This window comes from Delphinapterus leucas, chromosome 14 (assembly GCF_059928025.1).
Source record: "Delphinapterus leucas isolate spDelLeu-1000000601 "Yukka" chromosome 14, BTC_Dleu_Yukka2, whole genome shotgun sequence".
NCBI lineage: Eukaryota > Metazoa > Chordata > Mammalia > Artiodactyla > Monodontidae > Delphinapterus > Delphinapterus leucas.
This window is the reverse complement of record NC_143142.1, coordinates 3184189-3760904: the sequence shown is the minus strand read 5'-3', so window position 1 is coordinate 3760904 and position 576716 is coordinate 3184189. Positions and strand designations below refer to the sequence as shown.

General features: G+C 46.5%; 4 protein-coding genes and 1 pseudogene across 18 annotated transcripts; 3 read left to right on the top strand and 2 right to left on the bottom strand.

The window, feature by feature from the left end:
* Positions 1 to 290726: 290726 nt before the first annotated feature.
* Positions 290727 to 409963, bottom strand: SLC15A4 (solute carrier family 15 member 4). 8 transcript variants are annotated; one of them, XM_089894340.1, is made up of 8 exons: positions 409379 to 409963; positions 402177 to 402472; positions 399605 to 399773; positions 399094 to 399171; positions 398246 to 398414; positions 388700 to 388855; positions 387345 to 387503; positions 290727 to 315199 (listed from the first exon to the last, which is right to left on the bottom strand). In XM_089894340.1, the coding sequence occupies exons 1-8, from the start codon at positions 409901 to 409903 to the stop codon at positions 315093 to 315095; spliced, it is 1659 nt and encodes a 552-aa protein (XP_089750466.1). In that variant the 5' UTR covers positions 409904 to 409963; the 3' UTR covers positions 290727 to 315092. The 8 variants fall into 8 exon arrangements, with proteins under 8 accessions (XP_089750466.1, XP_089750468.1, XP_089750469.1 ...); XM_089894342.1 differs by having other exon boundaries at positions 291323 to 313331; positions 409379 to 409962; XM_089894343.1 differs by having other exon boundaries at positions 300328 to 300915; positions 409379 to 409962.
* LOC111186996 (sterol carrier protein 2 pseudogene) lies at positions 294242 to 295737 on the top strand (annotated as a pseudogene).
* Positions 301232 to 313197, top strand: TMEM132C (transmembrane protein 132C). The gene is made up of 5 exons (XM_089894269.1): positions 301232 to 301243; positions 301831 to 302036; positions 303729 to 304002; positions 305943 to 306134; positions 311951 to 313197. The coding sequence occupies exons 1-5, from the start codon at positions 301232 to 301234 to the stop codon at positions 313112 to 313114; spliced, it is 1848 nt and encodes a 615-aa protein (XP_089750395.1). The 3' UTR covers positions 313115 to 313197.
* Positions 409964 to 423340: 13377 nt separating the features above from the next.
* GLT1D1 (glycosyltransferase 1 domain containing 1) lies at positions 423341 to 571761 on the top strand. 8 transcript variants are annotated; one of them, XM_089894349.1, is made up of 15 exons: positions 423345 to 423495; positions 438679 to 438827; positions 443733 to 443838; positions 451539 to 451590; positions 460736 to 460921; positions 462158 to 462194; positions 464459 to 464515; positions 474191 to 474286; positions 474910 to 474959; positions 488312 to 488355; positions 489757 to 489877; positions 497502 to 497600; positions 567540 to 567636; positions 567901 to 567984; positions 568616 to 571761. In XM_089894349.1, exons 1-14 carry the CDS (start codon positions 423428 to 423430, stop codon positions 567951 to 567953), a joined length of 1215 nt encoding a protein of 404 aa, XP_089750475.1. In that variant the 5' UTR covers positions 423345 to 423427; the 3' UTR covers positions 567954 to 567984; positions 568616 to 571761. The 8 variants fall into 8 exon arrangements, with proteins under 8 accessions (XP_089750479.1, XP_089750478.1, XP_089750475.1 ...); XM_089894348.1 differs by lacking the exon at positions 568616 to 571761 and having other exon boundaries at positions 423346 to 423495; positions 567901 to 568282; XM_089894350.1 differs by lacking the exons at positions 567540 to 567636; positions 567901 to 567984; positions 568616 to 571761 and adding an exon at positions 564388 to 564604 and having other exon boundaries at positions 423346 to 423495.
* Positions 566351 to 567460, bottom strand: LOC111186991 (transmembrane protein 132D). The gene has a single exon (XM_022598173.3). It carries the CDS (start codon positions 567423 to 567425, stop codon positions 566436 to 566438), a length of 990 nt encoding a protein of 329 aa, XP_022453881.2. The 5' UTR covers positions 567426 to 567460; the 3' UTR covers positions 566351 to 566435.
* Positions 571762 to 576716: the final 4955 nt, after the last annotated feature.

The window sequence follows — 576716 nt, the reverse complement described above, 5'->3', positions numbered from 1 at the left end:
CCACATGGAAACTCATTTATAAACACACGTGGTCTGTCTTAGAGAATCTCTGTGGGATCACCTTGGTCAGTGTCAGCAGAGGCCCCTGTCAATCAGCCTGTCTTCAACCCATCTTCCCGAAAACTGGAGTGTAAGCACACAGGGAAGAATGCATAGCAACTTACAGGGAGGTTGACTTTAAACAAAGGCACTTTTGTTGCCCTGTTTTTTCAGATCATAAAATTAACAGAACGTGTAAAGAATAAAATAAAAGCCACCAGTCAGCTCCACTCAGTAACATCAACCGTCAGTAATTTTTATGGATTTTCTGCTGATCTTTCTTAATCTAGTGCTCATATATATGTGTGTGTGTATATCTATATATCGTACATATGTGTATACACACATATAAATAATTGCATATATTATTATATAAATGTAATATGTATAACAAATTAACATATAACAAATATATCTATATATAGATACATATGTATATGTAAACAATATGTATTTACAAAGTTACCCAGATGGTATTTGCAGGTTTTCACGGGTTGGTTGGTTGGTTGGTTTTTTTGGTTTGGTTATTTAACTTCATTTTGTGAGCATTTCCTGACGTCAAGAAATTATCTCTGAGAGCAAGATTTGAACGATTATGTCTTATGTTCAATCACATGCATGGGTGTTTCAATTATTTCCAATTTTGTACCCTGATAGCACTGCCTAAACAGACTTCAGTGTAAACCACTTACTACTTTTCTAAGTCAATCAGTATAAATTCCCAGGAGTAAATTCCTTATACCAAATTCCTCAAAGCCGAACGCCTGAGTTAAAGTTGGGGAGAGGAGCTTTGAAGGCCCTGCCCGGCGATGCCTGGTTATTTTGCAGAAAGGCCGCAGCTGTCCACCCACCCACAAACCTATGAGTCATCCATGTCAAATAGGGATTCCTTTATTTCCCGTTTCCATTCATTGTCTTAATAATTACTAGGGTTGCTGTTGTGTATTTTGTGTAGGGAAATATAGAGATAAACTAATAATAGGCCTATAAGTTCAGTGCCCAGATAATCTCTTGGGAGCTTAAGATAACAATACCACCACCGCCCCAGATGTCTCTGTCTGGTCCAAAAATTGGACTGTGGCGGAGAGGAGAACGTGGAAACTGACGGCTGACCTCATTGCAGCTAATCTCCCTTCATGCTCACCATTAATAGTTTGTTGTATAAAAATGCGTTTGTGTGTATGTGTGTATTATATACCTATATAGATATATATGAAAGAATATATGTTCTTTTTAAATGTTACTTAAAACATTCTTTACTGTGATCTTCAATGTGCCTTGGAGATGTTTTCATTTTAACGCGTACTTCCTGCATTATCACCATTAGTCAATCCCTATGGAGATTATGTAAATTATTAAACAACCATAAATTATGGTTGTTTCCAGTTTGGGGCCATTACCCACAGGGACCTGGTGTCCCCCCAGTACCACCTTGTCGGTCCCGCACATGGTGACCTGAAGTGGTCTGGCTGTGCTTTGCCACAGAACCTGACCACCATGCTTCCCTCCCAGTAAGAAAGGCATTCTAGTGACCTAAAGCCATTTCCACTGGGATTGTTGGACTATTTGAAGTTTCTCTCTCTCTCTCTCTTTTTATTTTTTGGCTGCGCTGCTCGGCATGCAGGATCCTAGTTCCCCGACCAGGGATTGAACCCGCGCCCCCTGCAGTGGAAGCGCGGAGTCTTAACCACTGGACCACCAGAGAAGTCCCCCGAAGTTTCTCTTTCTTTGAGTGTGAGTTCTGCTGTGGTGACTCCTTGCACCTGGGTCCACTACCCCAGATGAACAGGACAGATGGGATCCGTTGTGGCTTGTTTGTAGGATTTGTGCTGGGTGGGAGTCCTAGGTCCTCCTGAGCTGGTGCTCAGGACATGGCCCGAATCCACTCAGTACTGGGATGAATGAATTAGTCAGAATCCGCTCAGTACTGGGATGAATGAATTAGTCAATGAATGAATGAATGCATGTTGTTTCAAAGATAAATATCATTTCCGCCAGTTAGGTGGAAAAATAATCATGTGTTACATTGTATTGTATTGTATTGTATTTTTTTTTTTTTTGCGGTGCACGGGGCTCTCACTGCCGTGGCCTCTCCCGTTGCGGAGCACAGGCTCCGGACACGCAGGCTCAGCGGCCATGGCTCACGGGCCCAGCCGCTCCGGGGCATGTGGGATCTTCCCGGACCGGGGCACGAACCCGCGTCCCCTGCATCGGCAGGCGGACTCTCAACCACTGCGTCACCAGGGAAGCCCTGTATTGTATTTTTGACAAATGTGAGGGAATAGTTCATTGCTTAAAAAATTCCAAAGAAAGCAATAAGGTGCAAATCTAGCTTGGTTTTTCCATCTCCATTCATCCCCACCCCCTCACTCAACTCAGCGTCCAACCTCCTTGGACCCTCATTCATCTGTCCTCTGGATCTAAGAGGCTTGTTTCACCCGGCCTGGCAGGGTTGCGCCTTTCAAGTTGCCAGATCTGCTAGAAACAGTTTACAAAGATGAACACTTACCCACCTCCGGGTCACGAATCTTGCCAAACGCAGACACACAGATCATCCCAGGTCTTCAGAGGGGTCTGGCTTTTTCATCCTGCCCCAAGCCTGCTGATGGTTGAGCAGCCAAGGAATCTCAATATCTAGAATTGAAACTGTGACCGAAGGGGAAAAACGGTGCCTGGAGACGGCTCCTCCCAAGACCTGTCCAAAGCCTGGCTAATTAGTCTGTCACTTTTACGAGGCAGTGTTGAATCAGAATCTCTGTGAGCCCCTGTGGCATCTTTACCTACCCCCAGACTGTGTGTAGAGTGGAAGGCGGGGAGCAGAAAAGTGTGAAGACGCGTCGTATGTCTTCCTGGCCCCAAAATCTCATTACTTCACGATATTTTTTTTTTCTTTCTCAGCCACTCGTAAAACAGCACTCGGGAATTAATTATATTTTCACTAAAGCAGAGCCTCGTTTTTTATTTTGAGTGATTGATGTTTAGCTTGAATTTGTATAATTCTGGGAAGCTCAAGTTTACCTGTGTTGTAGGGGGAAAGTGTTAGAAAATGTAAAAAAAAAAAAAAAGAAATATAGAAATTTTAGTGATTTTCTTTTTCCCTTTAAGTTATCTTTTCTCCCCAAACCCCTTGTCTGTGTCATACGTTACATCATAAGGCAGGTTAGATCAGCGTCTTATCATACCATTCATTCATTCATTTCACAGATCCGTATGGGCAGGTAGTTCTAAATGTGGGTCAACTCAGTGAGGGAGACCGGTAGAAATGAACAGACAGTGAACAGGAAAATGTCAGGTGTGATGACAGTTAGACAAAGGGTAAGAGAGGCAGTGATTGGATGGCTAGGTTTTCAAAACTCTTTTTAAGCTGAAGTATTTCAAAATAACTAGCTCATCAGAGCTTTAATATCTTTTTTTTTTGTTGTTGCTGAAAGCAAGGCTAATTTTTGGATGAGATGGTAGAAAAAAATAATCATTAAGTAAAACATATTGGTCATACATGGATAAGGCCAAATGGGGATTGTGGATTTCCAGCGACTCTGGGGAAGGAAATATTGCAATAGAGCTGATGCGTGCCCCCAAGCCCATATCAGGTAGAAGGGCAGAGGTGCTGTCTAGTGAGGGGAGACCCAGGTCTGAAATATCACTGTGACTTAAACCAAGTACCCAATAGCCAGGGTCATGTGGACTCTGGCAACCCAAATCTCCCTCTCAACTCCTAGGAAGCAAAGACTGGGATAAGTGTTGTGATGTATCTTTCATTATCCTTTTAGCCCTGCAATTTTTCTTCCTGGTTGCCTCCCTGGTGGTTTCCATGGGAACTCCTATTGCTATTTTCTTGAGTCAGAGATTTCTGACTTGTCCCTGGGACTTGCAAGGGAAGGGGCAGCCCTGCTCCCTGAGTGAAAAACCTGGTGCAGACGTCATTGGCCAGGGAAAAGCTTTGGTAACCCAGGGATTTGCAAAGCATTTCTCTCTGTTTCCTCTAAGTAATTCAGTATTTCACTCTTAAAAGACTCCAATATGGTGGAACTCGGGGATTATTTTCAGAGATGAAAACTCTAGGATTAGTTCGATATATTATTTTCCTTTCTGTTAAAATAAGTTTTTTTTAATACCCTGATCTCAGTGAATTCCATCAGGGAGTTGGGAAGAAAGGAAGCAGTTGGAAAGACTGAAGAAGAATCCTTTGAGGGCCTGGGACCTCAAAGCCTTCTGGCCATTTGTATACCACCAAATGCATGGGGTCAGCATTACGGCCAGGCAAGAGGATTAACTTTTATTGGTTTGTGAAAATATCAGTTCTTAGAGGAGAAGTTTCAACAAAGTTGTGTTTTCTCTGCCTCGGATCTATAGAGGAGCCCAGTCCTGCAGTTCCTTTCTTCTTTGTGTTTGTAGACAGGGAGATGGTTTAAATTATCATCCTGCAGATGGATGTCCCTTGATCTTCAGATGGTATGCAGAGGTCTGGCAGCCCTGGAGGCCTGAGCTTTTTGCAGCCTCCTGCTGTTTCTGTAATGGAGAGGCAGAGATGTGGATGACTGGGGGAGACACACGGAGCTGGACCCCATGGAGAAGGCATGTGGAGCCCATTATGCTGGTCCCAAGATGTCTGGGCTGCTAAACGGGAATAAGAAAAAAATGTTCCTCAAATATATAAAGCCAAAATGTTCAGTTAAGGTCACCCTTATTAGAGGTGCTGAGCTTTGATTCATCGTGTTAGAAGGAAATTTGGGAAATGTGGCCATGATAAAATTCCTGATGGCCTCATTGCTAAGATGTGTGTGTGCATGTGTGTTCCCTAACCATCGCATGGCATGAAACTCTCTTTGCCTGTAGGCCAGGGCCTCTTTAGTTCCGGTTGTGTCTGTACAATGCCAAAGAGAACTGAGGGGTCTGGTTAAGTCAGAGAGCAGAAGGAAAAAGCATCACCCCAACCCACATGATGTCTCAAGCCCTAAGAAAATGAACTCCTTATTTATCTGAGTTCAACTTTATCTCAAGGCAAGAAAGCACCTAATTTGGAGTAGACACAGACCCTGGTGCCTCTACAGGTGGGCAAGCATTTGCGCACATCAGCACATTCACATAGAATGTACCTGGTGTGTGCATACCCCCAGCTGATGCCTCCGCGAAGCTCCCGTAACAAATGCCGACACAGTGATTCGGTTTACACTTCCATTGCCATGGCAAGCAATTTGATTGAATGAACGAACGTGATTCTTCAATCTCCTCGCAGCTGTGTGTCACCGTAGCTAACCTTAGGCACGTGACTGCAAACACAAAGTTTTTTAGTCTATCTCTAAGCAACTATAATCGGATAAAAATTAATTTAAAAAAAGCGAAAAAAGTCTATCTCTAAATACATCGATGTGACGCTCATCGTGTAGACTGTTTCCCTACTGCTCTGTTTAATTAGAATCCCTCTAACTGTTTTCTTTTGTAAATCATCTTTTCATGCCTGTCATCACTTCTGTCTGGTGTTCCCACTCTGAATCCCTAGTAGGAAAAAAATCTCATTTTAGCAGAAAAGTGTCATCCGTTGGTTTTCAATGAGCAGGGAAGAATCTAAGAGGGAGCTGTTGGAAACATCAGCTTTCCATATGCATGACTAAAGGGGGGGTCTTTTTAAAAAATGGCACATAAAAAATATAGACTTATAGAGAATGATATCACAGACATGCATCACAAAGCTACAGATGTTAAAAATTCATCATGTTGGCTTCAGATCTTTTTGTAATCAAGAAAGGAAGAAAGAGAGAGAAAGAAAGAAAGAAAGAAAAGGAAGGAAGGAAGGAAGGAGGGAAGGAAGAAAGAAGGAAAGAAAAGAAAGAAATCAGGGGCTTCCCTGGTGGCGCAGTGGTTGGGAGTCTGCCTGCCGATGCAGGGGACGCGGGTTCGTGCCCCGGTCCGGGAAGATCCCACATGCCGCGGAGCGGCTGGGCCCGTGAGCCATGGCCGCTGGGCCTGCGTGTCCGGAGCCTGTGCTCCGCAACGGGAGAGGCCACGGCAGTGAGAGGCCCGCGTACCGCAAAAAAAAAAGAAGAAAGAAATCAAGCATTACTGATAGCGTTGAAATCCTATTTGCACCCTCCCCAGTAGGTGTTTCCTCATCCATCCCTCCCTCTGTTCTCTCCCCTGCCCCCCGGAGGCAACCACTGACACGAATATGATGTTAATTTTTCAGCCCCTGTCTTTGGACTTTTAATAATATAGGCACCTCCACAAGTAACAAAGTTCTTTAGCTTGTTTAGAAACTGGGCATACAGAATATCACAGAGTATCTTTCTCCAGTTTGCTTTGTGTTTCCCTTCAGTGATGTTTTCAGGCTCCAGCCCTGAAGACACCTATGGGTGGAGCTTGTGCATTTCAGCTCTTGGGTTGTACTCCATCGTAGGCTGGGGCCCTGTGCTTGCAACCAGTTCTTTGGTGACAGGCATGTAAGAAATTTGCAGTTTTTCACGATTGCCCTGAATGATGCTCCAGGTAGGCTGTGCACATGGCAACGGACTTCTCAAGGAGACTGTTTCCAATGTTTTCTTAACATCTTTGAGACATCTGAGCCCCTTTTAGTTCTTTTGGCTTCTTGAAAGGCAGAGCCAGGTGACTTGTTTGAGGAGGGTGGGTCTCCTTGATCCTCTGCTGTTAGAAATGCTGTTTCTTCACCCAGCCCTGCGTCTATCATCTTGAAATATTAAGAGCCCCATCCGTTTGCTGTCTGCCCTTCGTTGAACAAGTATTTTCTCTCTCTCATCCTCTCTCTGCTGTGAGCCACAGTGACATTCTTCGAAGTGATAGACTGTATAATTCTCACATGTCAAGGTTCTAAGCGCAAACCCTCCGGCACTGCCTCTGATTTTCTTGAAGGATTAAAAATAAAAGGCCGTAACCCACTCAGCCGCGGTTCCTACAGCAGCTCCTGGGTGCACCTGGAGGAAGGACTCTGCGTCCTGCCCAGGGCCAACAGGCTGGTCCTACGGACCGTTTCTCCCTCCCTGGGGTGTCCCAGAGCCCTTGATCTCTCTTCGCTTCCTCCAGGGGTGAATCAGGCGCTTCCCAGTCGTCTCTGAGATGATCTTTATTCTTCAAGGAGCTACAGTTGCCCGAGCCTCTGGATGTCTTCCAGGTGGCCTGGGATCTTGGAAGTCTGCCCAGTGGCTCTGCGGAGCACCCCAGCCCCAGACAGCACAAAATCTGCTGCAGAAATTGTGAACCTGAGGGGCCAGCACTAGAAAGTACAGGGAGGTGGGCACACAGGGTTCTGCTTTGGAAAGTCAGGTTTAGAGGTTTGCTGGTTATATTTTTAAGTATAGTTAATTTACAATGTCGTGTTAGATTCAAGTGTACAGTAAAGTGATTCAGTTTTATATATATATATATATATATATATATGCTTTTTTAGATTCTTTTCCATTATAGGTTATTACAAGATATTGAATAGAGTTCCCTGTGCTCTACAGTACATCCTTGTTGTTTATTTTATATATAGTAGTGTGTATTTATTAATCCCAAACTCCTACTCTATCCCTCTCCCACCCTTTACCTTTGGTAACCATGAGTTTGTTTTCTACGTCTGTGAGTCTGTTTCTGTTTTGTCAATAAGTTCATTTGCCTCATTTTTAGGTTCCACGTATAAGTGATGTCACATGATATTTGTCTTTGTCTGACGTACTTAACATGATAATCTCTAGGTGTTTGCTGGTTATTTGTGTGCGTGTGTGAGAGTGTGATGTGTGTCTGTTGTGTGTGTGTTATGTCTGTGCATGTGTGTGCGTCTGTGCCTGTGTGTGTTAGTCGTGTGTATGTGTGTGATTGTGTGACAGTGTGTGTTTCCCTTTGAGAAGGAAGAGGTGGGAGAAGAACTCCACTGCTTTTCTCTCATCTGTCTGGTTTTCGTGACTGCCTCCATCTTATCCAAACTCAACAGAATTTGGAAACTTCTGGATTTCATAAAAAAGCTGGAAGGAATCTTGAAGACCACCTAGTTTCATCACAGACATTCAGCTGCTGTGACCTGGAGAGGTGGCAGTAGTTGCAAAAATATTGAAGTAGCCACTGCCCTAAGCCCCGTCTCTCCTGGGACCACCATTCCCACCCATGTCCCCAAGATTCCGGGCATTAAGAGGCCTGGCAGCAGGGCTCAGGTCCCCACTCTGACTCCTCAGCTCTCGTGCCTGACAGATGTTGGAGTATTTTTAATATCTTCCTGTTGAGCCTAATGGTTTGACTCCCTGTAGAGAATATATAAACATCTGCTTCTAATTTCATTAGCAAAAAACTTCTGTCATTTTTAGTTTCTTGAAATTAAGCATTATTTGTTTATTGACATTCTTCTTTAATTTTCTGATACACACATCTAAGGCTATGAATTTTCCTTTCAGTGCCACACTGGCTGAATCTCACAGTGAGCCTCTTAGTTCTAAATAGAGGTTTCCATTATATATATTTTGATTTAACTCAGGAGTTATTTAGATGTATCATAAATGCTAAAGATAGAGGATTGATCCAGAATTTTTTTTCTAATTCAGATCTGCACACTGGATGCATGTAAAACTTTGAGTAAGTCCCATCCCTTTCTGTATTCTCAGCTAAATGTTGTACAAACCTAGATGCTGCTTATTGGTGAATGATTAATATGCCTTGTGATAATGTTGTGATAGTGGGATAATTTTATGACTTTGGGGGTAATAGCTGACTTTTTAACCTTTGCAAAGGAATTTTAGCTATGTATCTATTCACTGAAGCATCCTCATCTTTCGTATTGATCAACTATATAATAATGATTTTATAAATTTCAACTTTATACAATAAATGCATAATGCCTTTTAAAATGTTTTATATATTGGCATTTAAAAGAGAGATCAACTACTGAGAAAGATTGGCAGTCACTGCTGATTAAAATTCTAACTTCCCGTCATGGCACTGAATGAGGTCAAGAAAGCTCAGTAATAGCCAACATTTGTAAAAATGTTTAGTGTACTGAGCACCACTCATGCTTAGATAACCTCATTCAATTCCCATTGTAGCCTAGGAAGAGGGGCCAATAGTGACCTCCATTTACAAGGGAGGAATATTGAAGTAAACAAAAAGCAAAAGTAAAATAACTTATCTGGTACACTCAGCGACTGAGTGATAAAGCCAGCATTAACTTCTTAGTCCTCACAATCGCTGCACTAGGTAGGTACTTGCATTACAAGTACCTACCCATTCTACAGATGGGGATATCAAGGCACAGAGAGGGTTAGGAACTTGTCTAAGGACACTCCGCTGTTAATGGGGCGGGGTGGGGGTGGGAAGCTGGGATTCAAATCTAAGCAAGCGCCAGGCTCTTAACCCTTTCCTGGATGTTCAAGGTGAGAACCCAAGCCTAGTCAATCCCCGCCCCGCTCTTGTGTTCCTTCTGTCACTCTAAACCTTCTCTCCTGGGATTATTTTATTGGAAACACAGAGTGCAGATATTCTCCTAGATCTTTTCCGTAATTATCCACAGCGCTTTATCCCAGCTCATGAAATTAGATCAATGGGGAACAAAAGTTATTTTGCCTCTGTAGTATTGGAGTTTAAGTGATCAGGGTAATTTTCCATTATAATTTTGTGTTTTAAATAAACAGAACCAGCTTCATTGTGAAAACACTTGTCTAATATTGGGCAATAAATGTTTAAGTGATTTTCATTTAATTACTACTCATAGTATTGCACTGGATAGGACAGAATTGTTTTTGAGTTTGTTCATCAGATGAGAAGAGGCTGAATTTATAAAAATACGTGTGTGCCTCTCTGACTGCATTTGAATATGTGCATATGTAAATAGATGCTTACTTATTTATATATGTGGTCATTACAGAGCTTTGTGAGAGAGAGAATTTTGCTCCACACAATCTGTAGTTCTGTGGGCGGGGGGGATTGTGCTGACACTGTGTGCCCATTTCATAGCAGAACATCTCCAGTTAAGTAATTACACGATGAAGGCATCCCAGCTGCGACTCTATATTTAAAACCCCGGGTTACTATTCCTAGCAAGACCGTTCTTTAGAAAGGTTGATAAGTCATTCCTTTTATTTTGCTCTAAAATTTAAATATCAAATAGGCATCATTTTTCTTAAATATGCAGCCCTTCCTCCAAAGGGTTTACTACTGTTGTTCCCATGCTGAAGGATGAAATCAACCAACTGTGGTAAGAAACCGTCTTGGTCCACCATCTGTCTGTCCCTAAGCTGTGGTCCATTTCCTCTTGTTAGCAGGTAATTGCCATTTCTTATGCAAGAGTCCCCATCATCTGGCTCATCCCGAATAGTTTAAAGAACCTCATGTCTCTGCCATCGTCTTCCTTTCCCTTCCAGGAGTCTGGAGCAAGCACATTCCAGTCAATTTCCAGGTAGTCCAGAGAGGCTTTCTGGAGAAGGTGGCACAGAGCAAAGAGTGTGCTCACCTCTCCTCCAGGCATTTGTGTGGCTGTTGGTCTGAGACTCCATTGCTTTTGAGTTGAAAGTTGCTTTTTCATCTAGAGTTTGGCCTCTTTCCAAGTTGGCGTGACACGCTTAAGTCTAAAGCCATGAAAATCAGAAACTAGTCAGCCTTGAAGAGGACGCTTCAAGAGAACAAGAGGAACAGGGTGCAGAGAAATTTGGCTTAAAGGGAGAGAGAGCTTCAGGATGGGCTGGGAGTGTCTTGTTTTCTTCTTCCTCTTTTTATTTTTTCATGGTCTCTGCTCTTGTTAGCCTGTTCTTTCATTATGACAGCTGTTTCTGCAGCATTTTGCCTAACGATTATAGCGTCAGGTTTATTATAGTCAATGAGGGAATGACACGATCACAGTAATGGTCATGTGCCGGGATTTGAATCTTTGGTTATATTTTCCCATTGTTCCCAGAGACTCCTGGTGTGTTCACAGCCCAGCCTCGTGGGTAACTGGGCTTCTGCCGCTGAGCCGGTGCTGAGTCACAGAGATGCTTCAAAAAAGTGTGTGGATTTTTCCAAGGTGGACTTTGCCTCACATTTCCACCCGTTTCTGGTTTCTCAGGTTGGAATGTCACTGATTGATAGAAAATGTCTTGAAGCCACGCACCTTACTCGGATAGAGCAAAAATCTAAGAACCTTATCATCGGGTTTCTGGAATCCAAATTGGCGTCTGCCCCAGCAGTTCTGGACATGCAGTTACAGTTGCAGAGTAAAGGAGGGTCTCAGGGTTTGCATCGTCTTTGCCTGGCTTCCCGCATTCTTTTGTTCCCTGCTGCCCTTTGCAATTATATCTGCCTCTTCACTGTTTCTTTTCTTTGGGAGTGTTCATCGCACCCCTTCTCAAATTTCAAACGCTCGCTGTCAGTCTCTTTATCCTTCTTTTCGGATGATTTCCTGTCTACTTAATTCCTTCCTTGTGGAGCTCTGGAAATGGATGCATTAACTTGAAGGTAGATTTTTTTTTTTTTTTTTTAATTCCAGTTCACAAACGTGTGAGACTCTGAAGCTATAGTAACACTGAGGATTGTGACATCCCGGGGGAGATCAGCTGTGTGATGTTCCCGAAATAACCACCAGGAAACACAGAAGCCACATATCCCCACCTCCACACTCCTTTTCTCTGCGTTCAACTCCTTGAGCTCCAGTGCAGTGCTGTCACCTGCCTTTTCTGCCTTTGCTTTTATACCTGCCGCCTGGAGAAGCTCTCAAAACAATAGGACCGATTCAGTGAAGGACCAGACATTGTGTTTTCTCTTTAGTAGGTAAAGCCATGTCATGAGCAGCTGGGGAGGTCTAAGCATAGCATCTTTGAGAGCGTGGTGAGGGGGGGCACTACTTGTCTTTACAGGTCGAGCAAAACTCGTGCACGTGCGCTCATTGGAATATCATTTTGATTAATGGAGGCTTAACTCTTCAATAACCAGCGTCGTAACAGCTTAATCATTTAGGGTAGAAATTATCTCTACCCACGTGACACGGACTTGTACTTAAACAGAAAATGAGGGTCATAGTTTTGGGGGGCTAGTTCCTTTCTGGTTCATCATTAGTACCTTTCATGGTAAGACAGTGCTCTCATCAAAGCAAAACCTGTTGAGGTCTGTTGTGTAGGTGTGTGTATCCTTATAAGAAATGACTTCACATGACTCGGATCTGAGAGCATCTCAGTAACTGACTCCTTTGTCCGGTGGCCGGAAGGGCGCCCTGGCTTTGCCAACCCTAGTCAGCCCATTTTAATCAACTTTGCCCGTGAAACATCAAATGATCAAGCTAGTTTGAATTGCTTGAGGACAGTGAGAATTTAAAAAAGATTGTTTTCTCTTCCTACGTGTTTCTTTAAGAGATCAAGTCCAATATATAAAAAAATTGATCTTTAAAGAAACTTGCAGATACTCAGACTTTTGGTGTTTGTTTTGCCTAATTCTGGTTCTGACCAGCTGATGCGTGGGGGAGGGGGTATTGATTGCACAGTCTGCCTCTCCCAGTAAGCGAGGCGTCCTCAGGGTGTGCTGGCAGTGACCTGGAGTTCCAAAGAGAGCGTTTCTTGGGAAAAGGCGTGGAGAGGAAAGTGAAAAGATAAAGCTATTTAGAGAGGAAAAGTATAGTGACAGCCTTGGTCTGCTGAGGTCCACTGTGACGACAGCGTTTACTTCAGGCACTTGTGTAGGAGGAAATAATGTATGATCTCAGAAGCCCAGGGACAGAAATGCAGGTTGGCTCTTGACATAACAGGAGTGTGGTTAAACCCAACAGGAATGGCAATGGGACCCACCACTGGTTTTTCTCTCCAAAGGGTCCCAGGCTATATCACTCCTACGATTTGGGTGGCATAATTACTTCACAACGTTCTAGATATGTTTGTATATTTCTAGTGTGACGGTCACATCCCCCTTACTCTCCAAAGAAGCAGCATTCCCATTTTGTGCAACTTACATATGAAGAAAAAAAATCAACCTGCAGAACTAGACTTTTGGTAATCTGCATGGCTTGCTTGTTCAGGTCCATCAAGTGTTTGTTCCATGTCACCTTCTCAGAAACCTTCTTAATTAAAATTGCAGCCCATATATCTACTAGAAGGACTGAAATCCAGGCGACTGACAACACCAAATGCTGGCAAGAATGTGGAGCAACAGGAACGCTCCTTCACTGCAGGTGGGAATGCAAAATAGTGCAGCCACTTTGGAAGACAGTGGGGCAGGTTCTTACAGACATATTATTTGGCAATCGTGCTCCTTGGTCTTTACCCAAATGAATTGAAAAGGCATACAAATGTCTATAGCAGCTTTATTCATAATTGGCAAAACTTGGAAGCAACTAAGATGTCCTTCAGTAGGTGAATGGATAAATTGTGATACATCCAGACAATGGAATATTATTCCGTGATAGAAAGAAGTGAGCTAGCAAACCTTGAGAAGACGTGGAGGAACCTTAAATGCATGTTGCTAAGTGAAAGAAGCCGATCTGAAAAGACTACCTACTATATGATACCAACTCTATGACATTCTGGAAAAGGCAAAACCATAGAGACAGCAAAAAGATCAGTGGTTGTCAGGGGCTGGGAAGGAGGTGAGGATGAATAGGTAAAGCACAGAGGACTTTTAGGGCAGTAAACTTATTGTATGATACTGACATCGTGGATACATGACATTATGCATTGGACAAAATCTATAGAACTATACAGCACAACAGGTGAACCCTAATGTAAATTATGGACTTTAATTAATAACAGTGTATCCATATTGGCTTATCAATTGTAACAACATGTACCGCATTAATGCAAAATGCAAATAATAGGGAAGGGAGGGTAGATATATAAGACTGCTCTTTCCACCTACTTTTTGGGTAAACCTAAAGCTGCTCTAAGAAGTTAAATCTGTTAAAAAAAGAAAAATACAGCTACACCCACCACCTCACTCAGCTCTCCATATTTCTCCGTTCTCCATATTTCTCCATAGCACTTGACAATTTAGCTGTTATAAAATGCTAATTTACTGTGTGCCTTGTTTACTGCCCATCTTCCCCAAACCCTGGAAGGATGGGAGCCTCCTGGGGCAGGAGTCTGTCTGTTTTGCTCACTGATGTATGTTGGGTGTTTAGCACGGAGCCTTGTACCTGGTGGGCGTTCAGTAAACATCGCTCAGTAGATATTCAGAAGGAAAGGCTGGGAAAGGTCTCTAAAGCAGGCCTCTCCCATCCCTGCCTGAGCCTTTAGCTGCCTTTGACTATAGCTTTCTGATCAGTCAAGGTATTACATTCAGATCCTATTCTTTTTGTTGTTGTTTGTTTTATTTTGTTGTTTTTTTGGTTTAGAAGATACAATTATTTTAATAAATTTCCACTATTTATACTATGACAACTCTTCTTAGTCATTAGATTTATTGTTATTCTTAAATAATTTAAAAAAAATTATAATGGGGTATAGTTGATTTATGGTGTTGTGTTAGTTTCAGGTGTACAGCAAAGTGAATCAGTTATACATATACTATATCCACTCTTTTTCAGATTCTTTTCCCATATAGGCCATTACAGAGTATTGAGTAGAGTTCCCTGTGCTGCGAAGTAGGTCTTTATTAGTTATCTATTTTATATATAGTAGTGTGTGTGTGTGTGTGTGTCAATCCCAGTCTCCCAATTTATCCCTCCCCCCCTTAGTTCCTGTTCTTTCTTATTTCTCTTCTTGAGATATATGCATATGCACGTGTGTGTGTGCCCGGACGTGTGTGTGTGTGTGTGTATGTTTTTTTTTCCCCTGCACAGAAGATGAAATCCAACCCAAGGTCTTAAGATTTATTAACTGTTACCTGAGTCATTCCACATGATGTCAGGGGAGGAAGCAGGCTGAGTCTCCACTTAGAAATACCCTGCACAGAGGTCTTTGGGTAATTCCCTCGATTTTGTAAAGATGTTGGTTGGCTTAAGTGATTAGCATGAGATCCTTAAGGAGGACTTAACGTAAGCATTTAAGGATCTTCGGTGTCTCTCGGAGTGCCCCTCCTGGGTTGTCTGGATTTGCACATCTGGAAGGCAAATTTAAAAAGGGTTTCCAGCCTCTCTGCTTAGTTTTTGAGCCCCGTTGCAGTGTGTGTGTCTGGCTTGGGGGAGGTTCCCTCCTTCAAAGCGCTGGAGGTCAGCCTCCCCCTGCAGGCATGTGGTCTGTGTTCGGGAGACCTGCCAGGCCCCTCCAAGGGCCTCCGACTCTCAGAGGCAAAGGGGATCAAGTTACAGAGGCTTCTCCTTTTAAGTTCATCTGCAGGGGCAGGATGTCAGCCCAGGGGGCTGGAGGTCTGTCTTTCTCCAGGTCTAATCTTGCCTTTGCCAGTTTATCCGAGGAGCCAGGAAGTTCGGGGCAATGAGGGGGTCCCCAGATTTCATTTCACTGGCATATCAAGAGCTCTGGTTCAGAGAGGTCTGCTGTTTGCATGAGGTACCACTTAGACGGAGCAAAGCGGGTGCGTGCAGAGGGACTTCGAGTGGTCCCCGATGCTGACAGCTGTTCTTTCGTCTGCTTATTGTACTCTCACAAAGATGTGGCTGCACAGAGGGGGTCCTCATCCCATGCAGCCCACTGTGGGTCTCTCCACGCCCCTGGTCTCAAACACCAGTACTTTAAAAGAAACAGATACACACTGCTATATTTAAAATAGATAACCAACACGGACCTACTGTATAGCACAGGGAACTCTGCTCAGTATTCTGTGATAACCTAAATGGAAAAAGAATTTGAAAAAGAATAGATACACGTATATGCATAACTGAACCACTTTGCTGGGTACCTGAAACTCACACAACGTTGTTAATCAACTATACTTCAATACAAAAGAAAAAAAGTGTTAAAAAAAAGAAACTCGGGCAGCATGGCCTGCGATTTTCCACGCATCCAAAGAGGCTTCAAAACCTGGACCCCGAGCCAGGGAGAAAGGAAAGTCGCCAAGCCTTTCTTCCACTCCAAGCAACCGCTGGGAAGCTTCAGCAACCCCCCCTCCCTCCATGCCCAAGATGCTGCTCAGAAGCTCCACAGGCCCGGCATCTTGGCAGAGCTGTGTCCAAACAGATATTCTCTGGAGGACGATTCTGGACCACTTCATCTTCCTGTTCCTCTAACACAGACGTGGGCATGGATGCAAGTCTTTGTGCAGACAGTTGGGAAGCAAAAAGAAGAATATTTAGATCTTTCTTCTGAGTTTGCAAGGAGCTCTCACATACCTTCCTCATCCAAGGCGCCAGCAGCTCCTTAAGATGACTTTTCACTGCTATTTCGTTTTGCTTTTCCATTGGTTAGAGACACTCCGCTGGAAATTCCAGGATGCGCTGAAGGCCTCCAGAGTTTGGGGACACAGTTATCTCAATGGTATGGGAGCCTTGACAAAGAGTGATATTCACGTGGGAAATGGTCTTCGCACATTTACTCTTGCCTAAAACCATCATCTTATTTCTCAGGGTCAGAAAGTGTTTCTGCCTAATTCTGTTCAAAACTTGGAAACTCCAACTGCGGCTCTTCATTCTCAGATTTTTTTAAAAGACCCATTATTTTGTTAAAGCTAATGTTGATGTCAACAAGATGACAAAGGCATTTTATCTTTAATATATAAAGAGTTGTTACAAATCAATAAGGAAATAGAAATAATGTAGTAGGGGGAAAAAGGCAAGGGACATGAATAGTCAAAGCAAGGACCCAGTATATATTTTTTTTTTTAAGATTTTTTTTTTTTTTTTTTTTTTTTCTGGACACGCAGGCTCAGCGGCCATGGCTCACGGGCCCAGCTGCTCCACGGCATGTGGGATCTTCCCGGACCAGGGCACGAACCTGTGTCCCCTGCATCGGCAGACGGACTCTCAACCACTGTGCCACCAGGGAAGCCCTAAGATTTTTTTGCTATGGACCATTTTTAAAGTCTTTATTGAATTTGTTACAATATTGCTTCTGTTTTATGTTTTTGTTTTTTGGCCGTGAGGCATGTGGGATCTTAGTTCCTCAACCAGGGATGGAACCCTCACCCCCTGCATTGGAAGGTGAAGTTCCAACTACTCGACCTACAGGGAAGTCCCAAGGACCAGTATATTAAGTGAATCAATCGATCAGTCTGTTGGCTAATTTTGGCATCAGCCACCTTCACTGACCCAGACTATTAACTGGGTACTGAACTGGGGTTCTCTGAAGATGAGATGAAACATACATCGTTTGGGGAAGTATGCTGCTCCCGTGATCTTGCTACTGTCTACTCTCTCTTTGAGTCTGTGCTGGTGAAGTCTCTGAGCAGCTTCTGTGATGTTTTTCACTTGTTCCCCTGGAGGTTTAGGATGGAAAGGCAAGCTGACCACTTTTGCTCTCTTTACTGGTTGTCAGGAGAATTCTCAGGAAGTATTTTAATTTGGAGTTGTAATGGAAGATAAAAGTAGTCTGTTGATGTAAAAGAGAAATTACCGTCACTACTAATCATTTATCCCCTAACGTGTTTTATATTTACTGCAAAGGACTTTGAAATATTTTAGCTCAACGTCAGCTACACTTTTAGGCAAAAATGTGTAGTTTACCAGGAAAAGAGATGACATTACCCAGCTTCCCCTGGAGCTGGGTGGAGCTAATTAATCTCTGCAACAGATTTAAATGGATGTGGGATATGCAGCTTTTTAAATTAATTAATTAATTAATTAATTATTTTTTTGGCTGTGTTGGCTCTTCGTTTCTGTGCGAGGGCTTTCTCCAGTTGCGGCGAGCGGGGGCCACTCTTCATCACGGTGCGCGGGCCTCTCACTGTCGCGGCCTCTCCCGTTGTGGAGCACAGGCTCCACACGGATGTGCAGCTTTTATGAAATGTCTTTAGAAGGAATGGGGACAGGCTTCTTCTCTTTTCTTCTTCCTGCTGGTTAGAATGTAGACATGATGGCTGGAACTGGTGCAGCCCTCTTGGACCACGAGGTAGAAATCACTGGCAGAGAATGTGGATTTGTGGGTCTCTCACATCACGGAACCGTCCAACCCGTCTGGACTACTTCACTTCTTGGGACTTGAAATGAGAAAGAAATACATTTCTATCTATTTTACAAACCACTTTTGCTTTGAGTTATTCTAACCAATATTTATATATCATTGTCTCCCCATGTCTCTGTTTCCCTGCCCTGCCCCTCTCTGGGATTCCACAGCCAACTCCATCTCCCTCGTTACAAGTTCATCCAGCCACAGTTCTTTAAAGTTGTTTTGGTAAGAAGAAGGAAGGGAAGAAATGCATCCTTCTGTGCTAAATTCTTTTTCAGAACACCTTACTAACTACCACCGTGTGAAAGTGTTAGTCAGGGAGTGGAGTTATGCTGACAGCGTAAGATAGAAACTTCCCCAGACCTGTTTGAAGCCAGAGGAAGACGCTGAGGCGCTGCTCCCAGCAGACACCCCTGTCCCCGCGGAGGTGTCATTCATCACTTTCAGAGAGTTTGACCCCCGGCCGCCATTTCCTCCTCCTTTTTTTTCTGTGCTGTGGAGGTGCTTAAAAAGCCAGGCCAGTGTTGAGAAGCCTTTACGTCTGATTATGCGCCACGAGCCAGGGCTTCTCTCTAGACCAGATGGGTTTTGTTTCATCCTGCTTTGATCCTTCCCAGGGATGGCAGGGCTGGAGTACTGCTGCCGGCTGCCGCTCACCTCCCCCTGGGCCCTTCGTGCTTGGAGATGTTTTCTATTAGTGGACAGAGAGCTTTTTCCCTTCTCTTTTCCTGTCATGTACGGTGAGGATCTGCTCTGGGCAGCGGTGATGTGAATGGGTGCTGACTGCAGAGTGGAGAGGACGCCGATGAAGGGGGTCTTTGTGGTTTTCAGAGGGTCTGAACATCCTATTCCAAGTGCAGAGCCAGCAGCATCCTTGAGGTGCCCCCAGCGAGACTTAGCAGATGGCAGCCACAGGGTCTGCATGTAGGTGGCCGAGAGGAAGTCGAGGGTAACAGATGACGTCAGGTGGCAGCTGGAGAAAACTTATCACAGTTTAGGGATTGGAGAAGAAGCTACTTTCTTATTTCTTTTGATATTCAGAAAGTAACTCTCTATGGTTTAGAACTCTAACTTTTTCAGGAGTTTGGAGGACTGTTGGACCTTATCAAGTATCTTATTCTGTGGTCCAGGAAGTGACTGGATTATTCCACTAATTTTAAAAAATAGTTTTCTTAAGAGGTTTCCTGGCAGGCCAAGTGAAAAGGGAAACATGCTTAGACAAATGATTCTTTCCTCCGTAGGAGAAAAGCCAGCAACATGGTGGCAGCAAGGGTTTCCTGGACCCAGGCTTGGAAAGGGAGATTTCCTATGGAACAGAAGTGCTTATCAAGCTGTCATCTGAGACCCCAAAAGTCTGATGCCCCTTACAATTCTGCCAGTGGTCACTGCTCTGGGAAACGCAGCTGTAGCCTGCATGAAGCTCTTTTCCGTAGCACTTTCTTAAAAACCCAGGACAGGACCACAAAGCACAGCTCAGAAAGAGCCATTTCATTTAAGGTCCTTACTTTGCTCAGTTCCTCCTCCCGTCGAGGCGTCTTTTGGGGTGTGTGCCTCCAGTGAGCGGTGTCACCAGAATGACGTTCTCTGCTTTCCCGCAGTGCTCGAGAGCAGAGCGTGGGGTCAGCCCGGCCCTGAGCCCCATCTCTGCCCGACTTCGTGACTTGGGGTGGGAGGCTTGAGCTCCCGGGGTCTTCCTCTTCTCTTCACAGGGGCAGCATGAGAGGATGAATGAGGGGAGAGGTGTGAAGGGCTGGAAAGCAGTGCTGGGCACAGAGATGCAGGAAGTCAGCATCACTTCATCGTTACTCTTGTTATTGTTTGCAACCCGTTTTTCCTTTATAAAAAATATTGATACTTTGTTATTTGAGCTGCCTGATAGGAGTAGGGCATTTTGACATATGGAGTCATTAAAAAGGTGGGTGCTCTGATGACATTTCTGTACAAGTGTCAATATCAACAGAGGAGAGAGTGGCCCCATGGGGAGTCTCTTCCCTGTGGGAGCCTAGTGTGAATAACCTCTATCTGCAAACTGGGGCATCCTTATGCACCTTTAACTTGGGTGAAATACGCAAGCTGAATGCACTCAGCCAGAGAGACAGAGGGACAGACTGACTTCTACCCTTGGGTGCCGCCATGCCTGTGCACCCAGGTGAGCACGTGTGGGTCTGAAGAGCCCCCCACCCCGAACCCTTCCCTTCCCATCATGTCGCTCAGTCGAGGGGGCAGAGGTGGAGCAGTGTGTTTTACACCTCCTTCCCTCCCTCTCTCCCTCCTTCCTTCTCTTCTCCTTTTACAACATGGTATCTATTGTTAAAATATTTATTTTATTGGAGTCTAGTTGATTTACAATGTGTTAGTTTCAGGTGTACAGCAAAATGATTCAGTGATATATATATATATATATATATATATAAAATACATATATGTATATATACTATATATATATATTCTTTCCCATGATGGTTTATCACAGGAGATTGAATAGAGTTCCCCATGCTGTACAGTAGGACCTTGTTGTTTATCCATCCTATATAGAATAGTTTGCATCTGCCCATCCCAGCCTCCCACTCCATCCCTCCGCCGCCCCCCTCCCCCTTGACAACCGCCAGTCTGTCCTCTATGTCTGTGAGTCTGTACAACACGATATCTAAACTCAAAATTCATGGCTTTATCTGGGGCTCCATCAGGAAGAGAAGGAGGCTGTGCTGGATTTAGGAAGCAATGGAATTGCTCTTTCTTGGGTGATTTCTGAGGGTTTTCCGGAGGCATTCTGGCTCTGTGTGATTTGCACAGTACCTGCGCACTTCGGCGCACACCGTAGCGTGCTGTGCGCATCGTGGAAGGCTCCAGGCGGGGTTAGAGGCTTTGTTAAGAGACTGAGCGAGCGGTTACACAAGCTGGAGGCCCTTGGATCTGGGTAGCATCCCCGCCCTCACCCCCTCCATCACTCCCTCCATCCCCACACACCTTATTCCCAGGTAACCTGAAGCCCAAACCAGCCTGGGCCGGTGACAAGTACATCTTCTGAGCTCTGCTACCAGAGAGAATCACTGCACACGACCTCCAAGCATTGGGGGTAAACCATCCAGTGGGTAAACCATCCTGGCTTGAGGAATTCCTTTCTTTATGATGACGACCCTAAATCCCTTCCACTTACATCCGAAGACAGGACGTCTATAGGAGGAAAGGAAAACCCTCTTTGGAATATTCCATTTTAAGCCAACCAGAAGCCCGGAGAAGAAATGATCTTAGGATCAAAATAGAGACGCCTCCATTTTCACAGGCAGACAGGACCACGAGGACGAGCAGTGAGTGAAAGCCTGGCTGAATTCTTGTAGCTGTTGGCACAAAATCAAGTCTTATTTGGAATGGCTCTGGTTGTCAGCCCTCTGGACAGCTAGCTAACCAAGGACCAGGAAGAGGGGAGGGAAAGGGAGAGCTTACCAAGAGGAGGGAAAGTGAGGATGCCAGAGGGATGCTCTGAAGCGGGCAGAGTGTTCGGCAGGGTGCAGCGCACGTGGAGGTGTATCTGAGGACGTCCCTCTGGCCGCAGTGAGGCAGTAGCTTGTAGCAAGGGAAGCACCAGGAGTTGCTTCTTACAGGAGGCTACGTTTCAGTGGTCCTCAGGGGAAAACCACGTAGCATGAAAGCCCCCGTTGTCTCTCACCTGGACGGTTACGATTCCAAGCTAGTTTCCTGCGGCCACGCTCACTCCTGCTCACACCACTGTCAGCCCGGTGATCTCTTAGATGCTAAGACAGTGCGTGTCGCCCTCCTGCTTGACTCCTTCCATGGCTCCCATCTTGCCTCCATACATACTCCCCTCCAGATCCCCTCCCCTTCTCCACACTGGTCTCAAATGCTTCAGTCAAGCGCCCACCCCAGGACCTTTGCACATGCTCTCTCCTTTCCCTACAAAGCCCTGCGTGCTCTGTGTCTGCCTCTTCCGGGGCTTTACTTAAATCCCATCTGTTCTATGAGGCTCCCCAGGGCACCCTATGTAAAGTTGCCTCCCCACACCCCTTTTCCCCTGGCCGTCTTGTCACCATCTCACCTACTCTGTATTTTCTTACCTGTGTCTTGTTTGGTGTTTGTTTTCCACTACAGGCAGGTCATCTCCCAACTGGGGAGGTATTTGGTCTGGTGTGTTGTCTGCTGTGTCCTCAGCACCCAGAACAGTGCCAGACATCAAGTAGGCACTCAACAGATGGGTGTTGGATGGATGGATAAGTGAATGAATGATCGCGTGCATGAGTCACCCTTGAAAATCCTTAGGGCTTGAAAAGTTGAAGTTGTTTCCTCTGCTCTTGGAACCGGTGGCTTTTTCTCAGATGGAAACTCCAGAAGAAATACTTAGCTTGTATTGCACGGTCATGTTGAGTAAAGTTGAATGACAAATGTGTCTTTAAAGACTAGAATAACCCAACAGCAGAGGAGGCTGCCATGGAAAGAAGCTGGGCTTCTGAGAGCCACCCGCTAAGTGAATCAGAATCCAGATCATCTCCCTGGCGCACAAAGTCACTGCTCAGAGTGATGTCGGGATCGGTAACATTCACGATCGTTCTCTCTTTCCTAGAGAGTTGAATCTTCATCAACCAAATGTGATGACCCCACTGGACACACATGTACAAACACAGGGTTTTTGGTTTTTAATATTTATTTATTTAATATTTATTTATTTAAACTGTGCCGGGGTCTTACTTGGTATAAGCACGCGGGATCTCTGTTGCGCATGCATGCGGGATCTAGTTCCCCGACCAGGGGTCAAACCCAGGCCCCCTGCATTGGGAGCGTGGAGTCTTTACCCACTGGACCACCAGGGAAGTCCCCAAGCACGTGGTTTTTATTTGTCTATTTATTTTTTACATCTTTATTGGGGTATAATTGCTTTACAATGGTGTGTTAGTTTCTGCTTTATAACAAAGTGAATCAGTTATACATATACATATGTTCCCATATCCCCTCCCTCCTGCGTCTCCCTCCCACCCTCCCTATCCCACCCCTCTAGGTGGTCACAAAGCACCGAGCTGATCTCCCTGTGCTATGCGGCTGCTTCCCACTAGCTATCTACCTTACGTTTGGTAGTGTATATACGTCCATGCCCCTCTCTCTCTTTGTCCCAGCTTACCCTTCCCCCTCCCCCCCTCCCCATGTCCTCAAGTCCATGCTCTAGTAGGTCTGTGTCTTTATTCCTGTCTTACCCCTAGGTTTTTCATGACTTTTTTTTTTATTCTTAGATTCCATATATATGTGTTAGCATACAGTATTTGTTTTTCCCTTTCTGACTTACTTCACTCTGTATGACAGACTGTAGGTCCATCCACCTCACTACAAATAACTCAATTTCATTTCTTTTTATGGCTGAGGAATATTCCATTGTATATATGTGCCACATCTTCTTTATCCATTCATCTGTCGATGGACACTTAGGTTGCTTCCATGTCCTGGCTATTGTAAACAGAGCTGCAGTGAACATTGTGGTACGTGACTCTTTCTGAATGATGGTTTTCTCAGGGTATACGCCCAGTAGTGGGGTTGCTGGGTCGTATGGCAGCTCTATTTGTAGTTCTTTAAGGAACCTCCATACTGTTCTCCACAGTGGCTGAAGCAATTCACATTCCCACCAGCAGCAAGCACATGGTTTTTAAACCGTGTTACTTTCTTACCTGCTCAGTTGGGAAGAAAGAAATGGTTCTCCAGCGACCCCAGCTCCCTAGAGGAGAGGATGCTGACACTCAGAAACTACCCAGTTGAAGCAGAAAGCTGGAGGGGGGAGGGTGTCTCTGCATTTAAAGAGCTTCAGCGCTATAATTAGTGATTTTCCACCACCGAGTAGGATGCCTCTTGCTTTCATGGGAAAACCAGGTTGTTGCTGACCGTCCCTAATTTCCGGGACGCTTGAGGACCCAGCCTCTAATTCGGTTGTAATGAAGCCTGTGTTAATGTCACGGCCTCCTGATCACCGCAGAGACCCCATGCCAGGTCCGGCCCTGCAATGAGTCTTGCCGGCTCTGCGGTTCACTTTTCTTGGGAGGCTGCTTTTGTTTTTGTGCTCCAAGTGTGCTTATTTCCACTGAAAATAGAGATGGATTTTACAACTTACCCAAGGTAGATATGGGAGATAGAAATCTCATTTACAGTCAGAGTCATGTAGTGTCTCTCTGTGTGTCTCTCCCTCTGTCTCTTTTTGCTTCTCTCTCTCCCAACCTACACACGTGCACCCCACGCCTACATCTTAAGTGTCTCTGTACATTACACTAAGAAACCCAAAGAGCTGAACACAGGGTTGCAGTATGCCCGCCTCCCCTTAAATCACATAGGTGTTTGGGGGGTCCATGCATCCAACCCGATCGTGTCGAAATGAGAAGGGAATTCAGTTCTTTGGGAAATGCATGAAGGACCTCTCCGTCCCCTGGCCGTCCCTTCCATGCATCCCTGGCTTATATCTGCTGTCCCTTTACAAGCCTGGCTTTCTTACTGACTGCATCACTTGAATTCTTGGAGGCGGCCACCCTAGGGTTTCCCATACCACCTCCATCACCCCTATTACATGTGTTCTTTTGTCCTGATGCAATCAGATGGCTAAATTAAGAGCGGTCCAAAGGATGCAAAGGGGGCCCCTGCCCCCATTGCCAAGGGCAGGGCCCATCCAGTCCTGTACCTCTGCGTGTTGCTTCTGCTCTTGGAGACGACAGAAGAAATGAGTCCCCTTCCGTCCTCCCCCAGGGGGTCCCGTCACTCCACAGCATGACACGTATAGCTCCTGCTGGGGATTATGGGCCAGCAGCCCGCTCAGGGCCACCAGGGCTCTCGGTACACTGGGCTACTTGCGTTAGCATAACTGTTCCTTCTCAGGGTGGGGTGTGTGCAGGAATTACTTCTGTAGGCAAGGCAGCTGCCTCTGAACCCCCAGCAACTCTGGGGCTGCAGCCCCCGGAGCAGAGAGGCCCAGCATGGGGCAGGCTCCCCTCCCTGGGCAGATTTTCACTGTGATCAGAGGGTTGGAAATTTTAAAAACATGGTGGAGTTATGGCCCCCTCCAGGTCACAACTACTCAGAGAAAATAGGGTTACAAAATCTCTTTTGTTGTAAAGAAAGAAGTATGCCGACATAACCGTAGCGTGGATTTTAAATCTTTAATATCTGTGAACTCAGCTCAACCATTGGAAACCCATGGCTTGCTGCGTACATTGACCAACATGCTTCGTAAGCAAAAGAAAGTATTGCTGTTCTTTTGCACATTTTCTAACGTCAGAGTTGGTTTTTCACTAAGAAATTGATGTAGTAAGTGATATGAAGTAATATCAAAGGAGTATCATGACCATCTTTTAAACTGTGTGTTTGCGTGTGTAGGCGTGTGTGTATGTGCGGGTGCATATACCTGAGCATCCCACAAGACCAGTCTAAGGGATGCCGATTTCGGGGTCCATGTCTTGACCACCCAGGACACCAGAATAGGGCCTGGACCAGTCCTGTAGTCCCCGAGGCAGGAGCAGGTGCCTAGGAGTGAGGCCTTGGAGGACCTGCGTGACCCCAAAGCCCATCAGGACTCAAGTAGGGGGGCTTTGCGTTGGACTCATGCAGGAAGCGGACCTGAGGACCGTCAGGGGAAAACAGGGACAAGATCTGAATGTCTAGCTAGGCCTTCAAGGGTGTGTGGTAAGAAAACCTGCTCACACAGGGATGCGCTTGAATTTGTGTCCCATATTCTCCTAATGAGAACGGGAAGAGAAAGACGAGCTGGTACGAGCCACGCACACGGCAGCAGCAGACACACAAAACGCACTTGTTCCTACGTGCCAGACGTGCACACACGTGTCACTTGCCCGTCACCCCCGGCTGCAAGGGAGGCAACAGCATCCCCATCTTGCAGATGAGAAAACTGAGGTGCAGAGAGGCTGCAAGACGCACGTGAGGTCACAGGGGCAGCCCAGGGGCAGAGTCCAGGCCCACACCCTCTTCCGTGGCCAGTCTACCTCCTGGTGCTTTCGAAGAGCTTCGAGGACCTTCTGCTTGTCATTTTCTGTAGCTGCGTAAGGAACCAAGCCGTCTACTCCTTTTGAACGGGTCCTTCCTCTGACCCGTTTATTCTGAGAATAAATAAACACAGAGGTGCCTGCTTCTGTTGGGGTTCTCTGGGGCTCATGTCACAGCACCCCCTGCTGGGATGCTGTCTCCCACCCCTTCTCTGGGGCAGCTCGACAGACCTCCAGCACCCAAGGGATGTTCTGTTCCTTCTTGGGCACCCAAGTTGGTCTTGCTTATCAAGCAGATACCACTCTACAGGCCCATGATTGGTGCAACGTAAAGGCAGCGGCTTTAGAATGTTCAGTGTGTGTTGGTTGGCAGGTATTTATAGAGTTGTCAGCTTCGTGGTAAGGTTTTGCCCAACACCAGATATACAGCAATAATGCCCGCTTTTGGTGATCTGACAGTCTCCGAGAAGAATCACATGTGAAATGGATAAATCTGTGACAACAATTTTATTTTTTTAATTTAATTTTTATTTTCTATTAGAGTGTAGTTGATTTGCAGTGTTGTGTTAGCTTCAGGTGTACAGGGATTCAGTTATGCATATACATATCCACTCTTTTTCAGATTCTTTTCCCATTTGGGTTGCTACAGATTATTGAGTAGAGTTCCCTGTGCTGTGTGATAACAATTTTAGATCGATGCATTGTGCACACACACACAGGCAAACACACACACACACAAGAAAACCACGGTAATACAAGAGAGAATAACAGAAGAAACTTGAATTTGGTGGCAGCAGTGCTGTCCAGCAGAACTTTCTGTGACCCTGGAAATGTGCTATGTGTCTGGGCTATCCAGTAGGGCCACTGGACACTCAAGATGTGGCTAGTGACCCTGGGGAACTGAATTCTTAATTTTATTTAATTTTCATTCATTTAAGCGTCAACGGCCATGTGTGCCTGCCAGTAATGGCCCCTTACGTTTCTGAGGGAACCGTGTGTCCCCCATGCTTTCCCCACATGATCGGGTGAAACTCATCTCCCCGCTAACCCCACGGCATAGATGTCAGGCCTGAACCATCAAAGAAAAAAAAAAAAGGAATAACCTGGCTGCAATGAACGATGAAGAGAGAAGTCAATCATACGCCCTCTTCATTGGCATGTGAATCTTTCGCGAGGCTTTGGAACTGATTCATTCGTGGGCGAAACCCCCCAAAGACACTCAATCAGTGTAAGCTTTTGGATTTCAGGATCTACCCTTATGGCTGTTCTTTCCACGCCTGCTTCTAGAACTGCCCCATCCATTCTCCAAGTGCCCCCAGCTCTGAGGGGCACACGGCAGTTCTTTCTCTTCACGCAGAAGCCAGAGTTGTTTTCAGTTGCTTGCAAGCAAAGACTCTGAGATCACGGTGTCTCCTTGAAGACCACATGTGCCATCCGCTCATTCAGCACACATCGGATAAGTACCTGCTATGTGCCGCGACCCAGAAGTTAGCCAGAGTCTTTGTACTGATGAAGTGTAAGGTGCAGGATCAGGGCAGAGAGGACATCCGTAAATCTGATTTTGGTCCTAGTTCTTCCCAAGCGACTCACCTCGCCTGTGCAGACCTGCGTCCCCTCATCTGCAACCCAAAGGGTCAGCCAAGGTAGACCAGAAGATTCCCCCATCTTAAAACCTGTGTCCCTCCATCCAAAGCAGAGAGAGGGGTGATGGAACAGAACATTTGTGGCGGTCATCAGGAGAGGGGAAACACGGGGCGAGTACTTGAAAAGCTCCAAGGAAGGCTGGGTTCTGCCCCCGTATTGGCCAGAAGTTCCAAGGATGTCTGAGTCTGGGTGGGGAATCTCCAATTAGCGGGTACCAGGGAAAACAGAGGCTGCTCTCCTGGTCTTGGCCGTCCCATAACCCTCCGTAAGAGCAGACCTTTGGAAGTCAGGACTTCCCTAAATAGCAAATGTCTCCATTGGTGGTCTTGAAATATTTAGTCATTTGGGGCAAAGAAAATGCACGGCGACTGGTGGCTTTGCCGGGTCGCATCTTGAACTGCTTTCGAGTGTTGGAGGTGCTGGCAAAACTGAAACATATTTCTCCGAGCCCCTCTTTCTTTTCATTTTCCTTCTCCCCTTGTGGCTGGGGGAGAAGATGAAGGCCATATGCTTCCAATTCCGGAGGACTTAGCCGTCCACATCAGCCTCTGGGAAAAGATGTTTGGTGTGTAGCCATCCTGAGGACTCATGAGTCGTTTGGATCAATCCCTTTCCTCTCAGCATTTTGCTGTAGAAGAGAAGAGAGGCTGCATTTTTTTTCTTTTTCTTTTTTTTTTTTTGCGTTAGGAGACAAATGGGAATCACAGGAAGGTCTGAAACGCCAAGATCACGCAATCTCAGCAGTTTAAACGCTGGGGAATTCATTTATCAGAGTGAGGGAAGATGAGGAAGCCTGCAACGTAGGGAACTGGAGATTCTTGGGTCAGGGGATTCCTCGAGGAGAGGAAGGTTGGCAGGAGTGAGCCCTGCCCCCGTGATGACGTGTCTCCATCCACATCCCGCTGTCTTACCGGGAGATGACCAGCTTAGCTAAGCAGCTGTTAGGGGCTCAGCTCAAACCCAGCCCCAGTGCCTTTCCCAAAGTCAACACAGAAATACAGTAGCAATAGACATCAAGCCAGTGGTACATGAAATTCCACGAAAGAGAGTAAACAGTCTGGAGGTGGGGCAGCGGGACGGAGCCCTCATCCCCCCCCACCCACCGAGTTCTTGCAACGTGTTACATCTTGGTAGCCACACAGCTGTGATCTGATTTCCTGTTAAGAGACTGTGTTCAAAGACTGTTTCTTCTCAGGAAAAGATTCCTTAATGATGTGACTAGTTAAATAGCTACTTAAGTGTTGCAGCTATCGTCAAGAGTCTTTCCTTGATCATCCACTAATTTAGGCATGTTGGAAATATCCACCAAGGTAATGCAGAGCAGTGCAGAGTTTTACAAAGTGAGTTTTCAAATAAAGATGCAGAATTGCCCCAAATCCATGAAAGTGATTTTTTTTTTTTTTTTTCACGAGCTGCTCCAACCACATGCAAAATCACCGAAGACAAAACCAGGGAGCATCTGGTGGTGGATCTACCAGCTCAACGTGGAAGAAGAGAGAGGAAAAAGAGAATGATTTGATGATCAAAGAGACGGCTTTCGTCAAATTGATGATACACGCTAAGCCGTTGCCAAAAAAAGGGCCTTCTTTTTTTGCAGCTAATTGAGCTGCAAAAGTCAAGTATAAATAACAAACCTATTTATATAGTACCATCACTCAGTTTTGTAGGAATAAGTCAAGTTGCCATTTTTTTACTGAAAATAACGTTCATTTTTTTTTTTTTTTTAGTGAGCAAATGATTTTAATTAAAGCCTACATTTGGTTCAAAGGCAGATCAAATGTAATTATTTTCATAACTTTGACTTTTCAGAAGAAGATCCCAGTTGAAGCCTTCTCCCTCGACCCCATGTCAACAGTTTACAGTGGAGTTGGAGACCTGGTAGGTTCTTCTGTTCAAACAAGCCCCCTCAGGGTTCTGAGTTAGAAATTGAGGCAGGGGACACAGGGTAGTTTTTCCACGGGGAGGACTCATCCCCGTGAAGTGCCATTGGTGTGTCCTGTCTCAGGTCTGCCCCTTCCTGGGCTGTCTGGTTATGGGTGAGTTCCTTTGCCCCATCAGTAAAATGGGATGATTGCAGTGTCCACAGCGTCGGGTTGTTATAAGGATTAAGATTTCATTTCCTTCACGATGTATATGATCTCATATGATATATATACATATACATATATATATATACACACACACATATATATAACGATCTCAAAGAGATATCTGCGCCCCGCCTCCCATTCATTGCAGCATTACTTGCGAGAACCAAGACAAGGAAACAACGTGAATGTCCGTTGATGGATGAATGGATAAAGAAAGTGTAGAATATTTTACAGCCATTAAAAAATAAATCCCGCCATTTGCAACAATATGGATGGACCTTGAGGGCGTTATGCTGAGTGAAATAAGTCAGACAGAGAAAGACAAATACCGTATGATCTCAGTTATAGGTGGAATCTAAACACGTGGAACTCACAGAACCAGAGAATATAAAGGTAAATAGGGGGGACTTCCCTGGTGGCGCAGTGGTTAAGAATCCGCCTGCCAACGCAGGGTACAGGGGTTCGAGCCCTGGTCCGGGAAGATCCCACATGCTGCGGACCAACGAAGCCTGTGCGCCACAACTACTGAGCCTGCACTCTAGAGCCCGTGAGCCACAACTACTGAGCCCACGTGTCACAACTACTGAAGCCCACGTGCCTAGAGCCCGTGCTCCGCAACAAGAGAAGCCACCGCACCGCAAGGAAGAGTAGCCCCCGCTCGCCTCAACTAGAGAAAGCCTGTGCGCGGCAATGAAGACCCAACGCAGCCAAAGATAAATAATTTAAATTAATTTATTAAATTAATTAATTTAATTAATTTAAAATTTGGTTTAACATTTGAAAATCAATTAATGTAATTTATCTCATAACCAGATAAAGGAAAGAAATTATGATGATATTAACAGATTCAGAAAAAAAAAAAGGTGAACGGGGGCCGAGGATGGGGGAGGTGGGGTTACAGACTGAGTCAGAAGATGGCTGAGGTCTGGGAATCTAAAGTGCAGCGCGGTGACCCTGACTAACAGTACTGCACCATATACTTAAAAATCGCTGGTAGAGAAGATCTTAAAAGTCTCACCAACTCCCCCCAAAAAGATAATTATGTAAGATGATGGAAGTATTAACTAACCAATTGTGGTGATCATTTCACAATGCATATGTGTATCAAATCATCACACTGCACGCCTTAAATGTACACAATGTATGCGTCAGTTCTATCTCGGTAGAGCTCCGTGATGTCAAATACTTGAGCATGTGGCCCGCTTTATGTGACCGCGCAATGAAATTGTTACCTGTGGCTGTCATTGTCATTCTTACTACGCTATTACGTATTATACTACACTATTATACGATGACTATTATTTACTAACACAACATTTTTACTATACATCAGTGTAAAGGAAAGAAAATTTACTAATTTTAAAATCGTCATCATACTTATACTTCTTTGCCAGCCAAATGCACACTTGTCCATTCCCCTTACTTAGACCCCAAAAGGTCTGAAACGTAGACATTTTTGTCCACTCTCTGATCTTAGCGTTGGATTTCGGAGCACCCTTCTAACTGGGAGCGTGGTTTCCTCTGAGCCCTCAAACCAAATAAAATGCAAATCTCCAAGGAGGACTCCCCTCCCTGCCCTGCAGTCGTGCTTGGAATGGTATCTGAGCCTCGTTTTTTACAAGGGGCCTTTAAAAGCTGCCGGGGCCCCTGGAAAAGCCCCAGCCCCTTTTGTCCAGATGGGGATGGAGATGGCCGGGTTGCCCCGTAGATTGTACGCTGAGCAGCCCTCCCCGGGAAGAGCTGTGAGGCTTGTCACAGAGCTTGCAGGCTTGTCACCGGGTGAAAGGAAGGGCCACTTTTTCAGTTTGATCAAATGTTAGGTTTGAAAGCCACCCACTGCTGTAAACTCAGCTGGATCCACTGGCTGAGATGAAACACATTGCCCGCTTTGTTGGCGAGATGGCGTTTAGGAAGAGGATGTGAATCGCTTCCCTTTTCGGGGCTCACAGAGACAAGATGTGTGCTGATGAGAATGAGGGGCCCGCCCCCTGCCTCCCAGGGCTCGGATGCAGGGGGCGCTGTGATCTGATCCTCTTTGCTTTCCCTGGGATGTTTCCCGCCATCGACCTCCCGGTGTGCCAGCCTTTGACGGAATGGGGCTGTTTGATGCAAACTGTTATCACCATTTTCCCGACATGGCCAAGTGCACAGTGCAGACTTGCTTACTCCCCTTGGCCGGTCCTGCAGGAGGGGGTTTTAAAAAAGGGCACCACTGTGTCACCAGAACATGCAGTCACCCTTAATGATATTCCAGCTTTCCGGGTGCACAGGGTTCCTCTATCCCCAGATCACAGAGCTTTTGGATGGTTTCCTGGATTCCCCGAGGCTGTCTGACCTCTCAGTAGCCAGGACAGGACGTAGAAGTAGCCCTTGTCTCCCTCCCGTTCATGAAGTTTGAGCTTGTGTGATGGAAATGCGTTCCAGCCTCTGCCAGGCAGCAGGGGAGACAGATCTCAGAATCCTCAGATCCTCAGAAATAGTCTCAGAAGCCTCCCCTGTGAAATGTGGGGGCTGCTCTAGAAGCATTCTAAGATCCTTCCCAGCCTTGTTTATAACGGACGTTTATTAAGCACCTATTATGTGCTGGGTGCCGTGTTACAGACTGGGGACTCCAGCCTGAAATAAGAAAGGACAGGGTCCCACAAGGACACCCCTGTGGACAGAGACAGAAAGAAAGCACGTGCGTAAATAAGCAAGGTGAGGTCAGAAAAGTCTAAGCAGTGGAATAGGTGACCTGATGGAGAGGACGTGGGAAGAACCGTGGATTTAAAGCTCCTTGAACAGTGGCGACAGAGAAGGGCTTTCTGACCAGGTGGCATTGGAGCTGAGAGTAGAATGGAACGATGGAAGCGGTCATGGGGAGAGCATTCCAGATGGAGGAAACAATGGGCAAAGGCCTGAGATGGGAGAAAATACCCCCGCCCTGGTTAGGGGCTCTATAGAAAGGCAGCCAGTGTGATGGGGCTTAGAGAGCAGGGAACAGGCGAGCTTGGAGAGGCTGCCGAGGTCCGATTATGGAGGGTTTGGGAGAGAACGTAGGTCTGTTTCAGGAGCGGTGGACTCCAAAGATGTGTCTGTTCTCGGAGCACCGTCGTTGAGGAAAGTTTCCTCCAGATACCAAGTATACGAGCTCATTATGCACAAATGCCCATCTTTAGGGGAGAAAACTAGCTTTTCTGGTGGGTTGTAATTTTTGGCAGCTTAATCCAGGTGGCAAACCCACCCCTCGCCCCTGCTCCCTGACCCAAAGGGTTGGAAAGTGATGTTGATATTTGAATTCACACAGTCCCACGGGACACGCCCCATCTTGGGTTACTGACCTCCCCAGCGCAGTCCAGATTCTCTGCAGACGCTGTTCTCGTCCTGGATGATGACATCAGCCGTGAGCCAACCCAGAAACCAGCGAGTCTCCCTGCCCCATCCTGCCCCTCCCATGGGTCACAGAGTCCCGTGGATCCAACCTCTTTGACTTCTCTTGCATCCTTTCTTGCCCCACCTCCACTGCTCTGTTCAACTCCTCAGTATTTCGTGCCTGGACATTTGTCTGCGTCCTCTATTTTTTAAAATACTTTTATTCTGACATAATTCCAGATTTACGGAAGCACTGTAAGAATAGTACAAAGAATCTGGTACATGCTTCACCCAGATTCTTCATCTCCAAATGTCCAAGTGTTAACATTCGACCACATCTGCTTTCTCCATCTCCCCCATGTGTGTAAAAATACATATACATATCATCTAAAATACATATATACACATACTTTTTTTCTAAACCATTTGAGAGTATATTGAAGACACAGTGCCCTTTTATCCCGAAATTTCCTAAAAACAAAGACATCCTCTTACATCAGCATAGTCTAGTTCAAATCAAGAAATTAACGTTGGGGCTTCCCTGGTGGTGCAGTGGTTGAGAGTCCGCCTGCCGATGCAGGGGACACGGGTTCGTGCCCCGGTCCGGGAAGATCCCACATGCTGCGGAGCGGCTGGGCCCGTGAGCCACGGCCGCTGAGCCTGCGCGTCCGGAGCCTGTGCTCCACAACGGGAGAGGCCACAGCAGTGAGAGGCCCGCGTACGGCAAAAAAAAAAAAAAAAAAAAAAAAAGAAAAGAAGTTGACGTAATACTACAATTAATCTACAGACCTTATTCAGAGTTCTCCAGTTCTCCCAACAATGGTCTTTATAGCAAAAGAAAGTCATTAACAGATACACGCTGCTGTACATAAAACAGGTAAACAACAAGGACCTACTGTACAGCACAGGGAATTATATTCAATATCTTGTAATAACCTATAATGGAAAAGAATCTGAAAAAGAGAATATATATATTATATATATATAATACATATATATGTGTAGAACTGAATCATTTTTCTGTACACCTGAAACTAACACAACATTATAAATCAACTGTATGTCAATTAAAAAAATTTAAAACAAAAAGCAAGTCTCAGATGATGTGTTGCCTTTGGTCGTTACGGCCCTTCGTTCTCCTTTAATCTAGAATAGTTCCTTATCTCTCTGTGACCTCACAACCTTGCTACGTCTGAAGAGTACAAGGCGGTTATTTCCCAGAATGCTCCTCTGTTTGGTGTCACTGATGCTTCCTCATGCGTAGATTCAGACTGCGCACGGTTGTCTGGGACACCTCGCAGGAGATGTGCATTGTATCCGGAGGCGTGTGCTGTCCGCCCGTCCCCTTCCAGACAGGTCCATCACTTTGTTTTTCACTGCGAAGTCGCCATGTGGAAATAAGCCACTTTATTATACTAAATACCAATAAGTGTTTTGCGGGGAAATACTTCCAGACAACATAAAGACCTCGTAATTCCTCAAACTATTACCTACTGGTCTTCACGTCCGTTGATGATTTTTGCCTAAAGTAATTATTACTGTGGTGGTTGTTAAATGCTGGTTTATTTTTCTGCTAACTTCTACCTCCCTATCTTCCTTGTACATTTGTCTCTCGGTTTGGGTCTATAAGAGCTTTCCCTTAGCCCTATTTAGTTTATGTAATTGTCTACTTATCTATTTATTTATATTAGCTCGTGAACCCTTATTTTATTCAATGGCTGGAAGCCTCTTAGAGTAGTCATTTTTGCCTTCAAAACTGCATCGTTCTCAACCCAGGCTCCTGGGTTTAAATTCTGTCTACCTCAAGAGTTTTTACCCAGGCAGGGATCTGAACTTCTCATTTTTCCAACTCTAAATCTTTGTCAATGGTTTCTGATTTCCTGGAATTCAAAATTAGGAATCTTAGTGAGTAGAAAGCGAGGGGTCCTGTTTTCAGGTGCCTTCCCTGCTACAGAGGCCTGCGGGCCACTCCAGTGACTATCTCCTGCTCTGTCCAGGAAGGCTGGCAGTCACATGTGCTACTGAGCCCTTGAAATGGGGCCGGTCCAAATTGAGATGTGCTGGAAGTGAAAACTACACACCACATTTTGTCGAAAAAAGGATGTCAAAGTCTCATGAATAATGTATGTAGAGATTACAGGTTGAAACGATCATGTTTTGGATCTATTGGGTTAAACGAAATATGCTATTTAAATGAATTTCACCAGTTTCTTTTTACTTTTGCAGTGTGGCTATTAGGAGATTTACGCTATTTTGGCCCATAGTCAAGGAACTGGTCTAGACAATGCTAAGTGCCCTTCTGTTGAACTTGAGAGGTGAAGGAGGTCATATCATGCAGAATGTTACCAGAGCCCTTGCTTGGTACCTGGCGACTTGATGTGAATTAGAAAAATCTGCTTATTCTGTGCATAACAATAAGGAGAAAATACCCCTTCTTCGAGGACGACCCAGCCCCCAGCCAGGGCACATGGAGCGTGGAGCACAGTCCCCTCTAGAGCCCTCTTGGCTAGGAGCCCCTGTGCAGTTTACAACCTGCACAACTGCACGCAGCATCCCCAGACTGATTTGTACCCCCTGCTTGGCTGTACAGAGCGGAGTCATCTGGTTTGGGGACCAGGGAGTGTTATTAGAAGCCAGGTTGCCTAGTGGGTGAGACTGCCGTCCCTGGGGTCAGATACACCTGAATTCCAAGCCTAGCTCTGATAACTAACCACCAGACCTCTAATCTTGGGCTGATGACTTCCTTAAACTCTCTGCGTTTCCATTTCCCCACTAGTAACACAGCAATGACAGTAACAGGACCCTGTGAGTTTGGTGAAAGAATGAATTCCTCTCCCATGTGCCCGGTCCCTGACACATAGTAATCGCTCCACAAAGGTCAGCTGCTTTTGTGACTACGCTTGTCCTTGTTTTAGGGTGGGCATGAGGGCATGAGGGATCAACGGATATGCTTAAGGAGGAGTTTCACTTCCGGCTTCAGATAACCCCCCCGTCCATCGGTTGCAAAGTATTTCGCTCCCACAAAACGATCCTGTGAAATACAAAGCACGTTTTCTGCTTATCATTTTTAGGTAACTGAGTAGTATTTCGCCTCCAAGGCCGGTACTGTCAGCCCATTCTGCAGACAGGGAGACTGAGGGTCTGGGTGTCCTTTCGCAAAGTCAGTGCACCGAGTTAGAGGACAGACAACAAAGGAAGAAAGGCAGGCTTTGACCTTCCCCCAGACTTTCGAGAGCTTTGCTGCATCCTGAGTATTTTGGGATGACTTCAGATATTCCAGGTGTGTGTTTTGCTAAAGTGTGTTCCCTGAGGCTCTGTGGGGACATTTCAGTGTCCTGAGCAGGGCGGGGTGACATGAGTGGGTGGTTGCTACTTGTTGGTTTTATGTATTGGGATACTAGCAAGTCCAGGGCGACACTCAATTTTAATGGCAATGAAGATGCAAATGAGAAGAGGGGATGGTGATCACGGTGATTGTGGTAACTCTTGTTGACTGCGCCCCCTTTTAAATTGAAGTACAGTTGATTTACAATGTGTGTTGTGTTAGTTTCAGGTGTACAGCAGAGTGATTCAGTTTCACGTATATATTTCAGATTATTTTCCGTTATAGCTTATTACAAGATATTGGGTATAGTTCCCTGTGCTACTATAGAAAATACATAAGCATTGGGCCCTTTTAAAGCGCCAGACGCGGGAATTGCCTGGTGGTCCAGTGGTTGGACTGCGCTCTCACCGCTCAGGGCCTGGGTTCAATCCCTGGTCGGGGAACTAAGATCCTGCAAGCTGCATGGGTGGCCAAAAAAAAAAATGCCAGACGCTATATTAAGCACTGCAGAGATGACCTCACTGGAACTCAAAGCAGCCCCAGGAAGTTCTGTCCTAGTTCCCTTTGTACAGCTGAGAACACGGAGGCGTCAGGGGCTACGTCCCCGCCTGTGTCCACGGTCAGACCTCCTGGGCGAATCTCAGGTCTGCGAAGCCTGACTTCGTAATGCTGGGCGGGTGACATCTGGGTCGGGAGCCTTGGTTTTCCCCCATGTGAGATGGGGTGTCACAGAGTTACAGGGATATGTAACAGGATGCCGCTAACGAGCATCCATCAGGGGTGTGGTACAGAGTGATCACCCAGTATCGTGACCCGTGTGTGTCACCCTTCATTTGAGAGAAGGGTCCCACGTTTCTCACCTGGATGGAAAGTGCTCACCTGGGTCGTGCTTCTTGCCTACAAGTCCGGGACTTGGGACAGACGTGTTTCTCCTTCAGGGGTGGTGTCTCGCCCCGTCCTGAGGCTGCGGTGGCCTGGGTTTTGAAGCCGTGCTGTCTTGGGGCTGTCCTGACTTAGGTGCTTCAGTCCTTGCTGGACACATGTTGATCTCGTCCTTCTTCCTGTTGTGGAGACCCCTGTACCTGATCCTGAGTTAGTACACGCGTCACAGTGGAGGCGTTCACATTTCCGGGGATTCCCAGGCTAACGCTGCACCACAAACATGAATGGTGTGGGTTTAAAATCCAGACTCGGGCTCTGTTTTCTGGCTGATAGAGCTTCCATTTTGTGAAAGCCTTTCTTTTCTTCACTGATTTCCCCCTGCCCAGCATCTAGTGATACATCTACCCTCTCCACTGCCATCCTGGGGGCTCAGGCTTAGACTGGCAGATGCCCGGGTCAGCAAGCCTCTCCTGCTGGATCCAGAACCCTGGGAGTACAGGGGGATCCACGCCTTCCTGCGGCAGTAATCTGGGCTGTGCATGAAGACCACCCAGTTCCCCAATTCTGAAATGGCTTCCTTTGGGCAACAGTAAACAGACGAGGTGGACTATTAATTGTGACTTGGACACGGCACAGTTGTGATCCGGGAGGATTCCCGTAGTGGACAGCATCCCAGGGAGAACCAGATTTTCCCAGTGTGGTGAAAATGAAGCATCTTTAGTGAAGGGACTAACTGACTATGTTACGGGCAGGGTCAGGGGAACAGACAAGCTACTTTGAGGTGCTCAGGGATACACAGCAGAGGGAAGTTGTGTATCCCGGGGTGACGTTGAGAGCTTGGAAGGAGGGGCTAACAGGAGAGAGATATAAACAAGGAAGGAAGTGCCACCACAACAGGAAGAGCGTCGGGGACTTCCCTGGCGGACCAGTGGTTAGGATTCCTCGCTTTCACTGCCGTGGATCCGGGTTCGTTGGATCCCTGGTCGGGGAGCTAAGATGCTACAAGCCACGCGGCCAAACCATCAAAAATGGGAGCGCGTGGAAAGTGGAAAGGCATCTGACCTCGCACTCCTCCCACATCTCCCCCACCCCGTGCCGTACTCAGAGCCCGCAGGTCCGGGGATCCAGATGATGCACCTGTGTGGCAGCTCTCTAAGGTACAGAGAAAGGTAGAGGATGGACGGGGGCTAGACCGGGAATTTCCAGCACAGCTCCTAAAACTAACAGACTGTTTGGTATTTGTTCATAGAGTTCAACCTCTGCCGCACAAGCCCGGGATCGTAGCAGACACTCCGAAAGAGCTGACTCTGCCCGGGGCATTGTTCTGAGGACTCTCTGCAGACCAGCTCTTTTAACTCCCACTGTAACCCACTGAGAGCAGTGTTATATTGTCCTCGTGCAGATAGAAGTGATGGAAGCTGGGAATTGCAATCTGTGTATTTGGGCTCCAGTTTAATCCAGTCACAAGGCTCAGGAGTCTCACGTGATATGAGGGGGATGGAGTTTAAGTGCAGAGGAGGCCGTGGGCCGAGGGTTGCAGCTTCATGTGGGCAGAAGGTGTGTTGGTGCGTGGATGTTGATGCTTTGCCTAATGAAGATCTGTTTCCACTTTTCTGGTAGCAGCCCCTGGATTTTCCTTGGGGAGCTGCCCCTCCCTAACCCTAAGTCAATGTAAGTCAAGTGCAACTGACTTGCGTCCTGGCTCCAGGGAAGGCATGTGACCCACGCCTGTCCAATCAAAGCATTCATACCCACGGCCAAAGTGATTGGTTCAGAGGTGGGCACGTAGCACAGATTAGACCAATCAGAGCCAGTGAGAGTCGTCCTGGGTATTGACTGATTCTGTTGAGGGGGAGGCATGGTCCTTCCACTGGGAATCCAGAGGTGATGGAATGTGAGCTTTCAACAGCTGTCATCTTTTTTTTTTCTCATTTAAACATCCTTATTGAAATATAATTTACATACTCTAAAATCTACCCTTTTAAGTATACAATTCAGTGACTTTTAGCAACTTCACTGAATTGTGCAAAATTGTGCAACCATCACCGTGACTTCGGTTTTAAGACGTTTCCATCACCCTGGTAAGATCCTTCATACCCCTTTGGGGTTAATCCAGAATCCCACCCCTAGCCCCAGGCAACCGCTAATTTACGTTGTCTCTGTTGATGGCCAGCAGCCACCTTGCCGTACTGAAGGGAGGTCCTGTCTGAGATGCGCAAGACGAGGGAAGGTGAGGCTGGGAGATGGAGAGAGACTGAGTCCTGTGAGATTATTTGAGCCCCAGGATCTAGCCATTGCTGAGTCTTTGTTCCTGGAATTTCCATTTATTAGAGGCAATACAATCCCTTGCCTATAAAAGTGTGTGTGTGTGTGTGTGTGTGTGTGTGTGTGTGTGTGCGCGCGCGCGCACTTGTTTGTTGTTTTCTGTTTCATGTAACTGGAATTACCTTGACTTCCATATCCAAATTATAAATTTTACTCCAGAGGGAAAGAGAGAGGGACAGAGACAGAGACAGCCAGACAGGAGAGAGATCTCAAGATGAAACGAATGAGTATAAAAGAGAAAGGTTGGGTTTGCTGGTGACAAAAAGCCAGATATGCTGTATAAAGTTATTACTCCCAGCTAGTTGGTGATGCGCTTAACTACCGTGTGCCTGCTTATTAACTTCTTACGTCACGCCCTGTTCAAAAAGGGACACTTACAGAGATGCTGACAACACAGAAAGATGAAGTACATTTAAAATAAGAAAAATGAAGCAGGGAAAATGTGGGCTGGGAAGGAGGCTGACACTAAAAGCTTAGGAAACAAAATGCTTACCATGAGGACTTGGGCACAATTACCAAAGACTGATGACAGCTGAACTCTAGACTTTATAGTAACCAGAAGGGAAATAGGCTTAGTTTCCGTTTGGTTACCAAATTAAGAGGGAAATAGGCTTCGTTTCGAAAACAGGAGGTTTACAAGTTTACAAAACCAGCTAGCTGCTGAATTTGTCTCTTGAGCTACTTCATCGCGCAGTTTGCTAAAAGCAATTTTAGAGGGGTCAGCGTGACACCATGGGGAACACAGGGTTCGATTCAAGTTCAAAGACTTAGGTGCTTTGTGCTAAGTACCATATGCTCAACACTACCAGTATTGGATTAGCCAGGAATGCTTTTGGCTGCAAGTAATAGTATATTAAGCCACAAAGGCTATAATTATCTTTAAGAACAAGAACTCTGGCAGGGACATGGCGAGAATTCCTAGGTGTGGTTCAGTGACTCAAAGATGTCTCCAGAAACCCGGGATCTTTCTGCGCGGCTTTCCTTGGATTTTTTTGGCTTCTTCCCTTAGGATCAAATAGTTACTTCTGTCTCATTAGGCATCACATCCCCAGTCAAGAAAGGAAGAAGAATGGTGTCAGTCCTCTCTGTCCTTTCTTATCAAGAAAGGAAAAGCCTTCCCCACAGGTAGATAGGTCCTTAATTATAATTGACCAGAATTGGGTCACCTCTCCCTTCCAGGTAGGCTGGGGAGCAGAGAAACTCTACGAAGGAAGTGGGACTGGGGACTGACAGACCAATTATCGCCGAACTGCTGAGCTCAACGCCATCAGCTTTAGGTGGCAAGAAAGAGGAAGGGAGTGACTATCGCATGGTGAACGAGCAGTGTTTGCCAGAGGGAAAATGATGAATGCAATCAAGTCCTAGGTAGATGGCTTCCATCTCAATGCTTAGGCGAGAGAGATGTACAGTGTACCATGGAGCACAGAAGGCGAGCACCTGGTGCCCTGGGGGATCAGGGAAGATCTGAGGTTGTTGACTACTGAGCTTATCTTAAAGGAAAAGTAGTCACTTGGGAATGTGGGAGTGGTGGTAGAAAAGCCCAGCAGGTGGAGGCATGAGCTAAGAAAAGGGAGTCTAAATCTGTCCAGTGTGTCCAAAGAAGCGCCACCAGTTTTGTATTAGTATGTCACGTGAGAGTCAGGGAGGAATGACTGGAAGGCTACCTGGGGACGAGGTCACGGGTGGCCTCGTGTGCTCTTCGTCGAGCTTAGATTCTGTTCCTGGAGCAACGTGTCAAGTGGTTGGATTTAAAATATAGAGCTGGTAAGAACATGGGCTCTGGAGCCCAGATTCCTAGGTGGAAATCTTAACCTGTCCCACCTACCCTCTCTGTGCTTTCTTTTTCTCATGTCAAAAGGGGAAAATAAGAGGGTCTGCATCCTTAGGATTGTGGTGAGGCTTAATGAGTTAATTCAGGTAAAGCATGAAGAACAGTGGCTGACACATAGTAAACGTTAGCACATGGCGATGATGGTGAAGATGGTGGTGATGATGATGGTGGTGATGGTGATGGTGATGGTGATAAAAGTAGAGGCTTAGAGACAGTTGGGACACTGTTGTGATGGTCTGTATGAAAATGATAGAACTTAAACTAGGACACTCTAAGATGGAGTTGGTGTGTGACATACAGAAGAGAGTAGATTTTCAAAGCTTGCGGACTAATGGGATGAGGGAAAGAGAGGGCTCAAGAGGAGCTCCAGGATTGGGGTTTTGTTGACTGGGCGCAGGTATTGCTGCTGTGTCTCTCGGATTTGGGCCCTAGGGAGTAGCTGCAGTGACTAGAAGTGAATCTAGTTCTTCAACACAGTGAAGGGTTCGCAGGGGGGTGTGGGAAGGACAACCAGTGCTTACAATTTGGAGACGCGTGATGGGGCCATGGGTTGATGTGAGCCGTTTGATGCTCGTGGGCTGTTCATTCACTCATCCAGTGTCTCTTGAGCACCTTTATGCCAGGTGCTGTTTTAGGCCCTGGGAACATGATGTGGAACAGGACACAGTCCCTGCCCTCCTGGAGTTCTACCTTCTGTAGGGAAAATGCAGTCAACCAGGAAATGAAGAACCCCATGAAACCCCTCATGCAGAGATAAGGACACACACAAAAAATAAAGGACTGTAAGGGGTTAGAACAAGGTTTCTCAGCCTTGGCACTATGCCCCTTTGGCCGTTTGATTCTTCGTTGTGAGGGCTCTTCTGTGCACAGTGAGACACTTAGCAGAATTCCTTGCCTCTACCAACCAGATGCCAGGCTCATCCCCCGATGGCTGCAACCCAAAATGCCCTCAGATCTTGCCAGATGTCCTCTGCGGAACAAAATTTCCTTGATTGAAAAGCTCTCGGTGGAACGGAGAGTGACTGAAGGGGATGGAGGCCGTGTCCAATAGGATGTGTAAGGGGGATCTTCCCATGTGTGTTTCCTGGGGCCACCATAGCACATTACCCTACACTTGGTGTCTTAAAGCACAAGAAATGTCTGAAGACCAAGAATCTCAAATCAAGGTGTTGGCAGGGTTGGTTCCTTCTAGAGGCTCTGCAGAACATTCTTTCCATGCCTGGCTCCTAATTTCTCGTGGCTGCCAGTGGTCCTTGGCCAGTGTCCGCACCACTCCCATGGCTGACCCTTTCTTCACATGACTCCTCCCCTCAGTGTTTCTTCTCTGTGTCTATAAAATGTCTCAGAAATCCCTCTCTACTCTCTGATACGGAAACCAGTCATCGGATTTAGAACTCACCCTAAATCTCAGATAATTTCATGTTGAGATCATGAACTAATTATATCTACAAAGACCCTGTTTGCAAAGAAGGCCGCATTCACAGAACCAAGAGTTAGGACTTGGACATATGTTTTCAGGAGACATAATTCAACTTTCTAAGGAGATGACAAGTGAACTGAGATCCAAGTAAAGTGTGGGAATGAGGCACTTGAGAGAGAGAGGGAGAGAGAGAGAGAGAGTGTGTGTGTGTGTGTGTGTGTGTGTGTGTGTGAGATGGATGCAAAGGTGGATTTGAGGCATGAACGAGAATGGTGTGTCCCGGGAAAAAACGATGGCCACTGGGTCTGCAGTACAGGAAGCAAGGGGGAGATTGAGAAGGTGTGTTTGGGGAACTAGGCAAAGGCCAGACCATGCCGAGCCTCAGAGGCCACGAGAAGAAGTTTGGGTTTTATTCCAAGTGCGGCGGGGAGCTTTGGGCCTTTAAGCAGGGGTTTGCTGTGGGTTTGTTCTGGTTTCCGCTCCTCCCTTTGGAGAAAGCTTAAGACAGTGATGACTTTGCAGCTGTTAATCATCAGGAAACTGCAATCACTAGGAGAATGTTTGAAATCATAAGTTAAGGATTTTTAGAAGGAAGCGAACCAAAGAAATACTGTGGTAGCCTGCCCGAATTCTTTCCCGGGCTCCAAGTAACCAGGTGCACTGGAGAGATTTTCTTCTTCTGATTTGTGGAGGTCTCAGGGTCTAAATTTTGAAACAGCTGATAGAACATGTTCTGGGATGGTGGGATAGGAATCTGAAACTTTGCTATTTGTCTCACAATCAAATTGCTTTTATTATTTGCTCAAGGTTTTTTTGTTTAAGTAGAGTTGATTTACAATATTGGGTTAGTTTCAGGTGTACAGCAAAGTGATTCAATTATATATATATGTATTATTTTTTGCAGATTTTTTTCCATTATAGGTTATTACAAGATACTGAATATTGTTCCATGTGTTATATAGTAAATACTTGTTGTTTACCTATTTTGTATATAGTAGTGTGTATCTGTTAATTCCACAATCCTAATTTATATCCCTCCTCCCCCCTTTCCCCTTTGGTAACCACAAGTTTGTTTTCAGTCTCTGAGTCTTTTTCTGTTTTGTAAATAGATTCATTTATATTATTTTTTAGACTCCATGTATCAGTGATATCATATGGTATTTGTCATTGTCTGACTTACTTCACTCAGTATGATAATACATAGGTCCATCCATGTTGCTGCAAATGGCCTTATTTCGTTCTTTTTATGGCTGAGTAATACTCCATTGTCTATATGTACTACATCCTCTTTATCCATACATCTGTTGATACAGCATTTGGGTTTTTTTCCATGTCTTGGCTATTGTAAATAGTGCTGCTGTGAACATTGGGGTGCGTGTATCTTTTTGAATGGGAATTTTGGTCTTTTCCAGATAAATACTCAGGAGTGTGATCGTTAGATCATATGGTCGCTCTATTTTTAGTTTTTTGAGGAACCTCCATAGTGTTCTCCACAGTGGCTGTATCAATTTACATTCCCACCAACAGTGAAGGAGGGTCCCCTTTTCTCCACATCCTCTCCAGCATTTGTTATTTGTTTGTGTTTTTTTTAAACTTATTTATTTATTCACTTATTTATTTTTGGTTGCGTTGAGTCTTCATTGCTGCGTGTGGGCTTTCTCTAGTTGTGTCAAGCGGGAGCTACTCGTCGTTGTGGGCTCAGTAGTTACGGCTCGTGGGCTCAGTAGTTACGGCTCGTGGGCTCAGTAGTTATGGCTCATGGGCTCAGTAGTTACGGCTCGTGGGCTCAGTAGTTATGGCTCATGGGCTCTAGAGTGCAGGCTCGGTAGTTGTGGCGCATGGGCTTAGTTGGCATGTGGGATCCTCCCGGACCAGGGCTTGAACCTGTGTCCCCTGCATTGGCAGGTGGATTCTTAACCACTGTGCCACCAGGGAAGTCCCAGCATTTGTTATTTGTAGACTTTTTGATTATGGCCATTCTGACTCGTGTGAAGTGGTACCTCAGTGTGGTTTTGATTTGCATTTCTCTAATAATTAGCGATGTTGTCCCTCGAGGTCTTAATAGGGGGAAAAGAAGCCTTCAGAATATCTTTTTTGGTTAAGTATCAACTTCAGATATCAAAGAATCATGTGATATTTGTTTCTATAGAAGGGAAAATAAGGGCCGTGGACTTAAAGAACTGAGGGACTGCAAAGCTTAGGAACTTGAAGCATTAGATAAAACCACTCAGGTTCCAGGGGTCTCAAGGCTTGTGTGTCAGTGTGTGACTTGACTTATAAATGGCCGATCAAATCGTGACATGATTTAGAGGCTGTGGGGAATTTGAAAGCTAGAACAGTGCTTTGCCCATAGGAGTTCCAAACAATTGGTAGGGTGAATGAATGCTTATTTCACAGAAGAGAAAACAGAACTCATCAGAGGTATTAATCTCATTTCATACTGGCAACAGAAACCCTAAGAGAAAGTGTGATTCCCTGGCGTCTGCACACATGGGCACATGCCCTGAAATGGGCATGAAATATGAGGCTCTCTTACCCCCATTATTCTCTGTTCTGTGTTTGTCATAGTGTGAGTCTATTGCATAAAGATGCACGGCCCCCAAACATGCCGACCACTGCTGGCATTCAACTGTGGAAACATCTATTTTCTCTGATGCTGGAGGGAGAAACTGCTGGACTCATTGAACTAAGAGATTCTGTACTATTCCCCATGACTGTGCTTTCCAGAGGTGTTTTCCAAGGATATATTTTATGGTGTCTTTTTGCCTTACAAGCTAACTATAAAATCTACCTACCATATAAGATGTGACGCCATTGCACGATTGGGTGGTCTTTTTTTAAACTGTAAGTGCTGACCCACTAGAAGGAGGTGAGATCACTTTAGTGGGTAAATTTTTAAAAAGGAATTAGAATAGCATGGAATGAAAGGGCACCAAATGGAACAGCTTATATAGCAGTAGAATAGAAAACATTGAACTCTGACATTATGAAACTTTCATTTTGGTTAGATGAATTTATATGTGCGTGCGCGTGTGTGCACGTGTCCAAGTCAGGATGAAAATGTTTCAGACTGTGGGACACACCCCAAAATGTTTGCAAACCACTGCTCTACATTCCACTTTCCAGTTCCTCGTTGTTAAGCCCTGAAGTAGAAAAGGCACTTAGGCTGAATAGTTCAGGTTCATGAATAGTCAGTGTAGATTTTTAGATTAATCAACATTTCTCTGGAATCTGACTTTCTTCCCTTTAGGAACAGTGTTGTTCCTTCTCTCAGGCTGGTGGTTAGAGGTCTGAGGGCAACTCCGAGATCTAATGTCTCCGACTTTATAACTCAGATTTTCTCCCTGCCCACATCACTTCCATGGATGAGTTATCTGTGCTTGTGTGAGATCCAGATTGGACTTGCGAGATAAGAATGCTTTCAGCATGGATCCGGGAATCTGAGCAGTTTAACCAGCCTTTTGGGGTTGTTACTGTACCCATTTAAAGAAATAAACTCCGGGGACTCCCCTGGCGGTCCAGTGGTTAAGACTTCGCCTTCCAATGCAGAGGGTGCTGGTGCGATCCCTGGTTGGGGAGCTAAGATCCCACATGTCTCTTGGCCAAGAAAAAAAAAAAAACAGAAGCAACATTGTAACAAATTCAATAAAGACTTTAAAAATGGTCCACATCAAAAAGATCTTTAAAAAAAAAAACAAAAAAAACTCCCTTGGAGATTTAAGAAGGCAGCAGAGTTTGTTTGTTGGTTTGTTTTGAAGCATTAAGTACATCTATTCATTTATACTTTCATTACCCAGAGAGGAGATCAAGATTTCATAAAACAAATATATTTCATGTCACTCACAGTTTTTGACCGGAGAACACAGTTTCAAGGATGCCCTCATCAAAGCACTAAATTGGTACTATTAAGGTGTCTCTTGCCTTGAGCCATCACTGCAGGTGGAAGGAGTTGTCATAGAGATGCTGATTCCTCCAGCCTTGTGAGTGGAATGAGGACCAGTTCTTGAGGCACAAAAGATGACTCGATTTCTTTCTGCTCCGGACCATAGGAAGCGTCAGAGATGCTGGGCTGGGCCGCTGTGCGTGTACCATGCCTTCACACGGGGTCAGACTCTTGATGGTCGAGGAAAGGAAAGATGTGGGTGAAGGGAAGGGTAGGTGGTGGGGGGAAAGAGAGATTAACTGCCTGGGTGATGTTTCTGCAAACTAGCTGAGCACCAGCCTCTGTGTCTGACTCTATTTGCTTTGATAATCAGCCCACACAATTTGGGGGGTTCCAACTGGTTTTTCTCTGCAGGGCTTTTTACAACCTACATGAGTTTCCGAAGACTGCTGTAACGAATGACCACAAACTGGGTGGATTAAAAACAACAGAAATGTACTCTCTTGCTGTTCTAGAGGCCAGAAGCCTAAGCTCCCCCTTTCTCCATAAACTCTAGGAGAGTTGCTCCATCCAGCTTCTGGTGGCTCCTGGCTTGGCTTCCTTGGCTTGTGGCTGCATCCCTCCCGTCTCTGCCTCTGTCTTCATGACCCCTCCTCTTCTCTGGGTCTTCTCTTCTGTCTCTTAAAAGGACACTTATCATTTGGATTAAAGGTCCACCCTAAATTGAGGATGGACTCATCACAAGATCCTTAATGTAATTCCACCTGCAAAGACCCCTTTCCTAAGGTAATAAGGTCACAGTCACATGTTATGGGGTTTGGAAGTGGTCATATCCTTTGGGGAGCCACCATTCAAGCCACTGTACAACCTAAGAAAGGAAATATACGCTAATGGGGTCAGAGTACAGTTCTGCTTCGTAATTACTCACCAAGAGCGTATGCTGTCCTGTGAACTGGAGGTGTGTGTTAGGGCAGGCAGAAGTATAAAGGAGCCCAGCCCATGAAGTGGTTATCCTATCACAGTCCTGCCTCTGAAGAACCCAAGAACTTCAGGCCCGTCACTTAATCTCAGCTTCCTTATGTGTGAAATCTCCTTCCCTCAAATCTTCTACCCAGTTTTCATTTTCTCAGTGAGTTCTTCTCTGATCACCTTACTAAGATTACACCAACTTCCTGTCCCTCTTTCCATATCTTACTCAACAGCATTTATCAAAATCTTACTGGCTACATGTGGTATTTATTTATTTGCTTATTGTCCTGTTCTCCCAACAGAAAGGAAGCTCCAGAAAGGCAGGGTTTTTGTCTTTATTTTTCACTGTTATGACCTTGATGTCTAGAGCAATGCCTGGTACATAGTAGGTGCTCAGGAAGCCATGGCTGAGGGATGGGATTGCCCAGGGCATCTTACCAGATGAGGGTGCAAATTAAACTGTTACCAAACCAAACTTGGGTCCACTCTCCTGTTGCATAGCAAAGCCAATCTACTGACACTGGGTTGTGGTGAAGGAAAGTACAGTGTTTATTGCGGGTGCCAAGTAAGGAGAATGGGCAGCTCATGCTCCAAAGACCTAAACTCCTAGATGGCTTTCAGGGAAGGGTTTTTAAAGGCAAGGGTGAGGGAGAGGGTCGCGGGGTGCATGATCAGCTCATGCACAGTCCTCTGATTGGTTGGTGGTGAGCTAACAGGGTGATGTTTCAGGAATCTCAGTCATCAACCTTCTGGTCCCAACGGTCTGGGGTCTGCGTGCTGGTGGTCAGTATGCTTTAACTTCTTCTACCTGGTATGGTTTCAGTATCTGTAAAACAAGTCAAGGACATGGCTCAGGATATTATCTATAGCCCTTGAGGAGGAACTAAAGGTCCTTGACTTTGTTGAATGGCTAAACTATTACTATTTTGTCTTGCTTGATGGTTTTCTTTTGTTTCTGCATTTTCTCACTTCTCTGATTAAATTTGCTCTTTGAAACTTAGAGAAAGACTAGGAGGCTAAAGCTTTTCTACAAACAAGAGGCATGGGACATGGTGTAGGGAGTGGGGGGAAGAGGGGGGGGTCTGTCCCCAGGAAGGATCCTGCTTGGCTTCAAAATTAGAGAATCTCTATCAAGTGTTACAGCAGATCTTATGTAAATGTGAGCTCCCCTTCCTTTTCTTCTCCCATTTCTTGAATTATTTCTTCCACACAAGATCCATAACGCCATGGGTATAATTCATTCACAGTAAGAAACAGGCCACAGGATTTAAAATACTATGGTAGCAAAATGTGTTATTTGAATTTCTCTTTTCCAAGGCAGAGATATAGTGAGAAATACAGTCAATATTCATTATTCTTGTTATTCACAGTAGTTCTATTCTCGAAAGTGGCCGTGAACACTGAATTAGTGAGTACTATCCATTGCTTGAAAAGAAACACTACGGGGGGCAGGGGTGGGGTCAGTATCCTGAGAGCCTCTGGCCACAGCATCTTAGTCAACCGATCAATACATAACCTGATTTTAACGTGTGTTTCTGTTTCAAGACACCTGGCTTAATATATATTGTGGATTCATTAACACTGAACTCACAGCCAACAACATCGTAACTCATGCTTGAATGAAGTGTGTCTAAGACGTGTTTTCCCCATAAGGCACATCGCAGCCTTCTTGCACTTGGGAACGCTAGCGAGCACTTCAGCACTATGCTGGTATTTTTGTTTGTTTTTTTTTGTTTGCGGTACGCGGGCCTCTCACTGTTCTGGCCTCTCCCGTTGTGGAGCACAGGCTCCGGACGCGCAGGCTCAGCGGCCATGGCTCACGGGCCCAGCCGCTCCGCGGCATGTGGGATCTTCCCGGACCGGGGCACACACCCGTGTCCCCTGCATCGGCAGGCGGACTCTCAACCACTGCGCCACCAGGGAAGCCCCAGCACTATGCTGTTTTAAACAGCGGAATTAGCAACAAAAAGCACAAAAAGGTGAAAAACATGACATTAAATTGACTGTGAAAAGGACATTTGTTTACATACCGTCTGAGAACTAAAACGAGAAGGCAAAGCCTCATCTCTGACGTCAGCAGGGGACCCGTGCATTCAGGCCACTCAGATTTTTCTCCACTCAGCCTTGTCTGCAAATGATCGTGAAAGCACCTTGACTATTGATTTTGACTCTGCAAATAAACTTTAGCGAGTGCGTGGGTTCGCAAATACGGAATCTGTGAGTCAGGAGGCTGGCTGCGTATACAGCCTGGTTGAAGAGTTCCACCCGCCTTACTTGTTTTCCATTCCCCTCCAGTCAATAGGATCAGAGACTCCTAAGAAAAATAAAGCCGATAATGCTGCATACGTGTGCTAAGGGGGGAACGTCAGTCTTTGCCGAGAAACAGCTTCAGCTGGGTTGTTGTGGGCACTGTTTTGTGAAAGGGCTTGAAATCCCAAGAGCAAAGCTCTACAGGTGTGAGAAAGGAAGTCTGTCCATTCTCAGCCCTTGTAGTGTCTCCTGCCTGGGAAGTGCCGTTTTATGTTTATTTTTTCTAATTCCACTTATTTACTATTTTATTGAGGTGCATTCACATACCATGCAATTCAGCCATTTAAAATGTACAACTCAATGGTGTTTTAGTATATTCTCAGGTATGCGCAACATCACCACAGTCGATCTTACAACATTTTTATTACCTCAGAAAAACCCCTATACCCTTTGTTCATCACCCCCTATTCCCCATGCCCCAGCCCTAAGCAACCACTAATCTACTTTATCTTTAGATTTCCCCGTTCTGGACATTGAGTGCGGATAGAATGAGGTCTTTCGTGATCGACTTCTTTCATTTAGCAAAATGTGTTCAAGGTTCATCCATGTTGTAGCATGTTTCAGAACTTCATTCCCTTTTATGACAGAATAATCCGTTTTATGGCTATACTACATTTTTAAATTAATTTTTTATTATAGTTGATTTACAATGTTGTGTTAGTTTCTGCTGTACAGCAAAGTGAGTCAATCATATATATATATACATACACACACACACACACACACACACACACACATAGAGAGAGAGAGAGAGAGGGAGAGAGAGTCACATTTTTTTAGATTCTATTCCCATATAGGTCTGTTTTAAAGACCCCCATCTGAAGGCTGTAATCACAGGGCAGGCTCAGCAGAGACAGATCAGAGGAGACTTCCCAGCTAGGAGGCTGGAGGGGACTTAATACCAGGACAGACACAAAGAGCAGCTCAGAAGGACATGACATCTGTCAGCTTGAAAGCGCGCCAGGGGCAAGACACAAACTTCGGTGGCTCAAAGAGAGCACTTCTCAGAAACTTGCCTTGCTTTTGGAAAACAGTGAAAAGTGATGGACGCTCTCTCCACCTCGTAAGAGGAAAGGGCACCTGCTTTCGAAGGGGGGTGGATGATGGCCGCAAAGAGGGTACCGCCCCAATGTGTTTGGGGTCTCCAGCCTCCTTTTTGTCCACATCCTGGAGAAGACCCCCCTCCACATACCTCACTCAGACACGTCTTTTCTTGTTGTTTTCTGTATTCATTTTTAACTTCGTTTTTAGGAACACAAATAATGCATTAATACCGTGATGGCTAAGCTAATTGCCCGTTGCTTAGCAACCTGCTGCCACTCCAGGATACTTCAGCCTCTCCTTGGGCCAAGGAATCCGCTATTATGAGCTTGTCATGAACCCCGGACCCTTTTCACACTTTGGACCTCCGCAGATATGTGCCCATAAGAAAATGCAGCGTGATTTCCTGAGTTTTGAAAACATGCACAAATGCCATCATACCGTACAGGCTATTTCCCGTTGTTCTTTAAACTCAAGAGATTTTTAATATCTGTGTTACTAAATATAGGTCCAGACAGCGGTGACCAACAAAACTTCTACAATAGTGGACGTGTTCACTGAGCGCTGGAAATTCGGCAAGGGCGACCAAGGAGAATTTTTAATTGTATCTAATTTTGGCTAATTTAAATTTCAGTAGCTGCATGTGGCTGGCTGGTAGTTACCGTGTTGGACAAAAATCACAGACCTAGGTCACTCTTTTTATTACTTTCTAAGTTAGCATTTGATGATGGGACGTTTTCAAACATACACAAAAAGGAGAGAATCGTATAATGAATTCCTGTGGATTCATCCTCCGGCTTTAATAATTACCAGTATGTCACCATTCTTGTTGCTAGATTCTTCCTTTTCGTTAATCTACAGTATTCCTTTGCATAAATACATTGTGGGTCAGCCGTCTTTCTCCTGTTGATAGAAGGGCATTTAGGCTCTTTCTGATTTTCTGCTAAAACACGTAAGAGTGAACCTCGTTGCACATTTCTCCTAGTGCATGTGGTATGTGTGTGTATATCTGTGTGTATATGTATGTGTATGTATAAGTGTATGTGTGGAAGTGTGTATACATGTATATATATCCGTGTGTATCTGTGGGTGCACTTGTGTAAGTGTGTAACGTGAGTATATTTGTATATGTGTGTATAAGTGTGTATTCATTTATCTGTATATGTATCTGTATCTGTGTGTATGTGTATATGTGTGCGCATATATGTGTACGTGCATGTCTGTAAGTGCGTGAATGTGTGTGTATATCTGTGAATGTGTGTGTATATCTGTATGTGTATGTATGTATATATATCTGTGTATTTATGTATGTGTGCGCGTATATGTCTGTAAGTGTGAGTATGTGTGTGTATCTATGTATGTGTGTATATATATCTGTGTGTATCTGTATCTGTGGGTGCATGTGTGTGCATCTATGTGTGTGTGCACGTGTGCACGTGTGTGTGTGTTTCTCTAGGGCAGACACTTAGAAGCGGGTCATGGAGTCGGTGTACTTTCAGCCTTCACACTGTCACTTGCCCATCCATTTCCATAGCAGTGAAACAGACACAACACTGAAACCTGACCTGGGCCCTGGAGGAGCTCAGGGCCCCGCCCCGCTCCGCCCATCCACCGTGATGGATGCTTGAGCCAGTTCCCATGGTGCTCAGCCTCTGGACACCCCACTGGGAAGCCCTGTGGGTTCCTGGATTCAGGGCAAGATAAAGGCAGGTCAGATTAGTGACACAAAGGCCCCCTGGTCTCCTAATCATTTTATCATTCCTAAATTTCTCTCTCCACCCCCAGGGATTTCTATTTTCTCCCTCCCCCGTCCTTGTCTTTGCAGGGCAGGGGACCATCGGTGTTTTTAGAGGCTACTTGAATGAGTTTTTCCAGGCAAGTACTTTCCCATAAAGGCACAATTAATGCAGGAAGGAGTCAGAAGCTCGGGGATGGGAAAAGTTAAGCCACTTTGCTTTTCCAACAGCTCACAAAGTTCTGACCTGCTTCCAGGAACCCTGGTGCTGCAACCGCGCCTTTTCACTGAGAACTGCTCCCACACCAGAACGCTTGTGGATTATCTAAGTAACTCTGCTTTTTACACTATTAAGAGAACTGGCATCTGTTTAGCTGCCGTACTGTGGCCCGATCGCTAATACCAAGGTGGGGATTTTCGCTAAGCTGCTCAGTTAAAAAAAGAAAGAAAAAAAAATTTTCTAAACCGACAAAACCAAAGGAGGCCTTTGTTCCCTTTCCCTCCCTTGTTTGTTGGAAAGGGAACAAAGGAAAAAAGAGATGAGTGACCTAAATTATTATTGCAGGGACTGAAGTCTGGCCTTTTTCTTCTTGGAAGACAAAGAAGACTGTTTAGAGAGTAAATCGTGAGTTGATCAACTCAAGTCCTTGGTCTCAGGTGCTGGACCCGGGCCTCGGTCATGCGTGGGAGAGGACACGGGACGGTGTCCCTTCAGCAGCCCCTGGGGGGTCTGGCAGGGGGACAGACAGGCAGCACTGTCATGGGGTCTGGGTGGGTCTCCGAGGAACCTGCCTCGGTGCCTGTGTCAGCAGGACTTGCTGTTTGGTTTCCGTCAAGAACTTTTAAGGACCCCCGTGAGCCGAGGCATCCTTGTCTCCCGCGTCAAAGATCAGACACCAAAGTTTCTGTGACTCCAAGAGAGACGATCCTGGGGACCAGGCATCTGATGGCCTCCATCACTTGCGTGAGGCCACTGCGTGGACCCGTGCGTCGTGATTCCGTGTCACACGAGTTCCCCTGGCGTCTCCTGAAAACACAGAGGGATGCGGGAGCTCTTTCTTCTTATGCATCCATCTTGTTCGGTTCTGATTTTTCCACGTGTTTCTGGAGACTTTTGGGTTCACCTAATCAGGCCTCATTTAGTAGGTGGATGTTTGCCCTACCCTCGCAGGGTGGCAGCACCAAAGACAGGTGAGAGGTCTTCACCTTCCTCCACTCTCGCGTGACGGCCACCAACCCCCTTTCCCCGACACACACAACTGGTACTTGACCAGCCTAACGCTGGACTCCCACTCCAAGCAGGACACGGCCCCATCCAGCTCGTAGAACCTTTACAGTAACCTGAGCTATTCATGTCCCCAGAGCGGGTCACAGACAGGCCAGGAATAGGACACAGCCTCCAATCTTGATTTTTCTCACTTTGTCTGGAAGTGTCTGAGACCCCTTATGGGCTGCTGCTTCAAGCTTTTACACGCGCAGGTAGCAAAATGTCAGGAAAAGAGCTGAGGTTTGGAATTTGGTTGGATCTCAGTTTGAAACCCTATATGGCTAGAAAGTAAGTTAACCTCTCAGCCTCACTCTTCCCACCTGTGAAATGGGGATAACAAGACCTAAGAGGATTTTCTTTTTGTAACTGAGATGTAATTGACATATAACATTATATTCGTTTTCACGGGTACAGCATAAGGATTCAAGATTTGTATATATCGTGAAATGATCACCACAGTAAGTCTAGTTAATGTTCATCGCCACCCATAGTTACAATTTCCTTTTCCTGTGATGAGAACTTTTAAGATCTGCTGTCTTAGCAATGTTCAAATATAGTACAGTGTGTTAACTCCAGTCACCGTGCTGTACACTGCATCCTCAGTATTTATTTTATTTTATTTTAAATTTATTTATTTTATTTTGGGCTGCGTTGGGTCTTTGTTCCTGCACGTGGGCTTTCTCTAGTTGCAGCGAGCGGGGGCTACTGTTCGTTGCAGTGCGTGGGCTTCTCATTGCGGTGGCTTCTCTTGTTGCGGAGCATGGGCTCTAGGCGCATGGGCTTCAGTAGTTGTGGCTCGCGGGCTCTAGAGCACAGGCTCAGTAGTTGTGGCGCACGGGCTTAGGTGCTCCACGGCATGTGGGATCTTCCTGGACCAGGGCTTGGACCCGTGTCCCCTGCATTAGCAGGCAGATTCTCAACCACTGCGCCACCAGGGAAGTCCCATACTTATTTATTTTATAACTTTGTGTTTGTACCTCTTGACCTCCTTCACCCGTTTCGATAATCCTAGGAGGATTGATTTATTTCATGATCACCTATTTTGATAATCCTAGGGGGACTATTGAAAACCTTAGAAACACACAAACACCAATTCCTGGTGCATGATCAGCCATCTTCTGATTTTTATTTCCCCCTGGAATTTTGTTCTTTTTCGGTTAAAGTCAGCAGAATACCCACCCCGTATACTGTTTGTGATACGTATCAAATCACAACTCCGCTTTACGTGGGAAACATTTAAAGATTCACTTCGGCACTTTTTAGATCATTAATTGATGGTGGGAGAATTGGAAGTTAGGAAACGAGAAAAGGTCTGTGAAGTCATAAAGCCAGAGAGGAGCTGTAGGAACTTCCGTTTGTGCACTGCTATCCTTCCTAGCATCTCCATTGCATAAAATGCGACACACCCACCATAGCCAGGGAAGGAAATCTGCTTTGCGGCTTGATTCAATAACAGAGAAAGGGAGTAGGTGGGGAGGTTTGAAGGTGGGTGAGGTTGGCTGTGAACATCAGCAGCTGTCTTCACAGCCTGTCTCCTACTCTGAGCTGGGATTGGAGACCTCCTCCTGGCCGGCCTGCAGCCCTCAGGTCCGGAAGGACTTGGCCGTGGCTGGCTGGACGGGAGATGGTAGGACCCCTCCTGCCCAGCCCTGTGTGCTGGGGGCTGTACATTAGTCTTCAGTGATTTCATGGGCATTTTACTCAGCAGAGCCTGAGGTCAGAACCCTACAACACTCCTAGTCAACCAGATGAGCTGTAATCGGAGGTGTGGCTAGATTCCAGGCGCTGCTTCCAGAATTCAGTTCTCACTCACCCCGAAGGCTCTCCAGTCAGTCCACAGATCTGGCACAGTTCTTTCTTTGACCAGCATTTAACCAGTTTTCTTCCTCAACTGCTAGGAGGTCAATGCTTGCCTCTTGGCTAAGGGGGCGGTGGGGGCGCGGGGGGGGGGAACTCTCCCTTGGGTTCCCTCCAGGGCAAGGAAGTCTCCAGATCATATGCGACCCTTATGCAGACGTAGCCCCTGAAAGAGGCCGTGGCCCCGGGAATTTCCCTCCATTTCCCCTTCCCTTGTGTTTCTCCTGAACCTGCATCTGTCCTCCCACAAGCCCTGCTTTTCACTCTTGTGGGGCAGAAAGTAGATTCGGGAGTGAGGGGGTTGGGAAGAGATCAGTGGGGAAAGACGAGAAAGTACAGTGGACCCTTGAACAACATGGGTTTAAACTGCACAGGTCCACTTACTTACATGTAAATAATAATTTTTCGATAGTAAATACTGCAGTCCTTCATGATCCATGGATAGTTGAATTCTCGAATGCAGAACCTCGGATACAGAGGAACCACGGAAATGTGGATTTTCAGTGCCCCTAACCCCGGAGTTGTTCACAGGTCCGCTGTCGAGTATGATAAAAACAACAGAGCAGCCAGCGCTTCACCGCGCCCGTCCTGGTCTGGGGTTGCCCAAAGCCTGTTCCACGGAGTGGGTCCTTCCATCTCGTTGACAGCCCCGTGTAGTGGGTGTCATTACTGTTCTCCGGCATCTTGTGGATGAGGACGTAGAGGTGAAGAAAGGTGGGGCCTTTGGCGGAGGGTCACATGCTAGGGACGGACGCATCTGGGACCTCAGGGCCTGGGACGGGCGTGGTCCAGGTACGGCCCGGCTGTCCCCTTACCTGGATCCCCTACCCCGGGCGGCGTCTACAGCTCTCCCTCCTTCCATGCCTCACCTTTCCTGAGGGCACCCATCACGCCACGCTGTTTCTCTCTTCCTCATTATCACTCCCATCAGGGTATACACTCTGCAGCCCTCTTTGCTCCCTGGTGCCTAGTAGATGCTCAGTTTATATCTGTCCAACGCATGAATGAAGATGTGATTGCCAAACCTAGAAGCACAGCGAGCTGTGCCGTGTTCTACCATCCACAGTATCCTATTCGGGACAAGAAAGTGTGTCTGGCTGCCCTGACCTGGCCCGGGGACCTATCCCCTGGCGGGAGTGACTCACTGGTGAACTTTGTCTCCGCTGTCATTCCAGACATGGCTGGGGTCCCTGCTCTCGGAAATGTGGGCACCTTTGGCTGACCAAGCGCCTAGCATCACTCAGCTCGGAGAAACCTGTGCCTTGGAGCCGACAAACCAAGCCCCTTGCCCCTTAGCGTTTGAGTTCTCTGACTTCTCTTGTGCAAGCTTCCAGCAATTCTATAGCGCCAAATTGCTTTTCATTCATTACAATGACAAGTTCTGGAGAGGCGCCCACGCTGCAGGGAGGGGGCTGGGGGACTGCTGAAGGCTGGCTGCTACAGGGCTGGACCGCTAGTTTCCGCTCTCCGGGGCTGGGTGACCGATGGATGGATGGACGGACAGGTGGATGGCTGGCTGCTGCTTGCTCGGCTGGCCTGCCAGTGGCTGCAGACCTCCCTGGCCTTGGCCTCTCCTGGGTCCCCCAGGGCACGCCCTCTGGTGGCTGCACTTAGAAGTGTCCCCTGTGCCAGTGGCCAGACAATTCCTGTGTGCGTCCTGGGACCTTCTGTAGAGGATGCCAAGTCTTCTAGAACGTTGGATGCCCCCTCCACTTCAGAGAGCCTGGGCTGAGGCAAAGCATCTGTGTCTGGGACCTATTTGGTTTGGAGAGCTGGGCTGGATTAGCTTCTCTTCTCTGGGATGGGTGGGCTCTGGGTGGAGAAAGAAAGCCCCTCTCTAAGGCTGGGGTGGCCGACCCAGAGATGCAGGGGCCAGCCAGCTGGACATCTTGGTGACCCAGAGACCCAAGGGGGCAGCTCCTTCCTGGCTCCAGCTAATAGCTGCAGGCAGGCAGGCCAGCCTGGTATGGCCCCAAATTCCAGTTTTTCAAATGCAACTAAGAATCTGCATTTTTACGTGCTGCCTCTAATTTCAAAGAACTAGCAACCCACCTGCCCTGCCTTTCAAAATCTCTTCCTCCCTCTTTCCATCTCTGGCTCCCTCGTTTCCCCCTTCCATCCTCCCTGTCTTTCTTGTAAACACCGTGCCTTGCAGTAAACGTGTCTGAGGACCAGCGTGGCACCCGTGCCTCCGGAGAACGTCCCTCTGGGTCTGAGCTCCTTGGCCACAAGCAGCATCTCTGCTGGTGAAGCATATGCTGTGGATGAGACAGCCAAGGTGCGGATGTCCCGCCGGCCTCATCATTCCTGCCAGCAAGGCTGCACGTGGGCCAGGAAGGAGGTTTCATCCTCCTCCAAGTAGCTTGAGCTGGGCACTCCCTGCGGCAGAGATGGTGCTTCCCCCGTGTGTGTTTTCTGTTGTTTGTTTCACTTGCCCTGGTTTTGGTGCCATAACTGGGAGGATCTTGTTTCCACTTTTTAACAGACTGTTGGCTTCACACGTAGCTTGAGGAAAACAGTGGCAGCTGCCTAAACACATACCAGATACTAAATTCACAGGAGGCAGCTCTGCAAAAAAGCCAGTGCCGGCAGCCAGAAGGAGGGGACACGGTGGGTTTTGTCAGGCTCTGTGGTACCTGCACATGCCGTGAGTGTCCTGGGAGATCCAAGACCAGAGATGCTGACGGGACAGGGAAATTGGCTTGGGGCGCTCAGACATTGGCCGCCTGTGGTTCCCAGGGCACTCACCCATTCATTCGTTCGTTCGTTCGTACTTACTCAGTGCTCCCATGGTCCATATACTGGCCCAGATGCTGGGGAGAGAGAAGGTAAAATAAAGTCTCTCTTTCATGGGTTTTCCTGTCTAGCGGGAGAGGAGACGCACTAAACAAAGAAACCAACAAATAAACATCATTTGGGAGGGAGTAAGAAGACCCATGAAAGATAGTAAAATGGGTTGAGCCCATGGGGACCGATTGGGACGGGGTGAGAGCTACTTTGGCTGGAACGGCCATGAGGTCAGCACCTGCCTTGATACATACATTTCTTCTCCAGAGTCCCTACCACCACCCAACAGTAAATGCATTCTGTTTTCTCCCACTGGAAGGGAAGCACCGTGATGGTGGGAACTGTGTTTTGTTCACCGTGGTTTTTCTAGTGCCTGGAAAAGGATCAGGCATGTAGTAGGTGCTCAGTGAGCTTTGCTGGATGCAATGCAAAGGAGCCAACCCCGTGAAGCTCTGGGGGGAGGAGAGCAAGCCTGAGCATCTTTGAGGTGGAATAAACAGGTCTGTGCGGTCCAGGTGTGGTACAAGCTGGGTGGGTGAAATCGGGTGAGTCCAGGTAGACGTGGGGCAGATCAGATTCCAGCCTCTGCCGTATTGAGAAGTTTAGATTTTATTCTAACGGCACAGAGGAGCCATCGGAGGGTTCTGAGTTTTCCGGGACTGTTGTAAAAGGTCACCTCAAGTGTACGGGCTAACACAACACAGATTTGTTATCTTAGCGCTCTGGAGGCCACAAGTCCAAAGGGAGTCTCACGAGGCTAAGATCAAGGGCTGTGTCCCTTCTGGAGGCTCCAGGGGCGAATCCGTTTTCTTGCCTTTTTGGGCTTCTAGAGGCTGCACACACTCCTTGGCTTGTGGCGCCTTCCTCCATCTTCACAGCCAGCAAGTCCTTCTCATGAGGCATCATCTTGACCCTCCTGTCCTTCCCCGTCCTGCCACTTGGAAGGACCCTGTGGATTTCACTGGGCTTGCCCACACATCCCGGGAGCATCTCCCTGTCTTAGAGTCAGCCGGTTATCAACCTTCATTCCACCCGCAGCCTGAATTCCCCTTCTCCCTGCACCATGTTCACAGATCCTGGGATTTAGGATGTGGTTTTTAGGTCCTGATCTGAGGGTTCCCATGCAGAGATCACTCTGAGTCTGCATGGGCTGGGTGGCTCGCCGACCCGCCACACACGCTGGTACCTCCTGCCCAAGGTGACTGGGGATGGAAGCGAAGGGACAGGTTTGGGGTCTCTTTGGGAATCAGATTCTGCAGTAGCCTTGCAGGGGTTCAGGTGGAAGCTGTCATTTCAAACAGCTTTAGCCTGTCCTCGTGATGTGTGTTACCAACTCCTGGAGAGTAGGTCTGACGCTTTACAGCAGGGGTCCTGGGCTGGCAGACTCAGTACCCCGTCACCCTGCAGCGTGTTAGAAATGCGTGTGCTCCACCCTGCCCCCCAGACTCCGGGCGAGCGGTGGCAATCCCGTGTGCGGATACCACGGTCAGAACCTGTGAGGCAGCCGAGGTCGGTTCTAACACCCAGAGCCTGAGGTTCTGCTGTGCCCGTGATCTGAGGCAGCAGGCCGGCGGGGTGGCCTTTGAGAAAGTCGGGAGGCCCTTTCTTACCTTTCCTCCAAGACTGCACTGCATGGATCTCAGGGATGGAGACAGGCTCCCTGGACAGAGGCTCCCTGTGGTGAGATTAAAGGAGTCCCTGGGCCCCTGACTTTTTATGCAAATATCTGCTAAATGGGCACAGGCATGTCGCTTAGGAAGGATGTCCTTAGTCCTCAGCAGCGTCCCCAAAAGACCCAAGACCCCATAAAAGGATTAAGTAGCTCCATTCTGTGTGCTGGACGTGAGGAAGGAACATGAATAGCGTGTATTGAACCTGTCCTGGACACAGGGCTCTGTTTTAACCATTTTATATACACTGACATAGTTACTACTTCAGGAGGAAGGTGTCATCCTTACTACTCTCCCCATTTTACAGATAAGGAAACTGAGGCACAAAGAGATGAAATGCCTTGCTCTAGGCCACACAGCTGCTAAGGGGTGGAGACAGGATCCGTGCCCAGGCAGCCAGGCTTCAACGCGTGGGTTCGCAGCCCCGAGCTGCACTCTAGACCCAGGTGGGCTGACTTGACCATGGCCCCTGGGACCGGCCCCGCCATCTGCTTGTAGGGCCTGCAGCTGAGAATTGTGTCTACATTTTTAAATGGTTGCATTTGAAACGGTTATATAAGTACTTACATAAGGTCCTTGATTTTTGCCTCTTGGTCTAAAATACCTGCCGTCTACGAGTGCCTGCTATCTGGACCTTTAAGAAAAGTTTGCTGCCGGTGCCTTTCTCTGCCTCCCTCCCTCTTCCTGTCACTCTCGCTCCCACTCTTACTGTCACTCTGTCTGTCTCTCTCTCTGGAGAAGCTGTGCACACACGACACAGACTCTTCCCTCCAGGGAGGGAGGGAGCTGGTGCTTTCAAGAACGCTGGTGGGGTGATTTCTATAAACCACTGCAGCAGCCCCTGGGGAGAAGGTGGTTTCCATTCCCGTTTCAATTGATGAAGAAACTGAGGCTTATGAAGGTAGAGTCTCTTGTCCAATGGCCAGGTTAACAAGCTAGGATGTCACCTCCAAAGCACACTTCTTTCTCAACCTCGTGGTTCTCCTGATCCAAAGGAGTTTATATTCCAGTGTGACAAACAGGACTTGAGCACGAGAGAGCCTGACCTCAGGGCATCAGAGAGGACCACGGTGCGTGGACAGACTGTGGGTAGGACAGATAGCCGGGAAAGAGGAAGGGCCACTGCTGGCCAGAGATGGCAAGGAAGACTTCCTGGAGGAGGCGAGGCAAGAGCAAGTGATATTCAAACTGCCTTACACAGCAAGGGAACTTACGTGCTGTGGCTCAGAGCTGCATGGCAGTTTCTGACCTCAAGTGTAGAGGGTTCAAGGTGCATAAACAATGTCATTAGGAGTCTGCAGGTAATGGAAACCTGAAAATGGGTGGTTCAGACAAATTGGAGGCTTTATTTTTCTTACAAAACAAAAAGTCCTGAGAAACTTCTTGTCCTGACAGACAGCCTCACAGCAGCATCACTATAAAATTGATCCCCACTTGATGCAGGAAATGACCGGACAAGAAAACCCCCTCAGCCTGTGACATTGAACAAACTCCCTCTTCTGAAATGTCCCCAAACTTTTCCCATGCCCCCTTCAGCCAACCAAGGACTGTCAAACGTACCAAAGATCGATTGGAGGGTCTCCCCCGATTCAGATTTCCCAACTTCATACAGCACTTGTCAATCAGACATGGTCACATGGCTCCGTCCTTTTACTCTTTAAAATTGCCTCTCCTTCCTAAGACCCTCGAACCCCTGCTGAAAGGAAGCTGACAGTGGATGGGTTTCCTTACCGTGAGTCTAGGAATCAGCAGCCTTTCTTATCTTGGAATTAGTTTTGTCTTCGATGGTCCAAAGTTTGGTGGCCCAGGTTGGTATGATGCTTCAAGATGCCGAGAGGGACCCAGACACTGCTGGTGTCACTAAGCCCAGCCCATGAGAGCTCAGCCTCTTGAAGACAGGAGTATCAAGGAATCTGTGGACATATTTATTATTCAAAACCCCACAGGCAGGGAAGGGAGCATTTCACAAGGACTTTTAATAACACAGGAAGGGGAAAAAAAGGTTTAGCAGAAAAATAAAGCGACAGATACACCTGTGCAACTTGGATTAAACCTCCACATGGGTACCAGGGACGCTCACAAGGAAATCGTCTGGTCAGCCCAGCGTCTGCTGACCCCCATCCGATCCTAGGATGAAGCTGAGGCATGTTGGATGCACAAGTATTTATGTGAAACTCACTGCTTTCCATCTCCTTTGAAGTTGGATATTAGAAGAAATAGCAAAGAAGGGACTTCCCTGGCAGTCCAGTGGTTAAGACTTTGCCTTCCAATACTGTGGGTGTGGGTTCGATCCCTGGTTGGGGAGCTAAGATCCCACATGCCTCGCGGCCAAAATACCAAAACGTAAAACAAAAGCAATATTGTAACAAATTCAATAAAGACTTTAAAAATGGTCCACATCAAAAAAATCTTAAAAAAAAAAAAAATCGCAAGGAAAGGGAGGGGGGAGTAATTCTACCTTTAAATGATGCACCTGTTGAGAAGTCACACACAGAACTATTTATACATCTACTTTGCTGTGTCAGTCGGCCAAATCAGATCATTGCAGCCCTGTTGCCAAGGGAAGCTGCCTTGAAACAGCATTTTAACCTCACAAGTAATGTGTGAATACACGCTCTCATTTTATAAAAGCAAAGAAAACACCCAGTAAAGCTAAGATATGTGTGACCCTCCAAAAGATCTCATCTCCCTTTAGATTAATAACCACTTTTGTAGAAACGAAATTGAGCTATTTGTAATGAGGTGGATAGACCTAGAGTCTGTCATACAGAGTGAAGTAAGTCAGAAAGAGAAAGACAAATACTGTATGCTAACACATATATATGGAATTTAAGAAAAAAAATGTCATGAAGAACCTTGGGGTAAGACAGGAATAAAGACACAGACCTACTAGAGAATGGACTTGAGGATATGGAGAGGGGAAGGGTAAGCTGTGACAAGGCGAGAGAGTGGCATGGACATATATACACTACCAAACGTAAGGTAGATAGCTAGTGGGAAGCAGCCGCATAGCACAGGGAGATCAGTTCGGTGGTTTGTGACCGCCTGGAGGGGTGGGATAGGGAGGGTGGGAGGGAGGGAGACGCAAGAGGGAGGAGATATGGGAACATATGTATATGTATAACTGATTCACTTTGTTATAAAGCAGAAGCCAACACACCATTGTAAAGCAATTATACTCCAATAAAGTTGTAAAAAAAAAAAATCACTTTTGTAAGTGTGATATTATCATAAAAAACTTCTCCTAAACATTTGTATGTATGTATAGATAGAAGGTAGAATCGTGTGTTTCAGTTTGTTCTTATTTTAACATAATTATTATGTGAAGTTTATTAATATATGCTAATTTTTATAAATATCAGTATTGATAGTTATTTTTAATGTAAGTATTTTAATATTTTATGATACTTGCGTGTAAGTGTGTGATAATGCTAATTGTCTACACAGTATTCGTTCTCGTAGCCTAGTAGTTGGGGCATCTCTGCCCCTCCCCCGCAGTAGAGGCTATTTCTCTCCCCACGCCCCCTCCCCTTCTCCCAGCACCCCTGCTCTCTGGGGAGCATGGTTTGCTGTTCCTTCTTCTTCAGCTTAAGGCTTTTGTCCCGGGGCAGAGAGGGAAGGGTCTGGGTGGGGCTTCCCCAATGGCTTTCTAATATGCTCCATACTTTTTTATTGAAGTATAGTTGATTTACAGTGTTTCAGGTGTACAGCAAAGTGATTCAGTTAAATATATATACATGTGTATATGTCTATTCCTTTTCAGAGTCTTTTCCATTATAAGTTATTATAAGATATCGAATATAGTTCCCTGTGCTATACAGTAGGTCCTTGTTGTTTCTCTTTTATATATAGTAGTGTGTATCTGTTAATCCTGCATTCCCAATTTGTTCCTCCCTACCCCTTTCCCCTAGTAACCGTAAGTTTGTTTTCTGTGTCTTGTACATGCCCTTTTATTTTTTAAATTTTTATTGGAATATAGTTGATTTACAATGTTGTGTTAGTTTCAGGTGTACAGCAAAGTGAATCAGTTATGCATATACTATATCCACTCTTTTTTAGATTCTTTTCCCATATAGGCCATTACAGAGTATTGAGTAGGGTTCCCTGTGCTATACGGTAGGTCCTTATTAGTTATCTATTTTATATATAGTAGTGTGTCTATGTCAATCCCAATCTCCCAATTTATCCCTCCCCCCCTTACCCCTGGTAACCATAAGATTGTTTTCTACATCTGTGATTCTATTTCCATTTTGTAGGTAAGTTCATTTTGTACATGCCTTTTTAAGTTTGTGAGTTTCCAAAGGAAGGTGCCTCTTTCTGGAACAATTGCAAACTTAGCCTTCGACACCAAGGTCCAGCTGTACACCCTGGTAGAAGGCAAGAAGGGCGCCCACATTCTATAAAAAATTCAAAAGCAACAACAAAACTGAGTGAAAGTTGGTCTGCCTTCCTTATCACTGTGGACCGGCCATCGGAAACTTCAAGAGTGGTAAAATGTGGCGCCCTCGCCCTGCGACATCACTGTCTCGTACAAACACCTCCTCCAGAGTATGGGTCCAAGGTGCCTGCCTCACTTTCCTTCCCAGCCTGGCCAATTCCGAAGCACTGTCTCATCACAGGACCACCTTCTACTTGTAAACAGTTACTAAGGCACACATCTCAGCTCTTGTATCACATTGGCATCCTTATTTCTACCCATCGTCATTCTTCCCTTCTGTGGCCGGTCTCCTCTCCTGGGCTTAGAGTCCTATGAGCTTGATAACCGTAGTTTATTTATCTACACATTATTCCCGACAGAAGCCAGGAAGCGCAAGACCCACCAAAGGTTCCCAGTTAATATTTATTGGGTGAAGAGCATTCCTCATAATATCCCCCAGTTGGAGTGGGTTTTTTTTTTTTTTGAGATTAATGTTAAGACCAAGATCGAAGGCTTGCCCCTGCAATATTAAGTAAGAACAGTTGTAAGCTCAGCGGCCTCATCAATTAAAAACAGGACATTGAGGATCAGTTAGTTCAAAGTGACGGGAAGTGCATCTCAGACGGGCTTAAGCTATGAACGGAAACACCCAGAGACCCTCTGACTTTAGGCATGGCTGGATTTAGGGGCTCCAGCTCTTGACTCTTCTTTCCTCCATGTTAACTTGATTTTCGAGCTGGGATTCAGCATCTCTAGACCAGCACAGCCGTAGATGGTGAATAGCCCTCTTGCTGTTATTTTTACTAAGCTGGCACTGTATAGGAAAAACATCGCTGGAAGAGAGAGATGTGAACTTAAAGAAAGCTTATGTCCTGAAGCAGGTGAGCACGTGGGTCCTGAGTTCAAATCCTGATTCTAGTACTCTTAGCTGGGTGATGCTTGGGTAGGTTACATAACCTCTTTGAACCTCAGTCTTCTTGTGTGTAAAATGGGATCCTAAGAGTACTTAACATAAAGGGCTGTTCCAAGTTTAAACGACTGAGATGCAGTACCTGGACCTACAGGTTGTTGATGGTCGGTGTTGCTATGTTCATCCTTCTGTATCCACAATGCAGGTTTTATGAGGCTAATGTTTCACCTTCCATCTAAGGGACTTTTTTCCCCTTGAGTGTTCAGAATTCTCCCCTCTCAATTCTCCATCCTTTGTGGAAAACTCGGTTTCAATGTCTTCTTTCACGAGTCAAAAGCTATATATAATGAAAGAGAAAGCGCTTTCATCTTCTGATGGATTCTTTCCTCTTTTTTGTTTACTCAGCCATCAGGAAAGCATTTTCTACTTTGTAGACTAAGACTCCTCATTGATATAACCATCTGAAATACTGGTGCAACCAGTCAAAACTACGGATGCTAACCAGCAGGCAAAGGAGACTCGTGTGTTGGGGGAAAAATGAGGATGACTCAGTGGGTTACAGAAGGGTTTTTAAAAATTGTCTGTAATTAGCGGGAAAGAAAATATGTGGACTCTATTAAAAATAAGCTCTTTGGGCTTCCCTGGTGGCGCAGTGGTTGAGCATCCACCTGCCGATGCAGGGGACGCGGGTTCGTGCCCCGGTCCGGGAAGATCCCACATGCCGCGGAGCGGCTGGGCCCGTGAGCCATGGCCGCTGAGCCTGTGCGTCCGGAGCCTGTGCTCCGCAACGGGAGGGGCCACAACGGTGAGAGGCCCGCGTACCGCAAAAATAAATAAATAAATAAAATAAGCTCTTTATTTTTTAGGGGGAAAAGCCATCATAAAGAACAGGAATGCTGTTCCCTTTTATTTACATGAATTGAGATAATTGGGACTCTCAGGATAAATAATACCACCATCTGTGATAAACAGATGCTTCTCTCTTTGAATAGATGCAGCAAAACATTGCCAAACCAACCATACGCTACGTGAACATCAAATGCAGTTATTTAAATTCTGCTGTAAATGCTTACATTATGCAACTCCAAATCTCTCCCGATGTTTGAATCCAATCTTTCTTTTTTTTTTTTTTTTTTTTTGGCATCCTTTTCCAAACTGTCTTGGAGGAATCGTAAGAGGCATGTTTACATTTGGATCAATGAATAAACCTGGTATCTCTGTCAGATTGTAAAGAGCCCTGAAGCAAACACCAAGAAAGTTCTCATCTGCATGAAGCACAACTCTTAGAAAGGCTTCGCCTATGTCAGGGGTCAGCAGACAACGGCTCACAGGCAGATCCAGCCACCGCTGCGTTTGGATGACCTGTGAACTAAGAATACTCTTACATTTTTAAATGGTTGGAGAAAAAGCATATTTTAAAGAAGAAGAAGGTTTCTGACGTCATAATTCTATGAAGTTCCGATGTCAGTGTCCATCAATAAAGTTTTATTGGAGCGCGGGCACAACCGTGTTTACACTGGTCTCTGGCTGCCCTTTTGGCATAACAGAAGGGTTGGGTAGTTGAAACAGAGTGTATAAGCCCATTAAGCCTAAAATGTTTACTGTGTGGGCCTTGACAGAAAACGTGTCTCGATCCCTTCTTTCTATGACCTGTGAAGCCAAATCACCTCAGTGGATGAAGCCAGTCTGTAACATCTTAGAAGCTTTCCGCTGAAAGTAAGAGAAAGTCCGTGTCCTTTATGGTTGTGCACTGGTTCTCATAGTAGGAAGGGCAGTGGAGAGGCAAGATTGAGGGTGTGTGTATTCAGTGGTCCCCCCCTTTGGAGTCAAGACCCAGGATCCCGCCACTGTACCTCCCCCATCCTGGCTTTGTCTCGGGATTTCACTCAGTTTCAGGATGGGTGACAGTATTAGTGGGGTGAACTGGTCTTGCCCTTGCCTCTGGGAAGAAAGGCGTTTGCTGCCACGGTTCTCTTAGGGTGGGAGGGCTTCTCTCCCAGGAGTCCCAGCAAACCTCCCCTTGTAGCTCCTGGGCCCAAAGTGTCCGAGGGCATGGTTTCCCAACCTCAGTGCCATTGACCTTTGGGACCAGCTAATTCTGAGCTGTGGAGCTGTCCTGCGCGTGGAAAGCACTGAGAAGCATCCCTGGCATCTGTCCACTAGAGGCCGGTAGCATCCTAACCCCCCAACCATGGCAGTGGAACTGTTTCCATGTGAGTGAAATCATACAGTACGTGTCTTTCACCATCTGATTTATTTCGCTTAGCATGATACTCTCGAGATCCATCTGTGTTGTATCAAATGGCAAGATTTCATCTTTTTTATGGATGGGTAGTCTTCCCTTATATGTAGGTATCTAGATAGATAGAAACATCTGTAGATACACAGGTACATAGATATCTACATAGACGTCAATATCTATCTCTATAGATAGATGTATAGATACCACATCTTCTTTATCCATTTACCCACTGATGGGTACTTAGGTTGTTTCCATGTCTCGGCTGTTGTTAAGAGTGCCACAATGAACATAGGGGTGCAGATGTCTCTTCAAATTAGTGTTTCTGTATTCTTTGGATAAATACCCGGAAGTAGGATAGCTGGATCATATAGCAGCTCTATTCTTAATTTTCTGAGGACTCTCCGTACTGTCTTCCATGGTGGATACAGCAGTTTACATTCCCACCAACCAAGCAACCAACCAACCAAGCAACATGAAATCAGAGTAAGTGAACAGACCAAACCAAACAAAAACAAATACGTAGATACAGAGGACAGAGTAGTGGTTACCAGGGGGAGAGGGGGCTTGCAGTGGTTGAGAGTCCGCCTGCCGATGCAGGGGACGCGGGTTCGTGCCCCGGTCCGGGAAGATCCCACGTGCCGCGGAGCGGCTGGGTCCATGAGCCATGGCCGCTGAGCCTGCGCGTCCGGAGCCTGTGCTTCGCAACGGGAGAGGCCACAGCAGTGAGAGGCCCGCGTACCGCAAAAAAAAAAAAAAAATAGTGGGGGGGGCTGCTACATGGATCAAGGGGATTGACTGTGTGCTGATGGATGGAAACCAGTTATCGGTGGTGAGCGTGCTGTAGTGTATACAGAAGTAAACATACAATGTTGGCCACATGAAACTTACATAGTATTGTAAGTCAGTGTCACCCCAATTAGAAAAATACATTGAAAAAATTAAAAATTTAAAAAAACAGCTACAGCCAGAAAAAAATTGTTTCCAGACATTTCCAGATGGTCCCCAGGTGGCATAATTGCCCCTATGTGGGAACCACGGGTTTGGGCCTGTGCAGAACTGAACCAGCTACTGGAGACAGATCTGGAATTACCCTGTGTGGTTTAAACCAGGGACTGGCAAATATCAGACCATGGGCCAAATCCAGCCCACCACCGATTTTTGTGTGGCCCACAGGCTGAGTCAGGGTGATGTAAACATGTAAGAATGGTAAAAAGTAAAAATGTAAATGGTTACATTTAAAATAGCTATATAAGTACCTTTGTAACATTGATTTTGCTTCTAAGGCTGCAAAGCCTAAGGTGTTTATTATATTCTCTTCAAGAAAAAAATGTGCCAACCCCTGGATTAGACCAGTGGTTCTCAACCCTTAGCTTTATAGATCATAAAATTAAATTCATAGTCTTGTAAACTGTCTATATACATAATTAAAAACAAATCAGTCTAGTGCCCTGTTCTAGAGATGAAAAATATGACCAAAGTAATGGATAGGAAAATAATATTTTAATATGTGTACATATAGGGAAGGTCAAATGAAGTCGTCAGGTACTTGCCCGTGTGCTTAGCGTCAGCATGGATGTGTCAGCCACACATGCAGGCTGGTATAGCTCTTTGGGCAAGTTGGATTTCACAGACAGATAGGGCATTGCTCATGTAATTTGCCAAAAGGGTAAACAAGTTTTTAGTAAAGTTTCATGAAATCAAAGTACAATCTGGATTTCCCTGATGGTGCAGTGGTTAAGAATCCGCCTGCCAATGCAGGGGACACAGGTTCGAGCCCTGGTCCGGGAAGATCCCACATGCCGCGGGGCAGCTAAGCCTGTGTGCCACAACTACTGAGCCCATGAGCCACAACTGCTGAGCCCACGTGCCGCAACTACTGAACCCCGTGAGCCCAGAGCCTGTGCTCCGCAACAAGCGAAGCCACCGCAGTGAGAAGCCCGTGCACCGCAACGAAGAGTAGCCCCCACTCGCTGCAACTAGAGAAAGCCCGCGTGCAGCAACTAAGACCCAACGCAGCCAAAAATAAATAAGTACAATATGCACCCCAGTAACTGCAATACTGGCAAATGCACAGGTTCCATTGTTGCCCCTCCCGGAATTTTTAGTGGAGATAGGTTCTTGGCTTGGGTCGTCCTAATAGGTTTCTCACCTTTGTGAGTGTCCAGTGGGACAGTCAGAAGTCATGCAGGGCCTGGGCAATTATTTGTTGCCTGGGACCATCTCAGGCCTTGCAGGGCATCCAGCAGAGCTGGACCCCGCTCTCTAAACATCAGTGGTATTCTTCCCTCTAGTCACTGTGACAAGCAACTCTGCCTCTGCCAACACCCCGAATGCCATCTCTGGTCAGCTGAACAATACCACTGTCCGCCCCCGTCTGTTCCTCAGTTGTCAGAGCCTGTGAATGTGTGACCTTATGTGGCAAGAGGGACTTAGCAGATGGGATTCAGTTGAACATTTTGAGATGAGGAGATGGTCCTGGATCACCCAGATGGGCCGATAAAACCACAAAGGTCCTTACAAGACGGAGGCCGGGGGTCAGAGAGAAGAGAAGCTGCTGGCTTTGAAGAGAGAGGAAGGAAGTGGCCAGGAGCCACGGAACGCAGGCGCCTCTAACAAACGGAAAAGGCTCGGAAGTGATTGTCCCCTGAAGCCTCCCGGGGCATCGCAGCCCTGCCGACCCCTTCATGGTAGACTTCTGACCTCCAGAACTATAAATAAATATTTTTTTGCTGTTGGTTTACACTACTAAGCTGTGGTAATGTGTTACGGCGGCAATAGGAAACTAATACGTACATCGTCTCACGGGGGAGCTCTGTCTTGAGCCAGTTGGAGCCCCTCGTGGACCTGGGGTCTGAGCCACATTGCAGGGATGGAGGAGGAGGGATCGGCCTTGTGGGCCGTTTGCCAAGATCAAGCCATTTGCCAATTGCAGCCCAGTTAAAAGACTGCGTTTTAGGGGCTTCCCTGGTGGCGCAGTGGTTGGGAGTCTGCCTGCCGATGCAGGGAACACAGGTTCGTGCCCCGGTCCCGGAAGATCCCACATGCCACGGAGCGGCTGGGCCCGTGAGCCATGGCCGCTGAGCCTGCGCGTCTGGAGCCTGTGCTCCGCAACGGGAGGGGCCACAGCAGTGAGAGGCCCGTGTACCGCAAAAAAAAAAAAAAAAAAAAGACTGCATTTTAGATTTAGAACTTTGCATAGCAAATATTTCCCTCTGTGCCTACCCAAGGCGCTATTCTCATGCTGATAAAGACCGAGATTCTGGGTGTTTTAGAGAGTTTGTCTTTGAAAGGCATGTCTCCTTTGCTCTACTTCCAGGGGACTGATTGAGGAGTGCCTGAGAGTGGTTATGGACTTTAACCAGAGAATGGGGGGGGATACCCCCCCCCATGGCCTCCAAGGGGAATATAAGTACCTGCTCCTTTAAAGGAGAGTTTTACTGTTTCGAAATTGCAAACCACACTATGTAATTTCAGCAGAGGGTACTGGGGGGAGGTTTGTTCAGAAGAGGCATTGAAATCAAATAATCCATTTATCAAGGTGCCTTTTGTTTCAAGAAGAAAAGTAACAATGTGCCCTATTTATCAGACATTTTGTGTCTCGCTAATGTTAATAAATCACACATGGTGGGGGGAGAGAAAAAAACCTTCCAAGTACTCAGGCCGGCTTGTGTTTCAAGTGAGCTGCGATGACTTGGAAGGAAAGTCCAATCAGGGTTTTTCTTCAGGCTTGTGGGGAAAGGCAGGCTTCTGTGTCGTAGGTTTCTGATATCATACAGGTAAACTGGAGATGTCGGAACAGGTCATTGAAGTTATGACAAGAGCCCACCCCTCTTGATTGCAGATTTCTTTTCTCACATGGCTGTCACCCAACTTTTTTTTTTTTTTTTACTAATTATAATCATCACCTATTTTTTTCATGTTGCTATAGCCTGAAAACCTTTTTACTATAACTTATCAACAGGATTGAAATAATGGTAATGATCATAATGATAATAACAGGAACAGAAACTTCTCCCCAATTATTAGGCGTGTTCTAGGTGCTGGGTACTTTCTTTATTGCTCTAAGGGAATTGGTTTTGATATGATTCCCACTTTAAAGATGAAGATTCTCAAACTCAAAAGTTTAAGGTATTTGCAAAAAAACCAAAAACTTACCTAGTACGTTGGGGACAGGGGTTCATTTTTGGATGTGGTCTGGCTTTGGGAATGCTCTTAACCACTGGGATGCATTCCTCTCACTGGGCTGGAGAGGGTTCCGTTACAGTCCTTCCTCCTGTCTCTTTTGCATCTGTGACAAACCTCTGAACACCTGCTGTGAATCGAGCTAGATCAGGGTTTCTCATCCTTGGCAGTACCGGCGTTTGGACTGCACGATTCTTTGTGCCGGGGGGGCTGTCCCGTGCATTGTAGGATGTTCTCAGCATCGCTAGTCTCACCCCACTAGGTGACAGTAGCACCCAGCTGTGAAAATCAAAAATGTCTCCTGTAGACGTTGCCAGGCATCTCCAGGGTGCGAAGTCACCCTTAGTTGAGAACCTCTGATACTCTTTAGGAAGGACCTTTGCACATCCTAAAGCAGCACCACTTGTGCCTCTGGAGTATTCCAGCGAGGTTTGCTTGTAGCTTATTTAATTGACAAGGAAACCGGGACCTAGCATTTTCACCAAAGTACCACACGAGCATCCATCGCTTACCACATTCAGGGCAACAGCGGGCCCCGGCCCCGCTTCCTAGACCAACTTCCCACTCCTCACACACCCAGCTCCTGAGCTTTCCCTCCACTGACCCTTTCCTGGTGCTGTGCTCCGCACCCCCCTTCCAAGGATCCTTCCCCTATTCCACTCACCCTCCCGAGATCCAACCCATCCTTCATGTCGCAGCTCAGAGAGAATCAATGCTAAAGAATCCATCTCGGTCAGCACATCCCAAAGCGAGCATCGCATGATGTTCGCCGAAGGGTCATTTCCCTGGTGGTGTTCTGTCTGGGTGCTAAGTGGCATGGACACCTCCCGCGTCCACTGTCTCAGAATCTCAAAAACTCAATTTCCGGCAGGCAGCTTTGCAGTAGAGTTCTCTGATGAGCGGCTGGTGGAGGACACGATATCCCGACACTGACAGGCAAGCACAGATAAAGAAAATGGATAAACAGGAAGGGAGACAGCCAATGAACATGCTGTCAGCTGGGAGGCCAGATGCGGAGGTGCAGCTGTCAGCTTCTCTCCTCTTCCCCGCTCCACGTCCGGAGGCAGACAGCATCGGACTTTTCCAGGGGTATTGTTTCAGATGGGTAAAAATTACTCAACAATCCTATCTTTCTAGGAGACGCTGCTATGAGCGGGTGAACCAGAATTAGAGGGTGGATATCTGTCTGTGTTTCACTAGGTCACGGCAACCGTGCGATGGTTTCCTTGCAATCAGCAGATAGAGCGCCAGGAGAGAAATACCACAACGGCTGGTAACCACCACGGGTCCCTTAATCTGCTAGATGAGGGCTCCCCAAAATGTGAGATGAGCTTGGGAGATCCATATGGTGGCTGTGCAGACGGGCCTAGCACAGCTCCAGGGGGGCCGTTTTCATGAGCGTCTATGAAGTTGGGTATTGCAGGTACACCTACGAGGTGGGAAACCACTTGAGTCTTACCAGTGAGAAAGTGATTCCCTTTTCAGTTCTGTTTGAATTACTCTAATTCCCTCGAGGAGGAGGGAGTCTCATGTTGGTGTCACTGTATTTGTTTAGTTTCTTATCCTTGGTAATCTCTTGATATTTATGAGTTACCCCAACAGGTGTTGCTGCATAAAAAAACCACCTCCAAATTTAGAGACCTAGTTCACTTTTCATTTCTCATGAGTCTAGGGGTGACCAATCTTGGCTGAACTTGGCTAATTTTGCCTGGGCTCTCTCACTTGTTTGGGGGTGGCCGCAGGCTCTGGGTTGGCTGATTTGGGATGGCCTCCACTGGAATAACTCTGCTGTCCTTCACATGGTCTCTGCAGAAATTCAAAAGAGAGTTCGTGGAAACCTGAGCTTGGAATTGGCACATTGTCACTTCTGCCATATTCTGCCGACAAGAGCAAATTCAAGGCCAACCTAGATTCAAGGAGTGGGGCAATAGGCTCATAATTTTGAAGGGAAAATTGCAAAGTCACACACAAAAGGTGTAGGAAGAGGAGGAGAATGGGAGCCATTTTGTAATTGCTCTACAACAGGTACTATTAGATCCTATATAATGAAATCTGTCCACCTGTCTATCTACCTGTGTACCCATCCATCCATCCATCCATCCATCCATCCAAACATCCATCCATCCATTATCCTTCCATCCATCCATCCATCCATCCATCCATCCTTCCATCCATCCATCCATCCATCCATCCATCCATCCATCCATCCATCCATTTATCTATGGAAACTGAAACTGTCCAACAAGGTAAGAACTTGCCTGAGATCACATGGGTATTGAGTAGATCAACTCTAGATCTCTATAGCCAAACATCATGTCTTTAACCACTATACTAGATCCCACTCCCTTCTTTACAATGTCTGTCTCTTCTTGGCTCGAGTTAAATCTCTCATTAACTGGAAAACTTCAGAACTAGGTTCAGCAGGAAGGTATGAGCTAGGCACTTTCTGTTCCATACGAAAGATAAAGAGGGAGTTAAATAATGGAAGAATCCTAAGAGAAGAGATAAGAGGACAGCACGCCCACTTCAGCTTTATTTTATCGAAAATAAACTCAGCATTTGCTTCAAAGCAAAAGGTTCATTTTTAGGATTTTTTTAAAAGTAAAAAGACCAAAAAAAAGGAGAAAAAAGGAATTTTTATGCGCAAGAAGAGTGAAGAATGATGAGAAAGCTTGTTGACAAGCTTCCCTGTTGTGGAATACACCCTGCACAGATGGGCCTTAGAATCCTTGCTCTGTTCCTTCAGAGAGTCCTTGGCCCACTATCTTTTCCAACCAAACGAGTCTCTAAATCTCTACCCTTCAAGGTTCAAAAGCTTTTTTGGAGAGGAATGAATACATCAGAATAAAAGCGTTAAATGTAGTAATTAGTCCATTGGGTTTGACACAATTCTACAAGTTGCTTAAAGAGTCAGTGATTACCCATTCTCTAGTAGGTCTGTGTCTTTATTCCCGTCTTACCCCTAGGTTCTTCATGACCTTTTTTTTTTTTTCTTAGATTCTATATATGTGTGTTAGCATATGGTGTTTGTTTTTCTCTTTCTGACTTACCTCACTCTGTATGACAGACTCTAGGTCCATCCACCTCACTACAAATATCTCAATTTCGTTTCTTTTTATGGCTGAGGAATATTCCATTGTCTATATGTGCCACATCTTCTTTATCCATTCATCTGTTGATGGACACTTAGGTTGCTTCCATGTCCTGGCTATTGTAAATAGAGCTGCAATGAACATTGTGGTACATGACTCTTTCTGAATTATGGTTTTCTCAGGGTATATGCCCTGTAGTGGGATTGCTGGGTCGTATGGTAGTTCTATTTTTAGTTTTTAAAGGAACCTCCATACTGTTCTCCATAGTGGCTGCACCAATTCACATTCCCGCCAGCAGTGCAAGAGTGTTCCCTTTTCTCTACACCTTCTCCAGCATTTATTGTTTCTAGATTTTTTGATGATGGCCATTCTGACTGGTGTGAGATGATATCTCATTGTAGTTTTGATTTGCATTTCTCTAATGATTAATGATGTTGAGCATTCATTCATGTGTTTGTTGGCAGTCTGTATATCTTCTTTGGAGAAATATCTATTTAGGTCTTCTGCCCATTTTTGGATTGGGTCGTTTGTTTTTTTGTCATTGAGCTGCATGAGCTGCTTGTAAATCTTAGAGATTAATCCTTTGTCCGTGTGACAAAGTGAGAGAGTGGCATGGACATATATACGCTACCAAATGTAAAATAGATAGCTAGTGGGAAGCAGCCGCATAGCACAGGGAGATCAGCTCGGTGGTTTGTGACCACCTAGAGGGGTGGGATAGGGAGGGTGGGAGGGAGGGAGATTCAAGAGGGAAGACATATGGGAACGTATGTGTATGTATAACTGATTCACTTTGTTATAAAGCAGAAACTAACACACCATTGTAAAGCAATTATACTCCAATAAAGATGTTAAAAAAGAAAAAGTCAATGATTTTCTTTAAACACATAGAGCCAGAACCTTTTCTAGAATGTTATGCAGGGTCTTCTGAGAGTGTTTTAACCTGGTCCTGAAATGAGTGGGTTAAAAGGGAAGCAGTAAAATATCCCTAAAGGGAGAGGGGCAAAGTACCCGTGTTACGGTGACCTCAGAACAACGCCTCTGGGCGAAGAACAAGGGAGAAAGCTATTCCTTTGAAAAGCCACCTTGACAACCTAAGGGCGTTAGGCTGCAGCACCAAAGGCAGCTTTGATCTGCTAGCCAGTGTTCCTCGGGAAGAGGATTAGGGGAAGTTCCAGAGGAGAGAGGCATGGGGTAGCCCCATAGGCTGGATGGGCTGTGCTGGCTGCAGTTAGAAGCAGGGACAGGCAGGGCAGGTTGGAGCATCAGGGGCGAGGAATGCCCGTGTTCTCTCTCAGTGTATGAATGGGGGCTTATGTGGGTTTTCTGGTCTGGTTCTGAAAGACAAGGGCCAGGCGATGGTCTTTCCTGGGCTTTGCAAAGTTAGCAGTTGGGGCGCAGTAACCTCTCGTGCCCTGGGCGAGCAGCGAGTCCCCGGCAATGTAAGTATCAACCCACGGGGAAGCTTTAGAGGGCAACCTTCAATCAGCAAGGAGGCAGCTGGTTGTACTGCTAATAATGTGGGTGATGAACAGAGAAAGACAGGAAGATGGGAGTGATGTGCTGCTTTTCCCTGGCTCAGTGTTGAACCTCCAGCCTCCAGTGTACATTGACTTACCTGGCTGGAGATTCTAACTGGTGCTTTCAGTATTCTTTTTTTTTTTTTTTTTTGGTACGCGGGCCTCTCACCACTGTGGCCCCTCCCGCTGCGGAGCACAGGCTCCGGACCTCAGCGGCCATAGCTCACGGGCCCAGCTGCTCCGCGGCATGTGGGATCTTCCCGGACCGGGGCACGAACCCGCGTACCCCGCATCGCCAGGCGGACTCTCAACCACTGCGCCACCGGGGAGGCCCCCTAACTGGTGCTTTTAAACTCAGGTGCTCCTGAGGGTCCAGCAGGAAATGGTACTGAGCAAGGTGGTTTGCTGGGTCTGTTCTCTTACCGTTGCCGGGTGGGCAGACAGCCTACATGCTGCCGCTCCTCTCATGTTTGCAGAGAAGCTGGAAACCCAGATACTCCCCAGTTTTTAAAAAAGGTTCCCATTCATAGCCATCTTTTAAAATACCGTGGACCAAACAGAACCCACCTGCAGGCTGAGTTGAGCACCGTAAGTGAGCAGTTTGCAGTGTCTCCCAGGTTGCCCTTTTTCTTTCGACTTTATATTTTTGGCTATGAGCAAGGTTTTGTAAAATTTTTACACAGGCACGTTTATCACTGTTTAATTGCATTCGGCGTTTGGGTTATCGTTAGAGAGCTTTCCCTAGACCCAGGTTATAGAGGAAATCACATTTTCATTCAGTAGTGAAAAAATGTCATTTTTTTTACATCTAGATCACTGATCCATTTGAAGTTCATGCTTGTGTATGGTGTGAGGTATGGCCCTAATTGTATCTTTTTGCCAAACGGCTGGTCGGTTGTCCTAGTACCATTTAAAGTCTGTCTCTGCCTCATGATTTGTGGTGCCACCTTTAAAACATACGAAATGTCTAGATGTACAGGGGCTTATTTATGAACTGTTCCCTTCCACTGGTCTGGTTTTCTCTTCATGTACCAGTGTCATTAAAAATGTTTGAAACTCATGCAAGTTATTAATAAATACACCCACTTTACACTCCCACACTTGCCAGCATTAGATCAGACTCCATAAAGTTGCCACTGTTCAACAATTCTTAATGGACAAAAATCTCCCTTTCGTAGGTTTCGACCTAATACGCGCAGGTAATTTTCGGAGCATGTAGTCATTTACTGGCTGATCGAAGAAACATGAAAATCCTAGCCAAGTGGACTGCGGAGTGTTTACCCTCGTTTCTAAATTGCTCGTCAGTTACCCCTCGTTGCTAAGTGACCTCTAAGGAGCCCAGAATAACCCCATCTTTGTCTTTTTCTTTTTTCTTTCCCCCCTGCAGTGATCGAGGGCCGTGGGGTCACAGACAACATCCAGAGGTTTTCCTCGCTGCCCCCTTATCTGCCCGTGACCTACCACGTGCTCAGAGCGGAGACCTCCTTCTTCCTGAAGGAGACCAACCAGGACTTGACACGCAACTCCAGCCTGCAGTCCCGAGTCGAGTCCTTCTTCCCCTACAAAGCCAGGCGGCCCCCGATCTTAAATGCCAGCTATGGGCCGTTTTCGGTGGAAAAGGTTGTGCCCCCGGACCTGATGTCGACTCCAGACTTTTTGGGTCCCACCGACAAGGTTAGTTTCAACTGGAAGCTGAAAGCGCACATCCTGCGAGACAAGGTCTCCCTGAGCCGGCCCCGCGTGCAGGTGCTCTTCCACGTGGTGGGCAGGGACTGGGACGACGCCGGCCCCGCGCAGAGGCTGCCCTGCCTGCGGGTGTTCGCCTTCCGGGAGACCCGGGAGGTGAGGGGTACCTGCCGGCTGCAGGGGGCCCTGGGGCTGTGCGTGGCGCAGCTGGAGCTCCCAGCCGGCTGGTTCGGGCCCCCCACGGTGATGGCCGGGAGGAAGAAGTCGCCCGAGCCCCCCGAGGGCAGCCCCGTGGAGCTCTACTACGCCCTGCAGCCCGGGGACGAGCGCGGAGACTGTGCGGGCGGCGACGTCCGGAAGGGCAATGCCATCCGCCCCGGGAAGGACGGGCTGGAGGAAAGCACGTCCCACCTGCAGAGGATCGGCGCCGTCGGCCTCTACCGGGTCCAGGACAGCGCCCAGCTCAGCGAGTTGCGCCTGGATGGCAACGTGGCCGTCTGGCTGCCCTCCCGGCCGGCCAAGCAAGGAGACGTGGTCACTGCCTATGTCACCGTGGCCAGCAATTCCACCGTGGACTTCTTCATCTTGAGGTAGGTGCCCACTGTAGTCTGGGGCGTGCGTACGGTGATGCCGGACGGGAAGGTGGGGTGCAGATTTGAGAAGACTCCATCTTCACCACCTTCAGGGCCGCTCCGGCTTCAGAGTAGAAGCCACATTCTGCACCCGGCCACAGGCTTTCAGCAGCTTCGCTGTATATTAGGGGGTGGGAGAATGAGGCCCGGAATTGCACCCCTAAGAAACAAGACTAACTTACCCACTGTCTTATGACCTTGCATTACCTTTGAATTGGCAGAAGGATAGGACTTTTTTTAAGCTTCAGATTTTTTTAATACATGTACAAATACTTGGTTGCATGGCCAAGTATATGTTCAGGGGGCCCAAGAAAAGACATAGGCATATCTCACTTGGGGTGTAAACGTGAAAAAAAAAAGCCAAGGATAAGTATCTTTTTTTTTTTTTTGGTGGGGTTAAATCTTGCCAGTTAGCGGTGGGAAAACCCCAGTTTGTGAGTATAGTTTAGCAATGATTCAGGGAGTCTGCCCAACAGAAGATTCTTCAGCAGAGGTATTCCATCTCATAAAAAAAGAAAAAAGAAAACTAAATTGAAACAACTACAGAACAACCCACCTACCATCACAATCACCTCTGTTGGTTCAGCAAATCACCCCAAACTTGTAATGGGCTCTTTCTCTGCACAGTGATTCTAAGGTTTAGATCAGGAGCGCCTGTTGTCCGAGGATAGCTAATAATGGGGGGGGGGGAAGCCACCTGAAGCAAATCCTCTTAAAATGTGGCCCAGGATTTCATAAAAATGAAAAACTATTTGCTTGAGATTTGTTTAAAAGATAAGGATGATAAATAGCAGGTTTTGTCTGGTATCGTTAAAAAGGACTTAGGTTGTAATTACAGCTATGCTTTGGTTCTTTTTAGAATAAAAAATTAACCACGTGTTGCTTGAGTTGCTGGGGAAAATATTCGCAAAATAGAATGATGGCGTCTTATAGCATATTTCCCTTTGGTTTAAATTTTGTTGTCTGATAATAAGAATGGTCCATTGTCAAGGGTTTTAATAAGTTTCTTGAGGCATTTCTTAGTCCTTTGGATTCGAATAATTCTCTTCTGAAGTGTCTGTCTAGTCATCATCCTTATAATTTTTTCTTTCAATTTTTAAGTGGACTAGTTTTACCAGATCCTTCTTTGACTGTGGTTTGGGATATGATCAAGGGCTTTACAGCATCACTTTCAGTGGCGTTAGGCAGTCCTGCATCTTCTACAAAATATAAACTGTGCCCTGGGGGAAAAATTCCCATCGTATTTGTACTGATGGATGGTCAGCCTGGTGCCTGCTGCCTTTGGGGGGGGAGGAAGGATAAACTCAGCGTCTTAATGCAAGTGTCAGCCTTATAACTGCAGGGCCAGGATAGCAGATATGAGATAAAAGAATCCAGGTTTGCTTCCTCCTGCCTTGGATGGGGAAAGACACTGATCTGGAAGGTTTGAGTTTCATTTCCACTGAGTCCGTTAGCACCCTGGTGTCATGTTCTTCTATTGCAAAATAAATATATCAATCCCGAGCTTTGGAAAAGAGGGATAGAAGGCAGGGAATCAATGGTACTGCTAACAAGTTTTAAAATTCCAGAGTTATAAGTATCTTCCCACTTGTACTTATCCTTAGCTTCCCTCTTTAGCACAGCAGGCTTGAGGGGTGAGTATGCTTGAGCCACTGGGTCCCCACGTGTAAGATGCAGGGCCTTCCGCTGCAGGTGGGACACTCAGACCTGGTTCACTGGAGAGGAGAAGCTGTTTTCTGTATTTTTCATCACAAAGATGAGCATGATGTGGGAGAACACAGGTCCTGCAACCAGCTGGCCTCAATTCTGGTCTGCTTCCTGGCTTTGTGACTGTAGGCATGCCACCTCATCTCCATGTGCCTTAGTTTCCTAATTCAGATGAGACTCTGGTACCTACTGCCACAGGGATGGGAAGATTCAGTGGGCTAATATTTATTTGTGAGATGCTTACAAGAGTATCTGGCACATAAAAGTGCTTCTATGAAGGGTTGCTGTTGAACATCCATCAGAACTTCCATAAGCATTGAATTCTATTTTAGCAGTGAAAGGATATTGTGCTTTGCATAAAACAACAGCTACCAGGTGTGTTCTGAAAGCTGTATTGATTCTCACTTCACCATGCTTTTGTTTAAAGAGCAAAAAAATTGTTTTATAACGACAAGAGCTTTGGTAGCACAGAGGGTCAGAACGACATGGATGTTGCTGGATGCCGGGAAGGGCAGTGGCCCTATTTCTGCCTACCTGATCTTTCCACCCACGGATCAGAGTCATGGGGAGAGAGAGGAGGTGGAGGAGAAACAGAGTCAAGAATGACTCCAAGGGCTTTCCTGGTGGCGCAGTGGTTGAGAGTCCGCCTGCCGATGCAGGGGACGCGGGTTCATGCCCCGGTCCGGGAAGATCCCACATGCCACGGAGCGGCTGGGCCCGTGAGCCTGTACTCTGCAACGGGAGAGGCCACAACAGTGAGAGGCCCATGTACTGCAAAAAAAAATAAAAAAAATAAAAAAAGAATGACTCTAAGACATTGGGTGTGAAGGATGCAGCTGTCCTGATTGGTATGGGAAGGCTGTGGGTAAAGTAGGTATTCCCTTTCCAGATAACGTATCTCATTTTAATTTATAAATTAATCATTCTAAGGAAAAAAATATTCAGTAAGAAAATACAAAAAGATGTACACGGATGTGGCAAAATAGTGAATTTTGCATGAGGCTTATTGAAGTCTGGGAAACACCAACTTTCTTCCTAGTAAAAGTAGCAGCTCGTGGAAATCCACCTTTATCTAGCTGTCTCCGGTGATGGTCACTGGTTCAGTCGATCACAGGAGAAATCCATCTGGCCCATCACTGGAACCCAGCTGCGAAATTCACGGGGGGTTTTTTTTTTGTGGGGGGGAGGGACTTTGCTACACCCTTCCTGACCGTGAAATCCAAAGACATTCTCCATTGCCTCCCTGGAAGATGGCTTTGCCGACAAGGCTATGATGCTTGAAGACAACCCAAACTTCTTGGGAATTTTTATAGGACCAATAACATACATGGACACTTGGCCTAAGCCTCCTTTCTGAGATCGTTTTCACAAACGATACTCTCTTCCATGGGCTCGAGGAAGCCGCCTGCATTTCATTAGTTAGTCGTGCATTTAATTCAAGGGCCATCCCTGCTTTGTGATCAGATTGGTTCCTGAGATGCAGTCAAGGTGTGGAGGTTGAAGCTTTGTTTCCTGTGGATATAACGTTATTTTAGAAACCTATTTTGGAAAAATAGAAACATAAAATAATGGCCAACGTAAAGTAAAATACCCAACTGGATATGTTTTACAGATACTTCTAAGTAGGTCAGTTCCATGGGTATCAGTCCCTTGTACCCTGGGATACAGCTTAGCACATATTGGGCTGGCCAAAAAGTTCATTCGGATTTTTCCAGAAGATGTTAACAGGAAAACCCGGATGAACTTTTTGGCCAACCCAGTAGTCAAGGACTAGTAAACATTTATTGAATCGATGCAAAAGCAAATACCTAATGTCAAATTTATACCATGATGTGCCTTTTCATGGATGTTTTCCTTCATGACTTACTAACTGAATCTTCTTGAAATAATATCAAGATTCCTTACGGCAAGCATAAGCATTATTCCCTATTCCGAGGGTTTTCAAAACATATTGACAATTGGGGTCATCAGTCCTGACAATTCCCGATGCCATCTCCACGTACCTGAATGCTGCTGACAACCCGGGATGCTGAGGACCGCACTTCTTACTCAAAGCTCAATCTTAGACTGGGTTTGCGGAATTCTCCCTGTGTTGGGACCAACGTTCACATTATCTCAAGTTGCAGGTGTTAGGCAGGTAGATCACTCTTTACCTTGCAGGTCTTTGAAGGGAAGATTAGGGGACACCGTGGCACCTCTGATCTTAGCAGGAAGCAACTGAAATTGATCCCTAAAGAAGCCAAGGCAGTGGTTCACTGGTCCTCTCCCTTTTAAAATAAGCTTGCTTAATTGAAATCCCTAATTCACAGAAACGGTCGGGGGATGTCCTCCTCCGAGTGTAACTAATTCAGAACCCCGCAACTTTGTGATTGGAATTAGGGATGCTAAGAGAGTCATAAAGAGTCTTTCCTCTTTATAGGATTACATTATGCTGCTACCATGAGCTTACACATAGCAAATCGTCCTATCTCGAGTCTCATAATGAAAAAGAACATAAGTAGCGTACCAACTGGTTTAGTCTACGCCAGGATTTCTCAACCTCCGCAAGATGGGCATTTGGAGCCAGATCATTCTTTGTTGTGAGGCCATCCTGTGCATTGTAGGATGTTTAGCAGCATCTCTGGCCTCCACCCACTAGCAGTGGTACCTTCTCTTCAGTTGTGACAATCAAATTGTCTCCAGACATTGACAGATATCCCTTGAGGGACAAAATCACCCCAGTTGACAGCCACTGGTCTACACCTTTGATGTGCAGAGGGTATGGATATCTGGATGGTCTGTGCGGAGATTTGGGTGGGAAATGAAGAAACGGTCTGGCTCATCCTAGGCGTCTGACCAAAGTCAAAAGCTGCTGAGACCGTATTTCCTCAGTTTCTCTTCTGACAGTGTACTCCCTCATTCTGTTCCTTCCCCATCTAGAGTTAAGTGTCTGATCAGTATAATCAATTAAAAACCAAAGGATCCAGACTATTTCACAGGTGACTGAGGAAGAGAGAAAACAAGATACTTGACATCACCTGTCTTGGATTCCATGTATTTCTGGATTTCTGTCGAGCTCAGGTAGTTATCCCAAGTCCTGTCAGCCGGTGGTCCGGCCACCATGCCTCCCCTCAAAGGTAGCTGACTCTTCAGAACAAGTCATGACCCCCACGAGCAGAAATAGAAATCTTTCCATCTCTTTCTCTCCAGAAGAGCTGACCACAGAACAACCGTTTGCATGGCTGCTTTGTCCTTTTCTGGGTAGGGTTTGTGTATCAGTGCTGATCATGGAGCCTTCAGGGTTTAAATCCTAAGAGGTGATTTTTCCTTTTTAAGTAAAACATGGTGAAGTCACGATGTAATCCTCCCAGAAGAATAAAGAAGGAGTAGAAGAAAGATGACGCTGTGCCAGGCATCCAGTCTGAAGAGCCCTTGCTTTGTAGAGGCAGGATCACAAATTAAGGGAGTAAGTCGTGAGGCAGCCCTCCGCTGGGGTTCAAGGGGTATCGTTCTGTTCCTTCCTGGCTATCGGATGTGGGACCCTACTGATTCATTACCTCTGTTCTGGTGTGGCTGCGAGGTATATGCACAGTCATTCTTGTTAATAACTAATGTCCCCCAGCCAAATCAACATGACGTCATGTGCATTTAAGTGCTGCTCTGTGTTCCCAGCGTCTTCCCAATAAATAAACAACAAGGATGAAGGGTGCAGTCAGGCAAGAAGCTTTTAAGGAGCTGTGCTAAAGGAAGAAGAATGTTAGGGAAGTATTATTTTTCTTTAAGCAGGATGAGATCTGTAGGTGGATGTATTTCTAGAACCTCAGCGTATAACAAGGGAATGCAGGTAGAGTGCAGAGCCTGGCTCTCTCCAAGTCTACAAGGATTTTGTGAGGTTCATCTTTTACAGACAAATTGTGTTCCTAACCAGCGCAGGGCAGAGGGCAGAGTCTCAGGATGGCCCTGGTGGGTGGATGGTGGGATTCACGGGGCATCTCTCTCCTAATAGACTGAAGCCCATCACGCAGCTTCACTACTAAGTCTACTTACACTTAATTATACACAAGTACGCAAAATACACAAATGGTCATAGCAGCATTATTCACAATAGCCAAAACATGGAGAAAACCCAAACGTTCCATCAGTGGATGAATGAATAAGTGAATTGTGGTATATTCCTACAATGGAATAGAATATGGCCGTAGAAAGTTATGAAGTATTGATACGGGCTACCATTGTGGATGAACCTTGAAAACATGGCACCGAGTGGAAGAAGCCAGACACAACAGACCATGTGTGGTACGATTCTATGTATAGGAAATATCTAGAATAGGCAAGTCCATAGAGACAGACGGTAGAGTAGCGGTTGCCAGGACCCAGTGAAATAGATGGCCAGTGGGGAATGATTGCTAAGGGTATGGGGTTTCTTTCTGGAGGGATGAAAATATTTTGGAATTAGATGGTGCAGGTGGGTGTACAACTTTGTGAATGTACCGAACACCACTGAATTGTATACTTTAAAAATATACGATATACAAAACTAAACCATATATACAAGATAGAAATAAGCCAGATATATAAATAAACCATATGTATTATATATAAACATCTGTAAATAATTATATATATAAAGAAACTATATATAAGTATAATCCATATGTATATATAGGGATATACTGTAAGATGGTATGGAAGAGCCCGAACGAACTTTTTGGCCATCCCATTATATCTCCCAGCAGATGGTGTGTGTGATAGAAAAGATGATTTGTCTTGACCTTTCTTTCTTGCCTCCAAACTCAACCACATATTAAACATGGAACGAATTAAAAAAAATAAAACTCTAGTCTAACTGAGGCTCTTTCCCTCAAGGGATCAAATGTTCAGTTGCCTTTCCCACACTTGGCAACATTCTTAGGATCGTGCCCGGTTGAATCTTTCCCACGGACACTAAAGCGTTTCTTATGCTTTGTACCATGTCTCGATGAGAAGCCGCCTCAACGTTTCGGATGAATGAGAATGGCCAAAGCAGGGATGGGCTGGCTTACATCAGACGTCTATACGGGCTAGCCAGGGAATATAGACACGTGCAGCTGTATGCAGGGGGTGGGCGAGTGCTAAGAGGGCCTTAGCAGCCCCCATAATCTCAATTAACCAGCCCCCGAGACCGCCCCAGATCAACACTTGATCCAGCGAGGGCAGTATATTATGTCCGCACAGTTCTCCACTTCCACGCCATGGCCAGTCGGATGGGCCAGATGATGGGACCGGTAGGGAAGCAGCAAGAGGGGGATCACGTGTGTTTCTTTTTTTTTTTTCACGTGCATTTCTAAAGGGAGCAGCCTCTTCTCAACTCCCAGCAATTGTTGCGGCTCTGGAGCCCAAGACCATGACAACCAGGTTTACTGGTCTTGAAGACCAGCTGGAAACGCAGGGTTTATGTACAGTCTTTCAAACAGAATGACTTTTCAGCCATCGCCGTGCAGGCCTGGGGACCTGCTTGGGTCTGCGGGTTGCCATGCTGCATCTCTTGATCCATAAGTCAGGGCTCAAAGTAGAGTGGTTTAGTGTCCTGGGGCTGCTGTAACAAATGGCACCAAACTGGATGGCTTAAACAACAGAAGTTTTTTCTCTGACGGTTCTGGAAGCCAGAAGTCTGAAATCAAGACAACGGCAGGGCCGTGCTCCCTCTGAAGCCTCTAGAGAAGAGCGCTTCTTTGGCTCTTTCAGACGCTGGTGGCTGCTGTCAGCCTTTAGGGTTCCTTGGCTTGTGGTCACATCCCTCCACTCTCTACCCCTGTCTTCACGTCAATTTTCCATCTGTTTCTCCTCTATGTCTGTGTCTCAAATTGCCCTCTCCTTTCTCTTATAAAGAAACCTGTCATTCAGATATCATGTGATACCACTTATAAGCTGACTCTAAAAACAGCGATACAAATGAACTTATTTACAAAACAGAAACAGACTCACAGACGTAGAAAACAAACTTATGGCTACCAAAGGGGAAAGGGGGACAGGGATAAATTGGATGTTTAACATATACACACTACTATATTTAGAATAACCAACAAGGACTTACTGTATAGCACAAGGAACTCTGCTCAATATTCTGTAACAACCTAAATGGGAAAGTAATTTGAAAAGGAATAGATACATGTATACGTACAACTGAATCCCTTTGCCGTACCCCCAAAACTAGCACAATATTGGAAATCAACAGTAGTCCAATATAAAATAAAAATTTACAAAAAAAAAAAAAAGAAACGAGTCATTGGATTTAAGACCCACCCCAATCCAGAATGATCTCATTTTTGAGATCCTTAACTACTTACATCTGCAAAGACCCTGTTTACAAATAAGGTCACCTTCTGAGGTTCTAGATGGACATGAATTGGGAGAAGGGCCATTCTTCAACCCACCCTAGAGAAGATGGGCCACTCGCTGTATTTCAGAGCCTTCCACTGTGGCATCCTTGGTTCTTCTGAATTGCTCCATCCCGCGGCAGGAAGGAGATGCTATGAATAAGAATGTGTGCCTTCGCTACATGAAGGATAAACCCTTCTCTGTTGGGGGAGTCCAGACCTGCACCCTCAAATCCATTCCACTAATTTCTGAGCGCAGCCTGTGTGTGTGCGGTTATAATTGAATATTAGGGAGTGTGGGGTTTTTTGCCTGATCCCTTTTGTGTCTGAGGATACAAAAAACCCTCAAAGGCAATTTCCAGATACCTGGCTTGCCCTGGATAATTGTTGGCTCTTCATTTCCACTGGAGCCTCAATCTGCAGGGTCAAGTAGAACCCTCGAGAATGACTGCACAGTCCCCAGACTCCCCCTGAAGCAGAGAAGACCGTCCAACAGGATGGTGTTTGCCTCGACTGCCAATTTGGAGCTAATTCAGAAAATTCTGGAGACTCATTTTCCCACACTCGTGTTGAAAATGCCTTCCCTGTTGAAGGCCTCCCCAGGAAAGGTTTGTTTTCATTTTCTCCAGCTTGTCGTTTTAAATGTATTCTGCTGGAATAGAGAAAAGGAACAATTTTCTTTCTGCTTGGGAAGAAGTAAAGAAATAACGTTTCCTGCCTGGGGCCCCTCCCCAGCCCCCCCAGAACACATCTGGGTTGCCAGGCAGCCCGGCTTCTGCGAAACATTTGAGAACGATTTGACTGTTGTGGGAAACATTTAAACATAAAATTGATTCCAGTTCTGTGAACAGAGAAAAGCAGAGTCCTTCTGACCACGTCCTGCCTCTTCTGTTCCATGTTTTCAACCATGTAAAAGTCATCTTAGTGTTCGAGTTTCCCCAGATCACAGCTTCGTCTGTTGCAAACAATATGACACGTGCATAAGCGGCCCTGTGACACACGGTCCCTTTCTATCCGGACATTTTGGAAAAGAGAGTCTGGCTAAGGGCGTGGTAGTCATCGCAGTAAGTGTCAAAACTTTAGTATTATGGCATACTGGGGTATTTTATTTTTCTTCATATGGATTTTTTTCTTTTGTTTTTGGGTCCCTCTTTTTATTTTGTTTTTTAATTTAATTTTTAAATGGAAGTAGAGTTGATTTACAATGTGTTTCAGGTGTACGGCAAAGTGACTCAGATATATATGCACATGCTGGAGTATTTTAAAGTACTGATATGCTGCTACTCTGGTGTCATGTCACTGCTCCAGGGTTCCTAATATCAGAACTTTCAACTGTTTGTGGCTTGCAACTGCAAGAGTTATTAGCTGAATTAAAATCTCGGAGAGGGGAAAAAAACCTTACCGGATTCAAAAGCGTTCTGAATGCATTCCCGCTGCTTTATTTCACTAAGCGAAATAAGTCAGCCGGAGAGAGACAAATACTGTGTGGTATCACTTATAGGCGGAGTCTAAAAATACAACAAACTGGGGCTTCCCTGGTGGCGCAGTGGTTGAGAGTCCGCCTGCCGAGGCAGGGGACGCGGGTTCGTGCCCCGGTCTGGGAAGATCCCACGTGCCGCGGAGCGGCTGGGCCCGTGAGCCATGGCCGCTGAGCCTGCGCGTCCGGAGCCTGTGCTCCGCAACGGGAGAGGCCACAACAGTGAGAGGCCCGCGTACAGCAAAATAAATAAATAAATAAAAATACAGCAAACTAGTGAATATGACAGAAAAGAAGCAGACGCACAGAGAGAAAGTACTAATGATTACCAGTGGGGAGGGGGAAGTCCAAACTTGGGCGTAAGGCAGGTTACAAGGATGTGCCGTACTACACGGGGAGTAGAGCCAGTACTTTGTAATAACTGTCAATGGAAAGTAACCTTTAAAACTTGTATTAAAAATTAATTTCAAAAATTTAAAGAACAAAACATATGCATACAAATTTTAAAAAAGAATTTTTTTTCCATTAAAAAGTAAAACCTTTCTTAGAAACTTCTTGCTATTTCAGCTTCCGTGTCCTATGTTCCTAGCAATGTTTAGTATATTTTCTTGTGTTTATTAGTCCTTTGTGTGGTCCCCAGGGCCAGTCTGGCTCCAGTCTACTTTCAGAAGTACGATGCACTGTTTTACTTAGAAGGGAAGGGTCCTGGAAATTAGGACATCAAGACAGACAGGAGGCTGTGGTGTAGGAGGGGATAGAAGGGAGGGGAGAGGGGCTGTGGATCTCAGGACCAATTACCAGCTGTTTTTTCCAGCTGAATCCAGTGACCTCACTCCCCCCGTGGCTGAGTCCCATTGCCCCACCCCGCCCCATCCCCTCTTTCCTCCACGGTGGATCCACATTCTCAAGACCTGACCTCGTTCCCTTAGTTTAAATTATATCAACTAGGACTTTCTTCCTCCTTCATCTTGCCTTGAGAGCATACAGCTAGAAAAACCAGCATCACCAGACCTGGACGGTGGCTGTCCCTCAGGTGGAACCACATGCGAGGGCAGTGCCTAAAAGACGGAGACCACATCTTACATGTTCCTAAAATACCAGCATCTAGTTGGCGTGGTTAAGAATCTGCCTGCCAACGCAGGAGACACGGGCTCGAGCCCTGGTCCGGGAAGAGCCTACATGCCGCAGAGCAACTAAGCCCGTGCGCCACAACTACTGAGCCTGCGCTCTAGAGCCCACGAGCCACAACTACTGAGCCTGCAAGCCACAACTACTGAAGCCCGCGAGCCTAGAGCCCGTGCTCCGCAACAAGAGAAGCCACCGCAATGAGGCCCGCGCACCTCAACGAAGAGTAGCCCCCGCTCGCCGCAACTAGAGAAAGCCCGCGCGTGGCTTTTCTTATATATATTTATTTATTAATATTTATATTTATTTATTTATATTTTTGGCTGTGTTGGGTCTTTGCTGCTGTGCGCAGGCTTTCTCTAGTTGCGGCGAGCGGGGGCTACTCTTCGTTGAGGTGCGCGGGCCTCATTGCGGTGGCTTCTCTTGTTGCGGAGCACGGGCTCTAGGTGCGCAGACCTCTGTAGTTGCAGCACACAGGCTTAGTTGCTCCACGGCATGTGGGATCTTCCCAGACCAGGGATCAAACCTGTCTCCCCTGCATTGGCAGGTGGATTCTTAACCAGTGCACCACCAGGGAAGTCCCCCAATTGGTGTTATGCAGTTACTTTGGACATGCCTTCTTGAAGGAGTCTTCTCTTCTTTTGAATTTTTCAGAGACATCTTTAAAAAGGGAAATTGCTACAACAAAGTAAAGAAACGCATAGTCTTTTCAGCAGCTCTCACCCAGTGTCACCTGGATGGGACCAGTCACTCCTGAAGTCAAAATCCTGGCTGCCTCTGGGACTGCTGGTTGGATGTGGACCTATTGGGATTCTAGGAGGGCACACCTGCATAGTGTTTGGCATGTCATTCATTTGTAACACGCCATGCAGTCCTCTCAACAACCCACGCTGGCATCCAATCTCTTTAGCTCCATCAGCCGAATCCCCTCCTTACGTGTCATTATAATTCTCCTTCTGGCTCCCTACATGGTGACCCCCAGTGGCTCCTAGTTGCGACCATGCTGAGAGTTATTTTTTATTTATTTATTTGGCTGTTTCGGGTCTTAGTTGCCGCACGCGGGATCTTCTGTTGCAGTGCACGGGCTTCTCTCTACTTGTGGCTTGTGGGCTCCAGAGCACGTGGGCTCCAGAGCACATGGGCTCTGTAGTTGCGGCACGCAGGCTTAGTTGCCCTGCAGCATGTGGGATCGTCCTTCCCTGAGCAGGGATCGAACCCGCATCCCCTGCATTGGAAGGTGGATTCTTAACCACTGGACCAGCAGGGAAGTCCCCATGCTGAGAGTTTAAAAGTGGACTTCTACAGTGAAATAGCACCTTGCAGCCATTAGATTGGCTGCTATCCAATAAACAGAAAATAGCAAGTGTCGATGAGGATATGGAAAAATTGGAACCCTTGTGTCCTGTTGATGGGAATGTAAAATGGTGCAGCTGTTGGGAAAAACAATATGGCGGTCATCAGAAAAACGAAAAATAGAATTACCATATGATCCAGCAGTTCCTCTTCTGTGTATGTACCCAAAATAATTGAAATGAGGATCTTGAAGAGATATTTATATACCCATGTTCACTGCAGCGTTACTCAAAACAGCCGAGAAGTGGAAGAAACCCAAGTGTTCATCGATGGATGAATGCATAAACAAAATGTACAGTGGAATGTTATGCCACCTTAATAAAAAGCAAGGAACTTGTGACACCTGCTGCAACATGGATAATAATCTTGAAGACATTATATCAAGTGAAATAAGCCAGTCAAAATGATAAATGCTGTATGATTCCACTTCCGTGAGGTACTTGCATGAGTCAAAATCATAGAGACAAAAAGTAGACTTGTGGTTGACGGGCTGGGGGGATGATGGGGGATTATTGTTCAGTGGGTGCAGAGTTTCAGTTTTACAAGATGGATCGAATTACGGAGATGGAGGGTGGTGTTGGTTGTTCGTTATAAATGTATTTAATACCACTGAACACTACACTGGAAAATGGTTAAGGTGGTAAATTTCATATGATGTGTATTTTACCACCATCACCACAACAAAAGTTATTTTAAGTGGACTTCTCCTTTATAATTTGTCCAGTGAATGTCCTGGAATTGAGTCTCCTTGGCTTGGTTTCAACCACATACTCATCCCTAACATATTTATTGTGACCAGCTCTTTAAACATACTACCCTTCGAGTTAGAAGTGGTAGATTAATTCCACTAAAAACTTGTTGACTAAAAGTACAGGCAGAGTGGCTTGACAGAGGGAAAGCTGGGATGCAGGCAGTAGAAGAAGGAGGATCTGTACACTGGGCAGCAGATCAAGAGGTGTCCATCACTGGAGCATAGTGATGGAGGTATAAGCTCCAGAGATGGACGATCGAATTGAAATCCTGGACTCAGGGTTTCCTAGCTGTACAACCAAGGCAGGTTCCTCAACCTCTCTGTGCCTTGATTTCTGTATGAGGATAATAATAATAGGACCTACTTACAGGGTTATGGTGATGCATAAATGACACAGAAATTTAACATATGCTTGGTATACACTTATACATATTTGTTGTTATTATTGCATTATTTTTTATTATCACATGGGTTTTTCTCAAGTTACATAGATAGTCTTTGTATCTGCTCTTGGTTTAGAGCTACTAATTGCAGCTAAAAATATTCTGATGAACTCCCATCTCTACTCTAACACATACATTCTGTTGGAAGAAGGATCCCACAGCTTTCCCTTAGGTAAACCCCCCTCCCAGGGCAGTCTGGAAATTATCTGGAGACCGTTTTGTTGTCAAAACTGGGGAGGGGGTTTCTACTGGTTCTCGTGGGTAGATACCAGGGACAATGGTAGATCTCCTACAAGCACAGGACAGCTTCCCTGCCCACCCCCCCAACCAAAGACTATACCAGCTCAAAATTCCAATCAGTGATGCTGAGGTTGGAACGCCCTGAGAAAAACAAGTTGTTGCTCACGGCGTGCATCACTACGACCATGGGTTATAACCAGTTGTCTCTCAGGCTTCAAAGCCAGTCAGGGTTCTCAGTGAGTCAGGAATATACCCACGGACACATGGGGAAAGCCATCTGTCGGGAACGTCACGGCCTCGACTGGCAAGGTAAGAAGCTCTGCTGCTTTGAAACGCTCCTCTTAGATGCCGGCAGTAGATAAAGTGGCCATAAGCTATTGAAATCGAGGCCAATTTTCATGTTTCCCAAAGAGCAAGGATCTCATTTAGTTTGTCTACACTCTGTGATAAGTATATCTTAATATCCCTCCTTAAAAAAAAAGAGAGAGAAGAGAAAAGAAAACAACAAGAAAAGGGCTTTGATAACATCAGAGAGGTCTGTTCAAAGACGGAGCCATCCTTGATGTCACATTGGCAGAAAGAGGGCCACACTCCAATGGCCACTCATTTCATTAGCTGCTAAAGAGTACTTCCCAGAATGGGCTCCGTGGGCACGGGACTGGCTCTCAAAATTGACAGATCAGTGTCAGCATGTCTCAGATGGAAGGGCTAAATATTGAGTCCAGCTGACAAACCCGGTTGTGCCATCCTGAAATGCACAGGGGAGCTTGAAGGATGGAATGTGGCAGCTGCATTCAAATGGGCAGTGGGAAGGGGCCGCCTCCAGGTAGCTGCGCTGTTGGCTGCAGGGCCGGGGAGCGGCTTGGCCATCTCAGCGACTGCTGGAGCTACAGCATCTCTAACGAGTTCAAGAGATGATCTCCCCAATCCTAGTCAACCTAGGTTGGGTTTTTTTTTTTTTCATTTTTTGGCCACGCCGCGTGGCATGTGGGATCTTAGTTCTCCAACCAGGGATCGAACCCACATCCCCTGAAGTGGAAGCGTGGAGTCTTAACCACTGGACCGCCAGGGAAGTCCCAACCTACAATGGGTATTTAACTGTCCCTCTGCCCCCCTTCTATTGGGGGATAATATTTTGATATGTGGTATGTCATCCCTCTGTGCTTCTTATTCCATTCTTGGTCCATGGTTGTTCCCAAGATTGAAGCCATAAAGAGAACATGTTATACTGATTTCCAGAAGGAATGGGCTAACATAGCACAAATGGAAAACAAGAGAGTGAAACCCTTAGTTTTTGAATTGGACCAGAAAATCTGGAAAACTCTCATCAGGTTTGTTCTTATTGCAAAAAATTAGATAACAGTTTCCTAAACAGAGGCAAAAAAAAAGCAACAGATGGGAATTAGAAGGAGTTAAAAGTTGGTAGGACCCCAAAAGGATCCTTGAGCTTTGAGGGTCCATCTGAGAAGTTTGGGAAACCAGAAAGTGTGGATATCTCTTCTCTCCTTCCAGATAAAGAACAAGCAAGATCTCTAAGTTCTCTTGTGCTTAGCGTGGTAGGAAAAAGAAGTAGGGTCAAAATGGTGTGAGGTGTCTGGGCAAAGAAAGCCTTCACCCCCATGCAATTTTCCATATTTTCTTTTCAGTATAAGGGATGTAGAAGCAACTAAAGGGATGCTGGCTTTGTTGTCAAAATAAACAAGGTGCATCGGTAGACCGCCTGTGAAGTTGCTCTTTTGACTGGAGAATATGCCTTTGACGTGTATGTGCCTGGATAGACACACAGACAGCTCACAGATGCCAGTGTGGGCTGATGCCACAACGACTGATGTCCCCACTGACCCTCGACCCCCCCCCAAGAATGGAGATGGTCCTTAAGGATGGGAGGCCATCGGCTAGAATGCTTCAGCTACAGGGAACAGAGTTCAACCAAGAGTATTCAAACCAGTGATTCCCCACCTTGAGTGGACATCAGAATATATATAATTAATATATGTATATGTATAAGTTCTTTTAAAATATATGTAATTCATATGAGGGATATTAAATTTTCAGAAGGTATATATACTTACAGAGAGAAAGAGAAAGGGAGACAGAGGCAGATAGAGACAGAAAAAGAAGCAAAATCATACATGGCAGATTTTCAAAGTCTGTCAATTTAGGTGAAGGTTAGATGGGCATTGATGATACTCTTCTTTTAATTTTCCCACAACTTGAGAACTCTTGGAGAAAAGCTGAAAAAAAATTCCGATGTCTGAATCCTACACTAATCCAGTTAAATCAGAATCTCGGGGGTTGTGCTTGGGTATCATCAGTATTTTAAAAAATCTCTCCAGGTGATGCTGATAAACAGTCAAGATTGAGGTCCACAGATGCAGGCTTGCCCATCTCTCCAGCCTCATTTTTAAACCTCGTTTCTCACGCTTGTTGCACTGAAGTCTCGCTGCCGCCTTCTCGTTGCAACTCAAAGCTCACTCCTGCCTTATGGCCTTTGTACGTGCTGTGCTCTCTGCCTGGAATGCTCTTCTTTCCACCTTCAGAGTGGGCTTCTTGTTACCCAGGACTTGGCTTACATTGGTTCTCCTGCCTTTTCACTTTCCTCCACGCCAGATAGGAGCTCATCCTCCTTCAAGTTCTCCAAAGCATTCTTTTCTTACCACTCTTACCCTTTATCATCCTGGCACTACCCTGTATGGATTTGCGAACCTGAAAATACCTGTACTGCCTTCCTAGTATTCCCTGCAGCATCTCAAATTGTTTCTTCTCATATGGAAGGTCCAAGACACATTTAATTCACAAAGATACTGGTGAGCCGTAAGGGTCTGGGTCCAGGGTGATCTTGTGACTGCATGGGAAGCTTTCATGTTTCTATAACGATGTCCTTGGTGTTTGCAAACAAGGGAGGGAGCAGAGTGGTAATGAACTGAATGACTTCAGATTCTCCTCATCTGACTGTTAATGACAGTCATAGTTGCTCAAGGGATTTGTATGGAGGAAGCAGCACGTAACCTTAGATTCTCGCTTTCAAGTTGGACCACATTCAGGCAACTAGACTCTTCTAGGAAGAAATAATCTCCACTCTTCTTTGACTGAAGATGGTGGCAATAAATATCTTTCCTGTTTGTCCAGGGTAAAGGACATCGTCCCCCTTCTTGGCACAGACAGTATATGATTAGATTTTTTGTTCGTTCCCCCACTGCACTTGAAAAGTGCAATTAACCCTGTGAGGAAAGGCCATTAAGAAGCAGTCTTAAGTCAAGACGCAAAGAATTCATTAAGAAATTATGTTTTTCAATCTGACAGAGATGGGAGAGACTAAAAGGAAGATATTTAAACATTGCACAGAGGTGTGAAGGTCATTATACTGGGCTCTGTCACCCTCGAGGTTAATTGAAACCACTGAAAGCATTACCCAGAAAAGAATGGAAAGTTACCCGTATCTGCAACAGCCTCATACAAAATTCTGAAATGCAGGCACCTGGCATTGTTGCTTGTCCTTGATTCTTGAACTGTCTCCAGAAATGCAGGTGGTGGCAGGACTGTTGCTCTGGAAATTGTTGCCCTTTTTTTGCATAAGAAAAGTTAAAGAAAATGTTACTTTAAAAACACCTACAACTTTTGTCTTTGCTTCCATATTGCGATCATTTGGGCCGGCTAATTTAAACAGTTCAGGGGTGAGCACATTCGAAGCGAACTGAGCAAAGGGGACGGATTAGAAGGGAAACGTGCAATTTACCAGTTTCCAGTGGCCTCTTTTTCCCTCTCGTTTCGTCTCCTAAGGTTGTGTGCTCTTAGCTCCTGCCGTTCTCTCTGCCATTTCACTACACGTGTTCAGAGCCCTCGGTACACATGAAGCAGACCCATCACTGGGTGATGTGACAATGATTGCTGATACCTAAGATGCAATGCCTTGGTCCCAGGGCGCTCTGAATCTAGAGAGGGGCCAGGAGTGTTCTGGAGCTGACGTCCTCTGGGAAAGCTGGCTTCTCTTCTCTGGCTCTTGGGTCTGTCGCTGCCCTAACTGACGAGCATCCTTGTGGCTGCCACTGAGAAACACTCCCTGGGCTGGCATAGAGAGGACCCACCCCGAGTGCCTGGCATCCACGAAATCTCCGGAGAGTGTGTCCCTGTCAGTTGGTACTCACTGCAAGGTCTGTGCGGAAGAAGAATGAACTCCCCATCGTGGAGTAAGTGGTGATTAAAAACCACCCCCTGGGGATGTTACACTGGCTTCTAGAATGTTCTGTCTTCAAGCACAGCCAAGCCCCTGTTCGTAGAACATGAAAGAGGAGACCAGAAAGCACTGAAGAACCACAGTAATGGAGTCATAATGAATGTGAGATGATTAATCTGTGTCATCTTCAAAGCCGTGTCAACGTTACAATGCTGCGTTTTCCTGTATATCCTTTTTCTCCCCACTAATGCTATGAAAAGTAAAAAGCAAAGGAAAACTGCATGGAAAGGTTGGTGAAATGATCCAATATATAATTTTGGTTAACATTATTTGGCCTTTCAGATATGTTAAGGTAACTCTGCTTTCGACGGGTTGAATGCATGATTCTGCCCATTGACCGGACAAAATCATCACTCATTTTAGGGATATCAGACTCACAGGGCAGGGAAAGGGGGAGGGTAGACCTCTTTCAGTCCTTCTTGTTTGCTGAGCTTAAGTCTCAGAACCGTGAAGTTCTGGATCCCGGACCATCAGGGATGCAGGCAGACTTGCCAGCCTTTGGGGTGAGCAAGCAGCAGACAGACCGTGGGTCTCCACTGGGGAGTTACACCAGCAAGATCTGAGCACCTGACCCTAGAGACCGCACGCACATCTAGGGAGACCAAACTTCCCAGGTCGTAAAACTCCCTTTCTTCCGTTTCCCCAGAGGCATCTGTATTTCTCCATCACATTCATTTGATCAACTATTTAGCAAACGCCTGTTGCCTGGGAGCAGTAATCCCCAGGAAAGAAAACAGTATGGGTCAGCCCATTAAGTAGATGAGCTCTGTCGACGTCCACATTCGGAGGCTGCCTTTTCCTGCATTGCTTTGCATCCCACCGTTATATTAGGTATGATGCCTGCGCTTCAGAGGGGGGGAGTAATTCAGGCATTCCCAGCCGAGATCAGTACTCGCTTAAAAAGTGATGGAATAAGAAATAGCCTTTTTTAAATGGAAAGGCCTGATAATACCTTCATGCTTGCCTCTGCTGGCTGATTGCACTACTGGTTTCTAAAAAATGTTTCCATAGCTGCAAATATAAATGAGTAAAGAGTGTGTGGGATGCAAAAGTCCAAGGTCTTAAGAGAGTATATGGCTTTCTTCCACCTTCAGTTCCTTAAAGTTGTTCTTGTATCAGGACTTCATACAATGGATAGGAGATAATCCCCTCAAAGGAACCTGATGCCGTTAGGAAGGGAAAAGCAAATGGTTACAAAAAGAAGGAACCACATTTGATGCCTGGTTTAGTGTATAAGGGATACATGCAGAGGTTTACAGATGCAGGTTTAATAACCAGCTCTCTGGGAAGGGGGAAGAGAAACAGCCCTTATTTGTAGTATTGGTCTATTTCTATGGTGTAAATTCTCCCACCATCCACGTTACTACATGGCTAGCAAAATTCCTGAAAATTTAATATGTCGGCCTCACGAGCCCAGATGCACCAGCTTCAGTACATCTCTAAATGCATGTCATTGTTTCAATTGCTTTTTAAACACACACTAATATAAACCCTAAGTCAAGTGCCACATATGCTCAATTTCTGAAACACATGGCCTGCTGAGCAGCAGAGTTGGGACAATTCAGACTTTTTAGTTGTTACTGATTAAAATGGACTGGAGGTCTTTTGAAACACTGGGGCGAAGACAACAAAATTATTAGTTGATAATAACTTACCAAGAACTTATGTGTGCCAGGCCTCAGTCTAAATACTGTGCATAGATTATACTATCTCACTGAGTTCTCATAAAGGCTCTCTGAAGTAGGTGTTATCATTATTATAATCTTTACGTTATAGGGAGGAGGAGATTGAAGCATTGAAAGTTAACTTACTGTTCCAAAGTCACCTGGTTAGTAGCTGGTGGAGCTGGGATTTGAACCCCGACGATATAGCTACTGAACTAAAAAGGCGTAACAGTAGCTTTTTCTGTAATAAACCACCCTGGAAATTAGTGGCTTAGAGCAATAACTGCTTGTTTATCTTTTGATTCTGTAATCTGTGCTGTGCTCAGCTGGGTGGTTCTACTGATCTTGGCGGGCTCACTCAACTGCCAGGCAGCCCTCTAGCTCTGCTTCTGCAGGTTGGCTGTTGGCTGGGATGATGGGGGCCTTGGGGCCATGTGTGTCTCAGCACCTAGCAGGCCAGCTTGGGCTTGTTCACAGGGTGGTCCCAGGGCTCCACGAAAGAGTAGAGACAAGGTCCTGACATGAACTTAATCCAACAGGGCTTTTGCCACCTTCTCTTCTCTCAATACAACAAATCACAAGGCCAGCCCGTGTGTGAGGAGTGGGGAAAGAGATTTCACCTCTTTTTAGAACATTTTTTAAATTTTAATTTAAAAATTTTTTATATTTTATACAGTTTTTAAAGGTTACTTTCTGTTTACAGTTATTACAAAATATGGCAGTACTCCCTGTGTTGTACATACATCCTTGAGTCTCTCTTACACCCAATAGTTTGTACCTCCCACTCCCCTCCCCTATATTGCCCCTCCCCCCAACTGGTAACTAGTTTGTTCTCTATATCTGGGAGTCTGCTTCCTTTTTGTTATATTCACTAGTTTGTTGTATTGCTTAGATTCCACGTATAGGTGATGTACAGTATTTATCTTTCTTTTTCTGATTACTTCTCTTAGTAGGATCATGTCTAGGTCCATCCATGATGCTGCAAATGGCATTATTTCATCCTTTTTTATGGCTGAGTAGTATTCCATTGTATATATGGAATATCTGTTGATGAAGAGACCTCACCTCTTAATGAGAGAACTTCAAAGTCACATTCCAAAAGAACTCATTATGGAGAAGGAAAAAATTATGACCATTTTCACCATCTATCAGAAAGAATAATCTGAACGTAAAGTTATATTCTTTGTTTCCGCTTTATTAACCAATTCATAAAAACATAACTTAGCACATGGCTTAAGATCTGGTGGCTTGAAGAAGTGTTTCCTTGGGCCTATGTAGTATTTTTAAACCTAAGAAATTTTATGTAAGACGCTGGCCTTCTGTTTTCTCTTAAAGATCGGAAGGTCTGAGGCTTGAGCCCTTTTTTTTTTTTTTTTTGCGGTACACGGGCCTCTCACTGTTGTGGCCTCTCCTGTCGCGGAGCACAGGCTCCGGACGCGCAGGCTCAGCAGCCATGGCTCGTGGGCCTAGCCGCTCCGCGGCATGAACCTATGTCCCCTGCATCGGCAGGCGGACTCTCAACCACTGCGACACCAGGGAAGCCCTTGAGCCCATTTTTTTCCCTCCAGTAGTTGGGAGCCAGCTTGTGGCCGCCTTGGAGGCGGGGCGGCGCTTTTGTTTTCTACCCCTTCGCAGCCCCACTGCTCCCTCCAGCACCTCCCAGGCAAGCCTTCCTCGCTTACCCCGGTTACTTTCCTGACCCCTGGAAGCATTTTCATTTACAGGCCCTGCTTTCCCGTTTCAGTAGCTGTGTGGGCTTCCACCTTTCATCAAGTTAATTTGTGTTAACCTACTCCACTGCAAGAAACAAACCGACCAGATAGCTTCTAATTAGTCTATGCTTTGGGTCTGTTTCCAATTTCTTGAGAGGACTTCCCCATTTGGTCCAAAGACAGGACGAAACTTCAATCTTGTTCGATGTTATCACGATTCCATTGTGGAGGAAGTAATCATAGTTTTCCAATATGTCATGTCTGAAGACGCAGTCTTTTTTTTTTATATATATCTTTATGGAAGTATAATTGCTTTCCAATGGTGTGTTAGTTTCTGCTGTATAACAAAGTGAATCAGCTATACATATACGTATATCCCCATATCCCCTCCCTCTTGCGTCTCCCTCCCTCCCTCCCTATCCCACCCCTCTAGGTGGTCACAAAGCACCGAGCTGATCTCCCTGTGCTATGCGGCTGCTTCCCACTAGCTATCTATTTTACGTTTGGTAGTGTATATATGTCCATGCCTCTCTCTCGCCTTGTCACAGCTTACCCTTCCCCCTCCCCATATCCTCAAGTCCATTCTCTACATCTGTGTCTTTGTTCCTGCCCTGCCCCTAGGTTCTTCAGTACCATGTTTTTAGATTTCACATATGTGCGTTAGCATACAGTATTCGTTTTTCTCTTTCTGACTTACTTCACTCTGTCGGACAGACTCTAGGTCCATGCACCTCACTACAAATAACTCAATTTCGTTCCTTTTTATGGCTGAGTAATATTCCATTGTATATACATGCCACATCTTTATCCATTCATCTGTCAGTGGACATTTAGATTGCTTCCATAAGATGCAGTCTTATCAGGGCTTGGCTAAGTATGTATTACAGTGTACCCATACGAGTACAAGATAATAATGCTGTCCATAATCTGAAGATCTCAGAAATCGCCGTGATTTTACGACAGATGTCTTCTTAGTTCTGCAGCTAGTGAAGTGAATCAGACTGCTGCTTCCTGGTAAAGTGACTGGAAGTTTCCATATGGAAATGCTTTGGGAGGAGATGAAGGTATATTTGACACACAGAAGCAGAAATGAGGCAACTTCCTGGAAAATGGAATCAAGTTGAGTATTCAGTGGGTTCTAGAATCTTCCAGTGAAATATTCACAATGCCTATGAAGATTTGGGGATCCCAGCCTGCCTCTAGAGGGATGTGGACCCTGCCTTTCACAAGCAGATGGCTAAAAGTAGCTTCAGGGTGTGGAGGGAATGTTCTGTGCTTTCTGGAGGAGACCTTTGCATGACAATGGAAATGGTCTACATAAGTACGTGCCATACAGTATAGCAGTCTCTTGCCACGGGTGCTCACTGAGCCCTTGAAATGTGGCTGGTGAGATGGTGACACTACATTTTGGATTGTATTTCATTTTAATTCATTTTAATTTAAACAGCCACATGTGGCTAGTGGCTACCATATTGAAGAGCACAGAGAACTCAGGAGAAGACTGATCTTTTTTTTTTCTTTTTGAGCAAAGTGATTTTATATATATATATATATATATATATATATACACATAGATACACGTTCTTTTTCATGTCCTTTTCCATGACGGTTTATCACAGGATACTGAATATAGTTCCCTGTGCTCTACAGCAGGACCTTGTTGCTTATCCATCCTATGTATGATAGTTTGCATCTGCTAATCCCAAACTCCCGATCCTTCCCTCCCCCAACCCCTTCTCCCTTGGCAACCACAAGTCTGTTCTCTATGTCCATGAGTCTGTTTCTGTTTCATAGATAAGTTCCTTTGTGTTCTTAGATTCCATATATAAGTGATATCATCTGGTATTTGTCTTTCTCTTTCTGACTTTCTTCACTTAGTATGATAATCTCTAGGTCCATCCCTGTTGCTGTAAATGGCATTATTTCATCCTTTTTTATGGCTGAGTAGTATTCCGTTGTATATACGTACCACATCTTCTTTATCCATTCATCTGTCAGTGGACACTTAGGTTGCTTCCATGTCTTGGCTGTTGTGAATAGTGCTGCTATGAATGTTGGGATGCATGTGTCTTCAAACTAGAGTTTGGTCTGGATATATGCCCAGGCGTGAGATTGCTGGATCCTATGGTAGTTCTATTTTTAGTTTTTTAAGGAGCCTCCATACTGTTCTCCATAGTGCCTGCACCAATTCACATTCCCACCAACAGTGCAGGAAAGGTTCCCTTTTCTCTACTCCCTCTCCAGCATTTGTTATTTGTAGACTTTTTAATGATGGCCGTTCTGACTGGTGTGAGGTGGGACCTCACTGTGGTTTTGATTTGCATTTCTCTAATAATTAGTGATGTTGAGCATCTTTTCATGTGCCTTTTGGCCATCTGTATGTCTAGGAGATGCTGACCTTAAATCCTGACTCTGGGTGTTCCATATCTAGAATAAATAATAGTGAGAACCCAACTCCTTTTATAGTTGGAGTCCCACCAAGGATGAGGCTTTGAGATCAGGCTGTTTCTCCGTCTCTAACCCCCAGCCCCTCAGCAGATAGAGTCAGCTCTCAGTGACTGTCTCATGAAGTTTAAAGGCCAATGAAATGTCTGACAACTCTTTCCAGAAGTATGATAAGAGCGCCACTGGCGATACACCAAATTTTAGTTACTTCTTGCTTGTGCTTCTTTTATTTTACTAATTATAATTTGTTTCAGTATGTGTGAGGAGAGGATAATTAGCTGATCAAACTCTTAATGTCAAAGATACGAGTTCAGGCTCAATTTCTAAAAATATCAGTGAGATTGAATTCATTTACAGAAAAATATTACATAAACAGTGAGATAGTTTGTCCTCAGACATGACACACATTGCAAAGTCAGTAAAGAAAGAAATGAAATTGAAGAAATGCTGATGGAGATGCTGGCATTTTTTCGTGCTCTGATGATTGTAAGTTTCCTTTTTCTTTTTCTTTTCTCCCTCTCTTTTTTTAAACAGATGCACATGTCTTAAAATATGAAATCTTGTCCTTCAAACCTTTGTGCAGCTGAGTGAACTACTTTTTATTTTTTCTTGTTTCATTTGGCTTCTCTTGTTTTTATTTGGAAGTAAGCCGAAAGCATGAATATTCATGATGCCGTTAAACAAGATTTTTATTGAAAACAAAAATGGATCCGAAGTTTTTCATTTGTGCTTCTCCAGTCAGAGAGTGAAAGCCCCATTGAAAGATCAGTATCAGAGATTTCGGTTATTTGCCATTTACTTTTGCTAAGAATGTATAGATTTTTGGCTACTGAGGCGTTATCCTGTTCTGGAAAAAATAAAAAAGTTAAGTATTTATATACTTCTGTTTTCTGTCCTTGAGCAACAGAGGAAGAAAGGAGAATATGGCTAATGCAAAAGGGGGAAATACTTATTTTCTGCTTGTCCTAAATAGGAGAAGAAAAAAAATAGGCACCAAAAGCTAAAAAAGGTGCCTTCGATTTCTCTGAGGCCCCCTTTGCTTTTTGATACCTAGAAAATTGATTCGCTTCATCCTTTTTAATTTGTGTGTCTCCACCCACTACCCTCTGTAGGGAAGAGGGCTGCATATTTTGCGAGGTTGATTAATCAATGCATTATTCTTTCTCGCTCTTTCCAGCAGTTCAGGGCTACCCATTTTTCATCAGACCTATTGTTACTTGGCAGAAAATAAATACACCATCAAAAATGTATCGCCATACCGACTGAAAGATGAAGGGGAGTGAACATTTCACTTTGCGTTTGTGCAAACAATATTATGAAAAAAAACATTCCCAGGAGAGTCTTTATAATCAAACAAGTTTATTCTTGACTGGTGGGGTGAGTGGGAGACTTTGAGCCATAAATCATTAATTTATTCATTTATTCCTTAAGTTAATAAATATCTATTAAGCACCTACTAAGCGCAATCCCTACATACAAATCGGAACAGACCAAAAAGGGCCCTAACAGAGTTTACATTTTGTGGGTGGGCAGGCAATTATCAGACAATAAAATAGACTAACTTGGGCTTCCCTGGTGGCGCAGTGGTTGAGAGTCCGCCTGCCGATGCAGGGGACGCGGGTTCGTGCCCCGGTCCGGGAAGATCCCACATGCCGCGGAGCGGCTGGGCCCGTGAGCCATGGCTGCTGAGCCTGCGCGTCCGGAGCCTGTGCTCCACAACGGGAGAGGCCAAAGCAGTGAGAGGCCCGCATACCGCAAAAAAAAAAAAAAGAAAAAGAAAAAGTATAGACTAACTTAAAATACAGTGAAAAGTGCAGTGACAAAAATTAAACAAAAATTAAGCTTTCTTAAGTATGCTTTAACAAGTTTTAGATCCAGAAATGATGTGAGAAAGAAAGGGAAGACAAAAGAACAGAAGAACAAGCAATTTTCACAAGTGTACTTAAGGCAATGTTCCGGAGTATGGTTTGTGCATGGCTGGTAGTCCGTGGGTCATTATCTTTAAATGGTGATAATGAATGACGTATTTAGTGTTTGGGTAACCTTCCATTTTTATCAAGGGATGCAAGTTCTCCATTCATAATAGTCATACAAAGTTTCATATCCTAGTACATTTATAAGTCAAAAAGGCAGATGGTTTTAAAGAAAAATATTAAGTAAATTATAGAAGGTTTAGTATATGGATATGAGAGCATTTGTATTGGGAATATGCACATGGCTGTCCCAGTGAGCTGAATACATGCCTTCTGTCCAAAAACAAAACAAAACAAGACAAAACAAAAACAATATAACAAAAACTAAAGAAAGAAATGCTAAGGCTTCCCTGGTGGTGCAGTGGTTGGGAGTCCGCCTGCCGATGCAGGGGACACGGGTTCGTGCCCCGGTCCGGCAAGATCCCACATGCCGCGGAGCGGCTGGGCCCGTGAGCCATGGCCGCTGAGCCTGCGTGTCCGGAGCGTGTGCTCCGCAGCAGGAGGGGCCACAGCGGTGAGAGGCCCGCGTACAGCAAAAAAAAAAAAGAAAAAAAGAAAAAGAAATGCAAGACAACCTTGTTGATTCTTCAATCATTGCAGTGTGACCAGGAGTCCCTGTTGAGGTGATTTACCTATCTCAATTTTCTGTCCCTGCATAGTATCCCGCCCCAAAACTTGGAGGCTTAGTTTTGGCTTGTCCGTGATGCCCTGGGTTGTCAGACAGGGCTCAGCCAGGACACTAGCCTCTGCTTCATGCAGTTACAGGTTGTGTTCCTCATGCTGGTCTTGGGTGGCCCCGGCCTGCAGCGGCTTGAAGCAGGATTTCGGTTCCCAGCCGGAGATTGAGATCGGGCAGCAGCAGTGAGAGTGCTGAATCCTAGCCGCTAGACCAGTGGCCAGTGACAAGGCCCTGGCCCTTCGGCTTTGCAGAAATGAATTCCCACAAAGACGGAAAGTAGTTCAACAAGTAGAGTGTTTATTAGGAGGGAAAAGAGTACGTGTGGATAGACACAGGGGCGGGCTCCGAGAGAGAGTTCCACCCTGGTGGTAGTTTGAATCACTTACATGGAACATTTCTTCTGGGTTTCCTTTCGTCAGTCATCTTGCTTTGCCTGGTTCTGAGTCCGTATTTGTGATTTGAGATACTCAAGCTGGGCTAATTACCCCCCGCCCCCCCCCCCCAGGTAAAGCACTTCATCTGTCAGTGGAGGTAACTAGGATTGATAACATTTCTAGTATTACTTGTGAGTGGTCAGAGGGAACATGGGAGAAACATTGGGAGGAGGGAAGGGCAGCATCCCACGACAGCACAGGTGCTCCCCCAGTAGCCCCATGAAACTCTGCTTAAGTCTCCAAATATTGATTATCAGGAGCCCAGGGACTGCCCTGGTGGCACAGTGGTTAAGAATCCGCCTGCCAGTGCAGGGGACACGGGTTCGAGCCGTGGTCCGGGAAGATCCCACATGCCGCGGATCAACTAAGCCCGTGCACCACAACTACTGAGCCTGCGCTCTACAGTCCGCGAGCCACAACTACTGAGCCTGAGCTCTAGCCAAAAATAAATAAATAAAATAAACCTATTTAAAAAACACAGGAGCCCATCAGGTCCTACACCTTTGTTTCCTTCCCTGTGGCCATGCCCACCTCTTCCAGGGTCTGGGCAGTTGCTGCAGGCTCTGAGGGTCTTTCTCTTTTATTGGGAGGTTCACCTAAAATGATTTGTCCATTTGAAAAATGCTCTCTCATCCCAAGAAAAGTGATATCTGAGCTCTTAGAGAATCCCGGTGAGAAGCAGTCTCCCGTTCATAAAGGCGCACCACACGTCACCCGTGGTCAATCTTGCCCTCGCCTGGGAGCTCCCTGAGGATGGGAACTGGATCTCATCCATCCCAGCCTCCTTGGTCTCACACAGAGGAAGAGCCAGGAAAACATCCATCAAGCTGAATAGAATTCCCTTCCATCAGAGTTTAAATAATCAACCAAACGAAACAGTCCTGCAACCCTCAGGACGCTTCACTTGACGTAGAAGTAGCTAATTCAGGACTTGGAAGTTCAGACCTCTCTGGGGTCAGCAAAGTACAAACTGAGGGTCAAATCCAGTCTGCCAGCTATTTTTGCATAATCCGGGAACTAAGAATGGTTTGTATGTTTTTTAATGACTGAAAAGAAAAACTGAGGAAGAATAATGGTTCATGACCCAAGAAAATTATATGAAATCCTTTTCCTCAATAACATAAATGAAGTTTTATGGGAGTCCAGCCATGCCCCTTCCTTCTGCATCACCTGTGGCTTCTTCCATGTTACAGCGGCAGAGGGGAGTACGGGCAGAAGATCCCACATCAGCCTCATCTCTTCCCACCGCTGCCCGGGGCACTGCCAGTTACGCTGATGCAGCTCTAACGTGAGAGCATCAAGAAAAATTGGGTGGAAATTTGTTTCCTCTCTTATTATATGAATACAGACATAGCACCCTCAGTTTTGCCTCGCAACCTGCAAGGGCTAAAATATTTCCTCTGTGACCCTTTCCAGAGAAAGTTCTCCAGGCCCTACACTGGAGCACGTTTGGAAGCTGATCTTAGATTTCATATCTACTCTAAGGGCATCTCAGTAAGATTAGCAAGTGGTTGAAGAGAGCAAGGAGGGGATTTGGGAACTTCCTGGTTTGCCCTTCTGGGAAAATGGACCAAGGGATTTGGGGCACGATTGCTCTTATTTTTTCTATCCTCCATGTGCAGCTTCAACTCCAAACAGGATAATAAAACCAACAGTAGGCAGGTATATCCACAAAGAGGCTTGTGCTCAAACAGATAACTCAGTGCATTGTGGCTTCTGGCATGTGCCTGAGTAGTGATGTCCTCTGCTTTTGCTAGGTCCTCAGGACAGGTTGGCCCAAGCAGAAAAGGGGTCTCCAGTCTCCCTGAAGAAGGCAACCAATTCTCTCCCCTTTTGAAATTGGCCTCCAGAGAACAGGTGGGTGACTTGCCTCTCCGTATGGCACTGTAGAGACGGTGTGAGCTGATTGCCTCTTCCTTGTATCCACTGACCAGTGAATGTGACTGGGAAAGGTAGAAACTTCAGGCCATAGAACTGAATTTTTTTAAAAAACAAGAGCCCCTTGTGGTATTTTCCCTTCCCTCTCCCTCTTGTATGATGACTAGAGAGTGTCAGGAGAAATCTGAATTTTGGGTACTCCAAGTAAGTAAGTAAGTTTGAGATAAGATGAGTCTTAGGTGTGATTGTGGCTCGGAGCAAAGAGTTGCTCGGTAAATAAATCATGGCTGTCACATCCAATTAAGTGGGTCTGCAGTGACTAGATCCTTGTCTGAATTCAGCATTGCTCCAGACCCAGACTCTTTCCCCGAATGGAGGTGGCTAATTTCAGAAACAACAGACGCGGAAACACGGTTCAGCTACCTCGGCTTGGGTTCGGGGTGGGAAGATGTGCATCTTACCCATAAAGGTTGCATCCTGGTCCCTTGAAGTGACAAGGAAGCCAGTAAGTAGGAACGATCGAGACAGACATCATTCATTAGGAGAGATGCGACGGTTTGTGAATGTGAGCTTGCTGGTGAAACGGTGCCGGTTGATTACGCTGCGAGGTGGAGCGGATTTTCCATCCTCAAGTCATTTTAATCAGCAAAGGAGAAATAAAAGATCTTGTTCTGTGGGTAATGAGTAAACACGACCTCCATTTTATTGGTGCTTATAAATGGCAGGTTTTGTGTGCTTCCCGCCCTGGATGCTAAAAGCCAAGGCAACAAAGCCAAGGAGAAAAAGACAAAAGGAAGCAAAGACAAAATGCGTAGGGACTAGGGAGCGGCAGCAGAGGGCGACATGCAGGCGATGGGCCAGGTATCAGGTCAGCCCAGCCCACCTGAACTCATGCTCTGGCCCCCACGACTGCTAGAGGATGCTTGCTGCTCTTTCAGTTCAGCGTTGCATATCGTGCTGGGTGTTTGTAAAACAGAAATGGTCAAGATGGTACCCTATCTCTGTGAGCTCACGTTTCTGGTCCAGGATGGCAAATATGTCAGCTTTGATCTGTTTGCAGCGGATGCCTGGAATGATGCGTCAAGAAGGATTCTGAGGCCCGAGTGGAGGGGACAGGGGTGCATTGATTGCTGATGTGGGCCATGCACCAGGAAAGGAGTGGCAGCCTGCAAACCACGTGTGTTATTTCAGGAACTATAGCTCTGTTTCAGAAAACACTAGAATCTTGGCAGATTTGGTCTTGGCAGATGTTGAAGACCAAAAGTATGAGGTCCAGTGTAGTCTCCAGACGTGATTGTTCGGGTTGCATGGAGAAAATTTCCCTTTTGTCTATTTCTCTTCCTTTCCTTCCTTCTTTCTTTATGGAGTAAACAGGCATTCTTATGCTTTATGTGTTTCCTGTGTTTCTTTTTTATAATGTATTGACATAAATTGCGTACATTAAAAGGCACAGATCTTAATTCGGTGGTATGATTACTTTTCACTAATGTATACGCCCATGTACCCAACACCTCTCTTAAGACATAGAACAATTTCATCATCCCAGAAAGTTCCCTCACGGTCCTTCCTGGGCAGTCCTCTCCCCCATGTACTGAAGTAGCCAGTGTCCTGATTTCTGTCACCATACAGTAGTGTTACATGCTTTTTAACGTCATGTAAATGGACTTATAAGTAATACTTTTCATCTCACTTCTTTAGCTCAGAATTTTTTTGAGATTGATTCATATTGTTGTATGTAACAGTACTTCATTCCCTTTTATTGATGAGCTGTAGTTCATCCTACCAATAGACTACAATGGGTTTATCCATTCATCTGGTTGTTTCCAGTTGGAGCTATCACGCATAAAACCGCTATGAGTATTTGTATGCAAGGTTTCGTGTGCACATATGTTTTCGTTCATTTTGGAGTGAAATTTCTGGGTTGTAGGGTAAGCAGATGTTTCACGTCTTAAGAAACGGCCACACAGTCCTCCAATGTGGTTAGACCATTTTATGCTCCTGTCAGCAATATTGAACAGAATATAGAACAAAATATAAATTTATTTTCTTAAGTTTGTTCCTTTCTCACATAGCATCCAGGAATCATCAGTTTAGGGTTGTATAATCACTTCACAGTGTTGGGACCCAGGTCCCTTCTAACTTTTCTTTTTTTCACATCTTTATTGGAGTGTAAATGCTTTACAATGTTGTGTTGGTTTCTACTGTACGACAAAGTGAATCAGCTATACATATATATATATCCCCATATCCCCTCCCTCTTGAGCCTCCCTCCCACCCTCCCTATCCCACCCCTCTAGGTGGTCACAAAACACCGAGCTGATCTCCCTGTGCTATGCGGCTGCTTCCCACTAGCTATCTATTTTACATTCGGTAGTGTATGTATGTCGGTGCCACTCTCTCACTTCATCCCAGCTTCCCCTTCCCCTCCGTGCCCTCAAGTCCGTTCTTTACTTCTACGTAGAGACATATTTATTCCTGCCCTGCCACTAGGTTCATCAGTACTGCTTTTTTACATTCCATAGATATGTGTTAGCATACGGTATTTGTTTTTCTCTTTCTGACTTACTTCACTCTGTATGACAGATTCTAGGTCCATCCACCTCACTACAAATAACTCAATTTCATTCCTTTGGGGCTTCCCTGGTGGTGCAGTGGTTGAGAGTCCGCCTACCGATGCAGGGGACACGGGTTTGTGCCCTGGTCTGGGAAGATCCCACATGCCGCGGAGCGGCTAGGCCCGTGAGCCATGGCCGCTGAGCCTGCGCGTCCGGAGCCTGTGCTCCACAACGGGAAAGGCCACAACAGCAAGAGGCCCGCGTAACGCAAAAAAAAAAAAAAAAGTTCCTTTTTTATGGCTGAGTAATATTCCATTGTATATATATACCACATCTTCTTTATCCATTCATCTGTCGATGGACGCTTAGGTTGCTTCCATGTCCTGGCAATTGTAAATAGAGCTGCAGTGAACATTGTGGTACATGTATCTTTTTGAATTATGGTTTTCTCAGGGTATATGCCCAGTAGTGGGATTGCTGGGTCATATGGTAGTTCCATTTTTAGGTTTTTAAGGAACCTCCATACTGTTCTCCATAGTGGCTATCAATTTACATTCCCACCAACAGTGCAGGAGGGTTCCCTTTACTCCACACCCTCTCCAGCATTTACTGTTTGTAGATTTTTTGATGATGGCCATGCTGACTGGTGTGAGGTGCTACCTCATTGTAGTTTTGATTTGCATTTCTCTAATGATTAGTGATGTTGAGCATATTTTCATGTATTTGTTGGCCATCTGTATGTCTTCTTTGGAGAAATGTCTATTTAGGCCTTCTGCCCATTTATGGATTGGGTTTGTTTTTGTGATATTGAGCTGCATGAGGTGCTTGTGTATTTTGGAGATTAATCCTTTGTCAGTTGCTTCGTTGGCAAGTATTTTCTCCCATTCTGAGGGTTGTCTTTTCGTCTTGTTTGTGGTTTCTTTCGCTGTGCAAAAGGTTTTAAGTTTCTTTGTTTCTATTTCATTTATTTCTGCTCTGATCTTTATGATTTCTTTCCTTCTAACTTTGGGTTTTCTTTGTTCTTCTTTTTCTAATTGCTTTAGGTGTAAGGTTAGATTGTTTGAGAGTTTTCTTGTTTCTTGAGGTGAAGTTTCCATTGCCTTGAACTTCCCTCTTAGAACTGCTTTTGCCGCATCCCATAGGTTTTTGGATCGTCATGTTTTCATTGTCATTTGTTTCTAAGTATTTTTTGATTTCCTTTTTGATCTCTTCAGTGATCTCTTGGTTATTTTGCAGTACACTGTTTCACTCCCATGGATTTGTGTTTTTTACTGGGTTTTTTTCCTGTAATTGATTTCTAATCTTATAGCATTGTGGTCGGAAAAGATGCTTGATACAATTTCAGTTTTCTTAAATTTTCCGAGGCTTGATTTGTGACCCAGGATGTGATCTATTCTGGAGAACGTTCTGTGTGCACTTGAGAAGAAAGTGTATTCTTCTGCTTTTGGATGGAATGTCGTAAAAATATCAATTAAGTCTATGTGGTCTATTGTTTCATTTAAAGCTTGTGTTTCCTTATTTATTTTCTGTCTGGACGATCTGTTTATTGGTGTAAATGGGGTGTTAAAGTCCCCCACTATTATTGTGTTACTGTTGATTTCTCCTTTCATGGCTGTTAGCATTTGCCATATGTATTGAGGTGTTCCTATGTTGGGTGCATAAATATTTATAATTGTTATATCTTCTTCTTAGATTGATCCCTTGATCATTATGTAGTGTCCTTCCTTGTCTCTTATAACTGTCTTTATTTAAAGTCTATTTTATCTGATATGAGTATTGCTACTCCAGCTTTCTTGTGATTTCCATTTGCATGGAATATCTTTTTCCATCCCCTCACTTTCAGTCTGTATGTGTCCCTTGGTCTGAAGTGGGTTTCTTGTAGACAGCATATATAAGGGTCTTGTTTTTGTATCCATTCAGCCAGTCTGTGTCTTTTAGTTAGAGAATTTAATCCATTTACATTCAAGGTAATTATTGATATGTATGTTCCTATTACCATTTTCTTAATTGATTTGGGTTTGTTTTTGTGGGTCTTTTTCTTCTCTTGTGTTTCCTGCTTAGAGAAGTTCCTTTAGCATTTGTTGTAAAGCTGGTTTGGTGGTGCTGAATTCTCCTAGCTTTTGCTTGTCTATAAACCTTTTGATTTCTCCATTGAATCTGAATGAGATCCTTGCTGGGTAGAATAATCTTGGTTGTACGTTTTTCCGTTTCATCATTTTAAATACGTCCTGACACCCCCTTCTGGCTTGCAGAGTTTCTGCTGGAAGGTCAGCTGTTTACCTTATGGGGATTCCCTCGAATGTTATTGATTGCTTTTCCCTTGGTGCTTTTAATATTTTCTCTTTGTATTTAAGGTTTGATAGTTTGATTAATAATGTGTCTCGGCATGTTTCTTTTTGGATTTAGCCTGTATGAGACTCTCTGCACTTCCGGGACTTGATTGACTATTTCCTTTCCGATGTTAGGGAAGTTTTCGACTATAATCTCTTCAAATATTTTCTCAGACTCTTTCTTTTTCTCTTCTTCTTCTGGGACCCCTATAATGTGAATGTTGGTGCATTTAATGTTGTCCCAGAGACTGTCCTCAATTCTTTTCATTCTTTTTTCTGCTCCTTGGCACTTATTTCCACCATTTTATCTTCCAGCTCCCTTATCCGTTCTTCTGCCTCAATTATTCTACTATTGATTCCTTCTAGAGTATTTTTAATTTCAATTATTGTGTTGTTCATCACTGTTTGTTTGCGCTTTAGTTCTTCTAGATCCTTGTTAAACGTTTCTTGTATTTTCTCCATTCTGTTTCTGAGATTTTGGATCATCTTTACTATCATTACTCTGAATTCTTTTTCAGGTAGGTTGCGTATTTCATCTTCATTTATTTGGTCTTGTAGGTTTTTACCTTGCTCCTTTGTCTGTAACATATTTTTTTGTCGTTTCATTCTTTTTTTTTTTGATGGGTGAGGCTGTGTTCCTGTCTTACTGGTTGTTTGGCCTGAGGCGTCCAGCACTGGAGTTTGCAGGCAGGTGGGTAGAAGAGCCGGGTCTTAGTGCTGAGATGAGGATCCCCGGGAGGCCTCACTCCGATCAGTATTCCCTGGGGTCTGAGGTTCTCTGTTAGTCCAGCAGTTTGGATTCGGAGCTCCCACCACAGAAGCTTGTGCCTGACCTCTGGCCTGGGAAAGAAAATCCCACAAGCTGTGTGGTTAGGCCAAAAAAAAAAAAAAACAGTACAATAACAAAGAATGAAAAACAAAATAAAATTAGAAAGATAAAAAATATATTAGGAAAAATAAAAATATAATTGAAACAACTGCAACAAGGTAAAATGAAACCACAACAGAAAAAAGGAAAAAAAGGGGGCTGGGGAACAAGCCAAAAGGAGAACAGTAACAAAAGTATAAAGAATAAAATCAAATTAGAAAAATTAAAGATTTATTAGAAAAAATAAAAATATAAATGTATTAACAACAATGCATCATCAACAAGGTAAAACAGAACACCCCAATCTAAAAGAGGAAAAAAGAAAAAAAAAAAGCCTTGGCTATGGGGGCGGAGTTTAGGCGGGGGTGGAACTTAGGCAGGGGCGCGTCCTAGGCGGGCGGGGGGTGGGGGGGGTGACGTTTGATCCGGGGCCGGTCCTTGGCTCAGGACCTGAGCAGCCGGAAAAGGCCTTGGGGGTGGGGCCTAGCCCGGGTGACGTTCAAGCGTGGGGCAGGGCCTCTGCCTAGGACCTGCAGAAGGGGAGAGGCAGCATGTGGAAAGGAGGGCCTCTGGAGTGTGGAGTTCTGGGGTTTGGAGGTGGGGCCCTGGGTGTGGGTGTGTGGGTGGGGCTTAGGCCCAGCGGGTTGGAGGGGGTCTCAGAGGGGGTCTCCGAGTGTAGAGGCGGGGCCCCAGGTGGGGGTCTAGGGGCAGGGCCTGGGCTCTGTGCGGCAGGAGGGAGGCTCCCAGTACAGAGGATTAGTCCCGGGTGCCCAACAGGCTCCCTGGTGCCTAAGTGGACAGGGAAAGCGCTGGCCCCGTTCCTTCCTGCCCTCCCCCACCGTCTTCTCCAGGGTCTCTCCCTGTCGCGGCTGGACCCCTAACCATGGGTGGGTCCCGCTGGGTGTAGGAACTCCTCCCCTCCCCCAGCCGCCCCTCGGGGGTGCTGGTCCCGGAGGTCTGGCCTTTACTTTTGCTGCCCCTTCCCTCCCTCCCGCTCCCTCAGGACCCACACAGCTGGAGGCAGCCTGGTGGGCAGAGGATGGGGCCCGGGATCTCAACAGGCTCCCAGGGGCCCAAGTTGGGAGGGGGAACCTGGCCACGCTCCGTTTTGATCCTCTGCCCTCCCAATGGTCCCCCGATTTCCCCCTTCCGTCGAGGGATCCCTTCCCCTCCCCCAGCCGCCTCTCAGGGGCACCAGTCTCTTCCTACCTCCACTTCTCCTCCCCCCTCACTCCTCCCCATGCCCCACGTCCTACTCGGTCACTGGGGGTTCCTCCCGTCCCCTTAGGTGTCCGTGGTCCCCTACCAGTGCCTGGTAGGTGCCCTAGTTGTGCGGAGATGCAAATTCTGCGTCCTCCTAGTACGCCGTCTCGACTCCACCCCCTTCTGACTTCTTGCTGCATCGTCCTTGGACTGTTGCCCTCCTTAGCACAATGGCCCATCACCACACCCTGATTCCAACTGGTGCAAAGGAGGAGAAATGGGAAGAGGAAGCCTTACTCTTCCACTTTAAAGCAGTGGTGCGGTGCCCTGGCGAATATTTAACAACCAGATCTCAGATGGGGGTGGAGGAGGTTGATTTGTTGCTTTTGCCAATTTCCGTTTTGTAAATATCCCACTGTGGCCAATTTCAAGCCACCAACATGGATGTGGAGTTGAGAGAACCACGGTGCCGTCCGATCCAGGGCTACTCCATCCCACCACTGTTTAAAGAGCACTGTCCAAAAGTTGCCCCTCATCACTTCTACTCACATCCCACTGACCAGAACTTAGACACGTGGCTATACCCAACTGCCAGGGAGGCTGGGAAATGTAGTTTTCAGTCTGCATTTAGTCGACACCAGGTGCCCAGGGAAAATTCAGAGAGTCTTGTCCTATGGAAAAAAGAGAAGATGAAATATTTAAGACCACTGGAAGTCTGTGGTACAGGGACTTTAAACAGGGAAGTATCGTGTGATTAAAAATTGTATTTGGGGGGCTTCCCTGGTGGTGCAGTGGTTGAGAATCCACCTGCCAGTGCAGGGGACACAGGTTTGAGCCCTGGTCCGGGAAGATCCCACATGCCGCAGAGGAACGAAGCCTGTGCGCCACAACTCCTGAGCTTGTGCTCTAGAGCCCGCAAGCCACAACTACTGAGCCAGAGTGACACAACTACTGAAGCCTGCTCACCTAGAGGCCGGGCTCCGCAACAAGAGAAGCCACCGCAATGAGAAGCCTGCACACCGTAACTAGAAAAAGCCCGCACGTAGCAACAAAGACCCAACACAGCCAAAATTTAATTAATTTTTTAAAAATTGCGTTTTGGAAAAGTCCTCCCAGCAGCTGTGTAGAGAAGGGATGGAAGGCATGGGGCTGCAGTAGGGAGACCAGGGAGGAAGCTGCAGTTGGGGTAGGGAAGAGGGGCTGGCCTCTCCAGGATTTGGTTGTTCGTTGTTAGAAGCTGGTAGTAGAATGGTAAGGTTAAAAGGGGTGGGAGGATAGAGGAAGACTCCCATGTCTCCAGCCTGGATGACAGTGGTACCATTGATTGAAATTAGAAAACCAAGTTTGTTTGTTTTGTTTTTTTAATAATATCCTTTTAAATTTATTTATTTATTTATGGCTGTGTTGGGTCTTCGTTTCTGTGTGAGGGCTTTCCCTAGTTGTGGCAAGCGGGGGCCACTCTTCATCGTGGTGCGCGGGCCTCTCACTGTTGCAGCCTCTCCTGTTGCGGAGCACAGGCTTCAGACGTGCAGGCTCAGTAATTGTGGCTCACGGGCCCAGGGCACGACCCCATGTCCCCTGCGTCGGCAGGCGGACTCTCAACCACTGCGCCACCAGGGAAGCCCTCTTTCTACTATTTTTAAGAGACACTTAATGAAGGCATGTTTGAAAAAAATCACAATAACATAGTGCTATTGGTGACCTTGTCAGTGACCCACAATTAAAAAACCATCTATCTTCTCTGTGTGTAAATTTCACCTTGGAACGTTTGCTCCTGGCAGCTGTTAATTAGAAGGGGGAAAAAAGAGGTATTTGACGTTCTAAAATCTTTTCCTCCATGTACTTTCTCTTCATTCAGGTGCCACAGGAGACCAGACAGGGAGTGTAAGACTGTGCACTTGGAGGAGTATAATTAGCAAAACGGGGAGGTAGGATCTGTGCATCTATATAAGCAATCATCCCCCCAAAAGAAATAAAGGAAAAGGTCTAGGCAAAGGATTTGACCTGAAGACTCTCGCTTTAAGACCCCTAAAAAGTGAAGCAGAGTTTTCATTGCACCTTATTTCAGGGAGCTCCCTCCTCACTCCCCAGGACTCCTGTGCACAGTTGTACAGGTTGTGCACTGCTCAAGTAGGCTCAGCTGAGCGGATGATGGGGGCTGAAATGCAGCCCAGTCATTGCTCACCATGCCAGGACCCCATGGGTCTGTGTGCACCCGAAGGAAACTTTTTTTTGTTTTGTTTTGTTTTTTTGTAATTCATTCAAAGGTGATGAATGTCATAGTGGACTGCCTTCCCCACTGAAGACCCCAGAAGAAGCCTCATCTTCATTTTGGTTCACTTCCCAAGTCTCATCGTTGTCAATTCCATTCTCCAGGGGTGGTGTAGTTCCTGGCCTAAAACCCACTCATGAATGGCATCTGAGTTAGATTGTTCAGTGCCATTTGGATGCTACTTCATTCTACACCTGAAAGGTTTCTGCTGCCTATTAAGTGTTCCATTAAGTGGCAAACATAACCTGCTTAGAGCACCTGGCTCATGCTTATGTGTCCAGCAGAAGGTGGGCGCCTTCTTCACTCTGCAGTCTAACTTCCTTGGAGCTCTGGTAATAAACACAGTTTCCCGTTTGCATCATTGTTTACAAAAGCGGAATTCAATACAATGGTCTATATTAAGAAACAAAAAAAGTACCTGTGATAATGATGTAAGCTTTCTTACTATTCAACACAGATTTGCTGAGCACCTACTATGTGTTAGATGCTTTAATAGCATCTCTGTGAATAAGACAGTCCAAGAATCCTTTCTCCCTACAGCTTACGTTCCAATAGCAAAACACGTACAATAAATAAGGAAACAAACGCAGAAATAAGATAATTTCAGATACCAACAAGGGTTTCGAAGACAAGAAAGTAGGATGGTGAGAGTGGGTTTTTTTGCTTGGGTTGTCAGGGACCTTCCTCAGCAAGTGATATTTGAGTAGAATATGAATAACAGGAAAGGTCTGGCTGTGTGAAGAGCTGAGGGAAGGGTGAACCAGTGGGTAAGAACGGCCAGTGCAAAGACCCTGAGGTAGGAGCAAGCGTGGCCCACTCAAAGGAGAGAAAGATAATTGTGGCTGGCGTGTTGAAAGAAGACTAGGAAAGTAGGCAGGGTGCAGAGGAGTTTGCCTTGTGCTCATCATGTGGCAGGAATTCCTAAGCTCCCTGCTCTATTCCTGTCTTGTAAACCCAGCCTCGCATTTGGGGCTTCCGTTTAGGTATCTACGATTCATCACAAATCTCGCAGACAAAGCAAAACCCTGGTCCCACTTCCAATTCCACCCCACAACGAAAACTCAGCCTGAGTCATGCTTTCCACCCATGCATTCTCCATGTCAGTGAACGCACCGCAGTCTGCCCGTTTGCCCAGTCCCCAAGCCCACAAGTCATGCTGTTTTCTCTCCCTTTACTGCTCTGTGCATCCTGTCCACTCCACTCCAGAATATATCCCGGCTTCGACCCCAGCCCAGACCTCCTCCATCATCTCTCTATGCCCAGCCTCCATCACCACCTGCCTGGACAACCTCAACAGGGCATGATTGCTCCCCGGCGTCAACCCCGCTCCATAATCTATTCTCTGCACGGCAGCCAGGGAGACTTTAATACAGCATAAATCCCAACACGTCAACTCCTTCTGCTTAAAACGCTCCACAGTTTTCCCATCACATTTGGGGTGCCAGTTCTTGATGGGAGTCCCTCCTTCCTCTCCCCAAGAATGCAGCCATAACTTGGTATAACATTTTCTGTTGGCCCCCGTGAGCCCACGCCACCCTGTGCCATCCGACGGGCAGGGCTGACTCCTGTTCATCTTGCTTTCCCACCCCCAGCACGGGGCCTGGCACACAGTAGGTGGGCCATACCATTTGTCAGGCGAAATGTTCAGCGTCCTTGGGAGCCACCGAGAATTCTTCTATTGTGAAATCCTGGAACTGGGCAACACGTTATCATCAGAGGTAACTCCTTCAGGGGAATTTAAAAGGTGGGGTGCACAGCAGATCTTGGAGGAGCCACTGCAGATCTGAGGAAGAGAAGAAGACAGCTTACAGTAGGCCACTGAAACGATCCCTGGAGAAAGAACTTTGAAAGTGGACTTTTTATTTCCTTATCTGAGCATTCATTGGTTTCCCTTGTAGCTCGTCTTCCCAGAACTGTTTGTAACGTGAGGTATAAAAGCTAAATATTTATATAAAAGGGAAGCTTTCACCAAGGTGAAAACACACGAGGGCCCAGTCACCCTTCCTCCCGCTTGAGTGGGATGGAGAGTTACCCATCATCTGTGAAGAGAGGGTCATAGAAAGGAAGGAGACAGGTTGACTTCCCTGTAGGAGCCACAAATCCAGAAAGCCATGTGCCCTGGGAGGGAGCCGTCGTATAAGCAAAATCCTACAACAGAGGGAGGGAAAATGGCAGCCACTGGTTCCACTGGACCTGTGGGCATGTTGCGTTTAGCTTATATAAAGTGTCCATTTCATTCATTCCATTGCCAACATTTCAACTTTTCGTTTGAAAAATTCACCTTTCTGAAATCTTAGGAAATACAGGGTGTTCAGCAGTATGAAGCAGCTGCAACCAAGGGGAGCCTGATTCCCCCTCCGGGTCTGCATCTTCTCACACCTGGAAGGCTGCACTTCTTAGTGTTTTCTGTTCCAGCCTGGGTAGCTGTTCAGGCTGGAAAGTGCAGACCCAGTGCTTCATAGAGAATGAAACAGACGCTAAAAGTTCTGAGCGGGAGCTGGGGGTGGAGGGGTTGGATGAAGGGGGTCAAAAGGTACGAACTTCCAGTTACCAGAAAAGTATCCACTAGGGTTGTATGTGCAACGTGATTAGTGTCATGAGCACTGCCGCGTGGTGTACAGGAAAGTTGTTTAGAAAGTAAATCCTGAGTTCTCATCTCATCAAGAAGAAATTGTGTTTCTATTTCTTTAATATATGTCTGTGAGATGGTAAGACGTTCAGCAAACTTACTGTGGGAATCATTTCGTGATGGATGTAAGTCAGATCATGGTGCTGTACACCTTGAATGTATACCCTGTTGTATGCCACTTACATCTCAATAAAACTGGAAGAAAATGGATAAATAGACGTGCTGAGGTGAGGGAAGTGTTGATTCATCCTGGGAGACCAGTGAAGAGTTTGTAGGGCCCTTGAGCCGGTGCTTGAATTATGAGTCGGGTTTCAACATGATGAAGAAGGGAAGGGTTTGCAGGTAAAAGACAGAAGATGTGCAGAGATTCCAAGGTCTGTGGGAGAAGGAAAGGTGGACCGGGCTTCGGCTCCCCATCTGATGGGGAGTTTGCCGCATTTATAATGCAAGTATCAGACACATGGCTAATTTGGAAGGAAAATCCCCCTTACGAACTATTTATACACACCCTCATCTCATACTCCGCGTGTGTTTGGGTGGCTTCTTCCCTAATCGCTTTGTTTGGGAAATTGAGAAGGATGCTGTTGGCATGCGGGGACAATGGGAGAACAGCAGCTGCCAGAGATTTTCTTCTCCGCACCAGCAGGAAATTCATATTCTTAATAAAAACACCAAATTGTCATGTCTTGTAGAGAGTGAACATTATGGAGTTTTTGATGATAATGGCTGTGCTGGCTTGGGCTGTTGCTTAAATGATTGAATTAAATTAGTTTATATTTTAACGAGGTGGCTAATCAGAGACTGATGGTTACGGGGGATGGTGAGCCAATTGAGCTAAGTTTTGTTTTCTTCGCCTTTCTTTCTTGCTGTTGTCATCCCGTGAATTGGAACTAACGTGCTCCAAGCTGCCCTCTGAGCCTCTCAGTAGCAGGAATCAGGCTCAGATCTGGGGCTCCGAGGAAGGAGGAACCTTCCCAGCACTGGCCTGGGGTTAATTTGGAATAGGTTCCTGGCTGATTTGCCTGAATGGTTTTTAGGTTTCTGCACAGAGCTGCGGCACGGAGGAGAGCAGGATAAGAAGCTGAGACTGGGGTTCTGATTTGTGGCCTCTGATGCGCTGCATTAAGGACAAGCCTTCGATCTCCCCAGCCCTCCGTTTCTGCTTCTGCAAAAACACACCTGCCTCTGTCCTTCTGTCCATCCGTCCGTTCATTCATCCAACAGACATGTGATGTGTGCCCATGATGTGTTTGTCCCTACCTACGCGAGGCTTACAGTCCAATGGAGGAGACAGACGTGGGTCTGACGGATACACAAATACGGTAGCGTGCAAGGGGGACCGCGCCAGGTGTTACGTGGGTGGGGATGGGAGGGATGGCTCTACAGGACGCCAGCAAAGGGCAGGGGAGTATCTGATGAGGATGTGATGCCAGCTGACGACCAAGGTCAAGCAGGTGCTGGCACACCTGTTCAGGTGAACACTTGGAAAGCAGGGTGAAGGCGTTGCTTGGGCAAAGAGTGGTCCATACAGAAAGACCAGTCTTGGGTGACGGGGATGATGGAGAGTTGGAGGTGCTGCCTGAAGCCCTGGTGAGGCAGCGGGGGGCTTGGACCTTCTCCTGAGAGCACAGGGAAGCCACGGAGTAGGGGACGGATCAGATTTTCATTTTCTTTAAAAAATTTTTTTAAATTTATTTTTGTTATTAAAGTATAGTTGATTTACAATGTTGTGTTAATTTTTGCTATACAGCAAAGTGATTCACTTATACATGTATATACATTCTTTTTTTAGTATTCTTTTCCATAACAGCTTATCACAGGACATTGAATGTAGTTCCCTGTGCTCTACAGTAGGACCTTGTTGTTTATCCATCCTGTAGATACTGGTTTGCATCTGCTCACCCCAAACTCCCACTCCATCTCTCCCCCGATCACTCTGGCTGCCACAGGAGAGCATCGGTGACGAGGGTTGAGCAAGGTTAATATTTCCCAAATTACTAGATGTACTAGTAATTACTAGATGTACAACTGTTTTAGTTGATCCATAAACATTTTTATTTACGGAATTATGTATTTAGTTTTATGCGTATTAGGGAAAAAATTATCACATAAAAGTCTGCGATGGCGTAGATATTATTGCTTAGGAAAAAACATAAAAACGAATTAAAATATTAAATCATAGAATATGAGTTATGGCTCTCACAAAAATCATGAAAATACTCAAAAGACTAAGTGTGGGAAATGTCAGACTTTACTTTTCCTAGGTTTCTCTCTAGCTCTCTCATACTTGTGTTTCATAGGTCTTCGGAACACCAAGAATTGCACTCGACCCTTGTAGGCAGGCATTTACCCCTTGGTAGAAGTTAGATCAACCGCTTAGGGGAAGCAAAAGGAACTACTGACTATGGTTTCTTAACAGGAGGAAATGGAAATATATCTCTCTGACTTCGTAATTCTGTCCCAGCAGTTTAAGCCATTTATAGAAAAGCACTTGTATCTCAGATAATAGAGAAACCATTTAAAGCAGGGCTTCTCGACCATTTTTTATTTTACACAGAAATACGTGTTACAAAAACAAACTTATGGTTACCAAAGGGGATAGTCAGGGGGTGGGGATAAATTAGAAGTTTGGGATTAACAGATCTGCACTACTATATTTAAAATAGATAACCAGCAATTATCTACCGTATAGCACAAGGAACTATACTCAATATCTTGTAAGTAACTTACAGTGGAAAAGAAGCTGAAAAAGAATGAATATATATGTATATATGTATATAACTGAATCACTTTGCTGTTAACCTGAAACTAACACAACATTATAAATTAACTATAGTTCAATTAAAAATAGTTAAATAGAATAACAGAAACTATCTGGAAATGTCCACACGAAACGAAGAAGTGTTACCTCTGAAGAAAAGATGGTCAGAAATATTGTAACATTTTACGAAGAAAATAAATTCATGTGTTAATACCTTGTAAGTAAAAATAAATGTTACAAATAATACTAAAAAAAAGAAACACCTGTTACATTATGACTTAAAACACATATAAAAGTGTGAATGTACAAAACAAATAATACCATGTAATGTGTGTTCTTATATAATGTCTTTAAGTATTTGTGTTTACATATATATGTACACACGTGTATATATATGTATGTGCATGTTTATATCTAAACATCAAGTTTCACAAAATGTACTTTTTTTTTTTTTTTTTTTTGCGGTACGCGGGCCTCTCACTGCTGTGGCCTCTCCCGTTGCGGAGCACAGGCTCCGGACGCGCAGGCTCAGCGGCCATGGCTCACGGGCCCAGCCGCTCCGCGGCATGTGGGATCTTCCCGGACCGGGGCACGAACCCGCGTCCCCTGCATCAGCAGGCGGACTCTCAACCACTGCGCCACCAGGGAAGCCCAACAATATGTACTTTTGCTTTGTGTAACAAGCTGATATTTTTTCTACCTATTCTCCTTCATTCCTTATAGAAGGCTGCTTGACAACCACTAAATTGATTTCAAAACCCAGAATGGAAAAACACTGATTTGAAAAATCCTGTGCCCTGATAGGACCAGCTTCTGAGAGTCTGGAGTGGAGTGTGGATGGGCAGGATGCCAGGTTGACCGGTAGCCATTCCTTTCATTTTTGCCAGGTGACGAGAAGGGGACAGGTCACCCATCAAGGCAGAGACAGTGGCTTTGCTGACTCGCCACTCTGTCCTGGTGATGACGGACGATTCCAAACCAGTGAACTCTGACAGAGGAGAGGCATGTGCTGCCTTCTGTCTGAATTTCATGTGGTTCCTGGGACCAGCTACCGTCCAGCTTAACTGATTTCCCTTTGGCTTTTTAGCGCAGGCAGGGGCTAAAGCATCTTCTAACAGCTTGTTTAATCACTGCCTCTCTGTTACCTCCTGGTCTCGTTGAGCCAATCTTCCAACAATGGCTAATTTGAAAGGAAAATATGCAGGAAAGCGGAGGAAAGGACAAAGGGGAATAATACAGTTACTGATGCAGTTAGTAATGCAAGGATGGATCAGTCACACGTTGAAGAGCCCATCAGATCCCGATCAGATCCCAGTCAGATCTCAGTCAGATCGCCTTGATTCCACGAGCCACGTGCAGCTGAGCAGATGGGGGTAACCAGGGACTTCGTTAGATTGAATTTACTACGCAAGAGGAATGCTATTCAAATTTTGATGGACTCCTTACATTGGGCGGGCACACTTTTTCTTGGAGTAAAGGGCCAAATGGTACATATTTTTATCTTTGCAAACCAGAAGGTCTTTGTCACAAGTACAACTCTGCCATCAGGTTGCAGAAGCAGCCCTAGACAGTACACAAAGAGATGAGTATGCCGCATTCCAACACGCTGTGTTTACAAACATAATCAATAATCTTTTCTGTACTTAGATTTTTCTGGAATATGTTGCAAGAAATCTTTGAACCAGGGCTTCCCAACCTGGTGCTGTTGACATTCTGAACCGGGTACTTCTTTGTCCTGTGCATTAAAGGATGTTTAGCAGCATCCCTGGCCTCTACCTGATAAATGCCAGTGTGGAGATCTCCTGAAATGTCTCCAGGTATGGCAGAGGTCCCCAGGCGGGCAAGATCGCCTTAACTTGAGAACTCCTCCTTTCAGCTCTTCACTTTGATTTCCCTTCATGTTGTATTTTGTGTGTTTGGTCTCTCTGGCCAAGACATTATGCCATTAATTTGAGGATTTGGAAGGAAAGACTGCCCCTGGCCAAGGGGTTAGCTTACAGGATTAATTCTGACTGTGGTTTGAATCTTGGTCTTCGATCTTCTGAATAGAATGAGAGGGTGTTGTCAAGCCCTGCTCCTAAATCTGGACATTGCTATGAAGAAGAGAGATAGATATATAAGATAAGAGTTTTAAAAGGTATCTTTACTGGACAGATTTAAAATGGGAGGAACATTTTAAGCAAGGAGCAGCACCACACAGAATGGTGCTTGTGTGCACAGATCCTGGGGTCAGGCTGACTGAGATGCAGTCTGGATGCCAACACTACCTGGCTGTGTGACCTTAGGCAAGCTACTTGACCTCTCTGTGCCTCGGTCTTCTCATCTGTAAAATGGAAATACTGTTAATCCTTTCTTGGTAAGGATGTGTTGAACATTGAATGAATTGATATCTCAAAGTGTCTGGCCTGAATTAAGCCCCCTGTCAAGTAATATACATAAAATAAAAGCTTAAGAAGGCAGTTTAATACTCAATTCCTGGCAACAATGAGTTAGAAAATTTGGAAATATTTGGTTGAGTGTGGAAAGCAGTGTCTTGAGTGTGAACATCAAACCAGGCTACATTAACTATAAGTTGGGGATGTTTGGGGGTAATGCTGATGAAATATCGCTCTCCACCAGCTATGGCATTTCCCAAGCAATATGCACACAAGTCGCCAAGGGAGATGCTGGTGGGTCAAAGGCCTCTTGAGGTCAGCTGTCCAGGAAGAGAGTGGGACCCTGCTTTTAACAAGTTTCTGGGCCAATTCACGACACCAGTGTGTAGACTGGCAATCGGGGCTACGGGAAAATGTAAGACGAAAAACCTCTTGGTAACCCCATGTTTCTCTCTCTACCTGTAACAGCAGTGATAAGTAAGCAGTATAGTCTCCCCACCTTTCGCTGTGTCTTCCGTTGGGCAGAAAGGACAGACAGTCACACAAGTTTGGAAGATAATTCCACTAATCAAAGGGAACTGTGGTTCTTTATTTCTGGATTCCTCAGAGCCTTAACCATTACCCAGGGACTCCAAGGTGGGGAGGGCTGTAGGGAGGAGTTTCCCCCACCTTCTCCTCCATGTTAAGGTTGTGCAGCTTGGGAAAGGCCACCTTTGATGGCTCTCCCTCCACGCCTGGACTGAGAACTTTGGTGCAGGTGAACAGCTGGCAAAAGCTTCGATGATGTCAAGGCAGGTCCTCCGTATATCATACTCAGTGCGTTAAGGACTAGTGTCACAGCCCTGCTGTGAATTTCAAGCAGGGGTGATTCCATATTGGAATTAGGAAAGTCTGTGGCTGACACCCGGATCGGGAACTGAACAGGGGGCAAAGGACCACAAGCATCGAAGTCTCAGCTTTGACCTTTGCCTTTGTCTTTTTGGGCTGCTATCACAGAATATCACAGACTGGGTGCTTATACAACAATTTATTTCTCACAGTTCTGGAGGCTAGAAGTCAAAGATCAAGGTACCTGCAGATTCTGTATCTGGGGAGGACCCACTTCCTGGTTCATGAATGGCTGTCTTCTTTGTGTCCCCACATACGGTGGAAGGGGCAGGGGAGCTCTCTGGGGTCTCTTTGATAAGGGCACTAATCCCATTCATGGGGGCTCCCCCCTCATGACCTAATCACCTCCCAAAGGCCCACCTCAAATTCAAACACATTGGGGGTTAGCTTTCAGCATATGAATTTTGTGGGGACACAGATACTCAGTCAACAGTGGCCTTGATTCACATAGGAGCAAACATGCCTCGCTTCCTTGAAAACGTGGCCGTAAAAACAGCTTTTCTCATCCTACAGCTTTTAGCTATTAAATGGCACCTCCTGGTGCAACCATTCTTGAGGTTCCTGTAGCCCGGAATCTGCGTTATAGACAAGGTCAGGCCATGTGTTAGTTTCTGAGAGCTGCAGTAACAAATTACCCTCAATGTGGCGGCTCAAAACAACAGAAATGTATTCTCTCATGGTTCGGGAGGCTGAAGGCCTGAAATCAAGTTCGTGGTAGAGCTGGTTCCTTCTGGAGGCTCTAGGGGAGAATCTGTCCTTTACCTCTTCCGGCTTCTGGTGGTGGCTCCAGGCATTTCTTGGCTTGTGGCTGCATCACTCCAGAGTCTCTGCCTCTGTCTTCACATGGCTTCTCTTTCATGTGGTCCCTTTTCTGTGTGTCTCTCAAAGGACACTTGTTGATGGATTTAGGACCCACCTACCTGCACAAACCTGGATGATCTCATCTTTTGATCCTTAATTGCATCTGCAAAGACTCTTTTTCCAAATAAGCTCACAGTTATCTGGGATGTGGACATATCTTTTGGGGGTCGCTATTCAATCCAGTACAGGTCACGTCATCTTGAAAACTGCTGATGTTGCTACTAACAACCTAGTTCATTGGCATCTCAGATCCATTAGGCGACTTCTTTGCATTGATGGATCACTCTGTCATAAAACTCTAGAACAGTGGTCCTTAAACTGGATTGAACATCAGTATATCCCGAAGGGCTTAACCTGCCCAAGGATGGAACATAGATTACTAGGTTCTGCTCCAGAGTGTCTGATCTGGCTAGTCTAGGGGACCCCTGGGAATTTGCTTATTTAAGAAGCTCCCAAGGGATCCTAATGCTTTCGGTCCAGGGACCCCACTTCAAGAATCATTGCCTAATAGGTTTTCTCTTGGAGGGAATTCACCAGCCTTTTGGGCCCACAGTGTGCTGGTGGTCTGTGTTCCTGGGTAAAACTCCAGTTCCCTAAATTGTAGCTCAAAACCCTCACTGCCTTTATTATTTATTTATTTATTTATTTTTTGTGGTACACAGGCCTCTCACTGTTGTGGCCTCTCCCGTTGCGGAGCACAGGCTCCGGACGCGCAGGCTTAGCGGCCATGGCTCACGGGCCCAGCCGCTCCACGGCATGTGGGATCTTCCAGGACCGGGGCGCGAACCCGCGTCCCCTGCATCAGCAGGCGGACTCTCAACCACTGCGCCACAGGGAAGCCCTTCACTGCCTTTATTTATTATTTTTTTAATTAATTTATTTTATTTTTGGCTGCATTGGGTCTTTGTTGCTGCACGCGGGCTTTTCTCTAGTTGTGGCAAGTGGGGGCTACTCTTCTTTGTAGTGTGTGGTCTTCTCATTGCAATGGCTTCTCTTGTTGCGGAGCACAGGCTCTAGGCGTGTGGACTCAGTAGTTGTGGCACGTGGGCTCAGTAGTTGTGGCTCTCGGACTCTGGAGCACAGGCTCAGTAGTTGTGGCACACGGGCTTAGTTGCTCTGCGGCATGTGGGATCTTCCTGGACCAGGGCTCGAACCCGTGTCCCCTGCATTGGCAGGCAGATTCTCAACCACTGCGCCACCAGGGAAGCCAGCTTCACTGCATTTAGCACACACTGTGATGCTCCAGAAAAGCATCACGCCAAGGATGTCATTGGTCCATAAGGATGATGCAGCCAACTGACAATGGCACAACTTTAATGGATATGCAGTTATTTTGCAGCAGAGCAGCAGAACAATGCTTCTTAAATTCAAACACATTTTCTTAAGTAAGATTACAGTGACAACAGAGGTAATATTTTGATATTTGTCAGAGTAATTAGAATGCCCGATGAGAATGCTCATTGAAGTAGAGAAAATTCTGACATCCCTGGAGGGGAAATTACAATATAGCCGGCTTGTGACAGTCCATGCAACCCCTTATTTTTGTTATGAATTCCAGATTTATGACCACACCTCTCCTCTGAGCCATGGTCGGTTGAAAACTTCACAGTGGCAAGCTGCACAAATTGGTGAAAATAGGAAATCTCGGGAAAAAACCTACCCCTCTCCTAGAAACAGCAGCTTGCTGCAAGCTTCCAAGAATCATCCGTGTCTGGGCTTTCTGTTTGCGAGCAGTTGTCAGACAATGCCCTCTGTGGCTCCTTCTCCACTCAGGACAGTGGGCTGCCCAGCGACTTCTCCGTCAGAGTGCAAGAGAGCAGCAGTGAGGTCATATGGAAAGGAGCAGGGGGCGAGGAGGTGAACATATGGTAGCAATTTTGCAGAGCAGCTGGGGGAAGAGCACGGCAGGGTTTCAGCCCCACGAGGTTCATTTCCAGAATTCCGTGCACACAGCCAGCAGGTGGAGAAAGCGGGTAACACAACCAGAAGACAAGGGGTGGGGTGGTCCAGTCACAACAGCCCGCCACCCATTCCACAAGCCATTTCTTGGGCATCCAGGAAGTTACTTGCAGTTTTGTTTTTTTTTTTCCTGATAAAAAAGGCTGAGGCTTAGACACAAAAAGTCACACACTGTTTTTATTTCCATTCCATTTATACATAATCTCATTTATATCATATGTCCAGAATAGAGAAATCCATAGAAACAGAAAGTAGGTTAGCGGTTGCAGGTGGTGGGGAGAGAAGCTGGGGGGGGGGGGACCTGCTGATGGACACAGGGTTCTTTTGGGGGTGATGGAATGTTCTGGAATGAGATGGTGGCGATAGTTGCACAACCCTGTGAATATATTAATGTACACTGACCACCCTTCAGTTTGGTGAGTTATATGGCATATGAATTATATCTTCATTTTTTAAAGTTATTCAGGCTTAAGATTATACTGAAGACCACATTCTCCAGGAGGGGGCAAAATACATAGAAAAAAGGCAGATAGCTCAGTCAGATCCCATCTCTCTCTCTTTTTTTTTTCCATTTACATTTTTTGTAGCTTTTTTCTTCAAACTAGCATCTGTTGAGTACTTAATACATGCAGGATGAACACAGTAGGAGCACAGGCCCAGGGGTTACATATGTAACATCACTGAATCTTCCCAGCTCTTCCATGTGATGTGGGTCCTCTGCGTCCCATTCTACAGGTGAGGAAACTGAGGCACAGCCCGCCCAGGGGCCCAGAGCTGCCAGTGAGGACTTTGGGAGCGATCTGGGGTAGTAGGAGGCTCTTTTTTCCTGCTCACTTTCATGTCTTCCAAATGACTCAGGAGCCAGCAAGGAATTTCTGCCCTACAAGTGACTTTTGCTCTATAACTTTATCTGGGCGATAAATCAAACCACGTTTTAGACTACACGATGGGAGTTAGCAACCGAGCATCTGCCTCCTTCTTGGCAGGCAGCAAAGGGCAAACTCATCTTTCCAGTGGTTCTCTGATAAACCCTGTGCTCTTCCCTGAGTTACCTGTGCCTGACACAGGGCCACCAGAAAAGGCTGTCTGTAGATGAATTTACTTGGAACTGAAACAGCAGAGTCAAATGTGCCCACAAGATACGGAGTCCACATTCCTGGGATTGGGTATCATTCCTGGCAAGTTCGGGAAAGGATAGTAGAATTCACTCACGTGGCAGCACAGAGAGATCCTCACATCACAGAATGTGTACGTTGCAGAATAAAAGCAGGGCCGCAGAAGGAGGCTTAAGGATTCTGGGAGACTTGAAGGAGAGAGAAACGATGAAGGAAAGAACATTTCTCACGTGGCTTGCAGCTGCCTCCAGCCTGGAAGGAGAATGTTTTCTGCCGACATCGTAAAATCATGTAGGAAAAAAACCTCCTGTCTGATCTAATATTGATGGTGCCTGTGAAATACATTTAGTATTAGGGGGAAAAACCCACAGAATTTGCTGAAAGTCTATCACACTTTAATTCTTTAGATCTTAGTAGCATGTAGCCCAGGGTTTCCCAGCCTTAGCTGCACTGCATGATCCCTTGGGGAGCTTTATAAAAACATACTCGTGTCTTTTGCCCCCATGACAGTGGATTCCTGATCTATGAGAGTGGGACCCAGGTGTCAGATTTTCAGGTGAATGTGTTGTGCAGCCACAGTTGAGAAACAGTGGATATTTTGATAGTCTAGGGATGTATGTTATACTATCATCCCTAAATCAGGATTATACTTTCCACAATCTGTAGGACAGATTCTCAGTAGTCCATTTAAATGCTGAGAATCCAAACCTGAACAGCAAGTAAAACCGCACTTTCACTTCAGTTTAGAATATGTTACCATTATTTTCTCCAACGAAAGTAGTTTCCTTCTGTGGTTTGCTGACGTTTAATTTTACGTCTGTTGGTTGGTATACGAGTTAGCTACTGCTGTATAACAAATCACTCTCCCCCCACCGGAAAAAGCCCTCAGTGGCCTAAATCAACATGCATTTGTTGTTTCTCACTATTGCGATGTTTGCCTGGGCTGGGCATTCTTTTTTAAAAAATTTATTATTATCATTATTATTATTTATTATTATTATTATTATTATTAGGCCGTGCCACGCCGCTTGTGGGATCTTAGTTCCCCAACCAGGGATCAACCCACGCTCTCAGCAGTGAAATCACTGAGTCTTGACCACTGCACCACCAGGGAATTCCTTCTTCGTCTTTTATTTACTTTTTAAAAGATTTATTATTTATTTATTTAATTTATTTTTGTCTGTGTTGGGTCTTAGTCGCGGCACGTGGGATCTTCGTTGAGGCATGCGGGATCTTTCATTGCGACGCGTGGACTCTTCGTTGTGGTTTGCAGGTTTCTCTCTAGTTGTGGTGTGCGGGTTTTCTCTTCTCTAGTTGTGGCGCACGGACTCCAGGGCTCATGGGCTCTGTAGTTGTGGTGCCTGGGGTCCAGAGCACGTGGGCTCTGTAGTTTGCAGCACGCAGGCTCTAGTTGAGGCGCGAGAGCTCAGTAGTTGTGGCTCGCGGGCTTAGTTGCCCTGTGGCATGTGGGATCTTAGTTCCCTGACCAGGGATTGAACCTGCGTCCCCTGCATTGCCAGGCGGATTCTTTACCACTGGACCCCCAGGGAAGTCCCTAGGCTGGGCGTTCTGCTCATCTTGCTGTTAATCTTGGCTGGCCCCCTTCATACATCAGATGGGTAGATGCCTTCTGCATTGTATGCCTCTCAGCCTCCTCTTGGGGCCAGCAAGTTAGTTTGGGGGTGTCTTCTCATGGTAATAGCAGAGCAGAGTGAAGCACAATAGAGCAAGCAAAAGCGTCAATGGCATCTCGAGGCCACAGTTTGGAACTGGCCCGTCACCATGTCCACCTTGTTCTATTAGAGTAACTGTGGCCGAGCTCAGAGATGAGGACTCAGAAAGAAACCACTAGCTGCTCACTGGAACGGCACTGCAAGCCTCACGACAGGGCTACGGAAAGGGATAAAGAATTGAGGCAAGTAATGCTGTATAGACCATCCTGCTGAGTGGCAGTGAGAAGCCTTCCTAAAATGGAAGTAGGTCTTGGTCACTCTGTGATGGAAATTGATGCGACTGTCTGTTCTCGAACAAGGTCTGTTTTATCCAGAGAAGAAAATGATGGCGTAGCAAGACTAAGATGCTTTCTTGCTACGTCTTCTAGGTTCTCCTCAGTCCCACAAGTGACATCTTACTTCCCTGGGTGTATGAGTAGTTCTTTCCAAAGTTGCCATGGTTTGCAAACTTGACCGAAACCCAAATAGGTGAAGCATCTCTAACAGAGAAAAGTAGGTCAATGCATCATTTCCTTCAAAGCCCGCACGCAGTACCACATGCAGATAGATGCTTAATGAATGCTCATTCGAGATGATTACGACCGCATTTCCATCCGCGATTTAGCCATCAGCTGTTTATTGAAAAACACTGATTTTTTTTTTTTCTCTTTTAATCTCTAAGCTCTTTTGGTTCTTAAGGAAAATAAATCGTGAAGCAAACTAGCGAAGGCTCACTTCCTCCTCTCTTAACTTCAGGAAGGGATAGTGAGGCTTAGCAAAGGAGGGGACCCCCTTTCAGGGCAGAACTCCATCCCTGTATGTTGGCCCAAAGAGCACGCCGAAATTTTGTTTGCAGGTGTCTTACCCACGACTCTCCTTTTATCCCAGGGATGGATTAGAATGTTCAGTTTACACTCACATTCTGCTTCTGACTCAACCTGGAAAGTTCTCACCTGTTTTGTTCTTTGGGATGACCTGGGTACCATCTTAGAGCTCACCAGAGGTGCTAAAACAATGCCCCGGCCATCAAACACTCCAAGACAACCTTTGTCTCTAAATTACACCATGAAGGCAAAGGAGCTTCCTCAATGGTTTGCAAACCCATTGGGCTCAGGGAGGAATCAGTTGCTCTGATTCATTTAATCAGGTCTACCCCGCACTCCCAACTTGTATCGCGAGATCTCACAATGGCGGAGGTAGTAGCTGATGGAGAGGCTGCAGGAGATGGAATCTACTAGTCTCTCCACTTTTTTGTGTGCTTGTGAATTTTGATAACAACAAGGTAAGAGGGAGATTGCATACATGCTGGCCTATGACAGTGTCCTTTGTGTGAATCCAAGTCATTCTGTGTCTAAAATATAGGGGATGTAGCATATTGGTTAAGAGTAGGGTGGGCAAACCATGGCCCGAAGGCCAAATCTGGCCTGCCACCTGCTTTTGCACAGCCCATGAGCTAAACATGGCTTCTGCATCTCTAAATGATTGAAAAGCAAAATTGAAAGAAGATAATTTGTGATAAGTGAAAATTATATGAAATTCAGATTTGCGTCTATAAATAAGGTTTCGCCCGGCCGTGCTCATCTGTTACGTGTCCACGATGGCTGCCTTCACGCTCTGAGGGCAGAACTGAGTAGTTGCAGCAAAGAAACCTTAAATATTTATTACCTGGCCCTTTGCAGGAAATGTTTGCTGACCCCTGTCTAACAGCATAAACTCAGAAACCAGACTTGCTGGGACAAGTCCGACTCTGCTACTTAACTCGCACTGTGACCTTGAACCCCCGCCGTGCTTCAGCATTCCTTTCTATACAATGGGAATGATGGTGACGATATGATCATGTCCTTCTCGCGTGAATACTGTGAGACTAGAAAAGAACTGATATATTCTAAGGGCTGAGAACGGTGCCTCACACATAAAAATGATCTTTTCAGTGATGCGAAAAATCCTGCCAGGAAAATCCCTGATGGAAAAAAAGTCTGAACCAAGTCTCCTTTTTCACCTTCCTCCCAGAATTCATGGGCAGTGGAACCAAGCCTATTTGATACATTTCTGCTTCTGTAATCATTCTATTTGGACCTTCCTTGCCGAATCTGTATTTCTTCTCTCTGTTTCTGAGGCTGAAATAGATTGTAATAAGCACTGAAGTTGTACCAGAAATCTGCACTGGTTGACAGATTTATATCAGATGCCAGGGAAGTGCAAAGGAAATGCCAGCATCGCAGCCCCAAGCAAAACCAACCCATAGGTGAACTGGGGAATCGGGAAGGGCTTGCCCTCTGCTAAGGCTCTAGACCCAGTGCATGCAGAAACTGAGACTTTCCGGGGATGCTCGGATTAAAGTGAGAGAAATCCTCTCTTTTTTGAGGGTCCCATCAGAGCTGAATTTCAGGAACTCCCAGGGACCGCCCCCCCCAGATTACCATTCAGGGTACAGATATGTCATCCCGATCAAGGGTATGGACCTGACCAGCCTCCAGTCCTTATGGAGCCTGGACCTGACCAGCCTCCAGTCCTTATGGAGCCAGGCTGGCAGGAGGAAGATGCGTGAACCTATGGGAGAAAATGTGAAGAGCATTTGGCACGCGTAATTCAAATTGTTTGAACAAGAATGACTCAAATGCACGCGTAATCTTTCAGCCCGTGATTCATCGGAAAAGGCTTCAGCTCTTTGAAAAGGGTCTGTGAATAGATCCTCTCTGTTGGCTCAGAGCGGGTGGGGATCAAACCTGGGTTATTTATCACTGCTCCCAACTCCTGGCCTTGTGTTGGGCAAATAGTAGGTGTTTAATAAAAGTAAGCTGAGGGACTTCCCTGGTGGTACAGTCGATAGGAATCTGCCTGCCATTGCAGGGCACACGGGTTCGAGCCCTGGTCCGGGAAGATCCCACATGCCGCGGAGCAACTGAGCCTGTGCACCACAACTACTGAGCCTGCGTTCTAGAGCCCGCGAGCCACAACTACTGAGCCCATGTGCCACAACTACTGAGCCTGCACTCTAGAGCCCGTGAGCCACAACTACTGAACCCATGTGCCACAACTACTGAAGCCTGCACGCCTAGAGCCCATGCTCCACAACAAGAGAAGCCACCACAATGAGAAGCCTGCGCACCGCAATGAAGAGTAGACCCCACTCGCCACAACTAGAGAAAGCCCGCTTGCAGCAACGAAGACCCAATACAGCCAAAAATAAATAAATAAATTTATTTTTTTTAAAAATTACTAAAAAAAAATAAATGTAACCTGAATGCCTGAACGAATGTGTGAGTGTGAATTGCTAATGGAATACAGGCTTGTGCATGGACAGTCTGCTTGGATGGATATCCGTATGCTTAAGTGTATCACTGCTAGTGTAGAGAAAGCTTCTATCATAGTAATAATGATTAAAATAACAACAACAACAATAATAATAACATCAGCAACTTACTAAGATAACAGTTACTAAGGGTTCACTAGAAGCCAGCTATGACCTCAGCACCGGCATTCAATAGGCCATATATTCCTCCCAACAACCCTAATGATTTGTATTCGATGCAGAAAACGGGGAGGGTTCTGAAGCTTATTCAAGGTGGCATAGATGTAAGGAGTGGAACCAGGATGTGAGCTAGGCTGTCTGGCCGTAGAGCCACCACTGTTAACCTCCCTGCTGTACCCACCCTGTCAAAAGAGCAGGCCCCATGTCCAGAGCACTCCTGTGTCCCAGACCTGTACCAAGTACTTTCTCAGCATCATCTTCCAGAATCTCCCCCATCGCTTTAAGCACTCTCCTTGTCCCCACTTTATGGATGAGGAAACTGAGGCTTAGGAATGTGTAGCTGATGGTCTCTTGTCATACAGGTGGCAAAGCACAAGCTCCACCCCGCAATCTGATTCTGGAAGCAGAACCCTAATCCTGCCTCTTCCACCAGGGATATTACTAACCTCCAGCGTGGCATCAGGGTCTCAGTGCTAACTCCAGAACTGTGCTGAACGGTGTCGCTATGTGCCAGAGAGAGGGCAGGGGAGCTTGGTGGTGCAAACCCTTAGGGTACTCTGCCCCACCTGCCGCAGGCCCTGTTTCCTCGTGGGCAGGTGGACGTGAGATCACGTCGGCCCTTGCAGCGTTGTTGCAAAGCCCTAGCAGAAGCCCTGAGCGCGTGAATGGTTCTCCACACCTGGAGATGTTGGTCTTCTTCTGCTTCTTCAAGACCAAGCCCCACTCCTCTCAAAGCCCCAGCTTCACACTTTGAAAGCCCACAGATTCCTCTTTCTTGTGGGACCTCCCCTTGATCTTGCAGAATAAGCCACCAGGAGGGCCCCGAGTTTCCCACAGTGGTCTCCTTCAGTGTCCTGAGCATGGGGACCCTTATTTCTTGGGGTGTGTGTATGCCTCTCATCCCCTAGCACAGAGCCTTGCACAGAACAGGAGCTCAGCATGTATCTGCATATGTGGAGCATGGGAAGAGGGTGCAGAGCAAAACATAACCTTTGCTCCAGGGGAGGAACAGCAACGAAGGGGGTCCCTATCTATGCAGTGAAGGAGCTCCAGGAAGCCCTCTCCACCCTTGAGAAGCCCTGCAGACTCACCACGCAGGTTTCCCTTCTCCATCACTTAACTGCGTGAATGTCGGCAAGTTCCTTACCTCCTGGTGCCCCGCTATCCCTGCTTGTAAAATACAGTTGCTACGAGGATTTGGATAAAGCACTTTCAGAGTTTGGTCCGCACTAAGCTTTTCGTAGATTGCATAATGCATAAATGCATTTCTGTGGATCGAAGCCATGGTGTGCAGGCATCAGTAGGACCGGTCGTCAGGGACCCGTGTGAAATGTTCAGGAACTGTACCGGCCGGTTTTGAAACAGAGCCATCACTGAAAATCGAGTTATATAAAAGTACAATTAAAGAAACTGTATTAAAAACAAAGCTCCTAAGAACAAACTAGTGCTTACCTGTGAGGAATGGGGTAAACAGGGGCAAGCTAGGGCTTGGGCGTGGGAGGTACAAACTATTGGGTGGAAGAGAGACTTAAGGATGTATGTACAACACGGGGAACAGAGCCAACACTTGTAATAACTGTCAATGGAAAGTAACCTTTAAAAATTGTGCAAACATTTAAAGAAAACAAACAAAGGTCATAAAACTCATCACCTCCCAAGAATTATGCTGTAGGTTGATGTTATCTGTGCTCTTGAGATTATTCACATCGTTGTATCCAAAAGGGGGAAATATTACATACTATACTCCTCAGATGCCTTCTCAACTCTGGTTCAGAGTCTTCATGTTGGCAGTTTGAACTCTATTATGTTGGGAATCTTTCATTTTATTTATTGTATTTTTAAAAATTTTTATCGGAGTGTCGTTGCTTTACAATGTTGTGTTAGTTTCTGCTACACAGCAAAGTGAATCCGTTATAGGCACACATATGTCCCCTCTTTTTTGGATTTCCTTCCCCTTTAGGTCACCACAGAGCACTGAGTAGAGTTCCTTGTGCTATACAGTAGGTTCTCATTAGTTAACTATTTTATACATAGTAGTGTATATATGTCCATCCCAATCTCCCAATTCATCCCATCCCACCCCCCGCCCCATGGTATCCGTAAGTTTGTTCTCTACGTCTGTGTCTCTATTTCTGCTTTGCAAATAAGGTTATGTGGACCGTTTTTTCTAGATTCCACATATAAGCGATACTACACGATATTTGTTTTTCTCTTTCTGACTTACTTCACTCTGTATGACGGTCTCTAGGTCCATCCACGTCTCTGCAAATATTTTACATGACAGAAATTAACAGACACCGCAAAGCAAGACGTTGGTCCCCTCCCCAGCCCCCCATTCCACCCCCCTTCAGACAGCTGGTTGGTAAGCGGTTACCAGCACATCACTGGATGAAGTCGTTGCCGGTTCCAAACCGTCCCCTTTCAAATGCAGAGACCTGCCCCTCCGGAAGGACGCTTTGAGCTGCTTTCACCATCAACTTCTCGGTGTGGGAGATTTTTTTTTTTTTTAACATCTTTATTGGAGTATAATTGCTTTACAATGGTGTGTTAGTTTCTGCTTTATGACAAAGTGAATCAGTTATGCATATACATATATCCCCATATCTCCTCCCTCTTGCGTCTCCCTCCCTCCCACCCTCCCTATCCCACCCCTCTAGGTGGTCACAAAGCACCGAGCAGATCTCCCTGTGCTATGCGACTGCTTCCCACTAGCTATGTATTTTACGTTTGGTAGTGTGTATATGTCCATGCCACGCTCTCACTTCGTCCCAGCTTACACTTCCCCCTCCGCGTGTCCTCAAGTCCATTCTCTAGTAGGTCTGTGTCTTTATTCCCGTCTTGCCCCTAGATTCTTCATGACCTTTTTTTCTTTTTTTCCTTAGATTCCATATATATGTGTTAGCATACGGTATTTGTTTTTCTCTTTCTGACTTACTTCACTCTGTATGACAGACTCTAGGTCTATCCACCTCACTACAAATAACTCAATTCGTTTCTTTTTATGGCTGAGTAATATTCCATTGTATATATATGCCACATCTTCTTTATCCATTCATCCGATGATGGACACTTAGGTTGCTTCCATCTCCTGGCTATTGTAAATAGAGCTGCAATGAACATTTTGGTACATGGGTGTGGGAGATTTTATCGGATCCCAGATCTGGCCAAAGTTTTGAACTGGGGCAAGGGCAGAGAGGAACGTGGAGGAGGGTTCCAGTCAGAGACGCTGCTCTAGGGAAGAGCTTTAGCAGGAGGTGGTGGGAGAGGCAGGTGGCACATGGGCTTTGCAGATTTCCCAGGAGCGCGCCGACCCCGCAGGGCCTTCCCAGCCTTCCCCGCCTCCCATTATTCCTGCATGCTGGCCATCTCTCCCGCCCAGACCTCCTCCTGCTCGACCGGGACCCCTTCCTTCTTCTTGTCATCGCTGTTCTCGGGGGAGATCGAACAGCAGTTCTCAGATATTAAAAGGGCTATTATATAGGAAGGATAACAGGCATGGGAAGAAGTTCCTGGAAGAGAGAATTCAGTCCAATTAATGGAAGACTTTTTTTTAGTAGCTAGAGGTAGACTCCCAGGAAACAGGCTTTCTCCTAAAATAAACTTCTTCAGAGAGTTGGAGCAGAGCCCTGGGCTTTCGGAAGAGGATACTGGGCTTTGTGAGTGACGTACTAAGGCCACATTTTAAGTCTAAGCAGTTCCCAGTTTGGGGTGGGGGACGATTTTGCTCCCCAGGGAAACTTTGAAATTGTCTGAAGATGTTTTTGGTTGTCACAGTGCCACTGACTTCTAGTGGGTAGAGGCCGGGCACCGGTGGGAGGCAGCCACATGCACAGAAGGCCCTCACAGCAAGGACGTACCCATCCCCACATGTCAGTGGGGCCAAAGCTGAGAAATCTGCTCTAGCATGTAATGAACCCTCTGTCTCAGGCCTTCCTAAGATGACCCAGAAGAGTTTTGAGTTCTCGAACTGTTGATTCTGAAACAGAAACAGACCCACAGACTTAGAAAACAAGCTTGTGGTCACCAAAGGGGAAAGGAGGGGGGAGGGATAAACTGGGAGTTTGGGATGGACGTGGACACACGGCTGTATTTAAAATAGATAAACCCACAGGGATCTACTGCAGAGCACAGGGCAGTCTGCTCGGTGCTCTGTAATAACCTAAATGGGAAAAGAATTTGAAAAGAACAGATGTGTGTATAACTGAATCACTGTGCTGAACACCTGTAATGAACACAGTGTTGTCCATCAGCTCTACTCCAACATGAAATAAAAATTTAAAAAACTGTGGGTTCTCTGCTTTCCCACCATCATGCTAATGCACTGAATGTTCAGGTGAGGGGAGAGGTTTCTGAGGGACAGCAAAGCAGTTTTCCTTTCTCCTTCCTCTTCCTTTGGATTTTTATCCACTCTTCCTTTTGTAGCAGCTGTGTATCATATTTTATAGCATGTAACGTTTCCAGGTTACATCTGAGACGTCAAGTCAGAAAAAGATGGCCTCTCCCTGGATCCTTGGAGATTTCTCTTCATATTGAGGAGACAGAGATGGACACATTGTGGGTTGGTTTCATTTTAGATATGGACAACAGGATGATTCATGAGTAGAGTCCACCCAGCTGTACCTTCTAGACCTAGAATAATGGTCAGATTGGCTGCATGGTGAGGCCTTGGAAGGCACACCTGCTTGTTTTATTTCCCATAGTCTTATATCAAAGTATTACTATTTCAGAGATCCTTGTCACCTTGATCTGGAGCCTTGGGTGACATTGTCTGACTTCGGAAGTGACAGCCTTATTGGGGCATTGCCTGTCTTCACATTTCCAAGACTGACACCATTGGTGAGTTAGGCAAGATCTGGGGAATTCTAATATTTCTCAAGCGGAAGAAAAGTAATTAAGGGAACACACAAAATTGGACACTAAGAATGAAAAGAAATTGGGTGGAAATGGACCCAACGTGTATCTACAAGCGAAGAGGCCAAGAGTTATCCCTCCTGACAAATCAGGCGTCTTCCCTCTCAGACGGTTAGCCCAATGGATTTTCCAAATCCTTGCCTTGCCTTGTGGGGCAGTGAGACTTTGAAAAGACTTACTACCTCTGTTTCCTCGACAGCATGCCTACCTTTCTTTCCCTCTCGCCTCTGTATATTCTTGCCACCTTTGAAGAAACAATGACAAGTAAATTACACTGTGGGAAGGGAGGTTTTGACAGGGAGGGCCCCTCAGTCCTTGGGCAGCCCAGGGAAAGTCCTGGCTACCATTTGATCTCATTGTGTGAACCTAGTGTTTGCAGAGAATGTACAACACCTGCCGAGATAATTGCAGGTTCTCCAGGATGTATTTTTAGACGCTTTACGTACGCGTGCGTGTGTGCACATACCCTAGTCAGCACTTTGAGTGCTGGAACTAGTGTGAAATCCAAAAAAAAATATATCAAGGCCATCATGCTCCCGAGGGTGTGAATTTCTACTCTAGTCTGCAAACTTATTACTTAAACCCAGTTGATAGCAAGAGGGAGAAAGTGGGCACCACGACATTCTGGAAATGCAGGAGGCACAGATCAGGGCAACTTCAGGGCTGGTTGCTTTGCTCGGAGCTGAGAGATGATGCCTCATTGATCAGTTTCCTGCAGTGGCCGTGCACCCAGCACGGAGCCGGTATTGGTTCCACGGAGCTCAGTGAGCTTTGCTTCCTTGTTTCCCTAGCCCTACTCCTCGTTCTAATGAGCCCCTCAAAACCATCCTTTCCAGAGCATTTATTTCACCCGCCTTCCCTTTTCACCTTCGTGACGTTGTTCTAGGTCCCAAATGGAGAATTCTGCCAGAATCTAACCATTTCTTAGCAACTTTGCATCAACTACACAAGAAGGATCTACTTTTATCTCTCTCTGGACTTTTGCAATCATCTTCTTTTTTTTAAATAGGCACGATGAACAAACAGTGAAATGCATAGATCTTGAGCTCCTCACATAACCAGTTTTTTTTTTTTTTGCGATACGCGGGCCTCTCACTGCTGTGACCTCTCCCGTTGCGGAGCACAGGCTCCGGACGCGCAGGCTCAGAGGCCATGGCTCACGGGCCCAGCCGCTCCACGGCACGTGGGATCTTCCCGGACTGGGGCACGAACCCGCGTCCCCTGCATCGGCAGGCGGACCCCCAACCACTGCGCCACCAGGGAAGCCCCATAACCAGTTTTGACAACTGCTAACCGAGACACAGAAGTTTTTTTTTTATTGAAGTAGTTGATTTACAGTGTTGTGTTAGTTGTACAGCAAAGTGATTCAGTTATGCACATAAACATTCTTCATATTCTTTTCCATTGTGGTTTATTACAGGATATTGAATATAGCTCTGTGCCATGCAGTAGTTTCTTGTCGTTTATCTATTTTATGTATAGTAGTTTGTATCTGCTAATCCCAGACTCCTAATTTATCCCTCCCTCCCTCTTTCTCCTTTGGTAACCATAAGTCTGTTTTCTGTCTGTGATTTTGTTTTTGTTTCGTAAATAAGTTCATTTGTGTAATAGTTTAGATTCCACATAGAAGCGATATCATATGGTATTTGTCTTTGTCTGACTTACTTCACTTTGTACGATCATCTCTAGGTCCATCCATGTTGTTGCAAATGGCACTATTCCATTCTTCTTTATGGCTGAGTAGTATTCCATTGCAAGACACAGAACCTTAATATCGCCCCAGAAAGTTCCCTCATGTCCCTCTGTAGTCAAGGCACACCCTCTCCCTTAGAAGTAATCAGAATGGGACGGATAAATTAGGAGTTTGGGATTGACATGGACACACTAGTGTATTTAAAATAGATAAACAACAAGGACCTACTGTATAGCACAGGGGACTCTGCTCAATATTCTGTAATAACCTAAATGGGAAAAGAATCTAAAAAAGAATAGAGACTTGTATGGGTGAAACTGAATCACTTTGCTGTACACCTGTAACTAACACATCACTGTTAATCAACTCTAATATAAAATAAAATTTTTTTAAAAAAATTAAAAAAGAACTAATCAGAATAGATCTGATGTCTGTCCTCATGCGTCAGTTTTGCCTGCCCTAGAATTCCACTCCCACGGCATCAGACCGTACGCACCCTCTGTGGGTGGTATTTTTCACTCAGCGTACCGCTGATACTGGGCCACATTCTCATACGTATCAGCAGTTCATTCCTTTTCATTGCTGAGTAGTATTCCATCGTATGGATGTACCACAGTCTGTTTGCCCATTCAGCTGTTGATGGACACCCAGACTATTTCTAGTTCTTGGCTATCTTGAAAAAAGCTGAAGTAGTCTTTCAGTGGGTCTTCCTGCACCTCCAACCTCACTCCTTGCTGTTTGTAGTCTGTCCACAACACAGTAGGGAAAGTGAGTCCTTTAAAATGTTAATATTAAAATATCAGATCATGCTACCCCTCTGCTTAAAATTCTCCCGTACTTCCTCATCTCACTCAGACAAGCAAACCTAAAACCCTTTCCATAGCCAACCAGGCCCTACGTGATCCGGTCTCTCACAGGGTTCTGACCCCATCTCCTGCCGTTCTCCGTCTGGTTCACTCTGTGCTAGCAACACTGCCATTGTGTGAGCAGACCGGTGAAGTTTCTACCCCAGGGCCTTTGTACGTGCTGTTCTTCCTGCCAGGAACACTCTTTCCCCATGTAGCTACAGGGCTCAACCCCTCCTGTCATTCAGATTTCACTCTATGAAAGAACTCTTCTCTGATCACTCTGCCTGAAAGGGACATCACTGGCCTTACTGTCTAGACCTGTACTGTCCATAAAGTAACCACTAGCCACACATGTCTAATTAAATTAAAACTACTTAAGGTTTAAAACACAGTTCTTCCGTTGCACTAGGTACATGTCAAGTGTTCAGTAGCCGCATGTGCAGTGGTAGGCAGATACATGTGTGCAGCTGGCTCTCTCACAGGGAGAAAAACAAAGCCCCCATTTCTAGTACTTGCCACTTCCCATGGTGTAAATACTCCCACCGTAGCTGATTTCAGAGATGGCTGTATTTACCCACTGCTTGCAAATTGTGGCTTGTGGTTTACCACACTGAACAGTGCAGACTATAGAACATTTCCATCATCTCGGGAAATCTCATTGGGCAGCTGTCCTTTGAACGTTTACCTTGATCGATGGATCAATTAACTGCATTCAGGATCACCTGCCAAATTAAATATTTATATACACTTGTTTGTGCTCTGCTCCAACAACTAGAAGCCCACTCTCTGCAAATGACAGAAGTGTTGCCTGCAGCACCTAGGACGTGGAGGGCTCTTAATATATATTTACTGAATGAATGTTTATGTTTCATCAAGTCCTTTTCCAAACAAAACCAAACAAATCTGTATCCGGGTAGCTTTTATAAATAAAATTCTCTCTTCAGTCCTCCTCTGAGTGCCATTTGTCCCAGCTACACTGACAGTTGTTCATGACAAGAACCGTCTCTTTATCCACAAATACGTGTGGAGGGTCCCCTTCAAGGCTGTTAACTCCAGGTACCTTGGAGAGCTCCAAACCACAGTTCCTTGGAAAGACCAAGGATTCAGAATAACAGGGCTGGTCCCTGAAAGAGCAGATGCCTTGTCTCGGCATCCCCCCCCAGCTTTCCTCCCTCCTGCGTCCCCTCCCCATCCGCACGTACTCTAAGCATGTTCTCCTGCTGCATGAGGGTTGCCAGGGCAGATGCTGACCCCGTGAAGCGATGAGGTTGTAGCTCGTCATGGCAGCCCATCTCTTCGTTGTCTCCTTGCTGGCCACGCTCATGCTGAAGTAAAGAGGAAGGGAAGGGAGAAAAGGAGAAGAAAAACATCAGAGAAGAGAAACTGAAAAAGGCATGGACGCTTATCATGGATTGTGTACAGCAGATCATAACTGCTGTAGCACGAAGACTACGTAGGCTGCTGTCATGGTACCATGAGGTCTGTGGGATGGAGACTGAACTGAGCAGTTGTGAGAAGGAGTGAGGGGCAGACTTGTGAGATGTAAGCACAAGCTGGTGCCGACAGAAATCCTAGATGTACGAGAACGTGTAAGATCCTTGTATTGTGAACATCTTGGGCATGATGGATTAGGTACACAAAGAACATGCCTGTGTTAAAGGGCCACTAAGGAAATCGAGTGGTAACTGGGATTTTTTACAACATCCTGAAACATGATTTTTGAGCGAAGAAGAGATCTAAAGAAACTAGAGGTCCGTATTTGTACCCCACCAAGATTTTAGTGTTTGAAAGTGTGTCATGACCCTCAAAAGACTGGGCACCATCGCCTGACAGCCTAAAACTGGGTGTCCTCATTTTATCCATTACTTCTAAATAGAATTCAATCTGAATTCCAATTAGGGGGATGATGTGTGAAGCCATGAGAATCAGTGGAAGGCTGATGAAGGAGGTGTTGGGGAAAAGAAAGTCCTTATCTCACTCTATCTTGGTGAACATTCAGTTCCCTGAAGCAAATGTCCATGAAAAAAAAATGGATTTTGAGCTAAGAGCTGGTGTTGACTCAAGAACTAGCTCAGGGCAAGGTTAATTCTAGATCCCACCTTGTGCTTGGCTTATGTTTTAGAAACTAGCCTGGCTCTTCAGTGGTCAGAAGTTCCAGAAGGCTTTCTTTCCCTCACTTTGCCTTAGAAGCTCCCCCGATACGCCCAGAGAACATCTGGGCCACCGTAATGGCTTCCAAGACCATGTGAAACACAATCCCTCCCCTTCCCATCATTGGAAAGAATGACTTAGTGGGTGGACCTTGCATCTCAGTGGAGCCAGCTAGAGGCAGAACAGGCTCCAGGAGATCCACAATGGTGGAATGATGGAACAAATTGATTGTCACATCGAATAATGGCAGGTCACCACAAATTCTCATTATCAAGAGTGTCTGGAGCCACTTTAATGCGGATATACCTACTGGTCAGTTCTAAATAACAAGCCAATCACAATGTAAAAAGCCTAAGTAGTGGAGTGGGAAGAATATTGATTATAAATCAGAAGAATGGGTGTTTCAGAACTAGCTGTGGTTCTATCTGATGATGTGATTCTAGAAAAGTCCCTAAGTCCCAGCTGTTAAATCTGTGTAATACAGATAATAGTATCTGGTCCTTCCATCCCACGGGATAACTTATCAATGCTAATCATTTTCCTTTCTTTATTGATTACCGTGTGCCAGGGACTCTCACCACTTCGTTTCACTTAATTCATAGCTATATGAGCTCGTCCAGTTAAAATACCCATTTTTCAGATGAGAAAATCAAGGCTGACTTTTGATGACTCACCTACAGAGCACAGTCAGGTAGATGTGGAACTGGTGTCCAGCCCAGCGTTACTGACTCAAAAGACCATACTTTTAACCACAGTGCTATTCTCTTGCCGGGGGGGCGGGGAACAGAAGGGAGGTGTGAAGAGAACCTATGGGCAAAACAAAACAACCTGCCCTGTGGTAGCGACATTTGTTATCACTGATAAGGACCAAGAGCTTTGGCTATCTTGAGCCTCCTTTTTTTTTTCCTCGGAAAACAGCTCTGAAGTTGATGGATTTGGCTGCAACTGAACATTTTGGGCATCTTAAGAAGTTCAGAATTACTACCTGATTCTGTCCGTAAATTTAGCTTCAACCCACCCTGCCTTGTTCAGCAGAGAGCCGCACATACGTCCCCAGCGGTGTCCGCTGGCTGATTGTACCTAGGGGAGGGAGGGTCAGTTGGGGATGAGTCCCTGCACCATTTCTGGGATTCTCTTGGGCTCAGATTTACACTGTAAGCGTCCTCATCTACTCCCTCTGGGTGGCAGGTGCTCGAGAAGCTTCCCTTAGACCTCTCGGGGCCTTTTCGCCCTATAATCAACTTGCTCCTGTTCTAGCTCAGGCCCTGGTGGGCTTGACCTTGGCCTCCACACCTCCTCCCTGAGCTCATTCTCGTGTTTTAGACTTAGCACTTATTCACGTCATGCTCCTGGACTGCCTTTCTGGCTCCTTCTCAAGGACTTTGGGTTGTATTAGAGTCACCAGCTCTCCCCTTCTGCTTTGCTCTAGCCGTCAGCTTTACCCTCGTTGTGCTCCCATTGGCTACCTGTCAATGACCTTTGTGGCTCTACTGATCCCCTCTAGGGGATGTTTCAGATGGATTCTTCCAGACCAGTGGTTCTGCATCCTTTTCAATCATCCTTATGGTCTCTGGGCTAACTCACTAGGATTTATAAGTTCTATAAAGATCTGAAATTTTTGTTATGTTAATTAAGTGATCTCCTTATATAACTATAATCTCTATAAAAGCAGAAACCTTTGTATATATTGCTTACTAGTATCTGTAAAATAGAATTTGGATGACCACGAACAAGACAAGGATGTCTGCTCTGTCAATTTCTATTCAGCATTCTACTGTAGCTTCCAGCCAAGGCAATTAGGCAGGAAAAAGAAATGCAACATATCCAGATTGGAAAGGAAGGTGCAAAACTATCTTTATGTGCAAATGGCCTGATGATGTATGTAGAGAATCCTAAAAAAATCAATTAAAAAACTATTAGAACTAATAAAAGAGTTCAGCAAAGTTGCAGGATATGAGATCAGTATTAAAAATTGTATTTCTATACACTAGCAATGAACATCGGAAAATGAAATTAAGGAAACAGTTCCATTTACAATAGCATCCAAAAAGTGCCTAGGAATAAATTTTTTAAAAGAAGGGCAAGACTTGTACTCTGGGTGCTACAAAATATTGTTGAAAGAAGTTAAAGAATACCTGAATAAATGCAAAGACATCCTGTGTTCTGGAATTGGAAGACTTACTACTGTTAAGATAGCAATCCTCCCCCAGATGGATCCACAGATTCAATACAATTCCTGTCAAAATCCCAGCTGCCACTTTTGCAGAAATTTTCAAGCAGACCTTAATATTCATATGGAAATACAAAGGAACCAGAATAGCGAAAATCATCTTCAAAAAGAAGAACAAATCTTGAAGGCTCATACCTCCTGATTTCAAAAACTTAATACAAAGCTTCAGTAAGGTTCGTAACACAAGAATTGTGTGGTACCAGCTTAAAGATAGACATATAGATCAATGGAATAGAAATGAGTCCAGAAATAAACCCATGTAATTAAGGTCAATTGATTTTCAACGAGGGTGTCAAGACAGTTCCATGGGGAAACATGTCTTTCAACAAGTGGTGCTGGGCAACAGGCAGTCCTCAGGCCAAAGAACATCCCTTCATCTGGGAACTCTGATGGGACCAACTGTGATGGTTAATTTTATGTGTCAGCTTGACTGGGGCTAATGGGTACCCAGACAGCTGGTAAAATATTATTTCTGGGGTGTCTGTGATGGTGTTTCCGGAAGAGATTAGCCTATGAATGAGTAGACCTAGTAAAGAAGATCTACCCCCGCCCCCCAGTGTGGGTGGACACCATCCAATCCATCTAGGGCTTATTTAGCCAATAAGCCAATAAGGCCAATAAGCCAATAAGCCAATAAGTCCAAGAACTAAAAGGTGGAGGAAGGGAGAATTCTCTTTCCCTCTTCTCGAGCTGGGGCGTCCATGTTTTCCTGCCCTCGGACATCAGAATTCCTGATTCTCTGGCCTTTAGACTCTTGGAAATTATACCACCACCAGCACCCCCAGGATGTTGGACCCGGACTGAATTATACCCCTGGCTTTTGTGATTCTCCAGCCTGCAGAGGACAGAGAGTGGGAATTCTCAGCCTCCATCGTTGTGTAGGCCAATTGCCATAATAAATCTCCTCTTAAAAATCTATAGCTAGACTACTGGTTCTTTTCCTGTGAAGACCCCTGACTAATCCACCAATGGGTGACACTCACCCAGAGACGCCACCACTTGTGGTGGAGGGCTTCGCAGCTTCTGCCTAAGTAGGGGTGCTGTCTTCTTTTGCAGAGAAAACGCACGTCCATAGAACTTTCCATCTGCTCTGTTCTCCCGAGTGTGCTCCCCGCTCAGTCCCACTTAACCAGTCACAGAGCATCATAGAAGGCTCTGTCAATCGGAGGTTGGAATAATAGCACTGCCATTACCCTCAAGCATTGTTGAAACATGAAGGGTAAAATGTGTCTCATTATTCAGGTTCTCAGAAGTGATGGCATCGAGCCAGCATAGTCCCATTAACTCTCAAGGCCTTACTTTTGATGCTCTCTACCTGTAAATAATAATTTCTTTTCAAGGAAGTGAAGAAAAGTTGAAGGCTATCATTGACCTCAAAACAGCAGAGCTTCTCACATTCAAAGAGGCCGATGAGGCTTTCCGAGTTTCTCTGACCAGAGTCTGATGTACAGTTTGTAGAGTCAAGAAAATTCTCCCACTTTTGATTCAGAACGATGACGAGTTCAAAATGCAGGCAAGGAGCGAAGTTTCTGGCCCTGTTGGGAACAGCCGGATGCCATGTTTCTGGGCCTGATTCCTGCCAACTTCTGCGGTAGTCTTTTCATTCCAGTGGACCACTTATTTATGCCTTTGGGCCTTAGTTGATGTACCTACCTATAAATTGAGGAATTGAGCTAGACTCTAAAATGTATGATTCTGAACTTCAGTTTTCAGAACTTTTTATATTGGCATAATCTTAGTTTGGTGCATTCAAGCTACAACGATAAGAGCAACTGCTAACCTTTATCGGGTGGTTACAATGTGCTTACTCTATCCTTTATCCTTTGGTCCCCTCAGCAATGCTGTGAGGGAGATTCTGTCGTTTGCTCCATTACACAGATGAGGACATGGGTGCTCAGAGAGGTTAAGCGTCTTGCCCAAGCTCACACAGCTATTAAGTGTCAGAGCTGGCATTCAAACCTAGATCTAAGTACCAAGTCTTGACTGTGGTCTATCTACTGCTATTGAGCAAATTACCCCAAAACTTAGAGGCTTACAAGAAGGCAGTCATTTTATGATCCCTCGTGGTTTATGTGTGTTGGGAATTTGGGAGGGTTTGGCTGGGTAGCTTAGCTCATGGTCCCTCTCCAGTGGCTGGGACTGGAACCAGAGCAGCTGGAAACTGCTGGGCTCTCTCCTCTCTCTCTCTTCCCTGCCTTCCTTCCAAGTATCTCAGGGCCTTTCCTGTGGCCTTTGCATGTGCGTTAGTGGGTCTCCCTCACAACGTGGCACCCTCAGGGAAAGTCAGACTGTGTATATGGCAGCTCAGGGGCTCCAAGAGCAAGTGGATTCAGGGACAAATTAGAATCGAATGGCCTTATGTGGTACATTTATACAATGGAATACTACTCAGCCATAAAGAAGAATGAAATAATGCCATTTGCAGCAACATGGATGCAACTAGAGATTATCATGCTAAGTGAAGTAAGTCAGAGAGAGAAAGACAAATAACCATGTGATGTCACTTATAGGTGGAATCTAAAATAGGACACAAATGAACTTATCTGTGAAACAGAAACAGACTCACAGACATAGAGAACAGACTTGTGGTTGCCAAGGTGGAGGGGGACTGGGGGAGGGATGGAGTGGGAGTTTGGGGTCAGCAGATGCAAACTAGTATATGCTGAATGGATAAACAAGGTCCTGCTGTAGAGCACAGGGAACTATATTCAATATCCTGTGAGAAACCATCGTGGAAACGAACATGAAAGAAGAATGTATAAATACATTCTTTGCTGTACAGCAGAAATTAACACAGTATTATAAATCAATTATACTTCAATAAAAAAATACTGATGAATATAGAATAGTTTTTTATGACCTAGCCTTGGAAGTTACACACAACATTCCTTAAAGCAGCACCAACACGCTCATTTGGTCCAGAGTCGAAAGAGCCCACCCATTTCGAACAGATGGGACACAGACTCCCACCTCTCCGTGGGAGGATTGTCAAAACCCCATTTTAAGGTGAATACGTGCAGTGGAAGTAATGGCTGGGCTGTCTTTGGAGAACGCGGTCTGCCACAATTCCTGCGTTAGTCTGCTGGAGATGCCGTGACAGAATACAGCAGGCTGGTGGGCTTAAAGAACAGAAATGTAGTTTCTCATTGTTCTGGAGACTGGAAGTCCAAGCTCTAGGTGCCAGCAGGGTTGGTGTCTGGTTCCCTCTTTGGGTTGCGATGGCTGCCTTCTCGCTGCGCCCTCACCTGACCTTTCCTCCAGGTGCATGTGGAGAGAGAGCTCTTGGGTGTCTCTTCCTTGGAAAACTCCTGCCTCAGAACGGACTGCATTCTGCTGCCTGTAACCCAGCACCAAACAGCGGCAGCTTAAGTGCTGGAGGTCTTGTTAGTTAGTCAGTGTGTTTATTCTCCTATAACAAGAAGTCTGGAGGTGAGCCATTCGGGGCTGGCGCAGCTGCTCAGAATGTCCTCAAGGACGCGATCTCCTTCAGTCTCTCTGCTCCCACATCGTTAATGTGTGGTTTTTATTCTCACAGTCAGCACGTTGCTAACCCACCTCTAGACCTCACGCCAACATTCCAGGTAGAGGAGAAGGAGTGCAGAGGGCTTTGCGTTCATCCAGCCTCAGCGCCCACGTCTCTTTATCTGTTCAGCTCTTCAGCCAGCATTTCCAAGAGCGAGATCCTGCAAACCAAAAGGACATTAGTTGTTTTTTTTCCCCAAAGGAGCGGATGCTCAGTTCGACGTAGGGGAGATGGGCTTTGGTTTCCCTTTCAGACTTCTAGTCAGAAGAAACCAAGGAGGGGGTCTGCCATGGCTGCAGAAACTACCTCAAGGTCTCCCAGGTTTCTTCCTTTACAAGGCTTGGAAATAGAGGGAGGCTATGGTGGGAGTGGGTTATCTGGGGAGAGCACAGAAATAATATGTGAGAGTCATCAAGTTTAAATTGAGGCACAGTCGCCTGAGACCAGCGCCTGCAGCTTTGCGGACATCTGTTGCTCTCACCCGCCCGGCTTACCCTCCCTGCGTCTGCTGGTGGTGCCCACCCCTCCCCGACTCCCTGTGACTCTGGGGCTTCTGTCCTCACCACCAGATGAAGTGGAATTGGCCAATCAACGCGTTTCCTTCCCATCAGCTGCCGAGTTTGCTTCTGAAATGGGCACGTGCCCTAAGTCAGAACACGTAGAATCCTGGTGACTACTTCATAGGTGTAATTGTGACCTGGCTGTCTCAGTAGGACTCCGTCCTGGGACTTCTTCCACAGGTGCTAGGAAAAGAACACTTTCTTTCCACCAGGATTATGAGGTGGTGGTTGCCACTTTCCCTACTTCGTAAAAAGATCGCGCCCCACAGCCTTTCCAGAGGAATCGGAGTCAAGAGAAGGGCTTCAAGTGCTGATGACCTGCTGGGCCCCATTTTCTCCTTAAATCAGTCTGCATTGGACTTCTGATGCTTACAACCAAAAATCATTCCCCTGAGACACAGGGTGCCCTCCGCCCGCCGTGGGTGACCCCCTCCTGTCAGCTATACATATACGTATATCCCCATATCCCCTCCCTCTTGCATCTCCCTCCCTCCCACCCTCCGTATCCCACCCCTCTAGGTGGTCACAAAGCACCGAGCTGATCTCCCTGTGCTATGTGGCTGCTTCCCACTAGCTCTCTATTTTACATTTGGTAGTGTATATATGTCCATGCCACTCTCTCGCTTTGTCACAGCTTACCCTTCCGCCCTGCGCTGTCTGTGAGTAACCCCCCTTCGTGACCCTTGAGACGCAGAGTTCAGTTTTATCCTCTCAGCAATAGAGGCAGGGGGAGGAAGATGGCGGGAGGCAGGGGGAGGAAGATGGCGGGTGTCAGGGGCTCTGGTGCCCAGGCTGTGTGCACAGCCCCTTCCCTGTGGCCACCACACATGTTCTGCTTCACTCCCCAGCCTCTTTTTGGAGTGGTCCTGGCTCGGAACACCCCAGAGACCTCCTCGTGTGGAGTTTCTTTATAACCAGTCCCCGTTCTACCTCCCCTGCTCCCCAGTCTCCTTCTGAAGAGCAGCTGTCCTTGTCACCTGAGTGCCGCCACCCCAGCTGCTGGTTCTTATGCCTCATCCCTTTCCTCAGCCATCTGGTCTGGAACATGAGACACGATGGGCTGGGCGCTGCCACACTCTCCCTCCGAGGCTGCCTGTGAGCCGAGCTGGCCTCCGTTCCTATCCCAGAGGGCCGGTTCACCCCGTCTCAGACAGTTGCGCACCAGCTGCCTTCCTGGAGTTGTCAGGCAGCTCAGAGCCCGATGGGAGACTAAAGAACATTCTTTTCTCTTTGGGTTTGTTTTGTAAACCAACTCTCCTACCAAGACCTTTCTGTGCAGATAAATTCCCAGTTGAAACACCAACCTCTCAATTCCTGATATGGGCCTTGCTTGCTTTCTAAAAATCTTTCCATGTGCTTATTTAGTTCTTAGGAGCCTTTTACCAACATGTAACACACCTCCAGAAAAGGGCACACACCTTAGGTGGGCAGCTTCCAGTTTTTGTAAAGTGAACACTCATGTAACCAGAATCCAGTGCAAGACACAGAATATAACCAAAGCCTCCCAAAGCCACCTCATACCCTTCTAGTCACTTCCAATCGCGCCCCCGCCCCCCGCCATGTCCCTGTCAAAGTAACCATCATTTTACTTTTTTCTTCCAGTTTTATTGGGATATTGTGGACATACAGCACTGTATAAGTTTAAAGTCTACAGCATAACGATTTGACTTACATACATCACAAAATGTTCCCGATAAGTTTGGTGAACATCCATCATCTTATATAGATATAAAATTAAAGAAATAGAAATTTTTCTTGTGATGGTAGCTCTTTAAGATTTATTCTCTTGGGCTTCCGTGGTGGCGCAGTGGTTGAGAGTCCACCTGCCGATGCAGGGGACGCGGGTTCGTGCCCCGGTCCGGGAAGATCCCACATGCCGCGGAGCGACTGGGCCCGTGAGCCATGGCCGCTGAGCCTGCGCGTCCGGAGCCTGTGCTACGCAACGGGAGAGGCCACAGCAGTGAGAGGCCTGCGTACCGCAAAAAAAAAAAAAAATTATTCTCTTAACAGCTTTCGTACATGGCATACAGCAGTGACTATTATTTATCATGGTTCACAGTCCCTAGTACTCACCTTATAACTGGAAGTTTGTGTCGTTTGACTGCCTTCACCCAGTTCCCCTCCTCTCACCCTCCATCTCTGATCACCACAGGTCTGATCTCTTTTCTCTGAGTTTGCTAGTTTGTTGCATTGGCCTACAGCACTATGTTAATTTCTGGCATACAACACGGTGCTTAGATATTTCTGTACATTTCAAAGTGATCACCACGATAAGTCTAGTTGTCATCTGGCACCATACAAAGATGTTACATTATTATTGACTGTATTCTCTACACTGTACACTTCATCCCCATGATTCGGTTTTTTTTTTGTTTTGTTTTGTTTTTTGTGATATGCGGGCCTCTCACTGTTGTGGCCTCTCCCGTTGCGGAGCACAGGCTCCGGACGCACAGGCTCAGCGGCCATGGCTCACGGGCCCAGCCGCTCCGCGGCATGTGGGATCTTCCCGGACTGGGGCACGAACCCATGTCCCCTGCGTCGGCAGGCGGACTCTCAACCACTGCGCCACCAGGGAAGCCCCGTTTTTTTTTAATAAGTGAAATTTTGTACCTCTTAACTTCCTCCACCCATTTCACTCCTCTCCCCACCCTCCTCCATTCTGGCAGCCGCCTGTTTGTTCTCTGTATCCGTGACTCTGCTTCTGTTTTGTTATGTTCGTTCATTTGTTTTCTCTTTTAGATTCCGCGTAAAAGTGAAATCATACAGTATGTGTCTTTCTGTGTCTGACTTATGTCACTTAGCATAATACCCTCTAGGTCTATCCCTCTATGTTGTCACAAATGGCAAGATTTAAGTTTTTAATGGCTGAGTAGTATTCCATTATATATATGTACCACAACTTCTTTATCCACTCATCTATGGATGGGTGTTTAGTTGCTTTCATCTCTTGGCTATAGTGAATAATGCTGCAGTGAACATTGGGGTGCATATATCTTTTTAAATTCATGTTTTCGTGTTCTTCAGAGAAAGTAACCATTATTGTAAAGAAAGTATAATGCAAGTGGTGGAATCTCCTTTTCAAGATGTATTAATCCATAGTTAAAACTTACTGAGATCTTACTACGTGGCAGGTTCCACTAACACAACATAAATTAACTCATTTTATCTTTATAGCCATTTCCTGGAGTAGGTTACGATACTATTTTTAATTATTAGTCTCATTTAATAGATAAGGAGACAGATGCAAGAAATTGTCCTTCTATTTTCTCACCAGCTTTTTTTTTTTGTTTTTTGGCTGCATTGGGTCTTCGTTGCTGCGCGCGGGCTTTCTCTAGTTGTGGCGAGCGGGGGCTATTCTTCGTTGCGGTGCACGGGCTTCTCATTGCAGTGGCTTCTCTTGTTGCAGAGCACAGGCTCTAGGTGCACAGGCTTCAGTAGTTGTGGCTCGCAGGCTTCAGTAGCTGGGGCTCGTGGGCTCTAGAGTGCAGGCTCAGTAGTTGTGGCTCACAGGCTCTAGAGCACAGGCTCAGTAGTTGTGGCTCGCGGGCTCTAGAGCGCACGCTCAGTAGTTGTGGCGCATGGGCTTAGTTGCTCCACGGCATGTGGGATCTTCCCGGACTAGGGCTTGAACCCGTGTCCCCTGCATTGGCAGGCGGATCCTTAACCACTGAGCCACCAAGGAAGCCCTCTCACTAGCTTTTTAAACTAGCTTTACAACTTTTTTTTTTTTTGCGGTACGCAGGCCTCTCACTGTTGTGGCCTCTCCCATTGCAGAGCACAGGCTCCGGACACGCAGGCTCAGCAGCCATGGCTCACGGGCCCAGCCGCTCTGCAGCATGTGGGATCTTCCCGGACCGGGGCACGAACCCATGTCCCCTGCATTGGCAGGCAGACTCTCAACCACTGCACCACCAGGGAAGCCCGCTTTACAACTTTTAACAGGAGATTTAATTTTATTAGAAAACTTTTATTTGTTTCCTTTTAAGTAAGTGTGCAGTTTTTATTTATTCTTTTTTTTTTTTTTTCGCCGTTAAAGAGTTGATACCTTTGAGAGGTAATAAGAACTTACCAGAATGTTCGAAGTCATCCAATCAGATATTGAAGGAAGGATCTCCCCTACAGAGGAAGTTGATGTATGCAAGGTAGATGCTGACGGGAAAGACCCAGGGTCAGGGAAGAGGAGCCTTTAATCCCGGATGTCTCGCGAGGCACTCAGGCCAACTCCAGTTCATCCTTCGAGGTTGAGCTCAATGTCATATCTTCCCTGACCCACCCTTGCTCCTACCGCACCTCAGGCCCCCAGCTTTCCCTCATAGAGCAGCGGTCCCCAACATTCTTGGCACCAGGGACCAATTGATTGGTTTCACGGAAGGCAGTTTTTCCCCGGACGGGGAAGGGGGGATGCTTCAGGTGGTAACGCGAGCGATGGGGGTCAACGAGCAGTGGCAGGTGAAGCTTCGCCCACTTGCCCGCCACTCACCTCCTGCTGTGCGGCCCGGTTCCTAAGAGGCCCCTAACCCCGGGGGTCGGGCACCCCTGTCTAGAGGATCCCACGGCACCCTGTATTTCTACCTCACAGAATTGCTCACCCACATAGCTGAGTTTCATGGTTATTTGTCTCCCAAAAAAGAGCAGACTTTATGAGGGCTGGGCTCCTGGGGGATGAGTTCACCTCTGTCCATCTGGTACCCAGGCCACAGTGGGGCCTCAGAAGATGTCTGTGGGATGAATGCATGAGAATGAGAAAGAGGATGAGAAAGGAGAGAGTTGTGGGCTGGTCTGGGTGTGTGAGGACCAAGCCGACCCCGTGGGGAGCGTCCGTATGACTCACCCATCTTGCAGCTAGTAGCTCGGAGAACCAGGCAGGCGTGGGCCCTGCAGGGAGACTCCCAGAAGGAGGCTAGATGGCTGAGGAGGGGACCGTGCTGCACGCAGGGCACACGGGATACTTGGTGATAACGCTTCTCCCAAATAAGGCAGATGGGGCTTTGTGTTCAACGTCACAGGCCTGAGAACATTTTCCTGATAAAAAAGAAAAGAATGCGTTCCATTATCAGCAGGTCAAATGGAATGACTTTCTCCCCTTTCCTGTTTTCGTCACTTTTTGTTTTTCTGCCGTGCCACACAGCTCGCAAGATCCCAGATCAGGGATCGATCGGGCCCGGGCCCTGGGCACTGAAAGCGCCAAGTCCTAACCACTGGACCGCCAGGGAACTCCCTGTCACATTTTCATTTTGCTTTGGTCTTCACTGATCAGAGAATAGAGAGGGAAAAAAGTAGAAGGAGGCCTAGTGAAGGGTGCAGGAAGGTTAGAAATGGTTATTAGGGTGCTCACCAAGACTCCCGAGACGGTGCCCTGTCTGGACCCGAAGTTCTGCCGGGAAGAGGTTGCTGAGGTAGGCAGGTAGGTGCACCTGGCGTTAGTTTCCCTCCTTTTTTTGGTATTTTTCGACCTCGTGTGTTTCATAACTTACTCTTCTTTTGAAACCTGTGATCCCTCTTGGTTGACGGGTCCCAAAAGCAACCACTATGAACACATTTCCAGGCAGATAAAACGGCGACCGGAAGACACCTTCATGGGGATCAGGCACCTGGCAGCCTGCTGACAGGCTCAGCCAAGAGGGAGGAATCTTTATTGCTTTAAAATAAACAAATAAATGGCAAGATGGGCTCGCCTCCCACCCTGTACCTTTTTCCCAGGCTAGTGTCTTTCAAGCTTTATCCTGGACGGGAAGTTCTGATTTCTGCCCCACCCCCCTGCCTGCGTAGATTCTCGGAGCCTGTCGTCTAGAAGGTTCGTCTTGCGTTTTCTGCATCGCCGGAGCTGCGTGGCAGCGAACCCAAAGCTCTCCGGCCCCGGGCTGGCTTCCTTCAGAGGGTTATGACCCTGGGAAACCACGGTTCCCCCTGAGTTGCCAGAGTGGCGAATAAGGTGGAAAGATTGCAGGGGTCTCCTCGAGCAGGATTAAAGGACCTTGGCAGGCTCTGGGATGCTGAGAGGGAGAGGACCATGGGTGGGTGTGGGAACACCCACGGAGGCATCCCTCCCAGGGCGGCTGGCAAACACCGTATCCTCTTAGCCAGGCTTGCTGCCTCTTCCTCCCCAGACTGGAGAAGGCCTGTGACTTGAGGCTCTGTGACCCGCTGACCCATTTGCAGCCACTCTGCATCTCAGTAGTTCCCTGTTGCCTTTCTGTTGTTCCATGGTTGTCCCCTTCCGGGTCCTGCTGGTGGGCCCCCTCCCTGGACAGGTCGACAGCCAAGGCGAAAGGGTTGTGAGTCATGGACGCCTTGTCTCTGCCTGGCCTGGCGTTTGGGCCCAGGAGTTTCTGCAGGTTATGGATGGCTGGGGTGATAAGTGCTGTCTGGATCTAGCCACGCTGCCCACCGGGCAGGACCCTGCATCTCCTCGGCAGCAGGTGCTCATCTCGACTCACAAACTTAGCTGCTTGTGTGCCATTCATCAGATATTAGTGAAGCACCTTCCAGAAGCCAGGTACGTGGTAAGCTGGCCAGCTGACACCCTGATTTGGGATTGAGCAATCAGCGCATCGAAAATTAGTGGAGAGTCCACAGACCGCCCTCATGCCGGCCCCGCGCTGCAAGTTCAGGGGATTCGCCGTACCACCGTTAGCTTCCGTAATTCATCAAAAGGATTCACAGAGCTCAGGGCAGGCTGTTATAGGCGTTGTTGGCGTTTATCACAAAGAATGGTACAAACGAAAAGCGACAGGATCCAGCACACAAGGCAGGGTCCAAAGAAGCATCGTGCACACCGTTTCCAGCGGTCCTCCTCTGCAGGGTGACCAGAGCATGACCTCCCCGGCCCCGAGGTGTGACAGCACACGGGAAGTGCCTCCTAGCTCACCTGATCCTCTCGGTGTCCAGCGCCTTTACTGGGCTCCATCACCTGAGCACGGCTGTCCTCAGTCCCCAGCCTCTCAGGAGGGCCAGCTGACATTGTATGACCCAGGGCCTTCTCCGTAAGCCACATTGTTGGAGGGCTCAAAGTGGTGAGCCTCTGAACCACACTGCTATGATCTGGCTGGCCACAGGTCCCAGGCCAACAACGGCATTCCCACCAACGTGACATGGCAGGGGCATGGACATGATGCCCCCAGAGCCTGGAGGTCGATGCACTTTTGTTTCTGCCGAGAGCGTCTCTGCCCAGCTCCTTTCCGGCCTGACCCTCGCAGGGCTGCTAGGCAGACTGGGGCGTCACCTGGGATCTGATTCTCTCTGTCACAGGAGTTCTCACTGCCCACAGGCCACGGCGCGCTCTTTAATGTATGTCGTTATTTTTTCAGAAGGAAATACTTCAGAAGTCATCACAATGGGATGAAAAGTCAGGCAAAGAGAAGTGGTTCTCCCCCTTCCCTCTGCGTGGCCATCTCGGGGCCCATCCCTCATCTCCTCCCCCTGCAAGAACCCTTCACATTCATCTCCTGTATCTCCTTCCAATTTTTTTGTACAAATATCACCAAATATAATCATCTTTTCTTATTTCCCTCCCCTTTTCTTACACAAAGGTAGACACTCTGTATATACTGCCTTGGGCCCTCCTTTCTCATAAACAACATCTCCTAGAGCTTTTTCCATATCAGCACACCTGTTCTCTCTGTGTATTTTTATTGCCACATAATATTCCACTGGGTGGAGCTTCTGGAATTTATTTAACCAGTCCATGAGAACTCGGGTGTCTTCCAAACACCTGTTATTAAAAATAATGCTTCAAAAAATTGTAGGGTCATGCGTCAGCAAATAGCTTTCTACCTGTGCCACTGCATACGTCTGTGTATATGTGCTGGGTAAATGCTGTACAGTACTTTAAGTAAAGAGAAGCAAGACCACTGGGTCAGAGGGAGAAGCCACGTGTCACTGAGATGCATGTTGCCCAGTGTCCCTCCGTCAGCCCCTCTGTGCTGCACTCCCACCAGTGGGGAGGGTCTGTCCCCCACAGATCACCAAGACAGTGGGCCTGGTGCCACCTTTGGATTCCTCCTGCCTCCATTTTTGAAAAGTCAAAAGCCAGGAATGGGTGATTTTCTGTGCTCTCGATCCAGCATCGTTGAACGCACATGTACGCTGAACCCCAAATGACCCAAGCAGTGGTGTGCACGTTGGGATCCTGCAAAGCTCTCTCGACGTGGAGATGGTCTTTCGGTGGGGAAAACACACAATAAGGACTCAATAGAGGATGAACGGGGATGAAGGGGCCTGGAGGAACCGTAACACAGAAGAGGGGGTAGAGGGGCAGGTGGAGGTGAGCAGTGTCCCACGCCATTGTGGGCTCCCCGTGGAGGTGACATTTGTGCAGAGACCTGCTCAGGGGGAAAGACTGTTCCAGGCAGAGGGTAGAGCAAATGGAAAGATGGAGGGGGGGCGTGTTGGCAGGAGGGGGGTGGCCAGGAGATAGGCTACAGCAGGAATGAAAATCACGTTGACTCATTTTTCAGATCTAATCCCATGACCTATTCTAAAACACAAAGCCTATCTTAATTCCCTTTCCTTTGCATTTGTTAGGGGGTGAGAAACGATGCTCGATAGACACTTTCTGCAGAGCCTCCTCTTAACCTTCTGGAAGAGACTCCTAGCTCTGCGGCTCTGACACCTTGGTCATTATCTTACTTAGTTAACACGCAGCGGGTCCTGGGGAACCAAGAGGAGAAGCATCTGAGCGGTCTCAGGGGCAGTCATGACATCTCCAATTATAATGGAAATTTTGCTCCTTGGAGAGGAAGGGAAGTGCTGGTTAGAGGAGATGACAGGTACCAAAATGAGATGTAGGCACTGGAGAGATGTATTTTCATCAAAGAATTGGCTAGGGGATGCGAGGGCTTTTCCTTTAATTGAAGAAATACTTTCAGACACTATATCCCGCCTCCCCTTTTGCAAAGCCCACACATTCAATGATGACCAGCGGTGTGCGGTCCAGGACCCATGGCTCAGCCCTCCTCCTTACAGACAGCCACGTCAAAGGACAAACGGCTTCCAGGCTCAGCCATCCCTGTGGCCACAGAGAGACTGTGAGGACTTTGCGTGATCTAACTTAGCTTCGCCTTTCCTGATGTTTTCGGGCTCAAAATCTTGCCGGGCTGAATAGCCACCAATCAGAACAGTCAGAAATGCCGTCAGCCTGTCCAGCACACAAAGGCAGAGCTAAATCCCTCTCTTTCAAAGACGAAAGGGTTGATTCCATCCACGAAGGGTGGGCGGACCCATCCGAGTTTAGGACACCCTTAACACCCAGGCACCCAGAAACGTTTATGAAAGAATTTTGTAATTGCATAGTTTGTGAGAAATCAAAGCAGTAATTATGGGGGAAACTGTTCCTATTTATGTTTACAAAGCACTCTATATACCAGCCCGTACTGTGCTCTAAACACCTTAGTAATGCATCCTAATTTAATTCTCCTAAGGATTTAGAATATAGGCTCTATTATTCTCTTCATTCTAAGATAAGGAAGCAATCAGAGAGAGAGAGAGTAATTCATCTATGGCCAGACAGGACTTCCAGCACTTATTTCACGATCTTGTCTTATTTTGATTTTCATCCATCTGGAAGGTGGTGGAGGGTGGGTATGAGGACACAATTTGTTCAGTGCTTAGGATTTCAAAGGTCTGATTTGACCCCAGATGCAAAGTCTATACCCAAAAGAACAAGTCAATATGTTGGATATTCCTATCGGGGAGACCATTGTGTGCACCAAGAGGTGACAGTGGCAAAATCCAAGAACGGGGGTTCTTTCTGCGTCTTTATCGTGCAGACTGGGCATTCATGACTTCGGGAGCCCTTGCATCTCATGACAGATGACATTTGTTCACTCAGCAAATAGCTCCTGAGCCGTATTCGGCACCGGGGGTAACAGAGTGAACACAGCAGATGAAATTGCTTGCTCCACATTCTGATGAGGGAACCCAGACCGTAATCAGATTGAGAAAATAAGATATGTCAATAGAGTGGGCAGAGTGTGGGCTGATCCTGAGTCCCAGGAGAATAAAACACAAGGTAACAACTTCCTTGAGTAGAACAACTTTGCAGTGTCTACACTGCAGAGACAGAGTTTGGGCACTGATAGTGCAAAGCTCTATAAGCCTTACCATGTTTGTAACTTGATCCGTAGCAAGTCGGGCAAGTTCTTTGTTAAAATCGAGTAAAATTCCATAGCAGACTTTGTTGGTCAGCTAACCAACAGCCATTACCAAATGTTTTCTTCCTTGCATGGTAGAGATCACCATAGAACCCATTTCTGGTCATTTAAATATATAGGTGCTTCCTGGGAAATGCATAAGGAGAGAGGCATAAACAGATAGCTCTCTTGCATTGCCAGTTCCACACCCTTGTTACCTGCATTTGCATTTGATAATGTGAAGATGTGATATCAGGAGCTGTGGCAGCCTTTTTGTGAGCATGAGTATTCAAGCCAAAGTGCAAAAGCCATTGAACATGGCCAACTACAAGAACTGAACGCATCTTGGCCCTGAAACACTAAGCAGCAGAATTAAGAGGGAGACTACATATCCACCTTTGATTCCATTTTCTTTGATTTGCAGTTGAAAGTATCTTTAACTGATATATTTTTAAAACAAGCACAGCCCATTAAAACACTAAGATATCCACAAAAAGACTTGATTAAAATGTGTATAGCAGCTGGGCTTCCCTGGTGGCGCAGTGGTTGAGAGTCCGCCTGCCAATGCAGGGGACACAGGTTCGTGCCCCGGTCCGGGAGGATCCCACATGCCACGGAGCGGCTGGGCCCGTGGGCCATGGCCACTGGACCTACGCGTCCGGAGCCTGTGCTCCGCAACGGGAGAGGTCACAGCAGTGAGAGGCCCGCGTACCGAAAAAACAAAAAAAATGTGTATAGCAGCATTCATAATAGCCAAAAACCAGAAATAGCTAAGGTGCCATCAACAGAATAAATAAACAGACTGTGGCATATTCATACAGGGAAACCCCACTCAGCAGTAAAAAGAAGCAGACAGCTGGTACATGCAGCTACATGGATTGTTCTCAAATGCGTGTGCCAAGTGAAAGATGTCATACACAAAAGATGACATCCTGTGTGATTCCATGTATAGAAAGTTTGTAACAGGCAACCTAATCTATGGTGGAAAAAAATCAGGACACTGGATGATTCTAGGGGGTAGGGTGGATAGTAACCAGGAAGGGGGCCATCAGGGAGCTTTCTGGAGTGATGGTCATGTTCTGTACCTTGATAGGGGTTAAAGTTGCATAGGTGAGTACCAAATGTTACTGCTATGATCTGTGCATTTCATGGTATGTACGTTTTACCTCAAAAGAAAAAAAAGAACCTTAAAAAAAATCGAATTCAAGTGAATTATTTGCATGCTAAAGTTGTTTAGGGGCAAATTGTACTGAAACACAAATGCATCCAAAGATGGATGGATGGTTGGATGGATGGATGGATGGATGGATGGATGGATGGATGGGTGGACGGATGGATGGGTGGATGAAGGGATGGATATATGACAAAATATAATGCAATGCTAATGGTAGAATCTAAGTAGTGGGCATATGAGTGCTGACTGTACAAATCTTGCAACTTTCTGTACATTGGAACTTTTCATAATAAAATTGGCAGAGGGTGGACATTAGTGTAGACATTGCAGAAGTTATTGATAAAAATTTTTCATGGTTTACCTGGCAGCTGTGTCCTTCTTAAGGTGAAGGCAGTCTTATGGAAATGAGATTTGGTCCTAGGAGTTTAGTTGAGCCGGGGGTGGCATTGTCCTTGTTGCAACTGTACTATTTATGCAAAGCTTCAGGTAATGCCAGGGAGGCATGTCTCTGACAGATACAAAAGGAGGCCCGTCAGCTACCAAAGGAGCTTAGCCTCAAAGACCAGAATAAACCTGTAAGCCAGGGACCTCGGGATTATGTTGCATTGAAAGTTTCCGCGAGGAACATTGAAATTCAGGTATCGGAAGACCTCACCCTTGGGTGAAAAGCATGGTTAAACCCTAGCCTTTTCTCTTTGATTAGAGTCGACATCTTATGTGACACAAACAAATGTGCACTGAAAGCTCTGAGGCTTAGCCCTGCCCTTTCTGGGCCCTTGGTGGATAAAGCTTGTATCTTCTGAGCCACTGATTTATTTGTGCAGAAATGAAATAACGTGATGACAATTAACAAGATTGAAGTGGAAAGCACCTGAGTGTATATTCCAGGAGTCTTTTATTTTGGTCTGGAGTTGTTTTGCAATGAACTCATGGGGTTTTCCAACAATAGCTCATACAGGGAGAGAGGCAGGAAAGTTCGATGGTGTCTGTGTTGTACAGGCTCCAGGACCATCCTGTCCGCAGTCGCCCAGCCTACGGTTTCAGTGACTTGGCGTCCATGTACTTAGGGAAAGAGACATGTTAATTCAGAAGGACACCTGTCCCTGTGTGGACAGAACTGGGCCTGATGCTATGTGTGGACTGATCACTGAGATGCCAATTCCTCTTTACAGGGGATTAAAAAATATATATCTATCTATCTATATATATCTATATATCTATATATATATATGTATATGTATATTATTGGGTGGGGGGATAAATTGGGAGTCCGGGATTAACATATACACACTACTATATATAAAATAGGTAAAGAACAAGGGTTGACTGTACAGCAAAGGGAGCTATACTCGATATCTGTTAATAACCATAATAGAAAAGAATCTGAAAAGAATATATATACATATATATGTGTAACTGAATCCTTTTGCTGTACACTTGAAACTAACACAACATGGGAAGTCAACTATATTTCAATATAAATAAATTAATTAAATTAAATATATTATTATGTTTTAAGTACGAAGAATTATGTGAAGCTACCTTTTATAAAAAAAATAACTTTTTGAAACATTACATATAAAAGTAGTATTTCTTTTGATCTTCATCTTCAATCTACATCTTCTCCCTCACTCCCTTGAAGTCACCTTTGTGTGTGTGTGTGTGTGTGTGTGTGTGTGTGTGTGTGTACACACATCCTTGTGATTCCAGAAACTAGAGGCAGAAGAGTCCCTGGTTTGAATCCAACTTAAATACTTACGAGCTGTGTGACCTTGGGCAAGTTACTTGACCTTCTGAGCCTCAAAAATAATCTTGATATTTGAGGCAATAATAACTGAGATTTTCTCCATCTGTCATGTGGGGATAATTCTACCTCTCCCTTGGCTCTGTGTGAGAATTAAGTGTGCTCATATATTTACAACACTTGGAAAATGCTTGGCATGTAGAAAGCAGAAGGTACTATTATATGTTGTTGTGTAGAATTTACATAGTATACATAACATGTTTAAACGTTTGGATTGTTCTGTGTGGTATATGGTTTTTCGCATCACTTTGCATTGCTTAATTTTCCTCTTCATCCACGTGTCCTGGACAGCGTTCCACGTTAGCCCATAGACCTCTATCTGACTCTCCTTGACTGTCTCAGAGAATCCACAGTATAGATCTACTAGAGTTTAATTCTCTTACTGAGTGACTATACTTTATTGTCCAAAGTGGGACTTTCTCAGAGTGAAAGGATGTCTTAGCAATGGTTATTCCATGACAGTTAGGACCCTCCTGGGAAAACCACAAGATGTGACCCCCATTTTTATCCCCACCATCAATGCAGCAATGAACATACACATAATATGTCTTTGTGCTAAAGTATTTCTTTGCACTAAATCCCAAGAAGGTAGCTCACTGGCTCGTAGAGTAGAGCATTTCTGTTTTTAAGGAATACTGCTTTATGGCTATCGTAAGTAGCTAACCGTTTTACATTCCCCTCAACTCTTATGTTCAACAGGAGATAAGCATTCCTGTTACTTTATACTTTCATCAACCCTTGATTTCAATTTTTCCTCCTTTGAAGAGTGAAAACATGGTACCTCCTGTATGTTCTGATTTTTATTTCTTTTGAGTGTTAAGGTTAACATCCTTTTTCCTTCTTCTGTCCCCTCCCCCTCCCCTCCCCCCTCCCCCTCCCCCTCCCCCTCCCCCTCTTCTCCTTCTCCTTCACTTTCTTCCTCCTCTTCTTCATCTTTGCTGAAAGCTTGCCAAACAGTCACGTGATAAGCCTATCATAAGCCTGGTGTGACCAGTGAGGATGTTGTGCTTGGTGCCACCAACCTTACCTCTGCCCATTTTTATCTCTGTGGCTGGTGGATCAAAAATGTTTGTTGTTGTTATTTGGGGATTATCATCCCTTCCTTGTCTACCTCACAGTATAATTAGGAAGAACAAGCAAACTGTTCTGATGTGAACAGTTAAAGGAAGGGGTAGTCTGTTATTTTTAACCTGGGTGCTTATGCCTTTGGAATTTTCACAGCTAACAGGGTACCGTATGTTGCTACTGGAATTGAAAATAAATTTTAAGAGGCTGTGCATTACTGTCTCTTTCTGTGCATCATCTGGGCCAGGATAGCACATTTTCTCTTGTTCATTGGTCAGCCGGACACTGGTTCCCTAGAGCACCATGTTACGGAAGTTTGGGAAGCCCTATAGGTAGGATTAGCAGGATTGATGAGTGATGTCTACCTTGATCAAGGGACGGATGAAGGGAACATGAGTGCTTCAACATTAGGTGAATTCATTAGCTCATGAAACAAAAAGTTGGAAGGTGTGGTACCCTCCTGGTTGGTTCGTTCAGGGCTCAAAGACACCCTCAAGGACTGGATTCTTTCCATTCCCCCCTCTTCCATCCTGACTGTGGTGGCCTCTGTCCTCATACGTGTCCCCTCATAGTACCAAGCTGGCTGCTATAGTTCCGTGCATAAAATCCTCACAGGATATATGCCTGGGCTCAAAAGAAAAAACATGTCCCTTCCCCTTTCCTTTTAAGGGCACAGAAACTGTTCCCAGAGGTCCTATGCCCCTGCAGACTAAGCTCCCTCATCCCCGGCCAGAATTGCATCTCCGGCCTCTTTCTAAGGCAATCACTAGAAAAAGAAATGGAATTATAAGTTGGTTGCAGTGTCAGCAAGATTCCTTCCCTAAGGCTGGAGGAAGGGGGTCAACCTCCCTTGAAGTAATTGGTCATCTGAGATCTGGACAAAATCAGGGACCGCTGGTAAGGAAGAGTGAGGGGTTGCTCTGCACCTTGGGGTACCTGCCCGACCAGATCTCTGCTGTAATATCTGGGAGACCTTCTGTGACATTGCAAGCTTGGATCTTTCTGCCTCTGCCTAAGTCTTACCCTTCTCTTTGCTTTCAGGTCCTCACCCCTCAACATTACAGACAGGTTCACCCTTGATTTGGGTAGACAGCTGCCGAGCCTACCCCACCAGATTGCTGGTGTGAACTTGGCTAGACTTGCCTTGTTCATTGAAATTCTATAGCCAGTCCTGAGAAGTCAGAAGTTACAGATGGTGGCCCAAGAATAGAAACTTGTGCTCAGATATGTTTTGGGGGTGTTTTTAACATATTTTAAAAATACGTGAAGTCCTTGCAATAACCGAAAATAATAGCATTTCATATAAAAATAAATATTGATGGCTTCACATCCCAAATCAGAAGAACTGGCAATAATGGGTCAGTGTTACCTCTCGACAACAATCCAGTAGAATCTGAAAGCACTGCTTACTTTAGACCAGGCACATGCCCAGATCTTCCACCTCTCCCTATTGTAGTACTTGAGCTGCTAGTTTAGTTTTGACAGTGGTAAGAATGTGAAATATTTCTCGTACCCACATTTTCCCACTTCTCTGGTTAAACTTATTCTTTGGCTAAAGTTTTTCTACAGGCAAAAGGCAGGTGGAAGACACCGTGGGGAAGGACCATAGAGTCTTGCTATGTTTCTGTACCCTACACATTGACATCCACCTTTTCACCCGTCTGTTGCCCCAAACACTTCTTCATCTACATAACACTCTCTGCTCCCTTCCCCAAGTGGGGAGCTCCGGGCATCCTGATCCTGGGGAATTCAGCAATGTATGTACACTGTTTAGCCCAGCGATCACAACCGTGTCTTCAACATTCAACACACGTTCGTTCACATCATCTACACGTGTTTGTGGAATGCCTGTTTTCACTGGGGAAATGCAGCTGTGAACAAGGCAGATGGGGTCCCTGTTCTCGTGGTGCTTATATTGAACTGGGAAGACACACTATAAAAAATAAACAAAAATATAAATAGGACCCCTTCAGTTAACAATCAGTGCTGTAAGGAAACTAAAACAGGGTGTTGTGTTAGAAAGTAAAACAGGGTAGTCCAGGATGACCTGTCAAATGATCAGAAAAAGACAATCCCAGAAAAACGAATAAGAAGTGTTCTGGGAAGAAGGAACAGCACATGCAAAGGCCCTGTGGTTGGAACCATTTGTGTTTGAAGCATGGAAAAATGAATGAATCATCTACCCTGCTTGTGTTCTGCCACATTTACATGGTGATGCCTCGTTCTTAATTTCTTTGGCAACCAGAACAGTTGTGTACTTCCGTTTAGGAAATTTTGAACAAGTTTTGACTCATTTCATTGTTTATCTACAGTGATTACTGATATGTGGTTAAAGACAAATTGGGCCCAATCTCTATTTGGGAATACCCTGCTGCCCTCACTGCCATGACATTGGCAGTGTCCTTGGTACTAGACGGGATACTCTTGGTTGCCCACAACAGAATCCCCAAATTGTTCAAGAAAAATCAAAAGGAAATTGAATGATCCTGCAATGCTACTTCCGGGACTAGACACAAAATAATTGAAAACAAGGACGCAAAGAAATATTGCATACCAGCGTTCATAGAAGCATTATACAATTGACAATAGGTGGAAGCAACCCAAGTGTCCATCAACAGATGAATAAATAGAATGTGATCTATCCATACAATAGAATATTATTCAGTCTTAAGGTGGAAGGAAATTCTGACACATGCTACAACGTCGATGAATCTTGAGGACCTTATGCTAAGGGAAATAAGCCAATCACAAAAGGACCAATACTGTAGCTTCCACTTATATGAAGTACACAGGAGTGGTCAATTTCATAGAGCTAGAAAGTAGAATGGTGGTTGCCAGGGCCTGGCGGGGGAGGAGGGAATGGAAGTTATTGTTTAGCAAGTACAGAGTGTCAATTTGGGATGATGAAAAAGTTTTGGGCATGGATGGTGGTGAGAGATGTACATCAGTGTGAGTGTACTTAATGCCACTAAACCGTACACCTTAAAAATAGATAAGAAAGCAGACTCACAGATGTAGAGAACAAACTAGTAGTTACCAGTGGGGAGAAGGAAGGAGGGGCAATATAGGGGAAGGGGGAAAAGAGGGGGTTATTATGAGATTATATGAAATCATGTGTGTGAAACTTTTGAAAACTGTAAAGCACTATAGAACTGAAAGAATCTTTCCTTCAGTAAAAAATAAATTTTTTAAACATCTTTATTGCAGTATAAATGCTGTACAATGTTGTGTTAGTTTCTCCTGTACAACAAAGTGAATCAGCTGTATGTATACATATACCCCATATCCCCTTCCTCTTGTGTCTCCCTCCCACCCTCCCTATCCCACCCCTCTAGGTGGTCACAAAGCACCGAGCCGATCTCCCTGTGCTATGCGGCTAGCTATCTTCCCACTAGCTATCTATTTTACATTTGGTAGTGTATATATGTCCATGCCACTCTCTCACTTCGTCTCAGCTTACCCTTCCCCCTCCCCGTGTCCTCAAGTCCATTCTCTACCTCTGCGTTTTTATTCCTGTTCTGCCCCTAGGTTCATCGGAACCATTTTTTTTTAATTCCATATATATGTGTAAAGAAGATGTGGCACATATATACAATGGAATATTACTCAACCATAAAAGGAAACGAAATTGAGTTATTTGTAGTGAGGTGGATGGACCTAGAGTCTGTCCTACAGAGTGAAGTAAGTCAGAGAGAGAAAAATAGATTTTTTAAAATGGTTAAGATGGTAAATTTTATGTTATGTAGGTTTTACATATTTTTTAAAAAGGAAATTGATTCACACTCCTAGCCCAAAAGCCTGGAGTTAATACTAGATTCAAGCAGCGCTGGATCAGGGGTTCAAATGATGTCATCAAGTTTCTGCCTCTCTCTCTCTCTTTCTCAGGAAATTTCTACAAAATAGAATAGACGTCACCAACAGCTTCAGACTCACAACCTCCCAGCCGAATGACCCTTAAAAAGGGACCTTTTTTTCCTGTTACTAGATGAGACAAACCTGTAAAGAACTCTGATTGGTCAAGGATGAGTCTGAGGTCATGACTCATCCTTGAACCAATTGTCACGCCTCAGGGATGTGGCAGTTATGATGGGTACAAGTTTACCTACACTAGATCAACATAGAATGGATTCCTTCGAGTCAGGTGGGGTTCTGTTATTCGAAAGGAAGAGGGGTATTATATAGCGAAGGTCAACTGTACCCTTGATGCGAGGGACCGTTCAGAAAAAAAATTGGGGAATACGTAGAGCACAATTTTAGTGCCTATACAACTTTATAATATTGGGAGTGTGCGTTCAAAATATTAGCAGCGGTATAAACCATCTCCCCAGGACTTAAGTGCTGCGCTGTGAAGCCCGAGAGCCATTCCCTAGACACTGGGCCTTTCTGCAGGAAGCCAAGCCCTCCCCCGCTGGTGTTAGTCCTACATAGCTCACGTACAGGCTGTCATTTATGGCCATGGATATCATTTCTTCCTTTGGTTGTTCACCTTTTTTTCAACCAAGAAGATAATTCTAGCCCTAGAAGACCAACTCCAGGGCAGAATTCATCAAAAACGAAGCTACAAACAGTAATTTGTGAGTCGGGAGAAAACAAGCCTACTCGTGAAAATTCTGCAGTAGGCAACTCACGGTGGAGTTTCGGGTTGAAATGTCCTTCTAAAGACGACTTTGGGGTGGATGGGTTTCTCTGCTCTCGTTTTCTTTTTCTTGCAGAAAGGGCACATGTGCAAACAACAGAATTCTCTATAGGTAACATGTCAGCTCTCTCAAAATACACGGGCTTCGATTGTAAATGCGTTGCCCACTGAGCCAGGCAAGAGGATGCTGTTGGTCACAACTGGTAGTGAAAGCCTTCTTGTCCCTCTCCGCCCAGAGTGCCCTGTGAATATGGGAATGTCTGTCCTTGAGGAGTGGAATATAGTCTGTCCTTCCCTTCCATTTGTCCACGGTAGCGATTGTTGTAGCTTGCTCTAGAAGGAGCCCCCCAGGATAACAGGTGAGACAGGCACTTCCGGGAGTTGATTCGATGCCCAGTAGCCATGCTCCCTTCTTCGCTACCAGCGGAAGTCTGATGTTGTCTGAGTTTCAGGTGGAAATACCCTGATCTCAGGAAGGTAGACCCTCCCAAAGTCTCAGAGGACGAATTATCACTAGTCTACTCCCAGCCTCTTTGGCCAGTGACTCCTTTTCCCAGTTCTCAATCTAGCCGGAGTGGCCTGGCCCATGAGTTATAGAGACAAGTTTTCTGGTGTGTTGCAGGGTCAAGGTCCTTTGAAGAGAAAGCCTTTGCCATTATTCGTATTCCACTCTTTCTTTTCCTGCTTGTGATGGCGGTGAAAGAATGTGAGGCTAAGACTGAGGACAACAGAGGAAAGCCAAGAGCATCCTTGCGACAGAAACCCAGTGGCGGCCAACCTCCTGTACATCCTGTTCTTTGAGACAATTAGATGCCTTTCTTTCTGAAGCATTCTCTACACTAATTTCTTGCAACCCAAAGTATTACTAATCAATAACATCAAGTGCTCAACTGTTATTTCTGTCAGCGACACCCAGTGGGTCATCCATATCGGGTACCTGCCCTTCCAAGAGACATACAATTTGTTGCAGTGCGAGAAGTAAGCAGGCAGATTCCTGTGGAGATGCTCTGGAGTCCAGCTGTCTTAAACCTTTATAGCTGTAAGTGACGTAACTGCTCAGTGCCTCGGGTCCATGAGAGGGAGCTTACGTTTGGTGAGCTAAGCAGGTAGGCCTGAGATCCGTGAAAGCGTCCTGACGAAGCACGTGGGGCCACTAGGAGGCCTGAAGGTGCAACGGGGTCACTGACTGCCAATGGCACATAAAGTGTCACTGGCATCAAAAAGGCCTGTATTTGTCTTCATACCAGGAAAACCACATGAATATGGCCTCTTCTTTTTTTGCGGTGCGCGGGCCTCTCGCTGCTGTGGCCTCTCCCGTTGCGGAGCACAGGCTCCGGACGCGCAGGCTCAGCGGCCACGGCTCACGGGCCCAGCCGCTCCGCGGCACGTGGGATCTTCCCGCACCGGGGCACGAACCCGCGTCCCCTGCATCGGCAGGCGGACTCTCAACCACTGCGCCACCAGGGAAGCCTTTTATTGTTTTTTAAGACTTGATTTTTTTAATAATAGCTTTTCATTCTCTTTAGTTCTGTTTTTTGTTTTTCTTTGGGGGGGCGGGTTGGGGCTGCACCACATAGCCTGTGGGATCTTAGTTCCCCGACCCGAGCCCCAGCAGCGAAAGCGCCAAGTCCAAGTCCTATAACCACGGGACGCCCCGGGAATTCCCAAGACTTTAATGTTTTAGAGCAGATTTGGAGAGAAAGTTACGTGGATTCCCCATAGTTCCCCCGCTCCCACACGTGCAAAGCCTTCATGATCATCAACATCCCCCGCCAGACGGTACCTTTGTTACAACTGATGAACCGACACCGACGCATCGTAATCGCTCAAAGTCCACAGTTCACCTTAGGGTTTACTCTTTGTGTTTGTTGTACATTCTATGGGTTTCGACAAATGTATCCACCATTAGTATATCTTAACAGAGTATTTGCGGTGCCCTGAAAATCTGCGCCCCGCCTATTCCTACCCACCAACTCCTGGCAACCACTGATCTCATTCCTGTCTCCACAGTTGTGCCTTTTCCAGAATGTCACAGAGTTAGAATCATAGTGTGTAACCTTTTCAGATTGGCTTCTTTCACTTAGTAACATGCATTTAAGGTTCCTCCGTGTCTTTTCATGGCTTGATAGCTCATTTCTTTTTAGCGCCGAATAATATTCCATTGTCTGGATGGGCCACAGTTTATTTATCCATTCACTTACCAAAGGGCATAGTCGTTGCTTCCAAGTTTTGGCAATTATGAATAAAGCTGTTATGAACGTCTGTGTACAGGTTTTTGTGTGGACGTAATTTTCAACTCCTTTGGGTAAATACCAAGGAGAGTGATTGCCGGATCATATGGTAAGAGTATTTTGGTTTTGTAAGAAACCATCAAACTGTTTTCCAAAGCAGCTGTACCATTTTGTGTTCCCACCAGCAATGAACGAGAGTTCCAGGTGTTCCACATCTTCGTCAGTATTTGGTGTTGTCATCTGTGGTCTGGATTTGGGCCATTTTGATAGGTGTGTGGTGGTATCTCCTTGTTGTGTGGGGTTGGGTTTTTTTGTTTTTTTTTTTTTGCGGTACGCGGGCCTCTCACTGTCGTGGCCTCTCCCGTTGCGGAGCACAGGCTCCAGACGCGCAGGCTCAGCGGCCATGGCTCACGGGCCCAGCCGCTCCGCGGCATGTGGGATCTTCCCGGACCGGGGCACGAACCCGTGTCCCCTGCATAGGCAGGCGGACTCTCAACCACTGCGCCACCAGGGAAGCCCTGGGTTTTTCGTTTTTGTTTTTTTTTTTTGGTACTCTTACCAGCAGTGTTTTATGTATTTATTTTAATTAATTTTTATTGAGTAGAGTTGATTTACAATGTTGTGTTAGTTTCTGCTGTACAGCAAAGTGACTCCATTACACATATACATGTATCCACTCCTTTTTAGATTCTTTTCCCCTATAGGTCATTACAGAGTATTGAGTAGAGTTCCCTGTGCTGTGCAGTAGGTCCTTGTTGGTTATCTGTTTTATACAGAGTAGTGCGTATGTGTCATTGTTGTTTTAATTCGCATTTCCCTGATGACACACCGAGGTGTTGTTATTGTTTAAGTAACACATGGAAAACACTTAGCAGAGAGCCTGGCTGATACAAAAATTTGAATAATATATGTTAGTTGTTTGATATCCTCACAAACACAGCAGAGCACAGACTCCATGGCTAGTTCCCCACCTCCTCGGAACCTAGTAAATTAAGGCAGCAGAAAAGATTTGGTTTTGTTTCCTGTTGACGAGCACTCAGACACAGCCAGGTGAGGCCCACCTTTGCAATTCTGTGTCCTTGCTCACCGTGGCCCCTGCTGTGAATCGCGCGTGGCGCACAGCATGAACTCTCCTCCCGATGGTTTATTCTCCGATAATTAAATTAGCATTGTGCCAGCATACTCTCAAAAATACATAAAGTGAGATCATAAAAATTCTTTACTGTCTGCACGTGTAGGATCCGAGCACAGTAATCTCAAGAGCAACAGATGCACGGAGTGTTTGGGGGCACACATTAATCTGGTGATTAGACTGTGGTGTCTTCCACGTGCCAGGCTCACTCAGCTGAGCCGTGTGCTCTGCCTTAGAGCCGTATTTCTTCCCCTCTCCGGTACTGAGAGTGGGAGCCAGATGATCCTTTGCTGCGGAGGCTGTGCTGTGAATTGTAGGTTGGTCAGCACCACCTCAGCATCTACCCACTCGATGTCAGCTTCACCCCCATCTCCTAATCTTGACCATCAGACACATCTCTAGATACTACCAAGTGTCCCCTGGGGGGCAGATCTCCCTGGTTGAGAACCACTGCCTTGGAGCACTGCTCAGGGTGGTGTTTGGGGCAGATGGTCTGTAGCAGGATGGGACTGTGGCTCCTCCCAGGTACACGTCACAGGAGACCTTTGCATTCAGGGCTGGATGGATGCGTTGCTTGGATGCATGGACCGACTCCCTGCCTCAAATGGAGTTCTGTTAAAATGCTGAGAGTCTGCAGAGATTTTAGTTTCAAAGCTAATGGTTCACTATACACTTTGATGCTTTACAGAATTATACATCTCTTCACAGCCATTCTAAACTGGTGTCCAACCAGCATTTCTAATAGACCCATATATCATCTTAACACTGCCCTGTCGAGTGCTGATTTATTAGGGTGCTATAATAATAATTTCATCCCAGAGAAATGTATACAAACTATTTTAATATAGATGGATGCCGTCTGGACTTAGCATATGATGCAATAATAAATACAGAGCCCCGCCCAGGAAGTGGGCCAGCATAAACCATTCAGTGTGTATCCAAACACATTTCTACGTCTAACAACCAGTTTAAAGGAAATGCAGGGGTAGAGGAACACACTAAATGGCAATGCAAAGACACCATCTGATAAATCGAGAATATAGATATCCTGTAGGACGAAAGACTTAGTATTTCAAAAAGTATCAGTTGCATGAATAAAAGGAGGAGGGTAACTTAATACAATAAAAGAGACTTAAATCTGAAGTCAGCAGAAGAAAGGAAATAGTAAGGATCAGAGAGGAATTAAATAAAATAGAGATTAAAAAACAACAGAAAAAACTCAGTAAAACCAAAAGGTGGTTCTTTGAAAGGGTAAACAAAATTGACAAACCTTTGACCAGGCTCACCAAGAAGAAAAGAGAGAGAACCCAAATAAACAAAATAAGAAACAAGCAAGGAGACATAACTGATACCGCAGAAGTACAGAAAACCATAAAAGAATACTATGAGCAATTCTGTGCCAACAAATCTGACATTCTAGAAGAAATGGACAAGTTTCCAGAAACATAGAGCGCATCAAAACTGAATCAAGAAGAAATAGATAATTTGAACAGACTGATCACTAGAAGTGAAATAGAATCTGTAATTTAAAAAAAAAAAACTCCCTACAAATAAAAGACACTTAAGAACATAATAACCAGTACCATGTGTGGACCTTGTTTGGATTTTGATGGAAACAAACCAATACTATAAAATAACATCTTTGAGATAATAGGGGACATTTTTAACATTAGGAAATTATTAATTTTGTTAGATATGATAATGGGAAGGTGATTATGTTTTTTTAAATCTTGAAGTATTTGTGAGTGAAATGGAATGAAGTCTGGGTTTTGGTTTTAAATAGTTCAGGATAAAAACGTTGAGGTGGATGAATGAAACAAGATTGGCTAAATGTGGATTGTTGTTGAAACTGACTGATGGGTACGTATATTTCACTATTAGAGAGTTGAGTTAATGCCTATTTTTCTCCTGGTACAACAAGTGCTATCATGCCCACCTACCCAAAGAAAGTCAGTGCACCAAACTACTTTCTTTAGCCTGGGTGACATTTGTCATGACGTTTCCTTCTGCCTTGGTTCTGCTGAATTATTTTAATTCGTAATGCTTCGCCAAACTTGCCCCAGAGATAGCTCTAGGTGTGCTACCTAAATGCCAAGGAAGAGTATATAAAGCTGGACGTTAAGATACAGATTCTGTGATGACTCAGAGCAGAAACTGTGGGGAGATATGATAAGATCAGTCACTGACAGATGTCTAGATATGCTTTGTCACTACGAATGATATCGCTTCAAGCTTGGAGGAAGTGACCAAAGACTGGATGGCCCGTAGATGGAGGGCATCTTAGCATACCCATCAGGCTCCCAGCAGCCAACAAAAGTCCCACCCCAAGTTTATATTTATTATTAAAAGAACTGTCAGGACTTCCCTGGTGGCACAGTGGTTAAGAATCCGCCTGCCAATGCAAGGGACACGGGTTCGAGCCCAGGTCCGGGAAGATCCCACATGCCACCGAGCAACTAAGCCCATGTGCCACAACTACTGAGCCCACGAGCCACAACTACTGAGGCCACAAGCCACAACTACTGAGCCCATGTGCCACAACTACTGAAGCCCACGCACCTAGAGCCTGCACTCTGCAATAAGAGAAGCCACCGCAATGAGAAGCCCGCGCACCACAACGAAGAGTAGCCCCTGCTTGCCGCAACTAGAGAAAGCCCGTGCGCAGCAACAAAGACCAAAGGCAGCCATAAATTAATTAATTAATTAATTAATTTAAAAAAAAAAAAGAACTGTTTATAGAGGTGTAGGCAGGTTTGAGGCAGGTGGGCACCAGCTTTATCACTCCTAGGCCTGAAGGGGTAGGGAAGGGACCAGTCTCACCAAAGCTTGGTGACAGCTGGCGTCTTGGAGGTGGGGCTGTCCCTACAGGGGACCCAGCTGCGGCCCAAATCATGGTGCAGAATGGAGGGTAAGAGATGCCCCCTTCTTCCTGCCCCTCAGTGTGGTATTTGTGTCTCCCATTGGCCCAACTCTGCTGGAGCCAGAAGGGAAGAAGATCCTGGGTGGTGCTGTTCTGTTTTTTTTTTTCATGTTTTAATTTTAATTTTATTGGAGTCTAGTTGATTTACAGTGTTGTGTTAGTTTCAGGTGTACAGCACAGTGACTCCATTACACATATACATGTATCCAGTCTTTTTCAGATTCTTTTCCCCTATAGGTCATTACAGAGTATTGAGTAGAGTTCCCTGTGCTGTGCAGTAGGTCCTTGTTGGTTATCTGTCTTATCTGTAGTAGTGTGTGTGTGTGTGTGTGTGTGTGTTCATCCCAAGCTCCTGGTTTGTCCCTCACCCCACCACGCCTCCCCTTTGGTAACCGTAAGGTTGTTTTCGATATCTGGAAGTCTGTTTCTGTTTTGTAAATAAGTTCATTTGTATCATTTTTAAAAATTGGGTTCCACAGGGCTTCCCTGGTGGCGCAGTGGTTGAGAGTCTGCCTGCCGATGCAGGGGACACGGGTTCCTGCCCCGGTGCGGGAAGATCCCACGTGCCGCGGAGCGGCTGGGCCCGTGAGCCATGGCCGCTGAGCCTGCGCGTCCGGAGCCTGTGCTCCGCAATGGGAGAGGCCACAGCAGTGAGAGGCCCACGTACCGCAAAAAAAAAAAAAAAGATTAGGTTCCACATATGAGTGATATCATATGATGTTTGTCTTTCTCTGTCTGACTTACTTCACATAGTACGATCATCTCTGGGTCCTTCCATGTTGCTGCAAATGGCATGATTTCTTTCTTCTTTATGGTTGAGTAGTATTCCATGGTATGTATGTAGGTGGGGCTGAAGTCACCTAGAAGTCAGCCTCAGCCCCCTAGGGCACAAAATAGAGCAAAGAAGGGCAGGAAATGGATGGGAGCATGGGGTGCAAATGGAGAATCTTCATCATGAATTTTAGAGGCTTGTCCTGAATAGAGGCGATTTGTTGAGAACACAGCAGTAACTGTCATGAGTGGTGCTGAGAACGTTTTACTATGGAAACCATCCCACGTAGCACTGATCCAGTTAGCACCAGTGGTGTGCTGGGAGATGTCTAACAACCGGTCTCCAGGGGGAAAAGGCCCTGATGTGTAGCGTTGGCCAGTTTCTTTGGTGTAAATACTCTCACTGTTAATGAATTTCAAGCTACCAACGTGATATCACTGAACACAGAGTCGGGAAGAGGGGTCCAGTAGCACTCCATTATATAGAATTTCCTCCATGCAGATATGTAAACAATCTCAAGAGCACAGATCACGGTAAATAGTGGTAAAATCATTAGGGAGTCGTGAGTTGTGCGTACTGGTTACCTTTGTTTTCTAATGCAGGTTATTCCATTATAGGTTTATATAACTTATATTTGAATAACTGCCATGTTTAACAACCAGCTTGCAGCATTCCTGCAAATTTAACAGTCAGCACACCACTGGTTTATGATGGCCACCCTGAAGTGTTTTGTTTTGTTTTGTTTTGTTTTTTTGCGGTACGCGGGCCTCTCACTGTTGTGGCCTCTCCCGTTGCGGAGCACAGGCTCCGGACGCGCAGGCTCAGCGGCCATGGCTCACGGGCCCAGCCGCTCCGCGGCACGTGGGATCTTCCCAGACCGGGGCACGAACCCGCATCCCCTGCATCGGCAGGGGGACTCTCAACCGCTGCGCCACCAGGGAAGCCCCAGCCTGAAGCTTTAAAGTGGGCGATAGGATTGGGGGTTTTTAGGAACAAACGTCTGAAAGCAGAACATTGGTATTTATCTTATGAGTGAACAACTCTTGTGCCAAAGTTTGCAATCGAAGGAGTGAGGAGAGCCCATTGCCTGAGACCAGATCAGGGCAAAAAAAAAAAAGACATAACAGAGCTCGAAGCAAAAACAATGCTTGGGAAACCCCAGTGTTCTCTGAGCTCTGGACTTGGCTTCAAACATCTGATGAGTTTCTGTTAAAGGAATTTTCATGAACACCCAATATCAAAGGCAAAGTGGAGGCAGCAAAAGGTAACGGCCAAAAGGAGACAGTGTTTGCTAAGCTAAACAGGTGGTGAAACGAGACCGTCAATTGGAAAAGCATTTGACTGCAGTCGTTTTCGCGCAGGTCCGAGAGAGGTGAGGGGCGTCTGTTCCAGCTGAACTGGCTGTGACCACTGCTCTCACTCCATTAGGGTGCAAGGACTTTATACCCAGAGGAGCGAGCTGGGTTTCAGTGGCCACACACACAACTGCAGTGGAGCATTTACAAGGCAAATAAGAGCACTTTTCACCGGCACGCACGCACGCGCACGCACACAGGCACAAACACACCACTTCTTTTAGGAAATTGCGGTGATGACCTTTAGAGCATTTTTCGCATCCTTAGAACCTGTCTGTGCCGTCTCACTCCCTGGGGCCTCTCAGGGTCCTGGTCTGAGGAAGGCACTGTGCCCCCCCCACCCCCGGACCTCAGCTGTCCCCAGCTCAGGAACGCTGGTGGGACGGGATGATGGCATTCACAGGGTTCCTCATGGTGGTTCCTGGCTTCTGTCTCCCTTCACAGGGAGACAGAAGCGAGCTCACGCTACCAAGAACAAAACACAGAACGAATGTGTTCAGTGTTTTTGCTGCAGGGCCCTTTTCATTGGTCTTCCCTCCCATGTTTTGTTTTTTTAACATGTTTATTGGAGTATAATTGCTTTACGATGGTGTGTTAGTGTCTGCTGTATAACGAAGTGAATCAGCTATACGTATACATATATCCCCATGTCCCCTCCCTCTTGCGTCTCCCAAGGTGATGTATTAAGGCTGCATTTATGAAAGAAAACTCTGCGCTTTTTAAATTACACGTCTCTTGGGGCCTCCCTGAGTGTGATCTGCTTGCTTGTAACAAGAGATGCTATTTGTTGAGATTTATGAACAGACATGTTTGGTTGTGTTTTTTTTTTTGTAGCATCATGTATTTATTTTAATGCGCATTTGGAAAAAGGAGTTTGATTTTTATTTGTGGTAGTCACATATAGTTTCTTCTTGAAATAAATTGGCTAAAGCAAAAAAAGAAAAGACGAGGCAGTTCATTTAAAGAAGAATATTAAATAAATGATATTACAGAGAATGTATGAATGTGTCAGCGATTTGAGGGTGGGGCCTGGGGAAATCCAAGTGGATAGCTCACATGGATTCAGCCTCCAGTGAGCATCTAATCAACCCCTGATACCAGGGTAGCCACTGGAGGAGGTGACTAGACCAGTAAGAGCACCGGCCGTTATCTTAGTTGTATACGGACCCCGATCCCGGACAGATGTTCGTTCTCTCTTAAGTGCTTGGAAACACCGGAAGCCGTCAGCCTCTTTTCTCTAACATATTAGCTTCATAGGACCTGTCAGGTTCCTGGGTGGATATGGATGTAAATTTATGAGTCTTATTATAATGGAAGGGTCAACGTGAGTGTACTGTACCTTCATATGCGGCATGTATATAAAGGATGCAAAGCGCACTCATTTTATCGGCGGCAGAAGCTGGTTTGCGTACGTAGCAGGAGGCCTTCCCACTGCAGTGCCCGGAGCGTTGTCAGTGGAGAGTGTGCAGTGGGTGTTGATTTGCGCTGCTTGCTTGTCATGACTTTGCTTCCTGCGACTCCATGTAGGGCCCCAGGCCAGGGACGGGCTGTTTGAGTGACTGCTGGCTCCCTAACTTTGTCCTAGCCGGCCAGCTTAGAAAGCACATAGCAGAGACTCCAAAGCAAGGTGGGACATCTAGAGACAGACATGTGTCACAAAGAGATTCCTCTGACCTCCCTCTTCATCCATTTGATCCTTTGTGGGGTGTCCATAGACACAGGGTACAAGTGAGTCCTTTTATCTGGGCTACCCCGAGATGGGCAAACCTTTCACGCTCTGATTTGGGCAAACCTCTGCTGCACACGCTGCACATCGTCTAACCTGGTGGGTAAGCAGCTCCTGATGGCCACTCTGGGGTGCCGGTGGCAGATCCCCAAGGACATAGGCAATTGAAAATATCCACTCCACGGTAGAGAAAGGCTGGCACCCAAAGTTTGCATCTTTGTTGAAGTTCTCTAAGGAAAGAATGCGGGAAGATTCCAGCAATGAAGCGTCCAGTCTGACCTAGAAAACCAACTGGCTGCCTGGGTAGGTGTCTGATAACTTAGTCATCACCTTAGGACAAGAATATACATACTCAGTGCTAAGAGGGGGGCTCTCAGCCAGGGATGGTTTGACCCCCTGAAGAAGACATTTGGCAATGTCTGGAGATATTTTTGTTGTCACAACTGGGGAAGGAGGCTACTGGAATCTAGCGAGTAGAAGCAGGTAAATGTCCTTCAGCACACAGAACACCCCCGTTCCCCGAAGCAAAATAGTGTCTGTCCCAAAATATCAAGAGAGCCGAGGTTGAAAACCCGGATGTCAATGAATGAAGGGACGTGGGAGGGGATTCCGATGAGCTGCCTTGAAGCACGCCTGCTGAGTCTGTGTCAAGGGCCACTACTCAGATTCACTCCCGGTTTCCATTTGGGACTGTCTTCAGATCCCAGGTCCTCTGGTCTTGCAGTTTCTACCCCGGCCTCACTGGGCTCATCGCGGCTCCTGCAACATGGGTCTGTATTAGGATCTCTGCAAATTCATCATCTTATAGCCCCCATTCATTAGCTCAAGGTACTGTGAGTCAGAAGTGTCAGTGGGCCCAACCGAATTCTCAGCAAAGGTCTCACAGGCCTGGGTGTCAGCCAGGCTGATAATGTCTGGAGGCTCTGGGGATGGTTCCTCGTCCAAGACCATAATTCACTGGTCGGCTGAACTCCGTTCTGGTGGCCGTGGGACTGGGGACCCCGTTTCCCTGCTGGCTGTCAGTCAGGGGCTGCGATCAGGCCCTAAGGGCCTCATGGCCCCTCCATGTTCAAAGCCAGCAACAGCAGACCAAGTCTCATACCCAGAATCTCTGTGATATTATCCCCAGCTAGTTACCGCCAGCTGGAGAAAAGTCTGCTTTTAAAGGGCTGGCGTGATGAGACTAGGCCTCTCTATGTTCAGGTCAACTGATTTAGGACTTTTAATTCCCAACTGCAAAAAGCCCTTAATGGCAAGGTTAGGGTTGAAGTAACCAGGGACAGGAATTGTGGGTGGCATCTTTAGAATTCTACCTGCCACAGGGCCTTTGCAATGGGCTTTCCCTGGTGGAAACGGGTCACCCCCCACCACCCTATTGTCCACATGGTTCTTCCACAACGTCTCCCAGTCTCTGCTTGAATGCCCCTCTTCAGAGCGGCCTTCCCCAGCCATCCTACTAAAAATTGCACTTCCTCTACCCCACCCCATATTCTCTCCCCAGCTTTATTTCCCCTCATAACCTTTGCCAGTATCTGACATGCTGTTTCTTTTGCTTCTGTTCTGGTCTATCATCTATCTCTCCCAACTGGGATGTGAGCTCTCCAAACAAAGAAAGTGGGCTCAGTTGTTGTTCCAAACCAGGAACAGCATTTAGCACATGGGACGCGTTCAAACAGTGCTTGCCGAATGAGTAAACATCACAATGGGTTAAAAAAGGAGAAATCCAAAATTTCATATGGAAGCTTTGGATTTTAGTTCGATGTCGGCAACAGTACTCGTCCACTAGACCTACCATAAAAGGTGCCACGGACTGGGTGGCTTAAGTCACAGATGTGTTGCTTCTCGGTTCTGGAGGCTGGAGGTCCAAATCAAGGTAAGGGCAGGCTTGGGTCCTTCTAAGGGGTCTGAGGGAGCATCTGTCCCAGGCCTCTCTCCTTGGGTCATAGATGGCCATCTCCATCTTCACATGGTATTCTCCCTGGATCGTGCCTGTTATAAATTTCCCGTTTTGGAAGGCACCAGTCATAATGGATTAGGGTTCATCCTGGTATCATTAACTGGATCACCTCTGTATAAGCCCTGTCTCCCTGTAAGGTCACATTCAGTGGTACTGGGGGTTGCAGTTCAACATACAAATTTGGACGGAAGTACAATTCAACTCATAATAGCAACTAATTATGTTTTTCCTTTTTTACCTACTCTGGGGGTCTGATTCAGCCCCCTCAGCAGACTCAGACTTACAGGGCCAGAGACCAAGTGGTACCCAGCCCTCTCCCACACCCCCTTCTTAAGACACACAGATGCTCACGCGTTCTAGGAGCCCTCTCAGCGGCTTCTAGAAGCCCAGTGGCTTTGAGAAGCTTCTAGAGAGTATATTTCACGTGGTGATTATAGCTGACCCCGAGATGGATGGCTTGGAAGATGGAAATTAGGCTTCCTGTGTTCAGAATTTGTACTGAACATTGATTTTCCTTAAGGAATATTTAATCATCCCTGTACTACACCTGAGTCAGGCACATTTTTGAAAAGAGGAGGAATTTTTTTAACCATTAAAAAACTGAATAGTAGCGTCAATTAGATACAAATGAACTTATTGACAAAACAGAAACAGACTCACAGACTTAGAGACGGAACGTATGGTTACCAGGGGGGAAGGGTGGTGGGGAGGGATAGTCAGAGAGTTTGGGATTGACAGGTACACACTGCTATATTTAAAACAGATAACCAGCAAGGACCTACTGTATAGCACAGGGAACTCTGCTCAGTAATATGTAACAACCTAATTGGGAAAAGAATTTGAAAAAGAACAGATACATGTATATGTATAACTGAATCACTTTGCTGTGCACCTGAAACTAACACGACATTGTTAATCAACTCTACTCCAATATAAAATAAAACGTTGAAAAAAAATTTTTTTAAATAAATAAACATGTGGTATAGGCGGCATGAGCTGGTACAGCCAGACAGGACAAGAAGCACCATCAGGGCTGGTCCACACCTGAGTCCTGTGTTGATGCATCCCAGCATCCCGGCATCCAGCACAGTACCTGCTGGGAAAAGTCAGTCCTCAATATTAACATGGTAGATGAAAACTGACAGTGTCGGCGTTATTAGGCGTGGTCTCTGGGAATCTGAAATCATCTTCCCGACCAGCAACAACAGACCCACACGCTGGGGACCACTGAACTAAGGCCACCCCCTAGGAACAGACAATGAAAAAGAGCAGAGGTCATAGAGCTCATCACAGTAGATGCAGGACCAGAAGCTAGGTCTCCTGCATCTGGTCCAGTGCCTTTCCCTCCACACTGGATGCTGAGAAAGGGCTGCTCTCCCATCACCACTGACCAACTTGCACTGGCTCTTTCCCTAGAAACCAGGCATACTCAAGGTTTATCCTCTTATCCCACTGTGGGGGTTTTTCTGTGTTTTTTTTAAATTTATTTTTTTAGCATCTTTATTGGAGTATAATTTAACATCTTTATTGGAGTATAATTACTTTACATTGTTGTGTTAGTTTCTGCTGTATAACAAAGTGAATCAGCTGTACATATACATATATCCCCATGTCCCCTCCCTCTGTGTCTCCCTCCCACCCTCCCTATCCCACCCCTCTAGGTGGTCACAAAGCACCGAGCTGATCTCCCTGTGCTATGTGGCTGCTTCCCACTAGCTATCTATTTTACATTTGGTGGTGTATATATGTCCATGCCACTCTCTCACTTCGTCCCAGCTTACCCTTCCCCCTCCCCGTGTCCTCAAGTCCATTCTCTGCGTCTGCGTTTTTATTCCTGTCCTGCCCCCAGGTTCTTCAGAACCACTTCTTTTTTGTTAGATTCCATATATATGTGTTAGCCTACGGTATTGGTTTTTCTCTTTCTGACTTGCTTCACTCTGTATGACAGACTCTAGGTCCAACCACCTCACTACAAATACCTCAATTTCGTTTCTTTTTATGGCTGAGTAATATTCCATTGTATATATGTGCCACATCTTCTTTATCCATTCATCTGTCGTTGGACACTTAGGATGCTTCCATGTCCTGGCTATTGTAAACAGTGCTGCAGTGAACATTGTGGTACGTGTATCTTTTTAAATTATGATTTTCTCAGGGTATATGCCCAGTAGTGGGATTGCTGGGTCATATGGTAGTTCCATTTTTAGGTTTTTAAGGAACCTCCATACTGTTCTCCATAGTGGCTGTATCAATTTACATTCCCACCAACAGTGCAGGAGGGTTCCCTTGACTCCACACCCTCTCCAGCATTTATTGTTTGTAGATTTTTTGATGATGGCCATTCTAACTGGTGTGAGGTGCTACCTCATTGTAGTTTTGATTTGCATTTCTCTAATGATTAGTGATGTTGAGCATATTTTCATGTATTTGTTGGCCATCTGTATGTCTTCTTTGGAGAAATGTCTATTTAGGCCTTCTGCCCATTTTTGGATTGGGTTGTTTGTTTTTGTGATATTGAGCTGCATGAGGTGCTTGTGTATTTTGGAGATTAATCCTTTGTCAGTTGCTTCGTTGGCAAGTATTTTCTCCCATTCTGAGGGTTGTCTTTTTGTCTTGTTTATGGTTTCCTTTACTATGCAAAAGCTTTGAAGTTTCATTAGGTCCCATTTGTTTATTTTTGTTTTTATTTCTCTAAGAGGTGGGTCAAAAAGGATTTTGCTGTGATTTAGGTCATAGAGTGTTCTCCCTATGTTTTCCTCTAAGAGTTTGATAGTGTGTGGCTTTACATTTAGGTCTTTAATCCATTTTGAGTTTATTTTTGTTTATGGTGTGAGGGAGTGTTCTAATTTCATTATTTTACATGTAGTTGTCCTGTTTTCCCAGCACCACTTATTGAAGAGGCTGTCTTTTCTCCATTGTATATTCTTGCCTCCTTTATCAAAGATAAGGGGACCGTATGTGTGTGGGTTTATCTCTGGGCTTTCTATCCTTTTCCATTGATCTATGTTTCTGTTTTTGTGCCAGTACCATACTGTCTTGATTATTGTAGCTTTGTAGTATAGTCTGAAGTCAGGGAGCCTGATTCCTCCAGCTCTGTTTTTCTTTCTCAAGATTGCTTTGGCTATTCAGTGTCTTTTGTGTTTCCATACAAATTGTGAACTTTTTTGTTCTAGTTCTGTCAAAAATGCCATTGGTAGTTTGATAGGGATTGCATTGAATCTGTAGATTGCTTTGGGTAGTATAGTCATTTTCACAATGTTGATTCTTCCAACCCAAGAACATGGTATATTTCTCCATCTGTTTGTATCATCTTTAATTTCTTTCATCAGTGTCTTAGAGTTTTCTGCATACAGGTCTTTTTGTCTCCTTAGGTATGTTTATTCCTAGGTATTTTATTCTTTTTGTTGCAATGGCAAATAGGAGTGTTTCATTAATTTCTCTTTCAGATTTTTCATTGTTAGTGTATAGGAATGCAAGAGATTTCTGTGCATTAATTTTGTATCCTGCTACTTTACCAAATTCATTGATTAGCTCTACTAGTTTTCTGGTAGCATCTTTAGGATTCTTTATGTATAGTATCATGTCATCTGCAAACAGTGACAGTTTTACTTCTTCTTTTGCAGTTTGGATTCCTTTTATTTCTTTTTCTTCTCTGATTGCTGTGGCTAAAGCTTCCAAAACTGTGTTGAATAATAGTGGTGTGAGTGGGCAACCTTGTCTTGTTCCTGATCTTAGTGGAAATGGTTTCAGTTTTTCACCATTGAGAACGATGTTGGCTGTGGGTTTGTCATACATGGCCTTTATTATGTTGAGGTAAGTTCCCTCTGTGCTTACTTTCTGGAGACTTTTTATCATAAATGGGTGCTGAATTTTGTCAAAAGCTTTTTCTGCATCTATTGAGATTATCATATGGTTTTTATCCTTCAATTTGTTAATATGGTCTATCACATTGATTGATTTGTGTATATTGAAGAATCCTTGCATTCCTGGGATAAACCCCACTTGATCATGGTGTATGATCCTTTTAATGTGCTGTTGGATTCTGTTTGCTAGTATTTTGTTGAGGATTTTTGCATCTATATTCATCAGTGATATTGGCCTGTAGTATTCTTTCCTTGTGACAGCTTTGTCTGGTTTTGGTATCAGGGTGATGGTGGCCTCATAGAACGTGTTTGGGAGTGTTCCTCCCTCTGCTATATTTTGGAAGAGTTTGAGAAGGGTAGGTGTTAGCTCTTCTCTAAATGTTTGATAGAATTCGCCTGTGAATCCATCTGGTCCTGGACTTTTGTTTGTTGGAAGATTTTTAATCACAGTTTCAATTTCAGAGCTTGTGATTGGTCTGTTTATATTTTCTATTTCTTCCTGGTTCAGTCTTGGAAGGTTGTGCTTTCCTAAGAATGTGTCCATTTCTTCCCGGTTGTCCATTTTATTGGCAATATAGTTGCTTGTAGTAATCTCTCATGATGCTTTGTATTTCTGCAGTGTCAGTTGTTACTTCTCCTTTTTCATTTCTAATTCTGTTGATTTGAGTCTTCCTTTTTTTCTTGATGAGTCTGGCTTATGGTTTATCAAATTTTTTTATCTTCTCAAAGAGCTAACTTTTAGTTTTATTGATCTGTGCTATCATTTCCTTCATTTATTTCTGATCTGATCTTTATGATTTCTTTCCTTCTGCTGACTTTGGGGGTTTTTGTTCTTCTTTCTCTAATTGCCTTAGGTGTAAGGTTAGGTTGATTATTTGACATTTTTCTTGTTTCTTGAGGTAGGATTGTACTGCTATAAACTTCCCTCTTAGAACTGCTTTTGCTGCATCCCATAGGTTTTGGGTCATCGTGTTTTCATTGTCATTTGTTTCTAGGTATTTTTTGATTTCCTCTTTGATTTCTTCAGTGATCTCTTGGTTACTTAGTAGCGTATTGTTTAGCCTACATGTGTTTGTATTTTTTACAGTTTTTTCCCTGTAATTGATATCTAGTCTCATAGCATTGTGGTCAGAAAAGATACTTGATACAATTTCAACTTTCTTAAATTTACTGAGGCTTGATTTGTGACCCAAGATATAATCTATCCTGGAGAATGTTCCATGAGCACTTGAGAAGAAAGTGTATTCTGTTGTTTATGGATGGAATGTCCTATAAATATCAATTAAGTCCATCTTGTTTAATGTATCATTTAAAGCTTGTGTTTCCTTACTTATTTTCATTTTGGATGATCTGTCCATTGGTAAAAGTGGGGTGTTAAAGTCCCCTACTATTATTGTGTTACTGTTGATTTCCCCTTTTATGGCTGTTAGCATTTGCCTTATGTATTGAGAAGCTCCTGTGTTGGGTGCATAAATATTTACAATTGTTATATCTTCTTCTTGGATTGATCCCTTGATCATTATGTAGTGTCCTTCTTTATCTCTTGTAATAGTCTTTATTTGAAAGTCTATTTTTTCTGATATGAGAATTGCTATTCCAGCTTTCTTTGGATTTCCATTTGCATGGAATATCTTTTTCCATCCCCTCACTTTCAGTCTGTATGTGTCCCTAGGTCTGAAGTTGGTCTCTTGTAGACAGCATATATATGGGTCTTGTTTTTGTATCCATTCAGCCGGTCTATGTCTTTTGGTTGGAGCATTTAATCCATTTACATTTAAGGTAATTATCGATATGTATGTTTCTATTACCAGTTTCTTAATTGTTTGGGGTTTGTTATTGTAAGTCTTTTCCTTCTCTTGTGTTTCCTGCAAGGAGAAGTTCCTTTAGCATTTGTGGTAAAGCTGGTTTGGTGATGCTGAATTCTCTTAGCTTTTGCTTGTCTGTAAGGGTTTTAATTTCTCCGTCGAATCTGAATGAGATCCTTGCTGGGTAATCTTGGTTGTAGGTTTTTCTCTTTCATCACTTTAAATATGTCCTGCCACTCCCTTCTGGCTTGCAGAGTTTCTGCTGAAAGATCAGCTGTTAACCTTATGGGGATTCCCTTGTATGTTATTTGTTGCTTTTCCCTTGCTGCTTTTAATATTTTTTTCTTTGTATTTAATTTTTGACAGTTTGATTAATATGTTTCTTGGCGTGTTTTTCCTTGGATTTATCCTGTATGGGACTTTCTGCACTTCTGGACTTGACTGACTATTTCCTTTCCCATATTAGGGAAGTTTTCAATTATAATCTCTTCAAATATTTTCTCAGTCCCTTTCTTTTTCTCTTCTTCTGGGACCCCTATAATTCGAATGTTGGTGCATTTAATGTTGTCCCAGAGGTCTCTGAGACTGTCCTCAATTCTTTTCATTCTTTTTTCTTTATTCTGCTCTGCAGTAGTTATTTCCACTATTTTATCTTCCAGGTCACTCATCCATTCTTCTGCCTCAGTTATTCTGCTATTTATTCCTTCTAGAGAATTTTAAATTTCATTTATTGTGTTGTTCATCATTGTTTGTTTGCTCTTTAGTTCTTCTAGGTCCTTGTTAAACATTTCTTATATTTTCTCCATTCTATTTCCAAGATTTTGGGTCATCTTTACTATCATTACTCTGAATTCTTTTTCAGGTAGACTGCCTATTTCCTCTTCATTTGTTTGGTCTGGTGGGTTTTTACCTTGCTCCTTCATCTGCTGTGTAGTTCTCTGTCTTGTCATTTTGCTTAATTTACTGTGTTTGGGGTCTCCTTTTCGCAGGCTGAAGGTTCATAGTTCCCGTTGTTTTTGGTGTCTGCCCCCAGTGGGTAAGGTTGATAAGTGGGTTGTGCAGGCTTCCTGGTAGAGGGGACTGGTGCCTGTGTTCTGGTGGATGAGGCTGGATCTTGTCCTTCTGGTGCGCAGGACCGTGTCTGGTGGTGTGTTTGGGGGTGTCTGTGAACTTGTTATGATTTTAGGTAGGCTCTCTGCTAATGGGTGGGGTTGTGTTCCTGTCTTGCTAGTTGTTTGGCATGGGGTGTCCACTACTAGAGCTTGCTGGTCGTTGAGTGGATCTGGGTCTTAGCGTTGAGATGGAGATCTCTGGGAGAGCTCTTGCTGATTGATATTACGTGAGGCCAGGAGGTCTCTGGTGGACCAACGTCCTGAACTCAGCTCTCCCACCTCAGAGGCTCAGGCGTGACACCCGGCTGGAACACCAAGACCCTGTCAGCCACACAGCCGGGTACATGGAGATTTTCTTGCCTTTGGGGAAGTCTGAGGTCTTTTGCCAGCGTTCACTAGGAATTCTGTAGGAGTTGTTCCACATGTAGATATGCTTTTGATGTATTTGTGGTGAGGAAGGTGATCTCCACCATCTTGAATGTCCCCCCCACTGTGTTTCAACACTGACTCTCATTGCAAAACTTCCGGTCCTAGAACCCAACTTCCTGCAACAGCGAATTCCTTGAAGTATAGGAATATCCATTGACCTCATCAGAGAAAACACCTAATTAAGAGGATTGGCCTTTTGAAACTTGTGCCTTCCCCCCATCTCAGAGGCTCATCACCCTACCCCACTCAGAGATGAAACCAGGCCCTGCACCAGTCAACAAGAATCCTCCTATTTTCTTGAACTACGAAGTGTTAAGAACAATTTGTAGCTTCAGTGAAACCTCCAGTCTTGAGCAAAATCCAAATGCGGCAAAACCCAACTTCAAGCAAAGTCACATTTCAGGAGGCAGTTGCTGTGGGCGGTCGGGGTGGAAGGTGTCCCCGCATTAAGACAGAGGGGGGCTTTCGCCTGCCAATGTGTGTTTAATTGTTGTCCCTCAAGCACAGCTTGGTCTTCTCCTGGCCAAGGTGGCAAGTATGATTCAGCAAAATCACTTAGCAAGTCACTTTAAGGTAAGACTTGGGGGCTTCCCTGGTGGCGCAGTGGTTGAGAGTCTGCCTGCCGATGCAGGGGACACGGGTTCGTGCCCCGGTCCGGGAAGATCCCACATGCCGCGGAGCGGCTGGGCCTGTGAGCCATGGCCGCTGAGCCTGTGCATCCGGAGCCTGTGCTCTGCAACGGGAGAGGCCACAACAGTGAGAGGCCTGCGTACAGCAAAAAAAAAAAAAAAGACTTGGAAGAACTTTCTAGAGAAAAAGTGCTGTTGCTGCTCTGGGGTGGCAGCGGGGAGGGCAGGTGATGCTAATTTAGGTACCCTGGGCTTGAAAGGGGGAGATGTATTTTATCGCTGCCTCCCATCTTTGCTAGGCGATGTCTAGCCCGTTAACAATTCACAAGGATTTATTTCCTCCACCCTGTGAGGTTAGCAGGGCAGGGCTGTGTGTGTGTGTGTGTGTGTGTGTATGTGTGTGTGTGTGTGTGTAATTTTTAAGCTATTACTTTGATAAGATAACCTGCATGGAATTTAAGGAGTCAAATAGTTCTGCAGAGTTTGTTGGTAAAAACTGTATATAACATTCTCAAAGTGACAAAATTACAGTGATAGAGAACAGATCAGAGTCCGTTGGCACTGAGTGGTAGGCAGGCTTGACTATTAAGTAACATTAGGGAGTGTCTTTATGGTGATGGAATTCTTCTGTGTTCTGACTGTGGTGACGGTTACTGCAGTCTGCACATGTGATGTGATTTTATAGAACTATACACGCCCCCCCCAAAAAAAGTGCACGTGACAGACTTGTGGTTGCCAAAGGGGTGGGGCGGGGGTGAAGGAAGGATGGAGGGGGAGGTTGGGATTAGCAGACGTAAGCTTTTTTTTTTGCGGTACGCGGGCCTCTCACTGTTGTGGCCTCTCCCGTTGCGGAGCACAGGCTCCAGACGCGCAGGCTCAGCGGTCATGGCTCACGGGCCCACCCGCTCCGCGGCATGTGGGATCTTCCCGGACAGGGGCACGAACCTGCGTCCCCTGCATAGGCAGGCGGACTCTCAACCACTGCGCCACCAGGGAAGCCCATAAGCTTTTATATATAGGATGGATAAACAAGACAAGGTCCTACTGTAGAGCACAGGGAACTCTATTCACCAGCCTGTGATAACACATCATGGAAAAGAATATGAATGTATTCCATATTCATAATGGAAAAGAATGTATATTACACACGTATATACATAGCATAACTGAATCACTTTGCTGTACAGCAGAAATTAACATTGTAAATCAACTATACTTCAATAAAATAAATTTTTTTAAAAAATGCACGTGAAAACAGGTGAAATCTAAACAAGGTCTGAACATGAGTTCATAGCCTGGTAGCAATGCCAGTTTCCTGGTTTTGACAATGTATGATGATATAAGAGAGCATTACAGGGGGCAGCTTGGGTATATGAGAACTCTATATTTTGTGCAACTTCATGTTAATCTCAAACTATCAAAGTAGTTCAAAATTAAAAGTTATTTTTAAAGAAATGCTGCAGTAGTCTGTTCCCTTCCACTGCCTTTCTCCTGGTACAGAGGCAAAATTCTTACTTTGGTATTTATGTCCATATCACTAAATGACATAGTAAGTAAGGCTGATACCTCTTCATTGTTGTTTTCTTTTTAGTTTTAGGCACTGTCTATAAATTTCCCACTATGAAAAATACGGATCTTTCTCTCTTTTCTCCCCGACTCCTTCCTATGTCTCCATCCCTGCAAAATAATAATCATATTTTGTCTAGATTAATAATCAAGTGTTTAAAATATTACAAGTACGTATGCTAATCACAGTAAAAGTAAGTATTAAATGATGATGACTTTTCCTTTCCTGCATAATGATTTTTTATCATCAGAATTAAAAACTAATTTGGTTTTATTCTTTTCTGTTTATTTTGTTCAGATTTATCCCCAGACTCTTTACTGATTATCTAAATCTCCTCTTAGAACATTCATTCACATCAAATTTATCAGGAAAATTCCAGTTTCCTGAAGACGTGTTGCCAGAATTTCTCCATGCTGGCGCTCAGCTGTTATCCAGGACCTCTATTCACCGTGAACCTCCTGTTCATCTCTGTCATGCATTGGATCTTCATTTCCTGGGTCTCATGATTTCTTTCTATACTTACCCCCATGTTTGATGGAGCACATCTTCAAGTAGTTTTCTGAGCAAGGATGTAGGAAATAAATTTTTGGAGAACTTGCGTATCTGGAAACATTTTCTTCATCATTAGGCTGGATATCAAATGCTAGGTTGGAAATCATTTCCCCTCCGGTGTTTGAAGATATTTTTCATCGCCTTCTGGTTCCCAGAGTGCGTGTTGTGAATCTTGAATCCATTCTGATCCCTGATTCTTTCTTCAGTCTGGAGGATTGCAGAATTCACCTCTCTGTACCCAGTGTCCTAAGCTGGATCAGTCCTGTCCCTTGGGGTGGGTCCATGTGTTCATCACCCAGGAGGCCCTGCCAATCTGGACACTCACATCCTTTCATTGGGGGAAATTTCTTGAATTACGTCATTGGTGATTCCTACTCTCCCTTTGTGTGTTTTTTATATTGTTCAGATGTTGAACCTCAAAGTAATCCTCTTCCATTTCTTTGGGTTTTTTTCTGCTTCCTAGGACTAATGTCCTCAACTCTATCCATCAACCATTCCACTGATTTTCCATTTCTTCTATAATATCTTTAATTTCCAAGGGCTCATTTTTCCCTTTCTGGGTTTTTTAAATAGCAATCTGTTTTTGTTTCATGATTGCAGTATCTTCTCTGATGGCTCTGTGAATGTGAATGATTGTGTATTTTGTTAATTGTGGCCTTTCCTGCATAGGCTCTATTTTCTACAGATTTCTTTTTTCTTTTTTTTTTTTGCCTGTTTTGTTCCCTATGTCATGTAGAAACTTTATCAGTGTCCTAAGATTCTTGATTCTTGTTTGCTCATATTAAAAAAAAACAAAATGAAGGACTAAAAACCATTAGAAGCTCTGAGCCCGTAGATGGGCCTTGGTGACTAAAAGCTTCACTGAAAAGTAACCTGGCTGGCTGGTTGGACCAGTAACCAGGGTCAGTACCGAATGGTCTAGAATCTGGTATTTTTCTTAGAAGGTGAAGGTCCAGCTTTGGGGATAAAGGCCTAGGAATCTCAGCGTTCAGTGTGCGTGATGTCACGCAGTGACTCTGTGTTTGTCATGGTATCAAATCTTCATGGCCCCCCAGGCCCGACATGGCGTCTGCCAGTCACCCTGTTACAGAGGAAGGGAAGCGTGTTTGCACCTGGCCGCTTCATAAACATACTTTTGGCTAATCCTCCTTATTTTAGCCCTCACGGACTCCAACTTTTAGTGGTCCCACCAGTTCCTGAGATGGGGGGATTCCGTGGTATAAATTCTGCTCGTTCTTAGCTTTTCTCGCGGACGGCTCATGACTTAGTTTGAAAGTTCAGCTGACCCTTTTACCCCCTTGTACATCAGCTTACTGGTCCCCAGATCGTTTACGTTTGCTGCACCTTTCTCCCCATCATCACGGGTCTTTAGTCCCCTCGACTCTCCTTTAAGTGGAATTTGGGAAAAGAGGATAAGCAGGTATATGTGTTTGATCCGATATTTTTCTCACCAGTGTATTGATGAGAAAACTGAGGTTCAGACAGGCTAAGAGACATAGCTAAAACAACAGTCCTAAGAGGACTGCTTTGCCTTTTTAAAAAGTCCCTGGCTGGGGCTTCCCTGGTGGCGCAGTGGTTGAGAGTCCGCCTGCCGATGCAGGGGACACGGGTTCGTGCCCCGGTCCGGGAAGATCCCACATGCCGCGGAGCGGCTGGGCCCGTGAGCCATGGCCGCTGAGCCTGAGCGTCCGGAGCCTGTCCTCCTCAATGGGAGAGGCCACAGCAGTGAGAGGCCCGCGTACCGCAAAAAAATAAATAAATAAAAAGTCCCTGGCTGAGCTTGTTCCCAGAGGAGACCCAGCAAGTCATGTGAAGCAGGTTGGGGACCTGCCTGCACTGATAAAACCATAACTAACATTTATTAAGTGCATGTTGTATACTCGACAGCGTTCCAGTCTCTTTATATGTGTTAATACATTTCATCATCACAACAGCTTTATACTGGGGGTTACCATTATCATGTCCATTTACAGGGGAGGAAAGTGAGGCCCAGAGAGGTTATTATTTGCCCGAAGTCACACAGCTACAAAGTGGAGAAAGCAGTGTGTGCACCTCCACCAGGGTTTCTGAACCTGGGCATTTGGGGCACTTTGGGCTGGGGAAGTCTCTGCTGGGGAAGGGAGGGCTGTTCTGTGCATCGGGAGGCTGCTTAGCTGCATCCCGGGGTGCCAGCACTCTCCCCACGGTTGAGACAACCTAAAATGTCTCCAGACGTCACCACGTGTCCCCGCAGGACACAGTCGCCCCTGACTGAGAATGACTGGCCTGGGCAGGCTGGCTTTTCTCCTGACCCCTCAGCTGAGCTGCTTCTTGCTTTGGGGACTGCCTGAGGCCTCTTTCCCTCACCCTCAGTCCTGAACAGCAAGTTCCGTGATTCCTGGGTCTGTGGGTGGATCCCCCTCTCACTCCAGTCGCCAATTCCCCGGCATCCTCCGCCTCTGAGGCCCCTCGTCTGACTGTGCCACCGGATATGAAAAAAGCAGAAAAATGAAAAAGAAAGCAACGCGCGCAGCTTAGCGGAGGCGGGGCGCATTTGGAAAGGCCGAGGCAGTAATCTCTTAGCTCTTTCTTGCTCTCTTCGTCCCCGCAGAGCCAAGGTGAAGAAGGGGGTGAACATCTTGAGCACGCGGACCAGCGAGCCTCGCCAGTGGGACATCAAGCCGGAGCTGGGCAACGGCGGCAAGCACGCCACCGCCGCCCTGGTGTGCCAGCGCCTGGCACCCGGCGCGCGCAACAGGTAAGCGCGGGGACCCCTCCCTCCACGTCGGTGACCCGGGGTCCCATGACCCGGTCTCCGCCTAAGATCCCTGCCTTAGACTCACAGTAACCACTGCTTAGCGGAGCTGTTACACCTTGGCTTGGAAATCTGGAGACGCTTACGTCACCTGTTGTAGCTTCTGGCATCTCTGGCAGGAAGGGCAGGGCCCTGATTCCGCGGGTCTGTTGTTTGGGTTTGGGAGCAGAAATTAGTTTGCACGGTCTGTTGTGCTTTGCGGAGGCTTATTCATTCTCCCCACCTACACTCTTGTCCTCGAGGCTGTGTCATCTCCCGTTGCCCTGCCGTTGCCCTTGCTTATCAGAGGCTGCTTTTTACAGCGTGTCTGTCCTTGGCGCAAAGGGTGTGATGCTGTGATTTATACTAAGAAATACATATTTGGTCTTCGTCCTGTTCCCGGCGTAGAGCTCTGAAAACCGTTGCGATTTCGCAGAATGAGAGCGTAAAGCTGTCTTCTGTTTACGTTAATAAGGTTACTTTTGGAAAGCCTCCTAGGTCACCTTAAGATGCGGGTTGCAGGGTACCAACCATGTGATTGGAGGAGGGTTGGACCTTTCAGTCCCACCCCTGGCCTCCGTGTTCGAGAGGGAGACTGGAGATTGAGTTCAACAGCCAATGGCCAATGAGTTCATCAACGGTGCCCATTTAATGAAGCCTCCGTAATAACTCGAAAATACTGGCTTTGGAGAGCTTCCGTGTTGGTGATGGCGTGGAGACTTGGGGAGAGTGGCGCCTGGAGAGGGCATGGCAGCTCCGCCCGCTTTCACCGTGCCTTACCCCGTGCATCTCTATCACCGGCTGTTCCTGAGTTATACCCTTTCATAATAACCAGTAACCTGGTGAGTCAAATGTTTCTCTGAGTTCTGTGAGCCGCTCCAGCAAATTAATGGAACCCAAGGAGGGGGTCATGGTAGCCTCTAATCTTTAGCCCGAGGGTCAGAAGCACAGGGGACAACCTGGACTTGCGATTGGCATCTGAAGGTGGGGACAGTCTCGTGGGACTGAGCCCTTGACCTGTGGGATCGGACACGATCTCCAGGTAGGTAGTGTCAGAACTGAGGTGAAGTGTAGGACACCCAGCTGGTGTCAGAGTATTACTTGGTGGTGGTAGAAAAAGGACACACATCAGAATTGGTGTCGGATTCATAAAGGATTAGACTCAGTCTTCAGTCAGGAGGACTTTAAAGACAGGAGGTGACAGTCAGTGGCAGTGATGCATAGGGATGGTATGTGACAGTCTAGACAGACATTCTGGAATATTACTTAACATAATTGCTTTCTGTGTATAAAAGCAACACATACTCATTTTAGAATATTTGTGAAAACAACTATATGAGAACAAAACTTAAACAATACATCAATACCCCTTCTACCGAAGGATAACCCACTGCTAACGTTGATTCATTTTCTTTCCATGTTTAATGCATAGATAACATCTGTGTATAGTAAACGTGTAGTAGATTCACTTATTTTACAAATTTGGTATCGTAATATATATCCAGATTCTTAAGATGATTTCACTTATATTGATAACATCTTCCTTTGACATTAACTATTCCTCAGAAGTATTTTAAGATTCCATCACATAGATTTAACATTCCATAAACCACCATATCCATAGTTCGGGCTATTTAATTTGTTTCCAAGTTTTATTTTCATAGATAATGCAGCAACAAACGAGCTTTCACATGAATTTTGTCCACTTCTCTTTTTGCTTGAGGTGGCTTCTTAGAATCAAAAAGTTAGATCCTTTTTTAGGGCTCTTGATACAGTCTGTCAGTGTATTTTCCTGAAGGGATTAGCGCTAAAGGAAGAAACATCCACTTCCATTACTGGATGTGTTTTCTTAAGTGAACTCTTCAAACCTGCCCAGAAAAACTCTACAAATGCTCCACTGCATTTAGAAACACCCAGTTCTTTCGGGACTTCCCTTGTGGCGCAGTGGTTAAGAACCCACCTGCCAATGCAGGGGACACGGGTTCGAGCCCTGGTCGGGAAGGTCCCACATGCCGCGGAGCAACTAAGCCCGTGTGCCACAACTACTGAGCCTGCGCTCTAGAGCCCGCGAGCCACAACTACTGAGCCCTCGTGCCACAGCTACTGAAGCCTGCACGCCTAGAGCCCGTGCTCCGCCACAAGAGAAGCCACTGCAATGAGAAGCCTGCCCACAGCAGCGAAGACCCAATGCAGCCAAAACTAACTAAATAAATAAGTTTATAGAAACACCCAGTTCATTTATCTGTAAGACCCCTTCCTCAGTCCTGCCTTCCGTGTGTAGCCAGCAAACACATCTGGTGTCCTGAACAGCTTCCTGGATCAAACCCCAACCTTCAGCATCATGACGCCAAGAAGGATTTTGTTAGTACATCTGAGGGGTGAGTGTTGGGCGTTTCACCATGTGAAAACGTGGCTAGAAAGAAATGCATGCATGGGTCCCTTGCTCTAAGCACGAGATCAGAGGTCAAATTAAATCTCCTGAATCAAATGCACATAAAATCTAATTAACCCACAAGATTAGTGTTGATTATGCAAGTTAAAGGGAACGTGTTCATTAACAGGCAATGGATTTGTGTGTGTAAATAGTTCTTTATGTCACAGTCAGAAGGAGTCTCAAAGCGAGGGAGATAAGCTTTGCTGTACGGGAGCAGGTTCTGAAGAGTCCTGGTGGCAACCCTGTGTGTTCTGATCTTCTGGGAATTTGACGTTGGGACCAGGTGTGTTTGCGGAGATCGTAAACATCATGCGTGATTTTCCACCGTCAGCTGCGCTGGATGTCACGGTAGCGGGAACTGTGGTTTAAAACCAGCGTTTCCTTCCTTCTGAATTCTAGAGGGTTTTTTTACTGCTTTGAGTTAGACTGGCCACAAGCTGGGTGGTTGTGAGGGCCTGGAATTCCCTGCATCCTCCCAGGTTCCTTACATGATGTCTTAGAAGGTAATTGTTGCCTTTGCAGAAGAGCCGCCATGTCAGGACTGGGGTCAGGGCTGTGCTGAAGCCATCCAGTGCCAGCTCGTGAGAGCTGATTGGATTGCTCGAATCTCCTCCCCAGTCTCTCATGCGGCGACCGGCAGTATTTACACCATGGCAATTGGCAAACATCACAAACCAGGACTTCTGGCCATTGTCGGAAGGCCTGTTTACCAGCACACAACGGAGGGGTGTCCCCGCTCACTCACTTCCTCAGCTGGACTTTCAGAAAACATTGCTTGGTTCACGTAAGTCTGAGGTGCTGTGCTCCGTGCCAGGTCGATACCCACTGAGTCAGGTCCACACCCTGTCTTCAAGGAAACTAAAGTCTGTGGAGCACGTAGGAACAGACTGACCGCAGCTCAAATAAGGGCTTTCGATGACATGGAAGGTGCAAACTTCACAGGGATGTGAGGGCTTACTTCCCTCTGCCTGGAGAGCACAGGCCAAGAGTATTTGTTGTCTAGTGTTTTGTAAGAAAACACCCCCAAACTGAGACGTTTATTTATTTATTTAAAGAGCATCATTTTTAAAAATATTTATTTATTTATTTTCGCTGCGCCGGGTCTTAGTTGCAGCCTGTGGGAAACTCTCAGTTACGGCATGTGGGATCTAGCTCCCCGACCAGGGATCGAACCCACCCAGGAGCGTGGAGTCATACCCACTGGACCATCAGGGAAGTCCCCAAAACTTAGACATTTAAAACAATGCGTTTGGGCTTCCCTGGTGGCGCAGCGGTTGAGAGTCCGCCTGCCAATGCAGGGGACATAGGTTCGTGCCCCAGTCCGGGAAGATCCCACATGCCGCGAAGCAGCTGGGCCCGTGAGCCATGGCCGCTGAGCCTGCACGTCTGGAGCCTGTGCTCCGCAACGGGAGAGGCCACAGCAGTGAGAGGCCCGCGTACCGCAAAAAAGAAAAAACACGTTTATTGTCTCATAGTTTCAGCGGGTTAGAGATCCAGGCACATCTTATCCGGGTCCTCTTCTTGAGGGTATCTCACTAGGCTGCAATCAGGGTGTCAGCCAAGCTCAGTGGTTTCTCACGTGAAGGCTCAACTCGGGAAGGAACCACTCGCAAGCTCACGAGCTTGTTGGCTCAACCCAACTTGAGATTCTCAGAAACATAGGGCCCCTGCTTCCTTCCCTGGTGAAACAGCCTCTTCTGTGTACAATTGGGAGGGAGAAGACCATCCTTCAAGACAGCTGTTTCGATGGAGCATTTTCCCCCTGTAGCCCAGCACCTCTGAAAGATCCTGTGCACTCTGGTCCTGGAGCCACGTCTGTAAACCCTCAGATCCAGGAAGAGACGTTGCACCTGGTCCATACACACACCCAACTGTGCTGCATTTAGTTTCCACCCCGCTAGAGTAACGTTTTAGCAGTCTGAGCATCTCGGCAACCACACAGAATCAACTCACAACCTACTAGATGGTGCTTCACCCTTCTGGGTTGTGAGGCCAAGGGAGCAATTAATATCCTGTCCAAACCCCATGACTTTAAGTGAATCAAGCAACAAGCAGATCCCTCTGTGGCAGCAGTCAAAGAAGATGAAAGGTATGGATGGCGTGTTTGAGCACAGGAACACATTTTGTGGTCCTCCGAGTGTATGTTCCTTGGGAAGCACCTTCTACTTGCTCTTTCTCTCCCTTCCACCTTCTGAATCTTTTTCAAACCTGGGATCTGGGCTAGTCTGAGCATCTGGGGATCAAGAATTTCATAAAGCCTGGGAAGTGAGCCCAACATTGAGGGAGGGCACAGCCTACCCAGGGCTCCCCTCGACCCCAGGCTTGCACCTTTATCTAATCCACGCTTTCGCCCTAAGCTTTCCCTGGGTCTTACTCTCCCAAGTTCATTCCTTTAGGAGAAACGCCAAAAATTAGGGTTTTCTTTAAACTATGGGCATTCTTTTTTTTTAATTTTTATTTTAGTTACTTATTTTTTTTGAAGTATAGTTGATTTACAATGTTGTGTTAATTTCTTCTGTACAGCAAAGGGATTCAGTCATATATATATACATTCTTTTTCATATTCTTTTCCATTATGGTTTTTCACAGGTTATTAAATATAGTTCCCAGTGTTGTATAGTAGGACCTTGTTGTTTATCCATTCTCTGTAGAATAGCTTACATCTGCTAGCCTCAACCTCCCAATCCACCCGTCCCCCACCCCCCCCTCCCCCTTGGCAACCACAAGTCTGTTCTCTATGTCTGTGAATCTGTTTCTGTTTCATAGATAAGTTCATTGTGTCGTATTTTAGGGTCCACATATAAGCGATATCATACGATATTTGTCTTTCTCTGTCTGACTTACTTCACTTAGTATGATAACCTCTAGGTCCATCCATGTTGCTGCAAATGGCATTGTTTCATTCTTTTTAATGGCTGTGTAGTATTCCATTGTACATATGTACCACATCTCCTTTATCCATTCATCTGTCAGTGGGCATTTAGGTTGCTTCCATGTCTCGGCTCTTGTGAATAGTGCTGCTATGAACACAGGGGTGCATGTATCTTTTTGAATTACAGTTTTGTCAAGGCATATGCCCAGGAGTGGGATTGCTGGATCCTATGGTAGCTCTCTTTTTAGTTTTCTGAGGAACCTCCACACTGTTCTCCATAGTGGCTGCACCAACTTACATTCTCACCAACAGCGTAGAGGGTTCCCTTTTCTCCACACCCTCTCCAGTGTTTGTCATTTGTAGACTTTCTGGTGACGGCCATTCTAACAGGTGTGAGGTGGGACCTCACTGCGGTTTTGATTGCATTTCTCTAATGATTAGTGATGTAGAGCATCTTTTCGTGTGCCTGTTGATGGGCATTCTTGGAAGTTAACAGGGAACTCCATGCTGGCGATGCAGCCTCCAGGGTTCTGAGCAGGACTCGCTCCCCCCGAGGGTCGCTGCGTGCCACCTGCAGGCCTCCCGACCTGGCCACGCACACCTGTGCTGTTATCTCCTGAACGCCTGTATTTAAATGGGTTCACTTGTGCATTTTAAAATTTCCATATTAGGTTTTATTTTTAAAACATTAGCATTCGGGTGGACTAGATCTCTCTGGGGAAGCAAACGTAGTATCTCAAATACAGAAAGTTAAATAACAGTAATATCCTGTATGTTTCACAGTGCTTGACAACATACAAAGTAATACTGTGTGTATTTCGTAGTTCCTGGCCGTTTACAAAATGCTTTGTGTACATTATTTCAGTAGCTCTTCTCCGTGGTTTCCTGAACTGAGAGTCACACTGTTGGGCAGATAAAGAAAAGAAATGAAGACATTCCGAGGCAGAAAGCATCCGCTTGAATATTCGTGCGAATGCTTTTTTTTTTACAACGTTTTCTTCTAAAATAAACTTCATGTCTATAAATACATAGGAAAAGCTTATATTCACTGCATGAATTAAAGGCGAGTGTAAACGAATACAATTTAAATGAACAAATACTATTGATGGCTAGCTGGCTGGTGTTACCAGCAGAAGGCTCTGCACTTGACCTTGGGGTTAGAAAGGGATTAGCAAATACCCAGGAGGTGTTAAAGATACACTAGCCCCAACAGGAGACTTTCTTTTTTTTTTTCCTCCTTATTTTTTCTTCCTTATCTTTTTATTAACCTTATTTTCTTCAATGCCCCTATGTCACTTTTATAATCATAAAAAAAGTATTAAAAAACACATTTTAAACCCACATTCCATACCTTATGTAGCTATTACCATTATTATACATATAAATACTTTTATATAGTTGGGATCAGCCTGTGATAGATCCCCTTTCGTAACTTGACATTGCCAAAGCCCTTTGCCTGCCCCAAACTTAGTTCGTTCATTAGCTGCCTAACAACTTATTAAGTAAAAAAACCTTAATTTATTTTGAGAGCCCCCTGTTGTAGGGCATCTCGGTGGTCTGCTCCTAACATTTTTGTGTAAATAAACCAATGGTGCACATTTCCATGGCTCTATGGTCCCTCCCCATCCCCCCTTCCTGGGAGACTGCAGGGGGTCTCGATGCTGCAGGTAAGATTTGCAAATCTACCTTACAGGTGTGTGTGGTCAGTTGCAAGCTGAGAGGCTGCCCACACAGCAGGGCTCAAGCAGGGCATCCTCACAGGAATCGGACCATTTCACCAGGGGCTGCAGACACAAAGGAGCCAGACAGCTAGCCCTGCATGCCGGGTGAGGTAGGTGGAGAGCAGGACAGACGGCACCCACATAGGGGGGACGCTGGAACCTTCCCAGGTGAGGACGCAGGCCCCGTGTTGGCCCGATCTCTGGATTTTTTTTAGAACAGCTGAAAATCCAGACTGTCCTAGAAAAATCTCCCGATTTTTAAACATTTGCTCAGATTTTTTAAATCACAGTGTAGATCAACCAAAAGGAATATTGTTCAGGAAGACAGTCCATCAGCGAATGAATTGTGCAAAAGTGGCCGGTTTGAACCAGTTGCACATTCCACTTTGGGTAAAACCGTGCCTGTTTTCTTTAGGGGGTTAATTGCCTGTATCTTCAAGGCATCAAATCGGCAGCAAAATAGCCTTCCTGGGCCTGGACTGTGTGTCTCCTTTAGAGGGATTTATAACTGAGGCGAGGCCCTTCAGAGATTCAGCTCACCTTCACTGTCACCACATACCTATGACGCCTTCTAAACAGACCAAGTGTCATGACACTGCTGTGCTTCCAGCACGTGTTGTAAACTCGCATTGTTCCTCCTGTACCTTATCCTTGATCATCCTCGGTTTTCATCAGGCATCAGCCCTACCAGGAAACCTGCCTGGGGCGTGGAGTTCCCTCCTTTCCAGCTTCTAGTGTAGTGGTAGGTCAGCCAGCATCCTCCAGCCAGCCGGTCTAGATGGAAGACATCCTCTGGGTCCTTGCACTTCCGTAGAAAAACCAAATGGTACTCATCCCACTCTTCCCTCTACTCAGGACAGCAGCCACCGCCACAGCTCCCAAGCCCCTCAGCCAGTACGCTTAAGGCATGCTCTGTGGCGAAGGAGACCAGGTCAGTCAGGCAGCTCATGAAAGGAGAAGGGCTTTTCCAAAAGCGAAGACCATTGAACATGGAGAATAAGATGCCCGTTAGTATTCATTTTAGCAGCCTCGATCGCAGACCTTATATTCACAGCTCTGCTCAGCTGTTTGTTTTCGGAGAATTCTGGGACACGAGTGTGCTCAGAGCTGCTGAGCGTAAACCGTTTCAGCAGAGCTTCTGGGAATGATCCACAAAGATAATCTGCTGTTCCCTGAAGGAAATTGCCCAGACTGAGTTCTTTCTTTAAGAGCTGTTTGAAGATGGCACAGAAAATCTGCTAGGCAGACGCCCACGAATGAAAACCTCGCCATCAATGGGGTGAAGCGGACACTCCAGGTCCCTAAAGGGAGAAGTCTAAAGCATCCCCACTCAGCCCACCCTAAACTCACAGCAGACTCACGTCAACATGTGCGGCAGAGAATTTACTGATATACACACTGTGTGTGTGCTCCGTAAAATGTTTGTTTTCCTCCCACTTTCAGCTGTGACGAAGGTTAAAGCCCTGATGGTTGAGGTTATTGGTGTTTCCTGTGATTTACAGAAACTAAACTCTCCCAAGGGCATTTGCTGGAAGCCCCTGGGAGCGGCGGGGGGGAACAGGTAGAGGATAGGCTTTGAAGCAGCCTGAGAGAAGAAGAGATTTTCCTTGGCGACCCGAGAGCTGGTTCTGTCATCAAAACTTGATCTGACGTCTGAAATGGCCATTGGGTTTCTCCATTGCTTGGTGCTGTTTAAAAGTAGAGCATCAACCGTAATTAAGTGAAGTTATCAGACAGAAAAAGAGAAATATCGTATGATACCACTTATATGGGGAATCTAAAACAATGATCCAGCGATTTCACAAAACGGAAATAGACTCACAGACATATAAAACAAACTTAGGGTTACCGAAGGGGAAACGACGGGGAGGGATAAATTGGGAATTTGGGATTAACAGATACACACTACTATATATAAAATAGATGAACAACAAGGCCCTACTCTATAGCACAGGGAAGTACACTCAGTAGCTTGCAATAGCCTATAAGGGAAACAAATCGAAAAGAATATATATGTATATGTGCGTATATATAGGTATGTATATGTATAACTGAATCACTTTGCTGTACACCTGAAACACTGTAAACCAACCATACTTCAATTAAAAAAATTTTTAATTAAAAAGAAAAGTAAAGCATCCATGGTTTATCATCCCATTGAGGCCGCCGACAATGAAGGCCATCTGCTCTCCAAGGGAAAGCGGCATACTTCCACAGAGAAGGGATGGCTGCTGGGGTCAAAACCAGTGCCTAGGACGGGGCACCTGGGAGAGCCTTCACGATGGTGGATGCCCTGGACACACCAGCGCACCATTCCCCCCAAACCTTACTGTGATATTCACATCATCAGTTTTCCGACGATGGCCCTGTGTACAAGAGGTTGTGTTTTCCAAGAATGTTCTCGATGGATGTGTTGTCAACGTCCCCATCTGGCCTGCTCTCTGGATCCCACTACTCTCCCGTTAAGAGAAGGGGCCTTTGTCTCCTCCCCCTGGAAGCTGGGTAGACTTCAGTGACGGGCTGAAGACCAGTGTGCAAGCAGAGGTGATGCTCCGTGACTTTGAGAGCCAGGTCACCACAGAGCCTGCAGGCAGCGTGTCAGCATTCTAATGCCCTGAGGCCGCCATGCTGTGAGAAAGCCCAGCTCTCCCTGTGTACGCCCTGATCAAGGCAGAGGGTGGTGTCTAGCCAGCCACCCAGCCGAGCCCTTCCAGCATTCTTGATTCACATTAAAACGATCGTTTTATGCTGCTGAGTTTGGAGGGCGATTTACGACACCACAACAGGTAAACTGGGTCACTGAGTACCCGGAGGGGTTGAATTACTTGCCAACCTCGCCCAGCTATTCAGGGCCATGTGAACCCTGTTCTGTCTGATTCTAAACACTGCCCTCGCTTCTCCCACCACAAGGAAGAGATTGCTAAATGAAGAGATGCTGAAAGGCCTGTCCTCTTACCCTGAAGGCCCTTTCCCAGCCTCGTTTATAGCCTTTCATGGCCAGAATGACGAGTTTTCTGTTTTCTTCCTCCCATCGCAGCCCGACGCGTGGTCCCCAGCCCAAACTGAAAATGTATAAAGTAAATACATCTCTCAGCGTCTGTCCTGAAACAGTTGATTGTGTCACGTTCATGAGTCCCCCAGGCTCTTTCCAGACCACTAATTAACTGTAAGGGGAGTATGTGGGGCCAGCGCCGTGGCCACCGGCAAGGGCAGGTGCATTTCAGAATCCACGGTCCTGTTTCCGGCGCCCCATCTGACTCAGAGGCGTGGGCGAAGTTGTCCTCCTGAAGCTGTCCCTACACTACTGGTCCTCAGAGAGCAAACTAGGTACTAGACAGGGCTGTGGGGACAGTGCTGTAATACCTCAAGGCTCTATGTGTTATGTTCAGAATCCTCCAGCCACCACCGAGCTGCCATGAGACCCTGGTTTTATCCACGTTGTCTGAATCCTTTAAACCTGGGGACCCTTGTTCAGATTGAGGGTCCTTCTCACACCTGACTGGTCTTCACCAGAAAGTGGCAGACAGCAGTGGAAATGAACTATTTCCCTTTAAAAAAAAATGTAACGTTAATTTTTTTTTTCTTTCTGCACCAAAAGTAAAAGCTTTGCTCATGTGGTGTCTCCGTTCCCAAGTACCCCACGAAGCAGTATGGCGCCATGAATAACAAACAGCATAGCCTCTGTTGCCCAGGCAACTCGGATCCAAGACTCAGCTCTTCTACTTGGAAGCTGTGTGGTTTTGTGCAGGTGAGCCCATCTCCTCGCGTCTTATCCGCAGGGGAGATGTTGAATAACAGAAGTACCTTCGTGGAGTACTCGTGAGAAAGGAATTGGTTTGTGTCAAGAGCCTATGTAGAGTGTTGGTTCTTGTATTTTCCGCGGAGCAAAGCTTCTTTTAAGTTCTTCCTGACTTTTTTACACAATGGCCCGGACTTCCTTGCATTGGAAGTGTGAAAGAGGCGCAGCCCTCTTTCCTGATGGTGGCAAATGTCAATCACAACCACACTGTCCTGCCGACTTGGACGTCATCCCCAAGATCTGGAAACTCGATTCTGCCCACCTTCCTCCTCGTTCCTCTGCTGAAACTCCTGGCTCACAATTGATGGGGTTTCAGTAGCTGGTCGGCTGTGGGCTTTGCTCTCACCCTCAGGGCAACCTGAACTTAGAAGGGGTGGCAGAGACGGAGGTCAGAGGAACAGCAGTAACCTGTGGGCACCTGTGGGTTGACTGTTCCTTGCTTGGACTATGTGTAAGCCAACCCCAACGGTCTAAGTCTTGTCGTAGTTTGTCATTTTACTAAGGCATATTTTCCCCTTCTGCTTTTATTATTTTTTTACTCTTCATTTATTTTGGTGGGGGGCAGGGGGGTAGGTAATACATTCACACAGTTCCAAACGCAAAATGTAGACAGGCCGACATACCAGAAGACTACATCTTCCTCCACTTACCCAGCCCCCTTCCCCAGAGGTCATCAGAGTTCGCGCTTTATCACATCCCTTTCCAAAGATATTTATTTTATACATATGAAAACACACACACACAGATACATATATTTCCTCCCCCACTTCAATTTTAAAAGCATTATGTTGCTTCTTTTTTCGCCTAGCAATATACCTTGTAATTTTTCCATATCAGCACATACAGTTCTTTATTCACCTTTTTTTTTTAAAGCATCACTTATTATGATATATGGCATCATTTATCTGAACCAACACCCTATTATTAACTGGTCTTTAGGTTCTACCATCTTTGGCCTGGCCTTTGAATAACCTTGTCCAAACACCATCTTGAACTTCTGTGATTATTTCTGTGAAATAAATTGCAGAAGTGAGCTAGCCGAGGAAAGTGGTACAGGCATTTGCGAATGTGATGGGTATTGACATGTTACATAGAAACCGTATTGATTTACACCACCGTCCACCCACACCCACACCCCGCTAACAAGCTCTTTGATCTCTTGATGCTTGGATTTTATTTCCTCGTGCATGACTGGGCTGGCAAGTAGCCTGAGAGTAGCACGCAAGTTGGGAATCATGGTGTGGATTTTTAGGATGTCGCTGCCAATCCATCCTGGTAACTCCTGGGAAGTTCTGGGATGGCATTTGTGGCCCCAGGGTCTTCAGTGTCCCTGGAGCATCTCCCCTGGGTGTGCAGTGGATCTGCCGTACAGACAGCCGCTATTTACGAACACGTGCAGCGTATAGGCTCTACATTAGGTCTCTCTGAATTCTCACCTAATCTGAGCTCTCTGCTCCCCAGTCGCAGCCCCCATCCATTCTGCTCCAAATAGCCACAGAGTTCTGTTTAAAACATAAATCAGATCGCAGAAGCTCTTATTGTTTTGGCCTTCCAGAGCTTCCCATCACACCCAGAATAAAATCCCAGCGCTTCACCTTGACCTCCGAGGTCCTGCAGGTGATCTGGCCCCTGCCCGCCTCCCTGGTCATACCCTTTATGCTTCTGTCATCAGTCACCAGTCGTCTTCCACCCTGGCTGCTGTGGCACCTGTAGCTCATGATCCAAGCTTGTTCCTGCCACAGGACCTTTGCACCTGCTATTTGCTCTGACCAGACTCTGCATGACTGGATCATTCAGATGTTTAGGTCTTAGTGCACCTGTCGTATTCTCAGAGAGGCGGTCTGTGACCGCTCACACGGGTCACCAGTTTTGTTTTCTTTCTAGAACTCACCAGTGTGAAATTACCTTGTTTGTTTACTATCTGTCTCTTCCCAAAAGTATGTAGACGCCATGAGGGAAGGAAGGGACTTGCCCATTCTTTTTGTTTGTTTGTTTGTTTTTGCGGTACGCGGGCCTCTCACTGTTGTGGCCTCTCCCGTTGCGGAGCACAGGCTCCGGACGCACAGGCTCAGCGGCCATGGCTCACGGGCCCAGCCGCTCCGCGGCATGTGGGATCCTCCCGGACCGGGGCACGAACCCGCATCCCCTGCATCGGCAGGCGGACTCCCAACCACTGCGCCACCAGGGAAGCACCAGGACTTGCCCATTCTTAGTGCTTAGATCTGTTTCCGGCACAGAGGAGGGACGAAAATCCTTGCTGTGTGAATAAACACAGGAATGACCTTTGCAACAATATGTCGAGTTATCCTGTCCGCAGTTTACAGGAGAAGAATTGGAATCAGAAGGTCCTTGTGTTCAGAGTATGAGGGATATTTGCTGAACGACTGAATAAATGAATGATGCTTGTTATGCTGTACTGACACATTGTGCAGATGAAGGAATAAGCCAAGAGAGTCCGTATGAGCTGGGAGAACAGTGTCCCAGGAGCCAATGATGGGAGCCCCAAGGTTCTGGAAGAGGCGTGAGAATGGAAAGCAAACCCATCATTCTCCAGGCTCCCTCCCACCGCGAACCTACTCTGCCCTCTGTAGTTCTCATCCTGTCCCGTAGCTGTGACAAAGGGAGAAACCCTGCTCACCCGCTAAGGGATTTATGGAGCAATTCGCATATGCTGGCGTGGCACTAAGCACTGCCAGACTTACAGACATTTCCCTGAGAGGCCATTCCAGCCGGCAAGAACTTCACAGCCTCACCCAAGCCTGAAATGTGCTAGTCATAAGGAAGAATGACACTGCTTCATCTCGATGTCTCGCGCCAGGCTGCCACACGGGACTCAGAGACCTACAGGGAAGAGGACGGCTCAGGCTGTGCCACCAAAAGCTTGGGAACCAAGGAGTCTTCAAATGTTGCATCCTGATGACCTGTTAAAGCCTCATGGGAGGGAACCTTCTAAGTATATCAGACTGATTGGAGGGTCTCAGAGCGAGAACCTGAATTTTTGTATTTGTCTTCAAGAGTCAAATGATTATCCTTCCAGCTAATGTATAGCACAGGAAACCGTATGCAGTATCCTGTGATAACCCCTGATGGAAAAGGATGCAAACACAGAATGTCTATATGCGTATAACCGAGTCACTTCGCTCTACAGCAGAGACTGGTACAACATTGTACATCAACTCGACTTCAATTAAAACCAGTAATAATTATCCTGCGAGTCACTGGGAATATGAGTGCTGATAAAACAGGTATGGACCCTGTACTGTATGGACCCAGGTATAGCCCTGTATTGACTGCAACCATACCATAGAGGGAAATGATCAGGAACGTGAGTGTTCGCTTTTTGCCCATCTAGGGTGTGTCAGGCTGAGATGATTCCTGAGGATGAATGGAAGAAGGATGCTGTTTTCCCATGAGCTGCATCCCTGTGATCTAATCTTCCTTCAGACGAGCAATGGGTGAATACGTAGCCATATTCCCAGCCGCCTTGCCACGTCATGGAAGTAATATAGCGTGATGATTCAGAGCTGGGGCTCAGAAATAGGACTGCCCGGGTTCCGATTCTTATACTTCAACACACTAACTGAACTTTGGCAAGTTACTGAACGTCTCTACGTCTGTGTTTCCTTGTCTGCAAACCAGGATGATAATAGCAACGTCTGCCTCCTACAGTTGTTTGGGAATTCATTGAAAGAGTTTATAAAAGTGCTTTGCAGACATCAAGCATTATAGTTTTATTATGGGCATGGTCACAGGACAGCAACTGGAAATTGAGGGGGAGGGGGAATAATACCAGATGGATGCATCATTTTGAAGAGCAGATTCCATTCATCAACCCCTCAGAAGACATCCAGACCCTCTTCCAAGCCTTCCCAGGACCACTCAAGCATGGCTGGTCTTCTGAGACCCACAGATCAGAACATTATTATGCCTCTTTTGGGGAATGGTCCCCCCAGACCCATCTTTATCAAAGGCAGGGATGGGAAGAATCCTAAGTTAAAAGAAGCAGAAACCAGCATCCATCACACAGCCGCTGCCTCTTGAGGAACACGTGCAAAGACACGTCCTACCTGCTGCCGCCACTGTGCCTGAGTGCGATTTAGGGAGCCCACGATGTTGGGGATGTGTTTAGCAATCATTGTGGCTGCTTCATTTCCTTCCCCAAACATCTCTTCCTAGTGTCATCTTGCAATCACAGAGAAGAGCAGTTCCCTTGCAGGGCAGAGCCCCTTAGTGATGGAGATGTTTAGTTTAACAGTTCGTGGGAAGCAGAGAGTTCCAGTGAGAAAGAAAGGGCTGAAATGTATGAAATTGAAAAAATAAAAATAAACCATAGGTGGCTCCAAGGATACGCTCTCCTCCGGCTTCCCTCCAACAGCTTTATTATCGATGCTGATGTCCGTCCTGTTCTACAAAGAGTTTTAGGTGATTTACAATATTCCAGTATGGGGAGCCAGAAGAAATTTCCAATAAATGATAATAGCAAATAGTTCTACTGTGCTTGCTCTGCACCTGACTATTCTAAGTACATTATACATAGTCCTTTCATCTCGACATCCCTACGAGGTAGGTACTATAATGATCCCTGGTTCACAGAGGAGGAGACTGAAGCACAGAGAGATTAAGAAACTCTCCAGGTTTGTACAGCTGGTGAGCTGGGATTGCAACCCAGGCAAGCCTAACTCAGAGTCAAGGCTCTTAACCTCTCGTGATAAGCCGACAAGGAGAAGATGGAAGCCAGAAAACGAGGTCAGTGCAAGAGCGAGGTTGGTACACGAAATGGAGACCATGAAACCCTGGACCCTTGCTGGGGTGGCCCGGGGATGTGCCTCTTAGCCTCCCAGCAGCCCTCAGTTATCATCAGTACCGCCAGGTGAGAGTTTCAAAGTGCCCGTTTCTCGGGTAGATGGAAACAGTGGGTCCAGAGAAAAGCATAGTCAAGGTGACGCCAGAAAAGAATGCCTCCTGGGGGTACCCTGCACTCTTCAGTTTCGTTCGTTTAACGAATTTGTTAAGATGCTTCTCTGTACCAGACGCTCGCTATTCCAGCCCCGAGTGCACTGAAGATCCTTCTCTCTCATGGCTTCCGGTCCGGAGAGGAGAGAGAAAAGAGAGAAAGGGAGAGAGGACAGATGAATATATATCAGGGGAACACCTGCACGAGGAGCGATGTTGAGGACGGTGTGCTGGGTGAGTTTGAGCCGTCAGCCAAGTCCTCTTCGAGGAGGTGATGTCTGACACCAGAATAAAGTCCAAGAGGGAGGCTCTTGGTTCTGTGGAGGAAGGGTGTTCCCAACAGAGGGACAGCTGGCTGGATTTGGGACTATGCTAGGTGTGTCCAAGGACCAGCAGTGTGGCTGGGGCAGGATGCATGAGGGGACCACGGTGAGGTCAAGGTCAGAGAGAAGAGAAGGAGGGTATTAAGGATGTTATCAGTCAGGACAAGCACGGCGAGGGCCTAGGGGGCCCAATTCCCTTGCAATCTCCTCTCCACAGCAAAGATCAGGTCCGAATGTGATTTTCACTCTGCCTCTCTTACAAAGACAGATGTTAAAAGTCCTAATGAGCTCTCAGATGGGGAAAAAAGAAAGAGTGCTTTCACCCACCTCCACTAAAGTGTATATGTATGTTTCTAATGAATGCATGTAAAAAGAACAGGGCAGAGATGTTCATAACCAACAAGTGAAGAGCAGAGGAGAGGCACGTGGAAGGGAAAAAAATGAAAGCACAGTTTATATTTTCCATTTATACCATCAGCTTTTTATCAGCCAGGTGGCACCGAGACAGAGCCTGCGCTCTGCGGGGCTGGTAGAGAGAGTAGTAAAACCTGACAGGTAATTTGGTAAATCAGGACAGTCAGCAAACATCTGTCAGGGATGATAATATTCAAGGGGTTTCATTGTTTCTATGAAAACTTAGTTACGCTGGGCTTGAATTAATTTTTCATTGTCTCCAGTTAAACAAGGACTGCTTACACAGCTGCCTCGAATAGAACCTTGATTACATTCCATCTTTTGCCAAAATCATGAAAGACAAAAAAGTGAAATAAAATCAAAGACCCGCTTCAGATGGATTGAAGTCATTTCTGTCCTCCAGGCCCCTGGATTCTTTCTTTCTTCACCACATTCTCTCTTGATCAGTTCTGATGCTCTTTTATTATCAGGCTGTTAACACGAGAAGGGAAAGCGGAGATGCAGAATAAACTCTGGCCATATTAGGTAAAAATGTGAAAAAGCATGTAACCTGGAGTGGATGCAGCTGGGGTTATTTTCTCATGGTAAAGCCCCCCCTAACACCAAAGAGGAGTGAAAAGGTAAAAATGCAAGGACTGAGAAATACGCACACACACACACACCACCATAGTCACATTGAGAAAAGACGCGAGACCTGTTCTGAAGTTTCACTGGAGCACAGCCATTTGGGATAGCTTTCTGTTGTCAGTTTCCTTTACAAATAATTAGCAACACCTCAGTGCGTTCATGGACCTTCACAAATCTTGCTGTGACATGCACGTCAGAAAAAACTGCTCTGATGAATGAGTCTTGGGTTAGACTTCCTTCCAGAATCTGGTTGGGTGTTTTTTTTTCTTCTTTTTCTAAGCATTCACTGCCCTAAGGGATGTGTTGCCGATGCCAGCAACAGAAACCAGACTTCGGTGGCCAAACAAAATAGTTTGGGGTTTTTTGCCCTTTGACACAACATGAGATTCGGAGTCTAGGGCTGGGGCTGGTGTAGTGGCTCCACAAAGCCGCCAGGGACCCAGGCTCCTTTTCTCTTCCTGCTCTGCTGTCTCTGGCATGTACCACCCTTTCTCATGTTCACAAAATGGCAGCTATACCTCCAGGCATCTTGTTTGCGTTCCAGGTGTGATGGATGGGGGAATGTGTGTGGCAAAAGAGATAGGTGAAGGCTGGCCAGGTCTGTCTCTTTTGATCAGAAAAACAGCTTTCTTGTAAGCCCAGCCGGTAGCCATCTGTTTATAGCTCATGGCTCGATAGGACCCAGCCAGCCATCCCTAGCAGCAGGGAATACTGAAGAGGTGAAGATTCTTACTTTGGGCACATCACAAGCTGAACTAATCAGGGTTCTGTTAGTAAATTAGAAGGAAAGAATGGTGTTGGGTACACAGCTGACAGTGGCTACTCCAGATATAAGGAGGGACATCCTTTCTTTACACTTTTGGATATAATTGTGTGAAGGTGTAATGGCTGGAGTTGCTGTAGCAACCTTGAAACTCTGCCAGAGAAGCCTGAAAACGAAGGCCAGTGCTCTGAGGATGGTAGAACAGAAACTTGGAGACTAACTATGTCTTTGATATTTCTGAGTCATTGGATCAGCCAACCCTGAACTAGCCCCCTTTCACTCTTCCTCTTTGGTGAAGTGATACATTTCACATCATTTAACTCAGTCTGAGTTAGAGTTTCTGGAACGTTCAAAGTATTGGTACTTACATAACCTTCCGTCTCCCTTTGTGAAGCCTATATACGCTCCTGTATACAGGAGGGGGAGGGGGGTTTTTTTGGTAACGATTTTTTAAATTTTAGTAAAATAGACATAACATAAAATTTACCATTTTAACCATTTTTTAAATGCACAGTTCTGTGGCATTAGGTACTTTCTCATTGATGTGCAACCATCACCACTATTCACCTCCAGAAATTCTTCATCACCCCAAACTGAAACTCTATGCCCGTTGAAAAACTCTCCATCCTCCTCCCCTGTCCCCCGGCAATCACCATTCTGCTTTCTATGAATTTTAGCTCTAGTTACCTCGTATAAGTGGAATTAGACAGTATTTGTCTTTTCAAAGAGAGTGTTTCATCAGGACTTTATGCATGTAGGTCGTGGAAAAGCCCAACTACAATGTGTTTAAGAACTGTTTTTAAGAAATGTACTGGCTCATGAAACCACAAACTCCTCAGGAGAGCTGGTGTCAGGCATGGCTGGATACAGCAACCAGAACTATGCCATGGAGATGTGCCTTCTCCCCCTTTCCTTGGTAGCTCTCTTTTCTTCTATGTGGGCCCCACTCAGAGGCAGATTCTCCTGTCCTGGTGCCAGGTCTCTACCTTCTTAGGTGCAAGTTAGGTGAAGAGGAGATTACCTCTTCTCAACTGTTTCCATAAAAATCAGAGAGTACTGAACCTGAGTGAGTCACATATTTATCCCTGAACCAATCATGTAACTTGGGCTGGCCTCTGATTGGCCTGAACCTGGGTCACATGACCACTTGTGATGTCTGCTGGCCTCTGATTGGCCAGGCATGGACCACATGCCCACTTCCTGAACTGGGTGTTCACTCAGTCCCACTGGTGACATCTAGACTAAGAGTGATGGAGATAGGACCCCAAGGTAAAGCCCCTCAGCACCAAAGAGCAGTGAAAAGGTTTCCCTAAGGAAAATCAGGTCCTGTTATTGGAAAAAGAATATGCTAGACAGGCAGACTCAACAGATGCCCACTCCAGGGGCACTTCGACCACAGTGTACGAGGTGGCCCCCGTGTTCCGGTGGGAGCCAGAGTCTCCCCACACCTGGGCTCTTCCACAGCACCCGCACTTCCTCGTCCTGGTTTACCGGACTCTGAACAGGAGGTCTATTTCCCTCCCCGCCGCACACTCTTCCTCACTCACCCTTGGATCCCTCGAAGCATCGCTCCCCTAAGTGGTGCTAATGAATACTTAACTAATTTTGATTCATCACAATGCTACCATTTGGAGCTTCATTTTTACAATAATAGCTATTGTGTCTTGAGTGCCAAGTATAGTCTGGGGAGGCACTTAACCACTTGCATTTAATCATTGCAACAGGGAGAAACTATTGACTTACAGATGAGGAAACTGAGGCTCGGACAAGTCAAGAAGCGTTTGCTCGTAGCTCATTGTTACCTTGTAAGGGAACCGAGTCTCCTGCCCAGATATGACTGATGATGTCATTTGCTCTTTTGGCCAAATTTGATTTGATTTGATTTTTTAATATTATTTTTTAAATATTTATTTAATCACACCAGGTCTTAGTTGCGGCAGGCGGGCTCTTTAGTTGCGGCTCGCTAGCTCCTTAGTTGCAGCACATGGGCTCCTTAGTTGTGGCATGCATGCGGGATCTAGTTCCCTGACCAGGGATCGAACCCGGGCCCCTTGCATTGGGAGTGCAGAGTCTTATCCACTGGTGCCACCAGGGAAGTCCCTCTTTTGGCCAAATACTAGATTCTCCTTCCCCAGAGCCCCCTTCCTGAGGGCAGATGAGGGCTTCCGTTCCAGAAAATTGGCAAGGATTCAACGTAGACTGGATCTTTCCATGAGATCCAGATCCATGGACTCAGGGAATTCCAAGTAACAACAACAACGACAAAAAAAGCAAGCTCCCCTGAGGCACCAGGCACTGCTTTCTCTGCCCTCATAGAGGAAAGGCCTATATCCATGAGCGTATCACTGGGTTTAGCCAGTTCAGGTAGAGAACACAATCTCCAGGCGTCCTTAGCACCCCTTATTATGTGAAGCCTGGCCTCTCCATGCATTTCCAGTGTGTGACTGTTCCCTGAAGACGCCTGTATTTGCACCCCCTTTCCTAAGGGGTCAGTGGATGAATAATAGGCCACAACAGAGGTAACTTGTGGCCAAATAAAGGACTGACATCTAAGGAAGCTTCGCTCTAAAATTCCTCATTATAGTTGCCTCCCTTTAGGTACATACTTGGTCCTTTTGTGAGCATGGATTACCCTATGCTTCCTTTAACTTTCCTGGCAACAGGATTGTGGAATAATAACTCTGACCAGCCTTTACCTTGTTACAGGATAATTTCCACCCCCCAAACAGTAAAATCATAATTCTCTTAAAAATATAAAACGAGCATGTGTCAGAAGCTTTAGTTGACCAGTGATGAATGAGGGAACCTGAAAACTGTTATAACTATTCAGAGAAGCATTTGGAAAGCAGAGACATATATAGGCCATGAAATATATGTATAAGGAGGTGAAAACGGCCTTTTTCCACCTGGGTCGGGGGAGAAATCAGTGGTCCCTCCATTGGACATACTTTATTTATATGTCTGTTGACAAGAATTCTTTACATTGCTACCATCTATCTGTAATTTACAGAATTACAGAATAGGTCAAAGATGGTAATAGGAAGGTTGCATTCCAAACAAGGCATTAATTTTCCATCAAAGATACTCAGTCTTGGGCTTCCCTGGTGGCGCAGTGGTTGAGAGTCCGCCTGCCGATGCAGGGGACACGGGTTCGTGCCCCGGTCCGGGAAGATCCCACATGCCGCGGAGCGGCTGGGCCCGTGAGCCATGGCCGCTGAGCCTGCGTGTCCGGAGCCTGTGCTCCGCAACGGGAGAGGCCACAGCAGTGAGAGGCCCGTGCACCGCAAAAAAAAAAAAAAAAAAGATACTCAGTCTTTTGGTCCCTTTCAGTCATTTGCAGTATTTCCTAGGGATCTGTGGACACCAGATTATCAGAGGCTGAAATTGTCTGCCTCTCCTGATGTCACATGCCCCTCTGGTCTAATTCATGATGGGGACCATCCCTGCAGTATCAGCTGCGTCCCCTTGTCTGTGAGCGTTGGGGTCAAAGCTTTCTCTCCAGAAGCTTTTGAAATTATTGAATAAGGAGAGGATGGTCCCATCTGCGCCGTACGGTTCTGTGTGTTTAGTTAACTAAAACAGCCCATCAGCGGGCAAGTTCTCCCTGGTCAGTGGTTCCTGTCTTCGAGCCCTTCCCCCTCTACATGAAACTTGCCTTGGCAGCAGTAAGTTGCACGGACTGACAAGTGGCACTCCTGCAGTTACTCTGTAGCAATAATAACAGCTGACATGTCTGTGTGCTTTCTGTTTGTGGGAGGTTTTGCCAAGCACTTTGCATCTCTTAACTGTCCCACGGGATCCTCTACAATTACCCCTGGTTCACACATGGGGACACTGAGACGTCAAGAGCCTAAGCAGCTTGCCTGGGACGGCACCACTCATGGGCTGCAGAGCTTCAAAAGCAGGTCATCAGACTCCTGGAGCAAAGCTTTGTTGTTGTGTGTCGATGGTGATGCTCACGGCGAAATAGATTTTATGTGGTGCGAGGAGAACGCTGCTTGGAATACTTGAAAGAGGCTTTAAAAATTCACCTCTCTGGGCTTCCCTGGTGGCGCAGTGGTTGAGAGTCCGCCTGCCGATGCAGGGGACACGGGTTCGTGCCCCGGTCCGGGAAGATCCCACGTGCCGTGGAGCGGCTGGGCCCGTGAGCCATGGCCGCTGAGCCTGCGCGTCCGGAGCCTGTGCTCCGCAATGGGAGAGGCCACAACGGTGAGAGGCCCGCGTACCGCAAAAAAAAAAACAAAAAAATCATCTTGAGTGCTAGGTGCTGTACGGGTACCTCACTAAGGGGAATGTCGGGCTATCAGATGGTGGTTTTGTTACCGGAAGTGGGGTCCAGCCGCTCGCTGCTCAAAAGCCAATAAAGAGGCCAGGTTGGCGGAAAGGAAAGTTTGCTTTATTTTGGATACTGGCAACGGGGTCCGGGAGGATGGGGACGCCTGTCCAAAGGCCGACTCCCCCACTGACAATCAGGGGCAAGCGCTTTTATAGACGGAGGGAGGGGGCTCCATGCAGAACCAGCACAGGCAGCTGTGACAGGCATCTTGAAACTGGTCATCAGTGTTCTGACCAGTGTCATCTTGATGGTTTTAGGTACAATGAGTCTTCAGTTCCAGGGTCGGTTTGTTTCCATTTCTTTGAGGACAGTTCTCGGAATGGTGGCAGCTCATGTCATGGCCACAGTCTGCTCATCGTGTAGTTCACTTCTCCACCTGGCAGGGGTTTCAGTGTCTACAAGACGGCTCCCAGGACATGGCTCAGAATATCATCTCTAGCCCTTGATGAGGAGCGAAAGGGCCTTGACTATGCTTAGTGACTAAACTATTATTATTTAGTCTTGTTGGACTGTTTTCCTTTGTTTCTTCATTTTTCTCACTTCTCTGATTAAACTTATTCTTTGGCTGAAGTTTTTCCACAGACAAAAGGCAGGCGGAGGACATGGTGGGGAAGGACCATAGGGCCCCGCCTCGTTTCAGTGTCTTGTCCTGTCATTCAAGGTCTCATCCAAAGGTCGCTGTCAGAGTCCTCATCTTCCGCCTTAAGCAGGCCTTCCTTGGCCTCCATCTGGGCCCCTTGGGTGCCCACTCACAGCCTGACTCTTGCTGGCGCCCACTTCAGTAATGCCCATCCAATGTCATTGCTACCTTGAAAGCCTACTTCCTATCTGATAATTGATTATCCAATGCAGATTATTTCCCAAAAAGATCCTTTCCTCCCATGAAGTTTACCTGTGGCTGGGAAATTTTAAGGTTGCGTGCTTGTTTTGGGTTTTTTTTTTAATAATAAAGATTTATAATTAGGAAGGCAGAAACACCATAGAAGCATTATTCTAAATAAAAATGACTGGATGTTGGGACTTCCCTGGTGGCACAGTGATTAAGACTCCATGTTCCCAATGCAGGGGGCCCGGGTTTGATCCCTGATCGGGGAACTGGATCCCACATGCGTGCCACAACTAAAGAGCTCGCCTGCCGCAAATAAGACCCCGCACAACCAAATAAATAAATACATATTTTTTTAATGACTGGAGATTTTTATATTTAGGGGATTATTGGTACTACCCCTGCCTTCTAATGATTAAATTGATTTCCCAAAGTCTCTTCAGTAAAATGCTGGAGCTACAAACAAATAAATGAATGAATAAACACTGCTAAAGAAAAATAAGTTCTATCCATGGAAGTGGTGAGTGGCGCCATCTTGAATTTCAGGGGTAGGTGCAATGATGGAGCTCCCGCAGCCCCTGGAGTGGTCTCTGGACCACTGGTTGGCTGGAGAATGGGTGTGCATGAAGGAACCCCCTTGGCCTGTCTCCTGCATATCTCACCATCTAGTGGCCCAGCTTCATTCGCACATTGAACAGATTGGCCCTTACTGAGAATCGTTTCCACTCTAACGTGTTCCATTAAGGGTGTATCATCAGTCATCCTATCGACACATTACTCTGAAAGCTGTTGAAAGACTGACACGTGGTGCAAATATGCTGGGCCGGGCAGGGAGAGCATAAACGATCTTCTTACGTGACCCACTCCTTCTCCTACAGACGAACACCTTGACCCCTGGTTCTCTAGTCAAATAACTTTGGGAAACAGTGCAGTCTGATCCCCTTTCTTGGAGTGTCCTAGTGCACATTGTATAGTAAGGCTCAGATGAGTCCTGCAGGAGAACATTTTGCTTCCCAAATGTATTGGGTGACAGAACCTCTCCCCCCCCCCCCCGCAATGGGGTACACCCAGGGAGCCCGCTTAGAGAGGTGATGCATTCACTGTGCTCTGTGCCCTCCTCCATCCTGGGCAGGGGAGAGGGAAGGAGAGAAGTGTGATGAGCCAGAGTGCCTGCCGTTAAAGGGCTGCCAGTTCCCCTGGGGAGGTGAGGCTGCCTGATACTGACCTGAAATTAACCAAGATGCGGTCCCGATCCACTTGGCTGTACAGATCCAGGGGGAGATAAGGATGGTCCTGGCCAGTCAAGCAAGGCTTCATGGGGGAATCTGAACAACTCCAGGCCTGGACAGACAGCTTAGATTTAGCTAAAGAGGAAAGGGAAGGTCAGGGAACAGCAACAGCATACACACCTCAAAGCCCGGCGTGCCCAAGCAGTGAGGAAAGATTCAGGAGGAAGACAGGAGTTCAAAACCCGCCACGTGCACTGGCCGTGGGACCTCGGCCAGGTGCGTTCATCTCTCCAGGCCTCAGTTCCCTCATCTATAAAATGGGAATAATTCTGTGGCGAGTTGTTCTAAGGATGAAAAAAATAACAACCCACATAAAGATCGTGGCACAAATAAATCTTACTGCACCATTGCCTGGCTAGAGGGAAGCCAAGGTCTCAGCCCAGGTTGGAGGATTGGACCACCAAAGGACATGTTTTTATTCCATGCAGAAGTTGTAAAATGAACACATTTTACCGAAAATCTAGATTTCTGAAGGCTCTTGCAAAGGACAGAAGTACATTCCACTTTGCACGAATGGCTGGCGTGGGACCAAGACTCAGCTGGGGACGTTACTTAGCAACTGTCCCCATCCCCCAACAGGGAACTTACACCGCCCACTCACGCACCTTGTGACCCTCGGTTACGTGACTCACCCTGCCCTCATAGGCATCTGCATTTTCACTTAGGTTCACTTTGGGCAGGATAATCCTTTGTCGCAGGGTCTATCCTGTGCCTTGTAGGATGTTTAGCAGCATCCTTGACCTCTACCCACTAGATGCCAATAGCACTTCCCTAAAAATGTCTCCAGACATCGCCAAGTGTCCCCGGAGACGGAGGGCACAATAACCCCTGTTTGAGAACCACTTGTGTACCCCCAAAACCCTCCTGCCCTCCAGAGGTTGAGGACACCATGGAGAAGTAAAAAGAGGTCAGATTAATGGGGGGAACACTGGGGCTGCAGATGTCAGGGAGAACTTTGCACAGGTTTGGGGGGCAGGTACAAAGCCATTGCAGTGATGCCTTTGGATGTGGAGCCGGCACCTGTGAGGCCCTCAGACTGGATCACAGCGCTGTCCCCATTCCGGGATTTCTTCTTTTCCTTTCCTTTCAAACTACACGTTTACAAAAGAAATGTTTAATTTGCAAATTACAGTGAGCTCCCGAACCCAGCCAGCCCTTGAACAAATGTACAGCATGTGTTGGCAGTGAGGCCTCGCCATCAGTGAGAGAGGAAACACTCTTTATGGCGTCTGCAAGGGCCACGTCGCATCGGTGGGTTTAGCAATATTTCATAGCTCGCTTTGACTTTCCTTTGAAGGCGATCAATTTTCATCACAGCGGTTAGGAAAAAAAAAAAACAAAACCCTGGCTCCTTGAATCTGAACTTCTTTCCCAGTCTTTAAAATGCAAAGTTTGCCGTTATAATGACCAGCCGCGATATTAGACGCATTTCAGACCCAGCTGGAGTGTATTTCAGAGCCAGGCAGCTGATGTCAATTTCCCCGAATTCTCATCTTCTCGTTTGACTGCGTTAGCTTGAGGGGGCTCTGGTTCAGGGCGATGCGAGTGGTGCCAACTCATAAAGGAACCAGGTTATGAGGAAATGGAGAAAGCAGATGTTTTACTCACATTCCCTGAAGAGATGAATTGGGGGTGATGTATATAGCTGATGGTTTGTGCCATTGAGAAAAGTGGAGATGTGAGCCAGCTTTGCAGACCCAAAGGAGTGGCTTCAACCCCACGACTCGTCTTTGCATTTTTCTCAGCAAACCCGCCCCCTGACCATGTGGCAGATGGGGAACCAGATAATAGAGGGGTAAAGATTAAAGTGCTATGATCCCAGGTTTCGGGGACCACAGGGCTTTGATGGAGAGACAAGCATATAGAAAGGAAGTGGAAAATATTTGCAGCCCACGTAACAGACTCACGTGAAGTAGAACCAAGAATGAGAAACAGAGAAACAACTCGATGGATAATAAGCAAAGAATATGAACAGGATGTCGGCTGAACGGAAATAAAAGTTGCCAATAAACTTAAGGAAAAATGCTCAGCTTGACTGGGAATTAGGGAAATGTACATGAAAACAGCGAGATGCCGTTTCTCACGTATCAGGTTAGTGTCAGTTCAAGCCTTTAATAATCTCCCATGTTGCTGAGGGTACAGGAGAAATGGAGACTTACACACCCCATGTGGGGCTGTAAGTTGGTACAGACTCTTTGGAAAACAGTTTGGAACTTTCTCTTCAACGTGTAAGTGTTCAGCTCTTATGAGGCAACTTCCTGATGGTTACACTCACGAAAAAGCATCTATACAAAAAGACTTTACTATATACAGTGGAATATTACTTGGCCATGAAAAAGAATGAAATCATGCCATTTGCAGCAACATGGATGGGCCTAGAAATATTCATACCGAGTGAAGTAAGTCAGACAGAGAAAGACAAATACCATACGATATCACTTATATGTGGAATTTTAAAAAGGGATACAAATGAATTTATTTACAAAACAGAAGTAGACTCACAGACATAGAAAACAAGCATATGGTTACCAAAGGGGAAAAAGAGGGGGAGGGAGAAATTAGAGGAGTCTGGAATTAACAGATTTGTGCTATTATGTATAAAATATTCAATATCTTGTAATAATCTGTAATGGAAAACAATCTGAAAGTTAATCTGAAAAAGAATATATAAGTGTATAACTGAAACACTTTGCTGTACACCTGAAACTAACACAGCATTGTAAATCAACTATACTTCAATTAAAAATAAATGGTTAAGATGATAAATTTTATGTTGTGTGCATTTTACCACAATTAAAAGTAAAACGTATAAAAAGTATAAAACGTATAAAAACGTAAAAAGTATATTTGTAAATGGCTAGCAGATCTCTGGAATGGTATACAGTGCGAGGGGCTCTGAGAAATTAAGGGTCAGAGATGGGAGAGAAATTCCATTTGCGCCATATTCTTGTCGTGTTTGAATTTTTGTTGCTGTGCATGCGTGTTGCCTTTAAAAGCACCTTTAAGTGTCAAAAAACGGTGAATAATTACAATCGCCAAATATACTTTAACAACATAGGTTATAAATACGTAATGTATATTTCTACGTAATTCATGTTATGTATTTATATTAATATATTGTGTTTATGTAAGTAAATAGTGTATATTATAAAGATACATTTAGCAGTGTATATTTAGCGATCTCTGACCTAGTTTGCAAGACCCTAATTCTTCTTTGTTGTGGTTAAAATGATTATAAGCTGCAGGGTAAACATGGGATTTGGACTTGTATTTTTCCACAGTTACATAAGCAAATAAAACTGCCAAGCTGCTGTCTTTACTTACATATTCCTTAATGATGTGTGAGACTTTGCCTCTGCATCCTCCCTTTTTTTTTTTTTTTTCTTTTTCTTTCAAGAGAAGCAATCATGCCTTCCATGGAAAGAACAATTGTGGCAAATATTAACCAGGAACTAAACTGTTTGTCTCTTACATAAAAGCCAATGTGAACGCACATCGATATTTAATTGAAAACAAAGAGCCCTGGCCGCCAGCATGCTAGGTGGAGGGTTTTGTTTGTTTCTCCCCTAGCTTCTCTCCATCCTGAACACATCTCTTCAGCCACGAGGGGCTCACGTCTTGGCCTTCCTGCCATCCCAGCAAACTGGCTTCCCTGGGAGAGTGTCCTGGACGGCTGTTCATCACTTCTGTGGACACAGAGATCACAGGGAGTGAGAGAAAGCTCCATGCTAGGGACCAGGAGATGCTGAGTCCAAGTTCCTGCCCTTCATTTTTCACTTAGGGCAAGATGCACAGATACTTTAGGCCACGAAAGAGGAAGGAGAGGGAGTCAGAGTTTCTCAGTGCTGCTTTGTTCAAAAGATGTTTCCCATCGCTTGTATGTGGAATTCTTAAAAAAAAAAAGGGTACAAATGAGCTTATTTATAAAACAGAAATAGAGAAGTAATAAGGACCTACTGTAGAGCACAGGGAACTCCACTCAATACTCTGTAATGACCTATATGGGAAAAGAATCTCAAAAAGAGTGGATAGAAATGTATGTATAACTGATTCACTTTGCTGTACGGCAGAAACTAACACAACATTGTAAATCAACTGTACTCCATTAAAATTTTTTTAAAAAAAGATGTTTCCTCCTGGGGGGTGGTGTTTACAGTGGTTGTTGGCAATGGTGAGCGTCACCACCTAAATAAGCCGCTAAAGCAGCATTCCCAAGCTATCACGTGAGACGGATTGATTGGGACCACGCACCTGGGGACGTCAAAGCAATCGAGTCACAGAGAGAGAAGATGATCTCCTGTCCCTTGTTCTCTGAGTCCTTCTGAGGAGTCAGCTGTGGGGCCCAGGACTCTCCCCTGCAACAAGATCTAATGCATGTATTCACCTGGTTGATTTCGTGTTGGCCAGTGGATCTCGTTTCCAACCGGATGTATTGATAGAAAGTTCTATGTTAAGGAAGTGCATGTAAGTTTAAGGAAAAAGTGAGACCATTTACAGAGAAAACACCAAGGTATGTACTTAGATTTGGCCACAGGTCATGTAGATGGTGTGACCTGTGGCCAAATTTGAAGTTTGGGGACCTGCAGTAAAGGGTGACTAATAAAGATAACAGCAGCAACTAATGCCCAAAGAGAACTGCCTCTGGGTCAGAGTCGGGTTTTTTTGTTTGTTTGTTTGTTTTCGGAGTCTGTTTGAAGCACGTTGTGTATGTTAACTCATTTCATTCATTCTTGTAAAAACCCTATGGGGTGGACATGGTGATGTACCCCATTTTAAAGACAGAAAAATGACCTAAGCATCTAGAGTATGAAAAAATTAAGCTCAAGAGAGGAGCCATGGATGGCTGTAAAGTCCCCTTCCAAAAATACATGTAGTGCACTTCTTTATCTGTTTATTTATTTATTTGTGAATAGTTAGAGCCTTTCAGTTGTAAATCACCTTGGCTTGCAGGAATGAAGCTTTGACCTGGTGTGTGAAGGACGGCAAAGGGAAAGTCAGGGATTGTGTTTGCAAACTGAAGAGACTATTTCTTGCACACAACGCAAAGTTTCCACTGTTTTGACAAGGACGTTTATTGAAGGGCTCCAGGCTGGAGCTGCCTGGCTAAGCTCTTGGGACCGGATGACAAACAGGGTTCCCAACGGGTGTCACGTTTGGTGGCAGGTACCAGATTTTCATGCCTGTTCCCTGTGTTGAACGGCATCAGCAGACTCCCCAGCTGGACAGAAGCCAGGGGCAGCTCTCTCGATACAAGATACAAAGGCAAATACACAAAGAACAGAGCAGGAGTTAGAACAGAGTGTGAGACCCTCACCTATCAACCATCTCCTGACAAGCTGTCCTGCTTCTAACCCCACAGTGGCCTTCCTTTGCCCTCAGGGTCAAGTTCAGCCCTTTGAACATCCTGCACCCCTCCGCCTAGATCTTCGTCCACACTTACCCTTACTCTTCTGTCCTGCCCTCTCCCACCTGCCCCCACCCACCTCAGGGCCTTTGCACATGCTGCCCTTCTGCCAGCAGTGCTTTAGCAAGGCTTCCTTCATGGCTCAGATTTCAGTTTAAATGTCCTTGACCTTCTCTCCCCACCCACATATCTCCCATCCTGTTACAAGCTCCCTATATACCTTGTCTTTATAGCATTTTGTCACTGTTTATAACCATAGATTTGCATAATTATGTATTGCCTATTTTTAGCATTAATTCAGGAGACTGCATGTGAAATGGGCAAGCATTTCCTAAGGTTTGCTTGACATGCTTTCATAAATTCAATTGGCAAAGAAACAACAAACCCCAAAATATTTAGACGGTTAATGACTCAGAGCACAGCCAGCAGTGTGAACTTCATGATGGCAACAGTCTCCCTGCCCCAGGGTGGGTGGGCGCTGTAGACTGAATATGTTACCCCAAAATTCACATGTTGAATCCTAACCCCCAATATGATGGTATTTGGAGATGGGGCCTTTGGGGTGATTAGGTCATGAGGGTGGAGCCCTCATGAATGAGATTAGTGCCCTTATAAAGAGACCACAGAGAGCTCCCTCGGCCCTTCTGCCATGTGCAGACCAGCAAGAATACGGCCATCAGTGAACCAGAAAACAGGTCCTCACCACTAAATCTGAAAGTGCCTTGGTTTTGAACTTCCCAGGCTCCAGAACTGGAGAAATAAATCTCTGTGTTAATAAGTCACAGAGTATATGGTATTTGTTACAGCATCCTGAACAGGCTAAGACAGTGGGGGTGATGCAGAGCAGCCTCAGTGGAATGGGGTACACAGAGGCGTCTCTGAGAGATGCTAAGCTTACAGGGACACCACCAAACTCGCAAGGGGTGCTGGCACACCTGCCCAACCCTTGCCCTGCAGCCAGACACTATTTTTTATTCTCCTGGCCTGGAAACAGATCTACCCTCTGCCCCAGAGGGAGACAGTATCTCCAGCTTCCAAGGCTGCTTGCACAGCATGAAAGGAAATGCCAGAGTTAGCTCCCGACACAGAGGCAGCAGCTGTGTTGCTCAGCATGGGTTCTCCAGGGCTCAGAGTGGCTGTATGATGCATGAACAAATGACGACCTGGGTCCAAGTTCCATTTCCTCCTCTTCTCACCTAGGCAGCACCTTGGGCAATGCACTTAAACTTTCTGTGCCTCAGTTTCCTCATCAGTAAAGTGGGGATAACAAGGGTGCTTATCCTAAAGGGGTTGGATGAGTATTAAAGGCTGAGAATGGCGCCTGATACACAGTAAGCCGTACGTAAGTGATAAAAGCTAAATATTACTGTCTGATGGTGATGGATGGTGACGTTGGTGATGACGACGATGACGATGATGAAGGCAGTATGGGGCGGCAGGTTCCAAGTCACCCTTTCCCTGCTGCTTTTTCCTGTCCCCCGGCACCAGGCTATGCAGAAGACGTGTTACACGTGATGCTTCTTTTTAGCGCTTACATACCTGGGTCAGTTCATTCATTTTTATTCCCTACTTGGCCCTCATTAGGCATTCAGTTCTAGGACACCCCCCCGGGGGGCAACGGAAGCTCTACCATTTTTACCCTTCTCATGTAGCTCACACCTGTAGCACACTTCCTAGTCTACGGCAAGTGCTCAGAATAGGTGTTCAGTGAATGAACAAATGAATGAATGCACTTCTCTCCGGTTCCCAGAGCTGAACAGGGGCTACAACTGGACATGACCCAGCAGATTTCCACTCAACATAAAGAGCTTTCCAGCCGTCAGGCTGCCAACAGGTGAAATTGGGTGCCTCAGGAAGTGCCGAGCTCTGTCCTGGCTGGAAACAGGTAGCCGAGGCTGAGGTGTCACCTGTCAGGACAGGCACGGAGGGAGCACCTGCCGGAGGGATGGGAGCAGTCGGGATGCACAGCAAGGGCTCTGAGATCCACGGAGTCCCTTTCCTTGCGGACCATTTAACATCAGGGCCCCGGCCCTGCCATTTGTCATTGTCAAGGACTGAGAGACCTGGGCCCTTCGGGGACCTCTGAGGACCAAGTTCCCTTTCATAGGAAGCCTGGCTCTGCTGTGGGGACACTGAGAGCAGCTACAGTGTCTCCTGCTTCCTCATGCTTCCTCTCTCTTCTCTTCCCCTTCCTCCCCCTCTTCCTCTTCCTCTCTCTCCCCCTCTCCTCTCTTTTCTGTTCTCTTTTTTAAAGATTAAGAGAAAGAGCTCTCCCCTCAACTAAGCTGGAAGCGTGGGGCTTTTTAAAAATTTTTATTTATTTTTATGTAAAAAATTTTATTGAAGTAAAGTTGCTGTATAATATTATATAAGTTATAGGTATACAATATAGTGACTCACAATTTTTAAAGGTTATCCTGCACTTATAGTTACTGTAAAATATTGGCTGTATTCCCCATGTTGTACGTACATCCTCAAGTCTGTCTTTTACACCTAATACTTTGTACCTCCCACCTCTCATCCCTATGTTGCCTTCCCCCAGGCTGGTAACCACTAGTTTGTTCTCTGTATCTATGAGTCTGCTTCATTTTCGTTATATTCACTAGTTTGTTGTAGTTTTTTGGATTCCACATATAAGTGATATCATACTGTATTTGTCTTTCTCTGTCTGACTTACTTCACTTAGCATAATGCTGTCCAAGTCCATCCGTGTTGCTACAAGTGGCAAAATTTCACTCTTTTTATGGCTGAGTAGTATTCAATTGTGTATATACACCACATCTTCTTTATCCATTCATCTGCTGATGGACACTTGGGTTGCTTCCATATCTCAGAAGTCTGGTGCTGGGCTGCCCTGGTGGCACAGTGGTTGAGAGTCTGCCTGCCGATGCAGGGGACACGGGTTCATGCCTTGGTCCGGGAGGATCCCACATGCCGCGAAGTGGCTGGGCCTGTGAGCCATGGCTGCTGGGCCTGCGCGTCCGGAGCCTGTGCTCCGCAACGGGAGAGGCCACAGCAGTGAGAGGCCCGCGTACCGCAAAAAAAAAAAAAGAAGTCTGGTGCTTTTAACATTCAAGCCAATTCTGTGAGGGATGTGATGTCACTCCCATTTGGCAGGGCTCTGCATAGGGACACTTGCCCAGCATTACACAGTTTAGAAAATGGAAATACAGGCGTTTACCTGGATGTGTCGCACACCTGCGTGGGAATTGGAGTCCATCAGCTCTGGGTTCAAATCTTGGTTTGAAAGCTCTGTGTCCTTACTTATTCTGTGTGAGCTGAAAAGGATTGCACTATAGATAGGACCGTTCTGAGGAACGGTGAACATTCAGTGCAGTGTGTATGCACAGGTCCACAGCTCTCCCCCCACCTAATCCACCTGTTTCCCATTCAATGGACAGTGTTGAAGAGCGGAGACATATCAAGGTGGTTCCTGACGATCGGTTTCCACCCTCCTGAGCTCCTCCCACCCTCTCTGATGGAGTGTTTCATGCTTGTCTACAGAATCCTGGAATGAATGCTCGCTGGTGCGTTAGGAGCCTGGCTTCCAAACCCTGGCTCTCCTGAGGCCAGGAAAGGACACGGGGCGCCTGTTTGTACCACCAAGAGGAGGCTTGCTCTGAGCCCTCAGCTGAGGAAACAAGAAAGGACAAAGAAATCCGGCCAAGTGAGGACACTTCCTCTCGCTAATGGCTTCGACAGCCCCTCTGGGATCAGAACATCATCATCACCCGGGTGACACCATGTCGCCTGCAGTCTGGCACACACGCCCAGCGGGGTCCCTACAACTTGGGAGGCCAGGGGCAAGGAGATGCACCTGTGAGATGATGCTTCAGCTCCCGTCTTTGAGCATTTATTCAGCGCTAGGTCACGCGCCGCGTGCTTCCCATCCACGGTGAACAGTCACTGGGACTCTCTTGTTGGTCTCTTTCCCCACCGCCCCGCCCGCCCCGCAATATGCATACACTAGAATGAAACCTCCAGGAGACGCAGGATCTTTTTTTGTCGCTGCTGCGTCCCCAGTGCCTCCAACATCGCCTGAGTGTTGAGGCACTCAGTAGCTATGTTCTTGAAAGAACGCACGTTGCACGCAGTAGGCGGAGGGGGTCAGAGGCTCCCCGTCCCGCAGCTGGAGGACGCGGTCCCTCGCCACCAAGGCTGGGAATTGCGGAAAGTAAAAGGACAGCTGTCGCAGCTGCTTTGTAACACTTCGGTGCACAAAGGCTCTGGGATTGAAGCTGTATTTCTACGAGGATGATGTTTCCATTGCCAGTGTGATCACAGTATTATTTAGTTCCCCACAGTCCTCGGTCCGGGGAGGCCACCTAAACGGACTTTAAGATGAAATTACAGCCTTTCAACTGATTTCTCAAAGGATGTGGTTCATTTCAGCATCTTTACCCTCTCTTCGGGCAGCTTCCAAGACACCTAAGAACGGCTTTTTTTTTTTTTTTTTTTTCTAAATTGGAGGTCCCCTCACAGTGCCTCAGCTAAATAGTTACGGACTCCAGTGCCTTTGATGTGAAAAATCCTGCCCCGGGCTCCCCCTCCCTCCATTGTAGCTGCTGGAGGGAAACCAGATTTGATGGTGGCTGCATCCTTCACGTCTGAAGGGGGAGAGAGCTGCTTGCCAGCAAGCATTCCTTTCTTACGATGGGTCAGAATGGTCAGTGAAGCTGGAGGAAAAACACTGCTCCCCGGAGAACAGGGTGGGGAAATATTGTTTTGATCCTCCGTTGACTTTTCCATCCCCTACATTTTTTCCTGATATCTGATTCTCTTGCTGTGTCTGGTGATGGCTCCCCGGGGGGACATATGTTCATGGCATCTGCCTGCCTTTCAAGCCAGACCACCTCGGTGTTAGAACACAAGGAACCGTTTAGAGATGAAAGAGTTTGATGCAACTTCCAGGTAACTTGAGGAAGGTGGGGACATCTCTCGAAGCTGTGTCTCCAGGCACTGTTTTCTCCCAGAGTGCTGACGTCTGTCTGATGTGGGATAAACACCACTGTGTCCAGAGTGTTATAACGGAACAGAGATGATCTGGTCATTTCACCTCCTTTTACAAAAGGGGAAACTGAGGCCCAGGGAGGGGCCAGGGTCAACCAGGTGTCTTGGTCAGGGTTCTTGATTAGAAAGCAAGAGAAACCCGAATCTGGGAAACTTAAGCCAAAGGCAATGCATGACCCAGAACAGGAGGAGGTCATGGGATCGGAAGAAGCAGAAGGACCAACTCGGGAATGGGCAAGAACCAGTGAAACACAGAGGACAAGGCGATAGTAACCAGAGCAGGAACCTTGAGGCAGAGAGGTCAGCCAGAGTGAGCCATTCAGCCATTCCTTCCTTTTTCTCTTCTTTGCAACACTTGGCGGTCCAGTTCCCAGACGGGCGCGTCCACCTGGTTAAGCCATTGGCCATACAGCACTAGAACAATGGAGGATTCAGCCACTTCATCTGTAAAGTGGAGGCGGGGGAGTAATGACCAGAAATTAACCTCCCATCACAGCTCGGTATAATAGGAGAAGGCTAATTCTCCAAGAGGAAGCTGCCATGCTATTAAATCATATTAAATTGGGTGGATGCTGGGGAGCTCTGAAAGGAGAAGTAGCCACTACATCAGGGCTATGGCCATCTCTTGATTCCTGATCCGGCGTTCTGTCACACTGGGGTGCCTTCTATGTAGGTCCCGAGGCAATGGGATGCATGGCTTGAAGAATCTGCTTTCCCCCTACACTTAGCATGACAGCCCCATCGGACTTAAACGTCACCACTCACGAGCTCTTCCGACTGAAAGCCTTTCGTTAACATTGATTTAGTCAAATGCTTTGTCATCCCCATGGTCCAAGTCACTTGTATGACTGAAGATTCGACTTTTTTGGATGGAGGTAGTTCTTTTCAGCTCGTCTATTTTCTATTAAGGACACTTTCAGGGCACTTAATAAAGCCTTTCCCTAAACTGGAAATGCCAAGTGGTACAAGTCGTGTCGAGTTGCGACGGGATTGTTTGGCCAGGAGGCTTGGCCCCGTGCCTGTCCTTAGGACACTGAAGGGCCTCTGGAAACTAAAAAGAAGGTTTGTACGGGCAATCCGGGGTACCCCTTGATTCCTAGGGAGTATTGACTTCCCCACTGAGCAGTGACAAATTGCAGATTCTTGAGGGATTACCAAAGCTCTTCATTTCAACAGTCCACCTCTAGAAGTGAGTTTCCTTCTCGCCACCGTTTCTTCGGCTTATTTTAGCTTCCCCGAATCAGCTTAACCAGTTGGACCTGCCTTTTGGGGATATTGCCGATAAGTGTCGCTAGGAAAGAGTAAAGGTTAGTTTCCCGATGACCGGCTGATGCAAATAGCAGTGTTATTCGAGGATCGTGAAGCTGTGACAGAGGAATCTATGCATTCGACTAATAAAGATTTATTCATCTCTTCCTGCGTTACCAGGCACTATTCTTGGCATGGTGGCGGGAAGGGGGTTACAGCAGAGACCAAGATGGCGCAAGTGTCTCATCTCAAGAAACTTCCGTCTTAGTGGGGAAGACAGAAACTGAGCAAAGGAACACCAAACGATATCTTCACTAGTGATAAATGCAATAATGACAATCTAGCCATACGATTGTTTCTGGAAGTGGGTATTGGAGAATGTCTACTTGAGTTACGTGTTCAGGTGTTTGAAGGTGTTGGCTTCTATGCTAAGTGACAAGAGGGAGGCCATGCAGACAGCAGGCAGGGGGAACGCAAAGACAAAAGTGGGAATGAGCTTGGTGTGTTCGTGTAGACAAGAGTCCCAGTGCAGCCGGAGCATAGCGATCAAGGGAGAGAACGCAAAACAGGAGATCAGAGGGGAGGATGGGTGCAACGAGAGGATCTCAGGTTGTGTTCTAATTGCGACAGGAAGCCGGGCAGACTTTTAAGGATGCACATGGCCTGAGGAGGTATGTATTATGCAGAGACCCCCTCTGACTCCTGGGAAGAGGACAGATGGTAGAGAGACAAGAGTAGAATCTGGGAGAACAGGCAACCACAATGGTCCAGGAGAAAGATGAAGAGGGCTTGGATTCAGAAGGTCACAGTAAAGAGACAGAGAGGTGAACTGACTCAAGATATACTTGTAAGTAAATTCATTTGTATCATTTTTTTTAGATTCCACATGTAAGTGATGTCATATGATATTCGTCTTTCTCTGACTTCCTTCACTTAGTATGATCATGTCTAGGTCCATCCATGTTGCACAAAACGGAAACAGACACACAGACTTAGAAGACAAACTTGTGTTTACCAAAGGGGAGAGGTGGGGAGAGGGATAAATTAGGAGGGTGGGATTAACATACACATGCTACTGTATATAAAACAGATAACCAACAAGGACCTACTGTAGAGCACAGGGAGCTCTTCTCAGTACTCTGTAATGACCTATGAGGGAAAAGAATCTGGAAAAGAAGAGATATACGTATACTTATAACTGATTCACTTGGCTGTACACCTGAAACTAACACGACATTGTAAACCAACTATATTCCAATATAAAATTAAAAACTGATTTGGTGAAAAAAAATAAAACGGCAAAAAAGAGAGAGAGATTTGGAGGCAGAGCCAACAGGACTGGCTGAAGGAGTGGGTAGGGGGAGGGAAGGTGTGGAAAGAGAGAAATCAACCCTTGTTTCTAGCTGTTGGGCTTCAAGGCTGGGGGGCATGATGGTACCACTTACCCCAATGGGAAAGACCAATAACCCAAGGATGAGAATATAAGCAATAAAGCCTGTTTAAAAAACTAGAACCCTCAGTATCAAGCAGTGCGTTCCTCCTTTTTTTCACTGCTGTGGCCTCTCCCGTTGCGGAGCACAGGCTCCGGACGCGCAGGCTCAGCGGCCATGACTCACGGCCCCAGCCGCTCCGCGGCATGTGGGATCTTCCCGGACCGGGGCACGAACCCATGTCCCCTGCATCGGCAGGCGGACTCTCAACCACTGCACCACCAGGGAAGCCCCCGCGTGTTCCTCCTTTTAATCCACCTTCTAAGTGGCCAAAGAAGCTGCGTCACACTGACCCTTCTCTCTCCATTCTGCCCCATCCACTCCATCGGAAGTACTGATGGGTTCCTCTCTCCCTACCTGCCAGCGCCCCACTCCACGCTGCCCCCCGGTCCAAGCCGCCATGACTCTCCTCTGAGGTTATGCGTTCGCCCCCTCGCTGCCCCTCCGGAGCCACTCTGCCCACGGAAGCCAGAGGGGCCTTTCTCGAATGCAAGTCTAATGAACGCTTTTACGCCAGTAGCACCCCGAGTCCTTCAGCTAAAGCTCCACCGTGCTCCAGGGTCTTGCCCTGACCGCTCTCCAGCCTCAGCTCCCACACGGGGTCTCCAGCTCTCTTGAGACCCAGCTGGGGGCCAAGCCAAGGGGAACAGCTGCTCCCCCGACTACATCCATGCAACAGGATGCCTTCCTGGTTTGTTTTTGTATTTTTCCTTTAAGAGAAAACGTCAACCTGACAGTTATTAACTGTTTTTAAAAATGTTAGAGGGATGGGTATGAAAGACCCTGATCACCGCCCCCAGCACCAAGCCATGCCACAGGGTGCCGGCCCCGCCCCGCCCTTTCCAGCCTCAAGCTTGCTGCCCGGACGTTAGGATGTGTCTATAACCAGGCTCATTGAACTCCAGAGGGTCTTCTTTGGGTCCTCAAAAGGTCTCCACCCACGGCAACCCCTCTTCCTAAATCCCCTTGCCTCTTTTTTCCTCTGGCTTACATCCACTCAGAGTTCAGGTCTGAGCTCAGAAGTCCCCGTTTTAGGGAAGCCTTTTCTCACCCTCGTGGCTGAGTTATCCTGATTTCAGGGCTCTCACTTAATTGTCTTCATATCCAGGCTTTTAGTGGGTGCTCGTTAAACATCTGTGGGATGGTCATGGACGTTGTGTTCCTGGCAGAGCGAGACAGTGTGTGGACTCCCCGCTGCACGTGGGGCTGGTGGTGTTTGTATGGACATGATGCTGGGAGTGTGTGCCAGCTGTTTGCAGATTTGGTCTCAAGTCTACTCCCTGCTGTTCCCTTGCTCTGTGGTCGGTCACTCCAAACTGTGTTTGCTAGGATCCCTCAGCAACTGAATTATGGTGATGCTCAGCCAGTGGGAGGCGCTGGTGAGAGATTGAAATAGGATGGAGGAAAGAAGTCGGGATATTTGCTGCCCTCTCTGCTTCAGATGGTGTCTCAGGCAGTGGGTCCTACGTCTTCTTGGTTCTTTTCCTACTGGGCAGCTCTTGACTGCAGCTGTCCCCCAGTGACGTAGCTCCTGGGGTCACCAGCCCTGCCCTTTGTCCCCTGACCCTGGAGGAGCATCTTTTTCCCATTGATAATCTCTGGTTCCCTCACCATCCCGTGTGCCCCCTCCGCCCCTCCAAAGCCTTTGTAAGTAAAATTAAATCTCCTCTGCAGAACTGCCTGGTGCAGGCTCCGTTTTCTGACTGCTGACCACAGTACAAGCAGCATCCAGAAAACGGATGCTTTCTAGGGTCTGGTGGGTGGAGCTTCCCACAGCACTGGGGAACCCGACACAGAGATGAAGGGCCTGGATGCTGGAGCCTGCCTCTGCATTTATGCTCTGGATGGGGCTGTCGTCTTGGTGCTGCTGAGTTTGGTACAAGAATAAGGTCTCTGTATTTGAAATCATTCCCTTAAACGAAGAATAAGAAGCAGTTCTCTTTTTTCCCCAGTTTTATTGGGATATAATTGACATACAGCACTGTAGAAGTTTAGGGTGTACAGCATAATGATTTGACTTACATACATCATGAAACGATGCCCACAACAGGTTTACTGAACATCCGTCATGTCATAGAGAAACAACATTGAAGAAATAGAAATATATACATATATTCCTTGATGAGAACCCTTAGGGTTTACTTTTTGAACAACTTTCATTTATAACATGCAGCAGTGTTCTTAATCTTTATCACACTGTACATTACATCCTAGTATTTATTTATAACCGGAAGTTTGTTGACTACATTTATCCAGTTGCCCTCCCCCAACCCCTGGAAAACAGTTCTTCTTAACCCTGGCTTCACAAGGGGATACCCTCGGAAGCTTTATCAGAAAAAAAAAAAAAAATGACATCCGACCCACCACAGACCAGCTGAATCTGAAGGGGAGAGAGGAAGGTGTTTCTGTTTTATTTTTTGTTTTTTGTTTTTTGTGTTTTGCGGTACACGGACCTCTCACTGCTGTGGCCTCTCCCGTTGCTGAGCACAGGCTCCGGATGCGCAGGCTCAGCGGCCATGGCTCACGGGCCCAGCCGCTCCGTGGCATGTGGGATCTTCCCGGACCGGGGCACGAACCCCCGTCCCCCGCATCGGCAGGCGGACTCTCAACCACTGCGCCACCAGGGAAGCCCGAGGAAGGTGTTTCTGAAAAAGCATTGGTGCTTTGCACGACAAGTTATTCTGTCGTGCAGCTGGGGTTGAGGGCATTAACTAGAAGGATAGGGGTTGCCAGTGTAAATTCTCCCAGTATGAGGATGGGATGGACCCCCAAATCCAGAGAGATGTGGTAGAGCAAGAATTAGACTGCTTTCTCAACTCAGGCAGAACCCCGCCCCCGGCTTGGAAGACGCCAGGGCAGCCGGATGCCGCAGAGGGGAACAGGGGACCAGAGCAAAGCAGCCCCAGGACATGCTGCATCTGCATTCAGTCTGGTCACTCTCCTCCCTGCGTTTTTAGCCAAATAAGTGGGAAACTAATAACAGGTGGTGGGAATTCTGGTGGAGGTCTGTGACCCACTGTTGGCCACAATGCATTCACTTCTGTATCTCAAGTACCAAAGCGCATGCCTGGCACAAAACAGGGTAAGTGTTTGATGGATGGATGAATGGCGGGTGCTGAGCAGAGCACGCGTCTATTTTCTATTTTAGAGTAAAACTTTCCTTTATCCCCTCTAGTCCTTTTAGTCTTAGTGGTTCGCACTGCCACAGAGACCCTCAACTCATCAATTACAGACATTACCTGTAAATTATACTTTTGCATAGTTAATTCAGCCTCTTCATTATGTATTTAGCGGTGCTTAGCAGGCTTAAAATTCAACAGCAAGCTTTGGAGCAGATCCAGTTTCTGTCTTCTGTGATACTTGGAAAAGGCGAAGTTTTAGTAGTGGACCTTGGGGCATGTCTTTCCTGGAAGATCTCCAGTGGGCTCTGCTTTTCGCTTCTCCCTTGGAAGGAGTTCAACCCTTCTGGAAAGGCTGATAGCTTCCAAGGCTTCATCTGCCCTCCTGTCCAACTGAGCGGGGAACTCCTTCTCCCTTCTTGAGCCGAAATGAATATTAACCTGACTAGTGGAAGGAAAGAAGAATGTGAACATCAGGGGACCCGGCTCCTGGAGCATCACTCATTCATTATTCATTCGACAAATATTTACTGAGCATCTCCCGAGGGTCAGCGCTGTGACGTATCACGAGAATATCACAGTGAACAATACAGTGTCCTTGCTCTCATGGAGCTCTCAGGGGAGAAAAAGGGGAGGGGGCAGATGGCGAACGACCCGATGCCTATAAATGTACAATGTGTTGTGTGATGATGTGGATAACGTGGCTGGCTGAGCCGTGGATAACAGGGTGAATGTATCCCTGTAACAGTGATGGGTGAACCGCAGTGACGTCTGGGGGTAAAGTGAGTGCAAAGGCAGTGAGGTAGAGGGAAGCTTGGTGGTTTTGAGTAGAATAAACGAGGGAGAAAATGGTAGAGGAGGAAACTAGTGCAATAGTGGAGAGAGGGACATTGTATTATCAGGAACTGGGAGATGAAAGCATTGCTAATTCCGGGGCCAGGCTCAGAACAGACCCTCAAAAAACACTTGCTCTGCCATGTTCAACTTCTACTAACAAAGGTCGTGGGTGTGTTTCCAACCTACAAATCCAGTGTGCAGACCATATATATACAGCTCTATTCCTTTATCTGTCAGTGCTTTCAAGGTCTGCCTTAAGCCCCCATTCTGCTTGGTAGTAGAAAAGTTAATCTGGTTGATTTCAAGTTCGCTAAGGCATTTCAGGTTTAAACTCGGTTGATTCAGTCTTTCGAGCTCTGCCCCATTTTCTTCAAAATTGACCCAGGTGGGAAGGATGATAACTTTGGATGGGGGTTGGGGGGACCTTGGGTATTCAGATAATCTGGCTCCTGGCTCATCCACAGGCATGTCGTCCAGTGCTAAGGTGTGGTCATTGTTCGGCGCTAATGTTCATGAGGTTTCCGTGTTTCTACCTGGTCTCTGAGTGCACCATCCATGACATCTTTCCCTGCAAGAGAAAGACTGCAGGAGACTAACTTCAGTAGCCTTCCCTGGAACTAGGTGAAGATTCCATTGCTTTCCTGTACCACTCAGGCCTTAGGAGACTGGGCAGTGGAGTGAGCTCCCTCTCAAGCCCTCCCTGCCCCTGGCATCTTGAGATAATCCTATTAGACCTCTGCCATATCCTGCTGGCAAAGTGAATGGGAGACTCTAAGATCCCTTAGGAATCAAATGAAAGACTTGTATCAGTCAGAGACATCATCTCTTATCCATTGCTGTGTAACAAACTGTCCCAAGCTTGCTATCTTCAAATAACTATTATTTCTCAATAAATGGGAATTTTCTGGGCAATCCCTCTGTTGGTTTTTCCTAGGCACTCTTATGGAGCTATATTTATCTGGTACAATAGTTTGGAGCCAGGATGGCTGGGCCTCACTCTCTCCACATGATCTTGCATCTGGGCATCTTCATGATCCAGTTGGATCTGAGGGATGAGCTCAATGCTTTCCCTCTGTGTTAGCTGTCACCAATTTGCGCAGCTATGTGCCAGGCTCCTAGAGTGCGTTCAGCATGTACATTTATCTCCCTAAATATGCACAAGACCCTGAAAGAGCAGAACATATGTCCCCATTTCAGAGATGAGTAAACTGAGGTATTAAAAGCCTGAGTAACATGAGTAATGTCTCGAGGGTAAATGTGAGATTTGTATCCAGAGCTTTGACTCAGAAAACATGTGCTCACACCCATCCACCACGCTGAAGAAAGGAAAATAAGTGACAGGACCTGGTCTAGTCAAATTCAGGGTCAGAGCTGGAGGCACACTCTGCCTGGGAGGGAGGCTTAGATCAGGATCCAGGGGCCTTGGGTAAGGTCTTGTTTTTCCCCACCTGCTGTGTTCCGCCAATCCCAGGACACACGGCCTTAGGAGCACAAAGATGTCCAAGTCCTGCCAGGTTATTGAGCAGGAGAAATGCTGTAGCCAGAGCTACCGCTTGATGAATAGTTGTTTTGGTATGCATTCGGCTTTCCACATATTACACCTTTTATCCTTCCAACAGCCTCATAAGGGTGGCTTATCACAGATCCAGGAACCGATTCTTCTACAGGTAAAGTTAGTGGTCCTTCAACTTTGCTGCATATTAGAATCACCCGGGGAGCCCTTAAGAATCCCAATTCCCAGGTCCCACTCCAGGCCAGTGAATGAAGATCCCTCGTGTGGGACCCAGACCTCAGAATTTGTTAAAGCCCTTTCACCAAATAATTCCAGATAAGTCACCAAACTTGAGAATGAACGGGTTAAGTAAGCAACTTGCTCCAGATCACAGCCCCACTAAAGAGCAGAGTCAGAATTCACACCCAAGTGTGTCTTATTTCAGAGCCCACGGTTGGAATGTCTACCCAATACAATTGCTGCATAGACACTAGAAAGCAAAAAGTAAGGATCATTCAAAAGCAAAATGCTTGGTGATCACAGAGAGAGAGCCTTTTTGGTATGGCAGTAATGTTCGACCTTGGCCACACATTAAAATCACCTGAGCTTTAAAAATACTAATATATGAGTGACACCTCTTGAGATTCTGATTCCATTGGTCCAGGGTAGACGCAGGTATCCGTAGTTTTTGTTTTTTAGTCTCCCCAGGTGATAACATCCAGCCAAGGTTGAGAGTCCCCGCTTTGTAGAAAGGGAAGGCTCAGGTTACTTCCTTAAGGGTCGCAGTTCACCTTTGAACCAATGTCATTGGCATCAATATTATTTGCGTAAAGTTCTCCCTTTCCTCATCCTTCCACGTTTACCTGCTCCTATAAATTTTTAGGCTTTGGGGACTGGGATAGCGAGAAGGGAGAAAAAATTAAGTCTGAGCTCAATCTAGCCCAAGTGTGTCTGGAAACAGGGCAACCTGCAAAGGCTTTTCTCCATCCTCTGTCCTTCACCGTTATCCTGCATCCTGAATTCTGCCCTGCATGTTGATTGCAGACAGCAGGAATGGAAGAGATGACTCTCTCAATAAGAGACCAGATCCTTTCTCACTGTCCTGACATATTGGATTAGGGGATGTTAGCTCAGCTCAGCCAATCTGATATCCCCACTCAGCACTTTGAACGTGGGATCAGTGGTGCAAAGCATCAAGGACAGTAGAAAATTCGTTTTGGCATCAGCAGTGGTGTCCCGTCTAGAACTGGTTTTGTCCAGCTTTCCTTTGCTCCCGCCTATTCTCCGTGTCTTTTTCTCCACACTTCCTAGTAATTTTGAGGCACGTGTTAAGTTCCCTTTTCTTTATCGGTCAGCTCAAGGTGTTTTCTGTTGCTTGCAACTTGCAGCTCAAACTGTTATGCTGCAGCACCGTGGAGAGCACCCAGAGATCACCAGGGCATTCCTGTGGATGGTGGGGTCAATGGGACTATCTAATAAAGCCTTTCCCAGAGGAGATGTATGTGTCCTTTGCCTTCATGAAATACACATGAAGTAAAATGAATCAAACGAAGCCTTGGCCAAATTCTTCTGTTCTCTTGGAGCTGCTTCCCTGTTATAAGGCTGATTTCTTCATTTTGTTAGTCTCATTTCTTTCTGCAGGCGGTAAGCTGTCATCAGTGTCTGACTTGGGAGCCGAAATCCCTTACACTCCACGGTGGGGAGGTAATAAAGCCCTTTTGTCTTCTTAAGATACACCGAGACCTCATTTTCTTACAAGATGGAGTGCAGCACCTAAGAGGTGTGATAAATTGGGTTTTCAGAGTCCAAACTTTATTGTGACTATTGGGGGAATTTATTTGCTTTTGGGTAAGAGCTTTTTTTAAGCCAATTTTGAACATTTCTTTTGAGAGTTACTGCAATAAATCTACACTATTGATTTAGCAAGTAGTGGTTCTTGGGCTCTCTCTGGAGTCACTCAAGTGTTTAAATTCCTCTATTTATTACTCCAAAGATATCACAAGCCCCATATAGGCTGGCATGGAGGGCTCTTGGTCCTTTCAAGGCAAAGGCTTAACAAAGATTTCAGTTGGCTCAGAGAGAGTAGAAAAGCACTGGCCACAGACAGAATTGCAGACAGGTTTCTTCTTTTCTTGGTCCCCATCTGCTAGCATAATGTATCATACCATGGTATTGTGTCTGACAGGAACAGCTACCAAGTAAATGCACTGTATACAAATCTGAACAGATCCCAGTTCATGATGAACAGCAGGGAACTGGCATCTATACTTTTGCTTGTTCTCCGGGAGCTCCTGGACCAGCCCTAAAGGGGCACGTTTAAAAGGTGGCTTTTGACCAAATCTGAAGTCACAGAGGATGAACATAGTGTCAAGTCCCGCTAAGAACAGGAAGAGCTCACATTTATTAACCTTTGGTCGTGCCAAGTTCTGTTCTAAGTGCCTGAGACATATGTGATCATTTATTTAATCCTCGTATCAACTCCATGAAATGGGAAGGAGTTGAGTTCCCACTTGGCAACTAGGGAAAAAAGAGCAGAGCTGCCCAAAGTAACCCAGCCGGTAACGGGTGATGCCAGGACGTGAGCTCAGGAGGTCTGCTTGGAAGGTGACAGCAAATGAGTCATGACACTGGCTGTGTTCCCTTGAAAGAGTCACGGGTCCTCTTCTTGCTTCTACCCACTAACCTCCCTCCTGCCCTTTACCACTTCCTTTCTTTTTCATTCTTTAATGAAATACTTCTTGGATGCCCAATATTCCCAACATGTAACACTGGATCTGCTTTTGCTGCAGCAGGAGTGAGATGGAGGAAAGGGCTGTATCAAGGACCAGTTCCAGCCCCAAAGCCAGCACTGTCACACCCCCCGGGTACACTAGGGGTCCCATGGACCACAGTTTGGAAATCACCACACTGCATTGTCTTTAGGGCAGGAGTCTTCCACCTTAAAGAAGGGTGTAGGTCGAAGGCACATTATAAAACCTCTAGCATTATTCTCCGTGTAGGCATCCTTTAGGGGCCACGACGGGATCTTTGGATAACTGGATTTTTGCCACGTGCAGTACTAAGGAAAGGGAATTCTTTGTTGAAGAGGGTCAGATAAGCAACAGCTACATCTCCAGCGAGCACAGCCAAGTAGCCAGCTCTGCTGCAAATAAGGAGGTACCAAGGGAGGGTGTTAGTCCTGAGAGGGCAAGATTAAACCCCCTGAAATGAGGGAAGTCATTAGCCGAGTGCAGGGAGAGGCTGGCCAGAGCATGCAGGAGGGATGTCCGGAAGTTGAGTTAAGCAGACCCTGATCCCTCCAGGCCTTAGCTGCTGGGCCAAGAAGGCTTAGTTTGGAAACACTCCAGATTCCAGACACGTCTCCCTCATTTTCCAAGACAAATAATTCACTCTTGATCTTGCACAGCCCATGGCTTGAGGTTCCAGACGCTGAAATCGTTTTCCCTCCCAGAGGGATATGCAGCAGCTCATAAATCGCTCTCCTCCGGGCTCCACGTCCAGCCCGGAGCACCGGAAGGAAGATTCATGAGTGCCGGTGCTTTGGCTGGTGCAGCGACCTTGCTGTTACGTCCCGCCCCAGCCCTCTGAACGGGCCTGAGGGTAACAGAGTGAGAAATTAGCGTTCTGGTTACTGGGCAAGACCTGAAGATTGAGTGGGTGCATCTTTAACTGATCATCCCCGCAGCAAAGGGAAGAGTTTCTCCGTGACTCTTCACAGTGGTACCGGCACATGCTTGGGATGCAGGGTTAACATCTCTGGTGTTTCTTTCTTGATGTGCTGTGGAAAATCCCCCTCAATTCACCTGACATCAGGTGGCCTTCCCAGAAGCTGCCAGCCGAGAGAGTGCTAACTGTTGATCCACCACTTACTTAATATTTAGCCTACAGGCAAAGGGCATTGGGGGCCCCTCAGCCTGGCCTCAAGATCCTCCCTGGCCCACCTTACAAACCCAGCTGTATGCCTGGGATGCCCTTCCTTGTTGCCTCCACCAATATTGATTCTTTTGATTCAGTAGTTCCAGAAAGCTTCTCCCATTTTCCCTTCTCTGACCTCCTAAAAACAAGGGCTGGCCAACTTTTTCAGTAAAGGTCCAGTTAGTGAATACTTCAGGCTTTGCAGGTGTTACATTACCTGACGTAATTATTCAACCATATTCTTGTATGTAACACGAAAACAGCCAGAGAAAAAACATAAACAAGCAGGCAGGGCTGTGTTCCAATGAGACTGTTTACATAAAACAGGTAGCAGGCTGCATTTGGCTGACAGACCACAGTTTGCCCATCTCTGTTCTAAGGAAACTTGCTTGGTGTCTTGTAATTTCATACTTGACCCCCAGCTAAGTTAGAGGAGAATGCCTTCGAGAGCACAGGGCTGGGAATTGGGAGAGGCTACATTCAGCTTGCTTCTGCCACTAACTAGCTGTGTGGTTGAGAACAAGCAATTTTCCCTTGCTGGGCTTTCGTTTTGTCATCCGAAAAATGAGATGTTTGGACTGTCGGTCATTCCCCAAGCATCAGAATTGCTGGGGCAAGCTTGCTAAAAAATACATATATCTGGGCCCACTTCAAATACAGGGTAGTGGTCACATTTCTTAGTTGCAGACATCAGAGTCCCTTTAGCTAACTAGCCCTTCTAAAGAGAAGAGTTTTCCTTAAGGGATACTGGACAATTCCAGGAATCTCTAGGAGAGCTGTTGAATTGAATGTGTTTATTACACAGCCAGGGACAGGGCAGACAGGGAAAAAATTCAGACAAGAAAAATGGCCAACTCTGCAGTGGACCTTTGCACTGGAAACATCACTTGGCATGATAATACAGGGGCCTGGATAACAGAACCACCACAGCTGCCCCGGAAGAACCAGGACCATGATGCTTGTCAGAAAAATCCTAATTTCCTTCCCCGCTGCCGCATCATAACCCACTTCTACGTCTAAGTACCAGTAGAGTGGCTCTGACAAGTGGAAACTTGGCTTTAGGCCTGCAGGTAGCTTCAAGGGAGTCTAGAAAGGTCATTTCATGCTTCTCAGCTTCTGTAGGAGGATAAGCTAGGAAGGGGTTGAAAGACGTTGATTTAGCTGCTTACCATATCTACCACACAAACGACACTGAACTTCAAGGGGGTCCATTGAGTTCCAAGGTCATCCAGGTCCATGGTGCCAGGGTGAGGCAAATTGGATTAACTCACTGTCTGAAGAGCTAGTCAGAATCAATCCAAGAGACCCATCAACACATACACTGATGCTCAATGTTGAAGATTCTTCGGCCACATTCTTAACGTGTGGGCGCTATTCCATCCCACCCGCCCAGGTCCCTAAATTGTAGCTGGTGCCAAGTCCCAGGTGCTGTGCCTGAAAGGCATTTCCTTTGTCCTTACATTCTAGTTATAATCGTGAGGAGAACGGAGCAAAGGGATCGAATGTCCTTCCACCGAACCAAGTCAGCTTAAAGCTGTTTTCCTCTGCTCTCTTCCAGAAGCAGCAGTTTATTCAGTGAGGTTGTGCAGATGAACTTTGAAATCACCAGCTTCAGCAACCTGTCGGGGAGTCAGCCCATCACCTGGCAGGTGGAATACCCGCGACGGGGGACCACGGACATCGCCGTGTCTGAGATCTTCATCAGCCAGAAAGACCTGGTTGGCATCGTGCCCTTGGCCATGGTAAGACCGGTGTGATCATGGATGCGCGTGTGATCGTGTGTTCAGCTGTCTGATTGTACCCTGGCGTCCCTCGTCTCCTTCCCAGGATGTTTGCCGCAGTTGTTTCATGGGACGTTTGCATTCACAATTTCCCCTCTTCCCGGTCTTTGGAAGTTGCTGTCGTCGTTAATCCAGCCTGTCTCAACCTCAGCTATTTTCATAGCAGCTTCATGACATTTGCCAAATTTATAGTATTTACTTACTTTCTCTTCTTGAAGTCTACTCCAGTTCTTTTTACTTCTGTTCCTTTCTTATAAGGAAGCTTTAGGTCACTATGTCTATTAAGATGGGTATGGTATGTTGCTGCTACAAACAACCCCCAAATCTTAGGTGCCTAATGCCATCTAGGTTGTTCTTGCTTATGCCACGTCATTTAGATGGTAGGGGGCTCTGTTCCAGGCAGTCCCTCAGGGATCTAGACTGATGGATACGTCATCATCTTGGAGCTAGAACATCAGAAACATGTGGCCTTCTTGGTGGCAAAGACAGAGGAGCAGTCAGAGTGGCCCGCAAGCTCTTCTAAGCAATGGCGTGCAAATTACATAGGACACTTTCACACACATCCTTGGGCAGAAGGAGTCCTGTGGCCCCATCAGATTTCAAGAGGGATGGGAAACATGGGTGCAGAGGAAAAGTTGGGTGACTACCCCAGTCTCTGCCTCACTACACAGTAAGTCAACATGTGATTGACACAAGTAGAACACGACACGAATAGAGTATACACAAACCCGTGTTACCAACTTCTAGCTAGACCCCGTGCAGCTGGAACTGAGAAGAGAAGAGGATGATAAGGGGCTAGACTGTAACTCTATCCTGTGGTCACTCACCCACGTCTGCCGAGCCCTGGGACTATATTCTCCAGGACCATGCCTGTGCACAAGTGTTAAGTCCCCCTTATGGAGATACATAGAGGATGGCGTTTCAGAGGCACTGGAAGAGCGTTCTGAAGTATAGCTCCAGTGGTCTTTGTCAGAATTTACCTTCACAGACATGGAGCCTGACATGGATATTCTAAAACTAATTTCTGTTCAGCTTTGGAATAAGCAGGCTTCATTGACACCAGGTTAAGAAATACGTCAATTAGAAGTCTTTGAGTTCCATGTGACAGAAAACCCGACTCAAACTGGCTTAAGCACGATGAGAAGTAACCAGCTCACATATAACTTAAAAAGTCTAGAAGAGTGTTTCTCAACTGTTAATGTTCATATAGGTCACCTGACGATTCTTCTCAGATGCAGGTTCTCATTTAGGAGGTCTGTGTTGGGTATTTTTTAAGGCTCCTAAGTTATGCCGATGCCTCTAGACAGAGACAGCAGAGCACAGGTTGAGTACCAAGGATGCAGGTGTGCAAATGACGTCATCACGGAAGGTGGCTTCTCTCCCCCTCTCAGCTCTGTGCTCCTCTTGGCTAGAGTCACTGTACAGGAAGCTCTGTCCCCAAGGTGGCCCCTGGCAGTGCCATGCTGACATAGTCACAGCATCACATCCAGCAGGAAAAGAGTGAAAGACCATTGCCGATCACCCAAGAAAACTCCTAGGACTGACTCTGATTGGAATTGATTGGCTTGGCTTGGGTCACGCGTCTAACCTGGGAAGCCAATCACGGAAGCCAAAAGGACTTGATGCTCTGAATGGCCAGGCCTGGGGAACACCTCCCCCTGGAGCATGTCTGGGATCTGATGGAGGGCTGGTAGGCGTGGTGCATGATGGGAAAATCTGATTCCACTGAAAGAGGGGCAATGGATGCTAGTCAGACACAGCAACAAATGTCCACCGCAGGAGGTATTAGGATCTGCTAATACTCTGAGGTTAGAGAATGACTTCTCTTGACTTTTCATGTCCTAGGAAAGGCCTCAACAATCTACAGCCTATGGGCCAGATTCAATCTGCTGCCTCTTTTGGTACACCGTGCAAGCTAGGAATGGTTTTTGCATTTTCAAATAGCTACATTTTGAACGGTGATATGAGTCGCTTCTTAATATGCTCAGTTTTGCCCCTTGGCTCACAAACCCTGAAATAATTTCTGTCTGGCCCTTTAGAGAGGAAGTTTGCAGACCTATGTCACAGGACCTCGACACCAGTTCTAGGGTATAGGTGCCTAGTTCCCACGCTACCTATTTCAAAAAGGTAAGTCCTGCAGATACCGTGAAAAGTAAAGTCATTATAAGTATATGAGATACGATTTTGGCCACGCTCTTTTTTTTGGCCGTGCCGCGTGGCATGTGGGATCTTGTGGGATCGTAGTTCCCCGATCAGAGATCAAACCCATGCCCCCTGCTATGTGGAAACCCTGAGTCTTAACCGTTGGGCCACCAGGGAAGCCCCTGGCCGTGCTTTTCCAGGGACTACAAGAAAGCCTTCTTTGAAGCAAGGGTATCATTATTTTTGTGCTTATTATGTTTTTGTAATAGCTTTAAGGTAAAGTGAAGTGATGACTTATGTCACACCCAGAATCCTTTTGTGTGCAAATAACTGTAAATGAATTCAAACTGGCTTCATCCGGAAGGTCACAGAGTGGCTGACCGCACGGAACAGAACGAGGACTTCCGACGGCCGGATTTAAGAGCTCATGTGATGTCATCCTTTTGCTTCCCCTCGAATGTACAGTTTGACATCAACTCTGCAAAGTGATGTGGACAGTTAGGAACTATACTGGCGAGTAGACAACAAAAGAGGCAATTTGGAGGGATTTCTCTTCTCTTATTTTCTGTATTTTCAAAGGTTTTTTTTTTTTTTTTCTGGAATGAGCTTTAGTACCTTGAGAAGCGACCAAAACAGAAACTTTTATTGAAAGGAAGTAGCAAATAAAATGGCAGCTTGACTAGAAGATGAGAAATTTTTTAAAAAACTGAACAAGAGGCACATCTTTATGTTACCTGTCAGCAGCCAGTGGGGCAACGGGTCAGTCTTTGAAAACAGTTAATTGCCCCGATCGTTGCTCATTCTAAAGAAAAGGAAACTGCCCAAAGGTAACATAGAGGATTCCCAAATAGGAAATGGGCCTCGTTGGGGAAGTTCTCACCTTAGAATCAGGCCTTCTCAAACCCCTTCCTAAATCCAGGAAGAAAGCCATGACGCCACCCATGTGATTCTCGGTGGCCTTCTGTCTCACCCAGCAGTACCTTCCGACTCCCAGTGAGTAGATGAGACGGAGGGAGCAGAGGACGGTGCCCTCAACTCTCCAGCAGAGTGACCCTTCCAGGCAGGAGCCCCCTGGATCACACTGCCCGCCCCCAGCACCATCCTGGGTGGAGAACTCGGCCTCACAAAGCCATCATTTACCCACCCCGCCGTCAGACTTAACTCAGCGACAGGACCCTTTCCTTGCATGGGGGCAGGAAAGCCTCAGGGTCCAGCTCCTTGGCCTTCGAGCATCTCCCACCCCGCCAGTCCTCAGCCCCTGCCCTCAAAGTGCCCACATCAGCTGGGGTGGAAGAGAGGGAGAGGTCTGGCTGTTGGTTCCAGGACCGAAGGCTGGTCCAGGGCAGCCTGGGGCCAGCACAGACTAGGAGACGAAGCAGCAACTTTAGTGCTTGGGCTTCACTTCTTCTTTGACAGAAGAGAAAAGTATTCACATCACTAGTTGAGACCCCACGAGAGTGTCACATGAGACCTCCATGTGACAGTTTCTGCAGGTTGGCAGCAGGGGTGCGGGGATGCTGGTCTCTTTTCAAGAATAAAGACGTGCAGAACCCACTCAACCTCACCCTGAGCTCTTAGGAGGTGCAGGCACTGTGGGTGCACATTGCGTTCCATCGGAGGAGTCAGCAGTAAACTAACAGGTCTTCCCCTCAGGGGCAGGGGGAGGTGGGAGGCAGACAGACAGCAAATAGGAAGCTATTCCTTACGCTAAGACCAGGTCATGATAAGGTGCTGCCATGAAGACGAATAACGCGGGACAAGGGGATGGCGTGTACCCGGTTCCCAGTTCTGTTCATGTCTCAGAGTTTCTCCCTGCAGTTTATTTAAAAATAAAACGGTAGGAGAGTTTCCTGGCAGTCCATGGGTTAGGACTCCGCAATCTCACTGCCGAGGGCCCGGGTTCGATCCCACAAGACGCATGCCACGCGGCGAAGCCAAAAGAAAAAAATTAAAATGAGGTCCAACATCCAATGACTGGCGTCCTTACAAGGAGAGCTCAATTTGGATATCTGGAGGAGACCACAGGGAGGAAGGCCGTTTGGGGACGGCCGCAGAGCTTGGAGAGATGCACGTACAAGCCAAGGAAAGCAAAACTTGCCAGTAACCTACAGAATCTAGAACAGAGGCGAGGACGGTTCTCCCCTAGCACCTTCAGAGGGAGCCCGGCCCTAGGGACACCTTGATTTTGGACTTACGGTCTGCAGAATCACAAGAGAATGCATTGCTGTTGTTTGAAGCCACCCAGTTTGTGGTACTTCGTTACGGCAGTTCTGGAACGCTGGGGCATCCCTATGCCTCCCCCTCTTGCTGCATCCCTGTCCCACCCCCGGCCCCATCTTGCCGCACATTTACCAGGGGCATGGTCCTCTCTGCGTACAGCTCCTGTCCTGTCAAAGAGGCTGTTTTCCATGGTCCTCCTCCCTCTGGGTACCAGTAACTGGGCTGCTTGCCTCAGGCTCCCAGCTGAGATGGGCATCTGGGTATTGCACCATCCCTGGCTGTTTCCTTTGATCCTGCCCACAGCTCTGTCATCACACACTCTCCAGTTCAACTCCTTTGAGTGGACCTTCTGTTTCCAGCCAGGATGCTGAGGGATACCGAGGGGTACGTGCTTCCGACTCTCCTTCCCAGAGGACACATCGCAACTGTCCCCAGTCTGTGAGGGGAGAGGTTAAGGGATCTCCCTGGGCTACCTGAACCCCGTGGCTGGATATTTCTACCCAGCAGTATCCCGTGGTTACTTCTCTGCATCCTTTGTTGTTGCTAAATTCAGAGAACCAGACTGGGGAACGGAACGTGCATCGCAGGCCTGTGGCATTGCAGAGATGCCCTTGGACCCCCTGTCAATCTACAAGTGATGGATGACTTAACTTGGCTTTGAAGTCCGTGGGGAAGCGTGTTGGCAATATCCTGTGTTAGAGAAAGGCAAATACAGGCATTTCAGAGAATCGAGGGACATCTCCTTTGACAGGGGTGGAATAATATTATTTTTAAAGGGACAATGAAAAGATAATGTTTTCTGATTTTCCCAAAGCACCCTGATCTCCACGCTCCTTCTCCAACTTGAAGATTTTACATTTGTAATTCTCTAGGAGTATTTCAAGGATGGCTTTGATGCTCTCGGCAATTGAAAAATGTTTGTGCAGTCGAAAAATAACTGTATGGGCAGAATAAGTGTTTTCCTTGCCACAGCTGGAGATTTACTTTGGAATTCAATTTAAAACTGTCCCTCTCTCCAGCTAACCAGCCCAGATTTGTGTCTAAAAAGCTGATCTATGACACATCAGAAGCTGTTTTGACTTGGTGGCAGTGGTTTCAAGGTTGCTGATTTGTTATCCAATTAATGGTACCTGATCCACCGCCTGCCACAAAGAAAATGCTCCGAAGATGTGATCATGATTGTCATTCATGTTTTCACCATCATTACGTGATCTTGGGTTTCCCCATCAGTAAAAGGAAGGGGGGCGGATGAGCAATGGCTCAGGTCTTTCCCAAGTTTATACTTTCCATTATTTTACTTACATTGCGTAGAAAGTAAAAACTGCTCTGATTTTAAAGATTATGTTACTTCACTGGGGATGAGAGATGGAGATGGAGAAAAAAAGTGATTCTAACATAGGAAAATTAGCTGGAGGGACTCACAGGCTAAGCGCTGTCTTCTTCCTCACCCTGAATGTCAGTCGGAGCCCACGTACTATAAGAGGGGACCCCAGGAGAGAAAACCGCATGCACCGTGACACAATTAACTACCAGCCCTTAGCACACCAACTTCTCACTTTTTACAATGTCCAGACACGACTGAGTTTATCCTTTACTTAATATTTTCTCTAATAGAGAACAGTATAGGAATTGGGAGCCAACTATGTTGGCGTAAGTCCTAGCTCTTCCTCTGAATGGCTGTGTGACCTTGGACAAGTGGCTTGACCTCTCTGTGCCTCATCTGTAGAGTGGGAATAGAAATACTACCAGACTCGTAGGACTGTTTTGAGAACTAAATGTGCTCAGAATTCCTTGCCTGGCACTGGTAAGCCTTCAGGAAATGCTAGCTCTTTTACCTTAAGTAGTTCCATGTTAAACTTCTAATTATATTTAAAAGGAAATGCTACTTCAGTAGGTATAGTTCAGTAGGTATTGAATCAGTTGTTTATAAATCCCCTAAAGACATGATGTGAGTATAGAAATGTTCACCCATGTGTAGTCAGAATCACCTTGGATGGGGGAGGGGACACCCCAGGGGAATCTGTCCGCGGCCCGAGTGACCCCAAAACCCCACGTTCCCAGCGAGAATGCGGTCACCCACCTCATGACCCCAGCCTTCCCGCTGGAATGTCAGAAAAACAGTTCTGGGAGAGAGTGGCGAGAGGATGGGAAGTGGCACAGATGACCAGGACGTAAAAATGCCACAGCACGCCTGAAGGGGTCTTTAGTCCCTTTGGGAATCACAGAGACCTCAGGCAGGTCTGTGAACTTGAACGGGAAAAATTCCACCTCCATGTTCACTGACAACCTCTAACCAAAACTCGGCATTTCCGCCCATTATGAACAGAGATCCCCCAAAGTATTAGCAGCCACCACTGCACTCGTTTCACAGATTTCCATACATATTACTGGCGATCCAGACACCCTGAAATACCATTTCTACTTTTCACTAACTGGAAATTATGGTCACTTTACACCCAATCCTAGATCTTATTTTGAGGCACACTAACACAGAAGCGCATGCGTTACTCCAGTTCACATATTCTTTATATCTTGATACCTGTATTTTAGCACAATTGGCTTCCTTTGCAGGCCTACGTATTTTATTTTATGCATTTAAAGACTTTATTCTTTTTTAAATTAATTTTTATTGGAGTAGAGTTGATTTACAATGTTGTATTAGTTTCAGGTGTACAGCACAGTGAATCAGTTATGCATATACATGTATCCACTCTTTTTTAGATTCTTTTCCCATATAGGTCATTACAGAGTACTGAGTAGAGTATTCCCTGTGCCATACAGTAGGTCCTTATTAGTTATCTATTTTATATATAGCTGTGTGTATGTGTCAATCCAAATCTCCCAATTTATTCCTTCCCCCTTCTTCCCCCTTTGGTAACCATAAGTTTGTTTTCTACATCTGTGAGTCTGTTTCTATTTTGTAAATAAGTTCATTTGTACCATATCTTTAGATTCCACATGTAAGTGATATCATATGGTACTTGTCTTTCTCTGTCTGACATTTCACTTAGTATGATCGTCTCTAGGTCCATCCATGTTGCTGCAAACGGCATTATTTCGTTCTTTTTTGTGGCTGAGTAATATTCCATTGCATATACGAACCACATCTCCTTTATCCATGCATCTGTCGATGGACACTTAGGTTGCTTCCATGTCTTGGCTACTGTGAATAGCACTGCAGTGAACACTGGGGTGCGTGTATCTTTTTAATTATAAAGACTTTATTCTGAGAAGGATTCTTAGGCTTCACCAGACAGTGAGAGATGCCCATGACACAAAAAAGACTAAGAGCTGCGGCTGCAGAGAATTAAACCCTCACCCCAAGCCCTCCGTCACCCCAGCTTGTGGGGAGAGGGCGATGCCACAGTGAACCTCTCCTTATTAAGCACTTACTGTGTGCCAGGTGCAGTTTGAGGTGCTGCCCAGCGCCTCCACGCTCAGCATCCTTGTCCTTGCTGAGTCCTCCCCCTGCAAGTCTCCCCACCACGCCTGGTTCCTGCAGACTCAGCCCATGAGGGTCCCCCTCCCCCCATAGCATCAACAGCTGTCTCCTGACACCCCATGCTGTTGTGCTACCATATCTTAGTCTCCTCATATCTGAGGAAATTCCTCTTTTATCATTCCCTGACATTCTCTTTTTTACGTTTTTATTTATTTTTTTAATTAATTAATTTTTTAATTTATCTTTGGCTATGTTGGGTCTTTGTTGCGGTGCACAGGCTTCTCATTGTGGTGGCTTCTCTTGTTGCAGAGCATGGGCTCTAGGCGCACAGGCTTCAGTAGGTGTGGCACAGGGGCTCAGTAGTTGTGGCTCGTGGACTCTAGATCACAGGCTCAGGAGTTGCAGCGTACAGGCTTAGTTGCTCCACGGCATGTGGGATCTTCTCGGACCAGGGCTCAAACCCATGTCCCCTGCATTGGCAGGTGGATTCTTAACCACTGTGCCACCAGGGAAGTCCCACGTTTTTATTTGCTTACATATTTATTGCCTGCTTCCACCAGCCCTCCCCAAATCTGGAAGGTTGGCTCCGTGACAGCTGGGATTTCGTCTCTATTTCATTTCGGCCTAGAGTCCCTTACCGTCCATTCGTTCCATCTTCCATGAAATATTGTCTGCTGGCCGACTGTGCACCAGGCTGGGGAAACAGCAAAGAACAGGCCCTATCCCCGTGTGCAGCATCCCAGACATTATCCTGCGATGTCCGGTTTGAAAGTCCGCTGTGCGTCTGGGGCCTTTGTTCCCTCCCGCTGCCTCTCACCTAAGACGGCGGGTTCTGAGGTGCAGACGCATTCCCGCAGCACCGCCGTCTGCTAAGTCCCACCGCCCACCAGCCGAGAAGACAGATCTTCACATCCAGAGGATGCTGGATCCTGGTCAGTTCCATGGGAAGGAAGTCCAGAACGGCCTGGAAACTACTGGACAGGATAACAGTCAGCCTCTTAAAGACTCTAGGTGGCCGGTGAGATGCTACAGCAGGAATAACTCATTGTGGGCGCAGAATTCTACCCCCCTGCCGGTTCCCCTAATGCCTGCCACACACTCTGATGTGGCACCTACCCATCTGTGTTGTGTTTGTCACAAACAGGTCTCAGAGGCTGCGGCATCTCCCTGCCCTACAGCCACAGGTTCATCCGAGCTACCATCATCTCCCTGCTGCTATCCTGACCCCTGACAGCTCACTCCTCATGTTGAGAACCTGACCAGGTCTCTCTTCTCCAGAATGGCACTCCTCTGATAACTCCCCTTGCAAAAGAAGGAAAGAGGGAGAGAGAGAGAAAGAGGAAGAAAGGAAGGAGGGAGGGAAGGAGGGAGGAAGGAAGAAAGAAAGAATGAAGTACAGTGGGACTCACCAGGGCCTAGGCAGCCCTGAATGTCTGGCCCACAGCTGCTCTCTGACCTCGTGATCTTCCTCACCTCCCCTTCCACTGCATTCCAGCCCCAGGGCCTTTGCACTTGCTGCTTCCTGTGTCTGGAACCTCTCCTCCAGATTCCGTACGGCATTTTCCCCATGTTATACAGATCCCTGCTGAAATCTTCTCAGACTGATTTCAGTGACCTCATCTTCTCACAGCCCAGTCACTCTCTCTGCCCCGACTGCCTTGATTTTCTTTCATAGCAGGACAGGAAATCGCCTGTTTATTTATGTGTTCATTGTCTGAATTTCCCCACTGGCATGCCAGCTCCAGGAGGGAAGGGACTGCTCTATCAATAGCATCTAGAACAACGCCTCGCACACAGTAGGTGCTTAATAAGGAACTGTGGATTGAATGAATGAATAAATGACCCACCGTATCTGTCCTCGAACTGAGGGACTCCTGTCTCTTCCATCATTTGATCACCAGCCCCTGGCACTGCTCCTGCCAGAAGGACATTGCTCCAAAATACTTGTTACCAGAATTTCTCCAGCTGAAAGGAAGATGTATGATTCTTACTGTTTTCTGTGTGGTTAGCAGTGCCAAGGCTAACATTCAATCATTGTCAGCCTTTCTTCTGCCGCCCCATAATTATGTCGGCATTTGAAACCGGTTAGAGCATTCATCTAGGAATGAATTTACAATTCATTTTCAGTAATTGTCCCACAGGAGGAAAAAGGAAATATTTTGGAGGAAAAAACAGAAGTTGTGTCTGTGTGGACGTAATGAATTCTCTGGAGCCATTTCAATCCCTTTTACAAATAGACTTTGTATTTAGACCTGTTTTACAGCATCATCCACTCATTTTTTTTCAGATGAGAAGAGAGTTCAAGGGCTACGCAGGGTCTTTTGTCCAGCTTTTGTTCATAAACCGTAAGACTTTAAAAGCAAGTCGTGGACTGAGAAAGGAGTACAGATTGCACTATTTAGGTGATTCTCAAACTTCTGAACTGTCAACGTCACCTGGGGGCTTGTTAAAACCCCAGTGACTGGGGGCTGCGTTGCCAGCCCCGCCAGCCCCACCCCAGTGATTCTGGCTCTGTAGATGGCGGGTGGCGCCCAAGGATTTGAATCTCTGGCCATTTCCTGGTGACAGTGTTACTGCTGGTTCAGGGACCCCTCTCCCGGATCAAAGGCTCCCTCCTCCCTGCTCGGTTTTCCCTTTGCAACATCCACCTCTACCCAACATGATGTTCTGTGTGATGTTTTTTGACTCTCAGTGACCCATCTCCCCTCTGGCGAGGCATGTTCGTGTGGGCACGTTCTTGGACTTGTTCGTGGCTGTGTCTTCAACTTCCAGAATGATACTCAGCACCTAGAGATGTTCAACAAGTATCCCCACTGAATTAATGAGTTCTAATAATGTATATGCCTTCTGCACATTCCTAAACATTATTAATTTCAGTTATACTCTAAGAAGGAGGAAAAAGACATGTTTAGAAACTTAGAAGGCAGTGTTATCCAGTGGAACTTTCTGTAGCAAGGTTCCATATCTGCACTGTCCCATACGGGTACCACCAGCTACATGGGGTCATTGAGCACTTCAAATTGGCTAGAGCCACAGAGGAATTTAACTTTTAACTTTACCTAAATGTAATTCATTGTAATGTAAACAGCCACATGTGGCCAGTAGCCCCTTGATTAGGTGGAGCGGTGATACAGAGGGATAGTAATGAAGGTGACCGAGTGGGAAATGTAGGTCCAGATTCTGCCCCAGCCCTGCTGTGAGTCCAAGCCTGTCCATCATTCCTCACCTGTTCAGCCCTCACTGTAGTTCCTATGGGACTGTCCAGTAATCGGGCTGCATTTTTTTTTCATATTGTATGCGATCTGGTATGTTCAACGTAAAAAGAAAAAGCATGATGGAAGATCTTTGAATTCCTTGTGTTTTATCAACATAGTTTTGGAGCAGGTGTCAAGAAACGAGCTCAACTGGCTTAATCCAAAAGGAGGATTAATCACCGTTGTCCAAGGGCTTCAGGCACTGTTGGATCCAGGCACTCAAACAACATTTCCATCCATTTGTCTTTTTTTCTAAGCTCTGCTTTTCCGTCTGCAGACTTCCTTTTCAAGCAGGGTTTCCCAAAGGTAGCTGCAGGCTTCCATCCAAGTAATTTAGCATTCTTAGGAGAAAGTCTGCCTTTTCCCCAAGAGTTCCAACAGAAGTCTCAGACCTCACCCTGAGTCTAGCTTATCTGGGCATCCCATTTTTGAGGCAACCGCACTGATTACGATTGGCCTAGCATGGTGCGTGTACCCCAGAATGAGGCCAGGTCCAAAAAGAACCACAAAGAGTTTCCAAAGCTTGAGTTTCCAAAACTTCCAATTTTAATTTCTAATACAATAAATATCAATCAGCACAACCTATATAGGCAAAAGCTCTTTAGGGCCCTCAGTAATTTTTAAGACTGTAAAGGGATCCCAAGACCAAAATGTTTGAGGACCTCTGACTTTGTGAGGAAGGCTGGGAGAGATGGCTACTAGTAATAAAAAGAGATGTTTAGGGAGAGTCGGATCCCAGATTTAGTCTTCCTGACCAAACAGTTCTTTACAAATGTGTGAGTTAACTATGAACGTGGATTTTTATTCATTATTTACCTTTCCAACTAAAATCCTCTTCACGTGACCTTCCCTCCAGAAAAATCCGGGATTAATAATTAATATTCTCAAGGCAATGGGAAAACAGCAAAGGGCAGATGTCAATTTACCTGTAGCAGTGGCTTCACGTACAGAACGCCCTATTGGTTCATTCACTGAGCAAACATTTATTGGATGTGCACAATATACCAGGCTAAAGTTCTAGATTTTGAGTTTAAGGACTGAACCAAATAATCAAGGGTCCTGCTTACATGCTACATGAATCAACATGCCCTTCATTAATGAAATCGAAAAGTAAAGAGGCTGCATTTAGAAACCAGTGTTCTCTGTTTTAGGAGAGATGGCTGTGAAAATACGTATGTGCTTCCTCTTTGTAATCCATGATGTTCTAAGGGAAGGTCCAAACCACTGGCCCAAGCAGAGTCTTCATGCAAATTAGAAAGAGGCGCCCTTGCATAAGACACTTGACTTCCCTCTGTTTTGCAGAACACCTCCAGAAGCAAGCCCTTGTGCAGTGCGAAGCCTGTGCAACTGTACTTGGCAGCCCTGCTGCCTGAACTTCTCTGCAAACCAAGTAAAACCCACTTTCCTTAGTTACAGGGAAAGAGATGCTATCTGTTGTTCATTCTTTTGGCAGTTTTCCTTTCACCCTCATTCTAGGCTTTAGCACCGAACTAAGGACTTTGATTTCTGCCTTGCCTGTGCCAGAGTCTAAAGTGACTTTCATTTGTGGCTCAAGGTTCTTGGTGCCCCTTCTACTTCCTTTCCTTCCAAAGGGGACTTGAAAAGGGGGGATTTATAAGAAAACTAGTATGTGAGCAGTATATAATTCCTTTTCCAATGACTACTGTCTGGTAGTCATAGCCACTGAAACTGTCCTCACTCCTGTTGATAAATGCTGGGTCGGGCGGGTGTACATATCACCCACAAAAAGGGAGAAATGATCTAGTTACTCAGAGCAAGAATTTTACATCACTCACTACCATCAGACCTAAAATTCACTTACGAATGTGACTATTATCTCAGACACCTGCTTGCATAATATGAAGAGGTGCTAAATAACAAATTTTCTAAGATACTGCATTGTGTCCTGTAATGGAAGAAAAAAAAACAGTTTTCCAAATGCTTACAGAATCCCTGCTGTGCCCAAGTGCAGAAATCACTGAAGCCCAAGTCCCTGCATACTAAAAGCTCTTGAAAGTAAAAATGAAAGGAATTGTTAATGGAATTTCATTTTCAAGAACCTTAGGTGGGTGCAGATTTGAATGAGAATTAATCTTGGTATTTTGCTTTATAAATTAATATAAGAACGGCCGGATGAAATGAGATATTTTTCTTTGTCTCCATCCGGATGTTGTCACGGAGTTTAAAAAGGTCAAAATCAGCACATTCATTTATTTTATTGAAAGTGTTCCCTTTGCCTTCCAAACACACATCTGGGAGCATTCCAGTTTTCCGTAGGAGGGGCCACCTGCTACCAGGTTACATATGAACCCCCGAAACTGATCTCCGTTAACTAAAAGCGGCCTGCAGTGAAGTTATAATCCCTCAGGGCTGCGGCAGAAATTTCTAAGAGGTCTTGGTAATTTGTGATTCTGTTTCCGAATCTAAAGAGAACTTCTGAGCAGCCATGGCTGACCAAGTGGACGTCATTTACATGGTGCGCACTCTTGCCATGCCACCTCCTTGCCCCAAATCCTGGCCTGAGTGGGAGCTGCCCCTTGCCCACACATTGTGGGAAGGCTCCAAACTTAGGACAAAAGTACTACGTGTTGCACACTATACATTTAAGGACCCCAGAAGGTGGGTCCAGCCACCTCCTGAAGCCACCCTCCCTGAACCCCCTTATCTCACCTCCATTATTCCCCTCGCCCAGGGTGGGTGATCATTCTTTTTCCCTCTAACCAATCCAGAATCTAAGAGACTGGCTAAGAGGCTGTAGCTATAGTCTAAGGCATTTTGTTTTTACCATAACCTTTTCCAAATTACACTTGCTAACTCATTTTTAAGATGTCACCCCCGTACCCCCCTTCCTACCATACAATCCTGCTTCTGGGAGACCCAGCAAACAAAATAAAGCCTCTCTGGATACAAACATCCAGTTGGCTCCCACATTTGGGGCAGGTGGAAATTCCTGGAACAGGACTGCCAAGTGCACTGTGAATGTTGGCCTTTCCGCGACCTGATTTCTCGGCAGGCTTCCGTGTCGAGGTAGGGACTCTGGAACTTTCAGAATCAGCAAACAAAAATGTCACCCATAATTTGGGGGCTGACACCATGGGAAATGTGAGAGCGCCCTCTTTATCTGCAAAATCTCCAGAAGCTTCTAGTTTCACGCAGGAGGCCTGATTTGGGTTGTTTTATCCTCAGTTCTGCAAAGAACTGGACTGGATGCGTTTCTTGGTTCTGTGAGTGGCCAAAGGCTAGACAGTGAGTCGTAACCCCCTTCTCTGACATCTGCTCAGCACTCTACAGTTTGTAAAAGACTTTCCCATATTTGGTCTTGTTTTATGTTCATCAGTGTCATTCGTGGAGAATCCTCCTCGGAGGCAAACATCACCAGTATCCCTCTGAAAATGTGGTTGTGTCATCCTGGGGAGCCTAACCCAAGAGTCAGAGGCAAAAATTTCCAGAAATTAGAGCTTCCCTGATGTGGTGAATCTGTGAAATCCAAGTTTGCTGAATCACATTGAGATTCATTTCCATGATAATAGTAGTTAACATTTACTGAGCGCTGGCACTGTGCTAAGTGCTTCACATTCGTTGTTTCATGCAATCCTTAGAGCAGCTGCTTCAGCAGTGTCTGGAGCCTGTATTGTCTTCAGTTCATGGGTGAGGGCACTGAGGCCTGTGGTGTAGCTAATATTCCTGCAGTTACGTGGCTTGGGAATGGTGCAAAACGGGTTTGAACCCATAGCTAACTCCAGTGTCTCTCTTCTTGATTTTCACACTTCATACTGGAAAAGATCTATGGTAGAAGCGTGCAGAGGAGGAGCTGAATGATGACGAAGCTGTCGATGATGGTGGTGGTGATGGTGATGACGATGATAGCGACGGTGAGCGTGATGGTGGTGATGGTGATGGTGGTGATGGTGGTGATGATGGTGATGGTGGTGGTGATGATATTGGTGATGAGAATGGTCTTGGTAATAATGGTGATATTGCCTTTGAGAACAGCCAAAAGTCAAATCTGATGAATGAGCAAGTTGGAGAAAGAGAATGGTGTCTTTGATTCAAAATGAGGTGTCAATAAATGGAAGAGATTTACTTCTTTCTTTTCCTGTGTCCATAACTTCGCTCTAAGAGTAGTTCCCAAGGGTGAGCAGCCACAATATCCCAGACATGGGCACCTCACGGGAATAGACTGGCCTCCCAGTGTGGTGACCAACCGTCCCAGTTTGCCCAGAACTGAGAAGGTTCCCAGGATATGGGATTTTCAGTTTTAAAACTGAGACAGTCTGGGCAAACCAGGGTGAGTTGCTTACTCTTCTTCCCAAATTGATTTTGGGGTTACAAACAGTGGTGTGTGTGGTCCACTGTAGTTATTTTATGACCATCTTTTTGCTTCATAAGCAGAGACCCTAAACTGGAAGAAGTCCTGTGTCTGAATGCAGCCTGAAGATGAGTTTTGTTTGTTGCCCATGTATATCAATTGGGAGATTTCACACAAACAAATCCAATATCTTGACTTGTCTTGAAAGCATCAGAAGATCAGGGAGTCTCTGGCCCAAATTCTTATCAGGCAGTAACCAGTGGAATCCTTTGGACCAGCACGAACTAGGGTTCGTAATAGTTTCTACCAAATCTCTTTCACCCATTTGTTTTGCCTGCCCAAACTCTGTAGGCATCTCAGTTGAAATAATGCATGTAATTTGCACAGTGCTTGGCACTTAGGAAGCACTTGGCTATTTAAGTTTATGATTCCTGCTTAGGAATTATACCTCTCAACTCAAGAATACCACAATCTTTCAGCAATAAAAAGGAATGAAGTGTGATGCATATTACAAAACAGATGAACCTTGAAAGCATCACGCTAAGTGAAAAAGCCAGCCACAAAAGACTACACGTTATAAAACTTCATTTCTATGAAATGTCAGAATAGGTAAATCCATAGAGTGAGAAAGTAACTTTATGGCTGCCCGGACTGGGAGGGATCAGGGGTGGACAGCTTAGACATACAGTTTCTTTTTAGGGTGTTGAAAGGGTCTAAAATTGATTGTGGCAATGGCAGCACCATTCTACGAATCTACTAGACATCATTGGCTTATCCACTTTCAATGGGTGAATGGTAGGGCATGTGAACTATATCCCAAAGAGCCGGGTTTTTTTTTAAGTGCTGCAGCTCAGCTCAGCTCCAAGTTCAAATACTGCACCCCTCTGAGGTCATAAGGCTGGAGGGATGAAGAGAGACACAGAAGGCTTGGGGGAAGCAGGGGGCTCGAACCAGTCCCTGGTGGGATCGCAGACTTTAGAGACAAACAGTCTGGGTTTGAGTCATGACACCCGGGACCGCCAGTCCGTCCTGGCACCAGGGTCCTCCCTTTTTTCAGCCACTTTTCAGCACCAGTGCAGCCGGCGTGCTGGGTCCCCCTTCACACCACTAGTTCCAGCCTCAGGCCTTTGTCTGCACCATCGTCCCCTTGAGGGCGCATCTTCTGTCACTTTCCTCACTGATCCCCACCACAGTCTCCTTCGATAATAATAATAAACCAGTAATTACAGACATGTCTTCCCAAGTATCCCTGTGTGATGGGTGCTGGGCTGGATATGTCCAAGTCCTACTCCCTGGTAACGATGAATGTGACCTTAATCGAAAATGGGGTCTTTGCAGATGAGGTTAAGGTAAGGATCAAGCTGAGATCGTGGTGGATCAGGGTGGCCCTAAATCCAGCCAGAGAGTCCTTATAAGAGATGGAAAAGGAGACACAGAGACACAGAAGAAGGCCATGTGAATTGGAGGCAAAGATGGAGGGATGCGGCCCCGAGCCAAGGAACGCCAGGGGCGTGGCCATCACCAGGAGCCGGAAGAGGCAGGAAGGATGCTTCTCTAGAGCCTTAGGAGGGAGCACGACCCTGGCGACACCTTGATTTCGGACTCCCGGCCTCCAGAACCGTGAGAGAATACATGTCTGTCGTTTAAAGCCACCAAGTTTATGATGCTCTGTAAGAGCAGCCACAGGAAACTAAGACAGGATGGTACTATTATTATCGCCTTTTTAAAGAGGAGGAAGCTGAGGCCCAGAAAGGTTAAGTAGTTTGCGAAGGACACATAGCTTATGAGTGGCAGGCCGTGCATTTGAATCAGGGGTTTGTGCCGTTACCTTGTCCATCCCACCCCCTAGCACAGCTGGGCAGAGACCCAGGAAGGGTTTCAGCGAGCATTTGACAAACAGGGGGCAGCGTTTGACATTCGATTGTCTGAAGGCTCTCCATCCTTGTGGCTGTAATTATCTCTCCCTGACCCTCAGAGAAGCCTTCTTCCTTGAATTTGCCAGAAAAACCGCAAAGGCGACAAACTAGCTCTCGTTCCCTTAATCACTTGAAAGAAGGAGGCAAGATCTCTTTTCTCCCCAGGCTCTTATTTATTCAAGATGTCAGGAACTCCGCGTGGGACACGGGATTCTTAGGACCAGATTACTGCTTACGCTTCGCGAAATGAGGTCTACAAAGCTGAGGGAAAGCAGAGGAACCCGGAACATTTCTCCCCTAATTTGCAAAAGGTCTGCCTTAATCGGAAGGATTAGCCCAGGGGCAGTTCAGGGAGCCTCTTGGCTATTGCTGTTTGGTTGTACCCTTTTGATATGGACCTCACATTCTACTGGATTCTCCCAGACGCCTCAGCAGACACGCTGGTTAATGATTAAGGCAGAGGTAATGAAACCTCGGCTGAGGGACTTGGCTAACCCAGGGCAGAGAGAAACCACCCAGCCGACAGCTGCAGTGCACGTGCCCAGCTGACAGCATCCGAAGCCTGCATTTGGTGCCCTTATCTCATAATTCAGACACTGTATTTGCTGGTAGAGACAAAAGGCAGATTTTTTTTAAATCCCAATTTTACAAGGAAACTTGAAATAGGGAATGTGAAATACTTCTAATTTTATATATATGTGTATGTGTGTTGATAATGAATTTAAATGGTTGTTATCATTATATATATATATATATATATATATATATATATATATATAGGCTGCGTGGCTTGTGGGATCTTAGCTCCCGACCAGGGATCGAACCCAGACCCTTGGCAGTGAGAGCACGGAGTCCTAACCGCTGGACCACCAGGGAATTCCTTCATAAAACATATTATTGTTATGTTTGCTGCTTCTAACTACCCTTCTCATTTTCTTCAGTTTTTTTTTTTCGGTTGGTGATGGGCCCAAATGCCTCCTTGCTGTCTATCTGATTCCTTCCAAATCCTCTTCAACATACAGATTAAATTTGATGCTCGAGCAATGGTTCAGTGACTCTAAGCCAAGACTTACCATAGTTATTCATTTAATTCTGAAGTGTTAGGGGAATTTAAATGCTTGATGGAATTAGTCATTGGGAAATGCAAATTAAAGTACAGTTTATGCTCACTAGGATGGCTAAGATCAAAAAGACGGATAATACCAAGTGTCAGCATGGGTATGGGGAAACAAATCTGTCTGTATCGGTGGTGGGAATGTAAAACGGTAAACCATTGTTAGAAAACAGTTGAGCAGTTTAGTAATGCATTAAAGGTTCACTTGCCGTACAACCCAGTGACGCTACTCTCAGGGGTCTAGAGAAATGAAAACACCTGCTCACATGGAGACAGGTGGGCAAACATTATGACACAACACAATCCATCATCGCCGAAAATCCAAATATCCCTCAACTTGAGAAAAGTAAACAAATTGAGGGATAGTCAGAGGACAGAACACTGTTTGCAGTAAAAAGGAAAAATAAAACTACCGGATGCATCAAGCAACTGAGATGAAAACAGCCAGGTACAAAAAAACTACACACTGTAGGAGTCCATTATGCGAATTTTTAGAAAAGACACAACTTTAGAGACAGAAGGCCAATCAGTGATTGCCTGGGGACCCATGTAGGAGCACAGCTTAATTGCAAATGGCCCGAGGGGAACTTAGGCTGATGGAAATGTTCTGAAACAGCATGGTGGTAACGGTTCCACAACTACATAAAGTCACTGAAATTCATCAGACTAGAGATAAATTTTACAGTGTGTATACTTTACCTCAGGAGGGCCCTGGAGCAGCCATCAGGACTAAGGGAGTAGATTCCATTCTACCCGGATCAGGGATATGGGCTGTGGTTTGTGTTTGTTCAGAAAAATCAGTAACAAGTGAAAATTCTCCATTTGCTGCAATGCTGTGTATTATCAATGTCTGCCACTAGGGGGTACTATCATCCATTACTTCTGTGGTCAATGACCAGTCATCAATGCATAATTATGGCCGAGTAGGATTCATGGGGGATTTTGAACAGATTTGGGCAGGCGGTGTTGAAAAGGAAAATAAGTTCTCTGTGCCAGCAACTAGAGATGGCATTAATTGGGCACTGAGATGTAGGAACTTTCTGGCCTTCACTGATCTATACCTGAGGCAGCCCAGAAGTTCAGAGTGGACCACTGGTCCTGCCACTGGAGAAGGCCTGGGATACTAGGTGTGACTGTGTCCAAGCCACTGCCCACAGAGCTGAGGATTCTCCCAGCCAGTCAGGTTCCCTCCCTCCCACCCCTTTGCCACCGCCAGTGAGGGCACAGCCCCTAAACTCGCCAGCTGGATTCTCTGACCCTCAACTGGCCTGATATGAGGACACGAAACAACTGTTGGGGTTCATTCATTAGCATCCCCTTGACAAGACGTGGGGCAGCCTTGGTTGCCCAGATTCAACCATGGTGGCTGCCCCGTTCCCGGGCCTGACCACCTTCTGAAACCCAAGATCCTGCTGACAAATTCCCTGTTGGCTTGCGTTATCTAGAGTTCATTTCTGTGCTCACAACCCCAGATTCCCACTTGATAAAACCTGTCTGTACGATTTTGATGGGAAAAGCCAAGGAAGCCCACCTCTACGATTCTCTCCCCTTAGAGCCCAGGGCTGTTGTCTCAAGAGTTCACCGTTGGTACCTTGTGCCTCTGAGTTAGAATTTCTTTCCCTCTCCCTGCGGTTCCCCCTGAAATCCCAGTGCCCCCGGCAGGGGTCGTCCAGTTAGTTCGGTCCACCGTGCTTGAATGTGAGCGTGTTTACTGGAGGGCTTGCTTGTATTCAGGTGGCCGCCACGCCTGGCTTCTCTGGGGGATGCGTCAGCAGATGTCCTGCTAGCTCCTGCAACAGACAAGACCTGGGATTTCAGCGGTGCACAAAATTTATTTGTCACACTCACGCAAAGCTTGGTGCAGGTCGACCTGTGCTCGATTCCATCCAGCGACTTAGGGATTTAGCTCCCCCCATCCTGCATCCAGCATTGCCCCACCAGGGAGAGAGAAAGCAGAGAGCCGGCCCACTGGCTTTTACCTGCCTCAGCCCAGAAAGGATATACATCAATTGCACTCACGTTTAACTGGCTGCAAGCGGTCTGGACACCTGTTCTTCCCAGTGACTCAGGAAGGACGGGAGGTCCGGGTACCGAAGCGCTCCTGAAATGTCTCTCATACAGGGTGTGTGTGGAAGGTGACAGAAAGGGTCCTAAGGATAAGAAGCAGCACAGGGACCACTGGCCACTTCTGTTCCCTTCATAATATTGCTGGGGTGGGTGGGCTGTGCCCTCAGGACTAGCCTTTGAAACATCCTTGACTCACAGCAACAGCATCTGTCTATACTTCCGTGAGGCAGAACTATTGAAAACAGAAAGCGACTACAACTTTGGAGAAATAGAGTACGTTTCTCATTTCTCAACTCCTTTCTTGGCTAGGTTGCAAAAAAATGTGACATTTCTCCGGGAAGTTGATGCCTCGTATTCCCATGTGCCATCCCAGCCCGTGGAATAACTCAATTACAGCGCTAGGCCTTCTGGAGACGCTAGCCTTCTTAAATTGAATTGTTTTCTTGTTTTAAATGAACATTTTGGAATAAAATCTCCATCTTGTATTAGAAGCAAATTGACAGATAAGTAAAGTTCGGCTCCTGCACCCCAGTTTGCACTGAGAATGGATTTCAGGTAAATGAGGTGGGAGTTGGGTTTCCCGGTAGTGACAGAACCGAAAATTATTGGTCTGTTACTGCAAGCCCGCAGCGCTGTTAGCGGAGGTCCTCAGGGAGGGAAGGAAATTTGCTCAGCTACCGTTGGAGACAAGTTGCAGTTCCCCGGGATTGATTTGCTAAATGGTTTACTATTGTGCCTGTGTTCCTCCTGTGCTAACTGCTGGCAGAAACTCGGAGCTGCAATCCGAAGAAGAATGAGGTTTTTCACTTCTCGTGACTAATGCGGTCAGCACAGTTCTCCACAATTGGAAACCCACATGCCTGGACACGTGTAGGGAATTTCGGCAAGACCAGCTACCTTTTGTGTTCTGACCCTCCGGGTACCCCCAAAAAAACCTATTAAGACTCATGTAACAGCCCCATTAAAAAGTAATGGACCGGGCTTCCCTGGTGGTGCAGTGGTTGAGAGTCTGCCTGCAGATGCAGGGGACACGGGTTCGTGCCTCGGTCCGGGAAGATCCCACATGCCGCGGAGCGGCTGGGCCCGTGAGCCATGGCCGCTGAGCCTGCGTGTCCGGAGCCTGTGCTCCGCAACGGGAGAGGCCACCACAGTGAGAGGCCCGCGTACCGCAAAAAAAAAAAAAAAAAAACCGTCTTCAAAAAGCCCTCCAATTCTCCTGCCCTAAATGCTTTTAGAAACTAGAAAGGCTGGCAGGCAGTATCTGTTTTCCATCTCTTCCCCATGCATTTGTGGAGCTCCTACACTGGAGAACAGGATGCCTTCCTTCTTGGAGCTTTCATCCCAGACATGGCCCCAACACTGAAATGAAACACATCGTGTCCTGGGTGGTCAGAGCTCTGGAACGCACAGCAGAGAATGGGGATATGGGGAGGTAATATCTGGACAGAGATGCTCGGGAGGTGAGGATGGAGCCACGTGGATGTCTCGAGAAAGCATTCCAGGCAGGACAGTGGGTACAAAGGTTCAGTCGCGTTCAACGCACAGCAAAGAAGCGGCGGTGTCTGGAAAGCATGTGGAAGGGAGAATAGCAGGAGGAAACCAAAGAGTCTGAGGGCGTCCAGATCCTGCAGGACTTTGCCTCTCGCTCTGTGTGGGATGCAAACCACGAGAAGGTTTGAGCAGAGCAGGACAGGACCTCATTCGGGTTTCAAAGGGCGCACCCCTTTGGTGGAAAGTAGATTCTCTCGAAATAGGATCCAGCCACCTAGGTTAGATAATGCTGGAACCCAGTGCCATCCCCCTCTGCACATCAAGGGGTCTGTTGTTGGCTGTGGGGTGGGTCTGTGCCGGGAGCAGAGCCCATCCCGTACAAGGATCCCTTCCTGTTCCCGAAATGGGAAGGGAGACAAGTTCGCCTCACAGCATCCCATTGATCTGTGCTTTGAAAATCGGAAGAGACACAGGATCCAACAAAGAACTCCTGTGCTAAGAAAGAGTCAGCCAGGAGGGGTCACTAATTAAGATGCAGCTCGAAAGGCAGCCAATGGGCTGAGACTATAATTAATGAGACACCGTCTAGGAACACGCGGGGCTGGGAACACGGCGTTCGTTCTGAGAGTCACAGCAAGCGGCATTCACAGCAGCAGGAGGGGGCCGTCGCCCTCATTCCTGGACGTGGAGAGCGGACCGGGGGCCCTGGAACAGACGCCTGACCGGTGGTCAGCATCCGCTCATCCCAGCCTCTGACCTGGGGCACAGACATCTCATTGCCTCTGTGGCTTTATGAAACGACAGTAAAAAAAAAAAAAAAGCACCTCCTTCTGCCCAGATGCCAGAGAGGTGGATTGTATAGGATTTTTAAAAAGTGCTTGGACCGCTTTGGAGGAAAGGCGATTCCTACATTTGGGGGGATTATTGTAACTTTTCCAGTGCCAAGAAGTTGAAGATAATTCATCTTAAGAAAGAGTCTAGGTAATTACCTGGCTTTAAAAAGGCATTTTCACATCCCCACTCCTAGGTACACTCGCCAGAGAAACGACAAGCTTCAACCACACACAAAAATCTTGCGCTCAAATATTAGTAGCAACGTTGTTCGTATTAGCCAGTAGTAGCCACAACGTGGTCCAATGACGACCCAAATGTCCATCAGTTGATGAATGGATACATGCAATGAGGTCTGTTCATACCCTGGAATATTATTAGGCGATAAAAAAAAGAACGAAGCACTGACACAGGCTACAGCATGGATGAACCTCGAAAACATGATGCTGATTGAAAAAAGCCAAACACAAAAGACCACAGTGTATGAATGCATTTATAGCAAGTGTCCAGAAGAGGCAGATCCATAGAGACAGGAAGTAGATTGGTGGTTGCCAGGGGCAGGAAGGAGGGGAGGTTGGGGGATGACTGCTGATGGACGTGGAGTTTCCTTGGGGGCATGAAAATGTTTTCAAACTAAACAGGGGTGATGGCTGCAACTGGCAATTACGTGTTAGATCGGTGAATTGCGGCATCTGAACTACATCTCAGTAACGCTGTGTTTTTGTGTTTTGTTGTGTTGGTGGTGGTTTTTTGCGGTACGCAGGCCTCCCACTGCTGTGGCCTCTCCCGCCGCGGAGCACAGGCTCCGGACGCGCAGGCTCAGCGGCCGTGGCTCACGGGCCCAGCCGCTCCGCGGCACGCGGGATCCTCCCGGACCGGGGCACGAACCCGCGTCCCCTGCATCGGCAGGCGGACTCTCAACCACTGCGCCACCAGGGAAGCCCCACACTGTGTTTTTTTTAAGGACCTTTCCTGAGGTGTATAATATATGCATTTGCTTTTTCAAAGTCAGTTTACAGCATCTTTAGGGATAGTGCCGTCAGATAGTGTAAGGGCTCGGAGCCAGGGTTCTCTCTTCCCTCCCCTTCTCACCCCCTCGCTTAGCAGCTGTAGATTCTTTAACAAGTTACTTAAACTTTCTGCAACTCTGAAACTTTTTTCTAACCTAGGAAGTGGGGGAGAAGGGAAGTACCTGCCTCGTGGGGTTGTTGCAGGGAGGAAAGAAGTCAGCACATGCAAAGAAGCCTGGAACAGCATGCAGTACTTGCAAAGGCTCAGAATCACAGTGGGCTGTGAGCTGGCCTGTGCGGGTGTTGGTACCGTCACTGGTAGAGTCAGTGCTGTGTCAGCTCCGAGGGCTGTTTTGCATAAAGGCAGGCACTCACGTTGAATGGCTTGGCTGTCAGAAGACTGGAAGGTTCAAATAAAGTCCTCTGGGCCTCAGTTTTCCCATCTGTGGTAACATCAACCCTTTCTACTCTGCCATGTTGACGATCAAAGTGGCAGTAATCCACATGAAGGTTCTCTGCAAAGGATGAAAGAGACATTCTTATGGATTTAATTATGCCCCCCGAAAAGAGATGTTGGAGTCCTAACCCTCAGAATCTGTGAATGTGATCTTATTTGGAAAGAGGGTCTTTGCAGAAGTCATCAACTTAACATGAGATCATTAAAATGGGCCCTAGGCCAACAGGACTGATGTCCTTATAAGAAGAGGGAATTTGGACACCACACACAGAAGACCACAGATGATGGAGGTGGAGATTGGAGTGAAGTGTCTACAAGCCAAGGAACACCAAGGACTGCCAGCCCCGCCCAGAAGCTGGAAGAGGCAGGGAAGGATTCTCCCCAAAACGTTCCAGAGGAAATGTGGTCCTGCCAATGCCTTGATTTCGGACTCTTGCCTCTGGAGCTGTGAGAGAATAAATTTCTGTTGTTTTAAGCCCCCCATCTTGCTATCCTATATAAGAAAAGCCCTAGAAAATTAACACGGGCATAAACATAATTGATGACAGAGATGGTGATGATTACTACGAGTGCCTGACACATTGTAGATGCCCAGTAAGTACGAGTGGGTCTGACAATTTATGATTGTGTCCTGGAACCTGTGAGCCATCCAGGAAGCTCTTCTGGCTCAGCTCCGAAAGCCCCGTTCTGCACTCTGCTCTGGCATGCTGGACTGAGATACCTTCAGTTTTTATTTACTTTATTTTTTTAAATTTATTTTGGCCACTCTGCACAGCATGAAGGATCTTAGTTCCCCTACCAGGGATCACACCCGTGTCCCCTGCAGTGGAAGCATGGAGTCCTAACCACTGAACCGCCAGGGAAGTCCCACCTTCTGTTTTCAGATGTGGACCCTCATTGGTCCACTATACCATTGGGCTAAGATTTCTAGAAGGAGTTGCAAAGTGAAGACAAACAGAAATGACAGAGGAGAAGGTGTAACTGGGAACAATTGCAGTGTGGACGGATCTGTCGGGTTATTGATGGAAGAGGCCTATTCTCTTGCTCCCTGGAATGTTAGGAAGAGAAAGCCTTACCCTGGGAAACACCTTCTCCTCTTCCCCAGCCTGTCCACCTCCTGACCCTCGCTGCTCCTTGGAAATCCCAAAGCCATTGCAAAGCAGAAATGATAATATTGGTTTCCATTTCCCCGTCAGCATCTCCCGGAGCATTTTTAGAATCAATTCTGCCCCCCCCCCCAAATCATGCAGAACTCTTGGGGGTCGTTTCATTAGGAAACGGGAGGGGAGAAGATGGTGTTGTCGGTTAGCGAGTCCAATCCAGCCCGCTCCATCAGGCGCGCCGTTCGCACACCAACCAGTAATAAGGTTTCCCTTCTCTCCCTGATGAGAAAAACTGCGGCAGAGCTGGGTGTCTGCACGCAGCCTAGTTAGAGGGAAAATTACGTTAGCGGGTGGGACTTTGAAAGGTCGCCCCTACGATGCCTGTGTGTGTGTGCATAATATTCTTCATCACAGGATTATGTACATAGCTGGTTGCACCTAACAAAGTCAGCCCATCAGATGGCACTTCCCTGGGCTCATCTGCCCTGAGTCCTGAACCCTCATTTCAAGTACTTTCACTAATGATCGTGTGCCAACTGGCTGCTGTGCCACCCGTGCGTCATTTTAACGAGGATGCCTTGAATTGGGAAGAGAGGCTCCCTCTTGGAGTAGTTTGCCCGGTGCTGTAAATTATGCTGGATTGTCAGTCTCTGCTTGGCCCTCCTCTCATAACAATCCTCTTGTCAGCCTTGCTTCCATCACCACCAGCAGCTAAAAGCAACGGGCTTACTACCATCCCCTGCCATTCCCCAAGCGCAGGCCACCGCCCAGCACCCTTGCCATGGAGTCCCCTTCTTCAGGTTACACAACTGGAAATGCGGCATGCAAGTGCAGCAGATAGCAATCTTCGTTCACGATCTCAAGCATGCAGAGAAATATCCATGTGAGCTAGCCTTAGGTTAGGCTAAGTATAATAGAAAATGCTCAAAACGAGTAGCTGAGACATAAAGTTTACCTCATGTACATAAGTAAGTCCAGGACCACTCCTTAGTCATCAGAGATTTAGACCTCTTCTGTCTTTCTACCCCCACCATCCTCCATGAGTGGCTTTCATTTCCAAGTCTGACTCATGGACCAAGATGGCTACTAATGTTCCAGCCATTGTATCTGTATTCCAGGTAGGAGGAAGGGGAAAAGGGCAAAAAGAACATCCCACTTCCCTTATCCAGCTCCCATTAAGGAGACTTCCTGAAGAAGAACATTGCTGCTTACATCTGGACTACAGCAGTAGTTCTCCGACTTTTCAGCAGCATCAGAATCACCTGGAGAGATTGTTAAAGCAAAGGGTGAATAGGCTCCACCCCCAGAGTTTCTGACTAAGTGTGTCTGGGGTGGCGCCCGGGAATTTGCGTTTCTAGCAGGTTCCCAGGTGATGCTGAGGCTTTTGGTCCAGGAACCACACTTTGAGAACCATCGTACTTGAACCCCATTCCACGGCCACCCCCATGCAAGAGAGACGGAGTTTAGACTTCTCTGAGCTGGTACTGTTTCCCACTCCACCTGCCAAAACTTCATGGTTCAGTTACCAAGGAAAAGGAAGAGAATGGAGATTGAGTACCAACTAGCCCCTTTTGGCCACAATACCTTGGGTCTCTTTTCCTGCGAACCCGATCCATTTATTTTTCTAGTCTCTGCCTTTTTCGGGCCACCTCTGGGATCCAGAGATCTTTGCCGTTGCTTCGTAGACACACTGGACAGCCACCTTCTCTTGCCTCTTCCCAGAGGTGCCATCTAGAAACGGGACACTTGTCCCCTCTTCTGAAGCCCGCAGCAAAGCCCATCGCCGCAGCCCCCGGGGGTCCTGCCGATGCTGCCTCCAGATGGAATTGAAAGTTTAATTAAACAACTCCTCCATCAACTTCCAAGCGCTGCTAAATTAGTTCCCAGATCAGTTACAGTTGAACACTCACCCTCTTACGGCCGAGGGGCTGCGGTGCTCAAGAGTGATTTGGTGAAATAGGACGTGGAAATTCCGTCAGCGTTCTCGGACTCCGTTTCCCAGGGTTGAGGACGGTGGGGCTGGTGTTTATGGAACGGCCACCTCTGTGGCAGGCACGAAGCTAGGGGGGTTGCCTAGGTTCTCTCATCTAATCCCCAGAGCCACCCTGGAGGAAAGTGGGACTGTCCCATTTCACAGATGAGGAAAACAAAGCACAGAGAAGGCAAGGCCTGGAGCCCCATGCAGCAAGCGTGAGGCAGCAAGATGGGCAGCCTGATGTTGCCTCCCTGAAGCAGTCTCAGCCCTCGGCATGCCAGCAGCTGGGCTCCCTTTTCTTGGTTTTCAAAAAAACCGGACCTCTGATCTTCCCAGAGCCTGCCACGTGAGAGCTGGGGACCCTCCAGCTGCCTCAAATGCGCTTCCTCCAACTCTGCTGTGTGTTTTCCCGACCTACTGCACTTCAGCAGAGATGAAGGAAGAAATGCTCGTTGGTTTTTCCACGCATATACTTTTTAAAAACTTTTCTTATTGAAGTGTAGTTGCTGTACAATGCTGTGTAAGTTACAGGTCTACAATATAGTGGTTCACAATTTCTAAAGGTTATGCTCCGTTTATAATTATTATAAAATATTGGCCGTATTCCCCATGTTGTACAATATATCCTTGTAGCTTATTTTGTACCTAATAGTTTGTACCTCTTACTCCCCGATTCCCTGCCCCGTCCCTCTCCCCACCGGTAACCACTTATTTCTTCTCTATCTCTGTGTCTACTCATACACTTTTCCTCCTGAAGCAGTCATCTGTAATGTTATCCACCCCCCTTAAGAAAGGCCGATTGTAGGGGCTTCGTATGCTTCAAGTATTCATACTCACCCTCCTCGAGCTAAAAGTGTGTGCAAGGAACCCAGCGTTGCCATAACATGAATATAATCACGACTGCAAATTAGGAAACACTTACAAAATCAGCCCCAATTCAAATACCCCTTCCTATTTAACACAAGACCCAGTGCTCTAGGGCAATGCTTCTTGTGGGTCCAAAGCCCCCGGGTCTCCGTGTGATGCAGATTATCTCAAGACGGAAATCTATCCGGGTTAAGCAAAGAATGCGGGCTTCCGTGCGGGCTGTGGTGCTGATGTGGAACTGTAGCTGGAAACACAGTGAATCAGAGGAGATGACAACTGAAGAAAAGCAAAGCTGTAAGGGTAGGCTCAGCTCTACAAAACAGAATGACAACACCAAAGGGTTAGGAGACGCCCTTGGGGGGGCGTGCCGAGAGCCCCATCATTTTGGGAAAATGATGCTCTTGTTCAGGGTTTGGCAGAATTTTTCTGTAAAGAGCTTGATATTACACGTTTTAGGTTTTTTGGAGACACATACGGTCTCTGGCGTTTTCTCTTTCTTTGTTTTTTTTTTTAAGAGCCTTGATGATGTAAAAATCATTCTCAGCTCACAAGTCCACGTAAACAGACCACAGGCAGGATTTGGCCCCTGGATCTTGTTGTAAAAGTCTGACGTGTCAAAAGGTAAGGCTCTCATAGACACCTCTCCGTCTGTAATCCGCTCCACACCCCCATGTGCTAACGTTTCTGTTCTTCTAGGCAATGTGTGTTCCCGTGCTTGCTACATACAGCCTTATCTTTATTTGATTTTATTTTCTATGCCTCTCCCTCCAATAGAGAAAAGAGTTTCAGGAGATGTGTTGGCTATTCTCCATCTCCTATTGCCTCATCCAGACATTTCACATTTATGCCTAATAGCTGCCCTCTCATTCAACAAGGACTTTGTTCCACGCCCTGACAGGCCATTCATAAACATTATCTGATTTAATCTTCGCAACAACCCAGATGATTCCCCAAGTTCACGGCCGAGGAGACTGATGCTGGGAGAATTTAAAACACAACAAGGAAAGAGCAGAGGCAGAACCGAGGCAGTTCTGTCCCATGTCCTAGCTCTTCAGCACAGAGTAGGAGAAGAGATCATGTGTTCCAGCCCTGGAGGTCCACGTTCAAACCTGGCCAGGCCACCTCCAGGCTGTGTACCCTGGACACATCGCTTAACCAGCTCTGAGCCTCAGTTCCCCATCCATAGACCTGGCATAAAAAGACCACCTGCTTCATGGGTTGGTGGTAGAGATGAAAGCGTTTAGCAACACCTAGCGTGTAGGAAGCGCTCCCCAAATGTGACCTGGTTTTTTATTTATTATTATTATGTACTACCTCTAAATGACTCCCAAGTACATGTGCATTGAAAGAGATTGGCTTTTTTCTTTTTTTTTTAATTGAAGTATAGCTGACTTACAATGCTTTGTTAGTTTCAGGTGTACAGAAAAGTGATTCAGTTATGTATATGGATATGTTCATTTTCAATATTCTTTTCCACGATGGTTTATCACAGGATATTGAATATAACTCCCTGTGCTCTACAGCAGGACCTTGTTGTTTACCCATCCTATATATAAGAGTTTGCATCCACTAATCCCAAACTCCCAATCCTTCCCTCCCCTCCCCACCCCTTGGCAACCACAAGTCTGTTCTCTATGTTTGTGAGTCTGTTTCTGTTTCATAGACATGTTCATTTGTGCCATATTTTAGATTCCACATATAAGTGATATCATATGGTATTGGTCTTTCTCTGTCTGACTTACTTCACTCAGTATGATCATCTCTAGGTCCATTCATGTTGCTACAAATGGCATTATTTCGTTCTTTTTTATGGCTGAGTAGTATTCCATTGTGTATACGTACCACATCTTCTTTATCCATTCATCTGTCGATGGACATTTATGTTGTTTCCATGTCTTGGTTATTGTGAATAGGGCTGCTAGGAACATTGGGGCGCATGGATGTTTTCAAATTAGAGTTTTGTCTGGATATATGCCCAGGAGTGGGATTGCTGGATCCTATGGTAGCTCTATTTTTAATTTTTTGAGGAACCTCTGTACTGTTCTCCATCGTGGCTGCACCAACTTACATTCCCCCCAACAGTGTAGGAGGGTTCTTCTTGAGAGAGGCTGTTTTCTACCATCTGGAACATCTTAGATTAAACCTGCCTCATCCTCAGACCCTCGTGAGATTTGAACCCACAGCATTGGTGTGGAAGGCGAGGTGTCTGGTCTTTGAGCTGCAGATGTGTTTTCTCTTGGTCCCATTTCCCGGATGAGTGAACTGAGGGTGGGTGGATGGATTCGCTCATCTGAGGCCACACGACCAGCCAAGAGGCAGAGCCAGGTCTGAGCCCCGCCGTGGCCTCTCCATGGCACCAGCACATCTCCCACACACTTTTCCTTCTCTTTTTAAATTGAGATGTAATTCACATGCTATAAAATGCACCATTTTTTGACAAAACTGTAGGGTATTGTTTATTTGTTTCTAAATTTCATATTCTAAAATTTTTTTATTGAGGTGTGGTTAATGTTTCAAGTGTACAACGTAGTGATTCACACTTTTTAAAGGTTATCCTCCATTTATAGTTACTGTAAAACATTGGCTGTATTCCCCGTGTTGTACAATACATCCTTGAAGCTTATTTATTCCGTACACAGTAGTTTGTACCTCTTAAGCCCCATCCCTGTATTGCCCCTCCCTCTTCCCTCTCCCCATTGGTAGCCACTACTTTGTTCTCTGTATCTGTGACTCTGCTCCTGTTTTGTTATATTCATTCGTTTCATTTTTTAGAATCCACATGTAAGTGATAACATACAGTACTGTCTTTGTCTGACTTACTTCACTTAGCCTAATACCCTCTAGGTCCGTCCATGTTGCTGCAAATGGCAAAATTTCATTCTTTTTGATGGCTGAGTAATATTCTGTTGTATATATATATATATATATATATAATATATACACCACATCTTCTTTATCCATTCGTCTGTGGATGGACACTTAGGTTGTTTCCGTATCTTGGCAGTTGTAAAAAAGGCTGCTATGAACATTGGGGTGCATGGATCTTTTCTAACTAATGTTCTCTCTTTTTTGGAATAAATACCTGAGTGGAATAAAAAGCACCATTTAGAATCTTTAACTGAGTGGTTCTTAGTATATTTACAAGGTTGTGCAACCATCACTTCTGTCTAATTCCAGAACATTTCCATCACCGTAAAAATAAAACTCAGACCCTTTAAGCAATCACTCTGCATTCCGTTCCCCCAGCCCCTGGCAACCACCAGTCTGCTTTCCACCTCTATGGATTTCCCTATTCTAGACATTTTATATAAATGGAATCATAAAATATGTGTCACTTTATGTCTGGCATCTTTCACTTAGCATCATGTTTCAAGGTTCATCCACATGGTCGCACTTCATTCCTTTTTTGTCACTGAATAATAGTCTACTATGTCACACATTTCCGCTCTCCTCATTTCTCTTGATGAGAAGCCTCTGGGGAATTTGTGATGGGTATTTCACACCCACTCCTGGGATAAGTGCCTCCTCTCCTGGCCAGTTGGATTTATCTTTTTAATCAGTTCACACCCCCTCAGCCTTTTTAACCCTCCAGAAGTAATTCTGTATTCTCTATTTATTTAAAAATTAAAAACCCAATTTGTAAAAAAAATACAGAAAATGGCCAAACCAATTTACATTTATGAGGTCAAATCAAACAAAGCGGGTTTTCTCTGAAGCCTCAGGCTTTTTCCAAGCTTGAAATGACAGTGATTTTAAAGTACCTCACTTGACGGATTCTTTTCAGAAACACAGAGCAGTTCTCTGGTTCCTGATGGAAGGAGGTGGAGGGAGAGAGAAAAACAGTGACAGCAGAGAACAAACATTTAATAACAGGAAAAGTGTCCAAGTAACAGTTGTGCCTTAGTTATGTTCTGTGAGGCTCTGAGAGGGTATTGGTGGGTGGGGTCTGATGTCCGCTGGGGGCAACAGGAGATGTCCACCCGTCTGCTTTCAGAAGAGGACTCCATTCCGTGATGCTGAGCATCTCATAGCTCAGGGGGGTCTGGAGGGAGGCAGCCTGCAGCCTGGGCTCCAGAGCCGCGCTACGTGGAGGATAAAGGCAGGTGGCACCTGCTCCCAGCCCGCCCTGCCCAAAATGAGTTCTTCCAGGTCCGGCTGGGGGTTCCGAAAGCACACAGTTGTACGCATTTAAATAGCGCGCCAGGCACATCGCTATGAATTGGCCTTGACCGTAAAAGGATTCGGGAGCAGCAGCAAGCCCCATATAACTCTGTAATCTGCAGTGTCCCTATCACACACAGATACACACACACGCACACACAAACACACACACATTTTTAACTGTCTAGGAAAGCTTCCCTCCTTCCCAGCACAGCATCTCTCCAAGTCCTTGGGAGGGGACAGAGGACCTTTACAGTCAGACCTGGCCGATGTGCCCAATCCATGCCTGGGCGCCTCACTGCCCCCTCTGCTTCTACAACGTGTGCTATTGTTTTCTGTAATCCCATAGCTATGCTCGCAACTGGGGGAAACCAGAAAGGCACAATCCAACCGGAAAATCGCTCCCTCATGGGGATCCAAGGGTGGTACAGGAGTTCTTCATTTCTCTTTGTGGTTGTGATTTACACTCCCCTGAGGGTTAGTGACGTTGAGCATCTTTTCATGTATCTGTTGGGCATTTGGATTATCTTCTTTGGAAAAATGTCTATTCAGATCCTTTGCCCATTTTTTAATTGGGCTGTTTGGGGGTTTTGTTTGTTTGTTTTTTGCTTTGAGTTGTATGAGGGAAGAACACAGATTTGAGCCATGGAGAATATAGCTGGGGGTCTACTATGTAGAAATAGCTTATTGACTGATGAAGCCAAACAGAGGAAAAGAGAGTCAAGAGATGGGGAGACATAGAAATTAACTGCATGCAACTAGAGGTGATCATACTAAGGGAAGAAAGTCAGAAGGAGAAAGACAAATACCATATGATATCACCTATATGTGGAATCTAAAATATGGCACAAACGAACCTATCTATTAAACAGAAACAGACTCACAGACAGAGAGAACAGACTTGTGGTTGCCAAGAGGGAGGGGAGGGGAGGGGAGGAGGGAAGGATTGGGAAACTGGTATATATAGGATGGATAAACAACAAGGTCCTACTGTACAGCACAGGGAACTATATTCAATAGCCTGTGATAAACCATCATGGAAAAGAATATGAAAAAGAGTGTCTGTATGTGTATAACTGAGTCACTTTGCTGTACGGCAGAGATGGGCATGATATTGTAAGTCAACTATACTTCAATTAAAAAAGAAAGAAATTAATTGCAACATGTTTTGAGAACCTGGTCCTAGCAATACCTGAGCTGGAATCTTCCCTCAGATATTTGAGTTGTACAAGGCAATAGGTCTCCATTTTTGCTTAGATTGGGTTGCGTTGGATTTTTGCCACTAGTTAATGAAAAGGTTCTGACAAACCCAATATAGTGGCTGCCTGCTTGCTTGTTCCCCCCCTGCCATCCCATCCGTCTGCGTGAGCATGGGCTTGTCACTCTGGTTCACTACATTATAACCCAGTGACAAGAACATGCTGGGTGCACAATAAGTGTTCATTAAATGGCTGTTGGATCTTCATGGTTATCTAGGATTTGACAGCTGGAAAGACAGAGAAGATGCAGTCCAACCCCCTAATTTGTAAAATGAAGAAGCAAAGATTCCAAAAGATAAGAGATGCGAGGAAGGTTCTACAGAAAGTTAACGGCAATAGAATCTGGGATTCCAGACTCCTCGTGCCCACCAAGTAACAGACACTCACCAAAACCATTGATCGGGAAAGAATTTTTTTTCTTTTTACTCATTTAAAAAAAAATTTATTTTATATTGGAGTACTGTTGATGAACAAGGTTGTATTAGTTCCAGATGTACAGCAAAGTGATTCAGTTATACAAGTGTCTATTCTTTTTCAAATTCCTTTCCCATTTAGGTTATTAAGGAATACTGAGCAGAGTTCCCTGTGCTCTACAGTAGGTCCTCGTTGGTTATATCTATTTTACATATAGCAGTGTGTGAGTGTCAATCCCAAACTCCCAATCTGTCCCTTCCCCCTGGTAACCCTTAAGTTCGTTCTCTAAGTCTGTGAGTCTGTTTCTGTTTTGTAAATAAGTTCATCTGTATCCTGTTTTTAGATGGAAAAGGAAGGAATTTTTAAATACAGGGAACTTCATCCTTGTGCCTTAGCCAGGTTATCCTGAAGATCGATGCTTTCTTCACCCATTTGGCATTTCTAGGACTGTAAATTTCTGCTTCTGCAATTGATCTTGGTCAGTGAAAAATATCTAATGATTCGCCAGTCTTAATCTTGATGTAAGTAAGAAGTGTTAGGTAAAAGAGGATGTGTGTGTGTGTGTGTGTGTGTGTGTGTGTGTGAGAGAGAGAGAGAGAGAGAGAGAGAGGGAGAGAGAGAGAAGCTGCAGTGACCATTAGAAAGCTAATCACAATTAGTACACGAGGGAGTTTTCTGCTTTAATGAAGCCATTAGCCAAAGACCATTCTCAGAAAGAAAATGTTAAGACTGAACTCTGAGCACATTACCTGTAATGAACCTGAAAATGGACTTGGGGGATTTCTGCAGTATTCTTAGCATCTGGAATAGCCAATGTGGACACTGCCCAGATGACAGCTCCAGCTCCAGGAAGCCTGTGGACCCAAGAGAAGACATGGCAGAGGGTCATTGAACTGCTGGCTGATGGGCACCAGCATCGGAGAGAGGCTTGCACTCTCCTTAGAACGGATGACTCTTTCAGCGATGCTCTTGGTTAACACAAAAGGTTGTTTCTGTGCCAGTTGCTTCCCTGGAGGAAGAACTGAGAAAATCTCTTTCCTTGCATCTCTGGCTTCAAAGTGAAGCAGCAGTTCTGGAGAGGGACTTGGGGAGAAGTTGACCCAAAGGTTAAAGGTGCCAGTAGATGTCCCAAAGTCACAGATGCTTTTTCATCTTCATTTGACCATAAAGAAAAGGATTACAGAAGTGCAAGCGGGGAGTGCCTACAAATTCAAAAGAGAAGGCATTTTCTTCATCACTTTGCAAATCACAACACACGTGAGAGGTGTGATGCTCATCATTTTGCACGAAGTCAGTATGAACAGGATAAGCCCAAGTCCCCAGACCTCTGATGGGATGGGCCACAGTGGGTCAACAGAGGAAGACAGTTTGGTTGGCTACACAAAGCAATGCAGCCCATCGCCGAGGTGCAGTAGTGATCACAGGCATTTGGGGGTAAAAATTACCTAACTCTTTGATTGCTTTTATAATGAGTATCTCTCTGTTATTGGTCTTGTTTGCCTGATGGGAATCTATACATTCTATCGTCTTCTGATGACACAGTTTTGATTTTTTTTCTAAGACTGCCCTTTTCCAGTTGGAATCGGTCTTGGCAGGCATGTCAATCAAAGTGGCCCCATCCTTCCCTGGATAAGGGATGGGCACCATGATGAGACCAATCAGACTCTCCCTCCAGGAAATTTAAATCATAAACAGAGTCACTCAGGGATAGAAATGGTTGAAGGGATTCACTCCACGTCACTCTAGAGAGACTTGCCCATCCTTTCCTCTTTTTAACATCCTGGAAGTCGTTCTTGGTCCTGCCTTTCCAAAGCCTTCTTCGGCTTTTTCTCTGATCCCAGGAGTAGCCCAGGATCTATCCACTAAGAACCTGAATTCATTTCCTGTTACAACAAATGCTCTAACAAATGAACACAAATTTAGTCCATTACAGTTCTGGAAGTTGGAAGTCAGAAATGAGTCTTCTGGGGCTAAAATTAATGTGTCTTCCTCCTGGAGGCTTTAGGGAGAAATCTCTTCTTTTTTCCAGCTTCTAGAAGCTGCCCACATCTCCCAGGTCACGGTCACATCACACATCACTCTGCTTCCAGCACCACATCTTCTTCTCTTCATTTGACCCCCATGGCTACCTCTTCAAAGAACTCTTATGGTTACATTGAGTCCGCCCCAGGTAACCCAGGATAATCTTTTCACCTCAAGATCCTTAGCTTAATCACAACTGCAAAGTCCCTTTTACCATGTAAGGCAACAGATGCACAGGTTCCAGAGATTAGAACATGGGCATCTTGGTTATTCAACCTACCAGAGTACCTTCCTGCTCAAACTAGCCGGTCAATTTCTGTTGCTTACAACCCAAACCTAACTGATGTGTAACTTTTACTTGGTCTCTGCAATAAAGAAAAAGAATACATATTTTTGGATTGTTGTTGTTGAAAACTAGGAAGACGATCACAAATAAACTAAAAGTAAATTGTGAAATGCTCTTGGGAAATTGTTCAAAAATGACTCCTTTGCCCAGGTCCCTAAGGTAAGTGCTGCATGTCTTGTTTAAACAAAGACAGACTGGCACACACCTTGGAAGGCTTCCCCTAGGGTCGAAGAGAACTGAATAGCTCCCTTGACCCAGCTATGTCTGGTTCTTCCGGCAGGACACTGAGATTCTGAACACCGCCATCCTCACGGGAAAGACAGTTGCCGTGCCCATCAGGGTGGTCTCCGTGGGGGAGAACAGTGCCGTGACAGATATCTCGGAGTCGGTGGAATGCAAGTCCACAGACGAGGAAGTCATCAAAGTAAGTGATTCCAGGGATTTCCCTGGTGGTCCAGTGGTTGGGACTCGGTGCTCTCACTGCTGAAGGCATGGGTTCGATCCCTGGTCGGGGAGCTAAGATCCCACAAGCCGAGAGGCATGGCCAAAAAAGGTGCAAAGTAAGTGATTCCATTAGCCGTCTGGATTGAACTGGTGGAAACTTCATGGGGGCCTCCCATTCACTAAGAGAGTTTAGTCTGGTGAAATAAGGGGTTCAGCTGGTTGGTTTATGTACACAACACTTCCGGTGGCTTTACTAAACTTTCCCATTTCCATCTCTTAATTTGACATCATGCCAACCTAGCTGTCATCAAGAGAGCTATGGACTATGGGTCAAACCCCCAATACCTACAGTAACCAAGCAGGTAATTTAAGTGAGTGAAGTGGTAAATCAGACAAACCCATTTCTAGAAGGGTAGCAGTAGTCAACTCTTGTCAGTTGTGGCATGTATAAATGTGAATTTGGGATTGCTGCGTCTTCAAGAGAAGCTGCAAATTTGGTAAAAGTCACCTTGTTTGTCAAAGTTGGCAACCAAAGGTAATTAAAAAAAAAAACTACAATGGGCAAAAAATAAAATATAAAATACATCGGCAGCATGGGTCTGGCCCATGGGACAGCCGTGACTGCTCTACAGGGAAAATTATGAACTTTGGGCCAAATTCAGCCCACCACCTGCTTTATAAATAAAGTTTTATCGGAATAGGATCACTCAAATCTATTTCTTTTTTTAAATTTTATTGAATGATTGTTTAAATTCTATAATGCTTTACAATTTTCAAAAGTTTCACACATGATTTCTTTTTTTATAAATTTATTTATTTCTTTTTGGCTGTGTTAGGTCTTCGTTGCTGCGCGCGGGCCTTCTCTAGTTGCGGCGAGCAGAGGCTACTCTTCTTTGCGGTGTGCGGGCTTCCCATTGCAGTGGCTTCTCTTGTTGCAGAGCACGGGCTCTAGGCACGCAGGCTTCAGTAGTTGTGGCACGTGGGCTCAGTAGTTGTGGCTCGTGGGCTCAGTAGTTGTGGCTTGTGGGCTCTAGAGCACAGGCTCAGTAGTTGTGGCTCGCAGGCTTAGTTGCTCTGCGGCATGTGGGATCTTCCTGGGCCAGGGCTCGAACCTGTGTCCCCTGAATTGACAGGCGGATTCTTAACAACTGCACCACCAGGGAAGCCCACATGATTCCATATAGTCCCCTAATAATCCTGTTTTTCTCCCTCTACCCCTATACTGCCCCTGCCCCCCTTCCCTCTCCCCACTGGTAACCACTAGTTTGTTCTCTATATCTGTGCGTCTGCTTCTTTTTCGTCATATTCACTAGTTTGTTGTATTTTTTAGATTCCACATATGGGTGGTATCACACAGTATTTGTCTCTGTCTGACTTGCTTCACTTAGCATCATGCCCTCCATCCACGTTGCTGCAAATGGCAAAACTTCGTTCTTTCAAATTTATTTCCATATTGTCTGTGGCTGCTTTTGAGTAGTTTCCACAGAGACCATATGGCCTGCAAGTCTGAAATAGTTACCATTTTGCCCTTCCAAGAAAAAGCTGGCCTAGAGAAATCCCTGCTCTGGAGACTAAGTGTCTTGAGGGAAGGACCCTACTTTTTGGTCTTTCCCACCAACATGTACCATGATCGTGTACCCACAATACTTGCTCAGAGAATAAGACAGTGAGGGTTTTTCCAAGCCAGAAATTAACCGTTTGGTCTCCATCCCCGCCCCCCAAATCAAGTCTGACAGATAACAATCAGAGTCTTCTCTCTGGAGTTAAAAACAACACGTGTGCGTGGAAGAGAACCTTACAGACCATTGAAGGGGAGGATTGGGGTGGAATAAATCCTTCTCTGCAGACTCCACCCCCGGCATGGACACATGGCAACCAGCACCACCAAGATTGTCCACTGCACTGGGTGCCATGTTCACACGGTCTAAATTGTTACACCGACCTTCCAGTAGGTCGCAGTAAAGCGTCCCAACAATACCCTGTGACCGTCATCTTTTGGCCGCTGGGAGTGTCGTCTCAAAGAAGGGACTATTTTTTGTAACTAAACCAAAAGTGATTTATGGGCAGATGGTAGCCCTGAGCCCAGAGTGCTTCACAGAAGACCCAGAAAGCCTGTGGGAGGAGGGGAGCGGGTGGAAGAAGTTCTAAACAACACTGTCCAATAGAAGTACAACGTGAGCCACGCAGGGAACTTAAATCCTCTCGAGTCACATTCAGAAAAAGAGAAAAACAAAACAAAACGGGTGAATCTGATTTTTTAACAGCGTATGTTTAACCCATTATATTTAAAAGCTTATTTCAACATGTAGTCAATGTAAAAATGATTAATAGGACATTTCATATTTTTTGGCGCTAAGTCTTTCCAATCAGTGTGTGTTAGAACACACCTCCATCACAGCCCCATTTCAAGTGGTCCAGAGCCACGTGTGGCTCGTGGGTGCTGCATTGGACAACAAAGTTCTAAGCTCGGAGGCAGGATTTTGCAACCTTACCACGCTTAATATTTTGCGCCAGCTAATTCCTTGTTATGGGGACTGTCCCACACATTGTAGGATGCTTAGAAGCATCTTTGGGCTCTTCCCAATAGATGCCCATAGCACTCCAAGTTGTGACAAACAAACATGTCTCCAGACAGTACTAAGTGTCCCCTGGTAGACAACATCACCCCCATTGAAAAGCACTGCTCTGAGGGATCTCTGCTCTGCTTCTGGCTGGGCTCTCTCTCCTGTGGCTGAGAAGTAACTTTGGTAGGAGGGGAAGGGGAAGAGGCACTTGGTTTGGACCAGCCGTGGTCACATACCGGGTCCTTGCTGATCATTTGCATTTATTACTGATTTGCAGTGCCCCGAAGGGCCAGGACCCTTGATAAGTGTGACCCTTTGAAAGGACGCCTCCGGGGCTGATGACTTTTCTAGAGGTCCATCTTTCAGCCTACAAAAACCCAAAACCAAATTTCACTGCAGTTGTACACATAACTGCCCTGAGATGCTCTTAAATAGGTTTGACATGGAGCCCATTACTAGTATTTCCAGGAATGTAATTAGTATCGTTAGGGAAATGAATGTATTCAAGCTAAAAACCGCCCCCTGAAATGAATTCTGAGTCGATACCCCTGGCTGTTGGCAAAGCAATGGGAAGTCTCAGGTCAGCAGAAGCCAAGGAAGGATGTCTGAGCAGGCACACGGGAACCCCATTTCCCAGGACCCAGACACAGCCTGTGGTTTGCGGTCTGACAAGGTGAATGATACATGAAGAGCTAGTTTGGTACAGCTTAGGGTCCCATGGTGAGAAGAAAGGAGGAGGGAATTGGCCCCTAATACATGCCTACCCTCCAACAGGCTCATAAGGTTTGGGATTTAGACAGGCCTGAGCTCTGGAAAGTCCTCTGAAGGCTCTGAGATTCCACCCTACATGCAGGTTGACAAATCAACCTGTCACAGTTTGCTGGCAGAAGACACGAGACTCCTGGATCAGAGTCAGAGGGCTAAAGGGCAGCCAGTGCATCTTCCTGTATCTAAGCTCCAGTCCCCCCAGGGTTTCGCCACACTGCATGTGCTGTGGTCTCTGTTCCAGAAGAGGAACCCTGGGCTTCAGGAACCCGAGTCTCTTTTAACAGGCAGTGTTAGGGACTGAACGTTTGTGTGTTCCCACAGTTCACGTGTTGAAGCTTCAATCCCCCATGTGATGGCACTAGGGACAGGGCTTTGGGAGGTGATTAGGTTTAGATGAGGTCCTGAGGACGATGGGATTAGTGCTCTCAAAAGAGGAGGAGACTAGAGCCTGCCCTGTCTCCGCCGTGTAAGGACACCGCAAGAAGGCGGCTGTCTGAAAGCCAGGAAGAGGGCTTTTAGCAAGACTCGACCGTGCTGCACGTTGATCCTGGACTTCCCCACCTCCAGAACTATGAGAAATAAATGTCTGCTGTTTAGGCCCCCAGCCTGGGGTATTTTGCTGTTGCAGCCTGAGCTAAGATAGGCAGAAAGCCTGCCTCGCCTTCTCCCGGACAGAGACGGTATCTCTGCTCTATTGAGCCATAAGCCTGCCTGCCTTTTGCTCCAGAAGGGGACTCTGTCTCTCTCTCCTGAGGCTTCTCACCATATAAACATCCTTGAAAAGACCATTCAGACAAAGACAGTCGAGTCTCTGTTTGTAAGATGTCGAGAAACACAAGAGGATCATATGGGCAGTTTCTTTCAGCAAGTTCTTCTCGGCTTTGCCATTTCCAAGCTATGCCGTCTTGGGCGATTCATATATTCCCTCTAGTCCTGAGTAACGTGGGGACAATCACGTACCTAATTCAAAAGGTCATGGTGAGGATTCATGAGTCTCATTTATCAAGTAAAGGACCTAACCTAGAAGCCAACACGTGGAATGGACTTAACTCTGAGTCAGGCAATCCCCTTGATGACCCTATTAGGTAAGCCGGGGGTTACAGACTGGCCGTCTACAGGTGTGTTTTGTGTGGTAAGCACAGTGTTATTTAAAAATTAGAACTGGATGCAGCTTACTTCCAGTGTATGATTCAGTGACATTTTAGGAAATTTACTGAGCTGGGTATAACCATCACCGTGACCCAGTTTTGGAATACTTTTGTCACCCCGTTTACTGTTCATCTCCATTCCCACCCCTAGCCCTGGGTAAACACGAATCTACTTTCTGTCTTTATGGGTTTGCCTTTTTGGGGGCATTTCATATAAATGGAATCATACAGTACGTGGTCTCTTACTAAAGAAGTTTGGCGATCATTTTGTACATAATCTCTTTTGACACTTTATGGATAACCATGTAGAGAGATGTAATTTTATGAGAATGGGATCATATCATACAAACTTTTTTTTTTTAATCATGGACTTTTAAAATTGGCAGATCAAATGAACTCGTGAAACAGAACAGAAACAGACTCACAGACATAGAAGACAGTTACCAAAGGGGAAGGGGGGGAGGGATAAATTAGGAGTTTGGGATTAACAGATACTCACTACTATATATAAAATAGATAAACAAGTACCTATTGTATAGCACAGGGAACTATATTCAATATCGTGTAGTAACCTATAATGGAAATTAATCTGAAAAAGAAGAGATTTGTATATACATGTATAATTGAATCACTTTGCTGTACACCTGAAACTAACACAACATTGTAAATCAACTATACTTCAATTAAAAATAAAGGGAAAAATTTTTTTAATTAAATTGGCAGATCTATAGATACATACACACACACACACACACACACACACACACACACACTACAGCACACCTTTCCAGCCCTCAGGTAATCAGTGTTAATTACCTACCTGATCTCCTTCTATGCCTTTCTCCGTGCTCATGTGATCATGAACACAGACACATCAAGACGTGTGTGTGTCTGTTTATATATAAACACACACACAGAGGGCTTTTCTGTCCTGGTTTGTTTTGCAGAGACGAGGTACACATTTCTGCCTTTTCTCTCCTCTCCCCTTGCGATGCTTCATGAATATCCCCGACTGGTGGGCATTTGGGAAATGAGGCTCCGTCAGTGTGGGGCGTGAAGGAACCGCAAGTGAAGAGGGGTGTGGTTTGCAGCGTGTTCGGTGTTTAGGTCAATAGGAGTAATGACGTGTGAGTGGAGAGACCTGCGAACATCAGCGTCTGCGCTGATTGACGTTCAAGGAATGAAAAAGCAACGGCCCAGAGAAGGGCAGTGATGTGCCCAACGGAAGCCCAGGAATAGTACGAGGAGGGAAGACACATAACAGGGACAAAAGCGCTTGCAACAACCAAGTAACCACCATCACAGAGTCCTTACTCTACACATTCATCCACACTTGGACATGCTTGAAACATAGCTGAGCCATGCGGCCGATGGCACAGCACAGATTCGTTGGCAGAGGTTTTCTCACTTGTGGTCCACGAAGTGATGGTGTCTTAGATTCGACAACATACACTGTGTTCCATAACCACCTAATGATTCATTCAACAGAGATGTATTGGCCTTTCTCTAGGAACCATGCCAGTACTGGGGACGTGGCAACAAATAGGACATGTCCCCTGCCCTCATGGAGCCTGGCATGGAGGGAACAGACAATAACAGATAAGCGTATTACAGGTGGTGACAAGGACCGCAAAGGAAATGCGACAGGTGCTGTGCTAGGGCGTGGCCTGGGCGTAAAGGGTGACTCTGGATAGGTCTCCAAGGAGGAGGCGTTTGGGCCAGTTGGTGGCAGGGAAAATAACGACTATCGATGCCTGCTATGACTGTGTATCCCTGATTTTCCCAGTGCTCTCTCCAGCCCCCCATCCTAACCAGGTTGACACTAGGGTACCCCACCCTGTACTTCCTGGGTGGCTCCTACCCTGGCCTGCAGCCCTGCCTGTGCTTTCCCCAAAGCTTCTGAGGCCACAGAGGCTAGGCACTCCCCCCCGACAGGGTGGGAATGCTGAGATTTAAAATGCCATTAAAGAAAGCTCGTTTATTGAATTTCCAGTGCAGCCTGTCTGACCTCCAGGGCACAGTTCCAGCTAATGGATTCCGGTGCAGAGCTAAAAATAATGTATATGGGCAGCCACGGGGCCCTGCTTCCCCTGCTGACCAAAGGAGTTCTGGTACGTGGAAAGCAACCTCACGTAAGCAACAGACATTCTTCCCTGTGCAATGGCTCCCCTCAGCACAAAGCTTCCTCCCTACTGAATTTACTATTGATTCCACAGCTCTGAGTCCTTGAGAGAGCCAGGTTCTTTCATAAGAGCCTGAAGTTTTTAAAGAGTCCCTGAGATTGATTCCCGCTGTAAGTAGCACTCCCTCGCCCAGTAGGAAAATGGGCAAATTCTTTCCCAAGGAGGGAAGAGAGCTGCTCATTTTTGCTTCTCATATCAGACAGGCTCTGGAAGAAAAGCCAAAAGGTCTTTATCCTCAAGAGCCATTTGGTTCCAAGAATGAAAGAAAGTCAAGGACAGCAAAGGAGTCCCGGGCATCAGGCTAGGCTGAGTGACACTGCCCAGTTGTGCCCCAGTTCTGGGCTGGGGGTCTCCAGTGTAAAGCAAGGAAGTTCCTTCCATGAAAGTTCCTTGTAGCGCCAGCAGTTGAAATAGCGTGTCTAAGAGCTTGCACTCTGCCACAGACAAGTTCTTCAAGCCTCAGTTTATTCATCTGAAAAATGGGTAATACTCATACCAACCTCGTAAGATTGCTGCGAGTTTTAACGTAGTTATAAAAGTAAAGCATGTAGGTCGATGCATTTGGTTAGCTCTTCTTACTATCCAGGTAGACCTAGAGCCAGTGTTCTCTCCCTGGGGTGATCGTATGTCTGCCAGGGGACATTTGGCAATGTTTGGAGACACCTGTGGTTGTCACACTCAGAGAGAGGGTGAGACTGGCCACACAGGTGGCTCATGGCTACCATGTTGGACAACACACAGGTAGGGCATTGGATGCACAGGTGTAGGACATTTCCATCATCACAGACGTTCTTTGGGAAGCAAAGACCCAGAGCCTGCAACTGGTAGGAACTAAGCCACGCATTAATGCTTGGGACTGGTCAAGAAAGAGCAGGTTGTTCTGACCCTCTGTCTTAAGCTCCCAAGAATACTGTGCTCTAATAAAAGACTTTTGCAAAAGATAAGACCGTTTACTTACGAGTCAGACTTTACTTGAGCCAAGGGAAGTCCATCTGGATTTGTTTAACTGAGAACAGAGGTTTTGAAGCCCCGGGGATCCTGCAGCTGGGCGTGGATGGCTCTTGCATTGAAGAAAAGTTTCTGGCCAGCTCCATGTAGCACAGGGTAGAGAAGTCCAGCCTGGAATCGCGTATCTGGTTGGCCTTGGGACAGATTTCGATCTGGAAAACAGTTCTCCTCCTGTGCTAGCTTTTTCTCCTGCCAGATATTAACATTTCTGCCCTGCTGTGACCTCTCACCTGAAATCCATCTGAGAACAAGGATTTGGTCTCAGGCGATATCATATGCCAACCTCCCGATGGTTCATCATATCTTTATCAAGGATGATGTGGTTGTTGAATGATTAAGACTGTCAAATTGGCTTAATAAGTAAGGGGAGAAACTGTCTTATTATTTAAATGTCTAGGGCACAGGTGGATTCAGAAATCAATTTCTCTGCCCCTCTAAGCTCTGCCTTTGACTCTTTATATGTGGTCCCCAGAGGCCTTACGTCCACAGCTTCCCAGCCATGAGATGGTACTTTCACTCCATCAGAAATCCTTGGACTTCCTGTTACTGGGCTAGACAGTGTCATGTAACCGTTCCTGGACCAATCCCCGTGGCCAGGGGCAGTGTGATGTTATGAGTGCACCCCACTGTGTAGCTGAAGTCAAGACCATTGAAGCACAGGGACTGAGCATGAGCATTTAGGGAGATTCCCCTCAAAACACCTAAACACTGTAACCGGAGGTAAGATGAGTGGGTGTTGGGGAGCAAAAATAACAACCCTCCACTGTATCTGAGCTGGAATCAGTTGCGTTGTTCCCCGTTCACTCTCTCTCTCCTTTCCACGAGCTCTCAGAGGATTAAAAGTCACCATGCAGTGTCAGCCTAGTGACAGCTGTGCCTTCTTACCTGTCTCCGCTCGTCCTCCTTGCTGAGACACTGATGGGGAGGATGCATACAGGTGGGTCTGGGCTGGTGCAGCAGAGCTCTTGCCTCTTCTATCTGAGAGCATGATTTTGGTTAACAGACAACGTGCCTCAAACTGAATTAAGCAAAAAAGGGAGGGTTGTTTTTGGCTTCTGTTTCTGTACAGTAAGCAATTTCTGGCTTCAGGAATGGCTGCATCCAGGAGCTCACATGGAGTTATCAATCAGTATTTTATTTCTGGCTCCCTTTCTCTTGGTTCAGTATCCTCTGTGCTCACTGACATCTCAGACGAGTCGTACTGTCCCAAGGTGGCTACAGGCGGCTACAAAACCATCTCTTTACATGGAGCATTCCAGCAGAAAAGAGCAAGTACCTTTTGTCTAGTCTCACCTGAAAAATTCCTGAGATTCCCTCCAGTTGTACCAGCTTAAGTCACGTGCTCATCCCTGAGCCAACCACTGTGACCGGAGAAATGTGAAGCTCTGATGGGCTTAGATCGTCATCACATGACCCTGCTTTGGAGACTGGAGGCCGAGATTCATCCAGAACTCTGGACTAATGTGAGGGAGGAGAGGATCCCCAAATGCAACTAGGGCTGGGGCCACAGGGAAAAGGACTGGGTGCCTGGAGTGGAGGCTTCTCCCTTCCCACCCCAGGGCCTTGCTCTTTACTACCCACCCTGTCCCTGTCCCCCTGTCCCAGGGCCTTTCTTCCATTTCTTAACTTGGCCCAGGTTAGAGAAGAGCCCTACTCCTGCCCCAGCCAGGAGCAGGTTTCCCTTGGTGACACTGCCAAAGCAGTGACTTACTCTGATGGAGGCAAAGGATGAGAAGAAGTGGAAGAGCCTGAGATCTCCCAGCAAGACTCTGCCCTGAGCTCCCCCTGGAGGAGAGGGGTCCTGTGATCGGCCAAGGGCGGTCCAAGAGGGAGGGGATGTGTGTATGCGTGTGGCTGAGTCACTTCACTGCGTGGAAACTAACACCACACTGTAAAGCAACTATAATCCAATAAAAAATAATAAAATGACAAATTACTCAGCAAAAAGCACTAGGATAATTGACAAGGAAATTGACAAATTGACACCTTAGTGTGTGATTCCAAATCAGAAAAGGAAAATGAAGAGGAGAAAATACCTGACATGTAACAATGTAACAGACTTACTCCAAAACCCAAACTCATTAGCCTTCCAGCTGCATCAGATCCCCTGAGCTCTGAGGGAAGACAGGTGTGGTCATGGCCAGCAGTTCTCATCCTGGGGCTCCAGCGACATCCCTCCCCAAACTCCCATATTGACCCACGTAGCTGGATCATTCCCATCCTTGCTGCCTGGTTTCCTCTATAATTAAGCCTTTTTCCTCCTCACTCCAGTGTTCAGGTGGGGGCTGCTGCTTTTGAAATAAGGCTTCCGTCTTGTGGGGAAGCTCTTACGAGGCTGGAGTTTCAAAGAGAAGCTGTGAGGCACCTAGTCCCCTCAGCAGGACAGCTCCAGGCCTTGTGTCCTGGGTCCCAGGACGTTAGGATCTCAAGTGACATCTTTAGGGAGAAAGCCAGGCTGATGGTGCAGCCGGGTGGTCCAGGGCACAAGCTGGAGAGAGCTGTGCACACGCAGGAGGGGCAGAGCTGTTTAAGGCTGTCATTCTGGAAGCTTCTACCCCATTCTCCTCTTCAAGACAGAAAAAAATCAAAGCCCCTTGTCTATACACTTCTAGGGGCTAATATGTTCCACTTGCCCAGCCCTCCAGAGATTCCCTCTCTGCCTGGTGTGCACCAGGCACTGGGCTAATTCCTGTATTTGCGGGTTTTCCAATGTAATTCTCCTGTAAGAGGAAATCTAGGGTGCTTTTCGCTCCCTGCCTGACACACCCCAGCCGGCTTCTCTGACCTTGTATCTGCCAACCTTCCTTCTGCTTCTACAGCAGGTCAAAATATGCCTACGTTAGGGTCTTTGCATAGTATAAGAGAGCAGTAAAGGATCAGGGCTTACTGTACTGGACGCTTGAAATTTGCGAAGGGACTAGATTCTAATTTAAATCTTCTCAATACCTACACACAGACAATGGTAACTGTGTCAGGAGATGGATACGTTGTTTAGCTGGATTGTGGTGATCTTTTCACAGTAGATACGTGTATCAAAATATCAAGTTGCGCATCTTTAATAGATACACTTTGATATGTCAAAGATATCTCAGTAAAGGTGTTTTTAAAAAATCAAAGAAAGATTTTTTTTCTTCCAAAAAACTGTCGCGTCTAATTTTCCTTTTAGCAGTATGTGCTGAGGTGATGCAGATGAGGCCCTGATCTCCTACAAGTTAATGGGCATAATTATATGAGACAAACTTTTAAAAAGAGAAGGAGAGAAAGTTTAATAAAATTCTTGTCTATTAGTGTCTGGGAATTGCAAGAAGTCACAGAGAGAAGGAAGGCTTGATCACAGACCTCAAGAACTTTCTTTTTAATTCCAAAATGAAAGAACTGAAATAACTTTCCACCAATTAAATTGGCAAAGTTTTTTTTAAAGGGGACGTTTCTGGAGTTAAAGAACTGCTTTCAGATCCAAGTCCAATCCAACTGGCTGTGTGAGCTTGGACAAGTTAGCCAACCTCTCTGGGCCTCAGTTCCCCCCCCCCGCCGCCCCCGTAAAATGGTTTAGTGAAGACAAAAGGAGTCAGTACCTATGTCCTCTTAGCACAGAGTCTGGCATACAGCAGGTGCTTAATAAATACTAGATAAGGAAGATAAGAACATCTTCCTGGAAATTTCTTCCCCCCAAATATCTCAGGGCCGCCACCTTCCTGATAGTAGGATCTGTCTAGACGTCACTTCCCCTGCTTGTTCCCTTATTCTATTTTTCTCATGGCATTTATTGCCCACATTTACCTTATTGTTGACCTGTTAGCATCTATCCCCACACTCCCCAAAATGGAACTTCCTTAACGAAGTCTCCTTATCACTCACGTCTGCATCTCCAGTGCCTAGAAAAACACCTGGTCGTCCATAATAGCAATGCAGGAAGTATTTATAGAAAGAAGGAATCCTCGTTTGCTAGATGAGGTATAGTGAGGGGTCAGGCACGACTCAAATGCAAGCCTGGCCACACATGTGGAGCCTCCAGCGAGGAAATCCGCTTTCTTCTGGGCCTGACCACCCTGGCGAGGTTCCTGCTGTCCAGTTGACCCTCATGGGCCAGACCCCCGCATCTGACCGGGAGCGTCACCAGCTCCCGGGTGGACCAGAGCCCTGAGCTGAGAACCACTCGGCATCTCCAAGTCCTGGCAGCGTTTTGCATTGTCAGCTGGATAAAGTGTGATTTATCACAGAACAGATTTCTGTTTGGCCATCTGTAAGTGAGAGGGCAGGAAGCAAGGAGGAGCAAAGCAGAGACATCATCTCAGAAATACTGCTTAGCCCTGCTTTCCCTACCTTTTTCCTTTTCCAGAGATGTCCGAAAAGTAGCTGTCAGACACTTTAGTAGTGAAATGGCAGCAGATCTCCTGCAAACGTAAAACTTGCTCTCTGGCAGCTGAGGGGGGAGTGCAAATTGTGGGTGAGATGCTACATAAGTCAGAAGTTCTTTGGGAGAACAGGACACAGAGAAAGGAAAGCGTTCTCCCAGCCCAAAGCTGGGGCCAGGCGGAAGTCACCGCTCCTGGATGAGAAGCTTCGACTTGGAGAATTCCCGAAACCGCGGGCCTTTCCTGAACCTGGGAGCAGGGCTCTTCCAGTCCTGCTTTCCTCCCAGCCCTGCCGTGTCCTCCCCACTGCCTAAGGAGGAGAGAAAGGAAGTAGGATAAAGGGGGAATGGAGTGGGGAGCACAGGAGAGGGAATATAAGACCTCCTGAGAGGTACAGGCAGCGTCCTCTTCACCCCAGCTCTTAGCAGAATAACTCGGTCAGCTCTGCTGTGTAACAAGTGACCCCAACATTCAGTTGTTGAAGGCGATGATCATGTCCTCTTGCTTACGCATTTGCGGGTCGTCTGGTGGTCTGTGGGCCTGGCTGGGGTGGACCCCCCGTCCCTGCAGGTCGGGCTATGATCTGTCCGGGTGCCTCATTCCAGGGCTGGGCTGAGAGGTCTCAGCTACTTTAAGTTCCTCTGGTGGCAAAGTTCACAAGGACTGGCAGAAACACACAACAGCTCTTGAGTCTGAGCTTGGAGAGAGGTTGGTCGTCACCTTTCTCTGCATTCTCTTGGCCACAGCTAGTCACGTGGCCCAGTTTGCCATCAATAGGAAATAGAGTCATTCTCCCACCATAGAAGAAAAGGGATAAGAATCAAAGCCAACAACTCAATTAGCACCGAACCAGTGGGCACCATGGTTAAGAGCAGAGCTCTGGGGTCGATGGCGTTTAAGTTCTGACTCACTGAGCACCAGCTGTGTGACCTCGGGCAAGTTACATCACCTCTCTATCTTTTGTTTCCTCATTTGAAATATGGATGTGATGTTTTAAATGTAGCCCTGTCATATGTTCATGGTGAGGATTCAGTGAATGATTCACGTTACCTCTTAGGTAACCATTCACGTTACCTCTTAGAATGGTTCCTGCTTTACCGCAAGCCCTCAGAGAACATTGGTCGCTGTTATAAAACATGCAGTCACCACTGAGAGTCCATCTCCTCGTGTATGTTCCCACTTGTGAGCAGTGGGTGGGTGAGTGTCAGGTGCAACGTGGGAGGAGCAGCCCTGAGTGTCCCCTGAGGGAGGAAGTGGGGAGCCAGGTACCTGAGCGCCTTTTCCCCGCCAAGGGCACATGCCCTGGTTGCCTTGGCAACACTCTGCTCTGGGGATGTTGAAATGGTTTCTGGCCATTTAATTCTCCATTAAGAGAACCTCCTGTTGTTCGCCAGTAGTTTGCATGAAGAAATAGTCTGCCAGACAGTCTCCCGGGGCACGGTCTGCAGCCTGCCCCAGCGAGGAATACTCAGCCTGGCTCTTGGTGGGCGGAGGGTTCACACTTGGCATACTGCCAGTGGGGGCATTTTGCAAAAGTTAAAATTAAGAGAATAGTAGCAAAATAAGTAAATACATTTGGGCAGTTAGCTATCACGGGTGGAGAGATGGGGAAAGATGGGAGAAAGCAGGACAGAAGGGGAGGGAGCCTGCTGCGGGGTATGGGCACCTTTGAGGCTGGCTTTCAATACCTCTGAGGACAGCTGCAGCCCGCTGTCCCTCCCAGCAGCGCCCCACAGACTCCCCAGTCTGGTCTATGAGACCAGCAAAGACATCACGGTAGAAAACTCAAATGCTTTCAGGGTTCAGGCTGCTAACAAAATTGAATGCAATGGTTTTCCAATGCTGGTAACTAATTTGCTATTTTAAAAACACCACACAGGTCAAATGTGACCCACAAGCTCTGATTCATTCATTCATTCATTCATTTTTCAACATATATTTCATGAGCACCTGTTATGTGCCAGGGGCCATTTCAGGCACTAGGGGTTACAAAAGTGAACAAAACAGACAAAAATCCCTGTCATCCTAGGACTTTATGTTCTGGTGAGGGAAGACAAAAACGAAACTAAATAGGTAAAATGTATAGTGTATGAGATGGCAATAAGTGATAGAGAAAAATAAAGCAAAGAAGAGGGTCAGGTGTCTTGGAAGAGTTGCCATTTTACATAAAAATGTCTGAGAAAGGATCTCTGAGAATTTACAGACCTTTCCCGACCGCGGCACTGTCGACTGACTCTATTTGTGGGGCTGTCCTGTAGGATAGTGTAGGGTGTTGAGCAAGCACCCTTTGCCTCTGCCCTTAGATGCCAGTTGCCCATCTTCAAATTGTGACAACCTCCTTCCCTAGTTGTGACAACCAAAAAGATCTCCGAAGATTGTCCAGTGTCCCCTGGAGGACGCAGTGGTCCCAGTTGAGAATCATTAGATTAAAGACCTAAAGGAAACAAGACAGGGATGTCCGACACTCGCGCCACTTTTTTTTTTTTTTTTTTTTTTTTTTTGCGGTACACGGGCCCCTCACTGTTGTGGCCTCTCCCGTTGCGGAGCACAGGCTCCGGACGCACAGGCTCAGCGGCCATGGCTCACGGGCCCAGCCGCTCCGCGGCATGTGGGATCTTCCCGGACCGGGGCACGAACCCGTGTCCCCGGCATCGGCAGGCGGACTCTCAACCACTGCGCCACCAGGGAAGCCCCACTCTTGCCACTTTTATTCAACATAGTTTTGGAAGTCCTAGGCACAGCAATCAGAGAAGAAAAAGAAATAAAAGGAATCCAGCTCTGCAGCAGAATTTAAGCATCGGGGGAGCTATAGTTGTCATGCTGTACAAGATGGATTTTCCTGAAGCTGCCAGTTCTTTTAGAACTCATCAAATTGAGGCTGCTCCAACCGGCTCTGCAGTTGATGGATTTAAGGCAAATCTAGTCTTCAAAGAGATTGAGAAGAAGCTTGAAGAGGAAGGAGAGCAGTTTGTGAAGAAAATCGGTGATATTTTTGCCTTCAAGGTGAAGGATGGCCCTGGAGGCAAAGAAGCCACCTGGGCGGTGGACGTGAAGAATGGCAAAGGACCGGTGCTCCCTAACTCAGATAAGAAGGCCGACTGCACAATTACAGTGGCTGACTCGGACTTACTGCCTTTGATGACCAGTAAAATGAATCCTCAGTCGTCCTTCTTTCAAGGCAAATTGAAAATCACTGGCAACATGGGTCTGGCTACGAAGTTACAAAATCGTCAGCTTCAGCCAGGCGAAGCTAAGCTGTGAAGAACTCCCGTTGCCTACCTTTGAAAATCAAGATGAGATGTATAGATATATATCCATATATTTCATTGTCAGAACTTTGATTGAAGCTACACCTTGGCAAATAGCATGAGATTTGTTTTTAAAGGGGTGTGACCAATCCTGTTTTTCCTAAGCTCTGGGTGAATAGGACCTGATGGTGTAGTACTGCTTTGCTGAATTGCATACAACTGTGCATTATGAAGTTAGTATGGTAATTATGGTTTGGGGTAAAATTGAGTTTTAGAATAAAATTAGGAATAGCAAAATCCCCAAACTATGTAAACAAAAGCCCTTATTTTACTTATAAAGTATATTTGAGAATTATTCTGCGGAAGATTCAATTCAAGTTTTCCTTGGGAGAACTAGGGAAGAAACAGGACACCAGTAGCTGGCCAGTGATTAGCGTTGTGCACTTAATGACCTTAATCTCTTTTCCACTGATAATTTTTTAAGTTCTTTACTGGGATGTTTTTTAAAAAAAAAAAACTGAAGTTTTGCATTTCATGCCATCAAAACGGTATTTTCTTCCCAAATCAAAGAAATACGATCAAGGCTTGGGAGAAAAAAATCTATAGCTGAACACAGGCCTATTTTTTAAAACAAAAATATTTTTTAAGTGAGTTTCCTTCTTGAAAAAATATCAATGTATTAGAATCATAAAACACTGTTGTTAAAAATAATTGAACAAAGTTCGCTTTGAGATGCACAGTTTTCAAATTATAATCTCATATTAATTTAATTAAATTTATAAAGCTCTCCTTCCTTTGTTATAATTTTCCTTTTTCATATGTTTAGTTTAACTAGCCACATTTAATTTACCTTCCTAGTTTTTTTTCTTTAATTCAACTTAAATGAATATTACTTTTTATTCCTTTTTTTTAAGGTAAATTTCATATCAGACTTTGGTATATGATGTGTTTTCCCTACTTTTACCTTCCTAATTTTTCTAATGCTAATGTTATTTCTAATAACTCGGTAAGATATGGAGTAAAATCATGTTTTTGGAAGAATGTTTAATAGAAAATTAAAATAGCTCTTCCTCAAAAAAAAAAAAAAAAAAAAAAGAATCCGAATTGGAAAAGAAGTAAAACTGTCACTGTTTGCAGATGGCATGATACTGTTCATAGAAAATTCTAAAGACACTACCGGAAAACTACGGGAGCTCATCAATGAATTCAGTGAGGTTGCAGGATACAAAATTAATGCACAGAAATCTGTTGCTTTTCTATACACTAACAACAAAGGAACTTATATACAAAACAGAAATAGGGCTTCCCTGGTGGCGCGGTGGTTGAGAGTCCGCCTGCCGATGCAGGGGACAGGGGTTTGTGCCCCGGTCCGGGAAGATCCCACGTGCCGCGGAGCAGCTGGGCCGTGGCCGCTGAGCCTGCGTGTCTGGAGCCTATGCTCCGCGGCGGGAGAGGCCACAGCAGTGAGAGGCCTGCGTACCACAAAAAAAAAAAAAAAAAAAAAGAGGGGGCCACAATTCACACAAATTTTTAAACATTAGTCCCAGATTAGGAAGCTGGGAAATGGGGGACTTCTCTGGCGGTCCAGTGGCTAAGACTCCAAGCTTCCAATGCAGGGGGCGCTGGTTTGATCCTGGGTCGGGGAACTGAGATCCCACGCCTCGCAGTGCGCTCCCCACCACAAAAAAAAGAAGATGGGAAATGTTAGAGAAGAGGTCTCTGTGTTGGATATGCTGTTTGTCCCTCCAGACCCCTCTGCCCTTCTCCCACCCTGCTCTGGGAGGCTAACTTTTGTAGATTACATCCCAGGCATCCTTAGGGTTCCCACGAGGCTGGAGGCAGGGGGAGGCACCCCCAGGTACTGGAGCGTGGGGAAACTGAGGTCGGTCTGTTTTATTCCTCTGGGCCCCTTGCAGCACGGTTGTGAGTTGACATTGGCTGCGTTTTCTGCCAAGGTGGGCAGGCCTCTTGAGCAGGGACAGTGCCCAAGCTGGGCACACACACCAGCCCTTTAAGGGCCCACCCTAGGCTGGTATCACCTCATTTTAGCTAATTACATCTGCAGAGACCCTATTTCCAAATCAGGTCCTACTCAGAGGTCCTAGATGAGCATGGATTTTGGAGAATGCTATTCAATGCACTACCCCGACCTCTATCTCTGCTGGACTTTGCCATCTCTTGCTGGTTTCCTTCAACCCTACCCACACCTTTGTAAAGAGTCCCTCTGTTAAACTCTCCTAAGTTCCAGGTAGCATGTACTGTCTGTTCCCTGACGAGATGTGCAATGTTCCGGCCTGTCTGAGTGGGCTGCTTTGGGAATGGGCCAAGAGAGCGAGGGCCAGGGCAACTGGCGGAAAGGACCTGAGCTGGTCCACGTCAGAGTCAGCGGCCAGTGGCCTCTCTCGGGGCCCCTTTCCCTGGTCCCCCAGCCCATAGGAGTGGAAAAGACCCCAAGACTCACATGGCAGGAAGGGCGATTTCCAAGGCCACAATCTCAGGATATTATCCATTAAGACAACACGACTGAAACAGTCTGATCAAATCCTGCACGGACTGTCATAAACCGGTTCTATTCTTCACCCCTCTTCTCCGCCTTGGGCAAGCTGCAACCTCAGTGAGCCTCAGTTTTCTCATCTCTAAAATGGGATCCTGATGGCTGTCCAGAGCTCCAGAAAGGACCGAGGGTGAGAATGATGGGGAAAGCACATGACAGGTGTAAAAGCAGGCATCAGGACAGTGTAAGAGCATTTGACAGTTTATGTTAACGAGCAGGTACACACACTCAGGTGTACAAGAAATATAAATCGTTTTTCTGTATTTGAACTTAATTTCTATTCTCAACCCCTAGTCTCCGAAGAGGCAAAACCTATTAGAGTTAGATTTCTGAGCATATTAAGTTGGAAATGCTAATTAGAGAGCCAAGTAGAGTTGTTGAATAAGCACTTTTTATCTGGAGGTCGGACGTGGGGAGTTATTAGCACAGAGACGGTATTTAAAGCATCAGAGCTAAGTGATTACAGGAATGAAAGGAGTATATATGGACTGAATGTTTGTGTGACGCCCCCCAAATACCTATGTTGAGATTTTAAACCCCAGTGTGATGGTCGGAGGCAGGGGTTTAGGGAGGTGATTAGGCCACGAGGGCGGAGCTTTCATGAATAAATTAGTGCTTTTATAAGAGGCTCCAGAGGGCTCCCTCACCCCTTCCACCAAGTGAGGACACAGAGAGAAGACAGCCATCTAGGAGCCAGGAATGGGCCCTCACCAGACACAGACTGTGCCGGCGCCTTCATATTGGACTTCCCAGCCTCCAGACTGTGAGAAATAAATGTCTGTGGTTTAAGCCCCGGCCCCGTCTCTGGGTATTCTGTTATTGCAGCCCCAAAGGGCTAAGACAGGATATTTAAGCTGCCACGGAAACACAGAAGAAGGGGCGATTGCATTATTTCAAGGAGTGAGTCTCTAATTGTGGTTCCCAGACCTGAAGCATCAGCGTCTCCCAGGAACTTGTTAGAAGTGCAAATATTGCCTCCCCCCCCCGCCCCGCCGCAGACCTGCTCAACCTGAGACTTTAGGAGTGGGCCCAACAGTCTGTGGACACTTGACAAGCCCCCTCTGATGCTCGTCCGATTTGAGAACCCGCTTGGCCGAGGGCATCAAGACAAAAATCGCATTGGATGTTGATGGCTGACCAACAGATGCCTTTTGCTTTCTTCACGGAAAGTGGTCCCCAGCTTCTCCCCTAGGAAGCAGGCAATGTCCTCAGGAAGTTGCCAAGGCCTGAGCGACAACAGAAGGTGTCAGCTGACCGTAGGTCGCTCAACCGGAACCTACCCTAGCCCCTCCCAGTCCTTAAAAGCAGACATCAGTGGCTGGTTCCACGGCCACCATGCGTTCAGAAGGGAGAGTTTGAATGTCAGAGTGAGCAAGGGGCCAGCAAGCAGTTTTCTCAGTGGGTAGAAGCCCCCCCCCACAATGAGAGAGAAAAAAGATTCCCAGAAATGGAGGCAAGGGGCTGGAAAGATTCTCGTAGGGGCTTCGGGTTCCTTTTCTGCAGAGGAGCAGGCTCTCTTCGTGATACCATGGTTCCCGCTGCTATGGCCGCTTAGGAAATGATGGATGCATCCTGAGACCTGCCCAGACATTTATAGCACCTTCAGGAATAACAGTGACAATGGCTCTATCATTCCCACCGCTTCATACCCTCGGCGTTCCCTTAATTATTTATGTATTCTGGAGCAGCCAGGTTCCTTCCCACCAGAGCTCAGAAAGGTAATAAATGAGGAAAGTCAATGGTCTGTAAATTACAACATTGATTAAAGAAGTGATTACTGATATAACTCTTGCTTGGCTATTATGCTAATGCCTGCCTGGATCCAGGACAGTGTTTACATGCTAATGACAAATCTGGGACAGGGAAGAAAATTGGTTTCCACCCTTAATCAGTATGTACACATTTTTAAACCACTATTGACCGTGAGTGAGAAGATCCATCCATGTGTTCCCCTCCCACCCGCCCCCTGCCACTGTCCCCAGCAGATGGAGGAAATTCGCCCAGCCCGGCGCTCTCCACCTGCCGCTCCAAACAGAAGTGCGAGCTGAAGATGAAAATTGGGCCCAGGGTACCCATCCATAGTTCCTAGAAGCTGGGGAAAGAGAGCGCGATCACAAGAGTTCATTGCTCAGCGTTGGATGTTATTTAACCGGGGCCATGGACACCCCTGAAGGAAATGCTGCTCCTTTCAGCGTCTATAACCTGGACGGGAGACACATAAGCAAATTGGCAATTACAGCTTAGTGTGGTAATGCTGGGTGAAGAGTCCGTGTGTGACTTCATTAACTCTGAAATGCTACACAAAACTGTGTGTATATGCATTTCTAGGGCAAGAATTAGCTTTATGTGTACTCTCAAAGGAGTTCATGACTCCTAAAAGGTTAGGAAACACTGCTCTAGAGCTTTCTGGAAGTTTTCAAATTAACTTCTTGTGTTTCCACTGCTCTTGGCTCCATCTCAGTCTTTCACCATATCTCCTTCGCCCCAAGATCTTTGTTTGGTTGTCTTGAAGCAAGTACCCCATGAATAAAGGGCCATGTTCAGGCATCCATCCAGCTGTCCATCCATCTATCCTTCCATCCATCCATCCATCCATCCATTCAGCCACCCACTCATCCATCTATCCATCCATCCACCCACCCATTCATCCATCTGTCCATCCACTCATCCATTTATCCATCCATCCATCCACCCATCCATCCATCTGTCCATCCATTTATCCATCCATCCATCCACCTGTCCATCCATTTATCCATCCATCCATCCATTCAGCCACCCATTCATCCATCTATCCATTCACTCATCCATCTATCCATCCACTCATCCATCTATCCATCCACTCATCAATTTATCCATCCATTCATGCATCCATCCATCCACCCACCCATTCATCCATCTATCCATCCACTCATCCATTTATCTGTCCATGCATCCATCCATCCGTCCATCCATTTATCCATCCATTCAGTATCCACTTTGCTGAGCTCCCACTTCATGAGCAGCTGGTATGAGGATCCAAGAGATCAAAGAAGAAAAACATGTACTTATTGCCTTCGAGGATTTTACAGTTTTGCAGTTGAAAATGTGAATTTACACATGGGGCTAGTGTAAATCCCATCCCATAAACTTGACTGTGCAAGATGGGTCATGTTTCTCTATAACCCAACTTGATTTCTCTTTTCAGTTTTCAATTCATTATGGCAACGAAACATCATCGGAGGCTAATTTCTAGGAGATTTAACTACTATCAAGGCCTTGGGGAGGGGGCTTCTAGTCCTCAAGGATTCTGTTCACGGTTCCTAGGGCACACCCATTATCATTCAGAGTCCACACGGGTTACCTCTGATGTGGTCCCACCGCTGTGCACCCTGCTCCTAGCAGCCTCCTCCCAAGGGGCACGGGCATCCTCCAGCTGTTTCTTTGCCACATGACAACATCCGTGGGGCTGTAAGTAGATGCATCTTCCTGAGGGTTTAGGCATTGGAACACAACATCTAGATGCTTGAAGACTTTTATTTTATTTGTCTCTGTGTTTGTTTTCCTTTGTGCTCTGTCTTGTCTCTTCCCTGAGTCCATGATCTTCTAGAAATGGGAACAGTGAAAGGAGGAAATTCAGGGGAAGGAAACATAAGTTGGTCATCACTAATGAGATTCTGCCATTCACTGGATGAACAGTAACAGTACAGATACACAAACAATCCTAGGGCCTCAGGGGAGGTGCTGCAAACAGGGAGGGAAGGGTGTTCCCAGGGAAAGGGAACTACGTGTGCGAAGGCCTGAGCGTTCTCCTGATGGGGAGCCATCAGAGCTGCGTGTGATTGGAGCAGAGAGTGTCGGAACTGGAAGAGCCCTGCTAGAGAGAAAGGCGGTACAAGCCCTTCAGATCCTGGGAGGCTGGATGGGGCGGGACGTGGGTGTGGCTCATCTTCTGAGCAGACATCCGCCAGGAGAACAGACATCTCTGGTGCCCAAATCACATTCCCCGGGTCCACCCAGAGTTCAGTCCCAGCTGCAGTTCTGTGCAGGTTCAAGTTCACTTGGTGATTGCTGCTTCTCTCAATCTGCTTCTGCTTTCCATCCCAGGGCCTGCATCTCAGCCTAAAAGTGTGGGGAAGTTAACTCACACAGCAGCCCTCGCTCAAAGAGAGACAGGAGAGGAGCTGGTAGATAATATTCCTGCCTCTCATACTGCAGGTGGACAATTCTGTATGCTTTCCATGAGGCCCAGAAAAATGGAGCCTGACGGTCACAGCAGCAAATGCAAAGATGTGCCTTTCTACCAACTATTCTTATTTCTCTGATTCCCTCAGTCTGCACCCTGGTCCCCCTTCCCTGGGGTCACCTCCCAAGTAAACCAACCGCACTGAATCCTTGTCTCAGGCTCTGCATTGAGGGATCAAGCATGCGTTCTTTGCTAGAGAAAAGGACAAATGGCAGAAGGGTGGTCTCCAGGGCCCCAGGAACTTCTCCTCCTCCATCCCCTCTCTGTCTTGGCAGGTGTCCGACCGCTGCGACTACGTCTTTGTCAATGGCAAAGAGATGAAAGGCAAGGTGGACACGGTGGTGAACTTCACATACCAGCACCTGAGCGCCCCCCTGCACGTCACCGTGTGGGTGCCCCGGCTGCCCCTGCAGATCGACGTCTCTGACACGGAGCTAAGCCAGATTAAAGGCTGGAGGGTCCCCATCGTGGCCACTAAGAGGTAAGCCCGGGACGGGGAGATGCATCAGAGCTGTGACAGCAACGGCTGTGGATACTGACCTTAACGCTAAAGGAGCCAATGCAGGGCCCAGTGCAGAGTAGGTGATGCTGTTACCATGGTGATGACATGATGCAACGCATACATGCCTACAGTCTAACAACAACCCTCTGGGGAAACCAAGGCCCAGGGTAACCCAGCCAGGCAGGAAGGCTGCTGAGCGGCTGGGTCAGCACGAGATCCAGTCATTTGCAGTCTACACAGGCTCCTAGTAAACTGTCTCCTGCAAGTGGCCCCTCCAGAATGAAGCCACAGAAGTAACAAGATTTTCTAGGCCCTCCACCCCCAGGGAATTTAAGTTTGGGTTTATTTTCTCTAAGCAAAACGGTGAATCCTTTTTCTGTGCTGGATGAATATCTATAAACTTGAAAAGCTCTATGCATATCAAAATATTGGGTAAAGTCTACTTGCATTTATACTGGACCATGGGGTTGCTGTCTCCTCTTAAACCGAAACAAAAGCCTCTAATGTATTCTGACTCTGGATTGTCTCATGTAGGAGTTTGGGGTCTTGTTTTCTCAGCTCTGTGGCCCTCAGTTTAGCTAAATAAGAGTTGTTGCTGAACTCCGGTTTCCTGTATGGAATCTCCCATCTTAAACCACCGGCACTGTTTTCCCGACAGTCTCCCAGGCACCAGGGTCTTGATTTTTAAGGGGCAACTGGAGTCCATCTCAGGATGGGTAAGTGGAACAGTGAAATGGTGAATCCATTTCTACAGGGTAAACTTGAAGGCATTTGTCCTGCCGGGGAGGACAGCCATGACTCCAGCCAAGACTTCAGACCATTTAGTGGTCACGAGTGGCCAAGATTTGGGTTCGTTCCGTGTCCCTGAAGAAGGCAGAACTGACACTTGCTGGGTTCAAATCCAAGCTCAGCTACTTTCTTGCTTTGTGAGTTTGGGCCAGCCACCCAATCTCTCCGCCTCAGTTTCCTCATCTGGACATAAGAATAATTAAAGTTTTGCCTCACGGTGTTATGAGATTCAAAGAGTCCATCCATGCAGAGTTTAGGATAGACACATCTCAAGAGCATCATACCACCCTGCCCAATAGACCTTTCTACAGTGGTGGAATGTTCTAGACTCACAATGTCCAGCATGGTAGCCACTAGCACAAGGGGTTGTGGAGTGACTGAGAAATTTAGTGTTTTGATTTGCTTAGTTTTCTTCATTGAAATTAAGTTGTAAATAGCCATGCATGGTTCTCTGCTACTTTGTGGACAGTGTACGTTTAGTAAATATTAGTTCTTCTATCTTTTATTTGTCAATAAATGTCTTCAAAAGAGAGATGGGATTTTTTGTGGGTTGCATATATCGGGAGGGATAGGATGTGGAGAAATCCTTTGGGTCATGCTGTTTAGTGGAGAGAGAGATTCACATTTTCTTCTCAATTAAGTCTTACCTTCCTCCTTTGGCAAGTACAATAAAGCTTGCTTCTTTGCATTATTAAACAAAAGAGAGAGAGAGGTGTTTCACCCTTTGTGCTGCCCGGTGATAGAGTTGGTGCTCCTGTATGGTCCTGAGGCTCCTGCCCGGGATGCTGTCTCTTGTAGGTTGACGGAGGCACCTGCCTCGTGACTCCAGAGCACCTTGCATCCCATCACCTGACCTGAGAGCCTCTTCCCTTTTCCCGGCAGGCCCACGCGAGACAGCGAGGATGAAGAAGAGGACGGGCGGCGGGGCCGAGGCTGCGCCCTGCAGTACCAGCACGCCACCGTGCGGGTCCTTGCTCAGTTTGTGTCTGAGGGCGCCAGCCCCTGGGGCCGGCCAAGCCACCTGCTCAGTCCCGACTGGCAGTTCGACATCACCCACCTGGTTGCAGACTTCATGAAGCTGGAGGAACCCCATGTGGCCACTCTCCAGGACAGCAGGATCCTGGTCGGGAGGGAGGTTGGCATGACAACCATCCAGGTAGGAAGCCGGAGCTGGGAACTTCTGCACGCCCATCACTGAAGGTGGTACCTAGCCCTGGGGGAGGCTCACTAGATGGGCGGGTCCTCGTGGCCAATTCCTTGTCATCGTGATGGCATCCTGGGGCCCCCGAAAGGTGAGCCTGGACCAGCTCTTTGTGCCCCAAGCTCCTTCCAGACAGAATTGAGAAGGTGGTGGCCACACCCCTTAGTGCCGCTATGACCCCCTCACTGCTGCATGCTCCATTCCCACCACCCAACCCGCCCCATCCTGACTCTACTCCTCCACCCTCAGTGCCCCCTTTCCAGATGCGCACCTCCTACACCCTCTTAGAACCTCCCCCCATCTCTGCACTGCTCTTGCCAGCGACCAAAGAAGGATGCGTCCCTTCTTCCTTTCCTCCCTTCTTTCCTTAGGACAGTCTGTCATTCTGTCATATAGTCATTCGACAAACTCTCTTCAAAATCCTACTGCCTCAGGCTTCCCTGGTGGCGCAGTGGTTGAGAGTCCACTGCCTGCCGATGCAGGGGACACGGGTTTGTGCTCCGGTCCGGGAAGATCCCACATGCCGTGGAGCGGCTGGGCCCGTGAGCCATGGCCGCTGAGCCTGCGCGTCCGGAGCCTGTGCTCCACAACGGGAGAGGCCACAACAGTGAGAGGCCTGCGTACCGCAAAAAAAAAAAAAAAAAAACACAAAACCCTGCTGCCTCTTTTGCTCAAGGAAATGTGTAGAATGGTGGGATTTCAAAACAGATGACAGGGCATGAGGGCCTTTCAGTCCACCCATCAAGTCCCACCCTACTGACTCCACCTTTTTGGTTGTTTGTTTGTTTTTTAATTTTACTGAAGTATAGTTGATTTACGATGTTGTGTTAGTTTCAGGTGTACAGCACAGTGATTCAGTTATACATATACATATATCCAGTCTTTTTCAGATTCTTTTCTCATATAGGTTATTATCACAGAGTATCGAGTAGAGTTCCCTGTGCTATACCGTAGGTCCTTGCTGGTTATCTGTCTTACAGATAGTCGTGTGTGTGACTCCACCTTTCTGGAATGTCATTCTGGATCCTTTCACAACCACCCCAGGTAGAAATGATAGATACATTTCTACCATTTCACCTGAGACATCTCAGGTCCTACACGTGGATTATGAGATGAGGCAGAAAGTAATATTTCAGTAGAGGACACGTTGTGCTGGGGGCCCGAAGGGAGAGTAAGCAATTTACAATTCAGGTCTCCAGTTGATTCCGTAATTCACCTAGAATGGGATTTGGGCCGTGCAGAGTCAGCTTGTGTGAGACTCTTCACGGGTCCAGGCAGCAGGATCGTCGTGTACGGTTGACCAGGTTGTGTGGTACGCAAGAGAGCCTCATCTAAACGGGGAGGGTCGTTTCCTTTCAAAGACAGAATGGAGGGCTTCCCTGGTGGCGCAGTGGTTAAGAAGCTGCCTGCTGGTGTAGGGGACACGGCTTCGATCCCTGGTCCGGGAAGATCCCACATGCCGTGAAGCAACTAAGCCCGTGCGACACAACTACTGAGCCTGCGCTCTAGAGCCCGCGAGCCACAACTACTGGGCCTACGCGCCTAGAGCCTGTGCTCCGCAACGAAGGTAGCCCCCGCTCGCTGCAACTAGAGAAAGCCCACACGCAGCAACAAAGACCCAACGTAGCCAGAAATAAATTAATTAATTAATTTTTTTCAAAAAAAAGACAGAATGGATTTTAATTTTTATGTCCATTTTCCAAAAGATAGAGCTGAAGTGTCTCTGGGGAGGGGTGACTTTATCTGATTCTCACAGAGGCCCAGTTCAGGCTAGTGTATATAGTGAAGTAGATGTGTGGCTCCTTCACACTGTATTCTGGACCCTGTTTAGGATGGAGGGAAAGGGTCCAACATCCAGAAGCAGGTGTGACGGATTTATCTTGTGTCCTGCCCAGGTGCTGTCCCCACTGTCTGACTCCATCCTGGCCGAGAAGACAGTAACCGTGTTAGATGACAAAGTCTCGGTGACAGACCTGGCCATCCAGTTCGTGGCTGGGCTGTCTGTCACCCTTCACCCCAGCACAGAGAACAGCAAGGCCGTCACGGCTGTGGCCACAGCTGAGGAGCTGCTGCGAACCCCCAAACAGGTAGGGGCCTGGATGCCAGAGGTCGAGGGGAGCAAGGCTGGTTGCCACACCTGATTCAGCCAAAGGGGAGGGAGGTGGGAGGAACTGGGACAGGGTGGCCAAACCACATTCCAGGATGGAGTGATTCGGGCTGTGTAAAATGCACGTGGTTACGTCATCCAAGAAGTGGGGTCTGTGATGAACCAGAATAATGGTACCCAGTGCACGGGGATGGATTAGTCATCTGTGCAAAGAACTGTCAGAAGCCTAGCAGCTTAAGACAGCAACCACTGTCATTCACAGTTCTGCGGGTCAGGAGTCCAGGTGGGCCCAGCTGGGTGCCATGCTCCTGGGTTCACAGGCTGAGAGCAAAGCCTCTTATCAGGATGCTCTGGGGAAGAATCTGCTCCTGCACTCACTGGTGTGGTTGGCAGAATCCAGCTCTGTGCAGCTGAATGCCTGAGGTTTCTGTTTCTTCGCTAGCTGCTGGCTGGGAGCCTCTCTGCTCCCTTCTCTCTGCACCCCCCGCCCCCCCCCCCGCCATTGTCTTCAGAACCAGTAACGGTGCATTGAGTTCTTCTCGTGCTTTCAACCTCTGACTTTCCCTCTGCCACCAGCCAGAGAAACTCCTCTGCTTCCAAAGGCTCCTGTGACTACCCCAGACCCACCTAGCTCAGCCAGGCAGCTCTCCCTAACTTCAACTGTGCATATAACATCATCATGGGGGTGGACATCTCATTTTGTTCCCAGGTTCCAAGGACTAGGGTGGACCATTCTAGAAATGCTGCGCGTTGCTACCTGGTATGGTTCCAGAGCATCACCAACAGGGAGCTGGAGCAGGTTCCCATCCTGGTCCAGCTCCCAGTGCTGGAACCTCTGCTCACCTCTCCTGGGGGCAGGAAACTGGCATGGCATTTGCTGGTTTAGAAACAGCGGAGCGAGCAAAGTGGGGAGACAAAGCAGAAAGCATGAAGCTATTTGCTGAGAACTGGTAATTAATCAGGGGATAACTGACATTGCCACCTCCCTGGCATGGGGCAAGGCCACCCATCAGTATCCAGCCTCACCCATCTGTCTTCATTGGCTGATGGTAATTGGAGGGCCCCGGCGCTGCCTAAGGGGATCTATGGATGGAGTTCATTCAATCTGCAGACATGACTCTTGAAAGAATAGGAGACCTAAATCATGCCTGGACGTGTGCTAGTTTAAGTATTTCAGAATTTCTCATCTTTGGGGAATTGCGTTGGCTTCTCCTGAGACAACCCCTATGTTCCAACCTCGCTGTCATGAGCTAATGGAAGGACTTGGTCTCAATCACACAGCAGGGATGATGGAGATGGAGGTTGGCAAGCCCACGAGGTTCTGAGGGCTTAATTCGGATTGCCTGCCATTCATGGGGGCTTGTTTGATGTTAAGTTCATTCTCCGTCTAGAGTTGATGAAGAAAAATGAACTCAAGGCGAAAAGTCAGCCAAGATGAACTTGCGTGCTGCGTTAACAATGTTTTATCGCAGCCCTTGGAGTGTGGAAGGCTGGCCCCTTGTTCTTGATATTTCCAACTTTGAAATACAAAATCTGAAAGACGGCCATGCCGTGAATATGAGGGCAGTTGCATTATACTGCCCTGTGCCCTACTAGTGCTAAAGAAAGCTAGGCTGGTGAAGTGAAATGAGGTCTCCCCCGGCATGAATGCGTTCGACTGAGGCTTTAGAAGCGGGCCCGTCCGATTGTATGATTTGTAAGTTGATGAAGCTAAAGGAGAGGAGGGCGGTGAGGGAAATTCCTGAACCAGTCGTGTCTTAGCTTTGATCCCCCAAAAAGCTGAGCCTGAGATGAGGATCCACCTGCAGGGACTGCATTTGGGCGGTGAAGGGAACACCAGAAGGGCGTCGGGAAGTGAGGGAAGGAAGGGAAGACAACCAGAAGAGTGTGTTCCCAACTCAGCCACCACTGTGGGCTACTGGAGCCTGGGTCTCCTGGGGAGACCGTCAGCCAGTGTAGAAAAGGCTGGAGAGTCATTGTACCTGAGGTCAAGGAAGCTGGGATACGTATCACACCTCCCGTCAGCCCTTTGTGGAGGGCTGCTTCTGGAGGGTGTTAATTTCTCAGCATTTCTGGCTGCGGGCATGACCACATGGGTTCCAGAGGCCAGAATGCCCTCAGGCCAAACCACCTTGCGGGCTTGACAGCTGAAAGTTAAGCAGGAGGGTATAGTAGGAAAGTGGGCAGGTGCCAACAGCGAGCACACACCATCTTTAGATTTCGTGAACATTCTCACTCACTCCTAACAGGAAGCTGGTGATAGTCTGGGCTTTTCCTCACAAGTGATAGAGGCCTAACTCGGGCTGGTTGAGTCAGACGTCAGAGTTGATCAGTTCCTGTCCAGGCATTGGCATCGTCAGGTAAAGCTGGATCCAGATGCTCCAGTGATGTCATCGGAAACCTTCCTTTTTATTATTGGCACACGTCCTCAATTCTGGAAAATGGCCAGCCCTTATTTCTTTGACTATTGAAGTTCTCCCATATTCTTGGCTTCTGGAACTCCTAACAGAAAACCATTGGTCATTCTCATTCTCTTTCTCATTCCTTTCAACCTTCCTTTCCTATGTTTCATCTCTTTATATTCCTGTGGGTTACATTCTGGGTAAGTTTCTTGGCTCAGTCTCCCATTACACTAATTCTCTCCTCAACCGTGTCTAATCTGCTGTTCAAACTACCCACTGAGTAATTAATCTCAACCAGAGTATTTTTCATGCCTAGAAGTTCTGTGTGGTTCTTTCCACAGCTACCTGTTCTTTTGCCGGTGACTCCCACTCTTTCAGTGTAGTTTCTACTCCTTTTTACTCTCTTTAACTTTTTTTTTTCGGCTTATTTTTGTTGTTGCTTTGTTTTATTTTATAGTCTTTTTCATTTGTTTTATTATCTCGAATCCTTCGTCTGCTGATCTTTCTATGTGAAATTTTTATGGTTTTCTCTCATAGTAGAGCCTTCCCTCCTAGGGATTGTAATTTTTTTTATCATGAGCACCTCTTGAGCTGTCGTTGCTTTGTTTTATATGGCTCCTGAGGAATTCCTGTGCAGTTTTGCATGTGTATGGGTCCAGTTTCAAGGAAATGTCTTGCAGCTCCTTCACCACCAGGTGTTATAACTTCAGACTCGCCACTCCTGGGGAAGGGGTGAGGTTCTGATTTCCAGGGGAGACATTTTCGCACCCAGTGCTCAGCGCACAGACAAGCATCACTGATGTACCTCTGGCCCAGTGGGTAGCCTCCCTCACCCGCATATGTGGAGAGGAGTCCTGGCTTTACGTAAAAGATTTCACCCCAATCTGACACATACCTAGGTGGGCATCACCATCCCAGCCACTGGCTGGTAGGTCTTCTGAGCAGCTCTGCACGCCCTCAAGCTGTCTCAGTAACAGTTACCTATTTGTACCACTCTAGTATGCCTTCTCTTTTCATTTCTGATTCCTGGGAATTTGCATCTCTTATTTGTATATTTTTACCTAGTTTTCTACTAGTTTATACTTAGCCAGTCTTCTTTGTTGTTAGGACATGCTCTTAAGATTCTCTCTCTCTCTCTCTCTCTCTCTCTTTCTCTCTATCCATTCCAGCTTGCATCCCAACTCAGTAGTTCCAGGGGAAATAAATTCTGCTCTAATTCCAACAAAAGCCCAGAGAGGTCATGTCCCATTGGCTGGTTTGGGTCATGTGCCTCTTTCAGAGCCAATCACTGTGAAAAGGGTAGTAAAATATTCTGATTGGCCAGACCTTGGACATATGCCCACCTCTGGAACTGGAGAGGCCGGTGCCTCCCACCCATACTCCTCAAACTCTGAATGGAGAAAAGGCATGGTTCTGAAAGGAAAATCAGTGTTCTAGACCCCATCGGAAAGGAGGAATGGAAACTGGTCAGGCCAAATAGATGTCCATCCCAGACCTTATGGTTTAGGTATTCACATTCCCACTTTCATCTGGGGAAACTGAGGCCCAGAAGAATTGGTTTAAAGAAAAATGTTCCCGGGGAAATAGTGGATCCATGTATTTAATTCAAAACTCCCACTTCAAACCCTCTGCCCTTTGCCATGGTGTCCAGAGGCCAGGATTAGAGGAAACACAGGATCCTTTGCCCGCAACAGACCCCTGGGGTTCCGTTAGTTCTTCCCAACCATGAGATCACTGCCCATTTCCTTCCCCCCTCTGCACCCTGCTTCACCTTCATAACATCCAGCAGATTGTCTAGCAGGAGCTATCCTGGCCATTTCACAGCCAGGGCCAACCCATCTCCCTCCTAATCTCCAGTCACCTTCCTTCCTCCCTGTACACTGAACTGTACATTAAAAAGTAAAACTTAGGGGGCTTCCCTGGTGGCGCAGTGGTTGAGAGTCTGCCTGCCGATGCAGGGGACACGGGTTCGTGCCCCAGTCCAGGAAGATCCCACGTGCCGCCGAGCGGCTGGGCCCGTGAGCCATGGCCGCTGAGCCTGCGCGTCTGGAGCCTGTGCTCTGCAACGGGAGAGGCCACAGCAGTGAGAGGCCCGCGTACCGAAAAAAAAAAAAAAAAAAAGTAAAACTTAGGGAATTCCCTGGCAGTCCAGTGGTTAGGACTCTATGTTTTCACTGCTGAGGGCCTAGGTTCAATCCCTGGTTGGGGAACTAAGATCTCACAAGTAATGCGGCACAGCCAAAAAAAATTTAAAACTTAACACATCGAACTTATGCAGAACTAACATCCCAGCCCAGCTCCAGGAAGCATCCCAGCCTGCCACGATAAACAGCCGTGTATTGTTTATTCTCTGTCAGTCTTCTGTCCAAGACTACTCAGTGTCTGGCACACGGCCTGACACAGAAGAGGCTTTTAATACATGTCCCTGACATGATCAGATGAATGAAAATCGGACCACTCAGTGCCTGTTCTTAGAGGACAGGGAAGAATTCCAGACACATCACAGTTGTTTCCTTCAATCCCTGGCCTGCTCAGTGACCTCAGAGTCAAAGGCAGCCAGGAGATTGCCTAGCAACCATGCCTAAGACTCGAGATGAACTGGCTGGACTCAAACCCAGCTCTGTCACTTAGCGGTGGAAACTTGAGTGAGCCTTGGGTCCCCCCTGTGATCCAGCCTACTCACCTGCAGAATGAGAAGTATAGGTACTAGTATGTACCTTGTATACTGTTGTGGTGATTAAATGAGTTGATAATGAAAACCACGTACAACAGTGGCTGGTACCCAGGAAGCACTATGGGCGCCTCAGCTGCCATCACCCCCGTGGTGGCTGGAATAATGGCGCACCATAGATGGCCACGTGTGGTTCCTAGACCCTGTGAATATGGCACCTGATGTGTCAGAGGGGACTTTGCAGATGTGATTAAGGATCTTGAGATGGACAGATTACCATGGATTATGCGGAGAATGGAACATACTGAACTCAATGTCATCACAAGGGTTCTGATGGGGGGACAGGGGGCGACATCAGAGCGAGGTGTAGGATAACGTGAAGACCCAGCAGACGCGCTCAAGTGACGTCGCTGGTGATAAATTCAGTGGAGCCTGAATTCAGTGAGGGCTTTCTATGGGGTCTTTTCCCTGGGTAGGGATTACACTGGAGCTGTCACTGCCTGTCTGCATTGGTTCTTGTTTCCATTAAGGTGATTCTCGGATCTTGATATAAAACCTGGATTTTTTTCCCCCAGGTTCATCAGCCACCAGGTCTGGATTTTAAGTCCTGCCCCTAAGTCTTTGGGTTCTGTTCTAGAATGGCGGCAGGCGCGATCCCCAGAGAAGAGGCATCCGCCCCCTCTCGCCTCCCCCGTGGCTTTCTAACTGCCCCTCTCCCTGCAGGAAGCCGTGCTCAGCACTTGGCTCCAGTTCAGCGATGGCTCAGTGACACCCCTGGACATCTACGACACCAAGGACTTCACCCTGACCGCCACGTCCCTGGACGAGGCCGTCGTGTCCGTCCCCCAGCCCCGCTCGCCCAGGTGGCCCGTTGTCATGGCCGAAGGGGAAGGCCAGGGACCCCTGGTCCGAGTGGACCTGACCATCGCGGAGGCTTGCCAGAAATCCAAACGCAAGAGCGTCCTGGCCGTGGGCGTCGGCACTGTCAGGGTCAAGTTCGGCCAGAATGACGCCGACTCCAGCCCCGGCGGGGCCTACGAGGAGGCCGAGATGAAGAACCACGCCAGCGGCCGGCGCCAGAAGGGCCAGGAGGGGCCCTGGTACGGCAGCTCCTCCGCGGAGCGCGACGACGGGGCCCCCCGGAGGGGCAGCCCCACGGCCAAGTCGCTGCTGGACAACAAGGTGGGCAAGAACAGCCGGCTGGACGGAGCCCGGCTGGCGGGCGAGGGCCAGCTGCAGACCATCCCCATCGACTTCGCCAACTTCCCGGCGCAGGTGGACCTGCCGCGGGCGGGGGGCGGGCCGGGGGCCGGCGACCTGGTGCAGGCGCCCCGCGGCCTGAGCGACCTGGAGATCGGCATGTACGCCCTGCTGGGGGTCTTCTGCCTGGCCATTCTCGTCTTCCTCATCAACTGCGCCACCTTTGCCCTCAAGTACAGGCACAAGCAGGTGCCCCTGGAAGGCCAGGCCTCCGTGACCCACTCGCACGACTGGGTGTGGCTGGGCAACGAGGCGGAGCTCCTGGAGGACGTGGGCGACGGGTCCCCCCGGCAGGACGAGCACACGACCGTCATAGACGAGAGCGACCGCCTCCTCCTCAACGGAGGTTCCCAAAAGCACGGGCACAGCCAGGTCCCCAGGCCCGCCGACTCCGGGGACAGACAGGGCAAGGACCAGAAGCTCGAGCCCCTGCACTCACCCACCTCCAAGAGGAAAAAGGTGAAGTTCACCACCTTCACTACCATCCCCGCCGACGACAGCTGTCCCACCGTGAACTCCATCCTCGGCGGGACCGACGAGGACATCCAGTGGGTGTGCCAGGACGTGGGCGTGGGCGCCCCCAAAGAGCTCAGAGAACACCTGGAGAAGTTCAAGGACAAAGCCTAGGCCCCTCTGGCCGAAGGGCCAGCGCTTGGACACCCTCCTTCGGTTCCAGAGTAGCTCTGGGGCTGAACAGGGAATCGTTGGGGTCCCCCTTCGAAACCAGTTGGAAATTCTGAAGCCGGAAAGGGACATTTTTTTTGTAATCAGAGGTTGATGACGACAGATGTTCGCAAGTCGGCGGAATAAACTCGGGGAAGGGAGCTTCTTGGAGACGTTTGACCTGCGCAGGGCCAAATTGGGAAGGTTATTTTATGAGTCAAAATATAACCCAGACAAGCTACCAAAAAGTATTTGTTAAAAAAAAAAAAAGCAAAAAGACAAATAAAAAGACAAGTAATCATTTGTTTATATTTCTAATAAAGGCGCAAAATATATTAAAACTAGGGCCTGCTAAGAGACATTTTCCGTTTTAATTCAGTATTCCTTTCCTATTCCGAGGACAGCCTTGGACTGTCACCCTGGGCTTGGGGAGGAGACGTTTCTGAATATTGGTTGCCTCTTGGGATAGACCTGAGGATTTTTACGTCTCTACTTAATAATCTTTTCTTTTTCCACATTCTCTTTTTTCCCCTCCTTTTTTTCTTTTTGTGTCTTAGACTTCCACTTGATTTATATTTAATGTTTATTCCTGAGGATCCAATGGTATATTTTCCTAAATTAAACAAATTATATTCCTATACATCAGATGAATGCTTAGAAACGATGTCAGTTAATCCACTCTTTAAGTGTTACGTTTGATGCTCTTCTGTATCCCTCCAGCCTTGTTGATATTTGCTGGGTTTTCTACAATCAGGGGGAGTTCTCAGAGCCTTTGGGGGGATGGGGGAAGATGCCTTCACCCATCACCACTACACCCACCACAGGGCCAAAGCCAGTGGGGTGGGACGTTGGCAGAGGCTGGACCAGTGGGACACAGCCAACAGCACAGAGCCCAGCCAGGTTCCCCTGACCCCTCCAGGACTCCATCACCGGTGTCGTGTGGATGCTTCTCCCAGGGGAAGATGAGGTCAGATCCACAAGAGAGAAACCAGACCCAAGAGTAACGAGCACCAGCCTCACAGGGTAGATCTATCCCGAGACATGCTGCTATTGCCAAATGAACAAGGATTAAAAAAAAAAACTGAGGGTTTTTCCGTTGTTTCTCTTACTTCGTTAGGCAGGGTATACCAGCATAAACGGAAAACACGAAAATCTACGTTAGCTTGTCAATCGGCTGTGCTTTTTGGTACCAGCCGAGTCGTGTAGCAGCCCATTGCAGAATGCACTCATCCAAAGTGAAGTGTACGAGGCAAAAGAGACCACGAGCTAGGGGCACAAACCCCAAGACTCCGTTCTGTCCGCAGCTGCTGCGGACGAAGCCGCCCGGCTGTCACGTGATGCTCTCCGTGGGGCGGCGCCCGCACATACCGGGAGGAATGCTTCCTGTGTTTATTTTTTTAATTACTAAAGTCGATAGCTAAGAAAGGGTCCTCGAAGCCTCAATAACCTTAGCTGGACCTCTTAAAAAGATATTTCTAGCACATATTAGAGACGGGAAAAAGGAGCTATTTATTTATACCTGTGATGCCAATTGTCATTAAAACATTTTCCATGGCTTGACAAGTCAGTATCTTGTGGGCTGTCTCTTATTTCACTTAACTCCTATTACTTCTTCCCCCCGCCAAATGTACAACTTGTTAAAGAAATAAACCGTCTGCTGGTCTAGAAGGAAAACTGTACACTGTTGGCTTGTTTGCCTCTTGGTTTCTGGGCTGATCCACAGTAATTCCTAACAAGGGAAACTTCCGGTCACCTGTCCGCTGTCATCCCCATCAGCAGTTCTCAAACGTGAGCATGCTCGGGGTCACCAGGAGCAAATGCGCATCCTGACGTGTTCCAGGGTGACGTAGATGCTGTTCCTCCCCCTCCCCCCAGTGAACTTCCAATTCACATCGAAGGAGAAGGAGAGCCTGGACATTGAATGGAAAACTGTGTTGATCTCTCATCTGGGGTAAAGGTGTACGTTTATTCTGATTATTTTTGCATTTGTTGTTGTTTGACGTTCCAGTGGGATTGTGGTTCCTTTGGCTGGTTGAGGGAAGAGAATTTCTGGGTTGAAGACAAGAGAGTGATGTTTTTAAATAAGTTTTAGTTTTTTAATTTAAAAAATTATATAATTTTTTAACAACTTTATTGGGGTATAATTGCTTTACAATGGTGTGTTAGTTTCTGCTTTATAACAAAGTGAATCAGCTATACATATACATATGTTCCCATATCTCCTCCCTCTTGCGTCTCCCTCCCTCCCACCCTCCCTATCCCACCCCTCTAGGTGGTCACGAAGCACCCAAGCTGCTCTCCCTGTGCCATGCGGCTGCTTCCCACTAGCTATCTGTTTTACATTTGGTAGTGAATATATGTCCATGCCACTCTCTCACTTCGTCCCAGCTTACCCTTCCCCCTCCCCGTGTCCTCAAGTCCGTTCTCTACATTTGAGTCTTTATTCCTGTCCTGCCCCTGGGTTCTTCAGAACTTTTTTTTTTTAGATTCCATATATATGTGTTAGCATACGGTATCTGTTTTTCTCTTTCTTACTTCACTCTGTATGACACAGTCTAGGTCCATCCACCTCACTACAAATAACTCAGTTTTGTTCCTTTTTATGGCTAATATTCCATTGTATACATGTGCCACATCGTCTTTATCCATTCATCTGTCGATGGACACTTAGGTTGCTTCCATGTCCTGGCTATTGTAAATAGAGCTGCAATGAACATTGTGGTCCATGACTCTTTTTGAATTATGGTTTTCTCAGGGTATATGCCCAGGAGTGGGACTGCTGGGTTGTATGGTAGTTCTATTTTTAGTTTTTTGAGAAACCTCCCTACTAATAACAGCCTTATTGAGACATAATTCACGTAACATAAAATGGGCCCATTTAGAGTGGACCATTCCATGGTTGAGAGTGTTGCACCACATCACTTTTAGAAAATTTTCACCATCCCAAGAAGAAACTCCATACGCATCAGATACACTCCCCACTTCCCCACCCCCTCACCAGATTCCCAGCCCCAGGCAACCACTGATCTACCCTCTGTCTGCATGGATTTGCCTGGGGGTGGTGTGGGGCTAGTATCTGTATCATTATGGGAGAGTCTGTGAGAAGCCGATGGGGTTCATATATTGTCACTGTTTTTTTGGTTTCTGGTTTTGGCCGCGACGCATGACCTTGTGGGATCCCAGTTCCCCAACCAGGGATTGAATCCGGACCCTCAGCAGTGAAAGCACGGAGTCCTAACCACTGGACCGCCAGGGAAGTCCCTGTGAGTGTTTCTTGTTTGTTTTTGTTTTGGTTTTTGTTTTGCGGTACGCGGGCCTCTCACTGTTGTGGCCTCTTGCGGAGCACAGGCTCCGGACGCGCGGGCTCTGGACGCGCAGGCTCAGCGGCATGTGGGATCTTCCCGGACCGGGGCACGAACCCGCGTCCCCTGCATCGGCAGGCGGACTCTCAACCACTGCGCCACCAGGGAAGCCCCCTGTGTTTCTTAATCGAGGCACCAGGGGAGCTCTGTTCTCCCACAGCATGGCTGCACGTGTGCCGTAAAACAGCCTGCAGTACCTTCTTTTCTGTAGAAACCACGTCCACTCCTAAATCAAGCTCCCTACCTAGCCAGCTCATGTATTGCTTTAAAAGAATCAAGCTTCAGATCAAGAGAAAGAGGACTGTGGTTGAACCTAATGCTGGTTGCTTCATTTCTGCCCCAAGTTAAACTCTAAAAAAGGCCAGCCGGTGTTGGGCAGATACCTCCGCGGTCCACTGGGGTCAACCGAGCTACCCCGGTTCTGAGAGCCTGAGACAGTGAGGCTGTTTGACAACTGCCACCCTCAAGGAGCACATGCCATGGTGTCAGTAGAGCTAAGAGGCCGTGTTGGGGGGACCAGTGGGTCCCATTTCCCCTGGGACTGTCCTGCTTCTGAAACTGGAATCCTCTCAGGATAAACAGGATGCTTGGCCACCCTGGTTGACATAAGTAACTCCCAACTATCATTAAAAACTTTCCGTTGCTCACTTCAGGCGATCAGGGCCTCGTGGTGTCAAAATGTCTCTTTTATTGTAAATGTAAGGCTCAAATACGACCTCGCCTAGGGAGGGACACAGCTCCAGTATTGCCAGACCCTGGAAAAGATTGGGAGGTTCCTCAAGGACGTCTGCTCTCCCTCCTGCATCAGTGCTGCCCTTCCCGCCAAGCCCGCCTACCCTTGGGATGTGAACCTGTGACCCCACTGAATGAGTCTGTAGGTGTCTGACCTCTGACTCCCTAGGGTGGGTGTCAGCTCCATGCTGCAAATAAGGTCACAAGGGACATGAGTGTGCACCATCTTAAATAAGGTGCTGCCTTTTTACGGTGATGTGAGCCTCTCAGACTGGCAGGTGGACAAAACAATATCTTTCCAGATAGACAGTCTGTAGTTCTTCCTTGCTGCTAAAATGATCAAGTAGAACAAGGGTAGCTTGGCTCTTAGATGCTGGTCCCACGATTCATGTCACATGCACTTATTGAGCACCTGCTATGTGCCTGGTTTGGGGAACACACAAAGAATGGAGTAATTAACAAGACCTCAAGGTGCGGCCAGTCAGAGGGTGGAAGCAGAGACGGGGGCAGTTAGTTAAGCACAGGACGGCGGGGGGATCGGGGGGGTGGGCAGTGCCTTCACCCCCCCCGTTGCCCTTATGTTCCCACCAGCTCGTCCACCCTCACCTGTAGACTCCAGCCAGACTGATGGCCTCTCAGAACACAAGGCTCTGAAAAAACAAACTGTCCTTTCTCGTAAGTGAGTAGATCTTGACTAATATTACGGTTGACCCTGCACAACGCGGGGGTTAGGGCCCCGACCCTCCCTGCACTGGAAAATCCAAGTAGACCTTCCAGTCCACCCTTCTTATCCGTGATTCCCAATCAGCGGATTCAACCAACCCTGGATCTTGCAAGACTGTAGTATTTACCTTGGAAAAAATCCGCGTGTAAGTGGACCCTTGCAGTTCAAACACATGTTGTTGAAGGGTCAGCTGTAATATTTATTAGCATTAATCTTTATTGTGATCAACAATAGTGTATTAACATTATTTTAATAATATTAACAATAACTACGAGAATAGTAATAATGAGACTCCATTTAACAAGTCTGGGTCAGACTGAGTAATAAACACCCTTAGTGTGTGTTGTTATTCACTCACAACAACCGTCTGAGGCACGTGTGTTTCCCCCCATATCAGAGGTGAGGAAACAGGCTCAGAGCATCCTTCTCAAGGTCAAGGCTAGGAACTAGCAGAGCCACACTCAAACCCATGACCGTATCTCCAAAAACTGTGGTCTTGATTATTACACTAATACAAGCTTCACATATATTTTCTTGTGTTAAAAATGTAATCAAACTGACCGAAAAAAAGCAATTCAGGCTCATGACACAAAATCTAGAAAAGTAGAAGAAATAAAGAAAAAAAATGCCTCTGGTTCCTCCTCCCAGAAATAAAAATGAGTAACTCATCTTACACGCGCTTCAGTTTTTTTTCAAATGGTGGACATAATTTTGCATGGTCCTATTCATATTTTGAAAGTATACTGTTATAAACGTGACTTTTAAATCATTTTTCCACTTTTAAAAGTAGCCCAAGAGCATTGTAAACAATTTATAAAAATGACCGAATTCACCCCCGTTGGAGCTTTGGTGACGTCCTTCTAGGTTTTTGCCTTCCGATGTCTTTTTTTCTTCCGCGGTTGAGATCAAAGTGCAAAAATTGCTTTTTAAGTATAATTAACAGGGAAAGTTCCGCAGCCTTCAATCGGAGGTGATAGGGCTCCCATGTGCATGGGACAGACGGTGGGCTGCATGACGGGACCCCTCGGGGCAGGGGGAAACTGGGCACTAAAATCCAGCCCAATCTTTGCTTGTCAATATACCTGCACCTTGGGCTTCCCTGGTGGCGCAGTGGTTGAGAGTCCGCCTGCCGATGCAGGGGACGCGGGTTCGTGCCCCGGTCCGGGAAGATCCCACATGCCGCGGAGCGGCTGGGCCCGTGAGCCATGGCCGCTGAGCCTGCGCGTCCGGAGCCTGTGCTCCGCCATGGGAGAGGCCACAACAGTGAGAGGCCCGCGTACCGCAAAAAAAAAAAAAAAAAAAAAAAGTAAAAAATTATACCTGCACCTGGAGGAGAAGCTTACGGCTCTCCTTTGAACAAGAATACCATCTGCTCGCCAAGCGGGCAGCCTGGGCTGCACTTTCCAAGTGGAGGCTACAGTTTACATCTTGCCCTTAAGGGCAAACGGAGCCCTGGAAGATGAGGTGAAAGGACTCAAGGTGATGGCCAGCCTGCTTCAGTGAGTAGCCTGCCTTCTATGACGGTGATGAAGGAGTCGCTCATACAGACGAACTCTTCCATGGCTAATAATGACACAAGCTGCCTAAAGGCCACAGAACAGCTGTTTCAAGGCACTGGAGAGCACCTGCAGTTGAGACAGGCTGGGACCTGGGAGCCGGGGCCTTTTGCTGCAGGGCTTGCACCTGGACACACGTCTCCTCCAGTAACAGAATACAAAGAAACTATAAGGGACTAAAGATAACTGCGTGCATGAGCAGTTGGGGCAAATTACGGACAACAAGATACAAAAAGACCAAAAAAAAAAAAAAAAAAATCCAACTGCCACTTCTGAAGAGCCTGGAGCAAAAGCGGGGGGTTGGGAGCCAACGCAGGGCACCGCACATGCCCCCTGCACTCAACACCACCAAAGCGGGGGGCAGACCACCTGAGCCACGCCTCCAGCCCGACCCCTGGACACACTCCTCCCCTCACCCCATATAATGAGCCAGCTGCCCCCCGCCCTCGGGGAGTGAGCGAGCAAGGGAAGCTGTTACTTGTTCCCGCTCCCCCCCTGCTGCAGCAGGGGCCCCAGTAAAGCCTTGCCTGAATTTCTTGTCTGGCCTCTGATCAATTTCTATTGATTAAGGAGGCCAAGAACCCTGGTCGGTACCGCGGTGATGGAGACCGGAGAGCAAAGATCCCAGGGAGCGGGGACGGGCACAGAGGTGAGCCCCACATTGGCCACCAAGCTCTCTCCTTGGGGTGTTGTCCATGCACACTGTATTGCTCAGAGGCTGAACCAAACATGACAGCCCAGAGCTTGCAATAGGCTCACCGGGCTGGACGGACAAATACTCTGTCCAGGACACTGGAGGCAACAGGGAACTGAGGGTCTGAAATTCCTGAAATAAGAGATTTGCAGGGAAGTGAGTCCAGTGAACAATTTCCTCTTCAGGAAATTTCCAGCTTCTCAACTGGACGTGAAGCTAAGAAAGCAAGAGAGGGAGGTGTTAAAGGCTAAGCTGTTATGTGGGTGGCCTCCTAGGACTCCTTTTGGTTCAGGGCCACCCTGGGAGGATGTAAATTCCCAGGCACTCCCTGGCATCTATGCAAGTCAGCAAAGTGGGATTTGGTAAGAAAAAGCCTCAGGTGCTGGATCTTGGAAAGGAAAGCAGGTGAAATCGGGCACACGCGGGATGGTACCCAGAGATAGGGATCCAGGCACTCTCCATTGTAAGTATTAATCAAATCTTCACACAGACCTTTGCAAAAGTTTCAGCTATGGCAGAAGAGAGGTAGCCGGGGCAGGGACAGCTCTGATGTGACACTCAAGGTGGCCAGGGAGGTCAGAGCAGGCCACTCTGAGGACATGTGGCCTGAAGCATGGGATTCCTTAGAGGCATTAGAATGTGATCTAGATAAAACACCGGACAGAGGGAAGCACAGGTGCAAAGACCCTGCACAGGGAGGTGAGCGCACGGCAAGGACCAGCCATTGAAAAAACATGTGGCTGGAGAGATTGCTTTCCCAGCAGCACGAAAATGGGTTCCTGCATATAAAAATTCACTCTCTCTTCCCTCACGACTGTGGAGGACACAGCTGTACTAGGGACAGAGGCCAGAGGCCCAGATAATATATTAGCTTTTAAAATGCACATGTTTTCCAAGTTCCTTATTCAAACCTTTGGCCAAATAATAATGTTTTGGATTGGTTTCTGCATCTCAAAATTTCCACCTGGAAGAAGCTAAAATTGGGTGGTTTTCCTAAGTAAGTCCTTCTAAACACCAAACAAACAGAAAGAAAACCCAAGGGCTGTGACAGTCAGCTCCTGCTGTAGGAGTTCTCTGAGGTGGAGATGCTCACTTAAACGTTTGGATCTGCAAATGAACTTACTTACAAAACAAACAGACTTACAAACATAGAAGACAAACATATGGTTATCAAAGGGGAATGGGGGGGAGGGATAAATTAGGAGTATGGGTTTAACAGATACACACTACTGTATATAAAATAGATAACCGGGACTTCCCTGGTGGTGCAGTAGATAAGACTCTGTGCTCCTATGCAGGGAGCCCAGGTTCGATCCCTGGTCAGGGAACTAGATCCCACATGCATGCCACAACTAAGAGTTTGCATGCCACATCTAAGGAGCCCAGGTGCCACAACTGGCAAGCCGCAAGGAAGGAACCTGCCTGCCTCAACTGAGACCCAACGCAACCAAATAAATAAATTAATAAAAAAATATTTTTAAAAAATAGATAACCAACAAGAATTTACCGTGTAGCACAGGGAACTACACTCAGTACCTTGTAATAACCTATAGTGGAAAATAATCTGAAAAAGAACATGTGTGTGTGTGTGTGTATATCTGAATCACTTTGCTGTACATCTGAAACTAACACAATATTGTAAATCAACAATAGCTCAATAAATAAATAAATAAATTTGGATCAAGGCTTTACAGAATAGAACTAGGAGAAGAGGAAAGTCAGGTCATCCTGTTACCATTCTCTTTGAGACAGAACATTAGGTAATGTTTCAAAGAATGAAGCAAATTATGGCTTTGTTTTTCAATTTATATTCTACCGACCAAAATGTTCTGTCCAAAAAGCCTTTTTTTTCCTCTGTCAAAGAGGGCATTGGGGTGGAAAGAAATTACCAGACTGTGAAATTTCATTGATTTAAAAACTTGAGGTTAACTTCGGGGTCCAGATTTACATTTTCTCTCATTTATGTTGTCCTCTAAGTGAAGGGTGGGTTTGGAAGAGCCAGGCCGTGTTGAACGGCGAGATCTCAGGATGCTGTGACTTTCAGAGCTGCGCTTCAGCCGTGGAAAGAGAGGGTCATTACATGAAATGACTGGATATAGTCAGGAAAACCGGGGCACAGACAGGATGAAATTCATTCATCTGTCCGTTCAATGAATACTGAGAACTTTCTATGAATAAGACACTCGTCTATGTAGTTGGAATAGTAGACAAGTAGACAAGAGGAATACACATGGAAAGTATATTCTTACAGGGAAAATAGATAAACGTGAGCTAAATCAATGAGATGCTATCAGACTGTGAAAACACGGTGCTACGAAGGAAATAAACAGAGCCGTGAGGAGTCATTGGACGCCATGCGTGGAAGGGCACTACTTCCCACAGGGTAGGTGTGAGACAACATTTAAGCTGAGAATTTAGGAATGAACCCAGCTGTCCCTGGGTAACAGGGTTCCAGACAAAGAGAACGGTAGGTGCAAAAGCCTGAAGCAAGAATAAGCGGATGGCTGTATTTGAGAACTAGAAAAATGCCAGTGTGGCTGCAAGGCAGAGGTTGCAGGATGAAATGGTGGAGGATGATGCCAGCCCAGAATGGCATAGGAAGGGGAGCGGGCAACGTGGAGGCCTCTGGAGGCTTCTAAACAGGAGAGTGAACGTCCCTGAATCGTGCTGAAAAGATTGGTAGCATCATTGCGAGAGGAGAGCTTTGGGGATGGGGCTCATTCCACCCCTGTGCTGGCTTCCTTCTTTTTCTCCTCTCACTTCCCCAGGTCCATTTTGGTGCCTCCTTGGAATGAGCTATTGCAAAATGAATCACTTGCTCCCACATCCTTGTCCCAGATTTTGCATCCGGAGGAACTCAACCTGAGATGTAAGACCAGCAGGACTTGCTAATAGATCACGTCTAGGGTTAAGGAAAAGGAGCGATTCTGGGATTTGTAATTGTGCAATTGGCATATAGTCTATCCATTTACTAAGATGATGACTGAAAAATTAAAAAAAAAACCTCCAACAAATGACATCTGTAGAAATTCCGTGGAGTTTTGAAGCCCAATCGTAGCAGAATGCTGGTTCTGTGTGGGATCAGGATCGCAGTATCAGGGCTGTGAAGTCAGCGTAAAGCAGCCGTCAGCCCTCTTCAACTTGTCGGTGTTTGTGCTGTGTGTTTTGCCTGGTGCTTTTTTTTTTTTTTTTTTGCAGTACGCGGGCCTCTCACTGTTGTGGCCTCTCCCGTTGCGGAGCAGACGCGCAGGCTCAGCGGCCATGGCTCACGGGCTCAGCCGCTCCACAGCATGTGGGATCCTCCCGGACCGGGGCACGAACCCGTGTCCTCTGCATCGGCAGGTGGACTCTCAACCACTGTGCCACCAGGGAAGCCCTTGTCTGGTGTTTGAATAAGTAGTATTCTTCTTTCTCCACCTCCCCTTGGATCTTTTTACCCGGTATAAGTGAAGTGCCTTATCCTAGTGGAGTCCACAATCAGTTTCACAACCAGGAAAACAAACACAAATGGCCGCAGACCCTGCAGTTACATAAAAATTTCAGGACTAGGATGACTGGGATGCAAAGCAGTGTTTCAACACCTACGAGGCATTTTCCAATAAAGGAAGATCAATTACATGAAAAAGAAAATTGTAAGGGGGCTTCCCTGATGGCACAGTGGTTAAGAATCCACCTGCCAACACAGGGGACATGGGTTCGAGCCCCGGTCCGGGAAGATCCCACATGCCGCGGAGCAACTAAGCCCGTGCACCACAGCTGCTGAGGCTGTGCTCTAGAGCCCGTGAGCCACAACTACTGAAGCCCGTGCGCCTAGAGCCTGAGCGCCACAACTACTGAGCCCATGCGCCACTACTGTTGAAGCCCACACACTCTAGGGCCCGTGCTCTGCAACCAGAGAAGCCACCGCAATGATAAGCCTGCGCACCACAACAATGAGTAGCCCCTGCTCACCGCAACTAGAGAAAGCCCACATGCAGCAACGAAGACCGAACGCAGCCCAAAAAAAGAAAACAAGTAAAAAAAAAAGTTGTAATCACCCAGAGTCAAAGTTCAGAAGTAGCAAATGAGATGATGTTCCTCGTTTCCACCCTAAGTCACTCTTCCCTGTTTGTATCAAGGACACTCGTGGCCTCGGGTGGACATGGAAAGTTCTAGAATCTTCTACTTCTTAATAACTGATTTAAATAATAAATAAACGACTTTATATAGTAAAAGCAAATGGGCTTCCAATTTAAACAGCCTCAAGATACAAAAATTTATTTCTGGTGGAATGGCTTTTAGGCCACAAACTCAGGTCTGTAAAGTAATATCATTTTCTTGTTTATTTTCTGTAACTGAAATTAATTTTTCTCATGAAGTCTTTTACCTTTAGGGACAAGAGTATAATTTCAAGCAATTCGGATTCTCCTCCTTGCTCCCCAAGGATGCATCTCAGTTCCAATAGGCCGAAGTAGTGCCATGAAATTATCCTGGGAGTGGGGCATGGGGACCATATCTAGTAGGGCCCCCTGTCCATGCAGGGGTCATTCCAACACAACCTTCCTCTAGGTCCAGCTCACGTTCAACTTACTCCCAAACTGCTCTAGAATTCCCCAGGATCATTCTAGGGCCCCTACTCCTTACCAGGTCTGAGGAAAACCTAGTGGGGCTATGAAGACCACTCCCCACTTCCACGCCACTCGTGCATGCATCGAAATCCTTTGCAACAAGCCACTTTGGGGGGTAAGGGAATTCTTTGAGGTAGGTGTTTAGGTATGTCTGCCTTAACAGAAATTAAATGATGGCAGAAAAGCTAAGATGCGTGTCTCACAGACTTGAGTTGAAATATTGAAATCTGTATTTGCTCCATTTAATTTTTTAACATGGCATTCATCAGTCTCCTTCCTCAAAGCTTTGGTCTACAAAAGGACCCACCAGAAGAGCCCTTAAAGAGGAAACATACATGCCATGTTTCGATTTTGCCCTACACACAATATTCAGGAACGTCTCGGTATACAGAGCCAAGTACACAGAGTTAGGACAAGGTGGGTTCTAGATCGTCAATGCACGTTGGCATGTTTACCCTTAGCTCAACGCATAACACACAGGATGCCGCCTCAGGAGACCTGAATGAATGGGCAAAAGGCGAAATGAGAACCAGTCTAGGTAAGCCGTTGGCCCCCGATTAATGTTTTTGTCGAACGTTTGTGTGAGTCTGATACAATACGTCCCTTCTTCTCGCACATGGTGGTCAAGGCAAAGAGTCAGGAATCAGACAGACCTGGTGCAAATCTGATTCTGCCACTTGCACGGGTTAGAATGTACAACTCAATCCTGAAAGAAATCATTGTTCTGCACAAACTTGCAAATGCCACCATTATGTTTGATTTGTAATTTCAGTTGGGTATGGCCCAAATTAACCTTCCTTGTTATTTTTAAGGAAGACATACTGATGTCTCAGGTATAATGATGATGGTGATGATAACAATAATAATAATAACGACTTCTGGGAGTCTGAATAATGGCTCCCCAAAGATGCTGACATCCGAATTCTTAGAAGCTGTGAAAACTTTAACTTACTTGACAAAAGGGACTTTGCAAATGTGATTAAGGATCTTGAGATGGAATTGAAACAGGAGGGAAGGGGGCGGGGCACAGCCTTTAAAAGAATGATAGAGCCATAGGACATAACATAAACTGGTTAGAACCAGCTAGGTCCAAGATGGGAGAAGATTCGACTTCCGGTGGACCTTGAGCCTCATTATACGCTCATTGTAATACGTTAGCAACTATATGACACACCCACCAGCGCCATGACAGTTCTGAGGCCGACCATGAAAGGCCAAAAAGTGGGCAGTGGCCAAATTCTTGGGAATCCCCACCCGTTCCCCGAAATACTTGGAATAATCCTCCACTCATTGGCCTATGAAACTACCCAGCCCATAAAAACTAACCACTCCGTATTGTGGAACCTCTCGCCTTCTGAGATGGCCCACACTCTGTGTTTCTCCCAAGGCCATTCTTGCCTTTTGAGACGGACTGCATTCTGTCTATGGAATGTGTACCTCTCTAAATAAATCCACTTCTTACCTATCACTTTGTCTCTCACTGAATTCTCTCTGCCATAAGACTTAAAGGACCTGAGCTTCATTAAGTCCTGAGACCAGGTGTGTGATCTCAATGAAAAGACCGTGGGTTCAAGTCCCAATCTGAGTTTGCACGGTTTTAGAAAGTACTACCCAGGATTATCCAAGTGGGTTCAGTGTCACTGCAAGGGTCCTTCTAAGGGAAAGAGGGAGACGGGAGGGAGACGGAGAAAAGGATGTGACAGGGAAGCAGAGGTCAGAGCAATGCAAACAAAAGGTCTTGAGCTAAGGAATGCAAGGCTTCCTCTAGAAGGCAAAAGAAGCAAGAAAACGATTCTCCCCTGCAGTCTCCAGAAGGAACACAGCCCTGCCTACACCTTGACTTGAGGACTTCGGAGCTCCCGAAATATAAAAAACAAAAACAAAACATTTGCGTTGTTTCAAGCCACAAAGCGTGTCACTTGTTACAGCAGCAAAGAGGAAACTCATACGTTGATTCGTAGGGTTGTTATGAAGATTCGATGCTAATAGTAACAAAGAACATTGAAAGAACTGTGTATGTATTGGGTCTGTTCCAAGTGCTTTAAAAATATTAACTCATTTATTCCCTACAACAAACCTATGGGGTAAGAGCGTTATTAGTGCCACCCTTTTGCATATGAGAAAAGTGAATCACCAAGAGGCCTACCTGTTTAGCGAGAGTCATCTGTCTGTTTAGGGGGTAAAGTCAGCACCGGAACTGGGCATCCTGGATCCAGTGCCAAGCCCCTAACCACTGCACCGCACTGCCCCTCACGTAGAACAGCATGCAAGCCAACTCCTTAGCACCACGTGCCTGATGAGTGTTAAATAAATGTGAGCTATTCGTGAGTTTGATCTGATGTCTCTGAAACACTCTGTAAAAACCAGGTGTGCCACTCGAGCTCCCTGGAAGTCCACCTGGCAACAGCCCCAGCTGTTAGGATCATTGAGCCCATTGTTTGGGAAAGATCTTAAGCTCCATTTCAATTCTGAAATAAAAGGTCAGAACCAAAGAGTCAGCCACAGAGAGGCTAACCTTGATCCCGGTGTGAATCTCTACGTAATTGCAAACCTGCCCTGTGGGCCCCCTCCCATCTTCCCTCCCTCCCCTAATCTGACACCCTGCGTCATGTTCTTGAATCTATTTTCTCTCTTTGGTTAATTAAAGACAAGCAGATTGTAGGAAGAGTCCTGCTTCTTCTTGAGCGACCAATGAGATGACCACTCCTCTTAGCCAACAAACAACACTCCTGCCCCCCAGGGCTGCTGAGGACCCCAGGCTGCTCTGGCCAGGTGGGCAGGTACTGGGTCACCAGATGGTGAGGGAGTGAGAAAAGGACTGGAGAAGCTGAGGGCTCTGTTTTCTAGACTGCTCCCTCTCTGTCTGTGTGTCTGAGACAATTCTGTGTGTCCAGAGTTTGGGCAGACCACATATATGCTACATTGCCAATCATGCCTGCCTGACACATACATGATAATAACACAGATCCACCTGTTCTTGCTTCCTGCTCCAACATGCTAAGGACAGACTGTTGGGAAAGTACAGACGCTGGATTGGAGAAGTTATGACTGTCCCAATGGCATGGAGAGGACGTGGAATTCTAACCATAGATCAAGGAGAGGGTTGTGGCGGGGGGACCCGGTACAGCTCAAAAGTCCGACGCCCCTGGATTTAAAGCCTGGATCAGTCATTTCCTAATTCAGGGGGACCCTTGGCAAGGGAGACCGAGATTCTGTCCTTATTCCCTCTTGGGTATCCTGTGCTTTGCACATAGCAGTTTCTCAGTAAATATGTTGCCTGTATGAATAGATAAGAGACATTTCACGGTGCTCTTAGACCAGCACTGTCTATTAAAAACAAAATGTAAGCCATACATGTAAGTTAAAATTTTCTGGGAGCCACATTTTAAAAAGTAAAAAAAAAATTAATTAATTTAAATATTTTATTTAAGCCAATTTACCTAAATTATTATCCTTTTGACATGTAATCAAATAAAAATTTGTCAATGGATATTTTATATTTTTGGAGCAAATCTCCCAAATCCTGGCAATCCTGTGTAAATACAGGAAATCCCTAGTAAAATCCTGAGAGCACATCTCAGTTTGGACTCACCACATGCAATGTGCTCAGTGGTATTTGAAGGGGTTCGGAGTATGCCACTCCAATCATTCTGAGGTGAAGATAATTAAAAAGAAGCAAACACAAGCAAAACTCTCTGCCCTCTCCCTCTCTACCAGGAAGGGCGGGAAGATTCTGAATCACTGGACACAACTCTAGATAGAATCTTATCAGCCCAGAGACAGCACCAGGGAAATCTACATAACAAACCTTACTAACTAGCCCTTTTCTCCCATTAATTTCCTCTATATATTCACCTTCAGACAACGTGCCGCCTTTAGAAGCTCCAAGTCCCTTTCCTTTGTCTTGTCACTTCTATACAAAATGACTGTGCTTTTATTAAGATGCTTTATTAGCCCAAGTTCTAACCACCCTTTTGAATTACTCGTCACTGAGTTCTTCCCTGCGTATGTGCAATGCGCACGTGAGTAAACTTCTGTTTGTTTTTCTCTTATTACTCTTTCTTCTCTTGGTCTAGTTTGCCAGGCTCCCGCCAAGGAACCGAGGCATCTGCAGCCACATCCCGTTTGCTCCTGACCCCAATCTGTGCACACAGGTCTGGATTTTTTAAGCGTGCCCACATAATGAGGGCTTTTTGTCCTGTGCCTGCATTTCTAAAGAGCTGGCTTTATGACTTCCAAAGAGGAGCCTCTGTAGCTTGGTGATTTCTCCTCATTTGGAGCAATTTAATGAAAAATGTAGAAATTCCTAATGCAACCGCGAGAATAGATCAGAGAAGATAAAGGAGAACGGTAGCCCAAAGGTCTCTTTTCTCATTAGCCAAGCATATTCTGCAGGTTTAGAGAAGGCATTCTCTCCTATTTGGTCTCGACTAGTTTATCTCCCTTCCCAGTTGAATAAAGTAACTCGTCTTACTTACTTATTACTACTTTTCATTGAGCAGAAGAGAGAAGGGGGAATGCCAGGCCATTCAGACTTGGGGAGCAGAGAAAGAAGGATGGTATTTAACGAGAACTCAAGGATGCCCAAGAATTTCTCTCCCAGCCATCTCTTCCCTGCTTCCTTGCTGTTTTCATTTGTTGACCAGTTGCTAACTGGCAAAAGAAGACACATAAAAAATCAATAAACATCTCAGAAATGGTCAAATGATTGCAAACGAAAGCAGTCTATCATCTGTCCTCTTCCAAATTGGCAATGATTGGTGTTGCAATTGTTTTACTGAAGTCACTCCAAATAGAGGGGGTTGTGGAGAGAGAGGAATGTCACCAAACAGGATGGTGGGTGTTTAAATGTTATAAAATATCTGGAGAGCAACTGGCCAATTTTTTAAATGTGGATAAGCTGTTCCCAAACATGGATCTACTGCCAAAGAGAAGCAGACATACAAAGAAAAGCAAAGGCTCGGGCTTCCCTGGTGGCGCAGTGGTTAAGAATCCGCCTGCCAATGCAGGGTACACAGGTTCAAGCCCTGGTCCCGGAAGATCCCACATGCTGCGGAGCAACTAAGCCTGTGCGCCACAACTACTGAGCCTGCGCTCTAGAGCCTGCGAGCCACAACTACTGAGCCCGTGTGCCACAACTACTGAGCCTGCGCTCTAGAGCCCGCGAGCCACAACTACTGAGTCCGCGTGCCACAACTACTGAGCCTGCGCTCTAGAGCCCGTGAGCCACAACTACTGAGTCCGCGTGCCACAACTACTGAGCCTGTGCTCTAGAGCCCGCGAGCCATAACTACTGAGTCCGCGTGCCACAACTACTGAGCCTGTGCTCTAGAGCCCGCGAGCCATAACTACCGAGTCCGCGTGCCACAACTACTGAAGCCCGCACGCCCAGGGCCCATGCTCTGCAACACGAGAAGCCACCGCAATGAGAAGCCCGCATCTGCTCATGGCAACTAGAGAAAGCCCGCATGCAGCAACTAAGACCCAACGCAGCCAAAAATAAATAAATTAAATAAATAAATTTATTTTTTAAAAAAAGAAAGAAAAGCAAAGACTAATAAAAGTAAGCAGATGAATTGACCAGGTAGGAAACCAAGATAATTCAGAGAACAGAAGAGAGCTTAAAAAAATCCTAATTATCATTTTCAAATCAACTACCCAGAAAACAAGAATGTGATAAAGAAGCAATCAAGGAACAACAATCAGAAAAGTGCTCTTGGAAATTTAAAAGAAGATTTACTGAAACTAAACTAAAAATTAAGTTGGATGGCTGGAAGAAGAACTGGAGGAATTTTCCCAGAATATACAGCAAGGCAGCAGCTATGAAGAGCTCAAGAGACACTAGACCTAGTGGAAGGGAGAAAAATATCAAAGAAATAATAAAAATTTCCAGAGCAATAGAAAGACATGAATCTTAGAATAAGAGAATTTGTCTCATGGAAACACAACATGTTTTTAAAACACCCACATCTAACACATCCTCATGAGATTTAAGAACTTTCAAGATAAAGAGAATATACTAAGAGCTCCAAGAGAGAAAGAGTTCACTTATAAAGGAATTCAGAATCAAGCTTGCATCAAACTTATCATGAGTGGTGCTCAATGCTACAAAAATGTGGAATAATTCTTTCAAAGTCTAAGTAAATATATATAAAATAGATAACCAACAAGGACCTACTGTATAGCACAGGGAACTATACTCAATAACTTGTAATAACCTATAATGGAAAAGAATCTGAAAAAGAATAAATATATATGTATGTATAACTGAATCACTTTGCTGTACACTTGAAACTAACACAGGGAATTCCCTGGTGGTCCAGTGTTTAGGACTCGGCACTGTCACTGCCAGGGGCCTGAGTCTGATCCCTGGTTGGGAAACTAACATCCCGCAAGCCATGCCACATGGCCAAAAACAAAAAGAAACTAACGCAACATTGTAAATCAATTATATTTCAATAAAACTTTTTTTTTAAGTCCAAGTAAAAATCTCTTTGAACCTAGGTATTTAAGCCTTGCCAAACTATCATATAAGGGTGAGGACAAAGTAAGTTCATTCTCAGATATGAAAAGACTCCCAAACCGAGCACAGTATTGAAGATGTAAGTTGTGGATGAAAATGACGGTGAAAAGCCCAAAGATGTGGGACCCAAGAAATGGGAGAACCAATCAAGGCGTCCACTGGAAAGAAAACTGCAGAATCTCTGCAGTAGCGGGAGGGAGCATTCATTCAAATTAAGCAAGAGGTCAGTGCCTCACTGGGGAATTTCTTCAAGAAGAAAAATGGAAGGATTTATTTCAGGAGATGGAATGAGGGGAAAACTGGAAGATCTTAGCAACAGGATGTACATGTACAGCTTTTTACATGTCAATCATAGCTCAATAAAGTAGTGTTTAAAAAAAAAAAAAAAGAAGGAGGACTCCCCTGGTGGCTCAGTGGTTAAGAATCCTCCTACCAGTGCAGAGGACACGGGTTCGAGCCCTGGTCCGGGAAGATCCCACATGCCGCGGAGCAAGTAAGCCCGTGCGCCACAACTACTGAGCCCACGTGCCACAACTACTGAAGCCCACGCACCTAGAGCCCATGCTCCGCAACAAGAGAAGCCACTGCAATGAGAAGCCCACGCACTGCAACAAAGAGTAGCCCTGCTCGCTGCAGGTAGAGAAAGACCTCGTGCAGCAGTGAAGACCCAATGCAGCGAAAAAAAAGAAAAAAAAAGGAAAACAGGTATTCACACGAAAACTTGTATATGAATGTTCATAACATTGCTATTTACAATAGCTAAAAGATGAAAGCAACCCAAATGTCCATCAACAGATCAATAGATGAACAAAATGTCCACACAATGGAATATTAAACAGCCATGAAAAGAAATCCAATTCTGATACATGCTACGACATGGATGAACCTTGAAACTATGATGTCAATTGAAATAAGGCAGACTCAAAAGAACTTATATTGTATGATTCCATTTATAGGAAGTCAAGAATAAGCAAAAGCACAGAGACAGATATTAAGTAGTTGTTGCTTGGGGCTGAGGAGAATGGGGACAAGAAAGCCAAAGGGTATGGGGTTTCTTTGGGGGGGGTGACGAAAATGTTCTAAAATTGATTGTGGCGATGGTTGCCCAACTCTGTGGATACAGTGAAAACCACTGAATTGTACACTTTAAAAAAAGAAGAAAAGCTGACTCAGGGCATGTACTAGCTGAGTGGCTGTTAACAAATTCCTCAATGACTTTTATCCTCAGTTTGCTCAGCTGTAAAATGGGATGATGCCTGACTTCAATGTCACTGAGAAGATTTTTCTCATCTCATGCAGGCAAAACACTTAGCCCAGCACCCAGTTCTTCTAAAGTGACTCAGTGGAGAGCGATGTTGAAACGGAGCAGGACCCTATGATCCGTGCCCCTACCCGCATGTCCTCGGCCTGCCTGTTGTCCGTGGAAAAACTTTAGCCAAAGAGTAAGTTTAATCAGAGAAGTGAGAAAATGCAGAAACAAAGGAAAACAGTCCAACAAGACTAAATAATAATAGTTTAGTCACTAAGCATAGTCAAGGCGCTTTCGTTCCTCCTCAAGGGCTAGAGATCATATTCTGAGCCATGTCCTGGGAGCTGTTTTGCAGATGCCGAAACCCCTATCAGGTGGAAGATGTTAACTACATGATGACCAGACTGTAGCCATGACATAAGCTGCCACAATTCTGAGAACTGGCCTCAAAGAAATGGAAACAAACCAACCCTGGAACTAAAGATTAACTGTACCTAAAACAATCAAGATGACACTGGTCAGAACACCGATGGCCAGTTTCAAGATGCCTGTCGGAGCTACCTGTGCTGGTTCTGCATGCAGCCCCTCCCTCCGTCTATAAAAGTGCTTGCCCACCTATTGGGCTGGGGTGGGTCTGCCTTTGGACAGGCGTCCGCCCTTCTCCCCGCCCCCACATCCAAAATAAAGCAAACTTTCCTTTCCACCAACCTGGCCTCTTTATTGGCTTTTGAGCAGCGAGTAGGACCCCACTTTCGGTTACAATGTTATTAGTAAAATTCCTAATTTCAACAACTACGAATCACTTGTTTGTTCTTTTTTCTTTATTGTGTTGAGACTAGATCAGAAGATGCAACGGTGGGTCCCGGGAATATAGGCATGTCTATGGGCTGGGAATTTTCTTTGAGGATCCGTGTTCAGCAAATTCTACCATTTTGTCTTTGTTCCTGGGAAGAAAGATTGAAGGAGAGGTACCTCCCGCGGGACTTGTCAGACGCCGGTGCCCGGCTGGCTCAGGTCGACAAGTGAAGCGCGTGTCTGCTGTGCTAGTTTCCACTTTGCTGGGAGCCTGCAAAGGGGAATCCACTGTTTGCTAATGTTTCAGTTTTGGCAAATGATCAAGCTCGGCTCTCCCTCAAGAGCAGAAAAATCAACCTCAGTTCAGTGCACCCTTGGCCCAAACTGTCAACTCGGCATCTTTTGATCCATCAGAAAGAGCTTTTCCATCAGAAACGACGGTTTTCTGCTTCTCCCTTGTGAAGAGACCTCTGGCAAAATGCCACTGCTTCCCAGCCATGCTCATCACTGAATGAGTGTGACAGGCAGATACGATCATGTTCTAGGTCAGGGAGGATCTGAGAAGACCATTTAAATGACCCAGCTGTGACAGGAGGTCTCCAAAACCAGGGGACCAGACCATTAGCTTTAGCAGTGAGCAAACAGAAAGCCCAGAAGTACCCTCACATCTAGGCAAGGTAGGCCCCACACTGCACAGGTCCCCCGTCTGGCTCTCCTCCCCCTGTGTATTATTACAGACCTGCGTCCCTCCCAGGGAAGGAGGCTATTATGGGATGAATTGTATCCTCCCTCAGATTCATATGTTGAAGCCCTAACTCCCAATCTCTCAGAATGTGTTTGTATTCAAAGATAAGACCTTTAAAGAGAAGATTGAGTTAAATGAGGCTCTTAGGTTGGGCCCTACTCCAACGTGACTGATGTCCTTATAAGGAGAGACAATTTGGTCAAAGAGACACCAGGCGTGGGCACACACAGAGGGAAGACGACATGAAGACCGGGCAAGAAGGAGGCTGTCTGCAAAGAAAGGAGAGAGGCCTCAGAAGAAACCAAACCTGTCAAGACCTTGATCTTGGACTTCCAGCCTCCAGAACTGTGAAGAGATTAACTTTTTTATTTTTGGCCGCACGACGTGGCATGTGGGATCTTAGTTCTCCAAACAGGGATTGAACCCGTGCCCCCTGCAGTGGAAGCGTGGAAAAATCAACCTCAGTTCAGTGCACCCTTGGCCCAAACTGTCAACTCCAGATATTTTGATCAATCAAAAAGAGCTTTTCTATCAGAAACGACGGTTTTCTGCTTCTCCCTTGTGAAGAGAACTATACCCTCTCTGAGAAACTGCTGCTTTTCCCATCAAAGCAGCGTCCTAACCACTGGACCACCAGGGAATTCCCAAGAAATTAATTTTTGTGGTTTCACCCAGCCAGCCTTTGGTATTTTGTTATGGCAGCCTGAGGAAATTAATGCCAATGGGACATGCCCACTGGGAGTTTTGGGCTCCCCTCTGGACCATATTCCAGGTATATGGACCACAGGATCCCTTGCACAATGGCCCCAGGCTCACTTCCAGGCCAGCCAGGGCCTCTACTTGAGGCCAACCTCTGAAGGGAAGACCAGAAAGCCTGTGTGCCCAGCCCTGAGCCTGGGGGCCGCTCTCTGCAGAGGGTCTAAGGAAAGGTTGCTTCTGCAGGACAGGTGGCCATGTGTGTGCAGGTAAGTCTCTGTAAGTTTGGGAGAGTGATGTGGGAAGGAAGAGGTGGGGGAGGACCGTGGGCCAGGTGCCGGGGGCTGAATTTCCCTGTTCAGACATTTTCCGCACGTGACTACGAAGAATCTAAGGCTGTTCAGTCAAGCCTGGCTCTCTGGCTTGTTCTGAAGTGTCAGAGCTGGGGGATGACACACATTTCATTTAATAATTAGCCTGATCGGTAACTTTGAAACATTTATACATGGTATGTGGACCACCGTGAATGTTGCTTTGGGGCCCTACAAATGTTGGGGTCAGGCCAATAGCATCCAACCAACACGGGAGTTGAGTTGGGGACCCCCCGGCCTTGGGCAGCCACATTCTCAACCTTCTGATACTTAGGGAGGGTGAGTGGCGTGTGGATTCTCTCAAGCCGCCTTTTCCGTCCTCTTAAACAGAGAGTCAGCCCAACATACCCATCTCTGGGGAGTTACAAGTGATATCTGCTGAAGTCATTTTTGAAAATACGAACCAGGGATGCTCATTCAGGAGCAGGGCACAAAAGCAGGATTTCAGTCAAGGAGGTGGGTCTCCTTGGAAAGAGCTGACCTCTCTGCGGTTTGCATTCTTAGCCAAGTGGGGTTGCCATGGAAACCCTTTTTCAGGCCCCGTGGGCTGTATTCAGGTCCTTGTCACCCATGATGTCCAAATGTTTATTTGATGAAAAATTGTAATGTGTTCTAAGTATTCGGAGGCTGCTCCCTGCATAATTGCTGTCCATGTAAAAGGGCACAGTGTTCCCTGTGTTTCCAGTTCAAAGTGTAACTGTGCCTTTTTTCAGGAACAAGTTCAGCCACATGTTCAGAGACATGGCCCCAAAACAGACGGTCAGAGTTCTTTTTCCTCTGCTTCTGGGTATTGTCCAGCTGGCCTCTGGAGTAAGGCCCTGGCTTCCGTGGGCTTTATTCAAGGTTTCCTTCTGGGAGAAGGGAGGACAGATTATAAAATGAGGGGGGTTTTTCCCAGCAGAAATATTTACTGCACATATGCCAGGGATCATACCTGGAATCTGTTCAGTCCCAAGTGCAGGCTTCAGGATCGTTTTTGTAAGCATCATAGAAACCGAGAGAGGAAATAATGACTCTCCCTTGGAAGCACAAACTTGAGTGTAAATATTAAACTTTTGGTGAACTGGCAAAAATAAAATGAATTCCCAGATCGTACAGAGCCCTTCAGTCCATACCCCTGTGTGTGGGAAACCAGCTCTCAGAGGAGATCTATGAGCTTGAAAAATGAAGCTGAATGTGGCTTTGGACCGGTGACAGCTTTGCCCAAGGTCAAGTCCAGGTATGTCTTCATTTGGACGGTGTTTAATGACACCAGTGCCTGATTCATTCATTATAATCTGAAAGAAACTTGAGGATGCTACTAGCAGAGAGCTGGAAAACTGAGTGGAAAAGAACACACCTAAGAACAACAGAATTTCAAAGTTTGAGGGTCAAACAAGATAAAAAAAAAAAGGAGACAAGGAGGGGAACAAAGAATGGGAAGTATGGCCTGATTTCTGTGGCAGGAAAGACTCTTTTGGTTTCGAGCAATAGGAAATCCAACACAAAATGTTTTAAGAGAGAAAAGCAGGGGTATGGCTAGATAAAATTAAAAGTCAGGTATAGCTGAATCCAGGTACTCCAATTGTTGTCACTCTCTCGGGCTCTCAGTTCTGCCTTTCTCTGTGTTAACTCCATGCCCAGGCAGGCAGAATGATGGCCACCAGGAGAGCCAGACTTGATTTTTCAACCTCTCAGTACCTCCAGTGAAAAGAACCATTCTTTCTGCTAACCATTCAGACAAAATACTCAGAACTGAATCCCTTTAGACCACTGTATTATGTATGTATTTATCAAGCCACCAATGTGTCCAAGACTGCTCAATGCTCTAGTTGCCTGGGTCAAATGCCTACCTCCAGAGCCAAGGAAAACTCATAGACTAAATGTGGACTCAGTTCCCCGCACCCCCAGATTACATGGTTTTGTTAACAGAAGAAGAAGTAATAGATGCAGGGCTGGGAAAAGACAAGATGAAGACGGCCCAGCTTTAGCAAACAACTTAGCGTTCAGAGCATCAGTGCCCTACAGGGGCCACGGCCTTGCTGACCTGTGAACCCAGCACTGGTCATAAATGACTCCTTATGTGTTTGCTCCCTCTGCCCGACCAGCACCTGGAGAACGGACACAATTTTGAACAACTGCATCTCATTCACTGCTGGCCCTGTACACTCCACACACAGGCATTAAAAAAATGCTTGTGTGTCTGGAGAGAGGATTCAGAAGTTGCTGAACAGAAGTGAACATATATTTTGTCATTTCTTCTTGCCTTAGCTAACATGTGTGTGGTTTCGATATCTTGTCTTTAAGAAAGTGGCAAATCCCTCTTGTCACTTTCCTTCTCTTCATCCCCACCACTTTGCTAGCCAAAGGTGCTAGAAAAAGATAACAAGATCTTGGATATGACATAAATACACGGGGTCTGGGGTGGATGGCTCTGAGATGTTGTTGGATCCGTCAAGTGGAAGTTCTGCACATCCTCGCTGGGGCAGCGCTGGAAAAGCTGATAGAGCTGCGTTCAGCCTTCACTGGAGCAGATAACAACCTCTCCAAACAGACAGTAAACCAATAGCAGCTCAAGGCTGGGTTTTCCTGGCCCAGAGGCAGAAAGTGTGAATCATGTTCTCCTCTCTGATTCCCTTTTATGGCTCTGCAGACATCGGTGCAGAAGAACCAGCAAAGGAAACAGTGCATTTGGAGAGCAGTCCACCTGCCCCGTGGAGATGAGTATGTGTAAGGAGATAATGTCACTTACTGAACCAGCAGGACACACATTTTATACCGTTTTTCTGCAGGAATCAAGATGGTATAAAATCGGGCTAACTTCTCAGGGTTTTCCTTTGCTAAATTTACACACACACACACACACACACACAGAGACCAGCTTCCCAGATAGCACAACCTCTACAGTGCCACACAGTAACAAATAAGCAAAAGAAGAGACAGTAGTCCAGCAGCCAAAAGTAATACTTTAAGAGTAGCTTTCATTGGGGACTTCCCTGGCCGTCCAGTGGTTAAGACTGTGCTTCCACTGCAAGGGTTTGATCCCTGATTGGGGAACTAAGATCCCATATTCGGGATCTTTGTCCTGCAAAAAAAAAAAAAAAAAAAAGAGTAGCTTTCATTAAGATCAAGTTTCTTAGTCACAAGCATCAGAAGTTGGCTGTAGCTACTGAGCTCAGAAAAGCGTCCTGCAAGGCTGTTGCGGAGCTCACAGAACCCTGGGCAGGACAAGAGAAGCAGCACGGAAGCTAAGACTCCAAGCACCACGTCCAACATCACACGGCAGACCCAGCCAGATGCAGAAACTGACACTGCTATTGCTGGCCTGCCGAGCCCCAGAGAAGACCCTCAGCTGGTGCAGACCTCCCCCTCCCCTCGGGGATTCCACCTCTGCCCCAGGAACATGTCTCTACATCACTGAGAAAGGACTAGAGCTACTCACACCGCCAACAGCTAAACCTCGCTTCAGGCAAAAGGACCAACAAAAATGGCAGCGCTAGGCTGAGCTACATTCACGATGCCCACATTGGAACTCAAGTTGCATCTGGGTGAATCTCACTGACTCAGCTCAAGTGCACGTCCACATGGGGAGAGGCAGCGCCTGGAGCCCTGGAGCATCTCTGTGTGTCCTTGCTGCAAGGATTACCATTCCCTGATTCGGAGCACTCTCAGTAGCTAGTCACATAGGCAACTGACAGGGTCAGGGTGCCCGTGGAGGGACCAATGGGCAGCTGCTCAAGCCCCATGTGTGCTACCGAAGGCACCCTTGGCACCCAGCTGTGGTGTAACCCACGGTGTGTGCAGCTTCCAGCTTTGTGGGATTTGGGCGGTAAACCCGGCACTCCGAGGCAAACATTCATGTTGCTCCCCATGCTGTGGCTGGTCAATTCCTTGCTGTCACCCATGACTCCAGAACCATTAAGTCTTTTCTTCTTCCAGTTTTTTTTTTTTTTTTTTTTTTTTTTATGGCTGTGTTGGGTCTTCATTTCTGTGCGAGGGCTTTCTCTAGTTGCGGCAAGCACGGGCCACTCTTCATCGCGGTGCGCGGGCCTCTCACTATTGTGGCCTCTCTTGCTGCGGAGCACAGGCTCCAGACGTGCAGGCTCAGTAGTTGTGGCTCACGGGCCCAGCTGCTCCACGGCATGTGGGATCTTCCCAGACCAGGGCTCGAACCCACGTCCCCTGCATTGGCAGGCAGATTCTCAACGGCTGCGCCACCAGGGAAGCCCCGATCTGATCTGTTTTTCTGTGAGTTTCTTTGTTTTTGACCATTAAGCCTTGTTGTCTACTTTTGGTGACCTCGGAGTTGTGGGAAACCAACCTGCTTTCCTGCCTCGTCATCAGCTTCAGGGTCTTGGTTCTGCTTATTCTCTGTGAGGTTGGGGCTCTTCCCTGACAGTCGGCACCCTGCAACAAGACGGGAGGTGGAGGGCCCAGAGGCTCGGACTCTGACTTCTCAAATGGGAAAATGAGACTCAAATATGAGAATTTCTCTGTGAGAGCAAATTAAAGACATCCCCACCCTAAACCCTGGAACCTGAGAATATGTTACCTTCATGGCAAAAGGAACTTTGCAGATGTGATTCAGTGGAGGACCTTGAGATGGGATGAGTATCCTGGATTATCCAGGTGGACCCAGTGTAATTACAGGGGTCCTTAACAGTAGAAGAGGGAGACAGATGTCACTCAGAGGAAGATGTGACTGCTGTCACAAGGCACAGAGAGATGCAACATTGCTGGCTTAGAAGGCAGAGGAGGGGCCGGAAACCAAGGAGTGCCTCAGCCTCCCAAAGCTGGAAGAGAAGAAAACAGACCCTGCCCAGAGCTCCCAGAAGGAACCAGCCCGGCTGACACCTTGGTTTCTTAGCTCAGCCAAAGTCACTGCCGACTTCTGACCTACTGAACTGTAAAATAATGAATTTGTGTTTGTTTCAAGCCAGTTTCATTTGTGGTAATTTGTTACAGCAGCGATAGGAAACTAATACATTCCCTAAACGTAAAAAGACTGTTCAAAAGATAATGAGCTCCAAAAAAAAAAAAAAAAAAGACAGCAAAGAGGAGACACAGGACAATGCTGTGCAGGGTCTGAGGTGGACAGGACAGGACAGTGACATTCTGGAAGGTGTCCTTGCCTTGTGTCCACTGAAAAAAAATACAAAACGTGAGAGTTGTGAGTTAAGTTTTATTTGGGGCAACATGAGGATGATAGCCCAGGAGACAGCCTCTCAGGAGCTCCGAGGAACTGCTCCGCAAAGGTTGGGGGCCGGGGGTCAGTAGATATGTGACCCTGGTCAGGGGCTGCGTGCAGTCGAGCACACATCTTGGTAGAAGGTGGCTGCTCGTCACGAGGAGCAGATGTCACCATTAAGAGTGTTAGTGCTTTTCTAGACATGAGGAAATACTAGAATTGGGCTCTTAACGTCTTCCCCTGAAAATCTCTAACATCTGAAGACCTGTTCTGCCAGTTTTTCCCAGAGCACCGAGGGCCTCCTTCCTGATCTCCACCCTGAACTCCTTTCAAGGGGTGTTGAAGGTCAGCGGCTGCAGTGGCCAGTGACTTCACCCTTGTAGACCAGATGGCGAGTGACCGTTTTTGGTCACTTGCTGCAAAGGGAAGTGTAAGAAGAGACCCAGGCAATGAAGACTCAGCTCGTCAAAACTCAGTCCGGGCTCTCGTCTCTGCTCCATCTCTGTATCCTTCTCCTTGGTAAAGCTCCTCTACGACTTCATGATGATGTAAATGGGTGTCTCTCTGCCGCAACCCTCTCCTCTGAGCCCCAGAAACTAAAGTCCCCTGCACCTGGCCCTTTTCCTTTCCAACCATCCTGGGAACTTGGCTGGAAAAAGTAGAACTCTCCTGAAATGGAAGATGATGGGGGTGAAAAACAACAAAAAATCCTTATTCGGAGGTATGGGTGAGAGTTGTTATCTGAAAGCTTTGAAATACGTTTTGCCTTTGCTTTATGGAATTGAAAAAAGTGGTAAAAAAAAAAATTATTGGGGCTTCCCTGGTGGCGCAGTGGTTGAGAGTCCGCCTGCCGATGCACGGGACATGGGTACGTGCCCCGATCCGGGAGGATCCCACATGCCGCGGAGCGGCTGGGCCCGTGAGCCATGGCCGCTGAGCCTGCACGTCCGGAGCCTGTGCTCCGCAACGGGAGAGGCCACAACAGTGAGAGGCCCGCGTACCGTAGAAAAAAAAAAAAAAAAAGATGACAACATGGTGATATGGCCGGTATAGTCCCTACACTGTTTGTGCTCACGTAAAAGCACAGGTTTTTGCTTGTCCAAAGGGATCAGACCCACTTGGAGGGCAACTTAGGAACAGCTCCAAGCGTGAAAGGGCAGGGGGTTTCTTTCCGGGGTGGTGAAAATGTGCATTGATTATGGCAATGATTGCACAATTCTGTGAATATACCAAAAACTGTATTGACTCTCAATTCTACTCTAAAAAGTATAAAAAGGTATTTGAACATGCGTAGCCCTCCTCCACTCTTCTGTACCACAGAACACAGAATATAGTTTGGCTACTTTATCTGGGTTCCCAAGAGTGGGATATTCACTAACACCATTTTCAGTGCATGGCAGAAAAGTTCATTTATTACATACAATGGATGCCTTAGGCCAGGCAGAAGGCGTAATTCTCATGGAAACCCTGGTTGAGAAAGTGGTGGGTATCTGAAATGCTGGAGACGGCCTAGAAGTTTCGCCAAAGGTATAAGGGTTGAATCAATCCATTTGTCTAATGCGCTAGCCTGCAGCTATTAAAACAGAATAACACAGATGCAGATAGACTGATATACAGATATTTCCATGATCAACAGCTAAATTTAAAAGAAAATTGCACCATAAGGTGATACCGCTTCACACCCACTAGAATGACATCTATTTAAAAAGACAGATTAAAACAAGTCTTGGCAAGGTGGTAGAGAGATTGGAACTCATACACTGCTAATAGGAATGTAAAATCTGACAGCCGCTTTGGAAAACAGTCTGACAGTTCCTCAAATGCTCAAACGTAGAGCTACCATATGACCCAGCAATTCTACTCCTAGGTATACACCCAATGGAAAGGAAAACATATGTCCTCTTAAAAACGTGTACATGAATGTTCATAGCAAATGTTTTTCATAATAGCCAAATGTGTTTACAAAGTGTAAATAACCCAAGTGTCCATCCACTGATGAAGGAACAAAAAGTGGTGTAACGATACGGTGGAATATTACTCACCCATAAAAAAGGAACGAAGGGCTGAAACCTGCTATCACACGTGTGAATCTTGAAAACGTGGTGCTGAGGGAAAGAAACCAGGGACGGGGACTTCCCTGGCAGTCCAGTGGTTAGAGCTCTGCACTTCCACTGGAGGGGGCAAGGGCTCGATCCCTGGTCAGGGGACTAAGATCCTTCATGCCACGCAGTGCGGCCAAAAAATGAAAAATTAAAAAAAAAAAGGAAACCAGGTGCAAGAGGTCACATAGGGTGTGATTCCATTTCCGTGAAATGTCCCGCCTAGGCAAATCCACAGAGACGGAGCGTGGGCTAGTCGTCGTCAGGGACCTGGGAGAGGGGCGCAGGGAGTGGCTGCAGATAACAAGGTGTCCTTCCTGGGCGGTGAAAATGCGCGTGGATCACGGTGATGGTTGCACAACTCTGTAAACATACTAAAAGCCGTCAAATTGTACCCTTTAGATGGATTCACTGTAGGATCTATGAAGTATATCTCAATAAAGCAAGCAAGCAAGAAAGCTGCAGGGGAGGGACTTCCCTGGCATTTGCCGCAAGTGGCAAAACTTCACTCTTTTCTATGTCTGAGTAGTATTCCATTGTGTGTGTGTATATATATATATACACATATATATATATAAACACACACACCCCCCACATCTTCTTTATCCATGCATCTGTCGATGGACATTTAGTTTGCTTCCATGTCTTGGTTATTGTAAATAGCACTGCAGTGAACAGTGGGGTGCATGTGTCTTTTCGAATTAGAGTTTAGGTCTTTTCCAGATATATGCCCAGGAGAGGGATTGCTGGATTATGTGGTAGCTCTAGTTTTAGATTTTTTAAGGAACCTCCATACTGTTTAGAAAGATTTTTTAAAAAGTAAGACAAATAACAACATCAAGATTATAATTTAATTTTAGCCAAAGTAATCGTAATAATCTATACAGACCTAAAGCATGCAAAGGAGGTTATAATCTATACTAGTCATTATCTCTTGATGGGCTAAGGTGAGACATGGCAAGGTACTCTCATTTTCTACTTTATATATTTTTTCATTGTTTGAATTTTTACAGCAAGCAGGTACTGTCTGAGAACAAAAAAATTGAGATGGGGATTTTTTTTCATTTAATTTTTACTTTATATTGAAGTATAGCTGATTTACAATGTTGTGTTGTTCTAGGTGTCCAGCAAAGTGATTCAGTTATATATATACTTATATCCATTCTTTTTTTCACATTCTTTTCCCATATAAGCTATGACAGTATATTGAGTAGACTTCCTTGTGCTATACAGTAGGTTCTTGTTTGTTATCTATTTATATATATAGTAGTATCTGTGTGCATCTGTTAATCCCAAATTCCTAGTTTATCCCTCTCACCCACCTTTCCGATAGAGGATGTTTTTAACTGCACAGATAAAACCAGTAGCATCCCAGCTGTTGGTCTTCCTGTGCTGTGTGTCCTCAGCTGGGCCACATGCGTCTGAAGCACCTTGCAGAGCTCACGAACCATCTCCTCTCCACCGCTTCCTTCACAGTGGCGTCGATCCTGAACAGAATTTTGATTTTGGTGAATCGTCCGCCGTTCGCCCAAATACCGCATCACCGTCTTTCTTCTATGCGCATCATCGTGTTTCTTCTTTGCGACGTGTCCTTTTCGCCCTAGCCCCTAAAAGTCCTTCTCAGAGGTATGAGCCAGGCGCCTCGGTTATAAATTCATCTGGTAAGTCACAGCACACGTGACCCGTCAGCACCGGAACACCAAGTGGTTCTCCAGGGGTCTGAAAATTATGATTCTCTCCACAGGTCCGCCCTTCAACAAACCAGCATCCGTACAGACAGGCTCCGACCTTCACAAGTTTGCTGAATGCCAGGGAGGGTCGGGAATATTCCTCGGGCTGACACAGAGCCCAGGGCCCTACTGGCTCAGACGTGATTACATCTTGCAACCAGCATCTTATCCAGGTGATTTGCCGCTGGACTTCTTACTCTTCCCCAGCCTGATAAAACGATGCCGATAAATCCTTTTCCAATCCCACGGGGGAAAACAGATCTCAGCTGGACCCACCACCGACAGCGAGTTTTGAAAATGAAGCACATTTTTTTCCTTTAAATGAAAGACTTTGTCAAGGTTTATGGTGAAGCAGGTCTAAATAACCTTGTAATTCATTCTCATCAGGGCCCTGGAGTTAAAGTCAATGCGTGAGTAGCCAGGGAGGAATGTGGGGTCTCCATCATTCCCAGGAACGTACATTTAGATGGAAAGTGGTAAGCGGAGCTGGGGAACATTTTGCACCCAAGGCAAAAGTAGTCTCATTACCAGGTAAGGAAATTTCCCTTGTCTTCCACTATCAATTTTGTCAATGTTGCCAGAAGCAAGAGAAGAGATTTTTGTTGTGGTTCTTATCCAACTCTAAAGAGCACATTTGCTCTGTTGAAGACTGGAACCGAAAGGGATGAGGCTTGAGGGGGAAACAGCTGCCCCTCGGGTTTGGTGGGACGGGCGGGGTGGCCTAATCGGGATCGAGGTCCTTACTCTGCCACCACGTGACAACGACATCCCGAGATGCGGCCTGGCTGGGACAAGCTTATCACTCAGCGCTCTCCCCAGCCCTTTAAATATTCACTCAACATTTTAAAAACTTCCCTATTAATCCATGCATTCAGTTAAGGACTGTTCTGTGTGCGGGAGCTCATTGCTAGGCAACGAGGGCGCTACAATTAATAAGACAAAAGCAAACCCCCTGAAGTCATGCATCTTCCATTTTCCTGGAGAAAGACAGCGGATAAAGAAGCAACTAAGTAATACCCTTAATAAAAAGTTATATTGTTAGCTATGCTAGCAATGTGCAGGAAGTTTGAAACCATTATGTCAAGTGAACGAAGCGAGGCACAGAAAGCCATGCACTGAACGACTCCACTTACATGAAATGTCCCAGAAGAGGCAAATCCATAGACACAGAGAGTGAATTGTGCATGCCAGGGGCTGGGGAAGGGGAAATGGGGGGACCGCTGGTGGGTACTTTCTCTGATGACGAGAATGCTCTAAAGTTGATGTGAGGATGGATGCACACGTCTGTGAACATACGGAAAACCACTGAGCTGTGTATTTTCAAAAGGTAACGCGGAATGCATGTGAATGATGCCTGCTGTGTGTCTTTGCCGAGTAAATGCTGCCCCGGGACAATGTGACTTAGTAACTGCTTATTGTTGATCCTGAGTTCATGGGTCAGCCGGGGGGATTCGGCTGACCTTGGCTGGTTGCTCGCGGGTCTGTGGTCAGCTGGAAAGATGGCCGAGGACTGGTGATGGCCTCACTCACGTGTCTGGTCATTGGCTTACTGTCGGCTGGGCAAGGGGACGTGAGTGGACCATGCGTCGCCTTCCACCGGACTGGTCTGGGCTTGTGCACCTGGTGCCCGCAGGATCCTGAGGAATGGTGTTTGAGGCTTCTGGAGACCTTGGAAGTGACACAGCATCACTTCCGCTACATCCTTTGAACCAAGGCAAGTCCCCAAAACAGCCCCGAATCAAGAGTCTAGACTCTTGTTTTAACAGCTCTAGTAGGATATAATTCACACACCATCTAATTCACTCATGTGAAGTGTATATTTCAATGGCTTTTAGTGTATTCACAGTTCCGCATCCATCACCACGATCGCTTTTAGGACATCCTTACTACCCCCCAAAAGAAACTCTTCACCCTTTAACCTCACCCCCTAACGCTCCGATCCCCCACCCCAGCCCTGAGCAATGACTCCTTTCTGTCTCTATGGATTTGCTTGCTCTGAATATTTCATACAAATGGAATCATACAGTACATGGCCTTTTGTGTCACATTTCTTTCACTTACACGTTTTCAAGGTTCATCTGGGTGGTAGCCTGCATCCCTACTTCAATCTTTTAATTGCTCAACAATATTCCATTATATGGATGCCCCATATTTAACAGGTATAGACTCCTAGAATATTCTCCACTTCTTTATGGGGGAGTGGCAGAGTCACACTGCAAGGAACACGGATGCAGGATGGGGGAGAATGGAGCCCATTTTTGCAAATAATCTACCCAGGAGCATAAATCCGTCCACGTAATTTGGAGAGTGTTTCGGCTGAATCTGTGTGAAGTCTGTGTTCCCTTTGTGGCAGACGTGGGTTCCCCGCTCAGCAGCGAGCCCTGCTTTCTTTGCTAGCATCGATTTTGTACAAGTGACAATAAGCCCAGTCTCAGGGGATGAATCATGATTGATCCAAGCCAAGCATGGCAATCCCATTCCTTTTGTCAAAAACTAGTCCAAGGTAGACATGTGACACCCTCTGGCCAATGACAATTAAGTGGAGTCCGCTGGGGGTCTCAGAGAAAGAGCTTCTTCCCTCGTAAAGCAAGAGCTCAGCACAAGACCTCTTTGCCTATTTCCCCAAGATTTTTAAGGGTCATTTTGACCCTGTGTAATTTCTGCCCTTTGCACTATCTACATGACTCTAATCACGTGTACTGGATTGAATATCACGCCTCCCCCCAAATTCATGTCCACCTGGAACCTGAAAATGGGACCTTATTTGGAAATGGGACCTTAGAGCTGGAATCACAAGAGGACGGGGTCATTCTAGTTTGGGGTGATCCCTAATCCAATGACTGATGTCCTTACAAGAGGGAAATTCAGACACAGAGGGACACGGGAGAACACCACGGAATGAGGACAGCAGAGATTAGCGTGATGTGTCTACACACCAAGGACTGCCAGCATCAGGTTGCTAGGAGCCAACCCTGCCACCGCCTTGACTGGACGTTCAGCCTCCAGACTGAGAGGGAGTGAATTTCTGTTGTTTTAAGCCACTCCGCTGCGATACTTTGTTATGGCAGCCCTACGAAAGTCATGCACCACGAGTTCCAGAATTTTAAAAAAATGGACAAATTCCTTACAGCCAACCACAGGGACAGGAAGTGGGAGCCTGTCTGGGGATTAGAGGTGGAGGCAGGAGGTGGAACGGGAGAGGAGACGGCACTCAGGGCTCCGGACGAGGCTTGCATCACACATTCCCATCCTCACTTTCAAGCCCTCCGTGCCCAGAGCATCCCTTGCTCCCAAGCTCAGCTCACCTGGGATGGGACAGGGTGTTTCTCTGCCAGCAAACAAGTGACCTTCGTCGTGATTAGACTAGAGTAAAAGCCTCTGGCGTGCTCCACTCCCCTCCTCTTGATCGTAGGAAAGAAAATATACAGTTTCTCATTTTAAAGGATTATGGGCCGTGGATGCCCGCTTTCCCTGTGTTAGGAGCATATAAAAATGTTGGAGCAATGAAAGTGAATTAACTTGAGGTCTGCGTACAATAAAGTAATTTTATTTTCTATTATAAAGCCGTTTGGCTTGAGGTGACAAAAGGATGTTGATATTTGGGAGGGCTGGAGTTTCTCCTTCGGTCAAGGACAAGGGTTGGTCTCTGGGAAGTCATTTAATTACCTACGACTGAGGCTCTGGACTGGTTCTTCAAGTAAGAACTTGGATGAGTTTGGACATCCCAGGGACTGGTACCTGTGTGTCATTATTACCATATGATACCCTGAGATTGTGTCTCCAGGGTTGCCACGTAGTTGATCTGTGCATGTGTATGCACACACACACACCTCACAGACACGCCTCCCCACAGGCAGATGCATACACACACACACATGCACATGAACTCACATGCACACACACAGACACACAGAAAAACCTGACATTCACGGTCCCTGCACACACTCATATAGATGCACAGACACACAAGAACACATACACACACATGAACAGTCATGAACACACTCAGATACGCACACTGACACATGTGCACACATACACATAGACATACACACACACAGCTCTCCCTACCTGACCACAGTCCCCCCGATCTCACCCCCAGTAGGCGTGTTCAGTCTGCTGTAGTGTGGTGGTCTCCTTGGGGTCTGATACTGGGGGTCCCAGGAAAACGTGGACCTCCTGAGGCCCTGCTGCTTCCCTGCTGACTGTGTGGACAAGCTCTTAGGAAAGGATCATGAGATGAAATTCCTAGATCCTGACAAATCATGTGGATCCTGCCCCCACCCCTTGCCCTTCTTCCCCGAGCCCTGCCGCCCAGGGAACTGTTGCAGGCAGGGACCCTGATTGCAGGGCTAGTAATCTGAAGAACAGAGGAATCACCACGACAGCAGCCACTGCCCACAGGTGCCGAGAGGTCCGCAGAGAATGTGCTGCTCTGCTTCCCATCAGAGTGGGCCTGGGAGAGGGGGCCCTTCACCTCCCGGTGTAATCAATGCTCTGTTTTCCACTACTGTCTCTTCCTACCACGAGGGGTCCCTCAAAACACTGCCTTCTTCTGTTGAGGCGATGCTCACGTTGCAACATGACAAGGCAGTGATGTTCAGTACATTCACGTCCTTGTGCCACCATCACCTCCAGAGCAATCCCATCCCATAAAAGAGAAACCCTGTGCCCACCAGCCCTCACTCCCTATTCCTCCCCTCTCAACCCCTGGCACCCATCAGCCTGCTTTCTGTCTCTACTGCAGACCTTTCACGTAAATGGAATCTTACAGTTCGTGGCCTTCCGTGTCTGGCTTCTTTCACTTAACGTCATATTTTTGAAGCTCATGCATGTCGAAGCTTGTATCCGTACTTCAATCCTTTTTATGGCTGAACACTATTCCAGTGTATGGATAGATCACATTGTTTCCATTCATGCATTGATGGGCATTTGGGCTGTTTTCACCTTTTGGCTGTTGTGAATAGAGCTGTCATGAATAGTTGTGTAAAAGTTTTTTGTTTGAACACCTGTTTTCCATTCTTTTAGGTAGGAGCCCAGGAGTGGAACGGGTGGGTCATACGGTCATTCTGTTTAACTTTTTGAGGGCTTGACAAACTGTTTCAGCTTTTTTAGTTAGCTTAAACTTTTAAAATAATTAAATCTAACACAAATACAGAAAGCTAAAAAGACAGAAAATGTTCAACTTATTATTATTATATTATATAAATTATTATATTAATAATTAATACACAATTATAAGATGAACAGCCTGGTAACTAGCTGGTATATAACTGGTATACCATCCAACCCAGAAGCCCCCGTGTATGCCCCCCACAATTATAATTCCACCTGTTCCTTAAGAGTAGTTACTATCTTGACATTTGTGCATCATTTTTGTATTCAGTTTTGTTTTTTTTTTTTTGCGGTACGCGGGCCTCTCACTGCTGTGGCCTCTCCCGTTGCGGAGCACAGGCTCCAGACGCGCAGGCTCAGTGGCCATGGCTCACGGGCCCAGCCGCTCCGCAGCATGTGGGATCTTCCCGGACCGGGGCACGAACCCGCGTCCCCTGCATCGGCAGGCAGACTCTCAACCACTGCACCACCAGGGAAGCCCCATGCATCATTTTTAAAGTCAGTGAACACTGTAGCTTGGTGATCTTTTCAATCACGAACATCAAGTTACTCCATTTAGTAGCTGCGTAACATCACACTGTGACGACGAGCTATCGTTTATCTAACCAATTTCTGTCCTTGAACATGTGGATTGTCTCCAGGGCTTTGCTATGACCTTCAGAGGACTCCTCGTCCCTCTAAGACCCTTGGGTCCCCTTCTGTGAAATGAGAGATGGGGAAGTGAGGAAAAGCATTTGGCAAAGTGTAAGGCACCACGTAAACACTGGACCAGGGCCTATGCTAGACCCTGATAGAACCCTAGGTGTCCAGGGAATGAACGTAGAGTGGAACGCAGTCATTAGGGGGCACCTTGCAAAGTCTGTGCAGAAAGCTGAATTCTCCTAAATAACCTCACCAGTCTCCCCATCCCACCTGTTCTTAGAATGTGACAGAGGCTCCTTTCCCGGGGAGATGGTCTAAGTTCCTCCTCTTGTATCTTGGTGGGACCCAATGGCTGCTCCACCGATAGCATATGGCAGAAGTGATTCCAAATCGAGGTCTTAAAAAGAATACAGTTCCTGGGCTTCCCTGGTGGCGCAGTGGTTGAGAGTCCGCCTGCCAATGCAGGGGACACGGGTTCGTGCCCCGGTCTGGGAAGATCCCACATGCCGCGGAGCAGCTGGGCCCGTGAGCTGTGGCCGCTGAGCCTGCGCGTCCGGAGCCTGTGCTCCGCAATGGGAGAGACCACAACAGTGAGAGGCCCGCGTACCGCAAAAAAAAAAAAAAAGAATACAGTTCCTGCCTGGCTCTCTCTGGGAAATGCTCACTCCAGGGGAAGTACAATCGCTTCGCCATGCTGTAAGGAAGCCCAGATTGATGCACGTGGATTGACCCAAGCAAGAGATTTACACGGAGAGACCACATAGAAAGAGCACATGATACACCCACAAGGAGAGATTCACAGGGAGCCTTACCTGACTTCCCTCTAGCTGGAATGGTTTCATATTCTCATTCCCAAACCAACCCTGTTGAGCAAAACGGGATTCTCATGACTGGTTTAGGAAGGCCTACGGCTCTGTGGAGGGATGGGCATTCACCCAGTAATGACAGGTTCTTTTCGCAAGAAGGAAGGCAGGTGAATGCTTTAAGGAGGAGGCTCCTTCGGTATCTGCTGGAGGGGAGTGGAGGGGTGGCCGAGTGCAGGTAGAGCTGAGCTGGTCTTTGAAGGATAAATTGAAACATGGAGAAAAGAAAACATCCATGTAGTAGTGGGTTCTGCTGAGACTTTTTAAGCCTATAAACTCCTACACCTTCCTTCCAGAGTTGTGAGCTTCAATTCTTTTCCCTAACCAGCATTTTAAGATATTTGTCCGTGTTCAGCATTTTACCACTTGGATCGGAGGTCCGCAGACTTCTCAGCTGTTTAATTTAAGTACCCAAAGAGTGGCACTTTCTTTTTCTTTTTTTAAATTTGATTTTGTTTAAATTAATTAATTTATTTAGTTTTGGCTGTGCTGGGTCTTTGTTGCTGTGCGTGGGCTTTCTCTAGTTGTGGCGAGCGGGGGCTACTCTTTGTTGCTGTGCGTGGGCTTCTCATTGTTGCTGTGCGTGGGCTTCTCATTGCGGTGGCTTCTCTTGTTGTGGAGCACGGGCTCTAGGCGCGTGGGCTTCAGTAGTCGTGGCACACGGGCTCAGGAGTTGTGGCTCGTGGGCTCCAGAGCGCAGGCTCAGTAGTTTTGGTGCACGGGCTTAGCTGCTCTGTGGCATGTGGGATCTTCCCGGACCAGGGCTCGAACCTGCGTCCCCTGCATTGGCAGGAGGATTCTTAATCACTGTGCCACCAGGGAAGTCCAAGAGTGGCACTTTCTTATCGATTAGCGCTCTCAGCAGGGCTGCGGAATGTGTGAACCAGATTGAATTTCCCATCAGCCTTGAGCATCCCCTTAGTGGCAACCCGCTCCCAGGGAGAGAAATCGATGGAGAGGTAATTAAGGATCATGTAGTATCAGGGAAATAATTACGGCGGGGGAGGAGGGCCCCAGACAGTAGTTCTCAGATGTTGTGTCTTGCCAGGTAATTTATCAGCAAACAAAGACGAGAAGATTCCTTTGTGGGAAGGAAGAAAAGTGCTCTCGATATGGCAATCAAAGGACTTAGAGACGGCAATGGAGGTGCCATTATTCCAGGACAGAAACTGCCTTTCGTCACAGAAGGTGCTCAGGAAACCTCATGGGCTTCGCTTGCTCTGAGTGTAGCAGCGTGGGGTGGGATTTAGAAATATCGAATATCGGTAGAAAACAATCTACTATGTGTGAAGCACATTTCACATGGAATCCAGGGAGCAGCTGAGCCACTGTCCTCCAGAACGAAGGTTAAATTTGACCCCAATCCTTTTTTATAACCATAAAAGTTTAATCCATCATTTCAGCAAGTTCTTCATCAGTCAGCCCCCAACATCCCTGACCTGCAGCTCTGGCCCTTCCCTAGAGCAGGCCACTCACGATGAACATCTTGGATTCCATCCATGCCTGAACAATGTACTCTTATAGTAGCAAATCTCCAGGTCCTGGTGGCTTAGTGCAGCCCAGATTGGTTTCTTACTCACACTCTTATCCAAGGCAGGACGGGAAGCCTCCTGTGGACACACTCTACAGAGCACGTGACCTCCAAGATCATCACGGCAAAAGATGAGTGTGGTCACCTGGATACGGGACCCCCCAGGGATGTAGACATCGAATCCCAGAAACCCCTGAATACGTTTCTCTACGTGGCAAAAAGGACTTTGCAGATGTCATTGGATTTAGCATCATTCTTGGGGATATTATGCTGGATAATGAGGATAAATCTAACCACCGGGGTCCTTATAAAATGGAGGCAGAGGAGACAGATGGCCTGAGAGGGGTGTCAGAGAGGAGATGGACCACAGAAGCAGAGATTAGAATGAGGTGTCCATGAGCCAAGGAATGCCAGCAGGCTCTGGAGGCAAGGGACAGATTCTCCCCTGGGGCCCCCAGAAGGAACCAGCCCTTGCTGTCACCATGTATCAGTTTGTTACGGCTGCATACGTGTTACCACACACACACAGAGGGAAGACGATGTAAGGACACATGGAGAAGATGGCCGTCTGCAAGCCAAGGAGAGAGACCTGGGCAGACTCTCCCTCACAGCCCTCAGAAGACATCAGCCCTGCCGAGACCTTGATTTTGGACTTTGAGCCCCCAGAATTTCTAGCCCATAAATTTCCGTAGTTGAAGCCACTCCATTTTTTGCCACTTCTGTATTCTCTCGTCAAGGAGGCTTATTCCAAAACTAACCACTGATATGAGCCCTTACAAATGTAATCCTTTAACCAAAGGTCTGGTAGTTGAAAAACCTTTAGGATTGTGGACTCTGAATTGGGAACGGCTAGGCAGTTTTTCAGTCAGGGATCACCGATCCCCAAAGAAGCCCTGCCAGAGAGAATCAAAATATGGGTTCCACTGACATTCAGTCATATGCATCTTTCTCCTCTTTTCCCACTCAGGATATCTGGAGACTGTCTCTCCTTCTCCTGAAGGGGAAGAAACACAGAGGGCGCTCCACACACAGAAATCCCACCAGGAAGATGCAGAAGCAGGGAGGGGTGAGGGCTGTGCTGACACCCTGTGCCCCTTTTCCTCCACCTGAAGGTGAGTCTAATAAAAGCATGCACCGCATAGGGTTGCTGTGAGGATCCGCTGAGTTAACGCACGGCCCAGAGTTAACATCTGTGTCTGGCGCTTGGTAGGTATTCAACAGACGGGAGCTTCGCAAGCAAGGTTTGTGGGCATTTGGAGACCAGTCCATCAAAACAATATAGGGAGAAAAAAAGCTGTGCAATTAATCGCAAGGTCATAACAACATGGGTAAATTTCAGGTTTCTTTCGGAATGCGTCAGACTTCCCGATGCGTTCCTTATGGGTCTTGGCCATTTTGAACTAGCTTGGATTATAGCATAAAGACATGTTAATGTTAGTGAGTTTCGGTAGGTATTTGTACTCTGGACATACTTAAAAACTCTGTAATGAAGTTACCCATCTTTGGTTTATGAAACCAACCACACACACACACACACACACACACACACACACACACACAAATGAGAGCTCTGGTCATTTGCACTTAATCCCGCCTCACGTGAAGCCCCTGCTCGGTGCCTGACGCTGGGCTGGGTGCTGGGGGTGCAGACGTGACTTCGGCCCAGACTCTGACCCCAAGCCGCTCACCACCCAGGTTGGGGGAGAAAGGTATGAGCCATCACCACACGGCCTGACACACACCACACGCGCCTGGCTAGAGTCCAGGCCAGGGCTTACACGTGGCAAGTTCCGTAAAAACGAAAACCCTGACCCGACCCGGGGGTGTGGGAGGAAGGAATGGGACGATTCCAGGCAAGGCTGGGGTTCTGTTTAAAGCTTAAGGGGCGGCGTCAATCATCTCTCACTTTTACTAAACTCATTTTGCCAGTCCCCAGTGTCCACGTGCGACCCGAGGAATCTGATTTGAATGGAAACATCTCCATTTCAAGGACGTTTGGGATTCGGTCTCTGAATGTGGCCGAGGCAGTAGCTGTGGAGGTGTCAGGGATGCTGCGCTGGGGCTGATGCCTGAGTGACAGGTGGTGCTGCCGGGGAGGGAGAAGAGCGGGACTGCAGAGCACAGGTGAGCAGCGGACACACCCGTTCCCCAGCCGCACCGCCGCCCCCTGCAAGCCGGGCGCCCAAGGGCAAGCCGCCTTTTAAACACCCGGAGACTCAGTTTCCTCCCCTGCAAAAGGTCTCACCTAGTAGGACTAACTCCATGTACCTGTTGTAAGAATTACATAAGGTACCAGAGGCACGGTCAAATTCGACAGGGTGCTATTATTGTGTGAAATAACACACAAAATCGTGGCAGGAGTTACTACCGTCATGGGAGTGGAGGCTTGGTGGAGGACCCCAGAAGCAGACCAGAAAGAGTGGGGCAGTGTGGGGTAAGGCCCAAGTTACATGCTGCCTCGGCACCTGGGAGAAACCAGGAGGGCTTCTGATGGCCTCGTCGAAGGCTCCAATGTCTCCATTCTTGGCCTCTGGACATCTGTCTCTAAACGGGAATCACAAAGCTGTCTTCTACCTGCCACTAATCTGTGTGCAGTGAGTCCCCTACATACGAACCTTCAAGTTTCGAACTTTCAAAGATGCGAACGTGCGTGCACATGTCCAGTCAGGTAAGTTAGTTCACGTGCTTGGCGTACATTGTCACACGCGTGCATCCTCTACTAGTGGTTGTGCTTTTGTGTCCTGTATGGTACTGTATACAGTACCTTTATTTCAAGCCCAGGATGTCTGGAAGCAAGTGTAAAAGCAGCAGTGATGTAGCAGGTACTACTGTGGTTTTCAAGGTCCTGTACTGTAAGATTAAAAATGTTTTATTTTGTGTGTGTGTTTGTTTTTTATGTATTGTTTGTGTGAAAAGTATTACAAACCTATTACAGTACAGTACTATAGAGCCGATTGTGTTACTCGGGCACCTAGGCTAAACTCTGTTGGACTTACGAACAAATTGGACTCACGAACGTGGTCTTGGAACGGAACTCGTTCGTATGTAGGGGACTTTCTGTATACATCTGCAGATCTGAATTCGTTGAAGACACAAGGCCCCCCTCCCCTGGGCAGCAGCCACCAGGTATGATGGAGAGAGAAGGTTCCAGGCCCTCCCATCAACGTGGTGTGGCCCCTGGTTAATCAAACCACCACATTTCTCTGGCTGTGTCCTCAAGAAGGACAGTCTGCGAGTAACAGCTGTGCTTGCAAAACGACTTTCTCTGGGAGAGAACTAAGATGGTTTGATGGAAGCCAATCGGAGAGCCGCTTCGCTGGAGAGAGGCTTACGCACAGTTGTCTGTGTCCCAAGGGATGCATCGAGAAACCCAGTGGGAGAGGCAGAGCCAGTTGAGCCCCATGAAGAATGAAATCTCGAAGGCAGAAGAAAGCGATGACTCCTATTGCTTGTGTTTCTGGTATTTCTTGGCAATTTGTCAAATGCCTACTGTTTGGCTTATGAAGGATGGACCATTTTCTCCCTCGGTTTCTGAATTTCTTCCCAGGTATCCCATGGAAGAATGTCTAACTCGGGAGAGTCATGGAAGGAACAGACCCCCGTTCTTCCCTCCCCCCCTGCCATGCCCTGCCCCGAGGGCTCCTCCACAGACCCTGCAGACCCCAGCTGTTCTAAAGAGGGTCTTCCCGAGAATTAGACTCCCAGCGAAGACGTGGGCAGTCAACTTAGCCCCAGATGATACTCTCACGCAAACCCACCAGTGGGGAGACACGAATGGTAAACAAAATAGTAAATCATATAACTTATGTTCAAAGGTGATAAGTGCTCTGGAGAAAAATAAATCAGAGGAGGGTGACAGCCAGCTCCTGGGGCAGGGATAGAGAGATTGCAATTTTATCTTTTTGTTTGCTTGTTTTTTGTTTTCTTGGCCCACCATGCGTCACGCAAGATCTTAGTTCCCCAACCAGGGGGCGAACCTGGGCCATTGGCAGTGAGAGGTCCTAACCGCTGGACCACAGGGAAGTCCCAAGATTGCAATTTCAAATACAGCATTTTAGGGAAAGTCTTCCTGAGAAGGTAACATCTGAGCAAAGCCTTGAAGAAAGGCAGTGAACAAGCTGTGCAGCTATCTGAAGACAGAGCATTCTGCCTAGAAGGAACCACAGCACGTGCAAAGGCCCTGAGGCGGGACCAGGCCTGGGAGCTGCCAGGAGGCCAGCGTGGCTTGACCAGAGCAACTTAGGGGGACAGATGATGTCGGAGAGGTAACAGGGGCACATCGTGCAGGCCACTAGGGGGATTTTGTCTGGTTTATGGATTATGTCTGGTTTGTCTGGATTACGTGCAGGTTTTGAGCAGACAGCTTCCTTTCTGTGCTGCTTCCCTGCTGTGTCCCGAAAGTGTCCATCTGGGACTAGGAGTTTCTCAATTCAAGGAACTTTCCTCAAGTCAAAGTGTGTGAATCCCTGCATGTTGAACACACATGACCCCTGTTTTCAGCAAGCTTCTGATTTAGAGGAAGGTGGTCCTGGAGCTGTGGCTCATATACAAGCCAAAAACACCCTCTGATGCCACATTGGTAGCTGCAAGTCAGCCACTGTGATTTGCACCCCCTCCTCCCAACAGAACTGACTGTTCAGCATTTCTCAGGACACTGCTGCGATATTTATCACAGTCATTCTTGCATTAGTGTTCCATTCAAAGCAGAAGAAAAGTGAAATGGGGCAGAGAGTAGCAACGTTCACTACTGTCCATGTTCTCTCCCTCCCTGGTGTCTCAGTCACCTGTTGCTGTGTAACAAATTATCCCAAATCTCAGTGGCTTCAAACAACAGTTCACTAGTATTGTATCTTGTGTGCTTGCAGGTCAGTATTTCAAACAAGGCACAGCCGGGATAGTTTTGCTTACTAGGTCAGACTGGGCATCTCTCTCTCTCTGACTACTAGGCTTCCTTACAATACGGGGACCTCAGAGCAGCTGGGCTTCTTATAGGGTGCTTGGGGCTCTGAAGAGACCAAGGCAGAAGCTGCCTTTTCTGTTCCTTAGCATCAATTCCACTGTATTCTTTGCTCAAAGCAAACACAGGTCAGCCCAGATTCAAGGGAAAGGGGAACAGATCCCACCCTTTGGCGCGAGTGTCAAAGTGTTTACCACCATCTCAGTATGCTACATGGGCCCAAAGGGGCTGCAGACTCTGGCTCCCTTGCAGTAAACCATGGCTGTGGGGCTGGGTTTCAGCCCACAAAAGGTTAAACCCACATTAAAGCTCTGTGCAGAATTCTGATGGCTGAAAAGATGCTGAGAACTCAGAGGAGGAACAAACCATGAGACAGAAGGAGTCTGGGTTCCTGAATAAATGAGTGATGCAAAGACACACATACAAAAACCTGTACTGAATGATGACGTGGGTACTAAACTTGCATCGCATGTAGGCACTGAGATGTTAGGGCTTGTCTGCATTTGCTTGTGATGTTTTAAATACATTTCCACGAATTCTTTAATATTTCTCCCATCAAAAGGAGACGGACTCAGCAATTCCACTGCTGGGTATATATCCAAAAACCAAAAAAGTAAATCAAAACGATCCACGCACCCCAATGTTCACAGCGGCATTATCTACAATTGCCAAGACATGGAAGCAACCTAAATGTCCATCAACAGATGAATGGATAAAGAAGATGTGAGGCAGATAGACAGGTATATACATATATATATAATGGAATATTACTCAGCCATAAAAAAGAATTAAAATTTGCCATTTGCAGCAACATAGATGGACTTGGAAAGCATTATGCTAAGTGAAATAAGTCAGAGAAAGACAAATACTGTATGATATCCCTTATATATGGAATCTAAAAAATACAACAAACTGGTGAATACAAGAAAAAAGAAGCAGAGTCACAGATACAGAGAACAAACTAGTGGTTACCAGTGGGGAGAGGGGAGGGGGGAGGGGCAAGACAGGGGGAGGGAAATAAGAGGTGCAAACTATTTGGTATAAAATAAGCTACAAGGATATATGGTACAACATGGGGAGTAAAGCCAATATTTTACAGTAACTATACATGGAGCATAACCTTTAAAAACTGTGAATCACTATACTGTACACCTGTACCTTACATAATATTGTACAGCAAGCATACTTCAATTGTTTAAAAAAGGAGGTGGAGTCTATTCCCACCTCCTCTCAAATGTGGGCAGTCCTAGCAGTTCATTCTAAGTGACAGGATGCAGCAGCAGTGACACCGCATGGCTTCTGGGCTTAGGCTAGAAAAGGCACTTCAGGGTCTGCTTGGGTCTCTCCCAGGGCATGTGCCCTTGGGCTCCATCGGCCATGTTTTGAGGAAGCCCAAGCCATGGAGACGCAACCTGGAGGTCCAGCCATACGTGGAGTGAGTGAGTCTCCCCACCAAACAGCCTTCCAGCTACCCCAGCGGAAGCCGAGTGGAGCAGAGATGAGCGCTCCCACGTTAGAGATTCAGGAGCAAAATTAAAGTTTTCTTTACTACACCAAGTACGGAGAAGTCATTTCTAACGCAGCAGTAGAGAAACCAGAACATCACCGTAATCAACACACCCCTCTAGCTGGCTTTACCCCTTTTAGGAGGGTTTTTCAAGTGCACATTTGAAAATGGGAAGGGTGGTTGGGACCATCACAGCCACTAGAGGACGCTGCTGCTGCATTTAGTGCAATTATAAGGCTTCTAAGTAAATGTCCTACAACATGTGGGAAAATCCAGCAAGGTGAAGGTTAGCTGCTCCAAATGCGGAGTGCTGTGCCGTTGAGAAACACCAAATCCACCTCATTTGTTGGTTGTTTGGAGCTGGAATGGGCTACTGAAAAGTGCATCTCCTGGACTTGGAAGCTGGACCGAGGGCTCTTGTCTCTCCATTTTCTGGCCACGGGAGACATGGAGCCCTTTATCTGCTCCCCTCTGTGCTCTCACCAACACCTGCCTTCTCCCTTTTTCTCCCTAAGCCACATGCATTGTTCTTTTTATTCTTCAAACAGACCTAATACATACACGATCCTGTTCTCCCCTCTGCCTGGTGGACCCTTCGCTGGGAAGGGCAAATGGGGACAAGCTTTCTTGGTCTCCCTCCCCTTACTGAGACCTCGGCTCAGAGGCTCTCTCCTCTCTGTGGTCCCGCCCAGTCGCAGGGAGCCCTACTCCCACTCACCATCACATCACCTTGTTTAATTTCCCGCGTGGCGTTAGTCACTCTGTGACATTATCTGGTTTCAGCTGTTTACTTGTTCACTACCTGTCCAGCTCCCCTACTCCAGCCCCGACTAGATTCTGAGCTCCGTGAGAGCTGCATCTGGGACTGACTTCTCTCCTGCCCATCCCCCAGCGCCTGGCACGTGGCAAGGGCTCAGCAAACATTTGTTGAATGAATGAGAGATGTGTACATTTCTCTGCACCCAAGTTCCTTCTTCAGTTAACTTGGAATAATATTTCTGACCTCCTGGCATTGTGTAAAAACAATAGGGGTTATAATAACCATGGCTTAAATTTGTAGAGTTAAATGCACTATTGGGACTTCCCTGGTGGCGCAGTGGTTAAGACTTCACACTCCCAATGCAGGGGGCCCGGGTTAGATCCCTGGTCAGGGAATTAGATCCCACATGCATGCCACAACCAAGAGTTCACATGCCACAACTAAGGAGCCCACCTGCTGCAACTAAGACCCAGCGCAACTAAATAAACAAACAAATAAATAAATAAATGCACTGTTGCCTGTAAAAATCTTGCACAAATTAGGCACTTGTGAACGCTAGTTCCCCGACACCGGCTGGTCCTTGCTCGGCATCAGGATTTTTGTTGTTGTTTTGTCGTTTCTCTGAGAGAAGCCGGTGCCTGCTGCAGCCTTTTCACCTAATTATTTCATCTTCTTCCCAGTTCATTTAAAGCCACCTGAATAGCAAGGGCTGGCCTCGTGGGCGGTCTCCCCTCACCATCCCCTCCTGTTTATGGGGAATTCGGCCAGCCTCACTCTCCCAGGTTCCAAATCCACAGAGTAGCCACAAAAGAACCCTTCAGCACATCTCTTGTTTCTGTTTTCATTCTCCACATACTTCAACAAAATGTTTACTCTCTCCTTCCAGGAGTGATTGGGAAAAACATTCTGAAGGTTGATCCAGCGTCTGCTGCTTCCAGAGAGTCAGTATTTAGATGACACGAAAGCAAAACAAAAGTTAACCCATCAACAATGCACCCGCTGCCCTGGAGAGAAGACGGAGGAGGAAGTGGGGAACTTCCCTCTGCTGGACTTGAACACAGCCCGTCGCGAGGAGAGGCAGGCCGCTGGCAGGGCCTTCAAGCTCTGAGGCAGCCCAGGCCTTGCAGTCAAGGTTCTCACCTAATGTTGGGTCTTTCTAATCTAAACTAGGATCAGGGCGAAGATCCGGTTCCAAAGAAAGACGGTGGAGGGATGCTGATGTGGATATCTGTGTCATGCTTTCCCAGAATTCTTTCCCCCGTTTGCCAGGAGAAGGCGCTGTTTTCGTCTGTGGACCCACCTCTGCCCTGTGCTTTGTAGGGACCACCTCTCCCCTCCTCCTCCCTTCACGGGGCGCAGCACGGTGTCCACGCTTAAGGCAGCCAGCACGTGGCCTTGCCCTGGCTTCTGGGCTTGGTTCAGGGGTAAGCCTGCAGTCTGAGTGCATCTCATGCCAGTGGATCTCACAACCCTTGCAGGAGCAGCTGAACCCTTCTAGCTCACTCTCCCTGCTGCCCTTGGGGCTGGGAGGATGTGAAGAGCTGAGCTGCCATCTTGCCAACACTTAGAGCATGAGAAGGATCACAGGAAACGCCGTGTAAACCTCAAACCTTGAGTGGATCCAGGTTTTGTGGGGCCTGAATGGACGGAGCAATAGAGGAAAAATCTAGAAATGAAATGAGAGTTGCCACATCACTCAATGGCAATGCAACCTTATATGGATCTTGACTGAAACAAACTGTAAAAATGAATATGTACATAAAACATTAAGGAGCCCATTGAAAATCTGAGTAGCGACTGGGACTTTTATGATGTGATGGAGCTACTGTTCCTTTCTTTAGGTATGATTATGGTATTGTGCAGTTTTTAACAGCTCTGATCTTTTAGAGATACATATAAGATTTTTATGGACACCATGACATACGTAATGTCTGGGATTTGCTACAAAATAATACATGTATGAAGGAGGTAGTTGAGGTTATAAAATGAAACAAGAGTAACCATAAAATAATTATTGTTGACTCTGTGTGTGGAATACACGGGGTTTTATACTTGACATTTTCCATACTAAAGAGTTTGCACAATTAGTAGTTCTTTAAATGTTCTCTTCCCAAGGTAGAGCTGCTTCACTGTGAAGTATGCCTTTTCTGTTAGATCAAATAACTGCACTTCTCCATTAATCCCTTACTTTCCTTCATATGTTCAAACAGTGAACCAAAAGGTATTGGCTCCACTAGCAGAAGATGAAATTCTCAACAGATAAATGATGCTGAGTTTATATCAGATGTTTTGAATAAAAATCAGTTGTTACAACAGCAGTTCAAACTTTTTCATACAGTTCATGAAATCAAAGCGAAGTTTTTGGAAGATGAAATATCTGATGTGATTGTGAACGCTATTCTAAACCCAGTGGAAAGTTCAACATTGAAGACAAAATAGTTACTTGGTTTCATAGGAATAATATGAATACAAATTTCAGTGTAGTACAAAATGATTTAAAAAAAAAAGCAATAGAAGCAACCTAAGTGTCCATCGACAGATGTATGGATAAAGAAGATATGGTACAGGGAATTGCCTGGCGGTCCAGTGGTTAGGACTCAGTGCTTTCACTGGCGGGGCCCAGGTTCGATCCCTGGTCGGGGAACTAAGATCCCGCAAGCCACACAGTGTGACCAAAAAAAAAAGATGTGGTATATATATATATATATATATATATATATATATATATATATATATATAATACATATATGGAATATCACTCAGCCATAAAAAAAGAATGAAATAATCCCATTTGCAGCAACATGGATGGACCTACAGATTATCGTAATAAGTGAAGTAAATCAGACAGAGACAAATATTATATGAGATCACTTATATGTAGAATCTAAATAATGACACTAGTCAACTTATTTACAAAACAAAAATAGACTCACAGACATAGTTATGGTTACCAAAGGGAAAGGGGGGAGATAAATTAGGAGTTTGGGATTAACATACACACACCACTTTATATAAAATAAACAAGGACCTACTGCATAGCACAGGGAACTATATTCAATATCTTGTTTTTTTTGTTTGGTTCTTTTTCTGGGGGGTGGGGGCGGGCATGCACCACGAGTCTTGTGGGATGTTAGTTCCCCGACCAGGGATCGAACCTGCACCCTTGGCAGTGAGACCATGGAGTCCTAACCACTGGACCGCCAGGAAATTCCCTCAGTATCTTGTAATAATCTATAAGGGAAAAGAATCTGAAAAAGAATATAGAGATATGTACAACTGACTCACTTCATTGTGCAACTGAAACTAACACAACATTGTAAGTCAACTTGACTTCAATTTGTTTAAAGGGGGGAGAAAAGCAGTAGTGCACGAAATTTTAAAACCTTGGGAAGCAGAACGTGATGTGATGACAGTACATAAACAATCCATAATCGTGTGCAATCCGGTTGCGGAACCTACCAAGAGAAGCAAAAGCCGCGGCAGGCGGCCTATTAAGTAGACCCCGACGCCCTCTGTTAATTCTCTTCCCTGGGGTGTGGGCTGCATGGAGAGACTTCCACCTAACTGATGAAATGCAGCAAAAGTGCCTCTTACAGGAAGAGTCTGGCTTCCATTTCCCACAGTCTGTTTCCCTATCTCTGCTCCATCTCTTTTCTGGGAGAAGCGAGCTGCCAGGTTGAGACACCCTGCGGAGAAGCCAGGTGGCGAACATCTGAGGTCCCGCCAAGAGCTGCACAAGTGAGCTTAGAATTGGGTCATCCCCCACCCCCCTCCCCCGTCCAACCCTGAGATGACGGTGGTCCCGGCCGACACCTTGATTTCCACCTTACGAGAGGACCCAGCTGAGCTCAGCCTGGATTGAAACTGTCTGGTAACAACTGTGTGTTGTTTTGGACGGCCAGGTTTGGGGGGTAATCTGTGTCACAGCCCTAGATAACTACTACAAAGCTCTAGATGTAAACGTTTAGCTATATTTCTACACATTCAGAGTAAGCGGACCTCAAAGTGTTCCTGTGACGTGAGCTGAGTGTGAACAATTCACCGAAGAGGACACACGGTCTGTTCCGGGCCACTATTTCATCCGATGTTAGGATGTCTGAGTCTTTGGAGAACTGCTTTATAAATTCACCTGCCTGTCCGACAATGGCCTTGAAGTGTTTTGTAAAAATTTGAGATTCTGTTCAAAACCAGACGCAGCTCTGTAATCAGGGTATTCAAACAACAGAAGCATCACAAACTTTAGCTTTTAAAGCCTTTGGCAAATTGCAGTCACTGGGGTGGGGGGGGGAGCTGGGAAGCAGGAAGACAGAGTTTATCCCTATGGAGGCACGCGATTAGCAGAGCAAATTAAACCATAAGGGTGCAACCCCACAGGCAAGATTTAATTCTGAAACATCAGAGGATGGTGCTTTGAAATATCCTGACCTGGAAGAAGAATCTTGTGATAGAGTTCCTCTATATAATTAGAGAAATTGATATTCTGTGTCAGAATGGAGTAAAATTGAGAAAGCCTGCAATTTTGCAGGATCTAAATGTGGTGAAATATTAAAAGAAACCTTAAGGAGAGGTCATTTATTTGATAGGTTTTGTGCTGTAAAAATATTTGTCAAAGAAAGGTCTTCTGAAGGAAGGAGAGAAGGACACGGCCTGTGAAAATATTAGGGCTGAATATTTTATTATTAATTGCAATATTTAACATCTTCGTTTTTAAAAAAAAAAACCCTTTATGTAGCAGCTTTGGTTCTGAGCTTATATTAGATAGATTATATTAAGAAAAATTTTTTCTTCTTTAGAAAAATAACTGGGGCATAGTATTAAGGACACACATGACTAAGAAATGAATGAAAGGGTGTGAATATGTACTGTGATGGTTAATGTCATGTGTTAGCTTGACTGGGCTTCCCAGATACCTAGTTAAACACTGTTTCTGGGTGTGCCTGTGAGGGTGTTTCTGGAAGAGATTAACATTTGAATTGGTGAATTGAATAAGGCAGATGGTTCTCTCCAGTGTGGGTGGGCATCACCCAATCCACAGAGGGCCCGAATAGAACAAAAACGCAGAAGAAGGGAGAATTCTCTCTCTCTCCCTCTCTCTCTCCCCCTCCCTCTCTCTGCCTGACTGCTGACCTGGAACATCCATTTTCTCCTGCCCTCAGAATGGGACTTACACCATCTGTTCTCCTGGTCCCCAGGCCTTTGAACTTGGACTGAATTACACCACCAGCTTTCCCGGGTCTCCAGATTACAGATGGCAAATCATGGGACTTCTCAGCTTCCATAATCACATAAGCCAATTCCCCACAATCAATCAATCAATCGTTGGTTGTTTCTCTGGAGAACCCTCATCAATACAGGCACCAAGAATAATTAGCCTGCTTCTGTTATCTGTAAGTTAATATAAAACATTTATACAAAATGTAGTAATATACCTTTTTAAAATTAACGTAAAGAAGTTAACGTTTTTCCTGTCATGTACACAGACATCTGTTGTGTATGTTTGAGGAAGTGTTGTAGTTTTGAAAGTAATTTTTGAATAGATTTTAAAGGTCCATCAATATAATAAAGCCAATTTTTCAGTCCCTAAAAATACTTTTAAAAGTAGAGTGCTCATTATGTTTTTTTTGTTTTTGGCTGCATTGGGTCTTTGTTGCTGTGTGCGGGCTTTCTCTAGTTGTGGCGAGCGGGGGCTACTCTTCATTGCGGTGCACGGGCTTCTCATTGCGGTGGCTTCTCTTGTTGTGGAGCACAGGCCCTAGGCGTGTGGGCTTCAGTAGTGGCAGCATGCAGTCTCAGTAGTTGTGGCTCGAGGGCTTCAGTAGTTGTGGCTCGTGGGCTCTAGGGCACAGGCTCAGTAGTTGTGGCGCACGGGCTTAGTTGCTCTGCGGCATGTGGGATCTTCCCGGGCCAGGGCTCGAACCCGTGTCCCCAGCATTGGCAGGTGGATTCTTAACCACTGAGCCACCAGGGAAGTCCTGTTAATTATGTTTAAAGCCCTCACTCCCAAAGGTGTCTTGGTTTGGATGATACGTTGTTCCGTCATCCTTCTTGGGGAGAGGAATGGAAATTTCCTCTCTAGAAACAGGAGTGATGGGGAGTAAGCATCCTCCCTGTTGGGTGGCTTCATTGGCTCATGTAATACATTATTTCCTAGACTCTTTCCACCTTCTGAGATTCCTCTGGTGGTGCTGCCTTCATCAGCAATGCACTGTTTCTCCCTTTTCCCATTAAATATCTGATGACTGACGTGCTATAAGGCAGGGTCCCCAACCCTGGTGCCAAAAAGGTTAGGGACCGCTGCTTTAAGGCCAAAATGTGGGATGTGCAGCACGGAGGGTACTCGGGATGATTTATGGTGTGCGGGGCAGGGCTTTAGAGTAACCTCATATGCATCACGCTAGAAACGCTCCCGTTTCAATTCTCCTTCGTGCTTCCTGGATTCCACCCTTCGCCCTTAGAACTTCTTCTCTATCCAGTGAACGGAGCGATTCTTAGATCTCAGCGATTCACGGACCTCACTTAGATCATATCACTCCCCTGCTCAAAGCTCCCCGATGGCCCCCTGGCTCACTCAGAGAGACATTCCAGGTCCTAAATCCCTGCTCCATAAAGTCCTGCCCCCACCTCTCTGCTTCAGCCACACTGGCCCATGGTGGTTCTTTCCGGCCTGCAAATAACTAACAGCTCCAGGAGCTGGCAGTGCCATCACTGGGAGCATAAAAGATAAGGTGGTCGGGGCTTCCCTGGTGGCGCAGTGGCTGGGAGTCCGCCTGCCGGTGCAGAGGACACGGGTTCGTGCCCCGGTCCGGGAAGATCCCACATGCCGCGGAGCGGCTGGGCCCGTGCGCCATGGCCGCTGAGCCTGCGCGTCCGGAGCCTGTGCTCTGCAACGGAAGAGGCCACAACAGTGAGAGGCCCGCGTACCGCAAAAAAAAAAAAAAAAAAAAAAAAAAAGGTGCTTAGAATGCATGTGTTCTCACCTCTTCCTTCCCCCTTCCCCCTGGCTATGGCTTCCCTGGGGGTGGAGTCTATCTTCTCCACCCCTGACACCCTGGGCTCAGCCACGGGATGGCTTTTGGCCAACTTGATCCTGGGGGCCTGTTTGTTGCCCGGCATTATCACAGTGATAGCTAACTAATACAGACAGTACATAAGATATGGACATCACTTGTCCATTCACTGCCCCAATTAAGTATGTACTGAGCACCGACTCTGTGCCCAGGATGCAGCACAGAAGAAAGCAAAATCTTCTGGTGTTTACGTTCCAAGGGTGAAGACAGAAAACACCATGAAAAAGCAAATGCGTCCCAGGTGATAATAAATGGTATGATGAAGTGAAGGGAGCTGCAGGGATAGGAAGTGACGAGGGTGTCCACAGAACCAGCAGGGAAGCCCACTCTGATGGGGAGACATTTGGTTGAAGACCCATACATGTGTATCTGGGCAAAGCATTCCCAGAGGGAACAGCCAACACGGAGGCTCGGGGACGGGAGTGAGCTTGGAGTGTCCCAGGAGCAGCAGGAAACCTGACGTGGCTGGAGAGGTGGGCAAGGGGCAGGGGTGGTGGAGGGCAACGAGGCCAGAGGCAGATGACACAGGGCCCTGTCAGGAGGCCAGGTAAGGATTTGGGGTTATGCTGTGAGTGACGAGATCTGACAGAGATTTTAAAAGAATCACCTTGTGGGGTCCATGGAGAATGGACTCTGGGCACCAGGGTGGAGCCAGGAGAGCAGAGTAGGAGCCCGGGGGTGGGGGGGGCTGGGCCAGGACAGTGACTGTGGGAGCGGGGATGGTTGGAGGAATGAGAGCGAACACACAGCACTTGCTGTGTGCCCGATGCTGCTCTGATGCCCTCAGTCCCAATGACCGCAGGAGGTGGGTGCTCTGTCTGTCATCTCAGGCGACTTGCCCAAATGCAGCTTAGCAAGTGGCAGCCTGGGACCCGAACTTCAGTGGTCCAGCTCCAAACTTTTCGCCTTTGTGCTTTCGTGCTCCTCAAGAGGAAATCTGGGAGGTTCAAGTCCCCCAGGAGAGAAGTGACTGGTCTGCAGGATAAGACAAGAGGGCGATGCCCGGGGCCATGACAAACTGGTCCCTTGAGCTCCATGCTGCTGGCCAGCTGTGGGGCGCGGGGGACAGACGGAGAGACAGAATCCAAAGGCTTCTCAGAAGAGACAACTGTGGATGGAGTCTTAGAGGTCGATCGGGTGCTCACCAGATAGAAAAGGGAGGACACCCCGCCCCCGCCAATTCCGCCACCAGAGAGACACATGGGTAGGGGTTCTGTCCCAGCCTGTTCGTAGGCAGCTCCATCCGCTATTGTAAAACACTGGGACAACCCAAATGCCACTAGCCAGAGTCTGGATAAAGAAATCCTGGCAAATTCATATACACGAATACTAAGTATACTGTAGAGCACAGGGAACTATATTCAATACCTTGTAATAACCTATAATGGAAAAGAATCTGAAAAAGAATATATACATATATGTATAACTGAATCACTTTGCTGTACATTAGAAACACACACTGTAAATCAACTATACTTCAATTTTTTTTAAAAAAAGGGGAAAAAAGAATACTAAGGAGAGTGAAAATGAACGAACAGCTGCATCAACAGAGCTGGATCTCATATATGAACTACTGAAGCACGTCGTCAAAGGATACATTCGGTGAGTCCATTTATGCAAAACTTAATTGCATACGAAAGTAAAAAACAATGTCTAGGGACACATACACACACTGTAAAGTGATGCAGACAAGAGAGAGCGATAAATACAGAATTTACAGTGGAAGAGGACCAGGGAGGGGGGTGTGGGCACGCGGCCGCCTGAGGGCTTTGGTAAAATGCTATTTACTTCACTGGATGGTGAGTACATGGGGGCTTATTTGATTCTTCTTTCTAGGCTAGCTAAGTTTTGTATGTTATTTCTTAAGTATAGAATTTTGTATAGTTTGTGTAATTAAAAAGGGAGGGGCCTTCCATGTAAAAGGAAACGTGCACGCAAAGTTTAGGAACCCAAGGGGCGTGAGTCATTGGAGAACTGGGTAACATCACCTGAGACATGGAACCAGCGCGCAGCCCCACCCTGTCTTCACGCCTTCCCTTCCTTTACGGGCTCCTCTCCAAGCCCCTCCCACCAGATTCAGGAGGAGTGATTTTCATCTGCTCTCCAGCCCCGGCTCCAAGCATGGCTTCTGGAGAAGCTGGTGGGAGGGAGCCAGAAGCTAAAGCTGACCCGGGGTGTGTGTGACTGTCTACGTGTGCATGTGTGTGCATGCATGCATGAGTATATACATGCATGTGCATGAGCATACGCGTTCACATGTGTGTCGTGTGTGTGGCGGTGTACGTGTGTGCACGCATACATGAGTTGGGTGCATGTGTGTGAGCTTGTGTATTTGTGTGCGTACGTATGGCTGCATACATGTGTGTATTCGTGAACGTGTACATGTGTGTGCATGCATGCATGAGTATACACATGCATGTGTGTGAGCATATGCGTTCATGTGTGTCGTGTGTGTGTGTGTGTGAAGAGAGAGTCGCTAATCTCTGCCACTGGCACGTCCTCCTCTCGATGCAGAATCTGGAGACAAAGGGGGCCTTTATTTTACAGGCTCCCACAGCTGACACTGCCAGGCCTGCTGTTGGGAGCTGAGGACCAAACACCCCCCGCCCCCCAGGGGGAGCGAGGCCGCCCGTTCGCGCAGCAGCTGGACCGTCTCCGGGGAGATGTCTGAGCAGGGCCTGGCATGGCTTGGCTGCCACGAGGCCGCCCGGCAGACACCGTTCTCACAAGCCCCGGAATGAAGCGTGCAGAGGAGCCTCACCGAGAGCCCCCGGCTCGCCACTGCCACAGTCCCGATGGTTGGAAACTGGAGTTTGAAGGAAGCATGAATCGGAGGGAGGTGTGGGGCCACGGCTGAGCTTGCAGACTGACGGCGTGAAACGACATTGACCCAGATGCTGAGAAAGGCACTGCGTCCTCAATCCTCCCTGGGCCCCGCAAGCAGCCTCGGCGGGGGCCGGCATTGTTGACGCCGCCCCAGCTCCGGCCCATTGCCCTGTTTTATTGACAGGCAACTGTGTGTAGCTGCGTTCCTGGAATTTGATGGTTCCTTTTCATTGCTGGTGCATGGCCGTGGTTTGCCGTTCCAGGCAATGATATCATTTCCTTTTACAATAAATCCTGTGATGACCACACTCCCCTCCCCTTTTCTGTCCCCTTGGAGTTTGCCCTCCAGTCCAGCGTTTCTCTACAGCAGTCAAAGAAGGTGCATTTAAACCCCCATGCCTCCGTTGCTCTCTGCCCTTGCCAAAAAAAGTGATCAAGGAAAAAACATATATTAAATAGTACCCAGTGTCGTGGGCTGGATTGTGTCCTCCAGAAAGATGAGCCCAAGTCCTCCCCGCTAGGACCTGAGAATGTGACCTTATTTGGAAACAGGGTCTTTGGAGATGCACTCAAGTTCAGATGAGGCCTTACTGGATTAGGGTGGGCAAATGTTTCCTAGGCCGAGCCTCTGTGTTGTGTCATTTTAATTAAAAGACCTCATTTAGTTCTGATGACAACTTGTGAGATGGATAAGAGGTTCAGTTTGAGGAGATTTTGCTTAGAGAGTAAGATAAAGCAATCCAGGCAAGGCTATATCTATTAATAAAATGGATGAAGTCTTCTGTAGAGTATTGACTGCTGAGGGCCTTGAACTTGGACGAAGGGCTGAAGTCCTGAAAGAGTCCGAACAGGTAGAACGGGTAACAGAATACGTAATACGCATCGGTTAGTTAGCTAAATTTTTTTCCCTTCCTGTGGAGGCCGTCTCCCAGACTTTCCTTGGGGAGCCACACTCCCCCAGTCTTCATTTGTCTGGTTTGGGGGAGCTGAGTCTGACCCGTCTCCAGGGTGGCATGAGACCCAGTCCTGGGCAACCATAGTATTGCACCGTCCTGGCCGTGGTGATGGGCATGCGTCTGTAATCCTGCCAGTAGAGCCAATGAGATCAACTCCAAGATTTTCAGTGGAACTTTTGGTAAACAGAAGCCGTATTTTCATTGGACTTAGAGCTGGTAGAACGAAAGCATAGAGCTCCTAGGGATCAGGAGCTCTCGCAGTCTTGTGGGGAAAGACAGAGAGTGAAGCAAATACAGACAAAACCACATTCAAAAGGTGGGAAATGTAGGAGTCCTGAAAACATAATGTGAGCTGCTGGATCCAGCCATACCTGAAATCCATACCTGGGCTTTTCACTTATTTAAACCAATTAGTTCCGTCACTCATAACTTCATGACAGTAACGTATTTCTCCAGGACTGAACCTTTGCAGGATAATAGGCAACATGAGTCAGATTACTTCTTACCAAGGACAAAAAAGTAAGACCGGGCTTCCCTGGTGGCACAGTGCTTGAGAGCCCGCTTGCCGATGCAGGGCACGCGGGTTCGTGCCCCGCCCCGGGAAGATCCCACATGCCGCGGAGCAGCTGGGCCCGTGAGCCATGGCCGCTGAGCCTGCGCGTCCGGAGCCTGTGCTCCGCAACGGGAGAGGCCACAGCAGTGAGAGGCCCGCGTACCGCAAAAAAAAAAAGTTAGACCGCATAGAATCTGCCTCTTGGATGGACTTTCCCTCTCCAGGAGGTAAGAGCGATCTGGGCTAAGGAGTGTGAGACGCAATGGCTTTACTTCATTAGGATGATATAAGTTGCCGCAATATGAATTGCCTGCCGCAAACAGACAAATTCATCCAGGGGTTGTGTCCCAACCTGCGACCCACTATTAGGAAGGTTCTGAAAACAGGGGTGTGAAGAGTCTACTTTTCACGTGGATGAACTCTTCAAGAAAGGCGGTTTTGTTTCATTTTGGCCATAATGAACCGTAATAGTCATTCTCTCCTGACTACTGAATTCTCTCACATCAAGGGCCAGAAACGTAGAGCTTGCCTGACCCAGGCAGGTGATGTAAATGCGTTAACCAGCTTGGCCGAAGGTGTATGTGTGCCCCCCACCCCGCCCCTTGGAGAGGCTGGTACTGTGACAAATCAAAAAGACATCCCTTCCCAAGGGCGCGTCTCCAGCGTACGCCCCAGGGACTGGAATCCGTCTTGACCTATTTTCAGAAGTATGGATTTTTTTAAAATATAAAATCTGCTCCTTTTCCAGTGTTGGGTGTAGTGGTTTGATTAGTATTCCCCCCAGAATTCACATCTACTTAGAACTACAGAATGTGACCTTATTTGGACATAGGGTCTTTGAAGATGGAAGTAAGGTAAGGATGGAGATGAGGTCACACTGAATTAGGGTGGCCCTAAATCCAATGAGTGTCCTTGTAAGAGACGGAAAAGGACATACAGAGACACACAAGAGAAGGCCCTTGGAAGACAGAGGCAGAGACTGGAGTGATGCAGCCATGAGCCAAAGAAAGCCAACAGCCCCCAGGAGCTGGAAGAGGCGGGAGGGATCCTCCCCTGGAGTCTCTGGAAGAAATGTGGCCCTGTGGACACCTTGATGCCGGACTGGTAGCTTCCAGAACAGTGAGAGCATTAATTCCACTTGATTTAAGCCGCAAAGTTTGTAGCAATCTGTTACAGTGGCCCCAGGAAACTGATATACTGGGTGAATTTTTTAAAATACTCAAGACCTGGACCCATTCCAAGCTCCCTCCAGCCCTCAGCGAGGACCACGTCCACAAGGCCAGCAAGCGGATCTGGACACGCAGCTCTAGGAACCTGTAGGGGTAAAACCCTGGTCCCTCGAGAACCTTTCTTTTGGAAGTGTTTTCGCAGCTGGACGAGGAGAGGACACCCACACGAACACTCCAGGGAAGGCTCCATTCCTTGTCACTGGGCACCTTCCATCTTGGGAAACGTCCAAATGCAGTTAAGAGGGGTTTGTCTACTCCGGTGCCCTCAAGTGCAGGCTCTCCGCTTCTTCACTTGTGGGAGTCCCCTCGGTCCCCGAGATGCCTTTCTGGAAGACTCCCGGGCTAGCTGGCACCGTCTCACAAGTGTCCTGGATACTCCTCCCCGTTTCAAAACCCTCCCAGCCCCACTGAGCGGGCCAGGGGGCTTCCAGCTTGTTGCCCTGGGGTTTTTCATTCATTCATTCATTCATTTTGGCTGTGCCGGGTCTTAGTTGTGGCATGCTGGATCTTTAGTTGCGGCATGCTAACTCTGAGTTGCGGCACACCTGCAGGATCTAGTTCCCAGACCAGGGATAGAACCCGGGCCCCCTGCATTGGGAGCATGGAGTCTTACCCACTGGAACGCCAGAGGAGTCCCGCCCTGGGGTTTTTCTGTCTCCACTGGGGCTGGGGGGTTGGGGGATGATGTGCAGACCCGCTCAGCACTCAGCCTCGGCAGCCCAGAAATGAGCGGGGAGCGGGTGCCGCACTGGACAAGGGGGGATGGGCCCAGCGGATGGACAGATGGTCCCTGTGTCCGCAGGCAGACAGCTCTGAGACGCGTTTCAGAAGGGCCCACGGAATCCAGTGCCAGGTACCACAGTGGCAGCAACCAACTCGGTAACTTCTCTGTTACCTGCTCTCCTTTCCCATTTCTCTTCCCCGTCCCCCTTTCCTGCTCTGGGATCCCACCGCAGGCTCTCCCCAGGGAGATGCAGCCTCACAGATGGGGCTGTGCTCTCAGAGGGCATGTAAATCCCTCCGAGGCTAGAAATGAGATGTGCTTCATCTCACAGGCAATGAGGAAACGTGTTGGCTCATATTACAAGACAGGATCCCACGTGTGAGAAAAAAAAAGCTAAAGACACATGCAACCTATTATATTAGCTCTAATGAATTCTAAGTCGGTCTCAATACTACGTTGACCCTAAGAGATTTTGGGAAAAATGACTTTTTTTTTTTAAAACTACTTAATAGCTTTTATTCTACACATTTATAAAAGTAACAGTCTTGCCAGGGAAATAGTTTTCACCCAACCACCATATATCTGAAAGTATTATGTTGAAGTATAAACTCAAAATGAGGCCAGGTAGGCTCAGTAATACTGGGGCTCATAATGTAGGAGCTGAGACTTCCCACTGGAGGAGTTCCATGACCCTAGAAGAGCAGGTTCTGTTTTTACTTGGAGCAGGAATGGTAGACAGAGGTCCTGCATCAGCTACACTTTTTAGTGTTGGTGAAAAAGAAAACCGTCCATCTGTTTTGATGCCTGTTCAGTCACACAAGAGAAAGCCATGAATGGTTCCCCACTTTGCACAGTCCGGTTTGCTTAGGGAGGATGTTCTCCCTGGCCATGTTGGAAAAACGGGGGAAACCACGATTTCATCTGTTACACCTTTTTTTGCACACACTTTTCAGCCAAAACTGAATTTTGGTGGATTCTAACTGTATTTTTCTTCTCTACACAATTAAAATGAAAAAAAAAATCCTTTTTAACCAAAATATAATTAGCATATGACATTGTGTAAATTTAAGGTGTACATGTCGACTTGATACGTTTATATACTGGCACTATGATTACCCCAGGAGCCTGAGTTAAGACCTCTATCTCGTTTTTACATAATTATCATTCCTTTTTTGTGGTTGGGAGCTATCAAGATCTAGTCTGTTAGCAACTTTGAAGTTTACAATGTAGTATTGTTGACTATTATCACTATTCTGTGCATTCGATCTCCGGGACTTATTTATCTACTAGTTCCCAGTCTGTCCCTTTAAACAAGGTGATTTTTGTATCAGAGTCATTCGAAAACTTTCTTGGCAGTTTTGGAAAATAGCCTGTAGTTCTAATTTCAGCCACTAGATGGCAGGGCAAACAAAAAATGGCAGACAACTCGTGGGCTTAGGGATTGCGTGACCAGAGGGGGTAGGAGAACCACCCTGGGAAGCGGTCTAAGCCCAAGTCTTGCTCTGCATCCAATTGCCTCACCACAGGGGATGATGCTACCCTGTCATCGCATACCGTTTTCAGCATAATCCTTATGCTTTCTGCAATGTTATTGTTTGCTTACATGTTTACTGTCCGTCTCGCTCATTAAGACGTGAGTTCCAGGAGACCTGAGACTTCACGGCTGCAGCCCCCAAGTTTAAAACTGAGCTAGCACACACGAGGTGGCTAAGGGGTGTTTGTTGAATGAATGAATGATGGGAGTGGAAGAATGAACGTGACCTCTGATCCACGCAAACAGGCTGAATCTCCTTCTCTGACTTTGCTGTTTCCGACGGCACCGTACCTCACGGTGAATGATGATCTGCACTTAACACGGTATCCGGGACATTAGAAAACTGCTGAATTCCACGGTTTGACTTATGTCTTTGAAATATGTGAGCCCTGAAGAGCAGTAAGCAAGAAGTCCTCTGGGTCTAACTAGCTCGGTTTAGGTTTAAAATTGAAAATGGCAAGCATAAATCCACTCGGAGGCTTCTCCGATCATCCCCGAAGTGGGTCCTTCCCCTTTTGGCTCCAGGAACGACAAATGGCTCAGACAGGATGCAAGCTGTAAATTCTGGCACATCGAGGTTGCTTGAGATAAATCACCCATCTGCAATTAGTCCGAGCAGGCAGAGGTTTTGCTGGGAGCGTGGGGAATAGCGGGGATGCCCCATCCTAGCCATGAACAAGCCATGGGCTGAGGGATGGAGTGAATTCACACAGCAGGGCCAGGATGGAGGGTTAGGAGAGTGGGGCTGAGTCTTGCAAGAGCAAAGGGGCTTGTGGTCCCTCCCTCCATCTTCAAAGCCAACAACCGGATCACTCGGCTCCCCCCCCCACCCTCACTTCTCTGGGGTCTCAATCTGCAGCCCCCTTCTCACTTATAAGAGCCCCGTGATTCCAAAAGCTCCCCCAGATAACCCAGGATACTCTCCATCTCAAGATCCTTCACCACATCCTCATTTTCGCCACTTGAGAGAATATATCCTAAATTCTAGGTATTTGGATGCGGACATCTTTGGGGGGAGGGCAGTACTCAGCCTAACACAATGCCGATCTGAGTTTTAACCTGCAGATAATAGAGAATGAAGAAAAAGCTCATGGTCTAGGGGCTGCTTCCATGAAATATAGTTAGCTTTGTTGAATAGGCCACCTTGAGTGGAGGGCTGTGTGTCCTGTTTCTAAGGGCAGGGTCCAACCTTGACTGCTCTGCTCCGGCCACTGGATGGCCACTCTCTGTGAACTTGCTCATCTCAAATGAGGGGCCCCGTGGGTGACAAATTCTTCCAGACCCAATGCCAATAGCATCCTCCAGGAGTCACTGGAGATTGTATATACACACAAGGAGGATGATGGGTGAGCCTGCCCGGCCCAGGAAGGCTGGCCCTGTTTGAGACTGGAGACAAGAGTAGCTCCCAGGGGGTGGTAACTTCGCTTTGGTTTCCAGACACACTGACAATCACACCCGCAAAGAGCACGTGGGGCTCAAAGACCTAAGTCCGAGGTGCGGCCCTGACGACTTCATTATTCCTCAAGGAAGCACGCGTGGGGTTTGAAGGTCTTGGGAGGCCTGGGCATGGGGTCTGACAGGTCCGAGGAACCGTCCTTTGCAGTTTGGGGCAGGAGAAGGGCTTTATCAACACTCAAGGGTCTAGGAATTCCCTGGCGGTCCAGTGTTTAGGACTCTGTGCTTTCACTGCCGAGGGCCCAGACAGGTTCGATCCCTAGTTGGGGAACTAAGATTCCACAAGCCTCGTGGTGCAGCCAAAGAAAAAAAAAACCAAGGGTCTAAATGACAAATAAAATGATAAGATATCTAGAGTGTACATCATGATGATCTGCTATCCCTCAACGAAACTGAACAATCAAAACAGAAAATCAACTTGAGGCCCACCTACTCATCAGGAAAACCCCCTGGCCCTGTCCCAGCGTGTCCTGGGCCTGCCCTGGGGCCTGTGGCAGGCAGGGCCCCTGCCTTAAAGCCTCTCACCATCAGCACATTTCTGCCTTAAAGGCATCACCAAGTGACAGCACCTGAGTTCCTCTTTCCTATTTCCCTGATGGGTTTTTTTCCCATTTTTTTAAACATCTTTATTGGAGTATAATTGCTTTACAATGGTGTGTTAGTTTCTGCTTTATAACAAAGTGAATCAGCTATGCATATATATATGTTCCCATATCTCTTCCCTCTTGCGTCTCCCTCCCTATCCCATCCCTCTAGGTGGTCACAAAGCACCGAGCTGATCTCCCTGTGCTATGCGACTGCTTCCCACTAGCTATTTTATGTTTGGTAGTGAGATGGATGGATCTATAGTCTGTCATACAGAGTGAAGTAAGTCAGAAAGAGAAAGACAAATACTGTATGCTAACACATATATATGGAATCTAAAAAAAAAAAAAGTCATGAAGAACCTAGGGGTAAGACGGGAATAAAGACACAGACCTACTAGAGAATGGACTTGAGGATATGGGGACGGGGAAGGGTAAGCTGTGACAAAGTGAGAGAGTGGCATGGACATATATACACTCCCTGATGGGTTATAAATTGCGGCGTGCACGTGAGAAGCGGCTCAGATGTGCATTCTGTCTGGTGGGGATGGGATTCAGAGCAACGTGGGTAATAAAGCACTGCTTAACATACCTTCATAAGCAGAGTAAATGTTTAACTTTCTTCTTTTTTTTTTTTGGCTGCACTGCGAGGCTTGCGGGATCTTAGTTCACCGATCAGGGGGTCGAACCTGGGCCCCCTGCAGCGGAAGCACGGAGTCCTGACCACTGGACCGGCAGGGAAGTCCCGAACTCTCAACTGATATAAATGGCCTGTGGGAATTTTCTTGACATCAGGAACATACTACTTTTGTGTTCGGAATGTAGAAAAATTAAAATCCTGGACCAAAAATGAAAAGGAGGCAATTCCCTGGCAGTCCAGTGGTTAGGACTCTGTGCTTCCACCGCAGGGGCCCTGGGTTCAATCCCTGGTCGGGGAACTAAGATCCCATAGGTGCGGCCAAAAAAAAAAAAGAAAACAAGGTGACATGGCCATGGCCGTCCTCATTTTCTGGCCAGCGTGCCCTGATTGGCGGCGTGGATGGATGACCCAATAGGGGAACGTCCCACTCTTCCTAATTCCGTTTTCTACAGCAAATGCTGCTTTTGTTCATGTCCACATCTGTACCCATCAAGTGAATTTATGCAGTAATACAAAGTATAAACATTCATGTCTGGATCTGTCCAAAAAAATTAATTTTGTTGGCTATTAGCACTGCCACAACAAGAGGGGGCGATTTTAGCGTTTTTACCAAATACGTGTGGAAGGTAATTTTGATTTATGACGAGCTTCTCCTGTGAAAACATGCCAGGCCTCACGCAGTGGCTTCAACATTCTGGAATTTTGACTGCCGGTCAGCCACGGCGATGGGCAGAAGAATGGCCCCCAACGATGTCCACAGCCAGGCTCTCGGGACCTGTGGCTATGTGACCTCACCTGGCAAAGATAACTGCGTTTGCTTATTAGCCGACTTGAGATCAGCCCGGGTTATCTGCGTGGGCCCAGTATCATCACAAGTATCCTTGCAAGTGGAAAGAGGAGGCCGAGAAGGTCAGAGGGATGTGGGGTGACCCAGCATGCTGTTGCTGGCTTTGCAGAGAGGGAGGGAGGCGACCCCAGCCAACGGATGCGGGCAGACTCCGGAGGCTGCAAAAGGCAAGAAAAGTAATCCCTGCGGAATTCCCTTGCGGTCAAGTGGTTACAACTTGGCACTTTTCACTGCCGTGGGCCTGGGTTCAATCGCTGGTCGGGGAACTAAGATACCGCAGGCTGCATGGCTCGGCCAAAAAAAAAAAAAAATCCTATCCGCAGCCCCCCAGAAAGGAAGGCAGCCCTGCCAAGACCTTGACTTTGGCCCAGCGAGACCTGTGTTACATTCCTAGCCTACAGAACTCGGGGAGAATACATTTCTATTGTTTTAAGTCTCAGGGCAAACGGCACTTGGTGAAGGCGGCCCTAGGAAACTGCTAATAGAAACGTCTCCCTTCCCACTTCTAGAGGCCAAGGTGTGGGCAGGCCGTCCCTCTGAAGGGTCTGGGGAGTGGGGGGCCCTCCCTGGCCTCTTCCAGCCCTGGTGTTGCCGCACCCCCCTCGGTGCCCTCGGCCTGCGGGAGCATCACGCCGGTCTACGTCCACGGTCACGTGGCCGTCTCCCCGGGCGCCTGTGTGTCCACATTTCCCTCTTCTCCTTAGGACACCAGTCGTCCTGGGTCCGGGGCCCAGCTTGATGACCTCATCTTATCTTGATTCCACCTGCAAAGATCCTATTTCCAAGTGAGGTCACACTCACAGGGTCGGGGTGGACACCGTTCAACCCAGCACAGCAGCCGGTGTTTCTCTACCAGGATGGCTTCTGGGAAGCAGGTCTGTTTCAAGGAGGGTGTGGCCTCTCGCACACTCTGCAGTGTTTCGAATCTGGGGGCCCGTGTGCCCACGCTGTACAGACTGGTGCTGGGTGCGTGGCTTTTCCTGTGTCCTTTTTTTCTCTTTTTGCCCCCGAGTTTGTAGTCCCCTGCGTTTCTGCCTAAGGCTTTGGCTAGCGGTGAGAGGACACTGGGAACAGGGTATCCCACACACCGGGGGCACCTCTTGACAGGCTCGGGCCCCTGTGGGGAAGGGCCTTTGAAAACCTCGCATCCCACACCCCGCTTCTTGCTCTCTGGACGTATGCCCAGCCCCCCGCCTCCAGCCCCGGCAGGGAGAATGTCACGTTGGGATTCCACCACTTTGCCACGACCCTAACGCTCACTTTATGAAGATGCTGCGATCTCGTAAAGCGGTCTCTCTCCTCCATTCTCAAAACCACAGGAGACTCCAAGACCTCCCTTGCCCCGCGTGGTCCCTGGCTACCACCCCACTTTCTGGCTCCCTTTAGGGCAAGGTTAGTGGGATTTTACGGGTGCCCAGCCCTCCCCTCTCTGCTGTCTGCAGACCCTCCCGTCCAGCGCACCAGCCCTCGACAGTGGTCACAAGGGTCCTCATGTCTGACTCACTGCTCAGCAGGAGAGAGACTCGGTCTCCACTTCCTTCTGGAGAGACACCGCCATCCCTCATCCCTTCGACCTCGGAACATGGGTGTGGCCGCGTAACATCCCTTTCCTCTTGTGCTCTCACAAACGCAGGCTTCAAGCATCCTCTACCCAAACCGGAATCTCCTACCCAAATACTGTAGTCGGGGGAGCAGAAACCCCTTCGGTCAAGATACTGATCTATTTTTAAGAACAACTGCTAACGACTGCAGCTCCGAGCGTCAGGGGAGAGTTGAGGAAGGATATGGAGAATTACGTGCAAGCCAGAGGTCCTGACTGGCCCGTCCGCCTTCAACTCTGCCGCTGGAGTCCCAAGGTCAAGGTCAAGGGCTTCATCGTACATTTCTCCAAAGCTCCACGTAGCTGGCCGCCTGCTCCCCCACTCCTATCCAAGCTGTCTCGCTGCGACCCAGTGCCACTGGGAAATCAGCCTGGCGCCTGTCAGGTCTTCACCGCCACGCAGCCAGGCTCCGGTGAAGTCACTTCCGTCTGGGTCTGCTCACCTGTCAGCCCCCTCCCCCACTGAGGCTCTGGTCTGGAGGAGACACCAACACAGGTAAGCCTGCAGGTGCAACCCCCCGGCACTAGCTCGGCTTCCTTTGTGAGGCACGTGCCTTTCAGTCCACTTGGAAGTTAGTAAATGCTGACTTTTCATGGTTACGCAGCCTTGCTGTGTTTTGGTTTTTCCCTTGCATTTTGTACTGTTCACTTATTTAATACGTCCTAGCTCCATAAAGCACTTTTAAAAAATGTATTATTATTTCCTCCAAAAGGCCTTATTTCCAAAAGAGCAAGGTGTTACAAAGAACGTTTCCAAACACCTGCTCAAATGACTTCATTCTACTTGAAATCGCCTGTCAGCTATTGGGCTGGTTTTAATGACAGCAAATCACTGTGTGCTGTGTGGCGGTTTCGGATTAGCACAGGACTCTGCTCTACTTCAATGTGCTTTGATTTTCAAGCGATGGGACTGTTTTGCACCAAGTGGAACAGTTTGAAAATACTGAAGCCCATCCATTTTTTACTACCTAGAATTTAGAAGTGATCGGGGTTTTGAAAAGAGGCCCAGTGTCATTTTGAAAGGACTTGTTGTTCTGAAGCTTTTCAGTGTAACACATGCAGTGTTGTGCTTTCCCCACCTAGCGAGAAGGAGCCACCTCAGCACCTGGCTATGAAGGGGGCAAGGGGCTCCAGCGGCCCCTTGGAGGTGGGACCCCTGCCGGTGAAGTGGGACGTACGTACGGCAGATGGACCAGAATGTCCCCAACAGCGGCCTGTGAGGCCTCTGTCCGAAACCGGGAGGCTCGTAAGCTCAGTCTTGTAGGAGCTCAGCCTTAAGCCAAACCTTCTCTTTAAACCCACCCACGATACCGTACAGAAACAAGGCGCGCAGTTCCGCCCACCTTCAGGGAAGATAAAGCAGGGATGAGTGTCTTCCAGTGGATGGCATGGACACGTGCCTTCTGAGGCCAATAAATGCCGGCCAAAGACACACATCGAAGTCTCCAGGGCCTGTACTTTTTACATAAAATCCCTACAACAGCATACTGGTTTTGTGTATTTGTCTCTTCAGCTGCTGTTCAGAGCCACGTGGTGACCACAGTCGTACACTCTCTAAACTCAGATGGAAAGTCAGAGGCTGTCAGTTCTGGGCCTGACTGCCTTTCTGGACAGGTTCCCCTTGACAGCAGAGCGTGTACCTACCTGGCTCTCTACCTGCGCTGATTCCCAGCCCCCCTCCCCGGGGTGTAGGACGGTGGCCCACGTAGGGCCCCATCTGCCGCCTTCACGTGCCCCGGCCACACGGAGCCCAGGAAAGGGCTGGCTCGTCACACCTCCCTTTTCCCTTTTGTGCCTAATTCCCTACAGAGAAAATGTGTTTTCTGACGGCACGGGTTAATGGTCTTCAGTATGCAATAGATCCTGAAGACAGAAACTGTACTTCTGGGGGATTATGTATTTCCTAGAGCAGTGCTTTCCAACCCTTTTTATTTATTTTTTTAACCCAAACTCACACCTTCAGCCCCTCTGAGAACTGGTATTACACTGAGTCACCGGTCTTCAATCTGTCTGAACCCCACCAGTCACGACCTCCTTGTGTTTGTCTATACTTTGTATTAAAAACAACAACAAGACAACCCAAAACGAGTAGGGTGTTTGCGTTTGTTTTTCTGTTTTCGCCAAACATAAAGTTATATTTTAATACAGAGGAGGCTCAAGAATCACTATCCTAGAGAAATCAAAGAGCTGCGTCAGGAACAGGCATTTTATTGTGACTTTTCGTCACTTCCTGACTCAGGACCCTGTGCCCCGTGACAGTTCAGGAACCCTCATGACGTCCACCACACGTAAACGCAAATACACGACGACTGTGGACAGACCACGCAGAGAAGGAGCCAGTGGGTCTCATATTCGAGGTGCTTTTTATAATAAAAATACACCAAAAATACAGCAACAAATAGACAACGGTTTATTAGACAAGATGCGAACCCCCATGTCACGGAGAACAGCGCGACCAGCGTCGGTGACTGTGGACAGCCCCGGCCCGCAACGAGCGCTGCCAACGGCCTCCAATCACAGCGGTGCTGCTCAGAAGAGGGGTTTCCTTCCACCCACCATGGTGGGTCTTTAGTCTCGACGGTACCAGAATGAAACTGTACACAAGGACTGACCAGGCAGGGTTAAAACACGCGTTAGGCTGCTCTGCAGGCTGAGACGGAACACACAGTCTTAAATAGGTTTTAATGAAACATCGCGCTCTTAAGGAAAGAGCAACAAGAGAGCAATGGCGATGGTTTGAGAACTCGGCATTACGTGAAGCAGCAGGCAGAACACACTCACCACCGGCCTGTGCCGAGGACCCGCACGGGCGGGATCTGCGGCTCATGAGAGAAACCATAAGCGGGACTTTTCTTTAAAACCTCCGCAGCACCTGACCACACTTTCATTTCTCAACAAACCCCCCCTTCCTCAATATAAACACATGTTTATTCATCAGGAGAAGAGAAAGTGAGAGCGTGTTTTGTGGGAAGGAGAGGATGAGATGTGTTTAAAATACCGGGACGCCAACCAGCACGGGTGTCGTCTCCCGAGACTTTGTACCGCGGCAGCAGGTGTCTGTCAGAGGGGAAACCGGCGGCAGGGCGCCCGGGGGCCTTCGGCAGGGCTCAATCGCAGGAAGGCACTTACCTAGGCCGCGGGTGGAAAAGAGGGAACCAACCCCGGCACCACGCAAGTTTTAGGGAAGTCAGCCGTTTGCTCTGCGAGCCCCCAGAGCACCTTCCCACGGATCTGTCCATCTGTCCGTCCAACAGACCTGAAGGGCTGCAGGAGCATCAGGTCCTCCTGCCGGCGGGCGTGCCGTTTGCTCTCGGCCGCTGCAGGTCGTATTTCACGGAAACAATAAGGAAGAGCAGGAGGGTAGCGCCTTGAATAGCAGCCAGAAGAAAAAAGTAATAGTTCAAATAGCAGCCGTTGATGTTGCCTAGAGAAAAGGAAAGAGAGCAGCACGGAAGCTGCACTTAGAGAGAGAGTTTAAAAGATTTTATTTATTTAACTTGGTTCCTACGAAGGTCAGGGTGACTTTTAACTGTGGTCATTAAAAAAGAAAAAAAAGAAAGAGAGAAAAGAATCCTAATTCAAAATACACAAGTGCTTTGTTTCCAAAGCCACTGTGAGTCAGTTGCGTCTCAACACGGGCTCCGGGCTGGGGCCTCCTGCCCCCACACGATGAGGGGCCCCCACTGTCTCCACATCAGATCCTGCGGCGGACGGCCCTCCTCGCCTGGGTCTACAGCCTGCACACGCGCCAAGACCGCGCGTTGGGCCAGGACGCAGCCTGGACGGCACGTCAGGTGTGAGTGCTGGACTCCCATGTCGTCACCTGACATCAAACAAAGTACCGTCACAGGCCGGGAGAGACGGCTGAACACACACTCCCCGCGCCAGGGGAAGGTACAAGCTTGCTTTTCACGTTTCTCCTTAAAAACTTCAGGCTGCAGGTTGATACACAGGCGCCCACTTTAACCCTAAGAGCTGACACACTGAATGGCCGACTCTGGCCCGAGCACCACGCGAGGCGCCCTACGTGCGAGGCTCCGTTCAGTGCCCGATCAATGCCGAGGCGGCGGAGGTGAAGGGCACGGACCGCGGAGCTCCACCAAGGAGGCTCAAACCCCAGCGTCTTGGTCTCTGGGCCCAGGTTCCCTGCCTGTCAAATGTGGAGACAGCACCCGGGCCACGCGGCCGCCTCCTCTTCACGGGGCCCCGTTAGGAGCCCCAGTCCACACGTAGGTCCGGGGCCACCAGGGCTGTAAAGCTGCCGTCTGTTCCCTGAGCAGCGGCCACGCGGCGTGGAGACGCAGGGCTGTGTGGAGGAGACACCGGGGCCGCACACAGCACGCCACCCCGGCTCCCAACAAAGACGGCGTCGCCGCAGCCCTGGACGGTCTACCGCTGACGCCGCTGGTCACCCACTGGAAAGGGCCGGGCACACTGCCGAACAGAGGGGCAGACAGGGACGGTGCGTCAGCAGCGTCTCTGGAGGACGCTGGCGTCTTAGGAAGAAAGCTGCTGTGCTCTCTGACCGGCTTCAAAAGCATCTCCCATTGGCTTATTTAAAACGCCAGACTTCCTTTCCTCTGAAGGTCTCTGTCAAGCTGGGTTATTCTGCAACTTCCTTTTTCTATCTGAACATATACTCATTAAAATCGGACTTTTAACACTGCTTTTATTTAACAGAACTAATGAACAGATATAATACACGTTTGTATAATAAGCACTCACACGTTTTTAAAGAATTCTCACTCCTTCAGGCTGTAGAAGACAATGATTTCCTATGTTTGCTGCTCTGGGAAGAGATCCAGTACTACCTAGAATTTCTACCAGACTGTGTTATTTATTCAACAGTGCTCAGAGAGTTGGAAACAGTGGTTTGGTCCCCGTTGCGGGAGGGCTCCACCCTGGACACAGAGATCCCACCCCCTGGACCCTGGTTTGCAGACGCCAGCGCTGCAGTGCTGCTTGGTGCCGCCTCAGCGAGGCTGTCGTCGAAACACCAATCACGCTGTTTGCAGTGCCAGCTCTGAAACATCAATCTCCCCAAACTAAAGGTCATTTACAACTTCCAAAGCTCAAAGCTGGCAGGCCGAGCAAACTGCGCGCCGTGTCTTCCCTGCCAGGGCCCGTCGCAGTCTGGCGTTAGGAAGGGTTTGCAGAACTGGGCCCACCACCTAAAAGTGATCACCCTGTACTTTCTTGGGCCTCTTCACAGACAGAAGGTAATTGCATGTAAAGATGGTAAACTCTGGGTGCTTCATATTTGATAAGACTGACTCCTGGGCCCCAATAAACAAGCTTCATGTGTCCCCCAAACATATGCACAAGAACATTCCCAGCTGCTTTATCTGCGACAGCCTCAAACTGGAGACACCACGAACACCCACATGCCGCAGAACAGATAAATGAATTCTGACTTATTCGTACGACGGATGCTCCGCGGCAATAACAAAGAACCAATCACTGGGATGACTCTGAGAACGCAGTGCTGAGTGGAAGGCCATGGCCACGGACGAGAGAGGCCACAGGACTCAGCAGGGCCGACCTCAGAACAGAGTTCATCTTGCCGGGGGCCGGGGGCTTAAGTCAGAAAGGACAGAAGGAACCCTTCCACGTCCTGCATTTTGATCTGGACGAAATGCACACCAAGCTGTGCACTTAAGACCAGTGCCCTTCACAGTACAGACGTGATCCCCAGTCTAAATAATAATAATAACGAGCACAAGCAGGCCTGGGGCAGGACAGGGAGAGAAGAAAACGAGGGGAGAATCTGGGGACTCTTCCTTCAGACGTGGTCCTGGAACCTGACAGCAAGTTACCCACGTGTCAGTCAGGAAACGCTGAGCCAGCCCCACTGCCGCTGGAGCCCTAATGCAGGCAGGACCTGCCGAAGGGCAGAGCCAGGGAGAGCCCAGGACACAGAGAAGCCGTGAAATCTGGGATCACACCTGCTGCTCCTCCTACAGAAACAAGGATGTGGGGGCGGCGGGGAGGAGGTGTCACCTGTCCCATTCTCTCTCCAAACCACCGCCCGTGACAGCCACCTGACCCTAACCAAGTGGGAGCCGACCTGCCACGTCCTCTCAAATCACTGGACATGGGGCTCCGGGCAGAGGGACTGGAGGGAAAACAAGGAGAGACCACCCTGCACTCCTAGACAGGGCAGCCGATCCAGGACACACGACAAGGCGCTTCTCTTTCATGAAAATAACACAACAAACAGAATCCAGGTCCAACATCTGTCCACGTGTGCCACGTGCATCAATACTGGACATAAACCTCACAATGAAAAGTTTTAAAATTACCTGTCAGAAGTAAAGGATGAGTGACAGGTAAACTACCAGTTATTAAATTAGTAATGGCTGCGGGGGGGGGGGTGGATTAAATCACTGGAAAGCAATGAGAATGACAAAAACCAATCGATCCTTTAAGATACACGTGAAAGTAAAAAAACAGAACCTATACCTTAAGAACTACTGAGGTGTGGTCCCTCTAACAAGTCTTTCTTTGAAGGAGGTCTGTCACACGTACAAAACAGATTACGTGACACCAAGAGCGCAGGAGAACTCCCAGAGCCCTGTGTAACTGGACTTACCCTCCGAGGGGCAGGAGTAATGAGCACAGCCCCCTCAGCACAGCCAGGAGGGCCTGCCGCACACCACTGGCTCTCACAGCCGGACCAGCTGGACACATCACCAGTGGTGCCCGGGGGCAGCAGGGCCTCTGGTTTCCGGAAGCTGCATCAGGGGTCTCTGGGCCGAAACGCCCCCCTCAAGACGGGCATTTTAACTGAATCATGGGAGGGCTTTTGGAATTCTGCAGTTTCTGGAGAACAGTCTCTAAGCTTTCACCAGATTTTCAAGGGGATTTAGAACCTAGAAGTGGCTCAGTACCCAGGGGGTACTGAGCACAGAGAAGCCACAAAATCTGGGATCACACCTGCTGCTCCTTCTACAGGGGACGGCAAACGCCACACGCCTATACACGGAAAAGCAATATGGTGGTTTTTACTGGTACAACATACGAAGAAGAAGCACACCTGCACCTCCTGGGTCTGCTTAAAGGCTACATCGATATGGAAACAGCAAAGCTTTCATCTCTCGGGAGTGATTCTGCTCAAGCTGCCACCTACTGGCATTAGCTGTAAAATCCCATTATGATTGATAATGAGTAATACTTGTTTTTAACAAGGCAACTTATTATCTCTCTTTTTTTTTTTTTAACAGCAGGAAATTAAAAGGTACCCTCAGGAAAAGAAAAAAAATACGAAAATAAGATACTGGGTTGGCCAAAAAGTTCGTTAGGTCAGTGAATATGTTGTTCAATAAAGTTCTTCATGAAAATGAAAAATGTGGCTTTACTTAAAACCGAACAAACTTTCTGGCCAACCTGATAAATGAAGGGAAATTTGCGATACAGATTTTATTTGCCTCATAATAAAATAAAACTAGTGCTGGACCTGAAGGTGAGAGGGTCAGTCTACTCATCACAGATGCTCCGAGAAAACAGCAGCCACAGAGCTGCTGCTGGAGGCCGACCTGGGGCAGGAGAGGCCCACCCGTCCCCAGGAGACCATCAGGGACGTGGGTAAACGAGGGGAGGCGGGTGGTCTGACGGGGCGCAGGGAGCAGGCCGGGGGCTCCCGGGGCAGCCCAGCGACGCTGACCGCGTCTGGTCCCGGGCGCCCCATGCGGCCCGAGGACTGGGGCGCTGGTCACTGCCAACGACGGGAAGGGGGGCCGCGAGGGGGGCCTTACCGAAGTCCGTGTGGCTGCTCATCCACCCGATGGCCTTGAGGGACACCAGTGCCAACAGTCCTGAGCCCACGAAGGACCCAACGCCAGAGAAGAAGAAAAACAAGCCCATGATGGCACTCTGCATGGACTTGGGGGCGGCCGAGTACGCGAATTCCAGGCCTGGGGAAGAAAAGGAGGGCGTTTCGGGAGAGGAGCAGGGCGCCCGCGCCGCTGCCCTCGGACACCTGGGCTCTGGGGCGCGGCTCTGAGACAGCACCCAGGCTGGTTGCTCACCTCCTGCTGTCACAGCCCCTAGAAACTCTGCGAGGTGGCCAGTCACCTCCCGCCTTCACACTTGAAGGCAGCATTTGACTTGTCAGCTCTTGGAATTTCTCGTTCCTCATGGAAAGAAAGAGTTTGAAGAAGCAAAATTTGCCTACATTCTTAACTAACAGGAGTTTGCAAACAAAGTACTTACACTAAAATGGGGAAATCTACTCAGGATTTCTATCTGAAAGGCAAGGTCTTTTAGAACAGTTTCAGCAGGTGCATCTATAAGCCGAATCACCACTGTGATAAGCAGACATGGAGATCTGCGCTGTGCTCTAAAGGAAGGGCCACCCCGTGCGACTCACTCCCTCCACGGAGATCTGCGCTGTGCTCTAAAGGAAGGGCCACCCCGTGCGACTCACTCCCTCCACGGAGATCTGCGCTGTGCTCTAAAGGAAGGGCCACCCCGTGCGACTCACTCCCTCCACAAGTTCATCAGCCAGTCCGCGTGAGCGCTATAGGAGGCAGGAGAGGTGAAAAGTGCCGGCCTCCCAGCCCCACCGCTCTGGGCATCACTCATTTTCTCCTTCCCTTGCTCCCAGCAGCTGGGAACAGGCCTGCACAGAATTTACTTGTCCACATGCCACCACATGATCTCACCAATAGGGAAGAGAGGCCTGTGAGAACAGGTTTTAAAAATTAGGTTTGCTTCCTTATAAATCTGAACAGAGACACTGAGGGCCAGGCAGTGAGGGACCCCCGAGGCCCGGCCGTGGCGGCGGGACTGCAGGGCGTGGTTATTAGCAACTGCCAGGTAGCCCTGACGGGGGTCTTCCTTCTTCTATGCTCTCTCCTGTTGACCCTCTACAGTAGATGAACTTCAGGCTGATGTTTTGGGGATCCTTTTACACCAAGAAAGGAGAGCCTCAGCCGTAGCATTGCTCTTTCCTCACCAATTCACATTCTGCACCACAACTGCCCACCAGCACCCACCAAGCACTGTGCTGTTTCTGTCTCGACGCGGCCTAACAAAGAAGGAAACAGCACGGGCTTTATCGTGCTGAGACAGGACTGGACGCGGACGCCCCGACAGGAAGGAACCTCACCTGCGATGCTCGCAAATATTTCACTGACGCCAATCAGCACGTACTGAGGGACCTGCCACCAGATTGGCAAATCCGCAGCATAGTAAACGACGTTTCCAATGGTCTGGTTAATGGTCTTCTCCTTCACGAGGTCCAGCCGTTTGCTTTCCAAAATCCCTACAATTCATAAGTAGGTTATGAGCATTTGTTCATTAACATTTGCAATTAAACTAAGAAACTAGATGCTTGGTACAAGATGTCTGTTGATGATTCTGAGAAATACATGAAAGGATAATGCCCAATAACATAGCTTCCCCCAGAACCCCCCGACCTCAGGAATCTCCCTACTTGCAGCTTCCGAGGTAGGTTACTAAGAAACAGAGGTCATATAATCCATACTTCATGGGGGCGCTCTGCAGTGCCTTATAAAACCAGTGTTCAACATGGTTAACGCAATCCTCAAATCTCTGGACTGCTCACCTAAACACCTTTTATTTCTTTTAAAAGGGGGAGCAGGGGAGAGCTAAACAGTCCTGCAATAAAAAGATTAATTGTGCTATTTACTTATCAGAAGGTAATGAATTTGGAGATGTTTTTCCCCTCAAGGGAACAGATTTAAGCTGATTCACTGATCGTCATCACTATTACAACTACCACGACTACTACTACTGCCAGTTTCCTTGTGTAGACGGGCTTAACCTTATCAGCAGACCAGCAGACGGGCTTAACCTTGTGCAGACGGGCTTAACCTTATCAGCAAAGTACAGTGGTCCCCCCTTCTCTCTGGGGGATACGTTCAAAACCCCCAGGGGATGCCTGAAGCCCAGGACAGTTCCACATCCTACATATACTATGTTTTTTCCTGCACACACATACCTCTGATAAAGTTTAATCTATAAATCAGGCACAGTAAGAGACTGACAACAGTAACTAATAATAAAATAGAACAATTATAACAATACACTGTAATAAAAGTTACGTGAAGGTGGTCTTCCCCTCTCTCTAAATATCTCATTGTACTGTAGGTATTTTCGGACCACTGTTGACCGTGGGGTCACTGAAACCACGGAAAGTAAACCCAGGGATAAGCGGGACGACTGTAACCCAGACTCTTCGAACCACCCTCTGCCCTCAGCAGCACCAAGACCTCACTGGGTCATCGGTCATCTGTCTCGTGGGGCAGAAAGACGTGGGAAGATAAGCAAGACAGAAACAGCTACTCTCCACAAAACAAAACATAAGCAGGTCAAAATAAAGCTTGAAACAACGTGTGGGACCGACTTCTCAATGTAAAGGTGTCGCTAGGTTGTGTTTTTAAAGGGTTCTAACTGCAGATGAAATAATGGGCCATAATATCTAATGTATATGTAAAAGCATACGGATTTAAAACCGTATGAGGAAGGACAAGAGTCTGCGTAGAGGACAACGGAATATATTAAAAATATTCCTTTCAAAACCTGAGCATGAGAAAGGACCAGGGTACGACTGACTGGATGAAAGACAAACTCTGTAATCTGCAGCCCACAACATATCTCAAATGAAATGTGCAAACAAAGAGAAAACACATCAAAGGGCCAAGGGAAAGAGAGACCTCCCAGAGGTGAGTCGACCTTCACACCCGTCCTGCGACTGAGAAACACAGAGCGGGCCCAGGCGTGCAGAGCGGTCACTGCAGAGCGCTTGCTGCTCTGGAAAGGGGCGCGTGCAGCTCAGCCCAGCGGTTATCAGGACGCTGGTGATGGCATTGAGGGCCCTGTCCACAGCGACAGCTCTGCTCCCTGGCAGGGCAGCGGGCAGCACCAAGGGGGCCGTGGCGTCAGCCTGGTTGGAGCCCCTTCAACGCACAGGATAAAGCACTGTGGGCTTCCTCTGCGTGGGCCAAGCTCCAGCCAGCCCGGGGCCACTGCCCTGAGACCGGAAGATCACTGTGCTGTGCTGGCCACCGGCCCTCTAGCTGGAAGGGCTCCGTCCAATCCAAGAGCAGAGGGGGAAGCACCCACTCAGCCTGTTTTAAGGGAATAAATATTGAAGCTGGAGAAGACTCTTGTCCTCCACAGGAAAGGCAAGAGAGGCTTAAGACAGTGTGTGTGTGTCTGTGTGTGTGTGTCTCTGTGTGTGCGTCTGTGTGCACGTGTGTGTGTCTGCGTGTGCGTGTGTGTCTGCCTGTGTGTGTGCGTGCGTCTGTGTGTGTGCATGTGTGTGTCTGTGTGCATGTGTGTGCGCGCACACACGTGTGCGCGTGATGGGGCAGTACTGGTGGGGACGATACATGTATTTAGCACTTCTGCAAGGCCTGGCAGAGAGCGGAAGTGAACTGTCGGACGGGATCTGTTCTGCGCTCTCATTAGTTAGGAAAGCACGACTCCGTGAGGACTGGGGGTGAACAGGTAACGGAAACGAAGGGGCGCTGGCAAAGGGGACACAAATAACGAGGGTCGAGCCCCAAGAAACAAGAATGTGAGAATCACTGAAGCTCCTCTCTGGTGGGACGGGGGACGGATGGCCGGACAGCGCAGAGAACAGAGGCCGAGGGAGAGGGCGAGCCCTCCAGACAACGCAGGGGCTGCGCAGCCGGCAGAGCTCCTGACGGACGGGCCCAGGAGCACCGGCACAGACCAACGTAAGGGCAGATGCTGGGAGAGCCGCCACAGCCATCGACGGGCCAAACCCTTCAGTTAAAGACACGGACTCACATCACGTCAAAAGGAAAGAAAACCCAACGCTGCGGGCGAGACAAGAACTAAAGCGTAAAGTGGCAAAGGTCTGAGTGAGGGAGAGGCCGAGCAGAGTCACCGAGAAGGGAGGCGTGCCAACCGCAGCACACGGGCACCAAGAGAACACGCTGAAGGTCAGGCGCACGGCCCCGCACCCGCAGCAAGCCCGGGAGAAGCAAGCCGGAGCCAGCAGCTGGGCAGAGACAGGGGCGCCGGTCTCAGCGACCGTCGGGGTGTGAGCTGGGCTTCCGCGGGCCTTAGGGTCCCCGTGTGCGCCTCCCGCCACAGCGCTACGGCCCGAGGACGGCGCGTGCCCTCCCCAGGGACGACACAAGCCACAGACGTCCGCGGGTGAAACGCCATGATCTGCTAGGAGCGCAGCGAGGCTCCGAGACCCAGGAACCCTCTGGGCCCTCACCAGAGCAAGCAGATGGGAGGGTGAGGCTTTGCCGGGCAACTGGTTGCATCGGAGGCCCAAGGGCAGACCCAGGTCCCGAACTTTACGGACACTTAACACCTGTGCCCTCGCGGGGCTCCATTCTAGCGGGCCCCGCCCAGACCACAGCATCCCTGGACACGGGCCATCGCCGTGATCCCAGGCCCCTGGCAGCACTGGACTTCAGGGCTCCTGCTACAAGGGATCTGACCCACTCAGCTGACGGCGGGACAACCTGCGAGCCATCCTATGTGGCACCCCACGAACGTTTTTAGAAAGTAACACTGGCCAAAACGGAAGCCTTGAAGTCCACGGTACAGAATTATAAAGCCAGGATCTTTCCCAACTCCTCAATTAAAGCTTTTTCATTAACAAGTGGATAAACAAAAGCATCAATATTATGAAATGAAAAAAACTTCTGTAAAATTACTCTTGGATCAAAAAGAAAATAAAAACCGTAGTTTCAATATTCGTAGGGAGAAAAAACACACTACAACAAATCAAAGTGCAAGAGACTTGGGAAAGCAACAGTAACAGGCCAATTCATGCCATTACGTGGTTTTTACTGTTAAGCAAGAAAGAACAAAAAGACGTGAAGAATTTAACTCAAGAAATGAGAAGAAAAACCCCACAAAACAGACCAAAGGTAACAGAAATTAATATCTTAAATTCTCTACTTAGAAAACGTAAAAACAATCAAATGATAAATTCAAGACAGACGTCTAAGGAAAAATTATAAAATACAGTCTTGGCAAGCCTAATAAAAAAAGAGCACATAAAAAAGGGAAACTAGAAATGAGGAAGGAAACACATCAGATTTATTTAAAACACTATTTTGATCTCCACTCTAACAATTTTTCTAAAACTCAATAAATGATTTACTAGGGACATTAAAAAAATAAAAAGCTTAAGTGATTCAAGAAAAAACAAGATCTGTACAAAACTGAGAAAAAGGTGGAAAAGTTATATTTCCTTTCAGAGAGGATGTACTCATATGATTTTTTAGGCAAAGACTTGGAACTTCCTGGGAGCAGACAGATAATTCTCATCCTGTTAAAATACTCCCTGCCTTCAGAAACAGGGAGTTTGGACTTCCCTGGTGGCACAGTGGTTAAGAATCTGCCTGCCAATGCAGGGGACACAGGTTCGAGCCCCGGTCCGGGAAGATCCCACATGCCACGGAACAACTAAGCCCGTGCACCACAACTACTGAGCCTGTGCTGTAGAGCCCGTGAGCCACAACTACTGAGCCCACGTGCCACAACTACTGAGCCTGTGCTCTAGAGCCTGTGAGCCACAACTACTGAAGCCCATGCACCTAGAGCCCACGAGCCGCACCTAGAGCCCAAGTGCCACAACTACTGAAGCCCGTGCGCCTAGAGTCTGTGCTCCACTACAAGAGAAGCCACTGCAATGAGAAGCCCGCGTACCGCAATGAAGAGTAGCCCCTATTCGTCGCAACTACAGAAAGCCCATGTGCAGCAACAAAGACCCAGCACAGCCAAAAATAAATAAATTTATTTTTTTAAAAAAGAAAAGAAATAGGGAGTTTACCAACACCTTTTATGAAGCTGTATAACCCTGACACCAAACCAGACTGATATTGGTTAGAAAGAGACGCACAGTCGCTCAATAAAAGCACATTATTGAGCAGACTGGAATTAGCAGATTCCAATCAGACCTTTTAACAAACAGGGTGTATTTTAGAAATTCAGGAACAGTTAAATTCCAGATGTTAAAATAAATAAAAATCATGAGCAGCCAAAGGCAGGGAGGGGGTGGAGTAAGGAGGGCATGCAATCCTCCTGAAAACCAAACTAAGATATTTGAGAGAAACTCAACATTCACTTCTGCCAAAAAATACAAACTTGAAATAAAGCTTAGATATGTAACATCGTCAGGCATACGTATGCAAACTCAGAGGTGAGAGTGAACCTTCCACAGTGAGGGGCTGAAGGTGCGCTCGTCGAAGTCAGGGATAAAGGGGGGCATCCGTCACCACCAGCAGCCTTGGAGAAAGCCGGGCCACCCTGCCAAACAAGGAGAGGCACAGGGAGGCGTAGCAGGAAGGCAGGAAAACGGGACTCCCCGGCGGCCCAGGGGTTAGAACTCAGCGCTCTCACTGCCCAGGCCCGGGTTCAGTCCCTGGTCGGGGAACTAAGGTCCCACAAGCCGGGCAGTGTAGCCTGAATAAACAATAAATATCTTCTTTTTATAAAGAAGGCAGGAAAAGAAACTATGTTAATTTCAAGACGAGCAACCATCTGAAAATAATTCACTGAAACTCAGAATTTTTAAAAATCTCCTAGGTGAGAAACCAAAATACATAAAAGCAGTTAGGAATAAACCTAACATAAAATGTACAGGACCTAAATGAAGAAGCATATAAGACTTCACAAGACGTCAAAAACAAAATTAAAGGGAAAGTGAAAAAAATGGGAAAAAAATATTCGTAAAATGAGATAAAATTCTGAGTAGTGACAATCTATACTCTATTACAAGAAAAACCCACTAGAAAACTGGTCACAACACACGAACTGTACACAGAATAGAATGTCTGACACATTTTGGGAAAAAGTCTTAAGATCACTCATAGTACACATTACAGATATAGAATGCTGTAACCCTTCAGATAAGAGAAGATAACAGAACACAATAATCAGTGTGACAAGGGCACGGTGAGATCAGACTCGCATCGGCACGCTGCTCTGGCCCTTTCACACGAGATGAGCACACATGTGCGGACGTGTCAGCGTGTGCACACAGCACTGCTTCAAGTAGGACAGACTGCAATCAACCCTCATGTTTAATAAGAGGACCGGTTTAAAAAACTGATATGACCCAAAATGGAATATTACGTCGTTGTCAAAAACCATAATTTAAATTTGTAATTGACTTGGAAAAATGTTATGTATTATATATAGTATACAAAAATAGCTTATAAACTGTGAATAGTTTGTTCCATTTCTGTTGTTTAGAAAAGAACAATTTAGCTGTAATAAAATATTCTAGGAAGATATAAACACAGGTGTAGGCGTCATCACTGGATGGTGGGATTAGGAGTGAATTTAGGTCTCCTCGCACTTCTATCTATGTATTTTTAACGACCCTGGATTGACTCTGTGATAAGTTTGTTTTTTTTTTTTTTTTTTTTCCAGTACGCGGGCCTCTCACCGTTGTGGTCTCTCCCGTCGCGGAGCACAGGCTCCGGACGCGCAGGCTCAGCGGCCACGGCTCACGGGCCCAGCCGCTCCGCGACACGTGGGATCCTCCCGGACCGGGGCACGAACCCGCGTCCCCTGCATCGGCAGGCGGACCCCCAACCACTGCGCCACCAGGGAAGCCCTGATAACAGTTTTTAAAAAAGTGCTGTAGACCAGTGGCTCTGAACTCCTTCCTAACGAAAGCTATGACCCAAGAAAAAGGCACTCAGATGATTCTGTCTCCATTCCAGGATGCTCTCCATGCCCTGAAGTCCGGGCACAGACTCCTGCCTAAAAACCGCTGTGGTACTAGGGCATCCACAGCACAGCCGAGTGGAAGAGCAGACCGTGAGGCGCACGGATGGGCGCCGTCAGCCGGGATGACGGAAGGTAACTCTGTCACGTCCACACATCAAACACGGATGCAGTGGTTACACTTCCAGGGATTCGAGAAGTAAAGCAATTTCACCGCAGTGATTACCGTACCGTGAAAACTAGAATCCTCAACACCCAACAGCAAAGGATCGCACGTGAATGTCTGACACGGAGGAAGGATATTTTAGGTTTGTTTTTTTTTTTAAAGCAGGTGACGAAGTATAAACGCACACACACATCACATCATACATAATTTTTCCCATGCACTTGCAGAATGGTGGTAGAAGATTTCCTTGAAAGCCCCCGGTGGAATTATGAGTGCTTAAATCTGTGTGTATGAGAGAGAGAGAAGGAAAAGGAGGAGGAAGGGGGAAATGAGGGGAGATGGCTCATCTGTATTTGGCGGATTTTTCTACCCCCCAATAGTAACAAGCGTAGTTTTTATTACATTTTTATGGTTTCCTCACACTTACTATTCCTTAATCAGGCTCAAATCTGCTTACACATCAGTATCTCATTTTCGCAAAAACACAGAAAGTGTGTGTGTATGTATGCAGAGACACACAAACGGGATTAGACAGATACACACCATCCCAGGAATGAGCATCTCTGGGGAAATTACAGTTGATTTTTATTTTCTCCTTTATGTTTCTAAGGTTCCCTTTTCTCCAGTGAGCATCTATGATGTTAGTAAATTAAGAACACGCACAATTTTTAAGGGGCAAGGAAATCTGACAAATTAACACACTTCTTTTTTTCTCAAGCAGACTAGAAGAAACCCCTTGGACATGCCTGATTCTCATCTAAGAAAATTTAAAGAAAGAATTATTACCGGCAGGGATGGTACTAAATGGAAGATCCTGATTTATCATCGTTGAATGTAGTAAGCTAAAAGGCAAAATAGTCTCTTTTCTATTAAAACTTTCGTTTGCTGTAATGATTTCAGGTCTGTATTCAAAGGTCATTAATGTTCCAATTAAATAATATTCACTGGAGCTGGAAATGAAACGGCATGAAACACCAGTTACTGCTTACATTAAATTTAATAAATTGTGCTTAAGTCCAGTTGCCAGGTATTTAAACTCTTTAAACCAGTGACCATTAAGCTCCTTCCCAACTTCTGGCCACTCAGCAAAGAGAGCTCTTTAGGACACCAGCCTCAGCGGTGTTTTCCACGTGTAAGTGATCAATTCAGATGCTGAAGTTCAGAGCGGTCGTGGTCACACGGTGCAGAGCACCTGCCTCTCTGCAGGTGCCCGTGGCCACCTGACGACAGCCCGACCTGCTGAGCAGGAAGTGGACTGCCGGCACGGCCCGCACTTTTAAGACAGCACTGCCTGCCCCGCTGGACAACGTTTCCCACGTAAACAGGCAAAGAAACCACCGGGAAGCCCCTGGGGTTCTCAGGGCAGCCCGGAAAAGCTATTCAGCCATAAATGAAACTGGAAGACAAGACGGTATTAGAGGAACCAAAGCCGGAGTCTGCTAGAAAATGCCTGGGGAACTAGCAGCCTCCCCTTTCCCACAGGGAGAGGACAAGGCCTCCTTTCCAAGGGGTGTGAATGCCTGGTCGGGGCACAGAGAGGGGGCTCCCCAGCCCAGGAAGAAGCCGGGCTCACGGCAGGCACTCAGGGCACCACCCCAGCACAGCGGCTCTGCCCATCACCGATTCTGCGGCACGAGACCTGCAATCAGAGCCCTGCTGTAATCCAGCTCTCGTCTGCTCTGGCTTACCTCCCCATGTGCACAGGACTGGAAGAGAAACGAATCACACAGCAAGCACACAGCAGAAGCTTCATTCAGACACGCCCTCCCTTTAATTACCTATTTGATTAAGAAAAAACATAACTGTCTCCTAAGATGTCCCAGTGTCTGGAATATAGAAGTCTTAAGCCTAGGGACTCATTTCTTTAAATCTATTGAGTACTATATCAATAGATAGTACTATATTTAGTACTGTGTTCACCCCGGCGAGAGTGGATGGAGGCTGCTGTGAAGCACTGTCGGAGAATATTAAATTCCATCTCAGCAGTGCTTAACATTATATTCCTCATAACAGAGATGATATATAGGTGATTCAGGAATATCAGCCTTCCTTGTCTTGTTATATAAGTAAGCTATTTCACGGTTCAATCATTTTCAAATATTAATGAAGGAAGAGCTCCAAAGCAAGGTGAGAATGTCAGCAACACCTCAGCTTTATCAGCACACGGTATTTCAGCTTATACTTCAGAATCTAAGAATTATGCAAACAGAATGGAGCCCCCAAAAGGTGTTGGAATACGCAGGCATTAGTTCTTAACCTCTTTCTTTTTTTCTGGGGGATGGAGGCTGGTTACAAACCTGTATTTGATTTAAAAACAAAACAAAACAAAAAAACCTTTCTCTCCAGGAAGATGCACGTAAAATTTTACATAAAAGTGCAAAGGGTTCAGGGTATATAAAGCTGATTAATGGACCTGACATTAAGAATCACAGCTCTGAGGATTATTTAACACCTTTAATTTATGAAATTTCATCTACACAGCAGTTAACAGTTGTCTAAAATCTAAATCACTAGGAGACAACAAGCCTCCTTTGATTCAACCCAAAAGTCACTTTCCAGAGCATTTCACTGGTTATAGATCTAAAAAAACAAAACAAAACAAAACAAAAACCAGACAAATCCTTAGGAAAAAAACCTTAAGCTTCATAAATGAAAAACTAGAAAAGGAACACCAGTCAGGGTTAGAATAACCCATATATGTCCTCTTTTGAAGTACACACACTTCCTGAGTGCCACGCGGCGTGTGGCCACATTCCACATCACCCACAACCGGAACCGGAAACGGCTTCTCACCTGCTGCGAAGGCCGAGCACATCACAAAGAACATGCCCACCGCGATCCTTTTCAAGGACGATGGGAGCAGCCCGTTTCTTCTCAAGATGGGATCCACCAGTTTATCTTTCAAGGGAATTAACAGGAGGATGAGCACAGCATCGAACATGGTTAGCCAGGCTGCCGGAAACTGGAAGCGGGAAACACAGAAGACACCTGCTTATTTTTCTGCAGTGTCAGCAGTCACGCGTCTGACAACTAACATCTAAATGGGAAAAGCTTATTTCAAGAATAGCTCATCAGGGCTTCCCTGGTGGCGCAGTGGTCGAGAGTCCGCCTGCCGATGCAGGGGACATGGGTTCGTGCCCCGGTCCGGGAAGATCCCACATGCCACGGAGTGGCTGGGCCCGTGAGCCATGGCCACTGAACCTGCGCATCCGGAGCCTGTGCTCCGCAATGGGAGAGGCCACAACAGTGAGAGGCCCGCGTACCGCAAAAAAAATACAAAAAAAAAAAAAGAAGTTCATTTGTACAAAGTATAACCTCCTAGGAAAATAGTCTGTCTCAAGACACTGGTACTGAGAAAAGGCTTCCATTTCTAAAGGGATTTGCGTTTGTTTTTCTGTGCTTTCTCCAGGGAAAGAAGAATCAGGTGAAATGTTAACGTCAGGAGTCAACTTAATCTAGCAAAGGACATAACCAATGGGAAACAGTCTCAGAAATAAGTCAACATTCCATTTCAACATTCCAGGAATGCTTTTAGTTCAAGCTAACTGCTGTCATTACAAAGTATCTACCATTGGTAGAAGGAATCCATTTGTCACGTAAGCCCCCAAAGACAATTTTCAGATCATTTCAACTGTTCTCACCGTATGAGGATTGGTTGTAATGCTGGAAATTTCTGGAATCTTCAAATGAAGACTTTGTAAAACATACGTCGTCTGCATCTGGGTGTAGAAAGCAGCTGTCATTACATGAGCAGGGCTGTCACTCGCTCGCAACGTGCGCCCTCCCCCAGACTACACCGTGCTGAGACTTGCAACGCTCAGGTTTGAAAACACGGGTCAATTACTTGGTCACCATAAAAGTTGTCTGGAGATGAACTTTGAAAAAGAAGCAACCATTATCCCAATGAGAAACCACATTAAAAGGTGGGGTCTGGAAAAACAGAAGCATCCCCATTCTTAGCTTCGTTTTAAGGTTTTCAAAACATTTCAATCAGCAAAAAGGAGTCCGTAACTAAAAACAAGATTCCGAGATCCTGAAGACTCGTGACAAAGAAAGCCAGGAACCCTGCGCACTTCAGTGATGGCCAAAACGAGTGCCGGGGTGGCGTTCACGGGGAGATAGAGGAAATGAAACCTGAATGTCACCACTCACTTGAAAATACACTGTCCAGTAAGGTATCAAAGCCAAGAAAACGGGGACAATCTTGACAAGGGCTTTCACATCTTCCACTTTATCTTCCGGGAATGGCCCTCCATGAGACATCTTACATGAATCAAACAGACTGTGTTTAGAAGATTGCTGAAAGACTCCAATGCCTTCACTTTGGGAAATAAAATGAAGGAATTAGTTTTCTTCCACCCCCAGAAATCAATTATTTGGTAACAAATTAAGTTTGGAGGTAGGAAACCAGCTTGCTGTGCTGAATTTGCTTCAACTCCATTCTGCTACCTACTAATCGTCCCGACCCAGTACAGCTACCTAGATTATTCCTCAACACTGGGACACATGGACACAGCTGGCAGAAGGACTTCCTAGCCAGAGTGAGACTGTAGCCACCATCCTTTTCTTGAGACTAGGAGATATGGTAGGATCGCCCCTCACCGTCTGAAAGGTGGCTGACCTCACCCCCAGCGTTGTCACCCTGGCCACCAGCCCCACTGTGCTGAGGAAGGCCCGCAGTGTCATCCGAGGCTGATGACAACTATGTCGGCTGCGTGACCGGGTGAGCAACTGAAAAAATTACTGTGCTGGACTGTTTGGATTTTAAATTAGGTCATTTATCAAACGTCAAGACTTGACGACCACACCGACTGTTACAAACCCGAGCTGCTTTACTATTACACCAGTGTGACTGGGAGGGAGGCTCTCAGGGAAGCCACCTGCTCTTCGGTGAAGGAAGAGCCGAGAGGGGAAGGGGCGATGCTTCTGGTGACGATGGTAACTTGACAATGTGACCTTCCACAAAAGCATCGTCATCAGTTAGTTACCGCTAACCGGGCTCCTATTAGCTCACTGAGGCCTCACACTGATCCTATGAGAGGGGTCCTTTCCCACTGCACGAGAAGGAAAAGAAGGCTTTACAAGGTCATAAACCTGCCCAAGGTCATACAGCCCTAACCTGTGCGTAAGGAGAGCACAGCTGGAGAATTCTCTAGACCAACTTTTCTGCAAGCTGGTCCTTTTCTAATTGTGCCAAGGAAGACTTCAAAAACCAACCTAAAGGGAAAACAGATTCCTAAGTCCAAACTGACTTCGCCACGCCACGTGTGCATTAAAACCCAAGTGTCCACAAAGCGATGGTGTTCTCTCACAGAACTGTCTACCAGGTACCACCCACACAGACACACCGAAAAGTTAACAGTATATTTTGCTAATGGCATTCAATCTGTAGCCTAAACATCTAGGATCTGAAACCCTGCTTCTGCCTAATTAAAATGAGGCCCCGGTAAAGCACTACTGCTTGCTGCTGAGGCAATGAGGCTTCAACTGTTAAAAATTCTTTAGTGTGGTCCCACCAGCTGCAGTTCTGAATTATGAGTCTGAATGCCACACTGACCCACTAGAATTCAGGGCACTGGGGTGGTTAGCTGTGCCGGAATTCCGCACGGGGACAGCTGAAGCAACTAGAGACGTTTAGCCGGGAGCGAAGGGGCAGGGCCATAGAGCTGCTTTGGTACAGGAACATCAGACAGCTGTTATGGCTCCAAGGACATAAATTAGACACACGCAGACAAGCCATGAGGGGGCAGACAGACGCGGGGTCGGCCTGCAGAAGGTTCCTGCAGGACGTCAACCTCCGGCTCAGGGACTGAGCGCCCATCTCAACACCGGCCTTGATCAAAATATTCCGAGAGGCTCAACTCCAAAGGGTCCTGGGGACTTTTCTGGGGGGATGGACATACTCTGTATCCTGAATGCACTCTGGTTACATGATGGAATCTGTCACAATTCCCAGAACTGTATAGGTAAAAGGGACGTATTTTACTACAGGTTGTTGTTACATCAGAAAGTAACAACAAAAAAATTATGAAGTCTCTTTTTGAGCTACGTTCTGGACTTTTCTTCATTAATCTGCATCTAGGGTGACTGACGTTCCGCCAGTTTGCCCAGGACTCCCCGGGCCCCGGGACTCTGGGCTTTAAGACCTCAGGCCGTGGGCATACAGTGCTAAAACCGGGAAGTCTCCTGCAAAGGGGATGATGGAGTTACCCTACCTGCATCTCAGTTCTGCTCTCCTGCCCTTCTCAAAGAGCGGCTGCAGTGACCCCTGGGGGACGGGCCATGGGGACGGACCCGCGAAGCAGCTTCCTGCTTAAGGAGCACAGACAGGCAGCGACCAAGTAAGCGAATGCTTGGTTTCTCATTCAAAGGAATGCATCAAGTAGTACACTGTCTCTTCGATGCCCTTGGCAAGCTTCTGTCTTTTATCGCCTTTACACGACTACGTAGTCGGGAGCCTCCATCTTACACCAGCAGTGAGAGGAAGGTCAACGTGCAGGTTAGAAATGAAAAGCACGAGCCCAGGAGGGAGGCTGCTGGTCTGTCTTTAAGATGGAGACAAAGTACCTCACACCCGCCTCCTGGAGCTGGCGTGAGACATTTCAACCTCAGCCCCGTGTCCCCCTCCACGGTGAGCACAGGACAGACATAAGCCAGCACTTTATTTATGACGGTTGGTAAGTCACGTGGAAAACTGAGCCTGTGATGAGAATAAAGTGCTCACCCACTAGGACTGCGTTCCCTGATTTGCTTCTGGGGGCAGCACGAATACACCAGGATCCTGAACACGTCAGTGAAGGCGCTGCCATCGGGCGGCTTGGTGATGAAGAAGGTCTGGCCGCAGAGGAAGGCCACAAAAGCCACTCCGATGCAGACAGCGGGGATGGTGTAGCCGGTGACAAAGCTCACGTTCTGCTGAATGTAGGCAATGCCCCCCAGAGAAACGATTGCTCCCAGATTAATGCTCCAATAAAACCAATTAAAAAATCTTCTCGTGGCTTCTGGACCGCGATCTTTAACCTAAAATAACCGGGAGGAAAGAGATTTAAAAATGTGTGGTCATCCTCAAGGATGAAAAACATATACGATGTTTTCATATATTACTATATCTTTATATCAATTACTGTTGTCACCACAGCCTTTAAGAGAGGCAGCACATGGGAACTCCCTGGCGGTCCAGTGGTTAGAACTCTGCACTTTCGCTGCCCGGGCCCAGGTTCCATCCCTGGTCGGGGAACTAAGATCCCACAAGACGCAGCCAAAAAAATCAAGAAATGTAGCCAATCAATCAAAATGGTGTTTACAGATACAACCTGACAAAAAAAATGTATCTTTTATGCTTTTAATTACTGCAGATTCCGGGCAGTGTTTCTCTTAACTATACTTAGATCCAACAAATCCTAGAGAGTTTCTCCAAGTATCTCCCGTGGACCACCTGCTTTGGAAATGCCTGGCATGCTCCTTAAAAATACAGATTCACAGGACCCACGTTCCAGGACTACCCACTCACCATCTCTGGGGTCGGGGCCCAGGAATCTGCATTTTAAACAACTTTCCAGAGGACTTCTACTCACAGCCATATAGCTCCACGCCTTGATAAATCTGGAACAAGGGGAAAATTACAGACAAACTAAAACCGCATGCTATTTTTAGACCACGAAGCCTCTCGATGGAATCAGGAGAAGTTCTGATAAGGACAGAGATCCCTGGAAGGCGCAAAAATCACTGATTTCCTGAACGCAGACAAACACAAGCACCAGGGAATACAAGCAAGTTCTAGATGTGCACTGTCCACAAGACCTGCCCAGCCAGAGCCCGTCCTGGCGGGGACAGTCCGTGTGGGGTGGGCATCCCGTGACGTCCCTCCGAGGATGGCTTCTCACATCTGCGTGGACACCACGAGAATGTGCTCTGCACCAGCCAGAGTCATTCCTAGCCAGTTTCACCTCATAAAAGGTTTAAACAAACTTTATTAGCTAAAGGCTGACAATGGATCATGTACAAAGACTGTCAGGTGTTGCTGTGTTGGGAACTTCTGTTGTCTCGTCCTTAAGTTACAGGTTGTGAAAAGGCTGGACAATTCCTGGTCCAGTAACAGATCAGAATTCTGATCCACAGAGCAATCTCCTTTTCTAAGTAAGAGAGGAGGTCTTCAATGGGGGCCTAAACAACCAGTTGTGATGCACGGAAACTACCTTTTTAGCAGTCATATTATGCAATATGACACTTTAACCTCTACTTTTTAAGATCAAAGTACAGGTGTAAATATATAGTCAAAATCGTTTGTTCCTCCAAAAAAATTTAATCCAAAATGATTAAACATGGATATTGTGATAACAAATAATATGCCTGAAGTAATTATCTGGTAACCCCCGTCTCAAACTGAAAATCTGAGTTTTAAATAAGCCGCAGCAGGAGGAGGAGCTTAAACTTGGCCCCCGCACGTCAGAAGGGAGCAGAGGTCCTGGACCAAACACTGGCATGATCACTGAATAAATGATCTGCACGGAGGATGCCTTACATTTCTAAGACAGCTCTCCATGAGAACACAACGCATTTATTTTTTTTTATCGTTTTTGACTGCGCCATGCCGCTTACAGGATCTTACTACCCCAACGACGGATCGAACCCGGGCCCCCGGGCAGTGGAAGCGCGGAGTCCTAACCACTGGAGCGCCAGGGAAGTCCCCACAGTGTGTTTAAATGTCACAAAAATGGACTCAAATATTCATGCTATCCTGGAAACAGACCAGAGAGAAGAAAAAACTGTAAGCAGACACGGTTACAGAGAAAATTTAACTAAAGATATAAAAACAAGTAATTAGGGTGGGGGGCAAGCTTAAAAGGGGGCCAGTAAACATAATATCTAAAGTTAATGCAGGGGCTTCCCTGGTGGCGCAGTGGTTGAGAATCCGCCTACTGATTCAGGGGACACGGGTTCGAGCCCTGGTCCAGGAAGATCCCACATGTCGCGGAGCAACTAAGCCTGTGTGCCACAATTACTGAGCCTGTGCTCTAGAGCCCATGAGCCACAACTACTGAGCCCGTGCTCTAGAGCCCACGAGCCACAACTACTGAGCCCACGTGCCACAACTACTAAGCCCGTGCTCTAGAGCCTGCGAGCCACAACTACTGAGCCCGTGCTCTAGAGCCTGCGAGCCACAACTACTGAGCCCATGCTCTAGAGCCTGTGAGCCACAACTACTGAGCCCGTGCTCTAGAGCCTGCGAGCCTCAACTAATGATGCCCGTGCGCCTAGAGCCTGCGAGCCACAACTACTGAGCCTGTGCTCTAGAGCCTGCGAGCCACAACTACTGAGCCCATGTGCCACAACTACTAAGCCCGTGCTCTAGAGCCTGTGAGCCACGAGTACTGAGCCCGCATGTCACAACTACTGAAGCCCGTGAGCCTGGAGTCCGTGTTCCACAGCGGGAGAGGCCACCGCAGTGAGAGGACCGCGCACCGCAACGAAGAGTAGCCCCCGCTCGCCGCAGCTAGAGAAAGCCCGTGCGCAGCAACGAAGACCCAACACAGCCAAAAATAAATAAATAAATAATATTTTAAAAAATTAAAAAAAAAGCAGACAATATACGTTTTAACTGAACTATATATCGGCCCTTCCCAGTATCTACAGTGGCACAGCACACATCCTGGTAAACTTGGCAGTCGACTTATTTGAACTTCCAAGTGTAATTCACTAAAGTTACTTCAGGAACCTAAGCCTATCACTAGACCCTAAATAACCACATAGCAGTAATTTTCTTACAGGAGCCTGCTGGCTCCTATAAACCGCAAGTCACGTGCCTCCATGCCCTGGACTGACACCCGCACTTCATGTGGGTCACATTACGTCACCATCTGTACACCTGCCTCCAGCCCTACCCGACCGAGGGTAAACAGGACCATCATATGACCGGTCAAAAGACACTGCTGCGGTCAACTCAGAGAAGTGCAGCTAAAGGAACAGGATCCTGGGGAGTGAGTCAGACAGTTGGCTGATTTGGAAAAATTCCTTTAAACACATAACAGCGCAACTCTTTTTTTCCCCTCTAGAAAAAATGTATCTTTGCTCTCTTTGTCTGTAAAAAAGAGTTCTTTCAGTTCACTCATTCAACTACAGGAGCCATCCATTTAGAATGACTGTGACCTTTGAGGAAGGTTAATCACTCGGGGGAAAAGACGGGGCTAACGTGATTTACATCAGCATCGCCCCCGGACTCTGGTGTGCATCTTCCTTCAAAAGTCAGCTAAGGCCTCCTTCTCAGGGCTGCACAGCATGACCCCATACATCTCTCACTCAGAGGGTCTCCTAGAGGCCCTGTATCACAGACAAAGGCGTCAGTGATAGAGAAGCATAAAGGTACCTTCAAAGTATTACTCAGCCATAAAAAAGAATGAAGTAGTGCCATTTGCAGCAACATGGAAGGACCTAGAGACGATCCTACTAAGTGAAGTAAGTCAGACAGAGAAAGACAAGTACCATATGATGTCACTTATATGTGGAATCTAAAATATGGCACAAATGAACTTATTTCCAAAACAGACTCACAGACATAGAAAACAATCTTATGGTTACCAAAGGGGAGAGCTGGGAGAGGGATAAATTGGGAACTTGGGATTAACAGGTAACACTACTATATATAAAATAACCAACAAGGTCCTACTGTGTAGCACAGGGAACTATATTCAATATCTTGTATAACCTATAAAGAAAGAGAATCTGAAAAAGAATATATAAATGTACAACTGAGTCACTTTGCTGTACACATGAAACTAACACAACACTGTAAACTATACTTCAATTAAAGAAAAGAAATCCTGGGAGTTCCCTGGTAGCCTAGTGGTTAGGATTCCCTGGTGGCCTAGTGGTTAGGATTCGGTGCTTTCACTGTCGTGGCCCGGGTTCAATCCCTGGTCTGGGAACTGAGATCCCACAAGCCGTGCGGCACCTCTGGGGGACGCCTCTCAAATCCCCTTCAAAGACCAGCAAGCACCTGGCACAGAGCAAGCACCTTGGCTGAAAGGTACTAATATTTTCCTTTTACATGTTTTTTTCACTGAGATAAAATTCTCATAATAAAAAATTCACCCTGTTGAAATGTACCACTCAGTGGTTTTCGGTCTATTCACAGATGTGCAACCATCACCTCTATCCAATTCCACATTTCTTGTCACACCAAAAAGAAACTTCCTCTTACAGTAGCTTCCCTTTCCCCTCTCCTGACTCCTGGCAACCACTAACCTCCTCGTCTTTGTGGACCTGTCTATTCTGGACATCTCATATAAATGGAATCACATAACATGCCGTGTTTTGTGCCTGGCATCTTTCAGGGGCATGATGTTTTCAAGGTGCATCCACGTTGAAGAAAGTACTTCATCCCTTTTTACTGCTGAAGGATATTTCACTGTATGGAGAGAGCACACGTGCTTTATCCACCCATCAGTTGATGGACATCCCCTTAACTTTTTAGTAAAAAAAAAATTTAAACATACAGAAAAGTTGAAAGGATAGTAAAGCATACACTTCTATAGCCTTCATTTACAGCCTCAGTTCTTTTTCTGTATATATATGAAATACTCTTTTGGCTGAACCATTTAAAAATAAGTTACAGCATCATTATTTCACCCCAAAGATTTCATCATGAATCTCCTAAAAATAAGGCCATTCTTCTACATAACACAAACCATTATCACACCTAAGAAAATTAACACCAATGCAACTTTATCTAATATGTGGTCTATAATCAAGTTATCACAATCATCACAATAAATGGCTTTTAGAAAAGCTGGGCTCCAATCACGAAGCACATGTGTGCTTGGCTGTCAAGTCTCTCTGATATCCTTAAATATAGAGTGGCTCTCCTTTGTCCACGGCAGTGTCACGTTAGAGAAGATGAGGTCAGTTCTCTTGCAGAAGAGCACGTTTCTTTTTAAGGTCCACATCTAATTACACATCAAAAGAGCGCAAATTCTGTCGTGCCTTCTAGAGAACCTCTACAGAACCATTCATTCTTTTCAGGAATATTAATCCCTCCTCTATTATCTACTGGAGAGCAGGAATTTTTAAGTCAGACTTTCCGGGTTTAAACCCAGCTCCTCCACTCACGTGCTGTGGACCTGGGTAGGTCAAACCGCCCAAGCCTCCGTTTACTGTAAAACAGGGACAATTCGGGATATAAATTGTTGCAAGGTGTTAGATAAGATCGCATAGGAAGAGTGCTCGGTACAGTACGGGGCACAACCTAAACACTCAGGGCGCACTTTAGTCCTGTGGCCTGGTCTTTAAAGATGGGTAATCCCAGTCCTGTGCCTTCGCCGTTGGCCTGTGAGCTGCCGGCACCCCAAAGGCCAAAGCCGTCACAGTTACAGGACACATTAAGAAATCAGACCTGCACCTAAACCCTGGCTTGACCACTCACTACCTATAGGACAACAAAAGAAATAAATCTTTTTGCACCTCCATCTTCTCATTTAAAACATGGGTATAAGATTCACATGAGATTCAAATGAGTTCACGTATGGAAACCACATTCCATGGTGCAGAGAAGGAAGTGAAGAATTCAGGACATTAGGCAACTATTATTTCCAACATCATTATAAGGCGTCGCCTTTCACAGGGATGATTAAAGTTCAGATTCAGAGGCCAGGCTCTTGCACCCTGGCTCAGTCATGTACTAGCTCTGTATCACTGGGCAAATGATTTAACCTCTCAAGCCCCAGTTTCCTCATCTGTAAAATGGGCACGGTAACAGCAGAGGAGTCCTATGAACTCTGACAAAGTACTCGGCACGGGGCCTCATGCACAGTAAGCCCTCCGTAAATGTTCGCAATCACGTGGCTACTCAGCGCAAAAACCCAGGAGTTATCTTCCCTGTTGCTTGCATAAGATCCACCAGCAATCCCGGTCCCTCTACCTCCATAACTTATCCTGAATCGACCACTTCACTCCATGTCCACTGCCCCCGTCCTAGTCCAAACCTCTAATCTCTCACCTGGCCAGTGAAACAGACTCCTACCTGATCTGTCTGCTGTCAGCACTTCCCATACAACCTAGTCTCTATACCCGACATCCGCAAACTTTTTCTGTGAAGGGGCAGGGTGTAAATAGTTTAAATTTTAAGTGACGTTCAGTCTGTCACAACTACTTGATTCTGCTACCGTACTGTGAAAGCAGCCACAGCATATGTGACCAGGAAGGTGCAGGGCTGTGTTCCAATAAAGCTTTATTTGTGGAAGCTGAAATTTGAGCTTCTTATCATTTTCATTTGCCACAAAAATATTCTTTTTACTTTTTTCCTATCGTTCAAAAAACTAAGTACCAGTCTTATTCTTAGCTTGTGGGCCCTCCAAAAACAGGAAGTAGACCAGATTTGGCTGGCAGGCCACAGCTGCCAGGCCCACGCCCTACAGAGACTGAACTTTTTAGAAACATAAATCAGATCACATTACCCCCTGCTCAAACCCCCAAAAAGGCTCCCTACTGTATTGAAAACAGACCTCAAACTCTTTACAAAGCTTCACATCACGAAGCACCTGCCTGCCACCCCTGTTCCCACTTCTTCTTTTGTTTGAAACATACTTGTTGCATAACCTTCCGGAAGTTTAAGGCGTGCAGTACGTACAGACTTGGTACACTGATGTGTTCTGTACTGCAACACGACTGCCACGGTAGCTGCAACATCCCTCTCTTCTGGCCCCAGGGCCTTTGCACTTGCAGAGGCCCAGTCCAGAAACCGCTCTGCTCTCCCCCAGGTCTCAACTCCTAAAGCCCCCCCCAACTCCTAAAGGCCCCCTCCTAAAGGAAGGAGGGCCCTCGGTCTGCAGCCCCCGCGCGCCAGCGCCCACCCTGCGCGGTCCCCCACAGTACTTGGGTTTCCTGGTCGGCGGGCGACCCCGCCCCCTCCTCCCGCACCTGCGCGGCCCTCACCTGGTCGGCGCCGAAGGGCGTGATGTTGGCCTTGACGGCGCCCACGCCCAGGCCCACGAGCGCGAGCGCTGACAGCGCGGCGGGCGCGCAGTAGCGGGCAGGCGCGTCGGCACACGGCTGCGCCGAGCAGTTGCGGACGCGCGTGGGGCGGGGGGCCCCGCAGAGCGCCGTGCGAGTGGCAGGCGCGGCCAGCAGCGGGAAGGCCAGCATGCCGAGTAGGTAGAGCGCCAGGCTGAGCAGGATGGCGCGCGCCCGGCCGAGTCGCGCGTCGGCGAGCCAGCCCCCGAACGGCGACACCAGGTAGGTGAGGCCCATGAAGAGCAGCAGCGCCTGGCTGGCCTGCGCGCCCTCCCAGCCGAACGCCGTGCCGTTGAGGAACAGCACCAGGTTGGCCGTGACGCCGTAGAAGGCGGCGCGCTCCAGCAGCTCCGTCAGCAGCACGGCCGCGCACGCCGCGCGCCGGCCCTCGAACGCCGCCCGCCGCGCCCCCAGCAGCGGCGTCCGCTCGTCGCCTGCGCCCGCCATGCGCCTCACAGCTCACCGGCCGCCCGCCCGCCCCCGTCGCCGGCAGCTCCACTGCGCTGGGCTCAGCCCGGCTCTGCCGCCGCCGCCGCCCTTCTCGCGATACTGGGCTCGCCGGCCTTCTCGGCCCGCCCCGCGAGCGTCCCTATTGGGCGAGCCCGCCGTGTCGCCCGCCGGGACTTCCGGTTCCGCCCCGGAAGCCTGCCCGGGCGGGAGACCTGCTTCTGCTAGCGGAGGTGCCTTAGGGCAGGAGTGTGGCCACAGAGAGGTTTTTAAAAGTGAAATTAGAGGCAGGCCCTCCGAGGTTCCGAACCCAGACTTCTTACGGAGGCTTCGGCCTCTGCCTGCCCTCCAGGCTAGTTTGCTCAGGCAGGCCCCTGCTCCCGCGCCCAGCCTCCTGCCTCCCTGCCCTGGGAGCAGGTTTCTCTGTGCTCTGTTGACATTGGGAGCAGAGAGTTCTTTGTGGCGTGCGTTCTGTGCATTGTAGGATGGGTAACGGCATCCCTGGCCTCTACTGCACTAGATGGCTGTGCCACCCCGCTCCCCAGTTGTGACAATCAAATCTGCCTCCAGACGTTCCCAAATGACCCGCGGTGGAGCAAAGTCGCCTGCACTGAGAACCACCACCTGACAACAAGCTCAGAGCCTTGTTTCCTTGTCGCATGGCTGGCCTCCTGTTTTCCTTCAGCCCTCAACTGGAGTGGTGACTCCTTGTAAGCATTTCTTGACCAGCCCTTCTAAAGTGGATCCCACGCCCATCCCCTTACCCTGTTTTAGTTTCCCCCATGGTAACTACCACGTTTTTTGTTTATTCCTTTCTCCCCAGCTTGTACATGGTCCCCACAATGATGAGCTCCATGGTGGCAGGGTTCTTGTGTCTCTTGTGCCTCACCATGCCCTCCAGCGCCTACACCAGTGTGGGACGTTACACCGGAGTGGACCGGCCTCCAGCATGGCTTCAGAAATTGGGACCCAGGACTGTCATAATTCAGTTCATCTGAGACCATTTCTTCTTCTTCCTCCACCCTTAACTCCAGCTAAAACCAGGATGGAGTAATTGCCTAGGAAGTGGGCTTGCTGGTAAGTCATCTGGGTAAGTAGTCCTTCCTAAAAGGCTTGAAGTAGCATGCGTTAACTTTCTTTTTCAAAATGTCTGACATCTTGACTGTTGCCTAGCAAGGTGCTGGCACACAGTGGGCAGTGGATACATATTTAATGAGAGAATAATCGGATGCCAAGATAGGACTTGTCCCACCCTTTCCATTCATGCTAATCATTTTCAACTGTCAGCTCAAATGTCACTTCCCTGCTCTTCCCAGATGAGAACAGATCCCCCTTTTATATGTCATCAGAGCACAGTGTACGTTTTTCTTACACCACACCCATTATAGTTTATAATTATTTATTTTGTGAAGCTGTTTAGTAGCTGTCTTCAAAGCTAGGAGGGATGAGATTTTGTGTGTTTTGTCCGCTACTATATTCCTAGAATCTAGGACGGCACTCGCCAGTGATAGATATGTGTGGAATTAACTGAATAAATGAATGACTGAATATTTGTTGAATTGTAAATGGTGCCGGAAGAACGTCTTACGTTCACCTAATTTTTTTTGAGACTCTCGTGATGTTCTACAGCGTGTATTAGTATCCTAACTTCGCTAGTGGAAAAAGCAAACCCCTCAAGATTCCGGTCTAGGATCACACATCTCGTAGGCATTAGAATTCAGACTTGAGTTAAAAGGCTCAAAACTAATTCCTAGTCCAGCGCTTCTTCTACACCCCAGCTGGTACATACGTCAAAAACTCTGAGTGTCTGTTTTAAGACTGACGGCATGATATGCTCAGGCAAAGAGCAGAATAACGTTAAACGTGGAATGAAAATAAAGCCATTCAGCTTGAATCATGTGGTGACTTAGTGGTGACACTCTGCCCAAAACAGATGTGCCATTTTGGATAACAGCAAGCTAACCCGGTTGGGTGGTCTTGTTTAAGAAGGATAAAGCCAGGTGAAAGGGGGGTGGGAGGTGGGAGGCAGCAGTTACAGAGCTTAGGATGTGCACCCAGGACTCGTGAGCACTTGTTGCTGGTCCGTGGGAGGTCTGCTATGCACCCCAATCTGGGTACCCAGAGGCTGCAAAACAAATCAGGCGGGCAGAAATGTTTTCATTTGGTTGCGATGTTTAAAAGAAGCGAACCAAGACCATATAATTCCAGATTCCATTTCTATGAAGTGTCCGGAGTAGGCAACTCTACAGGGACAGAATGCAGACTGGTGTGTGATTGCCAGTGCTGGGGGGAAGGGAAGATTGGGGAGTGACCGCTAAAAGGTGTGGCGTTCCTTTTTGTAGTAATGAAATGTTCTGGAATCGTGGTGATAGTTGCACAACTCAGTGAATATACTAAAAACCATTGAATTGTACACTTTAAATGGACGAACTTTAAATGGATGAACTGTATGGTATGTGAATTACATTTCAATAATGCTGTTACCAAAAAAAAAAAAAAAGTGAGCCAACAGTTAAAAATTGGGAGGTTTCGGGCTTCCCTGGTGGCGCAGTGGTTGAGAGTCCGCCTGCCGATGCAGGGGACACAGGTTCGTGCCCCGGTCTGGGAGGATCCCACGTGCCGCCGAGCGGCTGGGCCCGTGAGCCGTGGCCACTGAGCCTGCGCGTCCGGAGCCTGTGCTCCGCAACGGGAGAGGCCACAACAGTGAGAGGCCCGCGTACCGCAAAAACAAAAAAAAAAAAAAAGGAGGTTTCACATATAAATTTGGATGCCCTGCTGCTCTTGAAAAAACAGACGGGAGCCCTGGCAACACTGGGACGTGCGACTGCCTGTGACACTAGTGACCACCTCCCGCCCCTGCGTGAACCACGCCTCTGGTATTTGTGCCTTTACGCATTCTTTGCAGGTCACAGTGCCAAAGGGCTGAGACTGTGACCTGCTTTGGTGAAGAGACTGTGGCAGAAGCGTCCCTGAGCCAGGTCTGAACGTAAACCTTAGAATTTCTTTTGTGCCTTGGGAGCCCTGAACCAGCTACCTTGCTGGAGAGACCACGTGTTGGGGGAGATCCTGCAGCTACATGGAGAAGGGGTCCCGGTGCCTCAGCCTCCCAGCCCACCTTCCCGATGAAGGAAGACACACAAGTAACCACCAGCAAGACCAACGGGACAAACTGCCCACCTGAGCCTCCACCCAGCTTGCAGAATTAACAGATGCAGGTGAACAAATTAAATGATTGTCATGTTAAGCTGCTAAGTTCTGGGGAGGTTAGTTAGGCAGCATCAGGTAATGAAAACATGCCTGCCTTCCCCCAGAGCCATGATCTGCTGACACCAGGTACCTGCCCCTACCTTTAGACGGGGCACCAACTGTCTGGCTTACACGGATCCTCCCAACTCTCTGTTGTCTTATTTTTCTCCCAATAGAGAAATTATTCCCCATATCTGCACTGTCCACTGCCCAACTTAAATTCATTCAAATTTCACACAGTGAAATACTTTGTTTCTCAAATCATACCAGCCACATTTCAAGTGCTCAGTGGACCCAGGTGACCAGGGGCTGCCATATCGGACAGCACAGCACTGATCACTCCACCGCTACAGAGACTTCTGCTGGACAGCCCTGCTCTATATTAAGGTGCAGTGGGCCCGATTGGCTACTTGTCACCAACATCCACACCCTTTTTCTCCCTGCTCCCCACCAGCTACCCATAGAGCTCAGAAGAAACTAGCTTCATCCTTGTATCTGGATCTGACTAGTCAACACCAGTGCTAAGTCTCCAATGCGTCTTCACGGTGTTCAGAAACCCGGACTCCAGCCATTCTGGATGTGAATTTCCCCTGGGGCCCAGGAGAAGACAAGTGACATAGATGGGCCCAGCCAGCCTGAAGGAAAGGACTCCAGTGACTGCAAGAGAGATACACCCTTCCAGACCAGGCGTGAATTAGGACGCCCATAGCCCTAGTTGCCGGGGTGGTGGGGGGAGCTATTTCACAGTCATGTGATAAACCAGTGTAGGATGAAGCCAGCTGTGTGGATAGCACAGTAAAGAATCAGAGGGCTTCCCTGGTGGTGCAGTGGTTGAGAGTCCGCCTGGGATGCAGAGGACACAGGTTCGTGCCCCGGTCCGGGGAGATCCCACATGCCGCGGAGCGGCTGGCCCCGTGAGCCATGGCCGCTGAGCCTGCGTGTCCGGAGCCTCTGCTCTGCAGCGGGAGAGGCCACAAGAGGCCACAACGGTGAGAGGCCCGCGTACCGCAAAAAAAAAAAAAAAAAAATCAGAGAGATGTCACATAACAAAAGATAGTAATTTGACATTGTTTAAGCCACTGTGTTGGATTTTCTGTTACGTGTAGCCCCAAACCACCTATTGTGATTTGATCAAAAAGTGGGAAAATAAAAAATATAAGGGGAGGGCAGCCTGATATTTCTCCCTACACACACAGCCCAATTCGCTCTTAGAGTTTTCTCTCAGAAAACCGCTCACAGGCTCCAGAGACCAGGCTTCAGTAGTTGTGGCATGTGGGCTCAGTAGTTGTGGCTTGCGGGCTCCAGAGCACAGGCTCAGTAGTTGCGGCTCGTGGGCTCAGTAGCTGTGGCTTGTGGGCTCTAGAGCGCAGGCTCAGTAGTTGTGGCACTCGGGCTCAGTAATTGTGGCTCACGGGCTCTAGAGCGCAGGCTCAGTAGTTGTGGCTCATTGGCTTACTCGCTCCGCAGCATGTGGGATCTTCCCGGACCGGGGCTCGAACCCGTGTCCCCTGCATCGGCAGGCGGATTCGTAACCACGGCGCCAGCAGGGAAGCCCTCTTAGAGTTTTCTGCCTGGCCCCTGTGATCAGTGAGCTTGCAGCCTGTGTACTAAGCCCCAGGGATTGAACACTTACAAGAACTGATAGCTGATGTACCTTGAGTGTCACCACTTCGTTGGGTATACTTGTGATACACCCCCTGTTCCTGAAAGCAGTTGTGTGGGCCTCTCCCATGCACCTAAAATAATCAAGTAAATAAAAGACCTAACTCACACAGCAGGAGTCCAGGGATAGGTGACACCGTCTTATCAAGTTTTACGGGCGGCCTCTTTGCCTCCAGGGCCCTCTGGGAAAGAGGACCTTACCGCAGGTATGCTTGTGGTGTGGACTAGAATTGGAAATGCACTGTTTGCTCAAAACCCAGGGCCCTTCCTTCTCCGCCGTCACCCTGTCCCCTATGCCTTTCTCAGAGCAGAACTCAGAGAAGATGCTCTCTGATGGGAGGTATTCAGAAACCACCCAAGGTTGAGGACATTTCAGGGGCTGCCCAATTTCTCTTTTTTCATGATATTTCTGCTTCTCATTTCACATCTGCATGGCTCGGCCCTTGCGACCAGACAGTGGCATGTGCCTGCTCACAGTTTCAGCTTCCTCAAAATGCTGGTTTACAGATAGTCATCATGGATTTTCTCCACCTCCACGCATCACTCGCTCGATCCACAAACGGCTGAACACCTTCCCCATGAGTCGTGACGGCTCACTGTCGGCGCTCACAGCCAGTGCTTCTGCTTTTCTGTGTCCCAGTTCCCTGCAGAGGGACTTAAGCCCAGCTCACCTTTGTGCATCAGGCCATGGCATAGGTCATTAGCTAAAGTCGCAGGCCATGTCATCGGTCTTTCGACTCTCCTCAGGTGTGGAAAGTTGTCAGAAATTCTATTTATCGCAGGGAGTCCCTATTGCGATGGTTCTATCTGGCTGGGGATAATCTAGGTAGAAGCAGAAAGTAGAAGGACTAAAAACAGAGCCAACCAATGGAATGGAATCAAGTCTTGTTTTCTGGAGCCCAAAGCAAAGCCATACCAACCTGCCTTTGTGAGAATGAATTCAGCTTTCAGGATGACTTGTGTTTTATTTTTATGGAAGATGTGAGAGCATGTGACCAGGAAGATGGGTTTTGATTTGACTTTTTTGAAGCACTCGCTTTATTTGACCTTTGGAGTAGCAACCTCTCCTTCTTGGGTTCTTTCCCTCCTGGGTTTTAAAGACCTACAAGACATCTGCTAAAGTCAGGCATTCACAGATAAAAAGAGGGAGGTATAAGAGGGAGTGAGAGAGTTCAGTGAAAGAAAGTGAACTTCTGTTTCTTCCTATTTGAAGTACAAGATGTGAACAAATGTGGGACCACGCCTAACCATTCTCTTCTAACTACCACTTTAAAAAAATTCCTTATATCTTAATTTATGTTGCAATCATAAAATAGATAATTAGTACTTATAAGTGTATTTATTTTGAAAATTAGGCCTTACAGGAAAGATCAATGGAGATGAATCCAAAGGATAAAAATTGAAGCACATACATAAAATAATTGATCATGTCATAATTAAAGGCATTTCCAAATCCATGGGGAAAAGAATGGATTATTCAATAAATTCTGTTGGAAGAAAGTAAATATGGGGAAAATTGGCTTCACATATTGTACTGACATAAATTCCAGATGGATAAAATATTATCATGGACAAATCGAAAAGATAAAAGCGTTAAGAGAAAACTGGGCAAATATAAAATCTCAGGAGGGGAATGCTTTTCTAAGTCTAACACTAAAGCCATAAAGGAAAAGTTAATTGATTTGACTCCATAAAGATATAAAACTTATCTGTAAAAAAGAAAAGAACCATTGCAGTTAACAGCAAACAAACTGAAAAAAAAATTGAAATACATATGAGAAAGTTGCTGTCCTGTTTTATAGAGTTCTTTGGAATCTTATGAAATGTATTGGATAAGCATCCCGTAAATAAAATTGGCAAAGTGAATGTCCAGGCATTATGGGGAAGAGCTGTCCCTTGGGCCTAGTCAGCATCTATTCCTCCTCTGGTAAGAGAACCTGGATATTCTAGGGAAATCAATGCTCTCTCTGGTTCAGGTAGGACTGGCTGGTCCCCTAGGCTAGGAATGGTCGTGTGACCTAAGCCCATCCAATCAGCAGTAGTCCATCTATTGCACTACAGCGGCTGGTTCAAAGATGGACATGCGACCCAAATTGGTTTAATCAGAGCTAACCCCATGACTTACTCTGGAGTAACCAGGAAAAAACATTCCTCTTCCTGCTAGATTTGGAATTATAAAGATATAAGCCTGGAGTTGCTGGGGACCATCTTGTGAAACCCAAGAATTAAGCAACCCAGAGAAGGTTGAAATGAAGTGAGAAAGCCCTTGTTTCAAAATGACATTTTCTAGGTCTTGGTTCTGACCCTGGCTTAAAGTAGCTTCCCGCCCCACCCCGGACATTTCAACTGTGAGCCCATAAATTCTCATTTTGATTAAGCAAGAGTGACTTTCTGTCATCTGCAATTGAAAAAGCCCCAACTAATACAAGCAATACATACATATGCCTGCACAGAGAGAGAAAAGAAAAAATACAATGCCCTTCAGGAAAGAAAATCAAATTTCACCAATGATTAAAAATGCAAAAAGAGGGATGCTTTGTCCCTTGAATGGAGAAATACCCAGTGTTCGCTGTGTTTTGGTAGGTGAGTGTGCGTGTAAATGACCAATGCAGAGTTACATTGTACGACTGTTCTGGAGAACAATTAGTCACTTGTATGAAAACCACATTTGCCTGCACTTTGAAAGTGCAGTTCCATTTCTGGGAACTTAAGAATGTGCGCAGAGACTTAGATATAAAATGTTCATTGCAGTGTTGCTTAAAATAGCAAAAAGATTAGAAACAGCAAAGATACACAACAAGAAGGCATTGGTTAAATAAATTACAGTGCTGGCATACACTGGAATGTTATGTAGTTACTCGCATGATACTGTAGAAGTAGGTTCTGAGAAGTATTGCTGATATGTCATTGTATTAGTTTTCTGTGCTGTGTAACAAATGACCCCAGCCTTAGCGGCTCAGACAACAGGCACCTATTATCTGGCAGCTCTGCAGGTCGGGAGACTGGGCATGCCTGACTGGGTTCTCAGCTCAGGGTCTCACAAAGCTGACAGTGAGGTGTGGATGGGGCTGAGATCTCACCTAGAGCTCTTTCCAGCTCCTGTGCTTGTGGCCAAGTGTAGTTCCTTGAGGTCGGGGGGTTAGGGGGGCCCATCTCATGCTAGCTGGCAGTTGGGGGCTGCTCTCAGCCCCTCGTACCTGCCAGTACTCCTTGTCACGCAGCCCCGCTTTATCCCCAAAGCCAGCAATAGAGAATCTCCCTGACATCGTATCCTCTCTCATACTTTGCATCTTTCCAACATCAGGAAATGCCCAGTCCCTTTAAAGAAACAGCTCTTGGGTTTGACTCACCCTGCATATGGAGGGCAACTGATTTGGGAATTGAATCACTTCTGCAAATTCTCTTCACAGCACCACCTGGATGGGTGTTTGAACTGGAAGAAGGTGTAAAACAGGAGGTGGGAAATCTTGGGGGCCAAGTTAGAATTTTGCCTATCACAATTGCAAAAAGAGCAGTTACTCCCCTCCCCACAAAGTGTAGAGTGTTCCTATTTTTTGTAACAATCACACACAAAAAACAGGATAAAAGTCAACAACTGAGTCCAAAAGAGAGCCAAAGAATCATAGTAAGGAATTGCATTGCCTGTGTTACTTTGGGAGGTCTCCTGCTTCCTGTGTCTCAGTTTGCTGATCTGCAAAGTGGTGAGAACCATAGTGCCTGCCGTCTAGGACTGGGGCCGGAGGACTGATACCGTCTAGGACTGGGGCGGGGGACTGATGCCGTCTAGGACTGGGGCCGGGGGACTGATGCCGTCTAGGACTGGGGCGGGGGACTGATGCCGTCTAGGACTGGGGCGGGGGACTGATGCCGTCTAGGACTGGGGCCGGGGGACTGATGCCGTCTAGGACTGGGGCGGGGGACTGATGCCGTCTAGGACTGGGGCCGGGGGACTGATGCCGTCTAGGACTGGGGCGGGGGACTGATGCCGTCTAGGACTGGGGCGGGGGACTGATGCCGTCTAGGACTGGGGCCGGGGGACTGATGCCGTCTAGGACTGGGGCCGGGGGACTGATGCCGTCTAGGACTGGGCCGGGGGACTGATGCCGTCTAGGACTGGGCCGGGGGACTGATGCCGTCTAGGACTGGGGCGGGGGACTGATGCCGTCTAGGACTGGGGCGGGGGACTGATGCCGTCTAGGACTGGGGCGGGGACTGATGCCGTCTAGGACTGGGCCGGGGGACTGATGCCGTCTAGGACTGGGTCGGGGGACTGATGCCGTCTAGGACTGGGTCGGGGGACTGATGCCGTCTAGGACTGGGGTCGGGGGACTGATGCCGTCTAGGACTGGGGCCGGGGGACTGATGCCGTCTAGGACTGGGGCGGGGGACTGATGCCGTCTAGGACTGGGGCGGGGGACTGATGCCGTCTAGGACTGGGGCGGGGGACTGATGCCGTCTAGGACTGGGGCGGGGGACTGATGCCGTCTAGGACTGGGGCGGGGGACTGATGCCGTCTAGGACTGGGGCGGGGGACTGATGCCGTCTAGGACTGGGGCGGGGACTGATGCCGTCTAGGACTGGGGCGGGGACTGATGCCGTCTAGGACTGGGCCGGGGACTGATGCCGTCTAGGACTGGGGCCGGGGACTGATGCCGTCTAGGACTGGGGCGGGGACTGATGCCGTCGAGGACTGGGCCGGGGGACTGATGCCGTCGAGGACTGGGGCCGGGGGACTGATGCCGTCGAGGACTGGGACGGGGACTGATGCCGTCGAGGACTGGGGCGGGGGACTGATGCCGTCTAGGACTGGGGCGGGGGACTGATGCCGTCTAGGACTGGGGCGGGGACTGATGCCGTCGAGGACTGGGGCCGGGGACTGAGGAGTATGGCAGAGTGCTTAGGACAGTGCCGGGCACAGGCGAGCATCACTACTACGATGATTATTTGTGAAGTCTGGAAAAACTTGAAACCAAAGTGTTTATAGCCTTTTTCTCAGATAATGGGATGCTGTGTGATTTTAAAATTCTGTTTTGTTTATCTGTATGGCTATGTAACAAAACTTGGTTATGTAATAAAAGTTAATTGAAAGTCTTAAAGATTAACTATGGGCCTCTGCAAATAACAGGTTGTTACTGGAAGCAGTTAGAACATCTTCCCTTTAGTAAACCTCCAGTGTGCACAGAATTGGACTTGTGTCTCTTCCGTAATTAGAAATAGGAAGCCTTGTAGCTGCACCAAATGCTGTCAGACTCACTGTCTCGTTCAGCAGTGCTGAGAATCTTTGGGGAGAGCATCCTCCTGCCGAAAAGTTATGAAATGAGTCTGCGCAGACGTCAGAACAGCAGTGGGAATCACAGGCCTGCTTTCTTGCCCGAAGCTCAAGGGAAAATCACTCACTCCCGGTTGATTTCCACATGTTCATTAAAGGACACTGGAGGGAACTAGTTACTTTCAGACCAACAGCTTTGTTTTTTTGCATTTGGTCACTTTCAAGTGCTGTCAGTGAAAGCCAGAAAAAGGAAACATAACCAGTGCACTTAAACCACACTTCAGTTCTGCATGTATCTTTTTTTTTTTTTTTTAATGAAGATCTCTCTCTGTCTCTGTCACACACACACACACACAGCATTTGTAGTTCTCAGTACTATGGAGAGGAATGATGGTGCAAAGATGGAAAACTCTGATGGAAATAAGCAGAATGCCTCACTTATTAATATCATGAAAGGAAAAAAAAGAGAAAAAGATGTCAAGTGTTGCTCTTTTTTTTTTTTTTTTTTGGCTGCACCACGTGGATTGCAGGATCTTAGTTCCCGGATCAGGGATGGAACCCAGGCCCTCAGCAGTGAGAGCACAGAATCTTAACCACTGGACCTACAGGGAATTCCCCTGAAGTGTTGATTTTTATCACAGACCCATTTCTAAAGTCAATATGCCCACAGTGCCCTCCCTTGAAAACACTATCACTTTTATACAGGGTAGATAATTTTCCCTGGTGCTAGGAACTAAAGAGATGGTCTGAGCAAACACTATGATCAAAGGAAAAACACATTTTTGTCTACAAATATTTTAAGACCCTTATGTTAGAAGCATCTGGAGAAATCTCCTGAGATGCCAACAACCTCTTCTGTTCCACCGCCCCCCCGTAATTATTTCTACATTATTGAATAATAACACAGTTGTCTTCGTACTCTTTTATATTACCTACTTGGGAGAATCATAAAGGACTTCATCAAAATGAACTAATTAACTATGATACTGTGTATAGTTCTTATTTTCCAAATGGGTAAACGGAAGCCATGAAAGGATAAAGTTATGGGCCCCCAAAGATATGTCAGAATCTCTTACCTTATGGAACTGGTGTATTCCAGAAAAATCAAATAAAAGCCAGTTTCAGCCCGGAAAATCCTATTGTGGCAGCACTGACTTTCACTAAAGAAAAATCAGGACTGCACTCTCATGGGAATAAAGTCTCACAACAGCAAATTCAGTGGTTTTATTTAATCCAGCAAACATCTCTTGAGGGCCTTCCCGGTGCAGGATGGTGTCCCCAGCAAGCGGAGGCTAGACCTGTGAGTGAGCTCAAGGACCAGGGTGAGGGGTGGGCTGGCCACTCCCTGATCGTGAAACAGAATATGGGGTCAGTACAGAAGGGACAGAGAGCGTGGGGGGGGAGGGGAGGGCGTGTGTGGAGAACAGTCCCAGATGAGTCACTGGGGGCCTTCGTACATGCAGCCATCTGTGAAAGGGGCCTCTGAAGTGGATTGAATGGTAGCCCTGAAAAAGATAATGTCCACATCCTAGTCCACCATTTTATTCAGGGTGGCAAGGTACCCAGCTAACAGACTGTATTTCCCAGCTGCCTTGGGTGGAAGATGTGGTCATGTGCACAGTAAGATAAAGTCACAGAGGCAGTGTGTAATTCCAGGAGGGGCCCTTAAAATGAAATGCACCATTTTGCCCTTCCTTCTTGCTGGCCTGTAATGTGAATGTGATGGGTGGAGCTCTGGCAGTCACATTGCACCTAGAGGCCATCTTAAGAATAAAGGCCAGGGACTTCCCTGGTGACACAGTGGTTAAGAATCCGCCTGCCAATGCAGGGGACATGGGTTCGAGCCCTGGTCTGGGAAGATCCCACATGCCACAGAGCAACTAAGCCCGAGCGCCACAACTACTGAGCCTGCGAGCTGAAACTACTGAGCCCACGTGCCACAACTGCTGAAGCCCACGTGCTCTAGAGCCCCTGCTCTGCAACAAGAGAAGCCACCGCAATGAGAAGCCTGCGCACCACAACGAAGGGTAGCCCCCGCTTGCGGCAACTAAAGAAAGCCCAGGCGCAGAAACGAAGACCCAACGCAGCCATAAATAAATAAATAATTTAAAAAAATAAATAATAAAGGCCAAACAAGACCATGCTGGAGAAGAAAGAGAGAGGTCTCTGTCCCTGGTGACTATGGAGCCAAGATACAAACTTCAACTTCTTCTAACAACAGGAATACAGATTGAGCTCACAAAGGAATTGCAATGTACTTACAACCACTGTGGTAAACTGGGGAGCTCAGGTCCCATCTGTTAAGCAAGGAGGCCACCTGACTGAGGGGGCTTAAATGCCCAGGTTCTTCCTTAAACCAAAACCCAAGCTGTAAATGCCTCAAGGTTACAGAATCGAAACCTAAAGACAACCAATCAGAAAGAGCCAGCTAGACTTTCAGCAGTAGCCAATCAATGATTGCCTTGCTTTGCTTATGCCTTCAGGTATAAAAGCCTCACCGCAGCTCCTGTTTGGGGGCCCTCCTGGCCACTTCCGGTTCTGTGCTACCCAGTTGGAGTAAACTTTTGCTCTAACTAAAACTTTAAATAGCCCTCAGTTTCTCTCAACACTTCTGAAGGGGCACCTGCTTCTTAGCTGTTTGCTGTGGGAAAGATGGCTGCTATTGCCCCATCTCTCATTTTCAAGAGATACCAGAAATCCCTGGTGGTGGCCCCATGGGAGTGGACACTGCTCACCCTGGTCCCCTTGGGAGTCCACCCATGGCCTCCTCTGGCCCCTGTGGCAGGGAATCGGCCGTCACCCCTGGTGCCGACCACCGTGGAAAGGGGCCCGCGGACCCCTGGTCCCCATGGCAGCAGCGCGCAGCCACCCTGGTCCCTCTGAGTGTGTGTGTGTGTGTGAGTGAGTGAGTGTGTGCGTGTCTGTGTGGGGAGCCTGTGGCCAACCCTGGTCCCTGTGGCAGAGGACTGTGGCCACCCACCCCTTGTCTCTGTGCGAAGGGACCCGAAATCACCTCTGGTGACAGTCCCCATGGAAGCAGACCTGCGGCCGCTCCGGGACCCCTATGGGAGTCCCTTCTGGTTCCCTTGGAGGGGACACAGGGATCCCCTGCCAATGGTCCCGTGGGAGGGGCCCCGCGCCCACTCCCCCACCCCCCGGACACGCCCCCCCCCGCCGCCGCTCCGCGCGCCCCTGAGCCCCGGCCCCGGAGCCGGCGAGCGCGGGCGCGGCCTGGGGAGCGGCGGGCGGGCTGACGGACCCCGGCCGCCCCGGCCCGCGTTCCCGCCCCGGGCCGGGCCTTGGCGGGCGGTGGACGGCCGGGCGGCGGCGGCGGCGGCGGCGGCGCCATGCGGCTCCTGTTCCTGGCGGTGCTCCGGCGGCACACGGGCAACGCCATCACGGCCCAGCGCGTCCGGTAGGTGCGGCGGCGGCCCGGGTCCCGGCGGGGGCACCGGCCGGGGGCGCGGGGGGCGGCCCGGCCTCCCCGAACCGCGCGCCCAAACGGACCGGCCGGAGGGTGCGGGGCCCGGGGTAGCGCGGGGGCGGCGAGGGGCGCGTGTCTGGCTCCGGCACGGGTGCCCGGGACCCGCCCGGCGCTGCGGTCCTAACGCTCCCCCGAGGCCGCTTGGCCGCTGACGCCGTGGAAAGGTACCCAGGTGCCCGGCGCCTGGGCGGCCCCGCGAGGCAGGCCTCGGCGCGGCGGAGGCTGCTCGGCGTTCTGCGGACGCATCTTGGCGCGGCCGTCTTCACGGACGCTCCGTATTGATCGATCGTGAGCGCCCTAGGTTTGGGGAGGCGGCGACGGAACGCGAAGTCGGGGCTTAGGGACACGGCACGTCTGCGGGGACGGGAGAGAAAGAATACAAACACATGGCTATAAATATACAGTGATACCTATAGATCCGTGTACACACACCCGCGAGGGCCGCTTGTGCGCGTGCGCTGTTTTAGGCGGGATGCTCCGGGGAGGCCTCCTTCTTAGAGTGACGTTTGCGCAGCATCCCGGGTGCGACGAGGGTCCCTTGAAGCTGGGGAGGCCTGGCGGGGTGGGGGTGGGAGTAGGGGTGGACCAGGATTTCCAGGCAGAAGGCGCAGCAAAAGTGCAAACCAGTGTTACTGGACCTGCCATCCAAAGTAGCCTTTCCTTGGACTGCCCTGGCGGTCCAGTGGTTAAGACTCTAAGCTTCAACTGCAGGGGCACGGGTTCAATCCCTGGTCGGGGAACTAAGATCCCGCGTGCCTGTGAAGTGTGGCGAAAAAACAAAACAAAAAACCCCACAAAGTAGCCTTTCCTCTTCCCCTCAGCCATTTCCACGTTCCCCACCTCCTTGCTTGGTTATCTTCTTAACATTTGTCTTTCCCTGCAGTTATCTTGTTTTCTAGGTTTATTCCTCCACTTTTTGTCTTCTCCCTGCTGGAAGGTAAGTCCCCAGGGCAGGGAGGGAGCTGATTAGTGCCTGAAGTTTCATAGCAGCTTTTTTTTTCTTTTTTTTAAGCAAACTGACTTGCTTCATGAAATTTCTCAATTGACTTCCCCTCTGTGGGCCTTCTTCCTCATCATCCAAATGAGTGATTGCGGCCACACCTCCCCTTTCACGTCCTCTTCTCCTAAAGAGCAGCAGCGACAGGGTACATCAGCCTTCGGAAGTTTACCGTTAGGTTTTTCTCATGAGGATTTTCACTGCACAGGTTTATCTTAAGTCAGTGGCACTGCTATCACTCATTTGGAAGGCAGCTATGCTCACCACTGTTTATTTATTTATTTTTTTGGCCGTGCTGTGTGGCATGCGGGATCTTAATTCCCCCACTAGGGATCGAACCCCTGCCCCCTGCCATGGAAGTGCAGAGTCTTAACCACTGGACCGCCAGGGAAGTACCAGCTGTCACCCATTTGGACATAAACAGCCAGGAGGCACATGGTGGTCTCTACCCTCATGGAGCACATTCCAGTGGGGGAGAGAGAGACTGCAGGATTAACCAGAAATGAAGGAGGTGACTGGGGCTGTGGCTTCAGAGGAGGACTCTCTGAGGAGGTGACATTCAGGCCAAGACCCCAGTGACAGAAGGAGGCAGCCACTCAAGGATCTGGAAGGATGGATGGACCTGGGACAGAGTAATAGCATGGACACAGGTCCTGGGGTCAGAGCAAGCTTGACAGGCTTGAGAAACAGAAAGAATCCATGCTCTCTGGCCTACGGCAAGGAAAGGAGGTCAGAGAGAGAGGGGCCAGTCCAGCAGAGCCTGCACCCATAGTTTATGCTGTGGAAACTAGCGAGAACATCCATTATTTAACACTGCACTCCTCACTTGAGCTGTACACTGGAGCCCCAATCTTCCAAAGGCTTGCAGCCACCAACGGGCCCTCAGGGGAGCCAGGCGGGCACTTCCACGGACATTCAGCAGGGTGCAGGGCCCTTTAGTTACTTTGTTCTTTGTTTTCCTGGCTGTGCATGACGCAGAATAAAGATTGTTCTTTGTGCTTTGCTCTGTCTTCAGAGCCAGGCTTTGGTCTCCCCTTCACTCAGGAAGGATGGCTGGGGGTGGGGGGGAAGAAAAAGGGAAAAGCGGAAGTTGCTGGAAGACATCTTCTGTCTTGTGAAAGCCTAGGTTCCTTGAGGAGAGGATGCTCGGTCTCCTGAAGGGGAGGGCAGGGAGGTTTCCATGGTGACAGACTTCCCTGGGAGCCAATTACCAGGAAGCAGTGAGAACCAGAGGAGCTCCTCACACGTTCTCTGGGGAAGACCCCTGCGACCCTCAAGGGACCCTGGGCAGCAGCGGAGGGAGCCCCCCCTCAAACGAGTAAGGTCGGGGTCCTCATCAGTCTAGCAGGGGAGGGTGTCTGAGTTAATTAAGGAGGGACTTAAAAAAAGAAGAAATGAGTCTGTTCTTGCACACTCAAGCTTGTAGTTGTGAATGAACACCCGATACATAAATAGCGGTGCTGACTTGTGATGGGCACATCCGTACAGGACTGGACGTGTAGGATGCTCTGGGGAACCACCCCAGGCTAGACGTGGGATGGTTCAGGCATCGCAAACTGGTAGAAAGACACAGGCTCTGGAGCAGACCTCCTGCCTTCACAAGGCGCCTTCCCTGCTTAAAATCCCTAATATCTAAGCCAGGTTACATAATTGCAGCTCAGACCTGCCACAGAGGCTTGTTATCAGGATCAAATATAAGGTAATACATTTTCAGTGTTTTGAACCAGGCTTGGTGCTTAGTATGCACTTAATAAACGTGGGCTATTCGTAAGAATATGAACCTGAGTTGGCGAGGCAGGGAAGGGTTAGTGTTGGGGTGGGGTGTCTCAGGCAGAGGGGCAGCAGGTAGGATGTGGACAAGAGCGGATCCCTTCCCAAACTGAGTTGTGCAAACTTAGCAGTATAGAATGTTCTAGGTCAGTGATTCTCCATGGGAGCAGAGGCCAAGAGAATGTGCAGAGGAGGAAGGAGTGATTTTGCCCCCCGGGGACTTGGAGTAGTACATGGAGACATTTTTGTTGTCACGACTGGTGGTGAGGGGCTCCTGGCATCCAGTGGGTAGAGGCCAGGTATGCAGCTACACACCCTGCAATGCACAGAACAGCCCTACGACAAAGACTGAACGAGCTCAAAATGTCAGTGGTACCGAGGCTGACAAACCCCGCTCTCGGGGGAGTCTGCAGACGTGGCTGAGAGGCAGGTAGGATGCACGTCACACAGGACCTGCAGTTTTGTGTCAGGAACAGGATGCAACCACGAAACGCTATCAGGTTTATATGTCATTGAAGGTGGTTTGGGCTGCAGCCTGAAGGGTAGATCAGGATGGTGGCAGAGGAGATGCCGTTTGGAAGTGGCATATTTAAGAAGTGAAATGCACAGGGCTTGGCAATTGAATATGGAGAGTGTCTAACGACAAAACGAATACAATTTAGTAATGACGCTGATGCCCCTTATTCAGTCCATGGATTGGGGGGCACAGTGCCTCCCAAGCAGCCTAGCCCTCTTCTGAGGGATTTTGGCTGAGAGCGAGTTTTATAGAATCTCAGAAGCAACAACATGGAAACAGGGCATGACTGACTAGGCCATCGGGGATTCCCTTACAAGGCAGCAGGCCCTATTTTTCTAGGGTCAGAGACCACGCCAAAGATGAGTCAGAGCATCGTGACTGATGTGTATTGTTTCCTTGACCACGAGGCCTGTCCTGTGCACAGGCTGACGTACGCTGAGATTTGTGACATCAGCCGGGCCATGGGGTGGCCTCCACTTTGTGGGTCCTGATCTACAAATTAACTTCATCAAGAGTGAGGGGAAAAAAAAAAAATCCACAACTTCATTATAGAGGGAAAATACTGAGAGAAAACCAAGAAAAGCTGGGTATATTGGGGTCTTTGTAGTAACCTTGGGCCTCTGCTGTCTAGGAGTTTTTTAGAAGGTGTAGGTGATGGAGAAGGCATGTGGGGGGAATACTTGTCTGGGGATTGATAACTAGAGAGGGACTGTTTTATTGTCTATGTGGCACCTTACATATCCTTCAGTACAATCAGTCTGCCCTGGGTCAGGTGACTTTCCCTTCTAACCTAGGGGCTGTTTGCTAGAATTTTTAAAACCCTAATCAGGGCCTACTCTCTGGGATTGTCTCCTAAGCACCATAAATGTTAGGAACCTGCATCAGAGGTTTTTTTCACCTCTGAACAAAAAGGAGCTATGCTTGGGGTATGCGGTTTGCTGGCACTGTTACATGGGCTCTTGTGTGGACGAGAATCAGGGAGCCTGGCCTGCCCAGCAGTGCTGCTCTCTGTGTCTCCATTTGGTCTGTGTCCCCGTGGTGTCACCTGGGTCAGCTAGAAGCCGGGTGCAGCGAGGGGACCCACGGGCCCCCATTCACCTCTAATCTCCAGTTTCCAGAAGAACCAGGCAATCTTGAGGATCCTCTAAATCAGGCGAAGGGGTTCAGATCAGTTGCTAACAGTGAAGGTCGAAGTTTAAATTGCACAAGTCATAGATGTAAAAAAAACAAAAACAAAAGTCACACCGTTGCTTTAGTGACGAGGTAACAGGAGATCAGAGTTTCAAAGTGCGCCTCCTGCTAGGCTGAAATAAATAGCAGAGCTGAGCAGTTGGCCAGAGATCAGCCACCTGCCAGCCCAGAGGTATTTACTCTCTGACCATTTCCAGGGAGGGCATGCTGACCCCTTGCTCTAAACCGGACTATCAGAGGCTCGCTAGACTCCTGGGCCTCACACCTAGAGTTTGTCTGCAGCACTGCTAAGGGTTTAGGGAAATGCAGGAAAAGAGATGGAAAAGAAGGGAGTTCCCTGGTGGTCCAGTGGTTAGGACTCTGCACTTTCACTGCCAAGGGCCCAGGTTCAGTCCCTGGTTGGGGAACTAAGATCCCGCAAGCCGCAAGGTACAGCCAAAAAAATTTTAAAATAGAATACGTACATACATACATACATACAAAATAAGAAGAGAGAGAGATGGGAAAGAAGAAAAGGTGAAGGATTGAGGCTTCCGAGGTCCAGAGTAGGGAGTCCTAAAAGTCAGTGCTTGGATGAGCACCCTGGCGCCCCAGTGAACGCAGCGTCCCCGAGCGACAGCAGCACTTTGTACAGCGGCTGTGACTCGTATTCTTCCTTCAGCCTTCGTCTGGAAGACGGTGTATAAAAGTATTTTTATTTGAATGGGAAGCACTTTAGATAACAGAAGCAAACAAGACTTTCTGGAAACTCACTGGAAGGGGAAAAAAAAAAAAAGGAAGAAAGGCAAACATCGTGGCATCCAATGCAACCCTGACCCTACTGCCCAGCTGCCTTCTGCTGTGAGTGCCAAGCATATGGGAAGGAAAAAAGCCTGAGCCTATTCAAGTTTTCTACTTTTTCTTTAGAAGATGCCAAGGAAATGATGCCGAAAACCTGGCCTCTGTGCCCCGGTGCCAAATCAAATCTCGGAAGCAGAGTTTTCGGTGAAGTAGAAAACAATAGCTTTATTGCTTTGCCAGGCAGAGGGGGCCACAGTGGGCTGATGCCCTCAAAAAACTGTGTGTCCCAACCCGGGAGGATTTGGTGAGGAGTTGTTTTGGCTTTTGTTTGTTTTGGCCAAGCCATGTGGCAATCGGGATCTTAGTTCCCCAACCAGGGATTGAACCCATGCCGCCTGCAGTGGAAGCGCGGAGTCTTAACCACTGGACCACCAGGGAAGTCCCTGAGGGGTTTTATAGCAATGGGTCAAGGGTGGGGTTGCTGATAAGGATCAGGGTGTGTGCAGGGCCTACAGTCCTTTAATCTGGCCTCTGGGGGTCTGGTGAGCTTCTGTGGTTCTCGAGGTTATAAAACTGTGACCTTCTCTCTGGAATGAAAACTGCTTTATCAAGTAGTTAGCATTTTCCATTTGTTGGGGGTTTTAGTTCTGCAGAAGAGCTCAAAGATGTTGTTCTGTGTATCCCTTGAGGTGGAACCAGGACCCTGCCCCAAGGTTTCTTTTTTATAGTTTTATAGTTCTTTTTATAGTTTCTTTTTTTAAAATTAATTCTGATTGGATTGTAGTTGCTTTACAATGTTGTGTTAGTTTCTGCTATACAGCAAAGTGCGTCGGTTATATGTATACATATATCCCCTCTTTTTTAGATTTCCTTCCCATTTAGGTCACCACAGTGCATTGAGTAGAGTTCCCTGTGCTATAGAGCGGGTTCTCATTAGTTATCTGTTTTATACACAGTAGTGTATACATGTCAATCCCAGTCTCCTACTTCATCCCATCCCCCTGCTCTATTGTGTCTTAGCTGCTCCCCCCTGGTCTCTGCATCCCCTGCCTCCGCTGATTAGCAGCTGTTTGAACCTGCCCTTTGGAACTCAGGGAAGGTCATGGAGGCTGCAGCGTATTTCCTACAAACAAGAAATGGGGGACACAGAAAGGCTTCTGACCCAGGAGCCCCCCAGGGTCCTGCTCAGTTTCAGAAACTGCAGATGGACATGAAGTCAGTGGGAAGAGGCTATTTCCTTTCCTCCCCCGATGTAATCATTGTCGGTTATTGTTTTCATTTGGCAAATATTTATTATTGAGCATCTCTAGTGGGCACAGCGCTGTGAAGACCCTGGGCGTGGAGCCAGGGAAGGACAGGTGAGCCCTGCAGAAGCCAGCAGCCATTGAGCCAGAGAATTTTTAGCACATCAGCTCAGTGCTAAGCCCTGTCATTTGAAAGAAGTTTCCAGCCTTCTAGCACGAACATACGATTACACAGATTATTTAATTACAGCATGATCAGTGCTAGGAAGAAGTGCTGGGTGGTAAAAGTATGTTCGAAGGACAGACCTAGTTCTGGGGCGGGGGGTCTGGGAGGCTCCCCTGAGAAATAGTTTTTTCTTTCTCATACAGTTTCTTTTATTGAGGTATAATTCACATACCATAAAATTCACCCTTTTAAAAGCATCCAAATCAGTGGTTTTTAGTATATTCATAAAGTCACACACCATTGCCACTATCTAATTTCAGAACATTTTCAGCCGTCTCAAAAGGCACCCCAGACCCATTAGCAGTCACCCCCCCCCCCCATGCTCCCTTCCCCAGCTCTGGGCAACCACTAGTCTTTCTGTCCCCATGGATTTGCCTATTCTGGACATCTCCTATAAATGGAATCATATGCTATGTGGTCCTTTTTGAGGACTTTACATAATGCATCAGTACTTAATTCTTGTATAGCTGAATAATAATACATCCCGTTGACGGACATACCACATTTTGCTTGTCCATCCATCAGTTGAAGGACATTTGGGTGGTTTCCACTTACTGGCTACTATGAATAGTGCCGCTGTGAACATATGTGTATGAGAAATAACTTTTTAAGCTGGGGTTTCAAACCTGCAGGTTAGCTGGGTGAAGAGGGAGAGAGGTTGGGAACAGCATTCCTGGCCAAGGGACCTGTATGTGCGGATGCCCTGAGGTGGGAAGGGGCTTGTGGAGTTGAGAAGCCGAGGCAGCTGAAGAGCCAGCAAGAGAGAGCAGCTGGCCTGGCCGGCGTGAGCCGAATGGTTGCCACAGTGAAGGTTCTGGATTGAATGCTAGCAGGATTGCAGAGTGAGGGACTGAGGTGGCGACATAGGGAGGGAGAGTATAGATTCGAAAATGATTTGGAAGGACCTGGGATGATGCAGCAGAGGAGAGACAGGATGTCAGAGATGCTCGTGGAGCTCTGGTGTGTGCTGCCGAGTGAGCAATGGGCACTTCTCACTGTGTTACTCAACCGAGCCTTGGGTCCACGCGCCCGATGCACAGCAAAGCCAACCTACTGACACCAGGTTGTGGTGAAGGAAAGTACGGTGTTTATTGCGGGTGCCAAATAAGGAGAATGGGCAGCTCATGCTCCAAAGACCCAAACTCCCCAGTGGTTTTCAGGGAAGTGTTTTTAAAGGCAACATTTGGGATGAGGGCTGCAGGGTGCATGCCTTTCTTTTGATTGGTTGGTGGAGAGGTAACGGAGTGATGTTCTGGGAACCTCAGTCCTCAGGGTCCACATGGTTACGCTCAGTGTGTAGTCACCATCCTCCACCTGGGTGAGGGGTCTTAGTTCTTGCAGAACGACTCAAAGAGATGCATCACATTGTTATCTGTATCACTTCAGGAGGATCTAGGACTCTGTTTTATCACTGAGCTATTGTTTCTTTTTTTCTTCTTTTTTAAAAAATTTTTCCCTTTTTATTTGTTTTTGTTGTTTTGAACTATTCTTTCTTGACTGCTTCTACTCTGTTTCTGTGTCCCCTCCCTTTCCCTAATTAGTGACTTCTTGAGTCTACCCTTTGGAATTCAGGGAGAGTCTAGGAGACTAAAGCCTTTTTCTCCAAACAAGAAACGGGAGACAGGGAGGGGCTTTGGGACCCTCTGAGGTCAGAGGACTGTTGCCGTGGAAGGGATGGAGGGGCATGGGGGAAAGATAACCCGCTGTGGTCGGAGATTCTGATGGCTTACAAGGAGCTAGATGCAACAAGTGGATTTTATATCAGCGAACAAGAAAGAGTCTAAGCTGCTGGTCTCTAATCCTCGCAGAGATTTTCAGCCTCACGGCACTGAAAACCCAACCCCAGTCGGCCTGGGCAAGGACTGGGATTTCGCGGCTTATCCTATAAAAAGTCTGGAGGTGGCGGGGGCTTCAGGTGTGATTTTGCAGCTAAGAGGACATGGACAGGAGTCAGTGGCTCTCTGTGTCTTGGGTCCACTTCCCACTCCTGTCAGGTTTTCTTTCCTAGCACCTCCCAACCCTACGTCCATCCAGTTCAAGCCCAGCAAGAAACAGTGAGTTTGAGTGTCTGAAAGTGCAGCCCCAGGCCCCAAATTGCATACCCCGGGATGGGAGCGTACATAGGTGGGGTGCTCTGGTTGGATCCAGGGGTTGGGTGCTTCCCGTTCAAATGAGTGACGGGGACGTTCAAGGCTGCAGGAAGCGGGGACATGGGAATGGATGCTATGGAGGCCACTCGTTTCAGAGTGAAAGCTTTACTGATTCTTATCAATAAAGGCAAGGGGAAAAGCAGACCTGTGAACTTTTGAAGACTTAAGGGAATAACAAACATTGTTGGCATCGAAGGAGCAGGAAATAACTTGCAGGGGAGGTGGTTAAAATTGGGAAGTTTTTTCACAGAAATTCAAATACCTGGCTTCTCTTGGCGAACTGGCAGAACTGGCCACCGTGAGACGGTGTCTGCATGGTACCCGCTGTCTAGAGCTGAAGAGGATTTAATCCAGCTTGTTCAGACATGAAGGGAGCCGCATGTGTCATTTAAAACGTTCTAGTAGTCACTTTAAACAAAGCAGAAAGAAACTAAATTAATTAAGAAGTTAAATTAATTTTACTAATACATTCCCATGAACTCAGTATATCCAAATATCATAGCAGCATGTCATCAGTGCAGAAATTACGAATGCGCTGTATGTATATTTTCCACTCTGCACCACTCTGTTCAGACTTGCCATGTCCGCAGCGCTCCGCTGGTCCACTTTGCCTTATTAGACAGTGCAGGACTGACCCCTGCAGATGGGACCTTTCTCTCCCGTTTGGTGGGGACTCCTCATGCCTTATGGTCCCCACCGCCTCCCGTCTCCCCATTCATCTATTTCAGCAGTCTGAGCTCAGCAGACATTTGGGTTTGAGACCTGATCTAGATGCTTTGCCTGTTTTGTGATTGTATTTTTGCTTCCTTTTAAAAAGAGTGATTTCCTAACAGTAATTCTCTTGAGTACGGGAATCCCATTAGAATTGCATTAAAAAAGTAGATACACTTTACTGTTTGCAAAACACACCCACAAAGATAATATGCACGGTAACACCATGTCCTGCAAATGGGTTATTATCTCATTTCATTTACGGAAGGGCAAGGGAGACAGTGCTCTGTCCAGTTTACCTTTCCGAACTGGGGCTCACGGGTTCATGCGGGCATTGCATTCACACAAAAGCCTTCATCTTGCTGAGCTCCACCATGGATTCAAGACCAGCATCGTTTCTTTTAACATATCAGACATTTTTGAAATATCGTCAGAGGGTAACATTTCACAGCTCAGCACAGGTGACTTCGACCCGCCAGTGACATGACACTGTTTCCCCCCCAGGTGAGCCTTGGTTGACATCACTGGGCTGCCAGTGGGTGCTGTGTCCTGTGAGAAGCATTGCTCCCAGCCAGGCGCTCGCACTCAGAGGCCCACAGCGTGGGACGGCCTTAAGGAATATTAGATTCCTGTTTCCCACCTCAGGATCATGCAGGGGCTCACGGCTATGGAATGGAATGCAATTCGTGTTGCCTGCCCTATCTTTTTTGTTTCTCTTGCTATCTTTTTTTTTTTCTTTAATCAAGACATCATAGTTTATGGAAATTCACATAAGTTAAACACAAATGATTAAGCCTCTTTGTGTGCTCAGTTAAAGGGGATGGATTTCAGCCAGGTGGAAGCAGGTAGAGTCCCACTGAATCTTTGAATCTTGGGTCAGGGGTGTGCAAGGAGCTTCAGTCAATTCCTGGAACATGCTCAGAGTCTCTTAATTTATTGGAGATGCTTTCATTCTCAAAATAAATAAATAAATAAATAGCCTTCCTTAAGCCAAATAAGCCAGAACTCCTGGGACATAATAGGTGCTCAGAGAATTTATTAGTTGAATCAAGTTATCATTCACAGAAGTGATGCTGAAAGCTCGGCCTCTGTGCACCACCGCTGAATCAAAACTCAGAGACAGAGTTTTGGGTGAAGTAGAAAAGGGTAGCTTTATTGCTTTGCCAGGCAAAGGGGGACACAGCGGGCTCCTGCCCTTGAAACTGTGTGTCCCAATCCAAACTTAAAATTGGGAAGTTTTTTCACAGAAATTCAAATACCTGGTGAGGAGTTTTATAGCAGTGGTTCAAGGATGGGGTTGCTGATAAGGATTCGGGTGTGTGCAGGGCCTGCACTCCTTTAATCTGGTCTCAGGTAGAATCTCCAACCAGGACCCTGCCCCCAGGCCGCACTACTGTGTCTTGACTTCTCCTCCGCTGTCTCTGCATCTCCACCCTTCCCTGATTAGCAGTTGTTTGAACCTGCCCTTTGGAACTCAGGGAAGGTTGTGGAGGCTGAGTGAAGCCTGTTTCCTGCAAACAAGAAACGGGGGACACAGAAAGGATCTTGTGCCCAGGAGCCCCACAGGGTCCTGCTCAGTTTCAGAAGGAACCAGGACAGAGCAATTTAAAGGTGTTACAAGTCAACTGGAAAGAAGGCTCGAGTATCAGTCCATAGAGAATTAAGATTAAAAAAAAAAAACTATTTTGGAATATTAATGAGATCATAAAGCTAGTGTTGGGCTTCCCTGGTGGTGCAGTGGTTAAGAATCCGCCTGCCAATGCAGGGGACACGGGTTCGAGCCCTGGTCTGGGAAGACCCCACATGCCGCGGAGCAACTGGGCCCATGAGCCACAACTACTGAGCCTGCGCGTCTGGAGCCCGTGCCCTGCAACAAGAGAGGCCGCGACGGTGAAAGGCCCGCGCACCGCCATGAAGAGTGGCCCCCGCTTGCCGCAACTGGGAAAGCCCTCGCACAGAAACGAAGACCCAACACAGCCATAAACAAACAAATAAATAAATAAATACATACATAAAGCTAGTGTTGAAATGCCATTTGAAAATAGGTTTAATAAATCAAGAACGAGCTGTTATCTGTACCTAACCACCCCCATCCCATATGCCCTACCCTATAGATTCTGCATCAACCAGAAATCTCTCAGGTATGGATTTCCTAAGTAGAATTCAAATTGTTTCTTTTCCATTTATCAGCACCTTTTTATTTTTGACTTCTCATTTTAAAGTTTTAAGAAGATGGAATAACAATTATTTAACCCATCCTCTGAAGCACATTACATCTTTAGTTTTGCATGATGTGTAGTTTTAGGCTGAAACGAGCTGATAGCTAGACAGCCTGCAGGCTTCTGTCCTGGCTCTGCTTAACAGTTAGTTGCCATCAGCATTTCCAGACGAGTTTGGGGGTGCGTGCGGCGGTGGCAGTGATTGGATCAGCATTAACAGTGGAAATGATAAGATCAAGATACTCAGCATGCTTCAAGAGCAGAAGCCAACTCAAGTCTCCAGGCCTTAGTTTTTCTTTCTTGGCCCAGTGACAGCTTCAGTCTTGTGCATTTAATTTAAAACACAAAAGAGAAAACAGAGAAAGAGAGAGAAAATTTAGCATTCCCATAGTAGAGTAGGTGAGGATTCTCACCATATTCCCCAGAGTGGGTGCGGGCTTGAGGATTTGAATCTAACGTTTCTTCAGAAGTCCTTAGTTCCCCTGAGGCTCCCACGGTGTAAGCAGGTTGGTCATTTTATGGTCATTTTGCTTAAAGATTCTAGATCCTTCATTCTTCTGTGTTTACTCTTATTATTTGATACACTATTGCCCCTAAGTGCAAGCCAGCTAATCCATCTGGTGTTCAGCTGAAGAGTAACACTCTTTATTATTGCTGGAGTTAGGGGGAAAAAATGGCTATATTGGGTTTAAACTTTGTAGTATAGTATCTTCTAGATGATTTAAGAGATTTTCAAGGGTAATTTTAAGTGTCCTTGATGGCCACCTGTGTGCTGATTTTGTGTTTTTTTGTTTTTTCCAATTTTTTTTTTTTTGGAGTATAGTTGATTTACAATGTTGCATTAGTTTCAGGTGTACCACAAAGTGATTCAGTTCTCTACACACACACACACACACACACACACACATTCTTTTTTCAGATTCTTTTCCATTGTAGGTTATTACAAGATATTGAGTATAGTTCCCTGTGCTGTACAGTAGGTCCTTGTAGGTTATCGATTCTGTAATAGAAGCACTAAGTACGATATGACTGCCTTGTTCATATAACTGCATCCCAGAGTGACTGTGGCAGCGATGGGCTCGGAGGACAATGGAAACAGTGAGAGAGACGGCTGTGTTAGCAGCAGGGGCTGTCAGATTTCACCGAAGGGAGCTGGCATTGGGGAACGTCGGGATATGGTCACGGGGCTCAGAAGACATGATGCGTTGCGTGTCCTGCAGGTGGAAGGGCTGGACTGGAGCTAAGGGTGTCAGGAGTGGGATGCACCTGGCTGTGCAGGGGATGCAGGCTATGAAGGGTGCTGTGTGCTAGGCTAGGGCGTTTGGACTTGATCCCAGAGACACATTCAGCCATTATTTTATTCAGTAAGCAAGACAGATCCAGGCCCCATTCTCATGGAGTTGACATTTGGGCTGACTACCCCAAGCCATTTGAGGTTTTTTGTTTTGTTTTTTAAATTTTTTTTTTGGCCGTGCCATGCAGCATGCAGAATCTTAGTTCCCCAACCAGGGATCAAACCCGCATCCCCTGCAGTGGAAGCACAGAGTCTTAACCACTGGACTGCCAGGGGAGTCCCCATTTGAGGGTTTTAATGAACCTGGTTGGATTGTTTGTATATTCACATGCACCTCAAACAATTTTAAGAGATAATATAGGGCTTCCCTGGTGGCGCAGTGGTTGGGTGTCCGCCTGCCGATGCAGGGGACACGGGTTCGTGCCCCGGTCAGGGAAGATCCCACATGCCGCAGAGCGGCTGGGCCCGTGACCATGGCCGCTGAGCCTGCGCGTCTGGAGCCTGTGCTCCACAACGGGAGAGGCCACAACAGTGAGAGGCCCGCGTACCGCAAAAAAAAAAAAAAAAAAAAAAAAAAAAAAAGGTAATATATGCATCTGGTCAAAGAATCCAGCCATGCAAAATGGTCTGTGATGAGAAGATAATCTCTCCCCCACCCTGGTCCCTGGTCCTCTTTAGACAGAATCATTATTATCTATTTCTTCTGTATCCTTCTAGAGATGTTCTGTGCACACATACTATATATGCACAAGGTGTTCTTCACCTTTTGAAGAACACTTCATTAACAACGTGTCCTCTTTTCATTAACAATGTGTCTTGGAGTTCATTCTAAATGACTCAACAGTGATCTGTACTCTTTTCATGGCATCAGACCTGAGTACCTCATATGCGCCATAATATGACTGGTCCCCTACTGACGCACACTGAGGTCAGTGTTAGTCTTTTTGCTACTTCGGATGTAGCCTCGGTGATTATTCTTGGGTGCATGTTTTGCACTCATATCCAAGTGTGTCTTTGGAATCAGTTCTGAGAAGTGGAGTTGTTTGGTCACAGAGTTTGTGCATTTTAAATATATTAGCTGTTTCTACTTTGCCCACAGAAGAGGTTGTGCCAGTTTACCCAGTATAGGAATGTTTATTTCATGAAGCCATAGGCAGACTCTTGTTCTTTACAGATTTTCTACATTAAAAGGATGACTGAAGTTGATCACCATTTCTCATATTTAAAAGCCCAATTGTAGGGTTTTTTTGTTTTTGTTTTGTTTTGTTTGTCATGGACTGCAATTTTATGGTGATACCTATTTTTCTATTGGGTTGTTAGGGTTATGAGAGTTCTTTACATATTAAGCAAATTAGCTTCTTTCCTTTTGTACGTGTTGTAAATAGTTGTGTTTTTTCCCCCCAGTTTCTCATTTGTCCTCTGACTTTGCTCATGCTATTTCTGCCATTCAGGAAGTTCCTTTTTGGCTTATCGGATTTGTATTTTAGATTTCTGTTGCAAGGAACTGAACCGGGATGAGAAGAAAAGAGACATATTTGAAAGATATTTGGGAGGTAGAATGGAAAGGCCATGGAGTATTTCTTGAAGCTCTGATAATGGGTGACTTTTGAATTCTTGATGAAAAACTGAGTCACAGATGCCTAAACACAAACTTTGAGAAACACGAGGAAAAAGTGAAATCAAAGAATTAAAGAAGGGAAGGGAGCTTTCTGGTGCAGCAGATATCACTGGAAGAGGCCGTGGGTGCCTCATGAGTCAAGGCTGCCAAGCCTTCCTGAATTGGCCCTTCATCCTGCTGGCCTCGGTGCCAGTCCCAGTCCTGGTGTCTGAGACTGGTGGATGAATGTTATTTTAGGTGGATTGTCTCTAAAGGACAATTCAGAAAATATGTAGTATTAACTTCTGATTTGACTAATCTTTGGATTGGTTTTCAGTTTTTACCACAGCAGCAACTTGTGCCCTTTTAATGTTTTTCTCTCCTGTCTTTTTCTTTCTCTGTGTATTTTTTGATAAAGGGACCATCTAGAAGCTGCGGGTCACGTGTGTATTCTGAAAAATGCCTTGGACTTTGAAAGCCCATCCGAAATCTCCAACTTCATCAAGGCTGAGAGCTTGGAGGCAGCTATGGCTCTTCATCTATATAGAGGGGGTAGACTTTTGCCAGGTAACCCCCCCTTCCCCAAAGGTGGAGCCCTAGCAGTCACAAAACCAGAGCGCCTGCGACTTCAACTTAAACATCGATGAAGCGGCTTATCCCTGCTCAGAAATGGAAGGGATACAATCATCTTTTTGCTTTGCTCTTCTAAACGGAGTAGTTTTCTAAAAATGATGTAACTACACCAATTGAGAATGGATGCATATATACTGAAGCTGTTTTTACGGCATGAAGAGTCATTTTTTTTTTTACAATTTTTTTTAAAAAATTAATTAATTAATTAATTTTTGGCTGTATAGGGTCTTCATTGCTGCGCACAGGCTTCTCATTGTGGTGGCTTCTCTTGTTGCGGAGCACGGGCTCTAGGCACGCACGGTTCAGTAGTTGTGGCACGTGGGCTCAGTAGTTGTGGCTCACAGGCTCTAGAGCGCAGGCTCAGTAGTTGTGGTGCATGGGCTTAGTTGCTCCACAGCATGTGGGATCTTCCCGGACCAGAGATTGAACCCCTGTCCCCTGCACTGGCAGGCGGATTCCTAACCACTGCGCCACCAGGGAAGTCCCTACGGCATGAAGAGTTTTATCCTGAATGTTTTTGATGTGTATTTCTTAATTCAAAGTCTAATTTTCAAAAGTTAAAAATGTGACTCTTTCACAAAATATAGAAGTGAGCACATAGGACAGAGTTTATTCAACTGATTTATTAATGAAGAAACTACTAAGATACTAAAGCCAGTTTAAAGAGCATTTGAGGGACTGAGATTTTTTTTTTTGAATTTTATTATTTTTTTTATACAGCAGGTTCTTATTAGTCATACATTTTATACACATCAGTGTACACATGTCAATCCCAAACTCCCAATTCATCACACCACCACCCCCAGTTTCCCCCCTTGATGGCCATACGTTTGTTCTCTACATCTATGTCTCTATTTCTGCCCTGCAAACCGGTTCATCTGTACCTTTTTTCTAGTTTCCACATATATGCGTTAATACACAATATTTGTTTTTGTCCTTCTGACTTACTTCACTCTGTATGACAGTCTCTAGATCCATCCACGGAGGGACTGAAATTTGAATAGGCTAGGATTAGGTTAGCTGCAGAACTGGTTATGTCCAGCAGGGCAATCAACCGTAAGCTTTGGGGCTTTCTTTTCTTTTCTTTTTTTTTTGGCCGTGCTGCATGGCATGCGAGATCTTAGTTCCCCAACCAGGGATTGAACCCATGCCCCCTGCAGTAGAAGCTCAAAGCCTTAACCACTGGACCACCAGGGAAGTCCCAAGGGTTGCGGGGAGCTATCTTTTCTACTGGTGTGTTAGTCAGGGTTTTCTAGAGAAACAGAGCCAAGAGGAAATATAGATACAGATGTAGATATAGATACACACACACACATATGTATGTGAAGATTTATTATAGGGATTGGCTATGTGATTATAGAGGCTGAGAATTCCCACAGTCTGCCATCTGCAAGCTGGTCACCCAGGAAAACCGGTGGTTTCATTCAACCCGAGTCTGAAAGCCTGAGAATCGGGGGGCTGACGGTGTAAGCCCCAGTCTGAGTCTAGAAGCCCAAGAACCAGGAGTGGTGATGTCCGAGGGCAGGAGGCGATGGATGTCCCAGTTTAAGCAGAGAGCATGAATTCACCCTTCCTCCCCCTTTTAGTTCTATTCAAGCCCTCAACGGATTGGGTGAGGCCCACCTGCATTGTTGAGGGAGATCTTCCTTCCTCAGACTACAGATTCAAATGCTAATCTCTTCCAGAAACATCCTCCCAGACACATCCAGAAATCATGTTATACCAGCTCTCTGGGCCTCCCTTAGACCAGACAAATTGACTTCTAACATAAACCATTACAACTGCAGCAAAATGATTGGCATCTCTGCCTGCAAAGTGTTGGATGCAACTGCACAGAGCATGAGCTCTTAATTAATAGTAAATACTGAGGTCAAACAACAGTACCTTCTCTTAGAAAACGAATCCACGGGGACCTTTAAACACTGCTTCTGGGATTCCCTGGTGGCGCAGTGGTTAAGAATCCTCCTGCCAATGCAGGGGACACAGGTTCGAGCCCTGGTCCGGGAAGATCCCACATGCTGCAGAGCAACTAAGCCCGTGCTCCACAACCACTGAGCCTGCACTCTAGAGCCCGCGAGCCACAACTACTGAGCCCGTGTGCCACAACTGCTGAAGCCTGCGCACCTAGAGCCTGTGCTCCGCAACAAGAAAAGCCACCGCAGTGAGAAACCCGCGCACCACGACGAAGAGTAGCCCCTGCTCGCCACAGCTAGAGAAAGCCCGCGTGCAGCAATGAAGACCCAATGCAGCCAGAAATAAATAAATAAAAATAAAACAAAAACAAAAAACACTGCTTCCTTGGACCTCGAAAGGATGTGCATGCAGTCATCCTCTTGGCTTTAGCTACAGTTTTTGGATATTTCTTCTTAACCCTCCCAAGGCCAATTTGACTTCACTGAGAGCCCAGTGGCCACCGAGTAGAGGCAGGGCAGATAATTTTGTTGTTGAGCCGTGAGTGGCTTTTTCCAAATATGAATTAAATGACATGGCAGTGGCAGCTTTTCAGGAGATGGTATGTCACTTGAGGCCCCAAATTACCCACAGTAATCACCATACGGGGATAGCACTTCACTTAGCAAAATGTGTCAGCTTCTGAAATTTTCAGACGTTTCATTGCTAAAGGTGACTTCCTGTTTCCCTGCACTGTATCAAACCTTATTTAATCTTCCAGCTCTCTCTCTTGCTTCCCACACCATAGGAAGTTGGACCCTCTCTTCATATGCAGGCCTTACTTTGTGTATATATATATATATATATATATATATATATACACACACACACACACACACACACACATATATATATATATATATATTTTTTTTTTTTTTTTTTTTTTTGCGGTACGCGGGCCTCTCACTGTTGTGACCTCTCCCGTTGCGGAGCACAGGCTCCGGACGCACAGGCTCAGCGGCCATGGCTCACGGGCCCAGCCGCTCCGCGGCATGTGGGATCTTCCCAGACCGGGTCACGAACCCATGTCCCCTGCATCGGCAGGTGGACTCTCAACCGCTGCGCCACCAGGGAAGCCCTACTTTGTATATTTAAGTGCATAACTTAGCGATCTTTCCACATTAGTGCTTACGCTGAAAACCGGTCACTCCCAGTAGCTGGCTGAGAAGAAAATCTCGTGGTTTCCTGAACCTGGCTTCTTAATCAGACACTTGATGCTGCCTGTTCTTTTAGGTTCAAGCCTAAAGCATGTTCTCAACAAGAAACAGGAAGAGATTAGTCAAAACCTTAATTCCCCTTCACCGTGTAACATATTCATAGATTCTGGGAATTACACATGGACACCTTTGGAGGCCATTATTCTACCTACCACAGACCTTTCTCTGGTCCCCAAAGATTCAAGTCCATCCCACGTGCTAAAATCATTCTCCCCATCTCAGCATCCCCCAAAATCTAAGCCCATGGCAGAAGAGGAATCATCTCTACCACACTCGCCTTTCCATGTCTGCCTGACTGTTTAGTATTTGTGGAAAAGGTCACACCAGTCCATAGTAAGACATGCAAACAATATAAAGTGTTATAGAGAGAAAAGAAGTAAGTTTCTCTCCTGTTCCAGATCAGTCGCCTTCCGGGTTCCTTCTTTTTTCTTTTGGCCACACCGTGCAGCTTGTGGAATCTTAGTTCCCCAGCCAGGGCTTGAACCTGGGCCCTCAGTGAAAGCATTGAGCTCTAACCACTGGACTGCCAGGGTCCCTTCTATAGAGGCAACAGCAGCTAGGTTTTTTCTGTTTATCTTTTCACAGGTGTTCTTTGTACAGAGAAATGTATGTTTATTGTTTTCCTACACACATATTGTGTTAATCAAAATGCACTTGATTTTTTTTTTACTTAAAAAAATTTTTTTTAAGTTTTCATTTGAGTTTTTTACTCACAGCCTTTCTGTACCTCTTACGTGTTATTGGTGTGCTTAGTAGCTAAAGGCTGAATTCTTCGCAGTGAAGTGAGAGGCACTTCACCAGAAAGAGAAAAGATAGAATCTGCTCATTTGCGTGACAAACACTTGTAAGGCAAATACAAGGAAAGATCTGTACCTTCTCCACTTACATATTGAATCTCAGTAGAGCTGGCTTGTTTGAGAAACCCCAGTATGGACTGAAGTTAGATCTGGTCTGTTTAGTGGTTTGCCTTTGCTCTTTTGAAATTTTTATTGACCTTTGGAAGTCCTTCCAGGGAGCCCTGTGTGATGAGCACACTGTTTAACTTGATCTGTGCACGCGTGGTGCCTTGTGAAATGACCCAGCCAGGGAGTGTGCCTTCCATCAGCCCAGGGCCCTTCATTCAGAATAAACATGCTCCCGGGGGGAATCCTTTTCCATTTGACGCACGCAACATCTCCAGTATTTTTGGTTCCCGTATATTTGTGCCCTCCACGTTCTATCATTGCTGCTGTACTGTGTGTGCCTGAAGATACAGTCTGTGTCTCTTTCCTCTCCCTCTTGGCTCCTTGCCAGCACGGTGACGGTTACTATGAACAGCAGATCTGAATTTGAAGCCCTCTTTTTCTGTCATAAGAGCACCAGTAGCTCCAGATTAACCCATTTCCGAACGATACGCTTGGCTTTGATAGATGGAGGCCAACAACATTTTTCATGTGTTAAAATTGAAAGCAAATTGATTTAAAATCGTCTTGTCTCACGTGATTAACCCCATGTCATGTTCTTAACAGTGACACCTGTTCTATTCAGAAGAGCTGTGGGTAAAATTCAACAAACAACCAAATATGCCCCCTACGTTGTGGGAACTTCAGTTTTTGATATCGTCGCTTTGGGTTGGTTACCAAGGGGTGTTTCCGAAGGTAAACTGTGCTTTGTTAATTATCCTATTTTGCAGGTCATGGAATTCCTTTTGGAATCATCTTTGGTGGAACTGATTTAAATGAAGACGTTAAGCAGGGAGAAAAAAACAAAGTGATGGGAAAAGTCCTAGAAGAAGCCAGGTAAGACTTAAGAGAATTTCACAGGAGTTAAGCATCTAACCCTTTTGGTTGAAATTCACTGACACACAAAGACAGAGGAAACCAGTAGTTTGGGAGGTTTACATCTTTCCATGTAGAATCAATTTCTTTCTTTTTGTTCATCTTTCCTTTCATTTGGTGCCTGTTTATTTTGCCACAAGTAGTCACTGTAAACAAGTTATTGCACTTGAATAGTTCTTTGACTACAGTTAATATTGGATGAACGTGCTTAGAATGTTCTGAGTGGTGGAAGAAACAGAATTCTTGCTAAGGGATGAGATGGATAAACTCAAGCTTTATTAGCACACAAATTGGGGTTGACTTTGCATCAGGTTTGCCCAAGTAGAATATTTTTTCCAGTTTCCTTGAGATACGATTGACGTGCAGCCCTGTATAAGTTTAAGCTGTACGACATAGTGATTTGACTTGCGTACTTGAAACGATTATCACAGGAAGTTTACTGAACATTCATCATTTCGTATGGATACAAATTCAAATAAATAGAAAAAAAAACCCTTTTCTCCTTGTGGTGAGAACTCTTAGGATTTACTTGCTTAACTTTCACGTATAACATACGGCAGCGTTAATTATATGTATCACGTTGTACGTGACATCCCTAGGACTTATTTATCTTACACCTGGAAGTTTGGACCTTTGGTTGCCTGCATCGAATTGCCCCTTCCCCACTCCCCGCCTCTGGTCACCACGAATTGGATCTCTTTTTCTCTGAGTTTGTTTGTTTGACTGGTTGGTTTTGAAGTATGATCGACCTACAACTCTATGTTAGTTCCTGTTACACAACATAGTGATTCAATATGTGTCTACATTTCAAGATGATCCCCACGATAAGTCTAGTTTCCATCTGTCACCATACAAAGATGTTACATAGTTACGTACTGTATTTACTGTCTGTCGATCTATGTGATTATGTTAACTTGCTGTTCTCTGAGTTCAAGCACATTTTAATAACACTGCCTTTTTACTTCCCCACCCTGCTCCCCCCAGCATTTACTGGTTTTGATGTCGTACTTATTTTACATCTTTTTGTTTTGCATCTCCCTTAACTATGTAGATTGTGGTATACAGGTGATTTTCCTACTCTTTGTCTTTTAACCTTCCTACTAGCTTTATACATGGCTGATTTACCACCTTTACTGTATGTTTGCCTTCACTAACAAGATGTTTTCTGTGGTAATTTTCATGTTTCTAGTTGTGTCAAGAGGAATCTCTTTGACGTGGCTCTTAACCTATATGGGTTTCTGGGCTATATATAAACCATTTGTGAGAGCAACCAGCGAGTGGGTTTCTCAGTAGGGTCACTGTGGGTATTCTGGGCAGGATAGTTATTCATTGTGGGGCTGCCCCGCATGTCCCAGACTCTGGACACTGCGTGTCCACAGCACCTGCTGGGTACTGCAGCAGTTAAACACACCTGCCCACATTTCTAGCCCCTGGGATGGGAGTTATTGCCCCTGCTGAGAACCCAGAGCTGTACTTCCCAACCTTCTTCATGTCGAGGCATTCTTAGAAAATGATAATATCTGTACAGCATTCTGGAGTGAACTGGGAGGCTTGGTGGGGAAACAGAACCACCCCATTTTCTCTTTATAATAATCACAGTCATAATAACTAACATCATAATAAAATACAAATCCTCTCTGTTCATATAAAAATTGTGAAAAAAAGAGCTAATGAAATCGAAAGAAGAAATATACATGCGTACCCAAAGCAAAGCAAAGCACTCTTCTTGGCGGGCTTTCTGGGGTGATTCCACGGAAGGGTTGACGTGGGTGGATGTGGTCTCTGCCCCCCGTGCACCCACCGGCTGCTGCTGATTCAGTCTCACCTGCCATCGAATCACCCTGAATTCAGAGCTTACCGACAACCCAACCAGTACTGTTGAAGCATCCTTTCAACTCTAATAAATTTTTGAATCATTGTGGGGAAAAAAAAAAACAAACAGGTGATGAATTTTTAAAATGTGGAAACACTACTTATTAATTTTTTAACGACTTTACTGAGGAATGATTGCCATGCAAAAAGCTGTACGTAATCAACGCACACAACTTGATGAGTTTGGAGATCAGTGTACACCTGTGAAACCATCATCACAATTTATGCTGTAACCACATCCATCACCTCGAAAAGTTTACTCCCACCTTCTTTATTTTTATTATTTTATTTTAATTTTTATGATAAGAACACTTAACAGAAAATCTACCCTCTTAGCAAATTGTTTACCTACAGTATTATTACCTGTAGGCTCTCTGCTGTACAGGAGAGCTCTAGGGCATGTTCATCTCGTACAACTGAAACTTTGTGACCTTTGACTAATACCTCCCTGTTTTCCCCTCCTTCTGTTTCCCCCTCTCCCAACCCCTCCCATGCTACTCATGCTTCCATGAGTTTGACTACTTTAGAGTCCACGTGTCTGTAGAATCATACAGTATTTGTCCTTCCACATCTGGCTTGTTTCCCTGAACATAAATATGTCCCAGGTTCATCCATGTTGCTGCAGATGTCGGGATGTCCTTCTTTTTTAAGGCTGAAAAGTATTCTAGTGTATGTGCATGCCACATTTTCCTTATCCATTCGTCTGTTGATCGATATTTAGGCTGCTTCCATGTCCCCAGTAAGTGGCCAACCATGAATTTTCTTTTTTCTTTCTTTTTTATTATTATTATTATTATTTAACATCTTTATTAGAGTATAATTGCTTTACAATGGTGTGTTACTTTCTGCTGTATAACAAAAGCTATACTAACCATGAATTTTCTGTGCTCGTCTGTAACCCTTGCATGGCTGAGAAGCCGTGGGAATCCAGACTTCTTCAAGTGTGTGTAACTGTCGCATTTCTGATCCACACCAAGGACAGAACCCCAGGTTCTATTTCGCAGCCTAATTTTTTTGTGGGGAAAGATAGGTGTCAATCTTGCCCCTTAAAACTAGGGTTACAAATAGATGGCATTGCATTTCAGGACACTGCTTCTTCCTGAAGACTTCCTGGACATAAATGTGGAAACGCAACCTTTTTAAAATAGAGTACGCTCTGCGTACGTGTGTGTGTTTTACAATAAATGAAGGTATTAAAAACAGTGTTGGCTCACCTCGAAAGGTGATCTATCATTATAGGTTTTCTTCTTCTTGTTGTTCTTACACCCTAAGAATTTATTGCCTTTAGATTCCTGCAGTTTGTAATGCACTATCTCATAGAAGGAAAATCATTCTGCTTGGGAGAAACAATGTGGAATGAATTCATCTTATGATATTATCATTAACATTATTCATTGTGTTGTTATTAAAACACACATTGATTTTTTTTTTTTTTTTTTTTTTTTTTTTTTTGCGGTACGCGGGCCTGTCACTGCTGTGGCCTCTCCCGTTGCGGAGCACAGGCTCCGGATGCGCAGGCTCAGCGGCCATGGCTCACGGGCCCAGCCGCTCCGCGGCATGTGGGATCCTCCTGGACCGGGGCACGAACCCGTGTCCCCTGCATCGGCAGGCGGACTCTCAACCACTGCGCCACCAGGGAAGCCCCACACATTGATTTTTATTTGGGGATATTGATTGGAGTTAGTGGGCAGGGAAGTTGCATGAATCACAGATTTCTTGTCCGACACAATACAGCATACTTTTCTGTAGAACAAAGCATTGAACTTGTCTAGCTTTATAACAAGTGTTTCATTTAAATAGTTACATTTTCCCTATAAGGTATACTTTTCAACTTTTTTAGTATTGAAAACTTTTCCTGTATGGTATAGTATGCGAACTTATTTTAGCATCCACTTTTTGGCTTATGAATATTATAATATGTATTTGGTAGTTATAAACACCAAAATTAAATAAGGAGTATTTGAAATTTGTGGAAATTGTTTAGTGAAGTCTTATCCAGGTGCATATTAGAAAAACTTAACATTGTTTTAACTTTAACTTAACATTAGCAAATGAGCAAAAGAGAGTTTGTATGAAATGAATTGCCTCACAAATACTCTCACGATTACGGAATCAGTGGCACGTGAAGCTACTGTTTTGTAGGTCAAAACTGGTTGAATGTTGGTAATTTCATATGCTTTTTCAGTGTTACTAAAGATGTTTTTGACAAACAATTCTATGTCAACGTAAGTGTGTTTTGAAATGGCAGTGTTCAAGCAAAAGTGCAAAAGTGGTACTTTTATATTTTTCCTAAAAAATGTGTTACTTTATTTTTATGTTACCTTAAATAGTATTTTATTTTATTTTTTATTGAAGTATAGTAGATTTACAATATTGTGGTACTTTCTGCTGTACAGCAAAGTGATTTCGCTTTACATATATATATATATATATATATATATATATACACTCTTTTTTTTTTTTTTTTTGCTGTACGCGGGCCTCTCACCGCTGCGGCCTCTCCCGCCACGGAGCACAGGCTCCAGACGCGCAGGCTCAGCGGCCACGGCTCACGGGCCCAGCCGCTCCGCGGCACGTGGGATCCTCCCGGACCGGGGCACGAACCCGCGTCCCCTGCATCGGCAGGCGGACTCCCAACCACAGCGCCACCAGGGAAGCCCTATACACTCTTTTTAAAATATTCTTTTCCATGATGGTTTATCTCAGGATATTGAGTATAGTTCCCTGTGCTGTACAGTAGGATCTTGTTGTTTATCCATTCTATATATAATAGTTTACATCTGCTGACCCCAACCTCCCACACCATCCCTCCCCCAACCCCCCTCCCCCTTAGCAACCACCAGTCTCTTCTCTACATCCGTGAGTCTGTTTCTGTTTCATAGATAGGTTCGTTTGTGCCATATTTTAGATTCCACATATAAATATCACATGGTATTTGTCTTTCTCTGTCTGACTTACTTCACTTAGTATGATCATCTCTAGGTCCATCCGTGTTGCTGCAAATGACATTATTTCATTCTTTGTTATGGCTGAGTAGTATTCCATTATATATATGAACCACATCTTCTTTATCCATTCCTCTGTCGATGGACACTTAGGTTGTTTCCATGTCTTGGCTTTTGCAAATGGTAGAAATGTGTTATTTTAAATATCTTTATCTTCCAAGGATCTTTGGGCTAGAGACTCTCTTAAAAGGTTATCTATTAGGTGGGTGTAAAGCCAGGCTCCCTGTTCCTATATGAGCAGCCAGAAGAAAGACCGTGTTATCTGTGGCCCTGGAATAAGTGGCCTGTCTTTCAAGTTAGCTCCAGTTCACCCCTCTGACTCCGAAAACATTTTCACATGCACCTTTGAGGAGAACCTTCCCAAGACTCTCATCCTTCCCTGCCATCTTAAACTGACGCTGTAGCTCCTGCTGATGCCTCATCTTGGGTTCTGAAATGAGCAGGACGTGATGGTGGGGACGGTCACATGGGTGGGGGACAGTCACAGTCAGCCGCCGGGCTGCCGTGCACACAGAGTCCGCTCCGCACACCTGGGACATTTTCCTGCTCTTTTCTCCCCCTCGCCACCCATCCCTCCCCCTCACCTGCTTCCTGTTGGAATTTAAGGCAGAACTGTTCCTTCTCTTACTTATACACGTATACAGGCAGCAGGTATTTTTGCCCGTCTCCTGGGTGCCAGACACTCCAGGGGCTTGGGAGGTGGCCATGAACAGAGCAGCGTTCCAGCCCATGTGGAGCTGACATTCTCACCGAAAAGTAGAGCATCACGCTTGCCAGATGAGTGGCTGTTCATAAACGCCGTTATGGGGTAAATTGCTTGGTCTTTGTGTTATTGACCTTATTCTTTGTTTGATGGCTGTTCTCGCTTTTGGTGTCTTTTTTTTTTTTCTCAAAGTTTTAGGCTGTCAAATAATTTGTTCACTGGCCACGTGGGGCGCCCTAATGTTTTGCACAAGTCCCAGTAGTGGTGTTAGTACTAGTAGAAAATAATAATAGTAGATGTTTATCAGATGTTAAATGAATTAGGGACCAGGAACTGTGACAGGCAATTTACATGCATAGTTTGTTCTTTGTTTGATTCTTAAGTTTCTCATTTTTGCAGACTTCCACAAAGGAAGGCTTCTGCACTCTCCTTGAAGTTGCTATTCAGTTGCTTTTCTCTCCTTTTTATCCTCGTTTCTTGGAGTAAAGTTGATGCCCTCAGAATACAGTTTATTTGTGTTTCTTGCCAATGTTCGGGGGACGTGGAGAGCATCTCATAAGTGATGCCAGTAGTCCGATCCCTGCTGGGCTCAGATGCAAGGTCTGATGTGGTCTGGCCCTGCTTGCTCACGTTTATTCTACCCAAAGGGAAGGATTCCGTATTTCTCCCTTAAGTAAGAGGCATGCGATTGGCTGTGTCTGCGATTGGTGGCTGGTTTGGGGAGAGTGAGGAGGGGGAAGAAGGAAGGCTTGGAGAAGACACAGGCAGCGGGACGTGAGCTCCCCTTTCCAGGTCATAACAGTGGGGAGGAATCATCTATTAACGGTTCTTTTTTTCTCTTTCTTTTTTTTTGGCCACGCCAGGTGCCGCTTGCGGGACCTTCGTTCCCCGACCAGGGATAGAAACCGGGTCCCGGCTGTGAAAGCTCTGAGTCCTAATCACTCAACCGCCAGGGAATTTCCTATTAATGGTTCTTGGTTGCAACAATTTTCTATTTCTACCACTCATACATTTCTTAATTGGAATTCTACTATAAGGAAGAGTTGTCTGTTTGACCCCATTTACTTATTCAGTTATTTAGTTACATCAACACGGACCCATGGCTATTTATTTTATTTGACTCTATGGGTTACCCATCACTCCTATTACTTATTTTGGTGCCCAGATCACCCCAGCCATGGCCATTGGAGATATTTTGAGTTGACTCCTGCATCCTCTTGACAAGCCCTTGCCATGTTTTGAGCACTTTCTTACTTTCTGGCCCCAAAAGATATTCCTGGTTCATTCCACGTGTACCCAGTCCTGCTTCTGGAAACCGCCATTTCTCGATGAATGGGGACATTCAGTAAATCTTGAACACTTTTGCCTAGTTTTCCTTTGGCAAAGCCAGTGGACCGGATCACCTGCCCCTGAATATTATCTAAGTTCCTTGCCTCTCTAGTGCATCTTGTTTTCTGTCTGTTTTTTAAAAATAAATTTATTTATTTTATTTATTTTATTTTTGGCTGCGTTGGGTCTTCGTTGCAGCGCGTGGGTTTCTCATTGTGGAGGCTTCTCTCCTTGCAGGGCGTGGGCTCTAGGCTCACGGGCTTCAGTAGTTGTGGCACGTGGGCTCGGTAGTTGTGGCACGTGGGCTCAGTAGTTGTGGCTCACGGGTTCTAGAGCACAGGCTCAGTAGTTGTGACGCACGGGCTTCGTTGATCTGCGGCATGTGGGATCTTCCTAGACCAGGGCTCGCACCCGTGTCCCCTGCATTAGCAGGTGGATTCTTAACCACTGCACCACCAAGGAAGTCCCTCTGTTTTCTGTCTTTATCTCTGCTTCCCTCACCTTCCCTGAAGGAACAAGAAACATAGGAAGTTTTGAGCTTCATTTGTTCATTTTCTGCAGACAGAACTTTTTTTTTTGGATGTGAGTGGAGATGAAATCTACCAGCCAATGACCACGACTAATAAAGATTGATCGCACCATAAATTCAGCTACTTACCTGTCTCTCACAATTTGTTCCAAAGAGCTGTTTCACAGTCATGTTAATTAGATTCTGCCCTAATCATTTTCATTATTTTTGCTCACTTTCCTAGATTCGCTGTCGCTTTCACAGAGTCAATGAAGGAAACGGCACAAAGGCAGTGGGTACGTGTTCATTTCACGTTTTGATTTGGGTTATGCTGGCAAAGTTGCAGGATCAGAGAACAGAAACGCAGTTTTAGTAGAGTTGACATGGTTCCCATCGGCACCGCCCATGGTGGCCACAGCAGTGTGTTATGTTTCCCATATGTTGATGTTTTTTTATTTGGGTAGATACTCTTAGACCGTCACTGATTTTTTTTTGTTGTTCTTCTTGAATTGCAAAAATAGCCCAATAGCCAGCTCTTTTCTTTTTTGTTTTTTTGTTTGTTTTTGCAAATCTCTCTCTTTTTAAAAATAATTATTTATTTATTTGATTGTACTGGGTCTTAGTTGCGGCAGGCAGGCTCCTTAGTTGCGGCATGCATGTGGGATCTAGTTCCCTGACCAGGGATCGAACCCGGGCCACCTGCATTGGGAGCACAGGGTCTTAACCACTGCGCCACCAGGGGAGTCCCCGCCAGATCTTTTCATGCTTTGTCTGTTTTCATTTTATGTGCTCAAATGGGATGATTTACGGACTACACTGTAAATGTTGCAGCATCCTTATACACGTTGGGAGTAGCAATCCCTTAGGTGGCAGCTGGAGTTTCCTAGGCTGGACTCTTTATTTGAAGGGCTTTAATGAGTAGAGGGCTTTGTAGCTCTACAAGTTAATGCATTTATTGACTTTTAAACTTCATTATGACTTGGGGGGGGTGGGTGAAATGAGCTGGCAGGAATCTGAATCCTCCGTGGGGAGTTCTGTAGAGGACTTGTGGGGCTGGTGTCTGCAAAACTAAAGAAAAGGCCAGCTGAAAGGTTGCTTTCCTCCGGTGGATCGTAGGCACGATGCTGTTTTCTCAGATGGTGACCCCTGCAGTGCCCCTGGGCCACCAGCGTTGCTGGTCCTTGTGCTTTACCAGCAAACCGTTGTGCACAGCACTTAGGCCCTTGTCATCTGGAGGCATTATTCCTGTTGGTGGCACTTTACAGGCTATCTTGAGCAAAGGCCCTGGTGCAACGTTGGGGTTGCAGACTGAACCAGCCATGTCTTAACACAATTTTTTATCTGAAGGACTGATAACCAAACTATGGTTACTCAGACTTGGGCATTTGGCAGTCATTTTCTTAAAAATGACTCAATTGAGTGAGTCACTTCAAGAAAAACGACGGGCAGTATCTATTGCCAATGATATCATTTAAATTTTATAGCAAAAATTAGAATCTGGTGAGCCACCAGGAAGTGGACGGCTTCCCCTTACATCCTTCCCTGATGAGATCAGTGGTTGTGTTAACAAAGGTGAATTTTGTTTTTTTTTGGATGCTGTGTAATGAAATGGTTCAACCTTTGCGAGATCTGCGTCACTCAGTGAACCAATATTTTTCAAATGACTAATACGTGGCATCACAGAATCATGCATAGATAACAGATCCATCAAAGTGCAAGATAGACCTATGGATTCGAATATATCAGGGTATGATATAATTTCAGGTTCCATATTGCAACTAACCTTTAAGAAGCTACCATTTGTTGAGTTTTGGTGTCATGTCCAAGAGTAATACCTATAATGATCTGAAAAGGCTCCTTAAAGGCCCACATTAAAATATTCCTCCCCTTTCCAACCACCTATCAGCAAGAAGCAGGATTTTCTTTATACACTTCAGCCAGAGCAACATGTGGAAACAGATTGAATAGAGCAGCAGATGTGAGACTCCAACTGCCTTCTGTTAAGCCAGACATAAAAGAAAGCTTTTCCCTGCTGAAGCAAGTTTATCCTCCATGATTTCCCCCCCTTTCCCTAACTTCTCAGTTTTAAATGTCACCTTTGTCTGTAAAACCTGTGGCCCTCCAAAACTGGTACAGATGTGTTCACTGCTGTATCAGTTATTTTTGCTACATAACAAATCACCTCAAACATAGTGCCTTAAGACAGCCATTTATCATTTATGCTTTGTGTTGTCTGGGCATTTCTGGCCGGGGTCAGCTCAGTGGGACTGGGTGGTCCAGCATGGCTTTGCTTACGTGCTGGGGCCTCGGCTGGGATGGCTGGGACAGTTGGTGTCTCTCTCCGTGTGGTCTGTCGCCCTTTATTAGGCTCAGCGGCAGGAGAGATCAGGCACCAGTGCGTGAGCAGGCTGCAAGCTTCTGCCTGTGTGCTGTTTGCTACTGTCTGTGGGCCAGAGCAAGTCAAGCACGGAGCTATAGCCTCTTGCTCCTTATGGGGCGATCTTCAGGGTGGCCTTAAAAAGCAGGGGTGCAGGGAGGGAGCCACTGATTAGGTCCATTTTAATAATCCGCCACACTTAGTGCTTATCCCTTGAGATTGTAACACCTATTTATTGATTTATTTATTTATTTTTGGCTGCGTTGGGTCTTCACTGCTGCACACGGGCTTTCTCTAGTTGTGGCAAGCGGGGGCTGCTCTTCGTTGCGGTGTGCGGGCTTCTCATTGCGGTGGCTTCTCTTGTGGAGCACGGGCTCTAGGCGCGCGGGGTTCAGTAGTTGCAGCACGTGGGCTCAGTGGTTGTGGCTCGGGGGCTCTAGAGCATGGGCTCTAGAGGGCAGGCTCAGTAGTTGTGGCGCACGGGCTTAGTTGCTCCGCAGCATGTGGGATCTTCCCGGACCAGGGCTTGAACCTGTGTCCCCTGCATTGGCAGGCGGATTCTTAACCACTGCGCCACCAGGGAAGCCTGGGGTTAACTTTTCGATGTAATGATGAGAAAACTGCGTTAAATGCATAGACCAGCTACGTTTTGGGCAGGCTTGCTGGCAGTGGTGAGAATACCCAGCAGTGTCCTGTCAAAAGATCTTTTTTTTTTTTTTGTCTGCGCCGCGCAGCAGGTGGGATTTTAGTTCCCCGACCAGGGATTGAACCTGGGCCCTCAGCAGTGAGAGTGCAGAGTCCTAACCACTGACTGCCGGGGAACTCCTGGAAGGATGATCCTACATGTCAAGATTAAGTTGACCATTTGCCTGTCACTCAGGAGGTCAGCCACACCAAATCTACCCTCATCCTAGGTTAGCAGTCTTTGTTTTCAGACAGATGCTTTTCCAAATATAATAACAAGGCATTTGAAGAAAGAAATGGAGAAGTCGGCAAAAATTGTTTTGTCTTGGATGATGATGTCACAGGCAGCATCAAGAAAGCTCATAAAAGAAAGGATGAATTTGTTTTTATTGTTTAAAGTGGTGGAGGTTAGTTATTAAATTCGAATGTGAACCTGTTTTTTAATACCGCTTTAGTACTTTTTTTTTGGTGGATGATTTTTCAATAAAGTTCAGCTCAATACCTTTATCTGATTAGTTTTTGCAAATGAAAACTGTGTAGAAACAATATAAAGGTTCATTGTTCAGCCATATCTATGTAATGCTTTGAGATGGATTTTTGTGGAGAGACTACTGGTAGTTACGTGTTCGGAACAGTGATGCAGTTTTTGAGTAGTTAAGTTTCATGCTGCAGTATTGAACTGCCACCTTTTGTTTTTAATTTTCTCCTTCATTTTGGTGAGCAGGCTTGGCTCAGTCCAAACTTAGTTAACCCTACGTAATTATTATCAAACCAGAATCAAATTCCAATTATCCCAGATTAGAAAGATTTATGGTCTTTGCTTCTTACTGCTTTTGTGGTTTCATGTAGAGTCTGTATAGATAAAGATAGTTTTGAGCATAAAATCCGGCCTAAAACTTGTTATTTTCTCAAACTTCATTTTTATAAAAACACAGGCTCACTCTTGATGCCAGTACTGTTAATAGAAATACAATGCACCCTACAAAGATGAGCCATGGATGTAATTTACAATTTTCTGAGCGTCCCATTTTTAAAAGTAAGTGGAAACAAGGAAGATCAGTTTTAATAATCTGTTTTACTTAATCCACCTCCCCGAGTTAGCCAGCCTGCAAAGGATAAGGGTAAGGGTACTCTCCCCAAAACTGCCCTCACTTTTGACACCAAGGGCAAGTTCAGGGGGTCCCCATCACCACCTTCAAGTTTGAGAAATGGCTTGAAGGACTCAGAACTCACGAAGAGTTACACTCGCTGTTATGGTTTATTACTGGGAAAGGATACAGACTAAAATCAGCCAAAGGAAGAGACGCAGGGGCTGATCCTTCATCGCCCTCTCCCTGGTGCAGTCAAGACATTTTACCCTCTGGCTGTTGATCTATGACCATCTCAACCTCCCGTTATTGATCTGAGACATATGTACGGAGTTTTGCCAACCTGGGAAGCTCACTGCGTTTGGTGTCCAAAGTTTATCCTGGGGCTTCATTGCATAGACTTGATTGATTGATTGTTTGCACACAGGGTTGAATCCAGTCTTCAGGCAGATTGATACCACTTGGCCCAAAGTGCCCAATTTCCATCACATGGCTGGTCTTTCCGGCATGGCCAGCCCCTACCTAAGACTGTTAGCTGTGGCTGGCCTCACCCTAGAGAAATACATGCCCCTTAGGAATCACATAGATTATTTCCTAGAAGCCCAGGGCAAAAGCCAGACCACCTCTTGGCCAAGGCCAAGTTCCTAACTGCACACCTACTGTATCCAAAATCTTATTATTTCAATGCATGAGCAACATAGAAATGACTAAGGTGCTATTTCACATTTTTTTGGTACTCAGTCTTTGAAATTGAGTGTGCATTTTACTTTTAGGAGGCACATTTCCATCCAGACCAGCTCCGCTTCAAGGGCTCACGTGCCCAGGGCTGCAGTATTGGACAGTGCAACATACCACAGATATGCACGTGGGGAGCACCCTGTTTCAAGCTTTCCAAAACATATGCTCCGATCTGGTCGTGGAGACACATTAACAGGAAGGAGCGAAGGGAGAGTATATTTTGCAAGCTGTGGGTTAATTTCAGCCCTCTGACAAAGCTAGGATGCTCCTTTGGAAACATTATTTTGGGACCTACTGTATAGCACAGGGAACTATCTCAATGTTTTGTAATAGCCTAAAAGGGAAAAGAATCTGGAAAAACAATAGATAGGTATGTATGTACACCTGAAAGTGACACAACGCTGCAAATCAACTATACTTCAATTTTTTTAAAAAAAGGCACAATGAGGGGAAAAACAAAGAAACATTATTTTGGATGCTGTGTTGATGAGCACCCTTCTGCCTCTGGCTGACTTCACACAAATTAGTTTGACTGGAGTTCGATAAAGAGAGTTTTATTTTATCTCTTTTAATTTGAAGTGCCTTTGTTTGGGCCCGTTGTTGTTTTTTTTTTTTTTTTTTTGCGGTACACGGGCTTCTCACTGTTGTGGCCTCTCCTGTTGCGGAGCACAGGCTCCAGACGCGCAGGCTCAGCGGCCATGGCTCATGGGCCCAGCCGCTCCGCGGCGTGTGGGATCTTCCCGGACCGGGGCACGAACCCGTGTCCCCTGCATCGGCAGGCGGACTCCCAACCACTGCGCCACTAGGGAAGCCCCCGGGGGCTTTTTACTGGCGTCCGCCTGCTACTGTAGTTAGTACTCGTTGTCCAAGTTCAACATCGGCCGTGTTTTGGGACAGTGCTCCTCTGTCGGTCTGTGATATTATAACCTTGATTTGGTGTTTTTAGGAATTAGATTCACTGCACATGTCTAACTGTGATATATGCATTGTGCAAATTTAAAACTAGTCTAAATTGCATTTTGATTTCTTGCTACAGTGTGTAATAGACATTCAGAATACAAGTTTGGGCACTTCTAATTCTAGTCTGTGTTTAGAATACTTTCTCTAAATTCACCAGACTTTTACCAGAAAATGTGACTATTTCACCAGTATAATTAAAAGCGAATTAGGTATCCGCATATCTTAATTGAAGGCTTTTCTCTCTGCAGAAACAATGATTGTGGTTTAATTTGTCTCCACTGGGTTCAAAACCCCACAGGTCTGTGTAAAGTTTAACTGCACTGTTCACATGCTTTTTCTAAAAAAAAAGTACTCAGCTAAGAGGACTTACTCTAAATTCAAATATTTATTTATGAACTATTTTAAAAAATATTGAGCATGAGTAAATACTGTTTGACACAGTTATCGAATTCAGAAAAAGCAGAGTGATAACCAACATGGCACATGGATACACTTTGTTGAGGTTAGTGCTGAGCTAAGCTTCCTGGTATTGTTAATTTTAGTGATTTTTTTTTTTAATTTGGAAATTTTGAGTCCCTGTCTTCTGGGGCCTAATTCATCTACCCTGCCTTGGCACTCCTTAAAGAAAAGTAACTTTCTGGAAGCAGTTAGGCAATACCTAAAGAGTAATTTTACTTTCACTGTGTACAGATACTCATTACAATTCTTTTGGAAATTGAAATACAGAAAGCAAGACAGATCTCATTGGCTGTCACTTGCCCGTTCATGGCACAGGGGAGCTCAAAAGGCTGATGTAGGTGTTAGTTCTTTTCTAATCTGAATGAGCTGCCTCTTGCCTAATGGCTGAATTATGCTGTCCTTTGAATTACTGTTACTTCTTCTTCTTCTTGCATGGCCCATCGCTTTGTATTTGATCATCTACAAAAATCACGTTGACAGCGCAGGAGCTACACAGACCACATCTTTTATTATAGTTTCTACTGTAATGTGAACTTAAAAACATTCACCCCTCTGTTTCATCTTTGGAAACCCTAGTTTGTATGCTGGCCCTCCCCACAAATATCCTGTAAGGGAAACTCCAGGGATTGGTCATATCTTAGGAAGCTAATCATTTTTAATAACTTCTATTAAGACTGGCTTCCCTCAGAGATTTCTTGATAGAACTGCACGTGTTCTTTGCATTTTTTTCCCCCATGTGAGATCCCTGGGAATGGAAAAGTTTTAAAGGAACTCAAAGGATGGAAAACTCATCAGTTTCAGAGCATAGATTCTGAGTTAACCTTTCCCATGACCTGGGGCGCAAGCTTTTGGGATGATCAGAAGCGTTGCTCTAATTCATCAGATTGCAAAGGCAGAGAACAGAAGGGGAAGCTTTTGAATAAAATCAGCAATGATTCCATGTTATTTGCTCCATAGATTTAACTGTATTTTATTTTTTAATCTTCCTGGGAATTTTCTTGCTGGCATTCCTATTTCTTGAGTTGCTGGGCTAGATTACGTGTTACACATTCATCCTTTGATTTTGCCCAGGGTTGTTTTAGTTTCATCTTTATTTATAGCCTGTTTCACGTCAGATCCCATAAAACTGGATCGCAATTCAGTTCTCAGATGTCCTCCCCATCTCATCTGTGGATTTTTTCCTTTTCTTGAAAAATCTTTCCTTGTCTGGTTCAGTTGCAGGAATTTAGTGACAAGGTTGTCCCCCCTCATTTTCATTTTGAACATTACTATTATTATTATTAACTTGCCACGCCACGTGGCTTGTGGGATCTTGGTTTCCCTGACCAGGGATTGAACCTGGGCCCTGGCAGTGAAAGCACTGAGTCTTAACCACTGGACCGCCAGGGAATTCCCTGAACATTATTTTCTTTCCTTACTTAAAAACAATTTTTAAGGGAAAAGAGAAGAGGGAGAAAAGAAGAGACCCGTGTCCCCTGAAAAATGCCCAGTTTCTGTGTTTTGTGATGTATTTTGAAAGCTATACACTTACAGGCCATGATTCCTTCTAAGTAATTTGTAGCTGTTTTTAAATGACTTTTAACAAAGCCATCATCAGAAGTTGTAAAATAATATTTTTGTCACCTGTAGAGGATGAAATTGTGCATAGATTTTAAAAGTAATATTTATTGTGGTTTCCATTGGGTGGAAAGCTTAATTTCAGAAGGTTATATTAATAAAAGAATGGGAAATCTTGTTGTTGTTGCTGTCTGTCTGGTATTCCATTAGAAAAAGGCATAACTGAGCATTTGGGTCTGTTACAAAGTCACATGTATTTATAGGGCACTGACATTTTATATTTAGTAGTGGGTCAAATTAAGTAATGTTTTCTCATAGACTTTAAAAATGGAGGAAAAAATGGAGAATCTTCCCTCTCCACCCTTCCTACACACACACACACACACACACACACACACACACACACACACACGAGTCTTCTTTTTCATTTTATGCATCCATGAGCTGATCTTCCAAGGGAAATGATATATATAAGGACTTCGACTCATGTTATTTCAAGGCAAGTGAAACAACAATAAATATTGAGCAAAGAAAGCTAATTTGTATTTAGAGCATTTTAATATAGAAAATGATTTTCGAAATCAATATAAGCCAATTGGCTTTTGCCAGATCGCTTTTCTTACAATGATTAAAAATAACTCAGATGCAGATTTCCTTTATACTGTCCCTCTATTTTCTTGATTTGCTCGGATAAGATCTTCAAATACCATTTATGACATGTTTTAAAAGTCTATATTGGACTTGATACTTACTTGTTTTGGCGGGGGAGTTCAATAGATTTGGGGGAAATAATCCTCAGAGATAGGTAAAATCAGCAGATAAACCCAGACATTTCCATATAGAGTCAATGTATTCTGTTTATAGAGTTGAGATACCCTTTTAATTAATTAATTTTTGTTTGTGCCCAAAGGAACTTTCTTGAGAGGAGCATTTGGGGTTTACATATTTCTAATTGCATGGCACAGTTCTAATGAAAATAGTAGTAAGGCTGTAATCTCCATTTTGCCTGACAGTCATGAATTGAATTTATATAGAATTATAGTGAATCTCTTTTTGTCAAACACTTGTATTACCTTTAAAGTTAAAATGCTATCCGGGTATATTTTTGACAGTGCTTCAGTATCCTTCTTATGGACATTTTTTGAGCCAATGTTGTAGGCTTAGGTCTGGTTAAAGAAGAGGCACTCTTAGCCTGCACTCCATTCCAATACAATTTTCTTCAGTTTTCTAGTGAAATTATAATTTAACAAAAAGGAATATTTTAGGGCTCTGAGCTAAACTCTGATTTCAAATGGCTGCTATTAACCATTTTTTTTTCCATTAAGGTTAATATCTTTTTTAACTAGTAGAGAAGAGATTTTTGAAGCTCTTTTTTTGCAGGCTTGCTATTTTAAGGGCATTTTAAAAGGGGCTGCATCCTGCTATGTGGCGTATGGAGGAGGATACTCAAGACTTTTAGAGGTCTCAGGTATACCTCTGCTGGATAAATATAAAATGTAATGCTAAGGTCAAAAGCAAAACCAAACCAAGACTTGTGTCTCTGTACCAACTTCCTTATTTTTTTTTTTGGCCGTGCAGTGCACGGCGTGTGGGATCTTAGTTCCCCGACCAGGGATCGAATCCGCACCCCCTGCATTGGAAGCCTGGAGTCTTAACCACTGGACCGCCAGGGAAGTCCCTCTGTACCAACTTCCATTCAGCCGTCCTAGGATGGCCAGATGCTGCCTCTCCCAGAACCTTCCCATCCACCAGGCAGAGGGCAGGGTAACTCCCTCTTCTCCCCATTGATCGTCTCTCCCTCGTCAGGACTACCTCACCTTTAGTTTGTTTCCCAAAACATAAAGCTGATTTGAGGATGAAGGTCAAAGTGGGTCAGCAGACCACATGCAATTCGCAGGATCCCGGTCACCTGGAGGACCACCAGAGCCCTTCACACACGTTTAGGTAGAGAGAGCACGAAGATGCAACTTCTGTGATGGCCACTCTTTACCTAGTTTAGTCGTTTCATGCATGGAGCTGATATTCAGGCCACATGGTAGAAAGATGCACCTTTTTAGACTTTATCACCAAAATGACCATATCTTTGGTCACTTACGAGAAACAGCCCTCTGCACCTACTTGACCCTGCTGCCCTTTAAAGCGGATTTCTCACTCTGCTCCCGTAACATCCACCTTTGGGTCTAAACCTGATTTTAAAAATATTTATGTCACTGTTTCGAAACGAGCTTGAGAAATGGATTCTTTTTCTCTCTAGTAGTTTTGTGAAGTTCCGCCAGAAAACACCACCAGGGATAGTACGTATATATCTGGGGACACATATCTAGATCAGTCATGCAAGTGTCACGGTGTCCCTTGATGTCAAAGAGGCTTTTGGGGAGGTCCTTACAGGGTCCTTGAGACCAGTCCATTCACATCCTGGAAGAATCTGCCCCCTGGTGCCTGTTCTCTTGTTTCCCAACATACTGGGTACCCCTCCTCCATCCCCATCTCCATCTCCCCCTCCATCCCCATCTCCTCCTCTGTCTTCATCTTCTTCTCCTCCCCCCTCCCCCTCCTTCTTTCTTCTCCAAAGGTGGGGAGTGTACTCTCTCTATTCAAGGGTTTGTATCCACAAACGACATTTCCCAAAACGTCTGCCTTCAACCTCAGCTCCTGATATGCACCTGATGGGCTGTATCCCTGGCATGTTCTCTGTCTGAGCTTCATCACTTTTCTACTAACATAGTGACTATAGATTGGTAATATTGCGTCATGCCTGATTTAAGGGACCTCTTTGTACTTCTTCCCTTAGATAAGCTGTGTTTTTAATGGGCTAACCCCCATTAAAAGCAGAGGTGACTCTTTGCTCTGATACAGTAACAAGTCTGTGAGTGGCTGTGTAGATGATTCTTTGTGATGTTTTCCAAGAGCATATTTTTATGGCCTTCATTTTCTCTCTAAGCAGCAATGGGAATGGACTAGCAAACTTACTTTTTTTTCTTTCTCCCCTCTTTTCAAAAGCCACATGCCAAGGATAAGATCTATGTCCAGAGTCAAGGTAAGAAATTTTAAATATATGTATATTTGAAAAAGAATGAGTCTTTTATCTTGTAGAGATACCTACTAAAATGAAATAACATGATGTCTGGGATTTACTTGAAAATAGTAGAATGGGTACACTTTTATTAATTTTAACATTAAGATAAAAATAAGACTACTTTATAAAAGAATAACTTAAAATGTAGAAGAATGGATAAAGAAGATGTGGCACATATATACAGTGGAATATTACTCAGCCGTTAAAAAGAATGAAGTAATGCCATTTGCAGCAACATGGATGGACCTAGAGATTGTCGTACTGAGTGAAGTCAGACAGAGAAAGAGAAATATCGTATGATATGTGGAATCTAAAAAGAAATTATACAAATGAACTTATTTACAGAGCAGAAACAGACTCACAGACTTAGAGAATGGACTTATGGTTACCAGAGGGGAAGGGTGGGAGCAAGGGAGAGTTAGGGAGTTTGGGATTGACATGTACACACTGCTATATTTAAAATAGATAAACAACAAGGACCTACTGTATAGCACAGGGAGCTCTGCTCAATATTCTGTAACAACCTAAATGGGAAAAGAATTTGAAAAAGAGTAGATACATGTATATGTAAAACTGAATCAGTTTGCTGTACACCTGAAACTATCACTACATTGTTTTGTTTTTTAATAAATTTATTTATTTACTTATTTTTGGCTGCGTTGGGTCTTGGTTGCTACGTGCAGGCTTTCTCTAGTTGCTGCAGACGGGGGCTTCTCATTGTGGTGGCTTCTCTTGTTGCGGAGCACGGGCTCTAGGCACGTGGGCTCCGTAGTTGTGGCTCGTGGGCTCTAGAATGCAGGCTCAGTAGTTGTGGCGCACGGGCTTAGTTGCTCTGCGGCATGTGGGATCTTCCCGGACCAGGACTCGAACCCGCGTCCCCTGCCTTGGCAGGCGATTCTTAACCACTGCGCCACCAGGGAAGAACCACTGACCCGCAAAATAGAGATCAGGGAAACAGTAGCTCCAGAGAACATGTGGCTGATTCTGAGTTTAGGTTTGAACCCGTGCTGAGCCCAGGGTCACGTGAACAAGTCCACCTTATAAACATCACATTATCAAGGCTCTAGTGGTTTCAGGGATACTTTTAGCAGCAGAATCACTCATCAAATGAACTCTTTCTTGGAGCTCCCATTTAAAAAACGATGCACTGACTCAGTATGCGTAAAAGGGGTAAGTGTCAGGGCAGGCCTGGGCTTGGACCTTCCATTCCTCTGCCACAGCCCCTTGTTTATAGCCACGGAAGACGGTGCTGCAGGAAAAACATGGGCTTTGATGCAGCGCATGGGTTTGGATGCAGCCTCTAACACCTAACATTTTGTATCCCGATTAACCGCGATGAACCTCGGTTTCCAGCCGGATAAACTAGAGGACTCAACCTGCTTAACAGGGATTAAGGGTTTCCAGGACCGGGTGGAACACATCCACTCACAGTCTGTGCTGGGGCAGGCGTGGAGTGGACTTTACTGCAAACTTTACTAACTGTAGTCTGTATTAGTCAGTGTGAATGGCCAGCTTACAAGTGCCTTGGAGAGGCGGTTCGACGACTTAATTTACATTCCATAAAATTTCACATCTTTTCTGCTCTCGAGATAATCTGTTAAATGTTGCCTCTGGATTTTTGAAATCTTAAAATGTTCGTTTTTTCAGAGAACTTTAAACTGAAAGCTGTCTGAAAAAGTGACACAGATAGCAGGAAATTATGTATGATTTAGAAGGTTGAGATGAGGAATTTTAAATACAGACATAATTTCTATGTAATTTCTTTTAGAGTTTAGTTGGAAATGTTTGGGATACCTGTCACCTATATGCATTTTCTAGGAACTCAAGCTTTCTGTGACCTAGAGACAGTTTGGCCCAGGAATGGATGGTGGGGTTGAAAGTGATGGATCTTTTCTCCTTGGGAACTGTGGGCGAATTTTATTTTATTTTTTATTTTTGTTTTTGGCCTCACTGCATGGCACGCGGTATCTTACTTCCCCGACCTGGGATCGAACCCGGGCCCTCGGCAGTGAAAGCACAGAGCCCTAACCCCTGGACCGCCAGAGAAGTCTCCTGTGGGCTCATCTCCAAGCTCACAGGCTTGGAGAGATTCATGGGAATTCAGCAAAGCCCTCAGAACTTTAGTTCTTTATAAGAACCGAGTATGACAGTTATTTGTCAACACAAAATAACTGGTTATGTCTCAACAACATGAACTTTCTTTTGTTCTCTTTCCTTTGACCCAGGAATTGCAACAGTGCCGAACACCACATTTAACTGGGACACCTTCCTTCAGCGTTCAGGTAAGAGATGAAATCTTCTGGTAGGATTTTGACTCAAGTGCATCTTGCCACCTTGCGTCAGTTCCTTGCTAGGTTCACATGGTTTTGAAGAAGAGGCTGCCAGGGTCAAAGAAATGGACTCTTTGGGTAGAACAAAGGAGGGAGCAAGGCATGATTAGAACAAACTTGGTTTCTCCCCGTTTGCCGAGGTGTCGTCAGTGGTCCCATCCCAGTGAGGATGGGGGTGCAGCTGAGACGCAGGAGGACGAGTAGTGCCAGCCTCTGTGACGCTGCTCTTCGGACAAACCTCCCAAACACCTAGTATCTTGTGGCGTTTGTCCTTATTAAGGATGCCATCCTCCTGTGTTCATTCGGTGTTACTTTATTAGCTACACACATAAGAAGTGACTCTTGTGGGACTTCCCTGGCGGCCCAGTGGTTAAGGCTTGGCGCTATCACCGATGGGGCCGGCTTCGATCCCTGGTCGGGGAACTAAGATCTTGCAAGCCGCATGGCGTGGCCAAAAATTAAAAAAAAAAAAGTGACCATTGTAAGATGGAGGTCAGATTAAGAAACAAACTTTTAAACCACTTGAAATCTCAGCACCAAAAAGGAACTGCTATTAGTGCTTTGATATGTCTTTCTCAACAATTTTTCATATATATATTAATGCTTTTCATGCATTAATATATAATATTAAATTATAGCTGTATTAACCTATTATATATTTTTGTCTTTTAAAATCATCATGTAAATATATAAATATGTGATATTTGTATATTTATTGTAAATGCATAATATGTATGATACCTATATTATTTATATTATATATAGATTATATATAAATTATATATAATTAGGTGTGACTTTATGTTTAAATAATACATATGTACAAATAATCATACATATAATGATTTTTAAAAGACAAAAGTGGAGTCAAACTGTACTTACCGCTCTAACCTGCTTTATTTATTCATTGTTAGTAACAATATGAGCTAACTTATTCTTTCTTAAAAATTTCTAAACTAAAGTAAAATTTACGTGGCGTGAAGTACAGACTTCTAGGGTAAGATTAGATGAGCCCTGACAAATGTATAAATACCCTAATCCAGACAGATCACATTTCCACTGCTCAAGAAAGTTCCCTCTTGTGCTTTTCCATATTTAATTCCCATCCCTCTGTAAGGGACCCCATTCCAATTTCTATCACCATCGATTCGTTTTACCAGTTCTTGAACTTCATCTAAGTGGAATCATACAGTAAGTACTTTTTGTGTCTGGCATCTTTTTTGCTCAACATCATGTTTTTGAGATTCATGCACATTGTGTGCTCCTCCTTTTTTATTACCGGGTCCTATTCCATTGTATGGATGTGTCCCACATTGTTTCTCTATTCTCCTATTGATGGACTTTTGAATTGTTTTCCATTTTTACGTACTATAAATAAAACTGCTCTCTCTCCACATTCTTGTGCAAGGATTCTGGTGAATAGCTTGAGTGTAGGGTGGATCCATGCTTAACCTTAGAAAAGAACAGCCAAACAGTTTTCGAAAGTGTTGTACCATTTTACATTTCCACAGACATTGATGAGAGACCTAGTTATGGCACATCCTTGCCAACAATTGGTGTGGACAGTCTATTTAATTGTAGTTATCCTAGGGGATCATGAAATGGTATTTGATTGTGGTGTTGGGCATTTATGTATCGATATCTTCCTTGGTGAGGTGTCTAGCCAGGCCTTTTGCCCAAATGTTTTAGTGTGTTGTCTTTTAATTCTTGGTCTGCAGGAGGGTTTTCTGCTTTTTTTTCCCCCTGGGTAGAAGCTTTTTGTCAGATACATATATTGTGAATGTTTTCTTCCATTCTCTGGTTTACCTTTCCGTGTTCTTAACTATGTCTTTTGAAGAGCAGAGGTTTTAAATTTTGTTGAAGTCTAGCTTATCAGTTTTTTCTTTAATAGTTAGTCCCTTTGAGTCCTGCCTAAGAAATCTTTGCCTACCCTAAGGTCGAAAAGATAGTTTCCTTGTTTTTTCCTCCAGAAGTTTAAGCTTTTCCATTAGGATTGTAATCCATCTGAAATTAAATTTTGTGTGTGATACTAGGAGGTAGGGATCGAAATTCATTTTTTGCTGTAAATTCCAGCATCATTGAAAATGTTTCTCAATGAATTGCTCTGGTTCCTTTGCTGAGAATCAGTTTACTGTGTGTGTTCCTTTGTGTCTGTATAAATCTACCTTTATGCCAGTATCATGCTGTCTTGTTGTTGTAGATTTATGGTACGTCTAGAAATCAGATAGGGTTAGCCTATGACTTTGTTTCAGAATTGTTTCAGCTCTTCTAGGTTTTTTTGCATATCCATATACAAAATTTAGAATCATCTTGTCAATTTCTATAAAATCTTGTTGTATTGAATCCACAGATCATTTTAGAGCGAATTGCTGTCTTAACAATAATTTGTCTTAAGATCTCTGAACATGATGTATCTTTCCATTTGCTTGGGTCTTACTTATCTTCATAATGATTTGTACAGGTATTTCATGTCTTTTAAAAATATTCTTAAGGATTTTATTATTTTTGATGTGCTATAAAGGTTTTATTTTTTTTTTTTTGCGGTATGTGGGCCTCTCACTGTTGTGGCCTCTCCCGTTGCGGAGCACAGGCTCCGGACGCGCAGGCTCAGCGGCCATGGCTCACGGGCCCAGCCGCTCCGCGGCATGTGGGATCTTCCCGGACCGGGGCACGAACCCGTGTCCCCAGCATCGGCAGGCGGACTCCCAACCACTGTGCCACCGGGGAAGCCCTAGAGGTTTTCTTTTTAATTTCAGTTTTGAATTTTAGTTGTTGCTAGTATATAGAGATACACTTGATTTTGTAATACATTGGCATTATACCTTGAAATATAAATTTATTGGTTCTAATTACATCATGTTTTTAATTCCTTTATTGTATTTAAAATTCTATAAATGTATCCAAACAATCCTTTTGGTTGGGAATTTAGATTTTTTAAAAACTTTTTGATATGCAGTGATGAAAGTGCTAGGATTTTAATCTTCATATGTTTGCCCAATTGTTTTCTTAGGAGCAATTCCTAAAAATAGAATTGCTGGATTAGATTATGCATTTAACCAGAGCTTTCATAACATCTTACATGACGTTTAAGTGTGTCACCTTGGAAAGGTGACATCAGGGTGCATGTCCATCAGTGAAGCTATGAGGGTACCATTTTCTCTACATGTGGTGCCATTGTGTTTTCTGTGCATGGTATGATCCAAGCATAATTACGGTGTTTAAGCAAAATTTTATTATATTGTACAATATCTTGAAGTGTAAAAACTTTAGCTGTCCACAAATGAAGCCCATAAGTTTATGCTATTTGGGATTATAACTGCCTTGCAGGCTGATCAGCCCTGTAATTCTGGTAAAGGTACTAGAACAGCTAAAATTATCTCAGCAAATGCAATTTGAGGCCTGAGAAGTCATCTCTTTTAACCTGAAATACTTATCTCTAAAGACGACAATGCAGGGGTACGATTAGGGGGAGTTGAAGATGCAGGTCCTGCTGTAAATGTCAGAGAAGAGAGTGAAAATGCAAAATCAGTGCCCTGCCCTCAGCAGACAGGAGGACACCCCAGGCCTGTTTTTACTCCGAAAACTTCAGACAGAACCTCCAACATGTACTCCGTGTCAGCATTCCCTTCCCTTGAAAAGAAGAAATTTCCAAACATTTGATTATAAATAATTTTCCAAGTGTTTTACATCAATCTCAGCAAGAATGGCAGAACTCTTGTCAGCATTACAAATGAACCCACACCATCCAATTGCTTTATCATGTCAGGAAGTGTAAGCCGTTATTCAGAACCAGGAGGCCCATTTTAAATGGCCTGTCGTGGGCTTCCCTGGTGGCGCAGTGGTTGAGAGTCCGCCTGCTGATGTAGGGGACGCGGGTTCGTGCCCCGGTCCGGGAAGATACCACGTGCCGCGGAGCGGCTGGGCCCGTGAGCCATGGCCGCTGAGCCTGCGCGTCCGAAGCCTGTGCTCCGCTACGGGAGAGGCCACAACAGTGAGAGGCCCGCGTACCGCAAAAAAAAAAAAAAAAAGGCCTGTTATACGGTTATTCCATCTTCTGTATATCAGAGGTCACTGTTGCGGTGTAACTAAGGTTCATAATTTCCAAAAGGAGAGTGATTTGTCATCAGGGTCTGTACCCTGATGGTTGCTTGTTTCACCAGTCTTACTGTTGAGTGATTAACGGAATAGCCAGGAGATTTAAAACACTCCGCAGACAACACCCCCTCTTGGGAACGTTGGCTTCACTTCACTCTTAATGTGTGCGATCAGAAGCTGTAAATGCATTCAGAATATATGGGCTCAGGGAGGCTCCGGGGGGGACTGCGGGAGCTGACTGCTGGAGGATGGCTTAAGCGTTAAGGTGGAGAATTCAGCCGCGTCTCAGGGTTTTATGATCAGGCGTCTGTTCTCATTTGTACAGTCATTCATCTTTGTCAACTTTCAGACTCCAGAGGTAGACCACCGTTCTCACCCATCCTCTATCTCACCCTGGCCACTGGAGCATTCTAAACCTATGATTGTGTTTTGTCACTTCCACTCTGGGCTGAGACAGTGAAAACAGAAGTGACAGTGAACTTGATGCAGACCGTTAGTGATCAAATCCTCACGCTCTGGACTCCTATGAATTGTTAACCTTGAAATCGAGGGGAGTGGGTTGGGAAGGGCCTCACTGAACACTGAATATTAATAGGCGGGTAGCAGATTAGTCCCCAGGGTTTAGAGTCACCTTCTTAAATACCTGATGTCAATTTCGGGGTTTATTCCCCTTTAAGGTATGTCTCGGGTTTGCTGAGAATGTTCAGTTATATCTCTAAGCCCAAGCTAGCAAATTAACTAAGTCTCCTTAGTTTAAAACATGAAATCAGTTTTATGCCAACCAGATTCCATGATCAAACAGGTCAACTAGGAACAAATAAAGAATAAAATAGATGCAAGGCACTAAGTGGCATTGTTATAATTTTTCACGCGATGTTCTCATTAGCTCTTCTGATCCGAAGGTATGTGTTTAGATATCAAGTTAGTTATCTGGTCTTTGTGTTTTCAGGTACGTCTTAAATGTTGTTATGATTCAGTGATCCAGGACTTTTGCTTTTAAATGCCAGTAACTAATGCATGTAGAGTAATGGTGCCTCTCAGGCCATCAAATCCCGAAACTGTGAAAGCTTAAACTTGACCCGGACACACCTTCTTGGGTTTTATTTTCATTTTATTCCTATTTTCACTGTTTATTTAATTTTCTCTCTCTCTTCTTTAAAACTCTATTTGTATTTCTATATGGAAACTCTCATATGCAAAACTCAAATGGTCATATTTTCCTTCCTCAGGCTGTTCCTAGGAAAACTCACTTGTTTTTTGTTTTTTTGTTTTTTTTTTTTGCGGTACGCGGGCCTCTCACTGTCGTGGCCTCTCCCGTTGCGGAGCACAGGCTCCGGACGCGCAGGCCCAGCGGCCATGGCTCACGGGCCCAGCCGCTTTGCGGCATGTGGGATCTTCCCGGATCGGGGCACGAACCCGTGTCCCCTGCATCGGCAGGCGGACTCTCAACCACTGCGCCACCAGGGAAGCCCTCTCACTTGTTTTTTTCACATGGAAAATTCATGTCATTAGATCCCTGTATGCGTTCACAGCCCCCCAAATGAGATTTTTCAGCTAAAAGTCACTAAGTCTAATCAACAGAAGTTCTTGAATTCTCTTCTCCTTATAATCACGCATGAAAAAAAAAAAAATGACAGAGCTGCTGGAATAGAAAACGGCAAAGAAAGTAGCTTAAACGTGGATCGGGTTTCTATTCTAGAACCAGCGGATGGATGAGTCACTTAGAGGATTTGGGAGCGTGGTGCTTAGTCTGTTGGGACCGCTAGGGTGCCAGACCATGAAATCAACACGTTTCGTTTTGTAGATAAAAATACCATTCTCCAGGAAATGGTAATATCGGAAAGACACGTAAATGGTTGCATTTGTAAGGGATGAGTTCCAGCCTTGACTTCTGCGAATCCCAGATGTGAGAGGAAAAGTAAAGAGAAGAAAAATAAACTTGGGGTTAAAATGAGGAAATGAAATCCACTAAAAAAATTAGGTAGGTACCTGCCTCACCTCCAAACCTCTAGAGGCCAGTACGTTTTAGTTCTTTTTTAAAATCTAAGAATGAACACGGTACATTTCCCTAAAGTTGGCCAAGGCCCTGGGAGAAGCTGAAATGGAATTACTTAGAGTTGATGCATCCATGAGGTCGGGTCTGAGACCTTGGTTGTTTGATCAGGATTTTTGCACTTCATTTCCTGAAAACAATATTGGTGTATGTGAAAAGTGCATGTAAGCTCTCAAACCCAAATGTTGTCTCTGCATTTAATTTAAAAAATAATTTTTTTTTAAATCCTAGAATAAGACAAAGAATAAGACAAAGTTCTTTGTTTGATCCTATTCTAATATAGGTTTCTAAATTCCCATGACATTTGATCTCCTGCCCAGGAAGAAGAAGGGGAAAGAGGCAAGAGAATATGGGATTAACTCCATCTCCCTCTAGGGTCTGGTAGGTTGCGGGGGGATCTCAAAATCATTTAGTGAACTGGGCAGCAGCGCTTTAAAAAATTGAAATGAAATAGAATAGAAAATATCAGAGCGCCTGTGTGCCATAAATCTAAATGATTCTTTGAAACTGTACCGTGTCTGTGTGTCTGTGTGTCTAAACACGTGTTTCACGTGTACAGGGTTGCAGTATAGTGTGTACCTCTTACTGTAAGTCATAGTCAGCACGTTGTGAAGATCAGTGTTGTAAATTATGGATTATTGTCTCCCGAGCTTGGCTTTCCTAGGCATCCTGGGGTACGTAGAGGGCCACCTGTCTCCAGCTTTACCTCACCAGAAGGCCAGCGGGTCTTGCGAACCTGCTGTTCTGAGTAGCTAACACGTGTCAAATCGAAGTCAAGCAACAAAGCAGGTTTCCAACATCTACACTTGTCACAAAGCAAAAAGAAAGAATTAGATGCAGCCTTTTTACCGAGGCATCACGTCGGTTCTTAAAATAGGGCTTTCTTTGGGTGCCGTCTCTGGATGCCGTCTTTGTGTTTGTTTTCTTTTTGTATTTACTTTTTTTCAATGTGGTAATACAGGTTCTTTGATTTCCCCCTCTTTTTGGTACTTCCATTGTTCTCCTTCCGCCTTCCTTTTTTTCACTCCCTTTGTATAGTTGAATGGATATTCCACGTATTTACATGATGATGTAAGGGATGCTGTATCCTTCTCACTGTACCACACCTGGAGACACATAACGTCACCTTCCATTACTGGTGATTTTTTAAAAAATATATCAACTCTGTGTGTGTGTGTGTGTGTGTGTGTGTGTGTGTGTGTGTGTAAATAAAGCCATGTGTGCTGGGTTAAGGTTTCTTCCCTTAGTTAAGTGGGTGTCTTTCTCTGTTTCCCCATGTCCAGGTGTTATATTTCCTTTGTAATCAGTAAGTTATTTTTGAGAAGGCACTTGTAATTTCTGTCCTCATCAGACTCCCCCTTACCAGTTTTAACATTCATTGATGGTTCTTGCCTAACTGTGTAGGTTCGGGCTGTTTTTCACACCTGACCTTCCTTTCCTTAATGGTATTCTTCAATTTGTATCATTTTTTAAAATGTATTTATTTTTTATTATTTTTATTTTATTTCTTTATGGCCGCACCACTCAGCACACAGGATCCTAGTTCCCTGACCAGGGGTTGAACCTGTGCCCCCTGCAGTGGAAGCGTGGAGTCCTAACCCCTGGACTGCCAGGGAAGCCCCCTACATCATTTACTAAAGAGAAGAGTTTGTCTCCTGACCCCAGATTCAAATGCCTGACCTCAGATTCTTCTGATCTCAAATTCAAATTCTGGACATAGCCTCTAGCTTAAACTTTTGGTCAGAGAAGTATTCACGAGGGTCTGTATTTCTAAGGTTAGTTTCAATACTGAAAATACAGGAAAAATATATAACAAAAAAACCTCAACATATCTCAGTGAAATTGTCAACAGTCAATTCAGAGACTGTAATAATGGTTTAAGGTTTTTCTAAGAGGACATCTGAATCTTAACATTTCAGTAAAGACTTTCTCCAGTGCTGGTTATGTATTATTATTATTATTAGCTTTTGTGATTGTGTCAGAGTGCTGTCAATATATCTTATTACATTCGTTCTAATTATATTACTACTTAAGACTTAAAACACAGAGGGAATGAAATTATTTGCATTAAGAATGGGATGGGGCTTTCCTGGTGGCACAGTGGTTGAGAGTCCGCCTGCCGATGCAGGGGACACGGGTTCGTGCCCCGGTCCGGGAAGATCCCACATGCCGCGGAGCGGCTGGGCCCGTGAGCGATGGCCGCTGAGCCTGAGCGTCCGGAGCCTGTGCTCCGCAACGGGAGAGGCCACAACAGTGAGAGGCCCGTGTACCGCAAAAAAAAAAAAAAAAAAAAAGAATGTGATGAATGAAATGAATGAATGAAAACCTTCTCCTTGCATGATTTTATGTCCAATTACATATGTTTGGAAATGGTGAAGCTTTAGGCTAGCTTGGATTAATATTAATAATTTCTTTTTCTTTAATGAAATTTCATAAAGAAGGCAGGGTGGCTTCTTTTCTTTTCTTTTTGTGGGGATCCATGCCATGTGGCTTGTGGGATCACAGTTCCCGACCAGGGATTGAACCCAGGCCGTGGCAGTGAGAGCTGAATCTTAACCACTAGACCACCGGGGAACGTTCCCAGTATTTCTGTTGATGCATGACCTAATGGCTGCCGAACAAACCTCCTCAACAAATGGTGACTTAAAACAACCGCCATGGATTTTCTCATGATTTTGCGGATTGGCGGTTTGGACTTGGGTCATCCCTGCTTCCACTGTGTGTGTGGGCTCACTTGTAAGTTGGGCTGAGGCCTGACGGGTCCTGCATGGGTGGTTGGGTCTCTCCTAAGGAGGCAGCCAGGCCTGACTGTAAGGCAGCAGCATCCCAGTGGGTGGGGACGCTGCACACCAGGCTCCCCACGGCCAAGACTTAGAAGTCACTCCCGCTCTGTTATTGATACCAGTCACCAGGTCAGCCCAGCGTCTAGGGGTGGGGAAATGGGTTCCACCTCTTGCTGGGAGGGACCACAAAGAGTGTGGTCACCTGCAACTCGCCTTACACGACAACTTTCAATGTAGCAAACCTAAACCTCTTATTTCATATATCTGTGGGCACGTATACATTACGCGTGTGTCCCTATATATAGACATACACGAACTCAAGAGGACATTCCTATATAAACCGTCTTTCTAGTTTCATAAAGAAAAGATTCTTCCTAACTGGAATTGCATGGAAATATTTTCTAGGACCTGTGGCTGACATTTCAGTAATAACTGAGTCAGTTCTTATCGCCTCATCCTTCTGCACTGCAGCAAAAGTACCCTTACTTTATTTATTAGGCCAAGTTCAGCTCAGGTTGATTCACCAGGAGGAACGGTTAGTTCATGCAGTGAAATGAAGATAAAATTTAGGCGTGGGAGCAGCTGCCTGAGAGGTCAGAGCCCAGCAGCCTCTGAGCTGTGTCTGCGGGGACATTGTCACCGGGTCATCGATTCAAGTCCTCTTCGTTGAAAATACCCTGAACTCTTCTGTTGCAGAGATTAACCAGAGTGCTGACAATCTACACGTGTTTCTCCTTATCTGTGGACTCCGACAAGTGAAAGACCCTCTCTATTTGGTGGATGCATTCTCGGGTATGTGTTCTCAGGAGACCCTTTGCCTGTGGAATTCCACTGGGGTCCCTGTCTTCACATGTCTCTCCTTAGGACTTTGAGTTTTCTCATTTTTTTTCCCATCAGCAGAACTGTTTCTAGATTGTTACTTTGGAAACAACCAGAAAAATAACCTCGCTGTGTAGTCATTTCAGTTGTTTCCTACTTTCCTTGCCCTCAGCTTCTGAGGAAATCATAAAACATAGCCAATAATGACGAGTCTAAAATAATTTTATCTGGCAATATTTTACACATGCCAATTTTTATGATACATTTGGAGTTTTGTTGCATTGCTTAAGTTAACCTATAGACTCTAAAGTATATTCTAAAATCCATATTGAATTGTGATGGCGTATCCATCCTAATTACCTAATAAACTAGATCTCTGAATAATGTGCAACGTGCTAGAAAAAAATATTTTCCTTAAAACCATAAAATGTCACATACTTACATATAAAATAATTATAAGTTGACTAATATGAATGAAAGCAAAATGATATGAAATAATTTATATTGTAGTGTAATTAATATTAAACTGATTTATGTTTTCAGCTGTGACTTAAAACCATTTTAAAAGTCTTTTTTTTTCTTTTTTTCTCCCCAAGAATGGCATCAAGAGGAGCCCAGCGTTTATATGGTTATCGTTGGCCCTGAAGTAAGTTGATCTGCCGTAAGCATTGATCTCGTCTCTGTTTTCCTCTTTATTCTTCTTATGTATTTTCTAAAATTAGTTTCTGTTACTTTTCTAACCCAAAGTTTCTTGCTTTCTTAAGTAAATAAAGTCTGTTTGCCTTTTTAACAATGAACAGCAGACCAAGGTTAAAGATTATGAGGCTTTATAAGTCTTCACAATTAACTTATTGCTACAAAGGGTAAGAAATTCTTACGGGAATACAGAGGAGTCACATGAAGAAAGTCCATGTAAGTCGGTGTATAAGGCAAACGTTCCATGTGGTCCAGATCGTCTTTGAAACTTCCTGGAAGTGCTCACCTGACAAACACAGAGCTGTTCCTTCACCCGAGCACCGGATTAAGCCATTGACTTGCATTCAGGAGCCGAGTGGGGTGGAAAAGCACAAGAAATACAGTCTGCACTGGGGCATGTCCTTGCCTGTCAGTGGCTGTTGTCCAGGGAACAGAGACCAGTGGCAGGGCTTGGAGGTGCTGCCTCTCTCTCCCCGGGACTCAGGATATCCCCTCTCCCCTCTAGCAGATCCGGAGCAAGCATGTGCTCTGTTCCAGAGTCAATTCTAAGCGCTCAGGACGCAGAGAATCTGGGTGGTGACACACTGGTCATCTCACAAAAGTGAACGCTGATTTGCTCCAAGCAGTTTGGAAAATAAAGTACGCCTCCCGCCAGGTGGGATGTAACACTGCAGTAGCAAGGCCTTTTCTTCTCTTCGTGGGGCTTCTGTGCCAGGGCTGCACAATGCATCCCCTGCACCCTAGGACGACTCACGCTTCCTTTCCCTTTTGCCCAGCCGGATGGCCAAGTCTGTGCACGTTAAATGCCTGCATGACCTCCCTGTTCTGTTCTGTATTTCCTCCTCTCGTGGTTTCCTAGTTCCCTAGGGACCCACCGAGCATGCAGGGGATGGCAAGCTTTTCTTTAGAATACTAGAGACCTTTGGAAATACTACATTTACCTCGAAAAAGGCCCCCTAGCCTAAAAACATATCAAGGGCTAGAATCTGTGTAGCCACATTGGTTGTCACGTGGAAGATGAATCACCCCATCATCCATGTTCTTTGTTGGTATAACAGACACTCACACACACAGGCACGCACATACCCAGGCCTGCACGCACATACCCAGGCCTGCACGCACATACCCACATCCATCACACACTCAGGGCCAGCCTTTTGATGGTTAACAAGATAATCCCTAGTGCACTAATGAATGCATGTTGAATAATGAATGTTAGGTCCCATAGCGGCAAAGTTGTTACTATTATTATTATTTTAATTATCTTTCCATCCTGCTGTTCGAAGAGCATGATTGACTGAAAAAGTTTCAGTTTGATGCTAAATTCCTTGCTAACCAAGAGAGAAGGCCTGAGGTTAGAGCCATGGCAACAACAGTTATCCTGAAAGAATTTAGTAATGTGGCTTTCTTTTCCATTGTTTTTACTTTTATGGTTTTGTTCTGCTTATGGTGTGTGACAATGGCTCTCCAACGCTTGAAAATTTCCTTTAAAAATGAACTGATGTCACAAAAAGTAGTAAATAAGCAATAGTACAGCTGGGGCACAGATGTGACAAATTGTGACAGTACGCAAATAGCCAAAGTCTGGGAAACAGTTTTTATCCAGAATCGATCAGTGTGCCCAGTGGAAGAAATACCAAAAGAGCAACGCTTGGTGGAGAAAAACGTTCGCGAACATCGGGCTAATGTTGATCTGATTTCTCTGTTTGACTTTTTCTGTCGTGTTTCCTTTTAAGGAAACCTAGAGGGAGGTGGCAAACTTCGAAGCACTAGTTTAGCACTAAATATGTACCAGAAACCCATTTCCAGCGACATAGAGACCAAGGCAGCATTTGAGCTGATACGGAGGTCAGAGAAGGGGGAGTGACCAGGACACGTGGTGCTTTCCTGTGTTTATTAAGCGTCTTCATCTTCAACTCAGTTGCCTACAGGTGAAGGATGCCATTTGTTTCATACAGGCTTCCTAAGTCATAGTCCTTTAGAAGAAACACTGTTGTATTGTTTTTTACATTAAACAATTAGGAAGGCTTTTCCTTTCTCAGGACAAAGGTATTTATTCTGCCACTTGTTTTGGGAACATACAACTTTCCCTCTAACTTTAGTTTGCCTAATTTTAAAAGAGCAGTGAGTGTAAAAAATGTGTCTCTTTCCTCCTAATTTCACTGCAGGGAAACTTGTCCCTCAGGCTGCAGGTTGGGAGGCGGTAGGGGAGGGTGGAGACTGTGGCCAACCGTGGAATGAATGGTGGGCGGGGCACGATTCAGCCACAGCACGGTTTGCATTCCAAGATGCAGGCTCCCTTGTCAGCCTTGCAAGAGAAGCCACGATCCAGAGGCCTTTTTCTTCCTCTCTTTTGAAAAAATGCCCGTGTGTGTGAAATGTCTTATTTTTAACTACTGGGAACTAATTAGACAAATGTACTTATGCTTGTTCATGCGTGTGCACACACACACACACACACACACACACTGTCTCTCTCTCTCTCTGTTTGCCTTGTTGGCCCTACAAAATGCATCTCTGTATTTTCTCTTTTGTAACTTCCAGAGGGAGGCAATCCTAAGTGGTTTTGAGCAAAGGCTGTCACGACTTTGCCTATTAAGGATCAGGGAGCAGAGGGTGACGTGAGCTGGGCGGGGCAAAGCAGATTTGCAGGGACCGTGGAAAGACATGTCTTGGGAAGCTTAAGTGCTTCCGCAATTCCAGGGGCCCCTCCTCTCTTTTTCCAAACTAGTCTAATAAATCTCTGATATACCTGAGGACAGGATGCTCACTGGGCAAATGCGGGCCTGGGTCTAGTCTTGTAGAATGGCCCCCCCAAGGCCCCCATGCGCCCGTTCTGAGGCTGCATCTTCAGCCACCGAGCTGGTTTGCTTGGGTGGAGTGGGAACACAGAGCAACAGGGAATGAGCGAGAGGAAGAGGAGCCATGACAGGGAGCTGTTGAGTGAAGGGTGGTGAAGAGTTATGATCTGAGAGCTGCTAGCCCTTAAGTTCATTGCCATGAATTAGTAACAGTTCACAAGCACTTCTTCCACAAGGCACTCCACTCTCTATAATTAAAAGCCCTCAAGGAAACGGGGAAAGGCATCCTTGGGTTGCAAACTTGCTGCTTAGCAAAACCAGCCGTAAGCACCTGGCACTGTGCAGGCAGGCACGCTCAGCCCAGAGCTTTACTGAGATTTGCCCAGTAAAGCGTGCACACACACACACACACCAGAAACAAGCTTTATTAAACAATACTCTTATTCATGTATTTCACACACTCTGTTATTTTAAAAAACCTGTTCTATGTCTCTGCTTTGCTATTCCATGTCATTAAAAGAAAGGTTATTTTTATTCCAAAATTGATTTCATGATGTGCTCCCTGATCTGAAGTTTGGACAACACTGACTTGGGCCATGCTTGATGGTATGTGTGTGTGTGTGTGTGTGTTTCTCTCCATCCACTACACATATTCCCTCTTGAAAGCCAGTGCATTGGCTGCTTCCTCAGTGAAAGATTCCCTCCCCAAATCTTGGGCTGGCTCAGATGTGCTTCTCCTGACCCAAGCTCTTCCCCACTATCATTATAAGATTTCCAAGCATCTATCAGTTTTCAGCGTCAAGAATTCAATTTAACATCACTTTTTCTATTTTTTTTTTAATGAAAGCTTCTTTATTTTTTTTGCTGTGTTGGGTCTTCGTTTCTGTGCGAGGGCTTTCTCTAGTTGTGGCGAGCGGGGGCCACTCTTCATCGCGGTGCACGGGTCTCTCTCTCGTTGCGGGGCACAGGCTCCAGACGCGCAGGCTCAGTAGTTGTGGCGCACAGGCCTAGTTGCCCCGCGGCATGTGGGATCTTCCCAGACCACGGCTCGAACCCGTGCCGCCTGCATTGGCAGGTGGACTCTCAACCACTGCGCCACCAGGGAAGTCCCCAACATCACTTTTGAATTCAGATGTAGGAGGAGACTAAAAGGATTTTACATTTGACATTGAATATTTGCTACAATGTTATGGGTTAATATGCTGATCTTTTGGAAATAGATTTGAGAAGTGGGTCAGAGGACAAATCTTGTGACACATTAAGATTCATCTTGTAACCATTATCTCTTAGAGCAGATCAAACACCCTGAGTGTTACAATTATTTTTGACATCTACTGTGAGTACACTCTTCTTCCATTCATCTTTTTCTTTGTTAACTGCTAAGCTCAGTGATTTAATAAACTCTTTAAGTCTAAATTACACACTTTTGGAGGACTGTAGCCTTTCCAGGTCATGTGCAGGGTCTCTTAGTACAAAATTGCATTGACTCTGTTAGTTAATTGTTATTAACTAACCTATTATTAGGGCCTATTATTAGGGAATAATTGCAGTGCATGCAGCAGTGATTCCCTCTCTCTGTGTCCACGTCTCTGCGTGGAGCCTGGTCAGATCTGAGACCCCAGTGAAGACCTGGCTACGCAGCTCAGCCAGTGCCCCCTTGGATGCCGCATCAGCCCAGCTTCAGCCCGAGGGAGTTTATTAGGAGGTGACAAGGGCTACTAAGAGAATTGCTGCGGAGGCTGAAGACCAGGTTTGGCTGCATCCGTTGCTTAGTCTCTGGATCTTTCCCTTCAAGGTCCACGGTCCAGTGTGGGTTACATCCGCCATTCTGTAAGGAGAGGAACGGGCACCCGATCCCACTTCCACCAGACCACATGCGGTGGGAGGAGGTGAGGAAGACACCCAGACGAAGCGGAAGAGGTGAAATGGATGCCAAATAGATGGATGAGCATGGCATATGCGGATTACCTGTTTGTTTTTATGAGTGCTCAAACAAGAACTGAATACTTTCATAGGTCAGAGCTCTTTTTCAAGACATATTAACAGAGTCAGTGCAGGCTAGAGGTGTGTCTGCCAGGACAGGGGAGCCCAGGGCCTGGACTGCATACCGCATTCACATTTGTTCCTGCCATGTGCAATGGCCGGGCTCAGAAGGCATTTATCACACTCCTCTGGAATAGTATTGCTTTGCTTTTTGAGTGGCATCACCTTTCTGCCAACAATTTATAAAACAGGAGAGTAAATGTTCTTGTGTGTGCTTTGTATTTTAGATATGATACATATGTTTCCTTCTGTGGTCATTCTTAGCAAGAACATTTCAAAAAGCGGAATCTCAGTCCCCTGTGAAATCTATCTAATCCTTCATTAGTGTTTACTGCTGGCAAGTTAGTTAACACCTTTGGACCAAGATTGCATCATCTGTGTCAGGCAAAGTGTAGTCTTGCATGGCTGTGTAGTAGAGCGGTTGTGTGCTAGCTGGGTGCACTTCACTGCTCTGGGCCTCAGTTTTCCCCATCTGTAAAGTGGGTGTGACTAAGAAAACGTAACCTGCCTCATCGTTTCTTGAGAGGCCAAAATGAGTGCATACTTGGCCCAGCGCCTGGTTCGTAGGCAGCATTGTACGGGCATTAAATGAAAGAACTTTCTGTGCTGATGTTTCCTTTCTGTGTTGACATGCTAGAATTCTGTTTTAGCTGCAGAATGGTTTAAGGCATTGGTTTTCTATTAAAGCTTCTTTGATCTCTTGGTACAACCATCTCGGCAAAGCATGTGGTTTCTGCTCGCAGTGGGGGGGGCCCGGAGTGGGTGCATTTTCTGATACTCTTTGATAAGCATTGTGGTAGGAACATTCGGCTCGAGCATGACAGCTTAATGACTTTCCACCATAACTTCGTATATCAAAGATGATTTTCCTTAAGCCTGGGAGTTGAGACAATATATTTTGCTAGAAAGTAAATAAGCTTAGAAGGAGGAAATGAGAATTTTCTCTGCTGCTTGCAGTGCTTTCACTTTTTAAAATTTCATAACATGTGCTTTCATTAAATAAAAATATCTACCCTTCTTTTTTCTTTGCCTTGTGGTTTGTTCCCCTTGGCTTCACTAAGAGATTTGAAAATGAACTGATGTGGAAGACAAACCCAGAAAAGTTTAATGCAGTTTGTACTTTCAACTTGAAACTTGATGTTATACCTTCAAAATTGTAGTTAAAGGGTTAGGTATTTCAGCTGTCTTGTAAAAAATTTTTTTTCCCTTCATGAATTCTTTTCCCCTAAATAGTTAATCATGAGAACAGAAAAGTGTTAAAAAAAATTAAAAACAGTGGGGCTTTCCTGGTGACGCAGTGGTTAATAATCTGCCTGCCAATGCAGGGGACACGGGTTCAAGCCCTGGTCCAGGAAGATCCCACATGCCGCGGAGCAGCTAAGCCCGTGAAACACAACTACCAAGCCTGCGAGCCACAACTACTGAAGCCCATGTGCCTAGAGCCCGTGCTCTGCAACAAGAGAAGCCACCGCAATGAGAAGCCCGCGCACCACAACAAAGAGCAGCCCCCGCTCGCCACAACTAGAGAAAGCCTGTGCACAGCAACGAAGACCCAACGCAGCCAAAAATAAATAAAATAAATTTATTTTTAAAAATTAAAAACAAGAAGAATTTCTAACTAAAATTTATCATAAGTAAAACATGCATGTCAGAATTAACATGTATTGCCAAAAGAAGTCTTTCATTGCACTGTTTATCTTTTCATGATGGGATGTTAGGGTTATAATGCAATTCAATGGTTTAGGATAATTTGAAGGAAAAGGATCAGAAGTGCGAAATGGAAAGGTAGAGCCAGTATAGAACTAGCATGACGTTGGGAGGAAAATGAACATGTCTAAGGAGAAGAGATGGACAAGTACCCCAAAAAGTAGGCCCACTTTTGGTGGGAGGGGGTAGAAAAGTTTGGGAGGAGATGTTACTTCTGGTTTGGATAACTGGGCAAAGTTTCTCCGAAAGTTGACATTTGTCTGTGCCTTGGGGGATGAATGGGTTTTAGGGACAGAGGGTGGCATTCCTGGTGGAGAGGAAGACATGCAGTTAGGAGAGAGGTGAGAAGTGGAGAGTAAATGTTACGGAGTCCGTGCTCATATTGCCCACCGCACGACAGGCCAGTAAGTCAGGAAACGAGTAGCTGGGGCAAGGAACAGCAGCTTTATTTGGAAAGCCAGCAGACCGGAAAGATGGTGGACTAGTGTCCCAGAGAACCGTCTTCCCTGAGTTAGAATTCAGGCTGCTTTTATACTAAAAGTGGAGGGGGTGTGGTTGGTTGTCACAGACTTCTTGGAATCCTTTGTTCTTGCAGCTGTTCCTGAAAGTCAGATCACACTGTTCCTGTAAACTTCCAACAAGACAAATGTTATTCTCTGTTCTGCAGCTTTTTATCTCCGTATGAATGGAAAAGTGTTATAGCTTTAAGAATGGGCTCTTGTATATTTCAGGCTGCAGGCAACATTCTTAACTTGTAGCAAAAGCAATAGAATACAAAGGTTAAAGTAAAAGAAACAGATCCAATATGGAGTCAGATTTGTTCTTCCCTGTGACATAAATAAGTAAGTAGGTAGGGGTTCCATAACCCACATGCGCTTTGTATAAACTATATGATAAAAATCCTTTGAGTAGAAACCAGAGGGGCAATGGAACTTGGGTAAGAGTGCCATCTCCAGAGTCAGACTGCCTGAGTTTGACTCCTGGCCCAGCACCTTCCTAGCTGTGTGATCCTGGCTAAGTTACACCAGCTCCACTGTCCTCCCTCCTAAAGTGGGGATGATGATTGCAGGATTGTTGGCAAGAAGTAATGCACACATAGGACTTGGAATAGCTTAGGCCCAGAGTAAGCAGCGAGTGAGCGCTGACTGTTAACAGCAACAGTAAGCAATAGATCATGCGTGGCTTTGAGTTTATTCTTTAAAGATCTTTCTAGCAATAGCATTGTTTGTAGTTCCTTGTGTCCCTCTGTAACCCCACTGTTGCCCCTAGCTTGCAGAGCTCCAGCCTAAGGACAAGGGGGCTGAGTAAGGAGGTCTCTGTTCAGTGGCTCCTGCAAAAATGACTGCCTGCAAGTCCACGGAGGGTGAAGCCCCCAGGAAGCAACTGACTACAAAAGCCTCTTGCGAGAGTTCTCCCTGAAGACCTAAAGAGACATTTCTCCAAAGAAGGCATACAGATGGCCAACAGGTACATGAAAAGGTGCTCAACGTCGCTAACTGTTAGAGAAATGCAAATCAAAACTACAATGAGGTACCACCTCACACTGGTCAGAATGGCCATCATCAAAAAGTCTACAAGTCATAATGCTGGAGAAGGTGTGGAGAAAAGGGAACCCTCCTACACAGTTGGTGTGAATGTAAGCTGGTGCAGCCACTACGGAGAACAGTATGGAGGTTCCTTAAAAAACTAAAAATAGAGCTACCACATGATCCAGCAATCCCACTCCTGGGCATATATCTGGAAAAAACTATAGTCCTAAAAGGTACATGCACCCTTATGTTCACAGCAGCACTATTCACAATAGCCAAGACATGGAAGCAACCTACGTGTCCATCGACAGATGAATGGATAAAGAAGATGTGGTAAATATATACAATGGAGTATTACTCAGCCATAAAAAAGAATGAAATAATGCCATTTGCAGCTACATGGATGCAACTAGAGCTTATCATACTAAGTGAAGTAAGTCAGACAAAGACAAATACCATATGATATCCCTTATGTGTGGAATTAAAGTATGACCCAAATGAACTTATTTTCAAAACAAACTCAGACACAGAGAACAGATTTGTGGTTGCTGGGGCGGGGCGGGGGGGGGAGGGAGTTGGGGGGTGGAGGAGGGACGGAGTGGGAGTGTGGGGTTAGCAGATGCAAACTATTACATACAGAATGGATAAACAACAAGGTCCTACTGTAGAGCACAGGGAACTATGTTCAGTATCAAGAATATGAAGGTTACATATATATATACATACATATATATATATATATAAAACTGGATCACTTTGCTATACAGCAGAAATTAACACAACATTGTAAATCAACTATGCTTCAATAAAATAAAATAAAAAGAGTGCGCCCTGTACTGGAGAGGTGAAGAAACTCATCGTTACAGGACTGTAGCAGCTCGCGGAAAAAAGACGTTATCACGTCCACTGAATTTCTGATTGGCAGGCGTTCCTTCCCGTGTCTGGTGCGAGAAATTGCTCAGAACTTCCAAACAGATCTGCACTTTCAGAGTGCAGCTATCTGTGCTTTGAGAGAGGCCAGCAAAGCCCGTCTGGTTGTCTTTTTGGAAGACACCAGCCTGTGTGCGATCCATGCCCAATGTGTAATAGTTAGGCCAAGGGACACCCAGCCAGCATGCTGTTTACACCGAGAACATGCTTAAGATGACTCAGATGGGAAACCTTTCATTGTTTAAAAGAAGTTCTCTTCTTTGATAGTTCTGAACGTTAGGTTTTTTGCCCGCCGATGGACGCCAAAGGTACCTAAGTGTTTGATTGCTGAGTGGAAAAATAGGGGGCAGAAATCAGGGATTGGCAGTTTTTCCAGTTTCATTTTGTATGTGCATTTTTAATGTAAAAGCAGAGACAGTAATTCAGGTCATAATGTTTCAGCAAACAAGCTTCAGAAGTTGAATTTTATAAAAATTATAAATAAACCTGTTAAAATATTCTGGATAATTCCAGCGTTTGGATTTTCTTAAAGCAAGTAAATTTCTTTTTTAAAAAATATTTATTGAAATATAGTTGATTTGCAGTGTTGTGTTAGTTTCAGGTGTACAGCACAGTGATACATATATACATATATGTATCTCTATTCTTTTTTAGATTCTTTTCCATTATAGATTATTACAAGATATTGAGTATAGCTATAAAGTAGGACCTTGTTGTTTACCTATTTTATATATAGTAATGTGTATCTATTAATACCAAACTCCTAATTTATCCCCCCCCCTTTCCCCTTTGGTAACCATAGTTTTGTTTTCTAGGTCTGTGAGTCTATTTCTGTTTTGTAAATAAGTTCGTTTGTATCCTTTTTTTAGATTCCATATAAAGCGATATCATATGATATTTAAAACAAGTAAATTTCCAGCTGACGGCAACTAAATGGTCTTTGCAGCGTTTTAATCGTACGGTAGATTCCATCCATTCACGACACTTTTCTGAGTTGCTTTACATACCTGTGTTTAGTGGTTTGTGTCTTCTGTACTGTTCCTGCAAGTTTGTTATTAAAATAAATTAAGCTATAAAAAAAGTCTAGGAATAATTTCAGTTTCTTTAGGCATCCAGATTTGCTGTGTTCGCCGTCACAGTGATGTTATGATCTCGGGGATGTAAGTGAGCTTTGCATTTCTGGTTCCTTGGGATACATCTCGGGCGTATGAGTAGTTTGAAGGATTTGGGGTTACACACACACACACACACACACACACACAGCATTTCCTTGCCAAATGGAACTTAAATGAAGTTTCTGGAAAACACAAAATTATTCCGTTAGTATGATAAACTCTCTAGGGATATCATATTCATTAAACTGACTTGGATTGTAATTCCTGGTACGTACCGGTGAAGTGAGAATAGAAATTGAATCTGCTTTCACTTCTAAGCTCATTAGCAGTAACAGGACACGCCTGCAGACACTGCATTCGTAAAATGTGCTCACACCCTCATCTGCCTCTATCTTTTTTTTTTTGTTTTTTTTTTGCGTTACGCGGGCCTCTCACTGCTGTGGCCTCTCCCGCTGCGGAGCACAGGCTCCGGACGCGCAGGCTCAGCGGCCATGGCTCACGGGCCCAGCCGCTCCGCGGCACGTGGGATCTTCCCGGACCGGGGCACGAACCCGCGTCCCCTGCGTCAGCAGGCGGACTCTCAACCACTGCGCCACCAGGGAAGCCCTGCCTCTATCTTTGAAGACACGTTTAGAAACTTGTCTTACACGTGCATAAATTTAAGAATATTTTGTCAGTTACTTTAAAATTGTTTTCATTGTTAACAACACCATCGGAGGGGTGGTGCAGGGCACAACCAGTCTATGGATCGTTTCGCTGAAGAGTTTGCAGGTGGATGAACCAGGTGTGATGAATATATTCTGCAGCTCCGTCCTAACTAGGCTCACGGGGACGCTGTGACAGACGGAAAAGTATCCCTTAAGATCCTCCTGGTACCTCAGTAAGTAAATTGACCTGAGAAGAGCTCATTGTGCGCAAAGAGTGTTGTAGTGTGGCCTCTGATGGTTGGGAATAAGGTGTGCTCCTCCGTGGGTACGATGATCACCTTCCGGTGTCCAGGTGTCTTTCTCTTGCTGAGAAGTGTGGCAGTGCCACTGGGAAAGTACACATTTGAGATTAAGTGTGTATGTATTTTTGTGTTAGTGGTGCAGTCTGCAGATTCCATTCTTCTTCTTTTCTGTTTTCTTCTACTACTTGTATAGCAGTTACTGTGTCTCAGAAATCGCTGTAAGCGCTGAACGTGTTTCTCATTTTATGAGATGAAGAACCCAAGGCCCAGAGACGTCCATTAATGTATGCACGGCCATGTGACTAGTGACTGGTTTTGGGGGGGATTTCACCCAGGTGATCTGTCTCCAGAGCCCCTCTCAGCCTGTACCGCCTCTCTTTCTGGCCTCTGGATATCTACATACAAGTTTGCTTAAAAACACATGGCGTCAAAAATGTTGGTATAGCGGATCAGCTTGAAAACACTGCTCTTAAATTTTGCATTAGTTCAACAAACATATTGACCACCAGGGATGCGATAGGACAAAACACGGTGCCTGTCGCAAAGGACACATTTCCTCCAGATGTGAAGTAGGAGTGAAATGCAGACTCGAGCATGTTAGATTGTAACTAATTAAAAAGTTGGACTTGGCTTTTTAATTAATTTATTTATTTTTTAGTTTTGGCTGGGTTGTGTCTTCGTTGCTACGTGCGGGCTTTGCTCTAGTTGCGGTGAGCGGGGGCTACTCTTCGTTGCGGTGCGCCGGCTTCTCGTTGCGGTGGCCTCTCTTGTTGCGGAGCATAGGTTCTTGGCGCATGGGCTTCAGTAGTTGTGGCTCGCGGGCTCTAGAGCGCAGGCTCAGTAGTTGTGTTGCACGGGCTTAGTTGCTCCGCGGCGTGTGGGATCTTCCCGGACAAGGGATCGAACCCGTGTCCCATGCGTTGGCAGGCGGATTCTTAACCACTGTGCCACCAGGGAAGACCTGGACTTGGCTTTTTAAAACTTGAAATATAATTCATATGCCATAAAATGCACCATTTTAAAGTATATAATCCAGTGGTTTTTAGTATAGTCACAGAGTGTTGCTACTATCACTCCTATCTAATTCTGGAACATCTTCATCACCCCCTCAAAAATCCCATACTCATTAGCAGTCACTCCCCGTTCTCCCCACCCCCAGTCCCTAGCAACTACTAACCTACTTTCTTTCTCTATGGAATTGTCTATTCTGGACATTTCACATTAAAGAGAGCCACAATTTATGGCCTTTTGGGTCTGGCTTCTTTCACTTAGCATCATGTTTTCAAGGTTCATCCACATTGTAGCATAAATCAGTACTTCATTCCTTTTTGTGGCTGAATAATATTTCATTGTATGGACAGACCACATTTTTTTCCCCATGTATCAGCTCATGGATGTGCCCTTGGCTTTAAAATTGTGTGTCTGGGAAGGCTCCCTGTTAAAAATAAAATTTTAATGTGGTCAGATCCTTTGTCTTAGATGTACCAAGGGTTCCAACTCCTTCTGCCTCAAAGATTTTATGACAAAATCCACCACTGTAATGAACCAGACAGTCCTTCCAGTGAAGTGCTGTGTTGTCCGATTTTCCCTTGACTATAAATGACTTCTGTTTCAAGACCTTGAGTTGGGTGGACGGCTCTTGCGCTTTTGTACCTGGGGCTTCACCAGGCTCTTATCTTACAGGCCAGACAGGAAACAGGGATATAGTTGTCCCCCTGTATCTGTGGGTTCTGCATTTGCGGATTCAACCAACCATGGATTGAAAATATTCAGAAAAAAAATTCCAGAAAGTTCCAAAAAGCAGAACTTGAATTTGCTGTGCATTGGCAACTATTCCATTGCATTTATATTATATTAGTATTGTAAGTAATCTAGAGGGATTTAAAGTATACAGGAGGATGTGCGTAGGTTATATGCAGGCACTACACCATCTTATATAAGGGACTTGAGCATCTGTGGATTTCAGTATCTGAAGGGGTCCTGGCACCAACCCCCTGTGGGATGACTGAGGGACGACTCTCTATGTATATTTCTTTAAACTTTCTCTCAAGTCCTTCTCTTTCCTTTATTACTTTGTAGTAGCTGGACTCGGGGGTATTATTTCCTATTTGATTTGTTTTTTCCCTTTCTGAATTGTTAGGTTTGGCTCTCTTGCCATAATCTGCAATTCTCTTGAGACTTAGATTCACTTCCGGCTTTTCCTAAAACCCATCTTTGTCTCTTTTCAGGTTGATCCAGTGTTCACAAGGGAAGTAAAAGCCAAAGTAAAGAGGTAAGTATAGGTGTTTTGCAGGAGAGGAAACCTAGTGACCGATATATGATCCCAGTTCCCAAGCACTCACCGTGTTCCAGGCTCTGTTCCCAGCAGTTTACTAATAATTCCTCCTTTAATCGCCTGTGCGATTAGGGTGATCCTGTGCCATCCTAGGCGCTATGATTTTCCCCGTTTACAAGCCAGGAAGCTCATATCCTGGAAGCATCAGCAGTTCCCTAAGGGGTGGCAGCATGGACACACGTGTGAAGACGTGCAGCCTCAGTAGGTCAGGAAATTCCCAGGAAACCCACTTTGAGGTTACAGTTGTCACTGATCACATTGGCCAAAACTGAAAAGACTTAAAACATCTGCTGGTGACGGTGAAAATTGCCGTCACCCCTTTAGAGGGCAGTTTGTCAGAGTCTTTGTTATCAATTGCATTTGTCTGCCAGTAACCTGATAACACTGGCTTACACACCCTGGCGCTTAACTGCTCACATAAAAAAAATCTGAGGTCGTTGGTCCAGGACCAAGTAAGACTTCAGCTCCTGTCTTGCTGTCCTGCGGTCCCTACCTGTGGCTTCCATCCCTAAGGTGACAGTGGCTGTAGAACTCACGCATCACATTCCGAATTTTAAGTGGGGAGATGGGGAAGGGCAAGAGCCAGAAGGGTTACCTCCCATTTGGGTCAGCCCCTTTTTATGTGAATTTCCTCACACCCCCAGGATTCCAGCTCCTCTCACTGGCCACACCATCACCCCAGGGGACTGGGAAACTGATTTCATCCCCATATGCAATCAGCTGTCTTTACGTTGCTCATAGATACAGAATGCATGTATGTGAAAGTATAACCAATTATGTGAAAGGATAACCTCAAAATCCTGAGAATGGTGGAGAGGGGTAGGGGATGGAGAAGAATGTCCATATTCTTGGGTGAAAAAAAAAAGAAAACAAAACAAAACCTATGTGACAAAGTGCTGGGAACCTGGGTATTGGTTGAGTTTCTTTATTTTACTATTTCTCTCTGTTTATGATACATCTATGATTCTCTTTCTGTGTATCTTTAAAAAAGAATTTGAAGAAAGGTTGCATTATTAGGAAAGGTTTGTTTTCTAAATCATTCAGAGAAAAATGGCAAGAGCTGTATCTCTGACGTCCAGTATCTGAGAAGCACGTGTCTCCTTGGTCAGAGGGCTTCAGAATGACGGCGGGTGTGTTCACAGGCTTCCTCTCTCTCTTATCAGGGATGGATGTAGAATAGATTCTCACTCCAGTATGGTTTTCTGTATTGAATCCTTTAGCAGTAATGCTTCCCTGTGGATCTAGGGGATTTCTCCAAAATCGTCGTCTCCCCTTCTCCCAGACCCTCCCCGTAAGATTCCCAGCCGTAAGCTCTCTCTCTGCTCCGTGTCGTTCCAGGACCCCTGGGGTACGATTGATCGGGGAGATGGCTCGGGAAGACCTCCACGCGGTCGTGAAGAATTGCTTCGCGGTGGTGAATAGCTCTGTCTCTGAAGGCATGTCAGCCGCAATCCTGGAGGTAATGATCTAATGGGTACTGAAAGTGGAAATATGAAATTGTCCATCACCCCTTTTCTCAGTTATGGAGGCGATGCCTTTGTCAATAAAATTGTGCGCTTCTCAAAGCTAACAAAGTGAAACGGCATTTCCTCGGGAGTTCTAAAGTAGTTTTTAAGTTCTGTCTGGGGCTTAAGAATACTATTTTCTTTCTCCTTGCCATTTTTCCTTGCCAGCTACAAAATGAAATAAAACTAGGATAGTGTCGCCTCTCTGACTCGCCACTTAGCTTCAACGGGAAGGCGGCTGAGGCTATGATGGGTCGGGACAGGATGTGGGGTGAAGGTGTGTTTTGTAGGGAGCCTCCTTTTGTCTTGATGTCTCCTCCCTCTTTTCAGTGTGTCCTATGATCCCAGAATTTAGGGGATAAGAAAGGGTTGGGCTTGGATTTCCCTGGCGGTCCGGTGGTTAAGACTCTGTGCTTCCACTGCAGGGGGCACGAGTTCGATCCCTGGTTGGGGAACAAAGATCCCACAGGCACTGGCGCAGCCAAAGAACAAAAGAAAGAAAGGGTTGGGCTTGTGCACATGGCAGGGGTGGGGCTTCGTACACGGAGAAGAGTAGTTGCAGATGCACAAGGCAGTGGGGGTGAGTGTGGACCTCATCTCTCTGTCTGGTGTTCGGCTCTGAAAATCTCTTACACTACTTGGGCTAAGTGTGCACAGCCCAGCACAACCGTGCAGTCTGTTGCTGGAGTTATCTGTGTTTTGCAGGGAGAGGCTGAGATAAAAAGCCCCTGCACTTGATCCTGGCAGCCTCTGGATTGAGTGTATCGGCTCCTGGGTTAGAGGGACTTAATCCAACCTCACAGCCCTTTGCAATCTCTTCTCCTCACTGAGCGTTTTATGTGATGGGGTGTATTACCAGGATCTCTTAAACTGCTTCATGCTGACGACCTGAGTAATCCCCAGCGTGCCTCTAATGCAAAAGGATTTTCCTTTCCCTTATTTTGCTGTCGGTTCACAGCACACTGGGTTCCTTTTCAAGAGTGATCCTGGCAAAGAGGAGACTCCGTCCCTCCCGTCATAACCAGCATCCAGTGCTGGATTTTCTTCATATCATTAAATCACAAGCCATCCCTCGCATGGCGTCTCCTTTAGTTCTCACACAATAGATGCCTTGTTAAGTCCTTGTGGTTAGCGCATGATAAAACTTGCTGTAGAAACAGAAACGTTTGGTGATTGGCCCTCCAGGTCTTTAAATCGCGTCTCACATCCCCTTTCTCACGGTGCTAGTTTCTTACTTCAGGGTCTACTTAGAGCGATGCTATTATTTTATCCTAAGTATTTGTAACATCCATTTATTCCTTTGGATGCTAGTTGAATTTACCAGCCAAAGTTACACTTTGTGAATTTCAGTGTTTCAGAGACCCTGGTAAATAGTTAAAGCAGGAAAAAAAATCATGCTCCCTAAATTTAAGAAATGACTGATGTCCATGTGTAATATTTTCTGTGAATGTGGCATCATTTAAAAAAGCAAACAAAGAAGACCAGAAACAAAATACTGTGGGCGGGGGTGGTATATCCTGATGCCTGTAATTCCGGTGTTGAGAAGCTTTCAAAGCACAGAGCTTGGATTGGTACCATGTTCATCTTCAGCCAGATGTTTGAATACCTCAGTCTAAGCCTAACGGTTAGCATTAGTCTCCGTTGTGGTTTAGAATCAGCTTTGGACTAGAGCCACTCTCCCTGTTAGCTTTAAAAATGTCTGTTCTTACAGTACCACGTCCTCAAGCCATTGCCGGATCGCTCCTTTGTATGTAAATACACATTTTTTTTCTCCCCCAACTTCTTCAGAAAAGGTAAAGTGGAATTCGGGAATGATTTTCTAAGCAGCGCACACAGCAGTTCACTGCAGATGAGTTGCTGTCAAATTTCATTTACTTCAAAGGAAAGGCAGCTGTTAGCAATTCCGTCTGCCTTCAAATGTGGATACTGTGTTCCTTTTGAAAATTCCAAAATAACCTTTGGGCTGAGGGTTTTGAATGAAACTGATTTTAGAGGAGTCGTGTGGAGGGTGGATTTCATTAGAATCAATTCAAAGAACCAAAGTGGTTAATCACAGAATAAGTGCATATCACTTTTGAAGGAAGGGATCCTTTGACCTTTCAGAATTAACTTTGTTTTGTCATGGAAGCATGTAAAAATCCATTTGCTATGACACACTTCTTTTCTTTTGCTGATAAACTCCAAAAATCAAGCGTTAGCTGGACGCCTGGGCAGTAGAGTGGACATCCCTGCAACGAATCTGTGGTTTCAAGTTTGGGCTTATGATGGAGTTGAACTCTATACAGAATTAGAAGAACACAAAAAATTATTATTATTAATTTTTGTTTTGTTTTGGCCGTGCGGCATGCGGGATCTTAGTTCCCCGACCAGGGATCGAATCTGGGCCCCCTGCAGTGGAAGCGCGGAGTCCTGACCACTGGACTGCCGGGGAAGTCCCAGAAAGTTATTTGCTTATCCCACACTTCCTCACTGGGCTGTCCTCCCTGCCCTGGAGCACACACACACACACACACACACACACACAACCTCCAGGTCGAAGTTTTCACTGCCCAGAGGAGAGGAAGGCATCTTCTAAAGCAAAGAGCAGGAAAAAGGTAATTCTTGGGCTCTTAGCTTCCAGGCCCAGGACCTCGTGATGAAAGGTTCATTTCAGGGCTTTTCAAGGATAACTGTGACCCTGTGTCATTTGACCTTGGCTAATTTCAAAAGTGTGTAGGGCAGACCTGTGCCCTTCCCACTTTTAAAACGGGAGGGCTTTTGGAGTTGTCACAACTAGGAGGCTGCTACTTGCAGTTAGTTTGGCGTGGAGGGAGTGCAGACAGGCAAAGTATTTTTCAATGTGCAAGACAGTCTTTGCGTCAAAGGTGTGTCCGCAAGATGCCATTGGCGTCCCCGTCATGAAGCGCTCTAAACTCCATGGTGTCAGATCCGAACGCACTGTGCATGCACATCAGTGGGGCACTCGGACCAGCCGCATCCCCACGTGACAAGCAGTGATCACGGTGCTGGACATATGCCCAGTTAAGGCCACTGAAATGCACGCAGACCTGTCTGCAAGGAAATCTGGACCCCAGAGGTTTCAACCTAGGGTGTGCATCAGAATTCCCTCTGAAGCTTAAAAAACCATCGGTATGCATAACGGCGCCCTGCAAAAGCTCTCTTGGCTGTGCTGACGCGGAGCCCTGGCGGCCGTGCTTCCAAAGGCTCTTCTGCGTGTAGACTGGGGGCCGTGTCTCTGGAAACCTCTGTTAACCCCGCTGAAGACGGTGCACCAGCGACAGAGCTTTTTAAAAAGGTCAGATAGGAAGCTTCCACCTACCTGCTGGAGGGTTGAAGAGCTCATCAGGGGGCAAGAGAAATTCAGTGACTGCAAACTCGACCGGCTGTTAGGTGCCCCTTCAGCCCTGATGTTTCCTCTTTTTTGTCCCAAAACGGGGCCCCAGATTCCAGGTTTGAGCGACTCTCTGCTCCAAGCCCCACCCCCTCCACTGCCCCTTTCCCTCCACTGTCACGACCAGAAGGGGTTCAGAGGGCGAGCTCGCCCATCTCCAAACACCATCTCACCCGAGACATTGCCAGGCCCGGTTCTCGTCAGGACCAGCGTCACAGCACTGCTGTGTTCCAGGACTTTGCCTTTCCTGCAGACACAGTTTGTTTTGAAAGAGGTGACTTCGCACCTGAAGAAAGTGACTTGTGAATCAACCATCTGATTCCTTAATGCCATGTCTTGGCTCTATGAAAATAGCATTTCCACATGCTTACTTATTCTTAAGATGCCTCCTTTCTTTGTTTCTCTTTTTTCTTTTGTTGGCGTATAGTTGATTTACAATATTTTGTTAGTTTTAGGTGTACAGCAAAGTGATTCAGTTATACATATGTATATCTATGTATCTATATTCTTTTTTTCTGATTCTTTTCTATTATACGTTATTACAAGATATTGAATATAGTTCCCTGTGCTATACGGTAAATCCTTGCTGTTTATCAAGACGTCTCCTTTCTTAAAGACAGTTTATTTTTAAGAGGGGGCTTTGAAATTAGTTTTCTCTGAATATACAGCTTTCAGAGAACATTTAAGTATCATCTTCCTCCACCCAGCTCACAACTTCAAGACTCAGATCGTATTTTTCTCTCTTTTTTTTTTTTTTTTTTTTTGCGGCATGCAGGCCTCTCACTGTTGTGGCCTCTCCCGTTGCGGAGCACAGGCTCCGGATGCGCAGGCCCAGTGGCCATGGCTCACGGGCCCAGCCGCTCCGCGGCATGTGGGATCCTTCCGGACCGGGGCACAAACCCGTATCCCCTGCATCGGCAGGCGGACCCTCAACCACTGCGCCACCAGGGTAGCCCTCTCTTTCTTCTTGATGTATAGTTGATGTACCTTGTAAGTTTCAGATGTTCACCATAGTGATTCACAATTTTTAAAGGTTATACTCCATTAATAGTTATTATAAAATATTGGCTATATGCCCTGTGCTGTACAGTATATCCTAGTAGCTTATTTATTTTATATGTAGTAGTTTGTACCTCTTAAGCCCCTACCCCTATCTTTCCCCTCCCCCTTCCCTCTCCCCACTGGTGACCACTACTTTGTTCTCTGTATCTGTGAGTCTGCTTCTTCTTTGTTTGTTTTTTTTTGGGGGGGGGATTCCACATATCAGTGATTTCACACAGTATTTGTCTTTCTCTTTCTGACTTATTTCACTTAGCGTCACGCCCTCCAAGTTCATCCATGTCGTTGCAAATGGCAGCATTTCCAGATTGAATTTCATTCTTTCCGCTGAACTGCATTTTTCCTTGAAGGCAAGGAGCATGTCCTCTGCAACCTTGAACCCTCCCCCAATAATCAATAATCAATAAATATTCATTGGATTGAGCAAAGCTGAACTACTATACGGTATCACCTTTTTGACTCGCCTTTAACCAGCTGGTCTCATCGCCCAAACCTCCTGTGTCTTGCCCTTTGCAGGTTGATGATTATTTGTTGAGTGAGGGACAAGGAATGGGTGATCTCACTGGCCCACGGCCTTACTTGTGTGTTGGGTACTTGGTGTGCTCTGGTTGATATACAAGTAAGTCTATACTACAGGAGGAATGATGGGATCTTTTTTATTTTTTGCTGAAACGGGGATATAAACTCTGTCCTCCCTCAGGATCGGCCGGTTCTGAGATTCTCTGATGGCCAGTTTTATAGATCTACACTTACATCTTCATATCTGTACTTATAGAATCTCCTCTCAGTCTGTGTGTCTGCCACAGTTTCTCTAAAATGCACCGGTGCTTAACGACATCAGTGGATAAATGTACCATTTGGATTGGAAGATGCTCCAGGGCCCAGCTGGGACAGGGAACAATGAGAACAGAGCTAGCCGTGTGCCCTGACGTGTGGGATCAGCCTCTAGCGAGCCTCCCCTCATCCCCTCATCGGTGGGATGAGATGGGACAGTCTGGAAGGTCTCAGCTACGTGGAGGATTCTGCAGTCCCTTGACAGATGCCTAGAAATGGAATCACAGTGGGTCATGCCAGCCGTCCCTTGACAGATGCCTAGAAATGGAATCACAGTGGGCCATGCCAGTTTGATGAGCTAATGACCTGAACAGGGTGACGAGCAGGGAAAGGAGCCATCAGACGTCATGTCGTCTCACTCACCTTGACTATATTACGACCCTGTAACTTACATAGTCAACGTCAGCTTAAGCCATCAACCACCTAAGGGGTATTTGTGCAGAATGACATCTGAAATGTTCATTTATTCTGGAAAGTTTAGCCCCTCATTCCCAAATGATGAAACTGGAGCCCAGGAAGACGTCGGGTGCCGGGTGTCGAACTTCGACTCCATCTCCCCAGAGTGACTGATGAGCAATGAATCTGAGACCCGCCACGTTAGTCGAGGGCAAAGCCTCCACCAGGGCAAGACCAAGGTCTCACAAGTCCTGGCTTGTGCCCTTCTCCAAAAGACCAGATTGCACCCACGGTACGTCAGAACCCAGGGTCCGACCAGTGGGTTCATAAAGCACCTGTGACCCTAATGTCGAGATGTGGCCGTTTGGGGTGACTTTTTGCCTGTGCTGCTGAGTTTCTTTGTTCCTGAATGTAGTGACAGTGGAAGGTCCCGATTTTTACCCTACAAGATGAGAGCGGAATATCACGACTTGGAGACTTTCTGTGACCATGAAAGGCCACCATGAGAGGCTGTCGCGGTGCTGGGGAGGGGACTCTGAAGCTGGGGGCAAGCGGGAGGGCTCCAGTCCGAGCAGCCAGCCAGCTCCACTGCCGTCCCCGGTGGTGGGAACAGCACAGTCTCCGGGGGGCAGAAAGGAGGGCTGTCCTCTCCTCCGACCTTATGCAGGGCCTGGATCTCAAACTCAACGTGTACTGGGAAGATACAGGCGACACAGAACCAGAAAACCAGGTGAGCTCACCAAGAAAACTGCTGACGAGAGAAGATGATCCTAGTGTGAACCATTGACTTATGATTAATTTACGTTCAGATGCTTCTGGAACTTTTGATCCACAAGCATTGGTTGAGCTCTTAACTATGTGTCACACATGGCTCCGGGCACTTGGGCGTTGGTGGCGTTTGTGCCGTGTGAAGCCCTTGGTGTCAGAGCTTCCCATGGCAATATACTAAGCGGCTGAGATTGGGGAACTTTACCTTTCTGAAAACCGAATGTCACCCCTTCGTGACCAAATTGTTTATTACGTGAAATGAGACACCGCCTGCCGAATTGGAGTGCCTAAAACATCCTTGTGTATAGTAAGAGCCGGAATATTGGTTTGCTGATAGCACCCCCTCAGGGCTGCTTCTGGACACCAAGGTGTGAAGGGATGTCCCTCTCACCTGCTGAAAGGCACCTGTCACACGAAAGCTGGGCTGGCCCCTGTGAAAGTCACCATGGGAGAGTCCATGCAGGGAGCTGAAATGGAGCTGGGAAGGGCTGGCCTAATCCTGTATGTTTCTAAATGCCCCCCTACCGGGCAGGGGAGGCCAACACTGCATGCCACGCTTCTGGGCATCTTTCTGAGGCCTCGTTGCCAGGTTGTGCCGACCAAGGGGTGCCCCAGCCTGGCTGATCCCAGCCCTTTGGGACTGGAAAGGCTGCTTAGTGGATAATCGGAATGATAAATCGTGCTTCTCCTCACTGCTGTGCACATGCCAAAGGGACGTGTGCAGTCCTGGTGGCATTCGTATGGCTGGCTCGGAGAAAATTACTCATCAGGGAAAGTAACGACGGTAGTTAAAATGTATACTCCACGCTGCCGCCGAAGAAGTGTCGACTGAACATTTGGAGAGAGAGGGTTTCTTTGTGACATCGCAGTAACGACGTCAGACAGACCATTACAGCATGTAGTTTCCCAAGACTCGCAAATACAGTCTCAGTCATTAAGATTCAGTATGTAGTTGGAAAATCTGGGGTTTGGACTGGGAAATCATTTTCGGCAAGCTTTTGGGGTACTTTTTGTGCGGTGCAAGGGGTCCAGTTAAGCTAAGAAGTTATTCTCCCACAGACTGGCTCATCTGGCCACAGAAGCTCTTACAGTGATCGCCCACCTCTCCTTTGTTCTTTTCGTCCTTGTAGGCAATGGATTTGGAAGTCCCTGTGTTGGCAAGGAACATCCCTGGGAACGCGGCAGTGGTGAAGCACGAAGTTACAGGATTGCTGTTTTCCGACCCTCAGGTAAAGGAGAGTAATTTCCCCACGTTCACCTGGTCTGAGTAGCTTTCGTCTGTGTGCGGGTGATCAAGATTCTGTGATTTGCGTCTTTGTGATTAGCTCTTGGCGTTCCCTTTATAATCAGTAGGAGAGAGTGTGCAGCACTGTGTCACCGTTGTCACGTGGGCAGCTGCCTGGACGTGTCACTAAAAGAAACCTAGGGACTTTCAAGAAAGTCGAGACTTGAGTTCTATTTCTGAGGCCTCTGGTGATGATCATTGTGACCTTGAGCCAGTCCCCTCCCCTCTTATATGCTTGGGTTTCTGGTTTCTTTTTTTTTTTATTTTATTGAAGCATAGTAAATTTACAGTACTGTGTTAATTTCCGCTACACAGCACGGTGACAGTTATACATTATGTACGTATTTTTTCATATTCTCCACGATGGTTTACCACAGGATACTGAATGCAGTTCCCTGTGCGCTACAGTGGGACCTGTTTGTCTGTCCGTCCTACAGATAGTATTGGGTTGGCCAAAAAGTTCGTTCAGGTTTTTCTGTAAGATGTTACTTTTTGGCCCACCCGATAGTTTGCATGTGCTAACCCCAAACTCCCAAACAGACTTCTGGTTTCTGAAGCAGGCACTCTTCAGATAACCATCCTACACTTCCAGGGCATCTCCTGGTGTTCAGAAGACCGCCATATATCTGGTCCCTTGCAATCCTTCAAAGCAGTGTACGGAAGAGGCAGTGTAGTTGTGTTTATACACGTGTGTATCTGATACATGTGTATCTGAAATTAAAATAAAGGTGAATGCAGCTGATAGCGGGCACAGCTGGTGGAGCCAGCGTCATCTGGGGCACGCCTGTGTGCCAGGACCTCCCAGGACATGTGTGAAGGGGTTCCGGTCACAAAGTCTGAGGTTCCAAGAATGTGCCTACACTTGAAGCCCTTGGGACCCTGTGCAGGGCGTGTAGCCTGAGTCTCCAAGCTCTGTCAAGAGCTAATTATAACTCTTGCTCTTAGAGGTGTGATGTGGGCTGAAGGGGTTGATATACAGGGCTGAGCGGTGGTCACGGCACGCGGTCAGGGCTCTGGGTCCCCGTTATCGCCAAAAGGAGAGCCCATCGCTGCTGCCTACGGCTCGTGTTCGGTGGCAGCAAAAAAAGAATCTTAGGCCCATCCTTTGCTCTTCAAGTCTTTAGATTTAGAAATTAGGTTCTTGTCGCTATCATCTTTATGAAGGCACGTGTTATATAACAGAAATAAAGGGATTTATACTTAAAAGCTCGGGTCAACTCCAATATTTGAAAATGCCGTTTTTCACCTTTCCTGCCGCAGACATTTAATCCCACATCGCTTCCCCTTCCCCGTAGTATAATTATGCGTCACCTAGTTTCGCTGCCTTCTTATCACAGTCACGCGAACAAGATGGAAGCCAGCTTCCCTCGGGGAGGGGCGGGATTGCAGGGAGTCGGGCGTCACCAGGTGCTGTGTGGATGCAGCCGCTCACCTGGGAAACAACTGAAAGAGCAAAGGGCAGGCCCGGGCTTATCAGTTACTATCTAACAAAAGGCACATCTAACACGAATGCCTTTCCTTTGAATAGCGACTCCTAAAAGCTAAAACACGAAGAGTGTGCAGCGGTTCCTTGCCGATCCTCCAGACAAAGGCATATGGCTTTTTACCACGTTCTGCATCTCCCAACGTCAACGCCAGCCAAGCTGGAGGTCACAGAGTATTGTCTCCCCGTGGGCAAAGAGATTTTATTTTCATCTCCCCAAACCCAATGTCTATTTATTTTATAGCTCAATTTCAGAGCACTATAATTTTTATCAGTGAGTGTCTGAATAGCCGTCACTTATAAATGGCTGTATCGGGTCCAGTGCTAGAACGAGAGCAGTCTGGCTATCCTGACTTCATTTCACATTCCTTGTAAGGCATTCCTTTCAATATTTGCAAATAACTGTCCTATCTCTGACACGTCCAAGTTATTTCTGCGTTACCGGCTTCCTGTGAGTTACCAGACACAGTTCCGCAGCACACATACAGTTAAGGCGTGGGCTTATTTTGTTCCCAGCGCTTTAATGTTACTTTTACAAAGGATGTTACAAAAGAACAGAACGCTCTAGGGGGGAGCATCTGGGGGGAGGCTGCGTTTTCTTAACACGTTTTGAAAAGCGTGCTCGACGCGGCTGTCACACGTGACTTTGTTTTATAGTCACGAGCAGACTCGACCTAGCACGGAGTGGGAGCTGTTGCTTCAGAGCAGACATGCATTTTCCATAAGTCAGTGGCCTTGGTTACTGTCATCTAGCTCAGGAGCGCAGACGGAAGCAGCCACTGGTTTGTCGCCAGTGTTTGCAAGGTTTATTCCAAGTGTGCATTCAAATACGTATTCAAAGCTCCATTTCACTTATTGAGAAGGGACTTCCATGCCAGGGTGTCAGCCTCATAAAGTTAATGTAGATAAACGCATAGACAGATAGATACATAGATACAGACAGGCAGACATATCGAATGCAGAAAAATCATACTTTGGATTTTCAACAAAACGATGATTAAAAGTATTCAGCTGTGGTAGGAACAAAATAATCTCTATTTTTATACACCTCAGCCCCGGAAGACCTTAACTGAAGTGAAGCTTTCCAAACCTACTAAACATTGATTTTTTTTTTTTTTTTTTTTTTTGGTTACTGCGACAGTCCCATTCCTTTTCTTTTTAAGAAGAAAAGAGCTGAGCTATTTTATGGCTACATTTTATAGCTTCGAAATTAAAATCCATTTGACATTTAATAGAAACTGTGGATCCATTTCCTCTCTCAAGGACAGACTTTTGAAGTGTGGCCCAAACTCATTTCGCTGGGAGGTTCTGTTTGTCTTTTAGGCAACCATAAAAAAAGTCGTAACTTTCGGAATAATGATGGTGACAGCTAACATTTAGCGCATGTGTGTTACGTGCCGGTGTCTGTTCTTTGCCATCAGCATGGATTTACACTTCTATTAAGACTGTTTCATTTTAAATCTTTGACTTTTGATGGTCCATGAACAGTTTAACGTTTGGAAGAAGCAAGGCGTGTTGGAGACACATCAGCCTCCAAACTTTTGTTTGGGCAGAGCTGTGCTTGGGTCTTGAGTTTTCCCCCTCGAAATCTGAGTGATCCTGGACACGTTTCTTCTTCCTGTGCTCGTTCCTTGATCCGTAAGATGCAGATAACGATGCCCGTCTTCGGGGAACAGCAGAAAGCACATGGGGTGGAGTGCCGTCCTTGGGCTCAGAGGAAAGCTGCGTGGACGCAGAGTTAATCACATTCACGGTGCGCCGCTGGGTGAAGTTGTTTGCTGCCGCTCGGGAGCTGTACGGTCTGCTGAGCTCTTAGGTTTAAGCAGTGGAATTAAGCTCAGTACAGCGAGACGTTCTCCTTGTGAAATCTGGCCAGCGTCATGCAAAATATCATTTCTCTCTTTCTTCTTTTTATTTTTTACTTAAAACAATTTTTAACTTTTTAACCAAACATGTAGAGTTCTTAGATGTTAAATACAACTGTGATGTGTAAGCCCCCAACCAGTCCCTCTGAAATGTAAAAGCACAGATGCAGGCTCGACCAGTGTTTGTTGGATTTCCATTTAAGCCCAAAGGAAACTCTGGGCAAACTCTATGTGAACTAAAATGGAAGTCAGTCCAACATTTTTTTTTTTTTTGCATGGATTTGTCCACAGGGTGACCATATTGTTCATTGTGAAAAACCAGGTACCTTTGAGAGTGAAAGGGGTGTTATTGATAATTATGCTGGGATGACGGCCATGAACCTGAACCAAATGACCTAGGTAAGGACCGTCTGCTTGAAGAGCTGGGATCAGATGCATAGCTGGTATTTGTTAGGGATCAAGGGTGCGTCCAGCCACGTAGGGGAGGCACAGTTTTCTAATAGCCACGTTGAAAGAAAATAAAAAGAAACAGATGAAATTCATATCAATAATATATTTTATTTAGCTTCATCTATCCAAACTTGCATCATCTCAACACGTAATCGATATAAACAATGTTTTTCCCCATCCCACCTGCCCGTAGAACTGACCGTTGGTTTCAGTGCAATATAAACAATTTTTAATGAGATCTTTACATTTTTTTTTTTTCGAGGCTCTGAAATCCTGCGTGTATTTTACCCACCAGCTCATCTCAGCCTGGAGATTAAATTTGTATCGAAATACTTGGTTTGCATTGAGACTCCATACCATTTGCAGCTGAAAAAGTAGATTCACGTGTGCAGGTTGTTGCAAGTATACTTGTAAAGCTTTGTAATACCTGAATCAAGCACCAGTGTCAAAATTTCAGTTTAAGTCCATTCAAGTGAATAATTTAAAATGCAGTTCCCGGGCACACTGGCCACATTTCCAGAGCTCAGAGTGGGTGCTGGGCGGCACTGCTCCCCGGAGAGGGAGCGATGGGGCAGGTGGTCCCAGCCAGGCCTCCTCTGTGTGCCGGGCACCACTATAGGGACCTTGCCTGTTTCTCTTACGAATCCTCACGGGAACCCCACACAGGTGTTACTGTGATGATCCCAGAGAGGGTGAGGCATTTACCTTCGAAGCTCAGCGGGAGATGACAGGGCTGGGACTCGAGGTCTCAGCCTGATGGGTGCTCGGCCACCCCTGAGAGCGTTTGCACGATTCCTCGTGTGGCTGTCTCTCCCTCTGTCTCTGTCTTTCCTTCTTTCTCTGTCTCTGTTTTTCCCTCTATCTCTGTATGTCTCTGTCTCTACCTTTGTCTCTGTCTCTCACTCTCTGACTCTCCCTCTCTCTGTCTTTGCATCTCTCTCTCCTTCTTTCTCTGGCTCTGGCTCTGCCTGTGTCTCTGGCTCTCGCCCAGTTTTCTGTGCCTGTCTCCCCTCCTCTCTGTGTCTCTTTCTCCCATCTCCATCTTTCCTTCTTTCTTTATCTCCGTTTGTTTCTGTCTTTCCCTCTATTTCTTTCTCTCGCCCTCTATTTGTGTCTCTCTCGGTGTCTGTGTCTCTCCCTCTGTCTCTGTCTCTGTCTCCCTCACCATCTCTCTCTTTCTCCCTCCCTCCCCTCCTCTGTTGCCTGGGCAGAGAGGGGACACTCTTCCATGGGACCATCCTCTAAAAGGATTCTGCTCACCACTTTGTCCGACTTCTTGGGGAGAACGGACCTCTTTCTAAGGCCCAGTCCTGCTTCGCTTCTCTGCCTGTGGCTGGTCCCTGGGGTCAGAATGACCCAGAGGGCTGGAGGTGGTGGGGGCAAAGGGACGCCTCGGGTGGGCAGAGCGCTGAGCAGCGCTGCACAGAGTCGGGCTTGGCCAGGTGAGAAGGACGAGGATGGAGCCACCAGGTGAGGCTCGCCGCTCTGGAAAGGCCAGGCCAGGCCAGGAGCCAATGAGGGATGGAGCGCAGGGCCCTTCCCGGCTCTGGTCCAGGCTTTTGCACTCCCGGCCGGCAGGCAAAGTCTGACATTCTCTTAAAATAGGAGGACGGGAGGACCGTTTTTCTCTGCTTGTGGACTCTCCACCCGCCTTTACAGGGCAGGAGCTGCATCTCGGAACTGACCTTCTGGCCTGACCTCTGCTGGCCGCCCGTGTCTCACAGGCTGCGTGTGCGACTCTCAGACCCGCCGGCTGTGCACACCCGCTCTGCGTGTGAACAAGCACCTTGTGGTTTGGGGGCTTTTTGGTTTTTTTTTTGAAAGTGAGAATTTTTAGCTACTTTATTAGATATATTCAGTTTCAAGGCTCTGACCATCCATAATCGCCATGATGCAAAACACGTGTTCACGTGTAAAAAATACCCCTTCAACATGCTTTAAGAGGAATAACTGTGTTTTGCAATCTATGTGGCATGAAATAGAATTTGATGTTTAGAAAACCAACTAATTGTAGTTTGGGGGCTTGCGATCAGGAGAGCGGCCTGCCTGACCCAGCCTGACCACACCAAAGGGACCCTCGGCCCCAGCGCTGCCGGCCGGTGCCCTGCCCATCCCCCTGTGAGTTTGTCCCTCTTCCGGCGGGCCTGGTGACAAGATGTCAGTACAGCAAATGCGGTGCCCAGCCCGCTCCAGGAATCAGCCCTGTAGGTGCGTTTGCAGCTGATCCTGAAATTCAGAGTAAGGAGATGATGGTGACTTCTTGGCACTGGCAGAATTCAGGTGAGTGGCCCGTGCAGGATCCTCGGGGGCTGCAGCTGCCAGGGTGATGCTGTAGGAGAAGGTGCGGGACCCCGGCAGCCAGCTCAGGCCCCCTCCCCACGGCCTCCCGTCCAGTGCGGCGTGTGCGCACACGAGCAGCCCCGCACCACTGTCCTGGGCTCTGTATCTACGTGCTGCTTCCATCTGTCCCCGCCTCTCAGGGGCTCTGTACCCAGAATACTGCTGTATCCAGACCCTTACACCCTCCCCCCATTCCAAGGCACTACTGGGTCTTGTCTGGACGTTTAGAATAGCTTCCTCCGCTCCATCCCACGCACTCTCCTCCTAGCAGCCAAAGGGACCTTTATAAAATGCAGATGCCGTCCCATCCATCCCCTCTGCAAAACCCCTCTGTGTCTTCCTGTGGCCGTAGAGAAAAGACACCTCCCGACTCGGCTTCCGGGGCTTCACGCCTCTCTTCCTCTGCTCCCTGCCCACCCCTGGTTCTTCCCGCAGCCGGGCCGCCGGGAGCATCCTTCCCCCTCGGCTTCACTGTCTCTTTCTTGAGAGGCTTTCCCCGTCACCCTCCCCCATCTTCTCCATCCCCCCCCACCCCCGCCCTGTGCTGTTACTTCGTAACCCTCTGCGCAGTTCACACGCGCGCCCTTGCTTTTATCATACATGACCTCCCCACCCGAATGAATGAATGCCCCCCAGGTTGGTGGTCATGCTGGCTTACTCACGTGGCCCCTCGTGGTGGTCCTGGCACAAATGGGTGCTCCGCAACTATCAGGAGAGGTACTTACCCCAGGGCATTAAAGGGATCATCCTTCTTGGGTAGTAACCAAACACCTTTGGTTATTTTAGTTTGATGTGAATCTACACCGCATGCCACCCAGGTGTAGTTGAACTGCTTTCCTTTCCTGTTTTCTTTGCAAAGTAGCAGAGGACAGCCTCGGCCTCTGAACTCTGCCCGGACTCCCTCCCTGGACGGTTCTTCCCACGGCCTCGCTGAAGTCAGCATTCCTTGGGTGACACTGCCAGTTGATGTTATGCTCATGCCATCTCCCCCGAGTACGACCAGGACGACTTAATTGCAGATTTCCTTGCACATTTCTTCTGGGTTTTGCTCTTTCCCTCTGACTTTCTGCCGCTGGCAGCGTGCCCACCAGAGCCATCTCCCGGGTGCACCTCTTCTCTTCCAAGCCTTTCCTCACTTTCTTCCCTTTCCTTCCTGACATTCTCCTCTTGCCTGCCTCCGAACCAGCCAGGGGGGCATGAGCAATTTTCTGCCAGCTCGTGTATTGAAATGACGCTCTGGTCGGAATCTGGGAAGCAAGAGAGTGGGAGACACAGAGAATATTCACTATCCTTGCTTTTAGTTTAATCAGTAGTTCCCAAATCTCATGGATCTGTGCGGTAGCTTTGTAGGTTTGCTCCATCCTCCCGTGAAGCAGCCAGGCTTGGTGGAAAAGGACCTCGACTCTGGGGCTGCACTGTCTGAGTTTAATTCCCATTTCTGCCACTTACTGCTATGCTGCCTCGGGCAGGTTCCTGGACCTCTCTGTGCCCCTGTTTCTGTCTCTGTGAAAAGAGTCATAGTGATAACACAGAGTCCTCGTCCCTTTTCTGCAATTCCAAGATCCAAAAAGCACTTGAAGAACAGTTTTATTTTTAGTAAGTTGGGTGCCAAAACTCAGTTGGCAGCAAACTCATATCTGAGCTGATGTGAAGTTATTCGTGGCTTTGTTTATCCTGCTTGGTGGGACGATTCTTAAGTTTGATTTGGAAGTTCCGGTGTGTTGTTTATGGGGCGCTGCGTTAGACCCCTAGAGGGCATATGTTACTAAAAGGGAACGTAGACCATTTTATTAAAAACCCCAAATCCTGGATTCTGAAACATGACTGGTTGTTACCTGGGTATAAGCTCTTGCTAACTGTTGACTGTTGTTATAAATTCTGACCAGTTCTGGCGCCTGTGGGAGGCTCTTGGCCAGAGACCAGGTGTCACCGTTGAGAAGGTAGAGAACAGGTTGGCACCTCATCGAGGCTTTCTGCTTGACTCAGCCAGGGACTGAGAATTGAAAGACGGTTCGCTTTCTCACCAAGTGGTCCATGGTCGTTCGCTACCGCTACCTCTCACGGGCCACCCGAGAACAGTGGTCTAGATCCCAGGCCAGAGCCTCCAGGGCTCTGCCCCACCACTCCTGGGTATCGTTGGGTTTGGGGCCTGGCTGTGAGCGGGCTTGTTAGACGCGAGCTCAGGAATTGTCCTGTTAAAGGGCCTGAGCTTGCAGTGTGAGTGAACAGGACGCATAGCCAGACTCTGCAGCCGCCAGTCTCGGAAGGGACGGGTGGGAAGAGCCAGATCAGACTCCCAGCTGCCGCCATTCGACGGCCACGGGTCATGGTCAGGGGCCCGAGCCCCTGCCGCCTCCTCTGGCTCTGCATCGGGTGTGCAGTGTGCATGGGGATGATCCACCGGGAAGCTGCTTCTGCACCTACCCAGGTTGGCTTCTGCTCCCACATCTGCCCAAGGTTCTCACGCTGTTGTTGATATTCGTTTTAAAGTCAGCCGCTCTCTCTAACCATTACGTTGTCATGGGAACAAGCAGCCCTCCCCAAACTCAGTTATCGCTGCTGCAAGTTTAAAAGATAGGCTGACCATGGAGAACAGTATGGAGGTTCCTTGAAAAACTGAAAATAGAGTTGCCATGCGATCCAGCAGTCCCACCCCTGGGCGTATATCCAGAGAAAATGATAATTTGAAAAGATGCACCCAGTGTTCATAGCAGCACTATTCACGGTAGCCAGGACATGGAAACGGCCTAAATGTCCATCAACAGATGAATGGATAAAGAAGATGTGGTGTATACACACACACACACACACACACACACACACACACACACAGTGGAATATTACTCAGCCATAAAAAAGAATGAAGTAATGCCATTTGCAGCAACATGGATGGACCTAGAGACGATCATACTAAGTGAAGTAAGTCAGACAGAGAAAGACAAACACCATCTGATGTCACTTATATGTGGAATCTATAATACGACACAAAGGAACTTACTTACAACACAGAAACAGACTCACAGACATAGAAAACAAACTTATGGTTACCAGAGGGGAAGAGGGGGCATAAATTAGGAGTTTGGGATTAACAGATACACACCACTATGTACAAAATAGATAAACAACAAGGTCTTGCTGTATAACACAGGAAACTATATTCAATAGCTTGAAATAAGCCACAGTGGAAAAGAATATATATATATGAATCACTTTGCTGTACACCTGAAACTAACACAACATTGTAAATCAAGTCTACTTCAATTAAAGAAAAAAAGACTGGGAATTCCCTGACGGTCCAGTGGTTAGGGCTCCGTGCTGTCACTCTCGAGGGCCTGGGTTCAATTCCCTGGTCAGGGAACTAAAATCCCACAAGCCGTGCGGTGTGGTCAAAAAAAAAAAAAAATAGACTGAAGGTTTATGCTGAATAATTCCAAGGCTATTTGCACGTTCTTACAAGTGGTCCCCACTTTACCCAACGGCAGGAGTCATCGAGAGAACAGCTAACGGAATTATTATGTGGCCACGTGTACATATACATCATTGTGAACGATGGCATTTGGGTAAAGCTGAACACGACACCAGCGAATGCTGTTTTGTGTAAGAAAAACAAGACAGATGCGTGCATGTCACTTCTAGATGGATCTTGAAGTGTGATTCTCGCAACTTACAGTTGTCAGTGAGATGAATCTATTCTTTTTCTTATATATAAATTTATTTATTTATTTATTTTTGGCTGCGTTGGGTCTTCGTTGCTGTGTGCAGGCTTTCTCTAGTTGCGGTGAGCAGGGGCTGCTCTTCGTCACGGTGCCCGGGCACCATTGCAGTGGATTCTCTTGTCGTGGAGCATGGGCTCTAGGCACATGGGCTTCAGTAGTTGTGGCAGGCAGACTCAGTAGTTGTGGCTCATGGGCTCAGTAGTTGTGGCTTGTGGACTCTAGAGCGCAGGCTCAGTAGTTGCGGCGCACAGGCTTCGTTGCTCCGCGGCATGTGGGATCTTCCCGGACCAGGGATCGAACCCGTGTCCCCGGCATTGGCAGGCGGATTCTTAACCACTGCGCCACCAGGGAAGTCCAAGATGAATCTATTCTGTGGCCAAATAACTTGTGTAAAATAGGGTAGGCACAGTTGTCTGTCTTAGACTAGTGTTTTTCATAGTCTGACTCTCCAGAATCACCTTGGGGGGAACTGTTAGAAAGCACGCATGTGTCATGGACTGAATGTTTGTGCCTCCACGCACTCACCCCCAAATTCACGTGTTGAAATTCGAACCTCCCCTGTGATGGTATTAGGAAGCGGGGCCTCCGAGAGTCCATTAGGCCATGAAGGTGGAACCCTCACGAATGGCACTAGAGCGCTAATAAAAGGGACCCCACAAAGATCCCTTGTTTCTTCTGCCATGTGGGATTATAGTGAAAAGACAACCATCTCTGAACCAGGAAGCAGGTCCTCGCCAGACGCCGAATCTTCCAGCGCCTTGATCTTGGACTTCCAACGTCCAGAACTGTCCGCTGTTTATAAGCCACCCGCTGTCTGTGGTATTTTGTTATAGCAGCTCAGACAGACTAAGACACCATTCCTGGACCTCGCCCCTGACCTACCCAATCAGAGTCTTAAAGCGAAGTTTGAGGACCAGAGGCACAGACTAAACCTTAATTAACTCCAGGGTTCCGAGGAAAACCACAATCCACGATCGAAACGACAGCACATCTGTCAGTCTTCAGAAACCTCCTTGTCAACATCCCCCATCAGTGAGCTGTCGTATTCGAAGCATCTGGAGAAGCAGCTTCGGGGTTGTCTAATTGAACATATCTTCCGAGCCTGAAATCCAGAGTCTTTATGCAACTGACTTTCGCTTCTCCTGGAAGAATACGTATGTATCCCTTACAGAAGGTGGTCGGAATGCAATGCTCTTTCAAACCATGCCATGTTCAGTCTGCCAGCTCCCGTGTTCTCTCTGCATGAGACGTTTGTTTCTCGTTGAGGGGCTCCCCCCTGCCCCGTGGCTTTCAGCTGACATGGTTATGAGAAGGATCCCACCAGGGGTCTAAATATCCATCCTGTAAAAGTGACACTGCTTCTCACGCCCTGCATCTGGCTGGTACCTCGGGGCGACAAGGCAGGTCAAAAGGATTTAGTGAGAAAAAAATTTTTAATTGAAATATAGTTGATGGACAATATTATATTAGTCTCAGGTGTACAGCATAGTGATTCAATATTTTTATACATTATACTCTATTTAAAATTACTGTAAAATATTGGCAGTATTTCCTGTGCTGTATAATGTATCCTTGTAACTTATTTTATACATAATAGTTTGTACCTGCTTGTACTTATACCCCTATCTTGCCCCTCCCTCCTCCCCTCTCCCCACTGGTAACCGCTACTTTGGTCTCTGTAGCCATAAGTCTCTTTCTGTTTTGTTATATTCATTCTTTTGTTCTATTTTTTAGATTCCACCTATAAGTGATAACATACAGTATTTGTCTCTCTCTCTCTGCCTGACGTACTTCTCAGTGAGTTTTCTCCACCAGCAGGGACTACTCAGTAAGGAAGAAAACTCTGAAAACAGTCAACTGCTAATTGAATAATTATGAAAACAAACCATGGTGTTTTACATGATTTTTTTTTTTTTTTTTTTTTTTGCGTTACGCGGGCCTCTCACTGTTGTGGCCTCTCCCGTTGCGGAGCACAGGCTCCGGACGTGCAGGCTCAGCGGCCATGGCTCACGGGCCGAGACGCTCCGCGGCATGTGGGATCTTCCCGGACCGGGGCACGAACCCTCGTCCCCTGCATCGGCAGGCGGACTCTGAACCACTGTGCCACCAGGGAAGGCCCGATTTTTTTTTTTTTTTTTAACTTTATAAATCTGTAACTTAAGCCAGTGTTTGCATACCTGTGGTCCTGGGGTGGGTCTGGTCTGCACACACGTTTTGTTTAGTTTGCTGTTTACTTAAAATTTTGAATTAGTTGTTGGTATTTAGCATGGAGTGCTTTTACATAAATATGCCGAATTTCGACTTCTCTTGAAAAACACAGCAAACGTGGGAACAAGTGGAGGCCCCTACTCACTGCGGGCCTTCCCCGCCGGGAGCCGTTGGGCACTTGAGTTTCCAACTCTGATCTAGGGCAGTGCCTACATCTGTTTTTAAACTCTCTTAAGATGTGGAATCCCAATACTTGGTTTCTATTTTCTTTTGTTTTCGTGTGTGTACCCTTTAAGGCCTCATAACTTACCATCATGAGTAATTTTCCAGAATAGATCATTCAATCACGTGAATGATGAATCCTCCCCTCCCCCAGTCAAGACTTGGTGATCAGATCTGATGGGTGTCCTGGCGCGTCCTGCCGCTGACAGTGGTGTAAATCCTTTTGGGCTTTGGTTGGGATGATGATGAATTGGCATTCGTACTTGTTTCCTGGAAGTTTTGCTACAGCTCTTATGACATGGTCCTTTGGTCCACTGGATGAGTGTCTGGTCGCTGGTACGGGTGGTTGCTGGGCATCTCAGCCCAAGGGGTCATTCATCCTCCAGCAGGCTACCTCAGGCTCCTTTATGGGGTGGCCTCAGGCTCCAAGAGGGCGAGAGTGGGAGCTGTTAGACCTTTGGGAGCTTTGTTTGGAAGTCAAACTACATCACTTCTGACCTATTCTGTTGGTCAAAGCAAATTCCAGGGCCAGCCCAGATCCAGGAGATGGGGAAACAGACCTCCTTCCCCCTTTATTGGAGGAGTGGGTGAGCCCTATTTCGAAGAGACGTTCATGCAAGGATGGGGGACTGCGGCCACCATCTTGCACACAGTAAATGACAGTCTGTGTCAACGGGCTTTTCTCATTGTCCGCATGCGTGTGTTCAGAGTACTGCCTTAGTTGTCGCGGAGGAGCTGTTTTAGCCCAGAAGAAAATAATCCCAGGGCCTCAGGGAGTGACTATTACAATTCAAGAGTGAGATTTTTCCTTCCTTCTCTCTCTTTTCTTTCAGCCACCCAGCCAGGGTTTTATGCCAACGGCCAAGATGTTTCCCACTCCTTACCCAACTCTCTCTTGCTTTAAGTCAGAGTTCTTTGTTCAGTCTTCCATGCAGAGAGGAAAAAAAAAAGAAAGTGCTCTTTATCACATCCTATTCCTAGAAGCTCTCGTTCAGGATTCCGTTATAAAGCGGTCATATATTCTATAGAAATCATAAGCAGGGGGTTGGGTTTTAGCCAAAGTGTCTGCATCAGATAAATCAAAGATATGACCAGCATCATAAAATAATGTACCGAAGCTATAAGCCTCTCGAATAATTTTAATAAGAACGTTGTTCTCCTATGAGATGGGAATAAATGTTACATTTTTATTATAAAAACAACACCAATTTACCATAAAGTGTATATATACTACATAAAAATATAATTCCACTCTATCGTAATTATTGCTTTTTATACTGCTAGCTGTAAAAATCATCCAACGTTTAATTAACAATAATTTTGAGAATACGTGGACGTTCCTTGTAAATGGCGCAAAGCACTGTGTATTAATCTTAGGCACTGTTGACTTATTGGAATTTACACGGGTTGGGGAATCACAATAATAACGATAGTTAAGTCTGGGCTAGGCGCTGCCCTGAGTTCTTTGTATTAACTCATTGAATCCTGTCAACACGCTATAAAGCAGGTACTGTAATTATTCCTAATTTAAAGATGAAGAGACCGAGGCTCAGAGAGGTGACGAAACGCACCCAGCATCACTCCCGTGAAGGGTAGGGTGTGAATTTAAATGCAGGCCTCCTGGCTGGTGAGCCCTGCTTTGACTTATGTGCAAATATAATAAATAATGCGTGCTCCCCTCCTCGCTCTGAATACTCTTTAGCAATCAAATGAATTCTAGTTCTTTCCAATTATGAAGGGCTTTGATATTAGAAAGTGGCCACTTTTTCATTGCATCAGCGTCTGCAAGCGTCAATAAACATAGAGCAAAGCACAGTTCCTCCCTCTGAAGCAACAGAAGGAAAGTGTAGAAAATCCAGGCCGGTTAAATCCCCTCTCCCCTCCTTCACCCATGGAGTGAGTGAAGGAGCCTGGGAGTGGAGTCTGGGGAGTCTGGGGCAGGGCGGGGCTTACCCATCCAGTGCCCACTGCCCCTTTGGAGATGATCACTGTAGGGTTCAGAGAGGTTAACTAGCTTGCCCAAAGCCACACAGCTAAGTTATGTGTCGAAGAAGGATTTGAACCCAGATCTGAACCAGTGGAAGCCTGGCCCTTTCCACTCCACCAGGTGATGTTCACGATTTGAAGACACACTCCGTGCCCGGGAAAGATGAAAGGATCAACACAATGGAAAACAAACGTGGCAGGGGTAGTGTTGTCTAGAATAGAGGAGCTCAGATTCTGGAGTAAGACCTGACTTCATATCTCAGCTGATACAAAGGAGGGAAGAAACTGTGGATCTAACTGTGGAGTCACTGTAAGGACTCAGTTACTGTGAGAAACAGTAGCTTTGAGCAATCTAGGGAAGAAAGATGGGGAAGCATAATCGATGACTACAGTATTTTTCCACGATGTTCACCCTCGCACGTGTGTGTGTGTAATTTCTTACTCAGTCCCAATGTTTGCGTTAACGCGCATCCTTCCGGAAGGCCCTTTTCTCCAGAATACGGTAGGCGGGCAAAGGACGGACCAGGAGCAAAGGCAGACGCGGGCTTTGGGGTGCGTTTGCAACCCCCCTTCACCAGCTACTTACCTCTCTTTCTCCTCCACCCCCTTCTTTGCAGGAGTTTGTTCTGCTGGCAAAGAGACTGGGGGGCGATCCGGCGTTAGAAAAACAAATCGTGGCCAACGGAAGGGAGTATGTGAGAATGTACCATTCGTGGCAGGTGGAGAGAAACACCTATGGGCACCTGGTCAGGATGCTGGAGGGAAGCAGTGAGGACTAAGGGCGTGCCTGGTGCCGTGAGATGCTCAGCCCTGGGCAGACATGCAGGGACAGGGCTCTGGGCAGAGGGGCCATCCAGTCGAAATCAAGCCGGGTTCATTGGAACCGTAGATTTATTTGTCATAAGACGATTCATCCAGAACCTCTCTGTGCTTCCAGGTAACAGCCCAGATGTGTTTCCCGATCAGTCCTCATGGAGATGCAGTACTAATTGGGGCAGGGTAACTGGTTTTAAGGGGCATCAGGGAGAGAGTTTGATTAGCTGCTTTAGGACTTCTAGGGACAGTAGGGGCTTATTTGTAAGCCGTCACAGGGAAGGGTAGGCCCCTCTCCCCTGTCTTCTGATGACCTGTAACCCATCACCGTCTGTTCAAAGAGCAAAAGCAAAAATCAGACGTGTTGGCTGAGAGGGTTACTGGCAGTGATTATAATGTGGTACAGACCCTGAAGCCAATCTGGGGCCCTGACAGATGTGCGGCTGGGCCCCCAGGCTCTGCAGGTTTCCTTCTGTAAACACTGGAAACAGTGCTGTGCATGAGTTGACCTAATCAGTCATGTAACTGAAAGAGCGGGGAGTGCTCTAAAGAAGCAGGCCAACCCCTGCGCCCCCCACAGGCTCCACCCGCCTCCTGGTTGAATTTGGGTTGAAAACCAGTTGGAACAAAGCCCATTATCGCCCATGGCCTGGAAAATACTGGAGCCTGGCTCTTGGGGTTCAGCATCAGGGGTCATCAAGGATGAGTGTCGATCTGGTCACCAGCCTCCAGCCCATCGCAGAACCGGCACTCGGGTCCCCTTGACCTTATCCATCACGAGGCGAGTTTAACCAAGTGTCGTCACTGTAGGGACATCCTGGCTGCACCGGTGCTGCATTCCCCAAACCCTGTGCTTGTTTTCCTTGGGGGCGGCACCTGCCTCTGTTGGATCCTGAAATCCCTGCTTTCTCATGTACGTTCCATGACAACAGCTGGGGGCGAAATGCTCCGTTTCTCGTGTGAGGTGAGGAAACAACCTGGTCCAGAAGGAGGAGATGAAGGTGGCTCCGAGCCCGTCAGAAGAAGCGTTTCCTTAGTGTTTGTTTCAATACCTGCAGGCCCTGGAGTGGGGAGGAGGGATCCACATCACCTTTGCCTCAGGCTTCACGACATCTTGGACTCTTTTCTTTCCAACCATCCTATTTTTGTGAACGACCAAACCTATATCTTGTTTTTAAAAGAGTAAGCCTCAGACCGAACGTCTTAAACTCTAATGACTTGGGGATAAGAACAGCACGTCCCTTCCTGAGTCGTTCTGCGCCTCAATCTCAGAACAGGATCCCTTCCCAAAGGCAGTTACCTGGAACCCGAAGATGCTCCTAGCACCCAGGATTTGCTGTCCTGCTAACAATACCCCTCACAGTCCCCCCTTTTTTGGCATCTGAGGGTCACTAGGGTCGGGGCTCCCCTGTGGCCATAGCGAAGAGAGGGAGGGAGAAACAGAATCCAAACTCCAGGTGGACAGCTCCGTCTGAGTCTGGAATCAGCGATGCCAGCCTAAGGAAAGGCCGCGTGCGTGTTGTCCCGGGTACCAGCCATTGATGCTGCCGTTGATAAAATGCTGGTGGTCAGGAAGCTCCACTCTCATCCTGGTTGAATGACATGGTAGGTGCTTCGCTCCAGTGAGCCTCAGCATCGTTCATTCGTGTCTTTATAGAAACACTCACACATGCTGCATGCCCTTTGGGGAAGGGCGTGTTGGTTTTAAATGAATAAAGTGTCACCATCCGCTCTAGAGAAAGAGCCCCGGTGTGTTTCTTTTGTGAGCTTTGTCCTGCCAGAAACAGACCCTCCACAGCCTCTAGTCCCCACACTTCAAAAGAAGATACACTGGAGCATCTCATTAAGAGGGGTTTAAAGTGCAATTGCTGGGCTTCCCTGGTGGCGCAGCGGTTGAGAGTCTGCCTGCCGAGGCAGGGGACGTGGGTTCGTGCCCCGGTCCGGGAAGACCCCACATGCCGCGGAGCGGCTGGGCCCGTGAGCCATGGCCGCTGAGCCTGCGCGTCCGGAGCCTGTGCTCCGCAACGGGAGAGGCCACAACAGTGAGAGGCCCGCGTACCACAAAAAAATAAATAAATAAAATGCAATTGCTATTTTAATACCAAAGTATAGACGTAAACAAAACCCATGCTTTTCTATAAATGTTCTAGACGCTCTCAGTTTCATACTCAGTCAACTTTATGTTTAAACATTTTGTGTATAGTTTCCAATTTGCTAATGTACGTACAGGTGTGGAGGACTGCAACAATCCACTTCCAGATAGAACTAAGATACTATAACCTTCACACGTGGAGGGAAGATGCATTTCATATAGCATGGTGTCATCTAGCAAAGAGGCGGTGTTCACACCTGGCTTACAGCTTCTGCCGGAAAGACCCTCCTCACGCTTTCCCCACACTCTCACAGCGAAGTTAGATACAACAGCATCGTTTTGATCTGAAAGGTTTCCAAAAGCAGGCTCTCCGTGCACATGGGAACAGGCGGTCCAGCCTGATGCCTGGCGCAGCCAGCAGACCTAGAGTGTGCTGCTAGCTAGTCTCACCATCAGGTACGGATGGGAAGAGGGGATCGTTTGCACCCTCAGCACGCATTGTGGCTTCGCACTGTGGCTCCAAGGGTTCATCGCACTTCTGTGTCATCCTCGGTAACAATAGTTAGCACAGCTGCGTAAACTCTTGCCTTGAAGCTGCCTGGTACTTGACCTTGCAGTTCGTTTACTGCAGCCCTCATGAGATGCTGAAAGCTAGCTCTTGTCTTCTTCCTCCTTCCCTCCCTTTTTCACTTGGCTCTCCCCATGCCCCAGCCTCCCTTCCCCTTTCTGACCCAATCTCCCCCTTGGAGAGTCAGGGGACTGATGTGGAATGACACACAGGAAGTCCTCCCCACCCAGAGCCAACCCTCACCAGGGAGGCCACTTAGTAAAGCAGCAGTTCCCAGCCTCGGCTTTTAAAACTCCCGATGCTCGGGCTGCATCTCAGACCAATTACGTCAGAGTCTTGGGGTCGGAGGTACCCAGACCTAAAGCTTCCCTGATCCGACATGCAGCCACCATGCACCGCTACTGACTGGAAACCCCCCTCTTGAATACGGACCAGAATTTCATAGAAAAGAAGGACCATCAAAGAAAAAGTTGGATTGTGACTCTGTATTCAGAAATGAATCCCAGCATTAAGAAGATAGGTTACATTGGTCTCACGTTTACTAAGATTTATTTCTGCAGGTAAAATTGAAACTCGAAGCGCAGGGCCAAGAAATACTTCACACCAACAAGTAAACAAAACCAGCCACGGGGATTTCATCAGTATTCCCCAGAGCTTCTCTTCTTCCTTTGATGTTGAAGTTTTCTTTTGCAGCGTCTGCCCTGTCATCATGCTTACTTACGGTCACTCGTTATCTGGTTCCGTCCTGTCAGAGCCTCATTTGCCTGGGTTTCAAGTAATTCTCCAAAATCCTTTTCATCAATTTCAGGGAAATCCTGCCTTTTCTGCAAGGTTTGCGATTGTTACTTTTTACTTGATTTACATTGTGTTGGCATTTAAACACTTTGAACGTGGAACAGTCATTAAGAGGGGCCAGCTGGACACTGGATGGGGGGGTATTAATTAGGATTAACACCTGGGTACGGCTGACAGAAAATCCAGAACAACGGTGGCTGAAGCAGAAGATGAATACATCTTCTTCTTCTGTCAAGTAGAGAGATTAACAAAGCACAGATGGTGTTTCCCGGGGTCAGGGACTCAGACCCCTCCATCCTCAGTATGTGGCCGTCTCTACCTCATGGTGTAAGGTGGCTGCCCAAGCTCCACCACCATGCCTGAATTCCAGACTGAAGGAAGATGCAAGGCGGGAGCAAAGATTTATTTCCTCCCTTTCAGGACAATTCCTGTTTCTGAGTACATACCATGCCCACACCCAGTTGCAAGGGAAGCTTAGACTGCAGGCTTTTCTCTCAGCAGCCATGTGCCTAGTTAAAAACACAAGGGTCTATTAATAAAAGAGAAGGGGACGAAAGACCAAAGCAGACCATCCTAGAGCTATGGGACAGTTTCAAAAAGTGTAGTATGCATAATGAGAACACCAGAAGGAAAAGAAAGAGAAGGAAGCAGAAGAAATATTTGAAAACAGTAATGACTTGGGAGTTCTCAAGATCAATGTCAGACACCAAACCACAGATTCAGGAAACTCAGAGATCACCAAGCAGGGTAAATGCCAGAAAAATATACACCTAGGGTTATCATATTCAAACTACAGAAGGTCAACGATAAAGAAAATTCCTGAAAGAAGTCAGAGGTAACAAAACCCACTTCACTTAAAGAGGAAAAAGTATAAGGATTATATCTGACTTCTGTTATGGAACCATGCAGACAAGATGAGGTTGGAGTGAAATATTTAAAGTATTAAAAAAAAAAAAGAAAAGAGAGAGAGAAGGGGAGAATGCCTGTTTGGAACAGCTTGCAGTCAGTAGCCACTGTGAAAAACTGGTTTTAGATTCTGTAGTCGTTACAGCCATTCTACCTTTTACTAATCACTGAAAACCTTTTAATGCCAAGAAAAGTGCCTTCCACAAGGTTTTCATTAAGCCCTGAAGGCCATCCCAACACAGCCCACCTCTTTCTCCCCAAGATCCCATTTGTATACAAGCCCTCAGCCAGGGCCATGTATCCATTTTTACCCCAACCCCTGCAGCTCCTCAATTAAAAATTCAAGAGTCTAAGAGTACACAGGCTCCCATCTAAATCTCCTACAATGTTTCTCTGTGTTAGGCGAAACACAGCCCTGGAATACACGATAAAATGAAGTGTACTGACTCCAGCCACATAATTCTGGTCTTTGCACCGGGTGTTATTCTGGTTACCCTGAATGAATAAGCACAGCACTGCTCGTGTCAGAAGGTCTTGGGAAATACTGTAGAAATCGTTTCTGAAATGATCCATGAGCCAGAGTTTGACTGAAACAAAGCAAGAATTTGCATTGAAAAACAAGATGTTGGGACTTCCCTGGCGGTCCGGTGGTTAGGACTCTGCGCTTTCACTGCTGTGGCCCGCGTTCCAGCTCTGGCTGGGAACTAAGATCCTGCATGCCGCGTGGTGCAGCCAAATAAATAAATAAATACATTTTAATTTATAAAAATAAATGTATATATATTAAAAACACACACACACAAGATGTCATGAAGTTGCAACATGCATAGTGTTTCGGTTCAGTGTTTAGAACAAAAATTTTCCATGGTCAAAATTATCTGCAAAGACTCCCCACAAGTCTGGCATATTCGGTTGTGTATTTACAGCCCTGCCCATTAAGTCACAGGCACAGGCAAGTGTTAGAACCAGGGAGGGAGGTTGAAGAACGTCACCCTCTGAATGTCTAGTTATGAGACGGTTCTCATTTTATATAGAGAACTGAATCCCTAGAAGCACTCCCTGTTTCCCAGTGGGGTTTGTTCCATTCCCTTTTCATGTTATCCATCTAACCATTCATCCATTCATTCAGCCAGTATTTCTTTTTTTTTCCCCATTGAAGCATAGTTGATGTACAATATTATATAAGTTATAGGTGTACAGTAGAGTGATTCACAATTTTTAAAGGTTATCCTCCACTTATAGTTATTATAAAATATTGCCTATATTCCCTGTGCTGCACAATATATCCTCGTAGCTTATCTCATACCTAGTAGTTTGCACCTCTTCATCTCCTACCCCTATATTGCCCCTCCCCCTTCCCTCTCCCCACTGGTACCCACTAGTTTGTTCTCTTTATCTGTGAGTCTGCTTCTTTTTGTTACATGCACTAGGTTGTTGTATTTTTTAGAGTCCACATATAAGTGATATCGTACAGTATTTGTCTTTGTGTGACTTATTTCACTTAGCATAATGCCCTCCAAGTCCATCCATGTAGCTGCAAATGACAAAATTTCATCCTTTCTTACGGCTGAGTAGTATTCCGTCGTATACACGTACCACATCTTCTTTATCCATTCATCTGTGGGTGGTCACTCAGGTTGCTTCCATGGCTTTCGCCAGTATTTCTTGCAGTAGTTGAGGCAGGCACTGCTCCCTGGTGTAGACACAGCAGTGAACACTCTTTGCCCTCCTGGGGGGTTTCTTCCTAGTGGGCTTAACTGTTCCCACGGACATGGATGGATGCCTGCTACAAGCAGTCAGCGAGCGTGGAGCCAACCCTCAGGAAGGGGTCAGGATCAAAAGTCAGTGAGAACATGACCCACAGGGCAGTGACACCCCACAAGTTGGAATGAAAACAGCATCCAAGGCGCTACAGCTAATTTCTAAGAGAATTTTATTAGACTCTAAAGGAACTTCTGGTAAAAAAATGAATACAAAAAAAGGTGTGTGTGTGGCGGGGGGAATTTTAAAAATTAACTTCATCTTTATCTGTGGCCACAGTCTATTTTAAAGAGATTATTTTACAATGTACTTCTTTCTTCAAACTCATTAATAGTCCTTGAAAATCCAGGCTGAGAGAAGTATCTTCCCCCCAAATTACACAATTCTGCTAAGTTACAAAAGAAAAACAAAAAAATTAACATCATGATACCTTTCTCGGTAGAAGCCCTTGAACTCATTCTGCCATCTTCAGAAAGCCTCAGCTGTAAGGAGAGTCATGCTTCAAAGTGGAGTTTCTTCTTTAGCATCTAATATAAAAATATGTTAAGTATTTCCCCCAAATCAGAAAGGTGAATAACCAGACATTTGCAAGAAGCCAGAGAGTGAGGCACAAAGCAATAGTAGGAGACTAGCTTTCTGACTTGGTATTTGGTGCAAATTCCTCCATTTTAGAAATAGTTGGAAAAACAGCTCACAGAGTCTAAAGATCTGCTAGATTTCCGCTTGCTAAGATGGGTTTCCTCTCTGTTACCGAGTCTAACCTCATACCGCTCGCTGTACAACGGGTCAATAAATCAAGAGAGGAGGTGTAGGACAAGGAAAATCAACTTTATTCGAAAAGCCAGCAGATGGAGAAGACGGTGGACTAGTGTCCCAAAGAGCCATCTTCCCTGAGTTAGAATTCAGGTTTGTTTTACACTAAAAGGGGAGGGGTGTGGCTGGTTGCTGCACACTTCCTGGTGCTGGAATCCTTTGTTCTTGCATCTGTCCACCTAGGTCAGGTCACCATGTTCCTATAAACCTCCAACAAGACAAATGTTATTCTTGTTCTGCAACTTTTTATCTCTATATGGGTAGAAAAGTGTTATACCTTTAAAGGTCAGGGCCTTGAGAATGAGCTCTCCTGTATATTTCAGGCTCTAGGCAACATTCTTTTACAAAAAGTGCAGAGCCAGCACGGACTCAGCACAGGCAACAGAACACGGGGGTTAAAGCTAAAGGAATAGATCCAACATGAGTCAGGCTTGCTCTTCTCTGTTACATCCTATACTTTTCTATCCTGTCTCTTCCAATGTCTAAATGCATTTAGAGGCTCAGTGGGTATATAAACGATGAAAATACACAAAGTGCTTGAAAAAGCAGCTGCGTTTATGACTTAAAATGGTGTCATTACTCCAATTCTGTCAGTAATCACAAACATTAATTGGACCCTCTCTGTGTGCTGGGCACAGTGTGCCACGCAACTTCAGCCGAGCCCTGTGTTCCTGGAAAACAGCAAAAGTTAAGAAATGCTCCCACATGCTTATGTTCAGGGAAATGGTTTACTGCAAAGGACTTCCCTGCCCCACATGACTTAGATGAACTCAGGGATGCGCCCGTGTGTACCTCTCCTTCCCCAGGATCTGGTCCAGCCTCAGCCTGAGCCAGCAGACAGCCCATCCATCAAAGCCACCACCCGCAATAGGCTGGCCTCAGGACACAGCCTTCTGCCATCATCCCACTTCCCCACACCCGGCCCTCTCTCGCCTCGTGTACTCTCCCTAGAAAATAAAAACCCACTTAGCCTAAACACACGAGATGCTTTTGCAAATGTTATCGTCAGAGGGTCCTCTCTGTTGCGAGAAATCCTCAAGAATCCTTTCCAATAAAATTCCTCTTTACTAAGTCAGGATTTGCTTCTTATTTGGCAGTGCCTTATCTGCAGTATCTCAATCCTCGCACCAGCCCGGTGACTTAACAGGTGAGGAAACCGAGGCTATGAAACTGGTCCTGAGTCACGGGGCTGGAAAGGGATGGAGCCAGAAAGCATACTCAGCTGGGCTGCTTAGAGCATTTTCTCCTCTCTCTCTCTCTCTCCCCCCATCATTCTCCTCCACCCCCCCATTCTCTTTCTCTCTCTCTCATTCTCCCCCCTCTTCTCTCTCTCCCTCTCTTTCTCTCCCTGTGTCTCCCCCCTTTCTCTCCTTGTCTCTCTCTAGCACTACAAGTTGGAGATATGGACTATCTCCATATTCCACGCAGTTAGTTGTCAGCTAGACTCTAAGGAATCTGATTTGCACACGACTTAGACAAGTGTTCAACCCAAGTCAAAGGGAACTGAAAAGGAGCAGAATATGCGACCCCTAAATGTGTCACTTTGGCATACGCATTATTTTGAGCTAAAGTCAGTACCCAGATGGGCCTGCACAAACAAACGTTACTAACTAACATCTTCCATTCGTTTCCCCGTCTATTTACCTTCCCACAGTTCATTGCCCCTAGAATCTCAAAACCCTCTTCCTTTGTCTTGTCACTTCTCCACAAATATCTTGCCCTTTGTTTAAAGGGTATATAAGTCTCCAGGTCTGAGCACCTCTGTAGGGTTTTCATTTCATTTCTGTGAGCCTTTTCCTCCTGTTCATCTGTCTTTTTTCATTCAGATTTGCAGGATCCGAGCCACTGAACCAAAGGGGGAAGAGGAAAAAGCGTTTTCTTCCTCACTTAAGTTTTAATATCAGCGCGTTTATTTTGAATGAATTACATAGAAGAATCGTTCTTTGTTGATAAGTAGCACCGAGATGGAATCTTGATCAATAGGTCTTAAAACAAATAAGATTTTGTTGTTTTTAGAGTGTTTTTTCTAGTAGCCTGGAAACAGCTGTTCACCGGATAACCTCATAAGCTATGATACTGCCTCTATGCAAACTTCTTTTCTATTTTTTGGAGGTAGAATAATATACCAATATATTAACTAAGTATATTTTTTTTGCATGCGCACACACAGATGTGCGTTCATTCTTTATGAAAATTAGACCATTTTGAGCTTATTGCATTTGGGCGTGGAGATGGGCATTGCCTGACCAAATTCAGATGCGAAAGAGTCAAATTCTTGCTGTTGAGTTGCTAAGAAGCCTTTTGAATTTCAGGAGAGAGAAAACAGCCGTCTTGAAAACCAAGGCTTTTGAATTGCAAAGCAGGGGTTTTTGAGAGAGAGAGAAACGTTCTGCCGGTCAAAAGACAAGGTCTGGACAGTGTATCAGAAGCAAAGTCCCGAAGGACCTGAGGCATAGTGTCTGTGCTTTCATTATCAGATTGGAAAGAAAATAGCGGGGAAGTCAAGACTCCTGGGCCCGGGAAGTCGGCCCAGGCTAGGGCTTTGGGGGTTGCGGGGGAAGTGTTGGGAGAAAAGCCTGGAGCCTGGGTACGCGTGGAACAGGATGCACCTGCCCTCCTTCCCCGCCTCCGCCCCGCCTGGGGGTGAACTAAATGCAGGGACCTGGCAACCAGGGCACGAAGACCCCTCCCCTCGCGGAGCTTTGGCCGGTGGTGGGCCCCAGAGCTGCATCCTGCCCCGCGGTGGTCTCGGAGCTGGAGGGGAAGCCCCCTGTTCTAAAACACAGTGTATTCATGGAAAATTTGAGGTGTAGCAATGCAGCAAATCAGCTGCCATTTCAAAGACAGTCTTTTTACTCACAGTTCCCAAGAGGAGGGGCACACTGTGCGTTGAGGACCCCACAGGGAAGCCCCAGGGTCCATGAGGAGACAGAGGGAGCCTTTATCGCGGATTCCACGGGAAGGAACGTGCCGAGCAGGGTGCGCGGCCCTGGGCTGGGCTAGCGTGAATACTTGCAGGAACTCTGGGGCACAGGGACTGCCTCTGCTTCTCAGGGACTCGGCCCCTGGGGAGTAGGATGGGCACAGTGGCCCTGAGTGTGAGAAGCCCACAAGACAGGTGATTTGGGACGTGGCTCTGGATTGGTTGGTTTGCATTTGAAATAATGCTCCTGGCCGAGGACTCCTCCCCAGGAGTGGGGAGCACGATGCGGGGGCAGGAGGTCGAGGCAAGGTGACGCAGGCGCATCACTGGGGTGTCCCGAACAAGGCATGTCCTGCACGTGCCTGCAGGGCAGACGTGAAAGCATCACGTTTACAGAAGCAAGTGTAACCGGGAAGAGAGAAATCGGACTCCACGCTTGATCATTGTAACCTTTCGCTGCTTTTACTATTATAATGGTACATAATGGCCTGCCTCAGGGAACCCTGCCCGCTTGGGAACGGCTGCAGAAAAGAAGAAACTAACACATCCCCTCCCCGAGGCTGGCCATTCCAGGAGATGTTTTGCAGGACTGGTGGCCCTTTTACTTTACTTCCTCACCGCCTCTCCCTCTCTGATTCTATAAAAGAAACTGGCAGCCGGACCCAGATGAGATGTTTTTTCGGAGACACTAGTCTGCCGTCTTTTCGGTCTGCCAGCTTTCCGAATAAAGTCGCATTCCCTTCCTCAACACCTCATCTCCGATTCATCAGCCTGTCGTGCGGTGCGCAGAGCGAGCTTGGACTCGGTAACACTAGAAATATGGTTAAAATACCATATTTCAGTGTCAGGGCCCCGGGGGAGAAAGGAAGGGGAAGGGGGAACCCTGAAATGGTTGTGTTTAAACCTGATATGCAAGATAATAGTAATATTAATAATACCGGGCTTCCCTGGTGGCGCAGTGGTTGAGAGTCCGCCTGCCGATGCAGGGGACGTGGGTTCGTGCCCCGGTCGGGGGGAATCCCACATGCCGCGGAGCGGCTGGGCCCGTGAGCCATGGCCGCTGAGCCTGCACGTCCGGAGCCTGTGCTCCGCAACGGGAGAGGCCACAGCAGTGAGAGGCCCGCGTACCGCAAAAAAACATAATAATAAGAATACCACATGGTACGGAGAGCTCACCATGGGTCAGCCATGATTCTGAGTGCTTTCTGTGGATTTAATCTGCACAATACACCTAAGAAACAAGTATATTTATGATTCACATTATACAGATGAGGAAAGAGAGGCATAAAGAGGCAGAGGATATCTTAAGGCACCCGGTTTGTGGTGATTTGTTATAGCAGCCACAGGAAACTAATACAGCCATAAAACTCGACCTCAACTTGCCTGTGAAAAGTACTCGTAATACTGTTCTAGATGCTGAGGATCAAAGAGGAAACAAACTTTTCTGTAAAGCTTCCCTACTCCATCCTCCTTTATCAGGTGCAATTCTTATGTCTTCCTCCGTATTATCTCTGGTCTTTGTACTTAATTCTATTATGGTCCTTATAAGTTATTTTTAAATCGGTCATGCCCTGAGAAGAAGACCAATTTTTCATTCACGTCTCTTCCCTAGGACATTGCACAGTGTGTGGCTGAAAGCATGTACTCAGAAGCTACTTGGTGAATTAAATAAAATTGCAGATTTTTTTTTTTTTTTCTCTTTTTGGCTGTGGCACGCCGCATATGCGGGATCTTAGTTACCCCATCAGGGATCGAATCTGCGCCGCCTACAGTGGGAGCGTGGAGCCTTAAACAGTGGACCGCCAGGGAAGTCCCTGAATTAAATTAAATTGAATTATAACGTTTTAATAAAGCCTTTTCAAAAGAAAAAAAAAAAAAAAAGAGGCAGAGGAAATGCTGACATGGCAACTTTCCCCGGAAGTGAGCGGTCGGGTCTTTCCTTTGTCCAGCAGAATGAGAGCCTGATGGCGTCTAAGTTAAGCTGCTACAGCAGATGCTGGGCTATGTCCTTCATACTGTCCATCCGGAGGGAGGGCTTCTTGCTCTCAGCCCTGTCTGGTGATGGCCCAAGTTAGAGAGCTTCCTTCCTGGAGGGCCCCCTGAGTCCAGGGACCAGCTGATGTGGGATGTGGAGGCCCAACCTTCCCGTCCTACCTTGGACAACTCCGTGGGGATGAGTCCTTCTTTGGGTGAGCATTGCAGCTCTGTGTTTCCAGACGCTTCTTTTCCTTTTCTTCCATGACAGTCTCCATCTCAGGGTCTGGCTCCTGGGGACCTCAACCTGTGACACTTCCAGAAAGAAGACATGTGATCTTTCCCACACTTGGATACATGGCTTGAGAGAGTTACACCGACCACGTACAACTTTCCACATTTAGTCCCAACTGTCCTTGCTTGAGAGAATGTAAATATCGTCCGATATGTCTTAGGAAGGCAAAATCTTTCTGAGCTCCTCGTCAGATAAAGCGATGGAGTTGTCAACTGAAAAAAATTCACAGTGTGAGAGTTGTGAGTTGAGTTTTATTTGGGGCAGAATGAGGACTGTAGCCCAGGAGACAGCATCTCACATGGCTCTGAGAACCTGCTCCAAAGAGGTGGCGGGGGGGCGGGGGGAGAAGTCAGTGGATATGTGACTTTGGTGAAGGGACGCGTGTAGTCAAGCACACATCTTGGCAGAAGGTGGCTGCTCGTCGCGAGGAGCTGACGTCATCATGAAGGATTTTAGTGCTTTTCTAGAGATGAGAAGATGCAAGAAGTTAGGCCCGTATAATCTTCTCCTGAAACTATCTGAATGCCTGTTCTGCCAGTTTTTCCCAGAGCACCGAGGGCCTCCTTCCTGATCTCCACCCAGAACTCCTTTCAGGGGGTGTTGAAGGTCAGCGGCTGCAGTGGCCAGTGTCTTCATCGTTGTAGAGCCAGAGGGCGAGTGACAGTTTTTTTCTTTTCCATTATGGTTTATTACAGAATATTGAATATAGTTCCCTGTGCTCTGCAGTAGGACCTTGTCATTTATCTATTTTATATATAGTAGTTTGTATCTGCTAATCCCAAACTCCTAATTTATCCCTCCCCCTTGGCAACCACAAGTCTGTTCTCTATCTCTGTGGGTCTGTTTCTGTTTTGTGGAAGTTCGTTTATGTCATATTTTAGATTCCACACGTAAGCAATATCATATGGTATTTGTCTTTTTCTTCCTGACTTACTTCACTCAGTATGATAATCTCAAGGTCCATCTGTGTTGCTGCAAATGGCATTATTTCATTCTTTTTTATGGCTGAGTAGTATTCCATTGCATATATGTACCACATCTTTATCCATTTATCTGTCAATGGACGGTTGTTTCCATGTCTTGGCTACTGTAAATAGTGCCAGTGACAATTTTTAGTTGTCAGGGTGAAGTCAGATCCCTGCTACTGGCCCACCTGTGCAGGAAATGAGAAAGAATTCCCCAGGTGCCCACCCCATCCTTTAACTCTCTTTGCTGGGGCTTCCTTCCCCACCTTTACTGATGACAACCCAATACACGCAGGCGAATTTGTATTGAGATGGGTGTTTTGCAGTTACCTGCTCTCCCATTTGCACAACTCTCTAATAATCATACTAGCCCTGCGACCCCTAATCCACGGGCATGGGTAATATCACGAATAGAATTTTCAAGGTGTTAAAAACATAATTCTACACATGAGACTATGTCAGGCTTCATTTAACACATTAATGAGGGAATCGGTGGGAAATCAAAGCCAGTTTAAAGGACATGAGGAATTGATTGTCTATGCAGTCAGTGAAATTCTAAGAATTATAAAATAGGATCAGGTAAAAGTGTAGTTATTGTGGTTGGCTTCTCTAAATCATTTGCATTGCAATTTGACAAAAATTATTTTAAATATATAAATGTTCAGATTTGTAACATGTCTGAGTCCTAATCAGTTACACACACACACATACACACACACGCACATGCACACACACGGACACACACACGCACGCACGTGCACACACACACACACACACACATACACACAATCTCCTCCTCCGAACTCTTAACGCCGGCTACAATTAGTTGGTCCAGGAATGAACATTCAATCCAAGATAGGCAATCAGAATCTTCCCCTGAGAATTTTGAGATGGAAAGAGAGAAATATGCAAGCAGAATGTGGAATGAGGAGAGAGAGACAGAGAGAGAAAGAGAGTTTAAGGCGTTCATTTTCCAGAATCTGGTTGTTCTGTGTTTCTTGTCCTTTCGTTTAAAGGGACACCCCTTATCTTTAAAATAAATTCTGTTTTGCTTCTGTCGGTTTGAGTTGGATTTCAGTGACTTCTTACAGTTACCTGCGTGCTGCTCCTGAACGAGGCTGCTTGGAAGTCTGGAGGGTCATTAATACAGGGCACCGAAAGGTCAAGTTTAAAAGCTCTAAGCTTGAGCCAAGCCTTCGTGGCTCCTGAGGTTCCTTGGCCTGTAGCATCACTCCCATCTCTGCCTCCATCTTCCCAGGGCATTTTCTCTATGTTATGAACTGAATTGTATCAAATTCATATGTTGAAGCCCTAACTCTAAATGTGACTGTATATTGAAGGTAAGGCCTTTAGGGAGATAATTAAGAAAAAATAAAATCATTAGAATGGGGCCCTATTCCAATAGGACTGGTGTCCGTATAAGGAAAAGAAGAGCTACCAGAGACCTCTTTTGCTCCCCCCATGCCCAGAGGAAAGGCCACATGAGGATACAGCAAGAAGGCGGCCGTCTGTAGGCCGGGAAGAGCGGTCTCCCTGGAGACCAACCCTGGTGGCTCCTTCACTTTGGACTCCCAGCCTCCAGAACCAAGAAAATAAATGTCTGTGGTGTTAGCCACCCCGTCTGGTATTTTATTTTGGCAGCTTGAACAGACTGATATACTGTGTCTTCTTTTCTCTCTTCTAAAAGGACACTCGTTGGATTTCGGGCTCACCCTAATCCAGGGTGATCTTACCTTGGGATCTCACCTCAATTACATTTGCAGAGATGCTTGGTCCAATAGTATCATGTTCCAAGGTTCCAGGTGGGCATATCTTTGGGGGCCCAATTCAACCCACTCCACCACCACGTGTAATTTTTAGCCAATTTAAGACCACCCAGGTATAAGCCAATACAGGGCCTCTGTTTTTATAGACCGTAATGTGTGTGGCACGCTCCGGAGTTGTGCAGTGTACGTGGTCTCCTGCACAGACGCAGGCGACCTTCTGGGAATGTGGGTGGAGGGCGGGGCATTTGACACCAGATCCCGCGAGATCATGTGGAATCAGGAGGCTGGTCTCATGGAAGAAGGGAGAGCATCAAAGCCCCCACTAAAGATGTGAGCACTTTAAAAAATCATCCAACTGTCATGTGCTTATCCTGGGAGTGGAATGGGTGTAAACTTTCTTTAGGGCTATTTGGTTTTCTGTATGTGTGTGCGTACCTATATATGTAGATAAATGTATACACACAGAGCGCACAGAACAGCATCTCACTGAAATAACACTGTACTGATTCCTTCCTGCCACTAGCAGTAAATATATATTTTTAATATATGTATACTTAAATCCATACATAAGCATACATTTAATTCATTTATTTTCATTTATAAATATTTTATAAATTTATAACTAGTTCTAAAAGTATATGTATTTGTAAATATACAAATAAAATAATTAAAATTATAATTAAAAATAAAATTATCCTATTAATTTCATTAATTATAATTTATAATTATCTATAATTAAAGGTAAATTGTATCTATAATTTTTTTTTTTTTTTTTTTTGGCTGTGCCCTGCGGCATGTGGGATCTTAGTTCCCTAAGATCCGCACCCCCTGCATTGGAAGCACGGAGTCTTAACCACTGGACTGCCAGGGAAGTCCTTGTATCTAAAATTATTGATATATAACCAAATACACAAATATAAATTATTATTTATGTATCTTATTAATTGTAATAAAAATTATCTATAGTTAAGACTAAAAAATTATCTACAATTATACATACAATATATTGTATTTACAAAATACATGATGTTTTATATATATGTATATATAGAATGAAATATATAAATATAACCTTTGACCTAGCAATTTCACCTTCAGAAGTTTATCCCAAAGACACAATCAGGGATGATTAAAAGCTTATATGAAAGGTAAATCCATCACAGTGTTAATTATAATGGCCAATGATTTCAAACAATGCAAATATTCAGAAATAATGGATCAGTTAATTAAGTTATTGTATAGTTTTTACATGGAATAATGTGCAGCCTTTAGAAATTATAGTATAAATGATATGACTTGACAAGGAAACATAGGCACCCTAGTATGTGGAGTATGATCTCAGTTTTATTAAAACTTACACACATATGTGCATAAACCAGAACCTGTAATGGTTCACACACGTGTATTTGGGTGATGAGGTTAGGGTTAACATTTATTTTCTTATGTGTTTTTTCTGTGGCCTTCAAGTTTCCCAAACTGACTATACGTTATTTTTGTAGGTTAAAAATGATATTTTTTTAAATAATAAAAGAGATGAGGCAGGAAAAATAATCGCTAAGCCCTGACATCTCCATCCTTCAGTGACTATGTCTGGAGTTCCCATTAGATCCAAACCTTAATATGAGATGGTAACATGTGATTTCTGGAACAAACTAGCTGAGGCCACGGCATGAAACGAAGGGCATCGTTCCCTCTTTTTCTTAGATGTCTCACTGGAGCTATCTCTTCAAGAAAGAGTCTTAAAAATCTTCATCGAGAACAAAAACTATGTTTCATTTAAGTATTTCATGGGCCTCTGGCTTAAGGCTGTATTTTAGTCTTCTTGGAAGTAGTTAATAAAATGGTAGTGAAGGGGGAGTTGGTCGCAGAGGAAGGACACACTTCAAATACGGTGTCCTAGGGCTGAAAGTGGAAATGTTTATTTCATACCCAGACCAGCACCTGACTTTAAACTGAGAAGGTTTTTTTTTTTTTTCTTCTTCTTTTTGGTGTTTTTTTTTTCTTTGGTGTTTTTTTCTTTGGCTGCGTTGGGTCTTTGCTGCTGTGCGGGCTTTCTCTAGTTGCGGCGAGCGGGGGCTACTCTTTGTTGCTGTGCGCAGGCTTCTCATTGTCGTGGCCTCTCTTGTTGCAGAGCACGGGCTGTAGGCACACAGGATTCAGTAGTTGTGGCACGTGGGCTCAGTAGTTGTGGCTCGCAGGCTCTAGAACTCAGGCTCAGTAGTTGTGGCGCACGGGCTTAGCTGCTCCGCGGCATGTGGGATCTTCCCGGGCCAGGGCTCGAACCCATGTCCCTTGCATTGGTAGGCAGATTCTTAACCACTGCGCCACCAGGGAAGCCCCTGAGAAGGTTTACGGAGGAGAATTGAAGTCAACTTTACAGTTAACTCTGGGGTGGTGTGTAAAGGATCAGTATGGCCAATGTTGAAATTAACCTAATTGAAATTAACCGTTCTGTGACTGTCAGATTGTCAGCGTGTGTCAAGTCCACCTAAGACCCTACGCTGTGAAATCTTGACGTTTGGTAGCAAGTGTGCTCAGTGGATTCACTGCAGGCATTCAGGATGCCAGCTTCAATTCAAAGGTAGCCAGAGTCACCTCAAGATTTAATGACCAGCCCAGGAGCGACGAATTAGCCAAACGTGGATGATTTCTGAGCTCGCAGAGCTAATCTCTCATTATTTCATAACCTCAGTTATTAGAATTTGAAAACCTCCAAAGAAGGGGCTTTATTTTTCCTGGTAGAAGGCAGTGGTGGTGAACTACACTGGAAAAAAGAAACTAGCCCCCTTTCTATATGAGCAGTTTATCGCACGAATCAACTCAGAAGCATATAATTAATACCTCATTATTATTGGATGGGGAAGCATCATCCATCTTTGGACTTTCTTGTTCTGCCCCTGGCTGTCTTCACTGGTGAGCACTGAAGCTCAAACAACAAGGCTGCAGTTGGGGAAAATCTTGTTGGTTAATCTTTATCGCCCATAACACTTCCATGAAAAAATAAAGAAACAGTTTGTCAAGAGCTTGTCACAAGCCATGGAGGCTTCCATGTGGAAACGAACCATTTAATGCCTCAGTGGACCAAGACTTTTTCATTAAGCTGTCCAGTGTAATTTCATCATTCTGGAAAGTATTCCTCTTTCTTCTGTTCTTTTGGGTTGGATAGAAGCCAGTCGTTAGAAAGTCGACAGCTCTATCTAGGTGCCCAACTGCATGGTCAGGGCAAACTTCTTGAAGCACGCTGTTAAGAGCCATTATTTACCACTTCACTCTTAATTGATTTGTGAGTGTGTCTTTTCATGATTTGTTCTTTCACGATGGACACTTGGTTATTATCTCCATGCCTTCAACTACAATCTATTCTGATCTCATCCAGGTTTGCCTTGAATGGGGTTCACTCATTTATCCATTATCTGTTCACTCAACAAATAACCTTTGACCATTCATTATGGATCAGACACTGTTGTAGACATTGGGGAATTTGGCCATGCACCAAGAAGGGCAAGCATCCTACCCTCACAGGGGGCTATCTTGTAGAGGGCCACACGCCTCACATTCCCAGGCATAAGGACCTATTTCTAGACCTGCCAAGCCTTTAGGGAGACGGGAACCAATGTCATTTCTATCCCTTTACATGACACATCTTTGATTTGCATAATCACCCTTTTAGATAAAGGTTATTTTATCGTTTAAGCTTAATTTAATCAAGCATTAGCTGACATCTGATGGGGTCTGAACCATTTTTCAGAGATTACTTGTGCCACAGAAAGGCCCAAATTATTACTGTGGCCCTGGGGAAATAAAATGAGAAGCAGTCACTTTAATCGAACGTTAAGTGATCCATTGAAATTTATGTGTGCAAACGTGCCCATACATGCACACACATGTACACGTATCTCTAAGACTTTCACAGAGAAATGTTGCCCATCGGCTTATAGAAGCTATCTTTCTTCTCCTCTCTTTGGATTCAATATGAAATGGAAATGTTACGTGGACACCGCCTACTATGTCTTTTAAACAGACCTTTTAAAAATATGTTTGAAGGGGGACTTCCCTGGTGGTCCGGTGATTAAGACTCCACGCTCCCAATGCAGGGGGCCTGGGTTTGATCCCTGGTCGGGGAACTAGATCCCACGTGCCGCAACTAAGACCTGGTGCCGCCAAATAAATAAATAAATAATTTTAAAAATATGTTTGAATTTCCCTAGGAATCAAGGCGGTTTTTTTTTTTTTGAATTTGTAACACTTTATCGAGGTCACACTGTTTATAACATTATATACGTTTCCCATGTACAACATTATATTTTCACTTCTGTATACACTGCAGAGTACTCACCACCCAAAGTTTAGTTTCCAGGAATTCCCCGGTGGTCCAGTGGTTAGGACTCGGTGCTTTCACTGCAGGGGGCCTGGGTTCAATCCCTGGTTGGGGAAATAAGATCCTGAAAAGAGAGAAACTGGGGAGTTACTCAATAGACCAAAAGTTTAGTTTCCGTCTGTCACCATACCGTTGACCCCCTTTGCCCATTTTGCCCTCCCCTCCCCTGCCCCTTCCCCTCGATAACTACTACTCTGTTCTCTGTATCTGTGTGTTTGTTTTTGTTTGGTTTCTTTCCCTTTTCTTTTCTTTTCCTTTTATAGTCCGCACATGAGTGAAATCATATGGTATTTGTCTTTCTCCATCTGACTTATTTCAAGGTCCATCCATGTTGTCCCAAGTGATAAGATTTCATCTTTTTATGGTGGAGTAGTATTCCATTGTGTGCGTGTGTGTGTGTGTGTGTGTGTGTGTGTGTGTATCTCACACCTTCTTGACCTATGCATCTAGCGATGGACACTTAGGTTGCTTGCATATCTTGGCTATTGTAAATAAAGCTGCAATAAACATGGGGGTGCATATAGCATGGGGGGGGCTCATGGCCCCTTCCTCCATCTTCAAAGCCCACAGCATAATATCGTCAAATCTCTCTCTCTGCCCTCTGCTTCTGTCCTCGCATCTCTCACTATGACTCTTCTGTTTCCCTCTTGTAAGAGTTTGTGACGACACTGAACCCACCTGGATGATCTGGGAGCTTCTTCCCATCTCAGGACCCTTAGCTGAATCATACCTGCAAAGTCTCCTTTGCTACTAAAGGTAACAAATCCACAGGCTCCACGGATTAGGTTGTGGACTTCTTCTGGTTGGGGGGTGGGTCATATTCCATTTACTACAACATCTAAATTGAGAGATGGGGGAGGGGACAGAAACATAGAGCTAATTTGATTAATCCACATTCCTGGCTTCTGCAAATCCGTTTATTCCAGGTCCGTCCTATGCATGTGTCATTTTGAGAATCAGGTGTTAAAGTGATCAGCTAATTACTACTCAGAGAACATTGATTAAATCCTACTGATACTGACCAGGGCTCTGGGCCTTCCCCAGTCAATACAAATTGATCAGAGGCCAGAGAAGAAATTCAGGCAAGGCTTTGTTGGGGCCCTTGCTGCAGCAGGGCGGAGTGAGAACCAGTAACAGTTCCCTTGCTGGCTCCCCGAGGCAGGGCGAGCCCGTTCCTTATATGGGGTGAGGGTAGGGGTATGTCCAGGGGTCAGGCCGGAGGGATGGCTTAAGTAGTCTGCCCACCCCTTTGTGGTGTTGTGTACAGGGCACATGCGCAGTGCCCTGTTTTTGCCTCCAGCTCTTCAGAAGCGACGGTTGGGTTTTTTTTGGTTTTTGGTCTTTTCGTATCTTGTTGTCCATAACTTGCCCCAACTGTGAATGCGTGCAGTTATTTTTAGTCCCTTACAACTTCTTTGTATTTTATTGCTTGAGGAGACATTTGTCCAGGTGCAGGCACTGCAGCAAAGCGTCCCAGCTCCCAGCCTGTCTCACTACAATGCACATTTGTGCCATCTTGAACTAAGTAGGTTCTTAGTAAGATTCTGTGGAATTTATGAGTGATAATAGTGATAGCTTGTACTTACATAGTTCTTCCTTTGTTTCAGGTCCTGTTTTATTACATTAATATAAATCTACACATTCTAGGCAGAAGGTAGTAAAAGCTTTCTCTGGAGGGTTATGGTGTTAATACATTACTGAAATTGTATTTTAGTTAAGCCTATTCACTTTTTTCATTATTTTCGAGGAGTGCTGTCTATAGAGTTAACTCCAATGGTGTCGGGCTTCTAATTTCAGCTTCCTTAGAAGACTATTTCCCTGGGAATAGGAGCAAAGATTAAAACTGGGCCTGAACAGCCGGAATTTATCAGGTGTCAATAAACCATTTCACTTAACAGCTCTTCTTCTTCTTTTTTTTTTTTGCGGTATACGGGCCTCCCACTGCTGTGGCCTCTCCCGTTGCGGAGCACAGGCCCCGGATGTGCAGGCTCAGCGGCCATGGCTCACGGGTCTAGCCGCTCCGCGGCATGTGGGATCTTCCCGGACCGGGGCACGAACCCGCGTCCCCTGCATCGGCAGACGGACTCTCAACCACTGCGCCACCAGGGAAGCCCAGCTCTTCTTTTTTTAGATTTTTATTTATTTTTTGGCCGTACTGTGCAGTATGCAGGATTTTAGTTCCCCAACCAGGGATTGAACCCATGCCCCCTGCAGTGGAAGCTCAGAGTCTTAACCACTGGACCACCAGGGAAGCCCTTTAATAGGCTACTTGTTGTTTTTCCACACTGTCTTTCATTAAAACAATCGGCAATGGTTTAGGAGAGGAGCCCTGAAGGAGGAGGTGGGAGGGCTGCAAAGCTGACCCCAGTGTCTTGCCAATACTCATCAAGAGTCTGTTTTCCTACCCCTGGGTGGGAATCAGTCTGGTCTTTTGACTTGCTTTGGCCAATAGAATGCAACAGAACCAGTGTCTTATGAGTCCTGAGTCTGGACCCAAGAAGTGTTGCATGCTTCTGATCGTTTTCTTGGAAACCTGCAGAACCGCTGCGTAAATAAGCCCAGGCTAGCCTGCTGGAGGATGAGAGCCTTGGTGGGACAGAGAAGAGCCATCCCAGCTGAGGCCGCCCTAGACCATCCGGCCCGCAGCTGACCACAAATACGTGGGCGAGCCCAGCCACAGTCAGTGAGCGTGGCTTAGGTCAGCCGGGCCACAGATTCTGGAGCAACAATTATAATAATTAACAAATCATTACAATAAATTATAATTCATAAACTGTATCATATATTACAATTAATAATAACAATACATAATAGTAAAAAGTAAGCCATCCATTTTCATTCCAAGTCACTGACATTTGGTGTGGTTTTGTTATGCAATAATAGATAAACAAAACAGAGTGAACTTGGGTGGGCTCTTCAGGCTGGATGTAAAAGAATCACAAAGATGCTGGCCACGTTAGGGTCAACCTTTTCAAGCATCATATTGTCTTAACTAGTTCTAACTCAGAGGTAGTAATGTGATCTATACCGTTTTTAAAGCCAAACTGAGTCAATACTTTAAAATTGGGACATTTCATAAAGAAATCCCAATTTGGGCCTCTTTCCAGAAAATGAGACATCTGTTGATGCTGCGTGCTGCGGTGACCCTCAGCTGCTGCTTCTGGGGGATGCATGCTTGCATCCTCGCCGCTTGGTTCTGACTTCTGTGGTCAGCTGCAGTGTTGAAAACCAAACTGGATCACACTGGAATGTCAGGATTCTAGCTCCTGGCTGACTGCACACGTTTAAGGTCCTCCTTCTGCAGCCAGACTGCTTTGAACTGAGCCCCGGATGTGCCATTTTCTAGCTGAAATAGGAGGTATACTTCTCAATCTCTTTATGCCTCGGTTTCCTCATCTGTAAAATGGGAATATGAAGGTAACTTACGATACAGGTTTGTTGTGAGAATCCAGTAGCTTATGACATGCGAAGTGATTTGTCCAGTGTTTGGCACCTTGAAAGCGCTATGTGAGTGTTTGCTGTCCTTATCATTATGATCTTTATTAATTTCCGCTCCCTGTAGGTATGTGAGTTTTAAAACTTCTGCTCGAGTTCCCTTTTACTGCTTTATCTCCCACCCTGTTCCTGTGCTGTGAATTTACACCAGTGAAAAGAAAGGACAGCGGTTTGGAATATAGACTGGGGACATCGTAAGATTCCTAGGATATGGATTTTCAATTCTGTGTGGAGGTTTTCCATCGACTCCATGGTAGGAAACATCTCTAGGGCTACATTGCCCTTAAGAAAATCCCACAGGTATAGCTACTTTGGAGTGCAGTTTGGCAGAAAATATTAAAAGTAAAGATGTGATACCTTGTGACTAGGAAATTCCTCTCCTTAAAGGGCACTCTAGCTTCCCTCTCATTGTGCATGGGTAGTCGGGATAGCATTTGTGCAAGAGTGATGATGTTTAAAATAAATTTAATTCTTAAAAATGGACAAAAATAAAATTGGCTTCCTTTTTGTGTAGAGTTCCATGAATTTTAGCAACGTATGGATTCCTTGTGCCTCCCTTTATTTATTTTTCAAGTCAAATAGTTTTTTTATTTCTAAACCAAATTTCTTTTCTAGATCCTTGCCTCTTTTATTTTTCTAAAATTTTTAAAATTGGACTATAGTTGATTTACAGTGTTGTTGTGTTCATTTCTGCTGTCCAGCAAAGTCAGTCAGTTATTTACATACATATAGCCACTCTTTTTTAGATTCTTTTCCCATCTGGGTCACTACAGAGTATTGAATAGAGTTCCCTGTGCTATTCAGTAGGTTCCTGTTTTTTCTAGTTAGTTAATTAATTTATTTATTTATTTTTGGCCGCACTGGGTCTTTGTTGCTGCGCGCAGGCTTTCTCTAGTTGTGGCAAGCAGGGGCTGCTCTTCGTTGTGGTGCACGGGCTTCTCATTATCGTGGCTTCTCTTGTTGTGGAGCATGGGCTCTAGGTGCGTGGGCTTCAGCAGTTGTGGTTCACAGGCCCAGCAGTAGTGGCTCTCAGGCTCTAGAGTGCAGCCTCGGTAGTTGTGGTGCATGGACTTAGTGGCTCCGCGGCATGTGGGATCTTCCCGGACCAGGGATCGAACCCATGTTCCCTGAACTGGCAAGCGGATTCCTAACCACTGTGTCACCAGGGAAGCCCTAAGCAGTATTTTTCTGTTTTAAAATCTAACCCCTTAAATTAGCAAAACATTTACATGGTACAAAAATAATATCCCTGTTCCCCTTCCTCCTTTCACCCCAAACAGGTCATTATTTCATTAATTAATTGTGTATTATTACAGAGCATCTTTATGCAAGCAGAAGCAAATACAAAATATATTCATACTTTCCCCACTTTTTCATAAAAATAGTTGTCTGTTATACATACTGTTCTGTAACTTGCTTTTTCTTTTCACTGAAATGTGTCTCTGTCTATATCAGTACACATTTTTCTCTTTCCTTTTTTTTTTTTTCAGATGCACGGTGTGTGATTATATACTTTATTGGATGGTATAATGTAATTTATCCAACCAGTTCCTTGTTGATAGACATATGGGCTGGTTTCAATCTTTTGCTATCACCATTCAATCTTTTGCAATGCAGCAGTGAATACTCTTGTGTACATGTATTCCTGCATTTGCACATATGTGGGTGGGATATATTCACAGTGATAGAGTAGATGGGTCAAAGGTATGTGCATTTGTAATTTTGATGAACATTGCCAAACTAATCCATATGGAGCTTGTATCAGTTTACGCTTTCACCATCTACGTAGGAGCGTCTGCTTTCCCTCAGCCTCGCCAACACAGCGTGTTGCCATGCTTTGGGATTTGTGCCAACCTGCTAGGTTAAAACATAATATCTCAAATCTGCTTCTAATCTATACTTTGTGATACTATGGAGTCAAGCTGAACCTTTTCCCATATGTTTGAGAGTAATTTTTTTTTCCCTGTGAACTTCCTGTTCACAAACGGCATTTTCAAGTCTCTAATGAAAGACCTGGTTTTCCCATACCGGGTCTTTCCTTAGAATAACTTTACCTCCCTGCAGTTTGGGGGGTTCCTCAAGACCACCCTCAAGTTTTGATTCACTGGAAGAACTCCCAGAACTCATCAACGCTGTTATACTCACGGTTACAGTTTATTGCAATGAAAGGGTACAGAATAGAATTAGCAGGTGGAAGATGTGTGTAAGGTAGGAGTACATCCCGTGTAGCTGGCTTAACTTAGAGGAGTAGTACTTCAACACGGGCTTTTCAGGGGGTTCCTGGATGACCCAGTTGGAGAAACCTAGAATTTGAGTAGGGGGAAACACTGGGTCAGAGCTCTTGTATTAGTCAGGCTGAGTTAACTGATGTCAGCAGTGGCTAACACGGTTTGTTTCTTGTTCATGTAATAGTTCGGGGCATGGGTATAGTGGGCATCCTTCCACACGGTGACTCAGGAACCCAGGTTCTTTCCATCTTGTGGCTCTGTCCTCCTGTAGGGCTTCTTCATTAGGCTGGTGGATGGGGAGAGAGCCTATCCAGAGGCTTTCTATGGTCCAGACCTTAATTGGCAGGTATCATTTCCACCCACATTGCATTGACCAAATCTCAGGCATTTGCTTTATTCCACTGCAAGGGACACTGGGAAATTCAGTTGAGCTGTGTCCCCAAGGGGAAGGGAACTTGGGTTTTGGTGAACCCTTAGCAGGCATCTGCCACAGTCAGTGAACTGAACAGCTTTCTCTCCTTGCTTTCTCCTCACTGCTGGGTAGGACTGAGTTCAGCTAAGCTCGCTAGCGTCAGAAGCAGGGGTGTGAGATCAAGGAGGACCGTGATACAGGAGGAAGGAAGGCATTTCAAAGGGGGAGACGGCCAGGCAGCCGGGAGGGTTCCTTGATGAAGTAGTAAGTGCTGTGGCTCCAGAATCTTTCCTGGGTCACCTGTTAGTGCCTTCCTTGCCATGCAAACATTGCAAAGTACTTTTAGCAAGGCCCAAAGTTCCCATAAGCACCATAATTATCTCCGTTGGAGATATCAGGAGAGTTTACAGTTAAAGCAGGAGTTGGCCTTCCGCCCCCGCATGATAATAAGGTACACTCGGTGCTGTGTTTATGGCTTCGGGACAGAACATTCCTGCAGCAGCCTTTACCTATGGACTGGGGACTCACTTGTCCTTTGGGGAGCCAAAGAGGCATAATTTGTCATCAGTAGAGCAGGGTGAGTTATTCCGACCCACACAGCTCCCACCTCAGGAGGGAAGAAAATCAATCAGCACTCTGTGGAAAAGCTTCCCTTGTTAGACCAGCTCTGATGAGACCCCGGGGGTCTTGCTGGTCTGATGGCAGCACACAGGCTGGCTTCCATGGAAATGAAAAGAAAAAAAAAAAAAAAAGCTGAGGTCGTGCAAGAGAGCTTTCTCAGAAACTGGGGGCTGTCTGAAGAGAAATAGAACATGGGCACTTGGATCCCCCAGGAGAGAAGTCATCTGTCGGAATAAATGGCCTGGGAGAGAGGAGGTCGATTGTGAGGGTCAAGAGAGTACCGTCGGGGGCCAGATCCCCCAGATGTGAGGTCAGGCACCGCCAATGACCAGCTCTGGGGCCATGGGCAGGCCCTCTGTTACCTCGTACGTGCGAAGCGGAGCCTGCAAAGTGAGTCCTCGACTGGCCAGCAGAGGCTGATCGTTTCCCAGTCGCAAATAACCCTCAGATCTCAGAGACTGGCAACCACTGAGGGTCATTTCAGGCTCACGTCCTATGTCTGTCGCGATAGAATGGCTCCCAGCTGCGATGCCGCCACTCTTGTGGCCGAAGAAAAAGAAAAAGGGTGAGGACCATTCAACAACACTTAGAACTTCTCCTGGGAAGTAACGAAAGGCACGTCCTCTCACATCCCATTGGCTAAAGCAAGTCAGTGGTTATGCTTGACGTCATGATTCTCCCACAGAGACTGGTCCTTAACGGAGGAGCTGGGGGACTATTTTAAACAACGATACAGCCTCCCACAGGTGCACAGTCCTTCGTCCAAATCCTTCGGTGCGCAGTTGAGCTTCAAGGTTTAGAAATTTCCGAGTTTCACACACACACACACACACACACACACACACACACACTCTGTCTTTATTATCTATCTGTCTTATCTATCTATCTGTTCTGTCTACCATCCATCCATCTATACATCTATAGTCATCCATCTTTACCTATCTATTTGCCTGCCTATCTGTGTATACAGATATACACTATGTACACTCTCTAATATATAATATAGATATATAATACAATATGGAATAATATGTAAAATATTTATATAGAGAGAATATATAAAGATAGAGAATATTTATGTTATATATTATATGACTATATACATATATACTGATATATTTTTATATTTACTACATACACCCTTTTTCTCTCTCCCCTAATATAAATTAATATCTCTCTATGTATGGCGTATACATTCCCTCTCTCTCTCTCCCTTTGTCTTTTGATTTATCTATACATAGAGAGAGAGAGCGTGTATATATAGACAGACAGACAGACAGACAGACAGAGGCAGAGAATCAGGGTAGTGTCTATACAGTTAGATAGGTGTATATATAGTAACATACTCGGTGTTGCCCACCCCTGGGGGAGCACCCCATAATAAAATTGTTTAATACTTATGCAGCAAAACGCGTACAAGAGTTATGTAAATGTGCTAAATAAGCACTTTACAGAGTTCCTCATTATTTGACCCGCACAGAGTTTTGCTGCAAACCTATGAAAAACGTTCCTGGATTTTGAGATTTACTTTTTGGATTTCGGAGCTGTGGGTGTGTGAGGGTGAGAACCCTTCGTACCCTCCCTGGCCTGGAGCAGGAACTGAGTAAATGTCGCCACTGTCCTGCGATTTTAGGAACTGGAGGCTGTAGCACATCCCTTTGGCAAAAGCAACAACAGGAGACGGGAGGACTGAGGAGTGACCGTGACCAGTCAGGAGACACTTTATGGCCCGAACCAGGAGGAACTCAACCCAGCGGCCCCCCGTCCTTGGAGGAAGCAGGGACCGCAGGTTAAGAAGATGGTAAACTGATGTTTGAGCCCCAGCCTCGGCATCTCTAAGTGCCTGACCTGGGACAGGTTACCTAACCTTTCTGTGCCTCGTCGTCCTCATCTGTGCAATGGACATTCTAAATTATTTTGTCTGAGGTTTTTGAGATGATACAAGAGGTCGTTTCCCTCGATGGCAAGTCATTGCTTTCATCAGCAAGGAGCAGATGGTGGAGAAAAACTATAACTTTGGAGGGGAAGCATGATATGCCCAGGGGACAGTTAGGAAAGGGAATCGTTGTAGGGAACATTCTTAAGGTTACAATCAGAGATGGCAAACTCCTCATTTGACTGACAGGCTCAGAGGGGTAAAGTGACTTGCCTGAGGTCACACAGGAAATCCTTCACACAGCCTGCCTTGGGGCTTCTATCTTCTGATATCTATTTTGTTTCTGAAATACAGAAACATATCCCTTTATTTTTCGAATACAGAAGCAAATAGTCCCAAGTTTCTTAGTATCAGCAACCAGTTTCGGTGTGAATTCAGGCAGAATGGAAAGTGATCTAATAAGTACAATAGGTTGCGAACGCATTTACAAATCCGTGGTCAAGTGCAAGTCATACCCGTGAGAGCCAGGGCCCTAAAAGTTTCCTGCAAGACAGAAATGGCAAATGCATGTTCTGAAACACAAGCAGATCTGGAGTACTCAGCAAGCATGCAGTCTCCAAGCCCTGGGTTAAAATTTAGAAATGACTGTCCCAAAGTATTCTTTCCCTTTGAGATGTCACCACAACCGAAGGCTGCTGAAAACTATTCAGAAAGAAGTTGTGCCATGTCTGCCTGGGGTGCCGTCTGGGTGGGGAAATCTATGGACTGTGACAGATGTCAGGAGACAAGTATATACAGGTATAAACTGTGGCAACTGGATGCACCAAATGAGACCATTCCAAGAAATATTTTTGGCTGCTCAGTCTTTGGACTTTATTATTCCTCCATTAAAAAAAAAAAAGAAGAAAAAAAAAAAGCAGGGACTCCCCTTGGTGGCGCAGTGGTTAAGAATCCGCCTGCCAATGCAGGGGACATGGGTTCGAGCCCTGGTCCGGGAAGATCCCACATGCCGTGGAGCAACTAAGCCCGTGCACCACAACTACTGAGCCTGCGCTCTAGAGCCCGTGCTCCATGACAAGAGAAGCCACCGCAATGAGAAGCCCACACACCACAACGAAGAGTAGCCCCTGCTCGCTGCAACTAGAGGAAGCCCGCGTGCAGCAATGAAGACCCAAGGCAGCCACAAATAAAATTAATTAATTAATTAATAATTTTTTAAAAAAGCAGCCCAAATTAGTTTCTGCTACTTACACTAAAGAACTCTGACTGAAAAAAATGGAGTCAAAACCATTCTTTTAAAAAATTTTCATCTCATCTCATTCTGTTAATTTTTTAAAAATTGTGATAAAATACGCATAGCATAATATTTATTATTTAACCATTCACAAGTGCTCAACTTCATGCACTCTCTATACCCAAAACGTTTCATCGTTCCCAACAAAAACTCTGAACCCATTAAACAGTAACTCTCCACTCCTCCCCTGCATCCCCAGTAACTTTTATTCTACTCTCTGTCTCTATGAATTTGCCTGTTCTAGGTACCTTGTGTAAATGGAATGATACAATGTTTGTCCTTCTGTATCTGGCTTATTCTACCAAGCATAATGTTTTCAAGGTCCACCTATGTTGTAGCATGATATCAAATTTTCATTCCTTTTTTGTTTTGTTTGTTTGTTTTTGTTTTTTGCCCGTGCCACTTGGCTTGCAGGATCTTAGTTCCCCAGCCAGGGATTGAACCTGGGTCTTCAGCAGTGAAAGCGCCGAGTCCTAACCACTGGACCACCAGGGAATTACCCTTCATTCCTTTTAATGGCTGAATAGTGTTCTGTTGTAGATACACACCATATTTGTTTATCCACTCATCTCTTGATAGACACTTGGGTTGTTTCTGCCTTTTGAATATTGTGAATAATGCTTCTAGGAACGTGGGTATATAAATAACTGAGTCTCTGCTTTCAATTCTTCAAAATCCTTCTTGCTGATCCCTTACAAAGGCACCATGCTGAAAAGCAGCACACACAGCTTCTTATTTCTCTTACTGAACAAGTGTTGATGAATCTGAATTTAATTGTCTCTACTTTACTTTGGGGTTCTTCTAAATCATTAGTTTTTCAGCAAAGCTCTTTCATTATTTCCGGAACATTATATGCTCATTTGTAACTAGGGACCTCAGCAAAGCCATTCCCTTCCTGCTTCCTTCCCCATCCCCTGTGAAAACTTACCCGTCCTGTGTGCCACCTCTCCAAGGCTTGCAAAGTAATAACAGCCAATCTTACTGAATCATGTCAAAAATAATGGATTAACATCACTCTTCCCTGAGAACACATTTGCATCTGCTTAGGACCTGAAGCATCTTAACTTAAAGCAATGTCAACTGCAGGGATTTCTGGCGTCCAGCTACCTAGATGGTGGGGAGGATAATTTGAGTTTGAGGACTTTTCTAGGTTAGGAAGCCCCTCATCACAGCAGCTCTCCACCAATCTGGCTGACAGCTTTGCACAAAGAAAGATGTGAGCCAGCCCCCAAAGCTGCCCCTGCCCCCAGCCCCGGCTAGCTGCTTGCATCTGCTTTGCCAGGGAGCCCTGTGGATCCTGAGACAGGCTATTTTTCACAGCTCCTCTCTCCCACTAAGAGTCAGAAAATCCACTCAAAGGTCATTTTTGTTTTTGAGAGATGTGACATTTTTTCAGTCAGTGAATGACAAACTGGGTAATTGAAGTGTGTTGGTCTGTGATGATACTCAGATCAGGGGAAGACATATGGCTCACATTTGAACTTCAGACTTTGGGTGAAAGAGTAGGCGTGCGCACACACACACACACACACACACACACACACACTCTCTCTCTCTCTCTCTCTCTCCCCCTCCCTCTTCCTCCCCCTCCCTCTCCCTCTCCCCCCCCCCACCACAAGCTGGTCTCCACAAGTCACAGCTGGTAGCACATGGGTGCCAGCTGGTCCTTTCAAGTAGGTGTTTTGAAGTTTGTTTTAAGTTTTCTTTGTACCTTGTCTGGAGACCAGCACATTCCAGAAGCGCTGCCTGTATTCTTCACCTGTAAGGGGGGTGGAGGGGGGATGGGAAATGCCTCTTTCTCCCAATGGTTCCGTGCTCCTTCACCCCTCGCCAGCCCACGCTGCACACAGCACTCAGAGCCATCTTGTGCACGTTGCAAACAAGATCCTGACCCACCTAAGAGTTTCTCGTTGCTCAGAGAATCAAAACCCACTTCCTGTATCACAGCCACCGAGGTTCCCGCCATGTGACCCCACCCATGACTCCAGTTTCATCTCCTGGCACTGCGCGCTCAGGGTCCTCCCTGCCCTCTCTCCTTAGCCCCTCTGGCCTTCCTCCTGTCCCTCGGGCATGCTCCCCCTTGGCCCCTGTGGTCCTCTCTCCTGCGATAACCAGCCCCCCGCCCCGTGCTCAGAAGGCTGGCTCCAGGGTCACATCCTGTACCGAGACCTCGTGGTCCACCTTCTCCAAAGAGACTCTCAGGACTTCACTGTATCACCAGGTTTATCCTCTTCACGGCACGTGTCAGTGTCTGAAATGACCCACAGTCCATTTACTGCTTTCCTCGCTCACTCTCAGCCCCCACCTCCACCCCTTACAACGAACGAGCTCTGTGCGGGGTCCCACACCGCTAACGCTGCCCGGCCAGCAGAGGGCGCTCGAAGGAGACGTGGAAGATGAATGAATCCTCGCACACCTGTAATTGTATAATATTGTACATCAACTATGCTTCAATTTAAAAAAAGTAGTTTATTAGTTGAAACCTCAACATTTAATTGAAAAAAGGTTAAGAATAAATAAAACGGTGAGTACGAATACAAACAAAAGGAATGAAGGGACGGCTAAGCACCTTGTGGAGCTGCCAGAAAATTAAGTGACATAAGCTCCTAGCACCGGGGCTGGGCATGCAGTTGGTGCCACATTAATGTCATCTGTCATTATTACAGTTGAGAAGTTTCATTGGAAGGTAGAGCTCACATCTGGGCCACAGTTCAACTTGGTGCGGGTTTCGGAATGTTTTTTAAAACTGAGCCACTCATAAAATGTTGGAGGGCTTACGTCAAATCCTGATTTCTAGATTCTTTGCCACTCCCTCTCATCACCCCCCGCCCCACATCAGAAAGTCTGGCGACACCAGACTCAATTTCTCTGGCAGCAGCTGGCCGAGGTGCTGCGTTTCCCTGGGGGTGTCTGGCCTGCCTCACCACCGCTGGCACTGTTGGCCCGGCCCCCCGGAGCATCTGAGTCTTCAGGACGAGTGGGCGCCTGGTGATCCTAGCAGGAGCCCTGATTCCTCAGGGTCTACCTCTCTGAATCAAGGGCAGGGCTGAGGCAGGGGAACTGCAGTAAATCTACGCTCTCTTTCCTGACACTCCAGAGCCCCAGACGCATCCTCGGGCCCCTCATGGCTATGTGGTCTGGGCTGCAAAGCTGCGGTGCCTGGGTTTCCCTGAAGCAGACCGGGGGCGGGGGTGTGTGGGAGGGTGGTCCCGGATCTGGCTGACGCGTCTGTGGGTGATGCTTCTCCAGCCCCCAGCTCTTTGCACCCATGTGAGCACGGGCGGCTTAACATCCCTGCGATAACTCAGCGAGGGGCCCTTCTGACGCAGGAGTGGTCCACGGAGCGATTAGAATGGAAAAGTGGAGGCTTCTCCTGGCTAGGAAGCTTCCCACTGTGTCACCCTGGAAATCTATGCTGCTGCCGGATGCTGGGCGAGGGGCTCGCCCTGGGGCCCTTTTTTGTTTTTTAACATCTTTATTGGAGTATAATTGCTTTACAATGGTGTGTTAGTTTCTGCTTTATAACAAAGTGAATCAGCTATGCATATACATATGTTCCCATATCTCTTCCCTCTTGCGTCTCCCTCCATCCCACCCTCCCTATCCCACCCCTCTAGGTGGTCACAAAGCACCGAGCTGATCTCCCTGTGCTATGTGGCTGCTTCCCACTAGCTATCTATTTTACATTTGGTAGTGTATATATGTCCATGCCACTCTCTCACTTTGTCACAGCTTACCCTTCCCCTTCCCCATATCCTCAAGTCCATTCTCTAGTAGGTCTGTGTCTTTATTCCTGTCTTGCCCCTAGATTCTTCATGACTTTTTTTTCTTAGATTCCATATATATGTGTTAGCATATGGTATTTGTTTTTTTCGTTCTGACTGACTTCACTCTGTATAACAGACTCTAGGTCCATCCACCTCAGTACAAATAACTCAATTTCGTTTCTTTTTATGGCTGAGTAATATTCCATTGTATATATGTGCCAGATCTTCTTTATCCATTCATCTGTTGATGGACACTTAGGTTGCTTCCACGTCCTGGCTATTGTAAACAGAGCTGCAATGAACATTTTGGTACATGACTCTTTTTGAATTATGGTTTTCTCAGGGTATATGCCCAGTAATGGGATTTCTGGGTCATATGGTAGTTCTATTTTTAGTTTTTTAAGGAACCTCCATACTGTTCTCCATAGTGGCTGTATCAATTCACATTCCCACCAACAGTGCAAGAGTGTTCCCTTTTCTCCACACCCTCTCCAGCATTTATTGTTTCTAGATTTTTTGATGATGGCCATTCTGACCGGTGTGAGATGATATCTCATTGTAGTTTCGATTTGCATTTCTCTAATGATTAGTGGTGTTGAGCATCCTTTCATGTGTTTGTTGGCAATCTGTGTATCTTCTTTGGAGAAGGGGCTCTTTGAAAGTGGCAGAGTCAAATGCGTTTCTCCCCGCTCTGTGGAAAGGGGACAGGAGAATTGTCCGGCGCATGCTCATTCTTTTGTTAAAGGCTCATTGTTATAATTCACCAGCAAAACTAGGGTGTGTCTTTTCCAGATGCCTCCGGATAAAGTATTGATTGGTAAGGAGCTTTCTCTGCAGCAGAAAAAACTCTTCCCCCATCCTGTTTGGTCTAAGACCGCTCTTTTCTGAGGTTCACACTGGTCACAGTAAATATTTTATGTTCAACAGGCTTTTTATAAGGTCTTAGGTCTCACGGTTGCAGAATTTTCTCCCTAGTCGATGCTTCCTGACGACATATTAGCAGGCACTTTAATCTCATCAATAAATAGCTTGTCTCCAAGCTATACTTTCAGGAAGATTTGCTTCAGGGAAGCATCCCTGCAGACAGCTAATTCCATCTGTGGAGTGTGACTTCTTGTTATAACCTCATGGATTGATTTATATCATCTCTATAAGATTAGGGGACTCATTTTGGGGGGTTCATCCAGTATTCTTTGGTTGCTAGCGACAGAAATTAATTTTGACTAATTGTTTTCCCTTGGGTCAGCTTTCTTGCTTTCTTTTTTTTTGATTTGTATTGGAGTATAGTTGATTTACAGTGTTGTGTTAGTTTCAGGTGTACAGCAAAGTGATTCAGTCATACATACAAATATATCTCTGTCTTTTTTGATTTTGACTAGTTTAAGGAGAAACAGCCTTTATGGGTATCTTACAAAATAAAAACTGGGGGGTGATAAATGAGGAGTTTGGGATTAACGTATACACACTACTAGATATAAAGTAGATAATCAACAAGGACCTGCTGTATAGCACAGGGAGCTCTACTCAGTACTCTGTAATAACCTATATGGGGAAAGGATCTAAAAAAGAGTGGGTCTATGTATATTTATAACTGAAGCACTTTGCTGTACACTTGAAATTAACACAACATTGTAAATCAACTATACCCAGATATAAAATAAAAATTAAATTAAAAAATAATAAAAAAGATAATTATAGATTTTTTTTAAAAAAGGCAATTAGGCTGAAAACTAGACTTAAAATGGACAGGAAAGGGGCTTCCCTGGTGGCGCAGTGGTTGAGAATCTGCCTGCTAATGCAGGGGACACGGGTTCGAGCCCTGGTCTGGGAAGGTCCCACATGCCGCGGAGCAACTGGGCCCGTGAGCCACAATTACTGAGCCTCCGCGTCTGGAGCCTGTGCTCCGCCACAAGAGAGGCCGCCATAGTGAGAGGCCCGCGCACCGCGATGAAGAGTGGCCCCCGCTTGCCACAACTAGAGAAAGCCCTCGCACAGAAACGAAGACCCAACACAGCAAAAATAAATAAATTAATTAATAAACTCCTACCCCCAACATCTTCTTTAAAAAAAAAAAAAAAAAAAAAAAGGACAGGAAAGGACCAAGGGATCACAACATGCGTAGGGTGCAGAAACTAGGGGCACCTAGGTGGACATCCTTTGAGTGGAGGAGATCCAGGCATCTTGATTGACAGCTCCACCAGACTGCATCTGTTAGGGGAAACGTAGCTCCTCCAAAGGAAATTGGCAATGCTGTCACCGAATTCAGGGTGATACCAAAACAGCAAAACAACACATGACCACCATGCCCTCTTTTATTTTTTTTTAATTTTTAAATTCTTCGGACATAATGCAATGCCTTTCAAAAGGCAACTTTTCAATACAAACTTTAAAATTAAGAATACCAACTTTTTCTCTCTAAAACTTGCTGTAGCAAGTCGAGGTGCTTTATTCTGGCATTCACAATTTAGAAAAATGTTTTTTGCAAGCTTCATAGAAAAACATTTGAGCAAATTAAAAATCATTGCAGCAATGTACAGGGTTCTCACATTCCTTTGATTTTGCCCTTATTTTTTGATTTCTACATCTTTTATATTATGAGAAGACATTACCAAAGAAAAGACAATAAATTACTACAAAAGACAACATTGGTGCTTAGGGAGAAAGGATAGTGAAAATCAGCTCTTTTATGTGACCAAAGAATCTCTTTATTTAATGTCCTTATTAATGTGAACTGAAGCTAAAAATGTGGACATCTAGGTATATATATATATATTGCTTAATTCCAGTTTCACCTGCATTAGAAAAACTGTCTTGTAACTTCCTTCTTAAGGAATAATTGTTATATGTTCATTTCTATTCCTCAGTTTCTCACTAATCTTCAAATCATTTTGGAGTAAATAGTACAGTAAGGTATTATACAAACAGGAAACATGTAAGTACTACAGTAAGGCATTATACTATATACCCTCATTTTAAATTTAATTTTATTTATTTTTTAATTGAAGTATAGTTGATTTACAGTGTTGTGTTAATTTCTGCTGTACATCAGAGTGACTCAGTTATACACCTATATATGTTCTTTTTTTTTTAATATTCTTTTCCATTATGGTTTATCCCAGGAGATTGGATATAGTTCCTTGTGCCATACAGTAGGACCTTGTTTTTTATCTGTTCTAAATGCAATAGTTTGCATCTACCAGCCCCAAACTCCCAGTCCAACCCTCTCCCTCCCCACCCCCTTGGCAACCACAAGTCTGCTCTCTATGTCTGTGTGTTTGTTTCTGTTTCGTAGATAGGTTCATTTGTGTAGATAGGCCTCCCATTTCCTTGGGTGTCAGAATCCCCCACCAGCGGCCGGCAGGCGCCCTCCTTGTCGGGAGACACTAAGTCTGCGTCTTTCCACACCGCCATCTTGACTCCGCCCTTCGTAGACTTTTTAATGATGGCCATTCTGACCGGTGTGAGGTGATACCTCACTGTAGTTTTGTTTGCCTTTCTCTAATAATTACTGTTGTTGAGCATCTTTTCACTATGCCCTCTTTTAACTGATCCTCTCTTGATGGACGTAGTGGTTGTATTCAAAATATTTAATAACTAGTACGAACCCTGACCAATCAGAGTGGACCTGGCTATACACACCTGCAGGGGCCCAGCCCCTGATGCCCCACTGCAGGTACACACAACTGCACCCTTACAGAACTTTTTCCCTCTCCTGAACGCTGGGGAAGTAAAAAGAAACACATACTGGTTTCTTGTTTGCACTGTCTTCCTTCTCTGTGTATTCATCTCTGGATAATTTTGGAGCCTGTATGTCTAACAGGATGAGCCCTGGGTTAGGAATTCTGACATTCTGTCATTTCGACTCATCTTCATTCAGGTCTTGTTGTTTTACCTGGGGTCTCAGGGTTCCCACTGTAAAACTGGGGCAAGGGACTTTTAAATCCAGTTGAACTCAACAAGTTTCTTAAGGTCTGGTTCACCTAGCATCTCTCAGCTACGGGTAACCAAGTCATTAATTGTAGAAAAGCTACGTGCCCTGAATGAGGCGGCGACTCAGAATCCGGCTGTTCCCTTAGATTGAACAGCAAGATCGCCTAGAAGTTGGAGATTTCGGCCTCTCACGTGGATAAAAGTTGAAAGTACACGCACTAGTGCCTGTTTAGCATCTCTGCTGTCAGAGCTAGCTTTACACAGAGAAACCTTCCCCTCCAAACAAAACAAAACAAAACAAAATAACAGCTTAATGTCTCAGCCATTTAGAAACCAAATCACTGGTATGTTTACTAATGAAATGTTTCATGCTCTTTGAAGCCTTTGAGGGGAGAAAAGACAAACGCTCAGGCCAATCTATAAATCACGTTAAATAATTTCTATTCCTTTCCAAGGAAACTTTTTTCACCCTCTGTGTGTTATATTATCTGTGTGCAACAGACACTGGCAGACGGAAAAATGACAGGACACTTTAAGCAAATTTAATGAAGTAGCTCCAAATATTGTATCAAAATAAATGAAGTGAATAATGCAAGAGTGTATTCCTGGGTCTCTTTTCACAACAATAACCATTGTGTGAACCACACACCAGAGGCCATTCAGATGGATAGCTGAATGTAAAGGTGCCACTGTGATGTATTACAGACCAGGAGACAATAGGCAGCTTCAATTGCTGTATTTAATTTCAGCAATTCTTTGCGTCCACGAACTGGGAAGAAACAGGAGGGGAGGGGAGAATGAGAGTTACAACCCCTTTGAGCCCAAGTTTTTGCTTTAGATTCCATCAAATAGCCCAGACGGGTTCTTGGTTTTTTTGGGTTTTTTTTGTTTTTTTTAGTTTTATTGAAGTATAGTTGATTACAATGTGGTGTTAATTTCTGCTGTACAGCAAAGTGACTCTTATCCATATATATTCTTTTTCATATTCTTTTCCATTATGGTTTATCACAGGGTATTGAATATAGTTCCCTGTGCTCTACAGTAGGACCTTGTTGTTTATCCATTCTATATATACTAGTTTGCATCTGCTAATCCCAAATTCCCAATCCATCCCTCTCCCACCCCACCGCTCCTTGGCAACCACAAGTCTGTTCTCTGTGTGTGTGAGTCTGTTTCTGTTTCGTGGATACGTTGATTTGTGTCGTATTTTAGATTCCACATATGATGTCATATGATATTTGTCTTTGTCTGACTTACTTCGCTTGGTATGATTGTCTCTAGGTCCATTCATGTTACTGCATGGGTTCTTGGGTTTTAACTCTTCTGGATCTATTGGTGGGACTCCCTCTGTCTTCTGAGGGAACATTACTCAGAAATTAGCGGCTCCCTTTGGGGTGGACCTTTGTCACCTTTTGATTGTGCAACACCGGTGATCCCTTTAGGGAAGCCCTCACTGTTCTCTGTTATAGAAGCTGAAGGAGTAAGATTCTGTCTCTGACAGCGAGGGGTCAGCACGTGGCCTGGACTTGGCCAACCTGATTCTTTCTCCAAGATTCTGATTCTTGAGTAACAGGTACAGGGAGGTAGGGGATATAGGAGGTCACACCTGTGGCCGGGACATTAAGTGGCTTTTGTCACCTTTGCCGTGGTTTCCAATATCTGGGTCTCTGCAGTCCCCTTGGTCCCTGCTCATTTCCCAGGATTTTATCCCTGTCTCTTGTATCTTTCCAATAATGGGTCAATTTCCGTTGCTTGCCACCAAGAAAACTGACCATCTTAAATAAGCTTCTTAGAAGAAAATGCCATTTTTTTTGCCACAGGGAAAGAGAGGTGAGGTATTTTTAAAACACCCTGGGGCTGAAGATAAGAAGACAGTATGCCAAACACTCATTAAACTCTTGCTGTGTCAGAAATGGTTCTAAGTAGTTTGTACCTATTAGCTCAGTGCTCACGATTATATTTTATGGGAGTTCACTATTATTTCCATTTTACAGATTAGAAAATGAAAGGTGAGAGATGATCAATTACTTAAGTGCATCAAAGTAAAAAGTGGAAGGGCCAGAAGTTGAACCCAGGGAGTCTGGGTCTAGTTCTTGCCTGTTAAGGATATTCCATTGCCTCTCTTGAACGGTAAAACTGCCCACACCCAAGATAATGCCAAACAATGAGGCAGGTCGGGAAAGCCTCTTACTGTGGTCACAAGAATAGTGACTTCTTTGGTGGACAAGGTTTATTTTGATGCTCCTGTGGGTTCTCTCTGCATCCTCTCCAAACAGGGTACCTGAGAGCAATTTCCCATCACTATTGCCAGTGGTATCACATCACTTAGATAGCACAGTAGGCTAGAAATATTATTAATCTGGATATAAGGGAGGTGGTATTTGCTGCTCTGGGCAATTATCTGTCAGCCGTGTGCCCTCTGTATAGATCCCGGCTAAGCTTCCTGTACCTGTCCCTCTCAAACCCTGTAGAATTAATATTCCTCTATCCAAGGACATCATTATGTAGACACATGAAGGCATTGCACACGTGTTACTTTGTCATTTTCATACCGTCAGTGGACAGACAGCACAGCAAAAATGCCTAGAATTTTACTCCAAATGGCATGTGAGAGTTAGGAGCTCTGGTTACTCAGAGTCATCTCTGAAATCAGGAAAGGTGGTTTGGGGGTAATTTCACAGCAGCACAGCTGGGGATGCAGGAGGCTTGGTACGCTTTCCTTGGGGCTTCCTACAATGCTGACAGACCACTGCCAGCATCTCTCTTGGGGAAGGAGGAGCCTTTGCTGATTATCACCCAGCCCAGACCTCTGGAATCCGTTAATAACGATTTACCCTTTGTGTTGACTGCAGAATTCGGAACTTGTGTAAGATTTATGCATCAAGTTACTCCTTGCTGCTCCCACCCCAAGCTTCAGCCTCTGTTCTTCATGGGATTACTTAAGCTTTACCCGGCTACCTTTTCTCCAGGTATAGCTTTTCTGGCTTGGCCAACCTCCCTCTAATCTTGCAGATTTGGAAATACAACCCAGTTACTCTCAATGTCTCCCAGTTACCGTCCAGGTCTTGCATCTAGATGAGCACATATTTTTATTCTTTATTCTCCACTGGGTTGATAAGCACCATGGACAGGTCTACTTATCATTACCTTGAGATAATGACCAAGTTGAGTGAGTTCTGGGCTCAGCCTTGGTGTCATAAATGCATGATTGCCAGCGCAGCCCAGTTAACAGATTGAGAAGCTGCAATTAATATGATAACGTTTCACACAGGACATTTCATCTGCAGATATAAATCTCAAGGAACATGCATTGTGCTCAGCTAAGGTGAATTCAGCTGAATCACTGAGAAGTTTTGGTCTCACTGGGACAGCTGAATGCCTTGAAAACAAAAGTAGAAAATGAAGGAATTAAAGTGAGTCTTTTTTTTTAACGATTTTTTTTTGATGTGGACCATTTTTAAAGTCTTTATTGAATTTGTTACAATATTGTTTATGTTTTATGTCTGTTTGGTTTTTTGGCCGTGAGGCATGTGGGATCTTAGCTCCCCGGTAAGGGATCAAACCCACACTCCCTGCAATGGAAGGTGAAGTCTTAACCACTGGACCGCCAGGGAAGTCCCCTAAAGTGAGTCTTATCTGTAGCAGACATACACAGATGTAAGTTGGGATTGTCACCTTGAGTTACTGTGTGTATGTGTGTACATACATGCCACATGTATCTATGGAACAGGGATTAAGAATGCAGGCTCTGGAGGTAGCCTGTCTTATTTCATATCCTGGGTCTGCTACTTATGAGACGTGCAATCTTGGGCAAGTACCAAGGAACTCAGAATTTGAGCCCAGGCATTCTGGCCACAAGTCCAGGCCTTAAGCCACCATGCTGTACTGCTTCTCTAGCATAAATAATAAGTCAAGAAGACAAAACAAATATCCTTCCCACTCCACCTTTTGTCCTCTGATTCTTTCCAGAGTCAAACAGAGTTACTAGTTTCTTAGTTTTTAAGATTTATTATTGTTTTTATTTTTTAATTGAAATATAGTTTCAGGTGTACTGTACAGTGATTTGATATTTGCATAATTATGAAATGATCACCACAATACGTCTAGTAACCCTCTGTCCCCATACAAAGTTATTACAATATTATTGACCGTATTCCTTATGCTGTATATTACACCCCCATGACTTATTTAATATATGAATACAGGTTTGTACCTCTTAATCCCCTTCACCTCTTTTGCCCCCCACACTCTCCCCTCTGGCAACCACCTCTTTTTTCTCTGTTTCTATGCATCTGTTTTTTGTTTTGCTTTTTAGATTCCACATATAAGTGAGATTGTGGTATTTGTCTTTCTCTGACTCATTTCACTCGGCATAATACCCTCTAGATTCATCCACGTTTTCACAAATGGCAATATTTCATTCTTTTTTATGGCTGAGTAATATTCCATTGTGTATATATAGTGTTTATTTTTGTGTGTGGTGTGAGGAAGTAGTCCAGTTTGATTCTTTTGCATATAGCTATCCATTTCCCCCAACACCATTTATTAAAGAGGTTGTCCTTTTTCCACTGTATATCCTTGCCTCCTTTGACATAGATTAATTGACCATGTAAGTGTGGGTTTAGTTACTGGTTTCTTATGTATTGCTCCAGTACTAACAGATTTTGATTAAGCGTGACCTAGCCCTAGTCCTTATATCTGCATGTTTGACTTAATGACCGAACACGGAGTGCTCCATATTATATAAAGACGTCCTTCATTCCTTTCAGTATGCTTTACATAAACTTCACGGCATAGAGCTATCCCTGGTGTGAGACACGGTGTGGGCAGTCCTTCTAGAGCTGACATCATGCTGGTGAACAGGGGGGTGGGCAGCTCAGCCAACACCCAGATTGACTTTTCCAGAGCCACCCACAGTGACAACATCCCCTTGATGGCTGTGGTGGCACTGTGGCCAACGTCTTCCCCAGAGACACCTATTTCGATGATGATAGAAGGGGGTTCCTGGGATCCTGTGGTGACTTCATATGTCCAGGGAAGATCCCACGGACCCCCTATAACCATGGAAACTATAGAATCCTATGTGGCAACAGGAAGCCACACTGACTCTGGAGACTAAAGAACCATCATGGCCTTACCAACGTGTATCAGTTGGCTATTGCTGCGTAACATCCAAGCACAGAAATCCAATTGCTTAAATTAACAAATATTTCTTTAGTTCCTGCGTCTGTGCATTGGCTGGACATTTCTTCTGATCTTGCTTGGGCTTACTGATGTTCCTATGTCAGTTGGTGAGTCGACTGTTAGATCGATTTTCCTGATTTTGGCTGGACTCTCGGGTGTCTGGGGACTTGACAGGACGACTGGATTTCCTTTGATGCCCTACATGACTCATTATCTGGCAGGCTACCCCAGGCTTGTTGACAGGGAGGCAGCGAGCTCCAAAGAGTGAGGTGCAGCAGGTCTCTTGAGACCTAGGTGTGGAAAAGGCACAGTGTCACTTCCACCATACTTTGTGGGCTAAAGCAGGTGACAAGACTAGCTCACATCCAAAGGGTGGGGAAATACACTCTACCTCTTAACAGGAGGCACTTCAGAGTCATGTTGCAGATGGTGTGACCCACAGGGAAAAGAATTGGAGCCTCTTTTTGCAGTCAGTGCCTCACACCAGTAGAGTATACTGTCCCAGAAGCTTGGAGACACTTATGGGTTGAGAAAAGGCCTTGGAAGCCTGTACTGAGCCCTTGGGGCCTGAGAGCTGGTTATAACCCAGAGACCCAGAGGAGCCCCATGGACTCTGTAGCCAGTTCCCTGTTTATGGACATTTAGATTGTTTCCAGGGTTCTGTCATTAAAAAGAGCTCTGCAAGAAATATCCTTAGGCCTACATCTGTCTTTGTGCAAATGTGCAGGTCCAGTTGTGGGATAAATCGCCTAGTGTACTTTGGAGAGAGAACCTTTCTTTGTGGGGGGAGCTCTTGGCGAGGTACCTAAATAACTCCACACAGGCTCCATACAAGAACGGATCTCCTTGAAACCTGCACCTAGAGGCTGATTCATCATCGGAGGCACCAGTGTCTGGGACCAGCGGCCATCCTCTGCACCCAACCTCTACTCATCACCCCTCCCCAGCATTCAGCATTGGTCTTCCCGACAGCATTCCACTGAGTGCTTCTCCCGAGGATCCCTCTGCCGGGCGCACTGAGCCAAGGGCTGCATTAAATCAGATCTCGGTTGAATGGCTCAGTAACGCAGAGCATCCCGGATCCAGTGGTGCGAGCCAGGGCTGTTGTTTAAGGAGAGCATTCTTTGCCCATCTCTGACCTCAGGAGCCTCAGAAACTTACAAGCAGCTCACGCAGCTCAATATCAAAAAAACAAACAACCCAATCCAAAAATGGGCAGAAGACCTAAATAGACATTTCTCCAAAGAAGATATACAGACTGCCAACAAACACATGAAAGGATGCTCAACATCACTAATCATTAGAGAAATGCAAATCAAAACTACAACGAGGTATCACCTCACACCAGTCAGAATGGCCATCATCAAAAAAATCTACAAACAATAAATGCTGGAGAGGGTGTGGAGAAAAGGGAACCCTCTTGCACTGCTGGTGGGAATGTGAATTGATACAGCCACTATGGAGAACAGTATGGACGTTCTTTAAAAAACTACAAATAGAACTACCATATGACCCAGCAATCCCATTACTGGGCATATACCCTGAGAAAACCATAATTCAAAAAGAGACATGTACCACAATGTTCATTGCATTTCTATTTACAATAGCCAGGACGTGGAAGCAACCTAAGTGTCCATCGACAGATGAATGGATAAAGAAGATGTGGCACATATATACAATGGAATATTCCTCAGCCATAAAAAGAAACAAAATTGAGTTATTTGTAGTGAGGTAGATGGACCTAGAGTCTGTCATACAGAGTGAAGTAAGTCAGAAAGAGAAAAACAAATACGTATGTTAACACATATATATGGAATCTAAAAAAAAAAAAAAAGATCATGAAGAACCTAGGGCAAGACAGGAATAAAGACGCAGACCTACTAGAGAATGGACTTGAGGGCATGGGGAGGGGGAAGGGTAAGCTGGGACAAAGCGAGAGAGTGGCATGGACATATATACACTACCAAACGTAAAATAGATAGCTAGTGGGAAGCAGCCACACAGCACAGGGAGATCAGCTCAGTGCTTTGTGACCACCTAGAGGGGTGGGATAGGGAGGGAGGGGGACGCAAGAGGGAGGTGATATGGGGATATATGCATATGAATAACCGATTCACTTCGTTATAAAGCAGAAACTAACACACCATTGTAAAGCAATTATACTCCAATAAAGATGTTACAAAAAAAAGATATAAATGGTACCATACTGGAAGGGAGGAGGTAACACTGTCACTATTTGCTATTTGCAGAGGACTTGATAACTTATGTAGAGAATCCTAAAGTCTCCAACCCAAACCAAAAAAACACCAACAAGTGAACACAGAGGACTTCAGGCAAGGTGAGCTTTCTTCCCAGCAGCTGAGGCCACACTGAGGTCCAAGCCCAGATTTCTGCCCACACCTGCCACTCACAGGAGTGGCAGTTGGAACCACGTTCAGTCCTGCTGTTTCCTGACCTTAAGCTGCTTGGTGGGTCAGGGGAGCCGGGACGGGAGCCAGGAAGCATGGCTGAGTGGAACTTGCCTCCTTGGAACTATAGCACCAGCATCTGTATGTCGATACGCGTGCTTCAAAGGGTAGATTGGGAGCAGGGCCGCCAGTGGAGCTGGGAGGCCCAGCCAGCACAGAGGCCTTTGGGGAACGTCGGGCTCCTGGGCGACATAGCAAAGAGCAAAGCAGAGACGGTCCGTTCTCGGCTGCCTAATTGGTTCACACCAGCTACGAGGCACTGGCAAGAAAGTCCCCAATCATTCAAGTTGGTAGTAAGAATCCCAATTAGACCTCAAGAGACCTCTTCCCTCTCAAGATGCTGTGCTTGTTCTGCTCCTTCGGGCCAAGCTGACATTGGCAACCGAGTCATGCAGTCCTTAAAGGGGAAAAATTACCCAGTCGGGCATGAATCCAGGGGCCCCTCCCTCTGTGTTCCCATCTTTACAGGAAGGTTGGCTCTCAGGAATCCAGCCACTCCATAAACCAAGCGGCTTCTACTGGACGACTGTGCGTTCATCAGGTGGGAGCAGGTACTGCTGTAAAGAAGCCAGTATAGCAGTTAATGAGACAGAATCAAGGTCTGTTTCTCATCAAGAAGAGTCTGGGAGGGCCCGATCCTCTCCAGAGCCGCGAGAGTCCTGAAGCCACCCAGGGACCGTCCCAGGCTCCCTCCAACTGGTGGTGCTACACGCCAACGTGTGTCTTCCCCAAATACCGTATGATATCACTTATATGTGGAATCTAAAATATGACAGAATAAATAATAAAAAAACAATAAAATAAAATATGACAGAAATAAACCTATCTATGAAACAGAAGCAGATTCATGGACGTAGAGAACAGACTTGTGGTTTCCAAGGTGGGGGGTGGGGTGGGGATGGATGGAGTGGGAGTTTGGGGTTGGTAGATGCAAACTATTACATTTAGGATGGATAAACAACAAGGTCCTACTGTAAAGCACACAGAGCTATATATTCAGTATCCTGGGATAAACCATAATGGAAAAGAATATAAAAGATGAATGTATATATGTACGTATAACTGGATCACTTTGCTGTACAGCAGAAATTAACATTGTAAATCAACTATATTTTAATTAAAAAAAAAAAACCCAAAACAAAAAACATACGTCTTCCCGGTCACACAGGCAGGATAAGAGAGAGCATGGGGCGCTCGCTCACACTTGCTTCTGACCGCCCCTTCTGGGAGTGACCTGTCATCCCTGTTCACTCGTTGCCAGAACTAGTCACGTGGACCCAACTGAACTGCAAGGCTGGCTGGGAAATGTACCGAGAACGACTGTCTCTACCACAACTTCCATGTGTTAAAACACGCCCAAGTATTTGGGGGCTCTAGACAAAGAAGGGAAACCCCTCCCTTCCCTGGGGATATGAAAAAGCCAGAGAAATGTCTATTTGTCAGTAGACTTTGGAGGTACTGATTGGAGCACAGCTGGCAGGATTCTGACTAAAGTGAAGACGTCCACACAGGTTGATCTGGGAAGAGGGGGGATATTTAATTCTTACCATGCTACACTCACAGACAGTAAGCCAGCAAGGTCTGTATAGAAAGAGATGAGAAGAGGTATTATCTCCTTTGCCCCTCTTGAGGGCAGGAGTTGCATCAACCTATATTTGTCGCCCCTGAAGTGATCGAATCTGAAGACTTGTCTACTGGCCCAGGGGAAGAGGCTGGTGTCACATCTATGAGGCAGCATAACTACATTATAGTAGTTTCCTAAATTATTGTTCAGTTTCCTGGTTTCCACTAGGTGGCCAGCTTAATTTATCAGACTATGCCCTCATCACTCATGCTCTGTAAACCATTCATTGTCTGTCTGCCCATCCATCCACTCACTCAAACATTCATCCATCCATCTATCCATCCAAACATTTGTCCATCCATTCAAGTATCTAATCATCCATCCATCCATCCATCCATCCATCCATCCATCCATCTAAAACAGCCATCCATCCATCCAAACATTTGTTCATCCATTCAAGCATCTATCATCCATCCATCCATCCATCCATCCACCCCTCCATCCCTCCAGACAAATGTTTACTGATTGCTGACTCTTGCTAGGCATGGCTCTAGTCATGGAGTACACAGCAGAGGACAGGTAGGACTAGATCCTTACTCTTCTGGAACTTACATTCTGCTAGGGAAGACACACAACAAACAAGAAAGGCAATACTTGGAAAGGACAATGCCAGAGTTGTCTACAAAGTCTGTAAAATGGGATGACAAGAGAAGGGGGACTTGAACGGGAGGGGGTGTGAGGCTACTCTAAGGTGGGCAGAGAAAGCCTCACTGAGGATGTGACATATGAGCTGAGACCTGAATGGTAAGGCTGTGACAATACGGGAGAACAGAGTTCCAGAAGGAGAGGCAAAAAGGGCAAAATCTCCGAGGTGGGGATAAGCGTCTTTCGTTAGAAGAATAGACAGAAGGAAACCAGTGGGGCTGGAGTTGGTGAAGCAAGAGGGGCTGCAGTGGGAAATGAGGGTAGGGTGATGGGCGGCACTGCATCGCGCTGGACCTGTCGGCCACGGTACAAAGTCCAGGTTTCACTCTAGGATTTATGGCATCTATTGGAGGGTTTTAAGCTGGGGAGTGACATGATTTGAATTATGTTTTTAAAAGGTCACCCTGTTAATTTTCATTTAGCAAACACTGACTGTCTACTTAGTAGATTCATTTAAGTGCCATGAAATGCTCTGGAGGCAGGGGGAGCAAAGGAGAGCAAGACAGAAGCTTTTAAACTTATGAAACAAACGTCGGTCATCATGCTTTGAGTCCATTAGCGTAACTGGCAGATCGGACTAGATTGAACATCAGGGAAAAACCACCGTGAGAAATTCGAAGTCTGGGTGTCCTGGAAAGAGGAGGGGACACAGGGTCTGCTGGCCCATGGGACTCTTTCATGAGGATCCAGCCAGAGAGTGGTGGGTGGGTTTCCAGGGTGGACCCACACAGCTGGTTTGTGAAGAGATTTGCTACCTCTTCTTCAGGATGAACCTCAATTTTCTGGGGTCCTGTACATGTGGTTCCAGGGTCTTCCTGAATGTCCAGAAAGCAAAGCTCATGGGAATGGAATTGTGGGCGGGAGAAGTGAGGAAGCCAGGAAAAGCCAGTAGGGGATCGATTGCTTTGCGGGACCAACGTTCATTTTTACAGCAAAAATATCTTGATTCTCCCTTTGAAGTTTGTCCTTTCTCACTCTGAGTCCCTACTTTTTTGTTTTTTACCCGAGATTTAATGTACATTTATTCTTAACACGTGGACCATAGAGTATAATGGTTTCATACTGAATAAAAGATATCCATTAAGCCAAAGAAGGAAAAAAGGAGGAATTTACATCATTTTAGCTACATTGTTTGAAATACAAATATGTAGATTTTATCACTGAAAGAAATCTCAGTTGTGTTTCTTCATCAGAAACTTCAACTGAACCTAGAACTTTTCCACACCTCCATTAGAAAGAAAACAGAACAAAACAAAAACCCAGAAAAAAAAAATAAACTATAAGTTGATTGGCTGCTGAAACAGCAAGGCACTAATCTCTCCCCCAGGCTCCAGCTGCAGGGAGATGTCTGTGATGGAGGCCTGAACATTACATCTTGCAGGTGACAGACTTGACTTATGTTCAGCTTGTGACTCCAGTCAGCCAATAGGGGTCAATTGAGGGACTTTATGTGAAAGTGTCAGGACACTTACTGTCTTTACTCTGAGATTCTTTGCTGTGAAGCTGCCAAGGATAGGGCTTCCGGAGGCCACTGTATGGATGACCTGAGCCTCAAGTCAAACAGGCAAATACTAAGCCCGGAGTAAGAGAGGGGAGGAGATAGAACCCAGGGTCCAACCATTCCTGAAGCCAGCTTCACCTCCGCTTGTTCAGTCCTATGGAGCAATAAATTCCGTCCACCTCCCCTATTATTTTTCTTGAAGTCCAGTTAAAAAACAATTTTTAAAATCACTTGCAATGCAAACATCAGGATAGGACTTTTCCCCTCCTAAGGGGACTACTTCCTCCCTGGAGTGGGTAGAATTGTCTCCCTCAAAAGATGTGTTGAAATCCTAACCCTCAGAACCTGTGACTGTGGCCTTATTTGGAAAGAGGGTCTTCGGAAAGAGACAAGGGATTCCAAAGATTGCCAGCGACCAACAGAAGGCAGGGAAGGAGCATGGGACAGATTCTGTCCTTCACAGCCAAGGGAGGAACCAATTCTATTAACTCCCTGATTTTGGACTTCCGGCCTCCAGAACGGGGAGAGAATACGTTCCTGTTGTTTTAAGCCCCGTAGTTTGTGATATACCTCCCAAAAGACATGTAGCCTTTTAAAAAAAAATCTATTTATCTATCTATTTATTTATTTATTTATGGCTGCGTTGGGTCTTCGTTGCTGCACGTGGGTTTTCTTTAGTTGTGGCGAGCGGGTGCTACTCTTTGTTGTGGTGCGCGGGCTTCCCATAGCGGTGGCTTCTCTTGTTGCATAGCACGGGCTCTAGGTGCGCGGGCTTCAGTAGTTGTGGCACACGGGCTCAGTAGTTGTGGTGTGTGGGCTCAGTAGTTGTGGCTCGCGGGCTCTAGAGCACAGGCTCAGTAGTTGTGGCGCACGGGATTCGATGCTCCGCGGCATGTGGGATCTTACTGGACCAGGGATCGAACCCGTGTCCCCTGCAATGGCAGGCGGATTCTCAACCACTGCACCACCAGGGAAGCCCCGAGACACGTAGCCTTAGCACTCTTCAATCCTCCTATGTGCAGGAGGCTAGATTCACAGATTAGCACTCCCCCCTCCCCCCCCATCATGTGATACACACGTCAGCTGGGGCCAGATGTAGGCAAAATGTATGGTAGAGAACTTAACAGGAAGCCTTCTGGGGCCAGTCAGGGGTCAAACTTGCATTCGGATCTCTGGCCACAGCATCCTCTTCGCTCATCACCCCTCAGGTCATCCCTGATCCCTGGGCTGGAGGACCTGAGCCGCCCTGGGGGAGCATCCCTGCTTCACCTGCATTCCTGCCGGAGCCTCCATGGCTGCAGCCACAGCAAAGCGAGGAGGCGGCGGCGGGGGGTGGGGTGGGGGGTGGGCATCCCCGGTGGGAGCTAATGACTGCATCTTGGAAAATGACACACGGGGTAGTTAACTCACAGTTCTGAGCTTCCCCAGAGGGAAACAGACAAACCATTCTCTTGCTCTCCCAGGGTGTCCTAGCACAGCCTCATTTGTAAAGTGGGTGTGAAACTGAGGAGGTGGTGAGGCTTTTCTAGATAAGACACGTTCCTGGAAGCCCAGTGCCCTGGTGGGTCCGCAGAGCAGTCAGCTGCCCTGGGTCTGCACACAAGTTTAGCTGCCCTAGACCTCTGGCCAGAGGCCGGTGTTATGGCCTTAACTGTGTCCCCCAAATTCAGGTTTTGAAGTCCTGAACCCCCCAGTAACTAGATGTGACCTTGTTTGGAAATAGGGTCTTTGTGGATGCAGTTAGTTAAGACGAGGTCTTCATGGAACAGGGTGGGTTCTACTCCCGCTTGCCTGCTGTTCATCTAAAAAGGGGAAATCTGGGCACGCACACGGGCGCATCCTGGGGAAAACACCACGTGAACACGGAGACAGAGATGGGGTGAAGCGGTTGCAGGACAAGAGACACCAAGGGTGGCTGGCCGCCCCCGGGAGCCGGAGAGGGGCTGCACCAGAGTGTCCCTTAGAGCCTCAGAAGGAACCAGCGCTGTCGACACCTGATCTCAGACTTCCGGCCTCCAGACTGTGGGAGAGCACATTTCTGCTGCTCAAGCCCCCCAGCTTGCGGGACTTTGTTACGGCAGCTGGTAATGGATTGCTCAAGTCCGGGGCACCAAAAGCCGCAGGAAGCCACGGCCTCCACTGGGGGGCGCTGATGACCCCGGGTTCCATGCGCTTAGGGGTCTGGTCTTGGGCAACAGGACCTGAACTCACTGTCTCAGGGAGGGGGGGCCGGGGCTTGGCGCGGGAGGTGGAAATGAGCAAGCAGGTCAGGCTAGGAGGAACCCAGCAGCATCACTTATTTTATTCACACCCCAAAGACACCCTGTTGAAAAGTCAGTTCGTTAAGACGTTCATAGCATTTCTTTCTCGGGCTCTGGGTGCACAGAGGGCGGTGTGATCACCGTAAGCTGTGTTCTTTAGGCGATGTTCCCTCTCTTCCCAGGAGACACACAGGGGTGCGCTCTCTCTTTCATATAACAATACACTTCTCCTGATTCTGTCTTGAGAACACACAGCTCCCTCCATCTATTTTTGTTTTCTGCACTTGGGGGTTAAGAGACATGGCTGGGGAGAAGTATTTCCCTATTAGAGGAGAAACGGTGACATAGACGGCAAATGAAAGTTTGCCCTCTGGGCTGAGGAGACTGGGTGTGAAGAGGCCTGCAGGGACGTCTGCCTAGAGACAACAGCAGCAAATTCACCATGTCCAATAAGGGCCACGCTGGATTGTAAGCCCCATTTTCCCAGAGTGTCTGAATTGTCAAGAGAAGGCAGAGATCCAGATTTTTTAGGTGAAGTGGCCAAAGTCTTAAATGTTGACTCAGTCTTTTTTCTATTCTGTAACCTGTTTTATTATCCTTCATACAATTTATGACCATCTGAAAATTATTTCGTTTGCTGTCAATCCCCCCAGCCCCGGCTAGAGGTAAGGTCTTTGAGCGTCGGCCTGGGTCTGTTCTATTTACCGCTTACCTCCTGTATTTGCACTAGTTCCTAGCACACAGGAGGTGCTCAATAAATACCAGGTGAATAAGTCAATGATCCATCACTTGACACTGTTTGCACAAAGACAAGGATTTCACGCAACTTCTTTTTCTGGGGAATCGTCTCGGGACGGCGTTTGGTTGTTAGAGGAATCTAAAACTCAACCTTTTTAAAAACGCCCCAGCCCAGAGTCACCACGGGCACACACGTGCCTCAGGAAATTGACCTCTGAAAGTACGTGTGAGATCCAAAGACAGGACAGAGCCCTTTTTGCTCCAGCCCAAAGGGAGGCTGGACCACACGCTTGCCTGCCGTGGTTCTCACTTACTGCCATCAGTCAGCAGGCTTTTAGCAGAGAACTGCACGTGTGATTGATTTTCAGATGCTTTCAGGTCCTGAAGGAGAGATACTTATACAGAATGTACTTTGTCATCCTGTGTCAACATCGCCTCAATGCAGAGAGAGGCATTACGCTGCGTAAGACTGTAATCGGATTGTTGCCGGGATCCTTCAATCTGCTTCTTCATTTCCCCAAAGCTCAGCTTTGGAGAGCCATTTGCCATGGATGCCAGCCGCTGGGAGGGGGTCAGTGTGTAGAAAGACAAAGGACAGCCATAAAGCCGTGGAAGGCAAATTTTATATTTACAGCCGGTAAGTTTATAAATATATATTACATTCTTACTATGTACAATACATTCTGCACGCAGACGGATTTGAGAGGGGGCAGCGGCAGCATTATGAAACGGAACATCACGCGGGAAAGAACGAAAGAAATGAGGGGGGGTTACTGAAAGCAAAGGATTATCCTTGAAAAGGGGTGACAGTTTAATCACCCAGCCAGACAATGTAAGTCAAGTGGGGGACAGGAGCAGGTAGCTGATGGCTGCTGGAATCTCAGTCTTAGAGCAAACGGACAGCACCTTAGTTTGGGGGAGAGTGCTGAGGTCGAGAGGGTGAACTGGTGGAATTTACACACTTGATCTCAGGAGAATTCAATTATATGCATAGAGACTGAAAGAGAGAAAGAGAGAGAGAGAGAGAGAGACAGAGGAAGCAGAGAGATAGGTTCAGAAAGACACAGGGACAGAGAGGCACAGAGAAAGAGAAACTGACCTTAGAACCCAACACTCGAATAACCCAGCTCTCTGCCCCATAGGTGGTTACCTCAGGTCCCTCCATCCCTCCAAGGTGGAGAAGAAGCCTCCCCCGCCCCCCCCCACCGCCCCCTGTGTGTGAATGGGCCAGGCTTCCTGCCCAACCCACCTCATCGCACACCCCGAGTCCCAACTCTCTCCGCCCTGTACCCTCCGTGTGGACACCCAGATTTATCTCATCAACCTTGAGCAGCAGACTGGATGGGACTGTCCACAGACACATCACAGAAGAACCCTGCTTTCCGGAAAAGCAAGGGGAAGGAGCATCCCTGGGTGTTGAATTCCTTGTGAGCGCTGCTGACCCTCCAAGACCAGCCTCTTCAAAGAAGGACACGTGTGAAGTTTGCCCAGTGGGGCTTCAGCATAGAATGTCACCTGGTGGTTGACACAGATGCCACAGTGGAAGAGAGGGAATGGTGACACTGCTCTCCACTGCCGAGTGACCAATGACTTTTGGAAAGGTGGCGATGTGGGGCGTGGTGGGGGAGGAGTACAAACGTGAACATAGTGAATTTGCTAAAAAAAAAAAAAATTTCTGGTCCTTCGAACCCAGTTGAAAGTCTATACCCAGGCTCCCTAGTTTACTAGTAAAGGGATGCTCTGAATGGCTCAGAGCGTTTTTGTTTGTTTGGGTGGTTGTTCTTGGCATCTAGTTACAAAGGTACTGGTGGCCTATTTACCCTCCTGTTCCCTTTCAATCCTTGTCAGCGATTGCCTTGCTTTGCCCCAGCCTTTGGGAGATAACTCGAAACTCGAAACTCTTGCTTCCCAGGAGCTGACTCTAGTTGGCGCTAGACTCCACCTCTGCTCATATGCTTACAGCCAGATGTGCTGCCCAAGGTCCAATGACACGCTTCCTCCCATCCATCCCCTTGAGCCCAACCTGAGTCTCATTTTTCTCCTGTGGTCCACAACATTGAATACGGCAGCTGTGTGGCTTTGATGAAAGAAAGTGAGATGGCAAGAGAGGGATTGTTCTCTCCTGGAGGTTCTCTGAAGTTCAGTGATTCAGAACTCATCTTTCTTCCAATATAAGAATCTTGCCGTGCATGATAAACCCCTTAACACTGACAGAAACATTGGACCCTGGAATGTGGACATCAATTCCAACTCGGGGCTGTCCCAGGGGAGCCAGGGTCATTGTCTGTGGCTCTGTGGATAGCGTCACCCTGATCTTGTCCCGTCTTTTTATTTCCCCACCGGGCACACGGTTGCCCCACATCCCCAAGTTAAAGGCCGAAAGGTGAGCGAGAACCAATGTCTGTGAAGGCCCGGCTTACACATCTTCATGTAATCCTTCCATGTAGCCGCATGACTCTTGGCATCCCCCAGGGTCCAGATCCTGGCAGACCCATTTCACGGCATCCTCACTGCTGGTCGCTATGGAGTTCACGGCGGGGCATCTGTCATCCGTAGAGACGGTGGTGAAAGTGGTGAATTCCACTCTTTTCCTTTTTGAGGTAGGGGACGTCGGGGGCTCGCTTTTCTGATCCTTCCCATCCATGAGTGTGGGTCCTGAAGATGCAAACAGTTGTCCATTGATGCTGTTTTGGGAGTTTGTGCTGAGGAGATACTTACTCTCTTCGAAATCCATGCCCCTGTCGATGGCGGTGATCTGCTCATCCTGGGAGGAAGCCAAGTTGATGTGATTCTCCAACAGTTCGGCCCGGTGGCTCAACCCGACCCAGTCATGGTAGTGACTCATACCTTCTTGTTCTTCGAAGGGAACCTGCTTGTGCCTGTACTTTAACGCAAAGGTCACACAGTTTATTAGGAAGACCAGAATGGCCAGGCAGAAGACACCCAACAGGGCGTACATCCCAATTTCCAAGTCGCTCAGCCCTTTGGAGGCCTGCGTGAGGTCATTCTCATCCATTTCCCCATAGCTTCTGGGCAGGTCCACCTGGGCGGGGAAGCTGGTGAGGTCAATGGAGATGGTCTGCAAATGGCTGTCATCATCCAGAAGGCTTTCCTGGCCACGGCTCTTCTGGAAGGTGGACCTTTCCGTGGTGGAGCCCCTTCCTTCCATGAGGCCCACGGAAGAACTGCCGTAGTACCGTCCCTCTTGACGCCCCCATTCTTGGGAGGGTTTTTTGGGTCTTTTGTCACTGACATTATTATCCAGGTGACCTCCTGCCCCCGTGTGTCTGCTGTCGCTGGTGTTGGGATTGGCATCGTTTGGGCCAAATTTAACTTTGATGTTGGCTGTCCCCACAGCCAACACGCTCTTCCGTTTGGATTTCTGGCATGACTCACAAATAACCATTTCGACCTTCACCAGGGCACCTTGTCCCTCGGCTTCAGCGGTGATTATAGGCCACTTGAATTTGGGGTCTTGGTGGATAGAGACCACCTTCTCATCCAGTGATGTGGCCATCAGGGAGAAGTCTTTCGTGTCGTAAATATCCAAGGGGGTGACAGAGCCATCACTGAATTGGACCCAGCAACTGATGGCTGCTTCCTGTTGAAGAAAAAAAGTAAGTTAATCAAAACGGGCCCCAAAGCTCACTGAATACAAAGTCTTAGTAAAAATAGACACTTTGTCACAAAGATAATACTCCAAGAACAAAGGGAGACCTTTTATGCAGTGTAGAAATAAGAGGCAAGAAGTACTGAGGGTATGAAAGAAAATGAATTCTTGTAAAGATGTAGAAGCCAAAGAAAACTACAACAGCAAAATGACAATGATGAAACAGGACCAGGAATAACCCTCCCTAATGAGATCTACTTTCTTTCCTGAGGTGTTGAAAGAAAGATGGCTTCTTTCTGCGGTGCAAGATCTACTTCTGCCTAGTAATCAACTGCATATCAACGGAGATTTACCGGTTAGTGGGCTCATTTACAAATGTTACACATTTAAACGAAAACTATTTATTACGTTATTTTTAAGTTGCTTTAACACCGAGTCTCCGTGCATTACTCACAACACAGGTTAAAACCCCTGACCTAGACAAGGGTGCCCCAGAGGGGCTGCAGGCTTTGGTTGTGTTGGTCCTGCTACATCAACATCTAAGGATGGGTTTGTATTGGCTTGTGGACAGTCTTGGCTTGGAGGTGAAGAGTAAAACCAACCAGCCAGAGAGAGGGTTAGGGGTCGGGTTAGGGTTGGGGTTGGGAAGGGTTAGGGTTAGGGTTAGGGTTAGGGTTGGGGTTGGGGTTGGGGTTGGGAAGGGTTAGGAAGCTTTCTGTTGGGAGAATCTTTGTCTTCCCTTCCACTCTCCAACCCAACCAGCTGGGGGAAACTGGGAGACCCAAAAGTAGCCAGGGTCAAGACTTGTGTCCATCTCAATCCCTTGTCTTTTTACTTTGTTGCTTTAGACCAGCTTTCCTTGGGACTAGTCTGTCCAGGGAGACTGTAATAGACAAGATAACCTCTAAGCCTTCAGTTTCAGTGACGATGTCATTGGCCTTGACAGCAAACTGGGAGGCCCATTGCTCCCTCCTCCCTCCTCCTAGCTCCCGGAGAAGCTGCTCCACCCCAAACCTAGAAGGATGCACAGCCCTAAGAGGCTTGTGTGCCTGCCCACCTGGCCACAGCTGATTGGACCCATAGGACGGCTGCTGTCAGAGCCATTCATCTCTGCAGCTCTGAGCCAGCCGGCATCTCCCCCTCCAATTTGAAATAAGCAAGATGGGAGAGGCTTCCCTGGTGGCGCAGTGGTTGAGAGTCCGCCTGCTAACGCAGGGGACATGGGTTCGAGCTCCGGTCTGGGAAGATCCCACATGCCGCGGAGCAGCTGGGCCCGTGAGCCATGGCCGCTGAGCCTGCGCGTCCGGAGCCTGTGCTCCGCAACGGGAGAGGCCACAGCAGTGAGAGGCCCGCGCACCGCGATGAAGAGTGGCCCCCGCTCGCCGCAACTAGAGAGAGCCCTCGCACAGAAACGAAGACCCAACACAGCCATAAATAAATAAATTAACTAACATTAAGATGGGAGTGAAGCACTTAGTGGTGGGAAGATGTGTCGGAGCTCATGTAAGACTGGAGACTGAAGCCCCACTGTGGAGCCCCACGATGGACCAGGTGTAAGCAAATGTCTGGGCACAGCATTCATTTAATGAGACGATGGACATGAGAGAGACTGTCGACCCCCCAGTCTCCCCAAGTTCTTATAGCTGGGGTCTAAGAGTGTCCCACTATCCTTGTAATAAATCCTGTGTTATTTAAACTTGCTTGAGGGGATTTCTCTTACTTGCAACCAAAGAGCCACTGACCACGACAGAAGTGAAGTTTACCTGGTGATGCCCGGTCTTTGAACTGAGAAGGGAGCTTCTCACATGTGTCTGGTGGTCCCTGCTTCTCCTTCAGCACAGCCAGTAAATACCGACCTTGTTAGCCACCGGCTTGGGGTGGCTGCTAAGTGGAAAATGCCTCCAGGACACAGGGCAGAAGCCACTGGATGTGACCTCGGTTTACCTGGGCCTTCGGATTGGCTGTGAAATTGCAGCAGGAAATTCAAATGCACATTGGATTTCTTGAAACTGAAATGTCAGAGCCAAGTCGCAGGCAGGGACTAAGCTCCATTCAAAGCAAGCATGGAGCAAACCTCAGGGTCACGTGCCTAGCTCTGCATGTCGGAAATGGATTAGCCCCGTGGCCCTATTCTAACTGTGTCTTATCGCTTCCTTAACTCCTAACTGGCAGTCACCTGATTTGATCGCCCCAGGAAGACAGGAAGAAGCCTCGGGTTATTTCTCCTTTGCTATCTGTAACTTCCAACCTGGCTGGCATCATGCCCTGAGAAAAGGGAGGTTTGTCTTTGGCAAGAATTCGTATCCGTTATTGAGATCATCCACTTTCAAGTGCTTTCTAATCCAAACCCCTGCACACAAAGACCACAGTGAAACGACAAGGGAGTAGCTAACACCTGGCAGGGGAGCCTTCAGTGATGGGTACGGGCTGGGAAAATGGTAAGGCTCTGTGTGTCCAGGGGCAGGTACAGCTTAGCCCACCTTCCTGCCCAAACATAGTCACAGCCTCAGCAGGTGCAAGAGATGGCCATGTACCTGCCGAGGGGAGAGCTTCCAGGAAGCGCTCCTGACCAATAAGGAAAGCTGCCCGAAAACCCCCTATGTGGGCTGGAGGCCTTCTAGCATCCCCACAGGAGGACAGTCCTGCCTCATGGGGCGCACAGAATCAGGAGCCTGAGACCACCGTCCTTGGGCATTAAACAAGGCTCACCAAAGTCTCCATCCAGTTTCCTTCTAAGAAATAAAGTTTCTCCATCTCAGATGAGGGAGGAGATCAGATGACGTTTCCAAGTGCCCTTCCAACAGTCCTCTTTGTTTGGAAACCATCGTGTCAACACACAAACACGCACCACATGATACACACCACAACATGTACACATACACAACGCACACTACACACAACACACATACGTAACACAAACACACACACGCACAGTACACACATACACACGACACACTATTAGCGCACGCTGGCTTCCAATAAAGAGAAAGAAGGCCATGACCGATGTCACCACCGGCTTGTTACTTCTGCTTTGAGCTAAATGACAAATGTGGAAGCATCTCCTCCAATCTCCTTCCGACCCCCAGACCCGTTAGCCCATATTTTTGAGCAGGGACTTAGTGGAAGGCTGTGGACCCCTCCTTGGAGTCTGTGCCCGCCCTCGCTTTCACCCCACTGCTCGGGGAGGTCAGCGGGGTCCAGAGCCAGGACCGTCTGGGGGGGGGGGGTGGAGAAGCAGCACAGGTGACGCGGATGGGGCGCGAGGAGACTGCGTCCAGCCTCTCTGGCTCCTGGTGCCCTATAATCCATCACTCCTGGCAACCTTGGGGTCTGGCATCTCCGTCGGGGGGACTGGGAAGCCTGAGGCTGCGCAGTTGCCCCTTCACAACGCCTCTCCAGACTGCGGAGCGCCCGAGGTGCGAGCCCACTCTTTTGCGGGACCCCTCCACCCCAATTAGTGATTCCACCACACAGGCAACCTGATCTAACGCGTGACCTCACCCCACTGTGCGACCTTACCTGAAGTGTGACCTGCTCAAGGCGGAAGCCCACCCAGTGAACAACCCCACTGACATGTGATGCAACCCCACCACGTGACCCCAAGATACGTGGGATTCCCCCGCTGGTGTGAGCCCCACCTGCTGTGTAACCGCACCTGGTGTGTGACCTCACCTGGTGTTTGACCTCACCTGGGTGTGACCTCACCTGGTGTGTGACCTCACCTGGTGTTTGACCTCACCTGGTGTGTGACCTCACCTAGTGTGTGACCTCACCTGGTGTGTGACCTCACCTGGTGTGTGACCTCGCCTGGGTGTGACCTCACCTGGTGTGTGACCTCACCTGGTGTGTGACCCACCCTCCCATGTGTAACCCCCCTGGATATATGACCCACCTGGTGTGTGACCTCACCTGGTGTGTGACCTCGCCTGGGTGTGACCTCGCCTGGGTGTGACCTCACCTGGTGTGTGACCCACCCTCCCATGTGTAACCCCCCTGGATATATGACCTCACCTGGTGTGTGACCTCACCTGATGAGTGACCTCACCTGGTGTGACCCGCCTGCTGTGTGACCCCCCTGACATGTGACCCCTTCCCACGGTACCCCATCCCCACCCCACACCTGTTTGGGCCTTTGCAGAAGTTCTTGAGCCACCGCGGTGGCGAAGATGGCTCTGTTGCTCCCAGGGCTGAGCTGCAGGGAGAGGGACAGCCCTGCCACCAGCTGGACCCCGAGGTCTGTGATCGTCACCTTCTCATCCAGCACGGTGATGGTCTTCTCGGCCAAGATGGCATCTGACAGAGGCGACAGGATCTGAAAGGCAGAACCGACATAGGAAGGAAAAGCTCTCTGTGGTTCCAGAAATCCCCCCGATGGTGTAAACGATGCTCCGTGCAGGGGGTGGATAGGGACAGAGCCAGAGGAGCAAAAACGGGTCTTTCCCACTCATGCCTTCTTCTAAAAGATACAGCTTGCTTGTGAAAATACAGCGCATTTTTTAAGTAACAGCAAGATGGTATCAAGGAGTGGATGGGGTAGGACCTGGCATGCCACCCACAGCAACAAATAAACTCCATTGCCTACCATGCACTGCCCTCAGACCCTGAGAGGAAGAATTAACATTTTCATTCATTTCAGCACTAACTTTACGATTCTTCTACAGCATGGATCATTTCTACTATTACTTAGTGCATATTTTGTTTAAAATCATTTTATGTAAATAAGTTGTTTTAAAAAGCTTCATAGCGTCATAGAAAAACGGTTTCGATATGCTAGCTATATATTTCTATATTTCTCTCTTCTACACGTGATCGCCAATGACCAGTTACACTCAAAGAAGAGACGGTCGGTCCGTGTACCACCTAAAGCATCCTGTGTGTCACCGGGAGCTCGCACTCCACACTTCGGGGAACACGGAGCAGTGACACTCAGTTGCATTTTGGAATATGAGCTTCCGTCCTCTGATAAACTCAGCTGCGAGTCCTACCCTTGACGCCGACGTCCCAAAGTCTCATTTGTCTCTGGACACCTGTGATGCCCTGGGGAATGAAGCTTCTGTTCAATTTAGACCCTGAGGAGGAAATCCTGCTTTGCAAGATTGTCTGTGGAAGCACCTCTGCTCCCCCCGCCCCTCATCCAAGTTACAAAGTGCTGACATAGACTCCCCTCTATGAATCCTTACCCTTCTGGGTGAAACAGGTTTCATTCTCCCTTCCCCAGCTTTTTTGACGTATTTCTCTTTTCAAGTTGTTGGTGATATTTATGAAGATGTATCTCAAGATAGCTTTCCCTGGATTCATTAAACTCCTTTATCAAAAGCCCCATATTTCTATTCAAATACCTTCTTCAGTTTCTAAATCTGGTTGGGACACCTTGAATGGCGCTGGGTATGAAACATGCGTCCCCAGAAGAAAGTGGCCAAATGAATTTATAACTCAGGAGGACTCAGTGGCCATAAATAAGAGGGAAAAACGAAGGGTCTCAGGAGCAGATGCCCCACTAGGACAATTTTCATGTTTCGCGCATGGGAAGCTGGCCCATTCGCACTCACTGATTTTCACAGAAATACCTGATTTCTGAACAGGGTTTCATTGCGCCTTTGTATTTAAATGATCATTTTGAGTGGTTAGTGTCAAGTTGTCGTCTTGGTTCCAGTTTCCAGAAATCAGCATCACTTTAGCCCATGGATCAACTTTAATTTAGATCTCTCAGGCAAAAGTCAAATGTGAAGATTACAAGTGCTTGTCTATGGGGCGGGTGTGTTTTGTTTGACATAATACTTCAAAATGGGATGAATGGCCATCCTTAAAAAACAGATGATTTCGTATGAAAGATAGATTTCTAGCCATTCTGGAAAAGTTGCAGCATCTCTCCACACTGGGCTCCCATTTCCTCTTGGCACCTTTTGGAGGTGAGTATCAGCCTCCCTTTGCCACACTCCTCACCACTCCTTATTGTCCTCCTAACACTTAGGGCCCAACTCAGTCATCTTCTTTCACCTGATGCCCTGGCTGCTTTCCTCACAGAGGGTACCTTCGCAGCTTTTAGAGAGCATTGGAGCATGTGACTCCTGAGTCCCAGTTCAAAGTAATTTACTCTCCCCCTTGAATAAAATGATCTCTTTTATTTTTATTTTTTTCCAGTGGCTAAAGTATTTTATTAAATTAAGTACGTCATCTGCAAATGGTTTCATGTGAAAATTTAAAAGCAAAGTTGTTATAAAACATTTTTAATAAAACAGTACAGAGTTAACAGCAAAATTACATTTTCTTGATTGTACAAATAAAAACATTTTGTTTCTGATAGACTGTCTGAAAATTTTATAATGTATTCTCCAACTGACAGCTGCAATATTCTATTTTAATGAGACGTCTCAGGGTTAATTCAATCATTCGATAATAACGGGTTCAAAAATGATCTCTCCTAAATATCATCCCATTTCCCAGAATGTTGGAAATCTTCTACAATCCAGTAGAGTAAACCTCACTGTTTGGCTAATAGGATGATCACCTCTTCTATAAATGGGGCAGTCACTGAGGAACAATATTTGCTCTCAGACAGGAGGTAAGTGACTCCCAAGTGACCTCCCAGAACTGGGTCTTGTGAAAGTGTTTGTTTCAAAGCTCCCATGTTGCATACTGGTTCACCCCATCCATTCCTAGCAGCAGGTGCTTACAAGACCAGTGGAATCATAATAACTCTGTTGCTTCCTTCAGTACATTTCTGAAATGCTCCAGGTTTCATCATGTGGCAGGCTGGGCCCTGGTGGAGACAGCTGAGCATGATGGTGGGATGGGAAGCTTTTCGGTGACCATGGTCAGTGAGGCGGAGTGACCAAGTGAGAAGCTGCTGGCCACACCCATGATTCTGATGAGCTTAGCCCACCCCAAGAGCTTTTTAAAAAATATTTTTCAATTACAAAACTTTTATTTTATATTGGGGTATGGTTGATTTACAATGTTGTGTTAGTTTCAGGTGTACAGCAATGTGATTCAGCTATACATGTACATGTATCTGTTCTTTATCAGATTCTTTTCCCATATAGGTTATTACAGAGTAACGAGTAGCGTTCCCTGTGCTCTACAGTAGGTCCTTGCTGGTAGTGTGTATATGCTAATTTCAAACTCCTAATTTATCCCGCCCCAGACCTTTCCCCTTTAGCAGCCATAAGTTTGTTTTCTATGTCTGTGAGTCTGTTTCTGTGTTGTAAGTAAGTTCCTTTGTGTCGTATTATAGATTCCACATATAAGTGATGTCACACGGTATTTGTCTTTCTCTGTCTGACCTACTTCACTTAGTATGATCATCTCCAGGTCCACCCATGTTGCTGCAAAGTATTTCATTCTTTTTTATGGCTGAGTAGTATTCCATTGTGTACACGTACCACATCTTCTTCATCCATTCATCCATCGATGGACATTCAGGTCGCTTCCATGTCTCAGCTGTTGTAAATGGTGCTGCAGTGAACACTGGGGTGCATGTATCTTTTTGAATTTGAGTTTTTGTCTTTTCCAGATATACGCCCAGGAGTCGGATTGCTGGATCATATAGTAGCTTTATTTTTAGAGCTTTTGTCCCATCAAAAAAAGAATGAAATAATGCCATTTGCAGCAACAGAAATGGACCTAGATATTATCACACTAAGTGAAGTAAGCCAGGCAGAGAAAGGCAGATACCATGTGACGTCACTTATATGTGGAATCTAAGAAAATGATAAAGTGCACTTATTTACGAAACAGAAATAGACCCATGGACATAGAAAACAGACTTACGGTTACCAAAAGGGAAAGGGGGGGGATAAATTAGGAGTTTGGGACTAACATATACACGCTACTATATATAAAATTGATAAACGACAAGGACCTACTGTACAGCACAGGGAACTCTATTCAATATCTTGTAATAACCTATAATGGAAAAGAATCTGAAAAGAATAGATGTATACGTATGTATAGCTGCATCACTTTTCTGTATACCTGAAACGAACCCAACATTGTACATCGACTATACGTCAATAAAAAAATAAAAAAATAAAAATAGATATTGCTCTGACAACAAACGGCCGAGTTTTTGTCTGGGTAGAGACGTGACAGGAATACAGAGAGGCCTTGCCTTGGGGGTCTTACCTGAATGGCGGTCATCCCGAGCTCCTGGCCAATCAGGACTTGTCCCCCTTGCAGCTTGGCAATCCGGGGCTCCTCCACCTGCATGAAGTCATTTACCAGCTCCGTGATGTCCACCTGCCAATCGGAGCCCAGCAGGTGGGCCAGCTGCCCCCCGGGCTCAGCTACTTCGGCCACAAACTGAGTCAAGACCCGCACCATGGCGTGCTGGTACTGGAGAGTGCAGCCCCGGCCTTTCTTCTCATCTTCTTCCTCTTCCTCACTGTCCCGAGCTGGCCTGTCAAGGGGTCAGTTCGATTGAACAGATGCTGATTTGTCGGGTCAATGGTTGGGGGCTGGGGGTGAAGCATGGCAGGGGCTGCAGAGGTGAGTGGGCATGAGGCCTGCCTTCGGGGAGTTCACAGCCTGGGCCGGGGGGGCGGTGCTCAGAATATCGGAGCCCTGCTGTGGCCTGAGCGCTGACCAGTCAGAATGGGCTGGTGTGGTCAGCAGAGTTCTAAGGTGTCCCCTATGAGCCCCATCTCCTGGTATTCACTTTGTGAAATCTCCTTCCCTTTGGGTGTGGGCTGGACCTAGTAAAAGTTTCTTCCAATGAAAGATTACAGCGGGACTTCCCTGGCGGTCCAGTGGTTAAGACTTCCGATGCAGGAGGCACGGGTTCAATCCCTAGTCGGGGAACTAAGATCCCACGTGCCGCGCTGTGCGGCCAAAAAAAAAAAAAAAAAATTTACAGCAAAAGTTATGGGATGTCACCTTCAAGATTAGGTTTTAAGAAACTATGACTTGTTGTGTTCAGCCCTCTTTCCTTGGTTCTTCTCTCTTTTTTTTAAAATTAATCTTGCTTTCCTTTTCTATTACTTGTATACTTTCTTTTTTAAATTTTATTTATTTATTAATTTATTTATCTATGGCTGTGTTGGCTCTTCATTTCTGTGCGAGGGCTTTCTATAGTTGCGGCGAGCAGGG

Excerpts from the sequence above, each read along its gene's own strand:
- TMEM132C (XM_089894269.1), top strand. Across the intron at positions 304,003-305,942 it reads TTGGCATGACAACCATCCAG|GTGCTGTCCCCACTGTCTGA; the intron begins GTAGGAAGCCGG and ends TGTCCTGCCCAG. Across the intron at positions 306,135-311,950 it reads TGCTGCGAACCCCCAAACAG|GAAGCCGTGCTCAGCACTTG; the intron begins GTAGGGGCCTGG and ends CTCTCCCTGCAG.
- SLC15A4 (XM_089894339.1), bottom strand. The coding sequence starts at position 409,903 with ATGGCGGGCGCAGGCGACGAGCGGACGCCGCTGCTGGGGGCGCGGCGG. Across the intron at positions 399,774-402,176 it reads AGGGAACGCAGTCCTAGTGG|TGAAGGCATTGGAGTCTTTC; the intron begins GTGAGCACTTTA and ends TATTTCCCAAAG. Across the intron at positions 399,172-399,604 it reads ACTGGACAGTGTATTTTCAA|ATGCAGACGACGTATGTTTT; the intron begins GTGAGTGGTGAC and ends TTCTACACCCAG.
- GLT1D1 (XM_089894346.1), top strand. The coding sequence starts at position 423,428 with ATGCGGCTCCTGTTCCTGGCGGTGCTCCGGCGGCACACGGGCAACGCC. Across the intron at positions 474,960-488,311 it reads TGGTTATCGTTGGCCCTGAA|GTTGATCCAGTGTTCACAAG; the intron begins GTAAGTTGATCT and ends GTCTCTTTTCAG. Across the intron at positions 488,356-489,756 it reads GTAAAAGCCAAAGTAAAGAG|GACCCCTGGGGTACGATTGA; the intron begins GTAAGTATAGGT and ends GTGTCGTTCCAG.
- LOC111186991 (XM_022598173.3), bottom strand. The coding sequence starts at position 567,425 with ATGGTTATTTGTGAGTCATGCCAGAAATCCAAACGGAAGAGCGTGTTG.